Raw genomic sequence first — 569,635 nt, forward strand, 5'->3', positions numbered from 1 at the left:
ATTGGATTTGATCCACTTTGAAATATACTGCAATCTACTGCCTAAGAAATAGTAATAAAAGTTTGGTAATTCTAGACCGCCACTGTGTTTTGGTTTTTGTGAAGTTTTAAGCTTATTCTTGATGGTTTGTTTTTCCATAAAAATTTTGAGATGTTTGAATCTAGTGACTTAAACCAAGAAAGGGAAGGCTTATTAGGTATCATTGAAAATAGATAATTAATTTTTGGTAAACCATCATTTTAATGGCAGCAACTCTCCCCATGAGTGATATAGGTAAAACTATTCCAACGTGTGAGATCATCCTCTATTGTTTTGATAAGGGGATATGATTTAATCGTACCAAGTCTGAGAGCCTGGCGGAAAAATTATGCCTAACTATCTAATATTTCCTGACTTTAGTGGGGTCCTAAAGGTTCTATGGAAATTACAATTCCACAGGCAAAACTGTTGATTTACTCCAATTGATAGAGTAATCAGATATAGATGAGAACTTATCTATCAGTGTGATAGTCTTCAAAAGAGAGCCTTGTGAATTCCCAAGGAAAAGTAATACATCATCAGCATAAAGGCTAATTTTATGGTCCATATTTTCAGTTTAATTCCTTTAATATTTGCATTTTGACGGATTGCTGATGCTAGTGGCTCAATGAAATTCCAAAAGAGAGGGAGAGAGTGGGCAGCCCTGCTGGTGCCCCTCTGCAGACTGAAGCTTTGGGAAATGAGATCATTTGTCCTAACACGCACATTCGGAGAGCTGTGTAGTGTTCTGATCCAGTTTATAAAGGATGAACCAAATCCAAATTTTTGTAGAACTGCTAGTAAGAATCTCCAATTTACCCGATCAAATGATTTTCTGCATCTAAAGACACGACTGTCATCTCTAATTTGTTTAATAGAACAACAGTCTATTATATTTATCAGCGACGTGTATTATTGGCTGAGTGCCGACCCTTGATAAAGCCTGTTTGATCTGGATGTACAATACATGGAGTAATACTTTCTAATCTTTTGGCAAGGGCTTTGCAGATTATTCTAGATCTACATTAATGAGAGAGATTGGGCGGTAGCTGGATGGGAGTGTGGGGTCTTTGCCTGGTTTAAGAAGCAGGCTGATGTTAGCAGAGTTCATGGTTGGAGATAATATGTGATCATTCTGAATCTGAGTTACCATTCCTGAAAAAAATGGGTGCTAGCTCAGACCAAAATTCTTTATAAAACTCTGCTGGGAAACCATCTGGGCCTGGGCTTTATTATTTGGGAGATGCTGTGACTGCTTCAATAAGATCAGATAATGAAAGAGGTAAATCCAGAGCTGCAGCCTGTCCGTCATTTAGTTTTGGTAGATTTATATTGTGAGAAATTCTTCAATTTCAGTATCAGATGGATTAATCCTGTGGTGAGTATAAGACATTCCACAGTTAGGAGCAGCAATACTGAAGGCTCTATCTCCTCTGAGTTTAAGTTTGACCTAGGTACTCTCGAGGAGTAGTTGGTCAGCTGACCTGAGCAAACGAGTCGGAGTATATGGGTCAAGTAGCTCAGAGAGATAAAAGGAACAGAGCCATGTAGACATTTAAAGACAAGTAAAAAGATCTTATACTGAATTCTAAAATGTACTGGTAGCCAGTGCAGGGAAGCCAGTACAGGGCTAATATGTTCTCTCTTTTTAACTCTGGTTAATAGCCAAGCAGAGGCGTTCTGAACCAGCTGGAGGCCCTTTATGGACAACTGGCTAATTCCAGAATAAAGAGCGATACAATAATCTAAACGGGAAATAATAAAAGCATGAATTAAAGTTTCAAATTGTTGCTCAAGGAGAATGTGCCTTACCTTAGCCAGCTGTCTGAGATGATAAAAACAGGACTTAACCACTGACCTGACTTGGCGATATAACTTAAGGTCATATATTTTGGGTTTTAATGAAAATCCATGCCCAGGCCTTCACAGTCCATTCAGATCTTGATAGTAACAAGAATTTAATCATAGAATGTTACCTAATACATGTAGGAAAAAGAGAACATTTGCATTTTTTTTTTTTACAATGGCACTGACATCTCACTCTACAAATTTGGGACACTTTGCAATGTTTAACTCCTTGGCTCAGGAGTGGGTCCTGCTTTGATACATATTTGTTTATAATGAGTGGAATTCATAAAGAAGAATTAAAAGTCACTTCTAGTTGCTCAACTGAAAATTTAAACACAACCTCAATATCTGTGGCTTCAAATGAATGCTGTAAAAAAGCAGAGTGTGAAAGAGAGTGGAAAATAAAAGCTTTTCATCCTTCACCCATGTTCTCTCAGTGTGTTTCTATAAGAAATACTGTGCATGATGAATTATGAATTCTCCAAGATGGCGGCGCCCTGTGTGGCTGCGGCCAAGCCGGCTCCTGATAATGATGTGCGTTTTTTGTTTAATGTACCGTCTAAATCGTCTTCGAAAATCGCTTACGACAGAAGTACACTACTGGGACTTAGAAACAACAACTGCATTTACAACACCTCTCTGAACCAAGCCACCATACCAGCAAGTTTCAAAGCTACCACCATCGTACCACTACCAAAGAAGTCGCCAGCATCATCACTGAACGACTAGAGACCCATAGCACTCACCCCGTCATGATGAAAATGCTTTGAGAGACTGATAAAGGCCCACCTGACATCCCCCCCCCCCCCCCCCCCCCCCACTCTGGACCCTTACCAATTCGCCTACCGCCCCAAGCGCTCCACCGATGACGCCACAGCAACAGCAAATCCACCTCTGCTGGCTCATCTGGAGAACAAAAACAGCCATGTGCGGATGCTGTTTATTGACTTCAGCTCTGCGTTCAACACCGTCATCCCCCAACATCTGGTGAACAAGCTGAGTAAAATAGGCTCAGCACTTCACTGTGCAACTGGCTGCTGGACTTTCTAACAACAGACCGCAGACAGTCAGAGTTGGAAACAACTCCTCAGCGACCACCATCATAACACCGGGGTGCCTCAAGGATGTGTGCTGTCCCCCCTGTTGTTCACGCTGATGACTACGACGGCTGTGCCAGATTTGAAACGAATCACGTCATCAATTTGCAGATGACACAACAGTGGTGGGCCTCATCAAAGACAATGATGACTCAGCGTACAGGGAGGAGGTACAGCAACTCATCACCTGGTGTGAGAAGAACAACCTGCTTCTCAACGTAAACAAAACAAAGGAAATTACAGTGCAGTAAAGTTCCTGGGAGTGCACATCACAGATGACCTCTCATGGACTACCAACACCATTGCGCTGGTCAAGAAGGCGCAGACACGACTCCACTTCCTGAGAAGGATGAGAAGAGCTGACCTCCCTATCTCTGCTCTCACCACCTTCTACAGAGGTGCTATTGAGAGCATCTTGACCAGCAGCGTCTCTGTTTGGCACGGCAGCTGCCTAACTGCAGACAAAAAGGCGCTACAGAGGGTGGTGAGGACAGCAGAAAAGATCATCAGGTCACCCCTACCAGCCATCCAGGAACTGTACACTTCACACTGTTCCAAGAGGGCAATGAACATCATCAAAGACACTACTCATCCAGCACACAGACTGTTCTCCCTTCTACCATCAGGGAAGCGGTACCGCAACCTGCGGTCCCGCACAAGCAGAATGAGTAACAGCTTCTTTCCTCAAGCAATTAGACTCATGAACACACTGAGGAAAGACACTTGAACATTCCATGCCACTTGGCATTTTACTCTTGCACCTTGTATTCAGATGTACACTTTTTCACTTTACTTCTAGGACCACTGATTGTACTTCTGCCGCTGCTATGTGTGTGTGTGTGTGTGTGTGAGGGGGGGGGGGTTGTGTGGTTGCGTGTCATGTCAGTATACTTATTACACACTGTGTGTGTGTGTGTGTGTGTGTGTGTGTGAGTGAAGTGAGTGAGGGAGTGAGTGAGTGAATGAAGAGTGTGAATGAGTGAGAGTATTGTGTTGTATTGTATTGCACATGTCTTATCAGTATTTTAGTGTTCGAATGACTGCGCATATGTAAGTGTGTATTGTCTGTGTTTATGCTGTGAATGAATATGTCAGAGTAAGAATGGTAATTCATGTACGAGTAGGTTAGCTGTGTATGTGTGCATGTGTGTGTGTGTGTGTGTGTGTGTGTGTGTGGTGTGTGTGTGTGTGTGTGTGTGTGTGTATGTAAAGAGAGATTATTGTGAATGTCCTATTTAATTGTTTTTAAACTTGCACATTGGAGACTGGTCAAACGCAATTTCGAACTTCTGTGCTAACCCTGTTACATAGATTTTTGACAATAAAGTACACTTGAACTTGAACTTGAACTTGAATAATAATTCATCCAGACCTGATCCCTTCATCCCCTGGACGTTTTCATGAACTAGTCTTGCTCAAAGGACAGAAAAACTAAACAGCCAATAAATTACCTGCAAATGTTTTAATTCAGGTGACTAGAAAATCACACCCTAGAATACAAATAAGAGATTGCAGTTTCCTTTTACAGTAATACATATTATAACTTTAATCACTGACAAGTGTTAACACATTCACATTAGATGATGGAGCCATTCGCGGAGAGATAGAACAATTCTCATTAGTGGTCTTAAGCTGATAGGTATTTCTGATAAGGTGGCTATTTTTCACTCCTCCATCATTTGCTAATGGACAATGGAGGTTTTATAGTTATTTGATAATCTCTAATGGATACATTTTCATGAATCCACTTTGAGCATGTTTAGCTATCAAAGAATGAGTCAAGAAGAAAAATGTAACACTGAATTAAAAGCTGGCACTGACAAAAAGAGATTTTCTGTACTCAGAATTCAAGCTTTTACCAGTATTTCAGGATGAAATGTGAAAAAAAAATCATCCCCAGTATAGTTGTTATTAAGGGGGAAATCAAGCAAAACATGTTTTGTACCAAACTGTAAACATGCTTTCCATTGCTATTGGTTAGACATTTTTCCACTGGAGGCAATGGGGACTGACTCACTTTTGGCACCAACCTCAAGTTGCCATTAGAAGAACTGCATTTGTTTTTAGCACTAGTGTTGGCTTCGTGTTTTGTGTCTGAAACAGAATTAACAGCAAAATGGGACTAAGCATGAAAAATATATAAAAGAAAAAAAAAAGTATTTTCTGCATCATCAAATCCTCGGGTATTACCAATTAAAAACAGAACAAGTTGCATGACTAAAACATACATCTGCAGAGAATCTCATTCGCACTCTGAGCCTGTTGACAGTACAAGAATTAATGGAAATGCTACGGACCAGGTTATGTATTCAGTATAAGTTACTGTAGTAATCTATAATGGTGAGTGATACTGCAAAAATCAATCTGATACCAATTAAATACAGAGCCAGCATTGCTGATACCAATTACCAGTACTGATATTCTTATTAAGGCAGCGTATATAGAGGAGAGCAGTGTGTCACGGTTTATAAAGTGAATGCATCATCAATATGCTTAATCTTTGTCAAGTGTTTTGAAACTGGGTTGTTTCTGGAATTAAAATGTGCTTGCCTGAAAAGCACTTTAGATGAGCATCTGTTGCTTTAATGTGTTATATAAATAAAAATTACTTTAAAGTTAACACAAAAGGGTTATCCTTATACCCATAATGTTGTGCGAATTGCAATATTTTGAGCAAAACTGTGCTCTTACCCTGCTAATTGAACTTTCACATTCTGCTCTTACTGGTGCAATGTGCAATTAATGAAGATTGGCCACCAGGCTGGTCGAATTTAGCCATGAAACCTCCCACACTAAAATGACAGTTGTTTCAGTTTCATTGTCCAACCCCTGTATGTCCTTACCCTCACCTGCGGCCACAAGCTTTGGGTACTAACTGAAAGAACGAGATCACAGGGGCAGAAATAAGCTTTCTCTGAAAGGTGGCTGGCCTCTCCCTTAGAGAGAGGGTGAAAATTCATTCGAGAGGGCCTCAGAGCAGAGCAACCTCCACATGGTTGCTACAAGAAATACTGTGCTGTTTAATGTTAGCTAACTAGGGAATGAACCAAAACTCATTGGAAAACAAGGAAACTGAAATTCAGTTCAATTTTATTTATATAACGCCGAATCACAACAAACCGTCGCCTCAAGGCACTTTATATTGTAAAGGTAAAGACCCTACAATAATTACAGGGAAAACCCAACAGTCAAAACGACCCCCTATGTGCAGCACTTGGTTACAGTGGAAAGGAAAAATTCCCTTTTAACAGGAAGAAACCTCCAGCAGAACCAGGCTCAGGGAGGGGGGGTCATCTGCTGTGATCAGAAGGGGCTGAGGGGAGAGAGGACAGGACAAAAGACATGCTGTGGAAGAGAGCCAGAGATTAATAATAACTAATGATTAAATGTAGAGTGAGTTATAAAACTAAAAAGTAGTTTAAGGGGGTCATTTTTGTATGGCCTCTATCCATTGCAATGTTTTATGCTAATAAACCAAGGACACTTTCACGCTTTGTTTTTAAGCAGTAAGTTCTTCTTCATCAGTGTCAGACATGTTAGAAAAATACATTCTAGCCTGTGCAAGTCTTTAAAAACCTGCACATATGGCAACAGTAAAATCCGTGTATTATACAAATGCTCAAAACTTTACAGTAAAATTTAAAAATTAATAAAACAATGTGCAATAGTAAAACATTGATAAAGTTCAGTAGTGTACACTGTAAAAACACCAACTTGATTAATATTTAATTTGTACATTTTTTTAATGTTGACCTAACTTTTATAACCGAATTAGTTGAGACAACAAGTAATACCATGTTCTGAAAATCTTTGAAGATAGATAATGAATTAACATACAAATTCAAGTTGAGTCAAATATTCCCCTACTCACTTAGTTGAATCAACTAATTATATTGTGCTCTTACAATCCTAGGATATACATCGTGAAGGAACACATACATACATTAAACTGCAGTATACCTCGAGTTTTCTTACACAAAGGTTGGCCACTGTGTTCTAGATCAGCAATCAATTTAGCAGATACTTAAAGGGCTTGGTAAGAGACAAATATCACTAATGTGGATGATTTTTACTGTAAACTAATGCTCTAATTTTGGAGGGTGGAGATCTCTGAGCGAGACTGCTGCAGATTTTGGTGTGATGTTGATCTGGTCAACACTCTCAGCACTGAGCCTCCAGAGAACTGCAGGTACACATTTAAGGCAGTTGTCTCTGGAGCTTGAAAAAGGCGACTGGACTTCTTTTGTTCTTGAAGACGTTTCACCTCTCATCCGAAAGGCTTCTTCAGTTCTCAACCAAATGGTGGAGAGACCCAGGTATTTAAACCCCTGTGGGCGTAGTCCCCTGGAGGTGGTTATGACCCTCTATTGTTCATGTGCGTAAACACATGTGTCCAGGTGTGAAGGGAGGCGTGGGTCATTTCAATCAGTGGTTTCAGTTGAAACCAATTTAGGACTTCGCTCTATTGTTTCATGTGGCCTATTGAGGTCACTGGAACAAAGGTGGTGAATAGGGGTTGAGACGTCTGGGAAGGGAGCTCAGGACAGCACTGTAAGCGGGGGGAAAGTTGGTGACGTAATCCACCTCCTCTGTTCAATGATGGTTGTTCACAGTGGACATAGATGGCTTCTTTCACTCCTCTTCAAACCATCTGTCTTCCCTGTCCAAAATGAGAACATTGGCATCCTCAAAAGAGTGCCCTTTCTCCTTCAGATGCAGATGTACAGCTGAGTCTTGTACTGTCGAGGTAGCTCTTCTATGTTGTGCCATTCGTTGTGAAGAGGCTGTTTGGTTTCTCCAATGTAGAGGTCCGAGCACTCTTCACTGCACTGAACAGCATACACTACATTGCTGATCTTGTGTTTGGGGGGTTTGTCCTTGGAATGAACCAGTTTGTTGCCTTAGGGTGTGACTTGGTTTGAAGTATACTGAGATGTCATGCTTGGAGAAAATTCTTCTGAGTTTCTCTGACAAGCCTGACACATATGGGATGACAATGTTGTTCCTCTTGTCCTTCTTATTCTCTGTAGTTTGTGTTTGGGTCTCTCCACCATTTGGTTGAGAAACTGAAGAAGCTTTTCGGATGAGAGGTGAAACGTCTTCAAGAAACAAAAAGAAGTCCAGTCGCCTTTTTTCAAGCTCCAGAGACTACTATGACCTGGATGACTGAGAATCTACACAGACATTTTAGGCAGTCCAGAATGGGTTTTTTGTTTGTTTTTTGGACTTGCAGAAACGTGCTGACCTTGGATGTAGGTGCTGAGAACCAAAGTGTCTCTGCTGGACTGAAAATGATCAAACTGTTACTGAGTTCTAGATTCCCTGTGGTGGACTGCTGACCTGTCCATGCATACATGCAGTCTTACAGTGTGTTTATCTCTGTATTGGTGTTGCAATATTATAATTAATCATAAGTAATTAACATCATAATTAATGTTGTTCCAGGAGCATCATTGAAACTGACCAATCAGCGTGTGATCTCATATGTCTGCAAAGACAGCAGCAGTAGAGTTTCTGACAGAAACACTTTAAACAGAAACGCTCACAGAAGTCAGAGTGACTTTATTTTTATGTCGACGACAGACGACAGTCAGCAGAACTGACCTGATACCGAGCCGTCCAGCATCTGTTAACTTTTTGCTAAATTTGTCATTTATATTTGAGATCTTCTGAAACCTGGCACAAATACTCTTTGGGTAAAGCAAAAGACTGACTTTCGACTTTTTAAAATTTATTTTGCAGGAAAGACACGCGGGCAAGTCGGTGGCAGGCCGGGACTTGAACCTGCGCCACCCACGCCACAAGTACGTGGTTGCCTGCTCCACCACTGAGCCACCTGGGAGCCCCATGTTTTATTATTTTCGATTTTCAAAATTTGTAAAAAAAAATAAAACCGTAACTATGAACTTAGTGAAGGTTGACCTGCAGCCAAATTAGTTTCCATTCCAATGTATTGCATATTGTATACGCAAAACATTTAACAGCAGAGCTCTGAAGGCCAACACAGCTCATATTTTAATATTTTACACTTTCAGTTTGGGCTGGTTTAGACAGTAGAACTACTCAGTTGGAGCTAGGTTAGTTTAGTAAAATTTTGGGTTAAAACAGACTCCTTCACAGATGGAAACCATGTGTTAGTATGATTTTCTTTTTAAGCATAAACCCTGAAGACAAATTTTCTTTATATATCAAACCTACTGAAGGCCCAGCCTCTCCCATCTGTTGACCCTCAGTACTACCTGACTCATTAATACTGTACACACCCACTCTGTGTGAATTATCAGCAGTTTGACTGGTCTCAGGTCAGCTTTAGGTTCAGCATTTAGTTATTCTTCAGTCTGTTTCCCTCAGTCGCAGACCGCTGCATGATGTATCAAAAATGGCAGCGGTCAGTTTCAGTGATGGTCCTGGAACAACATTAATTAGTAATTAAAAGTTTGTGATCAGTATAAAATATGGAATATGTAAGGAAGGAGAGACTCACACATTTCAGTCTTTATGGACCTTTTGCTACAACTGCTGCCGTCATTCCTCATATTTGGTTTTGATTGTACTTCATGGTTTGTGCTGCTGTCTGTGATTGGTGTTCAGAGAATGTGCACTGACATCAGTTTATGAAATCCTGTCTGTTGTTAAAGTGTTTTTTCTTTGTTTTTGCAAATTTGTTTAAAATAAAAGTTTTTTAAAATAAATCTGTTTTATTTTTGCAGTAACCACACTGTAATATTATGTTAGGCCAACTTATTGAGAGAATAATGAGTGGGACCAACAACTGCACGAACTGAGTTAAGTTCATATTTTAAATAACGTAGCAGCCGGGCCAACTGGACCCCAACGAGAAACTTTAAGTTGACCCAACAACTCTAATTTTCTTTAAACCCTTATTTTACTAGATAAAATGTTTGAGAACCAGTTCTCATTTACAAACATGACCTGGCACAATAATAAGCTAATAATAAACTAGTTCAATATTTCACCTTGGAGAAAAGTTAGGCAACTCTGACCCAAGAGAAATAAGTAAGTTGAGCAAACTTAAAAGTCTGAATTTTAAAGTTCTGCCAACTTAAGGTTTTGAACTGTGTACATGTTGTGTCAACTAATGGCAACTTAAAGTTCTGTGTTTGCCCAACAATGTTTTTAACAAAGTTGAGTAAATTCAAAAAAGCTGTACAACTTGTTACTGAACTTTTTATGTTGAACCACCAGATTTTTTTACAGTGTAAAATCATTACTTTCTCCTGCCTTACTGGAGAGTTATTAACAAGCTCTATAACTACCATTCACTTGAAAAATAAACAGTACACAAAGTGAGAAGGTTGATGTGCTGATGTGTGAGGTTTTAAAACATTACATAGTTAAAATGCTTACTGAATTTGCCTCCTTCACCCACCAAAATATACAGCTTGTATTTTACACAGCTTCTTGACCTCAGTCTTATCTGCCAACTACTGCTAGCCAGTAAAACAGCTTGCTGGCTAACAAGCAGGCATACTAAATACTAGGTTTGAACCAATGACTGCAGAAAACATGGACAACCTGACTGAAGCCAGAACATATCGTAGCAGATGGGACTGGTGTCAAACGAAAACAAAACAGGTCACATCAGATAGATTTTTCCCAAAGATGCTTTCTGCCAGTATTAATATCATATCATTTAACTGATTTGGGTTCAAGGGGTCACCTTTCTCATAAGTTTGATTTTAATTACTAATTTGTTGCACTGAGAAACTTGCAGACAGAGAAGAGACACTGAGAAGAGGTTCAGTGTTTACTTTCCATCACCCCCACTGTGTGTTTCAAACTGGCAGCATGAACTGCTGTGCAGTAAACTGTACTAACTGTCATAAAGGACCTGAGGCATCATCACACTTGTTTAGTAACTTAAATGCGTAATTTCTGAGCTAATCAGTAATTAACATCCTTGAGCAGTCAGCTTTCAGAGGAAAGTCGGTGTTGATTAGCTAATCCATTTACATGAATGAATTTACCCTGAATAAAGAAATCACTCTGTTTTACTTGAATGTTAATTAAAAGTCTGTGCTGTAATTCAGACTCCAGCTCTGCTGCTCTATTGAACTGAAGGATGTGCAGACCTGCAGCAGGTGGCTGAAGATGAGATACTGAAAAGGTTTATATGCGAAACAGAAAAGTCACTGGGCCTGTCCAGTCACTAACATTATTGTTACTACTACTGAGTATTATACTGAAAGAGAAACAGGCTGGACCCTTCTCCAGGTCCTGTGCAGAGTTGATAATTAAATATCTGCAAAGAGCAGCATGTTGCTGTCTCTCTCCTCATGTGTAAGAACAGTAACAATGTTCTCACAGTATTGTTCACTCACAAACCATCTGTAGTACCAGTTCCAGTACCAGCTTATATCTCAGTTTGTTGATAACACAGCTGATGTCCACAAAATAAAAGAAACAGGTTTAATTACAAAAAAGCAAAGCCTAATTGTTATGAGCTGAAACCAAATGATGATATTTGGCACGTTAAGTCAGTTGTTTGATTAGGAATTCAATTATTTGTTTTTGTTTGTTTGTTTGTTTTTTGTTTGTTTTTGTTTTTTTGGTGTATATTTTATGTAAATTTGTGTTGAAACTTATGTGCTGCCCTTCTTGGCCAGGTCTCTCTTGCAAAAGAGATCTTGCATCTCAATGGGACAAACCTGGTTAAATAAAGGTTATAATAATAATAATAAGCCAAAATGGGAGAAATATGGACAGCCTGATAATAATGAATTACAATAATCCAGCCTAGAAGTAATAAATGCATGAATTAGCTTTTCAGCATCACTCTGAGACAGGATGCTTCTAATTTTAGAGGTATTGGAGCAAATGGAGGAAAGCACTCACAGTGTTACTGGAGGCCAAAGTAATGCCATCCAGAGTAAGTATCTGGTTAGACACCATGTTTCTAAGATTTGTGGGGCTGAGTAAAAGAAATTCAGTTTGATCTGAATTTAGAAGCAGGAAATTAGAGTTCATCCAGGCCTTTATGTCTTTAAGAAATTCCTGCAGTTTAAATAATTGGTGTGTGTTATCTGGCTTCGAAGATAGATACAGCCAAGTATCATCTGCATAGCAGTAAAAATGTATGCTATGCCTTCTAATAATACTGCCTTAAGGAAGCATGTATAATGTAGATATAATTGGCGCTAGCATGGAAACCTGTGGAACTCTATTATTAACCTATGTGAAGAAGACTCCCCATTTACATGAACAAATTGTCTGTTAATAGATATGATTCAAACCACTTGAGTGCAGTACATATTAAAGGTATGCTCTAATCTCTGTAATTAACTTTGTCAGCATTGCTACAGTGTTGAAAATAAAACTGGGGTTATTCTTATTTTATTCAGTCAGTGATGTCATAGCTTTACTGAGGTCTTTTAAAATATATATATAGAAAGAGAGAGCAACAAACTCTTTCTTCAGGAAAATGAAGATCTTCTAAATTGGTAAGACACTGTGTCCTCTCCAGCTTACAGGTTATCTGCTTTAAGGCATGAGTTTGTTACTTACACCAGGGACTCAAACACTTCCGAGGAGTCACAGTATCCAGTCATAAACAGTGAGGATGTAACACTATTAACGAGATAATTGACCTCTGTGGGAGCAGAGTTTAGGCAGCTACCCTGTATTGTTTTGACAGATGGCATTGAAGATAGCAGTGGAGGAATTATATCCTTGAAATTAGTTACAGCACTTCTACAGTAATGAAATTTATTCCCCACTCCAGTGAAATTCATTTCTGCAAATTTAAATGTTGTTAAGAATTGATTGGAAAAATTAGGGTTTCAAGTAGTACTGTTAAATGTTCAGTTTCTATGCCATAGATATGAAGATGTTGGTGGGCTCCTTTACATTTTGAGAGAAAGTAATTGAGTCTAATAATAAATTAAGTGCACTGCTGAGGCTGTCATTTTCAGCATCTACATGGATTTTAAAATCACACACTTTAATTATTTTATCTGAACTGAGCACTAAATCAGATAAAAAGTCTGAGAAATTAAAAATCTGTCTGGGTCTTTGGTTAATTAATAAGCTGGAATGGAAGATTGCTGCTACTCCTCCTCCTCGACCTGTGCTTTGAGCATTCTGACAGTTACTGTGACTCGGGGGTGTTGATTCATTTAAACTGACATATTCATCCTGCTGTAACCAGGTTTCTGTAAGGCAGAATAAATCAATATGTTGATCAATTATTAAATCATTTACTACCAAGGACTTGGAAGAGAGAGACCTAATGTTTAATAATCCACATTTAACTCTTTTACTCTTTGATGCAAATGCTATATTCTTCTTTCTTTGTGAACCTTTATGCTTAATTTGATATTTGGTTTATATTTTTATGGTCTGGGAACAGACACATTCTCTATGGGGATGGGGTTTTGGGTGGGGGGATGGATGCGGTCTCTCCTAACAAGATCAGGTTTTCCCCAGAATGTTTCCCAATTATTTATAAAGTCCACATTGTTTTGTGTACACAACTCCTATACCTAGAAATTTAAGTTCAAAGCTTGGGAAATCTTTTTATAGCCTAAGCCTGCTTTAAACTTCTCCACAACCTTATTCCTGACCTGTCTGGTGTGTTCTTTGGACTTCATGATGCTGTTTTCTCCCCAATATTCTCTTAAGCAACCTCTGAGGCCGTCATGGAGCAGCTGTATTTGTACTTAGATTACACACAGGTGGACTCTTTTTAGTCATTAGCATCAGGAAACTTCTGAATGCAATTGGTTGCACTCAGAGAAAAGGGGGCTCAATACTTTTGCACACAGCACTTTTCAGTTTTTTATTTTTAAAAAATGTTTTGAATCATGTATAATTTTCATTCCACTTCACAAGTGTATACCACTTTGTGTTGGTCTTTCACATTAAATTCCACTGAAATATATTTATGTTTGTGGTTGTAATGTGAAAAAATATGGAAAAGTTCAAGGGATATGAATGCTTTTGCAAGCCACTGTGTGTGTGTGTATATATATATATATATATATATATATATATATATATATATATATATATATATATATATATATATATATATATATATATATATATAAATCCTAGCCCGCCCCTACGGGCGGTCTATTTTGCCCTCCAAGCTCGGGTCCTGTACCAGAGGCCTGGGAGCTAAAGGGTCCTGCACAGTATCTTAGCTGTCCCCAGTATTGCACTCTTCTGGTCAGAGATGTCAGATGTTGTTCCAGGAATCTGCTGGAGCCAATCTCCCAGTTTGAGGGTCACTACCCCGAGTGTTCCGATTACCATGGGGACCACTGCTACCTTCATCTTCCACATCCTTTCCAACTCCTCTCTGAGCCCTTGGTATTTGTCCAGCTTCTCGTGTTCCTTCTTCTTGATGTTCTCATCACTGAGGTGGTGCTGTCACTTGGTGTTGGCTCTCACTGAGGTATTGTATCACTTCCTGTTCCTGTTTCGGAGCACAGTGTTTTGCTGTCTGTTAGCTGTTAAATCTGTATAACTCAATCTATCTGGATAACAGCATATTTTAGTGTAATTTTCACCTACTTTATCTAGCACACTCTTTGCTGAATCACCTGTATTCACATTATTCACTTTATTTGTTTTTAGAAATTCGCTAGCTTAGCTCAGCTACAGTAGTAGCTTAGCTCTTAGCCGACTCACTACCTGGCTTCTTCTCCTGTCCCTCCTGCACTTTCCTGCCTGGGTGTCACATGTTTAGTTACTCCTCGGCCTTCTTTGACAGTAACGGTACTTGTAATAAATGTAGTCTGTTTGTAGCTCTGGAGTTCTTTCTTTCTGAATTGGAGACTCGGCTCCGCACCCTGGAAAATCCTATATCTAGCCAGGCCCCTGTAGTGGGTGCAGACCATGGTAGCTTAGCTGCCGTTAGCTTCCCCCCAGCAGATCCTGAGCAGCAGGGAAAACAGGCCGGCTGGGTGATTGTGAGGATGAAGCATAGCCCTAAGCAGAAGCCCCGGGTACACCACCAACCTGTTCACGTCTCTAACCATTTTTCTCCACTCGGCTACACACCCGCCGAGGAACAAACTCTGGTTATTGGCGACTCTGTTTTGACAAACGTGAAGCTAGAGACACCGGCGACCATAGTCAAATGTCTTCCAGGGGCCAGAGCAGGCGACATTCATGGAAATTTGAAACTGCTGGCTAAGGCTAATCGTAGATTTGGTAAGATCGTTATTCACGTCGGCAGTAATGACACCCGGTTACGCCAATCGGAGGTCACTAAAATTAATATTGACTCGGTGTGTAACTTTGCAAAAACAATGTCGGACTCTGTAGTTTTCTCTGGGCCCCTCCCCAATCAGACCAGAGCTGGCTGTCTGAGTGGTGTCCAAAAAAGGACATGGGCTTCATAGATAATTGGCAAAGTTTCTGGGGAAAACCTGGTCTTGTTAGGAGAGACGACATCCATCCCACTTTGGATGCAGCAGCTCTCATTTCTAGAAATCTGGCCAAATTTATTAACCCTCCTAAAAACTGACTACCCAGGGTTGAGGCCAGGAAGCAGAGTTGTAGTCTTACACGCCTCTCTGCAGCTTCTCTCCTCCTGCCATCCCCCCAAAACCCCATCCCCATAGAGTCGGTGCCTGCTCCCAGACCACCAAAAACCAAAGCTAAAATCAGCAAAAAGCTATTTAAGCATAAAAATTCAAAAACAATAAATAATACAGCTTCATCAACGGCACCAAAGAATAAAACAATTAAATGTGGATTATTAAACATTAGGTCTCTCTCTTCCAAGTCCCTATTAGTAAATTACTTAATAATTGGTCAACATATTGATTTATTCTGCCTTACAGAAACCTGGTTACAGCAGGATGAATATGTTAGTTTAAATGAATCAACACCCCCGAGTCACAGTAACTGTCAGAATGCTCGAAGCACAGGTTGAGGACGAGGATTAGCTGCAATCTTCAATTCCAGCTTATTAATTAATCAAAGACACAGACAAAGTTTTCATTCTTTTGAAAGCTCGACTCTTAGTCTTGTCCATCCTAACTGGGAAAATCAAAAACCTGTTTTATTTGTTATTATCTATCGTCCACCTGGTCCTTACTCAGAGTTTCTGTCTGATTTCTCAGACTTTTTATCTGATTTAGTGCTCAGTTCAGATAAAATCTTTATAGTGGGTGATTTTAATATCCATGCAGATGCTGAAATTGACAGCCTCAACACTGCATTTAATCTATTGTTAGATCCAATTGGCTTCTCTCAAAATGTAAAGGAGCCCACCCACCAGTTTAATTATACTCTGGATCTTGTCCTAACATATGGCATAGAAACTGAAGACTTAACAGTATTCCCTGAAAGCCCCCTCCTGTCTGATCATTTCTTAGTAACATTTACATTTACTTTAATGGATTACACAGCAGTGGGGAATAAGTTTTATTACAGTAGAAGTCTTTCTGAAAGTGCTGTAACTAAGTTTAAGGATCTAATTCCTTCATTGTTATGCTCTTCAGTGCCATGTGCCAACACAGTGCAGAGCAGCTACCTAAACTGTGCTCCCAGCGAGGTTGATTATCTCGTCAATAGTTTTACATCCTCACTGCGTACGACTTTGGATACTGTGGCTCCTCTGAAAAGGAAAGCTTCAAATCAGAAGGGCCTGACTCCGTGGTATAATTCACAAACGCACAGCTTAAAGCAGATAACCTGTAAGCTGGAGAGGGAATGGCATCTCACTAAATTAGAAGATGCTCATTTAGCCTGGAAAAAGAGTTTGTTGCTCTATAAAAAAGCCCTCCGTAAAGCTAGGACATCTTACTACTCATCATTAATTGAAAAAAATAAGAACAACCCCAGGTTTCTTTTCAGCACTGTAGCCAGGCTGACAAAGAGTCAGAGCTCTGTAGAGCCGAGTATTCCTTTCACTTTAACTAGTAGTGACTTCATGGATTTCTTTACATAATACATAAATTTACATAATAAAATTTTAGACTTTAGAGAAAAATTATTCATAACCATCTCAAAGATTTATCTTCATGTTCGGCTGCTTTCATCTCTGTTCTTGTCCTGTTGGACCTCAGTGCAGCTTTGATACTGTTGACCGTAACATTTTATTACAGAGATTAGAGCATACTATAGGTATTAAAGGTACTACACTGCAGTGGTTTGAATCATATTTATCTAATAGACTCCAATTTGTTCATGTAAATGGGGAGTCTTCTTCACACACTAAGGTCAGTTATGGAGTTCCACAGGGTTCTGTGCTAGGACCAATTCTATTTACATTATACATGCTTCCCTTAGGCAGTATTATTAGAAAGCATTGCATCAATTTTCATTGTTATGCAGATGATACTCAGCTTTACCTATCAATGAAGCCAGATGACACACATCAATTAATTAAACTGCAGGAATGTCTTAAGGACATTAAGGACTGGATGACCTCTAATTTCCTGCTTCTAAATTCAGATAAAACTGAAATTCTTGTACTCGGCCCCACAAATCTTAGAAACATGGTGTCTAACCAGATACTTACTCTGGATGGCATTACTTTGGCCTCCAGTAACACTGTGAGAAATCTTGGAGTCATTTTTGACCAGGATATGTCCTTCAATGCACATATTAAACAAATATGTAGGACCGCTTTTTTGCATTGTGGTGGCCTAGGGGAGAAGAAGAGGGTTCATCACTGAGAGGACCCTGGTTCAAATCCTCGGGCTGGCATCAGTGTGGGTCCCTGAGCAAGCCCACCCCCCCAGGTTGCTCCCCGGGCGCCCTTTGGCTGCCCCCTGCTCCATGCTGTGCTGTGTGTACTACATACTCCATGTGTGTGATGGGTTAAATGCAGAGAATGAATCTCACTGCATGTATATGTATGTGACAAATAAAACTCTTTCTTCTATTTCTAAAATTAGAAACATCCTTTCTCAGAGTGATGCTGAAAAGCTAATTCATGCATTTATTACTTCTAGGGTGGACTATTGTAATTCATTATTATCAGGCTGTCCTAAAAGCTCCCTGAAAAGCCTTCAGCTGATCCAAAATGCTGCAGCTAGAGTACTGACAGGGACTAGAAAGAGAGAGCAGATTTCTCCCATATTGGCTTCTCTTCATTGGCTCCCTGTTAAATCTAGAATAGAATTTAAAATTCTTCTTTTCACATACAAGGTCTTTAATAATCTGGCCCCATCTTATCTCAAAGACCTCATAGTACCATATCACCCCAACAGAGCACTTCTCTCTCAGACTGCTGGCTTACTTGTGGTTCCTAGGATACTTAAGAGTAGAATGGGAGGCAGAGCCTTCAGCTTTCAGGCCCCTGTTCTGTGGAACCAGCTCCCAGCTTGGATTCAGGAGACAGACACCCTCTCTATTTTTAAGATTAGGCTTAAAACTTTCCTTTTTGATCAAGCCTATAGTTGGATGGATCAGGTGACCCTGAACCCTCCCTTAGTTATGCTGCTATAGGCCTAGTCTGCTGGGGGGTTCACATAATGCACTGTTTCTTTTCATTCACCTTATTTACTTTGTTTATATTCCACTCTGCATTTAATCATTAATTGATATTAATCTCAGGCTCTCTTCCACAGCATGTCTTTTCTCTCCCCTCAGCCCAACCAGTCGCGGCAGATGACTGCCCCTCCTTGAGCCTGGTTCTGCTGGACATTTCTTCCTGTTAAAAGGGAGTTTTTTCTTCCCACAGTGCTGCTCATAGGGGGTCGTTTTGACTGTTGTGTTTTCTCTCTCTATTATTGTAGGGTCTTTACCCACAATACAAAGCGCCTTGAGGCGACTGTTTGTTGTGATTTGGCACTATATAAATAAAATTGAATTGAATTGGTATTGCAACGTCTATCACTACGACTTTCTTCCTTTTTTGTCCACCACTACGATATCCGGTTGGTTAGCCACCACAAGTTTGTCTGTCTGTATCTGGAAGTCCCACAGTATCTTAGCTCTGTTGTTCTCAACCACCCTTGGGGGCGTGTCCCATTTTGACCTCGGGACTTTCAGGTCTTACTCAGTATAGATGTCCCTGTATACTATGCCGGCCACTTGGTTATGGCGTTCCATGTATGCCCTGCTTGCTAACATCTTGCACCCTGCTGTTATGTGCTGGATTGTCTCAGGGGCATCTCTGCACAGCCTGCACCTGGGGTCTTGCCCTGGTGTGGTACACCCCAGCCTTTATTGATCTTGTACTCAGAGCTTCCTCTTGTGCTGCCATGATTAGTGCCTCTGTGCTGTCTGTCAGTCCATCCTTGTCCAGCCATTGGTAGGATTTCTCTATGTCAGCCACTTCTTCTATCTGCCGGTGGTACGTGCCTTTGTTGTTTCATCTAGGATAGTGGTTCTGACACTCACTAGTCCTCAGCCTCCTTCCTTCCGCTTAGCGTATAGTCTCAGGGTGCTGGATTTGGGGGGATACCCTCCATGCATGGTAAGGAGCTTTCTTGTCTTAACATCAGTGGCTTCCATCTCCTCCTTTGGTCAGCTTATTATCCCAGCAGGGTATCTGACAACTGACAGGGCATAGGTGTTGATAGCCCGGATCTTGTTCTTCCCATTCAGCTGACTCTTCAGGACTTGCCTTACTCTCTGCAGGTACTTGGAGGTTGCAGCTTTCCTAGCGGCCTCTTCATGGTTCCCATTTGCCTGTGGGATTCCAAGGTACTTGTAGTTGTCCTCAATGTCTGGAATGTTGCCTTCTGGTAGTGTAATCCCCTCAGTTCTAACTACTTTTCCTCTCTTAGTTACCATCCGTCTACACTTCTCCAGTCCAAACGACATTCCAATATCATTGCTGTAGATCCTGGTGGTATGGATCAGTGAATCAATATCTCGTTCACTCTTAGCATACAGCTTGATGTCATCCATGTACAGGAGGTGGCTGATGTTTGCTCCATTCCGTAGTCGGTATCCATAGCCAGTCTTGTTGATGATCTGGCTGAGGGGATTCAGGCCTATGCAGAACAGCAGTGGGGACAGAGCATCTCCTTGGTAAATCCCACACTTGATGTTGACTTGTTCAGTGGGCTTGAAGTTGGCCTCTAGTGTTGTTCTCCACATACCCACTGAGTTCTTGATGAAGGCTCTTAGGGTCCTGTTGATCTTATACAGTTCTAGGCATTCCAGGATCCATGTGTGCGGCATCAAGTCATAGGCTTTCTTGTAGTCAACCCAGGCGGTGCACAGGTTGGTCAGTCCGGTCTTACAGTCTCAACTGCTCTATCTACTAGAAGCTGTTGTTTTGCTCCCCTGGTCTCTCTGCCTATTCCTTTCTGGGCCTCGCTCATGTATTGTGCCACATGCCTACTCGTCTTAGCTGCTATGATGCCTGACAGGAGGTTCCATATTGGCAGGTAGTTGGATGGGACTGGTCCCTTCTGGGGGTCTTTGGGGATCAGAACCGTCCGGCCCTCAGTCAGCCATTCTGGGTGTGTTTTAGCCTCTAGCAGCTGGTTCATTTGTGCTGCCAGGCGCTTGTAGAGTGCAGTTAGCTTCTTTAGCCAGTAGGTGTGAATCATATCAGGGCTTGGTGCTGTCCAGCTCTTCGCGTGTGAGAGACTCTTTCATGGATGTCTGCCACTGTGATGGTTACTGGGGCCTGTTTAGTGATTGCTGTGGTCTGCTCTTAGAGCATTGGTATTGTGTGATGCATCCTTCTCCCATATGCTCTTCCAGTATTGCTCCGTCTGCAGTGGGGGTGTTATTCTCATATTGTTCCCCTGCCACTGAGAGTATACCTTGGATGGTTCGGTGTAGAACATCCGGTTTATTTTCCTGGCTTCTATCTCCCTGGTATACCTCTTCAGGCGGTTAGCTAAGGCTGTGAGTCTTTGCTTGGCAGTCTCTAAGGCCTCAGGTATTGACAGCCCGTTGTACTTCTTAGGCACTGCTTTCTTCTTCATCCCACCTTTCTGCAACTCAGAGAGCTGGCTAACTTCCCTCTGTGCTGCCTTGATCTTAGCTTCCAATCATCATTTCCATGAAGGGTACTGCTCCTTAGTGCTGTTCATCTTATAGCCAAGCATCTCAAGGATCACTGCTGCCATGTTATACATCAACTGATTGGTTTCACTGATGGTACTGGTAGGGATTGTCTTCTAGTAGGTCTTCAGAGAGTACTTCACATAGTCTTGGTAGTCGGCGTCAAAGTGGTCCAGTTTGCCTTCTTAGCCATGATCTTATCTTTCAAGTCAGCTGCTCTGGTATTCAGTGTACTTGTCGTTACTTGCTTGCTTGGTACCCAATCTCGGAGTGTGGGGATGATGAAATCTCCTGCCTGACCTGTCATCCTGGCTCCCCCTTGCCGTAGCATTTGTGTTGTACCTCATCAATCTCTAGCTGCGATAGCAGCCGCTTCCTTCGTATGTTGGAATACTGGGCCACAAGTTGTTTAGCCGTCAGTGTGGATGTTGGGTTCGAAGAATCCATAGGATTCCCAGCAAGACGGATTACATGAGATTCCAACAGTTCCCACTTATGCCGTAACCTTCTAGTTCCAGTAGCCCACTTATCGTCATAATGACCTGGTTCCGTAGCACCTGACGTGGACCTTGTTAATCCAACCACTATGGCTTCAATCATGTATCTCTCACTCATATTCTGAGGTAGGCTTGGTTAGTGTGTGTGTGTGTGTGTGTGTGTGTGGGGGGGGGGGGTTATATATATATATATATATATATAAATTAATCTAATTAATTAGAAGGTTTGTAATTAATTAATCAAAATTAATCGCATTTTAATCACATTTCAATATTTAACATGATAAATATTAATTTAAGTTTGGTTGATGAATGAATCAATATACATAAGCTTACACTTCAAAATCTTGTTTATTTTCCCACCAGTCTACTACACAGACCAACAAAGGGTGGAAGTGCTCCTATGATAAGCAAACTCAGCATTTTTTTTTTGTACTTCCATCTGGAAGTTTCTTGTGTTTAAATTTCCCATCCACCAGTGTAGTCTCTTCCATCATCTCCATAGATGCGTCCAAATTCAGGGGCGACATCCTTCGAAGGACCCAACCCACCGGGTCCTTCGCAGCCCACGAAGAACCGCAAAGGCCGGAAGTGAGCGCCTGTGAAATTGGACAGTCTAGCCTTCATATCAACGTCACCTGCCCTCACCTTAGCGTAGCTCATGTCGCCTAGCAACCGTGACAGCTGTGGAAAAGCAGCTGGTTAAACGGAGAATGAACTTTTGCTCCTTTTTGTGGTTTAATTTTTTTTTTTTTTTTGCCGTTTTGGCCATAGCGGCTTTTGTCTACAGTGGAGAGTGACAGGAAATGGGGGAAAGATACGGGGGAAGACATGCGAGCAAATTGGCGACAGCCCGGGACACAAACCCGCGCCGCCCGCACCGCAACGCGGCGTGTGTATGTGGTCGCCGGCTTCACCACTAAGCCATCCAGGCGCCCCTTTGTGGTTTAATTTTAAGTATTTAATTCAAAATAAGCTGTTAAAACAAGCATAATACATTTCAGCATCAAGGAATACAGCTGAGCGAATGATCAATTTCCAACTATATTAAGTGAGGCATTAACGTTTAATTAAAACTGTTTAATAAACATTATGGTGCTTAATTTTAATTTCAGCCAAATCGATTTGCTCAGGAACAATTGAAAGACTGAAACAAACCAAACACCAGCCGTTAGAGATGATTTGAGTGAGTTATATCTGTGTTTAACTTCCACTCAGCGGCGAAAACCAGTGAGGAGGTTGAAAATGATGTTACGGCAGTCGGGCGTACTCTCCGGCTAAAGTGAGCCTCGATAGCCCTGTCAGCTGACAGCTGGAGAGGCGAGCTGCTGGTAGAGCAGCGGTAATGGACAGCTCCGAAAACAGCGGAGCACGTTTTGCAATTAAGCGACATGAATTTGGACACAGCTCATCACGGTCATCACATTGTGCTTCGACATAATCTGTATGCCTGGAACTCTTGCACTGAGAAACGTTCCACGGTGCAAAGTGCGATTAAAATGCGTTAAAAGTTTTTTAATTCGTTATTTTCCCCGTAATTAATTAATCATAATTAACGCGTTAAAGTCCCACCCCTAATATATATATATATATATATATATATATATATATATATATATATATATATATATATATATATATATATATATATATATAGAACTGCACTAGATTTCAAGGTATTCACTGTTCTTTAAGTGAAATAAATGTAGATTGTTTACAAAGTCAGTGAGTAATCATGTTAAATAATCGTGATTTCAATATTGACCAAATTAATTGTGATTAGGATTTTTTCCATAACCGAGCAGCCCTATAAGTCGTTATCTAAAGGTTTGTAGTTAAATGAGATACATAACACACTGTTTGTTGTGACAGGAACAGGAACAGGAAGTGATACAAGCCCACAGCGAGAGCCAACAGCAAGTGAGAACATGTTTACAGCACGTGGTATTCCCAGGCAATCTCCTATCCAAGAACTTACCAGGCCTCACCGTGCTTAGATGAGATCAGGTGTGCTCAGTGTGGCATGGCTGTATGGTATCTGTCATAATCCAGATTTAGTATATCAGCTTAAAAGACAAGTCAAACATACTGTGTAAATGAAAACATGAGTTCATCCCCATGTTTTTCTCCCCGTGCACCCATAGTCCCGTTTTCATTCTGTCTTTGATGGACACTTTTGATTCTCTCAGAGCCAGAGACGAGCTGTCTGTTTTTAGCTGCAACATGACTGTCACTACAAGAAAAAACAAAATAAAACCCTGTCTGAATAATAATGAGACCTGGCTATCTTTGAACAGATAGATTTTGAATTAATTATAATTAGCCCAAATGAAATCTTTCAAAATGCCCCCCCCCACACACACACACACACACACACACACATCCCTCATCCATGCTGTTAATCTCTCTCTCCGCCTTCAATTTTCCATCTGTTCCTGTGAAGGCAAAGTCATTGAAGAAAAATAAAATCATTTGGCTGTCCTTAATGTGTTTTGATTTTCTCATTAGCAACCAAGTCGTTCTTCCTCACATAGGCATGAGCATAATTAGTGTCTTTCATCTGCATAAATTTGGCCTCTGAACCACAAGAATATCGATCAGTCTTACAAGCACAGCCGTACCTGCAAATTATGAAGTCACGGTGGCAGCCTGAGTGCTTTGAAAGCAGGATTTTTTTTTCTTTGGTTCATCAGAAACACATTAACACTGTCAGCTTTCTCTGGGTGCTTGACTCACATTTTCTTTTTTTTCCTATATCCAATTCTTTAACTGATACATTTGAACATGGTATGTCATATTACAACCAACCACAACTGGCTTTATGAACTCAGTTTTCATATTTCATTTTGTATTCATGCCTTGACATCAGCTGGCATGGAATAACTGGCATTACCAAAAGTTCTCGATGCTATCTCATCACACACTGAAGATCGCATTTAAGATGCAAGGAGAGTGGATGGTTGAACTAATCCTTTTACAAAGCTTGTATCTTTGAATTTATGGGAAGATTTAAAAATCTGATTGATGTCTTAGAGAAGCCCAGAAGCTGTAGTGCTCATACGAAAAATCTTCACAGGTGTCAGGAAGCCCTTTTGCACCCAAGCCAACCAAAACATGTGTAACTTCACAATCAAAAGGCAAATCTTATTAAAACACATGCTCATCTTACAGATCTTCAAATCCTTTTTAGTGATTCAGCTGTTTTATTTGTGATACTACTTCCAAACCTCAGCTTGTGTAAGGAAGACTGATTTTTGCCACATTTCTTGTCAATTGATGTAACTAGGCCAAACTGTTATGATATTGATGATGATGGGAGCTCATTGTACGTAAGTGATGGTTCATCTTTAGTAGACATTCAGTTGTTTAGGTAATACTACAAAGTATTTACCACACTATCCTATGTCAATGAACTTTTTTCTCCACGACCACTGGTAATTTAAAGTAGTTAAGGTTAGGGTGACGTGCCCATGGTGAGTGTATGTAAACATCTGACCATAATTGCAATTCAGCATATTAAGATGTAAGAATAGGGGTGCCTGTGTAGCTCAATGGCAGAGCAGGCGACCACATATACTACATACCGCGTTGCGGTGCAGGCGGCGTGGGTTCAAGCCCCGGCCTTTCACCAGCTTGTCTGCGTGTCTTCACCTGTATCTTCCCCCGTTTCCTGTCTCCCTCCACCATCAATGAAAGCCGCTGTGGCCAAATACAAAAAAAGATGTAAGAATAATTTACATATTTTCAGGCAGTTTATCGTGTAAGTATTTATAAATTACTCCCCATTCTTCTGACAATTCTGGGGCTCTGATGGAGTATAGCAGCATATAGCATGAAAGGAGACCAAGAACTGAAAGGAATTGTTAGATCTGTTGAAGTGCATATCATGAATGGAGTTGCAATAAAAGTTAAAGTAAAAGTGCTGAAGAGATTTCAGGAAAGTATCGGATAACTCAAAATATCGGTTTACCAGTATCAGGTAGAATGTTAATTAGCACCAAAGCAAGACCAAAGTGCTGCAATTTTAACTTAACCCTGTGAAGTCAACATCTGTAATGACCCTAACACTGTGCTATCAGAATATGTAGTTTTGATTTACAGGTACATCCACAAAATATTTGTCAAAACAGTGTTGATCAGTGACTTGAAATGTGTTTTTCATTTGTTTTCAAGGATATTTGAAACCATTTGCTATGGAAAAGATTTTTGAAGTGGTTCCAGAAATTTGGGATAATAATACCTCCCACTATCAATATAATTTAAGTCATTTAGTTGTAATGGTGTTTAACTGTGCAGCCTGCAAGGCATGACGGCATGTTTCCAAGAGTTTAAAGACATCATAATATTAATTGCTTTATTTAGTGTGAGGATACACTCTTGATCATGTTGGATTTAATCCTAGCATCTGCCTGCCCTCAGTATTTGGAATGAAGTCTACAAAAGGAATTAGGGAACTTCTTAAACTTTTAATTGCAAGTCATAATAAGTACAGTGACAGTGTGCCAACAAATGAAATGCAGTGAAATGTCTTACTTGCAGCTTTCTTAAGCCTCAATATCTTCTTGTATGCACACCTTTTTTCCTTTTTTTTTTGTTAAAGGAAGGATACCTGTGCATTATCAAGAACTATTGCTAAACCTGAAGATCTCTATTTGACCCATAGTGATTTCATTCACCTTCAGTGATGTGAACATGTTCAGTGTGTCCTAGTTCATGTCATGGCCGGGGAGGAAACAGGCGAGGAATGGCTGACACGAAGGACTCCAGAAGTCAGCGTAACTTAAAAGGGATTTATTTAAGCAGGGGGAAAACAAATACAAAAATCTTGGAAGGGAGACGACGGTCAAACACAGGGAACACACGGGCACACAACATCAACGACGCGACAGAGAACAAATGAAAACTGAGGGCTTAAATACACACTGGGTAATCAGGGCAAGAGAAAACAGCAGGGAACAACAGGTGAGGCAAATGAAACTAATTACACAGGGGAAGCAAAGCTAAACACAAAGCACAAGGAAATCACATCGGCAAAATAAAACAGGAAGTGATAAACCAAGGAACACGCAGACAAGTCACAACACTGGGAACATGACAAACATACAGGGAGGACAAACTCAGGAAATAACTATTAACACAAAACGCTGGGCCAACGGCCCAGGACATGACAGTACCCCCCCCTCAAAGGCCGGCTCCCGACGGCCAAAACCAGAAACAAAACCAGACAAGGGCGGGAGGCGGGGGACCAGGAAGGAGGGCCCGAAACAAAAACAGACAGGGAGCAAACAAAGTCAGGAACAAACCCAAAAACACAAGGAAGCACTGGAGCAAGGGTAGAGCACAGGGGCAAAAAACAATAAGCAAAAGGAACAGAACAAAGAAAAGCAATGGCACAAGCTGAATAACAGTCCAAAAACCAGAGCAAAACATGGGGATGAGAAAACAAAAAACAACCGGATGAAACAAAAAGCGACGGCACAAGGCCGGAGAGCTCCAACGTCCAAAACAGGGGGTCGAAACAAGGAACAGTCCAGGAGCTATAACAAAACAAAAACAGCAGGGGAAAAAACAGTCCACAGTTCAGGGGAGTCAGTGGGAAATCCAAAACAAAAAACACACAGTTCAGGAGGCCGCAGAGGCCAAGGGGCCACAAAGCAAAGACCCAACGAGGGAGGCCGACCGCGCTCCCAGCGGCGGCGGCGACGAGGACGAGAAGGAATCACTGGAGGCCGACCGCGCTCCCAGCGGCGGCGGCGACGACGAGGGGGAGTCACTGGAGGCCGACCGCGCTCCCAGCGGCGGCGGCGAGGAGGAGTCACTGGAGGCCGACCGCGCTCCCAGCGGCGGCGGCGAGGAGGAGTCACTGGAGGCCGACCGCGCTCCCAGCGGCGGCGGCGAGGAGGAGTCACTGGAGGCCGACCGCGCTCCCAGCGGCGGCGGCGCGGAGGAGTCACAGGAGGCCGACCGCGCTCCCAGCGGCGGCGGCGAGGAGGAGTCACTGGAGGCCGACCGCGCTCCCAGCGGCGGCGGCGAGGAGGAGTCACTGGAGGCCGACCGCGCTCCCAGCGGCGGCGGCGAGGAGGAGTCACTGGAGGCCGACCGCGCTCCCAGCGGCGGCGGCGACGAGGAGACACTGGAGGCCGACCGCGCTCCCAGCGGCGGCGGCGACGACGAGGAGGAGACACTGGAGGCCGACCGCGCTCCCAGCGGCGGCGGCGACGACGAGGAGGAGACACTGGAGGCCGACCGCGCTCCCAGCGGCGATGGGGAGCAGGCACCGGAGGCTGACCGTGCTTCCAGCGGCGGCGGCGGAGACGAGGAGAAGACACTGGAGGCCGACCGCGCGGCATGCGGCGGCGACGAGGAGGGGTCACTGGAGGCCGACCGCGCTCCCAGCGGCGGCGGCGACGAGGAGGGGTCACTGGAGGCCGACCGCGGGGCATGCGGCGGCGGCGACGGGGAGCAGACACTGGAGGCCGACCGCGGGGCATGCGGCGGCGGAGAAGGGCGACCCCGGGCTCTGGTGGGGAACCCTCGGGTGACGTGGAGTGCTCGGACTGAGCAGAGACCCCCACCGGCTCGGACTGAGCGGGACCCCCTGGCTCGGAGCGCTCGGACTGAGCGGAGACCCCCATCGGCTCGGACTGAGCGGGACCCTCTGGCGCGGAGCGCTCGGACTGAGCGGAGACCCCCATCGGCTCGGACTGAGCGGAGACCCCATCGGCTCGGACTGAGCGGAGACCCCCATCGGCTCGGACTGAGCGGAGACCCCCATCGGCTCGGACTGAGCGGAGACCCCCATCGGCTCGGACTGAGCGGGACCCTCTGGCGCGGAGCGCTCGGACTGAGCGGGACCCTCTGGCGCGGAGCGCTCGGACTGAGCGGAGACCCCCATCGGCTCGGACTGAGCGGGACCCCCTGGCTCGGACTGAGCGGAGACCCCCATCGGCTCGGACTGAGCGGAGACCCCCATCGGCTCGGACTGAGCGGAGACCCCCATCGGCTCGGACTGAGCGGAGACCCCCATCGGCTCGGACTGAGCGGAGACCCCCATCGGCTCGGACTGAGCGGAGCCCTTGGGCTGAACGGGGCCTACATGGTGAGGCTCCGGATGCGCAGGCTGGGACTGCGGAACAGGGCACACTGCTGCTTTATTGAGCAGCAGGGGCCGCTCGGGGAATAGCCAAGGTGCAGGGGACTGCATGGGAGCTGACGCTATGGGCTGCGTGGAAGCAGGCCGGGAGACGACTGGCTGCGTGAAAGCAGGCCGGGAGACGACTGGCTGCGTGGAAGCAGGCCGGGAGACGACTGGCTGCGTGGAAGCAGGCCGGGAGACGACTGGCTGCGTGGAAGCAGGCCGGGAGACGACTGGCTGCGTGGAAGCAGGCCGGGAGACGACTGGCTGCGTGGAAGCAGGCCGGGAGACGACTGGCTGCGTGGAAGCAGGCCGGGAGACGACTGGCTGCGTGGAAGCAGGCCGGGAGACGACTGGCTGCGTGGAAGCAGACTGCGAGCTAGGGAGAGCAGACTGCGAGCTAGGGAGAGCAGACTGCGTGGAGGCAGACTGCGAGCTAGAGCATGCCGACTGCGTGGAACCCGACTGAGAGCTAGGGAGAGCAGACTGCGAGCTAGGGAGAGCAGACTGCAAGCTAGGGAGAGCAGACCGCGAGCTAGGGAGAGCAGACTGCGTGGAGGCAGACTGCGAGCTAGAGCATGCCGACTGCGTGGAAACTGACCGAGAGCTAGGGAGATCTGGCTGCGTGGAAACTGACCGAGAGCTAGGGAGATCTGGCTGCGTGGAAACTGACCGAGAGCTAGGGAGATCTGGCTGCGTGGAAACTGACCGAGAGCTAGGGAAATCTGGCTGCGTGGAAACTGACCGAGAGCTAGGGAGATCTGGCTGCGTGGAAACTGACCGAGAGCTAGGGAAATCTGTCTGCGTGGAAACTGACCGAGAGCTAGGGAGATCTGGCTGCGTGGAAGCTGACTGAACGCTACGGGGAGCAGTCTGCGTGGAGACTGACTGAGAGCTAGGAAGAGCTGACACTGGGCAAGCTGTCATTACTGGAGCTACCGAGGGAGCCGGAGCTGAGGGAACTGCGACTAAAGATGGAAAAACTGCAGATGAAGAGACCAAAACCGAACTGACTGAAGGGTCCAAGGGGATTACGGAGCTAACTGACGTTAAAGCGGAGGGAGCAGACTGAGAGGGCACAGAAACAGCTGACACCGGGGACCGAGGAAGAGCTACTGGGGCTGACTGAGACTGGAGTGGACAGGGAGCGACAGGAGCTGGGGCTGACTGAGACTGGAGTGGACAGGGAGCGACAGGAGCTGGGGCTGACTGAGACTGGAGTGGACAGGGAGCGACTGGAGCTGGGGCTGACTGAAGGCGAGGGGAAGCGACTGGAGCTGGGGCTGACTGAAGGCGAGGGGGAGCGACTGGAGCTAGAGCTGACTGAAGGCGAGGGGGAGCGACTGGAGCTAGAGCTGACTGAAGGCGAGAGGGAGCGACTGGAGCTAGAGCTGACTGAAGGCGAGGGGGAGCGACTGGAGCTAGAGCTGACTGAGACCCTGCTGCTGCAGCTAACGCAGAAAACCGATGCGAAGGCTTGGGTCTGGCTGCCCCCACCCGCGGAACAGGTGCGGGTGCAGAGGTCAGCCCGTCCGTGGCTGCCCCCACCCGCGGAACAGGTGCGGGTGCAGGGGAAGATGGAGCTAAGGGAGCTGGAGCAGAGGGAGCTGGAGCTAACTGACGAGAGAGAGAAGCTACAGCTGACTGGGAACACGGTGACCGAGGAGGAGCTGGAGCCACAGCTGACTGGGAACACTGCGACTGAGAGCTAGGGAGAGCTGCGGCTGACTGGGAAGGCTGAGACTGAGCTGGCACGACAGCTGTCTGGGGAAACTGAGAATGAGCTGGCGCTACGGCTAACTGGGGAAACGGAGAATGAGCTGGCGCTACAGCTGACTGAGGCGAGAGTGACCGTCTCCGCGGCGTTATACCGCTCTGCTCCCGCGGCGATTCTCTCTGATGCTGCCGGGAGCTTGGTCTTCCTCCGTCAGCAGCAGGCAGTGGTGACGCGGAAGTGGTGGGAGGCCAGGGACCCCTGTGACCCAGGAATCGGAAAAATGACTCCTCTGGAGTCATTCCGGGCGCTGGCTCCAGGAAAACGTCTCTCCGCTTCCTCCGGTATCTCGTCCTCCGTGGCTGCGGCGACTGCTGAGGACAGGAGGGGCCAGCGAGCGGAGTGACAGGTGAGGGAGCGGCCGGCGCCAAAAACAGTCCGCCCACGCGGCAGACCTGCGGTTTAGGCGGGGGCGGTGAGCGGCGTCGCCGGGGACCGTTCAAAAAAGCTGGTCCCCCCAGCGCCAGGCGAGTGCCATTGTAGCGGCCGGAGCTTGCAGGGTCTTTAGTATGGTTGCGTCGTTCTGTCATGGCCGGGGAGGAAACAGGCGAGGAATGGCTGACACGAAGGACTCCAGAAGTCAGCGTAACTTAAAAGGGATTTATTTAAGCAGGGGGAAAACAAATACAAAAATCTTGGAAGGGAGACGACGGTCAAACACAGGGAACACACGGGCACACAACATCAACGACGCGACAGAGAACAAATGAAAACTGAGGGCTTAAATACACACTGGGTAATCAGGGCAAGAGAAAACAGCAGGGAACAACAGGTGAGGCAAATGAAACTAATTACACAGGGGAAGCAAAGCTAAACACAAAGCACAAGGAAATCACATCGGCAAAATAAAACAGGAAGTGATAAACCAAGGAACACGCAGACAAGTCACAACACTGGGAACATGACAAACATACAGGGAGGACAAACTCAGGAAATAACTATTAACACAAAACGCTGGGCCAACGGCCCAGGACATGACAGTTCATATATGAACTGTCCTCAAGCCTCACAGGCTGCTTTCAGTTGAGATACATTGTCCTGCTGGGGATGGCTGCTTCTGCTGGTAAGAGCAACACACTAACATGGAAATGTATGAGATTATAATTTTTGTTTACTTCACTTGTCAGTTGTTTTAACCTCTTAACAAGCACCACACCACTGGGAGACCACTTAAGGGTAGGGTAAAGGTTAAGTTGCATTTTAGCCACATGCTAAACAAGCATAGTTTCAAAAACTATACTTTTTATATCAACTCTCTTACATATTTTTATAAATAACGTGAACCTAAGCCTAATGTTGTGCTAACACTAAACACTAAGCTAAGGTTTTCCTTGTGTGACTGGCATGAATACAGTTCTGCTGAAAACCTGCAAATATTTGCCCTTAATACCCAATGGGATGAAGAGGAGTAAAGCCACAAGCTGTAATCAAGTTACAGTAACCTATCTTTACAATTTACCATGAAGTCCTGCAATTTCACTCACTTTTCTTCAAGACTTCTCCTTTTTTTTCTTGTCTCTGTAATAAAAGTGAAAGTAATCCATAAAGCTACAGCTGATTCAAATGAAATCGCTGAGCTTGTCCTTGATTTCTGAATGAATCCAGTCATCTAACCAGCTGATGATTTTTTTTTTGTTGGTTGTTTTTTTTATTTGCAAATGTCAGTTTTCCACACTGACTTTGTATGCTTGAAAACACCCAACCCCTAAACAGGTCACTGATGAAAGGATAGATGTTTGAAACGTCTCATAAAGTGACACCTGAAAAAAAAATCCTAATTAGTAATCACTAATCAGGCAAGCTTGTTGACAGAACATTCCACTGAATAGCAGTTGAACATACATAGACATTAATGGTCTTTCCAGGGACCTTTCTCAGCTGAAACAATTCTGACACTGTATAAAATAAAACCTTTGAGGCTCCATCACCTTTTAAAAGCAGCGGCACTTCTTTACAGTTCTCCAGCTGTGGCCACAGCAGTCCCTGTTTTCCTGGAATGTGTTTAAGATCTTCTGATGATACAAGCTGGAAGTTTGTGTTTTTTGCACTCTAATTTGATACGTTTTGCTACGCATATTGCACAAGCAACTTAATCTGATATACACTATGAATGTCTTCATCATTCTAATGCTATGATTTAGCTTTTAAAAGGGATATTCTGTTACTGGTGTAAAGATACCATCAACCTCAGGTATGCATTTTTCAGAGATTATTATTTTTAGTTTTAGTTATTTACCTCCAATATCCAAGAAAGAGCTTCTCAAAATGAAACGCATAACCATCATCCTACTCTGAAACATGCTTCTATATATAGTGGCTTGCAAAAGTGTTCATACCCCTGAACTTTTCCATATTTTGTCACATTACAACCACAGACATAAATATATTTCACTGGAATTTAATGTGAAAGACCAACACAAAGTAGTATACAACTGTGAAGTGGAAAGAAAATTATACATGATTCAAAACATTTTTTACAAATAAAAAACTGAAAGTGCGGTGTGCAATTAGTATATATATATATATATATATATATATATATATATATATATATATATATATATATATATATATATATATATATATATATAAAATATTTTCATTGTAGATATTAATCACAAGGGTAAAAAGGCACTAAAGTACACAGTCAACCCCAGCTGATGTCATCAATTTATGCTGCTGTCTCACTGTGAGCTATGTCCTCTCATCCTCAGAAAGCCTCTGAGTGTACTTGCCAAGTAGGAACTAGCAAGTATGCAAATACAAACCTGCTCACTGAAAGAGTCAACTCCAGACCAAAGTAATGGTTTTGCCTTGCCCCCTGCTTTGATGGGTGAGGGTGAAAGATAAAATAAATTCATTATGTACTACAGCACAGGAACCATGAAATAAATAATTACATATTTTTTTAAAATAAAATGAACTGATTTAATGATGTATTTATTGGTTTAATTTTGGTACATTTAGCCCTCCATATGTTGGCCAGTTGCACAAGGAAAAATAAAGCACTTTGAAGTGATTGAGTGTGTGGTCTACATAATATTTTTTATTTGTCCACAAAGTATTTGTCATAGTAAGGTGGTAAGAGGAGTTAGTATGCATGCAAACTGCAGGTCTCTGACTCTGAACAAAGAAGACCACAAGAACACTTTTTGCTCCAGCGGCCCTCTCAGTGTAAGCAAGACAAGCAGTGCTTGTTCTGTGTAAAAATAGAAATCAATTAAACCTACCAATGTTAAAATGATCTCTTCCCTTTCATGTCAGTGTTTTTTCCCATGAAGGATCTATCATTGTCTGTTTGCACCCAGCCAATAAATTACTGCCATCGTGTGGCCACAGCTGGTTATTGTCTCAGGAAGAAGGCTTAACTCTGCTTCACTCTGAGCCACAGGAATCTATAGTTCCCATCATTTTCATGTCCATGTCCATGTTTCATGTATCTGTTTTGAGCACACTATAGTTTCTCATCTTAATAGGTTTTCTCTTACTAACCACCTTGGCCAGCATGTGAAATCAAGGAGTCAGAGAATAGTGTGAAGACGTTTTTAATAACTCATTTAGCATGTTAGCAAAAACAGCCTTAAGTCATTTTTGAGGTTATTTGTTCCTCTGGGGTCTGGGGTATAATTGGCTTTTTTTGACTGCTTGACTTCACTTTTGATTTCACCTTAAAACTGTTTACTTTGCCTTGTTTTCAGCACAACGTCATGTTTGACTGCATAGTCATTTGTTCATTTTGATATACTGTATTACGTTGGACCTAAAATCACACAAAGACAAAATCTGAGCAGAAAAAAGCCACAAACATGTTTAATGAACTATTATTACAACTTGAAATATGAATATAAGTTGTACATTTTAAAAACTTATGTACAAATTTAGCAAAGTTATATACAACCTTTTACATTAAAATGCACACAATGCTTCAGGTGATTTTTTTTTATAACTATTTACAGAACAATCAGGTGTCACAACAAGATGCCACATAAATTTTTTGTGCCACTGCAAAAAAGCCATTCCTCCTTCTCACAGCTGAGGTAAACAGTGGACTGACAGCCTTCTATAGATAGGAAAAACCTCTGGGGTAGATCCAGATCTGGTCCAAACAGTAGTAGAAACATGCTGGCCGGCCGAGGCTGTTCTGAGGTACAGCCTAAATTTAATATTTTTGACTGAAATGCGGACCAAGCTCTTGCTGCAGTTGTACAGGGACTAAATGGCTCATAACATATACAAGAGATTATTTTACATAATTGATCATTATATTGCACCTGTTTATTGCACTAATAAATACTTAATATAGTTGCAAAGAAGTATATTACATTTTACTACTACTAGTAGTAGTAGTAGTAGTAGTAGTGGTAATAGTAGTCTAATTCTATTTCTGAGAGCAATGCTGGTTAAAAAGTCTGACTGCTGCAGGGAGAAAAGACCTCCAATACTGCTCCCTCAAACATTTTGGGTGCAGCAGCCTATCACTGATGGAGCTCCCCAAAGCTGTCATAGTGTCACACATGGGGTGGGAGTCGTTTGACACATGGAGGACAGCCTCGCTACCATCCGCCACTCCGTCATCACCTTCACAGTGCCCAGGGAGCAGCCCAGGACAGAGCTGGCCTTCTTGAAGAGTCTGTTGAGTCTCTTCCTGTCAGCTGTAGTACTGCGCCCCCAGCAGACCACACTGTAAAATGCAGGCAAGCCTCAACCAGCATTTTCAGATGAACATATATGAGACATAAATTGGTTGACTACACTGACTGCATTTAATCAGTTGTCATTAATATTTCTAACTGGCTCAGTACATATTAACAGTTAACCTTTTGAGATGCTGTCATCATTCCATTTTGATTTAAAACTGCAGACACTGAAACAGAGCTCCAAACCAGGAGTTTGCAGGCACAGTACAAACAAAGACTGGTGCGTTAGTTTGGGATGAAATTTGAAACATAGTCTTGTATATCTCCAGAATGTAAGATTAATATGTCTTAAAATGGCGACATATAGGACCGTTAAGTACATTTTACCCTTTATACTATTTAATACTGTCTATGATAATCATGCCACTCAGTACCAAAGTGCAGCTCATTGAAGTGCTGATAAGTAATTTTTATTTACAGTTGTGTTAACAGCAATAAAAACTTAATAATTATCCTGTGAGGACCTGTCTGTGCTGTATTTAACATTTATCCAGTTGATTGTTGTGATACCTGATGGCATGGCCCCCTCCCCCTACACACACACACACACATGCACGCGCGCGCACACACACACACACACACTCGAGTCTTAATTTTATAGGTTCCTAAACAAAACATGAGTTACAAAGTGCTTTACATAAAATGTAAGACAAATAAATATCTCAGTTAAGTTCAGCAAAACATGATCATAAATAATAAAAATAAACAAATAAATAAAAAATGTAAATGTCATGACATTTAACTTTTTGGAGGGGGAATTCTATGAGGGGCCGTTAGGGACATTATTACTGAAACGCTCTCACACACACTACTGAAACGCTCTCACACACACTACTGAAACGCTCTCACAAACACTACTGAAACGCTCTCACAAACACTACTGAAACGCTCTCACACACACTACTGAAACGCTCTCACACACCCTACTGAAACGCTCTCACACACACTACTGAAACGCTCTCACACACACTACTGAAACGCTCTCACAAACACTACTGAAACACGCTCTCACACACACTACTGAAACGCTCTCACAAACACTACTGAAACGCTCTCACACACCCTACTGAAACGCTCTCACACACACTACTGAAACGCGCTCTCACAAACACTACTGAAACGCTCTCACAAACACTACTGAAACGCTCTCACACACCCTACTGAAACGCTCTCACACACACTACTGAAACGCGCTCTCACAAACACTACTGAAACGCTCTCACAAACACTACTGAAACGCTCTCACAAACACTACTGAAACGCTCTCACAAACATTACTGAAACGCTCTCACACACACTACTTAAACGCTCTCAAACACACTACTGAAACGCTCTCACAAACACTACTGAAACGCTCTCACAAACACTACTGAAACGCTCTCACAAACATTACTGAAACGCTCTCACACACACTACTGAAACGCTCTCACACACACTACTGAAACTCTCTCACAAACACTACTGAAACGCTCTCACAAACATTACTGAAACGCTCTCACACACACTACTGAAACGCTCTCACAAACACTACTTAAACGCTCTCACACACACTACTAAAAACCAGAGAATTTCGTGTGAACAGGAAGGTGTTTGGTGTGAACAAGAAGTCGTTTCGAATGAACAGGAAGGCGTTTCGAATGAACAGGAAGGCGTTTCAGTAGTGTTTGTGAGAGCGTTTCAGTAGTGTGTGTGAGAGCATTTCAGTAGTGTTTGTGAGAGCGTTTCAGTAATAATGTCCCTAACGGCCCCTCATAGAATTCTGTCCAGTCTGTCCCTAATGACTGGAGGCTGTTACAGCTACAATTGTGACTCCATATGAAACCTTCACAAAAGTAAAGGAGAAATTTCACAACTTTATTTTTGTGTGTATTTGTATAACTGCTGAGTATAGTAATGGACACTTAATATAGCCCCATGCTAGTGTCGGGTTGGATTCTCGTTTGCCTTCAGGACTGCCTTAATTCTACACGACATACAAGTGCTGGTCATAAAATTAGAATATCATGAAAAAGTTGATTTATTTCAGTAATTCCATTCAAAAAGTGAAACTTGTATATTATATTCATTCATTACACACAGACTGAGATATTTCAAATGTTTATTTTAATTTTGATGATTATAACTGACAACTAATGAAAACCCCAAATTCAGTATCTCAGAAAATTAGAATATTGTGAAAAGGTTCAATTGTCACCTGGTGCCACACTGTAATCAGCTAATTAACTCAAACACCTGCAAAGGCCTTTAAATGGTCTCTCAGTCTAGTTCTGTAGGCTACACAATCATGGGGAAGGCTGCTGACTTGACAGTTGTCCAAAAGACGACCTTTGACACCTTGCACAAGGAGGGCAAGACACAAAGGTCATTGCTAAAGAGGCTGCTGTTCACAGAGCTCTGTGTCCAAGCACATTAATAGAGAGGAGAAGGGAAGGAAAAGATGTGGTAGAAAAAAGTGTACAAGCAATAGTGATAACTGCACCCTGGAGAGGATTGTGGAACAAACCCATTCAAAAATGTGGGGGAGATTCACAAAGAGTGGACTGCAGCTGGAGTCAGAGCTTCAAGAACCACCACACACAGACGTATGCAGACATGGTTTCAGCTGTCGCAGTCCTCGTGTCAGAAGCGTCTCGCCTGGACTAAAGACAAAAAGGACTGGACTGCTGCTGAGCGCTCCAAAGTTATGTTCTCTGATCAAAGTCAATGTTGCATTTCCTTTGGAAATCAAGGTCCCAGAGTCTGGAGGAAGAGAGGAGAGGCACAGAGTCCACGCTGGCTGAGGTCCAGTGTAAAGTTTCCACAGTCAGTGATGGTTTGGGGTGCCATGTCATCTACTGGTGTTGGTCCATTGTGTTTTCTGAGGTCAAAGGTCAACGCGGCCATCTACCAGGAAGTTTTAGAGCATTTCATGCTTCCTGCTGCTGACCAACTTTATGGAGATGCAGATTTCATTTTCCAACAGGACTTGGCACCTGCACACAGTGCCAAAGCTACCAGTACCTGCTTTAAGGACCATGGTATCCCTGTTCTTAAATTGGCCAGCAAACACGCCTGACCTTTAACCCCATAGAAAATCTATGGGCTATTGTGAAGAGGAAGATGCGACACGCCAGCCCCAACAATTCAGAAGAACTGAAGGCCACTATCAGAGCAACCTGGGCTCTCATAACACCTGAGCAGTGCCACAGACTGATCGACTCCATGCCACGCTGCATTACTGCAGTAATCCAGGCAAAAGGAGCCCAACTAAGTACTGAGTGCAGTACATGCTCATACTTTTCATGTTCTAACTTTTCAGTTGGCCAACATTTATAAAAATCCTTTCTTTGTATTGGTCTTTAGTAATATTCTAATTTTCTGAGATACTGAATTTGGGGTTTTCATTAGTTGTCAGTTATAATCATCAAAATTAAAAAAAATAAACATTTGAAATATATCAGTCTGTGTGTAATGAATGAATATAATATAAGTTTCACTTTTTGAACAGAATTACTGAAATAAATACATTTTTTCACGATATTCTAATTTTATGACCAGCACCTGTAGATTCAACAAGGTGTGGGAAACATTCCTCAGAGATTTTGGTCCATATTGACATCATTGCACATTTGTTGTATATTTATCAGATGCTTATCTTGAACAAATAAAATAAAGTGTAAAAACAAGCTACATCAATGAGGTTGGTATCAGACATACACAAACTCATGATGGTGTAAATAAACAGTTTAAATCTGAAAGGGAAGACAAGAAGACAAAGGTATGTTTGCATGAGTAATTATTAGGGGTGGGACTTAACGCGTAAATTACAATGAATTAATTAGGAGAAAATAACGAATTAAAAATTTTAACGCATTTTAATCGCACTTTCCACCGTGGAACGTTTCTCACTGCACGAGTTCCAGGCATACAGATTATATCGACGCACAATGTGATGAGCGTGATGAGCTGTTTCCAAATTCATATCGCTTATTTGCAAAAAGTGCTCCACCGTTTTCAGAGCTGTCCGTTGCCACTGCTCTACCAGCAGCTCGCCTGTCTGCTGACCGGGCTATCGAGGCTCGCTTTAGCCCGACTGCCGTAACATCATTTTCAACCCCTGCTGGTTTTCGCCGCTGAGTGGAAGTTAAACACAGATATAACTGGTGTTTGTTTCAGTGTTTCATTTGTTCCTGAGCAAATCGGTTTAGCTGACATTAAAATTAAGCATCATAATGTTTATTAAACATCTTTAATTAAACGTTAATGTCTCACTTAATATAGTTGGAAATTGATCATTCGCTCAGCTGTATTCCGTGATGCTGAAATGTGTTATGCTTGTTTTAACAGCCTTTGAATTAAATATTTAAAATTAAACCACAAAAAGGAGCAAAAGTTCTTTCTCCGTTTAATCAGCTGCTTTTCCACAGCTATGCTTCGCACTGTCAGGGTTGCTAGGTGACATGAGCTAAGCTGAGGTGAGGGCAGGTGACGCTGTTATGAAGGTTAGACCGTCCAATTTCACAGCCGCTCACTTCCGGCCTTTGCGGTTCTTCGTGGGCTGCGAAGGACCTGGTGGGTTGCGTCCTTCGAAGGATGTCGCCCCTGAATTTGGACGCATCTATGGAGATGACGGAAGAGACTACACTGGTGGATGGGAAATTTAAACACAAGAAACTTCCAGATGGAAGTACAAACAAAAATACTGAGTTTGCTTATCACAGGAGCACTTCCACCCTTTATTGGTCTGTGTAGTAGACTGGTGGGAAAATAAACAAGATTTTGAAGTGTAAGCTTATGTATACTGATTCATTCATTAACCAAACTTAAATTAATATTTATCATGTTAAATATTGAAAAGTGATTAAAATGCGATCAATTTTGATTAATTAATTACAAACCTTCTAATTAATTAGATTAATCTTTTTTAATCGAGTCCCACCCCTAGTTTAAACATATCTGTGTCCAGAAGTTTTCATCTGGGGTGATGGAAAGATCTCGCTCCCATTTTGCAGTTGGGAGGGATACTGAATCATTAATTTTTAATAATAACTTATATATTTGATAACAATTTAGGGATATAAAGATTTAGAAAATTGTGAAATGTTTCTAGTTAATATACATTTTACTTGGATCTTATATGTCAGGGCTATTGACTATTTACAAGGTTCAGTGGGACGTGACATATTAGCTGGGCACATGTTGGCTTTCTTCATGGATGTTCATGTTATGTTATGTTATGTTATGTTATGTTATGTGCAATTATGTTCAGACATAATTGTGAGCTTACTTGCTGTTCCTGTGGCAGCTCTGGTCAGATCTCATGGCTAGCCTAGTAGACTTCACTCTTATGCATCATTGGTGGTCTTGGGGTGCTACCACGCCATCTTATGGTATAACAGTGTAATGACAGCATGTTTGATGCACTTCTTGTAGCACTGGGCCCAATTGCTGGCTACTTGTATTCAGCATTATTCCACTGATGCCCAGCAATTCTGTATGCTGCATAGTTATTATTTATATATAAACAGATTATGTAATAGTCTGTAATTAGGTAAATTTGCATAGTTATGCAAACATACATATACATCTTTTGGATGAAGACAGCATCTTTAATGGGTAGTTTGTTGGTATGAATAATGAGGTTGAATCTTTTTTTTTTTTTTTTTTTTTATAGAGAAACATTAGAGTCTAATGTCTGAAAATAAATAGAGTTCATTCAGGCATGCAGAAACAAATGGAGGATTTTCAGCACTCAAAGTCAGCTGTCCCAGCGTGAGTTCGTTGATCCACTTTTGCACCTAAAGAAATGTTTCTCCTGTTTGTAAATGGATCGCCTATAGCAGGGGTCTCAAACTCCCGGCCCGCGGGCCACTTCCGGCCCCCGCCCCCCCTGCTTCTGGCACGTGAATTGATTTTGCTTTCCCCTTCAATTAAGACAACCTTTTGTCGTGTAATTTAAATCAGATATCCCCAGGTAGCAGCGCATAGGCCATTTGGTACTGGGCCGCACTGAAAAAATAAATTATTTCTGTTTTAATTATTATGAGTCTGAACGACATTTTATTTTGAGAAATGGGCGGATTCGCTCCGTTAGATCTGTCTGTGACTCACTCTTGACACGTGTCACACCATTGTCTCGGTCACATGATACGTTGCTGCTAAAATTAAAGCCACAATCTTCGCTGGTTCCCCTACCTGTGGAAAGGCCTTTACACACCTGACGCCTAAATTTCGTGCAAATGTTTCGGGGGTTAAAAATATTTTTCGGACTCACCTGTTTTCAATGCAGCTGTTCACACCGACCGCGTCATTTCACAGGTCGAATTTGCGGCATTTATTTTTTTTTGATCAAGTTCGTTTTTTCTGACTTTCGCAAACAAACATCTGACCAATCAAAGCACTGCATTTAGCAACATGTGAGCTTATAGCGGAAAACGTGCACCCATACACTGAATAAATAGTGATGTCGGAACAGTAAAATAAATACAGTAAAAGTACAGTACAGTAATATAATACAATGTTACACAGTGTGTCTGCTAGCTAAAAGAAGAGCTGCTGTATTTCCAGGGAGAGAAAAGAGAGAGAAGTTCACGCAGAGATGGAGAAAGATTTAAGAAAGAGGACAGGAGAGGAAGAAGAGAGGTTAGATTTAAAGGTAAAGACTGGCAAAACAAACTGAGGTATGCTAACTTTGTGTAATTCAATTCAATTTCAGTGTCAAGCTTCCCATAACTAATTTTAAGCTTAACCCTTTGCCTGGCGTATCCTGCATTGGGGTCCTCCTTCTTGCCTGTCACACAGCCATTCTGTGACAGACACTGTGTGTATCTGTAACATTATATGCAACACAAAGTACCACATATTCCAGTTACATTTAACATGATCAGAGATGTATAGTAACGAAGTAGAACTACTTAAGTACTGTACTTAAGTACTAAAATGCAGTATCTGTACTTTATTGGAGTACATATTTTTCCCCCTACTTTCACTTTTACTCCACTATATATTTTTGATTATTTTAATACTTTTACTCTGATACATTTTTCACGTGCTGAATCGTTACTCGTTACTATTATGAAAATGTTATTAATCATCCCCAAGTCATAGTATCAATACCAGAGCGGTAGATGGCGCTGTCACGGTTTATGAAGTTGGCTCATTATTGGGCGATTTGAGCGATCAAGCCTATAAAAAAAACGCAGGCTTCGTCTCCGCCTTTTGTGCTGTTGCTTGCAAGTATTGAGGATAGAACGCGTCAGCTTACTGTCCGATATCGAGATGGATGACGTTCCAGGAACACCTTGTCCAGGTTTGTCTTTTAGCTGCTCTGTGGACTGCCCCTCTGGCCTTTTGAGATGTTTTATTTGTGTTTGTTTTTTTGTAAACACTTGTATGGCCTTTTATCATTGTACTCCAGCTTCAGCCAAATACATTGTGCCTTTCAAATGTTTGAAATAATATAAACAATGATAATCAAACTTTTGACTGCCTTTCTTTAATATACACAGTACTTGTACTTGTACTTTTACTTGTACTTGTACTTTCGGTACTTGAGAGGCATTTTTTGAAATACTTCTACTTGCAATACTTAAGTACCAAAAAAATTGAGTACTTCTGTACTTCCACTTGAGTATGGTGTTGAAAGAACACTTCAACTTTTACTCAAGTCAATTTTTTTATATAGTACTTGTACTTCTACTCCACTCCTCTACTCCAGTACTTTATACCTCTCTGAACATGATTAATGACTTCAGCAAGAGAAGCACACGTCATTGAACAGATGAATAAATGACCACGTTTCAGTACACAAGACTAACACTAGGCGTCATCATGAAAATGCTCAGTACTGGAGGAAACAGACTTCTACTTGTTTTCTTAAACATAAAATAATGACATAATCACACTAGTCAGAACCCTTAATATTTGTTTGGCCAATGGTTACTTTCATCCATTAAAAGTGTGCTCAGTTTTAAATGTTTTCTAAGGCTTTTCTTTCTGTTGGACCAGTCGGTGAGTCTCATTTTTTTTCTACCTAGTTTAAATAGCTAGCACATTACTCACCAGGATCACCCCTAATTATATTATGGAATTTGTGTTGGAGTCTGTGTTGTGCTGGGAGCCAGTTATTTATTGATATTAGTGATGATTCCACTGGATTTCTAAGTTAATTTTGGCTAGTGTTGCTCATTGTTGAAGCTTGAAATGGAAGAGAGGCATTTTGAGAAGGCACATAAAAAAATGTGAGCATAAATGTAACAGCTTTTGAATGTTTTTGCAGAATATCCAGATTGCCTCTTTCACAAAAAAAACGGCAGTTAGAGGCAACTGAGAGAGTCAGGAAAGGGCTTGTTGTTTCTATTTATTTTTCTTGTTTATATGTGTATGTATTTCATTTATCTATTTTACAATCTATTCAGACATTTGCATTAAAAAGAGCTTAAAACATGAAAAAAGCTGTCTAATGCACCCTTACGGTGAAGCTAAGTCTATCTTAAAGGGGATATTAATAGAAGTTACTATATTCTCCAGCAGGTTTTTGTGTACTTTGTATTCTCAATACTTCAGAAAACATTGCACATCACTGCAGATGTTACCTGTTCCTTCTCCAGTTTGGTGGCTTTTCTTGTTGGTAGCCTTCTTTATCTTTTCTTCCAGAAACTGACTTCAGCTCACCCAGTGATGCTGCTCCATTTAACAAAATATTTCAAGACGATACATTTTTCTGCAGTCTACAGTTTTGGTTGACCTGTGCTTCCGCCTGCTTATACGTGCAACCGATGGTTGCCTGTATAGGTTCTTGTGAGTTGTGATGATGTGTAGACCTGCAGAGCCGGGTGGCATTGCTATGTGCCAGGCTGAGCCAGTAGATCTACTGCGAGTTTTCCCAAGGATATAACTTGTGTCCCACTTTGCACCGTTTCTTACGTTTGGATATTGGTTTCATCATAATCACATTTGTTTCCCATCAGTATCTGTTTTTTTAATGAGCTGGGTTGCTGTCTTCTACATTTGGTTCTCCACACCAGTCTTGTTTCTGAACACATATTTTCTACTACATCTGAGTTTCCTAAGCCTTTATTTTAGGTAACAGAGTATTAGGCTCCAGTAGCTGTAAGTGTGTTTTCCCATTGTATCATTAACACACCTCCCACACTCAGCCTTGTATTTTCACTGCCCATAAAAAAATCTGGAAAAATCTGTGTCCATAGTGTGTAGGCTGCAGAACTGAACATATTCAGGCACAACATTACCAGAAACTGTGTGGTTATGAGTACAAATTAGAAAGAACAAATCACAGTATAAGTACAAGACCAAAACACAGACAAGAAAAATGTATAATCGTTATGGTAGACATTAAAGCTCTGCAGTGTAGGTCAGCTGTTATTAACTTATTGGCCTCAGCAGGCCTAAATCTGACTTCTTCAAGTTATCTTAAATCTAAATTCAGTCTGCTCTTTAATGTTGGCAAGCAAGCGCATAGTCACGTGTTTTTTTTTCTATCACAGCTTCAGTTTTCCAACACCTTTATTTACTCTGTATGTGCATACATTAGAAAGGTACAGTACTAGCGCCAATCAACAAATACTTTTATTTTGACAGTTATTGCCGGAAGTCTTGTGTTAATGGGTTAAACTTGCCGCTCGTCCCCTGCCGTGTTATGAATAAGTCTAGATCGGAGGCTCGCCACCTGGCGATGCGAGTTTACTGAGTTGTGAGGCGTCTCCAGGTGTTACACGGACCCCACCGCTGCCCACTACTCATTAATCCGAGCTTTTCTCTCTCTCTCTTTTCTTCACTGAATTTCCCGAAGCGGTCAATGTGAGACAGCACCGGATGGAAGGATGTGGCCGTTCCGGGGTGTACTGGAGTAATAATAGAGTGAACTGACGGAGGACCGCTGCTCGTTCACTTTGGCTTTTCTCGTTCTTTTCCCCAGCTTTGGAATTGTTACTGGTGGGAACGTGCAGTGTTTATTCCGAAGGCTTTGATCACCTGCTATGTGCGTGGTGGGGAAAATACCTGGTGGAAGGCGTACATCGGGATCCGACCTGAGAGGACAGGACATCTGATAAAGCTCTGTTTTCTCATTTGTTTGGGTTTTTATTTTTGTTTGTTTGTTTTTTTGTTTTGTTTTTTGCTTACTTGTACGTGATGTGCGTGGAATGAAGACGGAGAATGGATATTATTTGGGAGATACTGATCATTCTTCAGGCTAATTTTATTGTTTGTATATCAGGTGAGTTGTGGGTAAATTAAATAAATTCATACATGAATGATCGGCAACTTTTACCTGAAATTCTGTCTGATGAGGGTAAGATTTGAATTATGGAACTAATGTGCAGGAAATGCTCCCGTGGCAGGTGGAGTGGAGCTATCTGAATGCACTCCAGTTTGTGCGCCTGGCGTAAAATATTCTCGTTGTTTCTATCTTTGGTCACCTCTGCATACCTGTGTGTATCTGTGTGTGACAGTTTGTGCGCGACTCAAAAACAGACGTCGGGAAGCCTCCAGGAATTGATACCCAGGCTTTTGACGCACGCAGAACACGGGTGGGCTTTACGAAAAACAAACAGTGAACATGACTGTTTTTTTTTTCTGTCTTTTTTGTCGTGCTACGATAGCGTGACAACCCCTGACTCTCTCTCTCCAACTGTCCTTTCCAGTTATTGTGAAGTCTCTGGGCTCCAGAAACAGTTCAGTCAGAGTTATTATCAAATAAGGCAGTTGTGCGCACCGCTGAGCGCACTGCACTCTGCGGTGTGAGGAGCGGATGCGGGGCTGTAGGTAACACAGGCAGATGCGCTTACTGAGGGAGTGAAGCTTTTACTCTCTCCTCAGGTTTCAAGCGAATACAGGAGTTCAACGCCCACTTTAATACTCTGTAGCTGATCGTGCACGTTTCCTCTTGTACTGATGTATTTAAGCACTCTGAAAATTAAAAACAGAGAGTTGTCGTATTAGTTTTGCTTTAAAAGTTTAAATTTATCTAGAATGTTTTAAATCACGGCAGATATTTGCAGAGAGAAAAAAAAAAACGACGCACATCAAACGAGCGAAGATGTATTTTGGATCCGCGAGCAGATGATGTATAGTTGGCCTATCAAGCCATCTATCAATACCTTTATTGCTCCATATTTTTATCTGGTCTTTGAAATAATGCAAATCTGAGAATTCACAATGGAAACTTGTGCGTAATCCTCCGTATTCATGCATTACGCACGCCAAGCTCTCCGCTCCCTTTTGTACCTACAAGATGTCAATGAGAGAAAAGGATTTATGTGCCAATCAACCCAACATAGTGTCCTAGCTTCCCTCCCTCAATCCTTTTCCTCTTCCGGTTGTGATTATCTTTAAATGGGTTTAATTAAGGTGAGATTAGAAGTAATAGCACTGTGTTTTTTTTAAACACTATTAAATAAACTTGAATACATTTGTAAAAATATGCACAGGATTAATTTGCTGTCAGACCAAGTAGGAAAAATGTGCTTTCCAGAAACCCAATCAGCTTTCAGGTGATGAATTTAAAATACAGCTGAGATTTACTGCAATAGTCAGACAGCACCATTCATCAAATGCATTAGTGTTTCACCTCAGCCCTTCTAGCCATAGCTTCTGCTATAATGGACATCCCCTTCTCCCTCCTACGAGCACCAGTCACCCATGGGCAGTGTTTCTGTGCTAAATCAGTTATGGCCCTTTAAAAAATGTCACTTTATGTCAAAATTTGGTTGGAAATGGAAAGATTAAACAATTCAACATCATTTAAATGATTACATGATTTCTGAAAGACACCTAAAAAGATCATGTTTCTTTCTCATTGTGTGTTACATAGTGAGGATATGTGTACAAATCTCTGCACAGTCCAAACTTATTGTTCTCACATGCTTGTGCAACACAGTCAAAGAGCCTGTGTTTAAATTGAAGGTTGCAGAGGCGCTGAGGAAAAGCATCCTTTCTACGTGACTTCTGAACTGAAACAACAGCTTTAGATCCTTCAACTTTTAACTAAATCTCAACATTGTTTAGACGTCTGGCAAAAAGTGTCAGACTTTTGTTGAATGGGTCGTAGTCCATGAAGAACATCTTTTAGATTTTGATGATTAGCTTTGACGTAAAGGAATTTTTAAACACTAAATTAATAAACAAAAACAAACAGGATATCAAATCAGTGGCATAAATTGAGTAACAGTATGAACTGTAATTGAAAGTGCAGTGCAATAAAGTGTCTTAGTGTATCTTAACAGACTGAAGTATACTTTTAACATGAGCGAACTGATGATTTGCTGCTGGATAGATTGTATTACATTGCAGAGAATTATTGTGGTAACAGGACTGAATCACTCCATTAGAGAAAGTGTTCCCTTGCCTGTCCATTAAGTGGTCAGGATTATCCATGACAGATAAGAGTTTGTTCAGTGACCTCCTGTTCACCACCTTTAAATATTTCCAATTTGCAGCCAATCACAGAGCCAGCCTTCCTGATCAGTTTATTCAGTCTATTGTTGTCACCAGGTCCAATGCTGCTCCCCCAGCAGACCACAGTAACGTACACTGCACTCACTGCCACAGACAAATAGAAATGTAAGCTCTAAGTTGACAGAGATGACAATGACACAAGAGAATGAGGGTCTGTTGTTTCAGCGTGAGGTGTACTGTACAATTTTCAAAGCCTGGAGAAAATGATGATCATATGAAATTCAATAATATTTTATTTATACAGTACCAGTTAAAAACATTCATTTCAAGGTGTTTTAGAGTCTAAAATGAAGACTCTGCACTAGTTACAGAATCCCGGTAATGTGGCAAACTCCTATGAATAAGCGAAAGTGGGGAGGAAGAACAAGAAGTAACCTCTGGCAGAACCAGGCTTATGGATGGGCAGCGATCTGCCACAGCAGGAAGGAGCAGTTATTTCAGGTCTAATGAAAGATATTCTTGACAGCTACAATGTGGGAAATATGTTTTTGACTCACATGAGTTACTAAAAGGCCGGATGCTTTTTCCTCCACAAAAATGAAGCATTTCTGATGCATAATTGTTTGGACTACATGTGTGCTTACTGACTATTGGTTTTGAGCACATATTTTGTTTGAGGCAAATAAGTCCATCTCAATATAAAAGGAAAACAGTTAAAACAACATGAAAACAACACAAAGATGTAATATTATAACACAGATGGAGCAAATCCTGTGAACTAATTCAGGGACTAACATGTGCCCTTCTCCTCACGTCATATACCAAATACACCCTCACAATTAAGCAGTCTATTCAAGCTGCAGAATATCCCATCCCTCCCTCTGACATGTCTGTGCTACTGTTTCCCTCCCATCACTGCCTGGTGTTTCAACATCTCCATCACTGCAGCATCCATCTGTGGGCTCTGGGGGAAGTTTACTCATCACTTCCTACTTCTATGTGTACCATATTTATTGGGAGTGACAAGCACCAAGTATAGATGCCAAATTCTAACTGCTGCTGTAATAAATCAATAATTTCAAGTGAGCTATCAGACTGTAATAGGCATTTGTTCCATTGTTTCCAGAATCAAGTGAGATGTCTTAGAGTAGGTTCAGTTAACACCAATTTGACTACATTTTTCAAATCTGTTAATTGGCACTTATATTTGTACATGACAGCATGAAAGGTGGTAACCACAAACATTTGCACTTGGCCATCCAGACTACGTCTTTATATGTCACCTGATGCTTAATTTTTTTTTTTTTTTTGCTTTATTATAACTGGACCACAAATGTGTAAAGTGGAATTCAGTAAGCTCTAAAAAGATCATTTTTTACATCATATGTGCGCATATGAAATTTGTGGCCATTCAAGTTTGCATGCGCATGCAATTTACAACATCCTCACCATCATGGAGATCATTCCTGGTGATGTGACCCAAATATCTCACTTTATTCATTACAGATTAAGTACTTCTTTTGAGTACTAACAAAAATCCACTGTAGGCATGTGTAGATGTTCAAATCTTCTAGACTTCTTTTCCAGTTAAGTTCAATTTCTGACAGTCAAAAGCTGCACAGGAAATGAGTAAGTGGAACCTAGGCAGGGATTGTTTTTGGTTCTCTGACATGGTGAGTCCATTTTAACAAGGATGTGATGATATGCTCGTCACTCCCGAGGCTTGGTGTGGACATATACACAGTGAAACATTGGCATGCTTGCTAACCTTTAGGAGTGTGTGTCATCTGTACTTGTTGTGTGAGTCACATCTGACAGTGAAAATCTGAGCTTGATGATGCTTAGAATTTTGCCAAGTGTCAGCATTTTTCTTTCAGTGACATTTATTTTTTTTTAACAAAAATCTGATGGAATGGGATTCATTTATCAGCCAAATAGAAACATGTATGGGAATGGGAATGCAGCTAAATCAGACTTCAAAGGCAGCCTATCATCATGCACAGTTGAGCATGGATTGTGGACATGAAAGTCTCCTCATTGACAAGACTTTAATCTGTGTTGTAATCAAGATGCAAAGCTTGGTGTAGCTCCAGTCACAGTGAACAGGAGGCTGACTCTGTGGGCACTGTGACAGCACCCTTAGGTGAATTTCTGAAGAGGAGGATGAAGAGGCAGCTGCAATCATGATTCTAAATCAAGGATAACCACATTACAGCTGTTTCCATCCATCAGCTCATTATTCACCTTAAAAAAAAAAATAAAACCTTGAGAGAAAATGCTTTTAGTTCAGTATTTTCTATATTCTTTTTCACCATTTTAGGTTTGGCAGGAGGTCTTTAAATTGCATCGTCTTTTTTTATCCTCTGAAGAATTAGCACATCAACAGATCTGGTTTAAGTTGCACTGTGTTTAGAAGCTATTTTCAGCAGTTCCCTTATTCACCTGGGGTCACCACAGCAGGTAGCTCTACATATTTAATCTGGCAGATTTTTAGACCAGATGCCATTACTGACACAACCCCCAAGGATTAAACTGGGGAGCTTTCACTTGTTGGGTAAATCTGTAAACCACTGCACTACCACTGTCTGCCAACACGATTCTTAAAAGAACATTGTTACAACGGATTTGGTGAGCGACATTTTTTAATACATTTTCAGGCCTGTTTGTCTTTTGAGTTTGGATTTCAGCAGATGGGTGGCTTCAAATGAATGCCACATTAGCTGTTAGCAGCTCTTTTTGGCAGTATACCCATGAATGTGCAGATAGCTATAAATGCTTTGGCACTAAAGGAAATTTGAAAATGTGAAAATTCCAAAGCACATTTTGGGATCATTAGAAGGTTTTTTTGGGGGGGGGGAGTTGTGATTTTTATATAGGTTTATGGAAATTTATAGTGTCTTTGTGTTCAGATTTTACCAAAGAATTTTAAAATTCTGATCCTAATCAGTCTTTCAAAAGGTAGAAAAAGAAAACATCCATTTATGTCTAAATTCTGTTGAAAAGAGAGATGACACACCTCCTGAGCACCTCTGCAAACTCCTCAGATGAGCAGAAGATTCAACCCTAGCCCCTTCTTGTTGTAAGGTGAGCATAGTTGTCACGCCACCACTATGTTCACCAAAATTCAGTAACATGTTGTGTCTGTCCTGAAGCTTCTACAACTAAGGTCACAATGTAGCACACAACAGAAAATAACACCATGAGAAATATCATGTACATTGAACAATCTAAATTAAAAAGAAAAACAAAACAGTTTAGGGTTAATAAAACATACATATATGTATATGCATATGTATATATATTTATATATACAACAGATACAAAACAAACAACATTAATAACATAAAATGTCCAGCAAAGTATTTTGTAAACAAATCTCAAGGTGTTCGGAGCAGAAAGGAGCAGAAAGAAGCAATAGCTTATCTAATCCTGTCGCTATGTCATTACGCAAGTTCTTAATTAAACTAGTTATATTATAACCCAGACATGCATATGTATATGTATACACATACACATGCATGTATGGTTACACATACCTAACCATATCAAAGTACCAGTAGATACAACTTACTCAATTCTCTATAGGTCAGAGCTTAATGTACATGTATATACAGTTCAGTAAACAAAACATTCTATCACATTAGTATTTATACACATTATTTATATGCTCCTTATATTTTTTCTTGAATTGTGCAATATTTGTACTTTGCTTAATTTCATCATCTAAACAATTTCACAAATGCACTCCACAAACTGATACACACATACTTTTAAGAGTGCTGCAAACACATGGTTGTACTAAGTTACTTTTCCCTCTCACATCATACCTTCCCACTCTATTCTTAAAGAAATTCTGAATATTCTTTGGAAGCATTCTGTTTTTTGCTTTAAAGATCACCTGAGCTGTTTTAAATTTTACTAAATCCATAAATTTCATAAGCTGTGAGGTGCCTGGGTGGCTTAGTGGTGAAGCCAGCAGCATATGCTTTTCTGTGGTGCGGGCGGCGCGGGTTTGCATCCCAGCCCGTCGCCAACTTGCCCGTGTGTCCTCCCCTGTTTCCTTCCCCCATTTCCTGTCTCTCTCCACTGTCAGTAAAAGCTGCTGTGGCCAAAAAAAAAAATTCTTAAGTTATGATTTAAAGAAAAGTGGATTTGTATGTTCCTGATACCGAACATTATATATCATTCTTAGTGCTCTTTTTTGCATTATACATATTTTTTGTAGAGAACTTTTATATGTGTTACCCCAAACGTCAACACAATACTCTAAATATGGCAATAACATTGTACAGTAAAGAGTGTGCAAAGTTTTATTATTCAAGTTTTATTATTCAGGATATGCCTTGTTTTTCCTAATATCCCTATAATTTTTGCCATCTTATTACACATGTGTTTAATATGGTTTTCCAACATAACTTGTGATCCAAAATTACTCCTAGAAACATAAGTTGAAAGTCAATCCGTACATTATTACCTTCCAACTTTACAGTTGTGTTAATTTCTTTATTTCCAAACAACATAAATTTTGACTTAGTTAAATTTAAAGACAATTAATTTCTATCAAACCAATATTTAAGTTTATCAATTTCTTTTCCAACATCCTCCAAAAGCTGTTTCAGATCATCCCCAGAACAAAAAATAGTTTTATATCTGCAAATACAACAAAATTCAAAACATTAGTGACTCTACATATATCATTATTATAAATAAATAAATATATATGAAGGCATATATATATATATATATATATATATATATATATACTGTGCCTTGCGAAAGTATTCGGCCCCCTTGAACTTTTCAACCTTTTGCCACATTTCAGGCTTGAAACATAAAGATATAAAATTTTAATTTTTTGTGAAGAATCAACAACAAGTGGGACACAATCGTGAAGTGGAATGAAATTTATTGGATGTGTCAAACTTTTTTAACAAATAAAAAACTGAAAAGTGGGGCATGCAATATTATTCGGCCCCCTTATTCGGCCCGCCTCATGGTGTCGTCTTCGTTGGACCCGCTGCAGTTCGCCTACCGGCCTGGCATCGGGGTGGATGACGCCATCATCTACCTCCTGCACCGAGCTCTGACCCACCTGGAGAAGCCTGGAAGCACTGTGAGGATCATGTTCTTTGATTTCTCCAGTGCTTTTAACACCATCCAGCCAGGACTTCTGAGAGACAAGCTGGAACTGTCAGGAGTGGACCACCACATCTCCGAGTGGATACTGGACTACCTCACTGACCGCCCACAGTACGTGAGGACACAGGGCTGTGTCTCTGACAGGCTGGTCTGCAGTACGGGGGCCCCACAGGGAACTGTGCTGGCACCGTTCCTCTTCACCCTCTACACTGCAGACTTCTCCATCAACTCCCCACGCTGCCATCTGCAGAAGTTCTCTGACGACTCTGTCATAGTTGGCCTCATCACAGGTGAGGATGACTCAGAGTACAGACAGTGGACTCAGGACTTTGTGGACTGGTGCCAGCGGAACCACCTCCTGATCAACGCCGCTAAAACCAAGGAGCTGGTGGTGGATTTCCGCAGGCGCAGACCCACCACACGGACACCGGTGAACATCCAGGGAGTGGACATTGAGATAGTGGACTCTTATAAGTACCTGGGTGTTCACCTAAACAATAAACTGGACTGGACTCATAACACTGATGCGCTCTACAGGAAGGGTCAGAGCAGACTGTACCTGCTGAGAAGGCTGAGGTCTTTTGGAGTGCAGGGGACACTCCTGAAGACCTTCTATGACTCTGTGGTGGCATCAGCCATCTTCTATGCAGCAGTATGTTGGAGCAGCAGCTTATCTACAGCTGAGAGGAAGAGGATAGACAAGCTCATCAGGAAAGCCAGCTCTGTCCTAGGATGTCCTCTCGACTCAGTGCAGGTGGTGGGAGACAGAAGGACTCTGACCAAAATAACATCACTGATGGACAAGGTCTCCCATCCCATGCATGAAACTGTTGCTGAGCTGGAGAGCTCCTTCAGTGACAGACTGCTGCATCCTAAATGCACAAAGGAGCGTTACCGCAGATCCTTCCTCCCAGCAGCTGTAAGACTTTATAACCATCACTGCTCCCAACAAAAACCACAATAACCTACACAATGTAGGATAATATATAATATACTGTAAATAGTCCGGCCTGTTAAGGTTCAACACACAGGCACATCATGTACATTGTATATAGTGTTATTATTAGTAGTATTAAGGTTAATCTTGTTTGTTGATTTTATATATATATATATATATTCTTTTCTTAATAGTGTAAATTATTATATTCTTATTTATATTTATAATAACTGCGGCTGCTGTTACACCCAAATTTCCCCTCTGTGGGACAATAAAGGCTGTTTCTTCTTCTTCTTCTTCTTCTTCCTTGCATAAATACTTTGTAGCACCACCTTTTGCTGCAATTACAGCTGTAAGTCCCTTGGGGTCTGTCTCTATCAGTTTTGCACATCAAGAGACTGAAATTCTTGCCCATTCTTCCTTACAAAACAGCTCGAGCTCAGTGAGGTTGGATGGAGAGCGTTTGTGAACAGCAGTCTTCAGCTCTTTCCACAGATTCTCGATTGGATTCAGGTCTGGACTTTGACTTGGCCGTTCCAACACCTGATACATTTATTTGTGAACCATTCCATTGTAAATTTGGCTTTTGGTTTTGGATCATTGTCTTGTTGGAAGATAAATCTCCGTCCCAGTCTCAGGTCTCTTGCAGACTCCAACAGGTTTTCTTCCAGAATGGTCCTGTATTTGGCCCCATCCATCTTCCCATCAATTTTGACCATCTTCCCTGTCCCTGCTGACGAAAAGCAGGCCCAAACCATGATGCTGCCACCATCGTGTTTGACAGTGGGGATGGTGTGTTCAGGGTGATGAGCTGTGTTGCTTTTATGCCAAACATATCGTTTTGCATCGTGGCCAAACAGTTCGATTTTGGTTTCATCTGACCAGAGCACCTTCTTCCACATGTTTGGTGTGTCTCCCAGGTGGCTTGTGGCAAACTTTAAACGAGACTTTTTATGGATATCTTTGAGAAATGGCTTTCTTCTTGCCACTCTTCCATAAAGGCCAGATTTGTGCAGTGTACGACTGATTTTTGTCCTTTTGGCTTTCTGTGTTGGCCCTGTGACAGGCTGGCGACCTGTTCAGGGTGTACCCTGCCTCTCGCCCTATGACAGCTGGGATAGGCTCCAGCCCCCCCGCGACCCTGAACAGGATAAGCGGAAGCGAATGGATGGATGGATGGATATATATATATATAAAAAAAATGTCATAAAATGTTTTCCATAAAAAATGTCTTTCTAAAAGAATGTCTTGTAATGCTACTTCTTGTACCAGGTTCACAACCATTTCACAAACTAATGGCCTTGATGGCTATGTAACAGATAGCTTTTATATGATTCTGGTCTTAGTTTGAAAGGATGACTTTTCATCTTTGACCTTTCAGCTAGGTTTAGACATAATGGGAGGTGTTTTCAAAGGCCATAATTAACTAGAAAACAATGTCTGTGACTTTGTGGTTCATAGGGGATAATGTCTTTTATTATATTCCGTATTTTAAACTTCAGTCAGTGACTCTAAGAAGAATTTCTCTTATATTTTGAGCAGTTTCATAACACCCTGAGACATCTCATGACGAACATTCTATCTCTGAGACCTAAAACAACACCAGACTTCCTGTATTACTTTTTTATTTGTGGAGTCCTTTTACCTTTTCTGGATTATCAGAGGTGTGGTAGGGGAAAAAAGTAAGGTTGCACAGATACATCTGACAGAATTGTTGCTGTTTTTGTTGCAGTCTTTTGGTTTAATTTTAAAAGAATAAGGGATATGCCTAAATAAGCTTACAATAAGCTTAAAAAAAACTATATAACCACAGACTGATAGATTTCTAAATTTATGGATTTGCAGATTTATAACTTGATTGATGATTTTCTAATCATTCAAATATATTTAGAGTTTAATTGGAGTAAATGTAACTGATCATTTTGCCAAAGACAAAGCTGTGCAGTGGGGAGTTTCAATGGAAGCCAGTAGTGATTAATGCCTTTCATCTTTATTTTGATATGCATTTTTTTTCCTTTCCAGTGATTCATAAGCAAACTACAGACAAAAAACAAAACAAAAAACAAACATGATTCATGCACCTCATACAAGGTGATATGGCAAACATGTTAGTGAATACTTCACAGACTTGTAGCAAAAATGACCTTCTTAATCATCTTCTGATAAATTCTGACATTCATTCTGCTTTTCGCTTTGCTTTGGTCTCCACCAGAAAATAAGAAGCTTCCCTGTAACTGACAAATGGTACACAGTGCTTATCAGATAATTAGATTAAGTTAATTTAACTCTGTGTAGGGCTTTGCAAACAAGACTTTTCACATTAAACATTCAGTCATTAAATGGATTATTAATATAAAAATATCGAGTATAGTAGCTTTTCAATTAGACCACCAATACTGTGGTCATTTCTGAGAAAAAAAAAATCTGCTACTGTGGGAATTACATGTGTAACACACCCTTTCTCTTTTTTTATATGGAACTATTTCTTCTGTAATATGTGAGTCCGATGGGAACGCTTCAGAATAAGGTCTGGAGGTTATGGAGAGCAACCAAGTCAGGAATGTTGAATTTTTCATTGCTTGCAGTGAAACAAACAAACCTCCCTCTCCATTGCACTGGCTTGCAGGCAGAAATCTGCACTCTTGTGAGGTCAGTAGGTGGTTCAGGTTTGAGGGCTGAGGATTTTTTTCACCACCACCATTTTCTATAAGATTTTGATCACTTGCCCTGGTGGTAAATTAAAAACCTTTAGCAGGGTGGCCCCTGCCTGACTGATGTTAATGTAGAGTCAATCTCATCTGGAGTTTCAACTCTCCAGCCTCATGCTCAATTTAGATTTGTCAACATCTGTTATTTCCTCCTCTTTTTCATGTCCTCCTCTTTTTTCCCCTTGTTTTAATATTGTTGATGATAAACTGACTAAACAGCAGGTCTTTGAATGAATAAGATGCAGCCTTTAGGTTATATATATATATATATATATATATCAGTGACGTGCGGTGAGGGTCGTGACTGGTGAGGCACTGACGTCATCACATCAGATTTACAAACATATAGCTTATTCACCATTTGATTGGCAACAGTTGTTTTGTTTAACATTAACATAGTCTGAAGCAAACCTTTTAGCTCCGGTGTTGGTCTTCCTTTAATTATTATCTTCTGCTTCGATTGAAAGTCCAGTTTAGAAAATTCTTTCAGTTGAGTTATGTAATCTTCCATGTTGAACATAAGGCCAAGCAACAGGAAAAACTAACTGGCCTTGCTAACTGTTTATGGTAGCTTGCCGCCGAGGAGTCGTAGAGTCCCTGGGATCACCAGCGCCCCCTACCATGAGGCACGAGAACTGCGTGCCTCACCTAGTGTCTCTTCGCAGCAGTTTCATGATCGCTCAACACAAGAATGCATTACACACATACAGTTGTTAATGAAAAAAACAACAAAAAAAACTGTGCATTATATACACCAGCTAAAATATAGAAATTTAGTTCATATAGTAAAAGTGTTAGAACATTTTAATAGCCACATGCAAAGGGAAAGTAATCCGGTCTCACTGCATAGCATGCCAGCACAGTTAGTAGTCATTGGCAATGACTATACTGAGCCGCACCACGGATTGCGCAATCCGTGGTGCGGCTCGCCGGGCTGGTGCCTCACCGTTCGTCTCTTAGTATTTGACCGGCAAATGCAAAAATTCAGCGATTTTGAAAAAACTAATCTAAAAATGGTGTAGTTAAATGGAAAAGAACTTTAAAATACAAATCACTGAATGAATATAACCATTTAATTTATTTTTTAATTTTATATTTCCACGATGACAGGTGAGGCCGTGCCTCACCTGCCTCCCCTGACTGCACGTCACTGATATATATATATATATATATATATATATATATATATATATATATATATATATATATATATTTACTGAGTTCTTGTTTAAATATGACTTCAGGCGTGAGATAAAAGGAAATAATCGTCTTGACAACAGTGTCATTTAATTACAGATTGCTAATTATAAACCATAGTTTCATGGTTATTTGGCAACTTGCTTTGATGTTATGTAAGCTTCATATGGCACTGCTCAGCCTTTGTAATGTGTGTTTTATCTGTGTCATATTTATTTGATCTCTGGAATAAGATCAGCTGTAATGTGTGGTTTATGATGGGTGTCACAAACATAAGCAATGCAAACAGCCACAGGGCACTATTTTCACTCTCTGCTCTTTCTTTTAGTTGATCTTGAAATATAATCTAATGATAACGATGGCAGAAACAAATCCTAATATCTAATGCATGCTGATGGTTTTCCATTTATCAGCTTACATTCCATAACGACATTATGTACATAGATTATCAATAAACAGTGGTGATGTGGATGTAAATGAGAGCTGGATTAATCCACTATGGGCCTGAGGTGCAAAAATAAAGTACTTGGCCCAATTTTTCTGCTGGACACTTTCAGCTTACTGGGGAGAGCTACCTCTACCTATCAGGCAAAACAAAAACCCATCTTCCTCCTTCAGTTGTATTATCAGGGATTTTCACAGGAGGTTTCATACCCAGTAGCAGGCAGAATTGCAAAGTTTAGACTTACAACAATGTAATTAACATTTACTTTGTAGCAACATGTTAGAGCTTTGGTTTTGTTACTTTCTCAGGATGGGTGGGTAGCCTTAGAAAGTTCTGTTCTGTGTTCTGTGATCAGGGCATCTTTTTCCAATAATGGCAACTCAACCCTATTCATTCCTATCTTGGGAGTTTAGAGTCCCAAATGATGATGAGTTTTGGGTCTAATTCAACTTTTAATATTTTCTGTTTTGCATGTTCCAAAATTTTGAAAACAAATTTGCAGTTATTGAATATACTTCAAACCAACTGATATTGACCGGGCTCAGAAGGTTGTATTTGGGTCTAGTGTGTTTTTATTGACATAACCAAATACTACTCAGAAATGATCCGGTAAGAGCTCATTTTACTTCTGCGAGATGTTGTCCAGTGTCCATGTTTATCTGAATATTTCAAGCAAGTGTGATGTCATCTCACAGGAAACAGTGTCTTCTGAGGTGAGGAAACATTCACTTTGAAGAGCAGCAGCAGATGAATGTGTTCTTGTCCATTAAAATCTGTTAGCCTAAAATCAGCAGCCTCTGGTAAAATTTTAAAATACAAAAACTGTCCTTGTTCCCATCCCCATGGCAGAATGAAATTTAGGAAAACCTTAACATTGGTACCTTTGTCCAATCAAAACTGTAAATTAGAGAGTAAATAAGCCATTTAACACAGAGGTAGGAAACACTGATTTTACAGAATCTGTGTTAAAAAAAAAATTTTTAATGGCAACTCCACAAAATGATGTAACAGAAATTAAGACATAGTCATACTAGACATCCTATTTACTGAACACGGGATCCTGTGCATCTTTCTAAAGAGAGCTAAGGCTTGTTTTTCTTCAGATACAACCTGGTCATAACAGACTAATACCAAGGAGGTAAAACCTGCTGGCACATGTGCTGTTTGGGCTGTCTTTATGTAAATTTACAACAAAGATGAGATGAAGTAGTGATGGAACTCCTTTAGTATTTTGAATTAGGTCTAATTAACCAGTTCTTTTGAAATTAGGAACTGGCCTGTCCTGTAGGTTTCACATGGGTCCACTGGAATTGGAGCCAAAGTTTTAGACCTTTAGGTCTGAAGCCCCTAGGGCAGTGTTTTATACCTGGTGGCTCATTTAGCCTTTATGTAAAACGAGTACAATCTGCATTAGCAACTCAAATTATCCTTTTGGATGGAATATGATGACCCACATTAGTTATAGGAAACAATTTAGTTCTAGTTTCAGCTGCTTTATTATTAGACTCTTACTTTTCTTGTTTTGGGAAGATGTAACTCAGAAGATATAAATCTAATGGCCAGAAATATTGACTAAACCATCCACCATTATGAAAATAATCATGCTACCTTTAGGCTATGTTGTTTTTTTTATTTTTTGCTCTAATCACTAAATCAAAGATTTGAAATTCACACTAACCCAATACACAGAAGAGACGGGTTTTTCAGATATTTGAAAAGGAACAAAAAGAGAATTATTGATTTTTGTTGGGCTCCAGTAGTGTCAGAATCTATAAAGATTTGTTACGTGTGCTTTTACAAAGTTCACTTCTTTTATGGCAAAAGGCCAGAGCACTAATATCTTGTCATAGTGCTGTGCTACAGCAGACATGCAGAGGAGCTCTTATAATATGTTTTATTCTGCAGCATTGATTTTTTTTTTTTTTTTTTTTTTTTTGCTTTTCCTGGAAGTGCTCAAAAAGGAACATCTGAAGAGGATAAATACTTTTGTCTGCTGTCTGCTTCATCTATTCAGAGACAGAAATAATTATTTGTGTTTCTTTACACCTCTCAGGGGCTGTCTGTTTCTCTTGGAGAGATGTTGTGATAATCTAAAGATTTCACCATATTTCCCATCATCTTCTGTTTCCAGCTTCATAATCACAGTGTAAATGCCTCATACTTAAACCTTGAGAGGGAAGTCTTAAATTAAATTAATAAATTGACATAAACTAGCAACTGGCAGGCCTTACTCAGCCTTACATATATAGTTTCTACATTTTGAGAAGCCCGTGTCTCTCCTTGACAGAGAACGTCTCATCACTTTATAGGGAAAATTGATAATTTAGCATTTCAGTGCATTCAGAGGTGTGTAAGAATGGCACTTTGTAATTAATGGCTTGAGACTTAATTTAACCATACTAACTGTTTCCACACTGAATAACCTTGTACCATCAAAACTTAGGGTTAGAGGTTTGGATTAATTGTAATTAATTGTAATTATTGTATAGTTTTATTTTACAATATAAAGTGCCTTGAGACAACTGTTTGTTGTGATTTGGTGCCATATAAATAAAACTGAATTGAATTGAATTAAAGCTTAGTGTCTGAGCTGGGATATAGAGTTAAGAGGTTATCTGGTACTAGAGTAATTGTGACCAGTTTTTAACAACCACCCACTCATTGGTGTCTCTAGGGTTAAGGGTAGGGTTTTGCTTAGATTAACATCCCCATACTTTTTATAGACTCTTTGACTATTTGGAACGCTCAAATGAAAAATCTTCAAGGAAATCAAACGTAGAGGTTTACTAGCAGATATCCAAGCAGTAAAACTGAACTGAAAACAAGGTATTCACCACAAGACAGCGTGTGTGAGTTGTTCAACTCATCCTCCTTCTCCTTCTTTTAATCCAATCAGTGCATTTTCTTTTTGCCCTCTGGGGCTGACGCTAAAGTGGAATTTCAGCTTGCTGAACATACATTAATGGAATCGTGAAAGTTTACAAAATTCAATATTGAATTCTTTAGTAGAAGCAGCACCAAAATTGCAGAGGCAATAATGAAACCCCCAGGTCACCAATTACTTGAAAATTCCAAAACAACTTGTGCCAACCAAATATTGACTCCAAGGCAAAGTAATATCAACACCTGAATTCTGCCAGAGACAGAGACAAAACATCAGTGACTCTTCTTCCCCAGCTGAACTTCATTTTGTTATAAACTGTGACCAGTGTAGATAATCACACATTACCTTTAGAGAAAATTCAGCCTTTGGGAAACTTAGAAATTTAAATGGGGAGATGAAATTGCAGGGTAGAGGCCTTTGGTGTATCTGTGACAATAACACGTCTCTACTGGCTGGCCATATGCCACCAGGCAAAAAGCCATGTTACCAAGGACGCCTGCAATCACTCCCTCCTCCTCTGAGTTGATGTAGCTCATGTTGCAAACCCCAGTACCATGTGGCACCCGCAATGTGTTTCTGCTTGAATCTCTGCCCAACCCCTTCCGCATGGCTGTCTGGTAAGTGTCAGTGTGTGTCTGCTGGCCTGTAGCTAGTCTGGTGGACTGTGGCAGTTAATTCTACAAAGAAATGTGAAGAGTTAGCTTGTTGCATTTGAATCCTGTGCAGAATCTGAACCCTTTCAAATCCCTTATGAATCCACCTGGGTTTCACTTTTATTTTTATTTTTATTTTTTGGGGGAAAAGAAATAATAAAAATATATTTGGATAAATAATAATTAAAAGTCAAATATTTGAGATCTTAGATATTTTTGATTTTAAATGAATTTTTTAACCAAATTAATGTTCACAGCATTTTGCTGCAATTTTTGTAATTATGTGTTAATATAACACATTTTATGTATGTTTTTCCATCAATGAATTGTGTTTCATTGATCGCAAATCCATAAACACCTTATACCAATTATCCATCCATCCACCTTCCTCTGTGTATCTTATTTAGGGTCATTTATCAGTTATCCATTTTAAATTAATTGGGAGACAAGCAGTGAGGCTATGAGCACCCATAGTGATTGCAAGTTTTATTATTATTATTCATTATCAACTGTTTTCCTCTCTAATGGGAGTCTGTGGCAGCCACTAGAATTGTCTGGTCAAAAGTTATGAACCTTGGTACAATTCCTCAGGACAGTATCATTATCATTTTCACCAAGTTATGTGCCACTATCTTCAGCACTCTATTGCTACCATTGGGGTGAATTTGGACTTGCACTTGTGACTGTAACTTGTGACCCACGTGGTAGAATCTTTTAAATTGAGGAACCGTTGAAATCCTTGGATCTTCAATTCAATTCAATTTTATTTGTAAAGCGCCAAATCACAACAAACAGGCACCTCAAGGCACTTTGTATTATAGGTACCGACCCTAAAATAATACAGAGAAAACCCAACAGTCAAAACGACCCCCTATGAGCAGCACTTGGTGACAGTGGGAAGGAAAAACCCCCTTTTAACAGAAAGAAACCTCCATCAGAACCAGGCTCAGGGAGGGGCAGTCATCTCCTGTGAGGGGAGAGAGACAGGACAAAAGACATGCTGTAGAACAGAGCCAGAGATTAATAATAACTAATGATTAAATACAGAGTGAAGTTTTTTAAGATTAAGATAGTGTTTATTTGTCACATGCACAGTTATACACAGTACAATGCACAGTGAAATGTATTTTGTACCTGCAACCTTATATACACACACATATAAATAAGAAGAAGAATAAAAATAAAAAAAGTAATTCACACTATACTCTATATACTATACACTATACACACTTTTACGTGGAATTATAGATTATAAATTATAATATTTACATTGTGCAATAATGGTCCAGTTAGGGCTCAGAGTTGAGCAGACGGATGGCTTGTGGGTAAAAACTCTTCTTCAACCTTTCAGTCTTAGCCCTCAGGCAGCGGTAACGCCGGCCTGATGGGAGCAGGGAGAAGAGAGAGTGTCCGGGGTGGCTGGGCTGTTTTAGGATCTTCATGGCCCTCAGCCTGCACTGCTTGGTGTAAATGTCCTGCAGGTTGGGGAGGGTGGTTCTGATGGTCCGTTCAGCTGAACGAACCACCCTTTTTAGGGCCATGAAGTCCTGCTTGGTGCAGTTTCCCATCCAGGTGGTGATGCTCCCACGCATGATGCTCTCGATGGTGCAGGTGTAAAAGTTCCTGAGCACCTTGAGTGGGAGCTTGAAGTCTCTCAGCCGCCTGAGGAGGTAGAGACGCTGTCTGGCCTTCTTCACAGTGATGTTTATGTGATGAGTCCAGGACAGGTCCTGTGAGATGGTCACTCCCAGGTATTTGAAAGTGTCCACTCTTTCCACCTCAGCACCACTGATGACAAGTGGATGGTAGTCCCTCTGCTGCTTCCTGCTGAAGTCCACGATCAGTTCCTTCGTTTTGCTGACGTTGAGCAGGAGGTGGTTCTCCTGGCACCAGTTCTCCAGGCGGGAGACCTCTCTCCTGTAGGCTGTCTCCTCATTGTGGGAGATTAGTCCCACAACAGCAGTGTCGTCAGCAAACTTGATGATGACGTTGGACTCTGACGTGGCCTCGCAGTCATGGGTGTACAGTGAGTACAGCAGAGGGCTGAGCACACAGCCTTGGGGGGATCCAGTGTTGAGGGTGAGGGAGGATGAGGTGAGGTGACCCACTCGTACCACCTGTGGTCTGCTGGTCAGGAAGCTGTGAACCCACCTGCACAGGGATGGGCCCAGGCCCAGGTCCAGCAGCTTAGAGACCAGCCTGGAGGGAACTATGGTGTTGAATGCTGAGCTGTAATCTACAAACAGCACTCTCACATAGTTCCCCTTACCAGTGTCTATGTGTGAAAGGGTCTTGTGGAGGAGGAAGGATATGGCGTCATCAAGAGGTGAATAAAAAGAAACAGTGCATTATGGGAACCCCCCAGCAGCCTAGGCCTATAGCAGCATAACTAAGGGAGGGTTCAGGGTCACCTGATCCAGCCCTAACTATAAGCTTGATCATAAAGGAAAGTTTTAAGCCTAATCTTAAAAATAGAGAGGGTGTCTGTCTCCTGAATCTAATCTGAGAGCTGGTTCCACAGAAGAGAGACTTGAAAGCTGAAGGCTCTGCCTCCCATTCTACTCTTATCTAGCCGAGTTCAACATACCCTATGCCAGTGGTTCTCAAACTTTGTCTCAAAGTTTGTCCAGTGTTGACCAAAATTGACTCAGATCAGCTTCAGGCCAAGCCTCACAAAAGTTATCAGATGGAACTTTGATTTTCCGAAGAACTTGCCCATCAGAGCCAATCAAAATTGGTGGTGAAGTCACATAAAAGGGAATTGAGGTCATATCTTGATAAGGCTTTAAACTATGAAAACCAAACTTGGTAGGTAGACTTGGGACCCCTTCAGAAGGAAGCACAGTAATTTTGGTGACATTTGACTTTTAAGCAGTCCTATAATTAGTAAAAATGTGTTTTGACCAACACATTTGTTCAGATTTACAATGAAACTTGTGTGTCAGCTAACTCTGTCAGAGGTCCCAAGCCTGATAAATGCCAAGTCTTTACGTTGGCTGAACTGAGCTGTTATACTGGATTTTATACAAAGTAAAACTCATTTTTCTCAGGTTGCAAATTTTGTCCGGTTTTCACAAACATGAGCAAGCCTCACAAAATTTATCACATTTCATTTTGGTTTGGAGAAGCATTTGCCCACAACAACTAAACACATTTGATGGCAAAGCCACCAAAAAGTGAGCTTATATTGCTGCAGTGCTTTGGTCTATCAAGACCAAACCTCACAGTAGGCTTTTGGATCTGTTCCTGAGGACGCACAAGGAATCTGGTGTCTTTCCATCTTTGGGGACGCTATAACTAACAAAAGTGTGTTATAAGATACAACTCGGTGGCAGATCTTAACACCTTTGCCTTGCTATTCTCACAGTTTGTGTCCTAGCAACTATATTGTGTCTCGCTGCTTGGCTCCTTCATTGCTGCTTGCAGCTATATTTTGGTTTATATTGTTTCTAGTTGATTAAAATAATCTGTTTGGCTGATTAAAAAAAACCCAGCGCTATAATCTATGCACAGTTTTGGTTTGACATTTTCACAGAACACAGGTTTCAAACGGCAGTGCCTCTGATGGCTGCAAGGCCGCAGACACTTATCTCTGGTTGGGTGTTCTGGAATGCCATTTTGTTATATGTTTGACTTATAATGACAATAAATTGATTCTGATTCTGAAAATAATATTCAATGCTTTCTTTACAATATATGACATTTTTCAGTAATGTCCACCCAAAACTACTTAACAAGATGATTGTACTGTTTACGTGCCCTCTATGTTACAACCATGCCAACAAAATTCCAATGTCTGATTAATTTTCATTAATCTGCAGGGTATTTTTAGTTGCATAAATTTTGTATCTGACATCCCATTATACTGTATTTAGGATTTATACCCAGGGCACAATCTAATCTAAAGTTAGTTTGGAGGTTACTATTAAAGTTGTTAAAACACAACAACCATTACTCAAACTACACCTGTCACACTGCTGAAATCATCTCTTCTACCAGTGTTATGCATTAGCCTTTTATGCTTTTTAGCTCATCTGGTTGAAGGACAGATACGTTTATGCCATGACGAGACATGTGTCTATCCACAGTTCACAAGAATCAATACTTTTACTACAAACAAAATTGATAAAGTTGGAATGCAAAACAGTTAGATAAAAAGATGAAGGAAATACCATGCAGGTTGAAGATTTGGCTGGATGAATTTGAGCCTTGGAGCAAATTCTCACATTAGGTTTTATCGCAAGTAAATGGTAAATGGTAAATGGACTAGTTCTTATATAGCGCTTTTCTACTCAGATAAGTATTGTGAAACTTTTATAAGCTGCTGCTGGTGATGGGTAAAATAGAACACAAGGAGGTATTAAATCTGATAACAGATTCATTATCCTCAACCATTAGCAAATTCAGTTATTTAATCATCCTGGAACCATATCTAAATGAAACTGGTTATCAGAGAAGATTTCAGATTAGGACCACCATTTGAATTAAGCTGCTTAGGTGAAGAGATTGGTTCAAGGTTAGGGCAAGGATTTGTCCTTTTACAATAAATAAAAATATTTTGCTATCTGGATAACCATTTGAAAGATGTCCTTGAGTCACATTATCGTCACACTTCTCTAACCCTTGTGTCTTGCTGGCATAAACAAATAAGTGACTCTCGTAGTCACTAGGGATGAATCAGAGCGGAGACCGTGAGTCACGCCTTCTCTTCCAACAGAAGTGTTTGACCCCACAAATGGAAGAATGGTTAAAAATTCCCATAAACACTCCTAAAACCTGTGGAAAGACTTCCCTGAAGAGCTGAAGCTGTTACAGTTGCAAAGGGTGGGCCGACATCATATTAAACCCTCTGGATTAAGAATGGATGTTACTCAGGTTCATTTGTGTGTGAAGACAGAGAAGAGAGCACTTTTGGCATTATAGTGTGTTTTTAAGTGTACATATGACCAAATCACTTGTGGCAATTCCAAATTCATGGAGAATCCGTGGCTTTACTTAGTTTTTTAACTCCTTATTTTGGTCAATTTCTCTAGAAAACATTTGAACTTTACAAAAGTTGAATGCTTCTGATACTTATTTAGTTATAAAAAGTAAGAAAATAGGAAAGAAGTGAGGGGAAGGAGATAAATGAGAGGAAGAAGAGGAAAAGGAGGCTTTTGCTTCAGATTTATGTAAGTAGTTTTATATAAAAATAATTTTGAAAATGTTTTTGTAAAAAGAAGTCCTCACTAGTGCACAGTAACACAAATGTGTGTGTGGATGCGCATTACTATGTGAGAGTGGCCATCCTGCCTTTCCCCATGCACCCACAGCTCATCACATCTGCTGCTTAGGAATCTGAAGTCTATCAACCAGCTGGAGTAAGACAACCTCCATGCCAGCTGTAATTTACCACCAGGAGATGGGATGGGGGAGTGTACATATACATGTGTGTATCTGTGTGGGAATGCTGCAGTCAGAGAGCGTGCAATGAAAAAGTTGGCAGGGACTGATGGAGAAAGAGGGTCTGGATAGAAGGATGGATGAAAAGAAGTGGCTGTGGTGGCAGCGATGTGGCAGTGCCACACTGCAGGTGGAGAGTGAGATTTTTATTAGAACAGAAAGCAGTACTGTCTGCTCTGTACAGTTGCACCAGCCAAGCGCCCTCAATTCACTCTCGATCCCACACACAGCCCTTGTCAGGGAAGCTAAATCTCCAGCTGCTAATCTGATAATCCTATGCAGATGTGTGTCCTACTGCAGGAGTAGGAATACTGTGTATGATGCAGAGTAAGTGAGTGTGTTCTACAGTAAGTAGGTGAGTGATACAGAGACACAGAAAGCTGGTGTTTAACCAGGCAGACAGACTCTCTCTTCTCTTTCTGTGACAGTTGCTGTTTGCTTTGCCATGTCACTGCTTCTGGAATAATCTGCACTGGTGTTTACACAATCTGCCAGGGGTATAATGCAACAGGGACACTGTTTGATCAGTTTAAAATTCTGAAAAGTCACATTTTAATAAGGAGTCAGGTGCATGGTATATGGACAAGAATAGAATTTTTCCAGTTTTGCTTCTCTACAGCAACACAATGCTGTGACCTCTTTCATTTTTATTTCACAGCTGCTGTTTTGAGAGAATGTAAACCAGTCATTTTTTTGTAGCTGCAAATTCTGGACACCCTCTAAATGTGTCATATGCAGGAAATCATAAAATTACTGATTTCAAGGAGGACTATAGTGCCATCCATCCATTTTTGTTCAACAACTTTAGCACATGGGCAGGGCAGCTGTTGTGTCCTGTCACAAAAACCAACAAGGTTATTCCCAAAGAGCTATTATTATCATTATTATTATTATTATTATTATTATTATTATTTTAAATGTCCATCCTTATCCAGATAGGCAAAGAACAGACAAACAAGACAAAGAGTTCCCACATTCTTAGTAATATGACAACTTAATTATATAAAATGTCTTCAGTTGGTAGCTGTTAGTAGACACTCTCAGAAGATGACAATCCAGGTGAATGATGCAATAGTTACACTGAAAAACAAAGCACAGTATAATTTCATGCAAACTTTCAAATGCTTGGAGAGGTTAACTTTCAAACATTTTTAACCTTTGGACGTTCCAATTAGCCAGAAATTCTCTACAAGTGCTGGATATTAACTTAAGCCATATCCTTAACAATAGCCAGATGGCCAGTGAAGTTAAAAAAATGGTAAAGAATACTACATGAAGAAAACCCCATTCACAACATCTAGAACAGAGGTCCCCAGCCTATCCCAGCCATAGGGCAAGAGGCAGGGTACACTCTGTAATGAACAGGTATACCTATATATTAGAATTTATGGGGTGCAATGAACTGATTTGAATTTTAATGTGAATGTGTACTGCACTGCATGTATGCAAAATGTACATGCCGCCACACTGTACACAGTGGCAGTGGAGTGATTTGCCATCTGAATAGCTGGTCTGTGCCAAAAGGTGATTTCCGGTATTTGCCCAAAAAAATACATTTTGGTATTTATGTTGTTGTAAATGACTTGCGGACCTATAATCTGTCAAGAATATCTCAAACACAATCTCTTATGAATGATATCAATTCATTTTGAGTCATAAAGAACATTTCTGTCACATGGTAGAAGCTGCAGTCAGTTTTTGGCAAAGAGACTTTCATATTGTAGCGATTCTGTTAAAGTTAGATGCCATTCTGGGCAGATGTTTTGGTGGTACTTAAACTTGTGTGTGTGTACGGAGGGAGAGCGAGAGTCAGAGCTGGAGTCCCGTTTTATTGTTGTTTTTGGACAGCAACCATTTAATTGTTAATAAAAGGGCAACTTTTGCTGGCAATCTTTCGCCATCTTCAATATCTTAACAGATGCTACAATATATTCTTTATTAATGAGGGTAAGAACAAATCATTTCTTCATTTTATATATAAGTCCTTCATGAATCCTGTGCACCAGTATATTTACTGATATAAGCAAAGATAAAACATTTAATAAAAAAAAAAAAAAAAAAAGGAAATCCCTTTTTGACACAACACCGGAAACCTGAAAACTCCGCTGTCACTGTGTTTTGTGAACATACAGCGCTCGTACTGGGTCCCCTCGTACACCGTGGCATCGCCCGGACCTCTCTTCGACACCGAGGGGGACAGCACACAGACCCCCGGACCTTGATTCGTCCTTTAGCGACTTCTAGCGATTTTTGAAACAGCCAACAGCGAGTTTTGTTATACAAAAGTTGGCAACAGTGCCGGCCACCAATCAACAGATTACGCACAAATATACGGGCCAGCATAGATGAAAACAGTCCAGGAACATGTAGAATAAAATCCATCATCGTTTTCTGTGGTTTACTGCATATGGTTTCCATTTTTGGAACAATGCTTCCGCTTCTTGTTGAATTTATCTCTATTTATCTCTTGTCTTGATATCAGTGTGTATGTTTCTGATACGGTTATGTGTTATTATGCTTTCTATAGTGAAATTATTTGTGCATGTCTCTGGACAATTGAAAGTTACTGTTTCCACATGCTAGTGCAGGACAGTGAAGCTGTGGTTAGCACTACCACCTCAAAACAAGAAAGTTGTGGGTCTGAATCTCCTGTCGTCTGAGGAGTGAGGACTGTTCAGATATCTAGGAAAGTCATCCTTTAGTGTAATTTCAATATGTTTTTGCTGGGTAGGATATTTTTTTGCTTACAGTTAGTCAAAAGCTACCAAACTGACAGGGCAGCACAATACAGATGGACAATGACCCACATTACAACAAAAATAACGCAAGAATTTCTTAAGACAAAGAAATTGGATCTCAGAGAACGACGCGGCCTCTGTATGGAAAAGTTTTAGGCAGATTACCAACTACAAGCCTAAAACCCCCCACTCCACAGACGACCTACAAACTGCAAATAGACTGAACGAGTTCTATTGTCGTTTTGATGGTCAGTTCAGCAGCCTTCACACCTCCACCAGTCCCAACTACAATACAGCCAACACAAATATTCACCCCCCAACCTCCCCCACTCCCCACACCTCAGAGAAGCCCACATCATCAAGGACTCCCACCCCAGAGTCCCCCTCCTCCCCCACCCCCACAGTCTTTTGTATTCAGGAGGACCAGGTGCTAAAGCAGTTCAGGAGTGTCAAAGCGCGCAAAGCTCCAGGTCCAGATGGTGTCTCACCTGCCACACTGAGACACTGTGCTAACGAGCTTGCCCCATTGTTCACGAACATCTTCAACTCCTCACTGGAGGCTTGCCACGTGCCTGTCTGCTTTAAAACCGCTACCATTGTTCCTGTCCCCAAGAAGCCAAGGATCACTGGACTAAATGACTACAGACCTGTGGCACTGACTTCTGTGGTCATGAAGTCATTTGAGCGTCTGGTGCTGTCCCACCTCAAGTCCCTCACAGCCCCCCTTCTGGACCCCCTGCAGTTTGCCTACAGAGCCAACAGGTCTGTGGACGACGCCATCAACCTGACTCTGCACTTCATCCTACAGCATCTGGACTCCCAGGGAACCTACGCCAGGATCCTGTTTGTGGACTTCAGCTCTGCCTTCAACACCATCATCCCTGATCTCCTCCAAGACAAGCTGTCCCAGATGAACGTGCCAGATCCCATCTGCAGGTGGATCATTGACTTCCTGATGAACAGGAAGCAGCACGTGAGGCTGGGGAAGAATGTCTCGGACTCCCGGACCATCAGCACTGGCACTCCTCAGGGCTGTGTCCTCTCTCCTCTGCTCTTCTCCCTGTATACCAACTGCTGCACCTCTGACCACCAGTCTGTCAAGCTTATTAAGTTTGCAGACGACATGACTCTCATCGGACTCATCTCAGACGGGGACGAGTCGGCCTACAGGATGGAGGTCAAACGTCTGGTGTCCTGGTGCAGCCACAATAACTTGGTACTGAACGCCCAGAAGACAGTGGAGATTATAGTGGACTTTAGGAAGCACACAGCCCCTCTACCCTCCATCATCCTGACTGACACCCCCATCACCACAGTGGACTCTTTTCGCTTCCTGGGAACTACCATCACCCAGGACCTCAAGTGGGAGCCCACCATCACCTCTGTCGTCAAAAAGGCCCAGCAGAGGATGTACTTCCTGCGGCAGTTGAAGAAATTCAACTTGCCAGCAAGGACCATGGTGCAGTTCTATACTGCCATCATTGAGTCCATCCTCACCTCCTCCATCACTGTGTGGTACGCTGGAGCCACCACTAGGGACAAACAGAGACTACAGCGCGTTGTGCACTCTGCTGAGAAGGTGATTGGCTGTAACCTCCCATCTCTCCAGGACCTGTACACCTCCAGGACACTGGGGCGTGCAGGTCGGATCACAGCCGACCACTCTCACCCTGGGCACAGACTTTTTGACCCTCTCCCCTCAGGCAGGAGGCTACGGTCCATACGGACCAGAACCTCCCGCCATAAGAACAGTTTCTTCCCCTCTGCTGTTGGACTCATGAACAATTACCCTAAGACTGTTACCACCACCCTCCACAAACGCTGATGACCCTATGTCTATGCACCTGTCTGATTGCACTGATGTACATATTAGTGGAATATAGTTTACATTCTTTTATCTTTTAATTAGTCTCTGCACTGTATATTTTGTAATTTTGTAATATTGTGTTATAGTTATAGCTCTAATATCTCTGTATATTTGCAATTTGTATACTTGTATATTGTCTTATAGTTTTTATACTTATTTGTTTTTTCTGTAAGCACGAAGTACCGCAGCAATTTCCTAATGCTGTGAACCTGTTCACCCATATGGCAATAAAAACCTTCTGATTCTGATTCTGACTCTGATTCTGATGTTGAATGGTAGATTCAGTTACCAGATGTCGAACAAACTGAGCATGCTTTTTGCTCACTTAAGAAAAAATTGAGCAAAGATCAACTCACAAACAAGCAGTTGAAGGCACCTAAAGGCCTGCAAAGCATCTAAAGGACTGAAAGTTGAGCATTTTAATGTGGGAATGTGTAAAGATTGATTTGTTTTTGGAGCTAGCTTCAAGTGGCCATGAAAGGAACTACAGTTTTTTGGCATTGACTTCGTCTCTCAGTCCTTCATTTCCTGCTGCTTGTGGATAAATGCCAGCCGATGACTATTGTAATACAGCTGATGGTGATGCAAAAAGGCCAGGCCAGGCAAAAGGATACAGTTATGCTGCAAATTATTTAAAGCACTATATATTTTTGTAAGGTAGTTGTACTGTATGAAGCAGCTCCCCAACCAGATTAGCAGATGGACAATTACAGAAAGAAAAATATTACTAATTATAAAGCTAAGACTATATGATAAAAACAAGCTATATGTGAAATTGATAGTACTAAATAGGGAAAGCAAACTTTCTTTTAAAAAAAAAAAGTATGTTTAAAGTGTCACTATATCCCCGTATTGCAGGGGTGTCCAAACTTGCAGCCCACGGGCCGCTTCCGGCCCCGCCTACTTCCGGTCCGCGAATTGATGTAAAAAATAACATACAATTTGGCCCTTTAAGTTACTTTTTTGACATTTCGCTTAACCCTCCTAATTGGAGGGGAGAGCGAAATGTCAAAAAAGTAACTTGTATATTATTTTTGACATCAATTCGCAGACCGGAAGTGGGCGGGGCCGGAAGCGGCCCGTGGGCTGCAAGTTTGGACACCCCTGCCGTATTGTGATAAATAATACTTGAATGACTGGTAGTTACCTGTAAGGGCCCTGCAGTCAACCCAGAACTATTCTTACTTATGCATGTGTGCTTACCCAGAGCCAACTGTGACTGAGCTGTGATAAGTACAGTGTCTAGTCACTGGCACAGCTACACAGGATTTTATGGCTTTCAGCTCAATAGGATCAGAGGCCGCTGAGGACAAAGGTACTCACCTTCTTTAAACTCCCTCAATTATTGATGTCTTCTTTCCTTTCTTTAGCTCTGTGCTTTCTTTGAGTACACACAAAATAATGGATTTCTTCTTCTTTTTTGTTACTCAGTGGAGAGGAAATAGTGTCGAATTTTAGAGATGAGACACCGCACAGTGCAGTGAAAGTGGGCAAATGTAGAGCATGTTCTTGTTAGAGGCAGGTTTGATGCGATCAGCGAGCCCTAAACCACTTCTCTCTGGTTCCCCTCAATGCATTTCTGACAATGTCACTGTTAAGGTGAGTAAAAGAGCATCACTCTGTTGACCCAACTTTGCCTGTTAATGGTGAGAGAGCTTAAAGTACCTGCCGTAACACAAGTTGGGCAATCAGTGCAGTAATATTTAAATAATACTTGTCCTTTTTTCTTAAAGCTATTTCCAATGAGCTCTAGGTTAGTGTAGAAGATGGTGGTTTCTCCGGAACCAGCTGAAGCCAGAATTTAAACTTACCACTTGCTGTCCTCTTGTTACTATTTGTCTTGGGGCCAGATAATTTAAGCAAAGACAGAATAACACATACTACCCCAATTCCAAAAAAGCCTGGATCCTGTGTAAAATGTAAACAGAATGCAATGATTTGTCAATCTCATATTCAAACAGAACATATAAAACATATCAAATATTTCAATTGAGAAAATGCACTATTTTCAGAAAATTCTTAACTCGTCTTGAATTTGATGGCAGCAAGTTGGGACCAGGCCATTCTACCCCCTCGTCTTTTTAACAACAGTCTGTAAATGTCTGGGAACTGAGGATGCACTTGCTAGACTTTTGGGAGAGCAATATTTTCTCATTATTGTCTGATTATGGGCTTCTATAGGATTTTTCTTCTCATCATGCTCCAAATGTTTTCAACTGGCAAAAGGTCTGGACTGCAGGCAGGCCAGTTCAGCACCCAGAATGTTCTATTGCAAAGCCATTCTGTTGTAATCGATGCAGTGTGTTGTTTTAGTGTTGTCTTGCTGACACATGCAAGGCCTTCGCTAAAAAAGCTTATATTGCTCTAATACTTGTATATACCTTTCAGCAATAATGGTGCCTTTCCAGATGTGCAAGCTGCCACTTTAATAGGCACTTATACACCCCCATATTATCAGAGATGCAGAGATAACAAGCTAGATGGTCCTTCTTCTCTTTGAGGACAGTGTCCATGTTTTCCAAATAGAATTTCAAATTGTGATTTTTCTGGTCACATTTCAAATCATTTTTCACCACTCAGTGTGAAACCCATAGAGACCTATCCCCATAGAGATGGTGCCTGCTCCCAGACCACCAAAAACACCTAAAATCAGCAAAAAATGATTTAAGAATAACAATTCAAAAAGAAAAAATAATAATGCACCCTCAACTGCACCAAAGAGTAAAACGGTTAAAAGTGGATTATTATGATCTTCTTACAGCCTCCACTGTCAGAGGCTGTAAGAAGATCATTTGTAACCTTCACTAATGCTGTTTCTGTACTGTGATGAATTCTGAAACCTGACTGAAACTCTTCAAATAAACCGTTCCTCTGCAGATGATCAGTTAGCTGTTTTACAACTACTATTTCAAGAGTCTTTGAGAGACACGGAAGGTTGGAGATTGGCCTATAATTAGCTAAGACAGCTGGGTCAGTGATGGCTTTTTAAGTAGTGGTTTAGTTATAGCCACCTTGAAGGTCTGTGGTACATAGCCAATTAATAAAGACTGATTGATCATTTTTAGGATTGAAGCATCAATAATTGGAAAGACTTCTTTGAACAGTCTAGTAGGAATGGGATCTAATAAAATCTAATAATGGAGGAAGTAATTATTGAAGTTAACTCTGAAAGATCAACTGGAGCGAAAGAGTCTAAACAAATAGAACAAAACAATATATTATTAGATTCAATTGGCTTCTCTTGAAATGTAAAGGAGCCCACCCACCACTTTAACCTCTGACAGAGTTAGCTGACACACAAGTTTCATTGTAAATCTGAACAAATGTGTTGGTCAAAACACATTTTTACTAATTATAGGACTGCTTAAAAGTCAAATGTCACCAAAATTACTGTGCTTCCTTCTGAAGGGGTCCCAAGTCTACCTACCAAGTTTGGTTTTCATAGTTTAAAGCCTTATCAAGATATGACCTCAATTCCCTTTTATGTGACTTCACCACCAATTTTGATTGGCTCTGATGGGCAAGTTCTTCGGAAAATCAAAGTTCCATCTGATAACTTTTGTGAGGCTTGGCCTGAAGCTGATCTGAGTCAATTTTGGTCAACACTGGACAAACTTTGAGACAAAGTTTGAGAACCACTGGCATAGGGTATGTTGAACTCGGCTAGATAAGAGTAGAATGGGAGGCAGAGCCTTCAGCTTTCAAGTCTCTCTTCTGTGGAACCAGCTCTCAGATTAGATTCAGGAGACAGACACCCTCTCTATTTTTAAGATTAGGCTTAAAACTTTCCTTTATGATCAAGCTTATAGTTAGGGCTGGATCAGGTGACCCTGAACCCTCCTTTAGTTATGCTGCTATAGGCCTAGGCTGCTGGGGGGTTCCCATGATGCACTGAGACTGTTTGTTGTGATTTGGTGCTATATAAATAAAATAAAATTGAATTGAATTTGTCACGAAACAGTTTAATACTTTGCCTCAGTCCATTTCAAATGAGCTTTGGTCCACAGAATATGGCAGCGTTTCACATATATCTTCTTTGCATGGTAGAGTTTTAACCTGCATCTGTGGACAGCATGGCAAACCATATTCACATATAATAATTTCTGGAAATGTTCCTGAACCCTTGCAGTAATTTCCATGACAAAATCATGCTTTGGCATCCAACTCTGATTTTCCGTCTTGTCACTTGTGCACGAAGATTTCCGCAGATTCGCAGAACCTTTTGATTATATTATATGCTATAGATAATGAGATGTTCACAGTCTTTGCAATTTTATGCTGAGGAACATTATTCTGTTCCAAAATTTGTAGATACAGTCTTATTCAGAGTGGTTAATCTCCTTCTGAGAAGTAAAAAGTCCACGAAAAGTCTAAAGAATGCAAATCATTGCATTCTGTTTTTATTCACATTTTACACAGAATCCCAACTTTATTGGAATTGAGGTTATAGCTTCAAAAGAAATGGAAACAAATTATGTATTTTTGTGACAGGCTACTAGTAACAAAGTATTCAAAAATAAAATTTAAATTTATTCTTAAGTTGTCTGACAGAACACTGGTTCATTCCTTGAGTTAGCTGCCTTTTTATGCTTATATGATTCATAGGTCAGTGTTGAGTGGCTTAACAAACAACAAAATATTCCTCTGAAAATGGTCAGATCCAACGACCGGACTAAACCTAACCTGGGAATGAAAGCAAAGGTAAAGAACTGACTGAAAAAAAGTGAAATAAAATACAAAACACGAAGGTCCAAATAGAGCATAAACCACAGTCTCTTGGATGGCAAAGCTGAGACTACTAACGCCACCCTCTATCTCCTAACATCAATTCAAAGATCTTTATTGTCTTCTAACGGCAACATGGACGTGATCTCTAAAACAGCATCACTGTCTTATGATGAGCAGTATAGCCGCAGAAGATATGTAAAGGCACCAATGTTAAATGACACCTTGTATGTAATGTGGATACTCAGATGGCATCTGAAAAGATTCTTCAAACTTTAAGTTTGTTACAGTGACCTGAGACAGTGCATCAAGAAAGAACAGGACAGCAGTAGCATATTGCCCACTGCATTTTTGATAGAAAACCAACCCATGTGCGTTTGATGCAGTCTTCAGGGCTATATCTTCCACTGTGTCACACAGAGGCTACTTTACTAACACACACACATATGCATACAGAGACACACACACAAAGCTTCTACTATTAAAAAGAGGCACTGATAGGAGCTTGGTGAGAGATAATTGTCTCATAATTCAGTAAGCACAGCTGTTGGCAAGGTCAAGCTTCAGACATTGCACATTGGCACTTTTAGTTTAGCCTCTGCATCTCTTCCATTCTGCCCCCCCATCTCCTCACTATCTGAGCCTATCCTGTACCTGCCCTATTCTCCTGTCACTCTCCTCCATCCCGCTCTCTTTCTGCATGGTTGGGTTTATGAATTGCTCAGGCCCTTCAATGAATATTAATGGAAGAGTTTGGATATTATATGAAAATAAACTGTTTATTTACTGAGACTGTCTCCTTTGGCTTTATGGAAGGTTGGCAACCGCTGAACTGGGTGCTGCCTCATTCCCAAGCATGAATGAAATAGGCTGGTTCTATGCTAAATAGGATTCAGGTCTGTAAGAGTCTGTGGCCAACCAGATCCGTCATACAGCTTTAAAGTAGCATTCTCATTTCAGACACCACACAACAAAGTGTGGAATTTATTTAAGGAGGCTGCTCTCACATCCATAGTTGGCTGGGACTTTGAGAGGTCTTAATTTAATGTACAGGGCACTCCTACAGTATAACCTCTTCAATCAAGAAGTTCCTCAATATGTGAAATACATGCCATGAAACAGCAGAAAAATGTTCTTTGCTGCTGTTGCAGGTCAGAGTTTATCTTTTAACTGGTGATTGGAATATTTCCCTTGAAACCCTGAAATTTTAGTGCCTTAAGGCCCCAGACACAAAGGCTTGCTAATCACCGGTCAATAGGGAAACATTAATATTCTCAAACCAGTTGCAAATAGTTACTGGCGGTTGCTCGTAGTTGCTGTGAAATCGACTGCTTGAGTCCTAGCCACACAGTCATTAAATTTGTGTTACAAATCACTAGTCAGTTTCCATGGTAATAGCTGGTGATGTTTTGGAAACAATACATCTTTCTATCAATATACCTCAAAACACCATTAAAATGGGCTGTATGTTCAGATGTTCATATTATTTTTTTTTTTTTTTTTCTCAAAACATGCAAGGTATTAATGGAGTTTGAGTGACAATGTACCTGATTTATATGGCCAGTGACTGGTGTGAAGCTCACCTGAAGGTGGCCAGTAGTGGCCTTTTCTGCTTTCGGTAACAGGTTCATGGAACAGGTGACATATGGAACCCTCTGGCTCTGGTGACACATATGCAAGATCCACTAGCTTGGCAAAAACAGGATTGGGTGACTCAGGTTTAAGACGTGCAAACTTTAAGTTGGCAGCACCGGCTGTGGCACAGGAGATTCAGGATAAGGGTCAGGCAGCACCAGCAATGCAACATGCTAGATTGTCTTGCTGTGCAGGCTACGCAGGATGCTCAGGACACACAGGCTGGGGTTGCACAAGACCCACTGGATACTGTGGCTGCAGGTGCTGTGCAGGACACTTGGGATACTCTGGCTCCTGACCTGCCAGGACCAGCTCGGGCTTGTGATACTCAGAGGACTCAAGATACTGAAAGGACTCCAAAACCAAGAACAAAGTCTCTAAGTTAGCTGCTTCATGAACAAAACAAAACAAAAACAAAAAACAAAGTCTCTAGCTGGGATCAACAGGAGAAGAGAGCTTCAGGACTGGCCTGCTCAGAAAACTCTTACTCCAGGTTAGCCAGTACAGGTTGCTCAAAATGCTCAGGGATCTCTGGCTTTGGAAATTTGAGCTTGACTGGCTCATGACCCGCAGGATGCTAGTGCTGTGGCTGTTTAGGCTCAGGATGCTTGGGGTAAGCTCGTACAGACTCGGGATTCTCAGGATACTTGTGGGAGTCAGGATTATTTGGGGAGCCGGCACAGGAAACATGGGGCTCAGGCAAAATAGTCTCCTGAAGGGTTCCAGTGCAGGTGCAGGGACAGACTGGTGTCTAGGGGCCTTCTTTCTTGGAGCAGGGATAGACTTGGGCCTCCACCTGGCTGACCCAGGTGGAGGAACAGATGTGGACTTGGCAGCCTTTGTCTTCAGCACAGACACATGCCCGGGGTTACACCAATACTTCAATACTTTGCAGCCACTTCTACTAAGAGACAAGCTGGACAGGATGCAAGTTAACCCACACCTGGTGACCTGGATTATGGATTACCTCACTGGCAGACTGCAGTATGTGAGGCTGAGGAACTGTATGTCTGAGACTGTGATCAGCAGTACTGGTGCACCACAGGGGACTGTCCTCTCTCCTTTCTTGTTCACACTGTACATATCTGACTTTCAGTACTCTGAGATGTGTCATATGCAGAAATTCTCAGATGAGATGGTGAGGACCTACAAGTACCTCATCCTGCAGCTGGATGACAAACTGGACTGGTCAGTGTGCACAGACACACTGTATAGGAAGCAGCAGAGCCGGCCGGGTCAGTGGTCTGAGTGGACTACAGTGGCAGAGAGAAGGACATTGGACAAACTGGTCTCTATTATGGACACTGACAGTCACCCATTACACACCAGTATAATGAAACAGAGGAGTGTGTGTTCAATGGAAGGCTGCTCTCATAGAACTGCTCAACTGACAGATTTAAGAAATCATTTGTTCCAAGAGCCATCAGACTTTTTAATGCTTCGCTTGGGGGACTTTAACATACAATCATCATTACATATGTTGATATTTGTCAATCTGTAAATCAGACACTTTCACTTTACTACTGTATACTGTATATTTTTGCACGGCATTGTTGCACATCTGCCCCTGCACTGACAATTATCCATTTGTATGTGTCTATTGCACTACCAGATTCATTCATATCCCTGTATTCGTTGCACCCTTTGGAGGGATTAACTATTTTGCCTTTAGCCTGCCTGCTAATGTCATATTTTTTTGTGTTGTAACTTCAGAAACCAGAGTGTGATGAAATAACCTGGAGTAAATAGTGAGTAATACATAGCTGATTAGTTAGTTACAGGCAAGAGGCACCTTTTTGTTTGTTTTGTTTTTTACCAACAGGCAAGCATGCTCATTTGTCAAGCCCTTACAGGCAACCAATAAACAAACTCCTAATTAAGCAGCTAGAGATTGCGTTCACTATGCAGCAAATGTAAATACATTTTCTGACAGCTTCACTGCATAGAAATGCTTGTTCTCTTCATTACTGGTTATGTGGATTACATTTTTAAAACTATTAACTGATTAATTAATTCATCATCAGCACCACTAGTGTAGGATTTGATTCCCACTTCCCATCTGTTATAGCAGCCTTGTGATTAAAAATGTCCTGGAAAAGCTGACTGCATTTATCTTCTACCTCACACACTTTTAATTGACATTTTTAAACATCATTCTGCTCTGTCTTTATAATTCATCTCAGCGTCTTTGGGACCCTGTAAATAGAAAAATGCATTAAGCGTTCCTCCTGCATCTCACCTCCTGCAGTGTTTTGGCTGCATTTCCATTTGTAGGCTGGATGCATTTTATTTCTGCTGATCTCAAGAAGTGTGTTTTGGAGTTATAGCCAGACATTCTGAGACGTGGGACAGTGCTTGTTCTGCTGCTTTGCTCTTCTTTCTCTCTCTCTCTCTTGCTTGTTCTCTTTTGATTAGAAAAAGGAAGTCATTATTTAAATATTGACTTACAATTCCTATGTAGCAATGACAGCTGTTCTCTGTGGCATCGAGTCTATCGCTTCACTCTATGCATATCCATATAAATAGGGAATGTTGATACTTCTTTAAGACACTCCAGCTTGCCCAGCCAAGCCCCACAGCTTATGCATAAAACACCTGTGCTGGCATGAAGTCGCTGATCACCACCTAGCAGTCAGGTGCAGTGTGTGTTCAGCTTCTGTGTTGAGCAGAGGTGGCAAAAGTACTGACATTCTGTACTTAAGTAGAAGTACAAGTACTTATGTTAAAAAATACTTTAGTAAAAGTCGAAGTACTGGTTCAACTTCTCTACTTAAGTAAAAGTAAAAAAGTACAGGCTCTGAAATGTACTCAAAGTAAGAAAGTAAAAGTAGTTCTTTGGAGGACGTTTCTACCTGCTATTTTTGTGTAAAACAAACCGAACCTCATTATATATTATTGTAATAATATAAAATAGTACATGAGAATACAAATGTTATTCCAATCTAAATTTTAATTCTAATGAATGCACTCAGCTTGAATCTGTTATGTAGGACACAAACTGTGAAAGTGAATTTAAACACAGCTCTGTTCTCTGTGTCCTCCATAGTAGAGGGTGACTGTGCCTCCACCTAAACACAAACATGAGGATACTCAGGGGTTACAGTGGGATTCAGAAGGTGGAGGAACCCTAAGATCAGCTGTAGTGGCTCTGCATGGGGAGAAGAATCACAGCTTTCTATTGTGAGCTGCAGTAAATGATGTTGGTGTGCAGGCTGTGATCAGCTGACCTGCTGCTGCTGCTCTGAGGTTTACTGCTCTGTGTGGATGAACTGAACTCACAAAGATGTAACCCAGTATTTCACAGCTACCTGAGCTGATCTCCATCCCCTACACTGACAGCATACAGGCTGTAGAAATGTTGGATTCAGTGATTGAATCTCAGCATCAGCAGCTTTGATTCAAACTCATCTCTGCTGCACTGATGTAACCTGTAACTCTGACCATCAACACAAACACTGTGCTCCAGTCCAACACAGAGCTTTACTGTAAATACAGTACAACAAACTAACCTATTTATTAAACACTAAACTGCAGCATTTTCATAGAATCTTTGAATAACACAAAGTCAGCATACTTCAGTTTATTTTCCAGTCCTTACCTTTAAATCTAACCTCTCTTCTTCCTCTCCTGTCCTCTTTCTCCATCTCTGAGTGAACTTCTCTCTCTTTGCTCTCCCTGAAATACAGCAGCTCTTCTTTTAGCTAGCAGACACACTGTGTGACAAACTGCACACACTTTGTGTGTTTGCTGATATTTGTTGAGCATTTAGAAACGTTGCATTTACCTGCCACACGTTACTCCCTTCATGCTCGCTCCTCTTCAGTAGCGCTAGCTAAGCTGTTTATGTGCCGCAGCGCAACTTACGGACTCGGTCCGGCCCGATTATAGCGCTATAAATGATACATTAATTATATGGGTTTGCGTATTTAATCCCTTTGTACGAGATAAGCCCCGATGATGGAGGATACGCCAGTACGATTGTCTCTTATATATTACTATTCCTCCATTTAGGCTTAGATCGTTTTATGTTTGAAGGCGCACTGACCGGAAATGCAAACTTCTCTCTGACGTTAAAAAGTAACGAGTCTGTTTGAAAATGTAAGAAGTAGAAAGTACAGATACTTGTATAAAAATGTAGGGAGTAAAAGTAAAAAGTAGTCAGAAAAATAAATACTTAAGTAAAGTACAGATACCTGAAAAATCTACTTAAGTACAGTAACGAAGTATTTGTACTTCGTTACTTCCCACCTCTGGTGTTGAGTGATTATGAATGTGAGTTGTTTCTGTTACAGCATTTAGTCTGCTTTACCTTGTGTGGTTGGAAGCCTGTTGGCAGCCTTCCAGGATTGCTGTTCCCCTGTCTTTATCTGGGTCGTGAGCTAACGTGCTCACGACCCAGAGATGGGTGTTGGCTTGTCAAGTGAGAGTTCCAGTCCAGCCTGTGAAGAGAGCCCAGAGTGTTGTTTGCAGAGTTGCAAGTTACATAGTCAGTGCTTTCTTACAGTCCAGGTGTAGTTGGCTGTGACTCCTTAGGGGGCCCAACAGCCATCTTTGCTTCCTGAGATGCAAGATGTTAACAGCCTGTTGAACGGCATCTCTTCAGGTGCTGATTTTGGTTTTACGGGGACTCCACTGAGCTCTCCAGTGGAGGAGGGACTCAGCCAACTTATAGCAGGGGCATACAGTAGGGCCAGTGACTCACCGCTAGCTGGTCTTCACAGACACATCTCCAGTCAGCTAGGGTACTGTCCACGGGGGCTGCAGGGTCAACGGCTGTTGGACTGGCCAGGCGGGCAAATCTGCAGTTACCCTGTTAGTTATGGTGGCAGCAATCAAGATAGTTTGTGTTGGTCACTCAGCACTCAATGGGGATGAATCATCTCTGATCTCCTAGTTTCTTAAAGGTGTATAGAAGCTTTTATTATTATGGTTTGCAAATCTGGACCATCTGTCCCTCAATGAAACTTGGATTTAGCGTGCTCCTCAGCATCCCCCTTGGATGCTGATTTGAAATTAGTCTCTGGAGCTTGAAAAAGGCGACTGGACTTCTTTTTGTTTCTTGAAGACGTTTCACCTCTCATCCGAAAGGCTTCTTCAGTTCTCAACCAAATGGTGGAGAGACCCAGGTATTTAAACCCCTGTGGGCATAGTCCCCTGGAGGTGGTTATGACCCTCTATTGATCATGTGCGTGAACACATGTGCCCAGGTGTGAAGGGGGCGTGGGTCATATTTAATCAGTGGTTTCAGTTGAAACCAATTTAGGACTCCGCTCCATTGTTTCCTGTGGCCTATTGAGGTCACTGGAACAAAGGTGTGAATGGGGGTTGAGACGTCTGGGAAGGGAGCTCAGGACAGCACTGTAAGCGGGGGAAAGTTGGTGACGTAATCCACCTCCTCTGTTCAATGATGGTTGTTCACAGTGGACATAGATGGCTTCTTTCACTCCTCTTTCAAACCATCTGTTTTCCCTGTCCAAAATGTGAACATTGGCATCCTCAAAAGAGTGCCCTTTTTCCTTCAGATGCAGATGTACTGCTGAATCTTGTCCTGTCGAGGTGGCTCTTCTATGTTGTGCCATTCGTTTGTGAAGAGGGTGTTTGGTTTCACCAATGTAGAGGTCCGAGCACTCTTCACTGCACTGAACAGCATACACTACATCGCTGATCTTGTGTTTGGCTCACTATACATCAATAGAGTCTTCATAACCTTAATTAGAATAATATGTATGAAGTCGCTCCCCTCAGCCCCAACCAGTCACAGCAGATGACCCCCCCTCCCTGAGCCTGGTTCTGCTGGAGGTTTCTTCCTGTTAAAAGGGAGTTTTTCCTTCCCACTGTCACCAAGTGCTGCTCATAAGGGGTTGTTTTGACTGTTGGGTTTTCTCTGTAATTACTGTAGGGTCTTTACCTTACAATATAAAGCAACTTGAGGTGACTGTTGTGATTTAGTGTTGTACAAATACAATTGAATTGAATTGAAATCCATAGTAACTACAGACAGGAGCTAAAAAGTGCATTAACCCACAAAGAAATCAAAGTGTTTTTGTATCTACATATTATGCTAGATACAGAAGTGCCATGGGTGTACATGCTAATGAAAATGATAAAGCGCATGGAGTACATTTTGTTGTTTGCGCTTTTTACACAAATTCTGCAAACCTGTTAGAGGAAGGATACAGCGCTCTGGGACACATTGAATGCGTGATCTGTAAGTGTAAATCCTCTAGTTTTATATGCAAAATAATTATTGCTCTATTATATGTGGTTGTAATTCTACTGCATTTAAAAGCAGTTATGCAATTGGGAGCACTGGCACTCGGGCCTGTCACAAAGGGCTACACCAGCTTTCTATAACATCTGCCAGGAGGACTAGTGAGTTCCATGCTTTGTCAGTCCATAGGGTAGTATTGCTGTAGTATTTAACTGGAAGAATCAGGGTTTATCTTCTGGCCCAACCCTGCATTTTTACTGAAGACTGTCTGAGATCCACTTGTCCCAGTCTGTTGAGCTATGGTCACTTCACACTGGTGGCTTAGACCAGGAGGTAGCGTTGGAGCAAGCAGCTCTGTGCCCTCTCCAGGTCTTATCAGAGTATATCAGGTGCACTCAGACCATTAAGAAAACAGACCAGCTCTTTGTATCTTTAACCCTGGGGTCTTGGGCAGAGCCTTCTCAAAGCCCAGGCTGTCCCACTGGGTTGTAGATGCCATTCAGCAGGCTTATGCATTTTTGAGTACTCCCCTCCCATCAAGAGTATAGACCCACTCGACCCGGGCTGTGGCTGTTTCATGGGCCTTGTGGAGGGGTGCTTCCCTCTCGGCCATTTGTGCAGCTGCGCCTTACTAATCTGTGTCCATGTTTTCCAGATTCTACAGCCAGTCCCTCCTTCAGTGAGGAGGTGCTGGATGCATCTTGGCAGTAGCCAGCTGGGTGTTGTCTCCATGTTCAGTCTAGGGTCTTGTGGGCCAACCAACGTGGCTACTCCATCTTGTAGACTCTGTCTATAGGCTTGGCCTGTGCTCTGGCAGCGCCCTGACATGATTGGCATGCAAATATGTATATGCGTAGTTTGTTTACTTAAGCACTGTGGTAGCTGGGATATTGGGCTGTCCTTCAAGCTCTGGTCCTCTACCACAGGCCTGGGAGCTTGAGGGTCCTGCGCAGTATCTTAGCTGTTCCCATCACTGCGCTCTTCTGGACAGAGACCTCGGATGTTGTTTCTGGAATCTGATGGAGCCACTCTCCCAGTTTGTGGTCACTGCCCCGAGTGTTACGATTACCACAGGGACCACTGTTACCTTCTCCTTCCGCATCCTTTCTAGCGCTTCTCTGAGCCCTTGGTATTTATCCAGCTTCTCGTGTTCCTTCTTCCTGATGTTCCCGTCACTTGGTATTGCAACGTCTATCACTACGGCTTTCTTCCTTTGTTTGTCCACCACTACGATGTCCGGTTGGTTAGCCATCACAAGTTTGTCTGTCTGTATCTGGAAGTCCCACAGGATCTTAGCTCCGGCTAAGAGGGGTTCTCAACCACCCCTGGGGGCATGTCCCATTTTGACCTCGGGACTTCTAGGTCATACTCTGCAGAGATGTTCCTGTATACTATGCCAGCCACTTGGTTATGGCGTTCCATGTATGCCCTGCCTGCTAGCATCTTGCACCCTGCTGTTATGTGCTGGATTTTCTGTCTCAGGGGCATCTCTGCACAGCCTGCACCTGGGGTCTTGCCTGGTGTGGTAGACCCCAGCCTCTATTGATCTTGTGCTCAGAGCTTGTTCCTGTGCTGCCATGATTAGTCAAGTCAAGTCAAGTTTATTTATAAAGCACATTTAAAACAACAACGTTGACCAAAGTGCTGTACAAGAACTATAACCCCAAGGACTATACTAATAAATAAATAAATAAATAAATAAATAAAAAATATATAATAATACATAAATAAATAAAAATAAATAAAATAAAGACATTAAAAGACATTAAAAGACAATAAATAACAACTAAAAACATTTAAAACAAATACCATAAAATACCATGAAGCAATCGTCTAAAAGGAGGTAGTACTGCAGTCAAATGGCAAGGAAAAAAAAATGTGTTTTTAATAAAGATTTAAATGTGTGTATCGTCTGAGCTGTGCGGATATGGAGAGGTAGATCATTCCATAGCTTTGGTGCTGCTGCTGCAAAAGCTCGATCACCTCTGTTTTAGTCTAGTTTTAGGCCTCTGTAAGAGCAGCTGGTTAGATGACCTCAAAGCTCTTACAGGGGTGTGACAGTGAAGCAGCTCAGACAGATACAAAGGTGCCAGTCCGTTTAAGGCTTTAAAAGTAAGCAATAAAATCTTAAAATTGATTCTTAAATGGACAGGGAGCCAGGGAAGGGATGACAGGACCGGGGTAATGTGTTCTTGCTTTTTTATACCAGTTAAAAGACGAGCTGCCGCATTCTGGACTACCTGCAGGCGGCACACAGATGATTGATCTATGCCAAAATACAGGGAATTACAGTAGTCCAGGCGGGAAGTAATAAAAGCATGAATAACTTTTTCCAGGTCCTGTTGCGGGAGATAAGGTTTTACCTTGGCAATGACTCTAAGTTGGTAAAAACTGATTTTAGTAACAGCACTTATTTGCTTCTCCATTTTAAAATTGCTATCTAAAATGACACCAAGATTTTTTACAGCATCACGACAGTGAGGAGCCAAATGACTCGGAGTGCCAGAGGAATTGCTTGAGGGGTCAAATTTGCCAAAGCATATGACCTTGGTTTTGCTTTCATTAAGATTTAGGAAATTGTTTTTCATCCAGGACTTAATGTCACTTAGACAGTTCAGCAGGGGTTCCCATGGATCTCTGCTGTTCAGTTTGACGGGCATATACACCTGGATGTCATCAGCAAAACAGTGAAAAGAAATATTGTGTTTCCTAAAAATTGACCCTAGAGGCAACATATACAATGAGAAAAGAATTGGGCCCAGAATGGACCCTTGAGGCACTCCACAAGAAAGCTTTGCTGTGGTAGAAAAACAGTCTCCTAGATGGACAGAGAAACTCCTGTCAGTAAGATATGATCTGAACCAAGTCAGAACCATGCCTTTAATGCCAATTTCATGTTCTAGGCGGGATAGAAGGATCTCGTGGTCCACAGTGTCAAAGGCAGCTGACAGATCTAGAAGTACTAAAACTGCGGGGCTACCAGAGTCAACAGTTAAAAGCAGATCGTTAAAAACTCTTAAAAGACCCGTCTCTGTGCTGTGACGCAATCTAAATCCTGACTGAAACTTTTCCCACATTCCATGTCCACTTAAAAATGCTTGAAGTTGCTTAAAAACAACTTTTTCAAGGACCTTGGATAAAAATGGTAATTTAGATATAGGTCTGTAGTTCGAAAGAACATCAGGGTCAAGGTTCTTCTTCTTGATTAGAGGCTGCACAACTGCATGTTTAAAGGCAGCTGGAACACAACCAGATGCAAGAGAACTGTTAATTAGAGCCAGTATAGTTGGTCCCACTGAATCAAAAGCCTCTCTAAAAAGGCGAGACGGAACACAGTCTGTGGGAGAGTTTACAGGTCTCATATTTTGAATCACCTCCTTTAGTGTGGAGAGTGTGACAGGCTCAAACTGCTCAAAGACAGCTCTGCTGGGAGGAGGTGCAGATGAGTCTGTTTCAGCCTGAGGTGATGAAGGTCTGAGGGCAGAAATTTTTTCCACAAAAAACTTCTTAAAGTTTTCGCACAGTGCAGGACAGACCTTCGCTTGGTTTACATTACAACGAGGATCAGCTAGTGATTTAAAAACACTAAAAAGAAAATGAGGCCTGTGACTGTTACTTGAAACAATGTTAGAGAAGTAAGCAGACTTTGCATATTTTACTGCTTTCTGATATTTCAACAAACAGTTACGCAGGATCTCTAAGGAGACATGGAGCTTATCCTTCTTCCATCTTCTCTCAGCGCGTCTGCACTCGCGTCTGAGAGCGCGGGTTGTCTCATCCAGCCACGGCTGGGAGGAAGGTTTAGTACGTTTGGTTGTAAAAGGGGCAATACAGTCCAGTGCCTCTGTGCTTTCTGTCAGTCCAGCTTTGTCCAGCCATTGGTAGGATTTCTCTATGTCAGCCACTTCTTCTATCTGCCGGTGGTACATGCTGTGCAGAGGCCTGTCCTTCCATGATGGTTCCTGTTCTTCCTCGTCTTCTTTCTCGGATTTCATTTGTGGTCATCTTCCTGATGTATTCATAGATCTTTGTTGTTTCATCTAGGACAGTGTTTCTGACACTCACTAGTCCTCTGCCTCCTTCTTTCCACTTAGCATACAGTCTCAGGGTGCTCGATTTGGGGTGAAACTCTCCATGCATGGTAAGGAGCTTTCTGGTCTTGACATCAGTGGCTTCTATTTCCTCCTTTGGCCAGCTTATAGTACCAGTCAAAATACTTTCCCATTCATATGAATAGATTCATAATTCATATTCAGAACACCTCTGGGACATTATGTTTCAGTTCATCCCACACCACCGGATTGCACCTCAGACTGTCCAGGAATTCAGTGATGCCCTGGTCCAGATCTGTGAGAAGATTCCCCTGGACACCATCCGTTGTTCCATTAGAAGGATGCCCCAATGTTGTCAGGCATACATACAAGCACATACGGGCCATAAAAACCACTAAGTACCATTTTGAATTGCTGCAATTAAATTTTAGCAAAATGGATTAGCCTGCCACATCATTTTTTCTCTTTGATTTACAGGGTGCCTTTCAATTCAGTCCTCTGTATGTTAATAATTTTCATTTCCATCAAACAGCATGACATCCTTTCATTCCTAATACATCACCTAGTCCATATCACTGTAGATATCTAGCATGATTTTCTTCCCATTGAGATCCGCTGTGTTTTCAAAGTGGTCCTTTACGTTTGCTTACTGCAATAGCTCTGCTTTCCACATAGATCATCAAGGGTTTGATTTACCTCACAGAATCTATCATTGTAGTATCTTAGCAGCTATTTGTCTAAAATGATGGTGTTTGAACGGTTTTACATTTACTTTAATTAAACTGAAACAATGGGGTGGAAGTGGGTATATCAATTTTTAAATGCTATTTTATTCTCTTTCTTTTGTTGGCTGTGTTATTTTTGACTCTATTACAATGTTGGTGAGCACTCTGCTCACCAACATTGTAATAGGGTAGACAGTGAATGAGAAAGTGATGCATTTGTATTGTTGCCAGTGGGCTGTGAGAAGCTCAGCCACAGGGTGAACATATAAACTGTACACAGAATGGCCCCAGCCAGCCAGTGGTGCTGTGGTTAGCACCATCACCTCATTGGCACCATCAAGGTCTTTGCTATGACTTTGTGAGTCAAAATTTAAATGTTATAATGAATTTGTAGCTGTCTGCAGTTTCCTATGTATATTTCTGTTCAACAGGAGCTAACCAGTCCACAAGTTCTGTAGAACTCATGTGTTAAGTCTTTGTAATCAAGTTACTAGCAGCCCACTTATAGTTAGGGATGGGGTTAGATTAACATCCACCTGTTTTTTGGAAATCCCACCAATTTTTGTATACCCAAATGTAAAAGTGTATGAAAGAAAAACAGCAAGCCCAAATCCATGTATGAGGCTTCATTTTACAAAACAAAACACTTGTTGAACACTTACATTGAAAATATGGTTGTTTAACTGGAGCTAAAATACAATGGCTCCCTAACATTAGATGGGTCACCAGAGACCTGATTGGTGTTGTGGTGAATTATTATTTAAAACAAATAAACAGAAATGTGTATTCAGTCTTCATTGGGATCTCATGATAGTGGCACCAGCCTGAAGAGGGGGAAAAAAAAAAAAATCAAACATCGGATGGACTCTGATTAATGCCCTCAGCATGTTTCAACTATTGTGGCAGAGCAGAGCTGGTTGGTGCAACTCGCTTAATAGAACTAAGAAGTGCAACTTATAATTCCTCCAAGCCAATAGTCACAATGACATGTACTCTTCCATGTTGTCTACAGTGCTATATGCAGGATAAGAGGAGGAGGTATAATTGGTTGTTCTTACAGTTTTAATTTCCTGTTAGAAAAAGACTATAAAAACTATATAAACATTGTACTGAAGTTGCTTCTGCCAGTCTAGAAGTGCTGGGTGGGACAGTCTCCTTCTAATGGTCTGGAAGGACTGATGCAGACAGAATAAATTTCCATACTAATGCCTAGGGAGTCATTACATCACACAACAGTTTGCTAAACGTATGCACATGTATGTGTTTAGTCAGAATCAAATAAGAAGATGAATTCTACATGGACACCAATGTGCTCTGAGGCAGACTCTAGAGACTATTTGCCACCTCCTGAGCCACAGGTGAGCCACAGCCACCTATGGGGTGGTCATCTACTAATCGGAAGGTTGATGGTTTGCTTCCCGGCTCCTCCAGTCTACATGCCAAAGTATCCCTGGGCAAGATATTGAACCCCCAGTTCCTCGCAATGTATTCGTCAAAGTGTGAATGTCTGAGGGAATGTTAGATGTAGAAAAAAGTTGTTGTAAGAATGTATGTGTGAATAGGTGAATGCAAACTATGTATAAAGTGCTTTGAGTAATCAACTAAAGTAGAAAAGTGCTATATAAGAAATGGTTCATTTAAGGCCTGTTGATGAAAAGTTTAGCAGGGTGGGTGGAAGTGATTAGGGTGGGGAAAAAGTTGCCATTTTTGTCTAAATTTCAAAAATAAGTGACTGATGTTACTCTTGCTGTGTCTCTTCTCCTCACCTCACAGCACAGCCAAATCCACCAAAAATTCATGAAGGATGGTGGGCATACAAGGAGGTGGTGCAGGGGAGCTTTGTTCCAGGTAAGCCTCAAAACAGTATGCAGCACTTTGATGTATGGAAGTTTCCTGCACAATACAGATTTTCCTGCATGCACTTTAAACATAGTGTGTGCTTGATCCAGAAGTCGAAGCTTATTACATATTTAAGATAACATCGGGCCACCTTGCCCATAGCCTCTTTGCCCTTCCCTCGCAGCTGACACATTTTCACTGATTGATTGAAAGCAGCTCACTGTTCCTTCCACCTTTTACATCATGTTGTGTATCTGCGTGTCATGCCAATTATTTTCCAGAGATTGTGTTTTCTGCTGAGCTGAGGTGCTTTTGATAAATCCTGAAGGTAGCTGTGTGCGTGCGTGTGTGTGTGTGTGTGTGTGTGTGTGTGTGTGTGTGTGTGTGTGTGTGTGTACATGAGGAAATGTCTGTCCTTATGAGGACTAAATGTCTGCATATCGAACAATTAGAAATTAGAAAATTCAAATAGAGGACATTTAACTTGTACTCTTCTACTGGCATCAAAGCTAACTTTACTTGAAGGTTAAAGGTGAGCAATGAATCTTTCTATGATGAAAGTGGAAGTATTAAGTGGCAATTGGTAAAGACAGTGTATTTCTAATTCTCATGGAATGTCTAATTCTGAGGCTGTTTTGTCAGAGTATGTGTCCTTTGGTGTCAGTACTCCAACACATACCCACAAAGTTTGAAGAGGTTGAGGAGCTGGCAGTGGCCTTGCACAGGTTTATAACCCCGTAGGCTGTGGTGCGCTTCCTGGTCCTGGAACCTTTTGTGTTTTGTTTTTTCTTTCCCTTGTTTTGTTTGTTTGTTTGCTTTTCTGGCCAGAGCCATAACCGGGTGCATCACAGATGACAAAGAAAACCTTCTGTATAACTGGGTCACATTATGACTGGTTTTTCAAAATTCTTTCTTTTTGCGCACACAGTAACATGACAGTTACCTGCAGTGTAACCTAATGATACGCTTTGGTACCATGCGGGTTGTAGTTATAATACAGTTAAGCTTCTGCTTACAGTGGTTTCACAAGTTCTGAAGTTATTCCAAACCCTAGACTTAATTAATATTAATTAATCTTCTTCCATAATGAACGAAGATGGTTAATGTTTACTACTGGATTATTATTGGATTGGATAGGTTACTGCTCTTCACATCGTTGGCTAGTTTTGCGGAAAGACATGATGTAATTACGTTCCCATGCCAGCCGAGAGTGATAATCTCCTCAGCGTGTCCTGGGTCTGCCCCAGGACCTAGAAATTCTGTCCATAAAAATTATCACACACACACACACACACACACACACACACACACACACACACACACACACACACACACACACACACACACACACGGCCAAATGCCTTCTCCAAGTGATCTCCCATTAGAGCACATCCTCTGGTCCCCCTTCTTGAAGATGGGAACCACCACACCAGTATGCCAATCCAGTGGCACCACCCAAGATCTCAATGCAGCATTACAGAGGTCTGTCAACCAAGATAGCCCTACAACATCCAGAGCCTTCAGGAACTCAGGGTGAATCTCGTTCACCCCACGGGCCCTGCCACCAAGGAGTTGTTTAACTACCTCAGTGACCTCATCCCCTCGTCCTCAGACTTTGCTTCCTCTACAGAAGATGTGTCAGTGGGATTAAGGAGGTTCACGAAGTATTCCTTCTGCCACTCAACTATATCCTCAAATGACATCAGCAGCACCCCACCTGCACTATACACCATGTGAGTAGAGCACCTTTTCCTCCTGAGTTGCCTGATGGCTTGCCAGAGTTGCTTCAAGGCAACCGGACCCGAGTTTTTGCTTCAGGCACCACCAGAGCCATGTTCCTTTTGGCTTGGCGGTACACATTAGCTGACTCCAAAGTCCCATGGGCTATCCAAGCCCAATAAGACTTCTTCTTCAGCTTGATGGTGCCCTTTACCTCCAGTGACCACCATCTGGTCTGGGGATTACCATCACAACAGGCACCAACCACCTTGCAGCTGTAGCTCCATGCAGCAGTCTCAACAATGGAGGTGTGGAACATGGTCTATTCAGACTCAATGTCCTCAGCCTCCCTCGGAATGCTGTCAAGGTTCTGCCGGAGGTGGGAGTTGAAGATCACATGTTTAGGTGCATCAGGTCAGTCCAGCATCCTTCCCCCATCTCATCCAACTCACCATGAGGATGGTGATCAGTTGACAGCTCAGTGCCTCTCAGTGTCCAGAAACTATGACCTCATATCTGATGATTCAATTACAAAATTGGTCATCAACCTGTGACCTAGGTGTCCTGGTTCCACATGGACAAACTTTGGCTTTCACAGCTCAGGTTCCGATGAGGCAGGCCATTCCTCCCAGTCACACCCTTCCAGATCTTTGCTCATGTGAGCGTTGAATTCTCCCTGTAGGACAATAGAGTCACCAGATTGAGAGCCCCACCCAGTGACTCAAAGCATGCTGGATATTCTCTGCTGCACTCAGCAGGTCCCGGCCATCAGGCACTCTCGCTTGAGCACCCTATCCAGGCCTGGCTCCATGGTGGTGCCCCGGTAACCCTATTTTGGGATGGGTAAACTATTCCCTTGGTCTTTTTTCCATAACGGTTGTCTATTATCGCTTTTCTTCTGGCCCCTCACCCAGGACCACTTTGCCTTGGGAGACCCTACCAGGGGCAAAAACCCCCAGACAACATAGCCCCAGGGATCACTGGGACACACAAACCCCTGCACCACCATAAGGTGTCAGTTCAGTTGGTGATTAAATTTTCATCTTCATATAAAGATGGGAATGTAGTAATTTAACTGTGACAGATAAATAAGGCAAGACCAGAGAGTTCACCACTTGTTGTTGGGGTGTTTGTTGGATTTTGCTCTGATTTGTTGCTGGCTAAAGGCCAAAGCTGCTCCTCCTCAGTCAGCAGTACAGCTCTTTCTTCTTTAATAAAATATTAACACAGTTTTCACAAACCTTTTTTTCAGTTTGAACATGTTAATTATGTTTGTTTGTGTGGCATACTTTTACTACAAGGGTACTGTATTGATCATTCTATTATCTGAAAAACATTCAGAGTTATCAAACCAGCTTGAGTGATTATGGGAAACTTGAACAAATGTATCTGTTCTGCCAAAATATTAGAAAAATTGAAAATATAATTACAATACTGCATACTACATGTATGTATGTATGTATGTATGCATACTACTGTTTTTTGATGCTGTATTTTGATCGTGTGTTTGCCTGTTAACTTCAATACAGTTCTAACCCTTGGCACTGTCTTAATGTGCTTTACTAATATTTAGCCATGTAGCTATCACATGGTTATGTACAACTTTTTAAATCAGGGTGGTAAAGTAAGTGTTTTGCCATAAATATTTAAACCAATGCAGTAGCACAATGAGATAGTAGGATACTGCAGTATGCATCCAGTGAATAAAGGCATTTGTATTTCAAGACAAAACACACAGGCTTCCCCGGCTTAGCTAGACCTTCATAAATAGGTACCTGTTTGTCCTACATTTTAAACACTTGTTGGTTTTCCTGCTTTGTTTATATCAGCTGTCTCTTTCAGCAGCAGTTTTTGCCACGCTTACTTTACTAACTACTGCACAAGAGCTGTAGCAGTTAAACACTGTTCATGATTCCCTCATGGCTGCAGAGAAACCCTAGTTACCTTGTTCCACAGCCGGCAGGACAAATGAAAGAATAAGGGAAAGTAAAGGCTTTTCTCTGCAAGAAAAAGCAAAATTTAAGAGAAATAACACTGATAGAACATATCCTTAAGGAGCCTATACTCTGCTTAGACAGTGAGAAGTGACAAAAGAGTGAAATTGCTCACTGAAATACTGCTCCAAAAAAAAAAAAATAAAGCAGCATTTAGAAAACATCAGATCTCAGTGGGGAAAAAAATCATGCTGGATATCTACACTGATATGGACTGGGTAATGTGTTAGGAGTGAAAGAATAACACATCGTTTAATGGAAATGAAAATTATCAACCTACAGAGGACTGAATTCAAAAACACCCTGAAAATCAAAGTGAATGTATGTATATAGCATGTACGTATATTTTAAATGAGGTGATATTTGTTTTGTTAGGAGGACTACGGATGGAAATTAGCCTTAAGGCTATAATTTGGCTTATTTTACATTGTTACAGATGTTTGTCAATATGTGTTGTCCTTCTTAAAGAAAGAAAGAAAGAAGAAAAAATGATGAGGCAGGCTAGTCAATTTTGATGAAATTTCATTGCAGCAACTCAAAATGGTACTCAGTGGGTTGTATGGCCCCCACGTGCTTGTATGCATGCCTGTCAATGTTGGGGTTCCTAATGAGTCGACAGATGGTGTCCTGGGGAATCTCCTCCCAGATCTGGACCTGGGCGTCACCGAACTCCTGGGCGGTCTGAGGTGCAACCTGAAAGTGTTGGATGGACTGAAACATAATGTCCCAGATTTAGGTCAGGTGAACATGGGGGCCAGTCAGTGGTATCAGTTCCTTTATCCTCCAGGAAGTGCCTGCATACTCTCACCACATGTGCACTGTTGTGCACCAGGAGAAACCCAGGACCCACTGCACCAGTGTAGGTTCTGACAATGGGTACAAAGATTTCATCCTGACACTTAATGGCACTCAGGGTACCCTTGCCTAGCTTGTAGATGTCTGTGCATCCCTCCATGGATCAATATCCCAGAAGTTCAATTGATGTGATGCTATATTCTAATTATTCTTTTTTTTTTTTTTTTTTTTTAGCTCTGTATTATCCTCTGAGGAGTTCTTAACAAAAGTAGCAGCTTGTGAATTTGATTAGCAGTTGAATTTTTAGCATTGAAGCTACAGGGAAAAGCAGTAATATCAATGCAAAGCTCCTCTCAGGTGTGGAACAGTGGTGCTATCATAGCTCTGAGCCCTCTTCACTTCTTTTCACCTGTTAATGGCCCATTTCACTTTGCTGAAACACTTATCTGCGGAGGTCAAAAATTGCGACCCAGCTTCTCGAGACGTTTGCACCCCAAGGTTAGCAAAGCAGATGTAATCACATTTTCAGGCCTGGCTGACCTTTAGAATATTGCTCATCCTTTTAGAGCACTCTCAATTAGCTTTAAATTTGATAAAGGTCAAATACAGTTCTATGTACTGCATCAGGTTCCCCTTTGCTTTTCCCTTTTGTTCCCTAGCCATGTCTTACATTTAACTCCTTCACTTAAAAGCTATGGAATGTGTCATCAGCCTCACTCATTGTACACCCAGGAACAAGGGTACAGTAAAAGTCAGTTCCTATGCAGGCACAGTCTACATGAATTTACCCCATAGGGCTAATTATTGGTCCTCAAAGTGACTGTTTATCTTATTTAGAGCCAATAAAGTATGCCTATGTTCCCAAGTAATAGAAGGTTTCTTCTAGATGTCTAAGTGTTATACCAGGAGACAGACTGTGTTCAGCCAAATATAAAAAGAAATTAGGTAAAATATAAATTTTGGTGCAGAAGTAATCACTGTTTCCTCGCAGCAAAAAAGGTTCAGGCCTTGAAAGGTCCTATAAAAATGCCAGTTGGATGCATATGATACAATATAAGCTTCCTTTTTTTTTTTTTTTTGGAAAGTCTTTTTTGTGCACAAAATGTCAGTAGGGATTCAAAACTGGTCTCCATAAGATACAAAGCACAAGGTTTCTAATAAGTACCCCTGTTAAGGGTATAATAGACATATTTTAGATGGTACTGCCCTACAACAAGTCATTGTATGTGTAAAGGTACTTTCAGGTACTTTATTTTGTGTTCTACTTTCTGTAGCACAAACTTGTGAGTGGCTCAAGCAGTTATTCCACTATTATGTCTTAGAAATGTGCTTCGTAGTTTTCTCATTTCACTTTAATTAATGGATGCATGCTTAATTTAATTTGTGAACTCATTAGTTTGTGTCTGTGATTATAGAATTCTGCTTAGTTTTAATTAACATAGCAATGCAAATACACAAAAAATTATCTTATTAAAAATTTTCCCAAACTTACAACTCAAGTGTTTGTGTTGCAACAGTCTATTAAACTAATTAGAATGTCAAAAAATAACTTAGAAAAGCAGAGTCTCAGGTCTAGTCTGTGTTCTAAGATGAACACAGGCGTGAGCACAATTTTATATATGCTAAAAATAAATCAGTGAAGCATTTGGCTTATCATATGAATTAGACCCTGCTCGCCCAGCTGCAGCTCCTCTCCGAAACCATTTCTCAACCATGTCTTATCTTTTACATGCACTCACTCTTTATACTGTACAACTGATCTTAGTCCTTCTTAAACCACATCAGTTACAATATGCTCAAAAGTTACTACCAGGGTTGCCCTTTGTCAGTGATTCTGTTCATGAGTTTTATGGCCAGATTTTTTTAGGCACAGCCAAGGTGCAGAGGCTGTCAGATGATGACGGTACTGCTGGCTTCATCAAGCATTCATCTCTATGTGCACTAAGGTGGCTTGCAACAAAGTGTGAAGTGGCTAGGATGAGAATCAGCACTTCCAAATCCAAGGCCATGGTTGAAAAGGGTGGACTGTCCACTCCATGATAGGGACAAGTCTCAGCCTCAAATGGAGGAATTGATGTGTCTTGGGGTCTTTTTATTTTGGAATGGAGTGGGAAAGAGCTGAGCATGAAGGTGTCACTTATTTACTGGTTGATCTATATTCCTACTCTTTTCTGTGTTCAGTAGGCTGCCGTAGGCTTCCCATGATGCATGGAGTGTTTCCTCTTCATTTACCTCTTTTCACTCTTTAGCTGTGCCCAAATTCAGAGCTGCATCTTTCAGAGGACGTGCCCTACGTAGTCTGCATCCTTCAAAGCAAAGGCCGTAAAGACTGAGAAGGCCAGAAGTGAGTGGCTGTTAAATTGGACAGTCTAGCCTACAGCGGACTGCTCCTGTCACCTAGCAACCGTGACAGTAGAAGCTGCAGATCAGTTACATTGTTTGACAGAAATAGAGGAAAAAATCTTGATTTTATCTGATTTGTTTTACTTTTATGGGAGAAAAACAAGATATTTCATCAGTGTGACGTATCAGAGGCCACGGGCTGTGACCAACAGTAATTTAGTTTGCTAGCTCACGAAACTAGTGTCATTTTATTTTGACAGTACAAATAGGTCCTACATTATATATATACTATTTTATTATGATATATATTTTATATATGTATAAAAATGATCAGTGGTGGAATGTAACTCAATTTTTCCTTACTTTAGTTAAAATTCAAGGTTCACGTATTTATCTCCATTTTATCACTTTATACCTCTATGACTGTCTCAGAGACAAATATTAATATATTTCAACCACTTCAATTGTCTGTAAGCTTTAGTTAGTATATTTAAGGGCAATATCTCATAGTAATAACTAAAAATAAAATAAAAAGATGTGATCTTTTTGTGTGTTTCAGATAAAATGAAGGGTAAACTCATGTAGTAAATATTCTTTTATTGGGTGAGGAAATTGTTCAATATCATAATTGTCATGAGATGGAAAAGAGAGAGCATTGAAGAGGCTGATGCTTTTAAGCAAACCTAACAGGAGAGAGATGATACAGACACAAGACGTCCTCAAAATATGATTTAATGCTGTTGATTAACTTACCTCAAAATATATAAAATGTGGCAGTAATATTGATTAAAAACAAGCAAAACAAACAAACCAAAAAACCAGCAGGTGTTTCACAGAACTAGAGAAAACTGGCAGGAGATGGTTTTGCTTGACATTTATTTTCAAGTACATTTTGGTGCTAATACACACTAAGTTCTTGAATGTACAACTTTCCACTGCCCTTTATACTTTTTACTTAAAGGAGCTGAAACCACCACAATCCCAAGGACACACTGGTGCTTTCAAATGATGTGTGCTTTGATTCTGAATAGACCAATTCAATAGAAAATATTCCATGTAACAAAAGAATAATTCAGTTTCAACCTGGTGAATTTGTCATTAATATGGCTGATTCATGTAAAATGTGTTTTGAAAAAAATAGTTGTATATTTGTATTGTTCAGTACAACTCCTCAGCTTTACTTACACATTGCACCAGCGCGAACTAGGCTTTGTTGTATTGTTGTATTGCTGTTGGTATTTCCGAAGAGAGCGTAGTGGCAGGATTGCATGGAAGAGGTGGGATCTCAGAGATGTTTGCATTTGTATTTCTGGCATTTCCGTTCTGCTGAACGTAGGGAGGAGAATATTTAAACCAAGTGTGCAAAATGATTTACTGACTATGGCTACATGCAATTCACTGCTAATTATGCTGATATGTAACACCAAAAATGCATGCATTATTTTTTTGTGCTTGATATCGCAATGAAATGACTGCGCCTGTGTAAAGAAAACAGCACATCTTTTGTAAATCACCCGTAAAACTAAACTAAAACCTATGAGTGCTTTTTGGAGATTGTGCTCAAAAGTTATTTTGTTAAGTAGTGATGGGATGTTTGGCTATTTCCAAAGACTGATCTGTTTTGGCTTGGCTCCCGTAGAAGAGTGGCTACCAAATGGCTGTTCATTTACTATCACTTGGCACTTTCTATTTCAGCCTAATTTAGCAATTATAAATGACAGTATTAGAGATGAATATTTGTCTGTTTAAAGAATGGCTCCATAGGATAGTGGTTTACATATCTGCTCTGCATGCAAAAGGTCTCTGGCTGAAGATTGTGAGAAAAGTTTCTTTGGAATTGCAAATTTGTTCTTTTTCTTTCTTATGTGTGTGGAAGAGGAAGCAATACCCTGATTTACAGACTGAGGCCTATGCATATCTCTGGCTGCATCTGCTTACTTTTCTTTACAAAATTATGTTGTCACATTTATGAATATGTTCCAAGGAAGAAGTGGGTATTCAACTTGTTGGGGACCTCTTGACGTGTCTTTTCTTGTAGCATAGCTCTTTTTATTTTTGTCAGACTTTTTAATTGGATTTAAATCTAAGTCTGTGTCTCAACCTGGGTTGATGAAACTGGTGTCATGGACTTAGGTGTAGTCCTACCAGAGCACAGTGGAGCGACACTCCTCCACTTTTTTTTTTCCAAGTAAAGAAATAAAGTATTCAGATTCAGATAATCTGGCTAAAATTCAAACACTACTAAAGAATAGTTCATGAATGAGTCCCGATAAACCAAAATGAATATGCAAAACTATAAACCTGATATTTAAAAAGTATTGTGTATGTATTTGTATGAGTTTTCTATGTTTTTTTTTTTTACGTTTTTTAAGTTTTTTTAAGGTTTGCAGTTTGCTGCAAATTGTGCTGAATTTAACTGAAAAAATATCTTACATTGTGCTTGATTTGGCTGTCATAACTGCTGTCAGGAGTGTTGATTTATTTAGGATGAGCGAGAGATGTTATAAATGGCATGGGTGGAGAGCTCAAATCTGTGAGCATGGCACCAAAGCTTTGGCTCTGTCCTCTGACTCTTCACTGAGTCCTAATCCTGCATTTTTAGAGCTGAGACAAACACATGCCTGGTCCTAAAATACTGGTATTTTCATGAAACAGAGCAGAAGTGAAGAACTGAACTTAATGTGTTGCATCTCAGGGAGAAGAAGAATCCTGATAGCAGACAGAATGATTTTTACAGACAGACATCATTTTTACAGTGAGTTAATCATTGGCAATGTTTCAGAGGTTTTGTCACATTTCTGCTCAGAGACCAGCCCATAATGAGAATATTAACAAATCCTGCAGCATCACATGGCACACAGAAAAAGCAGTCTTCTTTCAGCTGCTCCCTTTAGAGGCTGTCACAGTGCATCATCTGCCTCTATCTCACCCTATCCCAGCATCCTCCTCTGCCACAGCAACCCTCTGCATGGCCTCTGTCACTACATCCATGAACCTTCTCTGTGATCTTCCTCTTTTCCTCCTGCCTGGCAGCTCATTATTCAACACCTTTTTATATATCCACTGTCCCTCCTCTAGACATGCTCAAACCAGCCCACCCTCTGCCTGTGCTCTTTTCTTCACTTCTCTTGTGCACTGTCCATTGCTTTGGATGGTTACCCCCCAGGGAACCCCAGTTCCAAATGTCCCTCCTATCTCCTTTTCCTAACCTCTGGGTGAAAGGGCAGGAAAACTGATAAGGACTTAGGAAAAGAGAACAGTGGTGCAGTGAGAATCCTAATAGCATTACACTAGTGTCCTTAACATTGTGATGCCAGATGCTAAAGACAGACTACAAAATATGCATCTTACTTCATCACAATGTGTTCTATCCCTGTTGTTTTATGCAGGTCATTCAGCAGTGCACAAACAGTCATTGACGTCTCTGCTGAATCTGTAATGGCTAAAAGTGAAACACAGCTGAATATATGAAAATGCAGCTATTAATGAATCTGTATTATACACAGAGCTAATGATGCAGCTCCCCTCTGGATAAATCCTGCACTCCACCTGGGTTTTAATCCTCAGAACTCTTTGTACAGTGCCCAGTGATTTCTATCAGAAGAGTTATCCTTTCAGTCAAAAGCACATTGATTCTCCATCAGCCTCCTCTCATTTATCTAAACTGTCTCACTGGTTTCAATACATCGTATTTTCTTCTGTTTACCTGGTGTGATCCAGTGTAACTTCTTTCTTCCTCCCTGTTAAGGATTTCTGTGACTGCAGTAAAAGTCCTTCCGTCTATCACAAATCCCAGTTGATCTGAAGTAAAAATTAATTCACGATAATCCAAAATGCTGCAATATAGCAAATGACTTTACTAATTCAAGCTGATTATACAGAAACTTAACCACACTCATCACTGATCAGTTAATACAGCCCCTGTCTTTAGAGCGCTTATCTAATCTATGTTCTTCATGCAAGGCAACAGCTTAACAAGAATTAGCTTTTTTATTGCAGCAGTGTGATGTTCACAGTTCAGCTGTGTTTAACAGGTTGTTCAAAACTCAAAATATATCAGCAGGTTATGACATGAAGTGGAAAATTCAGTTAAAATGAACATTTACATGATCTGTGTCAGAATAATGGGACGGCGTTTTTGCCTCTCCTTTCATAAAGGATGGCTACAGCGTATCTTATGCCAAAGGAGCAATAAAGGAAGCATTGAAGCTCCTTTCCTTAGTATTTGGAGACTTGTAAAAACTCTTATTATGGCCACCACACACATACTTCCAGAGATACCTCTGGTCCTTGCATCTTCACCTTTCCACCTGTCGCCCTCTCATTCACACACATGTATTGTCTTTCCTCTACTGACTTTCACTCATCTTCTCTCCAGGGCATACCTCCACCTCACCAGACTGTCTTCCTCCTGCTCTGTATTCTCACTACTGATCACTATGTTGCCTGCAAACATCACAGTCCACAGAGACTCCTGCCTGACCTTATTTGTCAACCTGCCCATCACCTTGCAAAGAAGGCGCTCAGAGCCATTCACTTACATAATCCCATCCCCACCTTGAACACATCTGCCACTCTGACCGCACACAGTCTTGTTGTCTTCATACACTTCCTGCACCACCCTCATATACTTTTCTGCCACTCCCGCAGAACCACAGTTCCCCTTTTTATTACTCTATCAATTGCTTTCTCTAGAGCCACAAGGACACAGTGCAACTCCTTCTGACCTTCTTTAACTTCTCCAACAACACTCTCAAAGAAAACATTGTATCGGTAGTGCTCTTTCTCAGCATGAAGCCATACTGCTACTCACTGAGCTCACTGCTGGTCACCTCTTTTCTTAACCAACCTTCTAAAACTCTTGCCCATATCTTCTTGTTATGGCTGACTTTTTCCCTCTGTAGTGACTACAGCTCTGCACATCTGCCTTGTTCTTGAAAACTGGTACCGGTACACTTCTCTATTCATCAGACAAACTCTCAGTCTCCACGATTGTGTTAAATCTATCCATCCATTTTCTTCCACTTATCCAGGGTACACCCTGGACAGGTTGCCAGTCTGTCACAGGACAAACACAGTCACTCTACCAGTTCATTCAGCTTTCTCCAAAGTTCCACTTTCTCCTCTAATAGACATACATTCTGTATTGCTGACAACATTCAACATCACCCCTTTCATTTTCAGTTTCAGACTTATGATCCTGTTTGACACTCTCTTCACCTCCATAGCAGTATTCACATACTCCTTCAAGATTACCACTACTCAATTTCTCTTTCTATCTACACCATCGTGGAATAGTTTGAATCTATTTCCTTTAGCTTTAGACCACAGGGTCCTTAATTGACATGAAACTATAGATTCCAATTGCTAATGAACATTATAAGATGCAGTTCAATGCTGACATTGCCATATCATAAGAGAAGTCAGTATTTACTTCTGTAACTGTAAATTATGCAAAGATGTCCTATATAAAAATATACATCTGTTAACATGCATGAAAATAAGATATAAATCACTGTTATCAGTAATGTAGTGATACTGCATCAGTATCTTCTTTCTACCATCTCCTCTCTCTTTCCATGTGAGCCATCTGACTGTCTATATTAGACAACATAACTTAGGGCTTAGTAACATTTATCCCTCAGTGTGACCATACCACTGTTGCCCATCTCCCAGTTGGAGGGATGTAATGGGCAGCACCAAAAATTTTGGAGCAGCAGGGTTTTCACATATTAGCTTCCACTCAAGGCTAATGATGTGAAAAGGAGGGAAGGAGAAGGGAAGAGCTTCTGAGAAGGCAACTGCAGAGCAGAAAGCCACGAGATTTGCTCAGAGAGACTGAAACAAGAATGATTTATAGGGAAATAATGTTGTAACCTTGAAATCACTGGTCATGGTGTTTTAATGGATACACATTTTCAGTGGATCCATTAATACTGAAGACATTCTTGTTCTTGATTTAGGATGAAATGTTTAACTGTCAATAGTGTGTTTTCAGAAATAATCAGGATGAGTACTGCTGCTGATTCTATTCATTGTTATGCATCCAATAATTAGTCTAATTTCAAGCAAATTGAAATATTTGAGTAATAACAGTATTTAAAACCATTTTCATGAAGGCTTATACTTTCTTGAATAATATTTTTTTTTTAAAAATGCAATCGGTTAAAGAGCCATATCACCCAAGTGCCCATATTTTTTCCATTCTTGAGCCTTGAGTGTTATCGAGACAGAAAACAATTTTTATTTGTCTGGGTATGTCTGAGACATCCATGTCCACCTCAATATAGAATGCACTTTATTTAAAAATTCAACAGATACACCATTTTTGCAATTATTCTGTCATAGGTTGGAGTGTGTTGATGTGAGGACTGAAATGCAGAGACATAGAGAGGCAGACTTCACAAACAAAAGGGAAACCATGTTACTGTGGCTAATGGAAATCCAAAAAGCAAATCCCCAGTCTATACAAAAGCCCAATGGTAAAAATAAACTCAAATACAATAAAGGCACAAGATAAACCTGGGAACACAAGGAGATAAACAGGAATTAAGGCAGACAAGCAGGCAGGAGTAATAGTATGAAACAATAAATGAAGACTGAGGCTATTTCTACATATAGACACACTAAGGGGTAATCAGAGGAAGTGGAAACATCAGGGGAACGAGACACAGCTCACCTAAATCTAGATCATGAGAAGCGAGGAAGTGAAACAATGTGAAATATGAAGACACTAACTAATAAAGTAGAACAAGGAATGAATCAAAACCAAAACCATGGATGAAATTAACAGAGGAAAACACTGAACAACAAATGGTGGGAACTAGTATAGCTACTTGAACTCCTCCACTTGGGGTTCCTACTCTCACCTGTGGTCACGAGCTTTGGGTAGTGACCAAAAGAAAAAGATCGCGAATACATGCGGCAGAAATGAGTTTCCTTCGAAGGGTGACTGGCCTCTCCCTTAGAGATAAGGTGAGGAGTGCAGCCATCCAGGAGGGTCTCAGAGTAGAGCCGCTGCTCCTCCACATCGAAAGGAGCCAGTTGAGGTGGTTCGGGCTCTGATTAGGATGCCTCCTGGCCGCCTCTTGGGTGAGGTATTCCGGACATGTCCCACCGGGAGGAGGCCCCGTGGTAGACCCAGGACATGCTGGAGAGATTATATCTCTCGGCTGGGAACGCCTTGGGGTCCCTCTGGATGAGCTGGCAGAGGTGGCTGGGGAGAGGGAAGCCTGGGCTTCTCTGTTTAGGCTCCCACGACCCAGCCCCTAAGTGGGTCGCGGGAGAGAATGGATGGATGGATGGATGGACTAGTATAACTAATAAATACAAATTAGTACATAATAAACACATAAAAGTCAAAACATATAAATATATATATATATATAGATATATATATATATATTTATTTATATACAAAGACCACCTGCCCTGCAGGGTTAGGGTCCCTATTACCACAGGGACCACTGTTACCTTCACCTTCCACATCCTTTCTAGTGATTCTCTGAGCCCTTGGTATTTATCCAGCTTCTCGTGTTCCTTCTTCTTGATGTTCCCGTCACTTGGTATTGAAACGTCTATCACCATGGCTTTCTTCCTTTGTTTGTCCACCATTACTATGTCTGGTTAGTTAGCCATCACAAGTTTGTCTGTCTGTATCTGGAAGTCCCACAGGATCTTAGCTCCGTCATTCTCAACCACCCTTGGGTGTGTATCCCATTTTGACCTCGGGACTTCCAGGACATACTCGGCACAGATGTTCCTGAATACTATGCTGGCCACTTGGTTATGGTATTCCGTGTATGCCCTGCCTGCTAGCATCTTGTACCCTGCTGTTATGTGCTGGATTTTCTGTCTCAGGAGCATCTCTGCACAGCCTGCACCTGGGGTCTTGCCTGGTGTGGTAGACCCCAGCCTCTATCGATCTTGTGCTCACAGCTTGTTCCTGTGCTGCCATGATTAGTGCCTCTGTGCTGTCTGTCAGTCCAGCCTTGTCCAGCCATTGGTAGGATTTTTTTATGTCAGCCACTTCTTCTATCTGCCGGTGGTGCATGCTGTACAGAGGCCTGTCCTTCCATGATGGTTCCTGTTCTTCTTCCTCTTCTTTCTCGGGTTTCTGCTAACTGAAGTACTCACTAAGCACATGATCATTTGTGGCCATCTTCATGATGATTTCATGGATCTTTGTTGTTTCATCTAGCATAGTGGTTCTGGCACTCACTAGTCCTCGGCCACCTTCCTTTTTCTTAGAGTACAGTCTCAGGGTGCTGGATTTGGGGTGAAACCCTCCATGCATGGTAAGGAGCTTTCTTGTCTTGACATCAGTGGCTTCTCATTTCCTCCTTTGGCCAGCTTATTATCCCAGCAGGGAATCTGACAACTGGCAGGGTATTGGTATTGATTGCCCAGATTTTGTTCTTCCCATTCAGCTGACTCTTCAGTTTAAAAACAGGAACTGGTATTCTTGAAGTCAAGGGAGTATTATGAATTAAATTTTTAGGAACAGGTCAATACTTTACAGTACTAAAAAAAAAAAAAAAGAAAAAGAAAAAAAATTCAAATCACCAACCAAATTCCAGTGAGATCATGCATTGTTTGGAAACTCTGAAGTAATTTTTGAATGAAGCAACTCTTTAAAGGTGCATTTACTTAAACAATTTAGATCTCAGACGTCATGCCAGCCAGTCTCCTGATTTAAACAGATTATTGCCACAGTTAACAAAGCATGGAGGACAGCTCTTGATTTTGTATGAACGAACATCCAATCTAATCATCAGACCTTATCACACTTCTTCACATCTGATGCTCTGTTTTCTGAAGCATCAGTATATTTTATCACAGCTTCTCATCTCAGCAGAATTTAATTTAATTCAGTGTTTTCCCCTCCTCACTCTCTTGTTTGATAGCCACTTTTGTTTCCAGCAATCAAACAAGCAGCTGCAGTTATGCCAGCAGCCTCGTGAGCTGATTAACATTTTTTAATATCCTACTGAGACAGAAACCGAGTACCAATTATGGAATTTTAACAACCAGTTGAAAAGTCCAGAAAACAGTGTTGTGAAAAATGCTCTTTTGTGGATATTTTTTCTTTACTCCAGCTAAACTCTTTGCTGAATTAATAGAGGATGATAATTTGCAGGTATTTTGTATATGTCTGGTGTGTAGCAAGCTCTTCTTCAAGTGGCAATCGCTCATTGAAACCAATTAAAAGAAGCAGAGAAGATGGAGATCCTATAGCACTTGCTTTGATTGTACCCAAGCCTTCTGCTGTACTGGAGTTGGGAATCCGACTGATGTTTGCAGAAGCTACTGTACTGTATTTTGGAGGCAGGTGTGATGAGGAGCCTCTCTGTGGTAGGACTGGTGCCTACAGAGAGCAGGAGATGGTTTCTGTCAGCCAGCACTGCACACCAGAGACTGTTTGATGGGCAGCCAGTGTCTAGCTAAACAGATTTGGCCCCAGTGGAAATTTATCCTATCATTCATGGTTGAAATATTACCTTCTGCACTGATATGCCAATGCACTATTTTCCCACGTTGGTAAACATTTTGGAGCAGTTGACATTGTCTATGCAAAACAATTCACACAGCTTTCCCAAACTCAAGCTTGAAACAAACTTCCTTTCTTACAGTGTGTAAACGATTTGTACATCAGTGAACTGAAAAACATTTTGTGGGGTTTTTTTTGTGTGTTTTTCACTATGGCAAGTGTTCTTGCCACAGAGTCTTGCCATACATGCTTTTGTCATTTGACATCATAAAATCTTCTGAAAATTGTAAACAACCAAACAGTAATGCTCAAGCAGAGATTGGAGAATGTTTTACATGGTTTGTATTAGATGAAGAATACCACATGATCTTAAAAGCTTCAACTGTTTTTTGAAAGTGCTTCATTTACTTTGCTAGCCTTTAAGGTTTTACAGTTACTGTGTTATGGGTACAACTGAAGAAATGAGAATACCTGAGAAATGTGTTGATGTGCTTTCAAAAGACATACTGATATCTTAATAATTAAATTAACCCATTAATTGTCCCAAATGTGGACTATATTTGAAGTTTGCTTTGGATTACTGATAGTGTAGACTCAGGGTGGCTGTCTTGATTCAGCAAGCAACTTGTTGAATCAAGCAACTTTAAATGGGTTAAATATTAGGTGTGATATTCAGTCTTAGCTAATTATAGGCCAATTTCTAACCTGCTTTTTATCTAAGAAATTTTTGAGTAGTTGTAAAACAGCTAACTAATAATGGGCAGATGAACGGTTTATTTGAAGAGTTTTAGTCAGGACTGAGAATTCATCATAGGACAGAAACATTAGTGAAGGGTACAAATGATCTTCTTATGGTCTCTGATAGTGGACTCATCTCTGTGCTTGTACTGCTAGACCTCAGTGCACTGTTGACCATAATATTTTAGCTGTAGGTATTAAAGGTCCTAGTACCTACTCAGTTCAACTTGACTTGAAACTGCAAAGGTCTGTAGGGTTTTCAATTAGGTCCTAGTGCCAGGTACCAGGTACTTTTTTTAGTACCCACTCAGCTGGAGTTCCAAGCAGTCCAAAAATGTGACGTCGAAGAACAGCATGCCAGTGATTGGCCAGGCTGTGTCATCACCAGCTGAGTCACGAGAGTGACTCCTTCACCAGCATCAAATGTGCCATTTTTAAAACCTGACAACAAGGGAAATGGAGACACACAAAGCAACATCGTGGTTCAACGACGTGGTGCAGATATTTCTGTGCTCTGTGGCAGATGAGAAAAGAGAGAGTGCATCTGGAGGTCTCCGTGATAATAGCTGCGTTTGAGTCACATACAAATTATGTCAAGTGACTTCTGCCTGCATTGCTATATTGACTCCAGTCACATTGAGGTGATACACAACTGTAATGGAAACAAAACCGAGTCGAGTCAAGTTGAGTCGTGCTGAGTAGGTTCTAATGGAAGTAGGGCATATTACACTCCAATCTGTTCATATAAATGGGGAGTCTTCTTCATACACTAAGGTTAATTATGGAGTTCCACAAGGTTCTGTGCTAGGACCAATTCTATTTATGCTATACATGCTTCCTGTAGGCAGTATTATTATAATGCATAGCATACATATTCATTGCTATGTAGATGATACCCAGCTTTATCCGTGAAGCCAGATGACACACATCAATTAGTTAAATTGCAGGAATGTCTTAACCCTTCATTTCCCATGGGCCCGTCAGCGGGCCTGTTAACTTCAAAGGTGCCGCCATTTGTGTACTTTTACCGTAATAACCCTATATTGGGTGTGAATAGCAATTTCTCAGCCTTAAGAAACCGTTTGGTTGTGTCCAAGACAAATTTCCCATTGCGTGACAATAAAGTTTATTTGATTTGATTTAATGTAGTTACGGTAATTCAAAGCACGTTTGATCAGACATCTCAGCGGTGAAATGCTCTGCGTTAACCAGCTGTTTATGGCAAGTAAGGGCAGGTAACAGGTGCATTGGTGCCAATCGCCACTGTTAAAGGGTTAAAGGCCTGGATGACCTCTAATTTCCTGCTTCTAAATTCCGATAAAACTGAGGTCATTATACTCTGCCCCACAAATCTTAGAAACATGGTGTCAAACCAGATACTTACTCTGGATGGCATTACTTTGGCCTCCAGTAACACTGTGAGAAATCTTGGAGTCATTTTTGACCAGGATATGTCCTTCAATGCACATATTAAACAAATATGTAGGACCGCTTTTTTGCATTTGCACAGTATCTCTAAAATTAGGAACATCCTTTCTCAGACTGATGTTGAAAAGCTAATTCATGCGTTTATTACTTCTAGGCTGGACTATTGTAATTCATTATTTTCAGGCTGTCCTAAAAGCTCCCTGAAAAGCCTTCAGCTGATCCAAAATGCTGCAGCTAGAGAATTGACAGGAACATCCTAGTACCATATCACCCCAACAGAGCACTTCACTCTCAGACTGCTGGCTTACTTGTGGTTCCTAGGATACTTAAGAGTAGAATGGGAGGCAGAGCCTTCAGCTTTCAGGCGCCTCTTCTGTGGAACCAGCTCCCAGCTTGGATTCAGGAGAAAGACACCCTCTCTATTTTTAAGATTAGGCTTAAAACTTTCCTTTATGATCAAGCTTATAGTTAGGGCTGGATCAGGTGACCCTGAACCATCTCTTAGTTATGCTGCTATAGGCCTAGGCTGCTTTCATTCACATCTTTTCACTCTGTGTTTATATTCCACTCTACATTTAATCACTAGATATTAATCTCTGTCTCTCTTCCACAGCATGCCTTTTGTCCTGTCTCTCTCCTCTCAGCCCCAACCGGTCACAGCAGATGACTGCCCCTCCCTGAGCCTGGTTCTGCTGGAGGTTTCTTCCTGTTAAAGGGGAGTTGCTCATAGGGGTTGCTTTGATAATATAAAGCACCTTGAAGCAGCTGTTTGTTGCAACTTAGAACTATATAAATTACAATGAATTGATGTGGCATTAGGTGCCACTTCTAACTCACATAACCCACATCAGGCCTAGCTCGCATACAATGTATGTCAGTACTGTAACTAAGGAAAAAGTGCCATAAGTAGCCCAAATGTTTCTGCTATTTGAAAAGAAAGGAAAAGAGAAGAAAAATAAGGCAAATGACAATATGAGGAAAGTAAATTAAGCAGATTAAAAGGAAAGGAGGTCAAGGGAATATGTGAGTGGAAAGGCAATACATAAAGAGGAAAGGTGAGGGAAGGAAATTAACTAGGTGAGGAGAGGGATGAAAGAAATGAAACAGGAGTACAGGAAAAGAAAAAAAAAAACAAGTGAAATAATTGTTGAAGAAACATAAGTGAAACATGGGAGGATGAAACCAAATAGATGACCATGAGAAGCATGGGAAATGGATTTAAAAAAGGGCACACAAAGAGGAAAGGAAACAAGAAGAAAAGAACAATAAAGGATGAATGAAGAACTGATGCAAAGTATGACAAGAAAAAGGGTGAAGAAAGGAAAAAAGGGAAGGAAAACAATGAGGTCAGGATGGAAGGACAAAGGAGAAACAAGAGGGGATGTGTCTCAATTAGTCACAATATGCCTCGTAAGGGCATGACAAAAAAGGTGGACACCGTTTCCCATCTTCAAATCATCTATTAAACAGACTTAAACACCTGAAGTAGAAACTAATGAGGTGAGAAAATCAGTAGGCTCAGTGAGTGCGCATGTGTGTGGGGATGTTTGTATGTGTTGTAAATGCAACAAATAACAAAAACTAAAGAAAAACAAATACAACAAGGCAATGTTGGCAAGTAGGCTGGTGCACAGCAGGAGACAGAAAAAAAGTGCCTGCCTCAAATTAATGTCTGAAAGCACAGAACCCCGGTGTTCCCAGTTGGCAACGATAAAGCCTGCCACACCCACCAAATACCTGAAACACATGAAGAAAAGCCTGAACACAAGGTGCAGGGGTCATCACAGATGAAAGGAAACAAAGGAAACAAGGAAATTAAATAGATGAGAAGGGGAGAAATGAAAAGAAGACATGTAGATTTAGAGGGAATGAGGAGAGGAAACATGAGTACTGCAGAGAAAATTAAACAAGTGGAGGAAAAGAATCAGAGCAGGGGAGAAGACAAGGTGTCATGGTCCTGGGCCGGTGGCCCAGTATTCTATGTTCCGGTGATTTAGTTCTGTTTTATTATGGTTTCACTGTTTCTGTTCCCTTGTGCTCTGTTGTGCTGGTGTCGGTTATCCTTTGGTGTCTGTATTCCCAGGTGTTCAGCCAGTGTGTACTTCCTGTTTTATTTTGGTAGGTCTTTTGTCTGTGCGCTTTGGGTTTAGTTGTGCTTCCTGTGTTTCCCTCCCAGCTGTTTCCCATTTGCCCATTACCTGCTGTGTTTATATTGTCGGTGTTTTCACTTTGTCCTGGTCGCGTCGTCGTCGTTCGCTCCCCTGCTGTGTTCCTCTGTGGTTCATTTTTGTCCTGGTTTTGAGTTCTGGTTTTGTTCCTGGTTCCGTCCTGCACTTTGCCAATTAAAGACTGTCTTTTCCATTTACCTCGTCTGCCTTGGGGTCCCCTTCTTTCCTGCCACACAGCTGATTCATGACACAAGGAAAGAAAGTGAATGAAAGGGAGGATGAAAGTAAACGGATGTAAACACACAAACAGGAAAAGTAAAGACAATGAAACAAGAAACAAATGGAAAAGGAAAATGGAATACAAAAAATAAATTAATGCATTCATTTTAACCTCACATCCTGTGTCAGTAGACTTCTATGCGCTAGGATCACACTGTTATTTTACTTTTCTACCTGCGTGGGACAGTCCTTTGTGCTTGATAGACTCTTCTGTTGTCTAACAAAACTCTTGTCCTGTGTGTTGCTGCTTCCTGTCTAACTGAATATGAGCCTGACAGAGTTCACAGTCATGAGCCTGTGTGGTGTTACTGCTCACTGTCAGAGAAGGCTGCTGTTCAGCAAGCCTGCAAACACTCTCTCATCTGTGTATACACACACACACACAGGTGGGGGGGAAAATAATTCAGTTTGAGCAGAGTGAATGGAAACATGCTGTGCTGATGTTAGGTCAGTGTTTGTTTTTGGTAACCCTCTGTCAAATACTAATTTGATATTTGGAAAAATGCTGTGTACACACACACACACACACACACACACACACACACACACACACACACACACACACACACACACACACACACACACACACACACACACGCATTCAAGCTGACTGAACATGCACACATGTTCAGAGACACATGCTGGTGAACACACAGTGACAGCTGTGGGTATTAAGTGGCCGTGTGATGGATGGGGTTCAGACAGCATGCCCATCATAACCTCCCCATTATTTACCCTCCACTGACTGAGAGGAGAGGAGAATTTGAGGAGGAAAGGCAAGAGACTAAGAGAGTAGAGAAGGAAGAGAGGAAAAGGATGGTGAGAGGGTGGGAAAAAAAGATTAGGAGAGGAGAGGAGAAGAAATTAAACACGAGAGGGTAACGGAATAAAGGAGGTGAGGAGAGAAGAAAAGAAAACTTGAAAGAGGGGAGAAAGAAATAAAAACAGAAAAACGAGAAAGAGAGAAACAGAAAAGAAGGAAAAACATGAAAGTGAGAAAGAGAGAAAGAAAGGAAACAAGTGAAAAAGTGTAGGAATAAAGGAAACACATGAACAAGAGTGTAGGAGAGAGATTATAAAGGAGGAAGAGAAAGAGGAAAGGAAGGAAAGGAATGGGAGAAAAAGGATAGGATGAAAGGAAGCAGTTTAAAGGAGGAATAGAAGAAAAGGGAAATGGAGAGAAAAAAGCACAATGGTAGTGAAGAGATGAAAGAGAAAATAAAAATAAAAATAAAATACCAAGTGAGAGGAGGTGAGGAGAGGAACCAGATGAGCAAGAATGGGAGGGAAGAAAGTAAAAGAGGAGAGGAAGAAAGGGAAAGGTGAAAAGGACAGGTTAAAACACTAAGGAAAGTTCACGAGGAAAGGGTAAGAAGAAAGGAAACTCAGTGTAGGAAGCATCAAAGGGAGGATGATGTTATGAGGGAAGGGAATGGGGCAAAGAAACTGATCAAAAAGAGGAGGAAAATTGCAGAAAAAAGGAAAAGAAATGGTATCAGGTAACAAGATGTGGTGAGAAGGAGAGAAGATACAAAAGTACTGGAGGAAAGGAAGCAGGAGCGGAGAAAAGGAAACTAATGATATGAGCAACAGGGAGTTAAGGAAGGGATAAAAGGTGGAAAGACAACAGAAAGAAAGGAAAGGAAATGGAAGGTCAAGATCTGGGTGAATGAAATCATGGAAAAGTAAGGAAAGGAATCTTAGCCAAAGTTTTAAAAACTAGTAGGTAAAATAAAACAGAATGAAGCTCGGACAAGGGAGAGAAGGAATGGAAAACTGGAAAAATTTGCTGACAAAACACAGATGAACTGAAGGATAATTTAAACAAATATGTTAGAACTTAAAAGTGGGCAAGGTAAGTGGATGGTAAAGTAACAGCAAGAGATGAAGAAATGAGAGAGCAGATGAAGAGAAGAGGGGTGGAGGGGAGAGAGGATGAAAGAAAACAGATGAGAGATCATAAGAGATGGTAGAGCAGGGGCATGCAGGGAGAAGAGTTGACTCTGAGTTAGACCAAGCAAAGAGATGAAAGCAAAGGCAGCCAAGTGGAGGTTAAGAGAAATAAATGAAGGATAAATGAAGTTGATGGTGGATGGAGGGATGGCAGCCAGGCAACAGAAAAAAAGTGAAATTGAAAAATATTCCACATGGTTGACAGCAACCCTGCGATGATGGGTGCAGACAGTTTCCTCGCCTCCTTTAAATCTGTCAATTCCACAGGTCAGTGCGAATGTGTCAATCAGTTACTGTGAGCCCCGCTGGCTTTCCACTCACGCTGACCACACCAAAACTTTCCTCTGTAATGATTACTGAAGGATTGGTCAGTCACAGCTGGCTGTCTGGGTTACTCTGAACTTTCACTCCGTCTTTATTCAAATCTTTCTTTCTTTTTTTTTTTTTTTTTTTACCTCTTCCTCTGTTGTTGGCCTAGTTCTTCAAATGTCATCAACTATAAGTGCTGTCAGACATCTCAGTTTCATTCGGCAGTGTTTACATTTGGTCACTTTTACCTTGTCACAGTAATTTTTCAAACAAATCAACTTGAGTGTGTTCAAATTGTCAGACTTTAGTCTGCTGAATAACTGTGTTTGTGGGTTCTGAAGGTTCTGCTTGGCTGTTTTAAATGACTTTTGTTTAATTGAAACTGTTGTTGGGTTAGGGTTAGGGGTTAGGGTTATCAGAGACAAGCCCCTGGTGGTACCATCTGATCTGAAACAGACATTAATAAGTGTATGTTAATTAAAGAAAACAAACCTCCAGATCTGAAAAGCAAAATGCTATTGACCTGAAGAGACCTGAACAGAAAGATAGCACTATAGTCCTGCAGATCCAATGGGGTACTGGATATTTGACCAACAAGACAGCTTAAATTTAATGTCTCCTTCATCTCAAAGGCTTTAAAACTTTATTATGTAAATTCTAATTTACATAGTAATCAAAGAGAATGAAAGCATAGCATTTCTGTGTTGCTTAGTAGTTTCCTTGCTGGCCATTAGAGTGTTGGCTGTAAGGCTTTAAGAGTGCATTCAGAAGGTTGTGATGATTTAAAAAAAAATATTTACAAAATGCAGATGTAAGTAAATGATGTAGACACTTGATCTGTGGCTGTCTCGCCATCTACGCTATTGGCTAGTCAGTTTGAGTAGGTTGTGTAGTCATAAAAATTGAATTTATTCAGGTAGCATTCAGCATATCTCTCCATTTGGGTTATCTGTTCATTTCCAAATATACGTGAGGTCGCATTTATAACTATGTCTATCCAGTACTTGTTATCTATCTTAAATGTGAATTCAATCAAGTCATCACAATGTCTTAATGTTATCATTTTGCAGGCTAACTTTAATTGAGTATTCAGTCCAGGCAGCCTTGCACAGCAAAGCAAACTGTACATTCCACAGATATTAAAATCCCCTAAAGACAATATCATATCAGAGAGAAGCCCCTGACAGCATGCTTTATATCTCACCACGGACATATCTGTCAAATAGCATTTCCTTTTATTGATACTGATACTGTATACTGAGGGGATTACAAATTGTGATTTAAGTCAAATAATCTGTTGTCTGTGCAGGACAAAGAAGATTATGGAGAAAAATACACGATTACCTCTGGTTCCCTTTCCCTGCCTGTCCTGTTTATTTTGGGTTATCGCTGCTCTGTTGGTGGTTGTATTGTGTGTTCAGCTTCCTGAAGTGGCATCTACAAGAACTAGAATGCAGAGCAGCTGTAACCCTACAGTACAGTAACATTCTGATGTTTACATCCTGGTTAGATTTAAATCATTTTAGTAAATAGTGCTGTGTTAACCTGCTGTGTCCACACAGTGGGAAACAAATGGCTGCTTAGTCAGATTGCTCATGGATCTCACAAGGTGTTTTATGTGTTATCACTTCTTTAGTAATGTAAAGATGAATAAAAAGCTTAAATTGCACATCATAAATTTTTCTATTGACTATAATTTTCAAGTCTTTCCTTTGAGCTTTTTCAGCAATAAGCAAAGCACCAGCCAGAAGCAGGTGAATAAAACAATCACTATGGAGAGACACAGTGTTGGTAAAACTTCAGTTTGCCTTTAAGGATCTGTAGAGGAATGTCAGTGGAATGCAAAACCTGAATATTATATCAGGAGCTTGTGCTGTAGTGCCGTGCTTGGAGAGATGTAAAGATTAAGCTGCATCCCTGGGCTCGATGTGCTCTCCATTTTGCTTATGGAGGCAGAACAGCCACATGCATAGAGAGTGTGAGGCAGATAGGGGAGGGGTGGGAGCGAAGCATCAAGACATTATGCAGAATGCACGGACAGACACTAATGGCTTCTAACACAGACGAATCAATGATGGTCAAATGCACAACAAACTCCTGCACTGCAAAACCTCTTGATCTATCCAAGACAGTCTCATATCTAGCTGTAGAGTTGTATTGATCTTGTTTAGACAATAATATTATTAGACAAGAGTAAATTGTGTTACAATCGTTTTAAGAATATTTCCCCCAAGCACCAGACATCCATGGATGCTATTTTCTGGTTGGCCAGTAATGTTCTTTTCATGTCTACATTTGGTTAACAATTTGTTTTTTTAAGGCTATTCCAAAGATTCAAATTTCAAACATGAATTTATGTTTATCCATTGAGGACTTTTTTACTGATTAGATGTCTAAAAGGTAACTAAATGACACATAGTTGTCAAGCATATAATCAGATTAGATGTGGTTCCAAAATGAAAGCTTAGTAGATGTTAAGATAGCACATTCTTTTTTTTTTTCACATTTTATTTGGTTGGGAAATGATGTGACAGCCAAAAACATCTACACCAGGTATACATATTAGTAATACAGAATTCTTAAAAAAAAAAAAAAAGGGTAAATCTGTATTGATAAAGACAGTTTTACCAGTGTGAGTGTGATGGTTTTCTGCTGTCACTATTGGAACTAATTTCTTAAATCTGCCGCATTATAAGAAATTATTTCTAATAGTAACTAGCAGAAAACATCACACTCACACTGGAAATGGGATTCACAAGAATTTATTCTCTTCAAAGTATATTAGTGGGCAGGGGTGAAATGCTTGCTGGTACTACATATATATATATATATATATATATATATATATATATATATATATATATATATATATATATATATACAGTGGCTGAGTCAATACTTTGTGGAACCACCTTTTGCTGCAGTTACAGCTGCAGGTCTTTTAGGGTATGTCTCCACCAGCTTTGCACATCTAGTGACTGAAATTTTTGCCCATTCTTCTTTTCAAAACAGCTCAAGCTCAGTCAGATTAGATGGAGAGCGTTTGTGAACAGCAGATTGGGTTTAGGTCTGGACTTTGACTGGGCCGTTCTAACACATGAATATGTTTGGTTTGAAACCATTCCATTGTAGTCCTGGCTTTATGTTTAGTGTCGCTGTCCTGCTGGAAGGTGAACCTCCGCCCCAGTCTCAAGTCTTTTGCAGACTCCAACAGGTTTTCCTCCAAGGTTGCCCTGTATTTGGCTCCATCCATCTTCCATCAACTCTGACCAACTTCCCTGTCCCTGCTGAAGAGAAGCAGCCCCAGAGGATGATGCTGCCACCACCATATTTGACAGTGGGGATGGTGTGTTCAGAGTGATGTGCAGTGTTAATTCTCCGCCACACACAGCGTTTTGCATTTTGGCCAAAAAGTTCAATTTTGGTCTCATCTGACCAAAGCACCTTGTTCCACATGTTTGCTGTGTCTCCAACATGGCTTCTGGCAAACTGCAAACAGGACTTTTTTCACTTTTAACAATGGCTTTCTTCTTGCCGCTCTTCCATGAAGACCACATTTGTGCAGTGCACGACTAATAGTTGTCCTGTGGACAGATTCCCCCACCTGAGCTGGGGATCTCTGCATTTGGTCCAGAGTCACCATGGGCCTCTTGGCTGCATCTCTGATCAGTGCTCTCCTTGTTCGGCCTGTAAGTTTAGGTGGACGGCCTTGTCTTGGTAGGTTTACAGTTGTGCCATACTCTTTCCATTTCTGGATAATGGATTGAATAGTGCTCCGTGAGATGTTCAAAGCTTGGGAAATCTTTTTATAGCCTAAGCCTGCTTTAAACTTCTCCACAACCTTCTTCCTGACCTGTCTGCTGTGTTCTTTGGACTTCATGATGCTGTTTACTCCCCAATATTCTCTTAACCAACCTCTGAGGCCGTCACGGAGCAGCTGTATTAGTATTGAGATTAGATTACACACAGGTGGACTCTTTTTGTCACAACGCAGGGAAGGAGAGGACACACAGGCAGTGGCTGATGAGAACAAGGTGCAAGTTTATTTACAGTGCCAATGTGAAATGTGCGAAGCTAAGGAGGCCCAGGGAAACAGGGGTGGAACGGCAGGTGGGAGCAGTTGAAGTGGATCGAGGTGCTGGGGAAAATCCAAGGAGAAGGGAGGCCAGGCAGGTGCGTGAGCGAGCACGTGAGTCCAAAACCAGCAGTGGGGATGGCGTGGAATGGCGTGGTGAACAGAGAGCAGGGTTTCCAAAAGGGGCGAGCAGGAGTCGACACGGGGATCTAAGGGAGACGAAAACGGAGAGCAGGTAAGTCATAAAATATACGAGAGAGAGCCACAGGAAGGAGCCGACACTAACTTAGAGGTAGTCAATGATCCAGCGAAGAGTGAAGGTCTGCTGGCAGCTTAAAAGGACCTTCCTGATGGCTTGATCAGCTGCAGGTGTGGTGACGCAACGCCCGGCGTCTCTGCCCCAGAGAGGCGGAGACACCGGAAACCCCCGCCGTGGTCTGCAGGACAAACACACATATACACAGATGAACACAGAAACCCCCCTAGGTTATGACACTTTTTAGTCATTAGCAGTCATCAGGCAACTTCTGAATGGAATTGGTTGCACTCAGAGAAAAGGGGGCTCAACACTTTTGCACACCGCACTTTTCAGTTTTTTATTTGTAAAAAATGTTTTGAATCATGTATAATTTTCTTTCCCCTTCACAATTGTATACCACTTTGTGTTGGTCTTTCACATTAAATTCCAGTGAAATATATTTATGTTTGTGGTTGTAATGTGACAAAATATGGAAAAGTTCAAGGGGTATGAATACTTTTGCAAGCCACTGTGTGTGTGTGTGTGTGTGTGTGTGTGTGTATATATATATATATATATATATATATATATATATATATATTACTGTTGCCTACCTGTATAAGGGAGAAATTAGAAGCACTTGACAATGTGGAATATATTTTTTCAATTGTTAGGGATCTGGGATGTTTGCACACACTGTACACTTAACACAACTGATGACCACCTCCACGCATTCAGCCTCTGTCCACCAATACCAAACTTCTGGAAAGAAATAATCACCAAACTTTCTCAAACCTCAATCCCCTTTGCAACCACTGTGTTCTGGAGGTAAATGTGCTCTTGTGTAGCATAAATGAAATCTCCGGTCATAAGCAGTGTTTTAGAGCTGTGCTGTGTTGTTGAAATTGAGCAGAATAACACTAAACACAATTAGTCAATTAGTCTTTGCTTTTAATTGGGATATTTTGTATCGCACACAGACATGAACCTGTTAACTGGCCGCACCAAAATCACTTGGAAAAAACAATGTGACGCCCTCTGGTTATTACTGGCTCTGGAAAACCCATGTCGTAGCCTGTTAACTGGCCACGTCCTGTCTGCGGGACATATGTAGTGTGTTTTATATGGCAGGCTAGACTCTCCCACTTTGATTGACACCTCATTCGGCCAATCATGTTAAGAAATGGGTTTTCCATAACTAATAATAACCAGTTACATGACTGGCCGAATGAGGTGTCAGTCAAAATGGGAGGGTCTAGCCTGTGATATAAAAAGCACTACATAACGTGGCCATTAAACAGGCTAAATGTATGGGTGAACGTTTTAAAGGCTGGCCGTTGACAAAAACCTAGCTCCGTGGGGAGAGAAGCTAGAGACCTAGGGCTCCAGCATAGCACAAGCAGTTCAGAAACAATTTGAAATGAGAAAAAAGAGCTATTTATTAACTGATCAAGTCATTGTTTTAGATTGCTTACAGCTAGTTGATCTATTCTGACCCTGCAGCCATGACTGGTTCTGAATGAAGCTTTACAGCAGATAGCCGGTCCAGGTACTGCGTACTAGCGCAGAATTTTTTAGTGGTACGCAGTACCGGACCGTAACGGCTTACTTCCACCCCTGCTAGTGGGCTGGGAGTACAATTCTGGCCTGCGGTCCAGGGCCCAAGAACACCACTGCCAGGTTTATCACTGCCACTAAGAATTTGTGTGCTAAGGGAGTCTCAGGAGGAAAAGTCCACTGTGCCATTAGAAGTGGCCAGCCTGATGAAGACACCTAGAACCTGGAGAAGAGATTTAGATGTATTCCGAGGATCTCATGTGGAACCCCACTCCCCCCTAACACAACCCTTTGTAACACAGCTGCATATAAATTGAGATTTTCATGGTTTTACGTCTCATTGTGTGTTGTGTGGTGAACTTTTTTGCTTATGGACGAAGACTATACAATCACAACCTGCCCTTTGGGTTGTGATTATTGCCCTTGGCATTGAAAATGTGTTGCTCTCACATGCCAGCGTGGCATGTTGGTTCAGTACTTAGCAGTGCTGTCTCAGAGCAAGAAGGTTCTGGGTCTAAATCTGTTTCATTTGAATTGGGCTTAAGACCTCTCACTGGTGACCTTACCATTGATTCTAAACCACTTTACTTTGACTCTATGTTGTATGCTATCAATTCCCAAAAATCTTTGCCATGATGTACTTTACACAGCCTTATCCCTAGGAAAAATTATTGAATCACCACACTGGAGTATGTTTACTCATCTCTTTTACTTTGAAGGGAATAAACACACCACAGATATGACATAAAACATAGACAGTTGAATATCTGAACAGTCTGGCTTCATGAACCATACCTGGAAAAAAAAAAAGTAATTATTTTAATTAATAGCATGTTTTTCAGATCTTTTTTTTCAGAGGAAATTCAATTGAGTCATTCAGTGTTGAGGAAATAATTATGGAATTACTGTATAATTTGCTTTACTAAAGCAAATACCTGCACATGAAAATAAACAGTCTGCAGTTAAAAGAGAGTTCTTGTAGGATTTAACAAGGTGTTGTACCTGAAAGGAAGCATGTTTGCAGCAAGAGACCTGTCAGTAGAAACAATGGAAAGAATTATAAAACTGTTTCAAGAAGTAAATCCAATATGGAGTGTATCAAAAGTTGTTGTTTTTTTTTTTTTTCTAACCAGCTGGGCGTAAAATTTGAAGCAAATATAAACAAAATGGGAATGCTGTAAAAGGAAAGCATACTGTCAGACAGAGGACTTCAAAGCATCATGACAAAAAACTCAAAGCAATATGCCATGAAAATAGAAACTGCACAACAAAACAAATGAAACAGAAACAGGCAGAAACAGCTGTCAGTGTTTGTCACAGAAAACCCTGATCAACGTATTGATTTATTCTGCCTTACAGAAACCTGGTTACAGCAGGATGAATATGTTAGTTTAAATGAATCAACACCCCCGAGTCACAGTAACTGTCAGAATGCTCGAAGCACAGGTCGAGGAGGAGGATTAGCTGCAATCTTCAATTCCAGCTTATTAATTAATCAAAGACCCAGACAAAGTTTTCATTCTTTTGAAAGCCTGACTCTTAGTCTTGTCCATCCTAATTGGGAAAATCAAAAACCTGTTTTATTTGGTATTATCTATCGTCCACCTGGTCCCTACTCAGAGTTTCTGTCTGATTTCTCAGACTTTTTATCTGATTTAGTGCTCAGTTCAGATAAAATAATTATAGTGGGTGATTTTAACATCCATGTAGATGCAGAGAATGACAGCCTCAACACTGCATTTAATCTATTGTTAGATTCAATTGGCTTCTCTCAAAATGTAAAGGAGCCCACCCACCACTTTAATCATACTCTGGATCTTGTCCTAACATATAGCATAGAAACTGAAGACTTAACAGTATTCCCTGAAAGCCCCCTCCTGTCTGATCATTTCTTAGTAACATTTACATTTACTTTAATGGATTACACAGCAGTGGGGAATACGTTTTATTACAGTAGAAGTCTTTCTGAAAGTGCTGTAACTAAGTTTAAGGATCTAATTCCTTCATTGTTATGCTCTTCAGTGCCATGTGCCAACACAGTGCAGAGCAGCTACCTAAACTCTGCTCCCAGTGAGGTCGATTATCTCGTCAATAGTTTTACATCCTCACTGCGTATAACTTTGGATACTGTGGCTCCTCTGAAAAGGAAAGCTTCAAATCAGAAGGGCCTGACTCCGTGGTATAATTCACAAACGCACAGCTTAAAGCAGATAACCCGAAAGCTGGAGAGGGAATGGCGTCTCACTAAATTAGAAGATGCTCATTTAGCCTGGAAAAAGAGTTTGTTGCTCTATAAAAAAGCCCTCCGTAAAGCTAGGACATCTTACTATTCATCATTAATTGAAGAAAATAAGAACAACCCCAGGTTTCTTTTCAGCACTGTAGCCAGGCTGACAAAGAGTCAGAGCTCTGTAGAGCCGAGTATTCCTTTCACATTAACTAGTAGTGACTTCATGGATTTCTTTACAAATAAAATTTTAGACATTCGAGAAAAAATATTTCATAACCATCTCAAAGATTATTCTTCATGTTCGGCTGTTTTCAGCACTGCTGGTATTTGTTTAGACTCTTTTGCTCCAGTTGATCTTTCAGAGTTAACTTCAATAGTTACTTCCTCCAAACCAGCAACATGTTTGTTAGATCCCATTCCTACTAGACTGTTCAAAGAAGTCTTTCCAATTATTGATGCTTCAATCTTAAAAATGATCAATCAGTCTTTATTAGTTGGCTATGTACCACAGACCTTCAAGGTGGCTGTAATTAAACCTCTGCTTAAAAAGCCATCACTTGACCCAGCTGTCTTAGCTAATTATAGGCCAATCTCCAACCTTCCTTTTCTCTCAAAGATTCTTGAAAGAGTAGTTGTAAAACAGCTAACTGATCATCTGCAGAGGAACGGTTTATTTGAAGAGTTTCAGTCAGGTTTCAGAATTCATCACAGTACAGAAACAGCATTAGTGAAGGTTACAAATGATCTTCTTAGAGCCTCTGACAGTGGACTCATCTCTGTTCTTGTCCTGTTGGACCTCAGTGCAGCTTTTGATACTGTTGACCATAACATTTTATTACAGAGATTAGAGCTTGCTATAGGTATTAAAGGTACTGCACTGCAGTGGTTTGAATCATATTTATCTCATAGACTCCAATTTGTTCATGTAAATGGGGAGTCTTCTTCAGACAGTAAGGTTAATTATGGAGTTCCACAGGGTTCTGTGCTAGGACCAATTTTATTTACATTATACATGCTTCCCTTAGGCAGTATTATTAGAAAGCACTGCATCAATTTTCATTGTTATGCAGATGATACTCAGCTTTACCTATCAATGAAGCCAGATGACACACATCAATTAGTTAAACTGCAGGAATGTCTTAAAGATATTAAGGCCTGGATGACCTCTAATTTCCTGCTTCTTAATTCAGATAAAACTGAAATTCTTGTTCTCGGCCCCACAAATCTTAAAAACATGGTGTCTAACCAGATACTTACTCTGGATGGCATTACTTTGGCCTCCAGTAACACTGTGAGAAATCTTGGAGTCATTTTTGACCAGGATATGTCCTTCAATGCACATATTAAACAAATATGTAGGACCGCTTTTTTGCATTTGCGCAATATTTCTAAAATTAGAAACATCCTTTCTCAGAGTGATGCTGAAAAGCTAATTCATGCATTTATTACTTCTAGGGTGGACTATTGTAATTCATTATTATCAGGCTGTCCTAAAAGCTTCCTGAAAAGCCTTCAGCTGATCCAAAATGCTGCAGCTAGAGTACTGACAGGGACTAGAAAGAGAGAGCATATTTCTCCCATATTGGCTTCTCTTCATTGGCTCCCTGTTAAATCTAGAATAGAATTTAAAATTCTTCTCCTCACATACAAGGTCTTGAATAATCAGGCACCATCTTGTCTCAAAGACCTCATAGTACCATATCACCCCAACAGAGCACTTCGCTCTCAGACTGCTGGCTTACTTGTGGTTCCTAGGATACTTAAGAGTAGAATGGGAGGCAGAGCCTTCAGCTTTCAGGCGCCTCTTCTGTGGAACCAGCTTCCAGCTTGGATTCGGGAGACAGACACCCTCTCTATTTTTAAGATTAGGCTTAAAACTTTCCTTTATGATCAAGCTTATAGTTAGGGCTGGATCAGGTGACCCTGAACCCTCCCTTAGTTATGCTGCTATAGGCCTAGTCTGCTGGGGGGTTCACATAATGCACTGTTTCTCATTCACCTTATTTACTTTGTTTATACTCCATTCTGCATTTAATCATTAATTGATATTAATCTCTGGCTCTCTTCCACAGCATGTCTTTCTCTCCCCTCAGCCCAACCGGTCGCGGCAGATGACTGCCCCTCCCTGAGCCTGGTTCTGCTGGAGGTTTCTTCCTGTTAAAAGGGAGTTTTTCCTTTCCACTGTCGCCAAGTGCTTGCTCATAGGGGGTCGTTTTGACTGTTGGGTTTTCTCTGTATTATTGTAGGGTCTTTACCCACAATACAAAGCGCCTTGAGGCGACAGTTTGTTGTGATTTGGCGCTATATAAATAAAATTGAATTGAATTGAATTGAATTGAACTCTATGAAGTGAGCTGAATGAAATGGGAATTACAGCCACAAAAGTCAAAAGAAAACCAGCGCTGACACCTAAATAGAAGAAAACAAAGTTACAGTGGGCTAAAGAGAAACAATTATGGATTATAGAAGACTGGATGAAAGTGATCTCTGGAGCTTGAAAAAGGCGACTGGACTTCTTTTTGTTTCTTGAAGACGTTTCACCTCTCATCCGAAAGGCTTCTTCAGTTCTCAACCAAATGGTGGAGAGACCCAGGTATGAAGAAGCCTTTCGGATGAGAGGTGAAACGTCTTCAAGAAACAAAAAGAAGTCCAGTCGCCTTTTTCAAGCTCCAGAGACTACTATGACCTGGATGACTGAGAATCTACACAGACGGATGAAAGTGATGTTCAGCGATGAATAACAAATCTGCATTGTGCAAGAATATGATGGTGGAACTTTTGCCTGGTGCTATTCCAATAACTAATTAAATTTTGTTGTGTCTTTGGATTGTTGTAATGAACCACTGCTAAGGTTAAGCACTGTCATCCCATTTAGAACATGTACTCCAAGAAATGGAAGGATAGGGTGGATAAGAGTGGAGGAATGTGCGCATAGGTTGATTATATCTTATACAGAAGGTGTCATGTGAAAGAGACAGGAGACTGCAAGGTTGTGTCAGGAGAATGTAGCTAGACATCATCGGATGTTAGTCTGTTAGATGACTTTGGAAATGAAAAAGAGGAAGGTAGAGCAAAGGATTAAATGTTGAGGATGAAGAAAGAAGAATGTTACACAGAGTTAAGTTTAGACAGGCTGTTGGTCTTAGGGAAGAGTTATCAGATGACTGGGAACTACAGCTGAAGTGCTGAGGGAAACTGCCAAGAAGGTGTTTGTTGTATCCTGTGGACAGAAGAAAGGACACACACTGGACACTTGGTGGTGAAATGAGGAAGTACAGGAAAGTATTCAAGGGATGGTTAGCAAAAGGAAGTTGAATAGTCAGGGAGATGAAGAAAGTAGGAGTACTTCAAGGATAGATGTACAGCAAAGAGAGAAGTGGCAAAGGAAAGTGCATATAGTGAGTTGTATGTGAAGCTGTATATTAAGGAAGGCAGAAAGGACTTGTATCAGTTGGCTAGGTGTAGGTTTGAGCTGGAAAGGTGCAGCAGCTGGATGTACAGCATGTTAGAGCGATTAAGGATAGAAGTGGAAATCTATTAACAACTAAAGAGAGTGTACTGACAAGGTGGAAGGAGTACCGTATTTTTTGGACTATACGTCGCTCCGGAGTATAGGTGGGGTTGATAGAATCCGAGACCCAGAGCACAAATTCCATCTTGAACGGCAATTTAAAATAATAATGGATTAAAGAACAGGACGAACACGGTTACACCTACGTTATGCTAACGTAGCACATTCAGCTACATGACGCACAACGAACACGTGTTCGGTATGTTAACGTAACATTAAGTTATTCAGATAACCATAGCATAAAGAACATACTAACAAGTTAACCAAACCATCAATCCATTGAATTCTTCATCCTCGGTGTCACTTCTAAACAATTCCGTACACTCCGTAGACGAAGCGCCGCTTCCTCTTCTGTGTCGCGTTAGTCAGACTCGTCGTCAGCTGCAGGTCCAATTATTCCAGCCTTTCTGAATCCCAACAGGATGGTTTGTCACTGAAGCCCATGTTTTCTTGATCCATCCAATGACTTCCAGGAAAGTTGGGTGGCGCATTCTCCCAGTTGCCGTTAAGCTGTGCTCTCCATCCATCATCCACTGCGCCCACAGGTTACGCAAGACTGCCTTAAAGCTGCAGTTCACGGAGATGTCAAGTGGCTGGAGTATTTTGGTTCATGTGTTATAAATGTCACATATACGTCGCTCCGGAGTATAGGTCGCACCCCCAGCCAAACTATGAAAAAAAGTGCGACTTATACTCCGGAAAATACGGTACTTTGAGGGGCGCATGAATGAAGAAAATGAGAGACAGGGGAGGACGGATGGAGGACACTTAGTGAATCAGGAATTGCAGAGGATTAGTAAGGAGGAGGTCAGGGCAGCTACTGTATGATAGGTGGAAAGGTAGTTGGTCCAGATGACATACCTGTGGAGATATGGAGTTGTCTAGGAAAGAGGGCAGTTGACCTTTTGACCAGATTGTGTAACACAATCTTGGAGAGTGGGTGCCTGAGGAATAGGGAAGTGTACTGGTACAGATTTTCAAGAACAAGGCTGATGTCCAGAGTTGTAATAATTCCATGGACTATGATGTTTGCAGATGACATTATGATGTGTAGTGAGAATCGGAAGCTAATGGAAGAAAGCCTGGAGAGTTGGATGCATGCTCAGGAGAGAAGAGGAATGAGAGTCAGTAGAAACAAGACAGAATACGTGTGTGAATGAGAGGGAGGTAACAAGTGTAATAGTGACACTACAAGGAGTAAAGGTAGTGAAGCTGGATAAGTTCAAATACCTGTGGTCAACTGTTCCAAGCAACAGATAAGAGAGGTGAGAAAGAAAGTGCAGGCAAAGTGGAGTGGGTGGAGACGAGTGCCAGGGATGCTTTGGGGTGGCTCAGGAGGTACAGCAGGTCATCTATTAATCGGAAGGTTGGTGGTTTGATCCCTGGGTGCTCCAGTCTGCATGCCAAAGTATTCTTGGGCAAGATACTGAACCCCAAATTGCTCTTCAACCTTTGCAGTATGTATGCACTTTGAAGTAGAAAACAGTGCTTGTATGAATGGGTAAATGCAAACATGTTGTATAAAGTGCTTTGAGTGCTCAGCTAGAGTAGAAAAGCGCTATAGAACCAGTCCAGTTACCAATTGGGGGCAGAATGATAGCAGCAGTATCCTAGCTGTTCCTAGGACTACACTATATATATGAATTTATGCCTCAGTTCTTCTAGGACATGATAGGCTCAGATTTTGGAAGATACAAATCTAGAACTTTTAAGCCCTTAAGAAGTCTTAGCTTTAAGTATAACAGCTGCTCGTCCTGGTGCAACAAAACTGGCTACCCTATGAGGGCTATATTATCCTTATATTTTCACTGGTCAGTTGCTGTGGCTAATTAAATCAAATATGCAGGTGATCATTATAATACTTCTTTCACTCATGGTTTGGCAGTTTGTTATTGCTCTGTTATGATTTTTCTTTAGTACACAATATTGTGTTAGAGTTATTGGTTTGAAATGACACTATTTTGGGTGATTCTAGAATTAACTGTACATGGTTTTTTGATTATTCTTTCTATTCCAATAACAAAAATTTGGAATTTTATTAATTTTGTCATTTGTATACAGGGAATATGTAGACCTTAAAAAAGTGAGAAATGTAATGAACCAAGCAGTAAAATGTTTCCTTGGATCCACATTCTCATTGTACACCACAGCTGAACTAATGAACAATCAAAAAGATTTGTGAGGGAAAGAACAAAAATGGTTTGCTCTTCCCTTACATTAAGAGGTCCAGTCTTCCCTGTTTTAATGCCAGTTTTCTTCTCTGGAGTCTAAAAAAGTCCACCACAACCTGGCATGGTGCTCAATATGATGATATTTTGGAGTCGATAACCCTATGTAAATACATGAGCTGCATATGGGGACCAGGCTAGAGTCTCTGTTATGGTGGGTAATACTGTACAAACCTGTTTAAATAGAGCTCCTCAGCAGGACTCTGTTGCATTTCAACCTCACTGCCTATGGGATATCTCCTGAGATTGGACTGTAATGAGGAAGGAGTGCCTCCAAGGCAGGTGACCCCCTGGCAGTAACCAAATCTACTCCATCTGAGCAAGGACATAAAGATGAATTATCAGCATGGAATTCGCAGCATTGGCCAAGAGATATAGGTAGATAATGACATACATATGTATTGGCCATAATTTTTGACTTTCTTTTCATCACTTGTGCCCAGCATTTGCTTTTTAAATATGTTTTACTGTATGTGAACTGCCATTGTATTCAGTCTCCTTGGGATTGTAGTAAGAAGATGATGAAAGAGAGGTGTAAAGTGTGTGTTACAGCATGAGGGAAAGGATGAGGTGTGTACACTTGACTGTTGATGTAGTATGGCAGCCTTTTACTCAGGCTGCTCTTAGAAATAACCTTTTCCCTGCTATGTCTGTTTGAAAAATTGTATCAACTCCACAAGATACTCAGCACGAAAATCAATTCAACCCAGGAAATCATGCTTCAGTTTAGATACATTTACTGGGGCTCATCCCCAGTTCTTAACTCACCAAAGCATGCTTGTAAATTGCTTGTAACAAATATTTCATTAATGAGTTTAGTTTATTACACATGACAGGTATTGTACTGTGCCACGTGTGTGCAAATAACCTTTTTTTTTTTTGACTCACTGTCAGATTTAGGAGGAGCAGGGAGCAGCAGGTCTAATGGAGCTAAAATACCTGAACTGGTATTCATAGTGTGTCTTTTTTTTTTTTTTTTTTTTTTTTTTTTTAAAGCCTGTCATGTCTGGTAGATCTTGCAAGCAGAACTGTGATCTGAACGCGTTGTTGTGCCAAACATATTTGCTATTTCAAGATGAGCTCTATAGGTTCTCAATAGGCTCTTCTTGTTGATGTTTTAACCCTTTATTTTATTTATCTGAGTTATTTTTTCACATACAATGTAACAGCCAGAGCTGACAGGCTGAAGAAAAGGAAAATAAAGAGAAGAAAAAAGGAGAGAGAAAGGGAGCAAAAAAAAAAAAAAAGGGGAAAGAGCACAAGTCTATTAATCAGATAGTTCATCACTTTAACATATAAAAAAATACTATCAATACTTGCAAAAATAAGTTTGTGTGTGAAAAACAAAACTAACAAAGCATGTTACGCACACCAACAATTTTGTTGAGTTGTGATTGAGTGGGCGTTTGTGTCTGTGTCATGTTTGTGTCTGTGTCATGGAACGTACTTACCAATGAGGGCAAAACGCTGCAGCTCCACCCATCAGAAGCCAGAGGCAGGTACGGAAAGCCCCCGGAACCCCAGGCCACCAGCAGCCCACCAAGAGCCAGGAAGACCCCCGGCCACTCAGTCCAAAGACAACCGCACACCTACCCCAGCAGACGGGAGAGGGTGGTCTCAGACGGAGCCCCCCCAGTCGAGGAGCAAGGGCTCCAGGGAACCCAAGGCGATGAGAAGCCAGCCCCCCCCCAGCGGCCAGCCCCCTGCACTGGCCGGCGGCAGGGCCCCCGGGCCCACGGCACCCAAGGACCGCCCGACCCTCCACAGAGCCCCCCCCCACGCCGAAGAAGCCAACGCAGCCCCGCACCGCATCCCCAAGACTGGCAGGCCAGCACCCACGCCAGAACATCCAGCCCCACCCAGGAACCCCGAGGCCCCCCCATCCCAGGGGGGTAGGGGGGAGGAGGCAACCAGCAAGGAGCGGCCAGGAGGCAAGGCACAAGGCCCAGACCCAGGTCCAGCCATACATACAAACACACCCACACACCCGTGTACACATTTATGCACAGATACTCATACATGCCCATACATACTTACCCACACACAGATATGCCATACATACACATTCACTCACCCACCCATACTCACGGAGACGGTGACAAATACACAAAGACACACATTCATTCATAGTGTGTCTGATACACAGCGGCATAGTTATTAAATCATCAGCTAACAATACATATACATTTACCTCATTTTTATTTTTTCGCTTTTTTACAAAGGGATGTTGTCGACCAACAATGAAAAATTGTTGGTTGTCCACTTTTTGTCCTCTTTTCATTTTTTTGAATTACACCCACTCCCCAGCAGCTGCTTCCACAGGCAAACCATGAATGCCCCGGCTTGGTAGAGAAACTGGGTTGGGTGATACCAAGTTTTTGTGGGGAGGGGGGGGGGGTTACATTACCAAATGATTAAACATGCTAGTATTTCACCCAAAATTGATAATGAACAAAGAAAATTAACATATTATTCATATAACATGTTTTTGGTAAATCGAAATGATGTGACTTTATTGGGGGGGTTATAGTGACTGGATCAGATTATTGGGGGGGTCATAACCCCCTTATCCCCCCCCCCCAAATTACGTGCGTGGCTAGAGGGGATGTGGAAGCTGAAGGTAACAGTGGTCCCCGTGGTAATCGGAAGACTCGGGGCAGTGACCTCCAAACTGGGAGAGTGGCTCCAGCAGATTCCTGGAACAACATCCGAGATCTCTGTCCAGAAGAGCGCAATACTGGGAACAGCTAAGATACTGCGCAGGACCCTCAAGCTCCCAGGCTTCTGGTTGAGGACCCAAGCTTGGAGGGCAAAACAGACCACCTGTAGGGGCGAGCTGGGATTTTTTTTTTTAAAACAAAAGTAAAAAACAAAAGTAAAAGTAATTTTTCATTGGTGTTTCTTTTATGTTAATGCAAAGCCTTTTTTTTTTATCTTGTACTAACTTTAAGTCTCCTTGTGTTAATTTCATGTCACTGTGTATGTAGATTCACAGTTGTAGTCTGCGTATTCCCATATGAGAATATACTGTGATCTGAAGTGTGAGACAAACACAAAAATGTTACATGCTTTTTAATGCTATAATTCTAGAAAAAACACCATGATATTGAATTTTGACAGATAATTTGAACTTATGATACCTCAGTTTTACAGACTGAAAATGCCAGCTGATTACAAGCTTTTGCAATTCAACACACTGTTAGATGCTTTAAAAAGCATCAGTGTTTTTTGTCTGGCCACAGCAGGTTGGACAGGTGCAGTAATTGAGTCATTTCCTTTGGAAACCACTCAGCGATTGATTTGGATCAGTACAACTGCCCGCTTTTAGATACTATCATAATCCCAGCTTTCTCAGGCTGCTATTGATTCACATCCTCATCATTATGCAGACAGTTTGCTGAGTTTAGAACTTTATAGCAACGAAAGTGTATGAAAGATGGTGTGAAAACTTGGGAGGCGAAAAAGACTAATCTGTCTTGTCATGCATTAAAAACACCATTAATCTGTTCAAGTCAGTTTCTTCTTATAAGTATATTACCTTACAAAGCTGGCGGGCCAACAAAGTTATAGTTACAAATCACAGTTGTGTATTATTTTTATGACCTCAGAGACTCAACTTAAACACGTTCTGTAGAGAAAAAGGTCCATCCTGGACCTTTCTGGGACTCTCATCGTCAGTCCTGTTATCAGTACTAATATTAGTTATTAATAACTAAATACATAAAATGTTATGTGTGTATTCACTTGAGTAAAACCATATACTTGTTTAATAGTAAAGATTGCATTAAACTCTCACATGCTCAGTGGAGAAGCGACTGCTGTAAAAATACAGTATTTTTAGTGTATTTATTATATTTGGCCAAATTAAAACAGTTTCTTTAAAAGTAGTATGAGGGGCTCCAAAATAAAAAAACAAAACAGGTTCATGAAGGATATTTGTTACTGTTTGAAGAAATGTGAAAAATGTAAGCCTTTTCTTAATTGTTGAAGGTGCAGAGTAAATACAAAGAAAGTTTAAAAAATACACAGTAAAAGCATTACTATGTATTTCTAATACAGTTAACCCAAAGTCTCCTGAATCCTTTTAGAAAAGTAAATATTTTATAAATAAATAAATAGGCAGAGAGCTTAACCCCCCCAATGCTGGACCCAAAGTTACGCCCTTGCCTTTAGCTCCTCTCTGAGCCCTTGGTATTTGTCGAGCTTCTCGTGTTCCTTCTTCTCGATGTTCCCGTCACTTGGTATTGCAACGTCTATCACTACGACCTTCTTCCTTTGTTTGTCCACCACTACGATGTCCGGTTGGTTAGCCACCACAAGTTTGTCTGTCTGCATCTGGAAGTCCCACAGGATCTTAGCTCTGTGCTTCTCAACCACCCTTGGGGGCGTGTCCCATTTTGACCTCGGGACTTCCAGGTCATACTCAGCACAGATGTTCCTGTAGACTATGCTGGCCACTTGGTTATGGCGTTCCATGAATGCCCTGCCTGCTAGCATCTTGCACCCTGCTGTTCTGTGCTGGATTGTCTCAGGGGCATCTCTGCACAGCCTGCACCTGGGGTCCTGCACAGCCTCTATTGATCTTGTACTTAGAGCTTGCTCTTGTGCTGCCATGATTAGTGCCTCTGTGCTGTCTGTCAGTCCAGCCTTGTCCAGCCATTGGTAGGATTTCTCTATGTCAGCCACTTCTTCTATCTGCTGGTGGTACATGCCGTGCAGAGGCCTGTCCTTCCATGATGGTTCCTGTTCTTCCTCTTCTTTCTCAGGTTTCTGCTGCCTCAGGTACTCACTAAGCACATGATCCTTTGTGGCCATCTTCCTGATGTATTCATGGATCTTCCTTGTTTCATCTAGGACAGTGGTTCTGACACTCGCTAGTCCGCGGCCACCTTCCTTCCGCTTAGCGTACAGTCTCAGGGTGCTGGATTTGGGGTGAAACCCTCCATGCATGGTAAGGAGATTTCTTCTCTTAATATCAGTGGCTTCCCTCTTAGCCTTTGGCCAGCTTATTATCCCAGCAGCGTATCTGACAACTGGCAGGGCATAGGTGTTGATAGCCCGGATCTTGTTCTTCCCATTCAGTTGACTCTTCAGGACTTGCCTTACTCTCTGCAGGTACTTGGAGGTTGCAGCTTTCCTAGCGGCCTCTTCATGGTTCCCATTTGCCTGTGGGATTCCAAGGTACTTGTAGCTGTCCTCAATGTCTGCAATGTTGCCTTCTGGTAGTGTAATCCCCTCAGTTCTAACTACTTTTCCTCTCTTAGTTACCATCTGACTAGACTTCTCCAGCCCTATATATATATATATATATATATATATTAGGGGTGGGACTTTAACGCGTTAATTTTGATTAATTAATTACAGGGAAATTAACGCATTAAAATTTTTAACGCATTTTAATCGCACTTTGCACCGTGGAACGTTTCTCAGTGCGCGAGTTCCCGGCATACAGATTATATCGACGCACAATGTCCAAATTAGGGGCTGCATCGTGCGAAGGACCCGGCCCACGTCTTTCGCAGCCCACAAAGGCCGGAAGTGAGCGGCTAGCCTTCATATCAGCTGCCGTCACCTCTGCGTAGCTCATGTCGCCTAGCAACCGTGAGTGCGAAGCACAGCTGTGTAAAAGCAGCTGGTTAAACGGAGAATGAACTTTTTCTCCTTTTTGTGGTTTAATTTTAAGTCTTTAATTCAAAATAAGCTGTTAAAACAAGCATAACACATTTCAACATCAAGGAATACAGCTGAGCTAATGATTAATTTCCAACTATAACAAGTGAGACATTAATGTTGAATAAAACTATCCAGTTATGATGCTTAACTTTAGTTTCAGGAGTTTGCTTATCACAGGAGCACTTCCACCCTTCATTGGTCTGTGTAGTAGACTGGTGGGAAAATAAACAAAATTTTGAAGTTTAAGCTTATGTATATTGATTGATTCATCAACTAAACTTAAATTAATGTTTATCATGTTAAATATTGAAATGCGATTAAAATGCGATTAATTTCGATTAATTAATTACAAAGCTTGTAATTAATTCAATTATTTTTTTTAATCGAGTCCCACCCCTAATATATATATATATATATATATATATATATATATATATATATATATATATAAAACAAGCTAAGACATGTCAATGAATACAAATGAATATACGTGGACAAAAACAGTCAAAATAGCTACCCAGCAAACATGGTTGAAATATTGCTGTTCATTCTCTGGTCTGCAATATGACAGCAAAAACTGCACCTTAGATGGATGTTGATGTTTTTTGCTTAGAAAATATTTTACAACATAATAAAAATTATTACAATAAAGAAAGCTATCTCATGAGTATGCCTTTAACATGATTTGGTTATTGGTTACTAAATAGTTGTGAATGGAGAGCCTTAGATTAGTGTTAATGGGCTTTTTAATGGCATATGTGCCTCTAATGTCAGCATGCTAATTGATAAAAGATCATACAAGACAATTCTAGCAAACTACAAAAACTACAAAACCTTATCAATCAATCATCTATAAGTCAAATCTGAACCAGTGGCTGATTCCACAAGATCACTTTGTACATATTTTGTAGGGGTGGCTGTAGCTCAGTAGGTAGAGCAGGTCACCTACTGATCAGAAGGTCAGCGGTTCGATTCCTGGCTACTCCAGGCTACATGCCAATGTACCCTTGGGCAAGATACTTAACCCCAAGTTGCTCTCCGACCGTCCCGTCGGAGTATGAATGTGTGTGAATGATAGTTAATTAAAAAAAAAAGCACTTAGCTTAGCAAACATGGAAGTGCTTGTATGAATGGGAGTGCATGGGTGAATGTAAACATGTTGTAATAGCGCTTTGAGTGCTCATACTGAGTAGAAAAGCGCTATATAAGAACTAGTCTATTTACCATTTACCATATTGTAAACACTGGCAAGGTTGGGTTCACAAAAGTTGTCAGGTACAAACAGTGAATAGAAATGATATAAATACAAATGAACAGAGAAATCTAAAGGTCCCAGGGTATCCCATAGCTTTTCACTGGAGGCCATTTTCTCGTATTGCCCTCCTTTAAGTGTTTTTCTTTTAAACTCATGAGCATTCTTACTGCATACTTTATTTTTTGACCTGCTCGGCATCATGAACTCACCCTGAAGATCCTGAGTATGTGTTATTAAGCTTTGCAGCACATTTATTGATGACAGTGTAGCCTGCTGGACTTTTTCATAAACATTCATCACACTATCACTGTGTGCTTTAATCTTATCTCATGTACCTTGTTGTTTCCTCTGTTCCCATTTTATGCAAATGAGAACCTCAGAAATCAAAGTGTAATCCGTCACAGTTTGGTTTTTGTTTCATTTGATGCAGTTACGTTTTTTGCATCCTGAATTCTGTTCTATTTTTAATGTACCAGTTGAAATGGATTCCTCTGGGCAACACTAAAATTTTGGCTGCCGTTACAGCCCACCTACTGCCTGCAGATATGCAAGCGGATGACTTCTCAAAGCTTGAACCATTTCATGTAGCCCACAGGAGGCAGCTGTGGGGTTCTGCTCTTCAGCTAAAGGATATATCAGTTTCATTATCAGCCTTCATTTGACTTCATGCATTTCCTCCTCTGAGCTTTAAGGGGCTGTATGTCTGCCCGTAGCCCACAGACTGGGGGAGAAATTTACACCCCAGTCAGTCTGACGTAAACTCAGCTGGCATTTTTATGAGGCTGGTAGAGGCTTACTGAGGTGTCCTGCAGCTGGAGGAGCAGACAAATGGGTCTGGCTGACCAACGTGTGCAAACAAACAGTCCCACATGGCCCAGTGTGACTGATTTGTTTGCACATGCTTGTGTGTGTGTGTGTGTGTGTGTGTGTGTGTGTGTGTGTGTGTGTGTGTGTGTGTGTGTGTGTGTGTTCATTGTACAAAAGAATCGATTAGTATTTATTTAATTAATTAGAACTAAAGCAGATTGAGAGGAGAGAACTCAGTGCACAATAGAAGAAGCTGAATTCTCTGACTCTGCTCTGTTGGCTTTCAAATCAAAACCAGCATAGATAATTGATTTATAGAGCTTTGCTCTTTGGGATCTGAAGCTGGTGTCACCTACTGCCATTGCCTGTGTTCATTAAATTTGTGTACACCTTATCCTAAGAGTTTGACCAGGTTGTCAGAAAACCACTTAGGGGTGGGCTTAGAAATGGGGTTGGGGCTTGGTTTGGGGGCATCAGTGACGATGACTTAGACAGGGTTAAGCCGCATCCTAAACATGCATAATTTCATGAGTTAGAGGATGTCATCTTTCAAGTTAAGTCTCTTATATGAATTTGGACTTTTGTTACAACATTTCTATATATATATTAATATATATCCATCCATCCATCCATTTTCTTCCGCTTATCCGGGGCCGGGTCGCGGGGGCAGAAGCCTAAGCAGAGAAGCCCAGGCTTCCCTCTCCCCAGCCACCTCCTCCAGCTCATCCGGAGGGACCCCAAGGCGTTCCCAGGCCAGCCGAGATACATAATCTCTCCAGCGTGTCCTGGGTCTACCACGGGGCCTCTTCCCGGTGGGACATGCCCGGAACACCTCACCCAGGAGGCGGCCAGGAGGCATCCTAATCAGATGCCCGAGCCACCTCAACTGGCTCCTTTCGATGTGGAGGAGCAGCGGCTCTACTCTGAGCCCCTCCCGGATGGCCGCACTCCTCACCTTATCTCTAAGGGAGAGGCCAGCCACCCTTCGAAGGAAACTCATTTCTGCCGCTTGTATTCGCGATCTTATTCTTTCGGTCACTACCCAAAGCTCGTGACCATAGGTGAGGGTAGGAACGTAGATCGACCGGTAAATCGAGAGCTTCGCTTTTACGCTAAGCTCCCTCTTCACTACGACGGACCGGTGCAGCATCCGCATCACTGCAGAAGCAGCCCCGATCCGCCTGTCGATCTCCCGTTCCCTTCTCCCATCACTCGTGAACAAGACCCCGAGATACTTAAACTCCTCCACTTGAGGCAAGAACTCGTTCCTGAGCCGGAGAGAGCACTCCACCCTTTTCCGGCTGAGGACCATGGCCTCAGACTTAGAGGTGCTGATTCTCATGCCAGCCGCTTCACACTCGGCTGCGAACCATTCCACTGCGAGCTGGAGGCCCCCCCCTGATGAAGCCAACAGAACCGCATCATCTGCAAAAAGCAGAGATGAGACTCTGAGGCCACCAAGGAAGAAGCCTTCCGCCACCTGGCTACGCCTAGAAATTCTGTCCATAAAATTATGAACAGAATCGGTGACAAAGGGCAGCCCTGACGGAGTCCAACACCCACAGGAAACGAATCCGACTTATTACCGGCTATACGGACCAAGCTCTCACTGTGGTTGTACAAGGACTGAATGGCCCGCAACAACGGGCCAGACACCCCATACTCCCACAGAACCTCCCAAAGGACACCCCGAGGGACACGGTCGAATGCCTTCTCCAAGTCCACAAAGCACATGTAGACTGGTTGGGCAAACTCCCACGCACACTCGAATATCCTTGAGAGGATAAAGAGCTGGTCCAGCATTCCACGACCAGGACGAAAACCGCATTGTTCCTCCTGAATCCGAGGTTCGACTAACGGACGCACCCTCCTTTCCAGCACCCTGGCATAGACCTTACCGGGGAGGCTGAGTAGTGTGATCCCCCGAAAGTTGGAGCACACCCTCCAGTCTCCCTTCTTAAAGATGGGGACCACCACCCCGGTCTGCCAATCCAATGGCACTGCCCCAGATCTCCACGCGATGTTGCAGAGGCGTGTCAACCAAGACAGCCCTACAACATCCAGAGCCTTCAGGAACTCAGGGCGAATCTCGTCCACCCCAGGGGCTCTGCCACCAAGGAGTTGTTTAACTACCTCAGTGACCTCACCCCCAGTGATGGTCAAGTCATCCCCCTCATCCCCAGACTCTGCTTCCACTACAGAAGGCGTGTCAGTGGGATTCAGAAGGTCCTCGAAGTATTCCTTCCACGTCCGACTATAGCCTCAGTTGAAGTCAGCAGCACCCCCCCCCCCCCCCCCCCGCACTATAAACAGTGTGAGTGAAGCACTGCTTTCCCCTCCTGAGTTGCCTGACGGTTTGCCAGAATCGCTTCGATGCCGTCCGAAAGTCTTTTTCCATAGCCTCACCGAACTCCTCCCACACCCGAGTTTTTGCTTTGGCCACTACCCGAGCTGCATTCCGCTTGGCCTGTCGATACCTGTCAGCTGCCTCCGGAGTCCCACAGGCTAACCAAGCCCGATAGGACTCTTTCTTCAGCTTGATGGCTCCCTTCACCTCCGGTGACCACCATCTGGTTCGGGGGTTACCACCACGACAGGCACCAACCACCTTGCAGCCACAGCTCTGAGCAGCAGCCTCAACAATGGAGGTGCGTAACATGGTCCATTCGGACTCAATGTCCTCAGCCTCCCTCGGAGGCTGAGGACATTGAGCCTCATATATATATATATATAATATAAATATATATAAAATATATATAAAAATCCTAGTCCTGCCAGGCGACCTGTAGGCCCTATGACAGGTTAACCCATTTTATGACACCTGTCATAGGCTAACAGGAGGGACAGGCCACTTGGCTATCATAGGGCAGCAGAGGCAATCCACAGCCAGTTTAGAATCTCCAATTAATCTAACATGCATGTATTTTGACTATGGAGAACATGCTAACACTGACACCAGTATGTCTGTGCACTGTGGGACACAATTAAAACAAGGTATAAAATTGCAAAATTTGTATGAATGGTTACAAACCATGGTTTGGTTACAGACAGTGTGGCGCTCAGATTGTAGATAAGATAAGATAAGGTTTATTCATCACATGCACAGTTATACACAGTACAATGCACATTTTGTACCTGCAGCTGATAAGTAGTAAAAAAATATATTAAAAAAATATATAAATAAGAAGAATAAAAATAATTCACACTATACATAGAATAATAGAATAAAATAATAATTTCCATTGTGCATTGTACAATAATAGTGCTGTTCAGGGCTCAGAGTTGAGCAGACGGATGGCTTGTGGGTAAAAACTCTTCTTCAACCTTTCAGTCTTAGTCCTCAGGCAGCGGGAACACCGTGAGTGTCCGGGGTGGCTGGGCTCTTTAAGGATCTTCATGGCCCTCAGCCTGCACTGCTTAGTGTAAATGTCCTGGAAGTGGGGGAGGGTGGTTCTGATGGTCCATTCAGCTGAACGAACCACCCTTTTAAGGGCCATGAAGTCCTGCTTAGTGCAGTTTCCCATCCAGATGGTGATGCTCCCACGCATGATGCTCTTGATGGCACAGGTGTAAAAGTTCCTGAGCACCTTGAGTGGGAGATTGAAGTCTCTCAGCCGCTTGAGTTTTCATTTGGCCAGAACATTTTTGATCTGGCCAAATTACCTTAAGCTGCCACTAAGCTAACTTTTTAAAAACAACATTACTCATATCACTGTTTTTGATTGATTGATTGATTGTCTTTATTGTGGACATATAAAACAACAAACCAATAGACTGTATATACATACATATGTATACACACGCACACACATACACACACGCATGTGTGCAGTCAATGCTGTCACATTTGAAAAACTGAACTTCCAGTTTTCCCAGAGTTGACCCTATCATCTAATATTCCCGTGCATTTGTGGCAGCAGGAGGGTAGTTTTCCGGCTTAGCAGTAGGAGTGAGAGGCATAACTGTTTAAGAAGGAGTGCCAGCTGAGGAGAGTGGCACACCTCGCATCTGCTAATTAACCTTTCTCCCTACATAGTAGGTGCAGGGTCACAGGAGACAAACTGAGACAGTATGCAGCTGTGGAGCAAGATCTATCTTTTGTATATCGTAACAGTGTAAATAAAGACTGTGTGGAATTGCAAGTTCCTTGAGTCCATTAAGGAGAACCAACAGTGGCACAAGTACAATGATGTTCAAACCTGCTTCTCAGATCTTATCTTTGTTTGGAAACAGTACAAGTGAGTTTGAAAGAAATGATAAGGCACTTAGTATAAAGGACATGAAAAGATATGAAAGACTTGGCAGTAAAATCAAAGGAAAAATAAAAAATGTAAGTCTAGCAACTTTTGGGGCAGCTGTGGCTCAGTTGGTGGAGCAGATCCCAATTGGTGGTTGTATCCCAGGTCCATCCAGTCTACATGCCAAATTGTCCTTGGCCAAGTCTACCCCAAAACTGTGCTCTACTGGCCAGAACCAAGCCAGCAAAAGGGTCCATTGCAAAATTTTAAAACTCCTGAGGAGGGCACAGTTTTGGACTTTCCGTTCCATTTTGCATCAGGAAGCATTGTGTTCTAAATTCTTTAGAATGGATCCAGGTGTTTAGGTCAAGCAGCTGAGCTGACACTTCTTTGATTTATACAGTAGAATTTCTTTGTTTACCAATTGAGCTTCCAATACAGGAACATTTTTCCTTGTCTTACAATATAACAACACACAGCCCCCTACCTGCAGAGTCACACAGTTAATAACATCAGGAACAATCACAGAAATAGAATTAAACCATAGCATAAATATTTTTATTTTATATGAAGCATTGAAAGATCAACTACACATATAGGATTAAAGTTCATCCTGCATTATCAAAATACATATGGTTCCTTTAATCTACTTTACCAAAGCTATTCACTAACATCTGTTGGTGGATGAGTTGACATAGGCTTCTGCAGGAAAGCAGGATGTCCACTAAATGCAGGGTTAACAGTTTGATTCCGAGCATCACCACAAGTTTAAGTGACTTCTGCTGAGTCGAACTAAACCCCAACATGCCCCCACCTTCAAGTCAGTATCTAGCACCATGACATTCAGTCCTGCCCTGCATTGATGAATTGGTAGGAACTGGTGAATGAGAAAGAGTGTATGTAAAGGACAGAGCAGTAAAGTTCCTTATGTCCAAAATGTTGAAAGTTCATTTCATTTCTCTCATATCTTTCCCAGTAGAGGCAACACAAACATGTACGTCTGTACAGTTAAACCTGCTGAGTATTTTGTATGCTCACATTAATCAATGCAAGAGCTCATCCCATGCTCATTCACATGCTTTCTATTAGGAACATATAGGAAAAGGAAAGCAAACCTTACAAGGACATCATCAGCCAGCCACCCCTGCTACACAATGCAGTTTGAATAAAACCATTATTCATTATTATTACTCCCATTGTATTCCCACTTTAACATGGAAATCTATGGGAATTAACTCAAATTATGGAGGTATCAACAAGAGAACGCCTGTGAGGCATCAAAAAAATGCACTTTTAAAAAACTTATGATTTCACATTTCAGACCTGGAAGCTGTGATCAGCTTTTAAATAGACTCTGTGGGTATGATGCAGTATTGAACCAGTGTGGCCAACCATAACTCAGTTGTTGCCATCCAACATGATACCAAAGGCAATCACAGTAATATGTTCTTTATTAGTTGGGATGAGATCAGTGCCACAGAGGACCAAGACAATCCAATCAGTCCAGATCAATGATAATATAAAAATGCACTCAAACACTGCATAATGTACATAGTGTCAAACATGATGTAGCAGAAAAGCCAATGAGACTTGTCTAATAAAACAATGCTGGCATATAAATCTGTGACCCTGGCTCTTTGGGCAGGAGCCCCTCACTGTGGGTCAAGAAAAATGAACCAGACGCCAGAAATATTGGCATTCCAGAGTGATTGTTTGTGAGGCGTGCTGAAAAGAGGAGTCTTATTTTATCAATTTAGTCTGGGCCAACAGCCTATGTGGGGAAAGAGAGAGAGAGGCTGAATAATCAGCAGAGATGAAGCTCCTCCACCCTCCTCAGCCCTATGATCTTTTCTTGAAGTGGTGCCCCAAAATACTGATCCAGTGTTTCTGCCTTTAGCAAAATACTAAAACTTAAGATAAGTAAGGACATTAACCAGCAAGCTATGCAAAGACCTTTGCTCTGGTGTTTTTTCTTTTTATTGAATGTCCAAAAGGATCTAATTTGCAGACCAGTGTTGCCTCTTCTGTTGTGATTGCTGCAGATTTGTATTAAATTCAGTCTGCTCAAGCATTAAGACAAAATTTGTTGTAGATCTTGTTTAATTTTACAGCCAAAAAATAGTGCTGGACAGCTAATTGATCGCCTGTAGCTGCAGCTCAGTGACTTTTAATTGGCTCTAATCCACTCAGTCAAATAGATAAAGTACCAGTAACTTGAATCAGAGAAGAGAAACCAAAGCAGGAAATTCAAGAAAAAGATTACACCATGTCCATCCGCTTTTCTGTGTCAGTGCACAAAACACTGTGTGTCTGTGTGTGTGTGTGTGTGTGTGTGTGTGTGTGTCTATGTTTGTAAACACATTTATCTGAAATTGAGTGAATGTGCATTTTTATATACAAAAGTAGGATTGTGTGTGTTTCTGTATGAAGTGATGAATGACCTCAGGTCCCAGTGTGCAGTATGCACTCAGTAAAGCAGAAACTTTGTTATGGGTATGTGTATGAGTGTCTTTGCCATGTCTCACTGTTTTGATAAAAAAAGTTGACTCAAGGAGCCACAGAGGTTGAGCTCCTCCTCAATATGGAAAGATAGACACACAAAAAAATGGCATCATCTGGCCTCTGTTGTCTGTGTGTTTTAGGAGGATGTTTTTTTCCCCCCACAAATTATTTTCACTGCCCTTTCTCCTTGTCAAGAGGCAATTTTTAATCAGTGATATAGAGAGAAGCACTTCACTTCTCTACCTATCAAATTTTATCACAGTGGGGAGAAATGATTTCTACACATGATGTCTACTCTCGATTGAGCAGTCTCTGCTGTAATGAACAGAAGAAGCAGACACATTATCAAAACTCCGTTAAGTACTGAGCAAAGTTTGGAATCAGCTCACCTTATTGGCCCAAAAGTGGCAGAGAACAGCAGTTGCACAAGCAATAAAGACATGGAAACTTTAAAAAAAATGGTGTGCACACCCAGGAAAAGCTATTTTAGTCATACAAAGTGTAGCAAAATATTGATTACAATGAACATGGTGGTGCATTAAACACCCTGTGATGAACCTATGGCAGCTGATCTTTTGTGTGCACAGCTTTTAAATGTACACGTTACTGAGACTCAAAGAATCATGAAATGAAATCTATGGAAGAATCCACAGCAGTAAAGAACACGTTATGGGCGGGACTTCTGGTTCCACGCTTTTTCATCAAGATTTGTAACATCTAGCCCACCCATTGAGCTTGGAGGTGATAAGCTGCTGCAGGTCAGACTTTGGAAGTACCCATCATGTCTCAACAACTAAAAAGAGGTCTTTCATTAACTTGTTGTCATGGTCCTGGGTCTAGGACTCAGTGTTTTTGAGCTTATGGACATTTGAGGTTTTGTTGCCTTTTTTTCTGTGATCCCTCAGTTTGGTTTCTTATCTTTTGTTTCCATTTGAGTATGTATGATCATGTTTCAGTTCTGTGCTTAGTTTAGCTATTTGAGTCTTGTGTATGGTTTATGTTTTGTTCCTTCATTATACCTCCCTCCTGTGTCAAGTCTGCATTCTTGTCTCTGTCTCGTCTCCACACAGTGTTTCATGACATTTGCATAGCAAACTTTAAAATATGCTAGCAGTCACAAATTAGAAAACAACTAATGGAAATGTATTATGAATGCAGAACTGTGTGCATCAGTGACTGTGTCTATGTACACTTTCATTGACACCTGGTTTCAGCAAAGTAAGGTGATCATTTCACATGATGAATCCACAGATCTCACATAGCATGTGATGCAGTTTGATGCAGCAGTTTTTTTTGTTCACACTTGATGCATTGTGATAAACAAGAGATGTGATTCTACAGTGATTTGATAGTACCAAATATTCTTGCACTGATGATATAACTCTGTTGGGAATGTAAAAGTTGCCACAACACATTTGCACCCACTTCTAAAAAGTGTAAAACCTGCCATCATTGCCATGGGGTAAAAGACACCAGGAGACCAACATCCTGTTAATGAAGCTCTGCTGCAAAACCACTTCATGGTTTATGTGCTTAACTGAAGTATGGAACAGAGTCATAGTATGTAATTATCATTTCTTGATGTGGGTCAGCGGGGTGAGGCAGTATTTACATCAACAGGAGCATTAACTGTATACACCCACTTCTGCCTGCACTTAGTACATTTATCAAGAAATGGAGATCAGTGACCACATGAGCTTAAATAGGTTATATGTAATCCTGTGGTATTTTTATTTTTTTGAGTGATTATCATATTGTGTACTTTGAGTACATTGTTCCTTTGGTAATGTTAAACTGGAGTGCATTGTTACCCTCTGAGGGTAACCAGATAAAATTTCCTTGGTTAACTGACATTTTTGGCAACTTAGCATTATTTCTTAAGAAATACAGAATTAGCTATTCACGATTCACATTTTAAGGTATGGAGACATCTGCCATTATATTACTTTATTCAAATTAAATTGCAGAGACTTATTCAGTATTTGAGTTTGTCCCAATCGTCCTGGTAGGTACAACTGAGGGCCCACCCTGTGCCTGGTTCAGGCTGTCGAGCGTACCTTACAAATAAATTGCCTTCAAATGTTGTTGTGGTTTGTCTCTATACAAATAAAGCTGAACCAAACTCTCACTGTCCCTGCTGCTGAGCACCTGTAAAGCATAATGCTACCCCAACCGTGCTGCACCAAAGGGGTAGTAATAGCAAATGATAAATGATAACAGTATCGCGGGTGTGTCTGTTTAACTATTATTCTCAGCATTTTCTCAGTCAGCTTTATGAGGTAGTCACCTGGAATGGCTTTCAGGTAACAGCTGTGCCTGTCAAGAGTTAATTTCTTGAATTTCTTGCCCTCTTAATGTGTTCAAGACCATCAATTGTGTTTGAAGAGGTAGAGTTGGTATACAGTGAATAGCCCTATTTGAGTAATGTTCTAATCTATATTATGGCAAGAACTACTCAACTAAGAAAAATGACAGTCCATCATTACTATAAAAAATGAAAGTCAGTCAATCTGAAAAATTTCAAGAACTTTGAAAGTATCTTCAAGAACAGTCGCAAAGACCATCAAACATCATGATGAAACTGGCTCTCATCAGGACCGCCCCAGGAAAGGAAGACCAAGAGTTACCTCAGCTGCACAGGACAAGTTCATCACAGTTACCAGCCAACCACAAACACCTGATCTAAACCCAGCTGAGACGGTTTGGGATGAGTTGGACTGCAGAGTGAAGGCAAAGCACCCAAGAAGTGTTCAGCACCTCTGGGAACTCCTTCAAGACTGTTGTAAAACCATTTCAGGTGATGACCTCATGAAGCTGATTGAGAGAATGCCTAGAGTGTGCAAAGCTGTGATCAAAGCAGAAGGTGCCGACTTTGAAGAATCTAAAACATATTTTCCTTGTTTAACACTTTAAAGTTCACCACATGATTCCTTATGTATCTTTCATAGTCTGGATGACTTCAGTGTTAAATTACAGTGCAGGAAAACAAACAAATACATTGAATGAGAAGCTGTGTCCAAAATTTTGATTGCTACTGTACATGAATCATGCAAGTTTTCCTGAGGTTATTCAATCTTATTTTGTGGATGGAATTACCTACAGCAGCAGAGAATATTTTTATAGCTGTGCCACATGCAGTAGGAACATTTCTGTAGAATCTCTTATGTGCCAGATGGCAGTAATTCAGGCTCATAATACAGTAATTGGTAAGAAAAGACAGGGAAAGCAAACAAGCCAATTTGGTAAGACATTATCAAGAATTTTAACAGGATACTTTTCATTTTCATTTTATATATTGGCTGACTTAAAGCTCAAAACAAAAGCCTACAGACTGGTAAGTGTTTAAATGTTTTGTTATCAGAGAAACATCTTAGTTCTTGTTCAGCTTGTCCTTTAGCTAAATCCAAACTGTTGAGTCTGTTTGTTTACTTAGTTTTCCTTAAATTTTACTTATCTGTGTTTAAGTGATAAATACTGCATTCCCCAGGAATCACTTTGCAGCAGTAACTCTCCAGACTGATAGCAACTCTCAGCAACATGCTGCTCTACACATAGTGTGGAAGCACTACTCATGCAGCAGTGATGATTTAAAGCTTAATCAGAGATACACAAATTTATACACATATTTGAACAATATGACTGCAATACATATTTTTAAAGCTGCAGTAACCATTACTTTGTTATAAATATTGTATCTAATGATTATGATGATATAATCCAGCCATCCATCCAGTTGCTGAACTGTAATTTCCTCATTGTGGGATCAATAAAATATCATCATCATCATCATCATCATCATTACCCCCCCATAAAGACCTGTCTCTGCAGCGCCCCCTTCCGTTAATTATTACTTTGGACATAAAGGAAAAATCAAAATGATCAATTATCTAAACTAAGAAATGTGAACAGGAGTCTAAGCCCAACCATTGAAATACACCCCACACCACAACCCCCCCCTCCACCAAACTTTACACTTGGCACAATGCAGTCAGACAGGTACCGTTCCCCTGGCAACCACCAAACCCAGACTCCTCCCTCAGATTGGCAGATGGAGAAGTGTGATTCATCCCTCAAGAGAACACGTCTCCACTGCTCTAGAGTCCAGTGGTGGTGTGCTTTACACCACTGCATCAACACTGTGCATTGAGCTTGATGATGTAAGGCTTGGATGCAGCTGCTCTGCCATGGAAACCCAGTTCAGTGGGGGGGTGTGGTGTGGGGGTGTTTCTCAGGAGTTGGGCTCAGCCCCTTAGTTCCAGTGAAAGGAACTCTTAATGCTTCAGCATACCAAGACATTTGGGACAATTTGATGCTCCCAACTCTGTGGAACAGTTTGGGGATGGCCCCTTCCTGTTCCAACATGACTGCACACCAGAGCACAAAGCAGCTCCATAAAGACATGGATGAGCCAGTTTGGTGTGGAAGAACTTGACTGGCCTGCACAGAGTCCTGACCTCAGCCTGATAGAACACCTTTGGGATGAATTAGAGCGGAGACTGTGAGCCAGGCCTTCTCTCCAACATCAGTGTCTGACCTCACAGATGTGCTTCTGGAAGAATGGTCAGAAATCCCATAAACACTCCTAAACCTTTGGAAAGCCTTCCCAGAAGAGCTGAAGCTGTTATAGCTGCAGAGGGTGGACCCACATCATATTAAAGCCTCTGGATTAAGAATGGATATTACTCAGGTTCATGTGTATATGAAGGCAGACAAGTGAATACTTTTTGCAAAAATAGGGTTGCTCACGTGTTATTTTTAGTGTGGGTGCCTAAAATAAGCAGTCTGAATCTCTGCTGCTCTTTGTTGTCCTTCCTTGTTTTAGATTCCTTTTCATCTTGTAAAGGCAGTTGCTGTGTTCACTGTAGCTTTCCCTTCTAACATACTTGTCTTCCTCTAACTGATTAATCACATTGTTTTTCTTTGGATTTGCTGTTCTTTGTCTATTCAAGCAAAGTAACTCTCACTGCTCATTCAGTCTCCCTCCACTCTTCAATTAAGTGCAAACAGACTTCTGTTGCTGCAACTACAGCAAATACAGAAATGTCTGTTTCTTTTTATTTGGGGAAAAACCAACAGTGAGAGCTTAGAAGAGCAAATAGAAAATTCTGACACTTCTTGGTAGTAATGTCTTCATTTTTCTAATCTTTCTTTAATTTAAATCTAGTGATCCACTTTCTTTGGTTTTCAAGCTGCAGGGAACACTAAACAGTATTGGTTGGCGAGAAGGTGGAAAAACACCAATACTTCCCTAAACTTGTCTAGGTGGGGCTGGCCTTCTCCTTGTTTTGACATAGTGTGAGTCATTTTGCAGCCATTTATGGTCAAGCTAGTGTACGACTGGGATTGAGGTGCCGTATACAGCACATAGTGGAGTATCATAAATCTTAAGAGCCATAGTGTTTCATTGTGTTGTGCTAGATAATTCCGGTAGATATAATGTCACATCTGGCGTTGGCTCATGGTCTTTAATAGCTGCTAATAGTTACACCGTTCTTAAACTGTTACTTGAGCTCTGCTGACCTTTGACCTCAGTTACTGCTTTCTGTCTCTCTCCTTTCTTTCATTTGATTCTTTGACTTTGCTTTCTTGGAGAAAGACATGACTCACAGCCAACATTAGCAGTCACCTACATATTATAAATTAGTGGTGCTGCGAGAGTGTAATGCTACAGTTACTCAGAACTCAGAGCTAGGAGTGATGTCACCCCCAAGTTGAATGGATTCCAGTAGCAAAGTCAGGAAATAAAGGGAAAAAAGGAATTGTTTAGCAAGGTGGAGCCACTCATGCTTTTGTGTTTTTGCACTTAAAAAACTGCTGAAGCACATTCATGTATAGAGCCTGGCCAGTGCTCTGTATTTGGATACTTTAGCCAGTCACAAATACACAGTGGCAGTACAGATTATAAGTTTGATAGTTTTACTAATATTTATGTGCACTGCCACCATCATGGATTGTTAAGTTGAGCTTGGCGGGGCTTGTCTGACTTTCCAAGTTGAAAGTCCAACTTTATGGATGCTCCAATTGAAAATTCTGCCTGGGAACTCACAAATTCTGACTTTGACTTTGTAAGGGGTTAATGTCAGAAACAACCAGAGAGACTGAAGCAGCAGCAGGTCCCTCTCCAAATGATGTGACACAAGACGAGCTCATGTAGTGGTAAGTTAAAGTTACTCCAAGCAATAATGTGAATCAGTTTCAAATAAGAACTTATAAACACTGACATCAAGTCGCATTAAGCTGTATTGTATGTTTGACTGGTGATTGTAAATGTAGTGTTACAGTTTCAAAAGCACAAATACATTTGGTCATTTACTTAAACTTTGACAATTATAAGTATAATTGCATTATTTAGTAGTATGATGTACCTTGATGCTCTGGTTTGACCTCTGTGCCTTAGCACTAGACAGGCTGAAACAAGCATGAGGCTGTAAGCAGGTCGAGAGGCTAATACCAATCCTGTGTGTTTCACTCTTGCAGAGTCGGTGTTTCACTGACTGTGTAGCAGACAGTGTGATAGAGAATGATGGAAGTGAAGAGAGCATGGATAATTAAGGTTGCCTTGAGGGTGATGTGAAGAATGAGGACAGATTTCTTACATTTTAATAATTTACTTTTTGTTGGCCTTCATACTTTTGAACCATTACACTGTAGGTCAGGAAAGCTGAATCTTCTTGTCTGTTTATGCAAATGAAACATGCCTCCAGTGATGTCTCGTTCACGCGATATAACTGGTGTCTTTATTTTCCAGTGTAGTAGCTTAAGCATTTTCTTAATGTAAGTGTTAGAAAAGTTTTTTGTTTTTTTACCATGGGAATCATAAATAAATAAAAATGAAGAAAATAATGCATTCTTAAGATTGATACTCTAAGCAAAACTAGTTTAATCATAAAATAATTGTACACCACACTATGCTGAGAAAGGTGAGTCTGAAATGTGAGATTTCAGACTATGTAGACTTATGGACATATCATAGATTTCTATTAAATATCATGTATGAAAAGTTAATTGCTGACTATCCTAATGACCACTACAGATTGTTGTACAGTTGTTGTCTCTGCTGTTTGCTAAAAAAGTCAAAAGAGGGATGAGAGCTCCAAGTTAAGACAGGAAGGGGCCACAGAGACTGCTGTGTATACGTCCATAGTTCCTGGAAGCAGAATCTCTGCCATTACATTAAAGTGCAATTCTTTTCACTTAGCTTGAGTTTTGAACCCAGGGTTAAGTGGCTTAAGATACGTGAAAGAGGATTTTGACAACAACCAGAAACTGGAATTAAAAGGGGCACCCAGGAAGCAACAAACGAGCTCTCAGTGAGCAAAAACATGTCTGCCTTGATCAAAAGCACTGTGTTGAGGTGTTGCATTAGCTTTTTAATTACAGACTTACAGTTTATTGTAGCAAACAAAATAGACTAGATTAGGAGATAAAATGTTGCATTCACAAATGAGAATGAGAATTTAAAAATATTACATTTCAAACCTGCATGAGCTTGATGAGTGCATTCACATGGGTATGAAAAATACACATTGGTGCAGTACATGAACCCTGCTAACAAAAGATTGCCTGCCTTCTCCTTAATACTATATAGATCCATTTTCACCTGGGATAGATATTTGAGGTTATATGGATAGCAGTGACCCTAATGAAGGCCACAAGCTGAAATGTACTGGTGAAGTAATCTGTCCTCTGCAGACTGGCTAGGCCAAAGCATGACCTTAATGTGCTTCTTTAGCCACTCACTAATTCATTTTAGTGGGTGATTTTAACATGTAGATGCTGAAAATGACACTCAACACTGCATTTAATCTATTATTTGATTCAGTTGGCTTCTTTCCAAATGGAAATGAGCCCACCCACCACTTTAATCACACTCTGGATCTTGTCCTGACATATGGCATAGAAACTGAATATTTAACTATTTGCTGAAAGCCCCCTCCTGTCTGATCATTTCTTAATAATATTTAAACTTACAATAATGGATTACACAGCAGTCTAATCCATTATTGAATTAGAGCAGACTGTGAGCCAGGCCTTCTTTCCAACATCAGTGTCTGACCTCACAGATGTGCTTCTGGAAGAATGGTCAGAAATTCCCATAAACACTCCTAAACCCGTGGAAAGACTTCCCGGAAGAGTTGAAGCTGTTATAGCTGCAGAGGGTGGACCCACATCATATTAAAGCCTCTGGATTAAGAATGGATGTTACTCAGGTTCATGTGTGTGTGTGAAGGCAGACGAGCGATTATAAAGAAAAAAATCCCTGCTCGCCCTGCAGGCAGTCTTTGTCCTCCTCCTCGGGTCCTCTACCAGAGACCGGGGAGCTTGAGGGTCCTGTTTTGTCTTTAAGGTTTGTTATCATGTTTCATCATGTTCAAATATTACTGTACATACCGAGATGCAGTTTTCAGGTTCCTCTGTGCTCCTGTGTCATGTCCTTCATTCTGCTCTCTCCTTATTCTTTTTTCTGTTTTTCTATCACTTCTAGGTACTTTTTCCAATCCTCTTTCAAGTCTATTGGCTTTTTATTTGCTCCAAGCTCATGCTGTGCTCAGCCTTGCTGGTGTGATTGTGAAGCCCTGCTAAAAGGCACGGCTCAGTCTGCTGTGGACAGATTCTGCCCTGTTTCTCTTTAACACGTTTGACACACCAAATAACATGCAGAGGATAAAAGAAAATGGATCTGTGGTTAGTTTTGCAGGATGCTGTTCATCAGAATGTTTTCCTTCAGGAAAGTCACAGGTGTTTGTCATTTAAATGAACTCAAGAACAGACCTTCAGTAAACCAATGTGTACTATAACATTAAATTAATGAATCTGAAAATAGAAGTAAAATTAATAAGGTTGGTGGCAGTTATTGCCTCTGACTGCATAATTTCTCCCTTCAGTATTTCTGTCAGCATTGCTGCTGATGACTCACAGTGGATCTGTATATGCATCTCTGCATATTGATTGGAGCACGTGAAGGTGCCATTCTTTTATGAGAATGCAGTCTCACAACCCAGTCTCTGGAGAATTATGTTCATGTGCAGATAATATATATTCTTTAATACATTTTGGAGCAAATCTAATGCCTGGTCAAGATTAGGTCAACATTTGTCTTGGTAAATTATTAAAACAAGCAAAGCTGTTGGAATTTTTGTTACATTTGTACTAAATCATGGTTGTATCCAAGTTTTCTTATGAAGTTTTCTGGGCCTCTAAATGACAGCAGAACAGAAAAACCTGTAAACTCAGTATGATACACAAAATATTTTTAGATTATAAAACCATCAACATTAGAAAACATCTGTTTACACATAGCAACATTATCTTTTGTTAAGCACTATATTTTTGTTCTCCTGAGTTGAGTAATGCCAGATTTGTATTCTGCGTCTGGTGTGAGAGGAGGAGTGTGTGTACACGCATGTGTGCACTGCAAAATGAAGCACAAGCACTTGCTAAAATGAATTGTTGAATAACTTTGTTTTTTTCTCTGCAAACATTTTATTTGACTTGAGTTCTTTCTGACAAATAACTGAGTAATATAATCAGTAGCTCACCTGTGAATCTTTCATCCCATGGATTAACTCCACCTTCTTAATCTGCAGCTTCTGATGGTGGTAATCTTTGTTCTGCTCTTCAGCTTCAATGAGCTTGCGTAGTAGCACATGAACCAGTTCTCCACCTGCTGCAGGTTCTGGTTAGAGTGACTGTCCAGCTCACAGTGGGTCTCCAGAACAGAAAGGGGATGACTCACCAGCCAACCCATTATCACTGCAATGCGAGTAATAAAACCGCCCATCCACCAGGTCCATTTCACAGTTTGCCTCCTGTAGGTGTGAAATGTACATGCATGCTGAATTTGCAGTAACTTGTAGTACCAGCAGTGCGCAATATTTAATTTCCAGCCAACAACTTTCTGCCACCTTTCTGGTGATTATCAGCCATTTTAAACGAGACTACATTGTGAATATTGTTTAACAAAAATCAAAGACGACACGGTAGGTGTATGGAGGCCACATTTTCATTCATATCAGCCCTGGCAGTACTGCAACTCACTGCAACTTCAGCATACGTGTACATTTCACGCCCTGGACAGGCAAAGCATGACATTCACACGATGTCCTCTAGTGGATGGGCAGTTCCTATTACATGCTTTGCCATGATACTGGGTTGCACCAGCTGCCACCTGAGATCGGGGAGATGATGTATGTTAAACCTCAGAATGTGATTTTCTCTGGGAAGCAGTTAAATGAGTAACCAGGCCAGCAAGAGAACACACAAGTCAGGAAAGGCTGGAGCTAGCTGGTAATTAAAAATGGTACAATGAATTGCCAATAATCCTTGAGCAGTCATTAATACACCAGGGGAACCTGCTCAAGTAAAGTCTATGTGCAGGAAGCAGTGCATATCATGGAGATGAATCGGGAGTTTCTTAGGGCAACAAAGACTTGCAGACTTTATAGTGCAAACATATTACTGTTTGCTCATAAGAGTCAAACTTAATACATGAGGTGTCAATTTTGACTCTGTTCATTTTAATACATACATAGTTGAAGTTGAACAGAAAAGTTCATACATGAGTGTAACGATTTTCAATAGTTTTTGATGCACCGGAGCAACAGGCACTTCAATGCTGCGTAAGGCCAATAAGAAAAATATTCTTAGTTGTTTACTGTCAAGTTTAAATCATATCAATTAAGAATATTCCTTTGAAACAAGTGCAACATGCTTATAATGAACTGAAATTGATGATTAAAGGCAGCAATTCAGTCCCACCTTTAAAATGTCCAAGTAACACAAGCAGGTGATAAGGTTTAAGCAATGAAATTGTTTGGTTAGTTTCAGTGTACCCAAACCTGTGATTAGGTTTAGGAACAGATTGTGGTTTGAGGTAAAAATAAAACTGAATAGGATGACTAATTTCAAACCTTGTGTGTTAACAAGCATTAGTTGCCTTGACAAACTGGCACTACTTGATGGACTGCTATATTCAGGCTAACGCAGGTCCATAATTGTGCATTGATATCAGGTTGAAAAAGTTAAAATCTAAAGTGTACAGAAATGACATCATCATGTTGCAGATTAAGGTCAGTCATCTTTCCCATTGCACTCATTTCAACATGACTATATTTTTATCTTATTTTTTTGCTGCTCCAAAGCAGCGACAAGTCAGAGTGATTGCATTGTCCTTTGGAAATGTCTGTTTAGTTTTTATGTCTGTTTCACGCTGAGCAGGCAGGGTAAACACCAGGTTTAACAGTGGTTTGTCACTGAAACCAGCTGCCTTCTGGGAAGTGGAGTCTCTGAGAGTCATGAGACTGAATGAATGGCAGAGATGAACAGATATGTAGATTTGGTAATAAATGGTAAATGGACTGATTCTTCTATAGTGCTTTTGTACTCTGCTTGAGCACTCTATGCCTCATTCAAATTAGCACTTTTTTCTACACCTAAGTGCTTTTCTAACTATGAACACATCAATGAACACATCGGAGGACAACGTGCAGTTCAGTAACTTGTCCAAGGATACTTTGGTATGCAAACCTGGAATCCAGGAATTAACCACCAACTTTGCAATTAGTAAATGACCTGCTCCACCTACTGGGCTGTAGCCACCATAATTATCTTTGCCACTAACAAGTATGACAAGATTAATACTTTTAGCCTAATTTAGGTTCTCTAAACACCACATGAAGCAGAATAGTCTTGTGATTGACACAACCCTAACCCTCAAATGGATACTTTTTGTACTGGAATCAATACTGTTGCTGAATTATACTGAACAGTTCTTCTCCCATTTTTAGAACCATGAACATGTTTGCGCTCCAATTCTTCTGAACTGAAAACAATAGTAAAATAATACTGAAAATGAATCATACCACAGGAAACACAAGCCCTGGTCTCCTTTATCAAAATCGTGCATTTAACTAATGCTCCTCTGTCTGCAATCTGCAAAGAGAAAAAAAAAAGACAGTCATATGATGCCCGAATGAACCAAAAGGAGAAAACATGCACTGTACAGATTTGTAGAGGTTTAATGGGAAACTGATATGTCTAACTCTGGGAACAGATGTAGCTGTTACACATTTTGCTGTCAGACTGGGTTAGCAGCATCAGTCCCAGCAGTACATTTACACTCTGAGGTCAGCTTTTCTACATGTTCATCCTACCACACTACATTGCTTCCACTGCATTTCCTTGGGAGATTTACCAAAAACACAAAGACTTGTTCACAAAACAGGACTGATGGGAAATAATACTGTGGATGGTGTGGATGTGAATGTGGATAGAAAAGAGTGGAACAGTGACTGAATTACACCTAGCAGAGGGTAACTGTGGAGCATCCTCCAGTCAGCAGTCCTACCTCCACCTCCACCTCTACCCTCACCCCCACCCACACCCCTTCATCTCGTCTTGTCTTCTTCTGTCTTGGATTCATAGTGCATCTTCCACTACTTTAAGTTAAATATGTTGTGACTGATGGAGGAAAACATGGTGCTAAGCATTGCACAGGCCCATTGTGCTCATAGGTTTCCTGGTCACGAAGGCTCAAGAGATTACAAAAGCAATTGTACAGCAATAGCTCTACATCAAGTGATACTGCCATGTGTGTGCCTTCAGGCCATTAGCCCCCAGTGTGACGGTGGCTTTGCACTCCCACTGTAATAATCACCAAACACACTCTACATCCGCATACACACACAAGGACACACACACATAAAACCTTAACCTCTGAGCTCAGCAGCTGGATGCAGGTTTCAATTTTGTTAGTCATCTTGTTGAGTGCTTGAGCAATGATTTTACTCTTGGTTAGCAGATATACTTTAAAGTTGAGCTGGGTAACAATACAAAACTGTAAAATGGTAAAAGTTCTACCTTTTTGTTTTTTCCTTGGTATGTTTCATGCACACATCTTTCATTTCCCAAAACAAAGAAAAAATGAGCATTTTCAAATTGTTTTTTTTTTTGGGGGGGGGGGGGTCATTAAAAATCATAAATCCAGTATCTCAAAATATCAGAATCTTTTCCAAGGTCGAACAAAAAGGGATTTACAATACCGAAATGTCCAACTCCAGAAAAGTATGTTCATTTGTACACTCAGTATTTTGTTGAGGCTCCTTTACCACAAATTGCTGCATAAATGTGGCACAGTATGGAGGCGATCGTGGCACTGCTGACATGTTAGAAAAGCCCAGAAAAAAATAGATGAGCTGTAGGCTGGTGTTTCTCAGCTTCCTCTTGACAATACCCAGTAGATTCTGTATGGTGTTCATGTCATGTGCTGTGGAACGTGTTCTCAAATGCAGATTCCAAGGAAAGAATTATTAAACAAAAGGCAAACCTTTATTTAGCAGGAATCCAAAAAGGCAGCAGAAACAAGGACAGTAAATATAACTGACACAGTATACGACGCCAGGAATTACAAAATAAAGCAGGAAATGATTTTAACAGAAATATATCCAACAACCATGACAGCCATAACAATGCCACACTGAGACACTGTGCTAACGAGCTTGCCCCATTGTTCACGAACATCTTCAACTCCTCACTGGAGGCTTGCCACGTGCCTGTCTGCTTTAAAACCGCTACCATTGTTCCTGTCCCCAAGAAGCCAAGGATCACTGGACTAAATGACTACAGACCTGTGGCACTGACTTCTGTGGTCATGAAGTCATTTGAGCGTCTGGTGCTGTCCCACCTCAAGTCCCTCACAGCCCCCCTTCTGGACCCCCTGCAGTTTGCCTACAGAGCCAACAGGTCTGTGGACGACGCCATCAACCTGACTCTGCACTTCATCCTACAGCATCTGGACTCCCAGGGAACCTACGCCAGGATCCTGTTTGTGGACTTCAGCTCTGCCTTCAACACCATCATCCCTGATCTCCTCCAAGACAAGCTGTCCCAGATGAACGTGCCAGATCCCATCTGCAGGTGGATCATTGACTTCCTGATGAACAGGAAGCAGCACGTGAGGCTGGGGAAGAATATCTCGGACTCCCGGACCATCAGCACTGGCACTCCTCAGGGCTGTGTCCTCTCTCCTCTGCTCTTCTCCCTGTATACCAACTGCTGCACCTCTGACCACCAGTCTGTCAAGCTTATTAAGTTTGCAGACGACATGACTCTCATCGGACTCATCTCAGACGGGGACGAGTCGGCCTACAGGATGGAGGTCAAACGTCTGGTGTCCTGGTGCAGCCACAATAACCTGGTACTGAACGCCCAGAAGACAGTGGAGATTATAGTGGACTTTAGGAAGCACACAGCCCCTCTACCCTCCATCATCCTGACTGACACCCCCATCACCACAGTGGACTCTTTTCGCTTCCTGGGAACTACCATCACCCAGGACCTCAAGTGGGAGCCCACCATCACCTCTGTCGTCAAAAAGGCCCAGCAGAGGATGTACTTCCTGCGGCAGTTGAAGAAATTCAACTTGCCAGCAAGGACCATGGTGCAGTTCTATACTGCCATCATTGAGTCCATCCTTACCTCCTCCATCACTGTGTGGTACGCTGGAGCCACCACTAGGGACAAACAGAGACTACAGCGCGTTGTGCACTCTGCTGAGAAGGTGATTGGCTGTAACCTCCCATCTCTCCAGGACCTGTACACCTCCAGGACACTGGGGCGTGCAGGTCGGATCACAGCCGACCACTCTCACCCTGGGCACAGACTTTTTGACCCTCTCCCCTCAGGCAGGAGGCTACGGTCCATACGGACCAGAACCTCCCGCCATAAGAACAGTTTCTTCCCCTCTGCTGTTGGACTCATGAACAATTACCCTAAGACTGTTACCACCACCCTCCACAAACGCTGATGACCCTATGTCTATGCACCTGTCTGATTGTCTGATGTACATATTAGTGGAATATAGTCTACATTCTTTTATCTTTTAATTAGTCTCTGCACTGTATATTTTGTAAGCTCTAATATCTCTGTATATTTGCAATTTGTATACTTGTATATTGTCTTATAGTTTTTATACTTATTTGTTTTTTTTGTTTTTTTTCTGTAAGCACGAAGTACCGCAGCAATTTCCTAATGCTGTGAACCTGTTCACCCATATGGCAATAAAACCTTCTGATTCTGATTCTGATTCTGATTCTGATTATTTTTCCTTGAACATGCTGCAGTTGCACTTTCAGAATTTGTAGACACAAGCAACTCAAAAATTGTCATTTGCATCCCAAATCCACATTGTAAACCTCAAAGTAATTAAATAGTTGTGTAAATGCAATATTGGAAAAAAAAATCTGCAAGCTTGAACATGGAGTGTTTTTGCATTTTCTCCCCTTTTGAGTTAATCTGGTTATAATTGGTTTAATTAAGTAAAGTCCATGATGATTTCCATTGTTTCTGAGTGAAACATTCAGTGTCCATGTGGTAAGTGATAATAGACAAACATAAATATGAGCACCATCATGCTGAGACAAGTATTATACAGGCAATCTGCACTGTGATCACCTTAGTGGGTGTGTCTAGAAAATTAGCGTTTGCATGTCTGCAGAAATATTCAGCATGTTGTAACACACTAAGTTTTTCTATTGTTACATTATACTTGTTGCTCAGGTTGCTTCATTTACCTTCATGTCAATCCAACAAAGCTGTGAAATCATAAATAAAGTACGCTGCAGGGTTGATGACTGTCACTATGTTAGCACAAAAAGGGAAGGGCAAAGGTGAAAATTGCAGAGAACACCTGAATGAACTCAAACTGTACAAGTTCAGCAGGTTAAATGTACAACTTGTACAGTGAGTAACTTTGCAGGGTTCGAGGGCAGTTTACATTTTCAACCAGAGGCCAAGGATAAGGTACATATTAGCAGGTAGGCAAACTATAATATATTTCTATATATATATTCTATATATTTCTTTATAATATTTCTTTATAATATATATATATATATACACACACACACACACACACACTTTGTTAGCTGGTAAGTATTTAACAAAACAGGTTAGTGAGCACTTGGTACTTATTCATACAAGCTGTTTTCCTGCTTGGCTTGGAGGCTGTCAGCTGAGGCTTTACAGAGGGTTTTAAACCAGATTTCAGATGTGAGGGACTAGCCAGAAACAAAATGTCTCTCCTCCTTTCAGCTGGGTATGTGGGGACTGAACAGGAGAATAAAGCTCTAGTGAATCTTCCAAAAGGTGTGGGCAAGAGTGGGTCAGGCAGCCAGACATGCTTTCCATTAGGTTCTCTGGGTGGGGGAGAGGCAAGCAAATTAATCCAAACTTGAGCTGTAGGCTGGGACAGCAGACTAGCAAACTGGCCTGTGCTACACTACCACATGAGTAATTTAACAACCTGGCAAGAAGGTCGAATTTAAGTAACTTGATTGTAGGTGGATGAAAGGTGTGTCTGTGAGGGATCTCCAGAGACAACAGAGTTAGATTGTAAAGCAGGTTTGGTTACAAATAAAGATACTTCACATCAGCTCTTTGATAACAAGTCAAAATATCATTTGGCTGAATTAGTTGTGAACTTAAAAAAAGCTGAAAGAGACATCTTTCCATTATCCATCCATTATCCACCTGTCAATCAAAATAGCTATTCTCTTAACATTACACCTCAGCAGAAAAAAATCACCCACCATACCATTTTAATGAAGGAGAAACTATTCATTGCATCAAAATCCTTTCTGTAGGATGAAGGCTGAAGCATTATTTCTGTTGCCAAAATTTCTGTTTTAACATTTTAACATCTATGGAGATGTTGTCTTATTGAATCAGCCTCAAGTGGCCATGAGAGGAATTGCAGCTTTTGGCACAACCCTGTTTGGTTCATTTGTTTTTCAGAGGTTGCTGCTTGGTTGGGGTTAGGGGTTGGTCTTAGATCATGCTGCCTATGCTTTTGCTCTTCACAGATAAGAGTCATTCTTACTGCCACAAGAGGTCTTTGTCAAGAAAACTTCAACAGTGACTGCTTAATGGGTTTGAACAAATGACTAATGCTATTGTTTTTCTTATGCACCTCTAATAGTCGCTGTATCAGTGGAAACCCTGGAAACAAAAGCCTTTAATGCCAAATAAAATTAAACAGCTAAGCTCCTGCTAGACGCTCATAGCTTGTAACTGGCAATGATTCAGGGGTGCCTCTACTGGGGCTGTTTCTTTACTTCTCTGTCATCTCATTTCTCTCTCTCCCACAATACCTCTCATCTCCCACTCACACCAGGAGTGGTGGCTGGTCTCAGCAGGGCATCCATTTTATAAGTGCTGCAGGAGTTTGTAGAGTGGCAGTTCTGCTTGCAGAGCTGCAGAGGAAGAGGCAAAGGAAGAAAGGTGCTTGAAGATGAAAAGAGTGGGGGATCCAGAGCCAGGAGTCAAAGGGGGAGAAGGGAGGAATCCAGTATGTGAGGGAACACAGAATGAACAGGAGGAAGAGAAAAGGAAAAAAAAATGAATGGATGGAGTAAAAGAGTTTTCGGTGACAACAGTAACTGATCAGAGACCTTTATGTTCCCTTCCAAAGATCAACATGTGCCCTGTATCAGATTTCAGGGATCTAGTTTAGCTGCTCAGATCAATAGTGTCATTCAAACATGAGTAACTGAACACTAAAGCTTACTGTCAGTTTTCTTTGATTTAAATTTGAGGAATACAAATTCCAAATGTCAGATCAAATCTTTATCTTAAAGTTTAAGGAACTGCAAAAGACAGAAACTTACATCCCCTATTTGCTATTCATGCATAAGCTCCAGTTCCTCTTACCTCATTCATATCATACTTCAAATGATTTGGCAATCAGGCCTCAGGGATGCAGTGTAGTGGAGGAGAGTGGCGACAGAAGAAATATTGCTCTGCATTTCAGCTGTTCAGTAATTATTTTTAAGGCAGTAGTGAAGATGCCCCCAGGCTGATGAAAGACCAGTAGATCTCTGAGGGTCCTCTGAGAGCCTCAGTGCTCCATAAGAAGAAGCTCCATTAACTGGAGCATCATGGGAAATCAGTGTGCTTAGAGCTGGATATATATATATATATATATATATATATATATATATATATATATATATATATATATATATATATATATATATATGTATATGTATATATATGTATATGTGTATATATGTATATGTATATGTATATATATGTATATGTGTATATATGTATATGTGTATATATGTGTATATGTATATATATATATATATATATATATATATATATATATATATATATATATATATATATATATATATATATATATGTATATGTGTGTATATATATATATATGTGTATATATATATATATATATGTATATATATATATATATATATATATATATATATATATGCCAAATTATATATCTCTGTAATCTCAGATGAACTGTTCCCATGTGCGGGATGGTGGTCCTGGTTGGCACTATCACCACACATCTCTCTGTTTCTCACTTCATGTAGATTGTTTTGTTTTATATGTTTTCAATATTGAACACAGATTAATTTCCGTGTGTTTTCCTAAGCTGTCATCACTCTCAGAGAAGCACAGATAGGGAAAAGCAGAGTGATGTTCTACTCAGTATGGAAATTGTCAAGAATACCTGAATAAACTATGTAGGACAAGGATTGGGTAAATATTACCAGGCAAGCAAACTACAAGTAATTCATACTGGTATATATCCTGCAGGTAGTGAAAGCTGGTAAATATTTAACAGAAACCCAGCCCTGGATAAGCAGAAGAAAATGGATGGATGGAAGGTTAGTGAGCAATTGGTACTTATTCATACAAGCTGTTTTCCAGCTTGGCTTGGAGGCTGTGAGCTAAAAGAGAAGGTTTCTCTGCCTTTGGCAATCAAAAGGCAAAGGTTTGGTTACAACTAAAATTCACTGGTAATGTTATGGAAAGATTGTGGACATTGTTAACAGTAAAGTTCTGTCATTTGATAGGCTAGATTAAATGTATTTTATGCGGAGGTTAAAATGCTTTTGGTGGAGACTTTTGATCATACTGCTGATGCTTCAGTTGATTCCAAAGCTGTGAAGTCTTTACACATATGGTTGAAAGGCTTTGACTGATCTATTCATGGACCGCATGCTTGGTTGATGCCTGCTGGATTAGTGCACAATTGATCAAATTCCACAATACATACACATGGAAACTGTATCCTGCATCCAATATAAAAAGAGGGCAAAGTATTCTGCCAAGATTAAAGAAGGAGATTTTTGAAATTAGAGTGAGCTCAATTAGGAAGGGGGGGGCAGTGTGAGTGTTTAGTTTGGATTAAAGCAGTGGTAAAGGGGTCTGGTCTCGTTCCTCATCTTCCACAAATAAATGGACAACACTGAGGCACAAGTGTTTTTATGCTTTGGTAACCTGGAGAAAGTCTTTCTATCTTGCAAAGCAACTACAAATATCTGCTTCAGTGAAAAGGCTCTTTCACACCGCCAGCACCTTTAAATAGACTGCGGAGATGTGTACTACATTGTTATAGTTTTGGTAAATTGGTGGTGTAGTTGAAAAATTTTGAAGCGCTGATTCTGTACGTCACCTGTGACAGGACAGAAGAGTTTAGATTGGGGAGTTAAAATTACAACTGCCGCTTTGCGTACTTTGCATTCAACTTGCGTACTTGCATGTCTTTGTGAGAAATGTATAATAATACAGATTTTATAGCCGCATTAATTTTCTTGTATCCACCATTAACATGTGTCAACAAGGATGGGGGGACTCACACATCCCAAATCTGTCCTGGCAAATATGTAATCTGCAGTGACCTCCACCCAATGAGGTAAATAAAATGTTATTACTGCCATAAAATCTAAGAGCAACATTTGATTTGAAGATCAGTGTCTTGTAAAGGCACAGTCACAAAAACTGTCAAAAACCTATTCCCACGGGATTAGTGTTAAGAGCACATGTGATTTAGAAATTGCCCCCTGAACTCCTTCACCCCCCTCTTTGTTTCATCTGATATGTCATCTATCTGATCACATCCTTCAGGATTAGCTCTTCTCCTGGATTTGAACTTGTTTTTGCAAAACGCACACGATGGCAGGGTGGGACAGAAACCCATAATCATGTCCTGACATGTCCTGGTATGTTGGGACAGCCTCGCATTAGAACTGAAGAAACCTTTAACATGAGAGGTGAAGTATCTTCAAAACTCTAAAGAAAGTTCAATTCATTTCAGTTTTACTTGTATGGCACCAAATCACACCAAACAGTTGCCTCAAGGTGCTTTATATTGTAAAGTAAAAAACATACAATAATTACCAAGTATACCAATACCAATATGTATGATTGCCTTTAAGTCAATGGGGTGAAGAATAAATTTTCCTGAAGTTTAGTAACAATATTATAGGACAAACCTAGATAAACCCACAAGCTCAGGAGCAATAATGAGCAGTGGAAATCTGTTGCTGTTTGTGTAGTAGGACTGTATTTATTATATATTGTCAGATCCTGTGTTTTTGCTTCTTTTTATTCTTCTTTCTTATCAGCTTAATTGCAAGTCTCTGGTTTCCATCCAATATAAATCCAATATATTCAATTTATTTTCTTTAAAAAGAAAGATTAAAAAGGGGGTAGCCCTTCCATTTTGAGATTCTCACCATACTATTGATCTAAATGTCAAACAAGGAGCAAAAACTCTTCTGGATCTGGTATCATTCAGTCTTTGTAGGGCAGATTAAAGAGTAAATCTCTGTTACATTTGCATAGTTGTTTTCAGATAGTGTTGCTCATTAGACCTTTGCTTAGCTCCATGTCCTATTAAACTCTATAAAGCTGTAAAATGATCTGCCCTTACAGGTGCACAGAGACATTAACAGTAAAGTAAGTCACACTAAATGTCATTTGGCCTTTCTCATGAATTTTGACATGTCACAGTAGGAAAAATTATAAAATGTGTTGCCTGAATGTCATTAGCTGCTTCAATTTGAATCTGAGAATCCTGCTATCATTCCTGCTTTCTCATTGTCACACTGCCATGGCTAAATGCGACACTTGATTAGAATGGAGCCTTCATTAATATTTGCAACAACTATGTCTTTCCCTACTCTGACAAGTCTAAAAATGCCTGCTCTGTCATTCAGACTGTCAGCACCCACACAGTCCTGAGCAGAGGCCTAATCAAGTAATACTGGAACAGGGTAGATGTGTAGGGACATTTATATTTGTGCCTGTATTTCTGAAATTGTGAGTGTTCATCCATGCAAACGTTAGCAAATTTATGATATATTATTTAAAAAAAAATCTATCTATCTATCTATCTATCTATCTATCTATCTATCTATCTATCTATCTATCTATCTATCGATCGAGATTTTAAAATCTTTGTAGAGTAAAGACTTTTTGACTCAACAATGGGACCATCTGGCAGAGGCCTGTGAGATTTTTAATAGCTGCTGACTCCAACTGAGGATATATTCCGGAGGTGGAAGGAATACTTTGAGGATCTCCTCAACCCCAGTGACATGCCTTCTGTAGAGGAAGCAGAGTCTGGGGACGAGGGGGACGACTCGCCCATCACTAGGGATGAGGTCACTGAGGTAGTTAAACAGCTCCTTGATGGCAGAGCCCATGGGATGGATGAGATTCACCCTGAGCTCCTTAAAGCCTTGGATGCTGTAGGGCTGTCTCGGTTGACACATCTCTACAAGGTCATGTGGAGATCTGGGGTTGTGCCTCTGGATTGGCAGGCTGGGGTGGTGGTTCCCATCATTTAGAAGGCTAATTGGAGGGTGTGCACCAAATATAGGGAGATGATGCTCCTCAGCCTCCCTGGGAAAGTCTGTGTCAGGGTACCAGAGAGGAGAGTTCGTCCATTAGTCAAACTTCAGATTCAGGAGGAACAGTGTGGTTTTTGTCCTGGTCATGGAATGCTGGACCAGCTCTTTATCCTCTTTAGGATATTGGAGTGTGTGGGGGAGTAACATCCCTCAGGAGATCCTGTGGGAGGTGCTTTGGGAGTGTGGGATTGTTCTGAGCCATTCAATCTCTGTACCGCAGCGAGAGCTTGGCTTACATTGTCAGCGATAAGTCGGACTCATTCCCAGAGGATGTTGTACTTTGCCTGGGCTGCCTACCAGTTCTGTTAATAATTTTTAAGGACAGAATTTCTAGGTGGAGTCAAATGGCAGAAGGCATTGGTGACTTGAAGATCTCACCTTGATGATATGGTTGAGTTGGTTTCATCAGGTGGTGGCCTCCAGCTTGCATTGCAGAAGTTCACAGCCGAGTCTGAAGCAGTGGGAATAAAAATTAGCACCTCCAAATCTGAGGCCATGGTTCTCAGCCAGAAAATGTGGAGTGCCCACTCCAGGTCAGTGCAAGTATCTTGGGGTCTTGCTTATGAATGAAGGGAGACAGGAGTGGGAGACTAGGGCGGTGTCTGCAGTGACATAGACACTGTAGCAGTCTGTTGTGGTGACGAGAGAGACGAGTGTAAAAGTAAAGCTGTCAATTTATGTCCCTAACTCCATCTATGGCACAAACTCTGGGTAGTGCCCAAAAGAATGAGATTGCGGATGCAAGCAGCAAAAAATGAACTTTCTCCACAAGGTAGCTGGCCTCACTCTTAGAGATAGGGTGAGGAGTTCAGTTATTTGGGAGGGACTAGAGCCACTAGTCCCTACCCGTAGAGCCACTTCCACATCAAAAGGAGCCAGTTGAAATGATTTGTGATCCTCCTGGGTGAGGTAATCTGGGCATGTCCTACTGGGAGGAGGCCTCGGGGTAGACCAGGACACAGAGAGATTACAGGTGCTGGTCATAAAATATCATGAAAAAGTTGATTTATTGCATGGCATGGTGGTGTCAGGGAATTTCGCCTGGGCATAGGCTGTGAGTGAAGATGGCGCCGGTGTGTATGGCTTGCCGTCTGTCACTACCTTGTCTGTTTGCGTTGGTGTTATTATCGACGCTTGTTTTTCAAAATGTTTATATCAGCGCTCTACTAGTCTATGATCGCCAAACTCTTCTGGATCTTCGACCCCTGGCAGAGACAAAATTTACGTATGGTAACCAAGAAACTTTGCCTCCGGTTCTGTCGGAGGTTCCCGAATACCTTCTCTGCGCTCTGGCCCCTTCCCGAAGAAAGCGCCACCGTTCCCGTGGGAGACGGAGCGGGAGGCTCGTAAAGCTGAAGGCCTGCTTATCGCAGTATGGTGAGGCGACTGTAAGAAGTTTGTTCTGGTGCTCTCGAGAACCTGTCTACACCTGGTTAGTGCCTGTAGCTGGCTCAGAGGATCTGTTGCAGCGGTCGCGGCCTCACCATTTTTCCTCGTGTCGCTCCAAGCAGTAGGGAGTGGATTTGAGGAATCTCCGGGCTCTCCGTCGGGATGTTTGCAGCACTAGCGACCCAGCCCCACCGGTTCCTGTTAGGATTGGCTTGGTAAATGCTAGATCCCTTTCAAATAAAACTTTTATCCTTAAGGATTTCTTCACTTCAAATGGATTGGATTTCCTTTGTGTGACGGAGACCTGGGTGAGTGTTGGTGACTTCAGTGTTTTCTCAGAACTATTAACGTCTGAGTGTGATTATTTAAACTGTACTCGGACATCAGGCCGTGGAGGAGGTATAGCGACTCTTTTCCGAAAGGTGTATAAATGTAAGTCGTTGTCTCCATCGCTTTCTTCCTCCAGCTTTGAACTGAGTCTCTTTGAGCTCGGTCGCTGTCACCCTGTGTTGTGTGCTGTTATTTACAGGCCACCCAGATACAATAAGGACTTTTTAAATGACTTTTCTGAACTGTTGGCAGATATTATGCCCAAATATGATCAAGTCCTTATTGTTGGAGATTTTAACATACATGTGTGCTGTCCGGACAAACCAGTGGTTGCGGACTTTTTAAATTTGATTGATTCTTTTAATTTTACGCAGTGGGTGTCTGGGCCCACACAGAAACGTGGTCATACACTTGACCTCGTTTTATCATATGGGTTGTCTATTTCCAACTTAGTGATTTGTGATGCTGTATTTTCAGATCATAAGCCTGTGCTATTTGCCATTGTTCTGCCCTGTAACTTTGTTAAACCTCGTGCTTCTGCACGGTGCTGTCGCATTGTAAACCAGCTCACTGCTACTCGCTTTTCTGCTGTTCTTGATCAGAACTGCAGCATTCCTGAGTCTGTATCTTCTGATACAGAGATGCTCACTTGGTTTTATTCTGTTTGCCAGTCCATTTTAGATGAAGTGGCCCCACTAAAAACCAGGAAACCTAAGATTATATTAGAACCCTGGTTAAATGATACGACTCGTGCTGCTCGACGTGAATTGCAAAAAGCCGAATGAAAGTGGAAAAAAGACAATTTACATGTGTCGTTCCAAATATTAAAGGACTGTTGGCATCACTACCAGCTAGTGGTGAAAGATGCCAAACGGGAGCACTTTTCTAGCATCATTCTGCGTAACTGTCACAAGCCTCCTGTATTATTTAATATTATTGATAATGTTTTAAACACCCGTCAGTATACTGGCATTGAGCCTTCACCCGAGACTTGTGAGAAATTCTGCAATTTTTTTGTGGATAAGGTGAACAGTGTTAGGGCTCATATATTATCCCCAGCCTTTGACCCCTCAGTCTCTGTTCATCGCTCTGCTGCTCTGTACCAGTCTGAGCCTGTCACTCTGTCTTCCTTATGTGAGACTGTTGGCCATCTGAAGCCCTCAGGCTCTCCGACTGACACTATCCCAAAATCCCAACATTTTAAGGAGGTTATTTCTGTCCTAGGCCCACTTGTACTGGCTCTCATTAATAGTAGCCTGTCTACTGGCGTGGTTCCTAAAGTTTTTAAATGTGCAACAATTCAACCACTTTGTTTTATCCAATTATAGGCCCATTTCTAAGCTTCTTTTCTGTCTAAAATCCTAGAGAACGTTGTTTTTAGCCAATTGAAAACCTTCCTAGATGACAATAATATCCTTGAGGTCTTTTGGTCTGGCTTTAAACCTCTTCATAGTACTGAATCTGCATTGCTGAGGGTTTTTAATGATATCCTTTTAGCAACAGATGCAGGAGACTACGTGGTTTTACTTCTCTTAGATTTGACAGCTGCCTTTGACACTGTGGATCATAGTATTTTAATTTCTCATTTAGAGCAGTATGTGGGTTTCCAAGGCACTGTCTTAGAGTGGCTTAGGTCATATTTGGCTGATAGGTCTTTTTATGTTAACCTAGGCGATTTTAGATCATCCCCTGCTCCTTTGTCGTGTGGGGTGCCACAGGGTTCGATACTTGGACCTCTGTTGTTTTCTTTATATCTACACCCCCTCGGCTCCATCCTTAGAAGGCATAAAATTGCTTTCCATTGCTATGCGGATGATACACAGATTTATATGCCCCTAAATCGCAAGGAAGCCAATTCTGTACAGATTTTAATTAAGTGTCTTGATGAAATTAAATCTTGGATGGCTCTAAACTTTCTGAATTTTAATGACAAAAAGACGGAGGTGATTGTTTTTCGCCCTAGTACCACTGGTGGATTTCCTCCTGTGGACCTGGGTCCATTATCACAATATGTAAAGCCGTTTGTCACAAATTTGGGTTTTATGATGGATGAGAGTTTTAAGTTGGAGGGTCAGATCAGTGCAGTGGTGAGATCTAGTTTCTTTCATTTGAGGCGGCTGGCGAAGATAAAAAATATTTGATCAAAAAAACACTTTGAAGTAGTGATCCATGCCTTTATCACAACTAGGCTGGATTATTGCAATGCATTGTATGTTGGTGTCTTCCCTATCTTGTCTACAGCTGGTTCAAAATGGTGCTGCGCGGCTCTTGACGGGATCACGGAGGAGGGAGCATATTACTCCTGTTTTATCCTCACTGCCCTGGCTGCCCGTCCATTTTAGAGTCCATTTTAAAATTCTTTTATTTGTTTTTAAGTCATTACATGGCCTTGCCCCACCTTATCTTTCTGAGTTGCTGCACTTGCATACTCCTTCACGGTCACTCAGATCAGCTGAACAACTGTACCTTGATGTGCCGAGGACACAGCGGAGGCTCAGAGGAGACAGAGCCTTTGCTGTGGCAGCTCCTAAACTCTGGAATTCACTGCCACTGAGCATTAAACAGGCCTCGTCATTGGCCAATTTTAAATCTGCTCTTAAGACATATCTTTTTCATTTGGCCTTTGACTAGTATGAGCTGCTGTTTTATTTTGTTTTTATTTTACTTACTTATTTTTTAGGATAAACTGTGTATTTTATTGTTTTTATTTATTAATTTTATTCTATTTATGTATGCATTTATTTATTTAGTTATTTTTTAATAACCTTTTTAAATTTTATCTTCTCTTGTCCTGATATGTTTTATGTACAGCACTTTGGTCAGTGCTTTATAAATAAACTTGGCTTGGCTTATTTCAGTAATTCCATTCAAAAAGTGAAAGTATTGACATTCATTCATTACACACAGACTGAGATATTTCAAATGTTTATTTCTTTTAATTTTGATGATTATAACTGACAACTAATGAAAACCCCAAATTCAGTATCTCAGAAAATTAGAATATTGTGAAAAGATTCAATATTGAAGACACCTGGTGCCACATTCTAATCAGCTAATTAACTCAAAACACATGCAAAGGCCTTTAAATGGTCTCTCAGTCTAGTTCTGTAGGCTACACAATCATGGGGAAGACTGCTGACTTGACAGTTGTCCACAAGACGACCATTGACACTGTGCACAAGGAGGGCAAGACACAAAAGGTCATTGCTAAAGAGGCTGGCTGTTGACAGAGCTCTGTGTCCAAGCACATTAATAGAGAGGCAAAGGGAAGGAAAAGATGTGGTAGAAAAAAGTGTACAGGAATAGTGATAACTGCACCCTGGAGAGGATTGTGGAACAAAACCCATTCAAAAATGTGGGGGAGATTCACAAAGAGTGGACTGCAGCTGGAGTCAGTGCTTCAAGAACCACCACGCACAGACGTATGCAGACATGGGTTTCAGCTGTCGCAGTCCTCGTGTCGAGCCACTCTTGAACAGAGACGGCGTCAGAAGCGTCTTGCCTGGGCTGAAGACAAAAAGGACTGGACTGCTGCTGAGTGCTCCAAAGTTATGTTCTCTGACCAAAGTAAATTTAGCATTTCCTTTGGAAATCAAGGTCCCAGAGTCTGGAGGAAGAGAGGAGAGGCACAGAACCCACGTTGGCTGAGGTCCAGTGTAAAGTTTCCACAGTCAGTGATGGTTTGGGGTGCCATGTCATCTGCTGGTGTTGGTCCACTGTGTTTTCTGAGGTCCAAGGTCAACGCAGCCGTCTACGAGGAAGTTTTAGAGGATTTCATGCTTGAATTTATCAGTCAGAGAATAACAATCAGGAATAATAAACAAAGCATCAATATAAGGATTCACAAATTCCTGCTGAACCTATTGGAATGGACGTGAGGAAATGAAGAAAGTGAAAAAACAGGGACGGCAAAGTCATGCCCTTCTGCCGCTTTTGTCACGCGTTCTTGGTTCCAGACCAGCTAGCTTGCGGGGCCTGAGTCTAATCCGTTTTTCGGCCGAGCACCGAGTGCGTTTGTGGTGGAAAAACTGCTAAACAGTTCAAATACTGGCACCGGCACTGGAACCCTGTCGGTGGAAAAGTGGCCATTGAGGACCGACTAATGTCACTAATATAATGTAACCTTGCTGACATGTAGTCAAATTTAATGTTTTATATTCTTCTTTATTGTAACATTTGTACCGCTGAATAAATCAGCTAGAACTCAGTACTTACTTTTAAAAGTTTATTCTTCGGCCGCTTTAGCCCTCCACCATTTTTTGGAAAATATTATCCACCACCACTGTCATGCTATGAATCTTTGGATAGGGTAGACCTCGAATGAGACACCCGACATGTCCTTTGAATCTGTGGAAAGAAGGCCTCATTTTCGGGCTGCATTTAAAGAAGCCTTTGAACTGGGACACACTTTATTGCCTTGTTGTGATGTAATTGGCCTTGACGTACAACCTTCAAAGGATGCAGCAACTGAATTGGGACACAGCGATTGACTTTTGTTTGGTGTCGATTTGGCAATTTAATAATTTATTTATATAACAAATAGGGGCCTCAGCAGCATGTAGAAAAAACATATACAACCACAATAGCCTGGCACCTCCTCCTCATGCTGGTCACCAGCTTGGTCACACGCTGCTGTGGGACGACATCCCATTTTTCAACCACCATTTGTCACAAGTCAGCCAGTGTGGTTGTGTTGGTCACTCTGGCATGAGCAGCACACCCAATCTGATCCCACAAATGTTCAATAGGGCTGAAGTCAGGACTGGAGGCAGGCCATTCCATCCTCTCCACTCCCAAATTCTTGAGATAGTCTCTGACAATTAACTCTTATCTCCATCCATCCATCCATCCATCCATCCATCCATCCATTCTCTTCCGATTATCCGGGCCTGGGTCACGGGGGCAGAAGCCTAAGCAGAGAAGCCCAGGATTCCCTCTCCACAGCCACCTCCACCAGCTCATCCAGGGGGACCCCAAGGCGTTTCCAGGCCAACCGAGAGATATAATCTCTCCAGCGTGTCCTGGGTCTACCACGGGGCCTCCTCCCGGTGGGACATGCCCAGAACACCTCACCGAAGAGGCGGCCAGGAGGCATCCTAGTCAGATGCCCAAGCCACCTCAACTGGCTCCTCTCAATGTGGAGGAGAAGCGGCTCTACTCTGAGCCCCTCCCGAATGGCCACATTCCTCACCCTATCTCTAAGGGAGAGGCCAGCCACCCTTTGAAGGAAACTCATTTCTGCTGCTTGTATTCGCAATCTTATTCTTTCGGTCACTACCCAAAGCTCGTGACCATAGGTGAGGGTAGGAACTAGAGCGACTGGTAAATCAACAGCTTCGCTTTTATGCTCAGCTCCCTCTTCACCACGACAGACCGGTGCAGCATCTGCATCACTGCAGATGCAGCCCAGATCCATCTGTCGATGTCCCTTTCCTTTCTCCCGTCACTCGGAGAGGGCACTCCATCCTTTTCCAGCTGAGGACCATGGCCTCAGACTTAGAGGTGCTGATTGTCATGCCAGCTGCTTCACACTCGACTGTGAACCTTTCCACTGCAAGCTGGAGGCCACCACCTGATGAAGCCAACAGGACCGCATCATCTGCAAAGAGCAGAGATGAGACTCTGAGGCCACCAAGGAAGAAGCCTTATGCCACCTGGCTACGCCTAGAAATTCTGTCCATAAAAATTATGAACAGAATCGGTGACAAAGGGCAGCCCTGATGAGTCCAGCACCCACAGGAAACGAGTCTGACTTATTACCGGCTATACGGACCAAGCTCTCACTGTGGTTGTACAGGGACTGAATGGCCTGCAACAACAGACCAGACACCCCATACTCCCACAGGACCTCCCACAGGATACCCCGTGGGACATGGTCGAATGCCTTCTCCAAGTCCACAAAGCACATGTAGACTGGTTGGGCAAACTCCCATGCACACTCAGATATCCTCGAGAGGATAAAGAGCTGGTCCAGCGTTCCATGACCAGGATGAAAACCGCATTGATCCAAGGTTCGACTAATGGGTGGACCCTCCTTTCCGGCACCCTGGCATAGCCCTTACCGGGGAGGCTGAGAAGTGTGATCCCCTGAAAGTTGGAGCACACCTTCCGGTCTCCCTTCTTAAAGATGGGGACCACCACCCTGGATGGATGGATGGATGGATGGATGGACTCTACCAGGGGGACAAGCCCCTGGACAACAACATAGCTCCTGCGATCACTGGGACACACAAACCCCTCCACCCCTGCTGATTCACGGAGGAGTGATTCAATAATTGATCAACATATTGATTTATTCTTCCTGATTATAACAGGATGCATATATAAGTTTAAATGAATCAACACCCCCGAGTCACACTAACTCAGAATCCCCAAAGCGCAGCCTGAGGAGAAATGGCAGTAATCTTCCACTCCAGCTTATTAATCAACCAAAGACACAGACAGAGGTTTAATTCATTTGAAAGCCTGAATTTTAGCCCTGTACACCGTAACTGGAAAACTCAAAAGCCAGTTTCATTTGTTGTTTTCTATCGTCCATCTGGCCCATAGTTTAACTCCTTTCATCATGATACAGGAATTTTGGTAGAAAAAAATAATCTTCTGCCTATATAATTTTTTTAGGTTGGAGTTGTCAGAAAATGAATATTACAGTACAACTATATAGCTATAAAAGCGATGTACACAAGATTCAAGATTCAAGAAGTTTATTGTCATGTACAGCGCATAACACTGTGGTTATGCTGAGCAATGAAATTCTTACTTGCGACTGCCTTACAAACAATTGAAATAAGCAACTATGTTAAAATAAAATTTAAGAACTAGTATATTAGGAAAGTAAAAGTAGAAAATAAAAATAAATAAATAATAAAGCAAGTGCAATATATACAGATATATATTATATATACAGATGAAAAGAAAGGCAGGTAATCACAGTTTGATAATCAGTCAGTGTTTCAGTAGCCTGATGGCCTGTGGATAGAAACTGTTTTTTAGTCTGGTTGTTCTTGCTTTTACACTCCTGTAACGTCTGCCAGATGGCAGGAGTGTGAACAGTGTGTGCTGTGGGTGGGTACGGTCCTTGATGATGTTGTGTGCCCTCTTTATTACCCGGGTATTATAAGTGTCCTGTAGTGATGGGAAGGCAGCTCCACAGATGAATTGTGCTGTTTTGATGACACGCTGGAGAGCCTTCCTGTCCTGAGTGGTGCAGTTTCCATACCACACCGTGATGGAGTTTGTCAGGATGCTCTCCACAGTGCATCTGTAAAAGTTTCTGAGGAGCTTGGGGGATAATCCGAATTTCCTCAGTTTCCTTAAGAAGAAGAGTCTCTGTTGAGCTTTCTTGACAGTCTGTGCTGTGTTGTAGGTCCAGGTGAGGTCTTCACTGATGTGGGTGCCAAGGAATTTGAAGGTCTTCACTCTCTCCACCTGAGTCCCGTTGATGAATAATGGAGTACGCTGGTCTCTTTTTTTCCTCGGATCAATAATCATCTCCTTAGTCTTCTCTGTATTTAAGGAGAGATTATTTTCCTGGCACCAGGACCCCAGCTGGGCCACCTCTTCCCTGTAAGCTGCTTCCTCTCCCCCAGTAATCAGCCCAATGACGGTGGTGTCGTCAGCAAACTTGACGATGGAGGTGTTGCTTTGGGAGGGGATGCAGTCGTAGGTGAAGAGGGTGTACAGGAGAGGACTGAGCACACAGCCTTGTGGGGTCCCAGTGCTCACTGTCTTTGTTTCTGATGTCCTGGTACCAACTCTGACTGCCTGAGGTCTGTCTGTAAGGAAGTCCAAGACCCAGCGGCAGAGGGAGGGTGGTATTCCGAGGGTGAACAGCTTTTCAACCAGCCTGCTTGGGATGACAGTGTTGAAAGCTGAACTGTAGTCTATAAACAGCATTCGAACATAAGTGTCCTTATTTTCAAGGTGTGAGAGGGCTGTATGGATGGCTGCATTAACAGCATCATCAGTTGAACGGTTCTGATGGTATGCAAATTGCAGGGGATCTATTGTGTCCGGAATGGATCCTTTAATATGGGACATGACCATCCTCTCAAAGCACTTCATTACAAGTGAAGTGAGTGCAATGGGACGATAGTCATTCAAAGAGGTTGTGTTGGTTTTGATGATTGATGATTGGGAGAGGGGCAAATTAAAAATATCTGTAAAAACCTCGGCCAGCTCTGAAGAGCAGACCCTCAGAGCACGGCCAGGGATGTTGTCGGGGCCAGGTGCTTTTCGGGGGTTGGTCCTCCTCAGGGCCTTGCACACCTCAGTCGATGTTACAGTGGGTGAAGAGCTCTGTGTTGCCTCCGGTAGTAGAATCTCTCTACGTTGGATGGAGTTGAGGGTGTCAAAGCGAGCATAGAACTGGTTCAACTCATCTGGTAGGGCGTTGTTGCAGGCTGTGATCCTGCTGTTCCTCTGCTGAAAGTCAGTGATGTGTTGCAAGCCCTGCCACATGCGTCGGGAATCAGAGTGTTTGTAATATCCCTCGAGCTTCAGTCTGTACTGCCTCTTGGCTTCCCTGATGGATCTACGTAGGTCATATCTGGTCTTTCTGTAGCCCTCCGTGTCACCAGAGGCAAATGCAGTTGAGCGTGCATGCAGCATGGAGCGTACCTCACAGTTCATCCATGGTTTCTGGTTGGGATATATCTTGCAGCATTTGGTGGGGGACAATATTATCAACGCATGTGCTGATATAACTGGTAACCACTGATGCATATTCCTCTAAATCCACAGAACTGTCCCAGTTTGTGGCATTAAAGCAGTTCTGAAGCACCAGATCAGTCTCTTCACTCCAAACTTTAATGCTTTTAATTGCTGGGGGGACTTGTTTGAGGAGCTGCCTGTACTTTGAATAGAGGAACACAGAAATATGGTCGGACTGTCCAAAATGTGGGCGGGGCACAGCCTTGTATACATCCCTCACATTGCTGTACACGTGATCCAGAATGTTGTTATTCCTTGTGGGAAAGCTCACATGTTGATGGAACTTAGGGAGAACAGTCCTGAGGCTGCAATTGTTAAAATCCCCGGCAACAACAAACACAGCATCTGGGTGGGCGGTCTCATGTTTGCTGATGATGTCATGCAGTACTCCTAGCGCTGTGGTGCGATCGGCTCACGGCGGGATATAAACAGCCAGCATTAACACAGCACAAGTGTGTTTACCAAAGTGGATAAGGATTTAATTCCTCCATTGTACAATGTTGGATACTGTGGCTTCTCTGAAAAGAAAAGCCTCAAATCAGAAGTGCTTGACTCCATGGTATAACTCACAAACACATGCCCTAAAGCAGATAACCCATAAGGTCGAGAGCAAGTGTCACACTAATTTAGATCTTCTTTTAACCTGGAAAAACAGTTTGTCACTCTATTAAAAAGTCCTCTATAAAGGTAGGGCATCTTATTATTCAGCACTGATTCAAGAAAACAAGAACAAGAATTCATCACAGTACAGAAACAGCATTAGTGAAGGTTACAAATGATCTTCTTACAGCCTCTGACAGTGGACTCATCTCTGTGCTTGACCTGTTGGACCTCAGTGCAGCTTTTGATACTGTTGACCATAACATTTTATTACAGAGATTAGAGCATACTATAGGTATTAAAGGTACTGCACTGCAGTGGTTTAAATCATATTTATCTAATAGACTCAAATTTGTTCATGTAAATGGGGAGTCTTCTTAAGGTTAATTATGGTGTTTTGCAGGGCACCATGCTAGGACAAATTCAGTTTACATTTTACATGCTTTCCTTAGGCAGAATTACTTGAAATCACAGCATACATTTTCATTGTTACACAGATGATACCCAGCTTTATCTATCCATTAAGCCAGATGACACACACCAAACTGTTAAACTGCATGAATGTCTTAAAGACAAAAACTTGGATGACCTCTGATTTCCTGCTTCTAAATAAAACTGAAGTTCTTGTACTCGGTCCTATAAATCTTAGAAACATGGTGTCAAACCAGATACTTACTCTGGATGGCATTACTTTTGGCCTCCAGTAACACTGTGAGAAATTCTGGAGTAATTTTTGACCAGGATATGTCCTTCAATGCACATATTAAACAAATATGAAGGACTGTTTTTGTGGATTTGCACAATATCTCTAAAATTACAAATGTCTCAGACTGATGGTGAAAACCTAGTTCATGCATTTACTTCTAAGCTTGACTATTGTAATTCACTAGCTGTTCTAAAAAGTCCATGAAAAGCCTGTAATTGTTCCAAAATGCTGACTGGGACTATAAAGACAGACTGTATTTCTCAGATGTTGGCGTCTTTTAATTGGCTCCCTTTTAAATCAAGAATTGAATTTAAAATTGTTCTTCTCGCATACAAGGTCTTGAATAATCAGGCCCTATCTTTTCTTAAAGACTTTATAGTACTGTATCACTCCAATAGTGCACTCTCAGACTGCAGGCTTACTTGCTAGGTGACAGGAGCTACACTAAGGCAAGGGCAGATATGAAGGCTTGACCATCCAATTTCACAGCCACTCTCTTCCAGCCTTTGCAGTCTTTGCGGACTCCGAAGTAGACCAGGTCTTCGAAGGATGCAGCCCCTGAATTTGGACACAGCTTAAGTATTATATGGTTTAGGCAGTAAATATTAACACTTAGTATTCTGTTCCTGAGTTTGTTAATTTTGAGTCTGTTCTTTCTGTTGGCAAATTATCTCATTCTAAGATGGCACACTCTAGGACTGTGTTTACTGAGGCCAAAAGCCCCCAACCCAAGAATGAACTTTATTTTTATGAGCCAGCTAAGAGTGAAATTGAGTGTTGCGGTGTTGAGCCTACTAGTATAAAGACTGAGCTTTGTATTCCACAGTCTGCTCCCCCAGAAACTGTTAAATGTGCATCTGTGCTGGCCTCCCCAGAGACTGTAGCCCCACCCGGAGCCTCCCCAGAGACGGGTGCACCTGTTGTTTGGTGAGGGCGGACAGGCTCCAGCTTCAGTTTTAGCCTCTGGCATTGGCAGTGATTTCCTGTGCAGTCATAGTCATCAGGTGTGACAGCTGTGTGCCCTGCATAGGCCCAGTTGTCAGGAGTGATGGCTGTGTGCCCTGAACAGCCCCAGCCACTGAGAGTGTTGGCAGTGTTTCTTGCACAGCACCAGCCTGTGCAACCTGAGTATCCTGAGCCCCAGTTGTCAGAGAAAACTGTGTGCCCTGCTGAGCAGCCCCAGGACTCCATCACTGGCCTCCTGGCTGGTCCCAAGAAAGGCTTCACTGCTGGCTTCTGCTTCTGTGCCCTGGGGAGTCCCAACTCCTCAGCCAATCCACCGGAGCTGCTCTGTATCTGCTGCTGGCCACCTGAAAGGCCCACAGATTTACTCTGCCTCCACCACAGGTCACTCTCTCACTCTATGGCCTGGGTGGTCCCCAGGGTGGTTACATTCAACCCCATGGCCTGGGCAGACTGCCAGAACTGCTTTCGTGGTTTGGACTTTCATGCATCCTGTTTTCTTTCTGTTCTCTTTTCTAGCTTCTAGTCCTGGTAGTTTACCTTTTTGGCTTTATATATTTGCCTTTTGGTCTGTCTTGCACCTGTTTAAATAAACATCTTGCCTTTTGTGTGACTCAGTCCTGCTTGCCTACATTGACTGTATTCTGGGTCCTCACTCACCACTTTCTGTATCATCTACTACAAACCATGACAACAGTATAAAACACCTTGAGGCAACTGTTGTTGTGATTTGGCACTATATAAATAAAATTAAATTGAATGAATGAATGAATTCTGTGGGTGTGTTTTTGAAGCCTTTTTGGCAACCATACCTGTTCATGGTCACATTGACAGACTTTAAATTGCAGGAAGTATAGAAATAATTCCAAGTCAAACATGTCCTCATTTAACATTTTTTCAGAGACAAAAGGTGACAAAAAAGATGAGTTTTGACTTCAGCTGAGGCCTTTGTAGTGTCTAACATTAATGTTTCAACATGTAATGCTTGCTGAGAAGAGAAGGAGTTTCTTCTGTCTCTGCTCAGTATTCCACACATAATCTCGCTCCAAGGATGGGCCTCAAGGCTCACCCCCAGCCGTTAGACACACAGCACACTGCTGATGCATTAAGTTCTGCTCGGGACACTGAAGGAGCAAGAAAAACACGTAGACTATTCCTATCACAGAATGAACCTTAAGCTATGACTCATAATAATTCACGTCATAGTACATGTGTCACACATAGTCACATGTCATAGAACGCTGTGTAATTCATATTCTGAAGATCCTGGATCTGTCAAATGTAGAACGTGAAAAAAAGAGAATAAAAGGAAGAGGCAAAGCCTTATGATGCAAATGCATGCTGGGTAAAGAAAATCAGATTAAGGTTTCACTGACATGCCTGTCTGCTGGCAGCCCCGAGAACATATGACACTGCAGATAATCTACTCAAATAGCTCACAATAATTAAAATATAACACACATTACCCCTAGTTCTTCATTTTCTTAAGGCGTCCAACATGAATATGTGCCAAACATGTGCGTACACACACACACACACACACACACACACACAAATCTGACAGGTATCCAACATGGAGCAATAGCATAAGGGGATTTGCAGTGTACTTTAAGCTAAGTCAGTGGGAATGTTTTTGCTCTGTATTTTGCTTTGGACTGACTCAAAAGGCTATAACAGAAAAACCTCTGCAAGACAAAACAATTCTAATCCTCTGTGAAGGACCAAATTCGTTCAAGAATTGTTGCAACTGACTGCATATCAAATGCAGTACCAGTGTCCAAACCTTTGACTGGCACTGTATGTTAATGCTGTTTTTACAGTGCAGGTGCTCTTGTCTTTTCAACCTAGTAGCATTACATAAAGCTTACATCTTATGTGTAGTCATAAATTAAAGTCTAGTTAAATTATTGGATGTGGTTTCAGATCCAGTCCATCAACAAATATTTGGCTGTTATTTGGCTTTCTACTGTGTAAAAAATAATGACACAATACTCTTTAGAGGTCAGGTTGTACAAATTTGAATGTAAAATGATCCTTAATTGATTAAATTAAATCATTATTTTTTGTCATTTTTTCTTTAGTAATTATGAAGGCCTCTGATGCACAATGTCCTCAAGTTCTGTGACTATGTCTTAAAGTCAAAGGAGGTCTTCCCAGTCTGAATAGCTACACTTGAAAGAGGTCATGATACCTGACTTCCCAGTTTCTTCAAAATCTCGGTGCTGTACTACCTTTCTCCAGGAAAGTTTCTGAAGGACTCAGTTTCTCTACCCTGAACCAGGGTGTTAATAAAGTTAGATTATTTTGAAATACCTGTTCTGAACTAATTCAATTTTACCCCTAACATAAACCCCAATATTATAACAATTAAAAATAATATAAACTGAATTAAAAACTGGAAAACCTGGAGTGAGACATTTCCAAACAAGGGAAAATAAACTGAAACAAGCAATCATACTCTTCAGCATAAAACTAAGAATTAATGAAATAATACAAAATTCTATTAACACTGAAATAAAAAAAAAAGAAAGAAAAAAGAAAAGAAAAAACACTTTAGCTGGACTAAAATTCTAGTCTCTTTAGCCAAACTTAAAGCCTATCATGACCTATTTTCAGCAGAACACCCTGAAGACAAACTTCGCCCTCTACCCTGTTGTGATGGCAGCCACACAGGATGTATTTTTGGCCTGCAGAGTTGTTGACTTTAATATTCTGAAAAATATTCCCTGCTTTGATGCAGGGATAATAGCATTTTAAAGTCAGACCATCTACAGCAGTTTTGGAGAAGCATTAGTTAGATTTGGAAAAGATCTCATTCTCTTTGAAAGTGTGATTAACATTATGAAATTATGTATTTTAACTCAAATCATCATTTTTTTTTCTTAAATTTAGCTTTGGTCACTAAACCTTACCAAACAGCGAGTGAAACTTAAAAATAACCCTAAAGAAATAAAAAATATCAACTAAAGCTAAAAATTTAAAATCTTAACTTGTACTCAAACCTCAGTGTCTTCAGTGAAGCTCTGTGCTTGATCCATTCATTAAGCACACTGTTGAAAAAAAACTGTAAAACAACAGAAATATTTCAGCAGCTGGGGTGCTGGAAAGATACCATAAAAAAGGCAAATTTTCTGTTCAGTTTTTCTTTTTTAAAGTTATTAATTTAGCAGACTGGAGCAGGAAGGCATTGAAATCCCAACCTTCCAATTAGTAGATGACCTCCTGAGATACCCCTGAATGGCACTTAGTATTCCCGGGTGTTCCCCCATCCAAGTACTAACTAGGCCCAACCCCGCTTAGCTTCCAACATCAGATGAGATCAGATGAGATCGGGCGTTCTCAGGGTGGTTGGCCTGTAAACTGTTTTGACAGTTTACTAATACCTCCAGATCTTATATACTCATACAAACATAAAAATAATAATTGCTGCTCCAAGTGGAGGAGTAAGTATCTCGGGGTCTTGTTCATGAGTAAGGGGAGAGGGGAGCCGGGGATTGACAGGTGGATTGGGGCTGTGACTGCAGTGATGTGGACACTGCACCAGTAAAGGCAGAGCTGTGCAAAGATAGAGATTTACTGCTTGATATATGTCCCTACACTCATCCATGGCCACAAACTTTGGGTAGTGACCGAAAAACAAGATCACAGACACAAACGGCAGAAATGAGCTGCCTCTGAAGGGTGGCTGGCCTCTCCCTTAGAGATAGGGTGAGGACTGGAATCATTCAGGAGGGACTCAGAGTAGAGCCGCTACTCCTCCACATTGAGAGGAGCCAGATGAGGTTTGGGTATCTGACTAGGATTTTTCCTGGGTGCCTCTTGGGTGAGGTCTTCCAGACATGTCCTACCGGGAGGAGGCCCAGAGCAGACATTTGTGAAATTATGTTGAACTTTTGACTATTTTTACATTCCTTTTCCATTAAAAAAAAAAAAATGTTATTCACAGGTGCCTATTTTTCACATTATTTTATGTTAGATTTGTTAATTCACTGTCTGTTTTTTGTAATTTTATTGATATTTCACATATTTAAAAATAACTGAAAAGTTCGGTAAACTTTATAAGAGAAATTCTGTTAAATTACTGATTTTTTTCTTTTTTTTTACAGTGTGCAAATCTTTACCTGTTCCAACTCTGTCGCTTTATACAATTTCAATTGATGTCTGCCAGAAGGGCTTTCTCCCTCTAGTTGGATGTGCTTCCAGCCACACAGGATGTATTACTGGCCTGTAGAGTAGTTGTTGACTGTATTTTTCTGCAAAATATTTCCTGCATTAATACAGGGATAATAGCATTTTAGAGTCAGTCTAACTACAACAGTTTTGTAGGAGCATTGATCCTGATGGTAGATATGTATGAAAGTAGCTCAGGATTGCACTCTCAAGTCAATTCTGCAAGCGATCTTTCCAGTCTTCGGCATTCATCCCAGCACTGACTCTTCTCTTTTGAGCTCCTCCTTCTCTCTATATGCACTATAGACATATCCCTCCTCTCTGCCTAGTGTCCATGTCATCCCTTCCCTGAGCTGCTAACACCAGAAAAGAAGGGTGTTATGCATCCATGCATCCATGCATACATGCGTACTTCCACATCCCATTCACACCTGCCGCTCAACGTGTCTTTGTGATGACCTTTAAGCTGCAAAACCAGGGAGAAAAAAATCATCAAGGATCTATGAAGGCATTTGACTTTATTGTCAGTTTATCTCGGTGTAACTGTGCAGTATCTGGATGTGATTCACAAGCATGCATAGTAGCTATTTGTATGATAATGTAAAACACACCCAGTGGACAGGGTGCTCTATGTGATGCCATGCAGGAGACGGCTGACATAAGCACTTATTGAATCTTGCCAAGAATTCAGTTTAAATGTGAGCAATGCAGAGGGAATAGAAAGAAAGAGAATGAGAAAAAGAGCTGGTGCTGGTGGTTCGCCCTGTAAATGTCATCTTCACAGGTTCCCTGTCTTCTTCCTTTTGGGTCTTTAGAGGAAGATGGCATAATTCAAATCTTTCGTGCTTGTTTCAGCACTGAGAGTCAAATACAGTGGCCAGATTAATGAGCAACCAAGTTTCCATTCCACCCACTCCGACTCCTACGTTGTCGTTAGAAGAGGCTTCCAACACATTGTGGATGATATGACATGATATAATACACTCTCCCACCTCAAATCATATCTCTTTGTTGAGGTGTCTTTGAATAATGGGAATGTACATTAGTATACTCAGGGCTCCAAAAGCTTGTCTGAAAACATTACCAGTAAAATGTTTCATCCTGAGATAAAACACAAATGCATACTGAGGACAGGGTGAGCGCGTTCCATCAATGCGACATCTGAGGCACTGATTAGTTATAAATCTATTGTAGCTGGCTAGAGCAAATTACAGTATAAGGCATTGTACCTTGAATTTGAAACTGAACATCAATGTGACATAGCCAGATTGAGGAATTTTAATCAAGATGTTCAGTGCTTTGTGTTTAAGTACCAGATCATCAAAGACTCTTGTGCAGGGTTTCTCAGGATATGTGACCACAGTGGCAAGTTTACATATTTTAGCAGTTGCATTTCGTCAGGACAAGCAAGGAAGGCAGTGCTTACCCAGTGAAATTGAAAAATTCATGTTGAAAGCGATCAGTGTCTTTTCATCTCAAACAACCTTCTGTCATGAATTTTCTTGCCTGTTTGCCACTAGAGGCAAATTAGTCCTGGGTGAGGGTCCAGACAAAGATGGATTCAAATGACCCCTATGGAAGAACAATCATGGGAACATGTCTGTGTAGGTTCTCAGTCATCCAGATCATAAAAGCCTCTGGAGCTTGAAAAAAGGGTGAATGGACTTCTTTTTGTTTCTTGAAGATGTTTCACTTCTCTTCAAAAGGCTTCTTCCGTTCTCTAACTGAAGAAGCCTTTTTAAGCTCCAGAGACAATCAATGGAACAGTTTACCCTGGCCGGGATAGGGTTACCGGGGCCCCACGTTGGAGCCAGGCCTGGGGAGGGAGCTCAAGGGAGAGCATCTGGTGGTTGAGCCTTATCCCATGGTGCCCAGCTCGGCACAACCTGAAGAGCAGACATGGTCCCGATCTTGATGATGTGTGTCCGGCAGGGGCCAAGGGGGGAGGCCCTGGCGGATGGACTCATTCCTGACTGTCAAGGCTTGCTATTGGGATATGGAATGTCACCTCTCTGGTGGGGAAGGAGCCTGAGCTACTGCATGAGGTTGAGTGATACCAGCTAGATATAGTTGGGTTTACCTCAACACATGGCCTAGGCAGACCCAGGACATGCTGGAGAGATTATATCTCTCAGCTGGCCTGGGAAGGCCATGGTGTCCCTCCGGATGAGCTGGAGGATGTGGCTAGGGAGAGGGAGGTCTGGGCTTTTATTGCTTAGTCTCTTGCCGGGTCGGCCCCAGCAAAGCATAAAAAAATGGATGGATGGAATAATTACTTTTGCATACTTTTACATCATTTACATACAATTTTTTCAATAATACAGTTTTATGTAGAGTGAGGTGTTTTAATAGTGTTTTATTGCATCTTTTGCAAAAGTAATGGTTCTTAAAAAAAAAAAGAAAAATCCTCCACAACTTATCATTTTCAGCTAATAGTAAATATTTTTAAGAAATTGTAAATATTTATTTAACTATAGAATAATAATAATTAGCAGGAAGAGCACAACAATCTGCAGGAGTCTGTCAGCATCTATGAAGGAATAAAAAACTGGCAGCACAAAATGGTATCTTTTTAATCTGGTTTAATTTGCAAGCCATTGAATCACCGGACTCTATGCAGTGCTGTGTTTGAATGGTTTGCAGAAACACCAATAGCAGAAAAAAACTTTTACTTTCAGTCTCTTTATTGCAAGAATTTTGGCCAACTCTTCTTACAATGTTGTTGTAGATTTGCTGGTGTGCTTGATGAAGTAGCTCTTTCACACTATATACCGTATTTTCCGGAGTATAAGTCGCACTTTTTTTCATAGTTTGGCTGGGGGTGCGACCTATACTCCGGAGCGACGTATATGTGACATTTATAACACATGAACCAAAATACTCCAGCCACTTGACATCTCCGTGAACTGCAGCTTTAAGGCAGTCTTGCGTAACCTGTGGGCGCAGTGGATGATGGATGGAGAGCACAGCTTAACGGCAACTGGGAGAATGAGCCACCCAACTTTCCTGGAAGTCATTGGATGGATCAAGAAAACATGGGCTTCAGTGACAACCAAACCATCCTGTTGGGATTCAGAAAGGCTGGAATAATTGGAACTGCAGCTGACGACGAGTCTGACTAACGCGACACAGAAGAGGAAGCGGCGCTTCGTCTACGGAGTGAACGGAATTGTTTAGAAGTGACACCGAGGATGAAGAATTCAATGGATTGATGGTTTGGTTAACTTGTTAGTATGTTCTTTATGCTATGGTTATCTGAATAACTTAATGTTACGTTAACATACCGAACACGTGTTCGTTGTGCGTCATGTAGCTGAATGTGCTACGTTAGCATAACGTAGGTGTAACCGTGTTCGTCCTGTTCTTTAATCCATTATTATTTTAAATTGCCGTTCAAGATGGAATTTCTGCTCTGGGTCTCGGATTCTATCAACCCCCCCCCCCCCCAAAAAGTGCGACTTATAGTCCAGTGCGACCTATATATGTTTTTTTCTTCTTTATTATGCATTTTTTGGCTGGTGCGACCTATACTCCGGAGCGACGTATAGTCCGAAAAATACGGTATATATATATATATATATATATATATATATATATATATATATATATATATATATATATATATATATATTAGGGGTGGGACTTTAACGCGTTAATTTCGATTAATTAATTATGGGGAAATTAACGCGTTAAAAATTTTAACGCATTTTAATCGCACTTTGCACCGTGGAACGTTTCTCAGTGCACGAGTTCCCGGCATACAGATTATATCGACGCACAATGTCCAAATTAGGGACCGCATCCTGCGAAGGACCCGGCCCACGTCTTTCGCAGCCCACGAACGCCACAAAGGCCGGAAGTGAGCGGCTAGCCTTCATATCAGCTGCCGTCACCTCTGCGTAGCTCATGTCGCCTAGCAACCGTGAGTGTGAAGCACAGCTGTGTAAAAGCAGCTGTTAAACAGAGAACAAACTTTTTCTCCTTTTTGTGGTTTAATTTTAAGTCTTTAATTCAAAATAAGCTGTTAAAACAAGCAGAACACATTTCAACATCAAGGAATACAGCTGAGCTAATCATTAATTTCCAACTATATTAAGTGAGACATTAATGTTGAATAAAACCCTCCAGTTATGATGCTTAACTTTAATTTCAGGAGTTTGCTTATCACAGGAGCACTTCCACCCTTCGTTGGTCTGTGTAGTAGACTGGTGGGAAAATAAACAAAATTTTGAAGTTTAAGCTTATGTATATTGATTTATTCATCAACTAAACTTAAATTAATATTTATCATGTCAAATATTGAAATGACCGATAGACCCAGTCTATCATTAAGATATGGGAAAATCTGATGCATTATCATGTTTAAAAGCCAGTTTTAGTTCTAATTCCTTCAGCTGCAGCTCAGTGATATTTAATGGTCTGAGAGCAAGTGAAGCATAAATATTAAAAACAGAATTCACATGTATGCTTAGACTATGTGCAAATTTGATATAAGCTCAGCAAGTATAAATAGGTGCTCTGTTTTAGGATCGTATATTTATGCTATTGAACATTAAAATTGTTGTGAAATTGTTTGCAGCCAACAGGCTAAAATAAATCAATTAGTAGCTGTGTCAGAGAATCTATATTCATTACAGGTGCTCATCAGAGAAAGAGAAAGACTTTAGATAGACCCTCTACTTGCACAGAGGTCTAAGGGATCTTCTGGGATTAATGATGGTGTTTTCCAGAGCAGTGACTGCAATTTCATACCCGTCGATCTCTGATCTGGAACATAACCAGTACGAAGTGAACCACCTTTGTAGTTCTGAAAACCCAGGCTAACCCTAAAGTTAACCAGGATTACTGGGTAGTAACCCGACTAAAACTTCGAAGAAACTTTTAGTAACATCACCAATAGCAGCAAAACCAGCAGTGACAGAAGTGACAAAAGAGTTTAGGATACCCTCAACAGCTCACCTCAGTGTCATTGTCATCAGTCAGAAGTGAACTTTGTTCACTCATTGATCCGTATTGGACACTTTTCACAATTTCACAAGTTTTACAACTTACTCAAGAGTAAATAGACATGGGCGCTTCATATCTGGCAGGCTATACTTACTACTGATGAAGTGCAGCCAGAGCATTTGAGGAGGATAAAAATGTAAAATGTTTAATTGACACATATCCATTTTTTAATTTGTGATTTAAAATAAATATAGTGTGTACAAAAATGTTGTTATACACAGGAAGCAGTAGAAATGTGCTTGCTGTCTCTGACCATTATGGGAAAATGCAGAGCAGCTGGCTGTGGCCTTTATAGGGGTACATCGCCTTGTCTCTCTTTATTTTGAGAGCAACTGAGCAGAACCCAAGAGCTAATAAAATAGTAGATCAGTTTCCAGGGTGTGAATAAATCAGTGGGGCGTGTGTCTTTGAAATGTTTTTATTAGTAAAATATGAATTTTTGAAGCCTGTTAGTGTATTTATTATTCATTGCTGCTGTCAATATAATGTTTATAGAATAGAATTATGAATTTCAACTAAACAAGTGCAGAACCACTTGTGTATTTAAAATACACACTGCTCAAAAAATTAAAGGAACACTTTGAAAACACATTGGATCTCAGTGGGGTGAAAAAAAATCTCCTAGATCTGGATTAGAACATCACTGAGCTCCTGGACAATGTGAAATGCAACCTGGTGGCATTGGATGAACCAAAACATAATGTACCAGAGGTTTTCTATTGGATTGAGGTCAGGTGAGTCAGGTGCATATTCTTGCTACATGAGGGCGGGCATTGTTGTGGATCTGCCAATTCAGGTATTCTATGGCAAAATTAATGCCAATTGGGCTCCACAGCACAGGGCTCAGTAGAGGATGTTGGGCCCTCAGGCCAGAGACATTCACACCAGTGGCTGCTTTTATATATTTATATATATATATTTTCAACCTTTTACCACATTTCAGGCTTCAGACATAAAGATATAAAATTTTAATTTTTTGTGAAGAATCAACAACAAGTGGGACACAATTGTGAAATGGAATGAAATTTATTGGATGTGTCAAACTTTTTTAACAAATAAAAAACTGAAAAGTGGGGCGTGCAATATTATTTGGCCCCCTTGCATTAATACTTTGTAGCGCCATCTTTTGCTGCAATTACAGCTGCAAGTCTCTTGGAGTCTGTCTCTATCAGTTTTGCACATCAAGAGACTGAAATTCTTGCCCATTCTTCCTTGCAAAACAGCTCGAGCTCAGTGAGGTTGGATGGAGAGCGTTTGTGAACAGCAGTCTTCAGCTCTTTCCACAGATTCTCGATTGGATTCGGGTCTGGACTTTGACTTGGCCGTTCCAACACCTGATACATTTATTTGTGAACCATGCCATTGTAGATTTGGCTTTATGTTTTGGATCATTGTCTTGTTGGAAGATAAATCTCCGTCCCAGTCTCAGGTCTCTTGCAGACTCCAACAGGTTTTCTTCCAGAATGGTCCTGTATTTGGCCCCATCCATCTTCCCATCAATTTTGACCATCTTCCCTGTCCCTGCTGACGAAAAGCAGGCCCAAACCATGATGCTGCCACCACCATGTTTGACAGTGGGGATGGTGTGTTCAGGGTGATGAGCTGTGTTGCTTTTACGCCAAACATATCGTTTTGCATTGTGGCCAAACAGTTCGATTTTGGTTCCATCTGACCAGAGCACCTTCTTCCACATGTTTGGTGTGTCTCCCAGGTGGCTTGTGGCAAACTTTAAACAAGACTTTTTATGGATATCTTTGAGAAATGACTTTCTTCTTGCCACTCTTCCATAAAGGCCAGATTTGGGAAGTGTACGACTGATTGGTGTCCTATGGACAGACTCTCCCACCTCAGCTGTAGATCTCTGCAGTTCATCCAGAGTGATCATGGGCCTCTTGGCTGCATCTCTGATCAGTCTTCTCCTTGTTTGAGATGAAAGTTTAGAGGGTCTTGGTAGATTTGCAGTGGTCTGATACTCCTTCCATTTCAATATGATTGGTTGCACAGTGCTCCTTGAGATGTTTAAAGCTTGGGAAATCTTTTTGTATCCAAATCCAGCTTTGAACTTCTCCACAACAGTATCTGGGACCTGCCTGGTGTGTTCCTTGGTCTTCATGATGCTCTCTGCGCTTTGAACAGAACCCTGAGACTATCACAGAGCAGGTGCATTTATACGGAGACTTGATTACACACAGGTGGATTCTATATATCATCATCAGTCATTTGGGACAACATTGGATCATTCAGAGATCCTCACTGAACTTCTGGAGTGAGTTTGCTGCACTGAAAGTAAAGGGGCTGAATAATATTGCACGCCCCACTTTTCAGTTTTTTATTTGTTAAAAAAGTTTGACACATCCAGTAAATTTCATTCCACTTCACGATTCTGTCCCACTTGTTGTTGATTCTTCACAAAAAATTACATTTTTATATCTTTATGTTTGAAGCCTGAAATGTGGCAAAAGATTGATAAGTTCAAGGGGGCCGAATACTTTCGCAAGGCACTGTGTATATATATATATATATATATATATATATATATATCGATTGTAGCTCTGCAGTGCTCATCATGTCGACCTTCTATGGTCCTCTCCAGCTCTCCTAGAGTAACTGCCCCTCTTCTGGACTCTCCGTCATGCTCTTGAGACTGTGCTGGGAGACAAAGCAAACCTTCTGGCAATGGCACGTATTGATGTGCAATCATGGAGGAGTTGGAAAACCTCTTCAACCTCTGTAGGGTCCAGGTATTGCCTAATGCTACCACTAGTGACACTGACTCTAGCCATATGCAAAAAAAAAAAAAAAGTAAAAACATTCATGTTTGGGGGTTATCTCATTTTTGCCCCTCTAGTGCACCTGTTTTTGTTATTTGTGCATTCATTTAAATTCATACATTCATCTTATTGACAGATAGCCATACATAAGCCATACAAACACTTAAATGCTATTTTAAAAAGACAGAATGAAATCCCCCTTGCCCAGTGCCATTAATATAACTTCACCATTTAGCTGAAAATAATCTTAATATAAAACACCACAGAATGATGTCAAACAATAAATGAATAAATAAATAAATAATAAACAGCTAAAGCATTTTATTTTTTACTTCTCAGTAAAAAAAAAGTTTTCTCAGATCTTTTTAACTACTCAGACAAGTTATTTTCTCAGGAGGGTTGGACGTGGAGGGTTCTCTAAAATATGATGATCTGCCTGTTGTGTCAGTTTACCATTTGGCTCCAATGTTTGACTCCCATGTCAGTAAGCTCACAGTTACCATGTGTGATGTGAAAACATCAGACATGGTAACTTTCTATACCTTCCAACATGGTTCAAATTCTAATTAAATTCTGGCAAATGAACAGAATGACATGCAACAGCTAAACATCCAGAAAGATGTGCACAAATATCCATCCATCAATTCATCCATCCATCTATCCAGGGCACGTCGCAGGACAGCAGCCTAAGCAGGGCATTCCCAGCCCAGCCAAGAGATATAATCTCTCCAGTGTGTCCTGGGTCTGCCCCAGGGCCTCCTCCTGGTAGGACATGCCTATCCGGGGGCTTTTGCCCCCCTGGTAGGGTCTCCCATGGCATTTATTTGCACTTTCTATTGCACATTCTCTTAAAATTTGGGTTGTAGAGGCCATTCGACAGGCGTATGCACTGTCCTCCCATCCAGAGTATGGTTCCAATCAAACTATCAGGGACTTCACACCAGCACAGGTTGTTTTATGGAAAAGCTGTGGGACTTGGCTGTGCAAGCCAGAATGGCTTAAAAAGTATCCACGTCTTGACTAATAGGGGGTGCAAAAGCCATCTAGAATAAGATATCACACATTCTGTTGCCCTATGAAGAGGTTTTTTTATTTTTATTCTGTATTGTTGTTAATGGCCATAATTGGTTAAATTGGTCAGTTCATCATTTTGTTTTGTATGCAGATCGTCCTGTTGTCCACTACAGTGGATATGCTGAAAAAATTGAATTAAAAATAAATTTGAAAATGTTTAAATTGTGAGATGTTTCTTTGACCCCGAGGATGTAGGAAATTAGAAAGAAAAAGAAAGTAGCTGACACTGGCCCCTGACCTTCCTTTTAGAGAGAGCGAGAGAGAGAAAAAAAAAAAAACTTTACAGAGATCTTCAACAAATCACATTATTATTAGCTGTAAGTTGTGCTCACCCACAATCCTCCTGTAAGTGGGTGAGTGACATTTTACCAGAGGGAGAGAAGAGCTTTTTAATACTGCCAACAACAGCAAGCAGTCCAGGCTTTCAGCTCTAATAATCTCAGTCGCTTCATTAGCACGGACAGTGCGTATGTGTCTATGAGTGGGTGTGGGAAAGAGAACAAGGGAAGAGCAGTGTTGATACTGTCACTCGGCTGCCGTGGTGCTTAAAACAACCCATAAACTGGCAGACAGAGTCCAAGAAGAGCAATTATTAATATTTTACCCCCTGAAATGAGCCCTTGAAGAAGATTCATACAGTATGGACTTTCATTGTTTGGTGGCACTGAAGTCCCCTTTATGGGGACATGAAAGACACAATGATTTCTATTACTGGACCTTATCAGGAGCTTAGCCAAGAGATTAGCACTGGAAAGTCTCTCTCTCTTGCTTTCAGTGTAAAGGTTGTTTTAGAAATTCACAGCTTATGAGTGAAAAAGGGTTTAAAAAGGTGAATTAGAATCCATTAGCATCAAACAGGTCCTTAAGTCAACTGCCACATTTTGAATCGTCATTATTCAGTGTGGATTCTCACTTCACTGGAGGAGAATCTGTGTTCTGCGAGACGATCTGGACACTGTTGAATTGGGTTTCAAAAGCCTGAATGACTGAACAATAAGGCATAAATCTCCCTTCTACTTATAAATTCTGCCTTTGCACCTTGCTTCTTTCATTTGCTTCAAGAGATGCTTCATTTTGACCCCTGGGGATGAGAGTCAGGGCCACTGCTAGTTTTAATCATGTTCTTCCTTCATCCGTATAGACTCAGTTTAAGTGTTGGCTAGACTGAAAGTTGGATTACACAAGAGAGTGGGGCAGAGATTACTTCTGCACATTGTCCCACGGATTTGGGACTACATATAAACCCACATACATGCTTGCTTGGACATGCTCTCCTTATAGTCTAGTGGACCGCAATAAAATGTAATAACATGGACTATTGAGGAGGCCCAGGCACCCTGTGATGATTGAAATGGAGACACAAAGCTGTGGGAAATTGGAAGAAAAGCTCAAGCTCAGTCTCATTCTGCCACATGCAGCAAGATTGCTTCACTCATTTCTGCTGTGTAAGCTACAATCTTTGTGGCAGGTTAAGCCAATATCACAGAAAACTTATCATTATACATTATGTTTGCTTTCCCTTTAAGATGTCCACCTGTTTTAATAGAGTCACCTTCACAGTATAGCTAGCTGCAAAAAGCAGATTATCCTCAGGACTGGACCGGCTGAGCCGTGGATATTTTTACCTTTAGGTTGTTATTAATGCAGCCGTTTTTCTGTTTGTTCCTGTCTTGTCACTCACCACAGGGGCTAGATTAGTGACTAACAACTTTTCTCTAAGGATAAAAGCATGATTGCCATGAGTTGCAAGGTGTCTAGCAGAGTGGCAGGTGTCAGGGTTTGCCCTTAAAGATCTGCCAGTAATTAACACTGCAAATGACTGAGCCTCTCTCTGTGGATGACTTTGTCCAGGAGGGAAAAGACTATTAGAACTCAGATAAGGACAACTTGGTAATGTAGTGCCAGAGTGCTGTGGTTCACTGCATTGATAATTTGTTACTGCTGTCTTTTTGTTTTGCTGAAGGTGTAATTAGTTGTGTTTCTGTCAAAAATGATATATTTTTAGAAAACATGTTTTTCCATCAACAGAGTGCAATCTGTATTTGATTTCTATAAACCTACTGGGCAGAAGCCTCAAACACAAGGCCCATGGACTAAAGACATTTTCCAAAGCAAGCCCCGATGCTCTTTTAAACTGAAAGTTCTCATATATGTCATCAAAGAAACATTGATATGATGATATGATAGAGGACATCCATCATATCATCCATCATAGTTGTGCAATGAAGGTATTCAGTGTTATAAGTATATACATGACAGCTAACTAAGGGAGCCAACCAAGTGTCAAATAATAGCTTGAGGTTGCACTGTCACCTTTACAGACTTAAGGATAATACCCAGTATGTATACCCGCTGAGTCTAAAGTCACTCCCATCCACATATAAGGCAATTTGCTAAGCACGAATGCATTTCCAGCTGACAGCTGGTTGCTACATGATATTCCAGGTTCCAGGTTACTTTCGGTTACTTAGGTGTCTTCACCTCAAAATCAAGAAAAATTAGATTTGAATGGTGTATTGGTTTGTTTTGCATGTCTCACACATAAATGTCAGCTCATAAAACAAATTTTAATATCAAACAAAGATAAACCAAATAAATACAAAATCCAATTTTCAAATGATACCATTTATTAGGAGAAAAAATATCCAAAACCCACCTGACCCTGTGTGAAAAAGCAAGATTAAGATTAAGGTTTATTTGTCACATGCACAGTTATACACAGTACAATGCACAGTGAAATGTATTTTGTACATGCAACCGATAGTAAGTAGTAAGAATATGTAAATTAGAAAAATAAAAATAAGTAATTCGCACATTGTAGAATATATAAATAAGAATAAATATGTAATTCACATGTCACAGCACACAAGATAAAAAATATAGCAATATCTAGGGTAAAAATGTAAAATTATAGTTATTGGTCTTTACACAAGGGTATGTTATTGCAGCTATGTCAGTAATTGCATGGTATGGTATAGCAATTGCCCTCCCCAGTGAATGAATTGTGATTAACCACATAGTTTTGGAAAACTGAGTTCCCTGTTCAAAAGTTTTTGTCTCTTGCACCGAATTCTTCTTTTAGCATTGTGAAGCTCTACTTAGAACCTTCTTAAGATTAAGATTAAGATAGTGTTTATTTGTCACATGCACAGTTATACACAGTACAATGCACAGTGAAATGTATTTTGTACCTGCAACCATATATACACACACATATAAATAAGAAGAATAAAAATAAAAAAAGTAATTCACACTATACACTATACTCTATATACTATACACTATACACACTTTTATAAATTATAATATTTACATTGTGCAGTAATGGTCCAGTTAGGGCTCAGAGTTGAGCAGACGGATGGCTTGTGGGTAAAAACTCTTCTTCAACCTTTCAGTCTTAGCCCTCAGGCAGCGGTAACGCCGGCCTGATGGGAGCAGGGAGAAGAGAGAGTGTCCGGGGTGGCTGGGCTGTTTTAGGATCTTCATGGCCCTCAGCCTGCACTGCTTGGTGTAAATGTCCTGCAGGTTGGGGAGGGTGGTTCTGATGGTCCATTCGGCTGAACGAACCACCCTTTTTAGGGCCATGAAGTCCTGCTTGGTGCAGTTTCCCATCCAGGTGGTGATGCTCCCACGCATGATGCTCTCAATGGTGCAGGTGTAAAAGTTCCTGAGCACCTTGAGTGGGAGCTTGAAGTCTCTCAGCCGCCTGAGGAGGTAGAGACGCTGTCTGGCCTTCTTCACAGTGATGTTTATGTGATGAGTCCAGGACAGGTCCTGTGAGATGGTCACTCCCAGGTATTTGAAAGTGTCCACTCTTTCCACCTCAGCACCACTGATGACAAGTGGATGGTAGTCCCTCTGCTGCTTCCTGCTGAAGTCCACAATCAGTTCCTTCGTTTTGCTGACGTTGAGCAGGAGGTGGTTCTCCTGGCACCAGTTCTCCAGGCGGGAGACCTCTCTCCTGTAGGCAATCTCTTCATTGTGGGAGATTAGTCCCACAACAGCAGTGTCGTCAGCAAACTTGATGATGACGTTGGACTCTGACGTGGCCTCGCAGTCATGGGTGTACAGTGAGTACAGCAGAGGGCTGAGCACACAGCCTTGGGGGGATCCAGTGTTGAGGGTGAGGGAGGATGAGGTGAGGTGACCCACTCGTACCACCTGTGGTCTGCTGGTCAGGAAGCTGTGAACCCACCTGCACAGTGATGGGCCCAGGCCTAGGTCCAGCAGCTTAGAGACCAGCCTGGAGGGAACTATGGTGTTGAATGCTGAGCTGTAATCTACAAACAGCACTCTCACATAGTTCCCCTTACCAGTGTCTATGTGTGAAAGGGTCTTGTGGAGGAGGAAGGATATGGCGTCATCTGTGGATCTGTCTGGCCGGTATGCAAACTGTAGTGGGTCGAGGGTGGTGGGCAGTGAGGAGGTGATGAATGTCTTGATGAGTCTCTCAAAACACTTCATCACCACAGAGGTGAGTGCTATGGGCCTGAAGTCATTGGGGCTGCTGGGGTGTGGTTTCTTTGGGACAGGGACTATGATGGACTTTTTAAAGCAGGTGGGAATCACACACAGTTTCAGTGAGAGGTTGAATATCAGTGTAAACACAGGTGCCAGCTGGTCAGCGCAGGTCTTAAGGACACGTCCACTAATACCGTCTGGTCCAGCCGCTTTCCTGGTGTTTACACGTCTAAACGCCCTCCTCACGTCGCGCTCCGTCACAGTGAGTGTCTCCGCCCCTCCGGCCGGGAGCGCAGCGGGCTGTCGGCTTCCCGACTCAAAGCGCGCAAAGAAGATGTTGAGTTCATCAGCCAGAGAAGCGTCGGCACTCACCGGGGGTGTGTGTGGTGCTTTGTAGTCCGTGATGGTGCGTAGTCCCTGCCACAGTCCCCTGGAGTCAGACTGTTGTAGTTGCTGTTCCAGTCTGCGGCCGTAGCGATGTTTAGCCTCTTTCACCGCTCTGCGGACGTTGTATGATGCAACCTTGTAGTCCTCCATGTTCCCAGAGGCGAGGCCGGAGTTGTAGGCAACGGTGCGGGACCTCAGGGTGTCGCGGACAGATTTATCCACCCACGGCTTCTGGTTGGGAAAAGTCCTGATGGTCCTCCTAAGTGAAGTGTCATCAACAACTTTCCCAATAAATCCCACAACAGTTTCCGTAAACTCCTCGATGTCTCCGCCCGCGCTGCTGCGAATCATGTCCCAGTCGGTTGAATCCAACGCACCCTGCAGAGCGGCCTCTGTTTGATCAGACCACCGTGTCACTTCTGTCACAGCAGGGGGTTCCTGCCTGAGCCGTTGTTTGTATTTCGGCATGAGAAGGACAGCGGTGTGGTCAGACTTCCCAAAAGGCGGAAGAGGCTTTGCTTTGTAGCCCTCTTTGAATGGAGAGTAGCAGTGGTCTAGGGTCCTCTCTCCTCTGGTGGGGCAGTCGATGTGCTGAATCAACTCCGGTATCAGCTTTTTCAAGTTTGCACTGTTAAAGTCCCCGGCTACGATGAGAGCCGCATCACGCTGGTTAGCCTGATAGGTGGAAATCGCCTCATGTAGCTCGGATAGTGCAGTGTTTGTGTCCGCCTGAGGTGGAATATAGACGGCGCTGAAGATGACCGAAGTGAACTCGCGGGGCAGGTAGTGGGGGCGGCATTTCAGGGTTAGGAGCTCCAGGTTAGGTGAGCATGATTGTTTCAGAGGGACAACATTCCTACTGTCACACCAGTTGTTATTAATCATTAGGCACACACCTCCTCGTCTTGATTTTCCAGACTCACTCGTTCTGTCCGTGCGATGAACACTGAAGAACTCCGACGGCTGTACGGCGTGGTCCGGTATGAGGGGGGTCAGCCATGTCTCCGTGAGACAGATGATGTTGCAGTCCCTTATGTCCCTCTGAAACTGTATCCTGGCCCTGAGTTCGTCCAGCTTGTTATCCAGTGACTGGACATTAGCCAACAGGATGCTCGGCAGTGGCGTTTGGTGCGCTCTACGCCTCAGCCTCTCTCTTACGCCGGCTCTTTTCCCTCGGGGCCTTGTCCGTGATCTGGGGGCTCCGCACCGTCCTTTGTTTGAGCTGGCCCACTGGAAACGCAGGATCTCCTGGGGCCAAGCCGGGTCGGGAGAAAAAGGTGTCAGAATACAGCCAGAGTGCTGTATTCTGATATTAAAAAGAGTCTGTCTGTCATACGTGATATGACACAGAGCAGGCGGAATTATAAAGTCGAGAATTAGAGCTAAACCTAATATATACAAGCAAAGCGTAGGAGCAGGTACGACGGCTGCTGACCTAACCAGCGCCATCTTGAAACTATTTCCCGCCATCTTGAAACTATTTCAGAAACTATTCCCAATAGTGCAAAATGCAAATTCTTGCTATTTTTTAACTGGTCTTAAGATTTTGATCAGGAGTGTATATGGTTTTCTTGTGTTTTTTCTATGCTGTGCTTTCAACATACTGGACTGAACTGGGTTGTTTTCATTTTATGTCTGAGGGTGTTAAGTCTTGGTTACTTTCATCCTTTGTGAGGTTTGTCAATCTTATATGTCAGGAGAGAGACCGTCACACATGGATGTTCATGTTCATACTCTGACATTTGGTGGTAGACTGAGAGAAGCAGTTAGTCCTTGTATCACAAGTGAGAGTGGAAAGGGTTAATACATAGAAAACACATTTACACCTACTGGCAAGTTCAACTTTTCACCCATGTTATTACATATTGTGAGAACATGAATTTATTTGAAAGGCTTCAACCAAAGGCTTGGTTTCACATTGACAGTTGTATGCTCATCACTGCAACAATTTGGGATATCTGTCTGTCCTTGGAAGCCTCATTCCCATTTACTTACTCAGAAATTTGTTAAGACAGCCTCTTTCCCTTACCCTCCAGGTGACACTTCCTAACCCAGGACTTTCAAATTATGCAGGCGGCAGGTGCATTTTCCGCCTACTCCACCACTCTGCGCCGTCTACTTTTTAATTTTCCTAAGAAAAAATTTTGCGCCGTCTCCATTTCCAGCGTCATGTGGACACACGTGGCAATATTTACATTCTTTCAATCTGAGCCATTTGATTGGTTCACGACTGCCATGTGACTATTCATATCGTCTGCTGCCGTCATGGCTTCTCATGCATGTAAGAGAAATAAGAGAAAACAGCAGTTGTCACAAGTGGCCGACAGGCGTGGGGACCAGATGATTGGGCTTAAGAAATGGTTCAAGCCCACGTCTGAGGTTGAAAGTAAGTAATCTAGGTATACATGATCAATGTAAACAATAGAATTCTAATGATCATATGAGAGAAAGGTCGCCGGCCTTGTGGAATGCGATCGTCTGCGTTGTTTGATGATTAATTTCATAGCCGACCGAGCTGTTCATTCAGGGGCAAGTTTGACGAAAAAATAATATGCATTAGCATAGCTTCTGTACTTTTGAAGATTAACTTTCAAAATTATATAAAATCAGAGGTGGGAAGTATCAAAGTACAAATACTTCGTTACTATACTTAAGTACATTTTTCAGGTATCTGTGCTTTACTTGAGTATTTATTTTTCTGACTACTTTTTACTTTTACTCCCTACATTTTTACACAAGTATCTGTACTTTATACTTCTTACATTTTCAAACAGACTCGTTACTTTAGGTTTAACATGTCTGAGAAAAGTTTGCATTTCCGTCAAACATCAAACGATCTGAGCCTAAATGGAGGAATAATAACAGATCAGAGACAATCGTACTGGCGTATCCTCCATCACCGGCTTATCGGGGACAAAGGGATTAAATACGCAAACCCATATAATTAATGTCTCATTTATAGCGCTATAATCAGGGGTTACAGCAGGCCAGACCGAGTCCGTAAGTTGTGCTCCCGGGACATAAACAGCTTAACTACAGTAGCACTACTGAAGAGGAGCGAGCATAAAGGGAGTAACGTATGGCAGGTAAATGCAACGTTTCTAAATGCTCAACAAATATCAGCAAACACACAATGTGTGTGCAGTTTGTCACACAGTATGTCTGCTAGTTAAAAGAAGAGCTGCTGTATTTCAGGGAGAGCAAAGAGAGAGAAGTTCACTCAGAGATGGAGAAAGAGGACAGGAGAGGAAGGAGAGAGGTTAGAGTTAAAGGTAAGGACTGTAAAACAAACTGAAGTATGCTGACTTTGTGTTATTCAGAGATTGTATGAAAATACTGCAGTATAGCATGTAATAAACAGGTTATCTTGTTGTACTGTATTTCCAGTAAAGCTCTGTGTTGGTGCACAGAGGTTGTGTTGGTGGTCAGAGTTACAGGTTACATCAGTGCAGCAGAGATGAGTTTGAATCAAAGCTGCTGATGCTGAGATTCATTCCCTGAATCCTACATTTCTACAGCCTGTATGCTGTCAGTGTAGGGGATGGAGATCAGCTCAGACAGCTGTGAAATACTGGGTTACATCTTTGTGAGTTCAGTTCATCCACACAGAGCAGTAAACCTCAGAGCAGCAGCAGCAGGTCAGCTGATCACAACCTGCACACCATCATTTACTGCAGCTACAATAGAAAGTTGTGATTCTTCTGTACTGAAGTACAGAATGTCAGTACTTTTGCCACCTCTGTTTAAAATTAAACCATAACATTGTTGAGACGCATTGCATATAAGTAATGGTTTGTGAACACAGCGGCCATGGCATTTCTTCCTTTCATAGTAGAAGTTGTTCATTTATAGTGACTTTGATATATTTATGCAAGTACTGAATGGAAGTCTTTAAAAAAGTAGTAAAATTTAGGGGATAGTACTCATAAAAGCAAAACAGATGGGAAAAGACGCCCATGGAGGACAGCAAAGGTCTCCGTCATAAGGTGCCTGCTACTTTGGCTTGCCCCCCTGCTACTCCAAAACAATTTGAAACCCCTGCCAACCAGTGCCCATACTCTCTGAAATGTCTGCTCACAAAACAGCAGTGGGGAATAAGTTTTATTACAGTAGAAGTCTTTCTGAAAGTGCTGTAACTAAGTTTAAGGATCTAATTCCTTCATTGTTATGCTCTTCAGTGCCATGTGCCAACACAGTGCAGAGCAGCTACCTAAACTCTGCTCCCAGTGAGGTTGATTATCTCGTCAATAGTTTTACATCCTCACTGCGTATAACTTTGGATACTGTGGCTCCTCTGAAAAGGAAAGCTTCAAATCAGAAGTGCCTGACTCCGTGGTATAATTCACAAACGCACAGCTTAAAGCAGATAACCCGAAAGCTGGAGAGGGAATGGCGTCTCACTAAATTAGAAGATGCTCATTTAGCCTGGAAAAAGAGTTTGTTGCTCTATAAAAAAGCCCTCCGTAAAGCTAGGACATCTTACTACTCATCATTAATTGAAGAAAATAAGAACAACCCCAGGTTTCTTTTCAGCACTGTAGCCAGGCTGACAAAGAGTCAGAGCTCTGTAGAGCTGAGTATTCCTTTCACTTTAACTAGTAGTGACTTCATGGATTTCTTTACAAATAAAATTTTAGACATTCGAGAAAAAATTATAAAATTATTCATCCATCCATTTGCTTCCGCTTATCCTGTTCAGGGTCGCGGGGGGGCTGGAGCCTATCCCAGCTGTCATAGGGCGAGAGGCAGGGTACACCCTGAACAGGTCGCCAGCCTGTCACAGGGCCAACACAGAGAGACGAACAACCTTTCACACACACATTCACACCTATGGGCAATTTAGAATAGCCAATTAACCTAACCCCAGTAAGTGCATGTCTTTGGAATGTGGGAGGAAACCGGAGTACCCGGAGGAAACCCACGCAAGCACGGGGAGAACATGCAAACTCCACACAGAGAGAGGGAGAGGCCTGGGCCAAGGTGGAATCGAACCCAGGCCTTCCAGATGGTATTCTATCTGTGAGGCAGCAGTGCTAACCACTGCGCCACCGTGCTGCCGTGCTGGATTTCTTTACAAATAAAATTTTAGACATTCGAGAAAAAATTATTCATAACCATCTCAAAGATTATTCTTCATGTTCGGCTGCTTTCAGCACTGCTGGTATTTGTTTTGACTCTTTTGCTCCAGTTGATCTTTCAGAGTTAACTTCAATAGTTACTTCCTCCAAACCAGCAACATGTTTGTTAGATCCCATTCCTACTAGACTGTTCAAAGAAGTCTTTCCAATTATTGATGCTTCAATCTTAAAAATGATCAATCAGTCTTTATTCGTTGGCTATGTACCACAGACCTTCAAGGTGGCTGTAATTAAACCTGTGCTTAAAAAGCCATCACTTGACCCAGCTGTCTTAGCTAATTATAGGCCAATCTCCAACCTTCCTTTTCTCTCAAAGATTCTTGAAAGAGTAGTTGTAAAACAGCTAACTGATCATCTGCAGAGGAACGGTTTATTTGAAGAGTTTCAGTCAGGTTTCAGAATTCATCACAGTACAGAAACAGCATTAGTGAAGGTTACAAATGATCTTCTTAGAGCCTCTGACAGTGGACTCATCTCTGTTCTTGTCCTGTTGGACCTCAGTGCAGCTTTTGATACTGTTGACCATAACATTTTATTACAGAGATTAGAGCATACTATAGGTATTAAAGGTACTGCACTGCAGTGGTTTGAATCATATTTATCTCATAGACTCCAATTTGTTCATGTAAATGGGGAGTCTTCTTCACACACTAAGGTTAATTATGGAGTTCCACAGGGTTCTGTGCTAGGACCAATTTTATTTACATTATACATGCTTCCCTTAGGCAGTATTATTAGAAAGCACTGCATCAATTTTCATTGTTATGCAGATGATACTCAGCTTTACCTATCAATGAAGCCAGATGACACACATCAATTAGTTAAACTGCAGGAATGTCTTAAGGACATTAAGGCCTGGATGACCTCTAATTTCCTGCTTCTAAATTCAGATAAAACTGAAATTCTTGTTCTCCGCCCCACAAATCTTAGAAACATCAGAATCAGAATCAGAATCAGAAGGTTTTTATTGCCATATGGGTGAACAGGTTCACAGCATTAGGAAATTGCTGCGGTACTTCGTGCTTACAGAAAAAAACAAATAAGTATAAAAACTATAAGACAATATACAAGTATACAAATTGCAAATATACAGAGATATTAGAGCTATAACTATAGCACACTATTACAAAATTACAAAATATACAGTGCAGAGACTAATTAAAAGATAAAAGAATGTAGACTATATTCCACTAATATGTACATCAGTGCAATCAGACAGGTGCATAGACATAGGGTCATCAGCGTTTGTGGAGGGTGGTGGTAACAGTCTTAGGGTAATTGTTCATGAGTCCAACAGCAGAGGGGAAGAAACTGTTCTTATGGCGGGAGGTTCTGGTCCGTATGGACCGTAGCCTCCTGCCTGAGGGGAGAGGGTCAAAAAGTCTGTGCCCAGGGTGAGAGTGGTCGGCTGTGATCCGACCTGCACGCCCCAGTGTCCTGGAGGTGTACAGGTCCTGGAGAGATGGGAGGTTACAGCCAATCACCTTCTCAGCAGAGTGCACAACGCGCTGTAGTCTCTGTTTGTCCCTAGTGGTGGCTCCAGCGTACCACACAGTGATGGAGGAGGTAAGGATGGACTCAATGATGGCAGTATAGAACTGCACCATGGTCCTTGCTGGCAAGTTGAATTTCTTCAACTGCCGCAGGAAGTACATCCTCTGCTGGGCCTTTTTGATGACAGAGGTGATGGTGGGCTCCCACTTGAGGTCCTGGGTGATGGTAGTTCCCAGGAAGCGAAAAGAGTCCACTGTGGTGATGGGGGTGTCAGTCAGGATGATGGAGGGTAGAGGGGCTGTGTGCTTCCTAAAGTCCACTATAATCTCCACTGTCTTCTGGGCGTTCAGTACCAGGTTATTGTGGCTGCACCAGGACACCAGACGTTTGACCTCCATCCTGTAGGCCGACTCGTCCCCGTCTGAGATGAGTCCGATGAGAGTCATGTCATCTGCAAACTTAATAAGCTTGACAGACTGGTGGTCAGAGGTGCAGCAGTTGGTATACAGGGAGAAGAGCAGAGGAGAGAGGACACAGCCCTGAGGAGTGCCAGTGCTGATGGTCCGGGAGTCCGAGACATTCTTCCCCAGCCTCACGTTATCTGGTTAGACAAACATGGTGTCTAACCAGATACTTACTCTGGATGGCATTACTTTGGCCTCCAGTAACACTGTGAGAAATCTTGGAGTCATTTTTGACCAGGATATGTCCTTCAATGCACATATTAAACAAATATGTAGGACCGCTTTTTTGCATTTGCGCAATATTTCTAAAATTAGAAACATCCTTTCTCAGAGTGATGCTGAAAAGCTCATTCATGCATTTATTACTTCTAGGCTGGATTATTGTAATTCATTATTATCAGGCTGTCCTAAAAGCTCCCTGAAAAGCCTTCAGCTGATCCAAAATGCTGCAGCTAGAGTACTGACAGGGACTAGAAAGAGAGAGCATATTTCTCCCATATTGGCTTCTCTTCATTGGCTCCCTGTTAAATCTAGAATAGAATTTAAAATCCTTCTCCTCACATACAAGGTCTTGAATAATCAGGCACCATCTTATCTCAAAGACCTCATAGTACCATATCACCCCAACAGAGCACTTCGCTCTCAGACTGCTGGCTTACTTGTGGTTCCTAGGATACTTAAGAGTAGAATGGGAGGCAGAGCCTTCAGCTTTCAGGCGCCTCTTCTGTGGAACCAGCTTCCAGCTTGGATTCGGGAGACAGACACCCTCTCTATTTTTAAGATTAGGCTTAAAACTTTCCTTTATGATAAAGCTTATAGTTAGGGCTGGATCAGGTGACCCTGAACCATCTCTTAGTTATGCTGCTATAGGCCTAGTCTGCTGGGGGGTTCACATAATGCACTGTTTCTCATTCACCTTATTTACTTTGTTTATACTCCACTCTGCATTTAATCATTAATTGATATTAATCTCTGGCTCTCTTCCACAGCATGTCTTTCTCTCCCCTCAGCCCAACCGGTCGCGGCAGATGACCCCCCCTCCCTGAGCCTGGTTCTGCTGGAGGTTTCTTCCTGTTAAAAGGGAGTTTTTCCTTTCCACTGTCGCCAAGTGCTGCTCATAGGGGGTCGTTTTGACTGTTGGGTTTTTTCTGTATTATTGTAGGGTCTTTACCCACAATACAAAGCGCCTTGAGGCGACAGTTTGTTGTGATTTGGCGCTATATAAATAAAATTGAATTGAATTGAATTGAAAACACCTCAGTCAAAGGAAAACTCCACTCTGTGCTTGACTTTCTAGAGTAGTGCTCCACTTCCTTTTCCACCGCTTCATCCATTCCCCAGCTTCAGCTTACCCCTTTAAGGGACTTTGTATTTGTTATTCCACTGCTGAGAGCGAAAGCCTATGCTGGCCGCCAGCTTGTATATCCCAAACCATTAACAATATGACAGGAGGAGTTAGCTTGACTGGCATGTTTATTGTTCTGTTGACTGGGCAGTGCTAATGAGGCCCTCACACACTGCTGGGCCAGCAGGATTATCCCAGCATCACAGGACAAGCACAAACAAGACCCACTGTCACTGACCATTTTCCTGGACATCCCGACACACATGAATACCCACTGGACTCATGGTGCCTTTAGGTGCTCGCACAACAAGCTATATTTCTTGTGTTTAAGAGCTGTAAATTCAATTTCTAAATGCATTTGAACTGGGTATTTTTTAATAAGTACTTTTAAGCAGTGGTTGGAAATCAAGAATGAAGAAAGCAAACATTAGTATTATACATATAATTGATGTTTTAATAATGTAGTAATGTGAATGCTGCATGGCAAGAAAACACCAGAGGAAAGGCACTGAGTTCTGTACTGCAGGTCAATGAGTAGAAAATACAAAGGAAACTCAATGCATAGTCTCAGTGCATTAAATGGCAGTTGCACTTTTTTATAACGCTGTTCTGTGTAAGAATTCAATTATGAAACTCAAAAACAGGCTTGACTTAGCATGGAATCTGTAGAGGACCCACAGCAGTTCAAAGCTACAGACTGTATAGTCCCATCATTATAGAGGTTTAAGAGGGCTGAAATTTGGGTTAAAATTTAATGATACTATGATTTTTATCAAGGACATACTGCAGTTATTTCCAAAGAAGTTGTTGCACAATCCTTTCATGGTGCTTCATCAAAACTGGAACAATAGCATGTTCTTGAACCTCAGCAATATATTGTGTGATAGAGACAAAAAATTGAAACAGCAATGTATTGTATTGTCTTCAGCTTCCATATATTATCTATGCATTTGCACAAAATATGTATATTTTTAGTAAAACATGCAGGCACTCTAAACATATTTGCCCCTTTCATGAAAGGAGAACCTCTTTTTCCTTTCTCCCTCTTCAGTTACACAGATGCCATGTGTTTCACATGACTGTCTTGAAATGTGTATTGACAGTCACACAATCAGAGTATTGTGATACCATTGCCCTCATGTATAAGGGGTGGAGTTGCCAGAATAACAGATGTACACAACAACTACAAGTACCTCCATATCCCACAAGCCAGCAGGAATTATGATAGAGACGCTCGAACGGGATCCGCAGCCAAATACCTCGAGAATGTGAGACAGGTGCTGAGAAACTAGCTGAATGGTAGGAATAAAGCTGAGTTATTAATGCGTATGCCCTACTGGTCATCAGCTACCCAGATGGAATAATAAGCTGGCCACAGGAGGAGATTCAGGGGTTGGACAATGAAACTGAAACACCTGTCATTTTAGTGTGGGAGGTTTCATAGCTAAATTGGACCAGCCTGGTGGCCAATCTTCATTAATTGCACGTTGCACCTGTAAGAGCAGAGTGTGAAGCTCCAATTAGCAGGGTAAGAGCACAGTTTTGTGCAAATCTTGGGCTGTGGACAATGTGAAACGTGTATTGTTCTCTGATGAGTCCACCTTTACTGTCTTCCCCACATCCGGGAGAGTTACGTGTGGAGAACCCCCAAAGAAGCGTACCACCCAGACTGTTGCATGCCCAGAGTGAAGCATGGGGGTGGATCAGTGATGGTTTGGGCTGCCGTATCATGGCATTCCTCTGGCCCAATACTTGTGCTAGATGGGCGCGTCACTGCCAAGGACTACCGAACCATTCTGGAGGACCATGTGCATCCAATGGTTCAAACATTGTATCCTGAAGGCGGTGCCGTGTATCAGGATGACAATGCACCAATACACACAGCAAGACTGGTGAAAGATTGGTTTGATGAACATGAAAGTGAAGTTGAACATCTCCCATGGCCTGCACAGTCACCAGATCTAAATATTATTGAGCCACTTTGGGGTGTTTTGGAGGAGCGAGTCAGGAAACGTTTTCCTCCACCAGCATCACATCGTGACCTGGCCACTATCCTGCAAGAAGAATGGCTTAAAATCCCTATGACCACTGTGCAGGACTTGTATACGTCATTCCCAAGATGAATCGACGCTGTATTGGCCGCAAAAGGAGGCCCTACACCATACTAATAAATTATTGTGGTCTAAAACCAGGTGTTTCAGTTTCATTGTCCAACCCCTGTAGATGCCACTGATGTAAAAACACAAAAACTCCTCACAATGGACTGAAGTCTTCACCTGAAGTCCAGCACCCTGACGTTTTACAAGCAACAGAAAGAGGGAAGGTGAGGATTAGTGAGTGTCAGAGCCACAATTCAGAATGAAACATAAAGAATACATGAATACATTAGGAAGACTGACTCCTCCGAGGTGAGCGGTTCCAAGAGTCCCTCAGGCAGGTGAAAACAGGCGGTGATGAGGTACAAGAGGAGGAACTGTGGTGGCAGACCAAGCTCCTGTATGGGTTGTACCATCAACAGATATTGGAAATGGCTGACATTAAGAAATCAGTAGCTAGAAAAGGCCATCTAAAGACCAGCACAGGGGCTTTGGTCATGACAGCACAAAAAAACGGGACCTAAGCACCAAATTCTTTGAGAGAGGACTCTGCCACAGCCAACAATGTCAATGTCAATTTTATTTCTATAGCACATTTAAAAACAACATAGCTGACAAAGTGCTTTACAAGTTAACTAGAAAATAAGCAAGATAGATCCACAGATCAATAAAATAAATAGAGTAAAACATAACAACAAACAAATACAATAAATATGACTAACAACAAACTAAAACAAGAGACACCCCAACATAAAACCTGTTGGGACTCAAACTGAACTTAAATTAAAAGCCAAGGTAAAAAGATGAGTTTTAAGACGGGATTTAAATGACTGTATAGACTCTGCAGTATGAATATAAAATGGCAGATTTTTCCAGAGTCTAGGAGCTGTGACTGCAAAAGCCCGATCCCCTCTATGCTTAAATCAAGACCTCGACTGCACTAAGAGCAATTGGCTAGATGATCTCAGTGCTTTTTTGGGGTTGAGCAGCTTGGCTAAAAAAGTAAGTAAAAGAATCTTAAAATCAATACAAAATTGAATGGGGAACCAATGTAAACCTACTAAAACTGGATCATGATCATGCTTTCTAGTACCTGTCAAAAGATGTGCAGCAGCATTTTGGACTAACTGCAAACAATGGAGAGATAACAGTTCAAAACCTGAATACAGAGAATTGCAGTAGTCCAGTCTAGAGGTGAAGAAGGCATTAATATATTTTTCGAGGTCCTTTGGAAGAAGATAGGATTTAGCTTTGGCAATTAGTCATAACTGATAGAAACTGGTCCTCAAAACTGGTCCATCCCAAAGGCAGCATATATAATGAAAACAAGACTGGACCAAAATGGACCCCTGGAGTGCACCATAACAAATAGGGCTGTCTCAGTGCTGTGGTGGGATCTAAAAGCAGACTGAAACTCTTCACAAACACCATGAGCATTTAAAAAGGTTTGAAGCTGATTGATTAAAACATTTTCCAATATTCTGGACATAAAAGGTAGTTTAGAAATCAGCCTGTAATTAGAGAGAACATTTGGATCAAGGTTTTTCTTTTTAATAATAGGCTGCACAACAGCATGTTTGAAAGCAGCTGGTACACAGCCTGATAACAAGCATTTAATACAAACAAAATACTAGGCCCAGTAATGTGAAGAGTTTCCTTGAGAAGACAAGAGGGGAGGATATCTTGAGGGAAATTGGAAGGTCTTTAATGATACTTCCTTTAAAACAGAAAAAGTTGGCGGCTCAAACTGGTGAAAAACAGCCAAGCGTTTAGGAGGTGGACCTCAATCTAAAACAGCCTGTGAGTGTGGAGACCTTAAAGAAGAGATTTTATCAACAGAGTATTTCAAAAAATACTCACAAAGTGCGGAAGAAGCCTCCATAGGAACATTGTCACAGGGGTTAATAATAGAGTTAAAAATATTAAAGAGCGCTCAGGGCTTGTGACTCTTCCTGGAAATCAGGTTAAGCAGAAAAATAGATTTTGCAGCTTTAACAGTCCTCTGATATTCTGATAAATGGTCAAACAGGATCCCTAAAGACACCTGGAGTTTGTCCTTCTTCCACTTTCTCTCGGTACACCAACATTTGCGTCTGAGTGTGTGAGTGGTTTCATTTAACCAGGGCTGATGTGATGAGTTGGTGCATTTTGTCCTGAGTGGAGCAACAGAATCCAGGATACCAGAACACACTGAGTTAAAAAGTAACTCTTCAATGTGTAGATCAGCACAGAGGTTGACATTACAAAGGACAGCGTTAGTAAGAGTGGAGGAAAATTGAACAGCAATTGAGTGATTTATCTTGCGCAAATGCCACACAGGTGTCTCACTGTTCAACCCCTGGTTACATACCACAATATTAAACATAACAGGAAAATGGTCTGATATCCCACAGTACTTGATTTCAGTGATAAAGATGTCCAGACCGTTTGACAGCACCAGATCGAGTGTGTGTCCTTTTTCATGGGTTGAATCATTCACCCACTAAGTGAGATTAAAAGTGTTAAAAGTGCAAGGAAATCCTTTACAAGTGGTCCAGACTCACAACAAACATGGATGTTAAAATCACTGACAATTAAAACATGGTCATATTTTAACATGAGACTCACCAGTAAGTCAGAAAAGTCCTGGTTAAAGTCCTTAACACCAACAGGACTCAAGTTGCAGACTATGCAGACTGTGCAAAGTTTGTAAGATGCAAGCAGGAACAGCATACACTGAAAGACACAGCTGAGTGGCTAGGATGGTGTACAGGAACATCTGTGCTGCATATGGATCAGAAGCCCCCAAGTCCCGATGGGAGACACCACTGAAGATGGTTGAAAAAATAGGACTAAGGTCCTGTGGGACTTCAAGTTCCAGACAGATAGGCAGCTGCTGGCCAACCAACCAGACATAGTGGTGGTTGACAAGGAGCAGAAGACTGCAGGTGTGATAGATGTGGCAATCCCAGTAGACAGCAACATCAGGAACAAACAGCATGAGAAAATAGAGCTGTAAGAATAATAATAAAGATAATAATAACTCTATTTGTATAGCACTTTTTAAAACACACAGTTACAATGTGCTTCACAGTTCAGATAAAAACACATTAAAGCTAACCTACAGAAATTAGTTTTCAGCAGTGGTTAAAAACAAACTACAGATTCAGCTTATATAAGATAGACTGAGGAGGGCTGTTAGAAAGTTTGGGAGCTACAACCTCAAAAGCATGATCACCTCTGGTTTTAAAATAAGAGTGTGGAACATTTAGGAAACCCTGATCAGTAGATCAGAGAGGCAGTTGAATAGTCTCAGTAGCGCTGCTATTTATGCAGGAGCCTCTCCATGTAGGACTTTATAAGTTATTAATAAAATTTTAACATGAATTCTAAATTTCACTCAAAGCCAGTGAAGGGAAGCAAGAATGGAGGTGGTGTGCGCTTGCCAGCTAGTTCTTGTTAGCAACCTTGCTGCTGCACTCTGCACCAGTTGAAGACTGGCTAAGGAGGACTGAGAGATGTCTGTGAATAGTGAGTTACAATAATCGAGACGGGAGAAAATCAGAGCGTATAGTAGAAGTTTAAAATTACTGGGAGTCAATAAAGGTTTGATTTTTGCAATGTTTCTCAAATAAAAGAAACAAGACTGGATGAGCTTTAAGACATGAGATTCAAAATTTCATTTTTGGTCAAAAATAACATCAAGGTTCTTAGAAGATGATCTGATATTGTTGGGGGGGAGCCAATGTAATGATTGACCTCATTAGTGAAACAACCAGGACCGAACACAAGAACCTCAGTTTTGCCAGGATTGAGAAGGAGCAAATTTGAAGTCATTCCCTTTTTAATAGCAGTGAAGCATTCATTAAGGTAGGAGAGACTGTTAGTTATTTGGCTTAACTGAAATACAGCTGATTATCATCCATACAGCAATGATAGGAAATGTCTTTGAAACTGTTTAGTAAATGACCCAAGGGTAATATATACAAAGAAAAGAGTATTGGTCCAAGGATTGTGCCTTAAGGGACTCGACATATGAGGAGCACTGATTCAATTCAATTCAGTTCAGGTTTGTTTATATAGCACCAACTCACAACAGTCACCTCAAAGCAATGTTGAGGACATCTAGTTATTGATATGAATTCTGAAATGTCTGTCTGATAAGCAGTGCTAGAGATACCAACCCAATTCCTTAATGTGTCAATGAGAATGGTGTGATGGTGGCAGATAAGTCAAATAGAACGAAAATCAAATGTTCACCTTCATCTAGGGGCGTAATTGGTCATTTTCAGTAATGCTGGTTCAGTGCTATGATTTTCTTGAAAACCATATTGGAATTCATCAAATATATTATTACCCTAAACCAGTCCAAATAACTGGGCCACAGCTTTCTCAAGTTTGGAATCGTCTAAAACAGTAGGATCTAGGAAGGGTTTTATTAAATAGATGGATGCAGATTACTTTAAAACAGGGTTGTTTTTTTTTATATAAGTAATCTGGCATGCACCCATGTGAAAGAGATTGACTGATTATGGAGAGGAGCCAGGGGGAGAGATGACAGGAAGAACCTCATTAAGAAATTTGGGGATATTTCCATTGGGCAGGAAGAAGTGCACATATGAGAAACTATATCCAGGAGATCTGTCATCAAAATTGGATAAATCTCAGATAACAGGTTAGACTGACACTTTGGACAGGTTGACAGGTTCCTGGCTTGAACTGTGCTCTGATACCATTGATCTTAACAGCAAAAACACGGAGGATTTTTTTTACAATCATTAGACAACATGGCAGGAAGACCAGGCTGGAAGAAGTCTGTTGATGGTGTTAAACAGAAATCTAATATTGTGTTTATTATTGCTAATCGAGACATAGAAGTAGGATGTTCTTGCATCGTTTGTGAGTCATAGTTAAAAACTCCTTCATGTGCTGTAATGCAAATGGAAGTTTTTGTATTTTTCCACCTCCGTTGAGCTTTTCTGCACTGTCTTCTATAATTTTGAATATAATCATTGATCCAAGGGGAAGGATTGATGGCTGGAGCCAATCTGGATTTTAAAGGGGCTAAGTTAAAAGACCTAATGTACACATATTATTAAACCAATTACATTAATTATTGAGATTTGAAAACTTAAGTGTTGAGATGGACAAATAAGAGAACTGAAAATATAGCTGCCAAGTTCCCATTAAAGATGCAAGAGTGTGTATTTCTCCAGGATTACAAAACTGATTGATACACTTGTGGTCAGATGGTAAATTAGACATACAGATAGAGTTTAAGGACAGGCAGAGAGTGAAAACAAACTCTAGTGTGGGACCTTTAACATGTTGCACTAAATTAAATGGTTTTGCGATATTAAGAAATTCAGTGACAATGCAGTTAGAGGAATTATCAATATGTCTGTGTAGGTTCTCAGTCAGGTCATAGTAGTCTCTGGAGCTTGAAAAAGGGCAACTGGACTTTCTTTTTTTTTTCCCAGTTCCCTGAGAACAGAAGAAGCCTTTCAGATGAGGGTGAAACATCTTCAAAAAACAAAGAGAAGTCCAGTCGCCTTTTTTCAAGCTCCATAGTGGAATTATCTATATGTAAGTTAAAGTCACTGACCAAAATGAGCTTGTCAAATTAATGAACAGCAGATGAAAGATTTGAGAACTCATTTACGTATTCAGTGGGGGGATTTAGGAGGTCAGTAGATAAGAATACAACAAACTGGATTTTTATACACAATTATGAATGGTAGTAATTTGAATGAATAAAACAAACTGGAAGTAAACGGAAGACAATTTAAGTTGTCCTTGTGAAACACAGTTTTTCCCCCAGAGTGACCTTAGCATTTGGTTGGACAAAGTTCCACAAGGGAGCAGCAGTCCACTGGTTTGAGCCAAGTCTTGGTGATAAAAAAACATCTAATTTCTGAGAGGTAATAAATTCATTTACTGTAGAATAAATTATTTAGTAGACAAATACCTATGGTTAAGAAGGGCCATAACTGCTGAACTGACATGGTTTGGGGGCTGTGATTTACAGGGCACAGGAATTAGATTATTAAGTCCAAGAGCAGAAATTTGATGAAAATGAGACATTTTCCTTCTGTGCTATATAATTACAGGGATTAGTAAAAATGCAGTATGAGTGGAATTTGAGGTTGGCGGATTATTATGACTAGGTTGTTTTGTCTTAATTTGTGATCATGGCTTAGAAATTGGGATAATGTGCAATGAGTTCGGCTGAGCATAAGGTATGGGAAGAGCTGGTGGCATAAAAGTGCAATACAGTGTACTCAGTAAGTGAGCCCTGTAAAAGGAGCGGCTAGATAATACAGAACTATTCATTACCACACTGGCACACACGAGAAGAGGAAGAAGGCTCCAAAGAGGGGATGTGCGATGTTCAAGTAGAGTAAAAACTTGCTATATAATAACCATTCCATTTACCATTTAGTTATTTCCCATTGTCGCCAAGTGCTTGCTCATAGGGGGTCGTCTGACTGTTGGGGTTTTCTCTTTATTATTGTAGTGTCTTTACCGTACAATAGCTACACTCTCCTCCAAAAGTGCTGGAACAGTGAGGCCAATCCCTTTATTTTTGTAGTAGACTGAAAACATTTGGGTCTTACATTAAAAGATGAATATGCGGCAAAAGATCAACATCTCATATATAGTTCAGAAGATAGCACTTTTTGTCTGAACCCACCCATTTTTCTTGTGAGCAAAAGTATTGGAACAATGATGATTGCTACATTTATGATTCAAACAATAAATAGCGCTGAATGTCGGTGCTCAGTTTCAGATTTGGGTTTTGCATGTGCAGATTTATAGTTAGTGCTGTCTATGGGTTAAAAACAAGCATATGTGAAGCTGAGAGAAGATTGAAAATCTGGCTGTGGCCAATGTTTGACCATAGCCAGTACAACTGGTTGGAATGTCCTGAAGCAGAACGGTGTCACTGGTGTACTAAGTGACAGGTGTGGAACAGGTAAACCCAGGAAAACAACAGGGGTTGATGACAGAAACATTCTAAGTGCTGTAAAGAAAGACCCAAAAACAACTGCAAGTGACATCAGCAAGAACCTCCAGAGGGCAGGAGTGAAAGTATCACAGTCTACTGAAGGCTTCGTCAACAAAAGTACTTCATCAGAAGATGCAAACCACTAATTAGCAAGAAGAACAGGAAGGCTAGGATTTGCAAGTAAATATTAAATCTTATTCACTTGAATCTGTTTTAAGTTTATCTATTTTAATACTTTTCCTCACAAAAATCCTACTTTCACTCTGATAAACAGATTGATTACATTCTCACCTTGTATGGGAGTTTATTCACTAAGTATTTGGGTCTGACATTAGAGCCACTTCAAAGAAAGTTTCAGTAATGCTGGCTAACAGACATAGCATAAGAACCAATCCATTTACCATTATTTTAAGTTCCTGCCAAAGCATATCAATCAGATTTATGTCCTGGCTTTGATTAGGCCACTCCAAAACCATAATTTCGATTTTTGGGTCATTCAGAGGTGAATTTGCTGGTGTTTGGGGATCATCATTCTGCTGCATAATCCAAGTCTGTTTGAGCTTCAGGGCATGAACTGATGCCCTGACAGTGTCATTTGGGATTTTCTGGCAGAGAGCAGAACTCATGATTCTTTTAATTATGGCATGTTTTCTACGTCCTGAATCAACAAAGCAGTTACAGACAATTACACTTCCACCACTGTGTTTTGTTAGTATGATGTTCTTTTTACAAAATAGTGTTAGTTTTACACCAAATGTAAGATTCAAACCTTCCAACTTTTGTCTCATCAGTCCACAGAATATTCTCCCAAAAGTTTTGGGGATCATGAATGTGTTTTTTGGCAATTGTGAGCCGATCCTTTGTGTTCTTTTTGGTCAGCAGTGGCTTTCCCCTCAGAACGCTTCCTTGGGTGCATGCCCAGTCTCTTTCTCATTGTTAAATCATGAACACTGACCTTAACTGAGGCAAGTGAGGCCTGCAGTTCTTTAGATGAGTCATCAGAGTACTCTTGGAGTAATTTTGGTAGGCTGGCTACTTCTGGGAATGTTTACCGCTGTTCCAAGTTTTCTCCATTTGTGGATAATGGCTCGCACTGTGGTTTGCTGTAGTCCCAAAACCTTAGAAATGGCTTTGTAATCTTTTCCAGACTGATAAATGGACAGGTTCTTAAATAGCACTTTTCTACTCTGAGTGCTCAAAACCTTTTATAACAACATGTCTCATTCACTCAAACACTTTTTTCTATGTCTAAGTGCTTTCTATCTAACATTCACACACTGATGAGTGTGTTGGGAACAAATCAGGGTTCAGTATCTTGCCCAAGGATACTTTGGCATGCAGACTGGAGCAGCCGGGGATCAACAGGCTCTATTGAATGATGTCTTCATTCAACAGGTCTAGAAGTAATCAAGCCTGGGTGTGGCTAGTGAAATTGAACTCAGCTTTGCAAAAAATATTCTTAATTCATGATTTAATGGGGGGGGGGGGGGGGGGGTCAGGTAGGTTTGGATAGTTTTTTTTTTTTCCTTAAGGAATGAAAGAATAATTTAAAAATTTGTATTTGCTCAGGTCACCTTTATCTAATATTAGCATTTGTTTGATGATCTAAATTATTTATTTTTGTGTGTGACAAATTTGCCAAAAAAAGGAAAGAAATCAAGAAGGGGACAAATATTTTTCACAACACAGTATATTAGCTGACTATTTTAACACCAGTGGTGGTTTTGAATTTGCTTGTATTGCTATTAGAAACTCTGTAAGCCCTTAAAAGTTATTGGGTTTGGTAATTAACTGAAAAGTAATTTGGTTACCTATTAAATTATTTAAAAAAGGGGAATAAGCTGCCTAAACTGTTATGTAAATCACCATTGTGTTAACAATGCAACAGAAAGAACATCTCTGTACAACACAGACTGCACATGGCTTCAGATTGCTGTTTTTAGCTTCAGCAGTGGCACCAGGATTGCATTTGTGTCCATACAAATACACACTACTCTTGTGCCACCCCTCATTTCTTTATTATTTTGCTTGTTAAAGAGCAAGTTTTAGGTGTAATTTTTCAAGTGGGCTTGAAAGTTTTTCAGGTTTTCTGAAACAAAGCTGCTTTTTGATTTATTTTCAGCCCTTGTACCTGACTGTCATGTCCTGGGCCGTTTGCCCAGCGTTTTGTGTTTATAGTTTATTTCCTGTGCTTGTCCTCCCAGTGTGTTGTCTTGTTCCCAGTGTTGTGACTCGTCTGCGTGTTCCTTGGTTTATCACTTCCTGTATTATTTTGCCAGTGTGTTTTCCCTGTGCTTTGTGTCTAGCTTTGCTTTCCCTGTGTAATTAGATTCATTTGCCTCACCTGTTGTTCCCTGCTGTTTCCTCTTGCCCTGATTACCCTTTGTGTATTTTAGCCCTCAGTTTTCATTTGTTCTCTGTCGCGTCGTTGATGTTTTGTGGCCGCATGTTCCAGTGTTCCTTGTGTTTTCCCTTCGTCACCCCTCCGTTGGATTTTGGTGTTCATTCTCCTCCGAGCCTTAATAAACCTCCTTTAAGTTATGTTTACCTCTGGAGTCCTTCGTTTTTGCCCTTCCTCACCCGTTTCCTCCCCGGCCATGACACTGACCATTTTCAGAGGAATGTTTTTTGTTTGTTTCTTTGTTAACCCACTTAACACTGACCTGTGACTCAGAAAAAGGCACATAAATCAAGGGACGAACCAGATTTGTGTCTACACATAACTGTCAATTAAGCAAAAAATAAATAAATAAAAATGCAATTGTGTGCTTACTTAACATGCAACTTTACACTAACCTTGCCCCCAAGAGGTTTGCTATTTACCTGATGGAAATTAAAAGGGTAAAAGAAATGAAAATTAATGCATTAGACTGGTACTGGAAAATAGTCAATGCTGCACTATCAGTTTCAAACAGTAAAAGAGGTATTGAGCCATCGATAGTATATGTTATTAAGTTGAAGATTAAGGTTACTAACCATTGATTTACTGTAGCAAGCTAATCTGAAAATTACCAGCATGAATAGTGTACACATTTTTTTTTTTGCCTCTAGGTTTGCTGTTGCATTGTGCACTGCACATGTGCATTAGTGATTTCTTGCTGGCCCCACCCACATGTTCTCTCAGGTTGAACCGTTCAGTTTCTGCTGTGATCATTTATGCTTGTTTTGTGCAAAGACTTGAGTGTGTAGCACACTTTTCAGTTATGCTGCAATATTAATCAGTGGCGGTGGTCATTAAATCCCAGATATTTCTCATGAGTAACACTTTGAGGCTTTGCTTCCTCCTCAATCCACACACCACCCTTTAGATTCATGACCAACCATGGGGTAAGCTACCTGGCACATGAAAAGCAGAAAATGCTTTCTGTAATCTCATTATGTCATATACCACAATATTTTAGCTTTATGTAACATTTACTGCAGACCTAGTAGTTTTACGTCTGCTACATTTTGTTAATAATACTTCTTTACTTTAATTACCTCGCCCCAGGAGAAGGAACGACAGATTGTTTTTCGTAGTTTGCACCAAAGCTACGTGTCTGATTCATATCGAATTTGCATGAAAGATGGCCAGTGACCCCCCTAGATAAACTGATAAATTTTTGCCATAATTGGGTGAAGGGAAAATTTTAAAAAATCCCTATCTTTGGCCCTCTGGAGTCGACAAATGTGGATGGTGTGTCCACATGACATCATCAATTTCAGATGACATAGCAGCAAGATGCAGCCTCGGTGAGTCTCCATTTGAACTTGGCTGATTTCAAGCTATGTACCAGTTTTTCAATTATGTTGATAGACCAAGTAAAACCAGAGCTATGATCAAAAATTCACAGCAGGCTTTTCCCTGCATAATGTCGTCGTGTGTGATGTGCATTTGGTGCTGGAAGAAAGAAGATATGCAGTTTCTGATGGGGTGAAAGAGATACAGTGTTATTGATGGTGATTTTTGAAATTTGAGGGATTTTAGCATGCTTGGAGTTGTTGGGATCTGTTTTCCAATCATACTTTAAAAAATCTTTACTTTGTTTAAAACTTCCAATTTAGTGATCCCACCCAGGTTCGTTGATGGTGAAAAGAAACACAAAGATCATGCAAATACTCACATCATAATATAAACATTTATTCAAGCATTAATTAACAGAGTATATGACATAAAACATGTTAAATCAGATATATCTGAGAGAACAGATCAGACCTTACCTCCCTGTCCCTCTGCCCCATCTAGTCTAACCTTCTCACCATCCTTCCTCTGCTTATATGCCCCATCCTCCACTTCTTCTAAAGAATTTACCCTTTGACCTTTTTTGGAATTTCTACACTGGTTTCTATGACAACGACACCTAAGGAATAACCAGCCTGCACACTGAGAAGGAAAAGGTCTGTTCCAGTTCACTAATAAGTACAGTGCCTTGCGAACGTATTCGGCCCCCTTGAACTTTTCAACCTTTTGCCACATTTCAGGCTTCAAACATGAAGATATAAAATTTAAATTTTTTGTGAAGAATCAACAACAAGTGGGACACAATCGTGAAGTGGAATGAAATTTATTGGATGTGTCAAACTTTTTTAACAAATAAAAAACTGAAAAGTGGGGCGTGCAATATTATTCGGCCCCCTTGCATTAATACTTTGTAGCACCACCTTTTGCTGCAATTACAGCTGTAAGTCCCTTGGGGTATGTCTCTATCAGTTTTGCACATCAAGAGACTGAAATTCTTGCCCATTCTTCCTTGCAAAACAGCTCGAGCTCAGTGAGGTTGGATGGAGAGCGTTTGTGAACAGCAGTCTTCAGCTCTTTCCACAGATTCTTGATTGGATTCAGGTCTGGACTTTGACTTGGCCGTTCCAACACCTGATACATTTATTTGTGAACCATGCCATTGTAGATTTGGCTTTATGTTTTGGATCATTGTCTTGTTGGAAGATAAATCTCCGTCCCAGTCTCAGGTCTCTTGCAGACTCCAACAGGTTTTCTTCCAGAATGGTCCTGTATTTGGCCCCATCCATCTTCCCATCAATTTTGACCATCTTCCCTGTCCCTGCTGACAAATAGCAGGCCCAAACCATGATGCTGCCACCACCATGTTTGACAGTGGGGATGGTGTGTTCAGGGTGATGAGCTGTGTTGCTTTTACGCCAAACATATCGTTTTGCATTGTGGCCAAACAGTTGGATTTTGGTTTCATCTGACCAGAGCACCTTCTTCCACATGTTTGGTGTGTCTCCCAGGTGGCTTGTGGCAAACTCTAAACGAGACTTTTTATGGATATCTTTGAGAAATGACTTTCTTCTTGCCACTCTTCCATAAAGGCCAGATTTGTGCAGTGTACGACTGATTGGTGTCCTATGGACAGACTCTCCCACCTCAGCTGTAGATCTCTGCAGTTCATCCAGAGTGATCATGGGCCTCTTGGCTGCATCTCTGATCAGTCTTCTCCTTGTTTGAGATGAAAGTTTAGAGGGACGGCCGGGTCTTGGTAGATTTGCAGTGGTCTGATACTCCTCCCATTTCAATATGATTGGTTGCACAGTGCTCCTTGAGATGTTTAAAGCTTGGGAAATTTTTTTGTATCCAAATCCAGCTTTGAACTTCTCCACAACAGTATCTCGGACCTGCCTGGTGTGTTCCTTGGTCTTCATGATGCTCTCTGTGCTTTGAACAGAACCCCGAGACTATCACAGAGCAGGTGCATTTATACGGAGACTTGATTACACACAGGTGGATTCTATTTATCATCATCAGTCATTTGGGACAACATTGGATCATTCAGAGATCCTCACTGAACTTCTGGAGTGAGTTTGCTGCACTGAAAGTAAAGGGGCTGAATAATATTGCACGCCCCACTTTTCAGTTTTTTATTTGTTAAAAAAGTTTGACACATCCAGTAAATTTCATTCCACTTCACGATTGTGTCCCACTTGTTGTTGATTCTTCACAAAAAATTTCAATTTTATATCTTCATGTTTGAAGCCTGAAATGTGGCAAAAGGTTGAAAAGTTCAAGGGGGCCGAATACTTTCGCAAGGCACTATATATACTGCTAAATGCAAATAAAACTAACAAATATAAATCATACAAATAATTGCTAGCAAATGTAACTAATACACATAATGCTAAATAGTTTATCTCCCCACAGAGTGTATAGTTAGTGTGTAGTATAGTGTGGCAAAGGTAGACTCGAATGTAAACACTGTCTCCAGGTGTACAACAGGAGGAGTGACACACCTGTGATGTGCCCCTTTGTCTTGTGCTGGACAGGAAATGGCATCTTATTGTGACACCGGATTGTTCTGTAAATAGATGTACAAAAGATGCCTGAGGCATCGCCTGCATTTTAATGTGAATAGACATATATAACTTTGTTTTCTAAATTTTTGAAAATTGCAACTTATACTGTATTTGTTTTTGAAGTGATAAAAATAGTTTGTTAAACATGTTTGTGATTTTCACAGTAAAAAACACATCAAACTTTTTTCTACTCAGATTTTATGTTTTTTGTGTAATTTTAGGTTGAGTGTGTTGATACAGTTTGTCAAATTGAAAAAATAACCATACAGTCACACATGTAAGGTTGTGCTGAAAAAAATGATTCCAAACAAGGTGAGTAAATAGATTTTAAGGTGAAATAAAATGATAAAATAAAAAAATAGTCCAAAAAAGGCCAAATATACCCTAGACTTCACATAGGGCAATGTGTGAATATATATATATATATATATATATATATATATATATATATATATATATATATATATATATATATATATATATATATATATATATCTATCCCTCAAAATCATATGTGAATATATGTGATAATATGTGAATATATGTGAATAATATGTGATACAACTTAACTTTTGACTCTATCAATCCAGTCACTCACTTCCCCTATTGTCGCCCACCCAACAAATAACATATTTTCTCATCATGAGAATTAAGCCTTTACAAAAAAAAAAAATCACAAAATGAAAGTTATTTTACTTCAGCTTTTTAAACCTTGGAAATTTATGTGTTATCTCTGTGAAGTTTGGAGAGTGACATGTTTGTGAGACAAGATTTAAATCAGCTAAAACATCTGCCAGGCACATGGTCTGTTGTGCCCAGCACCACTTCTTGTTAGGATTTTGAATCTAGGACTTTTACTTGTCATTTAGTAACCTGCTGTTTGACTTCAGCATAATTCATGGATCTGGGTCCCACTTCTATCAGTATACATATAGTAATGCACCATGTGGCATACAGAAAGTTAGACAGCTGGAGCTGTCCAAGGTACTGATTCCTCTGACCTGTGCACCAGGCTCTGAAAGAATGTAACAGCTGTGTAATGGGAAGTGCTTGGTTCTCCCCTACTCTAACAGCTCAAGTTGCCCCTGATCTATCATCAGAGTGCAAATGTGTGTGCGAATGTTAGAATGTGTTTAGGCATAGATTAAAATGTTGTATGAATCTGAATGTGATTGGGTGAATGAGACTTGCAGTAGAAAGTACTTTGAGTGCTCAACTGAGTAGATAGGTGCTATATAAGTACCAGTCCATTTACAACTGAAAGTGGGCTATGAGGATTCTTAAAATAATGTGTGTACAGATGCTTCAGCCCTGACAGCATCAGTAGCAAAAGCTGTTGTCATGCTTTTCTGGTGTATTTGGCTACTTATTGCAGTGGAGAAAAATAACTGATATAATATTCATTTAAATCACAATTCATAAAAAGTGGAGGTTGAACCTTGAACGTCATAGATGGCAGTACAGCAATTTAACAGATTACCGTGTCTTAAATAATACTGCTCGAGACTACATACAAACCAAATGCCATCTGGAAAAATCACGGCATTGGATAATGTTTAATTAAATTTTGATCAATCTAACAGGATGTAATTGTTTCTGTGAATTCCTGTACAAACTACAAGCTTTTGGAAACTGACTCACTGCAGCTCTTTGTCTCTGCCCCCTGCTGCTGCTGTCTGCTCTTGTCCTCTTTCCAGTTAAGGCACAGTTAATCTCAAATGAGCCCAACATACTGCTGAAGGTAACCATAATTACAGAGGCCCTGCAGGTTTCCCTACGAACATAATGATTTTTTTTTTATAGACTCTAGTCTGTAAAGTCTGGCACATAAAATACAACACTTTTAAAGCCAAGGTATTCATTGAACTTTCGAGAAAATCATAGGATATATTTCGAAAATTTAAATTGCTCATGCTATAGACTTAGTGAAAAAATGTAGTATAAAATCCACAAAGATCAGATATAGAAGTTGCATGCAGCATGATTAAGGAGAAATAGCACACCACTTTGTCTACATTTTCAGTTTCCTGTAAACAAATTTTAAAACCAACCATTATTATTAATAATACCCACCTTGTTAAGTCAGCAGCTGTCAGGATACTGTTGGGTTTTTTTTTCATCTTGTTTGGAAGCTAGTATTAGCCAAAACACTAACTTTACCAGCATTCACATACAATCACTAAGCAAGACAGTCAGCTAGCTTTACTATGTTGTACAAATCTGTATTTGTACAGTCTAGTTATTTGTAACATTGGCTCTTAAAGTAAGTTGAAAGTGGCCAACTAAGTTAGAAGTCAGTGCTGGGAGTTTAGATGAACTGCTTCATTGGATAAGATTGTCAAAGACCAATAGGATAACTGGCTTTCTTCTGGCGCTCCAACACTGTTGACCAGCAGGGTGCTGGTGGAAACTGTGCTACTGTTGGCCAAAGTTAGATGATGAGGCGAGGAGGAAGGCTGTCTTTGGAGGGAGTGAGAGAGAAAGACAGGCAGGAGGAGGTGAGAGTATGGAATTTAAATGTAGGGACTGTGACCGGTAAAGGGAGAGAGCTGGCTGATATGATAGAGAGACCAGGATGCCAGGAGCACTGACGGTGGATTTAAACTGTTCTACCAGATGGGAAACAAAATTATGTAAAAGCTTGAAGGTAGTGTATGTGAATAGTGTTGTAGAGGTAAAGCGTGTGTCGGACAGGATCATGAGTTTGAAGCTGGAAGTTGAAGGTGTGATGTTGAATGTTGCCAGTGCATATATCCCACAAGTTAGATATCAGTAAGAGGGGAAAGAGGAATTCTGTTGAAAAAACTATGCAGTCTGAAGGAGACAGGAGACTGCAAGGTTGTGGCAGGGGAGAATGTAACTAGGTAGCGGGGTTATAATAGTTTTGGATTTTACATTATAGTTTAGTTTTAGTTAGTTTTTACTTTTTTTTCTCTAATTCAGTTAGTTTTAATTAGTTTTCAGAGTGGTTTTGCTCGTTTTTATTAGTTTTTATTTTTGGTTTTATGCTTAGTTTTAGTTAGTTTCAGTATTAGTTTTAGTATTTTCATACTTAATCAGGTACGCTTTAAAGATCCCCTTTAAAGAAATAAATTCAGCAACCAACTGTTCACAGACAGCAGAACTACATGCTAAATGTGTGTAATATTAAGGACACACATGAACATCAACAGGGAGAAACTGCTAACAATATGAACTCCAAAACTCGATAAATTCTACAATAAACTCCCAATAAAGTTCAGCCTCAGTGCAGCAGATTAATAACAGCTACATGTGGTGTTTGACAAAAACAAACTCCTTGAAGGAGTCAAAGCTCAAATCCAGCTGCATCCTGATTTTTGGAGCTAGCTTGGTTAGATGCTCGCTGATTAGAATTGCAGGGTCTTTGCGGCCTCTGTAGCCTACGGAAGTGTCCGACCTCATGTCCGCATTTATGCATGTATAGCTGGATTGCGTGTGTTAATTACCTTGTGGTTGTGTGCTGGGGGTTTTTTGGTCCTCGCTCTTTGTGCTCAGTTTTTAGGGTGCAAACATATTTGTCCCTGTTTTTTCACTTTCTTCATTCCTTCACGTCCATTCCCATAATTTCAGCAGCTCCCTCCAGGAATTTGCTGACATTTGTGAGTCCTTATATTGATGCTTTGATTATTAGTCCTGATTGTTATTATCTGACTGATAAAGTAGCCGGAAACGCACAAGGACTAAACACAACGTTGTGGCTGCGTTGACCCGACGAGTAGTCACGTTTCTCTGGAGGTGCAGGCCGGGTTGCCTTGTAGGATGAGAGCGGTTTCCGTAGCTGCCTTGTGTGCGCTTCTCAGGTCTACTTTGATGTTGGTGTTTTTTTTCCTGACTAAGAAGTGTTCCGTACATCATCCACAACATCATCCACAACATCATCCACAACAAGACACTCGCTGCTATCTGTGCTATCATAGTAAAAAAAAAAAAAAAAACACCACATGGGACTCTCTGAGGAGCAGCGCGGTGTGCGCACACACGCACATGCGCACCCATTTGCCCGACGGCGTTCCGAGCTTAAACTCGGAGAGAGGAAAAAAATGATTTCATATCAATCCACAAGACTTTTGAAAAAATAATATCTATAATTTCAGTTAGTTTTAGTTAGTTTTGTAAACTCACAATTCAGTTTTAGTTAGTTGTCGTTTCTTCCTTTTAATTTTAGTTTTTATTTATTTCAGTTAACGACAATGTTTTTTTCAATTTCAGTTTTCGTTATTTCGTTCGTTTTCGTTAACTATAATAACCCTGCTAGGTAGCATCAAATTGTAGCCTGTAGGATGACTTTGGAAATCAAGAAGGGGAAGTGAATAAAGGCAGAGCAAAGAATTCAATTGTGGAGGAACAATTCAGGGAGTTGAGACAGGCTCTGGGTGGTAGTGAAGAGTTGGCACATGACCAGGATGGTACTGTATTGCTGAAATGGTGAGGGGAACTACCAAGAAGGTATTTAGCATGTACTCTGGACAGAGGAAACAAGTTAAGGAGACTTCATGATGCAATGAATAAATTCAGTATAGTGTTCAAAGAAAGAGGTTGGAAAAGAAAAAGTGGGATAATCTGGGAGATGAAGAAAGCAGACAGCAGTACTTGAAGTCTGGGTGCATGGCAAAGATAGAGGTGGCAAATCAATGGAAAAGGCTTATAATGAGTTGTATGGATTGGACTGGAAAAGCTGTACAGCAGGTCAGGGTGATTAAAGATAAAGACAGAAATGTACTAAGACATTAAGAGAATGTGTTGGAAAGATGGAGTACTTTGAGGAACTGGATAGATGAAGTAAATACAGTGAATCGGGAAGTGCAGAGGATTAGTAAGGAGGAAATGAGGGCTATGAAGAGTCTGTGTAGGTTCTCAGTCATCCAGGTCAGAGCCGTCTCTGGAGCTTGAAAAAAGGACAACTGGACTTTGTTTTGTTTCTTGAAGACATTTCACTTCTTATCCGAAAGGCTTCTTCAGTTAATGAGAACTGAATTTGCCAGTAATTTTGTTTTACATATAGTGAAGTGTTTTCATAATATTTCGTCACAGAAAAATGTTCCCCATCAGTGTTATATGGCTCAGTATTACTGCTGCAGATGATTAAGGCTGAGTTCATTTTAAACACTGTATATTCTGTTAAATCTACAATAATGCATTATAGTTTATAAAATCATATGTGTAGATTTGTAGTGTGTGCCCTGTGTGCCCACAACATCTTTTAATAAGCTCAGAAACACAGGCCTACATCTCAATTTTAAAAATGTATATTAAATACAAAAACGAAAAACCAACTGAATTAAAAGGCTTGAGCATGTGACATGAGTAACTATGTATATTTCAAAAATCTGTCTATTGCTTCTTCGTGTTATAAACCAGGTACAAGAAAAGGGAACTCACTTATATGTGTACCAAACACCAAGCAGGAACAACAGTAACGAAGATAATAACAAAAAAACAACAAAAAAAAACATACAGATGAACAACATAAACCTTCAAGCTGGTAAAAATATATGTAAACTGTATTGAGATAGTGTATTTACAGTGTACTTTCAGTTTGTTGTATCAGGGCTGTATATACATCAGTAGTTCCATTTCATACATTCCTCATACGATTGAAAACACATGGATTCTTTAATTTGACATGAAGGTAACAGAGTTACGGCCATTATAAAAATGAAAAAACAAAATTAGCCCAGTTACAATCATTCAATGGACTAGCTCTTATATAGCGCTTTTCTACTCAGTATGAGCACTCAAAGCGCTATTACAACATTCAATCATTCATCGTTACAAATACTTCCACGTATCAAAAATAACAGCAAATTTTTCCACATCTTTTAAACACAGAGTATTTACCATTAATTAAAAAGGTGAGTTCTTCCAGGGCAAGAGAGCTAGATAGCATGGACAACCAAGATTTCGGCTGAGGTCTGACAATGGATTTCCAGGGCCTGGCTACACTGTACTTTGCCTGTATCAAACAGTAAATTATGTTTTTTTGGTCAACCTTGTTCAGTTGATATTCAGCAGAGGTGGCAAAAGTACTGACATTCTGTACTTAAGTAGAAGTACAAGTACTTGTGTTAAAAAATACTTTGGTAAAAGTCGAAGTACTGGTTCAACTTCTCTACTTAAGTAAAAGTAAAAAAGTACAGGCTCTGAAATGTACTCAAAGCAAGAAAGTAAAAGTAGTTCTTTGGAGGACGTTTCTACCTGCTATTTCTGTGTAAAACTAACCGAACCTCATTATATATTACTGTAATATAAAATAATATTACATGAGAATACAAATGTTATTCCAATCTAAATTTTAATCCTAATGAATGCACTCAGCTTGAATCTGTTATGTAGGACACAAACTGTGAACGTGAACAGCTCTGTTCTCTGTGTCCTCCATAGTAGAGGGTGACTGTGCCTCCACCTGAACACAAACATGAGGTGTGTTTGCTGATATTTGTTGAGCATTTAGAAACGTTGCATTTACCTGCCACACGTTACTCCCTTTATGCTCACTGCTTTTCAGTACCGCTAGCTAAGCTGTTTATGTGCCGCAGCACAACTTACTGACTCGGTCCGGCCCGCTGTAACCGCTGATTATAGCGCTATAAATGAGACATTAATTATATGGGTTTGCGTATTTAATCCCTTTGTACCAGATAATCCCCGGTGATGGAGGATGCGCCAGTACGATTGTCTCTTATGTGGGTTATTATTCCTCCGTTTAGGCTCAGATTGTTTGATGTTTGACGGCGCACTGACCGGAAATAAAAACTTCTCTCTGACGTGTTAAAAAGTAACGAGTCTGTTTTGAAAATGTAAGAAGTAGAAAGTACAGATACTTGTGTAAAAATGTAGGGAGTAAAAGTAAAAAGTAGTCAGAAAAATAAATACTTAAGTAAAGTACAGATACCTGAAAAATCTACTTAAGTACAGTAACGAAGTAGTTGTACTTCGTTACTTCCCACCTCTGATATTCAGTGGAGAAAATCCCTAAGATACATAGTTAAGGACAAGGATTCAGTTTAATACCTATATCCAAAACTTCCTTCCAAAATTATTGGATCTCTGGGCATTCCCATAAGCAGTGGATCAGAGTGCTTTGCCCCCACCTTTAACACATATATCTGGAATATTAGAATCAAATTTATTTAATAATGTTGGCATAACCTAAGTTCTCATTAGTCATTTGTATTAGATTAATTTTAATTGAGTATTAATAGATTGTGTCTGGGCTTTCAGACCGGCCCTCTGCCACTCATCTGCTGATATAATACATTTTAAATCATCACACCATGGCAGTCTTTGTTATCAATTCAATTCAATTTTATTTATATAGCGCCAAATCACAACAAACTGTCGCCTCAAGGCGCTTTGTATTGTGGGTAAAGACCCTACAATAATACAGAGAAAACCCAACAGTCAAAACGACCCCCTATGAGCAGCACTTGGCGACAGTGGAAAGGAAAAACTCCCTTTTAACAGGAAGAAACCTCCAGCAGAACCAGGCTCAGGGAGGGGCAGTCATCTGCCGCGACCGGTTGGGCTGAGGGAAGAGAACTGTGGAAGAGAGCCAGAGATTAATATCAATTAATGATTAAATGCAGAGTGGAGTATAAACAAAGTAAATAAGGTGAATGAGAAACAGTGCATTATGTGAACCCCCCCAGCAGACTAGGCCTATAGCAGCATAACTAAGGGATGGTTCAGGGTCACCTGATCCAGCCCTAACTATAAGCTTTATCATAAAGGAAAGTTTTAAGCCTAATCTTAAAAATAGAGAGGGTGTCTGTCTCCCGAATCCAAGCTGGAAGCTGGTTCCACAGAAGAGGGGCCTGAAAGCTGAAAGCTCTGCCTCCCATTCTACTCTTAAGTATCCTAGGAACCACAAGTAAGCCAGCAGTCTGAGAGCGAAGTGCTCTGTTGGGGTGATATGGTACTATGAGGTCTTTGAGATAAGATGGTGCCTGATTATTCAAGACCTTGTATGTGAGGAGAAGAATTTTAAATTCTATTCTAGATTTAACAGGGAGCCAATGAAGAGAAGCCAATATGGGAGAAATATGCTCTCTCTTTCTAGTCCCTGTCAGTACTCTAGCTGCAGCATTTTGGATCAGCTGAAGGCTTTTCAGAAAGCTTTTAGGACAGCCTGATAATAATGAATTACAATAATCCAGCCTAGAAGTAATAAATGCATGAATGAGCTTTTCAGCATCACTCTGAGAAAGGATGTTTCTAATTTTAGAAATATTGCGCAAATGCAAAAAAGCGGTCCTACATATTTGTTTAATATGTGCATTGAAGGACATATCCTGGTCAAAAATGACTCCAAGATTTCTCACAGTGTTACTGGAGGCCAAAGTAATGCCATCCAGAGTAAGTATCTGGTTAGACACCGTGTTTCTAAGATTTGTGGGGCCGAGAACAAGAATTTCAGTTTTATCTGAATTTAGAAGCAGGAAATTAGAGGTCATCCAGGCCTTAATATCTTTAAGACATTCCTGCAGTTTAACTAATTGATGTGTGTCATCTGGCTTCATTGATAGGTAAAGCTGAGTATCATCTGCATAACAATGAAAATTGATGCAGTGCTTTCTAATAATACTGCCTAAGGGAAGCATGTATAATGTAAATAAAATTGGTCCTAGCACAGAACCCTGTGGAACTCCATAATTAACCTTACTGTCTGAAGAAGACTCCCCATTTACATGAACAAATTGGAGTCTATGAGATAAATATGATTCAAACCACTGCAGTGCAGTACCTTTAATACCTATAGCAAGCTCTAATCTCTGTAATAAAATGTTATGGTCAACAGTATCAAAAGCTGCACTGAGGTCCAACAGGACAAGAACAGAGATGAGTCCACTGTCAGAAGCTCTAAGAAGATCATTTGTAACCTTCACTAATGCTGTTTCTGTACTGTGATGAATTCTGAAACCTGACTGAAACTCTTCAAATAAACCGTTCCTCTGCAGATGATCAGTTAGCTGTTTTACAACTACTCTTTCAAGAATCTTTGAGAGAAAAGGAAGGTTGGAGATTGGCCTATAATTAGCTAAGACAGCTGGGTCAAGTGATGGCTTTTTAAGCAGAGGTTTAATTACAGCCACCTTGAAGGTCTGTGGTACATAGCCAACTAATAAAGACTGATTGATCATTTTTAAGATTGAAGCATCAATAATTGGAAAGACTTCTTTGAACAGTCTAGTAGGAATGGGATCTAACAAACATGTTGCTGGTTTGGAGGAAGTAACTATTGAAGTTAACTCTGAAAGATCAACTGGAGCAAAAGAGTCAAAACAAATACCAGCAGTGCTGAAAGCAGCCGAACATGAAGAATAATCTTTGAGATGGTTATGAATAATTTTTTCTCGAATGTCTAAAATTTTATTTGTAAAGAAATCCATGAAGTCACTACTAGTTAACGTGAAAGGAATACTCGGCTCTACAGAGCTCTGACTCTTTGTCAGCCTGGCTACAGTGCTGAAAACAAACCTGGGGTTGTTCTTATTTTCTTCAATTAATGATGAATAGTAAGATGTCCTAGCTTTACGGAGGGCTTTTTTATAGAGCAACAAACTCTTTTTCCAGGCTAAATGAGCATCTTCTAATTTAGTGAGACGCCATTCCCTCTCCAGCTTTCGGGTTATCTGCTTTAAGCTGTGCGTTTGTGAATTATACCACGGAGTCAGGCACTTCTGATTTGAAGCTTTCCTTTTCAGAGGAGCCACAGTATCCAAAGTTATACGCAGTGAGGATGTAAAACTATTGACGAGATAATCAACCTCACTGGGAGCAGAGTTTAGGTAGCTGCTCTGCACTGTGTTGGCACATGGCACTGAAGAGCATAACAATGAAGGAATTAGATCCTTAAACTTAGTTACAGCACTTTCAGAAAGACTTCTACTGTAATTAAACTTATTCCCCACTACTGTGTAATCCATTAAAGTAAATGTAAATGTTACTAAGAAATGATCAGACAGGAGGGGGCTTTCAGGGAATACTGTTAAGTCTTCAGTTTCTATGCCATATGTTAGGACAAGATCCAGAGTATGATTAAAGTGGTGGGTGGGCTCCTTTACATTTTGAGAGAAGCCAATTGAATCTAACAATAGATTAAATGCAGTGTTGAGGCTGTCATTCTCAGCATCTACATGGATGTTGAAATCACCCACTATAATTATTTTATCTGAACTGAGCACTAAATCAGATAAAAAGTCTGAGAAATCAGACAGAAACTCTGAGTAAGGACCAGGTGGACGATAGATAATAACAAATAAAACATGTTTTTGATTTTCCCAATTAGGATGGACAAGACTAAGAGTCAGGCTTTCAAAAGAATGAAAACTTTGTCTGGGTCTCTGATTAATTAATAAGCTGGAATTGAAGATTGCAGCTAATCCTCCTCCTCGACCTGTACTTCGAGCATTCTGACAGTTACTGTGACTCGGGGGTGTTGATTCATTTAAACTAACATATTCATCCTGCTGTAACCAGGTTTCTGTAAGGCAGAATAAATCAATACGTTGATCAATTATTAAATCATTTACTAATAGGGACTTGGAAGAGAGAGACCTAATGTTTAACAATCCACATTTAATTGTTTTATTTTTTGGTGCAGTTGATGAAGCTGTATTATTTATTGTTTTTGAATTTTTATGCTTAAATAGTTTTTTGCTGATTTTAGCTTTGGTTTTTGGTGGTCTGGGAGCAGGCACCGACTCTATGGGGATGGGGTTTTGGGGGGATGGCAGGAGGAGAGAAGCTGCAGAGAGGCGTGTAAGACTGCAACTCTGCTTCCTGGTCTCAACCCTGGGTAGTCAGTTTTTAGGAGGGTTAATAAATTTGGCCAGATTTCTAGAAATGAGAGCTGCTCCATCCAAAGTGGGATGGATGCCGTCTCTCCTAACAAGACCAGGTTTTCCCCAGAAACTTTGCCAATTATCTATGAAGCCCACGTCGTTTTTTGGACACCACTCAGACAGCCAGCGATTCAAGGAGAACATGCGGCTAAACATGTCGCTCCTGGTCTGATTGGGGAGGGGCCCAGAGAAAACTACAGAGTCCGACATCGTTCTTGCAAAGTTACACACCGAGTCAATATTAATTTTAGTGACCTCCGATTGGCGTAACCGGGTGTCATTACTGCCGACGTGAATAACGATCTTACCAAATCTACGATTAGCCTTAGCCAGCAGTTTCAAATTTCCATGAATGTCGCCTGCTCTGGCCCCTGGAAGACATTTGACTATGGTCGCCGGTGTCTCTAGCTTCACGTTTCTCAAAACAGAGTCACCAATAACCAGAGTTTGTTCCTCGGCGGGTGTGTCGCCGAGTGGAGAAAAACGGTTAGAGACGTGAATAGGTTGGTGGTGTACCCGGGGCTTCTGCTTAGGACTACGCTTCCTCCTCACCGTCACCCAGCTGGCCTGTTTTCCCTGCTGCTCGGGATCTGCTGGGGGGGAGCTAACGGCGGCTAAGCTACCATGGTCCGCACCCGCTACAGGGGCCTGGCTAGATGTAGGATTTTCCAGGGTGCGGAGCCGAGTCTCCAGTTCAGAAAGCCTGGCCTCCAGAGCTACAAACAGACTACATTTATTACAAGTACCGTTACTGCTAAAGGAGGCCGAGGAGTAACTAAACATGTGACACCCAGAGCAGGAAAGTGCAGGAGAGACAGGAGAAGAAGCCATGCTGGTAGTGAGTCGGCTAAGGGCTAAGCTACTAGCTAAGCTAAGCTAGCGAATTTCTAAAAACAAATAAAGTGAGTAATGTGAATACAGGTGATTCAGCAAAGAGTATGCTATTTAAAGTAGGTGAAGATTACACTAAAATATGTTATTATCCAGATAAATCTAGTTATACAGATATAACAGCTAACAGACAGCAAAACACTGTGCTCCGAAACAGGAACAGGAAGTGATACAATACCGCAGTGAGAGCCAACACCAAGTGACAGCGCCACCAGTATCTGAGGATGTTTGGGAGCTTTCTATAATGTGTAGTAACTATGTATCTAAAGGAGGAATAAAAATGAATAAATAATGAAAGTGCCGTTATTATTAAAACAGCAGGTTAAACTTTGTACATTTGGTCAACCAAGTGATTTCTTAGAGATTGTACTCTGCAGCTGTTCAACAAGCACCTTAAGGCAACTGTTTGTTGTGATTTGGTGCTATATAAGTAAAATAAAATTGAATTACCTGTTTCATTAAACGTGCTATACACTAGTAAAAGTTTCTTACATCACACATGTTGGCCGAAGTGGTTACTGAGGAAACTGTTGCGTGCAGATGATACCTGATCTCAGAGCAGTAAATGCAGAGCCAGTGGCAGCTTATTTAGCCCATCTCTGATCCATCTCCCCTCAGTGACCAGAGGTTTGTCCACAATGTGCATGTGCAAACAAGCAGCTGCAAGCTGCTGGCCTCTCAGCTTGACAAGCTTCACCTATTGTAAGCCATACCGACAGACAATGACTGTTGTCGTGCTTGCCCTGATAGAACGCCACTGGTTTATAGACCCTTTTCACAATTATGTCAGACAACTTCCTTTCTGACTCAATGCTGGGGATCTTTACTTCTGGTGTTGTTTTGTCTCAGAGACCTGCCCGGAAAATTCACAGATGCTCATCATTTTTATGGTATAGTGAAAGGTAAGGTTAATAATAACAGTATTGACGTGTTAGTTAGCTGTTGTAATGTTATCCATCATTGTCAATTTACCATTCTGTAACCGTGTATAAAAGAAACAGTAAGCTAGCTAGCAGCAACTTTAGCAAAGGGTAGCTAAAATATACACTGCTGCCTTTTAGTGCTGTAATGTTAAAAGGTTTACTTTCTATATTAATGTAAAATCACTGACATTTTCCAGCACTGTTTTTTAGAATAGAATTTTAAATAGTGACTTAAACAAAAAACTCCATATTTGAGTATTTGAGTTTCCACCATTTTTCAGTGGATGCTGAAATATGTGCCCGTTGGGTGAGAGCGATCAGGAGAGATGAGGGCCCAAGTTTTAAAATCCTTCGTGGATGCACCCATATATGTATTCAGCACTTTGCGCCAGAGGATCTAAATATGTCAGCCAAACTGCCATTTTGTGCTATTGTGGTTGTACTGTGTGACTCTATGTCGGAATCTTTTTATTATAGTCTGATATTTGGGCCTTTTGCCTTCTGATCAGAGGAGGGACTGAAGATTTTACTGGCTTTGCCTCAAAACAAAGTATTATTTATTAAAAAGTAAGTAAATTGCTATATTTACATTTTTGAAAAAAAAAACCTCACCATTGCCTCTTTTAAAAGAAAAGTGTCCAGGCAGATTTAGAAGGTTTTACATCTGAACTCTTCATGTTTTTATATTCATTAAAAAAATGACTAAAACACCTCTGAAAAGTAGATTGTGCAGAGATAAACTTCTTGCTCTCATGTAACATCTTATTGTTTCCCGTGCTCATATCTGTGATGACAACTGTGTACAATTGCTGTGTTTCCATAACAACCATCAACATAACAGAACATGTAAATACAAGACTTGCACATCGCATCATTAAAAATGGTATAAATTTGAAAGGAAAATTAATATATCAAATGGTAATATATTACTTAGGATACAATATTAATTTGATTTTAGTTTAAGAGAGCATCTGGCCCTCACACTGGTGATTAAAATTCCAGCCCTTGGACAAATGTAATCAATGACTCCTGTCCTACAGCAACTAATGTGAATGTCTGACCAAATAATTGAAAACAGTTTTCATGTGGCTGGCCCAAGTGCCCAATGCTCTCTAGTGGGACCTTTACTCACTGCCCTGCACCGTGGAGAACGAGCAGCATTTGCCATAGAATACCAGAATAGGCAGTTCTACGGCTGGTACCCTGTACTTTTCACAAATATGAGCAGGTTCACCCTGAGCACATGTGATAGACCTGAAAGGGTCTGGAGAAGCCATGGAGAACATTATGCTGCCTGTAACATCGTTCAGCATGACCGTTTTGGTAGTGGGTCAGTGACGGTCTGGGGAGGCATATCCATGGAGGGACACACAGACCTCTACAGGCTAGACAACAACACCCTGACTGCCATCAGATATCAGGATGAAATTCTTGGACCCACTGTCAGACCCTACACTGGTGCAGTGGGTTCTGGGTTCCTCCTGGTGCACAACTATGCCCAAACTCATGTGGTGAGAGTTTGCAGGCATTTTCTGGAGGATGAAGTAATTGATACCACTGACTAGCCCCCACACTGGCCTGACCTAAATCCAATAGAACATGTGGGACATTGTTGGGAGGAGATCCATCCAAGGCACCATTTGCTGTCTCATTAGGACCATGCCCTGAAGTTGTCAGGCATGCATACAAACATGTGGGGGCCATAAAAATTATTTAGTTTTGAGTTTCTAATGATACTCTATTGATCCCACAATGGGGAAATTACAATTAACAGAACACCAATCCACGAAGACAAACAAACAATCATGGGGAGATAGGTGAACTGTGGCCATGCAGCCCCCCTTCTGGAGGCGCTGCCATTAAAAAGACAGAAACAATAGTGAAAATATATTGGGATGAGTGAGGAAAAAAATCATCTCATACTTTGTATATATATGCACATACACAGTATAAGGTTACAAAAACCTCTGCGATAGTGCAGAAACATATAGCATGGGAGCACAAGGTGGGGAGGGGCTGGGATGGAAAGGAGCCAGCGAAGGTGATGGGGGGTGTTTACCGTGGGGCTGACTCAAACTCCCTCCTCAGCTAACAGTTCTGATAAGATGTAGAGTTCATCAGCAGCTAGGTCAGGGAGATCAGTCCAACACAGGTCAGAAGAAGACAGGACGGCGGGGGCGTAGAGCATCTGTTTACAAACATCCCGGAGACAATTTGATAAGCGGCAGTCCAAGAACGCCAGGGAGCCAAATTCCTGATTCTACGACTTGTTTTGGTACAGACTGTACTGATTAATTTCTTGACAGCCTTCAGTCTTTCTGGCACCTCTCTGTGGCGAAAAAATCCAATTAATCCAAATCATCTTCTTGGTTCGTTCCTTCACCACACAGAAACAGATACATACATCTCCAAGATCTAATCTCTCCGAATCAGCTCCAGATATACTGAGTCTGAGTTTGAGTCTGTACCTTCCTGCATTCCCGTCATAAGCAGCCTTACCAAGTCCCAGACAGCTGCCCAGACTTCCCAAATTGTAATGACAAGCCAAGTATCTCCAGGTCCAATTTGGAGAAATCCCAGTGTCAATAAGCCAATTGTGTGTGTCCTCCATCGACAATACGGCCAGGCACGTCATCTTCCACACCACACAGGAATCCATAACATAGCCAACTGGAATGTCAATTAATAAGAGGGAATAGAGTTCTCCTTCCCCCAATCTCCTCATGGTGAAAATTTGATCAAAAACAATGGCGTTGAGAGATCAGCTGACCAGATCCATAATTATAAATTCCAGTTTGGAAGCTGTGTGAAGAGAGGCTCTAAAGCACCAAAGCAGGGTAAAAAGTAAGGGCTGGGGAAAGAAGAAAAGTGCAACCGTCTCCGCTGAGAGCTGAAGAAGAAAAAGAAAAAAAAATTGAAATGAAATTCTGCAGTGAAATTTTGGCAAAACGGACGAGCCTGCCACATTATTTTTTCAATTTGATTTTCTTGGTGTTTTTGAATTCAGCCCTCTGTGGGTTGATCATTTTCATTTCCATCAAACAATGTGTCATCCTTTTGTTTCTAACATGTTACCCAGACCATATATATACAGTGCCTTGCGAAAGTATTCGGCCCCCTTGAACTTTTCAACCTTTTGCCACATTTCAGGCTTCAAACATAAAGATATAACATTTTAGTTTTTTGTGAAGAATCAACAACAAGTGGGACACAATCGTGAAGTGGAATGAAATTTACTGGATGTGTCAAACTTGTTTAACAAATAAAAAACTGAAAAGTGGGGCGTGCAATATTATTCAGCCCCTTTACTTTCAGTGCAGCAAACTCACTCCAGAAGTTCAGTGAGGATCTCTGAATGATCCAATGTTGTCCCAAATGACTGATGATGATATATAGAATCCACCTGTGTGTAATCAAGTCTCCGTATAAATGCACCTGCTCTGTGATAGTCTCAGGGTTCTGTTCAAAGCGCAGAGAGCATCATGAAGACCAAGGAACACACCAGGCAGGTCCGAGATACTGTTGTGGAGAAGTTCAAAGCTGGATTTGGATACAAAAAAATTTCCCAAGCTTTAAACATCTCAAGGAGCACTGTGCAACCAATCATATTGAAATGGGAGGAGTATCAGACCACTGCAAATCTACCAAGACCCGGCCGTCCCTCTAAACTTTCATCTCAGACAAGGAGAAGACCGATCAGAGATGCAGCCAAGAGGCCCATGATCACTCTGGATGAACTGCAGAGATCTACAGCTGAGGTGGGAGAGTCTGTCCATAGGACAAAAATCAGTCGTACACTTCCCAAATCTGGCCTTTATGGAAGAGTGGCAAGAAGAAAGTCATTTCTCAAAGATATCCATAAAAAGTCTCGTTTAAAGTTTGCCACACCAAACATGTGGAAGAAGGTGCTCTGGTCAGATGAAACCAAAATCCAACTGTTTGGCCACAATGCAAAACGATATGTTTGACGTAAAAGCAACACAGCTCATCACCCTGAACACACCATCCCCACTGTCAAACATGGTGGTGGCAGCATCATGGTTTGGGCCTGCTTTTCGTCAGCAGGGACAGGGAAGATGGTCAAAAAAAATATCATCCTCATATATATATATATATATATATATATATATATATATATATATATATATATATATATATATATATATATATATATATATATATATATATGAGGATGATATTTTTTTCCCATTGAGATCTGTTTGCAGAACTTACTCATGCAGGAGTACAAAGAAGTGTTACACATTATCCCCAGGGTTTTTTTTTCTCTTTTGTTTTGTTTTTACAAATTTACAGTCTACAAGTTCCCTCTGTTTTCATAAATGTACTGCACCTGGTCCCTGTCCAGAGTTTTTATATAAGGCATAGCTCCCTCTGTTCACAGATGGACCAAAATGTCTGTTAAAATGCCCCCCCGGTGAGTAAACAGAAAGGAACCTGCAGTACCCGAACAGTGTTTCAAATTGAGAGTTAGCAGAATATGACAGCTCCTTTAATGCTGCTCTTAGACATTCATTATCATTAAGATGTTGGGTTCCATACTTGCTTAAGTAAGCATTTATTCCCAAGCTGTTAGTTTTATACAGCTATCGCTCTCTCAGCTCCGCTCTCACATTGCAGGTGAATTTGGAACTCAGCTTTGCATCAGCAGTTACAAAAGGAAGGCACTTTTTACACTTTTCTTGATGCTTGTCCAAGAACGTACAGCTGGCAGTGGGTCTTTGGGAGAGGGAGAGAATATATATTTGTGTGTGTACTTTGCATTTCTCTAGTTGACTCCTCTTTCTTAAAGGCTATTACTCAAACTTTTCACACATAACCAGTTTACAGAATAAAGACATTTTGTTAAAACTACCTCTAACCTTAGTTTGTTAAATGCTATGCATATTTTACAGTCTCCAATACTGGTTTTATGTGTTAATGCATGTAGGTGTGTATGTACATCTCATTTAGTGCCATTTGGAAATCTAAAACTGCCTTTCATTTTTGTAGTTGCACTTTAATCTAAAGATACTCAACCTCCATGGATGCAGCTTTAGACTTATTTGGGTGTGTCTGTATGTGTCCATAATATTGCACTGAGGTGCCAACATTTCTCTTTAATGAGAATCAGTGTCTCTTCAGGCTTTGGTTTTACAACAACACGAGCTACTCGGCTGTGGAAGTAATTAATGTATGGTTTAATTGTCCAGTAAGCATTTCCTCAGACCTCTGATCCAACGTTCACCACAACCCTGAACTCCAGTAAGCCCACAGGGATGATCCCACGTGCACCTCAGATCTGGCTGAGGCAGCCGCATAATTAGTCTGCAAACATGGCCTCACACACCCACACCAAGAGAGATTTCTATATAAAAACTGCCCATTTGTTTAGAATGACTGTGAAAGACCAAAGTCATTCTTCACATATTGTCACTAGTTCTCCAAATTATGAACATTTTGAGAAAGGTGGGACCTATTATGAAAGTGAATTTTCTGCTAATGATTTGTTATTTAAATGACCAAGAGCCTAAATCAGGGTCTCAAACTCCAGGCCTCGAGGGCTAGTGTCCTACAGGTTTTAGATTTGTTTCTGCTTCAACACACCTGAGTCTTTACATTCTTTTAATATCATTTAAACTTTGTACTGACTCCCCATGTCAGCAATATCTTCTTGTGCTTGGTAAGTGGGTGCCAATGGTGTTTTGATATTAATTAACCATTGCAGAGCCATCTGATCATTGGCGTGCACATCCCATGCCACCAGTTTATGTTTCCATCTAGAATGCTTTCTATTTCTAGTTAACAAAAACCTAACATGGAAATTTGCCTTTTTTAAATTTCCTGAAATATGGAAAACCGATGGTGGTATGCTTGTGAAAAGTAAAAAAAACATGCATATGCTTCCAAAAATACAAAAGGCATCATTGGTAAACTTTACAGAAATTTCTCATTTATGAATAAGAACTCAACAGATTATATCAGACATCAGTGGGAGAAAGAAGCAAACATAATAATTTTACAGGAAGTTTGGCAACAAATCTAGAAGAATACTCTGTCCATAACAAACTCTTTAACATGGCGCCATTTCTGCTGGAAGAACCTAATCAGATTTTTTATTGCACCAAAACAGAAATCGAGACTAGGTGGCCCACAATTCTCTTGCTGGAGGGAATGCGGGGTGGTCTCTGCAGACTGCTTTCATGTCCTTTTGGGCCTGTCCAAAGTTGAAGACTTTCTGGAATGATGTTAAGCAAGTAATATACAAAATCCTGGGCATAACTCTCCTTTCCTTTACGGCTATGTACCTTAGAGATCTCCCTGAAGGACTTAGTACGACTGATATGTATTTGTTGAAGATACTCCTGATTGCAAGCAAGAAGGCGATTACTACATGTGGGCTCCAGCCAAGCCCTCCCACCCTGAAAATCTTCATAAATATTATAAACCTGATCCACAACATGGAGATGTTGACTTTTTCAATACATCCCCAGAATGAGGATGTCATAATTGTTTCTAATCTGGCTGTATTACCACCAGTTATGGTGGTAATACAGCCATGGGCATACAGTGTAACAGGAGGTGGCTGACACACAACCCTGGCTCTGATGTTGAGGGTCTGTGAATGCCAATCTGACCTGTCTGGAGTCTGTTTGAGAGGAAGTCCAGTATTTAGTTAGAGAGCACAGTCCTGAAGCTCAGAGTGAAGTTCATGAGGGATTTTGTATTGAGTGCTGAGCTAAAATCAACAAACAGTATTCTGGTGTAGGTCTTGTTATTTTCAGTGTGAAGGGAGACTGGATTGAGAAAAAGCTGTATTGATAACAGCAACCACGACCAAATGTGAACTAAATGAGCTTCAGTATTCGTACTACTGCCAACATTTGCATAAAGTAAAATGTACTAATAAAACTTGTCTCAGTTTTTGGATTCCACCACAGTGAGAATCATGGTTCAGTCACAGTTGCCTGTTTGTCACTTAAAGCTCTATTGCATTCAGACCTAATTATCTGCTGCAGCTTTATGTCAGTGTTGTAGCACATATACTACACATGTCATGTTACACAGATTTACACACTTTAAAAGCCTACAGAAAAAAAGCCCCAGGGTCCTGAAGATGTCAGGGGGCTGATAAGCAAAAATTGTCCTTAAAATTTGTCTATAGATGTTTCTCTTTAGAGTCAAACATTCAGTTTATCATCACTTTCTTTATACTGATGTTTTAATATTTAATATCTGCTGATCTGATACTCCACTAATCTAACAGAGCTTCACAGTGCATAAAGCCTTGTAAGCCTGCACTGCAAAATTAGAAGATAAAAAAACAAAGCAAAACAAGTAACATGAATCAGATTTAGAATAACACTTACCAGCATATAGCTATAATCTCAGCCAGTCAAGTTGCAGTTTCATGTAGTGGACACTGAAGGAGTTCATTTGGCAGACATTATCGTACCTTCTGAAATCTAAATCATTATTAATGATAACCACAACCCTAATCCTAACCCAAATTCTAACCCTAGGCTATTGTCAAAGCTAAATCAGGTAAAGTTCAAGAGATGAAAATGAAAGTTTAGTAGCAGTCTGAACTGCCTAGATGCTCTTTCAAAAGCTGTACTTGACATCGTTAGACATCTGATATCTTCAATAAGTTTTCAACAAGCTTTTGTTTCATGGGATTGTGTTTAGGATCATGAGATGTACGTAAGGATGAATAATCCAAGGAAATATAAAGTCTGCACTCTGCATTTAATCATTAGTTGTTATTAATCTCTGGCTCTCTTCCACAGTGTGTCTTTTGTCCTGTCTGTCTCCCTTCAGCCCCAACCGGTCACAGCAGATGACTGCCCCACCCTGAGCCTGTTTCTTACAATTGAATTGAATTGAAAGTTTGATGTTTTATATTCTTAGATTCTTGTTGAAGCAACGAGATTGGATGTAGTAAAGTCAGCTTATCATACAGCACAAACAGAGACACAGATGACGATAACAATTGTGGTATAAGAAGCTGGAAAGAAGCTACAACTATTTTACAGGTTTGGTTGTTCAACTGCCATGGATGTAATTCCTTTTTCATTATACACAAATTACATTCCACCATGTGAAGTTCTAATTGCTACAGACCTTTGATTAGAAAAAAAAAAGTGGATACAAATCGACCATGAAAATGAAACCTCCTAGTCTCAGCTGCCCTTTTCATTTAAACACTGCATGTCTGGAAAAAGGCCACACCATATATCCCTGTCCACTTTTATAGCTTGCCAATAAGTAGTAAAATGGCACTAATGCTGGAGCAGCCTGAGTGAAATATAGAGGTATCAGTCCTAAAGGAAGGTATGTGTACATTATTGAAAGAGCTGCTTGTGCCTCTGTCAGCAGTGAGTGATGCTGTACTTGAATTCAGGAATCTATCACTGGCTAATAATTATGTGTACATATACGACAAGCGACTGGGGCTTAATGGATCGATTTGCTCACACTCGAATTCCCATTCTGCACATGGATTTCCTGTCACGTTCATGAAGGATTCTGCATCAGAAGTCTCACTTCCCCCCAAACCACCCTCCTTGATGAACAATGTCAATCCTTAGTTTATTGTTGACTTTATCAAAGGAAGGTTCTGTCTTCATATTTTTTGCCTCTAATAGATAAACGCTTGGCGGATGGCTTTAGTGTGATCTGCAGTTACAGTGGCTCATTAGTGGCTCATGTGTGTTGTTTTTTGTTAGTTTATATGACTTATTTAAAGGTGTAATAACTAAATAATTATGGTCTATTTATTATTAATAAAATAATTTTCAGATTCCCAAAGATAGACATGCTCCCAAACTATATTGGAAAAATGTTCTAAAACAAACTAAAAATAGATAAATATCTATTTGAATAAGACACAAATAGGAAATCAGATGTGTGGCATAATTAGTATTCACTTTTTTAATGTACGAGTTTTTGATTTTTAAAAATCAAAAACTAAAATCCCAGATTCTCTCAGATCTGCTCTGGCTCCAAACGGTTTTTGGGTGAATCAAGTTTAGCTGTTTAGATGTCGGGAGCTTAAATTAAATAAATTGTACATACGGATGTCCTCTCGACCCAATGCAGGTGGTGGGAGACAGAAAGACTCTGACTAAAATAACATTACTGATGGACAAGGTCTCCCACCCCATGAATGAAACTCTTACTGAACTGGAGAGCACCTTCAGTGACAGACTGTTGCACCCTAAATGCACAAAGGAGCGTTACCGCAGATCCTTCCTCCCAGCAGCTGTAAGACTTTATAACCATCACTGCTCCCAACAAAAATAGAACCAAAAATATTGTATAGTATATTGTAGAGTATATATTGTATAGTAATACATAGTATATTGTTATTTCCTGTAGTTATAATCTTGTACAGTATATATTATTTTAGTAGTTTAGTAGTAGTAGTATTGTTAATCTTGTCCTGTTTTGGCATTTTTGCTGCTGTTACATCTAAATTTCCCCTTTGCGGGTATTAATCCTTTTCCAAAGTATTACCATGGGCACAGTATAAACATTTGAAACTCTTAAACTCCGCATTCCTAATACTGATTCATAAAGAGTTATGGCTTTTTTTTAAAAATTTACAGTCATCTCCAGGACATTAAATAGCAACTACAGATCTAAATATCACTGTAGGTTTAATTATAGGAAATATTTAAAGTTGTTTCTAGGCTTGAGATGTGGTTAGATAGCTCTTTCTGAAGAGGAGCTAAAGTTGCTGTAGTCACCAGGCTCCAATGAAAAAGAAAACATTTTATCCTGCAGAGCGCACAACTAGTCAGTTTGTTTGTGTGACTTTGGTATATGAATACCTTAATTCTGAATCAAACTAAAAGTTGTTAAACATTTAATCACACAATGAGAGAACTGTAACAGCTCTGGTAAAATATCAAGAAAGGGATGTGTGGCAGCAACTAAAGCAATAAAAATACCCTAAATATAGCCTCACAGGCATCCTTACCAAGGCCCGAATGGCTGCCCAGACTTCCTGAATTTCATGATAAGCCAGGTATCCCCAAGTCCAATCAGGAGAAATCCTGGTATCAATAAACCAAATCGGCATCGACAGTACAATCGACAGTACAGCCAGGCACATTATCTTCCCCCAGGAATCCATAACGTAGCCAGCCGGGTATGTCAGTCGGACAAGAGGAAAGAGGGTTCTCCTTTCCCCTATCTCCTCGTGGTGAAAATTTGATCAAATAGCATTGAGAGACAAGCTGACCAGATCCATAATTTTAGTTTCCAGTTCAGAAGATGTGTGAAGAGAGGCTCTAAAGCATAGCGAAGCAGCAAGCAGGGTAGATAAGGAAGGCGTTTGTCTGTGCTGAGAGCAAGAAGAGAACAAAGCAAAGCAGCTCCATAAAGACATAAAGATACTAAAGATACTATACACAATATAGAGTACTTGCTGATGCAGTTGAATTATATACACTGCACTAAATAATTAAAGGAACACTTTGAAAACACATCAGCTCTATACTGATATGGACTGGGTAATGTGTTTGGAATGAAAGGGCACCACATCACTTGATGGAAATGAAAATTATCAACCTACAGAGGGCTGAATTTAAAGGCACCCTGAAAAAATGATGTGACTGACTAGTCCATTTTGCCAAAATTTAATTGCAGCAACTCAAAATGCAACATAGTTTTCATGGCTCCACATACTTGTATGTCTGCCTGACAACAGTGGGGCATGTTGCTAAAGAGATGCTAGAAGGTGTCCTGGAGGACCTCCTCCCAGATCTTGAGCAGGGCATCGCTGAGCACCTGGAAAGTCTGAGGTGCAACCTGGCAGCATTGGATGGACTGAAACATGATGTCCCAGAGGTGTGCTATTGGATTTAGGTCAGGCGAGCATGGGAGTCAGTCAATGGTATAATTTCCTTCATCCTCCAGAAACTGTCTGCATATTCTCACAACATGTGAGGTCATGCATTGTTGTGCACCAGGAAGAACGCAGGACCCACTGCACCAGCGTAGGGTCTGACATTGAGTCCAAGGACTTCATCCTGATACCTAATAGCAGTCAGGATGCCATTGCCAAGCCTGTAGAGGTCTGTGTGTCCCTCCATGGATATGTCTCCTCAGGCCATCACTGACCCACCAGCAAGCCGGTCATGCTGAACGATGTTACAGGCAGCATCACGTTCTCCACAGCTTCTCCAGACCCTTCCATGTCTGTCACTGCTCAGACTGAACCTGCTTCTGATTGTTTGGTCAGAGACATCCTTGCACAAAGGAGCAGATACCACTCCTGCTGATGGGTTAAGGACTTTCTACGGCCCTGTCCAGCTCTCCTACAGTTTCCTGGTCACCTCGAATCTCCTCCATGCTCCGAGACTGTGCTGGGAGACCCAACAAACCTTCTGGTAATGATATGTATTGACGTGCCATCCTGGAGGAGTTGGACTACCTGTTCAACCTCTGTAGGGTCCAGGTACAGATGAAACCGCTCAAAATGGCCGGCCAATCCGTACTGGGACCTTGGCCGGTCCGTGGCCGATTTGGGGCCGGTCCGTGGCCGAAATAAAATCTCCCACTCATGACGTAGGAGTGCAGCCACGGGTGGGAACGCCCCTAAGCAGCATTTGGGAAAACTGGTGGTAATGTCTTGTGTATCCACCAGGAGGAGCAGCGATAGAGGAAGCACTTTCAATTACAGCCTGCTATGCTGTATTTAATTCATATATATTATATTTGCTCAGAGGTTCTATGATTCTGTTAGGGATTATTTTTTACTCAATGAATAAAGGACAAATGTTTAAAGGTAAACTCCAATAAATTAATTAATAAACAATGGATCAACCAAATAATAAACAATTAAATAACACTTTAGACAGAGAGCAACAGATCAGAAAGTTCTTGACTAACTCCGCTGTTTCAGTGCATCTTGAAGACCAGCCACCGAACGTACAATTAAAACATCACCAAGGTCACCATGTTCTGTCATAAATCTGGACAAGATTTCACTGTATTGATTAAATTAAAACATCAGGAAGAAGATGTGCTTATGACTGAGAGGAATCTGGGTCATGAAAAACCAGCTTGAACAAGACTGAATGACGAAGGTCAACTCATAGCGCCCAGAGATTGTTTATGCTTAGATAACAGGCTGTATAAAGATGTTATGGTTAGACAGGAACACGGGCTCAGAGAGAGAGAGAGAGAGTGCACACTCTTACTCCCCACATGGTCATGTGTGTATTTTTTCCTGTCAGATGGTGACCCCGATGTGTTACCTATCAGTTCTAACAGAATCATAATGTTGAACCTTTCTGTAAAACACTGATATAAATATTTGCTTACTGCCAGTAAAGTAGAGGATGTACACACAGAACAAGCTATTGAACATGATAGCATGAAACAATTATTAAACCGGACTGCTATTGTTTGTAAACAAAAAGAAAATCCAAAATGTAAACATGAATTGATTATTGCTGAGTTCTGTCAGTGAATGGCGCATTTATACGACAGAGAGGAGCGGGATTGTGCAACAATGATGTACACTGCTCAAAAAAATTAAGGGAACACTCAAATAACATCCTAGATCTGAATGAATGAAATATTCTCATTGAATACTTTGTTCTGTACAAAGTTGAATGTGCTGACAACAAAATCACACAAAAATCATCAATGTAAATCAAATTTAATAACCAATGGAGGCCTGGATTTGGAGTCACACACAAAATTTAAGTGGAAAAACACACTACAGGCTGATCCAACTTTGATGTAATGTAAAACAAGTCAAAATGAGGTTCAGTATTGTGTGTGGCCTCCACGTGCCTGTATGACCTCCCTACAACACCTGGGCATGCTCCTGATGAGGTGGTGGATGGTCTCCTGAGGGATCTCCTCCCAGACCTGAACTAAAGCATCCACCAACTCCTGGACAGTCTGTGGTGCAACATGACGTTGGTGGATGGAGCGAGACATGATGTCCCAGATGTGCTCAATCGGATTCAGGTCTGGGGAACGGGCGGGTCAGTCCATAGCTTCAATGCCTTCATCTTGCAGGAACTGCTGACACACTCCAGCCGCATGAGGTCTAGCATTGTCCTGCATTAGGAGGAACCCAGGGCCAACTGCACCAGCATATGGTCTCACAAGGAGTCTGAGGATCTCATCTCGGTACCTAATGGCAGTCGTGCTACCTCTGGCGAGCACATGGAGGGCTGTGCGCCCCTCCAAAGAAATGCCACCCCACACCATTACTGACCCACTGCCAAACCGGTCATGCTGAAGGATGTTGCAGGCAGCAGATCACTCTCCACGGCGTCTCTAGACTCTGTCACGTCTGTCACATGTGCTCAGTGTGAACCTGCTTTCATCTGTGAAGCGCACAGGGCGCCAGTGGCGAATTTGCCAATCCTGGTGTTCTCTGGCAAATGCCAAGCGTCCTGCACGCTGTTGGGCTGTGAGCACAACCCCCATCTGTGGATGTCGGGCCCTCAAAACATCCTTATGGAGTCAGTTTCTAACCGTTTGTGCAGACACATGCGCATTTGTGGCCTGCTGGAGGTCATTTTGCAGGGCTCTGGCAGTGCTCCTCCTGTTCCTCCTTGCACAAAGGCAGAGGCAGCGGTCCTGCTGCTGGGTTGTTGCCCTCTTACGGCCTCTTCCACGTCTCCTGGTGTACTGGCCTGTCTCCTGGTAGCACCTCCAGCCTCTGGACACTACGCTGACAGACACAGCAAACCTTCTTGCCACAGCTCGCATTGATGTGCCATCCTGGATGAGCTGCACTACCTGAGCCACTTGTGTGGGTTGTAGAGTCCGTCTCATGCTACCATGAGTGTGAAAGCACCACCAACATTGACCAAAACATCAGCCAGAAAGCATAGGTACTGAGAAGTGGTCTGTGGTCCCCACCTGCAGAACCACTCCTTTATTGAGTGTGTCTTGCTAATTGCCAATAATTTACACCTGTTGTCTATTCCATTTGCACAACAGCATGTGAAATTGATTGTCCATCAGTGTTGCTTTCTAAGTGGACAGTTTGATTTCACAGAAGTTTGACTTACTTGGAGTTATGTTGTGTTGTTTAAGTGTTCCCTTTATTTTTTTGAGCAGTGTATTTGAGTGTGTAGTCTGCAAATGCAACAACAGCCACATGTTCCGCAACAGTGTCCAGCTGAATACTGCAGTATTTATTTATTTATAGGTACGAAAACTGCGTATGCTGAAAGGTAGGAGAGAGTGAACAGGGCGTTAATGTTCGGTCTCTATAACCCTAACCTGATAAATAAATAAATACGCGTACTAATTACATGATGTTCTATCACCAGTTTTACAAATAATTTATAGACTGCATAATTTTAAAATGTAGTAGACTGCCTGCCACAAACCACTTTCTCTTTTTCTGTAAATTAAAATTGCGCGCTCTGCAAGCGGCGCTCAAAAGAGAGTGTCCGTACCTTTGGATAAAATTAATTAATACTGCGTATCTCTGGTAAATCGCTACAGTGATTTTAAGGGCAGAAACTACCTTAGTAAGAGAGCCCAGACTATCATTAGCATTACAGAGGATTCTTCTGTGGATGGAATTCTCCCTCTCTCCCACTCCCACCATGGACCACTGCAGCCGGCTCACCAGCTGAGTGCGACAATTTTAAGAGACAGCATCTCTACGTTGTAATATGGTTTAAGGATGCCCATTAAGACAGTGATTCGGTGAGCCCTCTTCGGAGGAAACAACACAGAGTATTTAAAACAATAGTAAAAACAGTCCAGTTTGTATTTAACTGACCATGTTTTTCCTGTTTTAATGCTTGATGATTTGCACTGTGATGCAAATCACAGTGAAACTTTCACCTCTCAGTGCGAAATAAAACACTTCCTGCAGCCAAGAAGCTCTGCCCACCCCCATCTCTGTGTCTGTAGAAGTTTCTGAGCGAACAGGACTGTTAAAACTTTTGGATGCATTCATGAAAACTCCGACACTTTGACACTCAGACCATTCTTGTTAACTTGGGGCAATAATGAGAGCATCGACTCTACTCAGGAGAAACTCGCGGTTTCAACACCAAAAAAATAAACCACCAAAAACTAAATGTCAACTTGGAAAACCTTAAATTTATGGAATTCAAAAAGTGTTTTCCAGAAGTGTTTTCCGTTTCCCTATCCCCACCTCCATAAAGTTAGCATTGGTCTAATTCACTTTAATTTGGTGGCTCAGTACTCCAGAATCTCTAATTTCTTTATATTTTACAGGAAACAGGTGCAGCCATTTATTGCATGAATGCAGGTTATAAGGTTCAAAATAGAGCCTGAAAGCCAGTATTTGGTATGACCTCCTTTATTCTTCAGCACAGTCTGATCTCTGTGAGGCAGCTTTCTGTCATTTCTGAAGTCTTCAGGAACAGGTCTCCAGGCTTCTTGAAGGTCATCCAAAGCTCTTCTTTGGATGTTTCTGCCTTTTGTTGCATTCAGGATGCTCCCACACTGCTTCAGTAATGTTGAAGTCTGGGCTCTGGGGAGACCAGTCCATGACTGATAGTGTTCCATTGTGTGTTTTTCTATCCAGGCATGCTTTTACTGCATTGCCAGCATGTTTGAGACTTTTCTGTGCGAATAAATGATTTTTGACAAGATCTCAGCACCAGTGGATGAAATACAGCCCCAAACATGACAGAACCTGTACTGTGTTTTACAGACAGCTGTAGATGCTCACTGTTGTGCCTCCCTCCTGGTCTCCTCCATACATAGCGATGATAATTTGAACAAAAACTTCCAATTTGTGCTCATCACTCTATAAAACCCATTGTTAATTGCCATTTTTGACTAATTCATAATTTTTTTTTAAAAGCCTTTAAAAAAAAAATTCCAAAAAGCAGGATTCATGAGAATCAATCAGTTTATCTTCAGTACACTTTTCTGAGAAGGCACATCTGTCTGATGGTGGAAGGACAGCTGGGACAATACTGTCATGCAAATCAGGTTTGACACCAGTAAACAGAAGTGGGAGGAGGCGGTGGGTGTTCATACTAATGCCGATGACACGTTATAAACTACCTTTAGTAGGTAGCTTTTAAAATAATTTTATAATTGATAAAAGTGGAACTTCATGCAGAACTTCTAACAGGAGACTGAAAAGGGAGAAAGCGTAGATTCCTCAGTGCAGTGCTACTTAAACAAAACTATTTATTCATTTACTTACTTAGATTCACAAAAATAAATTGATCAAAAGAATGTTTGGTGATTTGCAGTAGAAAATGTGTGAAAGGTCATACTGACTAAAAATTTATCAATCTATTTTAGATTTTCCAAACTTGTTCTACCACTGGTTGCAGCTTTGTTTTAGACAGTGAAAATACTTCAGCATGAAATGTTAACAGAACATTTGTGAATCACAGAAGTCAAAGTTTTTGTGAAGAAAGCGCCATCTCTTGGTGACACTCTGCAATTGAGGGAAAGGGGTGTGGTCATGCTGGGAATTAGATACGCCCAGAAGAAGGTGGGGGGGACTTCCAGCCAACTGGGAGTGGCAACTTTGAGTGGGTTCTACTGTATGGCCTCATGCTACCAGCAGTGACATGACGTCACATGACGTAACTAAAATTTGTGTTGGAAACCATGAAATCTACGCATACTCCAGGCTAACCACATGTTCATGGTAGAAACTGTAGCCACCTGTTTCACTTGACTGCTTTTATCTCAACAGTGATATAGTGCTTCCTCTGTAAACTTGTTAACTTCTGTTGCCTTTAGCTCTGAATTCACGCTGTTATATCTGCTTCCCTGTGATTCACAATTTGCATTTTTTCAAATTATCTTTGCTTTTGTTGGAAATCTCAGTGGAATTTGCACTGCACAATCCAAATGAGTCATCTCTACATAACACCATATCCCTAAATGGAAAGTGCTGCTCTAGGCTGCAGCAGATACTGATGCTGAAAGCTGCCTCTTGCTAGAGTTGATAGTGAGAAGACTTTGCTTTCCACCCTAAGTAGGAATTGATATCTAGGTTCTGATGGCCAAGTATTACATAAGAAAATAACTGGCTGAGATGCCTATCACTCCCACAGTGGCGACATTTTCTCAATGTGGACTCCTCTCTGTTTTAGATACATGTGTTAGGTGATTAGTAGGCTGCTTCTACTTCCCTCACTGACTATAATGTCACTTGTATTCAGAGAATGGTTTTAATGAAATTTCTAAAAGTCAGTGTGGATTAGTTTTGCCTTCTAAGCTTTGTGATAATGGCAAGTTCTGCCAATCTGTGTAGCTGTATTTTCATATGAAAGCATAAGACATTATAACTTTTATTGTTAATGTGGCATTAAATTTTTTTGGTTCAGATTGATTACATGAAGAAACTACTAGGATTTCAGCAGATTAGATTATATTCAATTTATCACTGCATATGCATAAGTACAAAGCAACAAAATGCATATTCTAGGTAATGCTACTAGTTAGAAAATAGGTCATTTTGATTACGGTCCGTCATGTCCACACAGTCGCCTTTGATAATTTAGGCTGATGAGAAGTGTGCTAGCTTGCCGCAGGTTTTTATTGATATGAATATGGTATGGTCCATTTTCTTTCACTCATCTTTAATAAAATGGGAAAACTTCATTGACTAAATTTTGGCCAGTTCTACTCACTCACTCGCCTTCTGGTTTTGACCAAGTTACTAAGTCACTGGATTAGTTTGACCCCACTAAGCATCATAATTCTTGTCCTGGCGTTCAGGTTGGACAGGTTTTCAAGATGGAGGATATACATTCATAGGAGGTCATAATATTTATAGTTTACAGGAAATTAGTACTTGACAGATTATAGCTAGTTTACTGTACAAAGGTAGTGTGATGACATATTCAGTGGATTGAGAAGTATCACATTATGAACCTAAGGCTTAAGTTACACAGGCCAGGGAGATTGCCAGTCTAGACACTGGTTGGTGACCCCTGGCAACCTCCGATCACTGGAGAAAACTGTGTATTCCCGACTGGTTGCTGAGGGGGGTTTTGGCTGTCACTGGGTCAAACTGTTCACAAAGAGGGTGCTGCACCAAAAATCTCCTTACAGATGCTGCAGTTGCTTGCAGATTGATGCGGTCAGCTGTAGTTTTCATGGAAGACATCGACTTATCTGCAAACACTCACTAACCACCAAGCAGTGGAGAAACTCAAAAACGTTTGACACAAACGAAAACGAAGCCCATTCGCATTCAGAGTTAAAGCTGTACCTCAGAGTCACAAAAGGAGCAACTTTTACTTTGAAGGTGAATGTTGGTTATGCATACATCTTTTCTAAGCCTAATACAAATGTAATATGATCCATTATTGTGCTCATTCATCCAGCTATTAGAAAATGAATGTATTTTTTCAGACTTTTAAGGTAATTATGGGAACCATTAAAGGAGATTGCAACCAATTTTACTCATGTCAATTTATATGATTGGGAATGAATATCTAAAAACTTGGACAGTTCTGTCTTTCTTTCTTTCGGAGTGTGTGTATGTATGTGTGTTCCATATTCAGTATGTCCATGTTCATACATCAAAGTATGATGGAAAAGTATGTTGATTAAAAAAAAATAGAAATCTTTGCAAAGTTGTACATTGTAGAATTAGAATTTAAAGATTCCAGTTTAGGAGCAGTCAGCACGTTTTTGCTATAAGACATCAATAGCTCACATCAGTTAAAACTTATTAATTACATTTTTGCTGCTGTGAGTCTGGCAGAGTTGAATGTTATTCAAATAATCACTGTGTGACCTCTTTGTGCAAAGCTCTCCCTGCTGTATCTCATCACTGCAGATGATCAGCCTCTTGAACACCTACTCTTGTGTTTTGTGTTGCAGTGCCATCATTCTGGGGGCTGGTAAATTCAGCATGGAACCTGTGCTCAGTGGGGAAGAGGCAGTCGCCAGTGAACATCGAGACCAGTCACATGATCTTTGACCCTTTCCTCACACCCATAAAGCTGAACACTGGCGGACGCAAGGTAAAGACGCAAATGCTCTTCTTCACTGTCTGCCTGATAGACGCTGGGGCTTTGTCGTCTCTTCCTTTTGTGTGCTCATTGCACCTTTAAGATGTTACACTACATTCATCCAATGCTACTCTGTTGGTTGCTGTTTCAAAGCTATTGTTGTTTGATAAGGTGTGCATCCTCGATCGATGTTCCTGACTGCCGTTTATGTTGGCAGACAATGTGAGCTATTTGTCTAGTGAAGAGTCTCCTTGAGATAAAATACAGCACAATTCACCTATTCAAGGATACACCGTGCTTATGTTCTGGTTCAAGAAAAGCTCCAACTTTATCTTAATGGCTTTACAGATGAAATCCTGTAGCTAACAGTGGTTTACTAAGTGGTTTGTTTCGTAGTCTCCCTGTATAGTGGTGTATCAAGGACAGGAATCTGTTCCATCATGTGCCATATGACAGCAGCTAATTAGGAAGCCTTCACAGATGGACTGCTTTCAAAAGTGCACACTTGCATTGTGAAATTAATGCTATGATTAGTTTATGTTTATATTCCAGCAGAGAGCACAGTGTTAGCCTTGGGCAATGATAGAGCAAATGGGATGCATTGCAGATTCTCTGGTATACTGCTACAGTAGGTGTCTTCATCTAACACATCTCAAAATAGACACAAACACTTTCCTTGATTTTCAGTTTGATGATGTTTTGGTGCTTGAGTTTATTCTTAGGATAGTCTAATCATTTAGAATCTATTGTAGATCTATCTGCACTCAGAGAAATACAACAGAATTGGTTGTGAACTGTGTGATTAAAATAGTCAGTCACACTTTACCTCTCTGGCATAACTTCTACTTGAAATGAAAATTAAATTTAACTATTCCGCCTTCTGCAAGGGCTCCCCTGCTGCTCCCTCAAGAACTCCACTTTGAGAGCAGCCATCCTGCTGAGTGTCCAAACTGAGGAAATCACTCACGATGGCACTATTTCATTACAATAAGAATAGATCCCAGGGAGTGTGACTGGAGCTAAGAGGGAGTTAAAATCAGAGCTGTGATTTTTATGGTTATATCTCAATGTCAGCATTTTTAGGAAAACGTGTGAGGGTTTTCAGTAAGACGGGCAACCTTGTGCCTTTACAAACCAAATGGATTGATGGCATTTGGTCATGTGTTTGTATAATGTTTTTCTGATAATTAATATCCTGGTGTCTCAACAAAATGTGCCATCCACCTAATATGAAGACTAACAACAAGTAATTTGTTTATAAAGTTCAGTGCGACTATTACCCAAATGCAGCAAAACAAAAAAACTGCACCATTACTCAACACTGAGTAATGGTGCTGAGCTACAATGTAACATGCAAAGAAACGTGACATGCTTTCACTGACTGCCTTTTTTATTTCTTTAAGTAATTTTTGGTTTTGTGGTTACTTTTTTATTTTCATTGTTTTTTTCTTGGTGATCTGATTTCGGTCATGAATCTCCCTGCTGCCCTTCTTATTGTACTCCAAAACAAGTTAGTCACACAGCTCTGGAAAAAGACCAGAGACCTTGAATGCTATTAACTCTCAGTAACTCTCACATCAAAAATCTGCAATAGTGCAAAACATATTAGTTTTAAAATAAAGGCACTGAATTGTAAGAGGCCTCCAATTTTTAGCATATATTTTCCTATTCTTCCTCAACATGACATCACTGTTAAGTCTCCATCTTTATGCAGACTATTAAGTCAGTACATCAGAGGGAAGGTAGTCACAGGATTTGAGTCCATGGGGATGGGATTTGTCTCCTAATGTTTGGGCTAAAAGTTCAGTCAGTTCCTCATCAACATTTAGAGGGTCTGTTTGTTTTTTCCCTTCTGTAAGAAAACTTTTTTTTTTAAATAAGTAAACAAAAATTAGCTACATTTAAGGTCAGTCACTAAAAGCAGAGTATTTAGTAGTTGTTTTATATGTAATTTTCCCTTTAACATGTTTTTATTTACAAGTCAAAATATATATAAACACAAAATCTATTTTTTTTTTGTCAAAAGGGATTTTTTAGTCATTTTAGGAAGTTGTAGTGTTAAAAAATGAAAATTCAAGAAAATATGCTGTAGTGGAAATTTCCAGTGTTTTCCAATTAAAGAAAGGGGACTATTTTCAAAACAATGAAAAAATGCATAAAATGAAGTAAATGCTCAGAAAGCCATTAAACTGTTATTTTAGTAAACTGTGACCAAACGTATATGTGCATTTGAAAGTGACATTATTTCATACATTTCTTTACTACAAAAATATATATCAGTGAAGTCTGTAGCAATTTTGGGTGTAAAGGTTTGCATACGAAATCAACTTGATAAGGCTTAAGGCAACATGACTGTTTGGGTTAAAATAAGTATTTTGTTATAGTTTAAGGTCCCTTAAAGATAATATGTCAATACATACCTCTTAATTTTAACCCTCATTCTGCCGACTGGAGTCCTTACAGACCCAAGACGTATATTTTTGGTCATATCTCTTTTTTTTTTATTACCGTTTTTACGAGATTGTCAGTGTGTTCCAAATGATGCCACATCATTGTTTCCTATTTCTGCTTTTTTAATGCTTTAAAAATAAATAAATGCAAGTGTTTTAAGGTCCTACCTATGCAGTTTTAATAAATGGGACCATTTCTTCACTTAATATTTGCCAAAAAAAAAAAAAGTTGTTGCTGCATTCATCATCTGGATGGAGACTGAAAGTTATCAGGACACGTTGGCAGATCTAGCTGAGATAGCTGGGCCATGCACTGGTACTGCTACACGGCAAGCCCCAATCTGGGCAGCAATGATCCTCCCGGGAGTGAGGAAAACTCCACCTGCTGATGTGACTGTCCAACAGGCGGCTGGAAAAATCTTCTTGAAAGAGGTGTTACCTTTGCTGCTGAAACACAGACAGCAAGGTAGCAGCAGTTTGTTCCTCCTGTCACCTGCCAGCATGCCCTGAGCAAAGCATGAGGCAAACTGCATGCTTTAACTGCCTGCGGTGTGTTTTTAGCTTTAGTTGTTTTTACTTGTTTCTGATATTGTTCCTGGGGGGTGTTGGACTTTGCCAGTGCTGCCCTTTGTCACTGATTCCTTTCATAATATTTATGGACACAATTTCTAGATGCAGCCAAGGAGCAGAGGGTGTCGGGTTTGGTGGTCTCAGGATGTTGTCAGGTTTTTTTTGCCAATGATGTGGTTTAGTTGGTTTCATTGAGTGGTGACCTCATTGCACTAGGGTGCAGATGAGATGAGAATTGGCTCCAAGTCTGAGACCAGGATGTAATGCACCCCAAGTGGTGGAGTTTGACTATCTTGGGATTTGTTCACAAGTGATGGGAGAGTGAAGCGGGAGAGTGACAGATAGATAGGTGCAGTCTTGGCATGGTGTGGATGCTGTACCAGTCTGTTGTGGTGAAGAGAGAGGTGAGCATTAATGCAAATCTGTGGATTTACTGGCTGAGCTACAATACATTCCTACCCTCACCTGTGGTCACGAGCTCTGGGTAATGACTGAAAGGATAAGATCACATTTCCTCTGAAGGGTGTCTGTGCTTAGGCTTGGAAATAGGGTCTCAGAGTAGAGATCCTACCAATGGAAGTAGTTCAGACATCTGCCTACTGGGCACCTCCTACTAGGTAAGGTGTTTCAGGTATGTAAGGGAGGCCCCAGGGCAGACCCAAGCCACGCTGCAGACGTGCATCTCTGGGCTGACTGTTTTATTAGGGTCAAAATGACAGTGATTGGTTTCATCATTAAATGCATAACAAATAATGTTCACTCGAAATGACTGAAAACTGAGTGATACCAGAGTGAAAGGATGGTGACGAAGCTTGTAAGCAATGATATGGAATGTGTTTGTCATAAAATTGGTAGGTTGAATTAATGAAGTAGTAAGTATAGGTTTTAGGTTTACAAAATGCAGTTGTAAATTTGATGACATCACATAATTAATAATGCTCTGAGAATAAGTGATTTTTCCATTATTATTATTTTGCTATTAAGACTGTTTCTTGCAGTAAATTATTCTGGGAGTAGGTGCAGCCTGTGTGAGTTAAATATGTCGGCAGGATGAGAGTTCATTATGATTTTAGTAATTTTTCATTTCCCTCTGAATAGAACCAATAAAGCACAAAATAGAGATTTTTTTTTCACCTTACCCCACATTCTGTGTGTGTGTGTGTGTGTGTGTGTGTGTGTGTGTGTGTGTGTGTGTGTGTGTGTGTGTGTGTTTTCAGTACAAAACAGCTTTGTTGGGTTTAAAGAGAGAGCAGCTTTTCTGGTTAGAACAGAAAAACAACCAACCTCTGTGGTTATGATGGCGACCAATTAAATCCACAGTTAAACTATTTCTATAAGTTTGAAATTGTAACAAAAACTGGTCTCTTGTATTAAAGTTCAGTGCTTTGTAAACCTGACATCCTCTTTCTGCTGCCTCTCTTACTAAACTCACTGATGAGATCCCATAATAATAATAATGATAATGTACGGGCACCTGGGTGGCTTAGTGGTGAAGCCGGCGACCACATACACATGCCGCGTTGCGGTGTGGGCGGCGCGGGTTCGCGTCCCAGCCCGTCGCCAATTTGCCCGCGTGTCTTCCCCTGTATCTTTCCTTCATTTCCTGTCTCTCTCCACTGTCCATAAAAGCCGCTGTGGTCAAAAACGCAAAAAAAAAAAATAATAATAATGTACATAAGAAGGTGTCCTCAAAGATAAGTTATAGGGTCAAACATATATTGCCAATGAACATATTACTGATACAATTAGAATGTCTTTAAATGTCTTTGCTGTTGCTATTTTTATGGGATTGTAATTTTCTAATAGATGTGGTTGTGATACAGTATTAAAATCAAATGAATACGTTTTACAGATGAGTGCAGCCAAAGTTATGTTTCAGGAGTGACTCAGTCTGTTGGAGGTCGCTTGATAATAAAACTTAACTATGGGTCATAATAAGCTGCCTGCTCAAATATCTGCATGACAGGCAACAAATCTTTAAAAACTCTTTAACTGATTCACGATTGATCCACTCGTCATAACTTTGTTATTCACTGCTTCTCCTCGGTGTCACATTTTTGGAAGGTTTTAAGAACCACCTCTCAGACATCTCACAGCAACTCCCACACAAGCCGAGTTTGTCCAACTTTCTCATTTATCTCTGAGAAAAGTTTCCAGAGTCCAAAAGCCATTTTGGACTGTGCCTGTTTTCCTTTTCCCTTTTTTTCCTTTATCTCCTCTTCTCTGTTTCTGCAGTGGCCTAAATGTAATCTGTTGTGTCTCCATCTCTCTGAGCACCTGAGCTGTCAGCCAGTGAACATGAAGCTAGCTTTACCTTGTCAGTGCTGATTCATCCCTGCTCTGTCTCTGGCTGTTTGGCAGCCAGTCAGCCTTGGCCAAACACGCTACAGAGACCAGTAAAGAGCTTCCGTTCTGGCTCGCCGCCGCTCAGCTCGCCACCTCAACACGGAGAGAGCTTATCCCACTTTCTGCCTAAGAGGAAGGCAAAGACAAAGATTAACCCACCCCAACCCCCTCTCCTTATCTTACAATACACAACACATGCATGAACACTGCAGAGGGAAGATGAACTCGCCTTTTAATAGATTTTTGTGTTGCCCTGTATTATAACTAATGACCAGTTAAAGAGAATTTAATTGACCTCCAAAGAGAAATTTTAATTAACGACAGGGCGAGGCTATGTGCAATGGATTGAAGGAATCACGGTTATTAAAAAGGCACTATTAATTGAATATTTACTCTGCCATAGATGAGCTGCAATTATGTAAAGAGATTTCAATGAATTTAATCACTTTGTTGCCCGGGAGGTGGGGAAAAAAAAAGTGATTTTGGAGTCCTCCCTCTTTCCATGAAGTGTTTCTTGCACATTTATGAATAGAGTTTATGCAACAGGATTAGATGCCTTTTGTCCCTTTTTTCCTTGCCTATTTTTCCATCTAAATTCCTGATGGAATACGTTGACACTGTGGAATCTGTGGCTTTCCTCACATCTGGGAATGCAGGGCTTTCTCCTACTTTTGTTCTGGCACTTTGAAGTCAGGTATGTTTATGTGCAGAAAAGCATTAAAGCTATGATCAGTGCCAGATTCCATAAAAAGACTGATATTTTGTAAAGACATCTTGTTAAGTGGAATTCAGAGTCGTCCTTTTAAAGCTTTTAATCCGATCTGTGTCGCGAAACATGCTCCAAATGTTTTTGACCCTTCTGAATGCCACGAAGAGGTTTTCTCTTTCAGCGTTTTGCCTTTTTTTTTCTTTTCTTGTTCTCCCAGTCAAGTAGATGAGGAAGTGGGACAGACAGGCAGGTTGATGTTTGTGTGTGCTGCTGACAGTATGGGATCTGCCTAATTACAGGGAGCGTTAGTAGAACAACAGCAGGTTCTTAGACTGCAGCTGTACTTTCACTCTCCAGGGAATAACCACATTCTCCAGTTCATCCAGCCAGCCCATCAGATATAAGTCAGAGAACTGCCAACAAAAGCTCTTTCTCCACATGGCTTCAATAACTTGTGTTATTAAAGCCATGCTGTATTATTGTATGGTTTTTATCTTACAATATAAAGGGCCCTGAGGCGGCTGTTGTTGTGATTCGGTGCTATATAAATAAAATAGAGTTGAATTAAATTGAATTAAATTGAAAAGCTTTGATATCACCATAGTCTACCTGAGTGACCTGTGTGTGAACACGTGTGGAGGCCAGTGCTGGTTCTACTACTGTTGTGTTTTTAACACCTTATCACTTCAGATGTTTGCAGGTAGCTGAAGGGTCAGTGTGTCCAGATACCTTTTTTAAGGCGGTACTGTGTCCACTGAGGTCCACTTTCAGACCGCATATAAAAGATGGATGTAGTTGCCAAAAAGTCACTTGTTGGTTTAACCCTCAGATGTTTTTGTTAGATTTATTTTATTTAGAAGTGACCACATATTGATGAGAATGTGCAGAGTTATCAGCTAACATTAGCTAGCTTTGTAACTGGAGTTAGTGGAGATGAGGCCTGTAGAGTGACCAGCTCCCTGTGTCAGCACCCCCATCAATCAAAACTTTAACTCTTCCCCCATGAAGGGGGTTCATAGGGGAAACAGTTAAATATTACCACTACCCATGTGGATGAGTTACCTCAGATGTGTGACCTGTGAGCTGTCACAGGTCTCAGGTAAATATTTAGGGATGCAGACTGTGATTTACATTAGTTTTGGTCAGCTGAACCTTTAAGGTTGTCACAAGATTACAAAACGGAGCAGGTCCCATGCCTGAAAGTTGCTTGTAGCATTAGGAGGTAGAGCAGGTCATCTACTAATCAGAAGGTTGGCGGTTCGATCCCTGGCTCCTCCAGTCTGCATCTCAAAGTATCCTTGGGAAAGATACTGAACCCCAACTTGCGCTCCAGTGTAACCGTTGGAGTCTGAACATGTGAATGAGGCATGTTGTATAAAGACCTTTGAGTGCTCAGAGTAGAGTAGGAAAGCACTGTATAAGAACGACTCCATTTATCATGTGACTGAGGCACACTCTCACTTGCTGTAATTATGTTGGCAGTGTAGGGGCCTGGAAGCTGAGGTATTCATCTCGTGTCTCCAGCTCCACAGATAGGCAGACGTTGCGCTCTGATGTTGGAGCCAGCATCCATGGCATATCCATCTGTGGGCTTGAATCTCTATTACAAATGGCCTGACAGACGAACGGGAAGAAGAGGAAAAGAGAAGGGCGATGGGGACAGAAATGGGAAAAATGGGGTATTCAGACCCAGATGGTGAGGTTTTTGCTAATGGTTCAGTTAAACAAAAATGACTGAGCATTGAATTCAGTCAAAACTGAGCCACATGCAACAATAAGCATCTGGTTGAAGACAGATGGATGTTTTCATGTAGCTGAGGTTGGTTATACTCAGCTTTAAAGGTGCTCAGTCATTGCTATTTATATTATATTATATTATATTATATTATATTATATTATACCTATTTAGCAGATTTCTTCACTTTCTACTTGGAATCACTCTCATGACAAACATGAGATAAATCAGGAAACACTTAAACAACCTAGTGTTCTTTAAAAAATATAATCACATTTATTGTAAATAATAATTATATTATTATTTACATAATTATAAAGTAAGAGAAAGTATTTCAAATGTTTATACATTTAGCAAACATTGTCAGTAAAATTACACTTGAAAAGAAGAATATTGAAAGATACTCCCAAATCTATTTTTATGATGAGCTTTTTATAAGATTTGTGTTGATGAGCTGTGAAAATAGTAAATCTGGGAGGCAGTCTTGCAGTCAGGGGCTAGAAGAAGGCTTCTTCAAGGGTCAGTACAAAGGGGGAGTCATATCATCCTGCTAACGTGGATGTGAAATGTAATGCTGTGAATGTCTGCAGCAAAATGAATTATAGCCAACTTAAAACTCACTTTAAAATGACCTGTAGATTATATTTAAAGTGTTTTTGCAACTTGAGCTGCAGTCAGACAGACAGATCTTCAGCCAGCAGCTGAACCCTCGAGCAGTTGGTCAGTATTTTGTTTGCATGACTCCACCTCATTCTGAATAAATGAAAACACCCAGTAGCAATTATCACAACCATCAGGTGGAAAATAAGCTTCATTCCAGCATTAAATTCAGCACAATTTGTTGTAAATTGAATGAGGTACAGCTTAGTAAGTCATGTTTGTATGATTCATTTAGATATTCTTCTCTCACACTCTTGGACCTTAAAGGGAAATGCCTACAAATAATTATGCAATAAAGCCAGATACAAAAATCAGCGTGTCCATGCCTTTCAGTCACAAAGCTGACATTACGCCTCTTTGGTAAATCCTAGCAGCAGCTTTTCAATGCCAAACGAGGGGTTTTGCACTGGTGCAGATTATAAAGCTGGCTGTAAGTTGTTAGACAGCTCTCACAGGTCCATACGCTCAATACTTTCACTTTATGCTGGGAAAAAATATCTGGTGCCTCTCTCTACTTTTTTTTCCTGCCACCCAAAATATTAGCAGTTAACATTACAGCACGTAGATTGTGCTGTGTGAATTGAGTGCAGCATTAAATTGTACCAAATCAAGAGGATCAATCCCTGTGCATAGTTCTGTCATTTAGCTCTTTGATCTCTGTCAGTAGGCCAGCATTGCAGTTCAGGGAACACTGGACTTGGATTACAATTCAAAGTTCATTTAACAGCAAAATTAAACTTGTGATTGTGTGTTATCCACATCTGGTTAGTAAATCCTTCCCAATAAATTTCAGTCAGCTCCAACCATATGCTCTGTTTTTCTTCCCCAGGTTTGCTTTCAGCCGCAGCACGCTGCTGCCATGCCTCTGTGTTTCCTTGACCTGATTAAAGCTATCAAATTAAAGAAGTGTGTGCCTGCTAGTTGTCTTTTTGGGGTGTTTGGGTGGTGAAGCGAGATGGTGAGTGCAAAGGGCGTGCACAGCAGCATATGGCGATATGATTCACAGAGAAGTGGGTCAGAGTTGGCACTTCCACAGCAGTCCTACAGTCCCACAGCACAGACACTCAGGGAGAGGGAGGACTGTGGTGGTGCACAGCGTGATGCACAGCACTGCCTCCATATTTGCTTTACAAATAGCTCTGACAGCATTGTTGAAAGGAAAAAAAAGAGGCACAACAAAAGCCGTCATAAGGTTCTCCTTTCTGCTACTGAAATTTATAAACAAATTAGAAAGTTGCACGGTTTGCATAGATTCTGCCCTGTGTGCACCCCCCCCCCCCACCCCCACCCCCTCATCTACATGACTCCCATCATTGAATCTCCTGTCAGAGCTCGTAATTACATCTCAAGGCAGGCCGTTCTGTAGAGTCGTGTCCTGTGTGGGATTTAGAGCTCAGCTAGAGGACAGGGATTTTCAGGGCTGAGCTGATGGCCATTATAATCAAAGAATTTTGGTACTAATTTTATTTAGTAAAATGACTTTTATTATTATTGTAATTTCTGGTAAAAGCAAAACAGACTAGCGCACCCATCACAGAAATGGGAAAATGCTTGAAATGTTGTTGAAAATAGGAGAAAAAGAGTGCCCTCTGATTATGTGCATCCTCTATCGTCTGTCCTTCAGATGATGAAGGTTTTTATGATCCATAACTTTATTTCAAAGCTAATTAAATTTTGTAGAAAGTACAATCTTCCCCTTTGATTTGACCAAGGTCTGTTATGTCAGCCACAACAAAAATGTGTCTGAGAAAAAAGGAAAAGTCAGTTGAAGCAGCGAACATATTGTTTGATTTTATTGCTGTGTCCTGTGAACTCGGCCGTCTTCTGCAGATTTTATGTCTATCATCTTGTTGGTTGTCTGTTGGATTCCTGCTGCCGCCACGTGCAGTGCTTAATCCTGAATCACTTTTTTTTGTATACATGAACCACACGCAGTTTTTTGTCTTTAGATATTTTTGTAATGTATATTAATAATTTATAACATGTGCTGCTCCACATCTCTGCATAGTAACATGAGCTTTCAACATTCATGTGTGTGTGTGTGTGTGTGTGTGTGTGTGTGTGTGTGTGTGTGTGTGTGTGTGTGAGAGAGAGATGTGACTCTAATCAAAGTATAATTTCCACATGTAACTGTTGAAAGTTCTGATAAGCAGCTGTTGGCAGTGTTACTTTTTAAAGTGATAATATGAGTTCTGCTCGTCCCCAGTTCCCCACCTTTATCCCACAGCTCCAGGCTCAGCCACCAGTTGCTTTGCTGGTGGGCTCTCCTCTCAGTTCTGGCTCTAGGAGGGTTTCTCTTCTGGTGAGGTGCTACAGCTTCTGTCTGTTTGATTCATCAGGATTTTTAAATAACTTAGTCTGGTACCTCCCCTGATACGTGTATCTAATCAAAATGCCTCCTGTGTACTTGAAGGTTTTCAGGGCATATCCTGATGGGAAGTAACCCTGGGGTAAGCCAAGTAACTGCTGGAAGGACTTTTTTATTTCTCAACTTGTTCTAAAGTATGTCACAATCCCCCTCGGAGTAACTGAAAACACTTCTGGGGAAATGAATGTCTGGAGCACTCTGCCTATTACAACTAATTCAAAAATGCACACAGGGGTTCAATAAAAAAGAAATCACACATACTTGTGTTCATGAAATCATATATATCGATATAATTGATATATATGTAATATCGTTAACGCTGCACTAGGAAAGCCTGACAGGGAACTCCCTTATACACAATAACTGGGTCACTGTGTGAGATATATGGCTCTATTCTAACCAAATCAGGCTGTTGTAATTGATGAGTTCAAGCTAGTGCCTGTTGGGACTCAGTGAATTGTTGTTGCTGGTGAAGACGAATTATTTAACCTAACAAGGTTACTAGATTCCTCAGAACTCATACATGCAGGTCCATAATTAGAGTACTATCACACAACATCCCTTAGAAATCCATGCATGGATACATACGCAGGGGCTACAAATGTTATTTAGCAACTGGAATAGAACATACAGCATTTTAACAGACTGAAGAAACGCATGTAGTTCTGTTGGGTTGCTAGAAAACTGTTACAATTTAGAAATGCTTCCCTTTTCTTTTTATATTGTAAGGTCATCGTTATCAGGCTCTTTGACTGAAGCTGGGTAACCTTGTGCTTTAGGAGTCTAGCCTTTTTAAATAGAAGGACAAAATGAGATCCTTGAAGAACAAACAGAGTTTACAGGATATTATTATGCAGTTTAGCCATCACACTTGAGTAACACTTGAGTAAGATTCAAGATTCAAGAAGCTCACAATGTGAAGACTGTTGTTGAATTGGATGTTAATAAGCAGCTTCTCACCAAAAAGTATTCTGGATTTTCTACACAGGGTTACTTTGAGCTATCCCAGCATGCAATGGGCAAGAGATAGGATGCAGTTCTGGGTGGAACGCCTGTCATGGGGCAAAGAGTCCGAAATAGCACTGGAACATCACAGATTATGCTAATTCAGCATCTGACTTTGATTTTTTTCTAAGAATAGGAGGAAACAAAATGCAGAGGGCCCAAGGCTGAAGGGTGAGGTCTAACCCCAGAACTGATCCAACCTTTCATCCTTTTTAGGAACTTTATTATTAAAATGTAAACAGTTTGCCAGAGGAAAGTAATCAATGTTGGTACTTTAGTCAATGCTATTATTTGATGATAGTCATAACTTAAATGCTCTGATTTTTTGGTTTGTTTTTGTTTTTTACAAATATTTATGTCCAAACTAAGTGGCTACACAGAAGCTGCAACCAGATTATTTTCATGAAATGCACGTTGACCAATGACCTCCATGTGAAATTCAAACCTGTCAATATGTTTGATATTGTATTAGATTATTTCTGATCTAGCTGGTAGTGATGAGAGTTCCCCTTGTATTATTATAGCTGTGCTGTTAAAGTGCCACTCGGGGGCCACATTTAAAGGCCAAATATATCGTTGGTTCACTGAGCCTGTGAACGTGGTGAGCCTTCATGGCTCTAAAGGGGGATCTTTGAATACTTCATCAGTTTAGCACCACACTCCAATAACATTTATTCACATTTATTATGGAGACTTAAAAATGATTAAAAGAAAATAACTGACACAACCAACAATAAATGAAGTTCAATGCTTGACAATTTGTTTGGAGAATGTGGACGTTTGCCTTTTTATTTCCAAACACCACACATTTTTTTACTTTCTTTCTTCCTTCCTTCCTTCCTTCCTTCCTTCCTTCCTTCCTTCTCCCCCAGTTTGGCACAAACATTAACTTGAACTCAAAGATGAACTGATGAGATTTCTGTGGTCAGCGGAAAAAAGCTAACTGTGACCTCAAGTCTGTCCCATTCACTTGAATGCTGTGATTGAATTCTATCATATTTGGCACAAATATTCACTTAAACTCAAGGATAAACCACTTAGCACTAAGGTCAAGGTAACTGTGATCTAACAAAGCAAGTTTTTGGCCATAAAAAACATATTATATACTCACAGAATTTTACCTTGTCTAATGGCATTAAATGGAGTGATTTAAGAGTAGATTTCAGCTTTATATGAGCAGAAATCCTCCTTTGAGACGTGTAAAAATAGACTTTGATATTAGATGCTTCATGTTAAATCTGGGAAATCCTCAGGGTCATCTCAGGATTTCAACTTGCGTACTTGATTATAGAAAAATCTCATCTTAGCCTCATTTGCTTCAGTTTTTAATGTTTTTTTTTTAATTGTGACTCCTGTGATATGGAAGAGAAATAACTAAAATATCTCTTTAAATTAAATATCTGTGGTGATTACAAGAACTTTTCCCGGTTCCCATAAATGACAAGACCAGGGTTTTAGTAACCAGTGAGTTAATTATTTAACATGCTGGTTACTTTTAAGGGTACAGGATAAAACCTAAATGTGGCAGCATTAACACTTTTCTAAACTGTGCCCATTTATATGTGACACCTTTGTGTGCAGCTTACATAACTGTCATTTGAATCTACATGTTTTTCACTACTTACCTCTTATCAATCACAGTTGTTGACGGCCAGCCCGAGGCCCCCACTCATACATCCGTCAGGACAGACAAGATGGATGAGAGTCCACCTGCTCCATCACTCCTCTTCACCATTCACACACTCCCTTTTTTCTGTACTTGTTCTCTTCTCACCATAATCCCGTATTCTCATCAGTCATTTTACTGGAGTCTCGGGAGCCTTCTCTGATGGAAGAGTGATGATAATCCTGTTTATGGGCCTGGTCTTTCTGTAGGGAGAGAGAGATAATAGGGAGTCATTTTTCCCAGTGGCACCTGTTTTTGTTTGATTCCTACTCTCAGTATTTGTAAAATGGTGAGTCTTACAAAACAGATATAAGCCAGCACTTAGTCTCCGTCCCCAGATGCATTACTCTGTTATGTAGGGAAATTGAAATGTAAGAAAGAAGAGTAAATATTTGCCCTGTGCACAAGCAATAAGTTCATATTCTACTCAAATCTACATATTCAAAACAGTGAATACATTTATTTGCTGTTTGCCAAAAACATTCTGACATTAGACTCATGCCAGCCATTGTGTGTGGAAAATATGCATGAGGAATAAGTCAAAAACAACAGCTCTGCCATCAAAGTAACACAGTAAGAATCACTTCATGTATACTGCTTCAGTGAGCAGTAAGGAGATGTCAATAAGGCTAAGGAAAAAGAAATCCTAATATTGCTCTCCAAACATCCTGCTGTCAAACTGTATTAGATAAGGACATGGCAGTGGCTTTAAGACAAGCTGCATTACTGTTGGAACCAAAGTTTAAATTGATCAGATTCATAAAATGGGATTTCTCCTTGACTGGCTGACTGGGAAAACTATAATCCTCCCAAAACATATTATAGTGAGGAGTAGGGTAGATCAAACAAATTAACTACCATCATTGAGCTAAAAAAAAAAAAAAAAAGCTATTCACACCTTTTAAGTGCTATTGTAAGTTAAAAGCTACATTTGAGCTTCAGTAAATCTGTCCAACACTTCCCTAAAAAAGCTTCATTTTTTTGCTTGCTTTTGGCAGTTTTCTGCAGCTGTTTTCTTTGCAAAAATTAAAATTTTGTGGTACAGTTAATTTTCACAACATGGGAAACTATACATCGATCCATTTTCTTCTGCTTATCACGGGACCACAGCATTTGCAAAAAACAGAGATGAGATTCTGTAACCACTAAAATGGTTGGTTACACCTAGAAGACAATAGAACACAATTGGTAACAAAGGGCAGCCCTGGTGGAGTCCAACACCATCAGAAATGAGTCCAACTTATTGTCAGCAAGGTGGACCAAGCTCTCGTTGCAGTTGTACAGAGACTGAATGGCTGAATGAACAATGGGCCAGACACCCCCCACAGGATTCCCCAAGGGGATCAGTTGCCTCCTTCAAGTCCACTGGATGGGCAAACTCCCATGCAGACTTGAATATTGAAGAGTGGTCCAGCGTCCTGTGACCATTGTTCCTCCTGAATTCGAGGGTTGACCAACAGACTAACACTCCTGTCCAGCACCCTGGCACAGACATTCTCGGGGAGTAGTGTAATCCATCTGTAGTTGGAGCACAACCTCCGGTCCTCCTTTTTAAACAGAGGAACTACCACCCCAGTCTGCCAATCTAGTGGCACCTCCTCAGATCTCCATGTGATGTTGCAGAGGCCTGTCAACTAAGACAGCCCTACAACATCCAGAACCTTCAGGACCTCAGGGCTCATCTCATCCACCCCAGGGACCCTTCCACCAAGGAGTTGTTTAACCACCTCAGTTACCTTGCCCCCAGTGATGGGCAAGTCATCCCCCTCGTCCCTAGATTCTGCTTAAGGAGGTCCTCAAAGTATTCCTTCCCTTGCTCAAATATAGCCTCAGTTGAAGTCAACAGTGTCCCACTGCACTATACACCATTTGAGTAGCGCACCGCTTTCCACCTGATGGTTTTCCAGAATAACAAGCAGACCAAAAGTCTTTTTCCATGGCCCACTGAACTCCTGCCACACCTGAGTTTTTGCTTCAGCCAGTGCCTGAGCTGTGTTCTGCTTGGCTTGGCGGTATCCATCAACTGCCTCCGCAGTCCCACAGGTGAACCAAGCCCAGTAGGACTCCTTCTTCAGCTTGATGGCCCCCTTCACCTCCTGTGTCCACCATCTGGTTTGGGGATTACCACAATGACAGGCACCAACTACCGTCTAGCCACAGCTCCATGCAGTAGTTTTAATAATGGAAGTGCAGAACATTTCCTCAGCCTCCCTTGGAATGTTGTCAAAGTTCTGGTGGGAGTTCAAGATCTCGCGAACTGGGGCCTCTGCCAGGCATTCCCAGCTCACCTCGCTATATGTTTAGGTGTGTCAGGTCTGCCCAGCATCCCCCACCTGCCACCTGTGATTTACCACAGGTGGTGATCAGTTGACAGCTCACCTCCTCTCTTGACCTGAGTCTTTAGAACATACTGTCACAGATCTGATGATATGATTACAAAAGCAATCATCAACCTGTGACCTAAGGTGTCCTGGTGCCACATGCACTTATGGACATCCTTATGATTGAACATGGTGTTCATTGGCCAAGGTGATTTTCACAGATGTCCATTAACAGAACACCAATCAGTTTCAGATCTGGCAGGCTGTGTCTCCCAATATGCCCCTTTAGGTCTCACTGTCATTGCCCAGGTGAGTGTTTAAGTCTCCAAGAATGGGAAACTATTGGGTTTTAAAAGCCTATTGACAAAGATGATTTACAGTGCAAATTGACACACTGTTAGCATACAGTAACAGTATGCTAGCATACAAATTAGCATACTAGATACTAGCATAGCAGTCTCGCATACTAGACTGTCAGGACAAAAACCTACTATACTTGCGTATCCGTTGCCCCTAAGAGCTAGAAGCTAACTGAATGATGAGTTAGCAGGTTTATTAATAAGGAGGCTTTGTACAAGGTGTGTTTTTTTTTTTGTTTTTTTTGTTTTTTTTTCCAATCCACCTTCTGTTGAGATGGTGGATTGGAATTGTGCAAATTCAGAGGTAATGTTAAACTCAAACAAACTTATGTCCATTCAGATAACATTATTACACTAACGCACAGCTTAAAGCATAACCTGTAAGCTGGAGAGGGAATGGCGTCTCACTAAATTAGAAGATGCTCATTTAGCCTGGAAAAACAGTTTGTTGCTCTATAAAAAAGCCCTCCGTAAAGCTAGGACATCTTACTACTCATCATTAATTGAAGAAAATAAGAACAACCCCAGGTTTCTTTTCAGCACTGTAGCCAGGCTGACAAAGAGTCAGAGCTCTGTAGAGCTGAGTATTCCTTTCACTTTAACTAGTAGTGACTTCATGGATTTCTTTACAAATAAAATTTTAGACTTTAGAGAAAAAATTCTTCATAACCATCTCTGTCATGTATCGTCTGTGAGGCAGGCAGGAAGGAGGACCCCAATGCAGGACACGCCAGGCACAGGTAAAAGGTAACTCAACTTTATTTTCAGGTGCACAACAAAAGGCCGGACTAGGCAGAGCTAGTGGCAAAACACAGAGCAAAAATACCAGGCTAAATACGAGGCGAAACAAGACACACAGCAGGAGACGAAAACGGGACCACGACGCGACAACAGGCACTGGAAACACAAGACTTAAATACACAGGAGGGCTAATGAGGGAGGTGGAAACAGGTGGTAACACAGGTGACGCTGATAACACTGACTAGACCAGGGGAAGCAAAACTAAACACAAGAGACTGGGACTGGACAACTATCAAAATAAAACAGGAAGTAAGACGATGGAACTGAGACGCAGACCTGACACAGAATACAGAGAGAACACCAGGGACTAGAAATAACAATTAAACCTCACAACCAAAAGAAATCCCAAAACAGAACAGACAAACTGAAGCAAAACAAAAACACACGGGGTCCAAAGGACCCTGGACCATGACAATCTCAAAGATTTATCTTCATGTTCGGCTGCTTTCAGCACTGCTGGTATTTGTTTAGACTCTCTCTGATTGATCTTTCTTAGTTAACTTCAATAGTTACTTCCTCCAAACCAGCAACATGTTTATTAGTCTTTCCATTTATTGATGCTTCAATCTTAAAAATGATCAATCAGTCTTTATTAGTTGGCTACGTACCACAGGCCTTCAAGGTGGCTGTAATTAAACCTCTACTTAAAAAGCCATCAGTGACCCAGCTGTCTTAGCTAATTATAGGCCAATCTCCAACCTTCCTTTTCTCTCAAAGACTCTTGAAAGAGTAGTTGTAAAACAGCTAACTGATCATCTGCAGAGGAACGGTTTACTTGAAGAGTTTCAGTCAGGTTTCAGAATTCGTCACAGAAACAGCAATAGGGATGGTTACAAATGGGGAAAGTGTAGGTTTGTGTGCATACTATGTATGAGTATCTATGTTTGTGTGTATGTAAGGTGGTGTGATGATGTTTTAAGTCCAGTCAGATGTCCTCTGAATTTGTCAGGTTTTGTATGTCTGGGATGTGGGTGAGTTATACAGTCTTGTTGCACTGGGCACGAATGATTTCCTGTATCGTTCCTTTAAGCAGTGGGATTGTAAGTATCTATTGCTGAATTTACTTTTAAGATTGTTTACTGTGTTGTGAAGGGGGTGGGAGGCATCGCTGATGGCTTTCTGTTTTGTCAGCATTCTGTCCTCAGCCACCACCTCCAGAGTGGCAAGCTTTGAGCCGACAGCAGACTCAGCCTTCCTGATGAGTTTGTTTAGACTGTTTGCATCCTTATTAGAAAGCATTGTATAAATTTTCATTGTTATGCAGATGATACCCAGCTTTATCTATCCATGAAGCCAGATGACACACATCAATTAGTTAAGCTGCAGGAATGTCTTAAAGACATTAAGGCCTGGATGAGCTCTAATTTCCTGCTTCTAAATTCAGATAAAACTGAAGTTCTTGTACTCGGCCCCACAAATCTTAGAAACATGGTGTCAAACCAGATACTTACTCTGGATGGCATTACTTTGGCCTCCAGTAACACTGTGAGAAATCATTTTTGACCAGGATATGTCCTTCAATGCACATATTGAACAAATATGTAGGACCACTTTTTTTGCATTTTGATTGTTGGGTTTTCTCTGCAATTATTTTATGTTTTTATTTTACAATATAAAGCACCTCAAGGTGACTGTTTGTTGTTATTTGGTGCTATTAAATTGAACTGAATTGAATTGAATAATGACTTTGTAACAGAAAGATTGCTGTCTAGCATAGTCAAAAAAGCTATTGTAACCCAATACTGGGATTTATGGCTTGTATAGGATTGTTTTTCTGAGAATTTTTCCCTTCATTTGGTGTTCAGTGAGGTTCTGGTGCTAAACTACTTGATTAGGTTTAGAAAAAAATCATTCATATTTTGGTTTCAACATGCACCCTTTCACAATGTTAACCATGTGTTTGAATCATGTGTTTGATACATTACATTTGAAACATTTCTGGTTACATTTACTTTTAGGTTTGGCTTGCTCAGAAAATCAATTAAATAACTTGTATGTGAATGTAACTACTGTATTTATCAGGTAGGGGAAAACTTACTTTTCAGATATTCCTTAAAATCTATACATTCTCTGCCTCTTTATACCCAAACGTTTGCCATATTTAAAAAAAAAAAAAAAAAAAAAAACTTGCCTCCATGGCAGATGTACCATGGTATGAGGAATATCTCTGAATGTTTACCAAAGGAAAACAAGGTCACCCCCTTCTTACCCAGCATCCTTACAAACCCTTCCTGTCCTAGTGAGTTGAATTTAGCAATACTGATTACATAATGATGCATTTGGCAATGCTATTAAAGCTGAAGAGATGCACTTAAGGGACTGACACAGTGCCAGAAGTCTATTAAAAATGAACACTACTGTATTGCTTTGCTTCCTATTTACAATATAACATATCAACACAAGCTAAGAATCCAAAAAGTATAGTACATATTTTATTTCCTATTCTGGAGTCACTTGATTTTTAGAAATATTTAATAAAACATTTTGTTTTGGACTTTATAATGTGAAAAAAAATGGTATTCTATTTCTTTTTGTCAGTACATGACTCATGTCTTCTGCCTCTTTCCTTTCTATTTCATCAGTCTTCATTTTCCACATTTTAGAATAATTACACTTTCCCTCTGTATCACTCATGGCTCCTGTGCTGTCTTAGTAGGTGGGTGTCTTTTTGCCCCATCCTCTCTGTCAGTTCAATGGTTTACCATTTTATAAGGTTAACAGTGACATAGATTGAATACACTGCAGCAGCTCTCCAAATTCAATTGCATGTGTCCATCTCTTTCAGCTGCCACACAGAAAGAGATTCATAATGACTGGTTGTTGTATCTCCACCGGTGCTTTACCATAACCGAAATGCTGAGTGTTACACCTCCCTAACACCACATCCACTCAGGTGTTATCCACCCTTCTGGCTTTGCCTGCCTTTGGGCTCCGTCATGAACAAAATATATAAAATAAATATGAAATAATAGAGGACCTGCTTTTACAGCTGTGATTTTTTAACATTTTGTTCTAACTCTAACAAGCTCTTTTTTTCTATCAAAATTTCTTTACTGTACATGTCAGCATTAGCATTCATTCAGAAAGACTTGGCAGACAAACAAAAGCCATAAAGACTGTTCTTAAGGACATACTGTTAACAAATGGAGCTGTTTTTGTCACTCTGTGGCCTTTTCAGGGTATGAGAGCAGTCGTCAGCTTGATTAAGATAACTGCTGCACTAATCAACACCCCACCTCACCCCCTCCCATTCTCTCACTCCATCTTTGTTTGTTCTAATGATGCCCAACCTGAACTTTTCCTCTCCCTTCCACTTTCATTTGAGCTCAGGCCATTATGGCAGACAGTGAGTTAATGAACAGTAAATGGGAGAGGAGAATGGTATTAATCATCTCTGCACACACCATGTGCTCTATTATCATTTGGCTCTTTTCGTCCTCCTTTCAGGACTAACCTTCCACCACCTTTTCTCCTCGCTCACTGCCTGATGCTTTAAAGTTCCTAGTGGTCAATGAATGCTTCTTTGACATTAACCTTCATCCTCACTGGGGTCCCTACAAGCTTAGTGGCAGACTTTTATTCAGTCAGTTTGTTCCAAAGACTTCACACCATTGTTTCAGGTATCTTTTTAATTAGGTATGGTCATGATATTATAATGTTAATTTACTCATTAAATAATAGCTTATGTGACCATATATGATCTTAGAATATGTATTTTTTCTTGTTTTTACACCAACTAAAGCAGCTACAATATAAACTGTTTTTCACCAATAAACAACAGAAGCAGAGGAATATGCTACTAACTACCAGCCATCAGACCAATAAAGCTTATGAGGCATTGTGGAAGTGAGTGAGAAATGTTACTGTACAAACATAAGAAACCTGCAAACCCAAAGACGACTAAGCTTCAGAAATGAGTGTAGTTTGGGGAAGAGGGTTCTCTCTGAGCAGTGGTCGAAATATTCCCAGTGAAAATTAAATAACATTTTTAATTGGAATATTCATCCCTAATTTTAATTAGTGCTTTTTATAAGTGTATTGGAGTCCCAGGGGACTACAGACAAGAGCAACCAAGTCTGCCATGCTGTTTAAACATTTTGCTTTGATATCTGTTTATTATACTACCGTATTTTCCGGAGTATAAGTCGCACTTTTTTTCATAGTTTGGCTGGGGGTGCGACCTATACTCCGGAGCGACGTATATGTGACATTTATAACACATGAACCAAAATACTCCAGCCACTTGACATCTCCGTGAACTGCAGCTTTAAGGCAGTCTTGCGTAACCTGTGGGCGCAGTGGATGATGGATGGAGAGCACAGCTTAACGGCAACTGGGAGAATGCGCCACCCAACTTTCCTGGAAGTCATTGGATGGATCAAGAAAACATGGGCTTCAGTGACAAACCATCCTGTTGGGATTCAGAAAGGCTGGAATAATTGGAACTGCAGCTGACGACGAGTCTGACTAACGCGACACAGAAGAGGAAGCGGCGCTTCGTCTACGGAGTGTACGGAGTTGTTTAGAAGTGACACCGAGGATGAAGAATTCAATGGATTGATGGTTTGGTTAACTTGTTAGTATGTTCTTTATGCTATGGTTATCTGAATAACTTAATGTTACGTTAACATACCGAACACGTGTTCGTTGTGCGTCATGTAGCTGAATGTGCTACGTTAGCATAACGTAGGCGTAACCGTGTTCGTCCTGTTCTTTAATCCATTATTATTTTAAATTGCCGTTCAAGATGGAATTTCTGCTCTGGGTCTCGGATTCTATCAACCCCCCCCCCCAAAAAAAGTGCGACTTATAGTCCAGTGCGACCTATATATGTTTTTTCTTCTTTATTATGCATTTTTTGGCTGGTGCGACCTATACTCCGGAGCGAGGTATAGTCCGAAAAATACGGTATATAAATTTAAAGGGAAAGCCAGGGAATCTAAAATGTCATCTTCAGAAGTCTGTCAAGGAATTTTATAGTTAGTTTCGGTGCAGAATGAAGAGTATTTTTATCCCTCTTCTTAATAGAGGCAGGCAGCTCATCCCTGTTGAATCTCCCTGAAGGTTTTACATTAAAGCTGCACACAGTGCACAATTCTTATGTAAAAATACCCTCTTCATTTCCAAAAACAATGAGTCGACCAGAGCAAAAAAGAGTGAATTAAAGTCTGCTGTTGGTTTTTCCACTTGCGCCTCCTCTTCATGCACGATGTGACAGATTAAAATGGACTCAAATATAAACACGTTTCCTGTTTTTTCACATCCTGCATGAGCTCATTTAAATAAGTCTCACTGTTTGCGCTCATTTACATTTTTTGGATGACAATGGATTTATTGTAGGCAACACACACGGAATTATGACTTCTCATGACTGACACTATTTTGGGACATACAGTACCAGTGTGTCCAAACCTTTGACTGGTACTGTAAGTCCACAGGAAGGAGATGACCATTGAGCTTCAGAGCTACAATAGCCTGGATTATTCATCCAAGCCACAGCAGAAGGAACTGATTCAGTAAAGCTGATATAAACTTGTGTTTAACTCTGAATTTTTCAAAGTTAAGTCTTTTATTTCAAAATTGTCCAGTGGGTCCTTGAATATTAGAAAGTAGTTATTTGTGTTATAGTTGTTAAGCTGTTACTAACTCAATCTGATATTTTTTTTTTTTCGTGTAGAAGTTTGAAAAGAAACAGAAACAGCCGAAGGCTTTGTGGTCAAACTCAGTGTTTGGTGTAATGATGCCCGTCTGAGTAATCAGACTACATTTTCCTGTTCCTGTCATTGTGATAATGAAACAAATCCCTGAAACATTTGATGTGTTTCTGTTTCCCTCCAACTCCTCGAGACGGTAGAGAGTACAACGTTGTGGAGTATTCACATTATTTAGTGTGGGGCTAAAAACTGTCTGCCAACTGCTAAAAAGCTCTACTTCACATTTTGGAGGCACCTGCAGGTTAAATGGTGAATGGATCTTCTAATGCACTTTTCTACTCTACTATCTAACATTCACACAGCCCTGATCAGGAGCAACTCAGTGTTCAGGATCTTGCCCAAAGGCTCACACATGGTCCCCATCAAAGAGTGAGGTCCTATTGTGGGACTCTGATCTGGGAGCATTTTTGCCATCACCATTTGGGTGTTCTGAAACTGGTAGTGAAAAATGAATACACCCTATGAGGTCTTAAATCACTGCAGGTATGTGTGAAGATGGGACTGACTTCAGGAGTTTCTGTGAAATAAAACTTTTTTCCTCCCCATAAAGTTTATTTCTCTATGATGAGATGAAGCTGAGGTGTTAGAAATGTAACCTGTTTTTATTCCACACTTGGAGCTAAGAATACAACAGGCTTACAATAGACAGCCAAGGATCTTATCTGTCTAGGTGGGCAGCTCCACCTCCTATCACAGTCCTTCAGAACTGAATTTAATGCTTCCTACTCAGTGTGTGTCTGTATGTATGTGTGCGTATGTGAAAATCTGCATACCTTATGTGTTTAAAAAGTTACTGCCAGTCCTCCATCTCCAGGCCAGGGAGGTGAAGGACAGGGTCAGGAAATGAGTGAGGGGCCTCAGGGTGGATGTGTTCCCACTGCTAATGATATGAAGGGAGACACACACCAGTCTGAGATCTACAGATTTCTCCTGCTTCAACTCCTGTCCCTCATATGCATCCCACTCAGGCATCCCACAACTCTATTCCTCCGTCTGCATAAAGCTGTCTGCTCTGTTTGTGTCCTTATTATTCTGTCTTTCTACATGTGCATCTGCTTTACACTGGTTTCTTTATGCACATGCTGGTCAGAGTATTTCAGAACTACTAAGGAATTCCCAGCACATCCATCTCTATGGTTTATAGGGAACGTCTGAAAGAGAGAAAGTATCTGGTGAGTGGCAGTTCTCAGTGAAAATACCTTAGCAGAAGTCAGAGAAGAATAGCCAGACTGCTTCTAGTTGAAAAGAAGGCAACAGTGAATCAAATAACTGTGCTTTGCAACCAAGATATGCAGATATACTTTAGCAGCCGAAGATCACGTCGAGTGTGTCATGATCCTGGGTCAGTGGCCCTGCGTTTTGAGTTCTTTTAGTGATGTTCTGTTTTGTTGTGTCTTCTGGTTGTGTTTCTTAGTTTTTCTTACAGTCTAGTTTCTCAGTTGTTGTAGTTTTGTATTGTTTTTGTTTTTTTTGTTAATTATAGGTTATTCTGATTTTCCTGTATCTGTGCTCCTCTGTGTTTCTGTCTCCCCGTGTTTTTGTGTGCTGGTGTCAGGTCTTCATTGTTTGTGTTTCAGGTGTCTTCCCTGTTCAGTTGTTCCCTGTCTGCTGTCAGCTTAGCTGTTATTGGATTCTGTTTAGTCATGTTTAGATTCCCTCTGTGTGCCAGTCTCCTTATGTGTCAAGTCTGCGTGTACCATGTTGGGTTACTTCCTGTTTTATTTTGACAGTTCTTTGTCTGTGCTTGTGTTTTGCTTTACCTCCCTGAGTCTCGTTAGTGTTATTCTGTTCACCTGTTTGCCCCGACTGTTTCCACTCCACCCTCATCTCCTTTGTGTATTTATTGTCTGAGTTTTGTCCTGATCAGATGTCAGAGTCTTGTTGTCTTGTGGCTGTGTTTCTCTGTGCACTTCGGACCTCCAGACCTCCTTAGTTATTTTCCAGTATAGGTTTCTTTGGTTTTTTTGCTGCTTTCATTTATTTTGCCGTTCCCTTTGTTCTGTTGCCTTAATAAAGGCTCATTTTGGTTCATCTTTTAACCTCCATCGAGGCGAGCCAACCTCTCCTGCGTTCTGCTTTTGGGTCCTCACCACTTTTCTATGCCACACGGCCTGCACCCCCGCACCGTGACAGAGTGTCTCACTTGTCAGCTAAGAACAGGAAAATGAAGCAACCATTTTCACTCACCAAACTTGGACAATAAAAGATTTTTAAAAATGTTACTTAGTCTTATGAGTCTCAATTTCTGCTGTGACATTCAGATGATAGGGTCAGAATGTGGCATCAATGACAGAAAGGCATGGATCGTATCAATGGCTCAGGCTGCTGGAGGTGTAATGCTGTGGAGGATATTTTCTTGGCACACCTTGGGCCCTTTACTAACAACTGTCTAACCCTGTAAACCATGAAATAGTTTCCATGACATACTTGGTGTTAAAGGGTTAAATACAGCAGCTTACCTGATTATTGTTACTAACCATGTCCATCCCTTTATGACCACAGTGGAACATCTTCCAGCAGGATAATGTGCCTTGTCACAAAGCTCAGGTCATCTCAAACTGTTTCTTGAACCTGAAAATGAGCTCCGTGCACTGAAACGGCCCCCACACTCACCAGATCACAGTTCAATAGAGCACCTTTGGGATGTGATGGAATGGGAGATTCACATCATGGATGTGCAGCAGACAAATCTGCAGAAACTGCAGATGATCTCATGTCAATATGGACCAAAATCTCTCAGTAATGTTTCCAGCACCTTGTTAAATCTGTGCCACAGAGAATTAAGGCAGTTCTGAGGACAACCGTTGGTCCAACCCTGTACTAGAAATGTGTGTTGAATGAATCAACACACACACACACACACACACACACACACACACACACACACACACACACACACTCTCACACAAACACAGGGATAGTCAGGTTCTAAGTAGCAGCTGTTTTATAAATTCTTTGTCAGGAGCATTTATGGATGTATATTAAAAAATTCAGAAGCATCCAAACAGTCTTAATCTTGCCATTTATTAAAACCAGGGTGCTGTCTTCACCATTGTGTTTAGAGTAATTGCTGTCCTGCCCGCACAGAAGCACACAAAGAGTGGGTGATTGGGCCACTGAGACCCAGACCTATTTTCTATTGTTAGTGCACAGTATGCAGAGAAGTGGAACATACATCCAGTAAACACGTTAAAATAATGAAACACAGTGATGTTTCATTGCTCCAAGTATCACCAAAGGGCCACAACATTAAAACCCCTGATACTGAGGTGAAGTGAGTAGAATTGGTAACAGTGCAGTGTTCTGTTGGGAAACCGTGGGTACACCAAACACACACCTGACAGCAGTGGGACACCACAAAAAGTGATTAGGATCATCTTTTAAAAAGCTTAAAACCTTGTGCAACCATTGTTGATTGTCTTCCAGGAGCCAGAGCAGGCGACAGAAGATCTGAAACTGCTGGCTAAGGCTAAATGTAGATGTAAATTCATGTTGGCAGTAATGACATCTGGTTACATTGAATCAGTGTGTAACTTTGCCTAAACAATGCTGTAGTTTTCTCTGGGCCCCTCCCCACTCAGACCAGGAGCGACATGTTTAGTCGAGTGTTCTCTTTGAGTGGTGTCCGAAAAATGACGTGGGAAATTAACTGGGAAAGTTTCTGGAGAAAACCTGGTCTTGTTAGGAGAGACGGCATCCATCCCACTTTGGATGGAGCAGCTCTCATTTCTAGAAATCTGGCCAAATTTATTAACCCTCCTAAAACCTGACCACCCAGGGTTGAGAGCAGAAAGCAGAGCTGCAGTCTTACACGCCTCTCTGCAGCTTCTCTCCTCCTGCCATCCCCACAGAGTCGGTGCCTGCTCCCAGACCACCAAAAAACAAAGCTAAAATCAGCAAAAAACTATTTAAGCATAAAAATTCACAAAGACAGAACAATATAACATCCTCAACTACATATAAGAATAAAACAGTTATAAAACATTAGGTCTCTCTTGTCTAACTCCCTGTTGCTAAATGATTTAATAATGAATCAATGTATTGATGTATTCTGCCCTACAGAAACCTTGAGGTGGGTTTGTACTCCCTGTACTCCCTACATTTTTACACAAATATCTGTACTTTCTACTCCTTACATTTTCAAAACATACTCTTTACTTTAGGTTTACTGCTGGTTCATGTTTAAGACATTTGATGGTGATTTTTAACATCTATGGAGATGCTGAAAATGACAGTCTTAATCTATTATTAGATTCAGGTGGCTTCTCTCAAAATGTAAATGAGCCCTTGTTCTATAAAAAGCCCTACGTAAAGCTAGGACATCTTACTATTCATCACTGATTGAAGAAAATAAGAACAACCCCTGACCCCTGACCCCTGTCTTTTCAGCACTGTAGCCAGGCTGACAAAGAGTCAGAGCTCTGTAGAGCCGAGTATTTCTTTCACTTTAACGAGTAGTGACTTCATGGATTTCTTTACAAATAAAATTTTAACCATTAGAGAAAAAATATTCATAACCATCTTTCAGATGTATCATTATGTACAGCTACTTGCTGTGATTTGGCGCTATATAACAATAATAATGAATTGAATTAATAGCAGCATTTTAATATGTTCATTCATCTGTGAAGATTATGATTTTCTGTTGATTTCTAGGGCGGTGTATCTGCACCATAGTACAGTGGTTAGCAGTGTGGGCTCACACCAAGAGCATGGTTCCCATAAGCAGTTACAAAACTGAGTGGATATGTTTTAAGGCTAATCTTTTAAGAATTCAACCTTTTAATTCCCTAAAACAGGCTGTTATTAAGCTGTAAATGTCCAGGATATTTCCAAACATGCTCTACCCAATTTGATTACAAAGAGAAAATAGAGAAAGTGTTATTGTACAGTTATCATGTGGATTTCTTACACAGATATCTGACACAGGTATTGACAAAAGCTAGTTTTCCCTGTAGAATCTGATGACAAGCTGCCAGCACCAAACGTTTTCTTCATTACAGTGATGTAACACACAGCACAGGACTTTCTGTAGAAAATTATGTGGAAGGTTTACAGGAAAAATTACACTGAGAAAGTAAATTTTAAAAATCTGGCTGTAGTCTTTAATTTGTTTATTTTTCAGAAAATCTACAGAGGTGAAACCCATCATGATAAAAATCAATTCTAAGCTCCATATTTCATATCCATCCATCCATTTTCTTCTGCTTATCTGGGGCAGCAGCTCCCCAGACACCTCCTCCAGCTCCTCCAGGGGAATGCCGAGGCATTCCCAGACCAACCCAGAGATATAATCTCCAGCGTGTCCAGGGTCTGCCTTCGGAATAAGCTCAATTCTACCGCTTGTATCCATGATCTTGTTTTCTCACTCTCTACTCAGTTCAGTCATTCATCCATCCATTTTTAATATCTTATCTAACTTAAGGTTGTGGCTGGATATGTCACCAGGCCTTCACAGCACATGTACTGTATGTAATCAGTGGTTCATTGATGCACATTTAGTAAAATCTCATGTTTTCTCATCTCAGGTAAGCTTTACAGATTTCTTGTGATATAGCATGACTTTTTTCATTTTTACTTAAGCTTCAGGTGGTGGTTATGCACCAAATACCACTGAAACAAATGCAGATATTATTATCAGGATTCAACAAATTCAGAAGAAAAGAGGAGTCTTACTACACAGACCCCAGAAAAATCATCCATACTTTTCAACCTTGAGGTTCCAGGACACTTATTATATTTCTAAATTCTGCCAAGTGTCTCTTATCCAAAGAGCCCGAGGTTGTGTATTTTGACCTCACTGTTGTGGAGCTTTTGCTTGTAAGACACAGCCTGGGGCTTCAAAGACACATTATGTTACAGTTCTCAAAATCTGAGCTGTGATGGATACATATCAATTTTGTGGAATTTTTTTGTTATTACTCTGCCATTCTCTGCTACTATTCTGTTGTTATATTAAAATGTTCCTAAGATTCCTAGGGACAGAAAATTTCTCCTTTATGGACAAAACATTTTAAGAAGCACAGCTATCTACCTGTGCATTTTATTTACAAAGGCGACATGATTTGTATATTTACCTTTTTTTTGAAAGGTGTCACAAATTTGCAGCACAGAATGTCAGGTTCCCTCGGGGAGCGAGTTCTTGGAAAAGGTTACTTCCTGCTTATCAGGCTTTAATGTACCAGTAAGTCTAGGTATCAAAATGAGGCTAAAACTACAAAAAGACTGCAATAAAATGGGAATTTTCTTTTACATGCAGCACTGGCACTGATTGTTGACATTTTACTGGACTGAAAGATGGGCTCAAAGGTGGCTGTAATATTACAAGAATGAAAGTGTGCTTAGGTGTGCCATCGAGGAGAGCCAAACAGAGTCAGGTGTGAGCACACTGTGACAAATTCTTGCCTACTTTAGCATTTAGAATTGAAAGAGATAAAGAGTCTGCATACTCGACTCCACTAAATGTGGACATTGCAGCTACAAATAAAAGTCTAATAGGACTGAAGAGAGAATGACATGCAAACATTTAGCAGTTCAGCCAGACTGTGAGCAGCAAGCGAGGCTGATAAGAAGCGCTGCCTGTCTCATATTGTAGTTTACACCGATGTCGATGTCAACTGTGAGGCATTCTGCACCATCCCCAATTAAGTCAAACTGCAGGCAGGAAGTGCATAAATATGAATATGTGACAGCACATTCAAAGACTTTTCTCTATTGCAGATACTTGAATAAGTATATGTTGCCTTACTTTGTACTTTGACCAACACCTGGTGCAACAACGGAGATCCACAGGCAACCCTCACAATTTACATTTTCATAAGTCTTTTTGGTTCTTGTTCTTATTTGTAAATCATGTTTATTTATTTATTTACTCCTTTATTTCATATTTATTAAAATCATATACAGTTGTTTCATCTATGCAAAGTACATAGTTTTATTTGTTAATCAAACACATGAAAGCAGTAAATCCACTTTTTTTAACAGACAAAACTAACCCAGCAGTTTTTGATACATAACTATAACTTACTATTTATTTATTGACTTTTTTGCTATTTATATTTGAGTGAAAAAGTGCATTAAAATTACATTTACTTTATTTTTGATGTTTATGTTCAATTATGAAAGCATAATAAACAGAAATACCAACTATAACAGGAAAACCAGTGTTTAAAAACCTTCACTTATACATTCCAATTTACCAAAAATAAGAAGGAGATGAAGAAAAATAATAGTATCATCACCAAATGTCTAAGAACTGACATGTCAGTCTCACTCTAGCTTCAGTCAGGTAGCCTCTGCTGCTCCTGTAGTATCGACATAGCAGTCTTCAGAATTCATAGGATTTTGCTAATTTAGCATGTAAACAGCATATGCTGCTCAGTCAGGCTGAAGCAAGGAGTAAAGAGCCTCTGCTGGCTTGTTTGCTTAGAGGCTTAGTGCATTCTTTACCTTCCCCTTCCTCTGCTCTGCGCCTCGCAGTACTAATGAGAGAAACTAGGGGGTGAAGACACAGCGGGGAGGCAGACAAATGCGACCTTTAATGGCGTCCCACCTTCTCACTATCGCGCTCTCTATGTTTGGCTCTCTGTCACTTCTTATCTTTATAACTTTCCCCTTGCAGGCTGTGCTCTTAGGGGGGCTGGGCTACAGGTTGGGGGTTAAAGACGTGGGTGGGGAGAGGTGTGGAGAGATGGTACACAAAAGGTCACAGACACCTCCACAGCCAGCTGCATAAACAGGAACCTTATGCAACATGGCACAATATCCACATTATTATCAACCAAAGGAGGAAAATGTAGTTTAAATGCAGTTCCAGCAAGAAAATGCTTAAGAAGAAGCAGAAAGCCTCATGGCATCTATCCCAATTTGTATTTATGTAAGTATCCCATTAGTGCTTCTGAGTTCCTGGACTCAGCTTTTGACCTTCCACCCCTCTGCTGACCCCTCGTCATTCCCCTGTTAACCCTTAGCTGCTGACCCTGCACAGCAGGGGCAGATGCAGTCTTAGAAATGGGCAAATTTTAAGTCAACTCTCTGGACTTCACTTTTTATTTACTTAAGCAGCATTAAGTACAGAAGTGTTCTACTGTTAAGCACTGTTTGACACAGTTAAAATCTTTGTTTTATTCAGCATCCACAGATTTCATGGAGTGTTTTTATGCTACAATAATCAGCTGGACTTCAATGGTTCCACGTTTCCCTCAAATCTTACTTCTTGTCAGGGAGGAAAAGCTTCTTAAGATTCACTTAGAGCATCCATCACCAAAATCCTCCCCTGAATTCTCAAAGTTTTATTGGCTGAGTAGCTTCTCAGGCAAGCTGAGACAGGTTTTGCTGTAGGTTTTACAGATTGACCCCCCTGGAGCTGTGGAGTAAACACACCACACTGATATTTTTTTTTTTCCTTTAATAGGCTGATTTCTGGCTTATATTGCAGCTATGTGTGGATTTGTTGGTATTATGCTGGGGATCGTAAGCCGGGTCAAATACGGCCACCTATCCACAGACAGAACTTTGAGTTTTGCTCATTCTGTGAAACCCCTGATGAAGAATGACAGGAATCAGCCATTCAAAAGGTGGCCTAAAGAGACATTTATACTGAATGGTATATAATAATGGCTGAACGTGGTGGTCATAAGTGGTAACTATTTTTTTCTTTCTTAATTATTGTTTCAGTCACTCTGTGGCCTTTACTACCTCATTATTACTTCAGCCACGGTGATAAAGTCAATTAACTTTCACTTTATTTCAGTTTAGTTAGTGGGGGATGAGTTCAAACGTCTGTGTGACAGACATAATGGCGCCGGTGGGTGTGGCTTGCCGTCAGTCACTGTCAGCTTTGTTTGTGTTTGGACTTTTTCTGTTGTTTGTTATCAGAAATGTTGGCTCTCTGATGGTGTTTGATTGCCAAGAATTGTTGGATATTTGAGTACTCACTGAAAAATTGATAGAATATGGTCAGGGAAGCCAAGAAAGCTGCCTTCCCCTATTTTTAACAGGTGTACCTTTTCACCTCTTTCATTTGCCTTCATTGGCTTCATTGCCCCAGAGGAGACCTCTCAGGCACCATGGAAAATGCAGCAGCCGGCTGGTTAAGCTGAAAGCCTATCTGACATTGTCCCATCTGACCAGCCAGCCTTCTCCTGCTTTCCTGGACAAATATGAATCAGCTCAGTCCTGCTCTGTCTCCTGGCATCTCTTGGGCTCTGCCTAAGTCCTAGCTGGTTCCTGCTGTCGGCTTGCACTGCCTGGACAGCTCGTCCTCTGCCCCCTACCAGTTTTGGTCTGGTTAACACTAAGTCCCTTGCAAATAAGACATTATTTTATCTGTAAAAGGTGCTACTGGAACTTTAATTTCCCTGATGGAATCTTCCTAAAGGGATTAATAAAGTTTTATCTAATCTAAATGAATTTTTCACTTCCTGTGATCTGGAGTTCCTGTTTGTAACCGAGACTCGGCTGAGTATCGGTGAGTTAAGCTCTTTCTCGGACCTTGCGCCACCTAGTTGCCTGTATTTTAACTCACCAAGAAAATGTGTTAGAGGAGGAGGACTCACAGTGGTTTTTAAAGAAACTTATAACTTCAGACAGTTGTTGAATGCCTTGTTTTCCACCTTTGAGCTGTGTATCTTTGAGCTGGGTTGATCTAACCCAGGACTGTGTGAAGTTTTTTTTATCGACCTCCTAAATACAGCAAGGACTTCATAACTGACTTTTCTGACTTCTTGGCTGTGATTATGCTGAACTATGACCGAGTTTTGATTGTTGGAGATCTGAACATTCATGTCTGCTGTCTGACTAAACTACTGTCTATGGACTTCTTAAATCTTATAGATGCATTCAACCTTGTACAGTCTGTGGCTGGTCCCACACATGAGCATGGTCACACACTAGTCCTTGTTTTGTCATACAGTCTGTTATCAATGTTGCGGTTTCTGAAGCTGTTTTCTCTCATCATAAGCCAGTTTTATTTGAGCTCTCACTTCTCTGTCACACTGCTAAGAAGTTTGCACTTGTCTCATCTTTAGACCCACAACAGCTGTCCAACTTGCCTTTTAATGCTGCCATGGAAACTGAGAGGTCCTCCCTGTGTTTAAATACTGAGGAGTTAACGTATTTGTTTTTCACAGCTTGTAAAAATATGCTTGACACCATTGCTCCATTTGAAATCATACCTCTTAGACCAAAACCTGAGCTACAGTTGAATGATAGTCGTGCTGCCAGAGCAGAATGCAAATGGAAGAAGGATAAGCTACAGGTCTGTTATGGTGTTTCAAGGAAAGTTGGCATAATTATCAAAGAACTGTAACGACTGAAAAGACTAAAATTATTTTGAATAATTCTCACAAACCACATGTTCTGTTTAGTACAATTAACTCTTATCTCCATCCATCCAACCATCCAATTTCTTCCGCTTATCCGGGGCCGGGTCGCAGGGGCAGCAGTCTAAGCAGAAAAGCCCAGACCTCCCTCTCCCCAGCCACCTCCACCAGCTCGTCCGGGGGACACCAAGGCGTTCCCAGGTCAGCCCAGATATATAATCTCTCCAGCATGTCCTGGGTCTGCCCCAGGGTCTCCTTCCGGTAGGACATGCCTGGAGCACCTCCCTCAAGAGGGGCCCAGGAGGCATCCTAGTCAGATGCTAGAACCACCTCAGCTGGCTCCTTTCAATGTGGAGGAGCAGCGGCTCTACTCTGAGGCCCTCCCGATTGGCTGCACTCCTCACCCTATCCCTAAGGGAGAGGCCAGCCACCCTTCGGAGGAAACTCATTTCTGCCACTTGTAACTCTTATCTTAAAACCTCCAATACACGTCTTCTAAAATTTCTCCACTATTTTGGAGATCACCACAATCCAAGCAAACATCTTGCCTCCTACTTTTGACCCTTTGGTTTCACCTCCAGGTTCTGCTGTCTTTATCAGATTTAAAACTGTGTCCCTTCCTTCTCTTGAAAATTGTTGCTAACCTGAAGACCCCAGCCTGTCCTCTTCTTGTCCTGACTTGCTTATTCAGGGAAGTTTGGGACACTATCAAACTTGACTTGATATTCACTTTATTATAAACAGTAGCCTAGTCTCTGGTGTTCCTTCATATTTTAACTTCATATTTTATTTATTTTATTATCCTTTGTTTCATGTCCACTACTTTGTTGTTTTAAATGTACTTTATAAGTGATTATCATTATTTATTTGCTACAACCATGACACATTTTCCAAACATTCACCTTTAAAAAAAAAGTATCAGAACTGACAAACTACCCAAATTAATCAAGAAAATATGAAGCATCTCCTAATGCTGCAGTTGTTTGTTTGTTTGTGTTAATATGGAATGTTTAGGTTTTGCACTAAAATAACTTTTTAAAATTTTTCATTTGACAGCATACGAGTTAACTTTCATGCTGTACAATTAATATCAGAGTAACAATTAAGATCCGGGTTTTGACAATACACTGTATATAAAAAATGGACAAAGCCACAGTGACATCACCTATTGGTGTGTACTGTTAGCCAAAAGTCTGGTATTTTGTTTGTTTGTTTTTGTTGTGTTTTGTACAAGACTGTAGAACTGGAGCTCTATCAGCTATGGCTAACAAACTATCTAAATTATTAATATGCTTTTTATTTTTTTAAACTTTATTTTGACCATATTTGCATGAGAGGCTGCAGCTGTAAAGTTATTAGCTAATGCTGGCTAGCTTGGCAGCCTAATTCAATATAAACAATCTGAAAGGAAAATGTATAGTACTGTTCAAGTCTTGAGCCCCCCACCCCCCATTTCATTATATTTTGCTAGGAAATGTGAAATAGGTGCAGTGAGCTATGCTGTATATAAGGCAAAAATAGAGTTTGATCAATTCCAGCAAGCTTTATAGGTAACATTCCTAGGAAAGTTTCTATAAGTGGTCTTCAGGAATATTTCTCCAGGCTTCTTGAAGAACATTACGAAGCTCTTCTTGAGATGTTGGCTGTTTTTTGTTCTTTCTCAGGATCATCCTGCATGGCTTCAGTAATGTTGAGGTCTGAGGTCTAAATTTGCACTTGAGTTAGATGCATTTTTTTATGCTTGAATATTTCATAGGCCAATGTTAAGTGGCTCAACAAACAAAAACGTTCCTCTGAAAATGGTTAGGAATGAGGACTGAACTGGGAGCGAGTGAAAAAGCAGTCAGTGTCCAAAGAAAAACTTTGAAAGACCTTCTGACAGCTTGAAGAACTATTACTGAAAACCACTTTAAAAATTATTAAATTTGTAAAATGAATTAAGAAAATCTTGGAAACAAAATAAAGAAACAGGGGGTGACTCGGGCATTTTTAACAGTCCTGTTTTTACTAGAAAACTCTTTTAGTACAACTGAATGCTAAACAGGAGGAAATAACACCCAACTGTCACTCAAAGTGGCCACACCTCTAAATATGAATAACTTTAGCCTTGATACAGCTTAAAGGGTTAAAAATAAAGGCATTTTTCAACCAGGTTGTGAATATGTTTATTTCTGCTGCATGGCTGGTATACTAACACCTCAGTCTATGGTGATTGGTTTGATTTTGGAGCAAAAATCCAGCCTCAAGTGGTCATTTAGGGAATTACAGTTTTGGCACTTTATTCTGGCTTGTTTTTTTTTTTTTGTCACTTTCCTACTTTCTTTTACTTCACATATTGTTTTGCTTCCTGAATATATTTTTTTCCACTCCTTAGAACAGTGCTCTGTCCCAAATCTCATTGCGTATGCTTGTATATGCAATGAAAATAAAGGAATCTTGAATCTCTTGAATTGATGACTGGAGTCAGGAGTAAATGAGCAGAACATAAGATTCTCTATCTTATGGCAATGACTTTGGTACAATGCCTGGACAATTTGAGCTTGGGATCCAGAAGACCTCTCGCCTCCATAGGAGACTCTGGGAGGTTGGTTGCATAAAAGGATGCAAAGAGTGAAACCCAAAAGCCTTTCTGTGCTATGATAAAACCATCCTGAGGTCTGGGCTGTAATCTGGTGAGCAATTAATTTAGAGTTGAGGGCTCAAGTCTCAGACAGTTGACCAGAAGCTACAAGAGTAGTCTTGGCTTTTTTGGGGGTGTTTATAAACAAGGTCACTTTTCCTAAAACAGGACAAAATTGCACTAATCCTCTTTTCTACGGCTTTGAACACTTTCCTTAATTTCAATCTCATCAAATACTCTGTGTGCATCCAACCTTAAATCATTGCCCAGAGAATTACCCCACCCCCACAATACCAAAAAAGTCTGATCTAAACCTCTTTTCATGTTGATGAAATGGTGAACAACTCTTTGTCGCCGTTGCTTCTGTCCTGCTTTATCTCTTTCTTCCTTCTCCTTCCACTGTCACTGTTAATTGCTTCCCCTCCACCTGCCTTCACTTGATTTCCACCTGTCTTATTGTGTGATGTGATTAAAATGTAAAATGCTGTGGTGGATGGGGCTGCTCGCCTCCTCCATCATTTCTTATTGCACTGGGAGTGTGCAGGAGAAGATTGACTGGGTCTGTAGCTTAACGTGCTATTTCCTCTAATGCACGGCAGGCATGAAGGCTGTTGGGGAGATTAATACCGGTTTGGGCTGTTTGTAACACTGGCATTTATTCTCTCCAAAGTCCCCGCCACCTGAGGCCACTTCTTCATTCTGCCCATGCCAGGCCTGTTTACCTGTAAGCTATCTGCTTCTTGCCTCAGTGCCTGATTCTGTTCTCTCTTTGTTTTGCATGCCTTCCTTATTTATTCCTTCACATATGCATGTATCTGTCCTCTAATCTGACCCCCCCCCATCTTTTGCTCTCTATTGTCTTTGCCAACAGGGTACCATACCTCTTGATCTTTGAGATAATACATGAAATAACAAGAATAAGTTCAGGAAATCCAATGAAGATGAGGCTAAGCAGGCTGGTTCCCCTTTGCAGATCCAACATGTGCCATTACAGTGAAAACGTCTACTTTTATGATGTAGAATTATGGGGTATCCGAGGACTCTAGCATTCTGTCAGGAGTGGTGGAAATGCATCCCATCAAAAACAGGCTCCTTGCCTGCCTCCTTCAACTGTGCATTAAGCAACGTTAAGAATGGCAGTGCCCTCTGAATAAGTAGGCAGCACAGAGAGGCCCAGCTGAGTTATAATTTAGACTCCTCTTTCTGTTCTTCTTCATTTCTCACCCCCTACTAAGATCCATTTCTTTCTGAAGCACAAGCATCCTGCAAATTGTACTTCCAGCCCAAAAATGAATTTGGTAAAAGTTCAAGAGTACCATGTATGTGTTTCTCCCCTTTTTCAATTTACACTCATATTTTCTATAGTGCTGACATGCAGGGTAGTTTTGGTGTTAGGGCGGAGTAGACGAGGCATTAAATCCTGTTGCTTTCTCATCAATAAAGTGTTTTCAGGCCTTCCAAAAAGGTACATGTTACCTTTCAATGTAACCTCACCCAGAGGGGTGCACTCACACTCACACTGGATATATATATATATTAGGGGTGGGACTCGATTAAAAAAATTAATCGAATTAATTACAAGCTTTGTAATTAATTAATCGAAATTAATCACATTTTAATCGCATCTCAGTATTTGACATGATAAATATTAATTTAAGTTTAGTTGATGAATAAATCAATATACATAAGCTTAAACTTCAAAATTTAGTTTATTTTCCCACCAGTCTACTACGCAGACCAATGAAGGGTGGAAGTGCTCCTGTGATAAGCAAACTCCTGAAATTAAAGTTAAGCATCATAACTGGATAGTTTTATTCAACATTAATGTCTCACTTGTTATAGTTGGAAATTAATCATTAGCTCAGCTGTATTCCTTGATGTTGAAATGTGTTATGCTTGTTTTAACAGCTTATTTTGAATTAAAGACTTAAAATTAAACCACAAAAAGGAGAAAAAGTTCGTTCTCCCTTTAACCAGCTGTTTTTACACAGCTGTGCTTCGCACTCACGTTGCTAGGCGACATGAGCTACGCAGAGGTGACGGCAGCTGATATGAAGGCTAGCCGCTCACTTCCGGCCTTTGTGGTGTTCGTGGGCTGCGAAAGACGTGGGCCGGGTCCTTCGCAGGATGCGGCCCCTAATTTGGACATTGTGCGTCGATATAATCTGTATGCCGGGAACTCGCGCACTGAGAAACGTTCCACGGTGCAAAGTGCGATTAAAATGCGTTAAAAATTTTAACGCGTTAATTTCCCCGTAATTAATTAATCGAAATTAACGCGTTAAAGTCCCACCCCTAATATATAAATATATATATATATATATATATATATATATATATATATATATATCCATGCATGGGGCCACTGTTTCCAGTCGTACTGGTTGTGCTGTTATACAGGGTGGGTTAATAAATTGTACAAGTTCAGACACTGAAGGGTTTTGGTGTCTGGCTGCGGTCGACATTTCCATGTAAACTAAATTAAATGTCACCTTTATCATCTTACCACCACCTGCACTAAGCAGCTGTAGGATTAAAACCACTTATATGTTGTTAAAAAAAAATACAGGGCGGGAGAAAAAAAATGATCATGTCATTACAATGAAATGTTCTGCTGAAAATCCTTCAGCAGAAAATTACTTGCTTATCACTTTGTGACGCCACCTAAACATCATTCCGAGCACAACACCCCTGCCAGCTGATCAAGCCAACAGCAGCATCTTCCACGCCCCACGACTCTGCAACAACTGCTCAGGAAACACTCCAGAAACACCAAGAGCCTGTGTAGTTTATTACTGCTAGCAGCAGAGCTAAGATAATGTATAGCTCTGCTAGCAGCAGAGCTAACATAATGTATAGCTAGTCAAGGCAGCTAACTGCTTGGTGCACCAGGTCAGTGGGGGGGGTGGACCTTAAACTGCAGCAGTGGTAAAGCAGCAGTAGCAGGCTGAAAGAAAGTAGAAGGGAGCAGTTACAGTGTTGACCTTTCATGCACTGGAGTCAACAGTCGCCATTCCTACAGCAGAGTTTTACCTGTCATTTTATAGGATGGCTGTTGGTGTCAGATTATTTATGACATAATACTGATGAACGCTGTTTGGAGGCCCACTGTATATTTTTGCCCCAACTGACTCTACACAGTTTGTGTTTTGCACCTGCTACACAAACAGGTTTTCTGTGTGTATTTGTACATTTTTAACTTAACAGCAAACTGCAGTCAAATGAATCAAGGTGCTCTCCCTGTCTGCTCCTCTCTTGCTCTCAACCGCTCTCACTTTTGTGTGCTTGATGTAATGATTTAACTGCAGTTACAGTAAAACAACATGTTATTAACTTGATTGTTTCATTGTCTCGAGTCTGGTTCGCTCCACAGGCGACACATGTGTGAGGAGGTGCATTCACAGAGTGTAGAGAAGGGAGAAAATAGCAGTTAGTATGTAGCAGCCTAATTATTCTCCTGCTGAGCTGAAATGACACGAGTGTAAATAAATCCTGTTGCCAATAATTGTTTTAATAATAATAATTAGTATTTCAGTAAATTTATATTATATGGATTTTTTTGTTACGCTTTATGTTACAACATTAAGAAATCAGTGTTTAAGAATGATTCAGTTTCTTTCTCCCACTGTGGAATATAACCCGTTAATTAAACCCTAGTAGTGTTTAAGACCTGTGATGTCTGCCCTGTGCCAGACATCACAGGTCTTCCCTGGAGGACCTGTGCCCATTCCCAAATATTCCAAACTGTTTGGGCAGAACAGGGAGAACTGCACAATATTAGGACAGTTGGTTGATTTTGTGAAATTCGAGCTGGATTGTTATGTGGCTTTGGACAGCTGTCAGGATTAGAGGTAAGTTAATCATTCGTTCTTTTTTTCCTTTCACTCAGACAACTCACATTTGAAATTACTGATTTATTATTGCAGGAGAATAAAGTTAGATTTAGAGCTCATCATTCCCCATAAATGTCCCACACAGAGAACTGGGCAGTGATGAATAAATGATGCTGGGGGTGTGGCGCTGGGCACTGACATGCACTATTCTGCACATTTTATTTTATTTTATTCTAACTTATTTTGTATTTTACTATTGTTTTTGTTTATGTATAGTGTATATATGTCTTTTTAAATGGTAGCTGCAATGGAAATTTTGCTGAACGTTCAGTGACAATAAAGCAATCTTGTCACGGCCAGCGATGAGACGGGCGAGGATGGACCAAAACGCAGGACTCCAGAGATAGGCATTACGTAAAAAGTGTTTATTAAAGTTGGGGGGAACTTTTACAAAATCCTTCTGAAGGGAAAACACAGGAACACACTGGCACGATAACATCAACGACGCGACAAAGAACAAATGGAAACTGAGGGCTTAAATACACAATGGGTAATCAGGGCAAGAGGAAACAGCAGGGCACAGCAGGTGAGGCAAATGAAACTAATAACACAGGGGAAGCAAAACTAAACACAAAGCACAGGAAAACCAGACTGTCAAAATAAAACAGGAAGTGACTAACCAAGGAACATGCAGACTCAACACGGGGAACTGGCACACAGACTCAGGACAGAGACGCAGACTAGTCACAACACTAGGAATAAAACGCCATAAGAAACACCGGGGGTCAGAGGACAGACAAGCTGACAAAACAGACACAAGACCATAGATACAGGGGGAGACAGGGACAAAGGCAACAAGAATCAAAACATACTGGGGACAACAACTCAGGAAACATGAAACTAAACACAAAACGCTGGGCAAACGGCCCAGGACATGACAAATCTAATCTAATGTAATCTAATGTTACTGGGGAAAAGGACGATACTTTCTACAGCAGGAAGTTTACGTCCTGTATCCCACTGTGCCCTGTGTGGCTTTCACTCTTCCTCTTACGTATTCCTCCCACTTCAGCAATTGATTCTGGTTAATTGTGTGGAGGTTTACATGAAGAGAATCTAATGCTACAAGGTTTTTTCTTATTCTTTCATATAGACAGTCTGAGTCATGTCTCTGTGGTTTAGCGCTATGGTTGTAGTGTCTGAGTCCCTTTTTGTTTTCTCTGTGGAGACAAGGCTACACTGCTTCTGTCTGAGCCTTACTTATCCTCGCTGTGCTGCTTTGTAATCATCTTGTTTTTAACATCTCCTTCCTGTATCACAGAGGCCAAGGCTTGAATATAAAAAATTAATAACCATGGTCAAATGATACTCCATTTTGTTGCACACAAATTCAATAATCGTGTCTGATTTGCCTGTTTTTTCATTTTCTGCAGGCAGCAGAGGCAATATTTTATTTCAGATCTTCAACCTTTATCAAGTCACTTTTAAGAGTCAATTATTTTTACCCTCCTCACACATTTGCATTATATTTTGTGACATATATTTCAGCTTTCTTCAAAGTGCTTTTAATATCACTGTGCCCTCAGCGATCCCTTTAGTTATTTCCACTATGAACAAAAATAACAAGCAGTGAAGAGGAGAAAGGGTGATGATGTCAAAGATATGAATGTATGCTGGAAGGGTAGAGCAACAAATAGGGCCCCAATTTAATAACCCAAAGGTGCACTAAATAAACGGTTATATGAACAAACATGTTTATGGAATCATGTTTAAATGAAAATGTCACACTGGCAGTTGTCCCTGACTCCAACCCTCTCCTGGATGATTTTCATGTTGTAGCTCATTGTTTTGGTCCTCTGGCTCAAACTTTTGTTTTTAACTTTTTGTAATTTTGAGGTATGAAACTGTTATTGCAGTATTACCATTAATTATTATGCTAGCTAGCTACAGTGTCCGTGAACATATCTATCTATAAGCTAATTATGAGGCACAGACAGGCCAATGAACATACATGGTCACACATAGTTCACCAGTAATTTTCCCATTTTATACGAGCCACAGAGCACCACAGCTAATGTCATTAACATGTGTAAAGACTGAGCTAGGCTACTGTATCAGTAATTAATGGACCCTGTACAAGTGGATGAATATCAGCTGAATGGGTATCAGTGATAACTGTCTGTCTTTTATTCCTTTGTTAAACTTTTTTATACTATTATTTGCTATTTTTATATGAGTAAAAGATCCAAAAGCAATACTTGACCATGTAAGCACGCTTACAGAGCCAAACCCCTCCCCCACCTCGGCCAGTCCGACCATCTCTCCCTGCCGCTTACCCCAGCATACACCCCCCTCAGACAGAGAGCCAGGCCTACTGTAAAAACCATTAAACTGGCCTGAAAACACTCTGTCCGACCTACAGGACTGATTCACACACACAGACTGGGACTTATTTGAACACGAGGACCTGGAAACATTCACAGGGATGGTACTGGACTACATTAAATTTTGTATCGGAAATGTGACTGTTAGCGTCCCCTAGCCAGAAACCCTGGATGAACAGCCAGGTCCGTACAGTCCTCAAAACCCGCAATGCTGCCTTCAGGTCAGGTGACAGAGCTCTGTACAGTGCTGCTCGAGCTGACCTGAAAACAGGAATTAAAAAAGCCAAGGTGGACTACAGGAGGAGAATAGAGTCCCATCTGTCCAGCAGTAACACACGGGAGGTGTGGCAGGGCATTCAGAACATCACAAACTTCAGAGGCTGTGATGTGACTGCAGGAGACCTGAGTGTGTCACTAGCAAAGGAACTTAACTGTTTCTTTGCTCGCTTTGAGACACCTCAGGACCACCCATCCTGAAGCTGACAGCCTGGTGTTTAGAGAACAACCTGCACTGAACACCATGAAAACCAAAGAAATCATCATCGACTTCAGGAAGCACAGGACTGACCCAGCCCCCCCTCTACATCAACGGCGAGCGTGTGGAGAGGGTCCACACCTTCAGGTTTCTTGGTGTCCTCATCTCTGCTGATCTCTCTTGGTCAGATAACATCACAGCTGTTATCAAGAAGGCTCAGCAGCGACTTCACTTCCTGAGGGTCCTCAGGAAGAACAACTTGGACTCAAACCTGCTGCTGACCTTCTACCGCTCATCCATTGAGAGCCTGCTGACGTACTGTATCACAGTATGGTACGGCAGCTGCACTGAGGCAGACAGGGTCAGGCTTCAGAGGGTAGTCAAGACAGCACAGAGAATCGTTGGCTGCCCTCTCCCCTCCCTGATGGACATCTACACCTCCCACTGCATCAGCAGAGCCAGGAACATCATCAAGGACAGCTCACACCCTGGCTTTGACCTCTGACCTGCTGCCCTCTGGCAGGAGCTACAGGAGCATCAAAGCCAGAACAAACAGACTCAGGAACAGTTTCTTCACCAGAGCAATCACCACCCTGAACTCACACACTCACCCACTGTAACTGTGCAGCACCCACATCTCTGTGCAATATTATATTATTCATACTATCATTCCTATATTGTGTAATATCCAATATTCATTCACCAAGTGCAGTACTCACATCTTCATTATTATATGTATTTTTTTTTACAATGTATATATTTTTCTACATTCTGTTTTATTTACTGTATATTTTTTATACATTTTATAGGCATTCTATTCTATTCTAGAATAACGGCTAACGTAGTAGTTGTGACTTTTGTGCTTAAAAACTAATCCCAGGTGCTCAGACTGGTGAGGTGAGTCGACTTAAACCAGACGGGCCCAAGACCATCAGTTTCCAAAGTAGCATTAACTGCTAGTTGCCTCAGAGGAAGACTTATGGATGGAAAATGTGTCTGTGGTGACAAGTTTAATTATAAAAAATAAATTATTTTATTATTTATTGTCTGAGGCACCTAGAAAGGAATGCATTTTAAATTTCGTTGTGCAACTTCTGTGTACAATGACAATAAAGATTCTGATTCTGAAATTAGAACATGAAGTGTGTTTGAAAACACAAGGTGAACAAAGTACAGACTGGGCTGAAAGTAACCAAATGTGGAGAAGGTAGAAAGATGAGAAGGACAGAGTTCTGAGAGACTTTGTCCTTCACTTCATTGATAGGGTGAGACGCCACCGCCAGAGGCCATCGTTTCACTCGCCTTTGATCTTCCCTCTCGCTTCAAACTTGCTACTCAGTGACAGTGATAATGATGTGCAGTGAAAATATATTTGTTTTTTTCTTTTCCAAATACCTTCTCTTTCATCTGTTTAGGCTGCAGCCCCAAAGTGCAACACACACTCGTATGATGAGAGTAATGCAGAATAAACTGGATCATCTCTGTTGGTGTAATAACAGAGCTGACATGTGCGTGTTTGAGACCACGTGTCCTCTCAGAGTCATTATTACTTCTTCTGAAATCTAGGGATTATTGACAGACCCGAGCACACACATCTCTGTGGTCTGTCTCTTCCTGCCTCACCAATTGAATCATCAGGTATGGCTGATGACTGTGTGTGTGTGTGTGTGTGTGTGTGTGTGTGTGTCAAGGTGGGACAGGCCCACAGCACCTTCACTGTGGCATTTAATGCTGGGCTCCCTTATGAACCGCATTCAGCTTCTTATTTAGTGAGTGGTAGCTACACACACACACACACACACACACACACACACACACACTCTGCAGACGAGCTAAACCTTTTCTTCTTAATAGCTTTGCAGTGCATTCATGTGTGAGTTGGGGAGTAGCTCTAATCAAGAAATCAGAGACATTAGCATTAAACTAACTGTATATGGATCTTAAAAGAGAACAAATTATAGCTTTTTATTAAAATATCAGTTTTTATAAGTCATCTTTTTGATCATCAATTAATTTCATTGAGAAAGAAGCAAATGAGCTTCAATCTGTTTTTAATCTGAACCGCCTCCAAACACAGTCAAGTTGTTTCCTGCTGCAAATAAACTCTCAGCACCTCAGCTAATGACTGCACATCAAAATTCCTGAATTCCAGATTTATCAGTTATTTTCAGAACATTGCCAAATGTAGCACATTGAATGATGAGGACTAGTTTGAATGATATTAATGTAGTTTTGCTGTACTTCATTTCATTGCAGGGAAGCATTTTTAGGAAATGTACATCTGCTCAATCTGAATGGACAAGCTAGAAGAAGAGTAAAGAAAAGCTGGGAGCCATCGAGCCGGATGGCGAGGGAAGATGCTGTATAAATGCATGCAGACATTTTCAGGCACTCTCTCCAGTGACACACTGATAGCACTGTGTGATAGCACTGTGTGCGGTTGTTCCCATAAAAGGTAAAGGCGGGCTCACTCCCAGTGATGCATGCTAGAACTCCTGGCATCATTTTTGAAAACACAGACAGCTCAAAAACCTTTGATAGAAGTCCCTCGGTATCTGAAATGGATCTGTACCCAGATGTTCTCTGCTCGTGCCATTATTGTTGGAATCTAGCCAAATAATAAGTGAACACAATCTATGTTATCTTAGCTGCTTATCTAACTTAGGGCCTGGTCAAGGAAGGGGAGTTCTGCTGGAGACTATCCCAGCTGTTATAGGGAAAAAGGCAGGGCACAACATGGGCTGGGAATCGGAGTAGCCAGAGGGAACCCAGACAGACAAAGGTAGAACATACAAAAAGAAGTTTGAACCCAGAACCTTGCCATGAGAGAACGGCCCACCCAACTGAAAGGGAAAAGTCAAAAGTGAAAGTGAAACGTGGGATGGAAACTGCTTTCCTCCCAAGTCTCTCATTTACAACAAGCCGGCTTGTTTTAATGATTTTTTCTACCTCATCTGTGAAGATACTTCCAAAAAGTTACAGGGGTGCTTTAAAATGTCAAAGGATGAGTCTAGAGTGAGTTTGGAGAGCAGCACTAGGTATTAAATGAAGAGACCCAGGAAGGGAAACCTAATCTATTTCTGAGATAAAGTAAATGGTCAGGACAGATGCACCTTGGTAGGTATGGTGATTTTTGACACTATCTGAAGCACCCTTTAGGATGCACCATAAATCTACAAGCTAACAGGAAAACAGATCTGATTGTGTATCCTTGGGTGTAGGTTACATGTTCAATTTTCACACACAATATCAGCACTAGCAAGTCAGTTTGCTGGAAGCTTCTGTGCTCGGGAAGATCTTCGAATATTAACTATATTATAGTTATTAAGCTGAAAAATCAAATAAATTTTGACTATTTGTAACCTATTTATCTCCCCCTGTTTTAATTAGCACCTGATAGTAAGCAACATATTACTACTGCCAGAGTGTGACAATCCACCCACAAGCTGAATGCAGCAACCATTAAACACAAAGAGAACTCGCTGGTGCCCAACAGGCATCGGAGCGACAGACCGTGAGGCCTGGTGAGGTTAGATGATACTGTGCAAATGGAAGACGTGTAATAAAACACAACTAAAGCTGTCAGGTCTGTGCACAACTTCAAAACACAAAAATGAGGAGGCTGATTCTGCTGCACGCTGCCAAGTAAAACTGGTGTTCCACGAGTCTGTGCCAACGAAATGTAGTTATTTGAGAAAGTTTGGGGATAAAGATGATCTCAGAGGAGAAGTTTAATACTTTCCAGTGTAAATAGTATTTTTGCTTGAAAATACAAATTGTCTGTATATCATTCTATTTTTCAGTAGGAAAGATGTACTTGTGCATTTTTTGCCAACAATGGGAAATGACCTTGGTAAGGAGAACTGAATGTGGGTGAAGATAGTTCAGTCACTGTGAGCAGGATGTGTGTTGTTCACATCAAACACTTCTGTGACCTTGCTGCAGTAAAAGACACGAGACAAAAATACACACTCGTTCCACCATGCATCAAATCACACACCATAAAACAGCATATGCCGCCACCCTGATATGAGTAACAGATCAACTGTAACAGATATTTTATGGACCCACTAGAATCTACCTCCTCTCCTAGACCTTCACACGAGCCGCTGAAATGTGAGAGCAGCCTGCTGTCGGTCTTCAGCACTGCTCTCTCCCTCTTGGTTTATCTATTGTGTTTGCTATTTATTGTTCCTTGTAAAGTGGTTTGCTCCAGCATGGCGGTAACACGAGCTAAAGCGTTTTTCCTGTACAGCACGCCACCATTAGAGAATGATAGACTGTAGTAATACGAGCTGGCAAATATCTCCTTGTTGCTACTTTTAAAGCTTTTATCTCAGATGTGGCATGAGTGTGCGCTCGAGTGGACAATGACAGCATGTTTTTCACTTAACGTGTGACTGATACCTGGTTCTTATTGAGCAACAGGCGAATACATTTTGGGGCCTCCTGAGAGTGTGTTTAAAAGATAATCGAGTGGAGATGTTAGTGTCTGGATTTGGTTGATTTCATACTGGATTCAGCAAATTTGCAGATGCCGCTTCATCCTTTAAAAATATTGTTCAAGCCTTTGATGCAGTTTTTCTCAGGTTGTACGTTTTGCAGCGGTGCAGGAAGAGAGGCTGTGGGTTGTGTGAAAATGATCAAATGGTTCTTTCCTACTCTCAGCATTCAAATCACTTTTTGAGATAAACCTAATTCAGCCAGTCACACACACACATTTACACACATGTTCACACTGACACAATTTGAGGTTCGGTATCTCGCCCAAGGTCACTGTGACCGGAGGAGTCAGGGATCAAACCACCAATCTTCTGATTAGGAGATGACCTGCTCTACCTCCTGAGTCACAGCTGCCCCATCCACCCGTGTGTGTGTGTGTGTGTGCGTGTGTGTGTGTGTGTGTGTGTGTGTGTGTGTGTGTGTGTGTGTGTGTGCGTGCGCAGCCTTAGCCTTCCATGCCCAGGCTATGGATGACATTTTGAGCTCTAATTGCCTGGCAGGTCACACTTGGATGGGCTGCAGTCCCAGAGGGAATATGACAAAGATGGAGTGGAGCTCACTGTCATACACACACCTCACTTACTACCATCTATATGGGAGAAAGTGTATGTGTGTACCAGGTGACCTAGGTGCTGCACCCATGACCAATCTTAGGTGTGACTGAGGGGAGATGCATCTAGCAAGTATGTGTAGGCTCTTTTATCCCTGCAGCCTTACCACCTGCCTAACCTTGTGAACCTACAATCCTGCCATAGCCCAGAGGGAATTGCCACTCTTTGCCACACAGATCTAAGTAATACAATATACTTTAGCACAGGCATCAAAACTGCATTGAATTCATCATCAGAAGAAACTCAGTATCCAGAAAAAAGATCTAATGATTGACAGGACTGGGCTACGTTTTCAGCAAGAGGACATTACATTTGTGCTAATGCTTTCACTTTAAAAAGAAACTTTTAAAATGACATACATAAACAAAAGACGCTTGAGTAAACAATTTCTGCAAGGCCGTCGTGGCAGTTTCTGAGCTGCAAATCCAACACCAGGCAAGGCTAAAGGCTGATTTGGATTTGATGACTTTCATTGACTTTCCATCACTTTGTTTCCCTCCATCATTGCTGGTAAATTGGTCTGTGTCTGATGAAACGCTAATGGAGAGCCTGCAAAATTTGCACTTGGCTATTAAACAGTATGTCAGTCAAAACACAATGAAAGCTGCGAAATGGAATTCGTTAGAGGACCTCAGTGAACGGCATACCAAACACTGAGCCTGTGTTTTCTGAGCCAGCTGATCTTAAGTTCTCATACAAAATACTTTAAAAAATACTTTTAAAACACGTCTTTATTCATGACTTCAGTAAATTCCTAAGTTATGATGAAGATATTTCTTGATTTAAAAAAAAATACCATTAATATTGATAGAGTCCATTCAAAACATTTACAGCCTTTATTATGGTACTTAAAATGTGGTCAATTTTCTGCGTTCACTTTACACAATCACTGTGTATTATAACTGTAGTTAAGCTGTTTTAAAAGTAAGATGCTAGTAAAAGGCTTCAGCACACACAAAGCACTTTGCTCACTGTGCATCACGTTGTAGGTGACGGCTGGTTACTAGTGGACATTTGAGGATCCGGTTAAGCAGGTAAGCCTGTAATCTGTTTCCCACAGCTTCATATGTCGATCAGCACTAACATTTGTTCTCGTTCAGTTATTTGAGATAAGTTTTACTCAGTGCCCACCTCACTTAATTTTCATTGACATTGCATAGTCACTGGTTGCCACAATGCAGCCAGTCTCTTCTTATGTGGATGCACCAAGGACCGCCTATTAAAGACTTCAAATTCTGTCTCAACATTTCATTGAAGTAAATACAATAAATAAGTCACATCAGAGTTTTTCCCTGTTTGGATATCAGTTACTTCCTTCTTATAGCTGCTTATGGGGTCTCACCTCAAGACCTCATAAGTGTTTCTGTCACTGAGGTCATTTTGGAGTGATAATCCATTGAGTTGAGAACAACCTCCAGTTTTCATGGTGATGTTGTGGTCGTTACTCAGTGATTCTTTTCCTGAATGCTGAGGTGAGAAGGAGGTATTTTTGCATTGGAGAGGGCTGCTAATACTTAATCTTGGTTTGTTCTGCTTCAGGGTGTGCCAGTTTATTAATCCTTATCACTACTTCTGTGGCTGTGATGAGGTCCACTTTGGACAGCTGTTGTGGAGATAATGCAAAATTGAGCCCCGTGGCTAGAATATCCCTTTCTGGTTTAGTGAGGTCCCTATCTGATAAGTTTGTCACCCACTTTTCCTGCCTGTCTGAAGTTGATGTGTCTTCCTGTTTTGGCCCAGATGGTCGAGGTATTAACTCAGAATAACAAGTCCTTGCTTGCAGTGTTTGGAATTTCTGTTGTCTTTCTTTGCCTTTCATGTGTTGTGCCAACTGTGCCTTGTTCACGAATTTTGAAACTTACTCCAAGATGGAAGAAGTAAAAGTGTTGCCAGTTCCTGCAGGGTCTGGCTGCTCTCGTCCTGGAGTGCATCAATAATGAAATGGACCTGTCTTATCCTTTCACTCAGAAACTGTAGCTCTGTGTACCTTTACTGAGGCCCAAAGGCTTAAGCTCTTGGGAACCAGTCTGGACTGTCTGCATCTTAGTCCAAAGTGGAGGTGGTTCCTACACAGAGCACCTTAAGAGTCCAGATGTGTAGAACACAAGGTTCTACTTGTTTTAGCACCATCAAACATACATCAATGTTTAAGTAGCATTAAGAACATCTGAACACGTCCTTCAGTGCTGCTGCTCTTTCGTAGATGTGTGTAGCACTGTGTTCACTAACTAAAAGTCAGTTTCTGCTTCCAATAAATAAGCTCCTCCCTAATTACTACAGACTAGTGTTTATCTTTGTATTCATTTCATCATCATAATAACTGTGAAACAGGCTGTGCAAATACAAAGGTAGAGTGGATATGATGAGCATTAATATATATTCACCTTTGCCTTCATCTTTTTAGGACTGTGCACAAGTTTGAGCCACTTTACATTCTTCTCCTATTCAATCAACATGATCAAGGGCTTGTCTGATTGGTGTTACTTTAAAGACAACAATATTTGCCATATAAATAATATTTTCCATGTTTTTGTTTGTTTGCTTTAGGTTTATTTGGCAAAGCATCTTCACTCTGGTTTCCATGCCTAAAACCTATGCACAGTGTACACAACATTCAAGGTTGACAGACTATGTATTTTCAATGGCAGTGCAATTTAGTCCAATTCTACAGTTCTGAAAGGAGGCTCGTGGCATTAGCTATAAATGGGAAAATAAGTAGCAGAGCATACGGCAAGAGGATGACAAGGTCTTTGAGCTACTGCCTGCACACCAGTGTATGTTTTTGTATATGTGTGTGCTCGCAGTACAAGGCCACCCACAAAAGGAGAGCTTGATTGACAGCCAAAGAAACCTGTGAGAAGCAAACACACAGCAAAGAAATGCACACCTGTACAGTCACTACTACATTTATCGACTATGCACTGGCAGCAGCTATTCTCTGAGAAGTGATTCCCTCTCGGCTCCTATCAACTATCATCCAACAATCAAACTAACGAACTGACAGAAATATTAATGTTTCTCTGCTATTTTACTTCAGTCTGTGTTCCTCATTTCCCTCTCGGAGGATCTAAAAACCCTCCATCTTTGGAGAGTTCACTTTATTGCCTAAAAATCGAGAGAAACGAAACCCATTTCTGTTTCATCAGACACTGCCTCAATTGCTGCTTCCACCCTTGCCAAGTTCCTCATGCATTCAAGGCAGTGCACATTGCAGCGTGATGCAATGCTGCATCCTGTACCAGCAAAGCAAAAGGTTACAGAGCACTCAGACAAGGTCAAATACTGATAGCGAATCATTGATTATTGGAGGGTTTATCTTTTTCTTGGTTTTGATTCTTTTTATTTGACTCGATGGAAGTTCTGAGTAAATGCCTTTAACAGTGATGTATGGATCTTAGTGATACTACAAATAATTTTGGGCAGGTTTTTGTTTTATTGGTGAAGACGATGACTATGACTACGAGACAGTGTGTCGAGGGTGCCTTGAATTAACAGGATTTGTAGAATCCATGATTAGATTTTTAGCAATACGAAAACTGACAGTTTTGGCATCTCGGGAGAAGGAGGAGAAGCAATTTTTTAATTCAAATTTCATGAATGTGGTTCTGATGGTTAACCTGCACAGAAAAAGAAAGAGAACACTGGGAGCTACTGTGGATGTTTAAACTGGTGTGAAAGCACTGTTTGATGTAAAACACAGGAAAGTCATAATGTTCCTGTTTCTGTGTGGCAGATCAGTTTTGGTCTCTCGTTTCGTCAGTCCCTCAGTCAGAGTGAAACCCTCACACTGTCTGCGGTCTAACGAGGCCACAACTGTCATGGAGACCACTGGGCCCTCTGAGTACTGACTGATGGCTAAATACTACTCAAACATCTCAACTTTCAGCTTAAACAGAATGTAGAAGGTGGCCGACTGCCAGCGTCACTTTACAGATAATGCAGAGTGCTGAAGAGAAGGCCAGGATTTCGAGGCCTGGACTGATTAATGAATGGTTGGCGAGCTGGGTTTACAAACAGATCAAGTGCTATTTTTGACTTACACTTTCTTTACCTCTGACTGTGCTGCTCCTTTTCTCTCTCAGTCCTTCCATTACTGTCTCCCTGTCTTTATTTTTTTCTCCCTTATGGATTTTTACACTTTCACTTAATTCCACCCTGCCTTTCCACCTACTCCGTGTCTGATTAGGAGGCCATTTATCACCACTACGTAGAGAAGGGCTCGTTTTAATGCACGTGTTTTCACCTTCCTGGAAAAGACATGTTTTCCAGCAAAATTGCTTTTTTGACTCCCGATAGCGTTAATCCCCCAGAACAGTCATTTTAAAGCACCACGCTTCTCCATCGCCTTTCGTGAAGTGCAAAAGCCATTAAAAGTTGTGAGTTTCCTCGTAATGGCATTATGAGTGAATTGTGTGGCTTGTGTATGCCTGAACCTCCCTCAGGCCCTCGCCCACTCTCTCATGTTTTCTGTGGCATATGCACTTTCTCCCTCTTACCACTCCCACACATACACCTTAGTCCACTCTGCTCATGTTCAGCACTGGACTCACTGTTTAAAAACAATTAGTCATTAAAAAAAATGCATCTAATTTCATTAGCTTAGAAGACCATTTGCTTAACGAGTCATTACATTTTAGTAATTGTCCTCTGACTCCAAAATGAAAACGTCTTCCTTTTGAAATCATCAGTGTTCATGACCATTGCTCTTTTAATTCTCTCACTCAATTAAACTTTTGCTTCTCTGGGGTGCTGAATAGAAAGCTGAAGAAATAGACAGAATTTCTGAATACGAATCCAAGTAAGAAAACCTCATTCATGATTATGAATTTATTCTGACGTTCGGTTGAAATGATGTTGGAAACAATTTTACCAAAATCTGATTCTCATTGAAAAGAGGTCTAGAAAAAGATGTGCCTTTGTATCTAAATTAAATGGAAAGTACAGCCTCTGTGCTGAGCAGGCACAAACCTGGAACCTTCTGTGAGTCTGCAGTGCAACACCTGCACCACCGTAACACTGACACAACATGCCAGCACAATTCATGTGCATAACGTGCATAAGTACCATTTAGACATCTTTTAGACTTCTGATCAACAGGAAATTGATCAGTGGGATCAACACAAATTTGGTTAATTCAACTCTTTTGATTAGCCTGAAAAACGTAATTTTGTTGTAAAAGGCTGTTAGTTATTCAGGCATGCTGCTGACACACTGATCCTGATCCTCACCAAAGCTAATCTCATTTGTTCATTTGCTTATATGATATATGATGAAACAAGGAGCTCAGTTTACTTTTTAATTCAAATGTTACAAACAGTTGAACTGCAGAGACAGATCTGAGGTACAATTCACAAGGTTACAAATAAGAAGCCTCTGTCCAAATATGAGTGCACTCACACAGTGATAGGGTTCATACTTTGTGATTATGTTGTAACTCTAATTATAGGATTTGTACCACACTAATGTTTCTATAATAGGGTAGTTTTGTTGTCAGGTGACTTGCACATGGGCTGGGAGCAAGTGACATCATCTAAATGCTTTTCATCATGAAGCCACATGGAGAGACTCGTCGATCTGTCCCTCAGTGTCAGGTGCTTATTTCAGTAAATTCCAGCAGTGCAGTTTTTCTTCAGGAAGTATACTGCTGGCTTACTTTGTTATTTTGCAAATGAGCCTCTGTTCTGAGAAAATGACATTCCAGCCTCGTGAGAGGGGTGAAGGAAATTCATGAGGAGCCAAAGTGATTTGATTAATATGTGATGAAAAATTATCATTATCCAAATCACAATCTGTCACTCTTCCCACTACACTGAAACAAATGGCACTGCAAGACTCAGAGGAAAACAATTGTGTCGAACTTTCTGGTTGTGTATTATAAGACTTTCTCACTGGTAATCATATCATTGCACTGACTTTACATAAGTCCCTAAAATCAGGTTCAGACTACATGATATCAGCACCAAAAACAGGGACCTGAAAGACATTATTATTGTTATTATTATTATTATTATTGGAATTTCCACATGTATGTGGTTTTGTTCAATAGGAGCACATGATTTCATCTATGGATGGGTACACAGTACATTTTTCTCTCTTTTTCAGGCTCTTCCAAACTTTGATATCATGTCTCAGTAACTATTTTATCAGGCAAATATATGAGTATTAGAAAACAGGCTTGGATAGTCCAACAATAATTAGCTAGAACAACATTTCCAAAGCTCCTGAGGACAAATCCTTTCCCCACATAGGAGACTCAGCTGGGCCTAATCTCAGTGAAGTTATCTTAGCACTCGGCTGCATCTCAAATAGGTGTCCCTTTGTTTCCTTAGTTTCCAGACTGTGCATCCATAAACTGAAGCTTGAAGTTGCTGTCTTTGCACCTCACTGATCAGTTCTGCAGCAGATCCAGGAAGTCTGTGTAGAGTCAGCCTTTGACAGCTGACGTCTCTCAAGATCACTGTGCAGAAACATCACTACACATCTCAATCTGACAAAGACCGAAAAAGATTTCTTTTAAAAGGATTGTTGCAAACTTCATCATTTTAGGGCAGCAGTTACTTTTCACAGAAAATGAAACACATTTGCTTCATCATCATCATCATCTTCATCGTCATCATCATCATACTGAGCATTCCTGAAAAAAAAAGCAAAAATGTGATTTAAACGTAACGGTTTAAATACTTAACACTACAGAGCAAAGTGGAGACTGATTCCTGGATTTCACAGGAGGAATATCAGTCATGTACGAAGGAGTCTTAGGGCCACATTGAGGAAAAAAATAAATTGTACATTTTGAGAATAAAGTCAAAGTCATCATTTTAAGTCAAATAATGGCCATGGCTGCTATACCCTCTACAAAATGCCTCGGGTAGATGAAATGACTTAATCAGCTGTCTTATTGTGTCTTGTGAGTGCTGGACGAAGGTGCGACCATCGATATCCCCGCATCTGTCTGTTGCCAGTTTGTGTGGTTTTCCCTTCTGAGCAGATGCAGCTTTCTGCACCATCTCTTTAACATCCTCATACTTATCGCTACATCCTACATTGTGTTTATGTACCATAAAACCGATTCTAAAATATAGTTTCACTAACTCATAATATAAGACATTCTGGAGTGTATAGCAGATGTAGCAGTTGTTTTACTTGAAATGACGTTAATCTGCACATTTTGACTTTTTTCTCAAAATTTTGACTTTATTTTTTTCTCAGTATGGCCCTAAGACTCCTTCATAAATATCAGCATTATGTCTTAGTTTTATTTTGTTAAAATTTTATCTTCACCTCAGAGACGCAGCGTTCATTAAACATCCAACCTGTTGGTGAAGCATTAAAGAAACAGGGTTATTCTTTACATACGTGTATGTGACAAAACTAATACATATAATATTTCAGACTCTTGAAATATAGAAAATTATAAATGTAAATAGTAATTTTTTACTAAACACTAAAGGAATCATGTTATTTCAGGTGTACATGATGTAATTTATCATGAGTTCAAAGAGAAATACGTAGACTTTTGAGTTATACTCAGCAGAGTAGAGAAACATCCCAGACGTACAAGGCAGTGTTAAATTTTGACAGCAAATTTTGATTTAGTTTTAGTCATAATTTAGTCATCTGAATAGTTTTAGTTTAGTTTTAGTCGAAGAAATTATGGTTAGAATATAGACTAAATCTACGTCAATTTAGTCAACTAAAATATAAAGGGTGTAAATTGTAAATACTTTTTCTTCAGTTCCCTTGAATTAGTCATTATACACACACAAAATTAAACATTTATTAAAAGTTATGGAATATTATTAATAATATTAACATTGCTGTTTCACCTGCTTCCCACACACCTGATCATTAACAGCACCTTAATAATAGGATAATAGGAGCGTTTTACAGCAGGACGCTCTGAAAGGTACAGGGCAGTTAAACACATAAAATAATGCAGTTAAAAGCTGAATGATACTCACCACTGTACAGAACAGCACAAACTCTGCAGCACCAACAGGATTATATATATATATATATATATATATATATATATATATATAAATAAATGAAAGCAGTGCCTAAGAAGTACAACAGGCTGAGGCCTTACAGACTGCCAAACAAAGACTCACAGCCTTGGCTAACCACCTGAAGAGGTATACCTGAGAGATAGAAGCCAGGAAAATAAACCAGATGTTCTCCACTGAACCATCCAAGGTATACTCTCAGTGGCAGGGGAACAACATGATAATAGCACCCCCACTAAGGCTGGAGACGGAGCAATACTGGAAGAGCATATGGGAGAAGGCTGCGTCACACAACACCAATGCTCAGTGGCTAGTGGATCTAAGAGCAGACCACAGCAACTTCCCTGAACAGGCCCCAGTAACCATCACAGTGGCAGACATCCAAGAAAGAGTCTCACACATGAAGAGCTGGACAGCACCAAGCCCTGATATGATTCACAACTACTGGCTAAAGAAGCTAACTGCACTCCACGAGCACCTGGCAGCACAAATGAACCAGCTGCTAGAGGCTAGCGGACAGTCCTGATCCCCAAAGACCCCCAGAAGGGGTCCCATCCAACTACCGGCCCATAACCTGCCTCAGTACAACATGGAAACTCCTGTCAGGCATCATAGCAGCTAAGATGAGTAGGCATGTGGCACAATACATGAGCGAGGCCCAGAAAGGGATAGGCAGAGAGACCAGGGGAGCAAAACACCAGCTACTAGTAGATAAAGCAGTCACTCGAGACTGTAAGACCTGACTGACCAACCTGTGCACCCCCTGGATTGACTACAAGAAAGCCTATGACTCGATGCCGCACACATGGATCCTGGAATGCCTAGAACTGTATGTTGGGGTGGCAGTGGCGCAGTGGGCAGGTGCTCACCTTGCAACTGGAGGGTTGCTGGTTCGAGTCCCTGTCTGAGCGCATGCTGTCATTGTGTCCCTGGGCAAGACACTTAACCCACATTGCCTAAGTATGAATGTGGTTGTGTGTTTGGTGCTGGTCGGAGGGGCCGTAGGCGCAAATTGGCAGCCACGCCTCCGTCAGACTGCCCCAGGGCAGCTGTGGCTACATCAGTAGCTTACCACCACCAGGTATGATTGAGGTGTGAATGAATAGTGCATGAAATTGTAAAGCGTCTTTGAGTGTCTAGAAAAGCGGTATATAAGACTAATGCATTATTATTATTATTATTAAGATCAACAGGACCCTAAGAGCCTTCATCAAGAACTCAATGGGTATGTGGAGAACAACACTAGAGGCCAACTTCAAGCCCATTGCACAAGTCAACATCAAGTGTGGGATTTACCAAGGAGATGCTCTGTCCCCACAGCTGTTCTGCATAGGCCTGAATCCCCTCACCCAGATCATCAACAAGACTGGCTATGGATACCAACTACAGAATAGAGTGAACATCAGCCTGTACATGGATGACATCAAGCTGTATGCTAAGAGTGAACGAGATATTGATTCACTGATCCATACCACCAGGATCTAAAGCAATGATATTGGAATGTCGTTTGGACTGGAGAAGTCTAGTCAGATGGTAACTAAGAGAGGAAAAGTAGTTAGAACTGAGGGGATTACACTACCAGAAGGCAACATTCCAGACATTGAGGACAACTACAAGTACCTTGGAATCCCACAGGCAAATGGGAACCATGAAGAGGCCACTAGGAAAGCTGCAACCTCCAAGTACCTGCAGAGAGTAAGGCAAGTCCTGAAGAGTCAGCTGAATGGGAAGAACAAGATCTGGGCTATCAACACCTATGCCCTATCAGTTGTCAGATACCCTGCTGAGATAATAAGCTGACCAAAGGAGGACATGGAAGCTGCTGATGTCAAGACAAGAAAGCTCCTTACCATGCATGGAGGGTTTCACCCCAAATCCAGCATCCTGAGACTATACGCTAAGCAGAAGGAAGGTGACCGAGGACTAGTGAGTGTCAGAACCACTGTCCTAGATGAAACAATGAAGATCAATGAGTACATCAGGAAGATGGCCACAAAGGATCATGTGCTTAGTGAGTACCTCAGGCAGCAGAAACCCAAGGAAGAAGAGGATGAGGAACAGGTACCATCATGGAAGGACAGGCCTCTGCACAGCATGTACCACCGGCAGATAGAAGAAGTGGCTGACATAGAGAAATCCTACCAATGGCTGGACAAGGCTGGACTGACAGACAGCACAGAGGCATTAATGGCAGCACAAGAGCAAGCTCTAAGTACAAGATCAATAGAGGCTGGGGTCTACCACACCAGGCAGGACCCCAGGTGTAGGCTGTGCAGAGATGCCCCTGAGACAATCCAGCACATAACAGCAGGGTGCAAGATGCTAGCAGGCAGGGCATACATGGAACACCATAACCAAGTGGCCAGCATAGTCTACAGGAACATCTGTGCCGAGTATGGCCTGGAAGTCCCGAGGTCAAAATGGGACTTGCCCCCAAGGGTGGTTGAGAACAACAGAGCTAAGATCCTGTGGGACTTCCAGATACAGACAGACAAACTTGTGGTGGCTAACCAACCGGACATCGTAGTGGTGGACAAACGTAGTGATAGACGTTGCAATACCAAGTGACGGGAACATCAAGAAGAAGGAACACGAGAAGCTCGACAAATACCAAGGGCTCAGAGAGGAGCTGGAAAGGATGTGGAAGGTGAAGGTAACAGTGGTCCTCGTGGTAATCGAAACACTCGGGGCGGTGACCCTCAAACTGGGAGAGTGGATCCAGCAGATTCCTGGAACGACATCTGAGCTCTCTGTCCAGAAGTGTGCAATACTGGGAACAGCTAAGATTCTGCACAGGACCCTCAAGCTCCCAGGCCTCTGGTAGAGGACCCAAGCTTGGAGGGCAAAATAGACTGCCCATAGGGGCGAGCTGGGATTTTTATAAATTTATATGTACAACAAAATGAAATGCTACATATTTGTGTGTGTGAAAGAAAAACAAGTCACACTAAACTTAAGCAATACAAAAGCTGACTATAAGCATAGTTATATCGAGGTGATGACCTGTTTGTGTGTTGTTATTATTATATTATTATTAATAATTATAATAATAATAATAATAATAACTGCATCCTAGCGCAGAGCCAGTGGACGATGTTGGTCCAACCTTGTAAGAACTGAGTGACTTTCTCTTGTGAGTGTGTGAGAAGCAGCGTTTCCAGCACATGACTACAGGGGATCGAGCCAGAAACGTTCTGCAGCCCCAGTAATTAAAGGAAGGCCGATCACTGCATCATTAACTACGGTGCCTTTCTTTAAGTTCATGGCAGATTACAGTGGCAGCACCATCCTGTTAGTATATACTTACAGGGGCTGTGGCTATGTGCTGGTAATGTTACTGCCCACATACAGAGCAGTCACATCAACAAGAGCTGCAGCAAAGTCTGCAGCAGAAAAATCAAAATCTAATTTTTTTTTAATATCCCTAAAATATGACCTTAGATGAGTGTACAGAAGCAGAGATGTTTCAACAACAAGCCAGTCTACACCCCCCCCCCCCCCCCCCCACCCCCCCCCCCCCCCCCCCCCCCCCCCCCCCCCCCCCCCCCCCCCCCCCCCCCCCCCCCCCCCCCCCCCCCCCCCCCCATTAGCTGCTTGTACAGCCACTGATGCAAGTTTGTTAGTCATTTAACATAAACAGAAAAAATTACAACAATCTTACCTCAGATTATATTTAATTATTACTGATTTGGTTAATGTTAGCTAACTGAAGCCTTACGTTTGCCCTTCATGTTGCTCAATAAACACCCAACAAAAACCTCTGCCTCAGTATAATTCACATGTATAAAGGCTCTACACTCTGTCTCACTCATATTTCAGTTTGAACCTTTTATTTAACTTCAAGGTGTAAAACTCCAGACTGCAGGAAAGTTTCCACAGCAAGAGACAACAACAGCAGGTTTTTCCATGGAGCAGCGCTTCATGGAAAACATGACTGTTTCAACATGATTAATACTAATAAACTGAATATATGTGAAAAGTGAAAGAACAAATTATGTTTGCCAGAGAAACATAAATTAGCCATGTAGGATGCACATATACGTAAACGTGCAAATTCAACCACCACCAACAACACTGAGTCAAGGCCAGATGTGGTTCATAGAAAACAGCAGCTGTAGTCTAATCTGATCGGGTTCACGACCATTCTGCAGAAAATCAAAGTGATACCATGGAATTAAACGTTGGAATGAAATATAAGCCATCGAATAGTTTCTGTAAAAGTCCCATTAGATTTTTAATGTACCTTTATATACACACACACACACACACACACACACACACACACACACCTATCTAATGTCCTTTGCAACTCTATACTCACACAAGTGCTCTCCGAAAGAATGGAGATCAACAAAGACGGCCGAGACACAGAGTTTCACAACTCACTTACCACTGAGCTGAGTGATGGCCAGCAGGGAGAAAATCAATAGCAGGAGGGTAGACACCATCAAAGCTGTCCACGGACCAACATCCCGTTACTGTCGACAGGTTTTAATCCATAAAGCTGGAGTCTCCCCCAGAACAAAGCGAGAGACAAGAGTCTTCTCTTATCTCTATCGGGGCTTTGATTTACAAAGGCCTATCACTGTGGAGTTAGAGGGGAAGTACGTGGAATTATATTTAGGATTAGTCTCTGTAGGAAAGGAGAGGTTTCATTGTTGTTGCCTAATTCATGGGTTTGTTTGCTGTAAATTAATAAGAGATGATGTCATATAGAAGTACCCTTTAGTTGATGACAGTGTTCACGTTTATGTTCTCTGTACTGAAATATGTTTCACATTTTCTGTGAAAAATAGCAGTGTATTAAAATAACAGCAACACCAGAACCAGAAAAATATACTAGATGCTCCAACCTCATTACAAGCCTCGGCGTACAGTGAAGCACTTCACTATCCTGCCCACACTGTTTGATTGGCAGCTACTCTCTGACAGCAGAGTAAATCAGTGAGCCTGTGATTGACATTCACAGTCTGATTGACAGCTGTGCATTTTCTAAATTATGTGATACATTGTGAAAAACTAAGCTTTTAAATCAGATCACAGGAATGAGACAACAGCTCGCAGGAAATATTGTCTTCTCTCCTGAGGAAGCTGCATATGGAGACTAGAGAACAATAGTTCTTTATGTAACACATACATCACATCTTCAGACTGATGTAAAGCTGTTATCTCACCAATTTCCAGTTTTGATTCATTAGTGTTAAAAATGTGTGTTCAGAGATGTGCACAGTTGTGGTCATGTTTGGATGAAAGATTGGCGGTCAGGTAATACGAGCTAGTTTGGATAGCAGCCACAAATCAGATAAACTAATAAACTTACAGAATTTCACTCACCAAAGCTGAAGCACAAACGTCTTTAATGATCTGTACCTCGAAGCAGGCCATATGGCACGTCAGGTAAAGGCACCAGCAGTACAAACAGAGTGTACAGGTGCAGTTCAGTGAGGCTCACAGCTATTGGCTGTATGCTTTTCATACATTACAGCAGATGCAACCCTGAGTTTAAGCCTCGTCAGTATTCAAGTGGATGAATTAGAAAAATAATCCAGCTAATGTAGAGTGTTTATAAAGAGACCAAAAGTATTTTTACACCAGGCTTTACATTTTTAATGTTTGAACAGCAGTTTGAGGGGACTGCCTGAAGTGGCCTTTAGAGGAACTGCAGGTTTTGGAGGTTTTGGCGATGGCCTCATTTTTCAGTCGCAGCAGCTGCCAACTGGATGAAACACATCTAATAGCTGCGTGCATTTGGTACTCAGCAACATTATTTATCTGTGATTGGGAAAACTAAGTTTTAAGCATGGCAGTAAGTGCCAACGAAGATCAGATTATTTATCATGTTGAACACTTGTTGCTGTGCAGTAAAAATTCTTGCAAACCCTCTCCCACCCTCAGCCTGTTTGGATGCTTCATCCATGGCTTTGCATATTCTTCTTTATCCACTGGTGTGTGTGTGTGTGTGTGTGTGTGTGTGTGTGTGTGTGTGTGTGTGTGTGTGTGTGTGTGTGTGTGTGTGTGTGTGTGTGTGTGTGTGTGTGTGTGTGGAGGGGCAGGCTCATGTAATATTCAGCAGACCCGGCGCTCCTGGGTGCCACTAGCGTGCTCTGTTCTGGAATAGACGTGTCTGCCCTCGTCTCACCTGGTGACTGCCAAAGGAAAGAATAAGCATAATTTGGACCTTGCCACTGCTAAGCTGTCACCCCGCCGTCCCCTGTCCTCCTGATATTCTCTTCTTTCTTTTTTCTGCTGTTGCTCATACATGTATTACTTCTGTCTCGTCCTCCCTCAGCTCAGCATGCAATCATTCCTGTATCTCTTCTTTTCCCCTCCTCACTGCAACCTTTTGTCAGCCTCACATCTGCCTGTTTTGCTCTCAGCTTGGCAGAATTAGCCTGCCTCCATCAATCCCTTCACTTGATCCTGCAGGAAATGACAATGTTGCAGTCTGTTGCTATTCTTTCACAGATCAAAGCATAGCAATTGAACCTGGCTTGGCCAAAGAGACAGAAGGAAAAAAAGAGGGCTCCTCTCACGCTGTTCACTTTCCCATCAGTCTCTCTACTGTCAAACTGGCGTGTCACTCTGCTGTGCACGTCTGTATGAAGGGTGTGGATACATGCACCAAGTAATCCTTCTGAGTTTTTCAGTCTCAACACGCCCCCTGGTGGAAGGGACTAAATGGGCCAAATACAAGAATCTGTAGCAGCTACAGAAAGTAACAAGTGCTTGTAAACGCATTAATTTAGTGTTCTCAACATCTGTTCAGGGACAAATTAGAGCTACTTCTGGGAAATCTATTCATTTTAAAAGGAATATTAATTTTATAGAGGATGGTGAAATGAATGTGATGGCTGTGGAACAACCTGTGCTTGAATGGCATGCATTAACATTATTGTGTGTGTATGAACACTTCATAAGTTAAGAAGCCCAGAAACAAACTGTCTACAGTGCACAAATATGAAAACATAGAGGAGAAGCATAAAGAAGAACACGAATCCTCGTCCCGCCGTCACCTGCTTCACTGCCGCTGTGTGGTAGGAGCAGCCTGAACCATATCAAAAATTTCAGAGAGAAACAGAAAGGCCAGAAGCTGTGACACAGTGGAAGCTCCGATCCAGCCCAAATTGGGTGTGATGGTCGACATGGGTTTGCTCATGTCTGATAAGGGAAATAAGCTTACAAAAACAGAAGTACAATAGGTGGAAATTTCAAATATGAAAATCTGTAAGGAATGTATTCATATACATTTCAATAGTTTTTGCTGGGATTGCCCTGGAAGCACCAACCAGGTTTTGATAGAAAGGTATGATTGTGTTGAATCCAGTAATATATGATTAGTGACTGGATCAGGTAAAGTTCTTCAGGATCTGATACAGTAATGTTGAACCTCATATGGAGATGATATTGTCGGATTTGATACCAGTTTGAATATTTTTCCTTTTTCATCCTTAAGGATTTCTTTTTTGTGGCATATCATGAAGCTACAACTAGAGCATCTGAAAAACAGACATTTTTATTTAAACAGTGTTTTGTAATCGTTGAGGCAACAAGATTGACATCATTTGCAAATGATATAGTTAAAACATTTTTACATGTCCCATGGAAGTCACTTATATATATCTGGAAAGATACAGACCCACCAAACCCAAGGCAAAGATTGGGGAACCCCAGAAAGCATTTCTTTAGTTATGGAGCCATTTTGCTCTCAAACATTCCAGAAATTCAGATCCTTTGTATTTTCAGAGAATGCACCAAATCCTGGTACAAGGCACCTATCCAGTGGAAGTGTTTAAACTGATAAATCCAGGGGGGATCCAGGAGTTTTTAAATCAGCCACATGTGAAACAATTGTGCATTGTTTGCAATTGTGCATGCTGTACTGCACCATTGTGATACAAAACGCTTTACTGGGAGATCTGTAGCTTTGTTGTTGTTTGTTTTTTCTTGTGATGTGACACGTGCAGATTCTGGAAAGTACAGGAGCGCACGATGCCCTTATTATAATGATGCCACCATTATAGTCCAATAGTCCAAGAGCTATCTAGATGCCCGTTAAACAGCAAAGTATGCGCAGAGCAGTGTGATTGTCTCTGCTGTGCAACTCTGGTTTACAAAGACAAACAATTGTCAAGGAGTGTCAAGATAAGTACAGCACGTTTGTTTTACTTTTTTTGGTTGTTGACACAGCAATAGAAGAAGAGCAAGAAATGAGCAAATTATGTGTGATATCCGAACAGCTGCAGCTGCCAGTATAATATGGGAGCAGACAGGGATGGGTGGGACGTGTCAAGTGCAATGGGAGTTTCAAGCCAAGTGGGTAATCTTTTCACCAGCCATCAATGTATTTCTGTGTGTAGAGGTGTTGGGGCTGGGTTGGTTGTGTGTATGCCAGTTCTGAACATCTGGGCATCTTTTTGAAGTACCCAGGTGGATAGTACAGCAACAGCTGCAATGCTTCCCTCCATGCCTCTCGGAAAGATGAAGGGAGCTTGACAAGTAGAAAATCCCCCTTGATCTACAATGCCTCCCCCTCTGCACCTCACTCCTAAAAGTCTTTCTTTTTTCCTTCTTCCTTTTTGCACTATAAGACCACCAACACTACCAGCCTCTAGGCCTGATAGTTGTGGGAAGATGAGCTTTCCCCATAGGTAGATAAATGTCGACACATTTCCCCAAGGAGCTCTTCCCATCACCAACAGCCAAATGGAAGCAGCAAAAACAAGCTGTTGCTTCACCAGCTGGTGCAGCATGTCAATGAGAGGGAGTGTGCATTGTCCAAAGGTTGGGGGCTGAGTAGCAGAAAAAGGCAAACACTGCAGTGGCTGGTCCTCTGCACGTCATAGTTGCTACCAAAATCACTTGGAATAAATATTAAAAATCACTTGAGATATTGGTTGCTTAGTACAACAAATAAGTGGATTTGCATCACCAATCTGCTCTCAAACGCTTCTGTGAAATAAACATTTTTGATACACAAATATGTTTCTCCTTGATCTCTGCTCTCAATTATAATGATAAAGCTCTTTTCTCCAATATGATGAAACTTGCAGCAGTGTTTGGTCCAGATAAAAAAAAAAAAAAAAAAAAACTGCTGGAAAGTTCTCTCAAAACTCTGAAGTAATTGCTTATTCATTTATCTTACTTTTTATGTAAGTTTTTTCTTTGAACTTTCTCTGCAGATTAAAGCAACATCATTTTCTCTTCTGTGGATTCTGCAGCTGCATTTTTCCACTCCAAGGTTTCTTTTTTCTTTCATTTTGATTCCTGTCTCTGTGATCTTTCTAAGGTATTGCAGTGTTATGCAGTAACTGCTTTGAGAGGTACTAAAAGAGCAGTAGTAGATTTCTTTCACATTATGTGTCTCAAACTGACTGCAACTGAAATTAAAATCATATCTGATTTGATATCAATTTTTAAAATGCAAACTGTCACTTTTAAAGGTTGTCAAGCATGCCGCAAAGAAGTACTTCTAGGAGTAAAATGTGTGTAGTCGTCCATGTCACATGTCCATGTCAACCATCAGATGTCCATGGACATGTTTTTTTGGGTGAAAGAAAGAAAGAATGAACAGTTGTGTGTGTGTTTATTTTTAAACAGCATGAGATTGATGTGATTTGTGAAATGTCTGTAAATATGTAAATATGTTTGCTAAGGTGGCAGATGAGTGCGGTGGTTAGCACGATGTTTGAATCCTCCTGTGTCCTGAGGAGTTTGCAGAGTTGATGAGATGGAAAAAGTGTCCTTTCAGTTTTCAGCCTAATTTAGATAAAAAGATTTATTCTAGACTTCTCTTAAACTTGTTTCTATCATGTATCGTCTGTGTGGCAGGCAGGAAGGAGGACCCCAATGCAGGACACGCCAGGCACAGGTAAAAGGTAATTTGACTTTATTTTCAGGTGCACAACAAAAGGCCGGACTAGGCAGAGCTAGTGGCAAAACACAGAGCAAAAATACCAGGCTAAATACCAGGCGAAACAAGACACACAGCAGGAGACGAATACAGGACCACAACGCGACAACAGGCACTGGAAACACAAGACTTAAATACACAGGAGGGCTAATGAGGGAGGTGGAAACAGGTGGTAACACAGGTGACGCTGATAATACTGACGAGACCAGGGGAAGCAAAACTAAACACAAGAGACCGGGACTGGACGACTATCAAAATAAAACAGGAAGTAAGACGATGGAACTGAGACGCAGACCTGACACAGAATACAGAGAGAACACCAGGGACTAGAAATAACAATTAACCTCACCACCAAAAGAAACCCAAAACAGAACAGACAAGATGAAGCCAAACAACACCACTCGGGGTCCAAAGGACCCCGGACCATGACAGTTTCACCATCTGGCAAAATCATGAACATCTTTTCAGTGTTTTTTTTTTTTTTTGCTGTGCAGATTAAATTCACATCTGTGTCACATCATAAACAATGAAACAAATGAACTGTTTGAATGTATGGTTAATTTTGTCTTTGAGTGGTTAGCAAGACTAAAAAAAGCGCCATACAGATGTAAGTTTTTCAAATGTTCTTACTGAACAAACTGTGTCAGGTTTCTTCAGGTGACTGTTCAGAAACCAGCCTGAAAGGGCGGGGCTAAAAGGGTCCATGAATGTGTGTGTGTGGCTGCATGTGTCTCCAAGAAATTTGTGGGAAGCACCAACTAAACTCTGAGTGTCCCAGAGCTTTTCCTTCCATCTCAAGCAAAGTGTTCACGTTCTATACTCGAATCTAATTTACCAACAGGCACCATAATTACCCCCTAAGATCTGCTCCACTGGGCAAAATGGCTTCTGTCTTCTGCTTGGGTGGCACAAATAAAACCACTGTCCTATCACAGCTGATGAAGAGAAAGAAGAAGGACCTGACAGAGAGCAGCCGTGTAACAAATGATTAATCAGGAAAACCTCAGATGTGTTCCTCTGGTAATTAAGGGAGAGATTAATGACAATGTTAATGTGGTCTTGTTGTAACTTATGAAATGCTATAAATGGCAACCTGATTCAGGTTTCCTGAATACACAGAGTGGATTCATAAAATCTGCATCCTAGATGAAGTGATGTTTAGCTCCTCCTGTCACGATGAGGGGCTGTGTGCGGAGGGAAAGGACCCAAGTGCAGGACTGACGCAGATGTAAACTAAAAACGACTTTATTTCAAAAATACAAAAAAAATACAAAACTCTAAATCTCCACCAGGGCAGGAACAAACTAGAAGCCTGGGAGAAACCAAAAACCAAAACACACAGCTAGGAGGGGAACACTAGGGTGAAACAATGACGACGACGCAACAATGAACAAAGGAAGACTCAGGGCTTAAATACACACAAGGGAATTAGGGCAAGTGGAAACAACAGGGGATGACAGGTGAACCAAATGAGACTAATGACAAAGGGGAAGCAAAACTAAACACAAAGCACAAGGAACACAAGACTGTCAAAATAAAACAGGAACTGACCTAACCAAAAACATGCTGACTTAACAGACTGACAAAGGGAGTGAACATGACCAACTAAACCAGACCTGGGACAAAGGAGAGACACTAAGAAACACAGAACTAAACCAAAGGGAACCTAAATACAAGAGGGTCATGACTTACACACACACACACGGGAGTATAGGGAAAACCAGAACATGAAAAACAGAAAACAAAGAAACTAAGATTCAAATACTAAACTATAACCAAAACTAGAAATAGAACAGAACTTCACAAATAGAAACCAAAACACTGGGCCACCGGCCCAGGACCATGACACCTCCCTGCTTCAAACTAACTTTAACTCATTTAAAACTTCTTTGTTCCTCTTCTGTCTTAATCTTCAATTAATCAATTAATCTTCAATTGATTGTGTCTGCAGCAGTCTGAGGAGCCCCCTGTTTCACACCATTTGATCAAAAATCAAAGTGAGAAAGGACATAAAAATGTTGGAGTAAACTTTCCTCAAGCTTTGAGATTCAGTGCTCTGCTTTTGTTTTGGGAATAATGTGTGAGGAGCTACTTCAACTTGTGACTTTCTACTGTATGGTTAGTCCCAACAAATCCCAAAGGCTTCGTTAAAGCCCTTAAAATGGATAATCCTGTCTGTCAGACAGTTCGGAGTCACAGGTCAGCAGTTATCAGATTCTGAGGTGAGCAGACTCTTCCTGGAATTCGCCCTGTATAAACTGAACACACAAGCGATTAATACCAAACATGTAAGTCTTTGTTAAAGGTCATGCTGGTCCAAAGATGAGATCATACAACAGTATTAAAATCTCACCGTGAGTTTATATGAGGATGTTTCTCTCCCACTCTTTACACACTGAAGCTTGGGAAGGATGTTTAATACACGGCTCAAAAGAATGAAAGGAAGACTGAAAACACATCAGATCTCAATGAAAAAACAAACTGAATATCTATAATGATATGGAAGGGAAAATGTGTGAGGAACAAAAGGATGGACATGAACATTATCAACCTACAGAGGCTGAATTCAAAGTGAAAAAAAATGATGCAGCAGACTGGAACATTTCAGTTCATTGCAGCAACTCTGAGTGTTCCTCAGTAGCTTGTATGGCTCCTAATGACAGATGGTTTGTTTTACATTAAAGTCAATTAAAATTTTTGGCTAAAACCTTTATACATTTTATGCATTTACGTCATCACAGACTGATCAGAAATACCACAAAGACACTCAAAATATTGGCTAATACAGGAAACAAATGAACTAAAACAACCCTAGGACACAAAAATCAAAAAGCTGAAACCAATGAAAAAGAACCGAAAGGGGAAGGAAACAGCAAAGGGTCACAAAATGGCCACTACTACACACAAAATCACTGCAAAGTGTTGCAATACAATAAAAAGAGATGGAACCATTAAAAATGATTTTTTTAAGCCCCAGTGTCTCTTAATTCACTCAAGATGAACCAACAATGAAATCTATTTGAAAATAAGACAGCAGCCATAAATGTGTGAGCCCAGCCTTAAACACGACTTCTCATAGCTGTGCCAAAGTTTGGGGCCTGTCAGGTTGTGAAATGTCATCTGCTTCATCACGTCAGCCTCGCTCCAACATCGCCACCTTATTGTGGTGGAGGGGTTCGCGTGTCCCAGTGATGCCAGAGGCTATGGTGTCCAGGAGCTTTGCCCCCTGGTAGGGTCTCCCAAGGCAAATTGGTCCTGAGTGAGGGGCCTGAAGAAGCGCGATTCAGACGACCCTTATTACAGAAAGATCAAGGGAACAGTTTACCCTGCCTGGGATAGGGTTACTGGGGCCCCACCCTGGAGCCAGGCCTGGGGAGGGACCCTGGCCAGGCCTTAGCCCGTGGGGCCGCCCACAGTAGGCGTTGTAGGGGTTGGGGCTGGCTATATACCAACACAACACCACAACATCCTAGCCCAAAATGTTGTCAGCATTAGTAGTTTTATTTTGAGTGAGTGAAGATGGCTTAAATGAAGTCTCTGTCACAAGTTCATGACTTTTGCCACATCACTACACTAAACCATGTAGAGCCCTCTAATGATGTGGCCCACATCTGGCCCATACATATTTTTTAAGTTTTCATCTTTCTTCTGCACTTTTTCTTTTGCTTCACTTTCAGTTCTAGCGCAGTTGTCATGAATGACCCGCTGTTTTCACACAAACAGCAGAAAACAAACCAAAAATATCTGCAGCTTTTAGAAACGGCACTTCTGTTGAGAGGTTGCTTTTAACACTAATAATGTTAATTCGAAGGTTTCCTGATGGCCTTGCCAATGTTGGGTCCTTGGTGGATTGTTCCACTAATCTTTTTTTCCACTGCTGCTGAAAATGTAAAATGTGCCTCAGATAATGTTCATTACCCAGATAAATAAAACAGTCACGTTAGCATCCACCAGATCACTGGTGACCAACTAGGGTTTGGGTTAGGTTTACATTCAGAATTCCTGCCACAGACTACACATGTGGAAAAGACTTTAACAAAAAAAAAAATCATATGGCTACAACAAAACACTATCCTACCTCTAACCCTAGAAGATGGTGGGTGTTAAAAGAGTAAGAAATGAGAAAGGTATTTCTCTTGACACCTACCAGATTATCTGTGGTTCTCATCTACCCCATCATATAGAATTTTCACCTATGTGGCCTACCCCAATGAAACTCTGCTAAAGCCAAACTGCAGGTAAGAAACTCTAAGTGATCTAGTTTCTAAAATGCAGTTTAGCCCTAACCCTACCCTCAGTGATTCATCATTGACCTGGTTAAAGAGAGATGTCACGTTTACCCCATGGGCCATCACTTATTCTTTATTTGTCCCCACTTGACACAGTTATTTGGCACACTTTAATCTTATTATGGCCATAACAAAATGTCTTATGACTAGATTGTTGTTATGAAACCACATCTCCCATGACAGATTTCATGGTTTCCCATCAAATCTGTCAGGAGGCAAGAGGTTCACACCCATCAGAGGCAGTGGACAGAGTAACACAAGACAAGTTATCTTGATGTAGTCTTGGTTTGACAGTAAAAACCAGTATCTTCTATATTTGCCAACACAGTGTCTCATTTGGAGCTGAAATTCACATTATGGAATCACATAGTGACACTGAGGCCACACAATGAGTGAGAGAGGTTTACATCACTGTGGTAAAGCTGTCGGATTACCATAATGACATGGATGGCAGGGTTTGGTAATGTCTCTCTATACATACCGACCTGTAAGGTTACTTATGACTTGAGTGAGACATAGCAGTGACACAGATGAACAAATCAAACTCCATGTCCCAAAACACAGATGGCTGACGTGTGTCTTCTCTTTTTTTGTCACTGCTCCTGGCAGCTGGTGGCAGCAGTACTCACTTTTGTCACATAAGTAGAAGTACAGATACTTGTGTTGAACGTTGAAGAAGTGATTCAACTTTACTCAAGTAAAAGTGAACAAGTACAGGCTTTGAAATAAAGAGAATCTCTTTGGAGGATGTTTCTACTAGATATTTCTGTGCAAAATTATCTGACCTTCATGTCATCTTAATATAGTAAAATAATACATATGAGTATGATTTAATTTCACCTTCTAATTCTCTAAAGTCAAAGCTGCAGCAGCTAAGCCATCACCACTTGGCTGATTAAATGTGGGTCTTCTCAGGTCACGCTCAGTCTGGACTGTAATACAAGGCCAGATCTTTGGAAACCATGTTTCACAGAACAATCTGCACTCGGGGTGGTGCTGAGCTTATTTTGGAGCTTTTGGGTGTCAAACCTAAGTTTCAAAAACTCAGAATAATTACATGACAACTTCTGTGACATGAACAAATGAAAAACTTCATCTGCTGACGAAGCCCATTCACTAGAGATTACTGGAGGGCATTTTCTTACACTGGACCATGTTCTTCCAGAACAGCAGAAAATATTCCATAACTGTTTTGATGGGCTGGTTATACTGAATGTTAAATCTTTAATATGCACAGCAAAAGTTGTTTCTCAGCTCTGTCCAAATAAAGAAAAGTTATAATTGGGAGTACATTCAAAATACTTCAGTAAAGGATTTTTGTCACTTTTCAAACAGACATCCACTCTAATAAAAGACAATATATTTTCATATTTTTTCATATTTAGAAAGTATCTCCAGTCAAAACGGAAATTATTTTGAATTAACAAAAAATCGAGCTTGAGACATGTTTGCAATTCAGACCTGAAACCATTTCTATTTTTTTTCAGGCATATCTAGCACACATTATTCATTAATGTCCAACCCTGCCTCCTTAATGAAGTTATATATTATACATAAATACCATAAGTTTAAGTTGCAAAGTAATACAACTTGAGATTAATAATACATATTATATAGGATGTGCCAGTGACCATTAAAGGTTAAATTCTTCCTTTTCATTTAATAACTCATTACCAACATGGCTGCCAATTTGTGAGACTTTCTTCTAGAAGGCTTTAAATATTAGGCAGGTGGTCATTATGTTTAAATCTCTTAAAATCCACCAGATCACCAGCAGCAACTCTAGGGTTAGGGTTAGGTTTTATTTTAACCACAAGCTAACTAAACAAATTTCCAAACCCAATGCAACCTTTTAAATTAAGTCCCATTAATTTTGGCATTAGAGTTTTATTGGTAAGCACATCACTGCATGATGTAAGGGTGTTTTAAAAAATGTCATTAGACTAATTTTTATCAATATAAATGTGACACAGTTTTAGACTGTGATTTAAGTTTATATCTTACGATCCTGTAACATACTGTAGGCGCTAACCTGGGTCTAAGACCACGTCTTACTGGCACTCCCATAAAGATTTTCAAAATCAATATTAATAATGAAATGCAACATTCTCTAGAGGATTAGGGTGGAGGAAAAAGTAATTAAATGTAGCTATGTAAGGAAAACGGTATCATTATTGTTTCATCTAATGGCTGTAATCTGTTTGTCGAAGTTTTCCTCCCTGCAAGGAGCACAGTTGACTGATAATTTTCAAAACCTCTATTTTTCTTGTGCTGCCAGTCGATTGACCCTTTGTTATACTGCAAATCTGCTGGTCTCTCTGCAGTTAACATGCACCAGCATTCATCATCTGCTTATGCTTAGGCAAGCGAACAGGGCTCAGGGATTACAAATGTGCAAGTGAGCGATGGTTTGTGGTTGTGTGTGTGTAACAGAATGCGGCTGTGTTTGTGTACGCTTCTGCGTGTACATAAATTCACGGTTTGTGTCTCCCTCCTTCAGTCTATCAGTGTCTGTATTTTTCTGCCTCTGTCTCCTTGAGGGATAAGATAAGCAGCTGAAACTTTTTGGAGCCAAAGCAGGGAAGAGTGAAGAGGCTGAGAGATTGGCCTCCAAATCCTCCCGTAATCCCCTGCCTGCTCATTCTTTAGCTCTAATTATGTATCAGATACAGAAACAACAGGCAGGCCACATCCGGGACCACAAAATATTACAAATCGTTGCTTTTCACAGAACATTTTCAAACACTTTATCCTCTCCTGATGAGTGTAGCCTCTCTGTAGGTTTACTCAGCACCTGCTTGTCCGGCTCATTCAGCCAAGATTATTGAAAGCTATTTGCTACTGCTGAGTGGTTTTGAACCTCTGCATGTGTGAAGGTGGTTGGGTTTATAGGTGATTATGATGCTGTTTGTGCAGTGAGGAACATCAGGGAAAAGTGGACTCTTTTCACTGCCATATGTTTTCATGCTTACATTCAGTGGTGCAGGAACACATTGTAGCTTGTCTGGGTTGCTCACACAAAATAGCTTCATGTACCAGGTATAAAATTTGGAGAAAACCTAATTCACACCTAGATTATGATTATTGCTAATGTTTCTTGTCCCAGTAGTGTATTGGTAATAAGAACATGATAGATTGGACATAGAAAGCATACAGAGGTCAGTGAAATTGGACCAAGGTTTGAGTCTTGTTTTAAAATACGGGCTTAAGGTTGAAGAGATTTGATTGTTGAAAAATCTGAACATCATGTTTCAAGTTGAGTTCAATATTTTGAAAGTCTAAAATCTTTGTGTAACCTTGGACAGCTATGAAGTTATGAAGAAGTTGAGTTTGACAGCTCATTCTTGACCTTAAAAACTACAGCTGATAAAATGAGTTCAACCTGAAGTCAGTTTATTTCCACTTATTGTTGTGGGCTTTTTTTTTTCTAGCCTGTCATGTCTGGCAGGTTTCACAATCAGAATGATGATCCGAATGCACTGTTGTACCAAACATATTTGCTTTTACAAGAAGAGCTCTATAAGTTTTCTATAGGCTACTCTTGTTCATGTTTTATTTTATTTATTCATGACAGGTCTGACAGGCAGGAAGGAAGGGGTAAGAAGAAGAGAGACAGAGAGAAAAAAGAAAAAAAAGGGAGAAAACGGAAAAAATAATAGGAGAGAGGTAGATGAATACATACATATATTCACACACACACACACACACACACACATATATATGTGGACTTTTTTTGACTGTATCACACCTTTCTCAGGAGCAGACTCAAGACCAAGGTAAAATTGCTTTAAGACATGTTCCAATGAAATCATGAGCTAGGTGTCACTGAGCTAGGCTAGAAGACAGAGTGGCTGCTGTGCTCTTGATATTGCGATCCTGGGATTTGAACCCAGGGTTTTCTGTTTCAGACTTCGAGTTCTCATTATTTAATGTCCTGTTTGCTCTCAGTTTAATCAGTATTGTCTGTTTCAGTTTGTGGCTATTTCTATGTGTACTCTGCTTTTGGGTTATTTTAGTTTATTGTTCTTCTTAGTCCAACCTCTCTGCGCCCTACTTTGTCAAGTTGGATGTGTAAGTGTCTTATCAGTTTAGTTACTTCCTGTTTTTACTTTGGTAGTCTTTTGTCACATTTATTTCTACTTTCCCTGTTCCATCTTGTTATTAGTTCCAGTTGTGTGTTTCCCACCTACACTTTACTGCCAACAGTATTCACTCCACACACACAAGCCTGAGTAACATCCATCCTTAATCCAGAGGGTTTAATATGATGTGGGCCCGCCCTTTGCAGCTATAACAGCTTTAACTCTTCTGGGAAGGCTTTCCACAGGTTTAGGAGTGTTTATGGGAATTTCTGACCATTCTTCCAGAAGCACATCTGTGAGGTCAGACACTGATGTTGGAGAGAAGGTCTGGCTCACAGTCTCTGCTCTAATTCATCCCAAAGGTGTTCTATCAGGCTGAGGTCAGGACTCTGTGCAGGCCAGTCAAGTTCTTCCACACCAAACTGGCTCATCCATGTCTTTGTGGAGCTGCTTTGTGCTCTGGTGTGCAGTCATGTTGGAACAGGAAGGGGCCATCCCCAAACTGTTCCACAGAGTTGGAGCATCAAACTGTCCCAAATGTCTTGGTATGCTGAAGCATTAAGAGTTCCTTTCACTGGAACTAAGGGGCCGAGCCCAACTCCTGAAAAACACCCCCACACCATAACCCCCCCCTCCACCAAACTTTACACAATGCAGTCAGACAGGTACTGTTCCCCTAGCAACCACCAAACCCAGACTCCTCCCTCAGATTGGCAGATGGAGAAGTGTGATTCATCCCTCCAGAGAACACGTCTCCACTGCTCTAGAGTCCAGTGGCGGCGTGCTTTACACCACTGCATCAACACTTTACACCACTGCATCAACACTTTACACCACTGCATCAACACTTTACATTGAGCTTGGTGATGTAAGGCTTGGATGCAGCTGCCATGGAAACCCTTCCATGAAGCTCTCACTGTTCTTGAGCTGATCTGAAGGTCACATGAAGGTTGGAGGTCTGTAGTGACTGACTCTGCAGAAAGTTGGTGACCTCTGTGCACTATGACCCTCAGAATCCTCTGACCCCACTCTGTGATTTTATGTGGCCTACCACTTTGTTATAATCCCACTAAAAGCTGACTGTGGAATATTTAGTAGTGACTGGACTTGTTGCACAGGTATCATCCTATCACAGTACCTCGCTGGGATTCACTGAGCTCCTGAGAGCGACCCATTCTTTCACTGATGGTTGTAGAAGCAGTCTGCATGCCTAGGTGTTTAGTTTATACACCTGTGGAAGTGACTGGAACACCTGAATCCAATGATTTGGATGGTGAGTGAATACTTTTGGCAGTATAGTGTATTTCCACTTGCCTTATTACCTCTTGCATTTATTCTCTCAATCTGTCCTTTGTCAGGTTGTCCCACATTGTTGTATGTGTTCCCCAATATTTCTCAGTCTAGCAGTGGCTCGCAGTGACTCCTGGATTTTGTTTTGTTATGAGTATACCTTTCTTTGCACCTTCATGAAAGACACTCAACTTATGCTTACCTCCACCTCCTGTGTACTGCATCTGAGTCTGCAAAACAACAACCACTTTCCACACAGCAAACTGTGACACTTGAAAGCAAAACTATTTATCATATTCCTCTTCACCACCTGAGCACATATCAATAAAGAGAAGTGGCCAGTGAGAACAATTTCCCTTGAGCCAATAAACATAATACATTAGCTAGGTAGCCCCCCTGTGTTTACCATGTCATATTTGACTGTTAAGAGAAATAGTAGGTAGATTGCAGCAACCTGTTTTAAATGTATCAGAAGTAGACAGTAGTACTTCCATGTTATCTGTTAGTTGAGGAGCTGCTTTTCACACATTTATCAGGCCAGCAAAACTTAGACACAGTGTGCTGTCTCAAAGCCCCTCGTTAGAATATTTTATAATCTATTGTTTCATGGCAGCATAACATATACAGTAACATATATAGTTACTGTACATAATACTTTACATATGTATATATTTATACAGTTTGAGCATGAACTTGAATGATGTTGCCTAAATCTAACCAAATCCTTACTAATGACACCTACAGTTCTGAAAGACACACATGATAATTTCATGCTAATAGAAGCACCATATAAGGACAAAAGTCAATGAGAAACAATGTTTTTATCATTTAGACTGGGGGCCTTGTTATGGCCATATATGCCAAAAGTTCTTTCAAAAAAAGTTGCACTCTCAAAGCATTTCAAACAGATAAACACCAGTTCTGATTTGCAGTGATATGAGTCACAGAGGCATATACTCTCCAAAACCTCTAAAGGTGTCCTGTGATATCTGGCTCCAAGACATTAACAACAGAACCAGAATGTGCACATTTTCTGATACATGATGAGCATGATCTTCACACATGCACCCGATAGCAGTATGAACTGCCGGAAGAAGTCATAAAGCACTGTGGAGCAGGAAGGTTTCAGACCCCAAAATGCAGGATTCGGGAATCAGAGGATGAGCAGAAAATGCAGCTTTAATGCTGGTGATTCAAACAGAATGAATGAGCTGCCTAGAACGAGGAGTCCGAACAGGAACAGATCACTGTGTATGAACGACAACACAACAAAGAACTATGGGAAACAGATAATTTATACACAAGAGGGGACAGGAAACAGGTAAACACAGTGGGAACAAATCAGGAATACCAAGACAGGGGAAGTCAGTCTAGATACAAGGTACAAGAAGCACAGACCACCAAAGTAAAACAGGAAGTGACATAGCAGACTCACACGTGAACTTGACAAACAGAGATGACACTGAAGGAACAGAATTGAAATACCAAGGGAACTAATCAACCTACAGTCAAAAAATCCAGACAACGGACTAAAGCACCAAATTACAAAATTCAAAAACATGAGGAAGTAAAGTAAATACAAAACACGAGCGACATGGGAACAGGAACACGGAGTTGACACAGAACACAGGAAGGCAGGCACACTGAGGGAATATAACCAGCACAGACACATGAATGAACTCAGCCCAGGAGACCTGACACAGAGGAAGAACTAAACTCTAAACCCAAACACAATAAATGCATAAGGAGTATGACATTAAACCATCCAGGAACCAGAAGGGATACTTAAATAAAACACTCAGAGATGCAGAGTAACCAACCCAGGACCATGACAGAAGATGCTCTTTAAAATCTTACCCTTTAATTAAGAAACTCTTCAGCAGCTACAACTGTGACTCCACATGGAATCACACTTGTTATGGATGTAAGGGTTTATTCTCTCCAGTGGGTTTTGGGTGTTCATCGGGGTCTCCTTTCAGTGTGACGTACCCAAAACACCTCACATAGGACACATTCCAGTATCAGGCATCCTAGTACGTACCCTGACTCTTATCTGAGCCCCTCCTGGCTGGGCATATGGGCCCAGTCTCCTGTGGGACCATAACATGCAGGAGGAGGTATAGGTCTTTTTGGTGCATTGTGGATCGGGCGGCAGTCAAAGCACAGACTGTTTGATCCCTGCCAAAGTTCAATGCTGTAATTAGTATATTTGGACAGCTCAAAGCACTGGGCTAAGCTTAGGCTTAGGCATCATGGTCTTAGCTGAGACCAACTAAAACTGACTGCTGGATAGAAGCTTGATAAGATAAGATAAGATAAGATAAGATAAGATAGTGTTTATTTGTCACATGCACAGTTATACACAGTACAATGCACAGTGAAATGTATTTTGTACCTGCAACCTTATATACACACACATATAAATAAGAAGAATAAAAATTAAAAAAAAGTAATTCACACTATACACTATACTCTATATACTATACACTATACACACTTTTTAAATTATAATATTTACATTGTGCAATAATGGTCCAGTTAGGGCTCAGAGTTGAGCAGACGGATGGCTTGTGGGTAAAAACTCTTCTTCAACCTTTCAGTCTTAGCCCTCAGGCAGTGGTAACGCCGGCCTGATGGGAGCAGGGAGAAGAGAGAGTGTCCGGGGTGGCTGGGCTGTTTTAGGATCTTCATGGCCCTCAGCCTGCACTGCTTGGTGTAAATGTCCTGCAGGTTGGGGAGGGTGGTTCTGATGGTCCGTTCAGCTGAACGAACCACCCTTTTTAGGGCCATGAAGTCCTGCTTGGTGCAGTTTCCCATCCAGGTGGTGATGCTCCCACGCATGATGCTCTCAATGGTGCAGGTGTAAAAGTTCCTGAGCACCTTGAGTGGGAGCTTGAAGTCTCTCAGCCGCCTGAGGAGGTAGAGACGCTGTCTGGCCTTCTTCACAGTGATGTTTATGTGATGAGTCCAGGACAGGTCCTGTGAGATGGTCACTCCCAGGTATTTGAAGGTGTCCACTCTTTCCACCTCAGCACCACTTATGACAAGTGGATGGTAGTCCCTCTGCTGCTTCCTGCTGAAGTCCACGATCAGTTCCTTTGTTTTGCTGACGTTGAGCAGGAGGTGGTTCTCCTGGCACCAGTTCTCCAGGCGGGAGACCTCTCTCCTGTAGGCTGTCTCCTCATTGTGAGAGATTAGTCCCACAACAGCAGTGTCGTCAGCAAACTTGATGATGACGTTGGACTCTGACGTGGCCTCGCAGTCATGGGTGTACAGTGAGTACAGCAGAGGGCTGAGCACACAGCCTTGGGGGGATCCAGTGTTGAGGGTGAGGGAGGATAACGTGAGGTGACCCACTCGTACCACCTGTGGTCTGCTGGTCAGGAAGCTGTGAACCCACCTGCACAGGGATGGGCCCAGGCCCAGGTCCAGCAGCTTAGAGACCAGCCTGGAGGGAACTATGGTGTTGAATGCTGAGCTGTAATCTACAAACAGCACTCTCACATAGTTCCCCTTACCAGTGTCTATGTGTGAAAGGGTCTTGTGGAGGAGGAAGGATATGGCGTCATCTGTGGATCTGTCTGGCCGGTATGCAAACTGTAGTGGGTCGAGGGTGGTGGGCAGTGAGGAGGTGATGAATGTCTTGATGAGTCTCTCAAAACACTTCATCACCACAGAGGTGAGCGCTATGGACCTGAAGACATTGGGGCTGCTGGGGTGTGGTTTCTTTGGGACAGGGACTATGATGGACTTTTTAAAGCAGGTGGGAATCACACACAGTTTCAGTGAGAGGTTGAATATCAGTGTAAACACAGGTGCCAGCTGGTCAGCGCAGGTCTTAAGGACACGTCCACTAATACCGTCTGGTCCAGCCGCTTTCCTGGTGTTTACATGTCTAAACGCCCTCCTCACGTCGCGCTCCGTCACAGTGAGTGTCTCCGCCCCTCCGGCCGGGAGCGCAGCGCGCTGTCGGCTTCCCGACTCAAAGCGCGCAAAGAAGATGTTGAGTTCATCAGCCAGAGAAGCGTCGGCACTCACCGGGTGTGTGTGTGGTGCTTTGTAGTCCGTGATGGTGCGTAGTCCCTGCCACAGTCCCCTGGGGTCAGACTGTTGTAGTTGCTGTTCCAGTCTGCGGCCGTAGCGATGTTTAGCCTCTTTCACCGCTCTGCGGACGTTGTATGATGCAACCTTGTAGTCCTCCATGTTCCCAGAGGCGAGGCCGGAGTTGTAGGCAACGGTGCGGGACCTCAGGGCGTCGCGGACAGATTTATCCACCCACGGCTTCTGGTTGGGAAAAGTCCTGATGGTCCTCCTAAGTGAAGTGTCATCAACAACTTTCCCAATAAATCCCACAACAGTTTCCGTAAACTCCTCGATGTCTCCGCCCGCGCTGCTGCGAAACATGTCCCAGTCGGTTGAATCCAACGCACCCTGCAGAGCGGCCTCTGTTTGATCAGACCACCGTGTCACTTCTCTCACAGCAGGGGGTTCCTGCCTGAGCCGTTGTTTGTATTTCGGCATGAGAAAGACAGAGGTGTGGTCAGACTTCCCAAAAGGCGGAAGAGGCTTTGCTTTGTAGCCATCTTTGAATGGAGAATAGCAGTGGTCTAGGGTCCTCTCTCCTCTGGTGGGGCAGTCGATGTGTTGAATCAATTCCGGTATCACCTTTTTCAAGTTTGCACTGTTAAAGTCCCCGGCTACGATGAGAGCCGCATCACGCTGGTTAGCCTGATAGGTGGAAATAGCCTCATGTAGCTCGGATAGTGCCGTGTTTGTGTCCGCCTGAGGTGGAATATAGACGGCGCTGAAGATGACCGAAGTAAACTTGGGGTCCATTGTCAGAGTGAGGCACTCTGGACCAACCGTAATGATCACAGTTTTTGTGACGCCATGTCTGCTTCTTTATTACTGGCCAGTTGAAGGTTGCTTGTCAGTAGAACTTAAACTTGCTCTAGGTGCATTTTATTCATTAAGAAAGTCCTCTGCATGCAACAAATAACTATTATTTTCTCATGTTGATTACTAAACACCTGGCTAGCACTGAGTTTCTTGCAAATTTTTGAAAATTACATATATATGAATACATTTTTGGAACAGGCTTAGGGAGTGTGTGTGGTCATTACCACGGTGGAATCGTAGCAAATCCTCTTCTTCAATCATCTTCGTCCACTGCTGCAAGGTCTCTAAATGTCATGGGCACTCACTGTGAAATTGTAATTAAGACGGTAATAAATAAATGATTGAGAAACTCTCTCATAGGCCTGGACATATCAAGGGACATCCAGCTAATTAAGATTTTATGATCAATTAGAAGCATTCATGGCGAGGGAGAAGAATCATTCGACACACAGCAACACAGGGATGTAATGAAGTTAAAGACTCATTCCTTTGGTTCTTCCTTTGCTTTGTATACTGTAAATTGTGGGAGTTTGAGTACGTGTGCACTTTTCCTAAAGAGATACCACTCCAGCTCCTCCATACACACTCCCTTATAGTGTGCACCTCTAGCCAGGTTGGCGTGGGAAAGGGTTGCGAAGTTGACCAGGAAGATTTAAAGTGGCTAAAAAGGTCTATGCAGTGCCTTTTCTATGCTTTTCACAAGCATTGGGCAAAGCCAAGTTGGAATTATTGTCTCTGTTCACAGGGAGTGGTTTTTTATGGGGAGGAAAAGGAAAACATGATGGAAACAAAGGGAGCAGTCCTGCAGACTATAATGCATTTCAGGCTGAAGCCAGATCATGGACAATTAGAGGAGAAATGGTTGCCTTGGTAAACAGTGGTTCTCCAAGGGCCCATTTCTGATGGAGACTAATTCTGCTCTGTGTCCGAGAGAAAGTGTTGTCTCTGTCATTAGCGGCAGCAGATTGGATTGCTCCAAATTCTTCCCTGATCATTTGAATCATAAAAAAGAACAAATTAGATTTCTCTACCTTTCAGTTTCCCTTCCCTGACTTATTTCTGAGGCCAATACCCACTAAGTGTCTTTCAGTATACAGCCTGCTTTTTTATCGCATAGTCCTACAATATATGAAAATTCACTATTTTGTTCTCTATCTTTTGAATCTTGAAATGACATATACACCACAGAAGACAAAGCAGATAAAGAAAGATGGAGACAAATAAAAGATAAAGATGAAAAGAAAAATAGGGATGGGAGATCACTATAATGAGCATGACAGATTGGCTTCTAAATAGACTAATTGTAATAGGGCATATTCCCTTTTAAAAATAGATGAGGAGTAATGAGGCAGGGACACAGAGGACAATACAGAGTGTAATGGAGTGTGTGAGGCTTCAATGAGCTTCTCTGGAAGACACATGGCATGTGAACATGTTGTCTTTTGGCACAAAATAATTTGTGGCCTTGAGCTGGGCACTGGAGCAACTCGGGTGGATTAACATCACACATTGTGGGTTTGCATACATCATTGTGTTCTGTTGTGTTTGTGTCCAGCTTTTTGGTTGATGGGAAAACAACTATTTTTGCTGTTTTAATTAGCATTTACACAATAGTATTTTTGTAGTTATTCCAGTAGACTGTAAACAGAAGAGGAACGAGGCCACTGTGACGCCACCGATTAGTGACCGATGTCCTGACATGAAGCCTTTCTTTGTGTTTTCAATTATGACTGAAACATTGAAAGTTACTGCAAGCTCAGAGGTTAGTGACCAGTCACACAGTAAAGAGAAACCTGCTTTTAGTGGTCTTTTTGATATTTATGGGCACCATGGTTCAAAATCATATCTCACAGATTTCATCAACCTGAATTTCTGTCTGCAAACAGAGGCCTTTAGACATGATGCACTTTCTTGTCTGTGGAGCTTGGTCTTCTGCTTCTGTTCCTCATGTTCAAGGACTGAACTATAGTGTCAGTATTTCCAGATGTAAAAAGCAAAGCCTGCTTATAAATGTGCTTACTCACATTTTAGTAACTAGTAACAAATTTGTGACTCATCTTCACTATTAACGGTGCAATTAGTTAGTGTAACTTTAACCTTGCAAATGGGAGTAAATGAAAAGGAAGCTTTGTACGTAAACACGACCAATTATAGCTCAATGAGACAGAGGTAATTAGAAACAGAGACCTCCCTAAACCACTAAAGCCAGGCGTTTGCACTTAATGCCCTTACCTTACCAAAGATTCATCTGGGTTTCGATTACAGGTGCCACCCCTCATGTGACATTTGGTTCACTGATTTCTGTTGTACATTAGTTTCAAAGTTCTGCTAACTGTAATGAAAATATGCAACAAGTTGAGTTCATGTACATTAATAACTACAATGCATTTCATATTTTGCCATTAGGTCAAAACTACCTGGGGTAATTAAAAAAATCAAACTCAAATAAGTAAAAGGATAGAAAGTCAATATGGTACGATAAAGATAGATGGTATAATAGTAGATGTATAAGGTGACAGCTTGATAAATAATACAGTAGTTTAACAGATAATTAATGAGCTTCATATGTAGCCAATAGTAGGCCAGACTAAAATACAGATAGGTAAACTGATATTTATTCAGAGAATTCTTATTTTAAGATCGTCACATGAAAAAACTAGAATTGAAGAACTGTGCAAAGTGCACCCTGATAGACGTGATTTATATCAAACTTTTTAAGGACCACAGGCGAGATTGTGTAAAGGTGAGCAGCAGCTGTAGAAACAACAGACAAACAAGACTGTGGGACCTTTCAGTTTTTAGACATCCATCAAAAAGAGCCTAACCCTGAAAATGAAGCAAAGCCTGTGATTACCATCACAGCAAAATAAAACACAAGACTGTGCTTCTGCTCGTGCCATTGGAATAGCATGCCGTCACTGTGAACTTGCAGCCAATGAATGTAAATCCAAGCTGAAACCTTTTGCCAAGGCCAATTACCCAGCTCTGCATCCAACTGCCTAATTATCCCAAATTAAATGAATTAGTTGTTATCAGAATCATGCAGCGGTGCTGAATATTAACTGCATAATTTAAAGCAAGTGATTTCCAACCTAATTTCAGTGTACAGGGAAGGACATATCAGACACACTTGTGCCCTGGTGCAAAACTGCAAGCTATACCACTATTACATACCAATTTATCAGCAACAGTCAGTTGTGAGTTAGTACCCTGAGTTTACAGGCAGAAGAGTTACACTGCCAGTGACTCCCAAACGACATATAACAGTGTTTGCAAAAACAACAACACTTACAATCTGTAGGTAGATGGAAAAGAACAGAAGAAGCTCAAGCAGAGGACTTTCGACCAGGAGATTGGAGTTTGATTTAACGGTTTTTATTCAGTTTATTATTGCTTTTCTTTTAGTGGCTCTCAGCAAGAAGGTCCCCTCACATCGAAAAGGTTCCTGGTTCAAATCTCCTGGTTGGGTGGCACCTTTCTGTATGGCCTTGGCATGTTCTATCTGTGTGTACGGGGGGTTTTCTCTGGATACTTCAGCTTCCTTCCAGACTCATCATGCATGCCATCCATCCATTCTCTTCCCCTTATCCATTTCAGGGTCACAGAAAACTGGAGCCTATCTCAGCTGCCATAGGGTAAGAGGCAGGGTACACTTGGAAAGGTCGTCAGTCTGTCACAGAGCTAACACAGAGAGACAGACAACCATTCACACTCACATTCACACCTATGGGCAATTTAGAAACACCAATTAACCTAACCCCACTTACTGCATGTCTTTGGACTGTGGGAGGAAACTGGAGAACCTGGAGAACATGCAAACTCCACACGTCATGCATGCGTGTTAAGTTAACTGGTGACTTTACACTGGTATGAAAGTGCTGTTTGAAGGTATGTTTAAAATGAGAGTTGTAGTATAGAGCCCTACATAAATACAATGGCATGACATTATTCATTGGCTAAGGGGTAAGATGCCAAAACTACTCCGGTTAGGTTGATAATGGTTTGGGTCAAGAGACATTTTTACAGAGTTAACCACATTAGAAGGCAAACTTCTCAAATCTGGAACAAGTTTCTCTTCAGTTTTTCTTGTTACAAGAGTGAAAAGGTCCACCCCAGTTGTTACGGATGACACATAAGTCCATTAACACTGAAGAATATTAACATTAAAGATTAAAGCACTTCTAAACTAAAAAACCCATTAACCTACTAGTTCACAACATACTTTCTTTCTAGCATAATTGTTTACCGATGGATTAATGAGCTACAAGAAAAGATTTCTGTTTTGTTTTTGCACCAATGTGTTGCATCTCCTCTTTTTTTAACAACAGTCTGGGAAATGAGGAGACCGACTGCTTGACTTTTGGGAGAGAAATGATGTTCCATTTTTGTCTGATATAGGATTCTAACTGCTCAACAGTCCCAGGTTTTCATTGTATTTTTACATTTCATGATGCACCAAATATTTTCATTTGGAAAGGTGTTGCCTGCAGGTGGACCAGTTCAAAACCTAGCCTCTTTCATTATCAAGCCGTGCTGTGGTATTAAATACAATGTATGGTTTGTCTTGCTGAAATATGCAAGGCTTCCCTGGAAAGATGTCTGAATGGGAGGATAATTTGCTCTAAAACCTTTATATCTTTCAGCATTGGTGGTGCCTTTCCAGATGGGCAAGCTGCCAGTTCCATAGGTAGTAATGCACCCCCATCAGACATGCAGGCTTTTGAACTTGCAGCACTAAAAAAACGAGCCACATGGTCCTTCTCCTCTTTAGTCCAAAGGATGCAGCATCCACGTTTTCCAAAAAGAATTTCAAGTTGAATGTAATCTGACCACAGAATAGTTTTCCACATTTCCTCAGTTCATTTCAAATGAGCTTTGGACCAGAGAAGACAGCAGCATATGGTTTCCTCTTTGAATGATAAAGCCTTATCATTTGTGGATGACACAGTGAACTGTGTTCTTCCTGCTTCCAACAGGAGCAGATACTAGTCCTGTTGATGGGTTTAGGACCTTCTGCAGCCCTGTTCAGCTCTCCTAGAGTAACTGCCTGTCACCTGGAACCACTTCCATGCTTTGAGACTACCTGTTGTAGCCTAGCCAAAATGAAACTAGTGAAAAAACAGAAAAGATGAGGAGGGGACGAAATGTGAGTGGCCTCCACCTGTAAAACCATTCCTGTTTAGGGGCTTGTATGCACTGCAGATGATGAGCTTATCAAAGTCTTCACAATTATTCGTTGAGGACCTTTATTATGATTTTTTTTTTTTTTTTGGAGATTGCTCTTTTTAGACCCAAACATGTTACTGACTTTTTGCCAGTTAACCTAATTAGTTTAATTAGGGAAAATTAAACTAATTAGTACCACTTATTTTTCTAGACTTTTGTTGCCCTTGTCCCAACTTTTTTGAGGTGTGTTGCTGGCATCAAATTCCAAATGAACTAATGTTTTTTAATGAAATAGTAAAATAGTCATCACATTCTGTTTTTATTTGCATTACACAGTGGAGCAACATTTTTGGAATTGGAGTTATACTTCAACCACTACATCCTGTGTTCTGTGCACTGTGTATCCCCCAATCAGTCACATTTAGTTTTTAGCCCAGAATGCAGCCAGCCACCATCACAAAGAAACCAAATGTTGTTTCTGTGCGAGAATACTATCCAGCCTCAATTTGGTTTTTATAGCTCTATTTAGGAATATATGTGTATAATATCACTCTGAGGCCAACACTTTCTCTGTTGCTTTGAGTTTTCCTCTTCTTGATTCACTGAGGTTGGTCTCCATCGTGACACGTCATGTATCAGACTCTTAGCAGGGATTATAGAGTGGGCAGTAAAGATGATTAAAGGCTCCTCCAATATTCTGCCTTTGGCGACAAATGGTAAGAAAAGCAGAGTGAGCCAGAAACACTGTAAGAGAGAGAAAGCACACGCAGACAGGAAATATGCGAATGCCGCCTCATTTATTTGTATTGTTGACTGCCACTAGCTCTGTGAGTGTAAATCAGGGCAAATAACCCATGCAGATTCTCATGAAAGCTCCTTTTTTTCTTCTTTTGAACAGACAGACTTAGTTGGATTTTTTTTATTTTACTTCTTTATTGTTAACTGTTCTTGACTTTAACTTTGTAATCTTAAACCTGTCCATGGGCTCCATACAAAGGACAGCACGGTTTCTTTAGCTTCTTTCATTTCACCATGTTGTTTAGATCATAGATGTTGCCACAGTGACGTCAACCAGCTGTTTCTGGATTCCACATTTTGATGCCTCATCCTGAAAATAACAAGTGTAAGAAGATAGATGATGGATTTTTTTTGTTTGTTTGTTTTTGTTGCAAAAAGTAATCATGTAGCTAACTTGGTTACAAAACTGCATCCATAAAATAAACTGTACACGTGCAACAAACACACACACACATTTCTGCTAATTAGTGCTAAATAACAGCTCAGTCATAAAAACGCCTCCTGTTAGAAAAACTCCATTTCATACTCAACATCTGTTAATCTATGTAATATTCCATTTTAGTCATTGTGGCCTCTTTTTGAAATAAGGCTGAATAATGGAGATCTTTGTCAAGGAGGCAAATAACAACTCAAGAAGTAATTTCAGCAAGACAGCAGCAAGAGACTTTATCAAGTTCTCCAAAGCATTTGGGGAGATACTGCTTGTTGTAAAATCACCCTGGTAGCATGTGTTTGTCCTCTTTTTTATTATTATAGGACTTATTTATTTATTATGTACAAATCTTATCAAAATTGTCCACTTTGATATTCGTTGATCGTTGTGTAATTGTTTTTTCCATCACGAAAAAGTGCCTTTCATCTGTTTCTTTTAATATAGTGATATGCTAAGGCATATTTAAGAACTAATGGAAATGGGAAGTCCAAGAGAGGCTTTTTGTTTTCCACAATTAAATGTCAGTGTCTATTATTTCCCACCTCCCCCATGTTAATCCCATCTGAAGGACACTTAAATCAGTCCCATGTAAAAGGATGTTATTGGCATGTAAGTGACAGCTCAGTGCCAGGTCAGATCACACTGCTGCCAACATGCCACAGAAATGTCATTCTATGTGGTGGTGTGAGCCGACAGAGAGGCAAGTAAACGTAATTAAAAAATATTGATAACAAAGAGTCACGTTTTTGCTTTGCAGCCTAAACTAATCTTTTGTCTTTCCTGCACCCAAGTGCCTCCTGTATTCCCTTGTATGGGTTTTGCCAGCAGCCAGATGTCTGTTTGTTTGCATGTCTAAGGTTGAATCTGAACTAAAAAGTCTGTAAAGTCTAAAACTAGGACTTATTCATTCTGATAGCCACCACTGACAAGACCATCAACAACATCCCTGTAGGAAATTCATGTTGACCTCTGGTGTGTTATTTCACTGCACTGGCGGTTGTTGTTTCCTGATTGACTAAATAGTAGATTTAAAATGTAACATTTATCCGTTTTTTGTTTTGGATGAGGTGATACAGTTGCTGTTGCAGATAGCATGTTAAAGTGGAAGGATTCAACTAAGCCTGGCCAGAAAATTATCTGACTATATGGTGTCTCTTAAATGTGAGCTTGCCATCCATTTTCTTCTGATTATGCAATTCAAGGTCAGAAGGAGGCTGGAGCCAACCCCAGATGTCATACAGTGAAAGGTGGGGTACACCCTGGACTAGTCTATTGCATGGGCAACAGAGAGACAGATGACCGTTCATGCTCACCTTCACATCTACGCCTATGGCCAGTGTAGTCACTAATTAATTTAACCAGCATTCAAGTCACGGGGGCCACAGGCCAGTGTACTCCTAGTGCCAGTCACAAGCTGGGATAAATGTAGATCATCAATAACATTTCCAACAACAACCACCTCTGTTGCTGTTGGCCAAAAGGGTGCCGGTGGAAAGTATGCTAGTGTTAGCTGCTAAACAAAGGAAAAAAGGAAAGGGGGAAGGTACATTCAGAGGCAACGAGAAAGAAGGAAAGGTAGGACAGTGGAAGTGAGAGTAGGGACTTTAAAAGTAGGGACGATAACTGGTAAAGGAAAAGAGCTGGCTGATATGATGGTGAGAAGGAAGGTAGATCTATTGTGTGCAAGAGACCAGGTGGAAGCAAATCAAGGCCAGGAGCATTGAAAGTGGATTCAAACTGTTCTACCACAGTGTAGATAATAAGCAAAGGAAGGAGGGATAGTGTAATGGAGATGAAGAGAGTGCCAGGCAGGATCATGGGTTTAAAGCTGGAAAGTGAAGAAGTGGTGTTGCATGTTGTCAGTGCATATGCCCTGCAAATTGGATGTCAGAGAAAGAAGTATTCTGGCGTAAGCTGGATGAAGTAGCAGAGAGTATATGTAGGGAGGAGAGAATTGTGATTGGAGTCGACATCAATGGACATGCAGATCCAACTACAATAAACTAAACTAGGTGAAGGGAAAAGAGGTGATGAGGAGGTGTAGGGTATGGCTGGTGCTAAGGAGAGGAATGAGGAAGGACAAATGGTAATGGATTTTGCAAAAAGGATGGAAATTACTTTAAGGAGAGGGAGGAACATAGGATATAAAAGTGGAGCAAGGTACACACAGGTGGACTAAATCTTATGCAGAAAGTGCAGTCTGAAGGAGATGAAGGCTGCAAGGTGGTGTCAGGGGAAAATGTAGCTAGGCACCATCAGATGGTAGTCTAAAGGACAACTTTAATATTCAAGAGAAGAAAGTGAATGAAGCCAAAGATTAAATGGTGGAAGTGAAGAAGCAATAAAATTTTGCATAATTCCAGGAATTGAGGGATTGAGACAGGCTCTGGCTGGTAGGGAACAGTCACTAGATGACTGGGACAGCTGAAGTGGTAAGGAAAACTGCCAAGAAGGCTTCATGCTGAGAAACAGCACTGCAGATGTGATGTTTGTTTGAGAGTGTTGATGGAGAAGTATAGAGAAGGTCAGAAGGAGTTGCACTGTGTTTTTGTGGATCCAGAGAAAGCAGATGAGAGGGTGTCAAAGGAAGAACTGTGGTATTGTATGAGGAAGTCAAGAATGGCAGAGAAGTATGTGAGGGTGGTGCAGGAGTCACACAGGAGTCTCCATAAACTATGTTTGCAAACAACACTGTGATCTGGAGAAGGTGGAAAAGAGCCTGGAGATGTGGATGTTCTTGAGAGAAGAGGAACCAAACTCAGTAGAAGCAGGACAGAATATATGTATGAATGAGAGGGAAATAGGAATAACAGTTGAAGATGCTAAGGTTTTTGTGGGTAGTAACCAGGACAGACAGCTGTCCCTCTGATATACGCATTTGTAATCCTGAGGTTGAGGAGTTTGGAGACAAAGTTAGAGAAGCAAGTTTAAAATGGTTTAGGCATGAACAGAGGAGAAATGATGGATATATGGAGCTGCCAGGCAGGAGGAAAAGAGGAAGACCACAGAGAAGATTCATTGATGTAATGAAGGATGACATGGAGAGGGTTGGTGTGACAGAAGAGGATGATGGGGATAGGATGAGATGGAGGCAGATGATCTGCTATGTGACCCATAAAGCTAAAAATGAAAAATTAATCTAACACGTCTTTGGACTGTGGGAGGAAGCCAACATACCTGGGGAGAACCCATGCTCAGTGATGTGAGTGGGTTCTCCTCAATATCTCTATTGACTTTGAACATGCAAAGTCCCCAGAGAAATGCCTCAGCTGGCCAGTGGATCTGAACCCAGATGCTATAATAAAGTAGAGGTACATAACTGGATAAAAGTAAAGTTGAGTAGATCAAAGATCCTAATCACAACTGTAACCCTAACAATAGATTTCTGAAGGAAAACAAAAAGCAGTATTTGGGGGGAAATAGAGGAAGAAAAAAGAAAAAAATTGTGTATCACTTTTTCAAATTGCCTGATTGGGAGAAGAAAACAAAACAGGGCAATGTTAAACTGTTAAACTGACTCAAATCTGAGCTACTTATTTGCTTGCTAACACACGACACACTAAAGCTAACGTAGCCAAACTGGCAATTAAGTGTCAGAAATGTTGCCCATGCAAAGACCTTTGTCCAGTGACGTTATCACCAAGTGTTGGCTTTCACACATATTTGCATCATATTAAAAGATGCAGAACTTCAAGCACATTAAAATGGACTGAATACATTTGAAACATGATAAAGGTAGATATTAACTATGACAGATGCAGGTAATGGAGAAAAACATGTTGTGCACTAGAAGAATAAAGACATTTTTTTTGTTGTTTTAAATAATATTTTTATTGAACATTTTAGATATAACAGTCCAGCTTGTACACTTATAAAGAAAACACAGATCCATTACAGTAATACAATCACCAGATAACATATAGTATCACTTATAGGTCCTTTTGCATTGTCATTCTACACATGATTTAATCTTTTTCTGCACTCGTTTCAGCACCATACTAAACTTTGCTTGGAACAGATGATATTGTCCACTGACACAGAACCTCAGCTTTTCCAAAGTGATTGTATCTGAGATGATATTTTTCCACATAATAATGCATCAGGCTTTAGTTGCTGTCCAATCACGCTGCTGACCTCTTTGCACACAGCCTCCCAAAACTTCTGAATCTTTTCACATTCCCAGAGACAGTGGATTGTAGTTCCCTTTTGTACTTTACATTTGAAGCAGTTTGGAGGGGTCCCAGTTGTAAATTTACTGTACATGTAAGGAGATACTTAAGCTATATGTAATATATTATATTGCATCTCTTTATATCTGTTACATATTGATATCTTAGAAGGCAGTAAAATAATATCCTCCCATTCATTGGGGTCTGTTGTTTTCAGAAGTGTTGCCCAAGACAATCGTAAATTTGATAACCTGTCATCAGTACGATGTTGCAGAACTGAATAAAACTTAGACACAAAGTGGTTTTGTTTGCAGAAATTTTTTAAAACATTTAAAAAATAATATGAGTAAATGTACGTACCTACCCCCCACTGCTGTACCCATCTATTATATCTATTGCATCTATACTATGTATTTATAATACTTATAGGCCTACAATACATACAGAGACATTCTGTGCCCTAACATTCACTGTAGTCCTCATTTGGATGCTTAGCCTGATTTCAAAGGTTTCTATAAATCCAATACTAATTTCAGTTTTGGTATGCAGAAGGCCAAAAGAGCAACAAAGGAAAGATACATGTGAATGAAGGCTCATCAGTATGCTGCACTCACAGTCCTCCTTAAAATTGATTTTAGCAGGGGAGAGATGGCCTCTTGCTCTGTCTTTCTCTCCCATCGTGCAGACTGTCTCATACAGAATAATAATTATTGCTGTGTTTCTTTTTTCTTCTACACGTGATGCATTGTAGGTCTCAGCCTTCAGACAAGTCTCACATCTAAATTACTGAGAAATACCAGATTATATGAGATTAAAAAGGTGACCCACACACAAATGAATGATCAGACTGGCTAAAATTGGCATCTCTGTATCTGGTTCCCTTCCTCCATCTGCAAGTACAGTTTGTGTGTGTGTGTGTGTGTGTGTATGTGTGTGTGTGTGTGTGTGTGTGTGTGTGTGTGTGTGTGTGTGTGTGTGTGTGTGTGTGTGTGTGTGTGTGTGTGTGAGAAGCTCCATCAGCATCCACAGATGAGCGTCTTTTTTTCACTTACTGTCAACCGTTTCATTCCTCTTAGAGTAGAACATGGCCTGTTCAGATCAACAATAAACTGCTGTGTTGAAGATGCTTTAATTTGACTGGTCCATTAAAACACTGATTAGCAGCTGAGACGCCTCCATCTCTGTGACTAATGCAAAGCTATTTGCTACAACAAGGCTGTCACTGTTTCCTGACCAGGTCCATAAGTTTCACTGTAAAATACGGCTTCTCTTCTCATTAGTGTGATATGGAGATGTTTTCATTACCCATTTGTTCATGCTAGTGTAGTTCGTTCTGATATCATAGTGAGTGATCATGGGTCTGCAGGCATATGTTTGGCTGATTGCTGGCAATAGAGCTCAAAGTTCTCCAACACGGGACCAGAATTCCAGAGTGGATCAATTTTTATATTTTACAGATAAATGTATCTATAAGAACTATTCTGGTTTATTTTTTTTACCATCTAGAATATGTCAGCTTATATGTTTACCATTAGATCTGTATATGTACACAACCAGGAACCCTGTATATTTTGTGTGACTGGTATATAGAAGTATAACCACAATTCCAAAAAAAGTTGGGTAACTGTGTGAAATGTAAATAAAACCAGAATGCAATAATTTGCAAATCTCACAAAACCATATATTTCTTTCACAATAGAACATTAAAAAAAAAAAAACATCAAATGTTTAATCTGAGAAGATGTTTCATTTTAAGAAAAAAATACAGTCATTTTGAATTTGATGGCAGCAACATGTCTCCCAAAAAGTTGGGATGGGGCAACAAAAGGTTGGATAAATACATGGTACTAAAAAGAAACAGCTGAGGAACATTTTGCAACTAATTAGGTTGATTGGCAACAGGTCAGTAACATGACTGAGGGTAAAAAGTAGTACATACAAAGAGTAATGCATACAAAGAGTATCGCATACAAAGAGTATCAAGAGTATTCCAGGAACCTTAAAAAATCTCTGTGCACAAGGGACAGGCAAAAAAGTCGATCTTGGATGCCCGTGATCTTCAGGGCCTCGGGCAGCACTGAAACAGGCATGAGTCTGTCGTGGTAATCAATGCACGGGCTTAGCAACACTTCCAGAAACTGCTGTCTGTGAACACAGGTCATCCACAAATGCAGGCTAAAGCTTATTCTCTGTCATGCAGAAAATAAGCCAAATGCCCCCATCTTCTCTGGGGCAAAGCTTATTTAAAATAGAGTGTGGCAAAGCAGGAACTGTTCTATGATCAGACAAATTGACAATTGAAATTCTTTTTGTAAAACATGGACACTGCATCCTTTGGACTAAAGAGGAGAAGGGCCATCTGGCTTATTAATAGTGCTCAGTTCAAAAGCCTGCATCGTTGATGGTATGGAGATATTAGTACCTAATTGGCAGCTTGCACATACGGAAAAGCACCAATAGTGCTGAAAGGTATATACAGGGATTAGAGCATTATAAGCTTTTTTAGGGAGACAATCCTAAACCACAGACAGCATCTATTACAACAGAACGGCTTTGTAGTAGAAGAGTCCAGATGCTGAATAAGTTAATTGTGAGTTAGGAAGCTGTGTCTTGTGTGCAATCCATTTTCCTTCAGCAGATATACAGGGGCCTGTTGTTGCTGTCATTGTTTTATAATGGGATGATGAGAGGCAGCAGGAAGGTCTGAAAACTGAGCAGTACTCAGGCCAGTTCTCATTTCCACTTCTTTTTGTTGTGGATCTTTTTTCCTGGACATCTTCTCATCTTTTTTAAAAACTAATCACAGGAATATTCTGAGAGTAGGTTACTGCAAAAGGAAACGTGTTGTGTAATTGTCACACACCTCATTAATCAAACAGCACAGACTGGAAAATAATTACCAAATTGATGATATTAAGAAAGAGCAAAGAAAAGATCTTGGTCACAATTTATATCCTCAGTGTTTAGGAAAACATGGCAGACTAAAGTCTTCTAGATTCTGTAATTCAACCAAAAAACAAAAATCTAAATTCCATCCATCCATCAATCATCCATCATTCATCCATCCATTGGATGTCTTCTTCTCTTCTTCCCATCTCTAAAGTGTTTTGTGTTTTAGAAAACTGAGGAACAGATTGTTCTTGCTCTGTGCTTCATTATTCGGCTTGCTATTAATAACCGGGCTACACATAATGGAGTTGATACCTTTAAGAAATATATTTTCATGTAGTACATAAAGAGCTATGCAGAGCAGCCCCAGAATACCACAGATCAGCCCAGGCACATTGTGTGGGCTGCTCTGGAGAGCAATGCAGCACGTCATCTGGTGAGTGAGAGCGTCAACGTATGGTGTGTGTGTGTGTGTGTGTGTGTGTGTGTGTGTGTGTGTGTGTGTGTGTGTGTGAGAGAGAGAGAGAGAGAGAGAGAGAGGTGGAGGTATAAGGGCGATAAAAACTCACACACACACACACACGTACATAAAAGTGGAGCCTCCATAATGCTAGCTGCTGTGTGGTGCTATAAAGCCACAGACATACCCATAAACATGACCTGTTTAGCATTTGGAGCACACAGAAAAGTAACCATGCAACTGCTGTGGTGAAGAAAGAACAAAACCACGTTTGTTCTGTACACGGCTGAGCATCAACACAAGCTGTTAGACTGGAATGCTGTCTGATGACAGCCACACATACAGCCACACATCCAACCAAGGTGATAGAAAGGGTGGCTCGAGCCACAGACTGTATGTAAAATATGGGCATAGTGACTTACATGCCACCCATTAATACTGGACTCTGCAGTTTCAACCTTCATTGTTAGTGTTTTTTCCGGAGCCAGAATATACCGTTTGGACAAGAGGGTGGAATATTGTTAGCTAATGCTAGCCAGCTTGGTTAGCAAACTGCACCCATAAACTGCAGAGGTCCAACACACTGACCCACATATCTGCTAGTTAGTGTAAGTGAAAGACTTCTAAAATATAATTAACCCACTGAAATGAAACAGCACACGCAGAGTGGAGAGGTCACATTTACTGACTGAGATTAGAGTTCCAGCTGCCTGTGTCAGAATACCTGCCATTCAAAGCAGTTACACACCTCTAATTTTAAGCCTCATCGGTATCCAAATTCATGAATTATTTAATGAAAAAAAAAGTAATTGCAGTTTGGGGAATTTTTATATTGGCTACATTTTTAGCACAAGAGGTGGCTGGAATGTATCCCAGCTGACATTTGGTGAGAGGTGGAATAAACCCACTCCACAGACAACGGTTCACACCAGTGAATGTTGTGAATGGCTGTCTGACGCAACCTAATATGCTGATTATAAGATTATGGCAGAAAGAATGATCCCAGGCAGGTTCAAAACCACAGCCTTATTGCTGTGTGACATTGATTATCACCGCACTGCCTTAATGTTACCACCTGAACCCTCTGACAGCAGATGCCTGCATGCATTAAGGTTTCAGTCATGAAGAAGAAACAAAAGGCTCTGCAGCTATATCACTGTCAGAGGTGTGTGTGTGTGTGTGTGTGTGTGTGTGTGTGTGTGTGTGTGTGTGTGTGTGTGTGTGTGTGTGTGTGTGTGTGTGTGTGTGTGTGTGTGTGTGTGTGTGTGTGTGTTCGACCATGCGTGTGTAATTATCTGAGCTACTTTGGAACTCCCTTGCTCATACTAGTCCACCAGAGTCTATATTGGATTGAACATTCGTGCTTAAGTGTGTGTATAAGCAAGAGTAGGAAAACCAGAGGACGGTGATGATCAACATCTAGAGTAACTGACAAAGATTTCCCTCAGGCCTCTGTATGCTTTGACCTGCTCTCAGTATCCTCCCACTTTTATCTTCCTTCCTTCTTTCTTTTAATTTCTTCTATTGTCTGTATTTCTTTTGTGTTTTTACAGCTTCATTAAATCCAGTTCAAAGATGCATTTTTTTTTTTGTAAGCTGAGAAAAGAAAAAGTGTCCGTGTCCAAATGCTCACTTTACTTTTTTTTTTTTTTTTAAAGGCAAATGTACTGAACATTAAACCAAAAAATATTCAAATATGTCAAAAAGTGAAACATGAAAAGCAGATCCAGTACTCTGGTACTCTGGGCTGGAAAAAGTACTGGTAGGATTGTGTGTAAACTACAGGAGTTTGCAGGCTCTTGTGTAATATGTATTCAATCTGAAATAGAATAAAAAGACAATGAAATTTTAGAGGGACTTACATGCTCAAACTATTTTTTTTTAGAAAACAACAATCTTGTTTATCTGCCAAGCATGTATTTGCAGTTTCTTCATTTAGCGTATAGCCCAGGTATTAATAAAGGTTTCTGTACACGGTGGTACCTGGGATCCTTACTTGCCTGCTTTGAAGCATTATCTAAATCACTTTGTTCACTGGGATGTAAAATACGTGTAGACTTCGTCACAAAATAAGGATTTAAGAACTTTACTGCAGAGAAAAGATAGTGAATATTTTGGGTGTTCAGTACGGAGGTGCCAAGCAGGAGGAAAAGAGGAAGACCTCAGAGAAGCTTCAGGAGGGTGAGAGGGAGGCAGATGATCCGCTGTGGTGAGCGGAAGAAGAAGACTGTTGCAGAATTCTTGAATAGATTTCAGTTCAGGATTTTTGAGTGCTACAGTATGTCTGTTTCTTATAATATTTCTGACCTGAATATAGACAGCAAAAGAAGTTACACTGTTACACTCAGGGGGCCATTTGGTACCTTCAGTTAATGAGAAATTAAATCTGATAGAGTTCATCTTTCATATGTCTGATATCAGCTGGAACTGTTTCCAGCTGATGCCAAGGAAATGATTAAGTCACCGCTTAGTCCCGTCTGCACACTCTGTACACAGCAGCATGTCAGAGCATATATAGGGTTATGTTTTTATGCACAGGACTTATGTGTAAAAATGGCTGAACTTTTAAAAACCAATGTGGTGAAGTACAGAGGCAAAGTTAGAAAAACTGTGTCACTGTCCAGTGTCCATGTGGACCCAACTGATGAGAAACCTAAATTTGCACTTTGCAAATTGAGGCTAAGGGCAAAATCTGATTTTTAAATGTACTTGACCAAATAATTAACTTGTAAACCAGGGCTTTATAGATCCATATCAAACGCTGACAATGTAGAACAAATTAGACTTAGCTGTTAGGTTAAAGGTTTTGCCTGCTTCTCATTTTTTGCTTCAGTAGGTTAACCACTCCCTGATACTATGGGAAATAAATTCTCTCTTTTCAATCTCAAAAGTAAGGCCATCCATTTTCCTCCACTTATCAAATTCAGGGTTGCGGGGAGGCTGGAGCCTATCCCAGCTGTCACTGCGTGAGAGGCAGAGTACACCTGTACAGGTCACCTGTCGCAGGGCTAACACAGAGGGACAGATGACCATTCACACCTATGGGCAATTTAGAATCACCGATTAACCTAACCCAGTGGTTCTCAAATCCAGGCCTCATGGCCCAGTGTCCTGCAGGTTTTAGATGTGTCCCTGATCCAACACACCTGAATCAAATGGCTGAATTACCTTCTCAGTATGCAGTCAAGTTCTCCAGAGTCCTGCTAATGACTTCTATATTTGACTCAGGTGTGTTGAAGCAGAGACACATCTAAAACTTGCAGGACACTGGGCCACGAGGCCTGGATTTGAGAACCACTGACCTAACCCCACTAACTGCATGTCTTTGGACTGTGGGAGGAAACCAGAGTACTCGGAGTAAACCCACGCAGACATGGGGAGAACATGCAAACTCCACACAGAAAGGCCAGATGGTGGATTCAAATCCAGGACCTTCTTGCTGTGAGACAACGGTGCTAACCACCTCCTGACCGTGCTGCCTGGCCAGTGACCATATGACCCAAAATGCAGAATTATTTGAAGGATAAAAATCTGTTTGTTGCTGAGACAGTGTGGTAAGGTTTTAAGTATCTCTCAGTTTAACAATCTGGGAAGCAAAGGTGTGTGTGTGTGTGTGTGTGTGTGTGTGTGTGTGTGTGTGTGTGTGTGTGCGCGCACACACTGGTGGGAGTGGGACTGATTGATTTTTGGAGTTACTCACAGGAAGGTTCAAAGTTTGCTCTGTGCTTTCCCCAAAGAGAAGACATTGATGTTTTAGTTTCCAATGAGTTATTTCAGAATAAAGTTAAAGAAAAAAACAGGTTGATGTGAGTTAAGAGGGATGCTGTCCATCAGAATACAGAGTAGGGGGGGGGGGGGGGGGGGGGGGGGGGGGGGTTCTGCCTTAATGGATCTAACAGGATGAATAGAGATATAACTCGGTTCTCTAAAGCATGCTTTATTTCCCTGTGAATGAATACTGAAGTATAAATTTAAAGCAAATGTGTTTTCACAGCCTTGGAGTTGACAAGATGATCCTGCATGGTGATGTCACCGCTATCTAAATAAGTTAGTCACACAGCAGTGGATACAGCAGGATGAAGAATGTGCTGTCAGACAGCTCTAAATTATCTTATCTGTTTGGACAACCTCTTTTATATCTTTAACTGCAGCAGGATGGAGCTGCTTTACATCATAGCTGCACATCTGTGGTAGCTGATGCTGGCAGCCAGTGATCACATATGCCTAATGACGGCCATCATCTTCAAATTATAGTCGTCTTGAAGTGAATACCTTGATTCAGCATGATTATTGCCATTCACTGACATTAGCGCTGCTATTGGACTTGGCTCAATTATCACAATTAGCACTGCCTCTCACAGGAGTTTGGGATGCTACTGGGTATTGATCCAGCATTAGCGTGATCAATAAGAGATACTGACATTGACTGCTTCAGTGGGCCACATGGATTAGTGGCCACTGGCCTCAAGCGGCTGGACACTTTATATGACTGCCAGGTTGATATCTTAGTCACCTAGCAACAGTATCACAATATCAGTAATCAATAAGATTACTGACACATATCATTGAGTACGACACAATGTCATTAAGAGTAGTTAACACCCTCTTTATTGTGTTTTTGAACTGTGAACTTAGGTTCAAATACAATTATATTCCATGCCTGAAGATACCCACGTATACAGTTGTGCAATAATCAGTTATTTAACTCACAAACCAACATGATTTTATGGCAGCATTAATTGACTTCTTTGGTCACTTGAGGGCAGCGATTCTCTGTATGCTGTGACTAAAACATTTGGGCTTTCTAGTTCAGGCCAAATAAAACCTTCTCTTTGATCTCTTTCATCACCAGCAGAAGTATTAATCCAACATACAGGATGGTTTCACAGACGGGGCTTAAGACCAATCCCAGACAACAACGATGACATCACAGTGACTTTCAAAGATGCCAGTCAAAGTAGTTGTAACTTTGTTTTGGATCAAAGAGTGTAAAATAACTTCAGAAAATAGCTACAAAAAGCTTTGCTGTATCTAAGCTGAAGCTTAAAAAATAATTCAGGGAAGCAAATTTAACTTTAAGCTTGGCAAGATCTCTAATGACCAATACCAGTTTGGTACAGAGCTAAAATAGTGTGCAGCTCAGTGACTAAACCAAGGCTGCTTTAAACTGTAGCGCTGCTTAAAGGTTTTGCACACATACTATACATCAGTGTTATCAACAATGCGATGACAGGCACGAGTTTAAAAACACATTTGTGTAGTATGATTTGCATGCCATTATAACCCTAATAAAACTTCCTTATAGAAAGCTTTAGGGTTAGGGTCTGGCCTTGTTCAGCCGGAAACATCTTACCCTGTCAGGTCTAAGTCCAAATGGTTGATAACCACAACCCTAGACCTTAAATCTAGGGTTACAGTGAGTCTTTTGTTTTTTGTTGGTTTTTGTTTGTTTGTTTGTTTGTTTGTTTTGGGGGGTGGGGGGAATTATTGTTCTCACTGTTTTGCAGCAGTGTTTTCTGTAGCAGTGTTTACTGCAGGACTCTGTAGGCTCAGACCAGGTTGAGATTACTCAGTTTTCCTCAGTGGGCTAACAGAACACAGCTTGAATTTGAGCTTTATGTCTGCTTTACTGCATAAATAATCTGCAGAGATACACGTTTCACCACGCCGTGTTCTAATATGAAAGCTTTTGTGACAAAATTCAGTTTTTCCATTTATTACTGCAGCAGTTAGAGGTTTTGCTTTTAGACTATATTGGTGCTGCAGACGTAAGCTTCTGACCTATTTCAGGTAAGGCTGCACCACATCACTGCACCATCATTCTGTGCGGTTTTTAACGTACACCTACACATCTCTATAAATCCATGTTGCTATTATCCTTGTGCAGCTGCGGGGGTTTTCATGTGATAACTAGAAATTTTAGCCTCCTATGTGGAAATCCAGGAATTCATTTGGGTGATTATTTTTCTTTTCATAAAATCTTTTTTTTTTTTTTTGCAGCCCTGATTCTGGCGCTGTATTACTCATATTATTTTTGGCTTCAGCACAAAATTTCAGGTAACTGGAGATGCCAGTCCACAAGAGGCTCTGCTGAAAAGGAATCACTAATGAGGGACTGGCAACTAGGTAGAATAAGGTAGTGCTATGCAGGGGCAGAGGAGTCAGTGCTGTTTCATCATCAACAAATCCAAATATTTCTGTGTGCAGTTCTTCGGGCAACTTTATCTGCTAATAAACTTTAACGTGTGTGGGCAGCAGTTTGGTCTCACAGTGGATTGTGATGTAGTCACAACCTTTAATCTATTGATTTGTGTTTTTGGACACTTTTTTATGTTCCTCAACACAAAATTAGATCACATTGTGTCCCTGAACATGACTTTTCACGAGTCTGCTCTCATGTGTTCAGGCAGAAAAATGAATTTGGAGCTCGGAGTCACGTTTGTCTTCACACATCGTTTGTATGATTTTCAAATGTTATTAATTACAAATATGTCACTTGGTTAAGTTTAACCAATTAAATTACTGGGATAGGTTTATAACAATATCATGGTTTGATTGGTTTTTTTTTTGGTTTCCATGGTGACACTTCCCCACCTTCTCTGCAAAAAAAAAATGCTTCTGGCACCAAAAATTTTTCCTCTTGTAATGCATGACTTAAAAATTTGTGTTGACTGACATGAAAAAACATAACAATCCATTTTTTCCTGACCTACCTTGAGCCTTTTGACATGAGGTTATACTGGGGTTGTAAGAAATTATTAAAATATTTTAAAACTCAGATATTGAAAATTATCATTTTGACAGCAGAAAAAGAACCTGTTAAAGATTATGTCTGTCATACACAAAGTTTAGGCCTTGTTTGAAACTCGATGCAGGTTTGTCGGACCTGCTGGTCTGATTGTAGGCGTAACTTATGACTTACAGGGCGGTGAGTTTGTGTTTTCGGTCAGTTAAAAAGGAACGCCAAAGGTGATTTACAGTCAGTCTTTCTAAACATAATATCAGAGATTTTACTCTAGAGCCCCTCTCAGGGCCTTTGACTGGATCTGTGACCACTGTGGGCCACAGAGGTGAACAGCTTCAGCATGCTGTAGAAGTACGACGTGCACTGAGCCAACCTTTTCCAGTTGCAATACAATACCTTGGTTTTTGATGAATACATATACAGCGTAGCAATCCAGTAGAAGCATTAGGCAAATAAGCTGTATTCCTCACCCTGAGGAAGAGTCTGGGAGTCATTCTTTAAGTGTAAGAAAACATCAGGCTCCACTTAAGCCTCTGAGGTCTAAGTCATCAAAGACGTTTTCTGTGATGGCCCCAACGTAGCTGTAACCAACTATTTATTTTACATTTTTTCCAAATAAGTCAGTTTTTCCTTTCTTCAAAATATCTGGTTACACTAGGATACACTGTTTTCCTGAAATAAAGTGTAACAATAAATAGATCCAAACATATGTTTACTCATTTGGTATTTATCAGTAAACTAATATTCATGAATGTATACTTTGTTCTGGAAGTTATTACTTTCATTGAGGTGCTGAAATAAAAGCTCTTGATGAAAATTTTCCATAACTGTCCGTTAACATCTTTTGAAGTTTTGACTTCATTTTACTTTTAAACCTGTCGGACATGACAAAAGGAAACTGTGTAATGCTGCAGGTCAGCTGGATGTAAATCAATGCCTCTGAGAGGAAAACAACTCATCAGAATGGTGTTTGTTGTTCAGACAGCATGGTTGTTCACCCTCATGATCTATGGTGCCTCCTAACCAATCACCTTTAACAGGAAACTTAAGCTGTGAAAGACTACAAGCCATGACTATTTTTGTGTTTTCAGTGTGTACTCCAACATACTGTATCTCTTGGAAGAGTATCCGGCATACGTGAATATTTTATAGTGTGAATCTGGCAAAACAGAGATGCTAATGTAATATTTACACAGTATCTCAGTATTAAAGCAGGACTGCACATGCCTTCTGCAGAATTAATGGCTGACTGAAAAAACACCTGGCCCTTTGCCACTGTTACTTGTTTCTAGTGTTAATGAGTCAAGGACTTCACATCAAGCCCTTCAACTTCAGTGTCTCGACTTCAGTAGACACCAGTTAAGGCGAAAAAGCTTGAAAACCATGAAAGGTGTCTGCTTTCTGGCCTTTCTTGCTTTTTTTCCCTCCCTTTGTTTCACTGGTTCACTTCTAAGTCTTTGATTCTGCTGTGTTTTGAGTTGCACGATGAGCTGCATCCCTGAACCTCATCTTTCATCCCTCTCTCACTCAGCACACAGTCATTACAGAGGCTATTTAGCTTCTTTTCTTTCTTTTTTTTGTGGTTCTTCTTACGATAGTCCTAACCTTGCCAGTATGCTTGTCTTTTTATGTTGTAGCTGCAAGATATGAACACTAACCGTGAATCAGACACAAATCATGCTGTATGCTACTTACTGTCCACTGTCTGTATTGCAGTGCATTCCCACAAGCCTCTGCTGTCCAGAGGCTTTACCACTCAGTTCATGAGGTTTCCCTGTGATTCTAAGCTTTGGAACATTCTCCAGCCGCTCGGGAACCAATTCTGTATCTGTTCTCAGTTCACACTCCCAGAAAAGCAGCAGAGTGATAATGATGTGAAGAAATCAGGGTTTTCAGGTTTTTTGAGTTACTGCTGCCTTAGCCGCATAAAGAAAGCCGGAGGGCCAGGCATAGGGTTTCCCCTTATATAATCCCCAGTGGATCATTCCGTACCACAAACAAAATAAATAAATCAGAGCCAAGTACCCAGGAGCAAAGTGTCTGTGTGGGCGACCTCCCCTATTTTAAGACGCATTATGAGGACATGATTTTTTCTCCTTCTCTTTGATTCACTTTCCATTTCCACCCTCGCCATTTTCCTCCCTCTTTTTCCACTTTAGCACCCTTTCTTCTCAAAGAATTCATTTTGATATCATTTGTGATAACTTGTAAAGCTCTCCTCTTGTGTATCATGTTAAATCCCAAAAAGCATAACAATTCAGTAGGTCCATACTCTGTTTCGGTTCAGGATCCCTCATCTTCAAATGCAATTGTTGCTAAAATAATGCATACATTAAACCCTCCCAAGCTGAATCAAGACATTAGTTAATCTTACCGTAGACTTTGTTCTGCTCTTTAAACCACGCTGTACCACTGAAGACAGCCAAGAACAACACAGACTTTTAACTTGAAAAATGACCGTGGCATTTCCCTGCATTAGTCTGTCAGTGTGCACAGAAAGTGTGGCATGAACCCAGATCTTTGCACAGAGATAAGATACAGCACTTCATACAGCCTGACAAATACATATGGGTCCGCTTTTTAACAACCCCACAATAAGAAGGCTGATAGTAGCTTTGCAATCTCGCACTCTGTCTGAATACTAATGAGGATGCCATTACACAATCAGAGCAGCTCCAGCACAGAGCTGTGAATCTACCAGCATTGTGGTGCTATTTTAATTAAATCCTGACTTCCTTTTTTCTCCACATGATAAAAGATGGGGTATATTTGAGGGTTCAAGAACCATGCATGAAGGTCACACAGGTGCATGCAGGATTTCCAAATACCCAGGTGTGTGTGGTGCATATGTATGTATGTATGAATTAAATCCGAATCTTGTTCCATCAGTGAAATACAGAGGTACAACTTGTACTTGGTACAGTATAATAAAAGGACCTTTAGTTGAAAGCATCATCCAAACTCCTGTGAACCGCTAACTGAGCAGGCTTCCATAAAGGGACTTTTTTTTTTAAATTGGAGGCACTGTACAGGTAACCAGAACAAGACCCAAGGTTGGCTGTCCACTATGGGCCCCTCAGAACAGGGCCCAGATGTGCCCTACATTTCACACTGGTATGGAGGCTCATAGTGGGCTGCCCACTCGACGGTTCACACCAGTACCAAGACCCTACCTGAGCCAGCCCCAAGGGATTCATGTCTCCTCCCACTCTAAAACTAAAATCTTATGCTTGATAGATGTGAACCACTTCACTATGGAGCCACTTGGCCTAAAGGGAAAAGGGGTACTGTACTGGCAAAAAAAAAAAAACAAAAACAAAAAAAACCTCAAATCCTATTAAACAAATTGGAAAATTAAATATCATCTTAGAGTTCTTTCACAGTATATGCATTAGAGCCAGTATAACTTCCACTTTATGGTTTTACATTAGGTTTTGAAGCATTCACCTTTGTTCTGCTTCATGTTTCTGAGAGAAAAAATTACCGTGGTCAATATTGTTACACCCCTGAAAAACTGACCTTTTTATTTTGTTTACCTCTGCTGTCCAATGGTGTGCTTTGTCTTTGAAAAATCAAGTTAAAACTGCGAGTAATTTACACAGTATAAAAACTTCAGCTGCCAAAAACTAAAGAAATCAGTTTAGTCTTGAGAAAAAAAATTGTTGATGAAGTAGGAACTGGATAAACAAAATTATCACAGTGTTTCAAAATGTCAAGAACTGGAGTGGAAAAGTATCATCGAGAAATTCAAAGAGAACAACAAACCTGGCAGAGGCAGGAAGTGAAAGATTTCATAGACTCTGGAAAGAAAACTGACGAGAGATGTGCCTAAAGACCCCAGCACAACTGCCAGGACGCTAGTGAATGGGAATTGTAGTCTCAAAGAAGACGAACCATGTGGGCCAAAAAGGACAAAATTGCTATGGGTCCTACGTGAGCTAGTCTACATGGGCCCCACATGGGTTTTCTGTGGGTAAGCCAACTGTGGGCTTGCCTATAGGAAACCCACATAGAGGCCCAAAAGGCAAAACTGCTGTGGACTCTGTGTGGGCACACCCACTTGGGACCCATGTGGAATAAATGTGGGTTTGCCCTGGTCACACAGCCCCACAGTCATCCACAGTTGCCCACATGTCATTTTTCTCTTAAATGTGATCAAATGGAATCAGGCTTGGTTTTAATTCTATCAGGTGGAGGCAGTAATCAGTGTGTTAACCTAAGAGTTAGCATTAGGGTTGACATACATTAATCAGCCTTTTAATTAGGTACACATGCTCAACTAGTAATTAATGCAAATCTGATCAGCCAATGACACACCACCAACTCAATAAACTTAGGAATATAGGCATGATGAAGAAGACCTGCAGAAGTTCAAAACAAGCATCAGAGCAGCGAAGAAAGGTTTGAATCACCTGGCAGCAACTCAATGCATTTAGGGCATGTAGGCATGGTCTTGACCTCCTGCTGAGTTCAACCTGAGCATCAGAATGGGAAAAAAATAATGTTGCATGGTTGTTGGTGACAGACACCTTGTCTTTCAGAAGCTGCTGATCTGCTGGGATTTTCCTGTACAATCATCACTAGGATTTACAGAGAATGGTCTGAGAAAATGTGAGCACCATTTCTCTGGGCAGAGTGCTTTGTTGATGCCAGAGCTCTGCTTCAAGCTGATAGGAAGGCAACAGTAACTCAAATAAGCACTTGTTCCAACCAAGGTATGCAGAAGAACATCTTTGAACACACAACATCTCAAACCTTGAAACAGGTGAGCTCTAGCAGTAGGAAACTACACGAGGAGCCACTCCTGAAAGCTAAGAACAGGAAAATGAGGGAACAATTTGCACAGACTCAGCAAAATTGCACAATAGAAGATTGGAAAGGGGCTGCCTGTCTGATGAGCCTCAATTCTTTTTTTTCTTTTATATATATATATATATATATATATATATATATATATATATATATATATATATATATATATATATATATATATAGAGAGAGAGAGAGAGAGAGAGAGAGAGAGAGAGAGAGAGAGAGAGAGAGAGAGTATCAATATGAGTCTCAATTCTTGCTGCAACATTAAGATTTTAGAGTTGGAATTTGGTGTAAACAGCATGAACGTGTGGATCTGCCCTGCCCTTGTTCACTTAGTGGTGATAGTGTAATGGTGTCAGGGATATTTTCTCGGTACAGTTTGAGAGTCGTTTAAACACCACAAACTATGTGAGTATTCTTGCTGATTATCTCTATCCTTTTATGACTGCAGTGTACCTGGGCTGCTTCCACCAGGATAACATACCATATCACAAGGCTCAGATCATCACAGATTAGTTTCTTGATTGAACTTGACAATGAATTCACTGTAAGGGCTGGATGACAGGCAGGATTTAGGCAGGCAATTTTAATGCTGAACTCCAACAAAATACAAAACAGGCAGGGCAGGAAAGAGAAATCTAAAAACTAGGGAAACATGGAGCAGGAAAACACTCAACCATGAGAGAGCACACAACAATGAACTAAGACAAACCGAGGGAATAAATCCACAAGGTGATGAGGGCAAACAGGAGACACTTGGAAGGACAGCTGAATCTGAGAAAACAAGACAAGGGAAGTAAAACTAAACAGAACACAACTTAATAAGAAGGCACGAACACAGAGGAAGCATAATAACTGATACAAACTATGGCCGAGAACAGACCCTAGATACTAAAAAACCAGAGAATGTAAATATAATCAAACCAACCCAGAAATATCTCTAACAAAGTACCAAAGCTGAAAATTTCAAAAGATACAATAACTTAAGAATCAAGCAGAAACATTAAGTAGAAAAAATTGAAAGTTCAAATCTCATGAGCTTGTACTCAGACAGCCTCCAGAGTCACCAGATCTCAGTCCAGGAGAGCACCTTAGTATAGGTGCTCTATTGGTGCATCTGACCTTAGTGTTTGTGAGATACATTATGGACGTGCATTTGAGAAATCTGCATCAATTGTGTGATGCTATCATATCAGTATGGACCAAAACAGCTTTGTGAGTCTATGCCACAAATAATTAAGGCAGAAGGGGCTCCAACCCAGTACGAGCAAGGTGTGGATAGTAAGTGTGTTCTTTAGATATGTTGAATATGTTAGCAGACAGTCACCAATTTACACATTTAGCAGACATTTCCAACATTAGTATTCATTTGGAGTTGGGATTTTAGCCCATGGATGAACATAACATTCCATGTAAGTACATTTGGTAGGAAAAACATTGCCTATTTGCACACTGTGCAGTCAAAGAGCAACATTAGTATTCATTCAGAGTTGTTTATGACCACTCGTCAAAAATATATTCAGCATTCACCCTCGGTATTTGGCTTCTCAGTAGGCAGTTCTTAAAACAGCTGCAATTTTCCCATTTTCAGGAAAGTAAAGTTTCCTTCAGCTTTTATTTGCATTTTTTAAAGGGATCAAAACATCAAGATCATATAAATATGACCTTAACACTAGCCTGGACATTTTAAGCTAGACTTTGTCATTGCAGGTTATGATTCCAAATTCCACCTGCATTTCATGCTTTTTTTTCTGCATCTGCAAATTACAGTTAACAACAAACAACCAACTTGGGTTTATTTTCCTGGTTCCAGTGGACTGTTGGGGCAGTGCTTTGATCTATCCTCAGTGTTTAGTGCCATAAAATTTTGGACCTCTTTCGCATCAACATTATGTTTGTGCTAGTGTGCATGCAAATCTAATTCTGCCTCATAACCTGGAGGTGGTAGGTCTAGAATGGGCACAGGCCCTTCATCACTGGAAAAATAAATGGTAAACCTTCCAGTCCAGGAGGGAAAACAGTCATCCTGGAACTTCATTTAGATCCAAGTTTTTACAAGTTCAAATGCATGAAGAGGAGCTGAACTCCCGCGTAGGTGAGGAAACACAACCACCCAGTTCTACACTGGTGGCTGTTTGACGCTCACCCCTGTCAGGACACAAGACTGAGACTCACTTATTCATTTGTTTTGCATTATTGTAGGCCCTTTATCTTACAATATAGCATCCATCCATCCATCCATCCATTTTCTTCCGCTTATCCGGGGCCGGGTCGCGGGGGCAGGAGCCTAAGCAGAGAAGCCCAGGCTTCCCTCTCCCCAGTCACCTCCTCCAGCTCATCCGGAGGGACCCCAAGGCATTCCCAGGCCAGCCGAGAGATATAATCTCTCCAGCTTGTCCTGGGTCTACCACGGGGCCTCCTCCCGGTGGGACATGCCCGGAACACCTCACCCAATATAATATAGCATAATATAGCACCTTGAGGCTGTTGTTTGGCACTATTTACAGTCCAAAGTATAGACACACTTAGTGGTAAGTGTGTCCAAACTTGTGGTGTATAAACACATGGAGAGTGAAAAGAGGTGAGTGAAGAAGAAACAGTCACTGCATCATGGGAAGCACCCCAGCAGTATAAGCCTATTGCAGCATAAGAAATGGGTTAGAGTTAGGGTAGATCCAGCCCTATCTATAAGCTTTATCAAAAAGGAAAGTTTTGAGTCTAATCTTAAAAATAATGAGGGTGACTGTTTCCTGCTCCAGACTGGGAGCTGGTTCCATGGTAGAAGAGCTTGTTAGTTGAAGGCTCTGCCTCCTTCCCAAATAGCTGGCCATGTTCTCAGTAAAAACTGGCCAACAATCTTCCATGATCTTGCACAAGGATAATTATGTGTGAGGGATACAAACTTGCATGCCTTAGAAAGCTACTGAAAAGTTTGCTTGGCTAATGGTTATGATAGAATTCCTACGCCTTAAGAAAGTCCTCATGTTTGTGTTTGTATGCTCATAAGTATGTGTCTAGTGTTGTGTTCTATGTTATGTGCCCCTAGCTGCCTCTCCCTCATCTACATTCACTCTACTCTGTGATTTGTCTCCTGAGAAACCAGGTGGCATTGTGGGATGGTTTCCAGAGCACCTCTTCCTACCAGTTCTCTGCTGTGCTGTCATCTTGCTGGCATGGCATCAGTCTTAATCAGGGGCTAGACAGAGGCTACTTTACACCTGCACTCTGTCACTAAGCCAGAAAACACTGATGCTGATGAATCTGATGATGCCTGACCCTTTTCCTCTCCTCTCCTTCTTTCTTTCTTTCTTTCTTTCTTTCGTTCTTTCTTTCTTTCTTTCTTGGGAATAGTTGCTTGGTGGAAAGAAATAGCATCCAAAAGTCTGTGGGAATAGAGTGAAAGTAGAATAATGCCAGCTGGATGGCCTTGGACTGTTTAAGGGCTGATATTCCTATATTTCTTTAAACATTTAGTTTTTGCTTTTTTGGGGGGGGGGGCTTGTTTTTTTGTTTTTGGGGGGTGCAGCTTTATTTGATAGTGTCGATAGTGTGCAGTGGAGAGAGACAGGAAAGCATGAAGAGGGAGATTCACCACCTACATGGTCGCCTGCTCATCCGCTGAGCCACCCAGGCACCCCGTTCCACATTTGTTGTACATGAAGGTTAAACGACCACGTTTGTATTTTGTTTTATACGTTTTCCCTTTATTCTTAAAACATGTCACATTTTATGTGAATTACATTGATGCAGCTGAGAGTATTTGCACTAAATTTTCATCTTTCTTAAAAAGGCTGAGCACCATCTATTGAAAGTCTTTTACTGATATGTAGAGTTATTAAATCTAAAGGACTCCTTTCATTAGTAAGCTCAACAGGTTTCCAAAGTATTGCTGTAAAACACATTGAATCAGTATCAGCTTTTAGACCTGATATCATCTCTTCCAATCATTACTAAAAACACAAATACAGAGTCTGCTGGCAAGAATCTACCTTTTTATTATGTTAGGCTGTACTAGTTCTATAACTCTCATTCTGAGCACAACAGTCTATCAATAGCATCAAATATTTATTGCCATAGCTGTCTCCCATCAAAGCTATTGGCTGCCTTTGCCTGTTTTTGCCCTGAGGTAAGTGCTACAATGTCAGAAAATTGGGAGAGAAGGAAAAGTCTATTATTTTTATTCGCCCTCTCGATACTTGTACACTTCATATGTGTATATGACCTTGGCTGAGAACTTTCAGATTCAGGAACAAGCTGAACTTTCTTGTACCCTTATTGAATTCCAAAACAGAGTCCTTGTCCAGTATTTTCACTGCAATCAACTGCTACGGCAGTGAAGCTATGACATTATGCCCAGCTTTTTTCATCTTCCCCCTTTTCTGCCTTATCAGCTGTTATCTGATTTCCAGCACTGGTTGCAGGCAAGCTAATCTGGCCAGCCAGCTCCATGCTGAAAGCTAGAGATGTGTCTTGAATAAGCAAGAGAGTAATAAGCTTGGGAGAAAAGTTAGACCCGGCAGAGGACTTAAGAGACAGAGGATCAAATCAGTGGTTGCTCATCATCTGGCAATTAGAGTCATAAGAGTGTGCATCTGATTAGGAAACCAGAAGAGCTAAATAGTCATCTATGAAGAATATTTGCTTTGGTTAGACCTTGGTGTACATAAGCTTCACAGCCCAACCATAGTCTAATGTCTATTCTAACCAATAGAGTTTGTGAGGCTGTACATTGACCTAAATTCTTGTAACTTCATGATTTTTATTTGGTAATTGGGGCTGATGTGACATCATTAGCTTTTTCTGTGGTTTACATGGTCACAAAACAATTCTGCCTTCCAGTATATTGGTACATAGGGGGTCATCTGATTGTCCGATGCAGCTAGAGTACTGACAGGGACTAGAAAGAGAGAGCAGATTTCTCCCATATTGGCTTCTCTTCATTGGCTCCCTGTTAAATCTAGAATAGAATTTAAAATCCTTCTCCTCACCTACAAGGTCTTGAATAATCAGGCCCCAGCTTATCTCAAAGACCTCATAGTCCCATATCACCCCAACAGAGCACTTCGCTCTCAGACTGCTGGCTTACTTGTGGTTCCTAGGATACTTAAGAGTAGAATGGGAGGCAGAGCCTTCAGCTTTCAGGCTGAAGGCTCTTATCATAAACTTTCCTTTATGATCAAGCTTATAGTTAGGGCTGGATCAGGTGACCCTGAACCATCCCTTAGTTATGCTGCTATTGGCCTAGGCTGCTGGGGGGGTTCCCATGATGCACTGAGTGTTTCTTTTCATTCAACTCTTTTCATTCTCTCTGTTTATACCCCACTCTGCATTTAATCATTAGTAATTATTAAACTATGGCTCTCTCTCCAATAGTGTACCTTTTTTCCAGTCTCTCTCCCCTCAGCCCAACCGGTCACAGCAGATGACCCCCCCTCCCTGAGCCTGGTTCTGCTGGCGGTTTCTTCCTGTTTAAAAGGAGTTTTTCCTTCACACTGTCACCAAGTGCTGCTCATAGTGGGTAGTCTGATTGTTGGGGTTTTCTCTTGTAGGTCGTTACCTTACAGTTTAAAGCAGTTTGAGGTGACTGTTATTGTGATGTGGCATAATGTAAAAAAAAAAATCGAATTGAATTGAATTAAATTAAATTTTCCAATAAAACAGTTATGACAAAATATATCAACGTGCTAATCACACTGAATGAAAATTCAGCTCTTTAAAACCAAGAATAGCTGTATCAGATTTCAGTGCAGTGTTGTATTCAAGAGATTTGACAAGGAAAAATTGTTGTTTTCCATTATGATCTGTTGTGTCCTTTAATGTGTTTTGAGTGCTTATCACATTAAAAGCTTACCCAGCAGTACACATTTACAGAGCTGTAGTTGAGTTTAGAGTTATAGGATACAATGACCTTATCTGTTAGCTGATCATGAACATATGTTGTTTGTTTTGTTTTTTTCTTCTCAGCGTAGAATTTTTTAACTGTGAAATTTCCATCTCCACCTAGCAAGAGTGGAGGTGAGTGAAATTCAGGCTGTGATTGTCACAGCATTGAAAAGATATCTCAAAGATCTCTTTGTGGATAGTCTGCAGAACGCTCTTTTAGCAGTACTCATGAGAACCATTTCTTTAGTAGTTCTGGTGCATTTACCTTCTGAAAAGGAGATTAGTGTTAAGTGGTGTTCTTTTGGAGGTTGACTTTTTTTTAAACTTTGGACCGAACAGGACAAAAACTCAATTACTAAATGTTACTAGCCTATATACATACTATATACAAAATTATATGCAGTGTCTAATCCTTGCATGTTATGTAAAACGTGTTGGTGTTACTTAGGGACAAAGCCAAAGATGTCACTGTTGAAAGTAAACAGTCCATCCTGTGATCCTCACAGCATCAGGCATATAGTGACAGTTTTATAAGCATATTTTTCATGTAATCCTTCCACCATTGGAGCATAAAGCTCTTCATTTGTATTTCAATACATCATTCAAAATTTGCAACACTTTGCTAGACCAATGTGCAATGTGCAGTCACGTTTACAGACCCAAATAAAGCTCCAGACTTGGTTTGGAAATGTACCAAGAAACCTCCTTGTCAACAAGAGCTTGATCCATTTGATGTGGTCTGTTCCCTGCTGTGACTGCAGTTTTTACCATTCAAGACAAACCCAACAAAAGCAGAGAAAATGCCCCAGGTTTGGAAATAAACAGCATCTCAGTGTAGAATAGAAGGAAAGTCAAAACAGTTTGGCCACACATGAGAGAGAGGAATAGAGGATGCAGATAAAAGACACTACCCTTTTTCTAAAGTCATTATCAATGTTGTTAAAAAGGTGCATGCTCTAATTAATGGGATGAATAAGTGGTCTGTTCAACCTCTTTTACACTAGCACCTACTCAGCTCAACTCGAAGAAAGCCTTAAAAAACTTGAGGAATCTGGATAAATGGAGGGCAAAAGAATAAATCAGCAGATGAACTGTATCTGAAAGTCATGTCCTTAAGAAATAGGAGAAATCCAGCAAAGGCCTGACAGAGGACCAGAGAGATGCAGCAACGGTCATTTCCCATTACAGCTGTGTGCAGCCTCAGTGTGGGTGGGGCTGATATAGCAAAGCAGCCCAGAAAGTCCTGTGATGTCATTTGTATGCAACACAAACAGAAATGGTCACTCTGTCTCGCTCCCTGTGGATTCTGTTGTCAGACACTGAGCACAAAAATGTCTGTTAGTGTGTAGCCATTTCCCTCATTGCCATTTGACTCTGTGAAAGAGTCACACTCATAATTTATCTAATGACATCATTCCCTGGCCAGTCAGTGGCATGCAGTCTGTTGATGTCGCATTGGACTTCTTTTTGTTTCTTGAAAACGTTTCACCTCTCATCCGAAGGGCTTCTTCAGCTCTCAACCAAACGGTGGAGATTGTAATGACCCACGCCTCCTTTCACACCTTGGCAGGTGTGATCATGCACATGAACAATAGAGGGTCATGAATGAATGAATGAAGTTTTATTGCCATGTGGGTGAACAAGTTCACACATTGGAAATTGCAGTTACAGAACACCATCCAAATACACAAACACAACACACATAGGGGGATATGTGTCCTTGGGTCATGCAGCCGTTTCTTACGGCGCTACCTTTGGCAGGAGGAGAAAACAACACATCATGGGGAAGTTAGGTTAAAAAAAAAAGTCATCTGGTACAGTGCTCAAAAAGAGCACTATACCAGGGTCCAAAAAAAAAACCACCTTAGCAAAGCATTTGCACATGTAAAGCAAGGACAGCAGCGGTAGGTGAGGTCAGGTCAGGAGGGAATGCAGACGGAGACGAGAGGTGGGGGCATTGTGGAGCCAGATGCCAGGTTCCAGCCAAAACAGTTTGCTGATAGTGGTGGAATTTCATCAGCGGCCGTGATACACCAGACCCAGCTTCACAAATCACAACGCGGAGTGGGGGGGAGAGCAGCCGCACACAGTGCCCTGGAGAGAGATATGGTTGCCAACCCAAGGCCGGCAGGGGAGCCGAATTCCTGATAACAAATGTTGTTTTGGAACAGGCTGCTTGTTTTTCCAACAGCCTTCAGTCTTACTGGGAAACCATTCAAAAATCCAATATTCCAAATTAGTTGATTGCCGTCCTCACTGTGCAGAACCGAACTATATCTCCTGATCTAACCCCTCTCGCCTGCGAGCTCGCTAATCTTGCGGCTCAGGTCCACCAGGCTTTGAGTCTGAGTTTGTGCGGCTCTGCTCAGCCCTTCCACCTGGATCGGCAGCCTCTGCAGATGTCGAACCGCCGTCCAGATTTTCTTAATTTGCCAGTAAAGCAGGTATCCACCGAGCCCAAACAGAGAAGATACTGCTACCAAAAAGCCGAATATGTAGGCGTCTTCATAACCACCTCCAGGGGACTACGCCCACAGGGGTTTAAATACCTGGGTCTCTCCACCATTTGGCCAGGTCATGTTTGTAAATGAGAACTAGTTCTCAAACATTTTACCTGGTAAAATAAAGGCTTAAAAAAAAATTGGTTGAGAACTGAAGAAGTCCTTCGGATGAGAGGTGAAACGTTTTCAAGAAACAAAAAGAAGTTCAGTCGCCTTTTTTCAAGCTCCGGAGAATGCTTTACTATTCTGGCACGTACGGTGCCTCCAGATAATAGTTCACACAAAGATAAACAGGCTTCCAGCATGAGAATAGGAATTCACGTGCATCCTTAAAGGCTCAGAAAGGTACTCAGATTTAAAAATGGAATATGTTCTCCACACATTTCCCCCGACCATCTTCTTCTAACACAATTAAAGACAAAAGGATAGTCTCCTGTTTGCAACAGGGCTGTTAGTTTCTCAGATTACAGGAGCACCAAACATACAAGATGTGGCAGGATTCACAAAAAGTTTTGCATAGCAGAAAATTTAGAGTATTACTGACAGACTAATTTGTATTATCTGGGTTTTGGCTGAAGCTTTTTACCCTTTGTCTAAGGCATATTTTAGTCTTTTGTTGTGTTTATTGTGACTTTATAAGATTCCTTACAAGTCTTTTCTGATTTTCATCACAGTTTTGATAAAGTTTATAGTTAAGGTTGTCCTCCCTTACTTATGCTGCAGTAGGCTTGAGCTACTGGGGGGCTTCCCATGATGAGCTTCTTCCTTTATCTCTTTTCACTCTCTGTTTAAACACCACAACTGTGTTTCATTAGCAGTTATTAAATTCTTGTTCTTCCTCCTTGTCCTGTCTCTGCTCTCCTCTCTTGCCCCTCACCTCCAACTGGTTGTGGCAAATGCCTGCCTCTCCATGAGCCTGGTTCTAGGCTCAAGGCTTCTTCGTGTTAAAAGGGAGTTTTTCCCTCCCACTGTCACCAACTGCTTGCTCATAGGGGCTCATCTGATTGTTGGGGTTTCTTTCTAATATTGTAGGGGCCTTTATCTTATAATATAAAGTGCCTCGAGGTTGCTGTTGTTGTGAATTGGCACTATATAAATAATGAATTGAACATAAATGACGGGGTGATTGTTGACAGAACAGCACCGAGAGCGAAAGGGAACGTTTATAAGATGGTACTGAGACTTGCTGTAATATATGGTTTGTAGATGGTGTCGCTAACAAAAAGAGGGGAGGCTGAGCTGCGAGTGGCGGACTTAAAGATGCTCAGACTTTCTTTGGGAGTGATCAGAATGGACAATATGAGGTATGAGTATGTCAGAGGCACAGCTCAGGTCAAGTGTTTAGGAAACAAAGTTAGACAGGCAAGGTTAAGATGGTTTCGACATGTGCAGAGAATAGATAGTGGATACACTGGACAAAGGATATGAAGCTGAATATGAATATGAAGCTGCTAGGCAGGAGGCAAAGAAGAAGGTTAATGGATGCAGTAAAATAGGACATGTGGTGGGATGGTGTGACATGCAGAGTTGGTATGACAGAGGAAGATTGTAGGGATATGGTGAGAAGGAGGAAGATGTTCCACTATGGGGAGTCTTAAAGGGAGCACCTGAAAGAAGAAGACTGTGTAGACACAACACTGGTTACACTGGCAACTCATTCCTTGAATTATGTGGCTTTTGAATAATTCATAAGTTAGTTTTAAGTGGCTTAAAAAAAAAACATGGTTAGGTACAAATGCTGCACTGAAAATGGGTGATGTCGAAAGAAAAACTAGAGAACTATTGTTCAAGATCACTAAAAAATTACAACAAGGTCTGTCTCCTTGGAAGAAAAATATAAAGAAATTACAGGTTGCGTGAGTCTTTTGCACAGTGTTGCAATACTTTTTTTGTTTCACTGGCCGCAGTCAAGCTGTGTCTACAGTTTAGCTAACAGACAACTTAGCAAAGAATGGCACAGCGTTGAAAAACTGGATAAATGGAGGGCAAAAGAAGAAATCAGCAGATAAACAGTACCTGAAAGTCATGTCCTTATGAAATAGGAAAAATCCAACAAGCATCTACATCTATAATTGATCCACCTGTTTGCTAAACTGGCATCAGAAACGGTGTCAGTGGACAGCTGGCTGTCAAGAACCTATTCTTAATGGAAAGGAAACAGAGAGAAAAAATTATTCAGTGCCATTATGACATGATGAATCCAAACTTAACATTTTTGGTTAAAATTATTGTCAGTATTTATGGAGGAGGTCAGGAGAAAGGTGGCACTGTTTACAGCAGTAAGACGTGGTGGAGGGGCTGTAACAGTTTGGGGCTGCATTTCAGCTGGTGGCATAAGAAAAAAGGTTGTCATACCAAATATTGATTTTCAAGCTCATTATAATCGTACAATCTCATTTTTTGTCTTGTATACTTTATTTCCATGTATGCCTGCTCACATTTCAGTGAAATTCTCTATTGTCACAACCCGGCTCAAGGGAAGGACAAAAACTGGAGGAGGCCACACATGATAGTCAAGAAAAATGTTTATTTAAAGTAACAGAACTAACACAACCAAAGCTGTGTCAGTCAGTCATGTGTGCTGTGTCTGGATGTGTGGTACAAAACAATCAAAAAGAAACAAAACCCCAAGGAGAGAGAGAGAGCTTAAATACCAGAGGCCAGTCAGCCGGCACAGCTGCAACCCACTCCCCTCATGACCTCTCTCCAATAAGGAAGCAGCCCAGAACTCACAGGGTGTCACAACATAAAGAAATGTGGCTCAAGACTTTTGCACAGTACTGTATATAATAGCAGTCCAATTCTTGTGGGTTTCTCAGCATCTTCTACCTGGCAGCATACTGGCAGTATGTAAGCGGTATGAGAGAGATGGTGCTGATGTTCTGAATAATTAGGATTTTATAATTGTCCATGTATTTCTGCACATACATGAGTGATCATAACGAAACTTCACAGGTGCGCCGCTGAAACAAATGTGCAGCATTCAACAAGTGTTTGAAATTAAAAGGTTTTCAACTCACTATTGCCCGTGCAAAATGCCTATATGGACATTTTTTGGGTGAGAGGCCAAAAAAAATCATCATAATTAAATTAATTTATTATTTACTATTAGCTGACAATGACAAGAGGCGGAGGAATTTTTCAAGAAAGGAAGCAAAACACATCCTGAAAACACCTCACTACACATAAAACTGTATTATTGGAAAAATTACTACTGAATATGTTCAAAGTAGAGCACATACTAAATACTTTATATTCTGTTTCATGACCACCATCATATTCTATAAATCATAAGTTTGTCCTGTGAGGACCATGTACAGTGGTGTGAAAAAGTGTTTGCCCCCTGCCTCATTTCCTGTTTTTTTGCATGTTTGTCACACTTAAGTGTTTCGGAACATCAAACCCATTTAAACAATAGTCAAGGACAACACAAGTAAACACAAAATGCAAGTTGTAAATGAAGGTGTTTATTAGTAAAGGTGAAAAAAAATCCAAACCATCATGGCCCTGTGTGAAAAAGTGATTGCCCCCTAAACCTAATAACTGGTTGGGCCACCCTTGGCAGCAACAACTGCAACCAAGCGTCTGCGATAACTTGCAATGAGGCTTTTACAGCGTTCTGGAGGAATTTTGGCCCACTCATCTTTGCAGAATTGTCCTAATTCAGTTACATTAGAGAGTTTTCGAGCATGAACAGCCTTTTTAAGGTCATACCACAACATCTCAATAGGATTCAGGTCAGGAATTTGGCTAGGCCACTCCAAAGTCTTCATTTTGTTTTTCTTCAGCCATTCAGTGGTGGACTTGCTGGTGTGTTTAGGATCATTGTCCTGCTGCAGAACCCAAGTACGTTTAAACTTGAGTACACGAACAGATGGTCTGACATTCTCCCTCAGGATCTCTTGGTAGACAGCAGAATTCATAGTTCCATTTATCACAGCCAGTCTTCCAGGTCCTGACGCAGCAAAACAGCCCCAGACCATCACTACCACCACCATATTTTACTGTTGGTATAATGTTCTTTTTCTGAAATGCAGTGTTCCTTTTACGCCAGATGTAATGGGACACACACCTTCCAAAGAGTTCCACTTTTGTCTCATCGGTCCACAGAATGTTGTCCCAAAAGTCTTGGGGATCATCAAGATGCGTTTTGGAAAAATTGAGATGAGCTTTAATGTTCTTTTTGCTCAGCAGTGGTTTTCTTCTTGGAACTCTACCATGCAGGCCATTTTTGCTCAGTCTTTTTCTGATGGTGGAGGCATGAACGCTGACCTTAACTGAGGCAAGTGAGGCCTGCAGTTCTTTGGACGTTGTTGTGGGGTCTTTTGTGACCTCTTGGATGAGTCGTTGCTGCGCCCTTGGGGTAATTTTGGGCGGCTGGCCACTCCTGGGAAGGTTCACCACTGTTCCATGTCTTCGCCATTTGTGGATAATGGCTCTCACTGTGGTTCGCTGGATTCCCAAAGCTTTGGAAATGGCTTTATAACCCTTTCCAGACTGATAGATCTCAATTACTTTCTTTCTCAATTGCTCCTGAATTTCTTTGGATCTCGGCATGATGTGTAGCTTTCAAGGATCTTCTGGTGGACCTTACTGTGTCAGGCAGCTCCTATTTAAGTGATGTCTTGATTGGGAACATGTGTGGCAATAATCAGGCCTAGGTGTGGCTAGGGAAATTGAACTCAGGTGTGAAAAACCACAGTTATAGTATGTTTTAACAAGGGGGGCAATCACTTTTTCACACAGGGCCATGATGGTTTGGATTTTTTTTCACCTTTACTAATAAACACCTTCATTTACAACTTGCATTTTGTGTTTACTTGTGTTGTCCTTGACTATTGTTTAAATTGGTTTGATGTTCCGAAACACTTAAGTGTGACAAACATGCAAAAAAACAGGAAATGAGGCAGGGGGCAAACACTTTTTCACACCACTGTATCTCTGAAAACAGCAGCTGTTCATGAGCTCAGAAATACAGCCCTGTGTCTTGATTTTATATATATATATATATATATATATATATATATATATATATATATAGAAAGCACTTATGTGCAGCTTCTGTTTAGTACCATGTTTCCACACAAAGTGCAGACTGTAACTGAGCTCAGAGTGAAAGCAAAGTTGGTGGCAGCTTGCCTCACACTTTGCTGTCCCATCAGTTTACTGTTAAAGGTCAGAGGTCTCTCTGCCATGGGCATCTGCAAACCTCCAGAAAAAGGTGCTGGCCTCTCAGCTTTCACAGATCACGTCACTGTTAACAGGAGGTGGAAAATGGAGACAGTTACAGATTCCTATGAGAACAACACAAACAGAGGCTTCAACAATAGCTGACTGCAGCAACAAATGGTAAATGTTGGTCTTAAATGGCACATTCTACACATAAGTGCTTTCTAACATTCACACTGATGAATGCATCAGAGAGCAATCTTGCCCACGACCGGAGTAGCCAGGGATTGAACTACCAACCTTCTGATTAGTAGGTGACCTGCTCTACGTCCTGAGCTACATTAGATGCTTTACTTTACTTTGGTACATTGTATTTATGTCTAATTTTATATTTGACAGGTCCTTTTGCCTTGCTTGTCTTGACGGAACACCACTATGTAAATATTTCTGTCCATTCACATTAAGACGTTGCTTGCTGTTATAATAATTAACAAACTGCCGGCCAAACAATCATACAAAACCTCTTTCAGGTGCTGGAATAACAGAAGTTTATGTAAGTGAAGTTTTCTGAAATAAACTGCTTCATTCAGCAACTACAAAATTTGAATCTAAAAATTGGAGTGAAACCTGAAGTATAGTAAGTCTAAAAGTATATGCTGTTACCCCATCTATAGTTCCTCATCTCTGAGTGGGGTCTGTCAAAATACCTTTTGATATGACTAGACAGAATTTTGTCTAAAGCTATTCAAAGAATGGTAAAAACTTAAACAGTGACTATATGCTGTGGTTGCCTTGCACACATGCAGAGAAAATAAATTACAACTGCTGGCGTTGAACATTAAAAACACTGTCCGTGAACATAATGGGTTTTGCAGAATCACCCAATATCCGCCTTTCAGTCTGGTAACAGGATTGATTTGAGTAAAACCACCGATGCTGTTTTTCTCCAGTGAGCACAGCACATTCTCTGGAAATCTTTTTCCTAATGCCTCAGATCTGTGTTGAGTCTTGCTCATCATGTAGCATTACTGGAACTGCTGCGCTGAAATGTGAGTCCATAACTTCACTGAGCTGCAGCCCACACACCCCCACTAGTATTTACTTCATCGTGGCTGCTCTAATTTTCCTCCCTTTTTTCCTCTTTTTTAAAAATGTGTCTTTTCTTTTTCCTGCCCACACCTTACTCTGCATATACACCGATCTTCACAACATCGAATGAAATCAGTTTTATTTACCATAGTTAATAGATGTTTATATTAATACTTACTAAATAACTCATCTACAGATTGGATGGCTTTGGTAAAGCTAGTTAGTATCAGCTTCAACTTGAAATAGCAAAGTGCAACTGATGATTTTAAAGTGCATAAAAGTGGTCAGGTGGGGTTTCTGTGAGAGACAGTTTTCTTTCTTTCTTTTTCTCTTTTTTATTTTATATATTTTTTATATCTTTTTTTATTTTAAATCTTTATATCTAGCTGTTTGACCACTGAAACATCTTGGTCAACAATTTGGTTAACATTTTGACCCCAGGAGCCTGCCCAAGCATACACATGAGAGGAGTCAGGAGTGGGACCTGTCTGTTACCAGTGCAGGTGTATCACAGTGATTTCAGTGATCTTGGTGATTTTCATTTTCAGGAAGTGAAATTCACCGGCAGCCAAAACTGACAAGTAGTGGAGGTGGTGAGTGAAGGTTGTGTTTGTGTGGCGCAAACATTGTGTTTTAAATACGTTCTGATCCAGCACCACAGTTCACATGATTTCCTCTGAAATCTCCGGGTGTTACAGTAGAACCGCACTGACAGCGTCACACACAACACCATGAATGTTGAGAAAATGACCAGCATTCTCCTGGTCTTGCTCCTCACCTGATGCTCTACTTTGGGGCTTCCAAAATGTGGACGCTTGAAGTGAAAACTGCTTTGTCACGGATAGAGACCCGGGCCTCTCCACCAGTAATGATCATTCACACTGGAATCTGCCGGGAATGGTCTTAAATAGCAAAATTTAAATGAAAAGCCTTTAATTCTCTAAATACTATTGGACTAATGGAGCTATGTGAATGAAATTTGGTTACATCCCAAGATGTTAAAAAAAAAGTAAATAAATATAAAATTGTTGGCCCCATGACCGAAACCCAACAGGAAGTCCATCATTTTGAAGGTGACGTTGTGGCACTGAGAGCAGCAGTGGTGTGGTGGTTAGCACTGCTGCTTCACAGTAAGAAGATCCTAGGTTCAAATCCACCTTGGCTGAGGTGTGGAGTTTGCATGCTCTCCCCGTGTCTGTAAGGCGTGCACTTAGTGGGGTTAGGTTAATTGGTGATTCTAAAATTGTCCTGTCCTGTACAGAGTGTGCCCTGTGACAGCTGGGATAGGCTCTGCCCCCCCCCCAAAAAAAGGATGAGTGAAAAAGAATGGCTGAATGTCCGTTTCCAGGTGTTATACTTTTTCAAACTCCTCTTGGGTTTTTATTCAGAGACTTCATATTTGGTCATTCTAAACTAAAGACCTTGGTGATGTTAAATTGCAGAGTTTTTGTTAAAGGGAGTGTTTGTGCTGGAACATCGAAGTATTCATTGTCCAGTCTGTCCCAGACTTCACATACGTGATGGGAGCGCAAGTCTGCACACATTTATGTGCCAATATTAAGCCATACTCATCATAGCACCACCTAGTGGCAACAGGAAAACAGCAGTATTTGATAAACATCATCTGATGTACTTGAACTTTTGATTGTGGGTTTCACACATTATTTACTGCATTGTGACCTATAAATCGTGGATGTTCTCCAACAGCACCTACTGGTGGAAGGAAAGGATTAAAAAAAAACTCTTCTCAGGAACAGCCAGGTAGAATCCAGAGCTTTAGCCACAAATGTCTCGACTGTAGCACGTCCATGTGGCATTGCACCTTGGCTGCAGCAAGCCTCAACATGTGCTGGGATGCAGGAACCCTATCATCACTGCTTGCAGCTTTTTTATTTATTTACCTGTAAAATAACTTACAAATTTATTATAGTCAACTTTCACATTACAGGTTATAAACATGCTTATTATAACTGCTACCAAATGACACCGATCACATTGTGTGGCTAATCAGGTCCTTTTCCTGATCATTCCATTCACTCTCCATATCTGCACACCTTAATGAAGAAGCAGCAGTCATCTAAAAAAACACTTTTGTCCTTATTCAGTGTTTGCAGCTGCAGGCCTTTAGAGCAGATATAAAATCCATAGACCCCAAATGCATGGGCACATCACAGTTATTGTCCAGAGCTGAGATATTTCATGGACCTGTGTCATGAAAATCTATTTTTCTGCTAGGTGTAATGTTTTCTTTCAGCTAAAACTTTTTTTATTTGATAATGATAGCTTTTATATTTAAAATGTTCCAATTAAATGCAGCAGTTCCCACAGCTAAACATATACAGTAGTTAGTAAAGTTGGTTTCTAGTAACAAGAGGTAATTTACTCTATTGATCTGTGTGCTCAGATAATGATGATGTTCCTTGTGTTTTCTCATTACCACCATGCTACTGATGTCTTCTATTAAAGTGGCTGTGTGCTACTGCTGCTGCCTGCCCCAGACAGTCAACTTTCTCCTTTATGACTTGTTTATGTTCACTAAGCTATTACCTCTAATGTGATGGCACATTGTGATCATCACTATCTGTTAAGGGAGGACCAGTGCACAGTGCAATTGTCCTTTTCAGCTCCATCACTTCTGGAAGCTTCTCAGAACAAATTAAAAACACACACGGGCTGCTTGAACAAAATGAGATGTGCTACAAGGGTGAGAGAAGACACAAGGCATATAACATGAAATACAGTAGCTAACAGTGAGACTTTATAAGTTACAGTAATGAACCCAGAAAGCCTACTTACACATTAGACTGCAAAAAGTCTGCTTTTAAAACTAGAAAAGACCAATACAATCAAGGAAATGTTTTCATTTCTTCCAGTCAAACAATAAACATTCAGTTACTTAACAACATTTTAAAACAAGTACAAATATATACTCACAAAGAAGAATAAAGAAGAAGATCAATTAGAGGTAGGCTGACCAAACTAAAAACAATTACATGCAATAATGTAACATATTGAGACTAATGTGTTACGTTACGTTACGTTACGTTACGTTACGTTACGTTACGTTACGTTACGTTACGTTACGTGTTTGAAGCTAATATTCTCAATATGTTGTGAAAGTGTTTACATTTTGCATACATTTAATATTTCAGTCATCTTAAAAACAGGGGGGTGGGGTGGGGGGGTGCACACTTAAGAACTTACAGCATTAAAAAAAAGAGAGATTTTACAGCAAATGAAGAAAATGCTTGATAATAGTTTGCCTTCACAACACTTTTGGAAGAGTTGACTCTAGGAAAGCTGGACAGGGCCGGAGGAGGTCCTTAACCCATCAGCAGGACCTGGATCTGCTCCTTTGTGCAGGAGGAACAGGATGAGCACTGCAGAGCTACAACATGACCTCCAGCAGCCACTGGTGTGAATGTCTCTGAGCAAACAATCATTAACAGACTTCATGAGGGTGGCCTGAGGGCCTTGTGCGCATTGCATGACACCGCAGAGCCCAATTGGAATTTGCCATAGAATACCAGAATAGGCAGGTCCACCACTGGTACCCTGTGCTTTTCACAGATGAGAGCAGGTTCACCCTGAGCACATGTGATAGATGTGAAAGAGTCTGGAGAAGCCGTGGAGAACGTTACACTGCCTGGGTCAGTGATGGTCTGGGGAGTTATATTCATGGTGGGACGCACAGACCACTGCAGACTACACAAAAGCACCCTGACTGCCATCAGGTATCAGGATGAAATCCTTGGACCCACTGAACCCCAGTGGGTCCTGGGTTCCTCCTGGTACATGACATGCCTGGCCTCATGTGGCTAGAATATGCAGACAGTTCCTGGAGGATGAAGGATTTGGTGCCAGTGACTGGCCCCCACACTCACCTGACCTAAATCCCGTGGAATACTTCTGGGACATTATATTTCGGTCCATCTGACACCAGCAGGTTGCATGTCAGACTGTCCAGGAGCTCAGTGATGCTGTGGTCCAGTTCTAGGAGGAGATCCCACATCATGTGGGGGCCACACAAACTACTGAGGACCATTTTGAGGTGCAGCAATGAAATTTTGGTAGAATGGACTAGCCTGCTACTGTACATCATTTTTTCACTTTTAGTGCCTTTGAATTCAGCCCCTCAAATGATGTAGTATCCTTCTGTTCCTAACACATTACTGTATGTAGTCCATATCAGCATACATATCGAGCATGATTTTTATTTCCCCATTGAGATCTGAAGTATTTTCACAGTGTTCTTTAAATTTTTTTGCAGTGTACCAACAGTCCATTTGTGTTCCGGTTTTGCTGAGTAAGTTCTAGTATATTATTTGTATTTTGCTTAGTACTAATTATCAGGTATTGATCTGAGTGATACACCCATATAGTCTATGGATGCACCTCACTAAGTCTGATTTATTTGTGAACTTTTAGCCAATCACTTAGCAAACTACTCTCTTGTCCAATATGGTCACTTCTGGCTTCTAAAGCTAAGGTCATTTTTAAAACTAGGCTTCTACTAAGCAGCGGATGAGGTCACAGTGGGTACATGTAATCTTTACTACATGCTAAACTGGGGCTGCTCATCAACCTCAGCAACAACTGCACTCATGTTTTCATGGTTTCTTTAATCTAACTGAAGGCAGGTAAAACCACAGCAATCACTACTATATGTTGGTTAAATTAAATAATTCTGAATAAATGGATTTTAGTATTGGTGGAAATGAAAAACTTGCTTAAATGTCTGTCAAACAAAAATGCATCAAGAAGTCAGTTTAGATGTACAAAATCATCATAATAGGATGTCTGCTTGTGTTGATAACCACATAGTGATGGCTTGATGAATATAATGGCAACATTTATCTAAGAGATGAGATCTCAGCACAGTGCTCCCTCCACTTTAACTTGATGAACAGCCTCGGTGAAAACAGGCTAATCAGATAAAACTGAAGCAATATTTTTACTTTATGGACTGCCTTTGTTTTACACTTTGACTACATTATTATTATTATTATTACTATTATTATTATTATTAGGGTCTTTACCTTACAATATAAAGCACCTTGAGGCGACTGTTTGTTGTGATTTGGCGCTATATAAAAAAAATGAATTGATGTGGTCTAAAACTGACAATAAAAAAAACAGAATTCCATTTAATTATTATCTGTTTCTAATATGTGAACTGATGTGGACAGTATGGTGCTTGAAAGAAATCATAACTTCTGTATTGAACGGCTTTTTAATTCTGGTAATCAAACATTAAGTCACTGAAAAAACCATAATAGGTATAATATCTTCATGGGATAATTAAGGACATAAAAACATGAAAGAAGTGAAATTCTCGCATAAAAACTTCCTGATGAGAAGATCAATTGTTTTCATGTTTAGATTTCACTTTTTATAGTGAATAACATTCACACCCTAGCATTGTGTTGATATGTATGACTGATGGCTGTGATCACGTCTTACAACTGTGCGTCTATTCATTTGGAGTTGTGTTGTATCAATGTGTGAAGTGTTGTGTCAGCTGTCAGGCTCAGCCTCCATGCTGGGCCTGATGGATTCATTTCTGTTTCTGTCTAAATCGTCATGTTGGCTGTTTTCCGCTGTTATAAATGCTCTAAAATGAGCATGTATGTTCTGAATATGTGTGTGTTTGTCTTCCTGACAGTTCTCATCTAACATAATAATTCTGGTTTACGTCTGATTCTGGGGCTTTTGGTTTAGAGGTGTAGGGTTAGAGGTAGGTTTAAACCTACTAAATTTAAAAATGCTTTTTTGAGATGAAAACTGTTTGTGTCCACAGTCATGTTTTTGACTGACAAACCTAAACAGCAACAACATAAATAAATTGCCTCTCATTTGCCTTTTCTCCATTATTAAAAAGTTTAGATTCACTATGACGTGTTACTTTTATGTTAGTGTTCCTTTAGGATTTATTTAGACATGCCATGGTCAGTACTGGCAATAGAGTAGACTGTACAGAAAGTTATGGTCTCCAGCTCTATTAAGCCACCTGGATATTGCAGCCTCAGCACAAAGAGAGAAGTTGCTGACTTGTGATTTTAAGCCATTGTTGCAAGATATTGTCGTTATTTTTCTGTTCCACAATAATCCCTCATTGCAGTCATGAGTATTTTTTGATCCAGAGTGGGGCTGATACCTCGACACATTCAGGTAAAAAACTGAGCTGTGTGATGGCTGTGAGATGGGGAAACGCTACAAATGAGGCTACAATGATAACAAGTAAAGAGCCTAAAGAGCCGGCTCTCTGAAGAGAGCCAAACTTCCATCACTAAAAAACACGAAGGAAATTCATCATCTTGTGACAATAAGGTTTGTTGTTAAAGATTTGATTAGGTGTTAGATGATGTTCAAATTTCAAGTATAATTTTGTTATCTAGTCCTTCAGAGTAACAAACTGGGGTACCCCTTAAACCCTTTTTTAGTCTGTACACATGGCAGAAATTGGTTTATTGGCCTACCAATTTCACTAAATTAATTTTGTGAATGAAAGGATTTTAATTTGTTTTGAAGTGGCAGCTTTAGCACATAGAAGACATGGATAACCTACAAAATTCAGAATAACAGAAGGCTCATGATCTTGGAATATCTAACCACCTGATTAAAAGTCACGTTAAGGGAAACTAATAAAGAATGTGCACACTAAACCATTTCACAGATGTATTACCTTTTCAAATCTAAGGCTTACTACTTTTATCAGTGAAATGAAAACAAATAATACTGCCATGTGTAACATACACATGTATACACACTTAATCTTAGCTGCATTTATCCACATTCAGATTTATCTACTTCAGAGATTTAAAAACATAAGTAGGCACTGGTGCTACAAATTAGCTTCTCCTCAACACCAGATATAAGTTATATTTGGTTGCATGTACAGCAGTGCTTCTCTGAAAGAGCCTTGCTCCATAATCAAATAAAACAGATTGTTAATGTAAACAAATAATTCAAAGGAAGCTGAATAATGTTTTTATAACAGCTGGCCTTATTTTAACATAAACATTAGTGACTTTCAGTAATATAAAAATACGCATTTGGTGTGTTGCTCTGGTGTTCATTCAGGCATGGCATTGTACAGCAGGGGAAATAATTATTTGATCCCCTGCTGAATTTGTAATTTGCTCACTTCCAAAGAAATGAACAGTCTCTAATTTTTATGGTAGTTTAATTTTTATGGAGACAGAATATCAACCAAAAATCCAGAAAAACACATAAAAGTTATAAATTGATTTTCATGTGTAGTATTTGAACCCCTACAACCCAGCCATTCTGGCTCCTACAGACTGGCTGTGTGTCCATGTGGCATACAGATTACAATCAATCAATCAATCAATTACAGATACTCCTGATCTCAACTCATTGTGTGTATAATGCACACAACCTCTATACCACCATGGGCAAGACCACAGAGCTGTCAAAGGACATCAGGAACAAGATTGTAGACCTGCCCGAGGCTGGAATGGACTATAAGACAATCAGCACTAAGCTTGGTGAGAAGGTAACAACTGCTGGTGCAATTATTCAGAAATGGAAGAGCTACGTAAGATCAAGGTGCGAAAGGCTGCTGGTCCAGACGGCATCAGCTCCAGGCTCCTGAGGTGCTGCGCAGATCAGCTGTGTGGCATCATGGGATACATGTTCAACCTGAGCTTGAAGCTGGGGAAAGTACCACAACTGTGGAAGACCTCCTGTGTGGTACCGGTACCAAAGACCAAACATCCAAAGGATCTTAGCAGCTACAGGCCGGTAGCCCTGACATCGCATCTAATGAAGACCCTCGAGAGGCTGGTCCTCAACCATCTACGCCTCATGGTGTCGTCTTCGTTGCACCCGCTGCAGTTCGCCTACCGGCCTGGCATCGGGGTGGATGACGCCGTCATCTACCTCCTGCACCGAGCTCTGACCCACCTGGAGAAGCCTGGAAGCACTGTGAGGATCATGTTCTTTGATTTCTCCAGTGCTTTTAACACCATCCAGCCAGGACTTCTGAGAGACAAGCTGGAACTGTCAGGAGTGGACCACCACATCTCCGAGTGGATACTGGACTACCTCACTGACCGCCCACAGTACGTGAGGACACAGGGCTGTGTCTCTGACAGGCTGGTCTGCAGTACGGGGGCCCCACAGGGAACTGTGCTGGCACCGTTCCTCTTCACCCTCTACACTGCAGACTTCTCCATCAACTCCCCACGCTGCCATCTGCAGAAGTTCTCTGACGACTCTGCCATAGTTGGCCTCATCACAGGTGAGGATGACTCAGAGTACAGACAGTGGACTCAGGACTTTGTGGACTGGTGCCAGCGGAACCACCTCCTGATCAACGCCGCTAAAACCAAGGAGCTGGTGGTGGATTTCCGCAGGCGCAGACCCACCACACGGACACCGGTGAACATCCAGGGAGTGGACATTGAGATAGTGGACTCTTATAAGTACCTGGGTGTTCACCTAAACAATAAACTGGACTGGACTCATAACACTGATGCGCTCTACAGGAATGGTCAGAGCAGACTCTACCTGCTGAGAAGGCTGAGGTCTTTTGGAGTGCAGGGGACACTCCTGAAGACCTTCTATGACTCTGTGGTGGCATCAGCCATCTTCTATGCAGCAGTATGTTGGAGCAGCAGCTTGTCTACAGCTGAGAGGAAGAGGATAGACAAGCTCATCAGGAAAGCCAGCTCTGTCCTAGGATGTCCTCTCGACTCAGTGCAGGTGGTGGGAGACAGAAGGACTCTGACCAAAATAACATCACTGATGGACAAGGTCTCCCACCCCATGCATGAAACTGTTGCTGAGCTGGAGAGCTCCTTCAGTGACAGACTGCTGCATCCTAAATGCACAAAGGAGCGTTACCGCAGATCCTTCCTCCCAGCAGCTGTAAGACTTTATAACCATCACTGCTCCCAACAAAAACCACAATAGCCTACACAATGTAGGATAATATATAATATACTGTAAATAGTCCGGCCTGTTAAGGTTCAACACACAGGCACATCATGTACATTGTATATAGTGTTATTATTAGTAGTATTAAGGTTAATATTGTTTGTTGATTTTATATATATTCTTTTCTTAATAGTGTGAATTATTATATCTTTATTTATATTTATAATAACTGCGGCTGCTGTTACACCCAAATTTCCCCTCTGTGGGACAATAAAGGCTGTTTCTTTTCTTTTCTTTTTCTTTAAAATGGCCAGACCAAGAGTGACCATCAGACACCCTCAGTCTGGAGCTCCATGCCAGATCTTGCATTGTGGGGTGAAGATGATCATGAGAAAGGTGGTGTGTCAGCCTGAAACTTCACTTGGAGGATAGTGTCAGTGATTTGAAGGCAGATGGGACCATAGTCAGCAAGAGCACCATTGGTAACTCACTACTCCGTAATGGATTGAAATCTTGCAGCAAGGTCCCGCTGTTCAAGAAAGCACATGTGCAGGCCCGTCCTAAGTTTACCAGTGAACATCTAACTGATTCAGAGAAGGATTGGGAGGAAATCCTGTGGTCAAATGAAACTAAAATTGAGTTTGGGCATTAACTTGACCCACCGTGTTTGAAAGAAGAGAAATGCTGAACATGGCCCAAAGAATACCATCCTCACAGTCAAGCACAGATGTGGAAACATTATGAATCAGAATCAGAATCAGAATCAGAATCTTTATTGTCATTGTACACAGAAGTTGCACAACGAAATTTAAAATGCATTCCTTTTAGGTGCCTCAGACAATAAATAATAAAATAATAAAAATATGAGTGATAAAAATGATTACTAAAATACAGTGCACAATAGTAAATTAAGATGAATCTAGCCCCAATACACACACCAACGCACGCACACAGTCAGCACTACCACCCCACATCACTGTCCAAACCACACAGAGTTCAGTTCAATGATAGCCCTGGCATAAAAGCTGTTCCTCAGTCTGTTTGTTCTGGCCTTCATTGTCCTGAAACGTCTGCCTGATGGCAGTAGCTGAAACAAGGAGTGTCCAGGGTGTGAGGGGTCCTGGAGGATGTTCTGTGCCCTCCTCTGGCAGCGGGCATTGAACAGTTCCTGGAGGGAGGGCAGGGGACAGCCTATGATCTTTTGAGCCGTGTTGATGATTCGCTGGAGTGTTTTCCTGTCTGCTGCTGTGCAGCTGTTGAACCACACGCACAGACAGTAGGTCAGGATGCTCTCTACACAGCAACGGTAGAAGGACACCAGCACATTCTGGGTCAGATAGTTGCTCCTAAGAACCCTCAGGAAATGCAGTCTCTGTTGGGCCTTCCTGTAAATGCTGGTCGTATTGATACTCCAGGTCAAATCATCCAGGTCAAGGTCCAGGTTATGCTTTGGACGAGAACTTCCGTCTCTCAGCCAGGAAACTGAAGCTTCCAGCAAAACAATAACCCAAAACATACTGCCAAGATAACAATGGAGTGGCTAAAGAAGAAGCACATTAAGGCCATGGAGTGGGGCGGCAGGGTGGCTCAGAAGTTGAGCAGGCGACCACATACATATGCCGCATAGCGGTGCAGGCGGCGCAGGTTCAAGTCCCGGCCTGTTGCCATTCCCCGCATGTCTTCCTCCGTATTGCTTCCCTCAATTTTCTGTCACTCTCGACTGTTAATAAAAAAAGCCACTGTGGAAAAAAAATGGTTACTGCCAGACCTATTGAATCAAGAAATCATTACATCCTGTGTGACAAAATGAAGTAGGCTAAAAGAGCTCAAAAAGCTTGACTGTGGGGATGGTGTTCTTTGTTCCATATTCATCATCTAAAGAAACTCAGGAACACGTGACACATCCACTGACATCTATCAGTCTGCAAAGGGTTACAAACCAATTTCTAAGGTTTTGGGACTCCAATGAACCAGTATGAGAGCCATTGTCCACAAATGGAAAAAACATCAGTGAACCTCCCCAGGCATGGCCGGCCTAGCAAAATTACTCCAAGAGCACATGAACGATTTATCCACAAAAGAACCTTCGAATAACATCCAAACTTGCTTCCTGTAAGTTCAGAGCTCATGATTCAAAAATCGCATCCCTTGTAACAGGAAAACCACTGTTGACCTAAAGAACACAAAGGCTCAGTCATCTCACTTTTTCATAGCACCGTATGTGTGTGTGTGTGTGTGTGTGTACACAGACAGACATAGATAGAGATAAAGACCAGAATGAGGATAGGATTGTAATATTTCAGTTTTAACTTTATGTTGCTCATATTAACAACAAATGGAAGCGTCTGTGCAGCACAGTGTTTCCTCATGTTGTTTGGAAACCATTAGCATAAAAGCAAAGACAGTATAATCAGTATAATACACTGCTCAAAAAATATAAAGAGCACTTTGAAAACACAACAAATCTCAATGGGGGAAAAAACACACTGCATATCTATACTGATATTGAGTAGTTAATGTGTAATGAATGAAAATATGCAACATCATTTGATGGAAATGAAAAATACCAACTTACAGAGGGCTGAGTTCAAAGACCCTGAAAATCAAAGTGAACAAATGACGCACAAGGCTAGTCCATTTTACCAAAAATCTATTGCAGGAACTCAAAATGGTACTCAGTAGGTTCTGTGGCCCCCACATGCTTGTAAAAGTAATATACAACCAGCAAAATGGTTCCATTTTGCTGGTTCTTTGTCCTCTGTCTTACCAGTGACCAAGGGAGTGCCCCAGGGCTCTATTCTAGGACCACTGCTCTCTCTCTCTCTCTCTCTCTCTCTCGCTCTCTCTCTCTCTCTCTCTCTCTCTCATATATATATATATATATATATATATATATATATATATATATCAAATGCTGCATTTAATTTTTATGCAGATGACACAATTATTTATTGTTCATATCCTTCATTAGTAAAACTCTTTATACTTCCAGTCTGCCTTTGATGTTGTTAATCGGTGTTAAATTCAGACAAGTCCAAGTTCATGTTATTCTCAAATGGCAACAAGTTATTGTCTAAGCTTCCCAAGATTAAAACAATTCAAGGGGATGAAATTGAATTGGTCCCATCTTATAAGTATCTAGGTATTATTATAGATAAGAATTTATCATTTAAACCTCACATCAGAAAGCTAGTGTCCAAAGTGAAACTTAAACTAAGCTTCTTTTGTAGGAATAGATCTTGTTTCTCTCTTAAACTGAGGACATACTTAATTTTCACAACTTTTTTACCTGTATTGGTCAGTACCTAAAGAAACTGGATATTGTTTATCAATGTGCATTATGTTTTGTTAATGGCTGTGGAAAATGTGTTTATCACTGTTCTTTGTATGCTGCTGCTGAAAGGCCATTTATATATATCTGCAGACTTTCTCATTGGTTAGTTTTAATCTATAAATGTCTACTTGGGCTGGTTCCTTCTTGTCTGTGTGTCTATATGTGTAAGAGTCTTAACTAGCATAGACTTCGCTCAAAAAATGTTATACGAATGCATGTCCCCAGAGTCAGAATGGAATTTAAATATGCTGCTCCTGTTTCCTGGAATAATCTACAAAAGGAGCTGAAATTGTCAGAACTGGTTACGATGGGGAGTTTAGTCTATTTTGAGGTAATGTAAAAATAGGTCTCATGGTCAACGTGACTGCTTTTAATATCGCCCTTGAAATGTTCTGTTATTCCATTTAATTTGCATATATGTTTTAGATTGTTGATTGATAGTCAAGATTTTTAGATCTTTAGATTTTTGCGTGTTTTATTTGTTTAAACTTTTCCTGCCCTCTTGGCCTGGTCCCTGGTTAAATAATGGATAAATAAATAAAAGTATGCATGCCTGACAATGTTGAGGCATGCTCTTAATGAGACAACGAATGGTGTCCTGGGGGATCTAATCCCAGATCTGTACCAGGGTATCACTGAACTCCTGGACAGTCTGAGGTGCAACCTGGTGGTGTCAGATGGACCAAAACACAATGTCCCAGAGGTGTTCTATTATTTAAATAACAAATAAATTAATTTAAATAAATTAATTTTTTTTTAAAAAAAGAACCTTTCTATTAGATTTAGGTCATGTATTGATGTGATATCCTGGAGGAGTCGGACTACCTGTGCAACGCCTCATGTAGTAGTGACACTGACCCTAATGAAAAACAGTCAAAAAAAGATGAGGAGGGGAGAATGTGAGTGGCCTTCACCTGTAGAAACATTCTTGTTTTCGGGGTTGTTTCATTGTTGCCCCTCTGGTGCACCTGTTGTTAATTTCACTAACACCAAAGCAGCTGAAACAACTCCTTCTGCTACTTAACTGACCAGATCAATATCCCAAAAGTTTAATTGACTGGATGCCAAACTCTGATTAAAATGTGTTCCTTTAATTTGCTGAGCAGTATAGTATAATGCTGAGGCATGTGATGAGCTGGAAAGTTCATCATGTTTTTCTTGACTTTATATATTTGTGTTCATCTGGATTCAGTACACAAGTAATACACAGTTGTCTGTCTCTCTAGCTGAGCTTGTATTTTTATGAATGCAGTAAAAAAGTCAATAATTTTCACAAATACATTCAGGGCACAGAACATATGAACTGCACAAGCCGTATGTAATAATTACTTTGCCATTTGCAGACGTGTTGAGACTAGAAAGAATAATGAGAAAGCAGATTGGAATATAGTGCCTTTGTTTTGTTTGCAAACTTTCCACCACATTGACTTTGTCTAGTAATTGTTGCAGCAGAAACATGACAAAATGAAGTGAGCAAGTTTTACTCAAGTGTATGTTCATTTATTCTCCAAGTGTGGTTCCCACCAGCTGGCTAAATGTAGCTCAACACGATCTCTGTCTGCTCTGTCTCAGACTTCCAGTTTCCCTTAATTTATATATGATTTTTTTAATATCTGTATTCTATTTCCAGAATTTGTTTTGGTGCTTCAGTAGTTTCATTTTTCTATTTAAATCACCACTTGTAAAGTTGATCCCCTGCAGCACAGTTTCAACCTCAATATTCTGTTGTCAGTACTCTCACAACGGGAATAGCAGTCCCAGGAGATGAAAGAATGACCAATTAGAAAACGGTGCCTCTTTGCAACATATAGGCAGTGTAAGTGCAGTGGAAATGCCCCCAAATATCGAGACAGAATGAAGCACAGCAATGTTTTTCATATTCTCTAGGGTCTCTAATTTACAAAATGGATTCTTGAATAAAAATATTTTACTGCAAAAGTGGTTAAACTCAGACATCATGACATACCCCATAAATAATAATAATAATAACAACAACAACAACAACAACAACAACAACAACAACAACAACAACAATAATAATAATAATAATAATAATAATTAATGCCAAGCTGAATGGGAGATGCTACAGGTGAACCAATGTAATTTCAAATTGAAAGACCTGATTGATCCAAAATTGGGTAGGACAGTAGACTGGGGGTTCCTCTACATGTCAGAACAAATAAAATGTGAACATCCTGATTCAGGACATGCAGCCCCACAAACACATAAGTATAAGAGGCCGAAATTTCAAATATGTGATGAGTAGATTCATGTACTTTTTGACTCCCAGAAACACCAAATACAGATTGTTGCAAAGGTCTACCTGTGTTGAATCTGACGATATACTGTATGATGTGTGACTCATTAGGCATAGTCACTGTTTTACATTACAAAATGTGTGACATGGGCCAAGTACACAGGTATGAATGGGGTGCATCTATCAAAAGATAGATGATAGATGGTATTTATCTTATACATTAGCTGAATAAGAGATCTTTTACTGTACTAATATATAAGTCGCCAGTACCCGTGAAATAAATATCGACAAAATATCTTTTACAAAGCTAGATATAATCACTATATAGGCTGTAATAGATAGAAGCTGTCACGTCCTGGGCCGTTTGCCCAGCGTTTTGTGTTTAGTTTATTTCCTGAGCTTCTCCTCCCAGTATGTTTGTCTTGTGTTTCCTAGTGTTGTGATATGTCTGCGTCTCTGTCCTGAGTCTGTGCCTGTTCCCCGTGTTTAGTCAGTATGTTCCTTGGTTTGTCACTTCCTGTTTATTTTGACAGTCTGGTTTTCCTGTGCTTTGTGTTCAGCTTTGCTTCCCCTGTGTAATTAGTTTCATTTGCCTCACCTGTTGTTCCCTGCTGTTTCCTCTTGCCCTGATTACCCAGTGTGTATTTAAGCCCTCAGTTTCCATGTGTTCCTTGTCGCGTCGTTGTTGTTGTGTGCCCGTGTGTTCCTGTGCTCCCTGTGGTTCCCCTTCGTCTCCCTTCTGAACGGTTTTTGTATTGTTTTTCCCTACTTTAATAAATGCCTTTAAGTTATGCCCATCTCCGGAGTCCTGCATGTTTGTCCTTGTTAGTGGGTTGTTTTGTTCTGTTGGGCCGAGATGCATGAGTTTCTGCCTCCAAAATGTCCACCATCAGGGGAGAATCGATTATCTCTACATCGGCGGGTAGCCAAGAGAGATCTGGCTGGCAGCTGGTGGTGTGAGAAAGCCCCTTATCCCAAACGGTTGTGATACTGGAGTCAGTCTTACTCACAGAGACGGTAGTTTGCGCATGACGCTGTGACAATATCCGCGGCGTTATACCGCTCGGGTCTGGGGGGGGAACGACGCGACCATACTAAAGACCAGGCTAGCTCCGGCTACTTCAACGGCACTCGTCTGGCGCTGGGGGGCCCAGCATTTCAGAACAGTGCCCGTCAGCGTCCTTCATCTGCGGCTCCGCTCACTGGCTTCCCCCTTCCACTGCAGTCGCGGCGGCCACGGAGGAGGGGGAGTTCCCGGCAGCATCGGTGGGGGGCCCCCCCCCAAAAAGCAGTTTACCACCTTACACTGACATAAACAAGAGAAAGCTGTTCCAAAATAAAAGACACATCATCTCTGCTTATTACACAGACCAAACTTTGGTGGTGACCATGTTGGCTTCTTCACTATAAGCTGTAGTTTTGTTGAACAGCCACAGTATCAGAGTCGGACACAGTGAGGATGCAAAACTATTAACAAGATGAGTGACCTCTGTGGGAGCAGAGTTTAGGTGGCTGCTCTGCATTCTGTTGGCATTCAAAATAACAGTAGAGGAATTATATCCTCCATTATATGATTGTATTATGTTACAGCCAAACATATGCACATTCCAAGTAACGTGTTGAGTCTTTCACACTAGACAGCTTTTGTCATAAGAGGAAGGAACCACCAGTTACACAAAATGACACAAATATGACAACTGTCATAATGCAGATTATGAATTGAATTACGCTAAATCCCTGTTGTTTTTAAATGATTACATACATTTGTAAATTGGCAAGGATTTATTACATTAATAATAATCATATATATAATTATAATTATTGATTAAAAATATATGATAATTGGGCCTGTAAGGGATTAGCCAATTTTAATATCACGCTATTTGTAACCAACCTATGAATTAAGTTAATTTACTAAATAAGAGCATGAACACATTTCATGAATATGAGGTTAAATATATACCTCCTTAAATACACTCTCTGCCAGCACAGCCCACATCATTTGAGATCCCACTGTCGTCACTGCAGGTCTGGCGGTACCATGCCATATATTCTATGCTGGCACCAGTTTTGTCTCCATGGCTCTACAATTCACATAAAGTTGATAGCAATTAATATTCATAATGAAAGACATTATGATGAGTATTGACTCACATGCCATGTGTAAATGTGATACATGCATGTATGATGTATGTATGGGGCATGCAGGTGGTAAAAATACAAAAAGAAATACAAAAGAAGAAAATCTTTGTAATATAACAGGGTGGCACATCATCGCATGATCTTATGGTATGCTGAGTTCACTCGTTAATTTTAGCTCATTTAGCTTTAGCCTTTGATCCTTATGGAACCAAATTGATCTAATGCTTGGGACAGTCCAACAACACCCCCCCCCCCCCCCCCACACACACACACACACACACACACACTAGCCTGTACAAGTCTGTGTGTCCCTCCATGAATATGCCTCCCAGACCATCACTGACCCACCAAACCAGTCATGCTGAACGATGTTACAGGCAGCTTAATGTTCACGGCTTCTCCAGACCCTTTCAGGTCTGTCACATGTTCTCAGGGTGAACCTGCTCTCACCTGTGTAAAGCACAGGGCACCAGTGGTGGACCTGCCAGTTCTGGTATTCTATGGTAAATGCCAATCAGGCTCCACGGTGCCGGGCAGTGAGAACAGCGCCCACTAGAGGACCTCCCACAGGCCTACAGGCCTCCACCATGAAGTCTGTTTCTGACTGTTTGTGCAGAGACATTCACCCCAGCGGCTGCTGGAGGTCATTTTGTAGCTCTGCAGTGCTCATCCTGTTCCTCCTCGCACAAAGGAGCAGATACTGGTCCTGCTGATGGGTTAAGGACCTTCTCTGGCCCTGTCCAGCTCTCCTACAGTAACTGCCTGTCTCCTGGAATCTCCTCCATTCTCTAAGACTGTGCTGGGAGACACAGCAAACCTTCTGGCAATGGCACGTATTGATGTGCCATCCTGGAGGAGTTGGACTACCTCTGTAATTTATATATATACATATATATGAAGCAGTGATCCTTGAGATGCTTGACTATAAGATGAACAGCCACAAGGAGCAATACCCTCCATGGAAATGACAGCTAGAGGCTAAGATCAAGGCAGCAGAGAGAGAAGTTAGCCAGCTCTCAGAGTTTCAGAAAGGTGTGATGACGAAAGGAGTGCCTAAGAAAGGTATGGGATTAGGTTGTCCATACCTGAGGCCTAATCCCCAAAGATCCCCAGAAGGGACCGGTCCCATCCAACTATTGGCCAATAACCTGCCTCAGCACAACATGGAACATGGAAACTCTTGTCAGGCGTCATACCAGCTAAGATGAGCAGGCCTGTGGAACAATACATGAGCGGGGTTCAGAAAGGAATTGGCAGAGATACCAGGGGAGCACTACCAGAAGGGACGATCATAGACATTGAAGACAGGAATAAGTACCTTGGAATCCCACAGGCAAATGGGAATCATGAGGAGGCCACCAGGAAAACTGCAACCACCAAGTACCTGCAGAGAGGCAGGTCCTGAAAAGTCAGCTGAATGGAAAGAACAAGATCCAAGATCAACACCTATGCCCTGCCAGTTGTCAGATACCCTGCTGGGATAATAAGCTGGCCAAAGGAAGAGACAGAAGCCAGTGACATCAAGACAAGAAAGCTTCTTACCATGCATGGAGGGTTTGTACCACCGGCAGATAGAAGAAGTGGCTGATATAAAAAAAAAAAAATCCTACCAATGGCTGGACAAGGCTGGACTAACAGACAGCACAGAGGCACTAAACATGGCAGCACAAGAGCAAACTCTAAGCACAAGCTCAATAGAGGCTGGGGTCTACCACACCAGGCAAGACCCCAGGTGCGGGCTGTGCAGAGATGCCCTTGAGACAATACAGCACATAACAGCAGGGTGCAAGATGCTAACAGGCAGGGCATACATGGAACACCACAACCAAGTGGCTGGCATAATATACAGGAACATCTGTGCCGAGTATGACCTGAAAGTCCCGAGGTCAAAATGGGACATGCTCCCAAGGGTGGCTGAGAACAACAGAGCTAAGATCCTGTGAGACCTCCAGATACAGACAAACTTGTGATGGCTAACGGTGGACAAACAAAGGAAGAAGGCCATAGTGACAGATGCTGGAATACCAAGTGAGGACAACATCAAGAAGAAAGAACACAAGAAGCTGGATAAATACCAGGGGCTCAGAGAAGAGCTAGAGGGGATGCAGAAGGTAAAGGTAACAGTGGTCCCTGTGGTAACCGGAACACTTGGGACAGTGACCCCAAACTGGGAGAATGGACAGATCCAGGAACGACATCCAAGAACTCTGTCCAGAAAAGCGCAGTCCTGGGAACAGCTAAGTTACTGCACAGGACCCTCAAGCTCCCAGGCCCCGAGCTTATATATATATATATATATATATATAAAATCAGCTAATCCCAGACTATCAGGAATTGATTGGTGATGACACTTTGCTTGCCTGTCATAACTATTTGGAGATTGGCTGCAAATATGTAAATGCTTAGTGCCATTTATGTTCTACCAAATTACTTCACTTCAGTCCAGACCTTTTCCTGACACAGCTGGCCACTGTAGTTTTTATCAACAGTGACTGAAAGGGAAGACTTCCTTCATCTGATTTTCGACCTTGAGGGAGATGAGATTTTTCTGGCCTTTTCAAGGGTCTCACCTCACCTCCATCACCTTGCCAGGGAGCCTACAAAGACTCACTCTACCTCTTTATGCTTCCTCTTTTGGCATTAAATCCAGCACTCCTCTCTCCTCACAGTACTTATCTCCTCTTTGCATCACTCCCTCTTCCTCTCTCTTTCTTCTTTCAAATCATTGATTTTTCAGAGCATCTATAAAATATTTACAATGTGTGGGCAGACTTTTTTCTCTGGGATTTTATAGTAGTGGTGGGGGTGATCATTTTGGAAGCCAGCGGTAAAAGGAATGAAGGAGCAGAAGAGAAGGTAAAGCAAAAGGAGAAAAAGAGAAGATGGCAGTCCACCCAGAGTCATGGCATGAATACCAATGCTTTACTTTGAAACACTGGTGATTGGGAATAAATAAACATGGCTACTAATACAAACCATGTTTCCCTTGTGATGTTATTAATTGTGATTCTACCCTGATCATTTCAACCTTTTTTCATCTCTACCTGTACCCCCCCCCCCCACTGGCTCAGAGTTCTGCCCAATTAAAATAAAGCCCTCAGGACTGTTTCTGCTTAAGCTCTGTCGATGGTATGTCATCAATAAAATACTTCAAGTTCAAAAATGCAAGAAACACACATCTCTCTGCTGAAAGCAAAGCTCACACAGCTGAAAAAGGAAAGCCATTAGCTCTCTTACTAAACAAATGATTCTGTGGAGGCTCAGATTAAAGCAGAATTTCTTCACAATACACCAACAGTATTCAGACACAATTGTTTCAGAACTACAGTTAGAAAAAGACTGCAAAGATAATGATTTTTATTTTTTTTAAATGATCTGATTTGGGATTTGGTGATTAAACTTTCTTGCATTGCTTTTGCGCTTCCTGCCAGTTCCTGTTAATTTTCCCTTTTTATGGGAATAAACCTGATGAAAGTCTTTGGGTATCCAAACATATTTTAACTCAAACATTTTGAGTTATCTTTCTGTACAACAAGCAAGGAGCACTTTCCTGAAAGCAGTGACAAATGGGTTTTAATATGAGATATGTTTTAGTTCTGGTACTGGGAGCTACAGGGTCGCGTTTTTTTCCACACACTGCATCCTGTTAACAGCTTGAAATCGAACACACTGGGTTTGCAGGGGCGTCGTGGTAGATAGGATCCATTTTTTACAGGTGGCACTGATAACTAATTTTGCCATAACTTTTGTCCTGCACACAAATGCACCTCCACACAAACATTTCTTTCTGCGAATGTGACAGCAGTTTAATTTGCTGCTCTCATGCCTGCTCACATTTAAGTAGAAGTCTGAGTGGGAGCTGACTAGTTCATTTTATTTCACCTCCAGCAAAAAGAAAATCTGAAGGTGGTCACATGACAGCCTTATTGGGATTTGTATGTAGGATGGGCCGTTCAATCACCACAGCTGAGGTTTAAAAAGTTGTGGATTAATCCCAGATATCATTCAGAAATAGGTATCACTTTGATTATTGCTAAATATACATTAATATTACTAAAATTAGTCAGATTCCATTCATAGTGAGAACAGAAAATGGGTCTGTAAGGGCTCGTGTGTTATACGTACAGTAACTGGATGTTAACAGTGACTGAATAAAATTATAACTTTAAATGCTAAATATGAAACGGCAGTATTATGGACTCTTGGTTTGACATGCCCTTCAATAAAATCGGGGTTCTTAAATTATTTTAAAAAATCTGTATTTTTTTTAAGAGTTAAAAAGTAAATTAAAAATAAAACAAAAATTAAAACATTTAAATATGTTTATTATATTCAGGCTATTATAAATGAGCCAAAATGCTACTTGAGTATTGAGTATTGGACATTATATCTAAATTATGATGTATTTATTATATCTAATAAAAACATGTGTGAAAGGAACAGCCTCAATGAGCAAATAAACTACAACAATTTTCAAAAAAAGAAATATTAATTATGTCACCTGCAAAATTAATTCCACAGTTTTCTGGGAAATAAAAAGCGTTTACTTTAATTTCAGACTTTTTAACACTCCTACATAACCAAAGGGACCTAACCAGCCCGAGGTGCTTCGCAGATTTGATTGGGTTCTTCTCTGTCACTTTTGTGAGGATCATCCAGTGTTTTGTAAAAGATGTCAGTCGGTTTCTGTTAGCTTGCAGTTGGTGTGGTTCATTTATGTATTAAAGCACATCAGTCACATGATAACAAGATCCAAAAACTCTGTTGATCTATATAAACAATGTAAATACACATGAATGAATGCAGAATTTGTTTCCTGGAACATCATGAGGTGAGAAAAGGGTTAATGGCCGTGCTGCATACTGAGGAAATTCCTCATTTTGAAGAAAGTGAGTGAAATGTAGTGACTCCACTTTATATCACAGCACCCACCAGAAAACATGACTTCCACTGTGTACCTGTTCCCTTCTGTGGATCATGTGAACTGTACTACAGATGAGACTGCATCACTTGCAGTTTTATCACTTGTTGGAAGTCTTCATACACTCTTAACCCAAATTAGTTGAGTTTACTAGAAAATCGCGTGGAAACTCGTTGCCTTAAACCATTCTAGTTTTTACACAAAGATGAAACTAAACATGTTTAGTAGTCTTTACTAAAATTGATTAGCTCATATAAATTTCTTCCTATTTATGAGAGCTAATCCATTTTAGTAAATACTACTAAACATGTTTGATACATTGTACTAAGGTTCTAAGTTAACACAACTAAACATGTTTAGTTTCATCTTTGTGTAAAAACTAGAATGGTTTAAGGCAACGAGTTTCCACGCGATTTTCTAGTAAACTCAACTAATTTGGATTAAGAGTGAAAATTACTTTTAAGCTAAACTGTAAAGCAAATAAGCAATTTAACATTTAAAGCTATTTATATTTTGTTAATATGATTAATAACATTTCCTCTTACCCTCTTCCTATTACCCTTTTTATGTTCAAGTTGTATTGAATGTAACACTAAATTGTAAAGAGAATAAATCAAATACATTTCAATATTCCAATATTTTATTTTTTGCAGAATACTTACGCAAAAAGACAATTTTAACTATAGTTTGTCATCATGCTTTTCACAAGTATAAAAAAGTATCAAAACAGTAGCCATTCAAAAAAAAGTTTGCCATCCAAAAGGCAAGTAAAAATAGGCATATGTGCTTGAACTCAATTCTAACATGTTTAGAGGAGGAATACAAATGCAGCAGCATTCAACAAAAATATTTGCATCCTTTTGGAAAAACTGGACACCTTAAAATAGGACACAATCTCCAACTTGGAAAATGCACAGATCAACTATGTTTAAGGGAAAATTTTGCATGTTTTATGTAAATGTACAGTCTGTGTTGTTAGTAAATGTAATCAACTGAAGCAATAAATTCCTGTGCTGCTATTGACTGAAAAAACCTGTAAAATAAGCGGTAATGTTGCTGTTGAGGAGGAATTACATTATTTTGAATTTACTGCTTCAAATGACTACATTTACCATCAACACAAACTGGACATTTATATGAAAAGTGCTGAATTTTCCTTTAACTGTATCAACTAAATATTACTATGGAGCCCTGAGCATACACGTCTAAATCCTGTTTTGTAGAGTACAAGTGGCCTGACATTGATGTGTCTTATAACACTGTAAACTGAACATTACAAACTTTCTTAAGAAATAAAAGTTGAGGCAGTACTGCTGCACTGAACTGCATTAGATAATGCAGATGGAGTTGATAAAGTTGCTCAAGTATATTTTCAACCCCCTGACTGTTCACTGACAACAACACACAAGACATTTCTTTACATCGCAAGCTGGTTTTTCAATGTTTGTAACTTTGGTTTTAGTTCAACGTGGCCCAGCTCAAGAAATATCTGTTGGATGAACTGGAACGTGAACTTCATAGAAATGGGGTAACTGAGATGCATTGCATATGCAAGTCCAAAGAGAAGACACATAGCTTTTGGCAGGTCTTGAATGTTGTCCATCACCACTTCTCCCTCAATGACAATTTTTAGTGAGGCTGGACTGAGATGCAGGGAGGATGAGGGCACAGCACCTTCAGGTTGAACGAGGAGGATCCCAATGTCAATGTTGCAGAAAGAGTCATCGTCATCTGAGTCCTTTATAAATGACAAGAGCACAACAATGATATTTCAGTGACATCAATAATTGATAAAAAGAAATAACTTCCACAATCAAATTGAAATTTCTGTCATATCATCTGTTTTATCATACTATGCAGCCCTAGTTTCCTAGTGTAAATGTTGAATGAGTTGGAGCTCCACAAAAGAACATCTATCTAGCATCTTCATGTGCTAGTGCTAAGTGGAACAATACCTTATCCTTTGAATTATTTAAAACTATGCTCACAAGTTTTCTTTAATCACTGGAACTGCCATCTGTTTTCCCACGTCTGTCTGTCTATGCCCAAATCCTGACATGAACCCAACACAGCATAGCATAAGATATAAATTAAGATAAAAAAAAAACTATCCCTTTAAAGTGGGTTGCATGAGGTGCTTACAGATGCATCAGCATATTTACCTACAGTAGATGGTGGTCAGCCTTTCCCCACTTTGGAGAAGCAGCAGGTGGATCAATGTAGGTAGATAAGCAATTACTGCTGCAGCTTGTATTTTTAGATAAGTCAAAAAATTTATATCAGTTTTAGTGGACGCATACTATTTTCAGCATCTCAAACTGCTGTCCAACGGACCTATCTGACTAGAAAATTAAGTTACAGCACTCTCTTCATGCCAACCAAATGCCATAGGAAAAATTAGTAATTTTACCTCACAGAACACAAGAGTTGTTAGTCTAGCATGTCCTTGATCCTTAAATGTGTACTACTGTGTGAGTTTAGTGAACTCAAACCAACCAAATAATAACACAATCGAACAGACTGAGGCAGCAGTAGAAGAGCCGTTCCTCTGTTCAGCAAAGTAAACAGATTTTGTCTATGAAGTTTGGCAGGAGAAATCTTTATACAACTTATATAAAAGTAATTTTATGTCAGAGGTCTGACTGACAGTAATGCAGTGAAAATATTCTATGTATAGTGTACATTTCACTGATCTAGATTTTTTAGGTGGCTAAAATAATGTTGTTAGAAACACTGATCACAGCAGTATATTGCTTAGTTTCCTACACCAGTACCTCTGCTGCTTTTCCAAACAGGGGCCATGTCAAATGGCACTTAATGCAAGTAATACACTGACTTTGGATAAATAGGTCATACAACACAGCTGCAAAACATTATTGCAAAGTAAATATTAAAGAATTTAAAGTATTTCAAAGACCCATGAGAACCATGTATAAGAGTGAAAATTCAAGATTGAGTTGTTATTGTTCCTTTAGGTAGTCTTTAAGTAAAATTACTTACAAAGGCTGGTTTGTAGAAGTCTGTGGGGTTGTCACCAAGGATAACAGGAAGTCCTCTGAGCACCAGTGTTCGAATATCAGTTGGCTCTGCAGTCTTTTGGGCAGTAAAATGACAAAAATAAGCAAGTAACTAAGCACAATTGATTGTATTAAACAATATAAAGTCCCCACACCTTCTTAAGCATCGTTATTACGAATGTACAATATATCGGCATTAACATCGGTATCAGCCAATATTAGTCATTTGTTAACATGTGAGTATTGGTCCGATAAATAAAACTGGGTCAATATTAACAACCCATATCTATTTCCATCTTCTTGACGGGCAGGGGAGGAGGTTGGTCATGTGGTATTTGTTTGGTCATGTGACAGCGATGCAGCGCAAGATTGTGAGGAGTTCATCTGAAGCAGAGAATCAATGTCAGCGGTGGGATTGTTTTGTTTTTTCCAAGGTGTCGAAAGGGTAGTGAAATATATATATTGTATACATTATCAGTTATCTGCCATAACAGCAATATTAATATCGGGTATCGATATCATCCCACATTTTAATATCAGTGCATCCCTAATGGTAATCAAGGACTTTTGAAGGCACATTCCCTAAAATTTAAGAAATACATGGCTCATGGTTAATTAACCCACTGTTACAACACTGAGAAGAACTAGCAGGTTTTACTGAAGTTCTCTGAAGGTTTTAGTGAAGTTCAGAAACTCAGCCTTGTTTTTCCATCCCTAAATTCAAAATCTTTTAATCATTTCAACAATCTATGGGAAGCATGAAAATGAACACAGTTGGACTTAAAGCCAAGTCATTACATGAGCTGTTGCACACAATGCAAGTGCATAATAGGACCAACCTTTGTTTGTTGGGAAAGCTGTGTCAACATTTGGCCAATGTTCCCTCTCTTGGATCGAAAAATCTCGATAAGACGAGGACTGTGCCGATCAATGCTCTCATAGAATTCCTGTTTGAGATTCTTGCCAACAATCCTGTTGAACTCCATGCATACCTGCAAAATACAGAAAATGCTCCAATATTACATCTTTACAGCTAATAACTGAAGGTGGAAGCACCAGAGTGAGGCCAGCAATAAAAATTGCACAGGTGTGGACATGGTCAGCTGTAAAACACAAAGCCCCCTTCAACTCACTCACTTTACACTTTAAATTTGGGGATATTTCAGTTATTCTAGTCAAACGTCTTTGACAAAAACTTTGTACCGCGCACAACACAGGAGTTGCTTTTCTACTGCCCTGATTGTTTGTGGTATTGTGTTACTTTTGTGTAGCAGACCATTGCTACATATAAACAGACTATTAATATTTTGCGTCAAATTATATATTTTTGTTGGCAAGTAACCTTTTAATAAGCAGGATAGCGTACTGTGAACAGGGAATTAATAGATGATAAACCTCTTCAGAATAATCTGAAATCAGAGTTCTGCATCAGGGTGTTGGGATTGATTTCACAATAATGACTAACTCAATATACAATATTCCTTACCAAAAAAGATAAAGGCAGCTGTAGATAGCAACTACCATGTCCTGCATGGTAAAATTACTTTTTTTGCTGACAGTGGGAATGGCTAACAGATAAATATTTTTAGGTTTTATAAAGGCAGTTTCCTAAGAGAAACACAGACACATATTTAAAAAAAAGTTCTCATTATCTTAATCATGAATGAACTAACCTGATCTTCTGTGAAAAGAGCAGGCCAACGTTCCACCATCTCACATACAGCAGGTTCTGACTCCACCACCTCTTTTCTTCTCAATGCAAATGTCAGATCCATCTTCTCTTTCACAAGCTGTCCATTTGGTGTTCTCTTCTGCATTTCATTAACCAAGTCTTTGTGGGCACCCTCAAGGGCTACCTGATTAAATCCCTCTGGAAAGTTGGGTAAGAAGTTGATCTCGCCTTTCTTGATGTTCTTGTTGGCTGGTTCTCCTTCAGTTGAATGCCCTCCTCATTTCCCTGCATTTACTGCTACATCAAGGCACCCTGATCTTCTGCGCTTTGTTCTGTAATTAGCCATTTTAAATTTTAGACTATTTTTCCAGCCACTACAGCGACTGGTTGAGCCTCGCTCCTGGAGAGAGGGGTGCTTGCTTATGAGGGCTTGTGCAACACTTTCAAACTGAGCATTATTTGGGTATGCTGTGCAACTATACATGCTCTCTGCCAATCTTTCAAGAATCTCATGTTTCAGCTCTTTTGTTACTTTCAGGTGCGTACCATCACGAAGAAACTGATGATCTGCTTGCCTAAGTCTATATGCTACATCAACAGAAAAATCTGGGATATCAAAACAATCTGGCCACTGTTTCTGTCGCTCCTGCGAGGATGTAGAGAGGATCTCTGTATCTGCTACACTGGGTGTGCCACTCAAGATTTCTTCAGATGTTGAGACAGATACCAACTCAAGTAGAGGGATGACCTTGACTGTTGGTTTTTCAGGAAGATCTTCGATATCTGTCAGATTGCACACTTCATAATTGAATTCAGGATCTTGGTACTGGAGACTGAAGTTAAAATTAAGTCCCAGTGATCTTTAAGCTTGCCTATCAAATCCTCCACTGTAGTGGGTCTCGTATTCAGAACAACCTTTCTTATATCCGTCTCTGTGAAAATTACTCTCAAGGTCATCTTCTGGTGTGCTGCCATCTTGGAAATAAAAAAAATAGCTTATTAGAAATATATACACAAAGACATAGATATTCAGTTTAACATAAGGCTTATCAAAAAAGATACAAAATTACCAATTAGGCTTACATTTAGACTCTATCTAGAGCAATGCTAGGACTGACAACACTTGTGGTTTCTCAACACAGAATATAACGAGTGAGTGTCACTACTGAATTTTCTCCAAATCTGTATGCTGACAGAGGGAAAACATCATTCAGCTCTTTTAGTTCCACCACACATAAAGAGGGATTTGTGCTGCCACAGAGTTCAAATGATCTGACATGTTCATGGTACCATGCCATCATTGTATTGCAGACAAACAAGATCTCTGTGTTTATTGCCACAATCTGCTTGATCTGTTTGAAATTTGGGGAGGCCTGAACATGAACCAACAGAGTATCATATCAGCATAATATCTAATTCCATCTACAGAGACTGATGATGCAACCATAACCTTTGTAAGTTGGGGTACTCTATTGCAGAAAACTTGTTGGACATTCTCGGGGAAAGATGTGATCAGTGCTGTGGTAACCTTGTCCAGCTCAACTGAGGGCTTGAAAAACGAACTTGTGTCCAAACAGTAAGCCATCATTTTCTGATGCTTTACAGCCAGTGTAAGTGCCACATGTCTGAAGTTGTGTGCATTACGAATGACCCGCTTGAAGAATTTATGTTTTCCCTCGAAACGCATTGTCCAGACATCTGACAGTGGGCCAAATGCCTTAATCATCTCAGGATAATGCATAATGAAGTGGTGTTTTGGACGCAATTTGAAATTTGGGAATGTAGTTTGCAACAGTTCTCTGTGTTCTGACACTTTGCATTCAAAGAAATGTATAGACTCTTCAGTGTGCCTTGTTGCTACAGCCAATTCAACAATATCTTTAAGGAGCATCAGAACGTTCCAGGCATCGTCCCCCTTCAGGCACTTTATGGCCAATGAGAAGTGGGAGCAACCTGATTAGAGCCCAGTTCTCATGGCCATTTCCACCTATGGTCCCTTTGGTAGAGAAGCCTTGGGCAATAGGCTGAGGCTGGTCAGTTTTGTCATGAAAAGCATATGCAAAAGATGTGATAGCATGGTTCAGTGTTTCTAATGTGAAATATTTCTTAGAAATCAGTTCTGAAATGCAGAGTGATAACTCAACAGGAACAACCCCTTCAAAAAAGTCGTGTAGGATGTCAGGGGGATAGCCATGAACAACATGAAAGTGCTCCAGACTGTCAGTTAGTACACATCGTCCCTTTACACCATACTGTTTTGCCAAAGTGGGATCCTGCTGTACCTCCTGTACCTGTTTGTTGTGAATGTCTGCAGTTCGGGGTTCAAAAGAGCCTGAGCTTACCTCCTTGTCTTGGATCTCACTCATCGTTGCCATGCAGAACCTGCAGAACTTGTCCACTCCAAAGCTCTCAAAGAATCCTGCAAAAGAATGAGCAGCCAAGTTATCAGCAGCCACATACAACACTGTGCCTTTGACACATGCTCCCAACTTCTCAACATTTAGGCCATCTTGCTCCAAAGAAACCAGATCCTGATCAGAGGATGAAGAGTTTTAGCATAGCCATATTCTTTTACATCAGAGGCTTTACATAAAAGAGCCAAGTTGAATGGACTGGAGTGTGGACCTATATTTTGATGGCACATTGGCAAGCACCCAATACACTGCACTCATTTTATGTTTTTTCTTAGATGTCCCGAATGGATTAGACACTTCAAAATCATCTGTGTAAAGTCCAACAGCGATTCTGAATTCCTCGCTGTTAAGGGGCCATTTTCTTTACAGTACAAACCATCTCTGTATGTACTGTACTCATGTGGCACATGTTTTTGTACTGGAAGAGCTTTATCTAAAATGTCTGCCCTGTTCAACATTTTCTGTAACATGGCATTTATAGGAACATATACAGCACTGGATTTATTTTCCCTGGCAATAAAGTACTCAACTGGCATAACCACATCAAAGTTTTTGTTTACATATGCTGCTCTCCTTTTAGAGGTTGATAAGGAGCCACCCTTGCCACAATACTTTAGTATGATATTGCTCTCTGAGGCAGCCCTGACTACTTGTTTCACAGTTGAATCATCTACATCTGTGTGTAGCTTCAAAATGTCCTTGACTGAATTGTGCAGCAGTGGTTGGGACAGTTCACGTAAATGTAGGAGCTGTTGTATAACTTCATCGATAGAACTTTGTGGAATGTGGAGGATGGTTTGCATCTTTAAAAAAAGAGCAGCTAGGTTGTGCTCCAACTGTTTCCCAAGATCATGATGCTCTTCATCGCTGGACTCTTCGCTGCCTTCTAAATCAACAGTGTTGTTTGGGGGCCCAGGTTCCTCTTCTGCCACTTCATTGGTTTCACTACCAGACACTATTTCTGGTTTGAACATCTTCCAATTGCCTGTTCTGTGCTGTTTACTTCTGTGTGCATTGAATGTGGAGTACACAGTAGTATTAAAGTTACACCCATTATATGGACAGTGGACTCTGTGATTAACTTTTAAATGTGTACTCCGCAAGTGAGTGATAAAAACTGCCTCTGTGCAAGCAGCAGAAAAATCACAGGACTGACAGTGAAAGGTCAGTGTTTCACACAGTTGTGCATCTTGGTCTTTCTGGTGAATTTTGGATAAGTGGACCCTAAGTGCACTGATGGACTTAAATGTGCATAAACACTCTTGGTGTAAGCAAGGAAATGAATGGTACAGTTCTGGTGTAGCTTCCATGTTTTAGCCTGTAATGTTTTAAGAGGTAACCCCTTTTCTCTGATGTAAACTCACAGTATTTGCACTTCCACTGCATCTTCACACGGACCTGTAAGAACAAAAAATAATAAAGATTTTAGCACACTTGTCCACAACCATGTCATCAGCGATCAAGGAAATATGGTACTTTTAAATACTGTCTCCCTTTGAAATTTCTGTTCTCAGCCTGAAAATTTTGTTTTCCCGTTTCACATTAGAGTTAAAATATTGCCGAATGAGTTAGGCTTACCCTTCTGTCTGCAGACAACTGACAGGTTTAATAACGTTTCTAACTTGTTGTCAGTTCTGTATTTTAAGAGTCTGCAGAGGTGAAGAAGAACAACTGGCGATAACCTCAGCTTCAGCTCTTTAGTCATACAAGATTTCAACCTTTGTGTCCGACCATTACATTTCAGTACATACGAAACCGTATAGAAAAAAACGTGTACTATGTTAACACAAGCACATGCTGTTACGAACGATGTGAAACACTAAGCTAACGATAGCATTTAGCTGTCTTGACACTACTGGAGCGGCTTTTTCAATTAAAAAAAATTACTCTCAGAGACAGGATACACTCGGCTTAAACTTGGTGTAGTAAAGGTTTATTTCAGCAAACTACATCTCTCCTAAAGTAACTGTCCGTTATAAACTGAGACTCGTCAGTACGCTAACACTAAGCCAATGCTAACATTCGCGCTCGCCACTCCACTCGCGATATTTAACTTCGATTCCAAAACCCCTCACTTTACCTTTACAAAGTGTTGATAATGGTGGCAGTAGGCTGTAACTATAATTTTCAGTTATAGCTGCACATGGAACTCAGCTATCTTTTAAGCAAAGAAATAGCTAGTATTATTTAAAATAGTTATTCTTCACACTTACCAGTCAGGAGCCGTTGAACTTGCCACGGTGCATGTTGCAGCAGTTTGAATATGCCCCGCCCCTTCACTTCAAAAACATAATATCTTTAGTAATCTCTGCTTAACAAGTTCATTACACTCTATATTTGTGTAGAAACGTACAGTTAACTAATTTGATTTAGTAATGGGACAACATTTTTACCAAAGACGAAAGAATAAGTAATGATTACTAAAACGTTTAATTACAATTAATATCTGGGTTAAGAGTGTAGGAGATATTAGTATGTAAATAGCTGCGCTCCATCTGTTTTTTCCAGGTGGGAGGGACAATGTACAACACGGGCCGTCACGTCTCTCTCCGACTGGACAAGGAGCATCTGGTTAACATCTCTGGAGGGCCAATCACGTACAGCCACCGTCTGGAGGAGATCCGGCTACACTTCGGCAGTGAGGACGGCCAGGGCTCTGAACACCTACTCAACGGACAGGCCTTCTCTGGAGAGGTGTGTGTGAGCTATTCTGAACAATAGAAATGTTTTTGTAATGCAAATCGTAACTGAATTCTCAGAAAATTATCAAATGAAAATGCAAAGTTATTTCATTGACTAGCATTATATGAAAAGTAGGCGTCGGTTCCCTTATATAAACAGCTGGTCTTGCAAATTCTCTGGTCAGTGCTGTCAAACTAGTGCTGAAGAGGAGGACGCAATGACAACGATAATGATGGAAAGCATTTTCATCTTGCATGTTTCTCCACAGCCAGTCAGAACAAGCCGAGCTGAGTTTGTACAGGTTTGTAGTACTGAACTGACTCATACAGCTACAGTAAGCGGAACAGGCAGAAAGTGATGATTCAGATTCTCACCAGCACTAATGCGTACCGGTCATTAGACATGCTGTACTCTTTCAGCAGCAGGCAGAGCCGTGACATACACGAGGTGAAAATGGAAGTGCTTGTGCTGTTGGTTGGAATTACACACACATCTCTATGGTTAGAGACAAATCATGAAGTTTTTGATCACAGTGCTGTGAGGTGACAGTAATTAAAGTTGCATCATAGCTGATTGAGTTAACCTCCTGAGACCTGAGCTCCTGTTTGCAATGCATTTTTAATTTCTCCTAGATATTTGTGATTAGATGGACCTGATATGTATATAAACTAAGCTTCCTCTTTGAACAGGAAGTTGTATTTTGTTACATGGTTGTTACATACTTTTGTGGGGAAAAAAAATGTCCTCAGATGTGGACAGTGGGATTATTTGGAGCATAACCCAGCAAAGTCAACATGGCTTAACAAAATCTGAAACACTACTGAGCAGAATGAAGTATGAGGTGCAGCAAAGCCAAAATGTAATACCCCCGTATGTGGTTGCAGGGTCTCAGGAGGCTATATTAAAAAATTTACAATAAAGCCCAGTGATAGGCTTTACTGTGAAGGGGGGCAAGTTGTGTCATAGAATATTGTTCTTTGCTTAAATTTAACCAAGATCATGAAATACAAAGAACTTGCATGTGCTAGTTTGAAGATATTCTAAGAAAACAAGAACCAACTCCATCAGTGCTCCCAACAAAATACGACCCATCCATCCATCCATCCATTGTCTTCCACTTATCCTGTTCAGGGTCACGAAGGGGCCGGAGCCTATCCCAGCTGACATAGGGCGAGAGGCAGGGTACACCTGTACAGGTTGCCAGCCTGTCACAGGGCTAACACAGAGAGAAAGACCCTATCAGTTAAAATAGTCGGTCCACAGGACATTCATGCATGTGCGCCTGCAGAGCTGTAAAAAAAACACGATTTTTTTCTTTTTTTTTTTTTTTTTTTGCATATTTGTCACACTCACGTTTCAGATCATCAAACAAATCTTAATATTAGACAAATATAACAGGAGTAAATACAAAATGCAGTTTTTAAATGATGATTATTAATGAAAAAAGCCATCCAAACCCACCTGGTCCTGTGTGAAAAAGTAATTGCTCGCCCTTGTTAACCTCATCACCGCTGATACACCTGTGACCTGCCCTTACCTGCCATGAACAGCTGGTTAATGCCGAGCATATCACTGCAGAGACGTCTGATCAAGCGCACTTTGAATTACCATTATTACGCGACTGTTTGTCCTATTATAAAAATTCAAACAGTTTCTGAAGGCTGAGAAATTGTGCTTCACAACCAACATAGGGTTATTACGGTAATTTTTAAATAAAGAGTTCAATCTTGAGTTGACTGCAATTAAGCATATTTTTATAAAGCTGAGCTCAGGTTCACAGCCACAGCCAGGCCTGATTATAGCCAGTGTCACGTAACCGCTGTGGCCGGAGGGCCCCCAAAGCTGGAGCTAAACTTAGATTTCAGCTTTATTAGCTGGAGCACAAAACATCAACAGAGCTGGCAGAAGCCAACAGCACAAAGCGCTAAACTCACTGGCACATGAACATAAGGGTGCACAGCAGGGGGGAGGCCAACGACAAGGACACAACAGAGAACAAAAAGAAATGCAGAGAATACACACGAGATAATCAGGGGGATAGGATGCACCAGGGAAAACAGCTGAACACAATTACATCAACAAGACAAAGAAAGCAAAACTGAACACAGAGCACAAGATACAGACTGTCAAAGTAAAACAGGAAATGACTAAATACAGAGACAGGACTGAGAACTAAGACACTTGACCAGACAGACACATCAGGGAGTCGGGCAAACAGAGGAAACACGGGGACAGCATAATCACAGAAGCAAGGAATTTGATCCAAGTTGGAGTTATTGTTCAGTTGGATCATCCAACTGAACAATAACTCCAAACAGAACACAGATATCCAGCTTATAACCAAACAAACAGAAACTGCAGATGTTGGACTGGAGGAAACGTACATGTGCAAACAGCTGCTGAGTGGGAAGGAATACTGATGGTATGACTCGATTAGATTTCAGTGTTCGTGCTTTGGCTAAGTTTGACTTTTTTATTTAAGAAAACATGTTCTTGTGTTTATTTTCACTCTGTGATTCACTTTGACTGCACTTTCATGTAACATGACTGGGTTGTCTCAACCTAACATACTTTGCATTTTGAAGCAAAGTATGTTGGTTTTAAATACTTTAATTTCCTCATTTTTGATGAATACTGAATATTTGAAATGGTAAAGGTCACCACTGCTGAGTCCTCCCATTGATTTCTGGCTAGTTTTTGAAATCATCAGTGAGAGAATAACAATCAGGAATAATAATCAAAGCATCAACATAAGGACTCACAAATTCCTGGAGGGAGAAAATTCCTGCTGAAGATATCAGCATGGATGTGAAGGAATGAACAAAGTGGAAAAATGCAAACAAGGGACAATGATGTTTGCAGCCAAAAAACAAACTGACCACAAAGAGGGAGGAGCCAGGAGGGAGGAAAAGTCCCAGCATTCTTTGTTTCTGTCGGCACTGCACATAAAACTCTGGGACACGACCACGAGGTAATTAGCACACACAATAGACGTATGCAGCCCCAGAAAGACCCAGCACAGACTAATTCAGGTCTAATTAGTGAGTATCTAACCAAGCTAGCATCTCTGAGCAGCTCCTCCGGCTCCAACAGAGAAGCGGCATCACGGCCATACAGCAAAATGAAAACCATAATGGACCATTTTCAGCCAAAAAAATTACCTGCATCTGCTGCTGGGAAGTCCAATTTATTTCCCATTTATTCTTGAGATAAATATTTTTATTCATATTTTTAAATTTTTAAGATAAATATTTTTGAGATAAGATTTTATTGGGAGTTTAAGTTTATTGGATTTTTCTTTATGTTGCTCCCCATTGATGTCTCATGATGTTCATGTGCTTCCTTAATATTACACACATGTAGCGCATAATGCTGCTATGTTGTCAGCAGTAGGTTGTTGAATATAATTGTTTTTTAATGGTATCATTTCAACCAAATCAACGTTCCCCTCACTCCAAGTGTGGTTAGCACTGTTACCATCTCACCAGGGACCTTCCTGTGTGGAGTTTAAATGTTCTCTCCGGGTACTCCGGCTTCCTCCCACAGTCCAAAGACATGCCGTTGGTGGAACCAGGTTAACTGGTGTTTCTAAATTGGCTGTAGGTGTGAATGTGAGTGTGAATGGTTGTCTGTCTCTCTGTGTTACCCTGTGACTGACTGGCCTGTCCAGTGACTACCACACGTCTCACCCCATGGCATCTGGGACAGGCTCCAATCTGTGATGGAATTATCTAAATAAATTATAAAAATTAATAGAAACCCTAAAAGTTAATCTTAAATACTTGTTTTGTCAAATATTACTTTAAAAAAAAAGATGAAAATTAACAACTGAAGCTTTATAATAAATGATATCTTTGCCATAACTGCTGATGTTGCAGGACGGGGTTCAGCCTCTTATTCAGTGGATTTAGAAAAACTTCCAAATCTGCAAATGAGAAATGACCTCTTGCATGACTGCAGTGATTTGCATCAGTGCTTCCAACAGGCACAACTGTGTCTTAGCGTGGAAATTAAGCATTTAACTTTGCTTGATCCATGCATGCACTTGAAAGTGTGCTTTTGCGTTCTGGCATTTAAATTTTTTATGAGTGAAACAATTAGTTTTCCCCGCTTTGATTGTTCAACAAAATCATGAGTCACTCGCGTCACTGCATTCCGTCACTGCCGTTATACAAATAACCAATTTGTGAGGCAGCAAAATAATTGCAGTCTTGACAGGCAGATTTATTATAATTAATGATAATCATTTATCCTCCTTCAGAGTCTGCGAGCTGATATTCAAATTTTGTCTGTTTACATCTCCTCACAAGCTGACAAATCAGCTCTGGACAAACTGTACGTCATTAGTGGAACTCTAACCAAGATGCAGTATTTATTATACTGGGTGACTTTAACAGTCAGTATGAAGTTCTCCCAAAATACTATCAACACTTTGCTTTTCCTACAAGAGGCGATCAGATACTGGGTCATTGTTATACCCCATTTAAGGACTGTTACAACCCAGCCAGTTGGGAGGTGGGAGGGGTGCACCAGCCAGTGTACTCCAGTGCCGCGTTTTCATTAGTACCTACTCAGCGCAGCTCGACTCAACTCGGCACGGTTTGTGGACATTTCCATTAGGTCCTGGTACCAGGTACTTTATAGTACCGACTAGCTCGGGATTCCAAGCTATCCGAGGCGATCTGAAAATGTGACGTTGAAGAACACCATGCCACTGATTGGCCAGGGAGTGTGGTCACTAGCTGAGTCGTGAGAGTGACTCCTTCACCAGAATCAACCACGCCATTTTTAAAGCAAGAAAATGAAGGCACAAAAAGTACCTGGAGGGTTGGTTGAATACATTAGCTACTGTTAGCTTGCCTCTACCTCATCCTCATCTGTTGTGTTTTGAGTCGCATACAAATGTCGTCAAGAGGCTACTGCCTGTGTTGCTACATTGACTCCACCCACATTGATGTGGTACTCAATTGTAATGGAAACAAAACAAGACCTTGCCAAGTCGTGCAGAGTCGAGTCGAGCCGCACTGAGTAGGTAGTAGTGGAAAAGAGGAACTAGTGCCTGTCCCAAGCCCAGATAAATGGGGAGGGTAGAGTCAGGAAGAGCATCCAGCGTAGAATCTTGGCCAAATCAAATGTGGATGATGAAGAACGATCCACATTTGATTCCACACCAGATCAGTCAGATCAGTTAACAATGACCAAGTCCAGTGTTACTGGCCAATAAGCTGCCGGTGGAAACTGTGCTACCCTTGACCAAAGACATTGGAAGAAGATAGGAGAGAAATATGCTGGGAGGCAGTGAAAGAGGAGCAAAGGGAGGCATGTGGTGGTGAGAGTAGGGACTGTGGACTATGACCGCTGAAGGGAGAGAGCTGACTGACATGAAGCAGAGAAGGAAGGCAGATATGTGATGTACGTGCCGGAGATCAGGTGGAAGGGAAACAGCAGTGAGTAGAGTTGTGGAGATGAAGAGAGTGTTAGACAGGATCATGAGTTTGAAGCTGGGAATCAAAAAGTGATGTTGAATGTTGTCAGTGCATGTCCCAGAGGTTGGATGTCAGATGAGAAAGGAGGTCCTCAAGGTGGAGAGAGGGGCAATAGGAGCAGACCTCAATGGACATGTAAGTGAAGGGAACAAAGGTGATGAGGAGGTGTTGGGTAGGTACTGGGTTAAGGAAAGAAATGCAAAAGGACAGATAATTGTGAATTTTGCTAAAAGGATGGCTGTGATGAACACATACTTCGAGAAGATGGAGGAACATAGGGTGATGTATAGGAGTTGAGGAAGGTGCACACAGGTGGAGTACATGCAGAAGGTACAATCTGAAAGACACAGGAGACTGTGAGGTGGTGGCAGGGGAGGATGTAGCTATACAACACTGGATGTAGTCTGTAGGATGTCTTTGGGTGTCAAAAAGAGGAAGCGAGTGAAGGCAGAGCCAAGGATTAAATGGTGGAAGATCCTCCAGGAACCCATCTGTCATCTCATTAGCCTCGACGTTGTCAGCCATAATCTGGTTACATTTGCTGATACTCAGTGATTTGATTTTTCTCTCGTAAAACTGATTTACTGATTTCACACAAATATTTTTTGCTTTGTGTGAACACTGTATTGGAGGAGTTGTGCCGAACCAGAGCAGAGAACCTCTGGAGAGATTTGCAGTATCTCAAATGTGATGTCACACCGTTCCTCTTCGGGCAAGAAAGAAAGGGGAGTGGTTACATTGGCAGCAGTATTTCCACCCAGGATGAGGGACCTTCATAATGCAGTTTTCACTGTATGGATTTTGGGTTTTTTTGTTTGTTTGTTTTTTGTAGTTGTAGAAAAAAATCCATAAATGAACCTGTGACCATTTTGCCCTTTGGTTTTTGTTTAGCTATTTCACCTAGAAGTATTTGAATACATTTAATTATTGTGGCTATTGTGTAGACTGTACTAACTCTAATGTAGACAAAAAATTGGTCGATGCCAGGTGATTGCAATACATTTATTTATTTATTGGTCTGATTTGTTTGGCAGCTGATTGCAAATAGTTTCAGTGACTTTTTTGAGCACTCTCAGACAGATTGGCAAAAGCTTCCAGTTAATTAGTACCTAATTTCAAAGCAAGGCTTCTGAGCACTTTTGTCATTTTGCACTTAAATTGCTGTCCTGCAGCAACCACAGTACTGTGCAAAAGTCTTAACCCACCCCTCGTTTCTTTATGTTTTGCTAGGAAAGCGGAAAATACATGCAGCCATTTATTGAAACGTGCAAACATACATGGTAATGTTGTATATAAGGCAAACAAAGGAGTTTGTACAATTCTAACAAGTTTGAAAGTCAATATTTGGTATGACCACCTTCATACTTCACCATACCCTGTTCTTCAGATGTTGGCTGCCTTCAGCACTGTGGGTTCATCTTTAGGGAGAATAGAGCAGAACGTTCCCTGTCAGGATGACCCCACAGTGCTTCAATAATGCTGAGGCTCGGAGGACGCCAGTCCATGACTTACAGTGTTTCATAGTGTGTTTTTCTATCCAGGTACGCTTTTACTGCACTGCTAATATGCTTGTTATTATTGTCATGCTGAAAAATGATGCTGTTGCCAATCAAACACTCTCTGAATAGGATTACATGGTGGCTCAAAGTCTGATGGTATTTTTCTGCACTCATAATTCAATATTGACAAGATTGCCAATACCAGTGTCTGAAATGTAGCCTCATAAGGTGACTGGGCCTCCACCGTGTTGTAAAGATGACTGTAGACACTTACTGCTGTATCTCTATCCTGACCCCCTCCATACTCATCGCTCCATAAAACTGTTGCCACTGATTTTCGGCCAGTTTTTGTCATACGGCCTTTTTTCTGTTTCCCGAATCACTTCCCAGCAGCCATCTTTTCATTGAGAGCATTAAAACTTTTAAATAGGTTTTTTGCTAAATTGTTCATGTGTAGACACAACATTGATGTCTCCATTTGTACATGAATGACCACCCAACCTTTAGCACACTCTACCGAGTATTAAGCAGTTTTCCTGGAGATGAACAACCAACAATAAAAATAAATAATAAAATTAAAATTAAACTTTCATTTTCTATATTTAACAGTTTTTCCTTCCCACTGTCACCAAGTGCTGCTCATAGGGGGTTGTTTTGACTGTTGGGTTTTCTCTATTATTATTGCAGAGTTTTTACCTACAATGCAAAGTGCCTTGAGGCGACTGTTGTTGTGATCGGCACTATATAAATATAATTGAATTGAATTGAATTGAATTGAATTGAATTGAACATGTTTCCACACTATGTTGAGATCCTGTGAAATCTGTGAAGGTCTACTACTACAAATAAATAAAATAACTTTTTATTTTTATTTTATTTTACAGCTGAAACCAGTCATAACTCGGATTTCAGTGGTGAAGTCTCATTTTTTTTATTTTCAGTTTTCACTGCACTTCTTAAACAAATAATCATTTTACATTAATTTTACATCATTATGGGAGGGTTATTTAGTTTGTCTTTTTTCCTTCATTTCCAGCTGACGGTGTATAAATAGACCGAGTGTAGAGAGTGTGTGGTAACTGAAATGTTGGTGGGCCACACCTCAACCACTCATTTTCTTTACAATGTTTTTATGGCTTAAGGAAAATCTGAATTTGTATTCATGCAGTCACATAAAACATTTTGAGTTTAATACAGTTTTTAAAATGTTACTCAGAGAGTTCCATAACTCTGGAATAGAGTTTTGCTGACCAATGCAATGTTTATGTGAGAGCAATGCAGTCTTTCAGTTTCTGCATGAATTTTATTTTAACTTTCTTAAATGTTTTTTCAGCTTAATACCTGGCGGCACTTCTCAGATAGACTTATAACTGTACTGTATGCAAGCAGGAACATAAGAGAGAAAACAAGGCCAGGAGATGTTTCTGTTTTTCATCTCATTCCCTTTTGTCATGTTCTCACAACTATTTCTGAGTAAATGGCAACTAGACAGCATCATCCTCATCCTTCACCACCCCCACCACAGCCTTCCTCAGAGCTACAGTTGTGATTTCAAGGTCCGATAAGATGTTTCATAATCGAAAATGCAGAAAGATTCCCGCTCGCCGGCTCCCTCGCCTGATCTGCAGATTGAGCAGTGGCTGTGCACATCCTTGAAATGTGAACAAAGAGGAATATTCAAACTTTTTAAAGCAGAACCTTCCTCTGAAATTGCTTCCTGTGAGAGGAGTGGGGGTTGGGTTTGTGTGTGTGTGTGTGTGTGGGGGGGGGGGGGGGGGGGGTGCATTAGTACTTTAATTCACCCTTTTATGTGTCCAACCTCAGCGAGGTTTTTTCTCTTCCACGTTTCCTGACAGTTTCATGTGTCTGTCTCTTTGCTGTAGTTCAGGTTAACCTTACTGCATCCCACGAGCCATAGCAGAAAAATTCAATAAATAACATTATCAAATAAATAGAGAAACATGACAGAACACAATGAGCTTAAAGAACAGGGAGGAGGAACTGATAACAAAAATCTGAAACAGGGAAAAACGATTGTACGGAAAAAGGAAGTGATGGAAAAACAGGAAACAAAAGCTTCAAGAAAGAACATGAAGAACAAAGATCGTCCTTATTGTTACATAAAAACTTCATGGTCACTGTTAGGAGGTGACTCATTACTCAGTCACTACACTAACTTGATTACTTGTTATTGGAGCACCCATACAATATAACAACAAATACAAATAGATATGTGAGAGATCTCACACTAGGCCAGGAATAGTTTCTCAAAATTCCTGACTGAAACGTTACCAAATTTTGACACAATGAAAATTTAGCGTATTAATACGAGTAATCTGGAGCTGCTGTGGCTCAGTTGGTAGAGCAGGTCGTCTGCCAATCAAAGCTCAGTGGATTGATCCCTGGCTCCTACAGTCCATGTGTTAAAGAATATTTGGGTAACATACCACCCCCCCACCCCCCGATGCATCTATCAAAGTGTGAATGTTACATAAAAGTGCTTCGGTATAGATAAGAAAGCGCTATTTAAATGTGTGTGTGACTGGGTGAATGAGACTTGAGTAGAAAGGTGCGACATCAGTACCAGTCCATTTAATCCTGCATCCTCACTAAGCTGAAATGTGAAAAGGCAGCAGGATGGTTAAGGTTAAAGTCCTGATTCAGTTTCATCTTTCTCATTAATTTTATATTTATCCGTTTGTCATGATGATGAGTGTGGATGTGGACCCAAATACAGACTTAGGCTCAAAGCATACATTTAATGATAGTCTGTGGAAATCATCCAAAAGAAACAGAGTCCAAAAGTCAGGAACAAAACAAGACTGAGGAAAGTTTATTATTATAAAGTTTATCAGGACATAATAAAAACAGATGAGACCGGGGACTAACAAAATAAAACAGGAAGCAACAGAACAGGAACTCCTAATATGGGGATGAAAGCTTAACACGCCACAAGTGGAAACTAACCAAATGGCCGAGTGAGAGTTAAACCAAGGACTCTACTACAAGAACAATAATGCAAAGCTGCAAACACCAAATACAGGATCAGGCAACCCACACCAGCACACAGACATAAAAAGGATACACAACAGAACAGCAGCACAACATATCACACTGTTAATATTTATTTACCAAAAACTGAGCCAAAATGCAAAAGTGTGTGAAAACCTACATACATTGTTTCCATTTAGAGGGAAATTAGTAACCAGGTGCTCTAATCAAATGCACCTGATTAATTGATCATCAGCAGGTGTGACCGCCTCTACAAAAGTTGGCTGGCCTGGAGCATTCAGATATTTGTTAACACCTGAATGTACATAAAGTGGGCCGAAATTCCTCCACAACAACAAGAGAAGGTGATACGATCCCACAGAGAAGGACTGTTGCTGCTAAAGGTGGTTCTGAAGCTACTCAATCAGTAGTTGGACATTTTTTTTACACTCTATTTGTGCATTTTGGCTTATTTTGTTGAATAAATAATGTGTAATACGTAAAGTGGTGTTGTTCATCTCAGGTTGTATTTAAATAATTTCAGAATTTTGTAAAGACCAGATGATTTTTTTTTTTATTGTATCCTGTATAACCTTCGGACTAAAGAGGGTTTACTTTCTTTTTTTTCATAAGAGAGAAATGGATAGAGATACATAGAAACATAACATAGCAGGTAATAATATTCCTGAGCATTCTCTGTGAGTGTGTAAAAACAGAGGCAGGCCTGGTGGACACATAATATTTGGAATATTTTAGCACTTGTTAAAAGAGCAAGGTGTTTCATTTTCAGATTAAACTGAAAAGCAGCTTCAGGGGAGCAAAGCTGCATGCATAAATTAACCCCCAGGTACTGGAATACCAGCCAGCCAATGACAGCCAGCATACATCAGCACCACCCACATACTCTTACACACACACCTGCAAACACATGCACACCCAAGCATACACACAGTTAATAATTGCATGTATGCTGATTCTTTTTCCTCTTGTATAGATCTCATTCAAATACAGGAGCTCCTCAGTACACTGAACTGTTAAAGTGTTGTGAATCCTGAATGTGTACCAGACAAAGTCAAAACACTTGAGTGAGTACTGAGGAACAACAATAACAATACTAACAATAATAACAATACTGGGAAATTCATTTTAATCAGGAGATTAAGGCTTGTGACTTTTTGATGACCTGTGAGAGTCTCTTGAGTTTTAGTGAAGTTATTGAAGAATCCAAGAATTCCAGTTGGAAGGAGGAAATAGAAGATGGGCCTCATAAATATACTCATGGAATTAGACTATTTTTAATGGGATCATGTGGACTCATGCCATTATGTCTTGTTTAATTCATTTTGCTACATGGTTATTGCATTAAAGCCTGAGTGTTATTATAGGATGCACTCGTGTTTCACAGCATTAAATTCAAGCCTTTCTGAGAAATTATACAAACCGCTGTGACCTCCTTTAACAAGTGGCATCAATCCATTCTGAATCATACTGCACATCATTTAAAAGACAAACTTTCACCTTTCACAACAGCAAATACCAACAGCAACAGTAGTTATTTGATAATAAGTGCGTGGATGCAGCTAAACTTCAGTGTCTCACTTCTCTTTTGTCTATACATGAATCATCATGTGCTGCACATTATTTATGTCAGAGCAGACAAAAAGCTTTTCCTGTTGGGATGTAACTGGCTTTGATATGTACAGTACAAAGATAACATGCAGAACTGGCAGACAGAGTGCTTATTGCCACATTGGACAGCCGAGGGAAACATCAGTACTCTGAGACTTCTGGGACATTTGGGAAGGTAAATAAAGGTCTACAGTTTCACACGTCAGGACATTAAAAAGGTCTCTGCGCTCTAAAATTATTTAAATACAAACTCAGAATACACCATGTCATTATTCATTCAACAAAAATGCAGAAGAAGTGGGAAAAACTTAGGACACCCCATGTGTCACTGTTAGCAGTAATGCCTGCAACAATCATTTTCTATTTGATGTCATATCTCTCAATAGTTGTGCGGAAATTTGTCCCACTCTTCTTCTCAGCATTGTTTCAGTTCATTGAAGTGTGTGAGCTTTCATTTCTGCACAGCTTTCATAAAGTCCCATCACAGCATTTCAATCAGGTTGAGGTCTGGACTCTGACTGGGCCGTTACAACACGTTACAACACGTTACAACACGTTACAACATGTTACAACACGTTACAATACATTACAACACGTTACAACACGTTACAACATGTTACAACATGTTACAACACGTTACAACAGGTTACACCATGTTACAACACGTTACAACACGTTACAACACGTTGCAACAGGTTACAACATGTTACAACACGTTACAACACGTTACAACACGTTACAACACGTTACAACACGTTACAACACGTTACAATACATTACAACACATTGCAACACGTTACAACAGGTTACAACACATTACAACACGTTACAACACGTTACAACACGTTGCAACACGTTACAACATGTTACAACACGTTACAACACGTTACAACACGTTACAATACATTACAACACGTTACAACACGTTACAACACGTTGCAACATGTTACAACACGTTACAACACGTTACAACACGTTACAATACATTACAACACGTTACAACACGTTACAACAGGTTACAACACGTTACAACATGTTACAACACCTTAATTCTTTTCTTTTTCAGCCATGCTGTTGTAGATTTGTTGGTGTGCTTGAGATCATTTATCACTGATCATTTGTATGGAAACATTCTTACTCTGAGCAAAAAATAAGTTTGCACATAAAATTACCATTGGATTTATGACATGTGCATACTGGCCCATTTTTATTCTCACCACTGTGCATGTTAGTAAATCAGAGTCATTCGGCACCAACAGCCTTGTGCAATTTACATATAATTTGCATACTATCTGCATGCTGCCACACCCCCATTTCTCTATATAAGGAAACATGTTTGTGTCAGTGTTGTAGGAGAGACGTCTGCACCTGTAAGGCAAGAAATAAAGAGAAAGTCTGACTGTAGATAATTGAATAATAGGAGGAAGCCAGTAGAGGCACAGCTTTCTGAAGTGCTTTTGAACAGTGACGACTGTAAATAAATGTTATTTATTTATTTACGACTGTAAATAGATCAATTAAGAGCAACGCTGAAATAATGGGAGTGCTGAATATCATTTTCCCTGAGACACTCACTGTGGCGCAAGTAAAAAAAATGTCTGGAATCAAAGCTGAAATGAAAAAGATGAACAGGTGGAGGAGAACGACCGCGTGATCTGTCAGCTCAAGATGAGAAATTCACTGCAAAGAAAATAAATCCAGCTTTTCCCGCATCCGTGGGATAGTGCCAGGAAATTATACTGTAACGTGACGCCAGCCAGAAATGATAGAGCACATTTTTAATGATAAGAACAACAAGATGAGGTCAGGGAAATGGAGTACATTTAAATTAAAAAAGGTTAAAGCACATTTCCGTTTATTATTTTCTTTTCTTTACATGCATTTCTTTTTTTTTATTGTGATTCTGAACATTTTGTGGCTTTTAGTAAATTATAAATAATTATAATTGCTATTAGTAGCAGTAGCAGCATAAATTTTAAAGAGTTTGACTTGGTAAGGCAGCCAGGCTGTCAGTGTTCCACGGTCAGACTTCTACATTCCTTTCATTCAGGTATGGAAATATTGATATATCGTGGATTTGTGCATGAAATGTTCATACGCACTGTTAGTAAATTAGGTCCACTGTCCTTTTGCATGACCCACTTTCAGCCAAGCGATCACACAGATGGTGTTCAGTCTGACTCTACACCCGACTCGATGACTGTGAGGTGTCTGTGGCTGGAAAGGGAGCCCAAATCCACCACCACCACCGTGCTTGACAGTTGTTCATACATGTTTGGTTTTTGCCTGTGCGTTATGGTCAGATTCCACTTTGGTCTTACACAGAACATTGTCCCAAAAGTCTTGTTTGTTTATAACAAATATAAATTCCATATACAGCTGTGCATTAAGGTTAGTGGTTGATTGCTGCTGGCAGGAAGGAATTCCTGGTGGTGTCAGTCTGTGGCTGAAGCTGCGTTCCTGAAGCTCCTCCGGCTCGTGCAGTGGGTGTGAGCTGTTGTTCAGTATGTTCTTCGGTTTCCTCAGCATCCTCACCCCACCCACCTGCTGAACAGAGTCCAGTTCAGGCCCGATGGTGGAGCTCGCCCTCTTTATGAGTGTATCCACTCCATTCCCGTCTCTAGAGCGAGCCCCCTCCCCCATCGCACCAAAGAGCAGTGCGCTCGCCACCACCGTCTGCTAGAAGGTGAGCAGGAGAGGTCTGCAGATGTTGATGGAATTGAACCTTCTCAGGAAATGTAGTCTGCTTTGCCACTTCTTGTACACTGTGGCTGGACCAGTCCAGCTTATCATCCAGCTGCACTCCCAGGAACCTGGAGCTAGACACAACCTCCACCTCTGTGTCGATATAAATCAATCTTCAATATCAGTGTCGATATAAATCAATCTTCCTGCAGGCAGCCGCTGCTCTGAGTGCTTTCAGTCCACTGTGGAGGGTTGGAATCCACTTGATCCATCACACAGGAAAACTCCTCTTTTATTTTTTGGTCAGTGTAAGATTGAAGCAAGGTCACATGGACACTCCTAAAAATATTTACTGAACTTACACTCACACACTGTCCAAATTACAGTAATTTTATTCATTTCCATGTTAGTGACTTGTATATTCTTCTTTATTAAATTTATTAAAGTCTTAAATTTAAAAAGTTACATTTATTTGTTTTGATACACACATGTGGAATGAATATGAACCACAGTATGTATACCATTTTTATGTATGTATACCATTTTAAATGTTCATCCCTGGGCCTGTTAGAGTCTAAAGAGGGATTTTTATTATTATTGTTAGTAGTAGCAGCAGCAGTGGTAGTAGTATTAGTAGTAGTAATAGTAGTATTTGTTTTATTATCTTGTTCAGTTGAATTCAGTTTTATTTATATAGTGCCAATCACAACAGCTGCCTTTATTGTAAGGTGAAGAGCTTACATGATCATGTGATCATGTGGTCCATATAAATAACTTGTCTGTATTAAAATCACTTGTCAGTGCAAATATTAGTGAATACACCAGTGTAAGAGTTTATTAGGCAAACATAAGTACAATTATCTGTCTGATCTAATTAATAATTACTTTTTATGTGTCATGAAATGATAACAGCTTTTCAAGGTGTTTTTTTTTGTCTCAGCTGAACTAGAAAATGTTAACACTCAATATTTAATCAGAATCTTCAGTAGAAATCTGTGGTTGGTTCTGAAGTGATTAAAATGACTTATGGCCCCACCACTGCCAGCAAACAGCCAATCCAAAGCCAAGCTGGGCATGTGAGCTAACAAGTTGCTGCACTGTTGCATTTGCACAGCTGGGCTTCACAGCAGTTTCAGCTGTGGGACGGCAGGAGTGCTTATTGTCATCCCAGCCCGTGGTTACAAAGTGACTAAAGCTACACTTCTGACACCCACCCAATCCTTGATTCCCATGTTGATCACATGAGCCTAGGATGATTTTTTTTCCATATATTTCTGCATTTTTCTTAATACATTTTGAGCTTCAGATGATTTGCTTGTTGAAGTTGATTCTCTATTAGCAGCTTCACTTCCAGCATCTGATAACATCTGCTCAAGTTTTTCATGTTATGAAATCTGAGATGAATTCAGGAACAACGGGGACCATTTAAATCCTATAGCTTTGTTTAATTAGCTCTGTTTCCTTTTTAAATGTAACTATTTAATGGAAATGTTAAACTAAAATACAGCTAAATGAACAACCATGAGAATTAAATGTTGGTCAGACTGTGTTTCTACCCTCACTTATGGCCACAAGCTGTGGATCGTTACACAAAGACTGAGATTGCAGTTACAGGCACCAGTGTCTGAGCTCTCCCTTAGAGACATGCTGAGGAGCTCAGCGTAGAGCTGCTGGTTCTTTACATTGAAAGTCAGCTGAAGTCACTCAGGCATCTGACAAAGATGCCTCCTAGGTGAGATGGTTTGGGCATATCCAACTGGGAGGAGACCCTGGGGCAGATCCAGGACATGTTGGAGAGATTATGTCTCTCAGTTGGTTTGAGATTTTATCTCATAGTGTCCCACCAGAAGCATCTCTGCTTACACTGCTGCCCCAGCCAGACTTGGATAAGTGACGATGGATGGATGGATGGAAATGTATTTATTGTAAATGTGTCTTCACAGTCCTCACCTGGGAATTATCCAGGTATGCACACTGCTAATGACTTGTTGACTTCTTGATCACTAGTCGCAGTGGTTGTCTCCATCTGGGACATAAAAAATAATTCCCTACATCCCCTCCTAGAGGCATTGCTAAGATGGCTGCCAAGTAAAGAGACTAGAATTACTTTGGTTAAGATGGTAATATTTCCCATTGCAACCATCTTCATCGCATCAGAAATGTTACAATGTTACTATGAATATCTGAAATGGTTGCAAGTACTGTTACTAGTTACTATTTATCCAGGTGCAGTAGACAGCAGGTACAGCTCAGATTCGCTGTGTTACACAAGGACAAAAGTGTAGAAAGGCATCAACTGAGCTGCAGGACCAAAGCCTGCTTCTTTGTGTGAGGAGGAACAGAACAAACACTGCTGGTCCTTTAGTGGGAGTTATGCTCACAGCTCCACGAAATACAGGCCAGTATTGGTGGTAACAAGTTCATATCCCAATACTTTTTATTTATAAAGGCAACTTATGTGACACAGCAGGAGTCGACCCAAAGTGCTTTAAAAAACAGCCGCATTTACATTTCAGGTCTCCAAAAACTCAGTTTCAGATTATATGAAAAGCTGAAAGTTGTGTTTTACTGTGTTAAGAAATTTTGGTAAAAGTAATTTACAGTAATTTAGTGGTAATTAAAATATATTTAGAATTAACAACTCATAAATAAGGACTAATGCTAGTGGGTTTCTGAATCACTCGGGTTAATGAATCGAATCTTCCTAGTGAATTATGACTCATGAATCCGGGGTCTCCATTAACCGGGCTCATACGTGTCCTCTGACTAGCTGCTGCTGCTAAGTACAAAAGGTGAGTGAATGAGAGGGGATAGCAGAGTATCGGACCCACCGGAAACAACGCCGACTCAGGTGACTCAGCAGCTGAGCCGGCTCACTGTCTTCACTCCAGTCATTGATTTAAGTCAATAATAAGTCAATAAGTTGCTGTACACCTTTATGTAAAGTTGATGCAGAGTGTAACAGTCACATGACCAGAGTCTTGCTGAGGATGACCACAGCATTGGTCTAGCATGGAACTAGCATGGATGCAGAGGAAAGACATCAGCCACAAAATGAGTTTTGTGTGTATTGAATCTTTGTGTTTGAGGACATTTTCAGTGACTAATTTCAGCATATTTCTGTTGTGGTAACTTGAGACTGTTTTTGGATGCTAAGATGAGAAACTTTGAAAGGTCTGAAATTTTTACGTCATAAACTTTTATGTCTTTGTAGAGAATCAGCATCTCTAAGGCAGTAGTAGTGGTATATACTGATAATGTAGCATATCTCCTTGTAATCAAAACAACAGCAAACTATAAATGTGTAACCTAATTAATCATATGTTTTGTTTTGTTTTTTTGTTTTTTGTTTTTTTGGGGGGGGCTCAAGTCCTGAGTCCATTAAGAACCAAGTTTACCACTAATCCTGACACATTGCTCTCTACATAAATTAGTGGTTTTGCTGTTGTCAGTGCTGCCTCTGTATTTTCTTGGTATTGGATTGATCACAAAACGTGCAGAATCACACAACACTGCTATAAATACACACATGGGAACTACAGGAAGTGGACACGGACGTCACGAAGCACAGCTAAAACTATTCAAAGCAGTGATACAAAGGAAGCAAAACTAAACACAAGACAAGTGACTACCAAAATAAAACAGGAAGTGAGAAACAGTAATTGAAAGAGGGAGATGCAGCGATAAGAACTTTACAGAATAACTAACAGTGGAGGATCACATGGAGGGAACACTGAGGAAAGAACGTAAACTCTGTAATGAGGACTGCATTAACTTTACATTAACATTAGCCTTATAAACGGTCCCTGCAAAGTCTCACATTGTGAAACAGAAGATGATGCGACAGTAAAAGCAGTGTGACCTGCTATACAGCATGCTCACTGGTAATGTGTCTCATTTTTGTGTAGCCCTTTGTGATATATATAGCTAACCATTTAGGGGTTTCACAGAAATACCACGGCTATGACAGGTATAATTTCTGAACATCCTTAAAATACTAATGGTGCAAACTCACCTTTTCACAATATCTCTAACACTAACAAGTCATAATCTGCAGAGAGAAAGAAAAGCAAATCTGTGTGAGTGCAGGGGACCCTTGAATACATAAATCTGTCTGAATCCAAAGAAATGGATGCTAACTATTGTGTGCAGGTAACTAAAACGTTCAAACCGCTAACATCACCTCAGTCATTAACTTTAATATCGAGCCCACTCACCTCTCCGAATCATGAGAGGGAAGAGCTGGTTTAATAGTGTAATAGTTAGCTGACACGTGTGTTAACTACATGCTGTATGGCTGGTCATAGAGACTGAGTGCCCAGCTGTGGCACAGACAGTGTGTCATATTAGAAATCTAATGTTACTGAGCTTGAGTGTGGTATACTTACCTTGCAGATGCCATGTGTACCCATAACTTATAATTAATCCATTAAAAATTCACAGGTGTGTGCGCCGGTTTGTGGAAACCACCCTATTTGAATTCAGCCTATTTGAAATCTCTCTCATGCCTAATTAAGTTTTACATATGTGACTAGAAACCAGCCACAAAGGCAGAGGAGAAGCTGGTGGTGTCAGCCTGCTGTGGAGGGACATTTAAATTCATGCCTGCCCCTTTAGACTTAAGATATGACTTGTTTTGTCATCCTCTTCCTCCTCACCTCAGGCCTCATCTCCTGAACTGAAGTCAGGGCTCTGACGCATGAAAACATGCTTATTTATTCCCGATATTGTCACAGTTACTTATGTCAGCAGATTAGGCATGCAGCCCTCCAGAGAGCCGACAACAAGCCGACTAAACAACAACAACACTTATTGCTAAGTGTTGATATTATTCAAATATGTTGAAATATAGTGTGTAGAACAATGTTTTTGTACACAAGCAGCTGCAGCTGTTATGGAGTTCGGTCTGAATTTAATGTTTTTGATCTTTCTTGTTCGACTAGGACGTGTTTGCCCCGTCACGGTCACCGTAGTTACGATTATGGATTTAAGAAGGTTAGAAAGCAGAAATCAGCTGACTGAAATCTGCTGATGTTTGACATACTGTAACTTCCTGACAGCCACCCTTCAGCAAACAGCTGATGGATCATCACAATGAAAACAAAATATCTCACTTTATGTATACAGTGAACCCTCGTTGTAACGCGCTTCACCTCTCGCGGCCTCGCTGTTTCACGGATTTTTTTAGTGCAGTTTTTTATGCTTTTTTTTCTTTTTTCTTTTTTTTTTTTAACGGTGTATGAACGCGCATCGTGTTCTGCGTCCTGATTGGCTGTCAATCCATCTCCTCCGTCCCTCGTCTCTGTCCAGCACAGAATGTGTTCGGGTTGGTTTCCTTCTATAGTGCTGTATAATAATTGTAAAAAATAAAGCTGACTACTTCGCAGATTTCGCCTTTATTTTTGGAACGTAACCCCCGCGATAAACGAGGGTTCACTGTAATGAAAATAGAATATGTTGTCACATATTCATTTACAAAAATATTTTTTTCATAAAGTTCTAATTTTTAGAATAAGCAGGGACAGGTACGGTGTGTGGCTGTTTAGGTCGGAGCTTTTCTCTGAAGTTTCAGCTCACTGAGTGTGAAAAGCATCTTTCTGTGTAAAGACTGTGAAACCTTTTCATGTCCAAATCTGAGAGCTTTTAAAAAGCTATCATCTTTCAACAGGAGGAGACAGAAATGACTCTTTTATGTGCATTATAATATTGACAGACCATGGAAGAGAACACTTTCATTTACACCCACTCAGTGTCCACTCAGAGTCAGCTATGAGAAATTAGAAATGCAGAAACACTGAGGAGCTGTTGGCTTCATGGGCTTTTTTACTCAGATTATCTAATAACAATGTGGCACCATTCACATGATATTAGCGTTGATAGATTAAATTGGTGTTACACCTAATACATCCGACAGTGACAGAAGGAGACGGTGCTTATTGCTGAAGAGGGATTCAGACACGTGTAATTCAAATCTTGTCAGGTTTTTGAAAAGGATTTGCTGCAGGCGGGCGGGCGCGTCAAGCATTTAAATCCCCATCAGCCACAAACACACCTCGTATGTCCTCTTTCAAACAGTCACAGAAAATCACATTGAGCTAATATCGCTGTGGCAGATTATTGGTCACAGAGCTGCAGATAAGGAGGCTCTTACTGTTTTATTTTGTCTTCCTCTAATTATCATTAATCACTATTAAATGGAACATTACGCCCACATCTGCACCACAGCAGCTTCGTTGTGAAGGATCTTGGATTAAAATTGCATCAGTACATCACTGCTCAGCGTGTTCTGAAGAAAAATATCAGTGGAGAAAACACAAATTTGGGATTATGCTCAATTACCACTGCTGTTTGATATGCATTAGCACAGCTGATTTATAGAAAGCTGATTCTAGTCGTGCCAGGAAAACAGCAGAATTAAAAACAAAGGAAGCTCTCCAGTGCAGAGCGTGATGCGTGTTTTTGTGTGTGGCAGCAGGGCTTGTCCGTTTGGAGGTTTCTGGATCCATTTTCCAGTTAATCTGAAGGAGGAAGGAAGGATGGATTAAAGCTGAGATGGGAGCATCATTTCCAGCCCAGCGCTTTGAAAGCTGTTAGTGCTGAGCACCTCTCTTCCCCCTATCGACTTACTGTCTTCATATTTCCCTATCCCTAAGGGCGGCCCAGCCGTCACGCCGTAAAGAGGCTGTCATGACCCCTTGACACACACTCTCTCTCACACACACACTAAGTAATAGTGACCATTCACACCCAGTTCATTCAGTGCACCTTCCCATCCAGGTTTAACTGACCTGAAAACTGCCAAAGAAACTTCTAACAAACTGAGTACCCGAAGTATTCAGAGGCAGTTTTAGTGCAAATGTAACTGTTTAAATATTGTTTTGAAGGCCGTTCTCATGTAATCAAGGTGATTTATTCTGGTGTCAAAATGATCTTTATGTTTTATCTCACCGTGGTTTCACTGTTAGTGATTAAAACCACTGTTTTCATTCCTTTACTGTCACTGTCGATGATGTACTTCACCTGAGTTCCAGGTTTAAGGTGAAGCAGTATTTTCTCATATATTTTTGGAAAGTTTTGATGGGAGCACCTCTGTAAATGGAATAATAATGACATGTCTTTCTTTGCTAAAGCCGAACGAACTTAAACAAAGCTCAAAGTGTTTGGGGTGATGTGTTGTGTATGTGTAGTGGGAAGTGTGTGTATGACTGGTGTGAAAGCTACAGTGCTATTAAAATTGGAGGGACAGATGTAACATGAGCACCGAGGAGCAGCACCCCCCACCCCACCCACAGGCCCTCAATGTCTGAGATGTAAATAAAATTGAGGAGCAGGCAGCAGTGAACAGATAAATGGGGCCACCTCAGTGGCTCCACCCACTAACCGCTGTGTGACACACCTGCCCGCCAAGGCCCTATGTGCACTATGATGTGATGTGGTATGATGTAATTAAAAAGGAGGGGTGGGACATCATGCAGCACAGTGAGCGGAGCCAAGGGAGTGGCTCTACTCACTGTGGCACGAGCCCCCCAGACCCTACATGTATGTGATGTGTTGTTTGATTGGGTGGGAGGAGGGGAAGGGTCAGGATACATATGACCAGGAGGTAGAGGACTACCCCTGGAGGGAGAGAGCCAGCTAGTAACTCTAGGGTTACCAACCTGTGTAATACTCAGCAGACTGAAGCACATTGTTGCTGCTGAATCCAAAGAAAATGTTCCTGTTAGATCGGCAGCTGAACTTCATATCTGGTGTGAGTCTGTTTGAATGTGGGGAAGCAGCAGTAACTAATGCAGTGTTTCATTCTCACCAACTGGCCAACACACAAAAGCACCTTTCTCCTCTTTCTGTAACTATTTTTGTATCTAATTAAGACCTTTTTTTATCCCTCTTTTTCCATTTGGCAGACATTCTCACTTTATTATGGCCCACACTGGCCTTTTATTGTCCACCAGCAGCCGACTTTGTGCAATTTGTCATTGAGGGAGTGTGGATGAGTTCTTTTGGCTGCCTCTGCCGCTCTCACCTAAAAATCTAATCAGATCAACATAGGGCCCTAATCACTTCCTCTCTTGCCTTGATTGCATTTATAAATGTTCTGCTGCTGTGTGCTGCCCCAATCGAGCATTTCATAATTACTCTCTTCTTAAAATTGTTTATTTATATACCCCAGTACAGTATGTGCCGAGCTCTTAGTGAGGGAGGATGAGACGTTTATGGCGGTGAGGAGAGAAAGCCTTCGGGAAATATGTGAAAATTATTACTACCCCTTTGTGCTTGAAATAAGTCCTTCACCACTTTTGTATTCATCGGTGCTTATTGTGTATATTAGCAGATATTGAGCGACTATAGCCTAAGGGTAATAAATGTAAAGCTGTAGGTTGGGCTTTTGGCTGATCTGTGTAATGGGAAGTGACAGATTTCTTTCTTAATACCTATTTAAAAGATTCCACAGATTAGTGGCCACTTCTTCTCCTGTGCTACTGCTCAAAAAAGGGCAATTTTTTAATCAGAGGTTAGCATCAAGTCAAGCTTCTGGGATATTGATGCGGTCAGGTAAGTAGCAGAGGGGGTTGTTAATCAGTTTCAGCTGCTTTTGTGTTAATGAAATCAACATCAGGTGCACTAGAGGGGCAACAATGACTCAGGAATGGTTTTATAGGTGGAGCCCACTGAGACTTTTCCCCTCCTCATTTTTTTGGCTGCGTTTTTACTCTTTTGGCATTTGGCTTGGGTCAGTGTGACTATGAGGCGACTGTTTGTTGTGATTTGGCACTATATAAATAAAATTGATTGAAATTCTTAATTCACAATAGAATAGAATAGAATGCCTTTATTTGTCATTGGCCACTCCTGTCCAGTGCCATGCTGTAGAAAGTCACACTTTCTAAAAAATATAAAATAAAACTTCTAAGAATATTCAGAAAATAAATATTTAATTGAACCGCTGGTAGTGTGAGGTCATACCTGGACCCTACAGAGGCTGCACAGGTAGTCCAGCTCCTCCAGGATGGCACATCAATACGTGCCATTGGCAGAAGGTTTGCTGCACAGTCTCAGAGCATGGAGGAGATTCCAGGAGACAGGCAGTTACTCTGGGAGAGTAGGCATATCCATGGAGGGACGCGCAGGTTGCTACAGGCTCGGCAAAGGCACCCTGACTGCCATCAGGTGTCAGGATGGACCCACTGTCAGACCCTACGCTGGTGCACTGGGTCCTGGGTTCTTCCTGGTGCACAACAATGCCCGGCCTCATGTGGAGAGAGTATGCAGGCAGTTCCTGAAAGATGAAGGAATTTATACCATTGACTGGCCCCCACCCTGACACCTCTGAGACATGATGTTTCGGTCCATCCGACACCACCAGGTTGCACCTCAGACTGTCCAGGAGCTCAGTGACACCCTGCTCCAGATCTAGGAGGAGATTCCCCAGGACACCATCCGCCGTCTCATTAGGAGCATGCCCTGATGTTGTGGCATGCATACAAGCATAAACTGGACTAGCCTGCTCCATCAGTTTTCACTTTGATTTTCAGGGCGTCTTTCAGCCTGTGTAGGTTGATAATTTTCATTTCCATCGAACGTTATGGCGTCCTTTCATTCCCCACACAGTATCCAGTCCATATCAGTGTACATATCCAACATGACTTTTTTTTTTTAACCACTGAGATCTCATGTGTTTCCAAAGTGCTCCTTTCATTTTTTTGAGCAGTGAATTTGTAAGCTCAGGAAAAATACTGTGACTGTAGTTCTGCATGTTTCTAAGTTACTATTAGTTATGACTCCAGCCCTCATCTACCCAACCATAACCTCTAACCCTAATCCTAAGATCTGCAGAAAAGCAAAAAAGATATTTTGGGGGAAAAAATGTAAGTATTTTTTGATGAGTGTAGGATGACCACGTTTTTGTAATCAGTGAACTCGGGCTCCACTTCTAAGACTCAGGATCTATCTGCCTTAAACCTGCATTCTTTCTAATGGCCAGCATTAGGGTTGCTGATTTAAAGACTGGAGGTTGTATGGAAGTCTGTGGGCCCTCAGCTGAGTTACTCTGTGAGCTCAGCAAACACTTCACTGATGAGATCATGGGCTTAGTCTCTAGTTCCAAGTGATACTGAATAAAACATGATGCTCATTTTATAAATTATAGTCCAGAAGGAGGATAAAGTAGGGTATGCTTTTCTGTGTCAGTAATAAGTTCTATTAAGGTCTATTAGTGTAAAATCTATTCAGTATTGAAATATTCTCTGAAATGTGCCTCTCATGTAAGATGATGTTCATCTTCACTAAACATCGGGTGATGTCACGGTGGTTGTGTGCATCTTTTATATACAGTCTACAGAGACAGAAAAGAGGTGAAGTGAATAACATCATCTCGATACCACGGTCTGCGGGGAATCCAGTGATGTCCCGAAGCAGGAGAGGGCCACTCTGGAAAGTCAAAAACTAAGGGACAAATTATGGAACTTGACAAAGACCCAACATCCCAGATCTGATGTGTTTAAACACATAACCAACCCACCCCTAGACCTAAAGGACTTTTAAGTTTGAGGCACTCACAGGACTCACACAGGATGCCTGCAGAGGTGTCAGGTCCATACAGTATGTGCAGTTTTGGTGGATTGGTGGAGTCAGAACAGCTGATAACGCAGGAATATTTCTATCCAAGGGTCCCCTTGTAGTTTCCCTTACCCCAGCTGGCTGAGGCTATATTGCATTTCAGCCCTGATGTGGGGCTGATCGCACTCAAGACAATTCTTGAGACAGCACCACAGCACGTTACAGAAGGACCTCACCGCTCTGTGTTGGGTCGCTTCGTGGAACCACGTAGAATCTGGTCAATTTTCAAAATAAAGGCTCCATGCAGACCAAACGCTCTGCTTCCCAGTGTGTTTTGAAGCCAGAACAAAACTGCGTTAGTGTTACTCTCCTGTCACCTACAGAAGTTTACCTCATTTCCCTGTCTTCTCTTTGCTCCTCTGAGAAGTGCACAGTCATGATATAATGTACATCTTCCAGATGGATGTAGTTTTACTTGCTCTGAACTGCCTATTTATCTTAGTCAAAAAAACTTTCAGTCATTTCCACATTTAAAAGTTGGAAGCTGAGCGGTTGGGTCTGCCTATGCCCGCACATCATTAAAAGGCCTAAAATACTGAACAGCTGGAGTGGATGAAATATCCGTGAGTGAAACATTAACCTCATGCTGGAAGATTGTTTAGCTGCTCTCAGTAGGCTGGCCTTGGAACAAGTAATGACAGAATCCTTGTCTCTTTATGTCCTTCCTATTACTTCTGTCCTCATAAACATCAAGCATAAAAATTCTCTGAATGTCAGCCATTTCATTTACTACAGCTATAATACAGTCACATCCTGTATTGATTTTCCCTTTTAAATCATCTGCCATGATTAAGCGGAAGGATTTACGTGAATGAGAGAGTATCGATACAAAGTAACTATATTCTTGAGAAATGTGCTCAGATCCAAGGTTCCTGTTTTATACTAACTGATGATTTCAAGTACCTTCATAAAGTTTACACTGAAAACATCAGGCTGATGGTTTTCTCTCTGTAACCACCTACTCCTCTTCTCTTTGTGTTCCAGGTTCAGCTGATCCACTACAACCATGAGCTGTACACAAATTATACAGAAGCTGCAAAGAGCCCCAATGGACTGGTCATAGTGTCCATATTCATGAAGGTGAGCCTCATATATATGTTTAATAACTACAAAGGTGTAGGTTGTGTGAATTTTATCATGACTTGCAGCCACTGACATTCTGTAATAGGTTATAACTAAGAAATCCAGTGAATACATATCAATACATTATGAGTTTTCCATATAAGTGAACCCGGCCCTGGTTTAATCAGTGTTTAATCACAAGACAGCTCCAGTATACAGTACACTGATGGACTGTGTAGCACAAATTCAACAGGGCTTAATGATCATGTGGACCTGAGAGCTCTCTCAGATGTGTCAGTGCTGATGTCACAAACATGAACCAGTGTTTTATTACTTTATAAAGAATCTCAGACAGCAGTTAGACTAAAAAAATGTAAGTATTTGCCTTTTGCCGGTTCATTCTATTTATTTGCCAGGACATGAACATTAAACTTAACTTAAAAAAGGGGAGTAAGAAAGTTATTCTCACCCCAACCTGTTGGAGCAAATGGCTCCGCCTCCCCGAACCTGGCTGTTAGAGCAGATAAAGTCAGAAGCATTCATCTGCCATGAACACATGTAAGCTTTTACAAAGCGTTTGTCAGAGGTGAAAAAAAAAAACCATGTAATTTGTTTTGTCGTTCAGATTTGTCAGTGCTTAGTAACTGTTGAAGGGAAGTTAGTTTCTTTGTTATAAAGTAGCTAACTAGGGTGTGACCACAGCTCTCCTGGGTAAGCAGACGACCCCGTAGTCTGTAAGGCTATTTCAGGGGCCTGGGTTTGAGTGTGCCCCAGACTGCTCCCTGCATGTTAGATGTTCCCACATGTAGCCAAATTTATTTTTATTTATTCTATTTATTTATTTTTAATTTTGTTTAAACTGGGAACAGATAATGTATGGCACCATTTATATATATTTTTTTTTGTTTGGTGTTGCTTTTGGTTAAACAACCTCACTTCTGAAACTAGCAGTGAATGTGCCGGGTAATACATGTGATGTCTGCCCCGACCTTTTAAACAGAAGTTAGCCCTGCAGCTACATTTGGTTTAAATGAATGTGCCTGCAGCTAAATTATCCCTGAACACAGTTACTGCAGTGTTCCCGAGCCGCCGCTCTCTGTTCCATCTGTGTGTTTTCAGGAGTTTTGAGCTCTTCAGTTGGACATTTAGAAGAGTTCAGACAAACAATTAGTAATGCTGTTATCCTACAGAGAGAAACAATGTGCTTTGGATTTGTGTGCATGCTGAGCAGGGATGTTAAGGTGGTCTCAGTAATCCTCTCTGCCTTTGTTGTGTCTGAGAGGTTTCTGTCTTGAATAAGAGGCTCAGACTGAACTAAACTGAACCAAGACCGAAAATTCCAGCTGCTAACTACAAATTAGTTCCTCAATGCTGGCAGGACAAGTCCATCAGTCTTCAAGCTACAGAGGAAATGATGGCTTAGGTCAGCCCATCTTGGGAGGAAGTTTTTGGTTCTAAGACCGAGGAAACCCTGATCCACTGTTGAGGGGCTGAAAAAACACTTTTTATGTGGCAAAGAACTAAAACAAAAACAGAAGCATATAAATTCTTGTTGAACCATAGAATGTAGGTTTTAAAAAATTATCATAAATGGCCACCATCACATTACACACTGGTCTCTTCATTGGCTCCCTGAATTTAAAATCCTTCTCCTCACATACAAGGTCTTGAATAATCAGGCCCCATCTTATCTCAAAGACCTCATAGTACCATATCACCCCAACAGAGCACTTCTCTCTCAGCCTGCTGGCTTACTTGTGGTTCCTAGGATACTTAAGAGTAGAATGGGAGGCAGAGCCTTCAGCTTTCAGGCGCCTCTTCTGTGGAACCAGCTTCCAGCTTGGATTCAGGAGACAGACACCCTCTCTATTTTTAAGATTAGGCTTAAAACTCTCCTTTATGATCAAGCTTATAGTTAGGGCTGGATCAGGTGACCCTGAACCCTCCCTTAGTTATGCTGCTATAGGCCTAGGCTGCTGGGGGGTTCCCACAATAGACGTTTCTTTTCATTCACCTTATTTACTTTGTTTATACTCCACTCTGCATTTAATCATTAATTGATATTAATCTCTGGCTCTCTTCCACAGCATGTCTTTTCTCTCCCCTCAGCCCAACCAGTCTCAGCAGATGACCCCCCCTCCCTGAGCCTGGTTCTGCTGGAGGTTTCTTCCTGTTAAAGGGAGTTTTTCCTTCCCACTGTCACCAAGTGCTGCTCATAGGGGGTCGTTTTGACTGTTGGGTTTTCTCTGTATTATTGTAGGGTCTTTACCCACAATACAAAGCGCCTTGAGGCGACTGTTTGTTGTGATTTGGCGCTATATAAATAAAAGTGAATTGAATTCAATTGAATTGAATTGAATTGGTTTCTGTATTCTGTATTTTGAACCCTCAGTTTTGTCTTTTTAGGCCATGTTGGGTTTTTTTGGAGCTGCAAGTGAGCGTTTGGACAACAGGGTAGTGAAGTTATCAGCTAGCTGTTAAACTTTATGGTGCAATGCACAGACACACATACTTAACTTCTATCAGACTAATAAAATGTTGAAATTTCACTCACTAAAGCTGAAGCACAAACTTTGGATGCACCACATGGCCGCTAGGCTGAATACCAAATGTTTCAAAAAGCAGCAACACAACAGGCCCAGTTTGACTCCAGTTAGCAGAAGTGAGGCCTAGCAGATCTTATCAACATCTAAATAAATGATTACTCTGGTGCTATATCCCAATCTTCTGGATCCGAAGGATACTCTGGATCCCTGTTAAAACAGAGTTTTAACAGTCACCAAGTGCTGCTCATAGGGGGTCGTTTCATGGTTGGTGTTCTCTCCAGAATACTCTTTACCTCTTTACAGTATAACGTGCTTTGAGGTGACTGTTGTCATGATTTGGTGCTATATACATTAAGCCAACATACCGTCATCAAAGAGGCAGACTATCTCTAGAGGTCAAAACTTTTTTCTGCCAGTTAGTAAACTTGCTTTTTAATGCTGTAAAGTTGGGAGCTGATGGAGCTGAGAGCTCAGAGCAACTTAGAGAAACTTCACTTCCACATTGGCTTAAAACTAGTTGACCATTATGATCAGCTAGCTCCTGCAGAGGAACTGGAGCTTTGACTCTTCTGTGTTGCTTTATGTTTTAATTCTGGGTGCAGTTCAAATGTAAATAGCTACTGTACACACCATTGCTCCATTCCCCTAATGTGGCTTCATACAGTGAGGAGGAGCAATCGTTTCATCTTCAATTGGTTATTGATCATCGTGTTCTGTGACTTGTGGTTACCCACCTGCGAAGTTTTCAATTACAGCTTTAGTAATAAGCCTTTCTCAGAGGATGCTTCAGCACAACAAAAAAGGATTCTAAACTTTTATTCCTTCTTTATTTTGTTTTTATTTTTAATCACTTTTTTTTATAAATTACCTGGCAAAATGTTCTTAAAAAGTAATTGCTGGAGTTTAATCGACAAATCCATCAAAAAAATATTAATGCCTGGATGTTAAAAATATCTAAAGAGATATGCCATTAAAAAAAAATCATGCTTCAACACCTACCACCCACTCACACACCCACCAACTGTTTTTGTGCTAAATGTATCTCCACTCTCACTGTCTTAAGCACGTTTCACCAGGTCAGTCTCCTCAGTAGCACAAAGCCGTGAAGTCACTTCTTTCTCAAAGCAGAAGCTTGTTTTTCTCACCGTTAACATTTCCACTCAGATTTCCGATCATCTCATCACAGCGACACCACCGAGGATACCAGTGGTGGAAACCAGACTCACAATAATAGCAATACTTCAGTGATGCATTGTCAATAAATGTAACAGCATGAAATATCTAACCCTTTGTGATGTATCTTGTGGTTATGTTATGTCAAACAAACAGCAGCTATATGGTGCCATGTCTGCACTTTCCTCACACCTAATGTGAGGATGTTGCCTGAGAAGAAGAGACTCAGTGACTGACTCTTCCTGGTGTTTTACCGGTGAAAATGATGAAAATGAGAGAAACAGAAAGCAGAAAATCTGTGAATAGCACGAGTGTCTATTAAAGACATAATACCTGCCCAAAGAGCACAGGGAAAAGGTCAAAGACTAAGTAATTTCAGCTGAAGCAAAGGGAGGCAGAGGACAGGAACATTCCTTTTTAATCACTCCATCAAAAGACTTCTCAGCAATTAGAGTTGTGAAGTCCACTGAGCATGCTAGAGGGATAGATGGAGTGCAGAGGAAGGTGGAGAGAAGCCTGAGGAGGATACAGAGGTAGACATGAAGTGCAAAGGTCTTCCTTATTAGCTGGGAGGTGCACTATACTTCTCAGGGCAGTTTGTGTCACTGAATGTCATACAAAGTACAAAGTTGTGATCACTGTGTTCTACTTAGCCTAAACTCTTACTGGGTGATCTAACCATGGACTTTATGTAAAATAGAGACCGAGACTCTGGGTTTGAAAAGTGAAGGAAATGCTCACGTGCCTTAAACCTGCATTCTTTCAAATGACCAGCAGGGGAAAATCCACTCGTGCAGAAGTCAGTGAGGAAACAGTCCTTAGTTTCTTTCCACTGTGACCCAAGCAGACAGTTTCCTGATGAGTTTATCTGTACTGAATGCAACATGATGTTAATTTTGTGAATTATAATCTCCAGTAGTGATAAAGCAGAGTGTGCTTTAACGTAACAAGCCACTATGTCCATTGTTTCACAGTCTGAATCACCCTTACCAATAATATTTGCTTTCAAATAGCTAAGATGGCAATTAGAGCTTTAGTGCTATTTGTTTTCAGTCACGTGTGCACCCGCATACACACACATTTCTAAGGTTGCTTCACCTCAATTTTACATATATAATTCAACTATAACAGAAAAAGTGACCAAAAAAGGTCAGACTGAAGTTAAGGACATATAAAGTCATCCATACTGCCCACAGCTCTCCTGCCTGGATGTGTTTTCTCTTCTTCATGCTTTCCTGTGGGATAGTTGCCTTCTGTCTCTCTAACTCTGATGACATTTCTTTCCTTCACATATTTGCTGGTCAGTTTTGAATTCTTCTGCTTGCAGTGTAGCACATTCACAGTCCGCTGGCAGTCTGGGGATGGCCCATCTACCTGCAGAGAGCTCTGCTGTCGATGGAGGCAGAGTACAAATTATGTGGTGTAACTGGTCTGTGGGCCACTCTTGCTTGTGCTGATGTTGGTCTGTCAGCCGCAGAGAAAAGCAAAGTTATTACACACAAATAGCTGAAGTGAAACTAGACAGTAACTCTGTCAGTTCAATTCAATTTTATTTATATAGCACCAAATCACAGCAAACTGTTGCCTTTTGATAGCGGTTTTAAAATGGAGAAGCAAATAAGTGCTGTTACCAAAATCAGTTTTTATCAACTCAGAGTTGTTGCTGAGGTAAAACCTTATCTCCCACAACAAGACGTGGAAAAGGTTTTTCATGCTTTTACAACTTCCCGCCTGGACTGCTGTAATTCCCTGTACTTTGGCATAGATCAATCATCTGTGCGCCGCCTGCAGGTGGTCCAGAACGTGGCAGCACGTCTTTCAACTGGCATAAAAAAGCATGAACACATTACTCTGGTCCTGTCATCCCTTCACTGGCTCCCTGTCTGTTTAAGAATCGATTTTAAGATTTTATTGCTTACTTTTAAAGCCTTATTAAACAGACTGGCACCTTTGTATCTGTCTGAGCTGCTTCACTGTCACACCCCTGTAAGAGCTCTGAGGTCATCGAACCAGCTGCTCTTACAGAGGCCTAAAACTAGACTAAAACAGAGAGGTGATCGAGCTTTTGCAGCAGCAGCACCAAAGCTATGGAATGATCTACCTCTCCATATCCGCACAGCTCAGACGATACACACATTTAAATCTTTATTAAAAACACATTTCTTTTCCTTGGCATTTGACTGCAGTGCTACCTCCTTTTAGATGATTACTTTTATGGTATCTTTTTAAAATGTATTTATTTTTTGTTATTTATTGTCTTTTAATGTTGTTTTAATTTGAGTGTAGTTCTTGGGGCTATATATTTTAATGTGCAGCACTTTGGTCAACGTCTTTGTTTTAAATGTGCTATATAAATAAACTTGACTTGACTCGGGGTGCTTTATATTGTAGGTAAAGACCCTACAATAATACAGAGAAAGCCCAACAGTCAAAACGACCCCCTATGAGCAGCACTTGGTGACAGTTGGGAGGAAAAACTCCATTTTAACAGGAAGAAACCTCCATCCGATTGGGATATAGCACCAGTATTATCATTCATTTAGATATTGATAAGATCTGCTAGGCCTCACTTCTGCTAACTGGAGTCAAACTGGGCCTGTTGTGTTGCTGCTTTTTGGAATATTTCTGCCGTGTGGTGCAGACCATCCAAAATTTGTGCTTCAGCTTTGATGAGTGAAATTCCAATATTTTATTAGTCTGATAGAAGTTAACTTCTATGTGTGTCTGTGCATTGCACCATAACGTTTAACAGCTAGCTAATAACTTCACTATCCTCTTGTCCAAATATGCTCACTTGCAGCTCCTAAAAACTCCAATATGGCCTAAAAAGACAAAGTTGTTCAAAATACAGAACACAGCTCATTATGGACCGGTTTCTATAATTGGACTAAAAATCTGAAACACTGCAAATCATCTGCAATTGTAGAAACAACAGGCAGCTAAAATGTAATTGAGGGATTTGTGATAGCTGGACTGCTGATTTTTTAGAATGAAGGAAAAATGTTTTCAGACTGATAAAATGTATAATTGTGACGGGAGAATGACTCAAAGCAGCGAGTGCAAAGCTGGAACTTTGTCTCAGTCCTCACTCTGAGTGTTTAGTGCCTTTCTGCTCTTCAGTTATAATACTAGCAAGTTAATAAAACTGAGCAGAACTGACTGAAAGAAACAATTTCAGATTTGCAGTCGCGTTTCAGCACAGCGATCGGCACATCTCTGCATGCACGCCATTACTTTGTGTGGTTCGCCATCATGAATCCTGCACGCTGCATGAGTCTAACTCCTTTGGACCACAGGGAAACAGTTCCCAATCATTTCTAACAGACATGTTCACCCTTCTAGAAAATATATTGATTCTTCTTCAGCCTCCTCTCATTTACCTTAACTCTTCTAACGTGCTGTTTTCAAAGAGAAACACATCTAAAACCTCAGCTTACACTGTATTCTTTTTATTAAAACATAACTCTCTCCTTCACACTCCCTCATCGGATGTACTCAGTTTTGAGCCTCTAATTTGTGCTGCTCTTTAAAGGTAACGCATCATGAAATTAAGTTTTATTGGATTATTCTGCACTTCATGTTTTATGTATGGTGCCACCTTTCTGTTTCCTTTTGTCCACAGTAAACCTTTCATAGTAATGCAGAATGCATGGCTGCAGAGGCCTGTAGTTATGACTTTTCACATCTTAACCACCAACCAGTTACCTGGTTTGGGTGGGATTTCATCTGCCCCTTTATATATATTCATATTCCCAAATGGAAATCCTATAACAGATAAACTCTGAGGCAGAGAGGCATGCAGGCTCCTGCCGCTGTGCTAGAACACTAAGTGTTGTAATGAAATATTGTGCCATAATAAATGACATAAAACTACTTCACACCTGAAGGACTTTTATTTTTAAGATTCAAAGTACAGTTTAGTGCAATTGCAAAGTAGAACATGTAAGGATATTATTGTAGTGCAATATTAAATATCAAGTAAAACTTTATACTTTATAAGTGTAATGAGATTTAAAAATATAAAGTCAAATACATGACTGAAAAAAGACAAAAACTATCATAGTACAGTATTAAATATGAAATAAACTATTAAGCCATCAGCATGTTTCCTCCTTATTACCGGCTGGCATTTATCTTTGTTTTGGTTTTGCATGAAAAACAACATGACAGTGATTACCCAGAATGATGATTCCCAAGCCTTATGGGACAATTCCAAACTTCTTGACTGATTTCCATTCCAGTGTTGGGTTCCAGTGCAGAGAGCAGTGTGCCCTTTATGCAGATATGGAGGTCAAGGCAGTGGATGGGCTTGAAGCCATGAGCTGAACAAAAATCTGATTTTCATGACCTCGTGACCAAAATTACAAATTATCAGAGGCAACATTAGACAAAAAGATGATTTTTTATCGTGCCTAGTATTCTGGGACTTCACCCAATATCAGACAACTGGACGCAGTTGGGCAAGTAGAGGACAGGCTGTTGAACAGGCATTTAGCCAGAAGATTTGCCTTTTTATTACTATTTATAACCACATTTGCCCTCACATTTCCCATGTATCTTAGCTGCCTAACTATCCCACTAACAGCCTTTTCTTTTCCTCCAGCCACAATGAGAGTGACCGTTTGTGTTAGTCTTGGGCAGCATGTGTTTCCAGGGGAATCAGTCCAGACAATAGAAACGACTCCCAAGCAGTTATAAAGCAGTTTGTATGCTGTTGTCCTGGTTACCGCCACTGTCACTACATTTACTGTAGCCGTGTGCTCCATAACAGCATAAGTGTTCTAACAACTGCAGAGTTGCTGCAAGAAATGTCATCTTACTGCTTAGCTGTTCTTTCAAGCATGCACCAACGAGGACACTTTAAAATGTTTCACAACTGTTTACCTGCAGGAAACAGTTTGTACAACAACCGGATGGCCAGATGGCTTTTCCTTGACTTTAGTTACTACGCTCATCAGCATGCACAATCAGCAGAGTGTGGCAATGGGGCACAAGGTTAAAATCAGTATCACAACATGGGTAAGAATATGAGCATGTATGTATTCAAGAATCATATATCAAAGGAAGCAAAATCATATTAAAAAATTATGTTAACCACTGCATGGAAAATAATGCAACTAGAAACATACAAAGGTCAGGTGTCTCAGTAAGACTGTACAGCCAATGCATTATTAAAACACAGCACTATGTCAGTAGCAGAAGTGGTTAGCAGCGTCTCTTGGTTTTCATATTCTTCTCAAGAAATAAAAAATGAGATCAGAAGATCACGAGGTCGTGACTTTATTTTAAGTAAAGTGCTATAGATGTGCTAATTACCTAACGATACCCCATACACAAATACATAGTATTATAGTATAATACAGAGTTTATGCATCTTCTGCTCTAACTCAGAAAGACTGCCAATAAGCATATTGGTCAAGTTATTATTTTCTGTAACAGTGGGTTCCAAAAGTCTGAGTCTGTCATTTTGTCATGCAAAGCAAAGTGTCAAATATAGCTAAACTGAAGACTTCTAAGTAGACACTGACACTGCCTAACACTGTAAAGCACTTAGCATAATATGTTGCATCCGCAGCTGGATCAGGCAGGTCAACAATGATCATACAGTCAGAAGATCGATACACCAGGATTCACTCACTGACTGGCAGAAAAAGCAGCTTCATCACAGATACAGAATTAAAGATGGTAAATTAGCAGAAGCCGTGTTAGCCTTCTCGTAGCATTCTCAGAAGACGAATAACATTTTTCAAGTGCTAAAATAAGACCTGAGAGTTCTAAAACAAACAAGCATTTCAGAGTAAATGACAGAAAAGGCGTCCTATTCAATAATGAATCCAAGTTATAGATTTGTGGAAGCAAGAGAAGCAGATATATAAGTGACCACCAACACCATCACAGCAGTCAAACAGGCCCAGCAGTCACTCTACCCACTGCAGATCCACAGAAATAACAACTTGGCTGAGAAACTGCTCGTCTCCTTCTTCCACTCTTCTAATGAGACTGTGCTGATCTAAAGCATGTCTGCTTGGTTCGCCATCTGCTCATCAGCAGACTGAAGTGCACTCATAAGGGCCATTTCCTCTGCCCAGAAACATTTTCCACTACCCACTTCCCTCCCGTAAAGACATTTCCAACTCCCGTCGCCTCAGCACAGACAGCAATGTTCTCAAAGACTTCTCCAAATCAGGATGTTGGTATTTTGAATTGTTCCTTTGGAAGGTGCTACGGGTTCCACAAAAAAAGAATAATCAGACTAAAAAAAACATTTCTTCAGCATTCTTCATTGGCTACTTTTATCATATCAATGTGGAATATTCCTAAAGGGAATTATTATATGCAGTAATTTAACAAGTACTGTGATGACAGTGTTTCAGTCAGATTCATTATGGGGTGAAGTTTGTAATTCTATTGTACACCAGTTAGACACAATAATAAAAGGCACAGGACCTCTGGGCCATCCTTCTTGCACTGGGACAGCAGACACTTTGGATCTAGTGGGCTGAGGGATTGCTTCATCAGATTGGGATCCAGTCAGCAGCTTGTTCAGGAATAGCACCCTTCCAGCCTACCAGCAGTAGCACCCACATAAATGCCAAGTCCAAGGTTTTCCCAGCAGAACATTGCTTTGTAACCAGATTGGTGTATACACCTATCAGGAATAATACCATTATATACTAATGCCAGAAATACTTTTATTATCTGTACTCTGCTCTGTGTCTTCTTGCCTTCTTTGTCCTGTGATAGTACACTGGATGTTTCAGAGGAGGAGCACCTCTTTGGAATATTGTTTTAAAACCAGATAATCCATCTGACAAACCTGTGGAATTAACACAGTTCATGTTCTGTGTCATTAAAGCACAAAAGCAATAAAGCAGATGTTCTGAATTTCATTGGTATTTTTTGCAGGAAATACACAAAATGTAGGTAAGGTAAGAAAGTAACATACAGCATGGACACGTGATGCTGTGCCAATGATCTCTGATGGAATACAACACGTTTTGATCCATTATAAAGTCACACCAGGACAAACCAAAAAGAATTCGCTGTTTAAAAAGATGGCTTGTGTTTCAGCACCAAAGCAGTGTGTGTGTCTTTGAGGAGTTTTGCTGGTTTCTTTAGAGAGTGGGAGCCTTTGTTTTTTCCAGAAGGCAAAGCAGCAGGAGAGAGTGAGGAGCTCCTGACTGTGCAAAATGCATCAGTGGGTTTAGACATTTCATGGACATTAAAGGTGATAGATTAAAAAATGCACTCTCATTATCATAACGAGTACTGTCCCAAATAGATTCAATCTAGTTTTAGAAGAGAACTCATCATGTGACCATTTAACCTTTTGACCCTGGTTTTTTTCCTCTGTTTTTAATCCAGATTGCTGAGACATCAAACTCCTTCCTGAACCGAATGCTGAACAGAGACACCATCACAAGAATAACATATAAAAGTAAGTTGTTGTGTGCAATCATATATATATTCAAACAGCAGTTAGACTTTCACCAAGCCAATCAGCACTCTGCACAGTGCTCTGAGTGGATCCCACTGTGGGCTTCTGCTGTTCACCCTCTTTTTAAGGACTGACCATAGATTCTTGACTGATTCATGAAATGCTAATTAGCTGTACGGCTAAAGCCAAAGATAAAAGCTTACTTGAACTTTTTTTTTATATATTTTTGTGTTCACTGGTTATATTTTAACGCTAGAAAAGAAAAGACTTTTTGGAGGAATCACTGAGACTTCGGACTGTTCAGTAATACTGTCAGGTTGTTCTAAGCACACAGCTTAAAACAACCTGACAGTATTATCCTGCTCGTGGCTCTGAGTTTCAGTCCAGCACTCATTGTACCAGTTATTTTATTATAGCTGTTGTTTCATGTCACAATGAAAAAAATAAGTCAGCTGAGCAGAACGAGGCTGCAGGTATCATTCCTCGCAGCTGTACATGCTGTACATGCATTACGCTGGTGTTCAGCTGACAGCAGCTCAGCTGACCTGGCTGATCCAGCTTTGGATACAACAATAATGTATTTAGTGAAGAATATGGTGTTATAATAAATTACACACCTGCTAAAGCAACATCACTTATTAGTCCATTCATTGAGTTTGCTCCTTGCACAGCCCCAGAATATTACCCCCTCCTTGTAATACACCCAGTCAGATTGATCCTTCAGTCTGTACCATGTTCTTCAGGAACATCATGGCCTTTGTCTTTTTTGTTATTTTAAAAGTTATTTAACTCGATAACTGTCTATTTTTAACGTGTCTGGTGAGACATGAACATTTCCTTTAAAACTGCCCCAGAAAAATTCACTTTAACATTGCACCCTCTGTCATACAGAGACTTCTTTAACTGCAGTGACACAGAATACGTTTTCTCCACACAATCATTAGAAAAAGAGCCTCTATAAATAAGTTTGTTTTCTGATTATCACAAATCTGCAAAATATCCCTTCATATGATCAGAATTTGACTCACTTGCCCTCAGAAAGGCAAGAAGAGACGGTACTCAAAGTGAGTGGGTCGGTCTGTGGGAGCCTCCGATGCACCGCTGGAGCAGTTTAAACCTGCTCTCTGTGTGCGAGGAAGACCGAAACAAAGTAGATGTTTGTGTGTTTTTTTCCCCATGTTTGGCCACAGCGGCTTTTTGTGACAGTGGAGAGAGACCGGAAATGGGGGAAAGATACAGGGAAGACACGCGAACCCGGCCCGGCGCAACGCGGCGTGTGTATGTGGTCGCCGGCTTCACCACTAAGCCACCCAGGCCCCCACAAAGTAGATGTTTTTAGGCAAATTGCATCCATGATCGAGATTGACAGGTGTGTTTTTTCAAAAATGTCATATAAAGATCTCAGAGGGGGCCGTTAACAAATTCATTTTGGTGATGACGGTGGTCTGGAGAAAGCCCACCTCTGCCTACGGTGGAATTTGTGCTTTCAAAGGCTGCATTCCATTTGTGGATTATCTGGAGCAGGCTGCGACGGTGAGATGCCTGCATGGGAACTTGATAGCTGGGGAAGGCAGACGCCAACAGCTGCTCTTCCGTTTTTCGTCTGCCAGAGAGGAGATCGCCTGGGGCCAGCTTAGAATAAGAGACAAATAATTGGAATGATGGCAGTGTGGTGGCTGAATAAACACACTGACCCCTTGTGGTTGGGAGGAGTCTCAGAGGTACTGGGCAGAGCTTGAGGCTATAAGTGGAAGGGGGGGCTCTAGGTGCAGGAGCTGGAAAGGAGCATGGGTTTTGACAGCTGTCAGATATGCTGTCTCACACACACTGACTCACAGAAGCACACATTCAGACACTGTCACACACCACCCACTCACACTCATGAGTCCTCGGGCGTATCCTCTCACAGCCAGTAATGCTGCCAGCCTGATGCTTTTCTTTTTTCTTCTCAAAAGCACATATTTGCACTTTTTTATGCATTTCAAATGAACATGAAGATCCATATACACTATTCACAGAGAACCACACAATCAATCAGTGTAGGTGGAGTGTCCCAACATGCCCTTTGTTTTTTACAACTCATTCCTCTGATGCTGCTGCCTCTAGAAAGTCAGTGTTTAATAGTGATGGAGCTGAATTAGCGTTAGCTCCGCCCCCCCTGTGACCTCACCACCGTCAGCACGTTGGTCAGCAGAGGCCCAGCAGACGAGTTACAGAGAGTGTGTGAGAGTCTGTCTAATTAGCGTCCTGACAGTGGAGACAGTCTGCATAAAGGAGGCTGTCACTGACAGAACAGCAAATCAAAGAAGTGAGAACATTTTCTTATGAGTTGTGAAAACCAAGTTCTGAGTGACCAGACTCGGTCTGAGTGAACCAAATTACTCATTTGCTGCCCCAGTGCATTTCACTGTCTGCTGCTTGATTGGAGTATACAGCCCATCTCTGTTTTACAGCTAGAGATGGGTTGGCCCCAAATGACTCAATCCCCTACTAATATTTTTTTTCATTATGAATGAAAATATCAGGTCAGCAATTTGTGGGAAAAGTTGAATTTTTTTTTGCAGCATGATGTATTGAATAAAACCGATGAGCTATTTTATCCCAGAATGATCTGACACGTTCAAACAACTTCATTCTTTCTGTGTTGAAGTGTGAGGCAGGTGAAATCAGGTTACTGTGGAGGAAAGTCCAGGATACCCCTTGTTACATCACAGGATCATCTAGGGATGAGGGAAGTAAGCAGGTCGAAAACTGACGAGATTTTCTGGTTAGTCCATCTGTTTTCTTCACTGTTCGCCCAACTAAGGGTGAAGATCGTGTAACCCACATACTACTGATCGGTATGAATGGGCCCTGAGTTCGTATTCAACGACATTAATTACTTAACCACTATAACATCACACACTCTACAATTGGAATTAACAATACCACACTTTAATTAGAAAACCACCAAAAACACACTTAAATCAATATTTCAGTTCTTTCAGGTCAATTAACGGTTCAAATATACACGTATCCCCACACACCACAGTCCCAAATAATGTTATTAAACAAAACAAACCCGTTGCAGGCCTGATTCGGAGCTCGGGTACGGTGAGACCAGAAACTTTGCGGTCCTTTCACTCAATTAGAGCCAAAATAAAATAATAAGCCAACAGTACCTTTTTCCAATATGGCGGTGCAAACGTTCAGTCCACGTTGTCCCACACAGGCAAGAAGCACAGGGAATACCCGTCTGGTCACCGTTTCCCGCGTAGCCAGAGGAACTCTGAACTATAGGTAGCTCAGCGCGCTATCTGGGATCCTCTTTTGTCTGTGTGCGGTAAGAGTCAGCTGAGTCCTGTAGCGATTAGCCGGGCTAGCCAACCGCAGCTTTCAGACGATCAGCGCGGCTAATTTCCGCTCGATTATCCAGCGAGCAAACCACGACTTTCAAGTCCAAACACTTACAGCCGTAGGCTGCGCTAAATTAAACTGTCCTCCTTCCGTCCACCTGGCCGATGTCCGAACACGGAGTACCAGTTTAACTCTCCATAAAACTTTCACTTTTTCAGTCAAAGTCTAGCGCACCTCTCTTCTCGGGTCTCTCTTTTTCCTTCTCCCCCGCGCACACCCACACCACCTCCAATCAGCAGCCAGTACAGAAACAGGTGACTAAAATGAAACACTAGATTGGCTTTCCTTCACAACAAATGAAATAAACAAATAAAATAGAATATTTATGGCAAATTAATTATCTTAACACCTTAACATTTGAAATTTTAACATTCACATAAATGCATTTAACCACATTCAATCAACTTATTTATGTCCATTTCCTACAGGACTACACCCTCCCCCATCAACGCGTCTGATGTCCTCAGCAGACTAACATCTTAAGTAACTTAATGAACTGCATGGTAACAGGAAATGGGTAAAGTGTTTAACATTAGCTGTCTTTTTAGCCCTTTCCAATCTGTATCACAATACCTCTGTGTACAATAGTCAATGGTTGATCTCGAGATTTTCCTGGTTTATCATAGGTCAACCTTACTACTGGTTTCACTGACCTTTTGGGCCTAGTCCTCTTTGTAGGTAGTCTTGAGCCAGGGCTACTAGACTGTCTTACACCTTCATCATTGTTCGAACCATCGTCAGGCTCAGTGCTGGCTTCATGGTCAGTGTCACGGTCAGAGTCTACAGGAGAATGATCTGGTCGGTCAGAGTGGTTGTCACTCAGTGGAATGCAGTCTCCCACCTGTTCCCCTCTACTCACAGTGTCATCCCTCCTCTGAACCATTTTCTCAAAATAAGTCCTATAGGGTCTAGATGGCAAACCACCCTCAAAATCAGATGACTCACTTGAACTCACCCCTTCACTTTGTATGGAATGATGGGTGCTAACCCTCTCAGGCCGCTTCTGGCTGTCTAATCTCTTTGCTCGCTTATTGGATGCATCCTGCGAGTACTCCATCATTGGGATTCGCACTAAGTCTCCTATAGGAAGAAGATTATCCCTATGTAATGTCCTGACTCTGTCCTTGCCATTCTGGGATTTTACTTTGTAGACCGGCAAGTTTGGCATTCTGGCCACAACAACATAGGGAACGTCACACCAGCGATTCTCAAGCTTGTGTTTCCCTTTTATTCCAAGATTTCTCACCAACACTCTGTCACCTGGCTCTAGAGTCTGGGCCACAAGTCTCTTGTCATAAGTCCTCTTGTTTCTCAAGTGCGACTTGCCAGAGGCTTCTGCAGCCAGCTCATAAGCCTTCTGCAAATCCTCCTTCAGTTTGGTGACATAGGAAGAGTGCTGATGTTCTGCCCTTTCATTTAGATGTGTCCCAAAACACACATCCACTGGAAGTCTAGCTTCTCTTCCAAACATCAAGAAGTACGGCGAATATCCGGTAGCATCACATTTAGTGCTGTTATAAGCGTGCACAAGATGTGTAACATACTGACTCCATTGCCGCTTCTTTTCCTGCTTCAGAGTCCCTAGCATTGACAACAAGGTCCTGTTAAATCGTTCGGGCTGAGGATCACCCTGAGGATGGTACGGAGTAGTCCGCGACTTCCGTATGCCAAGGATTTTCAGCATTTCCTTAATGAGTCTCGACTCAAAGTCTCGTCCCTGATCTGAATGAATCCGGGCTGGCAAACCGTAGTGCACAAAATACTTCTCCACCAAAACCTTGGCGACTGTGAGAGCCTTCTGGTTTTTGGTTGGAAATGCTTGGGCATATCTTGTGAAATGGTCTGTGATCACTAGCACATTACTTATTCCTTTGGAGTCAGGCTCCATGGACAGGATATCAATACAGACCAACTCCATCGGCCCTGTGCTGACTATTTGGTGCAGTGGTGCAACTCTTTGGCATAGAGTTTTCCTCAAGAGGCACTCTCCACAGTTTTTTATGTAGTGTTCTGCCTCGACAGACATCTTGGGCCAGAAGAATCTGCTTCGGAGCATATCAACTGTCCTTTCCACGCCCATATGACCTAAGTCATCATGCATGGATTTCAGTACCACAGCTCTGAATTCAGCAGGTAGCACCAGTTGGTAAGTCTTTTCTCCTGCACGACTTATACTCAGTCGGTGAAGGAGTCTGTCTTTCATAATCAACTTTCCCATTTCTCGTTTCATGGCAAGTAAGTCTGGGTTTGTCTTGATCTCATCTGGCCATCTGCCACTTTTTATGGCCTCAATGGTTGGTCTTATTACAGGATCTTGTTCCTGTGCTGCCATTAGCTCAGGCTTGGACAATTGCCTCAGATTGTTCAACTCCAAGTTTGTAGAAAAGGTGTAAGCATCAGGCACACAATCTGGATGGGCTCCAAGCTGCTGCGCGTATCTTGGTGAGTCCTCAGGAGAATTAAGGCCACCAACTCTCTGGCAAATAGACTTAACACTCTCCTGAGAGATGTTTCGCATTTCTGTCTTCCTTTCTCCTGGCTCCATCCGGGACAACAGATCAGCATCAATGTTGTTTCTGCCAGGTCGGTAAACAATGTCAAAGTCATACACTGACAAATCTGACAACCATCTATGTCCTGTCGCATTGAGTTTTGCTGACGTAAGGACATAGGTTAGCGGGTTGTTATCAGTGTACACTGTAAAGCGGACTCCATAGAGATAATCGTGGAATTTCTCAACCACGGCCCACTTAAGAGAGAGAAATTCAAGCTGATGGATGGGATAATTCTTTTCTGATGAACTGAGTTTACGGCTGGCAAATGCAACCGGCCGAAGCCCTTCAGGATGCTCTTGATACAAGACTGCACCAAGACCTGACAGGCTAGCATCCACATGCAGCACATATGGCTTACTAGGGTCGGCAAAGGCTAGAACTGGTGCATTCGTGAGGCAGGTTTTAATAGCTTCAAATGCCTCGGTGCACACTTGATCCCATCTGTCTCCAAAGGGATCCCTCTCATCCAAATAGGCATGATTCTGCCCTGTCTTGGGTCTCCTTCCCCTCTGAGTTGGGGCGTACCCTTTAGTGAGGTCTGTCAAAGGGCGGACAATAGCTGAGTAATTGTGGATAAACCTCCGATAGTATCCACAAAACCCTAGAAATGATCGCAAGGTCTTAAGGTTGTGCGGCCTGGGCCAGTTCACGACAGCCTCCACTTTGCCGGGGTCGGCTGCGACACCTTCTGCTGACACTATGTGACCCACATACTTGACTTGCGTCTGACAGAACTGACATTTGTCAAGTGAAACCTTGAGTCCTGCCTCTTTGAGTCTGTCCAACACTTTCAGGAGTCTCTCTTCGTGCTCCTCTAGTGTTTTTCCAAACACTATTAAGTCGTCCAGGTAAACTAGTACCTGGAGCAAGTTCATGTCACCGACGACCCTCTCCATCAACCTCTGGAAGGTCGCAGGAGCTCCAGTGATGCCTTGAGGCATCCGCTCAAACTGATAGAAACCTAGCGGACATATGAAAGCGGTTTTCTCTTTGTCCTCCTCCTTCATGGCTATCTGGTAGTAGCCACTCCTTAAGTCCAGGACGGAAAACCATTTGCTTCCAGATAGACAATCCAGAACTTCATCAATCCGGGGGGTTGTGTATTGATCAGGCACAGTGCGGCTGTTGAGTGTGCGGTAATCAATGCACATTCTGACTTCTCCATTTTTCTTTCGAACAATGACAATTGGAGAGGCATAAGGACTCCTAGACTCCTTAATTATGCCTGCTGCCAATAACCTCTGCATGTGACGACGCACATCATCAATATCAGCTGGAGCAATGCGTCTGGACCGCTCACGAAATGGTCGCGGGTCTGACAGACGAATTGTATGCTCTACATCTCTGGCTAACCCCACATCGAGTTCATGAGAAGAGAATACATCGGCCCTTTCAGACAATTTCTGACGGAGCCTGGCTTTCCACTCCTCTGGAACAGGAGATGAGCCAAAGTTGATAAGACTGATGTCAAATCCCTCAGACACCAGCTGTTGTTCTGACACGGTTGTAACAACATCAGTCGTGCACAGACAGCCTAAGGTGCTGCCAACTGGAATCGTTACGTCTTTAAGTGATTCGTTTTGCAGAAGAACTGTGAACTGGTTAGCATCCACAGCATTGCTTGGGATTGTCATGGACTGTAACAATACACCAGCGGGAAGAGGGTTGGTAGAAGAAGCTTCTACCATCAAGATCTCTTGAGGCAAGGGCTGTTTTAGCTCAACTTTACAGGTTGCTTTACAGCTGCTCCCTGCAGGTAGCACAAGAGAACCAGGACCCTGCCACTTGACACACCCTACTTCATCATCATCTTCTTCCTCAGGGCAAGCACTGTGCACCATCATGGGTGAAACAGACACACCTGAGGTACCCTCACAGAGCTGGGCTAGCCTCTTGGGAAGGTTGGCACTGGCATTGGTTCCTAAAATCACTGGAGTCTGGTCAGGGCCTGGGGGGTCAGGACATATCAGTGCTAGGACTGACATAGTGGTTGGTGCTCCCACTACTTTCTTTGGAAACTCTATGTCCACCACCACATAGCCACGATATGGGTAGCTTGAATCACTCAATCCCCAAATGTTTAGCCGACTCACAGGGTGAATAGGGATATCTGATAGGTATCTCTGGTACCAAGACTCAAAGATTATGCTGACTCTTGAGCCGCTGTCTAATAATGCCTTACACAGGTGCCCATTGACTTTCAGTGGCTCTAAAGATGGTGGCCCAATCAGGCCTTCTGGAAGCCCATGGGACTCCAACACGTCCACTGCACTTTTCCTAACTGTACCAGCCACTTCTTCGGGGATGGTTTTACCTGTAGCTGGTTGGGGTTTACCCCTGGTTTTCTTGAGAACTCCAAGGAGTCTCTGAATAACCTTGCTCTGGTTCTCAGGCTTGTTACACTTTGGCGCTATGTGGCCATTTTCCCCACAGCGGTAACAAAAGCGTTCTTCTGAGTCAGGTGACTGCCTGGCTGATGGAGTCCCCACCGCCATCACAGTTGGAGAAGCTCCCGCCTGACAGGACAGCCGTGTACCTACTTTCTTTTGCAACTGCTTCACTTGTTTCTTTAGGGCAACCACTTCAGGGTCCACATTATTCTCTGAAGCTAGCTCTCTGCTATCCAACTGCTTTTCACCCTTCTCTGTTTCTGCAGGAGAATGGGTAGCAAGTGCTGCAAACATGGCTTTTACTTCTTTGAGTTCTGCTTTCAGGCTCTGTATCTCTGATTGCCTGTTGTCAGCTTGTGGCTTAACTTGAACCGAGCTCACTGAGCGGTTCAGCTTAACTCTGGAAGCTTCATATTCTTCCTCTATGCGAATTTCTCGCAGTAGTTCAAGGAAGGTTGGGGGTTTGGTCCTCCTCTCTCTAAGACGGAGGTTAATTAGCATTAAGTCAGCATCTACTGCACCTTTAAGTAGCTGCTCAACACGTGCGATGTCCATACTGTTAACTGGGATACCACCTCTTTGTACAACTTTTGTCAAAGCACGCTCTAACCTGCGGAGAAAATCAGACAACTTTTCCCCAGGTTGTTGCTGCAACAGTCTAAAGGCAAAATACAAGTCATCTCCGGACTCTGCCAGTCCAAAGGCACTCTCTAACGCCTCTAAACATCCTTCAGGGGTCACATCCGGATCAGATAAACGCACTGCTTTTATCACATCTAACGCTGGCCCCTTTAAACTCTCTATGACTCTCCTCCTTTTTTCTTTTGGAGAGCCAGGACTCTCTTCGACCAGCAGGTATGCTTGCTCTAACCAGTGGTCAAATTGTTCCTCACCGGCTGGGGTGGGGATGTTACCTGAAAAAATTCTCAGGCGTCGGTGTCCTGCATTCTCTGGGGACGGTTTAACTGTTTTGTCCAGCAGGTCACCAACAGCACGCAAGATGGACTCAGTAGGAGACACTGGCTGTGATCCAGCCAATAAAGCTTGCACATCCTCGGCAGACTTTCCTTCAGCCTCCAACAGAGCTTTCAGTTTACCAGCAAAATCTTCCTCAACCCCAGGAGTTTCAGCTACTACACAAATTGGCCATGCTGTCAATCCATCGGGAGAGCGAACTTCTTTTGGGACTGCTGAGTCAGTCACTTTTTGTCGACACTCACAAAGCACTAACACTTGATTGTCTGTGTCACTTAGCATTCGTCCTCTGACTCTTACGCGCCCAAAACACTTGATAGTCTGTAGTGCATCTTCTATCTGCGCAATCTCTGTGTGCTCTGGAACTACAGTCAGTAAAGCATGATTTTCATCTAATGTCTCTCCACTACACCAGTTCTTCAATCTGGTCACTAGGTTGGTATCCATGTCAAAGATCCTCTATTAACATTCCCTCATGTAATACAGTTAGAAACTCAATACAATTTTTTTTTTTTTTTGTTTGTTTGTTTTTATACACATCAAATATAACACAATCCCAGCGGTGCCTCCATTTATGTAACCCACATACTACTGATCGGTATGAATGGGCCCTGAGTTCGTATTCAACGACATTAATTACTTAACCACTATAACATCACACACTCTACAATTGGAATTAACAATACCACACTTTAATTAGAAAACCACCAAAAACACACTTAAATCAATATTTCAGTTCTTTCAGGTCAATTAACGGTTCAACAATATATGTATCCCCACACACAACAGTCCCAAATAATGTTATTAAACAAAACAAACCCGTTGCAGGCCTGATTCGGAGCTCGGGTACGGTGAGACCAGAAACTTTGCGGTCCTTTCACTCAATTAGAGCCAAAATAAAATAATAAGCCAACAGTACCTTTTTCCAATATGGCGGTGCAAACGTTCAGTCCACGTTGTCCCACACAGGCAAGAAACACAGGGAATACCCGTCTGGTCGCCGTTTCCCGCGTAGCCAGAGGAACTCTGAACTATAGGTAGCTCAGCGCGCTATCTGGGATCCTCTTTTGTCTGTGTGCGGTAAGAGTCAGCTGAGTCCTGTAGCGATTAGCCGGGCTAGCCAACCGCAGCTTTCCAGACGATCAGCGCGGCTAATTTCCGCTCGATTATCCAGCGAGCAAACCACGACTTTCAAGTCCAAACACTTACAGGCGTAGGCTGCGCCAAATTAAACTGTCCTCCTTCCGTCCACCTGGCCGATGTCCGAACACGGAGTACCAGTTTAACTCTCCATAAAACTTTCACTTTTTCAGTCAAAGTCTAGCGCACCTCTCTTCTCGGGTCTCTCTTTTTCCTTCTCCCCCGCGCACACTCACACCACCTCCAATCAGCAGCCAGTACAGAAACAGGTGACTAAAATGAAACACTAGATTGGCTTTCCTTCACAACAAATGAAATAAACAAATAAAATAGAATATTTATGGCAAATTAATTATCTTAACACCTTAACATTTGAAATTTTAACATTCACATAAATGCATTTAACCACATTCAATCAACTTATTTATGTCCATTTCCTACAGGACTACAATCGGTTTAAATAATTTACTGCCACTGAAAGCACAAACTGACTTCTCAGCGAGTCAAGCCCAAAACCAAAAACATCAAAGCTTAAATGAAAAGCAAAATCACCATTAACGAGCCAAACTAGGCAAAAAATTTACAATCGTAAAAACTTTAGGAGAATTGGGAGAAATGGTGTGGAGAAGGAAGTGGAATCCAGAGGACAGGATCGAGGGAGCAGCAAAACACAGACTGTATATAAAAGATGTAACTTTCGGGTCTGAAACGTGAAGCCAGTGCAGGCATGCAGCAGCAGGCGGTGAATCAAAAAAAGATTTAGGGTTGTATAGAAGTCCACGGGAAAACAGCGCTGCTCTGTGACCTCGGTAGAAACTTCTCTGATAGTTTATGGTCTAAGTTGTATTAAATGCAGTATTTTGTAAATTAAAGTCCCTGTTAGGTTCAGGGAATGCTCATTGGCTAAGGACTTGCCAATCACATGTCGTTAGCCAGCTTGGAGAGGTGGATGTGGTTGTAATTCAGTCTGATTTCTAAAATCTAAGGTGGCGATGGTGAATCTGCTCAGCTGGAGGATTTTATTAACCAGTGGGTGATGTCACAGTGGCTATGTCCATCTTTTATATACAGCCATCTCTACGTTTGCAGGGGAATCACTGTAGTAATGAATTCATCTCCATAAAGATACAAACCAGAGGGTGGAGCTTGTCTCCAAATTATGGAGTGCTACTTCTCTGTGGTCAGGGTGGTGTCAGTTCAGAGCAAGTGTCCAAGTGTCCAACCCCACAGCAGCGATTTTTCCTCTGTACACCACCACAGATTTGAAATCAAACAGATGTGAAGTGCAGACTCAGCTTTGATTCAAGGCGTTTTACAAAGATTTGCATTAATTGTTTAGGAATTACAGCCATTTTTATCATTTTCAGAGGCTCATAAGTAATTGGACAAACTAGCATACCTGTAAATATGCTTTTAATACTTAATGAAAATTGTCTTCAGCCAATGGCTGCTTCAGGTTTAGAACCTGTGAACATGGCTCAATGCTGTGCTTCCTGCTCAGCCTTTATTGCAGCCGCCTTAACTTGTTGCTTGTTTGTGAGTCTTTAAGCATTAATGTTGACTTCAGTCGCTGAAACAGGTGTAACTGTGCCGCTAACTGTCCTCAAACACTGTGGGAAGGAAAAATGAATCAAGTATATGATATGTATGATAATCTGCTTACAAATCCACTGATTTTACATGCAACATAGAATCGTTGTACACCTACTGTGGTATTTGATGAAACACATGACACCTGGCTTTTTTTCTGGCTTTTCATCCTGCAGATGATGCATATCTGCTGACCGGCCTGAACATAGAGGAGATTTATCCAGAGACGAGTAGTTTTATTACATATGATGGGTCGATGACCATCCCTCCATGCTTTGAGACGGCCACATGGATCTTGATGAACAAGCCAGTGTACCTCACACGCATGCAGGTGAGCCTCAGCCGCACACCCAGACCTGAAACAAAGCTCCTAGAATACACTGTGGATTACTCGTCTGAAACATGTCTGCTCACACTGAGCCTTTTCTCCAAAGCTGCTCTTCCTCTGTGTAATCTTCTGCTCAGTCCTGCCTGGAAAATGATGCAGTGGATCAAAAAGCCTGGCTTACATTTCAATGATGCTTTGGCCAACTTTGCCTCTCTCCCCCTCTCCCTCTCCCTCTCCCTCTCTCCCTCTTTCCACCCCCCACCCCCACCCCCCTTAATGTTAGATGCACTCCTTGCGGTTGCTGAGCCAGAACCAGCCGTCTCAGATCTTTCTAAGCATGAGTGACAACGTTCGCCCGGTCCAGCCACTAAACAACCGCTGCATCCGCACCAACATTAACTTCAGCATGCAGGGCAAGGACTGCCCAAACAACAGGGCTCAGAAGCTCCAGTACCGAGGTAAAAACGATTTCTGCAGTGACTGCGTCAGCTGACTTTCTCCAGTTCTGATATTTAAACATTGCTTCAGATTTGTCACTTGGTTCATTTAGTAAATGGGTGTAAATTAGTAACATTAGTAACCTTTTTATATCTGTTTATATTTGTGAGATGAAGTCTGCTTTAATCTGAATAAAAGGAGTCCGACATGTGAAAGAAGAAATCTTTAATCAATTCAATTAACAAAATTGAATCCACATTTAAAAATTTCTCTTTTGAAAACTAAATTTAATCTTTCCCCTTCTTTAAAGCTACGTGTGATCAAACAGTTCCAGGATCAGATTTGACCGACCTCCTCTCGTGTCCAGTGTCATATTCATTCCCTTTGATCAGCTGCCTCAGTAATAATTCTTATTCTTCATGTTAACCCTCAGGTGTAAAACAACCATCCACAGTTTAGTGTCACAGTTTTGTATCAAGTTGTTTTCAAAATGGCAACAAAGTATTAAAGCTTTTCTCGATTTGCTGTTTCTGGATCACCAACCTGGAACCAGGTTTGAGCATTTAACTTGGTGAACAATACATTCTGATCCATGAAACGATCCCACAACTAAAAAGTAAGACCTTCATCTTCATCATCTTTAGTGGTCACCACAGTGGGTCCTCTGCCTCCATCTCACCCTATTGTCTTCTGTCACACTGACCTTCTGCACATCCTCCATCACTACATCCATGAATCTTCTCTGTGGTCTTCTTCTGTTCCTCCTGCCTGGCAGCTCCATCTTCAACATCCAGCATATCCACCATCTCTCCTCTGCAGTCTTAACCTTGCCTCTGACTTTGTCTCCAAAATGCTCAACCTGAGCTGGTTCTCTGATACACTCATTTCAAATCCTACCCATCTTGGTAACTCCCACCTCCACCTCTGCCTTCTGTCACCAGGCATCATAGCAGGTCTTGTTGCTTTCCTTCTGTCACAGCTCATCTCCACCCACTCCACCCTGCCTGCACTTCCTTCTTCACCTTTTTTCTGCAGTGTTCATTGCTTTGGATGGTTGGTATCTCACTCCTGCTTGGCCTCATCTGTCAGCCTATCTGACACCACTGCAGACAAGAAGTTCAGAGCTGATCCCTGATGTAATCCCAACCCCACCTTGAGCCCATCCGTCACTCCTACCACACACCTCACCGTTGTCTCACTGTCCTCATACATGTCGTGCACCACCCTCATGGTTTTCTCTGCCACTCCTGACTTCCTCACGCAGTTCCTCTCTTGGCACCTCTCATCTGCTTTCCCCCGATCCACAAAGACACAGTGGAACTCCTTCTGACCTTCTCTAACTTCTCCTTAATGGTAACACAGTTTCTAGCAGCACCCTGTCCTTGCGAACCTGGGCCTGACCGGTCCAGTATGGAAATCATATTGATGATTTACATGTTTGATTTGGAGAGTTAACCCCAAGCGCCCTTCATGATGCAGCCCTCCCCATTTTTCCAGGCTTGGGACCAGCACCGGGAGTTGACTCACCCCCTCTGGTGGGGGGTTAATTTAAAAAACATGACCCAATAATCTGCATCTCAGACGTGTTTCTGTCTAAGCTGCAGCAGCTCCTGCAGCTCCTCTCATCTTCACATCATCCTGTGAACTGCTGACAACTGACTGACAACACGTCATTTTTGGTCAGTAAACCCAATAAATTATTACCCACCAAACTCTGCTTCAGAGGATTAATATCACTATAATAGCACAATATGATATGAACATATCTTCCACAGGATTATAGCTTGGTCTCTTCTCACTTCACTATAATTACTAAACTTAATATTACATTTTAACACTGAGCAGGGACCCACATGATTAAATTACACTGTAAAATATTGTGCTAAAATAAGGAGGAGGAGAAAGAAACCGAGCTGCTTTGACGGTCGTGACGCCTGTTTCGCCCTGACTGACAGATCTGGCAGCTGGGAGGCTGAAATCTGGCTTCTGATAACTTTCTGCAGTGGAGGGAGGGTTTGCTGCAGTCTGTTTTTTATCTTTTCTCCACTGTTTCCACCAATATATTTGGACAGCTGCTGTATGGAACGTTGACTTTAAGCCCTGAAGCGTTAAATACAATAAAGGTGAAAGGTAGCCCCAGTGCCTGCGATTCATTGTAGAGTTTATTGTAGTGTGGCCGACACAAACTGTGATTTTCTGTCTGTATCTCTTCTCTCATTCGTTCTCTGTTCTGCTACTCGACTTTCACCCGCCCACCTCTTAGAGATGAAATTTTTATTCTCGAGACCAGCTGAGGGGAGAGAACTCAACCATGCCCCCCCACCTCAGATTCTCCTGAGCATCAAACAAATCTCAGGAGAATCTGCAAAAGCACAAAAGCAGACCTGCTTCTTCAAATTCTGGACCTTCAGGATGGAGTGGGTGGGGGGGTGCAGTGGGAGTGGGGAGGGGGGAGGGGGGTTATGTTTCATTAAAAGGGGAAATATATCTGCTTTCTTCCAGAAACATGACAACATATTCTTGTCCCAGGGTGTCAGATCTTTCTATTAAATGGTGCCAACAACACGCACAAGGTGTCCTTTGCTGTCAGTTCCTTACGTGCCGGCCTCGGCACTGCGGCTTAACGATTCTCTTTGAAGGAGCCGGCGGAGCCTGTCAGTCAGGAGAGGCTCCTGTCCACGTTTGGATTTGCTTCACTTTGCTTCTACTTTAACATTTATCTTTTGTGTACTTGCGTATTACTTTCACATTCAATCACTTGTTAGATTATGCCACCAAAATTCTTTGGTTAGTTCCAAATAGGGATGCAACTATCGGTTATTTTAGTAGTCGAGTACTCTATCGATTATTCCATTGATTAATACTTTTGTCTTATTAACACTTCATCTGCATATTTTAACTTCTGTAGCTTAACTGCAGATTTTTCTCTGTGTGGAACAAACAGCGGTGGATGGATAAATACGTTTCTACTGCAGGTCTATTTTTAGGCGCTAATCAGGGATTAAAGCATAAAAAATATGCCCTCAGTCGCTAGTGCTAATGGCAGCACCCGCTAGCAATCCATGGTGATAGTGATCTGTTCCGGTAGCACACACACACACACACACACACACACACACGGAGAAACGTGTCAGCGATGATCCACTCAGTGTTAAAGGGTCAGAGAACTTTAATGCTGGTGAAACGCTCCACTTACACAGAAACACCTGAGCTGCAGAGTTTAAATGAAGCATCGAAGCAACAAATTTGTGTCAAGGATTTTTTACACTTGAATTATTGGAGTTACTCAGGAATCGCTGCAGCCCTGGATACAAGCACTAAAGCTTCTTGGTTAAGTTTAGGTTTGGGTTTCAATTTTGCCTCCTTGCAACATTAACCCTGCACACTGAAAAATCTTGTTTAACTGTTTAAATGTAACACCAGATGGTCCTTTAAAAGTGTGTATTTATGAAATCCCCATCTCATTATTGGCCCTAAGCAGTGCATCAGGCACATATACAAAAAGACACCTTTTGCATATCTGTGGACACAACAGCAGTATGTGACACCCAGGAAATGACAAAAAGCTGGAGGCGATCATCACGGTAGCTGAACATGAAATTAGGGATGTTTTGCTTACTTACATCCACTTTTTCTTTCTGGGATAGACTGCAGACGTCCAGCTGTCACGGGGGGAGAGGCAGGGCACACCCTGGACAGGCTGCAGTCAGTTGCAGGGCTGGGCTGAACCGTCCTATTACTATTACCATCCCAAAAGTTAAACATCTTTTGGAAAAGGGAGGACAAATAATTGTCTTTTAAGTCCTATTCTAATTATAAATTGTGGTCATCTTTATTCCATGAAGCCCAAATCAATTAAAGATGCATTTTATTTTAATAAAAATTGAATTTAATTGTAGCTGTTTGGCCACTGCAGAACGTGTTCATGTTTATATACCTGTGTACTTCACTGTATGCACAACAAACCAAAGTTCCTCAAATGGAACTTCGTTCAGGTGGAAGTTGATCTCTGGGGAGAGTTCGTGTTGTGAAAACAGCCATTTATATAACTGTAAATATAAAATTGCATTTGTTGTCAGGTAGAGCAGGTCATCTACTAATGAGAAGGTTGGTGGTTCAATTCCTGGCTGCTCCAGTTTGCATGCCAAAGCATTAACCTACTGAACCCTGAGTAGCTCCTGATGTGTTCATCAGAGTGAACGGGTGAACGAGCCGTGCTGTGTAAAGTCCTCATGCAGAGCAGAAAAATGCCGTTTATATTTACAAAACCAAAAACATGTTAAGTTCCAACCAGAGAGTGAGAGTCTATGATTTTAGCTCAACAGATGAACATAAACAGATAAACATGAAATAAGCTGATCAAAGGAAATCTGATTATGATAAAAGACTCCATCAAATTCCTTCTTACACGTGATGAACTGGACTCCTTTTTGTAAAATGTTTACTTGTCTTTTTATTTGGGGGTGTTTTCCTGCCACTGGAATCTTAATAGAACCTTTTTACCCCCCAGCCCCACCCCCACCCCCAGCCCTGCCTGCTGATTCACATGAGCCGTTTCAAACTGTACACTTTGACTAAAGATGAAATAGGGCACAGGGTGGAAGGATGTTGCTGTTGGGAGTGAGCTGAATAATGTCAGAGAACAGTTGAACTGTGGAGAGCACTGCATATATTTGTGTATATATATATATATATATATATATATAACTGTATTCCCACTCCTGTCCCTCTTCTCTCTTCCAGTGAACGAATGGTTGCTGAAGTAGCCTTATTGGATGAGCGAGGAGACGAATTCAGGATGAGGGGAGAGAGAGAGAGAAAGGAGGGGGAGGGGAGGATGAAGGAGGAGGCAAAGATGTGAAAACTGGTCTTGAAGCTGTATCTCATCTAAGATATTTTCATGGCATTGTATAAAGACAGATAGCACCGGACATTATTTGAATGAAGGAACTTTGCATTGCAAGCAGAGACTCTTCTTTTCATACAATGAGAACCGTTTGAACCTTCGATCAAACACATGCTAACGAGTCCTTCCCCCACAGCTATATCTATACGAACATTTTGATACCAATACTTTTTTGGGAGAAAACAAAAAATAGAAACGACCTAAACAAAATATGAAGCATTTATTTGGTAGCCTGTCAACCACTATGACGACCTTAGGGACTTCACAGCCTTTGTACATAAAAGATGTTGCTATCAGTAAGAAAATCCAAGGACTAAGTCACTGCCCCCCACCCCATCCCCACCCCCCACCCTATTCAACAAAATGGAGCAGTCAGCAAGACTTATATGGATATTTCAGTTCAGTCACCAACAGGGCATGCAATCAGCCACACCAACAGCGAGGGAACTCAGCCTTACCCCGTCATCCTCCAAAACTAGAGTGGGACGACTCCCACGGCTTTCATACGGCCTCAGAGCAACCAGTATCTTAGCCTCGTATGTACATATTATAATTATCAATACAACAGAAAAATGAATATGTAAAGAAAAAATAATGAAATAACATTGAAAAAATATATTAAGAGGATTAAAAAAAGACAAAAAGTTAAGAATTTTAAAAAGCTTGGCGCACTTTGAATTCTGGAGCAGTTCTCAGTCTGAGCTGATGCCTTTTTCTGTTTTATTGTTTACAATGGTCATACACTGTGTTTGAGTAATGTTATCAGCCCAATAAATGTGTCTGGAAAGTTACCTTTGGACAATGTTTCACTATCTGAGGCGCTCACTTATTGTATCTGCATCTGTTTTGTACTGTTTCACATTAAATGTGCTGATATGTCAGTATTCCCCTCAGAGACACGCTCAGTAACGCTGGCAGCACACACACACATTTTCAGGCTCTCTGAATGAGCAGCTTGTGATTGCCGATGACGATACAGATGCAGCTTTATAGCCTTCCTTTCTTTTCATTGTTTGCTTGATATGTTCGGAGCTTATCAGCTACACACAGAGGTAGTCCTGTCACGGTTACCGTGACCTGTCGCAGACTTTTAGATCACATCAGTGGGCATCAAAGGACATGAAAAAGAGGAGCCTCACATGCCTGAAAATACAGATGGTCTTTCCTGAAGAGTTCCTCAGGATCCATTTATCAAGATTGGAAAATGTTCAGCGTCCAGGAGAAAAAGACCGTCAGCAAGGACGTAAAAGCCCGGAAGCAGCAAGTGTGTTTCAGAACTGGTAGAAAGAAGAGTGACCAGTGCTGCACTGAGAAAGAGAAAGAATGAAAGAAAGAAACCACATTTCCATAAGCAAAAGGTAAGACTGGCGAGTGGCCAGAGGAGCCGTTATCAGTGTCAAAGCCAGCGACTGATTCATTTTGTGATAGTGGAAATAAAGCAGCTTGCAGGATGTCTTACATCCCTTCAGTTATGAAAGAACAGGGGAAACTAGTGACTGCATTTGTGGGCTGCTTTAAGCAGCAATTATATTCTGTTGGATGCAAAAACAGCTGCAGACACAGCAGATGAGAAATTCACCTGAAGGTTAGTCGGTGCATTGAAATGTAATGTCACAAAAAACCTGCAGTTACACCACATGGAGTCCTTCAAACCCGAGTGAACCGCAGCAGGCTCAGGGCTGCAGAACAGCATCTGAGGCCGACTCGATCTTATTCCCGTGTTCTCAGTTAAGGTGTTTTTGTACCTGGTAAAGCAACAATGTTACTAACAGTCTGTGTATTTCTTCTCATCATTAGCCTCAGCATGCTGGTGGCCACACTGCAAATATTAGTTACTAATGTTAGGAGTGCAAGTGATGTCAAACACAGACACAGTAACTAGGCTGAGATTCTATTGACTATTATCTGTTATTATTAGTTGCTGAGCTCCTGGTCTCTATTTACGGCTGCCAGCCTATCCGCCTACAGCCACTGTTGGGTCAGAGACAGTACACACTCTTACCTCCTGCTCAACTCTCAGCTCCCATTTGGGGTTTCCTGTAAGAATTTAGCAGACTGTGTCTCCCCCCCCCTTGTTTAGTTAGACTACCTTTGATCTACAGTCAAATAAACTTAAAACTCTGATGAATCATTTATGGCTGTATTCTCTGACCCGATGCTCATGCTGATAATAATCTTTGAACATCCTCAAATGAACTACAACACACAACATTTTACAGCATGTCGTTCTTTTTTTTAACAAAAACGAAGCCAGAATTGAGCAGCAGTGTGCCGTGGTCCCAGCAGGCTTCTGCTGCCTCTGTCTCTCCTTTTCCTGCTCTCAGGTGGAGCAGGAGCAGGCCTTGATGCCCTGTCCCGCCCTGGAGTGGGATGATCCTGTCCTTAGTCCAGCCAGCACACCTGCCTATCATTAGCTCATTATCTCCTGTGGACAAAAAGCCAGCTGATACCTTCACTCTTCACCAGCTCGTCCTCACCTTGGTGGTGGTAACTTGGCTCACAACCCATGAGCAGTTTTTGCTTGTACCTTCTGTTACCTAATGTTGTTCTCTCATCTCTGCTACTACAGGTGCTGGTCATAAAATTAGAATATCATGAAAAAGTTGATTTATTTCAGTAATTCCATTCAAAAAGTGAAACTTGTACATTATATTCATTCATTACACACAGACTGATATATTTCAAATGTTTATTTCTTTTAATTTTGATGATTATAACTGACAACTAATGAAAACCCCAAATTCAGTATCTCAGAAAATTTGAATATTGTGAAAAGGCTCAATATTGAAGACACCCTAATCAGCTAATTAACTCAAAACAGGAAGGATTTTCCGAAACCCAATCTGGTCTTCTCTCATTCAAACTCACCTGGAAAACTCTCCTGCCTTCTGGAACTTCTACCTGCCTCGCCCACCTGGAAATCACAAAGGAAACAGAGGGAAACCTTACCTTTGGTAGTTAAACTTATCTGGTTTTGCCTTAGAATCAAATTCGATTCTTAAAAGTGTGCATTGGTCTCTGGGGTTCTGCTTCTGAGTTCCCTCATTCCCGTAATGATGACAGAGTGCAGTAAGTACACCCCATGATTCACTTGGTTGTAGAATCATTTTCAGCAGCAATAATTTGAAGTAACATGAAGTAATTGTTTTCTAATTCCTCAGGCTCATTGTGTTGGAGGAATTTTGACCCAGTTGTTACAGGTTTGAAGCCATACATTTATGCACAGCTCTCCTTCAGTCGGGTTGAAGTCTGGACTCTGGGTCCTTCCAGCAGCTTGATTCTTTTCTTTTTCAGCCGTTCTTCTGTAGATTTGCAGGTGTGCTTGGAATCACTGTCCTGTTGCATGACAATTTTAGCCCAGTTCAAGATGTTGCACTGATGTCCTCACATTTGACTCTAGAATTCTTTGATACAAATTGGAGTTCATGGTTTACTCTGAGGTGCTCGTGTCCTGTGGCTGCAAAACTAACCCAAGCAAGCCTTCTGCATCACCCTAACCCTAACCACTCTAACCCTAACCCAGCACAACCACTGTGCTGGGTTAGGGTTAGGGTGGTTAGGGTCACCTTCAGGTGACTGTGATTTGGGATTATATAAATAAAACTGAACTGAATTCTCTGTCCAAAGGACACGTTACAGAAGTCTTGTAGTTTGTTCAGATACAATTTTGCAAAGTTAAACTGTGCTGCTACGATTCTAGCAACCCTTCCAAATGGGCTGTTCTTGTTCATTCTTTTTCATCATAAACTACAGCATTTAACATGCTAACTGAGGTCCATCAAGTCTGAGATGCAGTTCTTGATTTTTTTGCATTTTGCCAGAGCATCGCGTGGGGGTACCATCAGGCAATTTGCTGGGACGTCCATTCCTGGGAAGACTAGCAGCGGTCTATAATCTTTCTCACTGTAGAATGATGGATCTCAAATTATTTGGAACTAGCCTTATAAACTGTCCAAGACTGATGGTCAGCAAAGATTGTTATTTTAAGATCCCTGTTGATATCTTCCCTCCATGGCATTGCATTTACACACACCTGAATTTTAAGCAGATGTCAGAGAAATGCAGCAGGAGTGACTGCTCATCCATGGGGTCTCCAGCTGCCCGTGTCAACGTCCACAACAGAGAATAATCTAGGCTTAAGTTTTCACACACTGCTTCTGCATTTTCATTCATTTTTGTTAAATAAATGACACAGTGTAATGTGTCATGTTTTGTAGTTTATCTGAGATTGTATTTACCTGATTTTATGATTTGCTAAGGGCCTGTTTATTATATTTGTTATGTGTGAATGATATATGCATATGATGTGTAAAACTTTAAATTTTTTTCTTTTTACTCTGACTGTAGGAGCCAATAAATTCTTCACCTTTTATACCACAAATGGATGGATAGTACATCATGTAATAATGCATTATACATTAGTTATTATATCAGTTATCAGTATTAATAAGAGAAACATTTGTGTTGACAGGTCATGGAAGCTCCTCTCATACTGTATGTGTCCTGTTAGCAAAGCATTTCAGATGAACCAGATGTTGGTGAGAAAAAAGAAGTGATACAACAATCTTTGACTTTATTTATGTAAAAATATAACTCGTGCTAACAGTTGTTATAAAGCTTTAGTAACTAAATAACAGGTGTTACAGTGGATCAGCATTCTTCCTAACCCTTTAACAGTAACTCTGTCTCACAGCAGTCCCTGTGAGGTCCAAGGTCCCTAAACCCTAACCCTGTGTTATCAACATTATTGTGTTTTTAAATAAATGGTTCTTTCAGTCCTTTGAAGAAATGTGACACAAAAGGTTTATTTATTTAATTTTTAAAAAAATAAGTTATTTTTGCTTTTTTCCCACCTTATTAGGGTTTAATCCCGGGATCCGGGATTCCCGGGAAATGCGATCAGAACCATTTCCCGTTTCCCGGGAAACGTTAGACGGGAAACCGGGAAAAAAGTCGCGCGCGTTGATTTGACTTTCAGAAAGAAAAGAAAGCTTCAGAATGTTAAATTTAAGGAAATATTGAGAGAAGGGTTCGTTTAATGCAAAAAGCATTACTCTTCATTTCAGGCACGTTCAGCCTCCGTTTAAGGCTTCAGCCTTCATCTCAAGCGTTTTAATAGAGGTATTACACAGTTGTGCTTTTTTCCTCTTTAATTTGTTGAAATCGTAGGCAATGTGTTTACCCTAAGGTATTTTGTATTATATAATTTTATATTATTATATATTGTTATATTGCATTATATAGCCTATAAAATATGCCTGCCCTGAACAATAAAGAAATATCTGTTTAACTTCGAGTGTTTCTTTTCCTCGTTTGCAGCCACTTACTAACAATCATGAATTAGGATACGGGCCTAATGTGTGAAGAAATTATCATGAAATAGATTGCTTTAACATATTTCGCTTTTAAAATGGAGTTGAGTAAAATGTATATTTTTTAGGCTATAAGGATTGGCCAGTTTTTCAAAAGACGATTCACAGCGAACCTACTTTAACCCTCAGACACGGTGTTATAAATTTGCTGTTGCCAGAATGGCAATGACCAAGTCGTAGTGCATTACTCAAGGCCCTGTGTTATGCCATATTATAGTGTAGTACGGTAGTTAACTTTTCAATGACTATTACAGCGTTCCACTGGTGGAGATATAGCGCAACAGATGTCGCCACGACAGCGTGGCTGAGCCATTATCAATGCTGTGGAGATGAACCGTATTGTTTTGCACCAGCAGTTGTAAAATATCTTGGTATAATTCCATGTACAATGGAGGAATATTCGAATTATATTTGTTAAGGGAGTGTTGAGGAACGATACAACACCGCATAGCTCGAGCACTCGAATGTCGAGATGTAGGTTTTATTGCGTTAATCAAGCCGACGTTGCCCCCTACTGGGCATAACAGGACATAGCTGGAAAGCTACCTCTACAATATCACAATAGGTTAAGGCCGACACAGGCTACAGAAGGCCTAATTATAATAAAAAAATAAATAAACTTTTTTCCCGGGATTCCCGGGAAATGGCTCGTCATTTCCCGGGATTTGATTCATGTCACTTTCGGGAAAAATATTAAACCCTACACCTTATCAGTGATATACCAGAACCCTTATATTTTGGAGGAAAACTAAAAGAATTGTTTTTGAAAAAAAAAATAGTTTTGATGTATCACAGTGATATTTTTTGTTTCCTAATTGGCCAAACTTGGAAAAATACTTTTAAAAAAGAAAATTCACATATTCTGATAGCATAGGGTTAGAATTAAGGTCATCAGCAATGCTGACCCGAAGCTAACAGAGTTGATCAGAATCAGAATCAGAATCAGAATCAGAAGGTTTTTATTGCCATATGGGTGAACAGGTTCACAGCATTAGGAAATTGCTGCGGTACTTCGTGCTTACAGAAAGAAACAAATAAGTATAAAAACTATAAGACAATATACAAGTATACAAATTGCAAATATACAGAGATATTAGAGCTATAACTATAGCACAATATTACAAAATTACAAAATATACAGTGCAGAGACTAATTAAAAGATAAAAGAATGTAGACTATATTCCACTAATATGTACATCAGTGCAGTCAGACAGGTGCATAGACATAGGGTCATCAGCGTTTGTGGAGGGTGGTGGTAACAGTCTTAGGGTAATTGTTCATGAGTCCAACAGCAGAGGGGAAGAAACTGTTCTTATGGCGGGAGGTTCTGGTCCGTATGGACCGTAGCCTCCTGCCTGAGGGGAGAGGGTCAAAAAGTCTGTGCCCAGGGTGAGAGTGGTCGGCTGTGATCCGACCTGCACGCCCCAGTGTCCTGGAGGTGTACAGGTCCTGGAGAGATGGGAGGTTACAGCCAATCACCTTCTCAGCAGAGTGCACAACGCGCTGTAGTCTCTGTTTGTCCCTAGTGGTGGCTCCAGCGTACCACACAGTGATGGAGGAGGTGAGGATGGACTCAATGATGGCAGTATAGAACTGCACCATGGTCCTTGCTGGCAAGTTGAATTTCTTCAACTGCCGCAGGAAGTACATCCTCTGCTGGGCCTTTTTGATGACAGAGGTGATGGTGGGCTCCCACTTGAGGTCCTGGGTGATGGTAGTTCCCAGGAAGCTAGAAGAGTCCACTGTGGTGATGGGGGTGTCAGTCAGGATGATGGAGGGTAGAGGGGCTGTGTGCTTCCTAAAGTCCACTATAATCTCCACTGTCTTCTGGGCGTTCAGTACCAGGTTATTGTGGCTGCACCAGGACGCCAGACGTTTGACCTCCATCCTGTAGGCCGACTCGTCCCCATCTGAGATGAGTCCGATGAGAGTCATGTCGTCAATATTAAATTGTAAATAGTCCGCGATTAGAAAGCACTTTTCAAAGTTAGCTGCACTCAAAATGTTTTACAGCATTTCTCCTTTACTCATTTACACCCACACAAATGCAGCAGCTGCTTGAAAAGGTGCAAGCCTGCCATCGGAAGCAAGTCAGGGTTAGCGTCTTGCCCAAGGATACACTGGCACGTGAAGGTGCTGGAGAGAAGTGCCAAAGCTGCATTTACTCCCCAGTAACCCCTGACTACATGAACCTAACTTACAAAAACATCTACAACAAACATGGAAAGATTGTTATAAACTAAAATGAGCCCCAATCCAAGCAGCTAGGATCCTGCACGACTTTTAAAACTGCCTTCAGACTCTGTTGTTGGTGCTTGATGCAGTGAAATGCCAACACTTCCAATCAGCAACACATAAATTCATCAGCCAATTTTTTAGGTCAGCTGTTCAACATAATGCTGTCTAATACAACTGACCTACGGTGCTGTGAGAAAGTATTCCACCTCTTCCTGATTTCTCCGTTTTTACATATTTGTCACATTTAAATGTTTCAAACAAATTTTGATATTAAACAAACATAACATGAGCAAATACAAAATGCAGTTTTTAGATGATGAGGGGAAAATGAAGGGAAAAATGCTATCCAAGCCTGCCTGGCCCTGCGTGACAAAGTAATTCCCACAATTGTTAAATCATGAATTAATTGTGATTACCCACATTTTTGGAGACTAAGCTCAATTTCACTAGTCACACCAGTTACTGTCAGATCTGCTGAATTAAGAAATCACCTAAATACAGCCTGTCTGACAGTGAATCAGGACACATATCAGGAGAAACAAAGTAATTGATAACTATCAGTCTGGAAAGGGTTACAAAGCCATTTCTAAGGCCCTTGGACTCCAGTGAACCACAGTGCCAGCCATTATCCACAAAACCTGGAACCTTCTCAGGAGTGGCCAGCCTACCAAAATTACTCCATGAGAACATCAACGACTCATCTAGGAGGTCACAAAAGAAATCAGAGCAACATCTAAAGAACTGCAGGCCTCATTTGCATCAGTTAAGGTCAGAGTTCATGATTCAGCAACAAGAAAGACTATGGGCAAAAAATGACATCCATGAGAGCTCCAAGGCACAGAACACTGCTGACCAAAAAGAACACAAAGGCTCATATATTTTGTGGACTGACAAGAAAAAAGTTAAACTTTTTGGAAGGCCTGTGTTACATCTGGTGTACAACTCCCACAGATTTTCACAAAAAGAACATCATAACAAGAGTCAAATACAGTGACAGTAGTAGTGTGATGGTCTGGGGCTGCTTTGCTGCTTCAGGATGTGAACAAATTGCCATAAATTCTGCTCTCTACCAGAAAATCCTGAAGGAGAAAGTCCAGCCATCAGTTTATGCCCTGAAGATCAAATTTACTTGGGTTATGCCAATTCAATTCAATTTATACAGCACCAAATCACAACAGTCATCTCAAGGCACTTTATATTGTAGGTAAAGACCCTACAATAATACAGAGAAAACAACAACAGCAGGTCCATGTCTGAATGACTGGAGTGATCTAATCAAAGTCTGGACTTAAATCTGATTGAGATGTTTTGGTGTGACCTTAAACAGGTCTTTCATGCTCGAAACTCCTTCAATGTGACTGAATTAAAATAATTCTGCAAAGAGGAGTGGGCCAAAGTTCCTCCACAGCGATGTGAAAGACTCATTGCCAGTTACTGCAAATTCTTGACTGCAGGTCTTTCTGCCCAATCAGTTATTACTGGATTGAACTTCCTTGTGTCCATGGAAAGTAAGTAGATGTGGACCAATGACCAGTGAGCTGGGAAGTCCAAAGCAGTCAGTGTACTAAAGGCATTTGAGGGACACCTGACCAGTGAGTCAATGAGTTAGTGAGTCAGACTTCTGGCCTGAATACTAATCAGTGTAATAACAGAGTTTTAAGTTAAAATGCTCAAACTTTATATACCTTCTGAGACATTCTGCTGCTGCTGCTCCTGCTGCTAATCCCTGCTTTTCTGAACATTTTTAAGCATTAAACACTTCGCGTTTTGCAGAACAGCACGCAGGTGCAGTAGAGGGGAACAGGAGATTTAGGCAACAGGTGAAGAAGAGCAACGTGAGGATGTAGCAGAAGGGTTCAGTCAGGGAAGTCAAGCAGCTACTTTTTTCCTTTAACTATGTAGAAAAGATTGTTTGCACAAAGATTTCATTTTTTGTGCGTTCAGTCTGTCTCAGAGAATATACTGTGCAGGTTTGGAGAGAAGCACATAACCAACTAGCTTATATACCACTGGTGCTTTGCTTGTAACTCCGACCTACCAAGGCCTCTAATCTGCCACACCTCAGAAGATGTCCTCAGGTATCTGAGAAATGCAGCAGATCCTTCAAATCCTCTAAATCATGAGTTGAAGCCAATAGGGACATAATTTTTTTCCATTTAAGGTTTGTCTCTTCTCTGATGACAGCATATAACTACACACCAATTCTTAAGATACATGCATACAGTACATAAAATTAGAGCCTTGAGTCAACACTACTGCTTTGTGTGTATAAGCCATCCTGGTGGGCCAAAGAAGAACATGATTATTTAATAATATTGGCAGAGACATTCCCATACAGCAGGGGTGGGCAATTCCAGGCCTCGAGGGCCGGTGTCCTGCAGCTTTTAGATGTGTCCCTGATCCAACACACCTGAATCAAATGGCTGAATTACCTCCTCAGTATGCAGTCAGGTTCTCCAGAGTCCTGCTAATGACTTCTATATGTGATTCAGGTGTGTTGGCTCAGGAACACATCTAAAACCTGCAGGACACCGGCCCTCGAGGCCTGGAATTGCCCACCCCTGCCATACAGCATGACATAATAGGATTAGACTGGTTATAAGTTAGCCTATCATACATGTCAATGTAGTGTTTGGTTGTCCATACACTGACAGATAACTGCATACTTTTATTTATACAGGTGGGAGCTGCATACTCTCATCCCAAAATGACTTATCTTTTATCGGCAAAGCAAAACTTTGCCTGCAATAAAAAGTTAATGCTGCAACTCTGGAGAGCAGCTAGACTAAGTGTTGTGTTGTCAAGGATATTTTATTACCTTTTGTATGCAAAGCTCCCCGCTTTATTTATTTCCTAAAAGGAATAATTGTTCTCCTTTTAAATATCTGTAAGCCTGTAAACCTGCAAAAGGCCATCCTGAGCAGCTTTTAGGGGCTATAAATCACCATGAAAACCTTCAATGGATTGTTTTTCATTGTGGAACGTAAGTATTCCAAGGTGGTGAGCAGTAAATACCTTTTCAGAGACCCCGTTAGAGGAAAACCTCCTCGGATGGTCTGGATTCTGTAGATGTTTAAGTTGGCATTGTGGTATTAAAATGTTCAGTTTGATTGAGATTTATAAACCATAATGAATTCAGAAACTGGGCCAGATCGAGACAGATTTTGTACTCAGCCTGGCCTTGTATTTAAGGAAGTCAGTCAGCCACATGCTCTCTGTTTCCTACAACCGAATCCACACTGCAGCGGTCCCTCTCTCTCTCGCTGCTCCTTCATTATCTCCCAATCAATTGAGGATGCCTCTTCTTGTAGCCTTGATGTGGAGAGAAATACTGCCTCAAACCAACTGGGACTATGTGTGCAATGGTGCACTCACATGTTCATTTTCTGTTTTCTATCTGATCTGTGTCCTTTTACAGATCTGTAATGAAAAGATATCAGCGAGGGGGAGGGGAAGAAAGAGTTCTCAGAGGCCATGAATGCCCAAGGTTATGGGGGCCATTATTCTACCTGATCTAGTAGATGCAGGATTGAGCCAGAGCTGGAGGATGGATAATAAATACGCCCTGTGATTCAGTGCCCTAACCACCACAACTCTACCACATCCCAACAAATAATCAGTTCCACCCTTGTGACTCTGCAGTAGATCTCACTGGACTTGGCTGCTATCTGGCCCTGCCAAAAGGAATAGATGTTACAAGGTGTGTATAAATTGCTAGACTCAGATGTTTAGGGGGACATTTAATGATATTACATTAATAAGAGTGTAATAAGGCAATGGCTTGCAGGGAGCTAGAGTGCAGCCGAACAGCTGCTGAGCCAAATCGAAAATGTGCAAATCTCTGTATGTTTGTTGACTCTGGAGACACACCTGTCCAGATGTGTTTGCAGCTCTGGGGCTTTCAATCAGCCCTGCTGTAGTGGAGTCAAACTTTTCTCCTTGATTTAATTAGGAGAATACTCAAGTCAGTGCCTCTGAAAGTGAGGACGTTTTGATGTCAGTTACTCCATGAGAAACAAACAAGCCGGCAGGCTTGGCCGACCCTTTGTCCTCACTGCTTTATATATTTTATCTTCTCTCTTTCAGTTTTTGGTACCACTGACAGGAGTTGCATTATAATTTCATTGTATTTGTGCAATGACAGTAAAGGCATTTTGTTCTGTAATGTACATATGGAACCTGCCCATTCAGTCCATGCACTATAACAGCAGGCCACTGCAGGGCAGGAGTCCAACCACACAGAATTCATTCCTCAGATTTTCTTCCATGTTAAATTCCTATACCAGAATTTTAACAGGGAAGTTCATGTTTTCTAAGTTTTGGGAGCCAGCCTCCAAAGTAGGTTCCCAAAGTAACCTTTGGGGGCCTCTAAAGTAGCCATTCGAGGAAGTACAGTTCAGCATTGGCTTCCACTCCTTTCTAACACTTTCAGCAATGTCATTCATGTAAGTTATGTCAACAACAACTACATCCTAATCCAGATTTTTGTGAATATTTCTACTCCCTCATCTGGCATTATGATATCTTAGAGTATTATGTTGTCCCAGTGCAATGAAATATAACAGGAGGGGGACCCAACCAAGCATCAGCAAGCTGGGAGTGACAAAATGTTGCTATACCAGTTGGAAAATTGCTTTTACAAGAGTCTCAGAGTGAGACAGGTGCTTCCTTTAAAAATAGTCCTGTGAGATCATATCACAGGGTCTCAGTAAGTCTGGGATAACATGAGACTGTGTTTGGCACTTTACTGCCATAAAAAACTCCTGATGGCTTCAGCCAATAAAGATGCACGTATGGATGGGAAATGAATACGTTTTATCTTAATCGAATTCAGAATGGTTCGGTGCCAATGCATAATTCATGAGTGTAATTTAAAAGAAACACTAAGCAAGATAAATTTTCTGTAATGAGATGTTTTCCTTACAGCACACACTTGCCATGTTTACTTGTATAATTACATATGCATATGAATTGGTGAGATGAGTTAGCAATGAACTGCACTGCTGTTTAGAAACAGTTAACAAGAAAATGATATCTGAGTTTTGAGATTTTCATGGGCATGTATTCTATACAGAACAATGACTGAGGATGGGCTGTATAATCTACTTATGCCATAATCACCAGCTTTTTCTGAGGTTCAGAGACCTCAGAGAGCTTCATAACCCACCGAGGACCAACACCACAGTGTCTCTGAGGATGCTAATTCATTTTACCATTTATTCATTCTTCCTTCCTTAACAGCTGTGTGCTATTCAGGCCTCTTTTTAGCTTCCAAGAGAGCATTATCACATATATGCTTTGCTTCATTTGTTTGCCAAGTTTCCACAGTCCAGCTTGCCCATTTGTGAGATATCATCGATGCAATCATATATATATATATATATATATATATATAAAGACTCTATGTCATGTTTGCCGTGTCTATGTTTTGAGGCAATGCAGTACATAATATTATTAAAGGGGACTACATACATATTCTGGCCCCTTAAGCTGTGTCCACACTGAAACTGCAGCAACACAGTGAACAGAGACCATAAGAAGTCAATAACATTCAGCTGCTACAGGTAACATAACCACTGACTAAACAAAGTGGGAGGCACCCACGATAAACTTTATCAGCTTCCAGGTTAGTAACTGAAGACACTACCAATAAGAGAGCAAGATACTGTTGATTGATATATTACCTGATAGTACATGCATCTTTAGAACATCTGTATTAAACAAATCAGTTGAGAATATGTACAAACAATAAATTATTAACCATTAACCATTTCCAGGTCCAAATACTCCTTAGTTCCCAAAAACTGGCTGAGACATTACTGACTTAACAAATGCACCAAATTCTTTCAAATAAACTGATCAGTATAATATAATATAACCTGCCAACAAAACATTGCTCAGCCTGCAGCAAACACAGCTGCAGAGATTAAAATGTGCCTCAGAGGTTTTCAGCTTCCAAGCCGGTGATAAATCAGCACATCCACCAGCGCACAGTAGAAATAACAGTTAAACTGGCAAATTTCACTTTCAAAAATCAACAAATCGTCAAGACAGCAAATACTTATGTGTAGCACAGATCAGCTCTTTCATGGTGATTTTTGATTTATTCATGCAAACATAAACAATACAAAGGCAAATATTTTAGTTTGACCTCTGTTTAAAGTTTTAATCCTTTTCAGCAGAATTAGATTGATTCAATTCAGTTTTATTTATATAGCACCAAATCACAACAGTCGCCTCAAGGTGCTTTGTACTGTGGGTAAAGACCCTACAATAATACAGAGAAAACCCCACAGTCAAAATGACCCCCTATGGTTCTTATGTAGAACTTTTCTGCTCTACACTTTATACAGACGATCATCACTTTCACATTCACACACGTGTTATAAGAACTTTCTGTCTTACATTAACAGACAATCAGACTCCGATGAACAACTTGGGGTTCAGTATCTTGCCCGAGGACACTTTGGCACGCAGACTGGTCCTAACGTAGGCATCTGTATCTGTGGCTGTTTTATACAGCTGGGAGGATTATTCAGGTGATTTAAGTGGATGATTTTATGTTTCACTGAACATTTCCAGAAAAGTATAAATTTAAGAGAAATCTGTATAATTATGAATAATATTCTAAGACCTAATATATAATTAACATCTTGCATTGACATGTTTGTGTGATGTTTCTCCAGTGAAAGCTTTGACTGCTTTGGCTGATCTGTGCAGGATCTCAGGACTTGGTGAGAATAACTAAACAGATGTTCTGAGATTTATTGAAAGAAACCTTTGTAAAGAGATCAATAGAGCACCAACAGGCTTCGCACCATCATGGAGGAACCAGCCTAATAATGACAACACTACATGTGTCATGACCTTGGACACATCTCCACACACCGAGTCTTTGTACCAGAAAGCTACAAAAACATACAATAGTACACAGAGATTAGATAAGTTGAAACACAAAATTTGCATTACATCTCACACAAACATTTGTAATCACTTTATTTCTTTCATGCTCCACCAACAGTTTATCTTCAGAGTCAAGAAGGAAACGTGTCTGTGATGAAAGTGAAACGGCTTTAAAACTAATGCATCATTTTGATATTTTACAGATCTCTGTAAAATACAGTAATCTGTATCCACTCGTCTCTGAGCATCACTCCTGCGTTATTAGGGAGGATTCAAACTCTTTACTTTAGCTGTTTAAATCACAGAAAGGCTCGATATGATCATGGCTTCATCTTCTGTAAATGTGGAAGAAAATAGAGTGAAATAATTGTAACACTGAAAGCATATGACGTATATGTAACAGTCTGTTAAGGCTAATCTTTCTCATTCTTTCAGATTGAGATGTGCAGTGATGTCTGCAGAATGAGACATCAGCTGTCAAACACGAAGTTCCAGCTCCACTTTATGGATGTACACTTTGAAAACTACTGAACCCTCTTCAGTGGGGGGAGGACAGGACAGAGGGACACCTCCTCGACCCCACAGTGTGCTGAGATCGCTCCCACACTGCTGTCGCTGGTTTGATAACTCCAGCAGGAACGTCAGTGCTGGCATACTGACACCACTGGATACTGAGACTTTCAGCTCATCCAGCTGAAGGACATTGATGCAGAATTGAAGCATCTGAGACATCAGCTGTTATACTGTACTTCTCTCACATCCAAAGATCTGGAACTTTGTTACTAAAGCTTCAACTGCCACGAGGCTGAGGGGTAGCACTGGTGGCAGAGAGCATTTTTTTTTCTTGGTTATGTGAAACTCTTTTTTTTGTTTGTTTGTTACATTACTGCTACATTTATGTATGTTGCATATTAATGCTGTAGATTTTTATACGTTTTATATATTTTACATTTATTTTACAGCAGCATTACATCATATTTTATACGGATGTGATGTCTCTTTATCATCTCTCTCCTGTTAGACCCTGTTAAACATGGTGCAGCAAAAACAGTACTGTTTTTTTGACCCACTGAAAATAACTTCTGACACCAAAACATTTCAAAGTGGAAAAAGAAATATATACTGACAAAATATAGTTTTGTTTTTTTTTATTTTTTTTATTTGTATCTTATTAACATACAGTACCGTGTGTCCAAACCTTTGACTGGTACTGTATTCTGAGAAATTCAATTGGTTGCTATGCAAATAAAATTGAGTTAAGCTGTGTAATATTGAATGAATGAATGAATGAATGAATGAATGAATGAATGAAGTTTATTGCCATGTGGGTGAACAAGTTCACACATTGGAAATTGCAGTTACAGAACACCATCCAAGAATACACAAAACACAACACACATGGGGGGATATGTGTCCTAGGGTCATGCAGCCGACTTGCAGCGCTACCTTTGGCAGGAGGAGAAAATAACAACAGGGTAAAGATCATACAATATTATACAGAAACCCCCAACAATTAAACAACCTCCTATGAGCAAGCATGTGGCGACAGTGGGGAGGAAAAACTCCCTTTTCAGGAAGAAACCTCCGGCAGAACCGGGCTCAGGAAGAGGCAGCCATCTGCCGTGACTGGTTGGGTAGTTGCTTAACTAATTTTAATGAATTGCTAATTTAAGGTCATTTTTGAGATGATCCAAATATAAAACCAGAGACCTATAGGGTTTTGTTGAGCCTTTAGACAGAAAATATGCTTCTTCACTCAAGATCACGGAGTACCCTTTTTAGGGTTTTTTGTTGTCTTCTAAGATCATCTATCTCAGCTCTTATTGCTGCACATTTCTCCTCTAGAGCTTTTTCTTTTTTCATTTTCTTTATCAGTTTATCCCATTCTTTTTCCATGATTTTGTTGCGCTGACTAATGCTCTTTTTTTCAGCCTTCAATGACCTACACATTAGCTTAAGAACTCCTTCCCCTTGGAGGTTTTTGCGCAGCTCCGTGATTTCAGCCTGCAGAGCGGGCGCTGTCAGGCTGAGAGCTTCAATCTCAGCTCTGAGATTGTTATTTTTTTCCACCCAAGATTCTTCTTTTCGGAGCTTTGACCGTAGCTGCTCTAGCTCCCTCTCCAGAGTCCTATTTTGACTTGTAATGTATTTTCTCTCTGCTTCCAGAGTCTTATAAGACTCTGGAAGCGGTTTAGCAGCAGCTAAATCCTCTAAAACCTCATTGATGATCTGAATTTGATCAAGTGTTTCTTCATGGCTGTGCTTTAAGGCAGCTATCTCTTGCCTCAGCACAAGATATTTTTGTCTCCAATCTTCTTCAATTTCAAGCTTTTTGGAGACGCCAGCTAGTGTTATTGAAAGTTTTCTGCTGTGTTTCTGCAGGACTTTCTCCTCAGCTTTAAGCTCTTCTAAAGCTCTTCTCATCTGGACATTGTTCCTAATGTCATTGACTTGAGCTTCCAAGTCCTCATTTTCTTTTTTTAGGATCCTCACCCTCTCCAGTGGTTCTAGATATGTATGGCAACAATATACTTCAAAGAGACGTTGCCGTTTCTGGTGAAAATTCGAGTTTTGCATCTTCAGAGACTCCATCGAGTCACTGCTGCACATTTCTCTGAGGAAAAAGTCTGCCTCTGCAATTTTGTTCTGAAGCTGCCTAATCTCTTTTTGCAAGTTGCCGGTCTCTTGTTGAATGTTGGCGAAGGCTTCTTTTTCAGCCTCATACCATTCAGCTAAAGTTGTGACGTATTTATGCTCCTCCTTGAGTCTCTGGATTTCTTGTTTCATCAATGCATGGTCTTCCATAATTTCTTCTTTTAACTGCTTTAGAGCCTCGCAGTTTTTCTCTAACACCGTTTTATTTCTGATTGCTTCCTGCAGGCCTTCAAGCTCCTTCTGGAGTGCTTCATGTTCTTGAGTTAAAGCTTCATTTTCTGCTTTAATTTTCTCAGAGCTGTCTGTGTTCATGGAGCACTCTGAGGTTTCAGAAGACATAACGTTCTGTTTGTTGTGGCTCTTTTTCTCTTTTTTTTTTTAAATCAGTGAAACTTTAGTTTGTATTCACCAAGAAAATACAGTTCCAAGCTGTGCTGACGTTTTCACTGGCGCAGATCAGTAACTTAGTTCTGTAGTAGCAGCTGAGTTCTACTTAAGGGGTCTGAGGGCCTTTGATCTTTGATCCTACATCAAAGAGCGACAGAACGTGGCGGAATGTTGCTGTTGTGTTTAAGTGTAAACATTTAGCACGTGAAAGCTTAAAAAATAAATCTTTAAAAAAAAACAGCAACAGAATGACTGATGAAATCACAAAAGACAAACCCACCAATCAGTTTAAAGTTCATTCTGCCAATCAGAATGCTTGTATACATTTAAATCCACCAACTGAAAACAGCCGTCAGGTGCACTGCCTTACTGCTGAATTACAGGCACTTTGTGGCAAATTCCTGTTAAATTTGCCTCGATGTACCTGTCGAACAACTGCTTCTAAATCAAAAACCGTAGCTCCTATCAAAATACTGTTTGAACTGTGAGCATCACAAGGACCTGCTCTCAGCAGCAGTGTATTTTTTATTTACCTGCTGTTAAACATGTTGTCATAGGAGCAGTTTAAAAAAGGGACTTGTTGCTGGTTATGAGAAAATCTCCTCTCTAAAATTACATTGTTCTTAATGGAGGAGTTGGAAGGTACTCCCTCTACCACCGCTGTTTGTTTCACATAGAGCAGGAATGTCAAACTCAGTCACAGGACGGGCCAACACTGAAGACACATTCTGAGTCGTGGCCCGAACAGGATTAAAAATAATTATTTAAATCAGTAAAATGAATTTGAATGTCCAGAATTCAGCAGCTTTTTCCTCAACACATTAAATAAAACATTATATTATTCTTCAAAAATTACATCAGGAAAAATAAATATATTTCAAACTGATGAAAAGTTGCACATTTTTCAGGTAAAAACTGTGATGTGAATTTCTGCGCTTCACAGTCGGAAAAACGCTGCATGAACTGCGCAGCTGCAAACACAGCGGCGGAGACTCGTAATCACGCGGTCCAGTCCCCAAAGCTGCAGGGACGTGTTGGGATGCTTCAGGAGAAAAGCCACAGCCATCCCGGAGCCCTGCTGAGGCTTTTCCTTCACTTTCTATGAGCTGACAGATTTCCTCAGACAGCTCAACGCACCTGTGTAATAAGGCACGTCACCAAATTCAGAAGCTATTTACTCCAGAAAAGACTGAAACTGCCGTGATTTAAACATGTGCTTCCTATAAAGTTCCCTGTCTGTGTTACGATTCCGTCTTCAGGACTTTGCTGCGCAGCATTTCCTGCTGTGTGATGCAGTGATGCACTGTCAGCTCACCTGTGCAGGTCTCCCTCTTGTAACAGCCAGAGCAACAGGGATGGATCTGCTGCAAGGTTGAATGATGCCACTGGGTGGTGTTTCTTCCTTGTTGCGTGTGTTGGACTGAGAACCACTGCAGAACGCCGCTGATGCCCAGCCGACATCTTGTTGTGACAAGCTGATCGCGGGACTCTCTGTGCCTATTGTCATGTATGATCTGGCTATGTAGAGCCGTGGAGACCTGGCGTTTGATGGTCGTTAGTTCTGCCAAATAAAGGCACTGTATTCGGAATCTTGTCGGCTGTGTTTATGAGTTACCCAGGCATGGCTAGTGCTCAGTGACGTGCAGTCAGGGGAGGCAGGTGAGGCACGGCCTCACCTGTCATCGTGGAAATATAAAATTAAAAAATAAATTAAATGGTTATATTCATTCAGTGATTTGTATTTTAAAGTTCTTTTCCATTTAACTACACCATTTTTAGATTAGTTTTTTCAAAATCGCTGAATTTTTGCATTTGCCGGTCAAATACTAAGAGACGAACGGTGAGGCACCAGCCCGGCGAGCCGCACCACGGATTGCGCAATCCGTGGTGCGGCTCAGTATAGTCATTGCCAATGACTACTAACTGTGCTGGCATGCTATGCAGTGAGACCGGATTACTTTCCCTTTGCATGTGGCTATTAAAATGTTCTAACACTTTTACTATATGAACTAAATTTCTATATTTTAGCTGGTGTATATAATGCACAGTTTATTTTTGTTGTTTTTTTCATTAACAACTGTATGTGTGTGTAATGCATTCTTGTGTTGAGCGATCATGAAACTGCTGCGAAGAGACACTAGGTGAGGCACGCAGTTCTCGTGCCTCATGGTAGGGGGCGCTGGTGATCCCAGGGACTCTACGACTCCTCGGCGGCAAGCTACCATAAACAGTTAGCAAGGCCAGTTAGTTTTTCCTGTTGCTTGGCCTTATGTTCAACATGGAAGATTACATAACTCAAGTGAAAGAATTTTCTAAACTGGACTTTCAATCGAAGCAGAAGATAATAATTAAAGGAAGACCAACACCGGAGCTAAAAGGTTTGCTTCAGACTATGTTAATGTTAAACAAAACAACTGTTGCCAATCAAATGGTGAATAAGCTATATGTTTGTAAATCTGATGTGATGACGTCAGTGCCTCACCAGTCACGACCCTCACCGCACGTCACTGCTAGTGCTAGCCCTAGCTAATCTCGCTAGACTCTCCACCCGCAGTTAGCCCCCGTTACACTCTGCATCTTCTCCCGATTCTGTCCCACCAATCCGCTCTTTTCCCCACATCGCAAGTAAGGAAAGGTTTACCTCCGATGTCAGCGTTCAGAGCCTCTGCCTCCCACCTGTTTGGAAAATCCCTGTTTTCCACTTTCCCTTTGGTCAGTTTTGGGGAGTCAGGCAGCTTAAATGTCACTGTAAAAACAGAATAAAATGCCTTTATTGTCATTATACAGGATGTACAATGAGATTGGAGGGCCACTCCTGTTCAGTACCATGCAACAGAAAATCAAACTCTCTAAAATAAAAATATTATAATCTAATATTCAAAAAATATACAGAAAATAAAACTGTATAAAATACACAAAAAATAGAATGTATAAAAATATATACAGAAAATAAAATGTATTAAAAATACAGAAAATAAGAGAATGTATAAAAATATATACATACATTGGTGCATCTGTACATTGTAAGAAAAGTAAAATAAGTGTATACATATAATAATGAAGATGGTGCATATTGCACTAGTGAATGAATACTGGATATTACACAATATAGGAATGTTAGATATTGTTCAGTATGAATAATATAATATTGCACAGAGATGTGGGTATTGCACAGTTACAGTGGGTGAGTGGGTGAGTTCTGTGATTGCTGTGGCGAAGAAACTGTTCTTGAGTGTGTTTGTTCTGGCTCTGATGCTCCTGTAGCTCCTGCCAGAGGGCAGCAGGTCAAAGCCAGGGTGTGAGCTGTCCTTGATGATGTTCCTGCTCTGCTGATGCAGCGGGAGGTGGAGCTGGACAGATGGGACTCTATTCTCCTCCTGTAGTCCGCCTTGGCTTTTTTAATTCCTCTTTTCAGGTCAGCTCGAGCAGCACTGTACAGAGCTCTGTCGCCTGACCTGAAGGCAGCATCGCGGGCTTTGAGGAGTGAACGGAGCTGGCTGTTCATCCAGGGTTTCTGGTTAGGATCCACTGAGGAGACCACAGTGAGAATGTAACACATTACAAATGAGAGGACATCAGGACTGTCCTTTGGTCTCACAAGAGTCGTAAAACTCCAGAACAGCTGCTGCTGTTATTTGGACTACTGCGCACTTGCCGAGTTTAAGGATACTTTTGAGTGACAGCTGCAGTCTAACTGGTTTTGGAGCTAGAAGGCAGCTGACTGAGCTGAGTCCCACTTTCATTCCTGTGAGACATTTTATTAATTTCACTTTCTGTTACCATGGCACCTTATCTTGATAAATGTTTTGGTTTTTTTTGACAAATCTGCTTTAAGGACTTGTGGTCTTACATCAGTATGTTTTCAGTGTTAGGTTATATTACATGTCAAACATGTGTCACAGCTCAGCAAGAAACGAGACCCAGATGCTGGCTCTCTCATACAAAACAGGAAACAAAAACAAAAAAACGACTTTTTAATTTTGAAAAAAGTCTGTGAGGTGCAAAATAATCCACAAAGAAAGCAACTGGAATCGAATAAATAGAAATACAAGTGAGGCTAAACAGAAAGCAAAAACACACATTGACAGACACGAGGACAGAGCGTATCAGAGGCGGTGATGGGACTGCTGCGCCGAGGCTTTGGAGCGCCTGTTGAGAAATCTAGGAAGTATTTTATGAAGCACGTTTCGAGGCTTCGTTGAGGCCCGAGTGGTGTCAGTGATGACGTCTGAAGCCTCGCTGGTTCAGGAAGTGGATCCCTGCAAAATTTCCATGTTAATGTTTGTGTTGGAGTTTGCGTGTGATATGGAGCTGCTAATAGGAGAAAGCTTTCACAATAAGGTGTTACAAATAATATTCCTATAGATAATGAAATGTGATCCTGCTATAATATTCACAAGTCTTTTTTTTATTAATTTCATGGTGAAGTGTTTGTTTTGTGCCAAGCAGCTGAGCTCCAACAATAATACCTCCTCTATGCTGAGGTATTATTGTGCCTGTCATTAAATGATGAGCAGAACAGAGACTCGACCAGCGTGGGTATGTTTTTCAATTCTTCATGTTGGTACTCAACCATGATTAACAAATCAAATCAAAATCAAGTCAAACCCATATTTCACATGCATGGTCATACAGGTGCAACTAGCAGTGAAATGCTTTGACGACTACTCTTACACTATAGCACAAGATGAAGATATAAATGGAATGATCAAAAAGTAATCAAATAGTAAATACGATCAATGTTATGATAATAATGACATTGAGAATACTGATACTATATACTAGTGCAGCTTTGATACTGTTGACCATAACATTTAATTACAGAGATTAGAGCTTGCTATAGGTATTAAAGGTACTGCACTGCAGTGGTTTGAATCATATTTATCTCATAGACTCCAATTTGTTCATGTAAATGGGGAGTCTTCTTCACACACTAAGGTTAATTATGGAGTTCCACAGGGTTCTGTGCTAGGACCAATTCTATTTACTCAGCTTTACCTATCAATGAAGCCAGATGACACACATCAATTAGTTAAACTGCAGGAATGTCTTAAAGACATTAAGGCCTGGATGACCTCTAATTTCCTGCTTCTAAATTCAGCTCAAACTGAAGTTCTTGTTCTCGGCCCCACAAATCTTAGAAACATGGTGTCTAACCAGATACTTACCCTGGATGGCATTACTTTGGCCTCCAGTAACACTGTGAGAAATCTTGGAGTCATTTTTGACCAGGATATGTCCTTCAATGCACATATTAAACAAATATGTAGGACCGCTTTTTTGCATTTGCACAATATTTCTAAAATTAGAAACATCCTTTCTCAGAGTGATGCTGAAAAACTAATTCATGCATTTATTACTAGTACCATATCACCCCAACAGAGCACTTCGCTCTCAGGATACTTAAGAGTAGAATGGGAGGCAGAGCCTCAGGCTGAAGGCTCTTATCATAAACTTTCCTTTATGATCAAGCTTATAGTTAGGGCTGATCAGGTGACCCTGAACCCTCCCTTAGTTATGCTGCTATAGGCCTAGGCTGCTGGGGGGTTCCCATGATGCACTGAGTGTTTCTTTTCATTCACCTCTTTTTACTTTGTTTATACCCCACTCTGCATTTAATCATTAGTTATTAATCTCTGTCTCTCTTCCACAGTGTGTCTTTTGTCCTGTCTCTCTTTCCCCCCTCAGCAGATGACCCCCCCTCCCTGAGCCTGGTTCTGATGGAGGTTTCTTCCTGTTAAAGGGAGTTTTTCCTTCCCACTGTCACCAAGTGCTGCTCATAGGGGGTCGTTTTGACAGCTTCAAAGCTGTATCTGCCCATCACTAATCAGAGCCTAGTGAGGGAGGGAAGGAGACACAGCTGGGGAGCAAAGCATGGCTGAAAATAATCAAGGCAACAGGACAAGGAGGTAAAGCTAAGACCACAAGGTGGAAAAAGAGAAAAATGACTATCAAAATAAAAGAGGATGTGACAGGGAAATGCGTAATATAAAAACATGGAATTGACAACAATGATATGAGTGAACATAATAACAATTCTAATTCAACAAGTGAGTTCTGTTTGTGTCACATGTTTATTCATGCTTATTGTGTTGAGTGCAACTTTGGAATATTGAGAAAATACAGATAGTGAAAGAACATGGTTGTAGCTTAATGTTAATGATACTTAAGCATACACTGCAAACAAAGTGGTTTAGCAGATATAATGATTGAATGTTTTTAAAATGAAATAATCATGTTGGTTTAACATCATGTAGTGCAACAACATAAAAAAACAATTTAAACACAAGCATAAACATTTCATGTTAAATTAACAACAATAAAAACTTGGTATGAATAAATACATGAACAAATACATTAAAAAAATCACGTTAATCTAACAAATTACAATTGTGCAATTACAGCATAGAAAATTAATGTTGACTAAACATAATTTTATTGCATGCAACCGAAGTACATTATTTTTTCAGTGCATACACATGAACTGAAACTAAGCCGTATCGATGACAGTGGAATCAGGCGAAGTACTCAGTGAGTGTGACAGGAGCCTCTTTTTTGATTTTCTCTTTCAGCATTAAATAAAAGTTTTAAATCATTTACAAATCAACAAGGAAAGAAGGAAAAGTTTTTCTATGCAGAATAGTTTCTTAATATAAAAATGATTGCAGCTTACTGCCTTAGTGAAGAAGTCCCCAGCCCCCGGGCCGCGGACCGGTCCGTGGGTCATTTGGTACCGGGCCACACTGAAAGAATAAATAACTTACATTATTTCCGTTTTATTTATGAGCTGAGGCTGAACGAGGTTTTATTTTGAAAAATGGCCGGATTCTCTCCATTACATCCGTCTGTGACGCTTGTCTCTGTCACGTGATACGTTAGCGCTCAAATTAAACCCACAAGCTAGCAAAAATGAGTAAAAACCAAACTGTCTTTGGGAAGTGGAAAAGACTCAGTGAGGAGACAGAAGAAGAGCCTACAACTCATTTAACAGACAGCACCAGGAGTCCTATTTAAAATATGGATTTATCGCAACAGGTGATTCGCATGCGCCCAGTCATACACCGGCTCTCTTATGAGGCAATGAAAACATAAAAACTGCTTCGCCAGGTGGAGACCAAACATTCTGCATTAAAAGACAAGCCTCTGGATTATTTTGAAGGAAAAAAGCGTGAAGAAGGACAGAAACAATACTGAGGGCCAAAGACTGTTCCAGACTGCAGCTCTGACAGTGCTCTGCATAAAAGATCCCCACAACAGCCCAAAAGCCCTGTTGCCATTTCCGACATCATATTTATATGAATTGGGATTTTCTGCAGTGACAGCGGCGTAGACTGGACATCAGCAACACACTGGCTCAGCGTTATGGTGAGTTATATTTTTTTATGCACTTTATATTTGTTTCTGTGGTGGATCTTATTTTGAAGGCGCGTTTAAATGTTACCATGGCAACCACAGAGCGAGCGCGCGCGCGTGCGTGTGTGTGTGTGGGGAGGGGGGATGTTACGACCCTGCTGATAAAGTTGCATATGAGTGCATATTATATTTAGAAAATATCCCAGTTTTATGGTGGTCGTGTTATTTATGTTGTTGCGTTTCTCCGCCGGTCCGTGGCGCAGAAACGTTAAAAGAACACTCTCAGTGGGAAACAAGCATGGATATGTACACTCATATGGACTGAGGAATTTGTGAGGAGTGAAAGGATGCCACATAATTTGATGGAAATGAAAATTATAAACCTACAGAGGGTTGAATTCAAAGACGCCCTGAAAATCAAAGTGAAAAAATGATGTGACAGACTGTGGCTGTGCCAAGATTTCACTGCAGAAACTCTAAATGCTACGTAGTGTTTTGGCCCCCACGTACTTGGATGAATGCCTGACAGCACTGCTGCATGATCTTAATGAGACAGTCTGAGCTGCAACCTGGCAGCGTTGGATGGACCGAAACATAATGTCCCAGAGGTGTTCTGCTGGATTTAGGTCAGGGGAGCGTGGGGCCCAGTCAGTGGTATCAATTCCTTCATACTCTAGAATCTGCCTGCATGAGGCTGAGCATGAAGCTGCACCAGGAAGAACCCAGGACCCACTGCACCAGCGTAGGGTCTGACAGTGGGTCCAAGGATTTCATCCTGATACTTGATGGCAGTCAGGGTGCCATTGCCTAGCCTGTAGAGGTCTGTGTGTCCCTCCATGGATATGCCTCCCCAGATCAAGGGTTAAGGACCTTCTCCGGCCCTGTCCAGCTCTCCTGTCTCCTGGAGTCTCCTCCATGCTCTGAGACTGTGCTGGGAGACACAGCAAACTCTGTAGGGTCCAGGTATGACCTCATGCTACCAGCAGTGACTCTGACCCTAGCCAAATGCAGAACTAGTGAAAACCAGTCAGAAACGATGAGCAGGGGAAATGTGAGTGTCCTCCACCTGTAAAAGTATTAGTGTTTTGGGGGGTTGTCTCATTGTTGCCCCTCTAGTGCACCTGCTGTTATCAACCCCTTCTGCTACTTAACAGACCACATCAATATCCCAGAGGTTTAACTGAATCGATGCTATATTCTGATGTAAAAGTGTTTCTTTCTTTAATGAACAGTGAATATTATGGATGTGTTGTATTCATTCATTCATGCAGAGGTCTGCAGCTGCTCCTGGATGTTTTCAGTGTCACATTGTTCATGAGTGGGCACCAGTTCCATCCCAACAACAACCTGTAATGAAAACCTCACACAGGGCTTAGAGTAACGGTACAAACTAATAACACATATGAGCTTTGTCCTCTAAATCTTTGTGTAAAACACATGTAACAGCTTACTGAATCATACCACTGACCACACACTGATAACCATCTGCCTTTCATCCACACATACACACAGCGATAACATCCTTTAGAAACAAGCCTATACTATTGCTGCATACCATAAATCTCCTCCAGTGTGTGTGTAACCATTTTAACAGCTCAGCAAGTGTCACTGGCCTGCTAGTAACCAAGGGTATAAAGGCTTCAGTGGGGCAGTGAAACATGAAGGACTGCTATCTACATTATGGCCATCCTTGCTCACTCCACCTCTGCTGCTCGCTTTAACCTGCTTTTATTACACAACAGATGGGATGCCCTCTTTTTGCTGTTTAAATAGTTAGGCCTGCAGCTACACAGAAATGCACATCTCGTGTGTGTTGTCATGTTTTAACACCTCTGCTGAGAGCAGGCTGGCTCAGGGAGGCTGCAGCGCTCAGTCTCACACTCAGCCCTGGTGTGTTTTCCTTTATGCAGACATTTCTTGGAAATCTGTCTTCTCTGAAAAATATTTTTTTTTGCATTTTAGAAGTGCCATGATGAGAAGGACATCTTTGTTATCTTTTTCAATATAATGAATGAAAATGTCTAATATACTTGAATATACTTTAAAATCTGAATATGTGCAGTGAAGGGCAGAATATGCAGAAGGTATGGGTACACATACATTTACACATATTTGTTCCATACATTCTTACTTTTGTTCCTTATATGTAATTTTCATTCAATATATTATAACTGTGATTTAACATATTTTGATGTTTCTTTCATGCAAAATAATTATTCATTGCATATTTTCAACATTTTCAGATTTGTTTTCATATAAACTGTGTGTAAAGTGCAAGATCGGCAGAATCCTCAGGTATCCCTATTTCAGGACAGTAAAGTTTGCAGTGTACACTATTCTGCAGTGGGTACGGACAGTATGCAGACCCCTTTAAATTTTTCACTCTTTGTCTCATTGCAGCCATTTGCTAAAACCAAAAATCATTAATGTTCACTCAGCACCCCATCCTGACAGAAAAAAACAGAAATGTAGACATTTTTGCAAATTTATTAGAAAAGAAAAAACTGAAATATCACATGGTCATAAGTATTCAGACCCTTTGCTGTGACACTCATTTCTTCTGATCCTCTAGTTTGACGTCCTCTGTCTTGTTGTTCCTGATTTGTTTCCACTGTGTTTCCCACCTGTTTGCTCTCCCCTGTGCTTCCTCTTGCCCTTTGTCACGTCAGCCCTCAGACTTAGTGTGGTGTTCGGTTCCTGCTCCAAGTCTGACCCAGTTCCAGTCTACTCTGTATTCTGTGTGGAGATTCATCTGCATTAAAGTTGTATTTTCAGTCCACGTTTTGACTCCCAAATCCTTCATTTGGGGTCCAAGCCCGCCTGCTTTCACTGCACTTCATGACAAAGATATGGGAACCTAACAGTATTATTTTAGGCTTACTAATTAATCAGCAGTCCAGCATAACTCTGCAGCTTGAAGTGAGCCGCTGGACAGCATGTCTTTAATAGAATCAGTAATCAACACCATATTGACCATACTGTAACAGCACAGGCAGCAGCATAATAATAGTCTCAGGAGTTTTTATTTTATTACCTGACTCTGTTTTCTTTCTTTTTTTTCTTGAAATCCAATTAACAGAAGGAAGCAGCTCTGTGGCACTGCACTGCATCAATTATTCATCATGGCTTTTTACAGCAGATTCTTGGGAGTTACTGTGAATATTAAAGCAGACAGCAGAGCAGATGTGTTACATTGCTCTTGTCTAACAGATCTCTGTGGGATTCAGTCTGTTCCTCTTCCCACTTCTTTTCATTCTCACCTCTGCCAGGAAGCTGCATAGCCAGACATTTCACCTGGGTCAGCAGGTGAATGAAGAGTGATATAAACTGCTAAGGCTGAGGGGCAAATATATGTTTGAGCTTCTTGAGTTCAACCGTTTCCTGTATTCTTGTGTTCTAAGTGTCAGTTACCTTGCATGTGAGCACCCTTTTCCATGAAGTAGCATCTTCAAAGTGCTCTGGTCTGCAGTGAAAAAATGGACACATGATGTCATTAATTTATTTATTATGTTGACAGAGCAGAGCAGTGTATGCATCTCCTGCATGGTGGTGTGACCAATGTTCTCTTTATAAATCAACCAGTTATGCACACCTAGGTAAGTGCTTTCCAAGAGCAGCAATTCCTGGGTGCATGGCTGAGGTAGGGGTGTGCGTTATAGATCGTCTACGATAATATCTTAATTGCTGTGTTAAAGATGCGCGAGCTGACGTTATCCATTATGCTACTGACTGGGGAAAAAAACAAAAACACCTCGACTCCACGCGTTCACTACTTCATGCTTTAGTACAGGCTGCTGCACGTGCGCATTGAGAGTGCCCATGCTGTGTGTTAGCATAGCTGCCTAAACAACACACCTAAAGCTGGAAATGAGTGAACGCACTGCGCCAGGGGAAGAAATTCAGACATCGCCAGCCTTGCAGTCTACCGCCTTAGATTTAATTCCTAGGCGAGGATCATCTTCACTCACAGCAAGAAGATCCGGGTTCGATTCCCAGTCTGGACCGTTCTGTGTGAAGTTTACATGTTCTCCCCGTGCTTGTTTCTTCCGGGAACACTGGTTTCCTCCCACAGTCCAAAGACGTGCATATTAGGTTGATCAGTCACTCTAAATTGCCCGTAGGTGTTTATGTGTGTTGACTATGCAATGGACTGGGGACCCGTCCATGGTGTACCCCGCCTTCACCCGTGACCCCAACTAGTGGAATAAAGCTGAAGATGATGGATGTTACTATCCTTTAAGTCTTTACAAACACATTTTTAAATAGTAGAAAATATTGTTTATTATCATTCTTGACAAAATTATAGAAAATATTGAGATATCTTTATTTTTTATTTTTTGTCAGTATCGCACAACCCTAGCCTGAGGTTTTCAGCTGCAACCCTGTCCTGATCTAACCAGGTATGCTCTTAACCTGACTTAAGAGCCCAGTCAGGCTGTCAGTGCTCAGTTCAGATAAAATAATTATAGTGGGTGATTTTAACATCCATCTAGATGCAGAAAATGACAGCCTCAACACTGCATTTAATCTATTATTAGATTCAGCTAGCTTCTCTCAAAATGTGAAGGAGCCCAGCCACCACTTTAATCACACTCTGGATCTTGTCCTGACATATTATCAGGATCAAGATTCTTTATTTGTCTCACTGTAAAAAGAAGAGGGTACCCCTGCACAATAAAACAGAGCAAAGACACCACTAAAATACAATAAATACAAACAACACAGAAAAATTTACATGGACAATAGAACTGTAAATATAAAACCAGTATACAATTTATAAGAAACTACAATTTGCCATATGTACACTTCATGTTTGCTCGTTGATTAGCCTAATTGATAAGGGTACAAATAAATGTTTTTACCTGTTGTATTTACATAGAGGAACCCTGTACCTCCTTCCTGAATTCAACAGCACATACTCTGTGTGCAGAATATGGAGCTGTCAGTTGACATGTTATTTGTCTTCAATAATTTCTCGGTCAAAGAGTTCCTGAAGGTTGGAGGGAGTGTGACCCATAATCTTGCCTGCTGTTTTTATTACATTGTGGATTTGCATTTTGGATTTAACTGTTAGATTTCCAAACCAGCTAGTGAGACTGTACTGGAGGACTGACTCTATTGTTGCTCTATAAAAAATTTACATTATATTTTTGCAAAGGCCGAATAACCGGAGTCTATGCAGAAAATGAAGACGTTGGTGGATGCTGGCGGACACTGTGGCAACATGTGTCCACCAGCTCAGGTCACTGTCAGTGTGAACACTGAGGTATTTGTATGAGGTCACCTGTTTAATGGCTTTGTGTATGGTCACGGGCTTCCGGTCACTAGCTGATCTGGGATCCAACAGCAGATGTTTATGTGAAGTTTATGTTTATCACACCAGGCCAAAAACCTATCCACGGCAGCTCTGTGGGTGGAGTCATGGCATAGAAACAGTATTCCCTGAAAACCCCCTCCACTCTGATCATTTCTTAATAACATTTACATTTACTTTAATGGATTACACAGCAGTGGGGAATAAGTTTTGTGAGAGCAGTCTGGAACTAAGTTTAAGGATATACAGTACCAGTCAAAAGTTTGGACACACACCCATTTATATGGATGGGTGTGTGTATCTGCTCCCAGTGAGGTCGATTATCTCATCAATAGTTTTACATCCTCACTGCGTATAACTTTGGATACTGTGGCTCCTCTGAAAAGGAAAGCTTCAAATCAGAAGTGCCTGACTCCGTGGTATAATTCACAAACACACAGCTTAAAGCAGATAACCCGAAAGCTGGAGAGGGAATGGCGTCTCACTAACTTGGAAGATGCTCATTTAGCCTGGAAAAAGTTTTTTGCTCTATAAAAAAGCCCTCCATAAAGCTAGGACATCTTACTACTCATCATTAATTGAAGAAAACATTGGCCATCTTATCTCAAAGACCTCATAGTACCATATCACCCCAACAGAGCACTTCTCTCTCAGCCTGCTGGCTTACTTGTGGTTCCTAGGATACTTAAGAGTAGAATGGGAGGCAGAGCCTTCAGCTTTCAGGCCCCTCTTCTGTGGAACCAGCTCCCAGCTTGGATTCAGGAGACAGACACCCTCTCTATTTTTAAGATTAGGCTTAAAACTTTCCTTTTTGATCAAGCTTATAGTTAGGGCTGGATCAGGTGACCCTGAACCATCCCTTAGTTATGCTGCTATAGGCCTAGTCTGCTGGGGGGTTCACATAATGCACTGTTTCTCATTCACCTTATTTACTTTGTTTGTACTCCACTCTGCATTTAATCATTAGTTATTATTAATCTCTGGCTCTCTTCCACAGTGTGTCTTTTGTCCTGTCTCCCTCCCCTCAGCCCCCCCTCAGCAGATGACCCCCCCTCCCTGAGCCTGGTTCTGATGGAGGTTTCTTCCTGTTAAAGGGAGTTTTTCCTTCCCACTGTCACCAAGTGCTGCTCATAGGGGGTCGTTTTGACTGTTGGGTTTTCTCTGTATTATTGTAGGGTCTTTACCTACAATATAAAGCAGATTGAGGCGACTGTTTGTTGTGATTTGGTGCTATATAAATAAAATTGAATTGAATTTATTTTAACACTAGAAACTTAACTTAGTGGTGTGTGAGGATGATGTTTAAGGCGAAGAATATCAGATCTATGTTTTTGTTAAAATGGACTTAATCTGGAGCTGTCTGTAGATCTTCAGCATGTCTTTTCTCAAAGCCTCATTCTTCTGGCTTTATTAACTCAGCTTTGTAGCTTTTATTCACTGCTTTCACATGTTGATGCCTCCAATTTAGACCCTGTATTCTTCTGCACTTTTCATTTTCTTTTGCATTGCTTTGTTCTGCTGCACTTATTTCCTTTGTCATTTTTTTTTATTCAGGGAGATGTAGCAAACTGTTTTCTTCTAGTGCCTAAAATGAGTCATTGAAATGAACCCATTGGCTGTGCGTGTGCTCTTGGCCCATTTTGAAACATTTTTTATGAAATAACATTACAAATAATCTGGCCTGCTGTGTGCTATAGATTCCAGATGTTTGTTCTTCCGAGAAATTTAGTATTTTATTAGTTACTTAGCACTAATTATCAGATGTGTGTCTGTGCATTGCATCCATAGTGTTAATGAATGGTGCTTGCTAATGAGGCACTAACATTAGCAACAGTCAACATTTTTGACGGTTGGGTTTTTCTATGTCATTGTAGGGTCTTTACCTACAGTACAAAGCACCTTGAGGTGACTGTTGTGATTTTGAGCTATATAAATAAAATTGAATTGAATTAGCTGATAACTTAGTCATCTCTCCACTCATACAGTCACTTCTAATATTCAGGGTTCAAAATGCTGAAACCAATAATAGATGTCAAGGTGGCTGCATTCATTTTTAAATACTGACTATGAAATTAGTATAGTACTACAGAATTAGTGACACAGGGATATCTTGATGAGCAGTTTATGAATATCTGAAAGTGGACAATGGCTATGGATTCATTACAATATTTACTTCATGTAGTGCCTTTCTAGCCTCTCAGACCAATCATAACACTTTAGCCTGCACACCACATTTACTCATGCAGTGTAATTCTACAGAGAACCTGAATAACCAGTTAACCTAAGATGCATATTTGGGAGAAAGCTGGAATGCCTTCAAGAAACTCATGCAGGCATATGGCCTGACCACAAGATTCAAACCAGGTTCAGATCTTCTTGCTGTGAAGTGACAGTGCTAACCGCTACACTACCATAGATACATGAGCTTTTAAACTGAGCAAAATGAGCAGACAGGCATGCCATGGTGCTGCTTTCAGGGATATTAAGGTAATCTGTGTAGTCTAGTTACCCAAATACTTTGTAGCTGATACTCAGTGTGGATGAAGCTTAAAGAGGCAGGTCCTTTTTAAACCCACACAGCATGAAGGCCTGGGTGAACTCTGAAAGCAAAGCTCCTAGTTAACAAAAAAATAATTAGAAACTATAACTGATGACATCATAAAATTTTGTAGAATCAATACAGGTATGATAAACATAAACAGAACCATTCAAAAAATGTATTCCTGTATGAAACATTATGGGGGTGATAAATTAAGTGCCCCCCCCCCCCCCCCCCCCCCCCCCCAACACATACACACACACACACACACACACGGTTTCAATTTAATTCAATTCAATTCAATTTTATTTATATAGCACCAAATCACAACAAACAGTCGCCTCAAGGCGCTTTGTATTGTGGGTAAAGACCCTACAATAATACAGAGAAAACCCAACAGTCAAAACGACCCCCTATGAGCAGCACTTGGTGACAGTGGGAAGGAAAAACTCCCTTTAACAGGAAGAAACCTCCATCAGAACCAGGCTCAGGGAGGGGGGGGTCATCTGCTGTGGGGGGGCTGAGGGGAGAGAAAAGACATGCTGTGGAAGAGAGCCAGAGATTAATATCAATTAATGATTAAATGCAGAGTGGAGTATAAACAAAGTAAATAAGGTGAATGAAAAGTAACAGTGCATTATGTGAACCCCCCAGCAGACTAGGCCTATAGCAGCATAACTAAGGGATGGTTCAGGGTCACTTGATCCAGCTCTAACTATAAGCTTGATCGAAAAGGAAAGTTTTAAGCCTCATCTTAAAATTAGAGAGGGTTTCAGAACCCCGCTAACCTGGAATCTGCTCACATGAAATATAATCCAGAAAGTTTGTAAATGGTAAATGGACTGGTGCTTTTCTGCTCTACTTTGAGCATGCAAAGCAATTTATACAGCATGCCTCATTTACCCATTCACACACATTCTTACAAGCACTTCTCTCTACACCTAAGTGCTTTCTAGGTAACGTTCACACACATTCACACTCCAGTGGATGCATTGGAGAGCAACTTGGGATTCAGTATCTTGCCCAAGTATACTTTGGCATGCAGGCTGGAGCAGACAGGGATTAAACCTTCCAATTAGTAGATGACCTGCTCTACCTCCTGAGCTACAGCCACTCCATCAATTCTATTGATGTCTGCATTTCTTTTTTCTGTTGTATTGCACCTGAGAGAGACACATAGTTTTTGTAGTTTGTTGGGATGATACACTATCTAAGGATGGGGTTTACAGCCCAGCTGTGGCAACGCAAATAACAGGTTATCAGGCGATTGACAAAAACAAAAATTCAGGCAGCCTGTAACACATCAACAGATGTACTAACAGCACAAGTTAATTCAACTCTTCTGCATACATTGTGTCAAGCTGTTACACCAAAGCAGCATTTCCCATGTATGGTTCTGTATTCATGAGTCAGCATTCAATACAAGAACAGCTCAAAGACATACAGACTTTTTTTTTAGTGCACAACTGCTGCACAGCTAGAAATAAGGTGTTTTGTCCCAGAATTATTCATTGCAGACCAGTTTAAACTATTTGCTCTCAGCGCTCTACATACTGTAGGCCAGGGAACGTCAACTGGCGGACCACGGGCCATATCCGGCCCGCCAGATCTTTACATCCGGCCCCCCATATAGTACTGCCACAGGTGCTATACAACAATCATCATAAATACAGTCTCTGACTAGTCTGAATTATCAACAGCCTCCAAATGCCACTTCCCAGTGCCCGTAAATGCCTCCATGTTTTTAGAACCAATCAGAATGCAAGATTGGACCATGTGACTTCAAGCATTTTCTTAGTTGGTGGTGATCAGACTGTAAACGCAGCTGAAGGTGAGTCTAACCTTGTTTTGTGTAGAAGAATGTTCGGCGATCAAACTTGTCTAAATAACGGAAGTAAAAGTTGTAACGAGATTTCTGTCGGTGAACCTGCGGGAGGATCGTTACCGGCTGCCGAGCGTACTCCCCGGCCTGCGCGGGGCTCCGTCTCCTTTCCTCTGAGGGTCACACGGGCTGCTCGCGGGGGTCCGGACAGGTAGGCGGCTCCGTGTACCCGCATGCGGTCACAGCCCCTGTATGTGTCCATCCCTCGGTTGCCCCCCGCGGCCTAGTATCTACTATTTTTATTGTTAAATGTTAATGTGCTGCCATTTTGTGCCATTGCAGTTGTACTGTGTGTCTATGTCAAAATCTTTTTATCATAGTCTGATATTTGGGCCTTTTGCCTTCACACTGATCAGAGGACGGACTGAAGAGTTCGCTGGCTTTGGCTTTGGATTCACAAGTATGATTGTAACGTGACATAGACTACATCGATATAAATGATGTTGTCTCGTCTTATATCACATATGAAAATATATTAATATTTCTTAAAAACTTGATATATCGCCCAGCCCTAGTTTGGAGTATAACATGCAGTGTTCATAACCACGATGTTCGGTGCTGCACAGTTAAGCAGCATTTAAAGTGCGATTCATCCTAGAAGAATGCGATTAATGTTTCAAAGGCCTTTGTTTAGACAGCTTTTGACGTTGTCCATTAAACAGACATAAACTTTAATTTGATATCTGAGTGTGTCTTAGTTTTAGACTAATCGGTTAGTCTAATTTTTTTCCCTCATTTAGTCGACTATGAAGTTACAGGAACATCCTTAGTCCTCACCACTGAAAACAACAAGGGGCTCAGAGCCAATCCCTGATACATGTACACCTCACCACTGTCTCTGTCCTCATACATGTCCTGCTCCAGCTTCACATCCTTCTCTGCCACTCTTGACTTCCTCATGCAGTTCCTCTCTTGGCACCCTCTCATCTGCTTTCTGTAGATCCACAAAAACACAGTGCACCTCCCCCTGACCTTCTCGAACTTCTCCATCAACACTCTAAAATCAAACATCACATCTGCAGTGCTCTGTCTGAGCGTGAAGCCTTACTGCTGCTCACTGATCATCGGCTGTCTTTGTAACCCAGCTTCAACAACTCTTTCCCATTTCTTCATGGTTTGCTGTACACCAGTACTACAAAACTTTCAGCATCTCGTGACTGTCCCACTTTTTCTTCCTAACTGCTTCCTTTGAATACTTTCTTGTACTTCCTCATTCCACCACCAAGTCTCCTTGTCCTCTTTCCTCTGTCCAGAGGGTAAACCAAACACCTTCTTGGCAGCTCTCCTAGCACTTGAGCTGTACTTTCCCAGTCACCCCTACCACCCAGAGTTTCAACTCCTTTCTGAACCCTGTGCAACATTTTTCCCCTTTTCAACTCCCACCATTTAATCCCTGCCTCTGCCTTCAGTTGCTTCTTCTTCTTGATTTCCAAAGTCGTGCTACAGATGATGCTGCCTGGCTACACTGTCCCCTGACATCACCATGCAGTCTCTTCTCTCTTTCAGATTAAAAGATTTTCAGATTGGCTGGGTTGACAGATGCCATTGTAATGAGATATATTATTCACTTCATCTGTCTGTGTATTTTCCAGTGTTCTTCTCTATCTCCTATATCCAAATTCAAGTACGTTGAAAAAGGAGAACTACAAAACTAAAAGCACTGCTTTTCACCAAACTCATTGCAGAACATTTACATAACAGCCCTTTATACTTGTAGCCAGCTGAATGATGTATTCTGATTGAAAAGGGCTTTGTTTCCTTATTGCAGACAGAACGTTAGTCACCTACTCTCGCCGAGTGGGCTGACCATTTAGTTCAGTGTCAGAAAATAGAAAAAAAAGAATCAGACCTAAAGCTCATCTGCATCATTATAAGAAACCAACTGTCACTGAATTATGTTGACCCAAAGGAGAAATAGTGCCATTATTTCCATCTGCTTTCAAAGAAAATGGAGCTTTGAGCATTACTCACACTGTGAAGACATTGTATAAAAAAAACTGTACAAGTTTTGACTATGAACAAACAATGTTTTTTATTCCAAACTAAGCTTTTATGCATGAGCTGTTATGTTTGTATACCTGCTATCTTGGCAACAGTAGGGCCAGCTGTGGCTTTAGGGGTGGCTGTGGCTCAGGTGGTGGAGCAGGTCATCTACTAATTGGAAGGTTGGTGGTTCAATGCCAGTCTGCTCCAACATGTGTGCCAAAGTATCCTTGGGCAAGATGCTGAACCCTGAGTTCCCCCTGATGTGTACACTGGAGTGTGATGTTATGGCGCATGGGGAAAAAGTGCTTTTATAAATGTTTGTGTTAATGAGGCATGTTGTATGAAGTGCTGAGTGCTCGTGTGGAGTAGAAAAGTGGTGTATATAAGAACTAGGCCATTATCGTTTACAGACATTTTGTATCAACACTACTTTCCATTCATAATTATACATCTGCAAAGCTGCACTGTGTGATGTGGTTGCCAAGTATCGTGCAATAAAACAAAAGTGCTTGATAGGGAATAAAGTTGCTTTGAGTGGATCTTTAGACACAAAGGTAAATTCATGCTTGGAGAAATATATGAAGTGCTTCATCTCCAAGGCTTCACTGTGAGCTTGTCTTTGAGTTCCTCTGCTGCTGTCCTTTTATGTTGTTTTCTTTTCTTTTCTTTTTCCAGCCTGAAAACACAGCTTGCTTTTATATGAAAAAATAATTAGATTTTATTTTGATGGGCACATTTGTTTCCAGAGCATCCTGTGTGTGTGTGCAGCATAAATTTAGTCCCCTGCTCTGCACCATGCTTCCTATCTTTGCAGTTAACAAAGGCACAAACAAACAAAAATGTACTCATACTTAAGTAAACATTTCAACTTTGGCTATGATTGATTCAAACGAGTACCACATTTGATGGACATAATCTTCTCCATGAGCTGTGGAGAAAGAAGAAATGCTAAAAAAGAAGGAAAATTGAAAAGCCAAAAGTCAGAGAAACAAATCACTGGAAGATTGGGGGGGGGGGTTTCAGAAGTCTTTGCACCATGGAACAACAAGCTAACTGCAGTGTCTTTCATACAGTGAACTAATAAAACTATTGCTGCCAGCTGGTCAGATAAATCACTCTTATATAATCATAATATCCATAGTTGCACACAGAGTACCAGTGTGCTCTCCCTGTTTTTATTCTTTTCTCTTCATTCCACCGGCTCCATGAGGCTGCTGCCAGGAGCTTCTCCAGCAGTTTAGAAGGCATTCCTGTATATGCTGAGCACACACTGGCTGCTTTTTCTTCACTCGGTGTTCCAGCCGAGCCCAAACGATCTCAGGTGTTTAGGTTGGTGACTGAAGAGGCCGAGGTCATCAGATGGATCACTCTGCTCCTTGATCACACAGTCCCTGCAGAACCCTGCAGAAAGGGGTGATTTTATGGTTCTAATATACACCCTGAGCTCAGTGGGATGGGTATTCTGGAGAACCTGTTTCATTACAGCGTTTGACTTTCATCAAGTGCAGTTGCAACTTTTCTTCTTAAGTAGTCAAATAAGGACCCCCAGGTAACAAGCAAAAAGATGACTCTGTTTTCGTGAGGGTACAGTGCAGTAGATCACCATATGTAACTACATTACTGAGCTTCAAAATATATGGTATATTCAGTGTACTGTATACTGTATGTATTATGCTGTCCTGGACCCAGTCAGAGGAGAGTACCTTGACATAAAGGACACAAGTACCTGATATACTACATATGATGGGAGGCTCTAAGTAATATGTGGCAGATACACTGTCACACTGTACTGCTGATTTTCACAGGGTTGTTGCCCAAAAATAGTTTTTGTCTTCATCAGATCATCACTGAGTAGAACCAATGGTTCCCAGCACCAGGTGATCGATGTCATTTACTTCACTGTGGTTTTAGTTGTATTGATCACTGTGTAGCATTCTGACTTTAGCTGTGAGAGAACACTAATGGGCTGCCAAATGCAGACACATCCAGTTCATTTCATAATAACACAATCTACCAAGAGCATCACAAATTAGCAAGTTGAGGGTGAGAGTAAGATAATAATGTATGTGCCTGTTACCTCTAACCTTACAACAATGAGGGATTTCAGTGCTTCATCAGGAAAGCTGTCAGCCTGACACCACAGGCCAAGGAGAGGCACTGAAGTGTCACCTGAACAAAAACATCTGAAAGATTCAGACATTAGCATGCCCACCATATCTTATTTAATTATGCTTATTTAAAAGGGACAGTGCATATTAATTAACATGAGCACATAAATTAATCATGTAAATATGCCAGATTTAGCCACACAGGCTAATTTTCATCTGCAGTCCCTGGTTGATGACATATTAATCAACAAAACCAAACATACAAAAGCATGTGACCATTATTCAAAGACGTGACATCCTGTGGGTTTGGGGGTGTGCCCTGGCATCCTGGTGTCCTTCCTGGGCGTTGGGTCTGTTCACTGTCCCTCGACTCCTTGGTACTGGGGGCTCCTCTTTGTGGGTGCCCGTGGCCTCTGTTGGGTCTCGATGAGGATCCTGGGTGCTAATGGAGCCCTTTCTGTTTTTGGCTCGGCACGCAGGTGTCAGCTGTTCCTCGGCCTTTGCCGCAGGCTGTGACCTTTGGGTTTTTGTGCTCATGTGGGCTCTGATGTTTGATGAGAGTGGGGGTGTCACCACAACATTAATCACCACTCTGCCTGGTTTTGTTTCTTTACCCTTGTTTAAGTGGTTGTTTGCTGCTTTCATTAAGTTGCATATTTGAAGGGTTTTGGATACGAGGGAAGATCACATGCATGTCAACTCCAGAGCAACTCCAACACCACTCTCACACAGGTGACAGGTGTTTCCGTCAATGCATTCCTGAGGCCCTTAAAAAAGAAAAAAAGACAAAACATGTGCCCACATAACAAAAATCAAACACTAAAATCAGTTATATGGACTCACAAAGACAACAAAACAACAACAAAGGATGTGTTGGCTTATCTGATAATCACCGTTTTCGAGCGGATGTACCACTCCATAAGAAAAAACTGTCCAAAAATACTTTTCCTGAGATGTGCAATTAAAAACAATGTAACACTTTAACAGCTGTTGACAGCGTTGTGACTGACATTTGTAAATTATGTAATACAAGCGTGAAGAAGCAACGGGCAAAATGACCAACATGAAATTTGATTTGGAGAACTGTCTGATACCAAAGTCTGAGGCCACTCCATAACCAGAAATATAAACAAAACTGTGAAACTGTGTGCCTTTACTGCCTGCAGCCCCCCCCCAGCATGCCATGTAAAATTCCACTGTGTTGAATTAAATTTTTCACAGTGCTTTGGGTTTTTTAAATTTTCAGAGATATAAGCCACCAGAGGGTTTGTGCTGCTGCGTACTGTAAACCTGTCCCCATGTGCTGGATTACCAAACCAGAGTTCACCAATATGTTTTTTCTGGTCTGTCTGTGTAGAAATTATATATTTCTAAAGCATAATAAAAAAAAGTGAGAATTTCAGAGAGATAATATGTGCATATTGCCTTTTGTCTTTGTAAGGCAGAGGTTATGTGGAAAGCTATCAACAGCAGCTGAGCTCAGACTGGGTCCAACAGTAAATTTATTTAAATCACTGAACAAATGAGGGATTCGTGGGGATTCAGAGTTCTGGCAGCAGGCTGGTAGTGTCATTCAATATATTTAACAGAACGTGTGCACAGGTCATTTATTTGCTCAGTACTTTCCCCTTCACTGGTGAAATACTGCAGTAATCAGTTTTTTCATGTTATGTGAAAGTGTAAAAGTTGTGCCTGCTCTTTTGTTGCCCTGCGACAGGCTGGTGACCTGTCCAGGGAGTCTCGCAGAGATAGGCTCCAGGGACGTAGGGAACCTACTGAGCCTTCATCTATCACCCTAACCCTAACCCTAACCATCTATCACCTTTTTTTTTAATAAATGACTGCTAATTACCACCAAGTCCAGAAATACACCATTATGATTAAACTCAGCCCTTTCCCTGTGCTGTTCAGTGATTGTTTGAGCCACTGAGTCCTCACTTGTCTTCAGACCTGTGGACATGCTCGGCTGCATGGAATGAACTGCAGTTTCTGAAGAGTGAACCTCAGCCCTGTTTCTGAGAACATAAAGTACTCCAAAAACATAAAATTGTGAACCTGTTCATTCCCTTGACAACTAGGCAAACACCATCTGCTGCTGTAGATCATATGAGAGCAACTCCAACACCTTAAGCCAGCTACTTATGGATAAACACATAAAAGAAAACATTATTTGCAACAATTATTATGTGTAAAGGTAATTTTTGTAATTCACCTAAAAATATGTCTTTGAAGTTATTTCAAGATCACAAGTTAATTATATTTAAATAACAAATTGTTTTGTTGTAATAGCAAATTAATTTAACACAAACAGCAGCTTTTTTTTTTCTCAGGGTCACGGTGTAATTATGGAGAGCTCGGTAAACGAGCTGAAGCAGCCTCGGCTGAAGGGCTCTGTCCTGAGACTTTTTCTAACCGGAGGCTACCACAGGATACGTGTGCAGCTCAAGGTCGTTGAATGTATTTGTATATCCTACATGACAAATTTATATTTCAAATTTAAAGATAATTTTGTGTTGCGCTTTTCACGTATTCATTAATGATATTCAGTCTGTTAGAATGAATGATGCTGAAAGTGTTCTCCTGAAACTGCTGCCCTGGAGAAGCATTCTGGGGGAAGGACTGCACGTCCTCTTTTTCTCCACTGCAGGTCCCGAGCTCCACACTTTGAAGGTAAATTAAAAAATTCAAATTGAAATACAAGTGAGAAAGAGCAGACACTTCATCCATGTGAATTTTTAGTGTTTTTGTGGGTATTGTTGTGTAGACACATGCAAGGCTCCAGTTAGAAAACCAGCTGTTATCAAATGATGTAGCAATTAAATCAGCAATAATAAAATATGTGAGTTATCCATCCATCCATCCATCCATTCTCTTCCACTTATCTGGGACCAGATCGCGGGGGCAGCAGCCTAAGCAGAGAAGCCCAGGCTTCCCTCTCCCCAGCCACCTCCACCAGCTCATCCGGAGGGACCCCAAGGCGTTCCCAGGCCAGCCGAGAGATATAATCTCTCCAGCGTGTCCTGGGTCTACGCTGGGGCCTCCTTCCGGTGGGACATGCCCAGAACACCTCACTCAAGAGGCGGCCAGGAGGCATCCTAAGCAGATGCTCAAGCCACCTCAACTGGCTCCTTTTGATGTGGAGGAGCAGCGGCTCTACTCTGAGCCCCTCCCGGATGGCCGTACTCCTCACCTTATCTCTAAGGGAGAGGCCAGCCACCCTTCGAAGGAAACTCATTTCTGCCGCTTGTATTCGTGATCTTATTCTTTCGGTCACTACCCAAAGCTCGTGACCATAGGAACGTAGATTGACCGGTAAATCGAGAGCTTCGCTTTTACACTCAGCTCCCTCTTCACCACGACAGACCGGTGCAGCGTCCGCATCACTGGAGACATGGCCCTGATCCGTCTGTCAATCTCCCGCTCCCTTCTCCCATCACTCGTGAACAAGAACCTGAGATACTTGAACTCCTCCACGTGGGGCAGGAATTTGTCCCTGAGCCGGAGAGGGCACTCCACCCTTTTCCGGCTGAGGACCATGGCCTCAGACTTAGAGGTGCTGATTCTCATGCCGGCCGCTTCACACTCGGCTGCGAACCGTTCCACCTGATGAAGCCAACAGGACCGCATCATCTGCAAAGAGCAGAGATGAGACTCTGAGACCACCAAGGGAGAAGCCTTCCCCCACCTGGCTACGCATAAAAATTCTGAACAGAATCGGTGACAAAGGGCAATCCTGACGGAGTCCAACACCCACAGGAAACCAGTGTGAGTTATTGAAATGTCCTCCATAGTTACCTTTACTTAAATATTAGCTCTTTGAGCTTTTTTAATTGCATTATTTTATGTGTTTCAGTGAAAAATATGTATAATTCTGTGTGTGTGTGTGTGTGTGTGTGTGTCAGTCATGGTAAATCAAAATCACTCCTCAGATTGATCTGAAAGATCCACATTCCCATAAAAACACCTCGATATTAAACACTCAGAGCTGAAATAAATGTAAACATCTTTATTTAATATTCCTGGGTGACTTCCATCATTTATCACAGGATGTAAAACAATTATTCAGAGTTCATCACAATAGTCTTAACTTTTCTCTGGTTTTCATAAACATACATAAAGTCATGTTGTTTTTAAACCAACAACAATCTTTGTAAAAATGGGAGCTATTTTAAAACCACATAGCTAAATGTGTAAAACTGAAAAAATAGCAAACACTCATTGACAGTAAGAACTAAAGCCATAAGTTTCTCTCTTATACAGATTAAAGCTGCAGTAACTTTTATAAAAAACCTGTTTTTTACATATTTGTTAAAACTGTCACCATGTCGCGACAGCATGAGACATAATCTGTGGAAAAACTGAGCTCCTCCACCTCCTCCCTGAACCGCTCTCGGTCAGGGACAGCCAGGAGGAGGGTCTTAGCACTGTCAATCACTCCTCGTGTACGGGCTGCTACCGTCCAGGAAAACCGATTATCTGCCGTCATCAGTGGCTGTGCTAACTAGCCTGAGCATTCATGACAGGCTCTGCTGTTGGGCAGAAGCTGTAGCGTAGCAGAGAGCAGCACACAGTGCTAAGACCCTCCTTCTGGCTCTGACTGGTTGTTTCTGACCGAGCTGTGTATTTCTGCAGTTGGTACTGGGAGCACTGGGAGAGGGCAGAGGGGCTCAGACTTTTCACAGCTTGTCTGTCTTATGCTGTCACGACATGGTAACAGTTTTAACAAATATGTAAAAAACATATTTAGTGACATTTCCACAGCTGTGGTCTCGAAATAAAATCCCAAGTCCTCAATGACTGAGACCGAGACAAGATCGAGACCATCAAAAAGTGGTCTCAAGTAGTACAACACTAGTGTGACACACTGTGTGTGTGTGTGTGTGTGTGTGTGTGTGTGTGTGTGTGTGTGTGTGTGTGTGTGTGTGTGTGTGTGGTGATTCTCCAGTCGAAGCGTCTGATGGCTGCTTTGACAGGTCTGTGTAGGATCTCAGTATTTGTTGAATAGAACTCAAAAGTCTTCTTTATTCTTTCCTTTAAACTTATTTTAATGTACATCTTGGCATTTTAATGAGCTGCCTTATAAACACACACACACCTTAAATAAAAGTATTCCTTTACTGTTTGGTAAAAACTAAATTATATGTAAACATTTCCTCTTTAAATTTGTAGCTGTCTGTGCTGAAAGGCTGAAATGTATCAGCATCGGTACATAAACATATTATTAGCTGAGTAAGGAATGAGCTGAACGCTGCTGCTCTTTGTGGTGAAAATGCATCATTTCAATATTTTACACGTCTCTCTGATGTCTCCTGGGAAATGCAGTAATCAGTATTCTGACTGTTGTTGTTCAGTAGTATTTGTGAGTATTCAGACACTTAGATCACCTTTTTGTTGTTTCCAAAGCTACCCTGTGTGATGGTTATTAGCAAATATATTTACTTTTCTCTTCTTGTCATCAGGCAGGATGGAAATGCAGTGAAAAATAATTACTGTCCTAAAACTATGAAGTATATAAGATAACCTTATTTAAAAAGTCCTTTTAAATATTTTGACAGATCGACATGTGCTGTGACGTCGGCACGGTGATCATGGGAGACACAACTGCCTCAACACACACTCGATACACACTTCCTGTATCTGTAGCATGAACCTCTGCTCAGTGGATGGAGGACTCGAGCCCACAGTGTGCTGAGATCACTTCCACTTCCACACTGCTGCATTCCTTCACTTAATTCCAGTGGAAATGTCAGTACTGGCATCCTGACTTTAATAGATTCTGAGACATTGAGCTCATCCAGCTAATAAAGAACATTTTGGTCCAGCTTCTTACATGTTCCTCAGTTTTGAACTGAAGCAGAACTGAAGTGAGACACAGTCTGAGTGAAGTGCTCTGTTGGGGTGATATGGTACTATGAGGTCTTTGAGATAAGATGGTGCCTGATTATTCAAGACCTTGTAGGTGAGGAGAAGGATTTTAAATTCTATTCTAGATTTAACAGGGAGCCAATGAAGAGAAGCCAATATGGGAGAAATCTGCTCTCTCTTGTCCCAATAGCCGGTCTCGATAGCTGGGGATCGGTCCGCCAGGACCTCTGCCCTCGGCCACCACCCGACACACACTGCACCCAACCCCTGCGACGCCTCCTGCAGGTGGTGGGCCTACAGGAGGGCGGGCCCATGTAACCTCTTCAGGCTGTGCCGGGGCCGGGCACCACGGGCTAATGCCCAGCCACGAGACACTCTCACTCGAGCTCCCTCCCCAGGCCTGGCTCCAGGGTGGGGCCCCGGGCAGGGTAAACTGTTTCCTCGTTGTTGCAGACATAGGGGTCTTCTGAACCGCTCTTTGTCTGGACCCTCACCCAGGACCAGTTTGCCATGGGAGACCCTACCAGGGGGACAAGCCCCCAGGCAACATAGCTCCTGGGATCACTGGGACGCACAAACCCCTCCACCACAATAAGGTGGCGATTCACGGAGGTGTTCCGGGCATGTTCCACCGGTAGGAGGCCCTGTGGTAGACCCAGGACACGCTGCGGAGATTATATCTCTCGGCTGGCCTGGGAACGCCTTGGGGTCCCTCCGGACGAGCTGGAGGAGGTGGCTGGGGAGAGGGAAACCTGAGCTTCTCTGCTTAGGCTGCTGCCCCCGCGACCCAGCCCCGGATAAGTGGAAGAGAATGGATGGATGGATGCTCTCTCTTTCTAGTCCCTGTCAGTACTCTGGCTGCAGCACTTTGGATCAGCTGAAGGCTTTTCAGGGAGCTTTTAGGACAGCCTGATAATAATGAATTACAGTAGTCCAGCCTAGAAGTAATAAATGCATGAATTAGCTTTTCAGCATCACTCTGAGAAAGGATGTTTCTAATTTTAGAAATATTGTGCAAATGAAAGAGAGCGGTCCTACATATTTGTTGACATTTCTGCAGTTTAACTAATTGATGTGTGTCATCTGGATTCATGGATAGATAAATTAATTTTATGAAGTTCAATGTGGGCATAGGATTTGCATGCACATTCGGGGGACACATTAAGCAAGGATGCCTTTTCTACATTAGTGTTATTTAAGCTGGTAACTGGTTCTTATCTATCAAAGCTTTATACAACACATTTGCATTCATGCAATCACTTTTTTCTACATCAAAGTGCTTTCCATCTAAGATTTACACATTCACACAGCAATGAATACATCGGTAGCAACTCAGGGTTCAATATCTTGCCCGAGGATGCAGACTAGAGCAGCCAGGAATCAAACTGCCAACCTTCTGATTAGTAGATGACCTGCTCTGCCTCCTGAGCCATGTGTCAAGTGGAGAAAAAAAAATGAGACAAAAAAACTATTCTAAACTCAAAAAACATTACCTGGAACTCAACATTCTCAGGTTTTTGAGAAGCTTCCTGTGTGGCAGCACCTGGATGGTTAGAAGACCTGCCAGTAGAGGTTTCTGGGAAAATAGTCATTTTTAGTCATTTGTGTGTGAACTGCCTTTAAGTTCTGGCTGGTGTTGTGTCTGCATAGTTGCTTCAGATTAATTGAAGTGACTGAGCTGTTTTGCCACATGTTTAAAAAGAAGTACCTCTGTGAAGAATTATCCCTTCCTCTCAGTGCTACTCAGTAAGTTCTGTGAGAGTTCTTTGCACATCGGTTCCTGCGGGTTAGGTTCCAGATGATGCTGGAGAGCAGATGTGCCGGTCCAATTAGCCCTGAGTAAACCTTTGTTTGTTTGTGGTTCACACATTTATTAATTCTTTGAGATGAGAAGGTAAACGGAGTTTGGGAAGAATAACAGCATGACAGTTTTTTAATAGAATGAATTAGGGATGAATCATCTTCAGTCATGATCATACATCAATAGTGAATTTTATTGCTTCATTTCCAAAGTTGTTCAGTTTGTTAGAGAGACAGATGAATACTAATCCACTCTGTGTGAGCGAGGCTATTCTACATTCTGCAGCTGCAGCATAGAAACTATATGTCATAATTAACTTATCATATAATAGAGAATGGATGTGTGAACGGGCCCCGCTGCTTACCAGAGTGCGAAAATGTACTTTGTCGTCTTTCCAGTGTCAGCCAGACAGCAATGCAATCCATGTTTCTTTAAGTGTGACTGTTCTGTTTGTTCAGCATCACTGACATGCAGCACATAGGAATCAATGTAAGAGCTGACGTGCTCAGGCTTTCTAACTAGTTGCTGTATCTGCAAAGTCTGCAGTGTCAGATAACAAACTTCGGCACTTTTTAAGCAATTTTTAATACCTGCCCTCAATCTTTTTTATGCATTACTCTAAAAGACACATGGCACCCTAACCATAAAATAGCTGCCTGGTAGCCCAGAAGATCAATCAATGTAATAGAATGAGTAAATGTAAATGTGCAGCTCCATTTCCCATAACTGTAGCTATGCAGCTATCAGAGGCCACCGCAATCTGTCCCTGTCACACCGCGGCTGAGGGAGAGGCCTCAATAATATATTCAGGCAGGGAAATTGAATAAGGGTGGTGCTTGTCATCACTATGGGATGGTGTGTGTGTGTGTGCGCATTTCAAACAGGACTCATAAATTCAAGCAGAATTAAAGTAAGCAACATCAAACATGGTCTAAATACCACGCTTATGAAGTTTCCTTTGTGGTGTGTGCCTGTCATCCTGCACAGACACATGCCCCAAGATTGTACTTCATTTGCAAGCCTTTAAACGTGTGTCTGAAAGGACAGCAGGAACACAGCACACCACCGTTACTTAGAATTGATTCAGCACTTAGCTCAAATCCAGAAAACATTCATTAGGTGAAAAATGCTGAGAATACAGGATTGAAATTAATGAAAGCCAGGTCAGTTTGGGGTAAATTCTTCACTCTGCATACAGCGTATCAGCGTCATGAATCCATGACGCTTTACATGCTGTATGGCTTCCAAGAATGAATTAAATATGGAGGTATATTTCTGCATTCATGCAGGAGCCTGGTTACATTCTGCAATTCTGCTCCTCATATAGTTTCTGCAGATTTGATCAACTCTAGCTCAAAACTCTTGCACTCAGATACAAACTGGTGCTAGCAGTACTGTACTCCAGTTTAACCAGAGAGCAGAATGGTGGGGGTGCAGTCCAACCACCTTTTACTCAATGTCTTATTTCATTTTTTCCATGCAAACTAAAGATTTTATAATATTCTCAATAGTATTAAGATAAGATAAGATAGTGTTTATTTGTCACATGCACAGTTATACACAGTACAATGCACAGTGAAATGTATTTTGTACCTGCAACCATATATACACACACATATAAATAAGAAGAATAAAAATTAAAAAAAAGTAATTCACACTATACACTATACTCTATATACTATACACTATACACACTTTTATAAATTATAATATTTACACTGTGCAATAATGGTCCAGTTAGGGCTCAGAGTTGAGCAGACGGATGGCTTGTGGGTAAAAACTCTTCTTCAACCTTTCAGTCTTAGTCCTCAGGCAGCGGTAACGCCGGCCTGATGGGAGCAGGGAGAAGAGAGAGTGTCCGGGGTGGCTGGGCTGTTTTAGGATCTTCATGGCCCTCAGCCTGCACTGCTTGGTGTAAATGTCCTGCAGGTTGGGGAGGGTGGTTCTGATGGTCCGTTCAGCTGAACGAACCACCCTTTTTAGGGCCATGAAGTCCTGCTTGGTGCAGTTTCCCATCCAGGTGGTGATGCTCCCACGCATGATGCTCTCGATGGTGCAGGTGTAAAAGTTCCTGAGCACCTTGAGTGGGAGCTTGAAGTCTCTCAGCCGCCTGAGGAGGTAGAGACGCTGTCTGGCCTTCTTCACAGTGATGTTTATGTGATGAGTCCAGGACAGGTCCTGTGAGATGGTCACTCCCAGGTATTTGAAAGTGTCCACTCTTTCCACCTCAGCACCACTGATGACAAGTGGATGGTAGTCCCTCTGCTGCTTCCTGCTGAAGTCCACGATCAGTTCCTTTGTTTTGCTGACGTTGAGCAGGAGGTGGTTCTCCTGGCACCAGTTCTCCAGGCGGGAGACCTCTCTCCTGTAGGCTGTCTCCTCATTGTGAGAGATTAGTCCCACAACAGCAGTGTCGTCAGCAAACTTGATGATGACGTTGGACTCTGACGTGGCCTCGCAGTCATGGGTGTACAGTGAGTACAGCAGAGGGCTGAGCACACAGCCTTGGGGGGATCCAGTGTTGAGGGTGAGGGAGGATGAGGTGAGGTGACCCACTCGTACCACCTGTGGTCTGCTGGTCAGGAAGCTGTGAACCCACCTGCACAGGGATGGGCCCAGGCCCAGGTCCAGCAGCTTAGAGACCAGCCTGGAGGGAACTATGGTGTTGAATGCTGAGCTGTAATCTACAAACAGCACTCTCACATAGTTCCCCTTACCAGTGTCTATGTGTGAAAGGGTCTTGTGGAGGAGGAAGGATATGGCGTCATCTGTGGATCTGTCTGGCCGGTATGCAAACTGTAGTGGGTCGAGGGTGGTGGGCAGTGAGGAGGTGATGAATGTCTTGATGAGTCTCTCAAAACACTTCATCACCACAGAGGTGAGCGCTATGGGCCTGAAGTCATTGGGGCTGCTGGGGTGTGGTTTCTTTGGGACAGGGACTATGATGGACTTTTTAAAGCAGGTGGGAATCACACACAGTTTCAGTGAGAGGTTGAATATCAGTGTAAACACAGGTGCCAGCTGGTCAGCGCAGGTCTTAAGGACACGTCCACTAATACCGTCTGGTCCAGCCGCTTTCCTAGTGTTTACACGTCTAAACGCCCTCCTCACGTCGCGCTCCGTCACAGTGAGTGTCTCCGCCCCTCCGGCCGGGAGCGCAGCGGGCTGTCGGCTTCCCGACTCAAAGCTCGCAAAGAAGATGTTGAGTTCATCAGCCAGAGAAGCGTCGGCACTCACCGGGTGTGTGTGTGGTGCTTTGTAGTCCGTGATGGTGCGTAGTCCCTGCCACAGTCCCCTGGAGTCAGACTGTTGTAGTTGCTGTTCCAGTCTGCGGCCGTAGCGATGTTTAGCCTCTTTCACCGCTCTGCGGACGTTGTATGATGCAACCTTGTAGTCCCCCATGTTCCCAGAGGCGAGGCCGGAGTTGTAGGCAACGGTGCGGGACCTCAGGGCGTCGCGGACAGATTTATCCACCCACGGCTTCTGGTTGGGAAAAGTCCTGATGGTCCTCCTAAGTGAAGTGTCTTCAACAACTTTCCCAATAAATCCCACAACAGTTTCCGTAAACTCCTCGATGTCTCCGCCCGCGCTGCTGCGAAACATGTCCCAGTCGGTTGAATCCAACGCACCCTGCAGAGCGGCCTCTGTTTGATCAGACCACCGTGTCACTTCTCTCACAGCAGGGGGTTCCTGCCTGAGCCGTTGTTTGTATTTCGGCTTGAGAAGTACAGAGGTGTGGTCAGACTTCCCAAAAGGCGGAAGAGGCTTTGCTTTGTAGCCATCTTTGAATGGAGAGTAGCAGTGGTCTAGGGTCCTCTCTCCTCTGGTGGGGCAGTCGATGTGTTGAATCAATTCCGGTATCACCTTTTTCAAGTTTGCACTGTTAAAGTCCCCGGCTACGATGAGAGCCGCATCACGCTGGTTAGCCTGATAGGTGGAAATCGCCTCATGTAGCTCGGATAGTGCAGTGTTTGTGTCCGCCTGAGGTGGAATATAGACGGCGCTGAAGATGACCGAAGTGAACTCGCGGGGCAGGTAGTGGGGACGGCATTTCAGGGTTAGGAGCTCCAGGTTAGGTGAACATGATTGTTTCAGAGGGACAACATTCCTACTGTCACACCAGTTGTTATTAATCATTAGGCACACACCTCCTCCTCTTGATTTTCCAGACTCACTCGTTCTGTCCGTGCGATGAACACTGAAGAACTCCGACGGCTGTACGGCGTGGTCCGGTATGAGGGGAGTCAGCCATATTACTCCTCTGCCTGCCTTTGTATTCATTTATCTGTTGGCTGGCTTGTATTTTTTTATTTTTACCTATTGTGACCCTAATTGGGCAGTCTGAGACCGAAGGTTCATTTCAATTCAATTCAATTCAATTCAATTCAGTTCAATTCAATTTTATTTATATAGCGCCAAATCACAACAAACTGTCGCCTCAAGGCGCTTTGTATTGTGGGTAAAGACCCTACAATAATATTTCACAAAGAAATTACAGTGATTATGGATTACATACATGGGTAACTGTATCTGTTGCACGTCTAGTTGTTGCTGGACTGTGGAGCAGTCACTCCTGTTTAAATTAAGATGTTTTAGAGAGACAGTATCTGACAGCTCAGCTCATTTATAAGGACATTTGTTTCCATAACAGTGTTAACAAACCACAAATTATGAGCCACGTTTTTCTTTCAAAGCGGGTGTCTGATTGTTACCATGTTAGAATCAGGCCAGATTTACTGCTGCAGATCCATTAACAATGCATTCATTTATAAAAACAGACATTATAATGACTTTGTTCACTATAGAGTGTCATTGTTATGGAGTTGATGGGTCTTCAGAGTATGTATTAACCAAAATAGCAGAGTTATGTTATGTGGACAGCTGAGTGTGCTCTGACAGGAGTATGAAGCTAATCTGTGTGAACACAAAACATTATGAAGCATCAGATCATGAACCTTAATGAAGGTGGTGTTACTGTAATATGCTTGTTAATGTGCTCACTCTTTTGGCATGCCACACCATGCTGCAGGTATTTGAGCAAAGTTATCATTACATATTGTTTGTCTGGCCCGTTTAACACTGCATTGTTTCCATGGGGTATGAAACAGATGCTAGTGAGAAGAACAACAATTAAAATAAATAAAATGAAACCTAAAAAAGGACTCTGTGGTCTAACCTATTTCACAATAACACTTTGGGCCAAATTAAGACTGATCTAATCCTACAGAGCAGTCTCAAGTATCTCTGTGGCAGCGGCTCCACAGTAGGTGTTTTCACAAGCTTCAGTCACACGGTCAAGGATTATGGGCAGATCACAGCAAATCTGAGCAACCAACAGTACATCAAATGTACAGCAAGAGCACAGCGAAGAGAACGTTCCAATATCTGAATGTGAAATAAGAAGCACCTCAAATTAAAGGACTATCAGAGTCGGCCCGAGGCGTAAGCAGGCCAAGCAGCTGCTTAGGGCCAGGCTGAGAAATGTAGAGTTATTGTAAAATAAAGAAAAACAGAGGAAGAAAAAAAGTAACAATTTAATTTTATATAGCTTCAAATCCCAACAGGAGCTTTATATTGTAAGGTAATGACCAAACAACAGCATAAAGGTATGTTTTCATCACTAATTGCAGTGTTTTATCATAAACATTAACTGACAATGACAGAAAACTGCTGTTAGCTCTCTAGTCAGTTAACAGCCTCGAACACTGTAAAGATAACTTATTGTTGATTTGGCAACTTTTTCTGTATGAAACCAAGTTTTGAGAGCTAAGGGATTATCCCAGTCACAGGATCTCCTTTGATCCTCAGCTCGTGCCAGGTTTAGTCACATCCCATTAATATTTCACTAGCATTGTTCCATTTTGAAGAAACAACTTATGTATCATAAACCTGCCTCCAATAACAGTCTTACATTAATGCATTAACATTGTGGGGTCTCTGCAGTTAGACGTTGGTACATCTCAGTTAGCTCTTTTATTTAGTAAGACCTGTGTTGGGAGTTAACTCTCTGACCCGTTAACTGTAACAGTAACAACTGTTTGTATATTGTTCCACTGACATCAGTCCAACACCATATATGATAATATATCAGAATGGTACAAGATGTGGATACATGATTAAACAGGTGCTGGTTTTCATATCATAATGCTCACCTTACAGTTGACAGTAATTATGATAGTTTGGTAGTAAAATTCAAATTTCTTGATCTAGTTCACACCAACAGTCTAAAGGTGCTTTATAATATAAAGCAGATGGACAATATTAGAGTCTGTAGCACAGAGACCATGAAAAACAAACAGGAAAAAGCTACCAGCACAGAAGTTACTGACATGCAGTTTTAGCATGGAAACACATGAGGAATGAAAAGCAGTCCCCTCAGGAAGCCGAGCCTGCAGCAGCACAGCTGAGGGACGGTTCACAGAGGCTCTCGTTTTCTCGGATGCTGTGCTGTAAAAACTGTTTCTGAGTCTCTGGCTCTCCTGTCCTGTCACAGTTTGACTTTCATAAGCCGGGACAGGATGTGAGAGCTGCAGATGAGTCACTTGGTTCAACGTTTCTTCTCCTCGGGGCTGTTGTCCATCAAAGTCGTCTAACTTTATCTGTCGGGGGCACGCTGCTGCATCTGAAAAAATGAGACCTTTTCGAATTACATTGATAGGTTCAGATCATTTTAAAAACTCAGAGAACAAACACACAACTCTTTTGAACTTGCGCAAGGAGGAGAGATCCGTTCCTTGAACTCAGCTCTCAGCTGAGCGGAAGTTATCTGTCCTGGCGAACTGCTTCCTGCGCAGCGCTTTTATTCGGATTTTCACAATAAGATCACGTGGGTTACATCAAACACAGTTTACAGCATGTAATAAACAACATTCTTGGGTTTTTCCTTACCATATATGGTCGTAAGCATACTGTGACATGTGCGCATGTAACATGGCGTATACGAGACACGTATCCTATATGTGTTCTCTGCAGGCTGAGAGCAGCCTGCAGATAACTACAACTTCCTTTGTAAGAAATACCACCACGTGTTCCCATTTCAAACATAAAAACAACAGTATCATATGCACATAAAACAACTTATAGAAAATATACAAACAGAAGATATGATAATTTATAATAAACAGAATGGAATTTATACCATAACTCCAACATTTCCCCCCTGTTTATCATAACTTCACTGGCATATTTTTCCACGCCACACCACTTGCTTGCACATTTTCAGTGTGGGTTTCATTCATTGCCAAATATATACATATTTACAAAATATCCTGAGGCATTTCAGCGTCTTGGTCGACCATCTGAAGCTGCAAATATGACACAACATAACCAGTAAAAATCTTTGTTATCATGGATCTGATGCAGGGCAGAATACACATTGTAAACACACAAATCAACACTAACACACACAAAACAGAAGTCAGGCATTTCAACAATACCTGCCACCAAGTTCCCGCATTTAGCCAGGAAAACCAATCACTCTGGCTTTCCTGAGTGTGCTGTTGTACATATTTCTGTAATTCAGTCAGTCTGTCGAGTGCCTCCCTTATGGCTCCACCAGCATCATCTTCATCTGGGATGTAAGTACAACATGTCTTACCAATAATCTTACACACGCCACCCTGGGACGCTGTCAAAAGATCTAATACTATCCTGTTTTGCATCACCATTGCTCTGAGTGAACTTAACTCTTTTAAAGTTCCTTGTCCTAGAGCTATAGTTGTATTTACCAGACGTAATAGTGCATAGCGATTTATTTCCACTTGGTCACGCACAAATCCCAGTCCAATTCCTGGAAAGATAGACTGGGCAATCTTCGCTCCGACTCCCCAAATCCGGAGCTCCTCTGGGACTTCTGAATGGCTCGTGAGCCACTCTCCAACCTGTCGCTTCGTCTTGTGATGTGGATGACTGGCCTGGTACTGCATGAAAAAGACATGATCTGACACATATGCAACACTACACAGGCCTCCCCAACCTGGGGGAAGGGACACGTATGCTTTGTGACCACAGATGAAATACCAATCCGCTAACACTCTTGTTCCCTTGGGTCCTGGTGCTACTCGTGAGCACTGACTCAGCTCTCCAATGTCCATCTGTATTCTGTAGGCCAGGTCAGACTGACATTCCTTCCTCCGTACAGTTAGATTATTATAACAAGCAATATTTTTGAGGCAGGTCAGGCATTGTCTCTCATCTGTTGGTGGACAGTACGAATAGGTAGCATTACAGAGAGTGGCTGGTAATCTACCCACCTTGATGGTTCCATTTGCTATAACACATGCTGGAAAAGCTTTCTCTGGCAAATGAGTCAACATCAGTACCTCAGGAAGGGGGTTAGCTAACTGGGGCCAAGTGAGCAAATCTGTTAACATAGAACAGTTTCTATTAATGGGAGAACTTATCCCCTTTACGTTAAGAATTGAGGTAAAATTTGCTTCACTCCATTTAGCTCTTCTCCCTGGATGTGTAGCCAACCCATAGAGGCACCATGAGTGCTCCCAGCTAACATTGTAAGGCCTCAGTCCAGTATTGTGTCCTGCCACTGGCATATGTGCACACACATAACAATTTGTCCAATTATTAACATGAGCTGTGACGTTCATTAACTGCCACCATTCATTGGTTGCATATTCATGTGGGTACTGGGTGTAATTTAATGAAGATGTTGCTCCTAAAATTAGCAGTGTGCTCACGCTGAAAATAATTATGAGGCTGCAGAAGGGCGCCATTCTAAAGGAGTAGGGATCAGTTGTTGTCTTCACTGGGTTGAGACGAAAAAAACCACTATAAGGAATTTCCCCCTTTGTAACCAGACTTCCACCTTTACTCCGAAGTAAGTGGCTCCACCTTCTTGCAGTGACTCAGATGAATCCACGTAGATCTTTCAGCGATTTTCACTGCTGTTGGTGTGGTCAGTAGAACTTGATATGGACCGTCCCACCTCGGGTTTGACCAGCACTTCCGTTTGATGACCTTGACCAGCACCCAGTCTCCTGGCTGTATCAGTGGCACCTGTGAAGAGAAAGAAGATGCTTCTGGCAGTTTACTAGCATCAATTACTTGTTTACTTTGTAAAAATTTCCTCATCCAGTCACTCAAATCACAGCTCTCTTCTGCCTTTTCTTCCTCCGTATATACAGGCAGCCTGAATGGTCTGCCATATAATATTTCATACGGAGTAAGTCCTAATTCTGATGGTGTTATGCGCATGTACATTTTCACTAGGTCTATACAGTCCACCCAAGGTCTCCCCGTTTCTGCCATGCTTTTCCTCAACCTATTTTTTATCGTCCCATTTGTTCTTTCCACTAACCCTGCACTCTGCGGGTGGTATGCACAATGGTTCTTCAGTTCAATGCCTAAATTTTGAGACACCTTAGATACTATCTCATTTACAAAGTGTGGTCCATTATCACTCCACAGCTTCTCTGGAATGCCATAATTAGGAATTATGGTCTTACATAAGGCTTTTGCAACCGTCAGTGCATCCGCTTTTGCCGATGGAATAATTTCAACCCATTTTGTAAAAGGATCTACAAGTACTAAACAGTACTTGTAAGTCCTACATTGATTCAGTTCTATGAAATCCATGTGAAGGAACTGAAAAGGATAACAAGGTGTTGGAAATCTACCCCTTCTTGGTCTCAGATTACCCTGTGGATTATTTTTACAGCAAGTTAAACATGCTCTACAAAAATTTTTTGAATAGTTATTAAAGCCTTTTGCATAAAAGTATTTACTTATTGTCTGTACCATCCCTCCTGTTGAGACATGGCAAGGCCCATGACTCAATAATGCTGCAGTTTTGAACAGGGCTTTAGGGAGTACCGGTTTATCATTAATATGATAAATGTTATCCTTCAATGTCGCACCATCCCTAAGCCACTGCTCTATTTCTGCTTTCGGGGCTTGTGTTTGCATGTCCTGTAAAACCTCCTGGCTTATTGGCTCTTGTATATGTAAGTATATGTCGCTGTGGCCATAAAGGCCCTGTGCCGCTTCCTTAGCTATCTTATCTGCAAAGGCATTTCCTAAGGTGACAGAATCTTTGCCCGCAGTGTGGGCTGCACATTTACAGATAGCTATGTTTTTGGGTTTCATAATAGCTAAGAGCAACTGTTTTAATAATGTAGCATGTTTCACTGGCTGACCTGTAGACGTCTGCATTCCCCTTCTTGCCCACTGGGCTGCAAAAAGATGCACTGTTGAAAATGCATATTGGCTATCTGTATAAATTGTCACAGTCTTATCCTTATAAAATAAGCAGGCTTCTATGAGAGCTATAAGTTCCGCTGCTTGGGCTGAAAGATGAGATGGTAGTTGTTCTGCCTTAATGATTTGTTTATCAGTTACTACTGCATACCCCGTTTCTGTAATACCTCTGTCATTTTTCCTGCTTGACCCATCTATATACACCACGTCGCCTTCTGTTAATGGCGTATCTAACAAATCCTCCCTTGGTTTACTATTTTGCTCTGTTATAGCTTTACAATCATGTGGTTCTCCATCTTCTGGAGTAGGAAGCAATGTAGCAGGATTCAAGGAAGTACAGCGCTCAATTGTAATATGCGGCTGAGATAGTAGCAGAGCAATACAGCTTAAATGTCTCGCTGGTGAAAGGAAAGTCATCTTACTTTGTAATAACAGAACTGAGACCGCGTGTGGTACTTTCAATGTCAGTGGATGAAACAAAACTAACTCACTCGAAGATTCCACTGACATTGCTGCTGCACATACCGCTTGCACACAAGGTGGGAGTGCTCTTGACACTGCATCTAAACGTTTAGAATAATAAGCAATGGGTCGCAGTTTGTCACCAAAGGGTTGCAACAAGGCTGAAGTCATAAAACCATTTTTACAATCTACAGTTTGAACAAACTGTTTAGAATAATCTGGTAAGGGCAGAATTATTTCTGTAGTTAAAGCTTGCTTAACTTCAGTAAATGCCTGTTCAGCTTCTAGAGTCCATTTTACATTTCCAGACATTGCCATGGGCACATCATGTATAACTGATAACAATGGTTGTGTAATTTGGGCGTAGTTTGGAACCCAGGCTCTACAGTAATTGCATAAGCCTAAAAATGCCAACATCTGTTTCTTTGTCTGTGGTTTGGGTGCCTGCATGATGGCTGTTTTCCGAGACTCCAGAAGCTTTCGCCCTTGCTGTGAAAGAATGTGTCCCAAATACCTTACTTCCCTTTGCACCCACTGCAGTTTCTCCAAACTGACTTTGTTTCCTGTTTTTGCCAGGTGTTGTAACACTTCTAATGACTGCGTTCTACAATGCTCCTCTGTGTCTGATGCTATGAGAATGTCATCCACATAAGTCAATACTTGGGAATTTTTTGCTATTGACAGCTGCGACATGCAATTTGCAATAGCTTGTGAAAAAATTGTGGGGCTATCCGTGAACCCTTGAGCCATACGCGTGTAACAGAATTTTTTTTCCTTGTAGGTAAAGGCAAACCAGTCCTGTGAATCCTCATGTAAAGGAATCGAGAAAAAAGCATTACTGAGATCCACAACCGTGAACCATTTTTTGTCAGGGGTCAACTGATTTAGCAGTGTATGTGGGTCTGGAACACAGGGTGCTCTAGTTTGTACAGCTTGATTCACAGCTCTTAAATCCTGCACTAGACGCCATTTATCTGTACCTTGTTTCCTTACTGGGAATATAGGGGTATTACAACGAGCATCAGGTTTTTCAATCAGTATGCCTGCCTTCAGCATCTCCATGATTACTGGCTCTATCCCTGCCTGTGCGTCTGGTTTAAGTGGATATTGACGTACATAAGGTCTGTAATCAGATTTTGGTTTAATAATTACTGGGTCAGCGGTACTTAATAATCCTACGTCTGCTGCTCCCTTTGACCACAAACTATCAGGAAGTATTTGTAATTCTGGGAAATTTTCTATGTTTACCATAGATCAGGCTGATGTAGAGCTATTTGTGTGTTCATGGACTTTAGTCATGACTGTCCACTGCAGTTCGATTTTCTGTACCTGGCCATCAGAGGATTCCCACCAACCTTGACCCATGTCCCTCCAGTCTGTAAGTTTTTCAGCATCGCACAGAAGCTGGCCCACATCTTCCCATTTAGCTGTAGGAGGTTTTGACAGCGACACATGAGGTACTGATAAAAATGGATTAAAGGAATACAGACCTTGGGCTTCAGGAGTCAAAGTTACAATGACACCACTATACTCTCGTTTTAACACATAGAGAGTATGCAAGTTCAGTTTTTGAGTCTGCAGCTTCCTAACCTTTTCTGCATAGGTTTGGTCTGGGCCTGGAGTCTGCTTGTACCTGAGAGTGCAGTGCATAGTTTCGGGAGGCTGCAAATCACTCCCTGATTTTAGGTAAGAAGCTATTAGATTTAATAGCTGTCTACCCGTTTGAGCAAGATCTGATTTTGGAAAATCCAGGCTCCAGTAGTAATAAGTCTGAGGTAGTTCTTCTACTTCATGAACCTGATTTACCACTGTAGCCTGCATTCCCATTGGAGTGGGAACTATAGCAATTCCCAGAGCTTGAAGCATGTCTCGCCCTAGCAAATTCACTGGACACTCTGAACTCAACACCACAGGGCCCTGACTGTAAATTCCTGTCTCTGGATCACTAATTATCACTGGAGCTGAAAGGGGTAAGGCACTTAATTGCCCATTAGCTGATTTTACAAAAACTCTCTTCTTAGATTCTTTTAATTTTGGGATGTGTTCCTTCACCACTGTTCTATCTGCACCTGAGTCACACAGGAATTCAGTTGTTTTGCCATTTACCAAGAGAGTTATTAAAGGTTTCTGACCTGGTGTGGAGATTACAGCTAATATTAGCTTCAGATCAACACTGGTAACCTCAATGTCATCTGAAACTTCACCTAGTCATGTAGAGCTGTTGTAAACTGGATTGTATGGAGGATCCCTAAACCTCCTGTCCCTGCAGTCTCTGGATATGTGTCCCTGTTTTCCACACAGCCAACAGCCGTCTCCCCTGGGGACAGGTCTGTTATACTGACCACGGCCTCTTCCCCGGCCTCTGCCTCTACCTCCTGATTTAAATTCTACTCTTTGAGGCCTTTGATCTCCCACCAAAAACACTTGAGTTGCAGAGCCATCCGTTTGGCTGTCATGATTATAAAAAACTTGCACTGGTTTCTTATCCTTTTTTGATTTTATCACCTCTTCTGCATGATGAGCCCAATTCATAGTGTCCATGAGGTTTCCTGTGGCATGATTTACATTATGTTTGCGTATGAAATCAGAATATTTTGGGTGGAAACCAGACATCAATGCTTGTTTTAGTTGTCTTTGATAGGGACCATTTGGGTCTTGGTCCTCTGGTATGCCACTGTGTGCTTTAAACACTTCCTCTAATCTTTCCCTGAATTCAAAAACACCCTCTCCGTCTTTCTGTTTGCAGTGATAGATTTTATCATAATTTGGGGGTGGAATCAGTGTGTTTCTAGTCAGCAACACTACTCCCTGAATTCCCTGCCGTAGAGCAACTGAATCATGAGGCAGTGTTACTCCTCCCGCATCTTTCCCAGTGAAATCTCCTCTCACTCTTCCCCAATCGTGCTTAAAATGGTTTCTGAATACAGAAACCATTTCATCACCATTCAAATTAAACGAGGCTTGTAATCCTACAACCTCTGTTGCCCACAAGTTTACATTAGTTTTATGAGATGTCAGACCTTTAACTGCCTCTAACATTTCTACATTTGTCCACGGCCTAAAAACTAAGATTGTTTGTGCATTATCATTACCAACACCCCTATGTGGATTAGCTACTTCCACCATAGGAAATGTGTTTACTGCCGGCCGTAAAGAGTCTGAATGTCTCACAGAACAATCACAACTCTCAACCCCCGAGCAATGTTTCACACCATATTTACACAGGAGGGGCTCTAAATCTGGATAACCTCCTTGTACCAGGGCAACCACATTCCCTGTTTGTTTGTTCTTATCATGACTTCTAAGGACCATCCTTCCTGCCGTTAAATTTAATTGCTGCACTAAATCCCCCTCCTCCTCAACCTGTAAATTACCATCTGCCCCCTGTAACTGCGGGGGAGATGCTTGGGCTGAAAGAGGTGGCTGAGCTGGGGGAGGTGGTTGAGGTGGGGGTTGCACCCTACAAGGCCTAACTGTCTCATCCTCTGGCCTTAACAATGCAGCATGCACATTACAGGAGGTTTGTTTTCCCTTCTTTTGTTCTCTGCCCGCGGCCCTTTTCTGTGCTTGCTCCAACCACGTTTTTGCTACCATTAACTGTCTTTCTTTTTCAACTTTACACTTCCCTTCTTGTGTTGCCACACTGATTTTTAAATTTCTTACCAAATCTTCACATCCCCTTAACTCTAACTTTCCACTAAAACCATACTTTTTCTTCCATTTATTGCAGAACGTTGTGCTGCCCGGAGAGTATCTCTCCATATATTTTAAATCCCCCTCTAGGGCAGGCTTACTCAGTTTACTGTTCATAATCCCCATTTTACTTCCCGTGCTTTGTCCCGATCGGACCACGTGTCCTTCTGGGACCTAATAACAAATCCGCCCGTCACTGTGTACTTCAACAGGCCGTAAAGTTCGTTGGCACCCGTAGGGTATCCCTTCACGCTGCTGCTTCCACGTCAAAAGGCGGCGTTCAAGCTCTCATTCACTCACATTCACACACACATACGCGTATTTTCGGCGCCTATTTTAAATCTCTAAAATCCGAATTTGGGAAACCTCTCTTCCTGGCGAGAGTTGCCTATTTACTTTCTTTTTATTACCAAAAGTAAACCCCACAGTACCGTCTTCTCAGCGTGTGCAGCCTGCCATTCCCAATGCAGCGTAACCACTGAGGATAACCAATTTTCTCCAGCCCGAAGCAGACCTATACCTCACTGGTCCAGAAATCTGGACCAAGGTTCAGAAGTATAGCGGTAACCACTGGAGTTCTTTTTTTACGTTCTTCCAACCTGAGCAGACCTGTGCGTTTCTGAACCGAAAACCACAGCGGTAACTATCGGATAAAACGGACTCCTTTCGGCGAGCCTACCTAATTTATAACGCGCGGCTTTCACATACCTGTTACAGTTGGTGTTACGTCCCCTCGGACTCCGGGAGAGCGATGAACGGCGCTGGAGGAGCGAAGCTAATCACCGGCCTGAAGACGAATTCACGGTTCAGGACTTCTCTTCAGGTCAACTGATGATCCTGGCTGTCAGACAGTCTTCGGTGTTCGTCTCCTCCAGCGTCAGTCAGCAACTGTCCCGCTCCGGCTCTCGAAGGACCAAAAAATGATAGGTTCAGATCATTTTAAAAACTCAGAGGACAAACACACAACTCTTTTGAACTTGCGCAAGGAGGAGAGATCCGTTCCTTGAACTCAGCTCTCAGCTGAGCGGAAGTTATCTGTCCTGGCGAACTGCTTCCTGCGCAGCGCTTTTATTCGGATTTTCACAATAAGATCACGTGGGTTACATCAAACACAGTTTACAGCATGTAATAAACAACATTCTTGGGTTTTTCCTTACCATATATGGTCGTAAGCATACTGTGACATGTGCGCATGTAACATGGCGTATACGAGACACGTATCCTATATGTGTTCTCTGCAGGCTGAGAGCAGCCTGCAGATAACTACAACTTCCTTTGTAAGAAATACCACCACGTGTTCCCATTTCAAACATAAAAACAACAGTATCATATGCACATAAAACAACTTATAGAAAATATACAAACAGAAGATATGATAATTTATAATAAACAGAATGGAATTTATACCATAACTCCAACAACATTATGAAAAATAAAAATGTTTTCATGATATTCTCATTTTTTAGATGCACACCAAACCAGCCCATCTGAATGACTCTGCAGTTTTTGTAGCTACAGTACAGGAACATACATTTAGCACCACCTTCATATGAACACAGTCTACTCATCTATTATCTGAACTGATTTTTTTTCCAGTAAAGTATCTCCTGTCTTATCCTACATACAGCAGCAGTGCCAATAAATATGGGTTTCAACATATTTCTGAAACTTTATTTACAAAGTTCGTTTTCCAGTCTGACATAAAGTAGCATTAGCCTAATTAAGACAAGACAGTCACTTAACATTAGACTATTTAAAAAAGACTTTTGACATCAAATTCAGTGTATCCATAAAAGTAAAATATCATAAAAATGCTTAGTTATGGCATTTCTTTAATTAGAACATAAAAAATAAACAGAGGTTTGATGTTCTTTAAAAGATCCAGAACCCAGAGTCTCAATCCCTCAGCAAGGTGGCGATGGCCCCATAGATGCCTCTCACATGTCTGAACACAGCCGTACATAAAATATATCTGTTACTTTGATACATTATGACCAAACATTCCTGCAGACCAAGCACAGCACTCCCAGACAGCCGTGGTCTCCCACAACATTACAGTGTCATATGAAACGATGAACAACCCGCCTCAAAGCCCAGACGATCCACAGGAAGTGCTGCCATTGTCCCAGTGCCCGCCATCACAGGCTGCACACACAATACAGAGAACAATATTTGACAAGGTGGTTTTAATGTTGTGACTCATTAATAAGCTATCTTTTTGAGCAGGCATTTTATGAATCAACCACTCTCATAGCATCTAGTTTAGCCACTCCCTTTAGTTTAGCTCAAGCATCACAAATAAATTCTGTGTGCCGAAGCACTGTTCAAACAATTAAGGAGATTTCCTTTTTTAAAATACAAACATAAGAATAAAAACAAGAGAAACAGGAGAACAAAGCATTTCTGAAATCGACATTTGAAGCAGAACTTTTCTTCTTTTTGTCTCTAATCAGCCTGTGGTGGTGTCTCCACTCTCCTCTTGATTTGCTAAAAGCAAATTCATGTCGCTGTGTACCCACGCAGCAGATGAGTAAACAGAAGTTTAAAATGTGTTGTGAAGTATTAAAAATGAGGCAGAGACGTGGAGCAGAGCTACAGGGAACAGCATGAAGATGAAGAACTGCAGCAGGAGTTATCACAAACACTGTGTCAAAGAGCAAACACACAAATTTGTCCAAATACATCCATCAGGGCACATGTTGTATCCACTGTGAAATACTATATTTATTCAAGAATCCAACTTTCAAACACCCCATTTTTATTGCACTCCTGCACCTTTGAAGAGCTGGAAGTGACTAGCTGCTCCCAGTGAATGTCAGCCTGATTTACATGTAGCATGGAGCAAGAGGTGTCATCACATTATTGCTGTGTGGTGTGAGTGAGAGTAACCCTCAACCCTTCCCATTATTTCATTACCTCCTCAGAGGGACGTGCAGCACGAAAACAAGAAACTCTCTCAGCATAAAAACAGGAAATCATACATTTTATAATTATGCTGCAGAGGATGTGCTCTTCTTCACCCTTTTACCCTACTCCCTCCCCATTTCCCTTTCTCTGAAGTTTCCTCACTGTATATGTGAGCTGATGTTTACATGTCTCCGGGAAGCCAATTAAAAGCTAGCCTGTGGCTAGGCTGCACATGATAAAAGTGCATAACGTGACACATCCTGAATATATTCATATTCATCCTCCTAATTCACCTGTGGAAGTCATGATGTGCTAATCATCAGTGTTGGGTTTTGCGTTGATTTGCATGTAACTGATGTGGTTCAATGGCATAAATAATGCTCACGAGCTGGATGGCTAACCCTGTGGCCAGAAAGGTGTTTACAAATGTTCCATCAGCCTCCAAGTTATTTAATAATCAACATACTCAGCTCTCTGTAATCTACAGAAACGTGTTTTTTTTACACTAATACATCGATTTACTCAGAAACAAAAACCAAATAATGGAATGAAGAAGAGAGAGCTTAGCGTAAAAGCTCTCGATTTACCGGTCGATCTACATTCCTACCCTCACCTATGGTCACGAGCTTTGGGTAGTGACCGAAAGAATAAGATCGCGAATACAAGCGGCAGAAATGAGTTTCCTTCGAAGGGTGGCTGGCCTCTCCCTTAGAGATAAGGTGAGGAGTGCCGCCATCCGGGAGGGGCTCAGAGTAAAGCCGCTGCTCCTCCACATCGAAAGGAGCCAGTTGAGGTGGCTCGTGCATCTGACTAGGATGCCTCCTGGCCGCCTCTTAGGTGAGGTGTTCCGGGCATGTCCCACCGGGAAGAGGCCCCGTGGTAGACCCAGGACACGCTGGAGGGATTATATCTCTCGGCTGGCCTGGCAACGCCTTGGGGTCCCTCCGGATGAGCTGGAGGAGGTGGCTGGGGAGAGGGAAGCCTGGGCTTCTCTGCTTAGGCTCCTGCCCCCGCGACCCGGCCCCGGATAAGCGGAAGAGAATGGATGGATGGATGGATGGATGGATGGATGGAATGATGGCATTTATATCACCCTGTCCTCATCCTACTGACCACTGAAAACCACCTTTAACAATACAATGTTTTATTCTATACACTTTTAGCAATTTATCTACTTCACATCCATGTCCAGGTTCAAATCCCCAGTTAATCTGACATGCATGTGGAAGGAACTCCAAGAAAACCCATGCAGGTGTAGAACTCCACAGAGAAAGGCCCAGGCTGGAGACTGAGCCTTCTTACTATGAGCCAGTGGTGCTAATCCCTGTGCCCCCGTGCAGGAAAGACGTCCTCACGTAGACGCTTCGTTTACAAAGAGAGTCTTTTTATTCTGCAAATTCAGTCATAATTCACGTTCAGGTGGCAGCGCAGCAACTTGGCCTTGCTTGAAATTCACATTTGCATTAAAATTTTGCGACAGGATTTTATTAAGAATTAAAATTGCATGTCCTTGAGTACTATCTAGTAAAGTTAGTTGTTAGTTTGCTGTGGTCTCTGCTGACTGCAGTGGAGCTCAGGACTGAAGCTGAGGTACAGTTCGGTCCTGATCACACCTGTTTCTGCAATAAGAAATAAGGAATAATTGATAGAGGTGAATAATTAAGGCGATTATTGCTACTGTAAATGTGCCCATTTTTCTTGGTTTGGAGTGCTGGTGTGGATCTCGTGAAGTTGTGGACATTTAACTCAAACACTTGGAAGCAGCTTCAGCTTCTGCGAACGCTTCATCAAACCAGGATTCAGGTTCTCAGAGGTTGTCAAAGGTTGGAGGACTTTCTCAGAGCCACTGGCAGGAGGCAGCAGTCATAAGTTTATTGTAAAGTAAACCGCACATTTCTGCTGTTTGCCGTAATCGAGGGCTTTGTGTGTAATTTGTGTATTTCATTCATAACTGCTTATGCTAAGTGGCAAGAAAACCAACCTTTTCTCCTAATGTGGGGGCAAGTAAATGAGATATGTGAATTCTTCCTTCCTGAGTGAAAGGTTACCTCAGTGCAGTAATAATCAGGGTCCTCTTATATGCAGCAGCACAATACTCTCTCCACTTGAATGCTCTTCTTATTATCAGTGTGCCAATTGCAACCCGTTGTTCCCACAAGAATGTCACATCCATGGTTGGGTGGCGCCATTTAATTTGTCATTCAATCTTGTTTATACTGAATAAAGCTGCTCCCCTGTGGGTCTGACTGCATGGATGTGGTGCTATCACAACCAGTCCAACTGCTTCAAAGAACCAAAACATCCAGGATGAGAACACATCCATCCACAGCAGAGGCTCCTCCTGATTGGCTCCTCCTCTTCCTGGTGAAGTCTTTTTATTTTTAAAAATGTTCACTAAAGTTCAGGTAATGTTGCCGGTAATTTTGTTCAGCATCACTGAGATGAGCATGATTCTTAAAAGATATCCCGAAACAGATATCTGTGATGTGTTCTGAATGTGGACACAGTTTAGAACATCAGCATAAACTTTACAAAAAAAGTAAAACATGCGTTTAATCAGGTTACAACAAAACATGAACTCCTTACAGTTCAACTCTCAAACCTGGAACCAAACAGAAGAAAAAAATCATAACAGGATGAAAAAAGCTGAGAATAAATCATTGAAGGTGATACAAAATTCTCTCCTACAGGCTGCAGCACTTTATTCAGAAATTTGTTGTAGGTTGAAATAAAAATGAAATCAAATCAGTGTTAATGTAAACATTCTTCACTAAAGAAACCTTAAAATGTGTTTGTGTAAAAGTATCGATTCAGGCGTAATCAGCAGGCATCATAAATTACTTCCTCAGTTTGACACATTGTTCCTTCATTTCAATAATGCACACAATCCATAGAAGCTTTTTTTTTACTGTATTTGATCTTTTTCATTTACCTGCTTGTGCATCGAAGCAGTCCTCTGACACACACACACACACGTGCACAAACATGTAAATACTTTCAGCTTCTGTGATCGATGATGTAGAATCTCACTTTAATAACGGAGCTGCGTTTGGCCATCATTTATTCCCGCTCGCTCTGCACTGGGATCCTTTCTGATCCTTATGCCACGGACACGAGAAAATTTCCAGCTCCGCTGTAAAGTTTTCATTTGAATCTGTCGCGTCTGACACAGCAGCAGTGTACAAGTGATAATATCAGACCCAAATACATATATTAACACATCACCTTTTTTCTGAGTCTGTCAGCTGAGACTAATTAATCTAATCTGACTTTTCCATCAAGTGAGGTGAGGTGAAAACATTTTTAAACGTCCCTTCTGATCGAGTGGATTTAAAATTAGGCAAAGGGAGCGGTGTCGAGCTTTATTGTGAGGGTGGTTTTCCTCAGTGTTTCCTGTGATCGTATCTCTGCCCTGCCGTGCTTTTACTCAGTGACTCTACAAGTGAGCAGCCCTGTCATTACCACGACAACTGTGATAATGATTTATGCTAAGTAGGGATAATGTCTTCTGAGCTAAGTATAATATAAAAGTGCAATAACAATTACACTGAGCACATTTGCAAAATGGGAGCTCAGCGACTCAGTACTCAGTACTAAGCTCAGGGAATGAAGTAGGCTGGGCCTCCTCAGCGAAGCGTTACAAATGTAGGGACAGTGTGGAAAGTGCAGGATAGCAGAGGAGCTCACTGGGCTTTTATAATTATTTTATTATGTATTTATAAAGGAAAGCCGAAGTAAGAAAATACATACTTTACAAATTCGTGGGTCATAAAGGTGTAGTTTGGTCTTTGCACACAATCCTGAGTGAGTCAGACAGTTTGTAAAAACCCAATAACACACATAGATCTATACTCCTGTATAGATCTGCATCAGGGATGCCCACACCAGTCTTTCCTATAGACCTCATCTGGGGATAAACCAGGGCATTCCCACTCAGTCACAGGTCTGCCCCCAGATCTCCTCCCATTTAGTCATGCCTGAAACAGCTCACTGAGGAGGTGTTCAGAAGGTGTTCTAGTCATGCTTTTGATTTGTAGCCCCTACTCTGACCCCTCCTGAATGACCATGCTCTCATCCCATCTCTCAGCCCAGCCACCCTTTCACTATCCACAGTTTGATTCCCATAGAAGTTCAGAGGTTATGACCTAGATCGTGTATGGGCAAGCTATGGCCCGTGGGCCACAGTTGGGCCCCGGCCTGCCAAAGATTCACCCCAGACACAATGGACATTGTTAGTCGTCCATTCCTTCTTTGTCACCTGTGATTCATCCTTCACCCCCGAAAAGATGAAGCAGAACAGCCAAGGCTTTGATACATCAGTCACCACTTTTCCACAAAGCATACTAACTATGCTAACAAGCAGTCAATGCAGAGGCTGTTAGCCAGTTTGCAGACTCAGCAAAATCTTTTTCACCAAGAAACTGCTCTTCAAGAGTCAAACACCAAGGCAAGTTATTTACTTGCATTCAAATTAGCAAACCTCCCTCAAAGAGGAGTTTATGAAAGAATGCATGGCAGATACAGCAGGTCTCCTGTGTCCAGAGAGCAAAAACAAATTTATCATGCAGGACAGTGACTCGCCGTGTGGAGCTAATAGATGAAGACCGAGATAGCGAGCCTAACAAAAAAGCAGAGCTGGCTAAATTAAAGTCGTTGGCACCAGACGTAAAAGACATCACTCAGATCTTAATTTTTATCAGAGGAATTATTGACACTTTTGAGATAACTGAGGAATTCTTGACCGTGGAATTCCTAAAGGGGAAAACACATTTGACAGCATGTCCCGAGAGACTGAGGCTACCTTGGTGTAAACTTGCAAATGTCACCATGATGAAACATCGGACTGCTGGATATTAATTAACGCCAAAAAAAAAAGGGTGACCAACAACACTGTTCCCACTGAGACCTTTTAAGTAATCTAAGTTTGTAATGTGATTTTAATGTGGCGCCTGTCTCAAAAACTTGGCCCACCCCGGACCTCGATTATTAGGGGTGGTTGTGGCTCAGGACCTACTACTAGACCTGCTAATCAGAAGGTTTGGGGTTCAATCCCAGTCTGCTTCAGCCTGCGTGCCAAAGTATCCTTGTTGATCCTAATGCGTTTATTGGAGTGTGAATGTGTGGAAACGTTAACAAAAACTTAGATGTATAGAAAAAAAGTAGAGTAGAAACATGCTATATAAGAACCAGCCCATTTACCATGATAGAGTCCTCTTCTATTCTTTTTCTCATTCATTATTTTATTGTATATTACCAGGGTCCACATTACCCGCTCACACACACCTGCTGGCTGCTGTATCCATGAGCAGAGTCATGACTGCTCTCAGAGCACCGACACAAAACCGTGCAGAAGTGCCTCAAACCTTCAGTCTTTCACTCCCTGTGTAAGAGCATTTAGAGGCCTTCTGGGAGAAACCAGGTTCAGTTTATTAAAACGAAAGGCTGTAGTAACAGCATTGATGAGCTCTTTTAATCGGCTAAATTAATCAAATGCATCAGCAGTGTCGAGAATGCAGCCACAGGCCTTTTGAGAATAGTTTTCATCCACAAACATGATCCTTCTTTTTGTTCTCTGCTTATTGACAGAAACGCTGTGACGCTGTTACAAATGACTCTGCAATGCCACCAATCAACCCAGAGTGTACTGTGCACACAAAGGTCACGGCGGGCTCATTATACCTATTAAACATTTAGGACTTTTAAACCAATAAAAATATTTGTTTTCAACATTGTGTTCTAGTAAGAGAGAACATTAACAGCATGTTAGAGCTGGAGAACTGCTGAAGGGAACCTCACAATGGGTTTGGTTCTCTTTGCCATGTGTAGACCTTTTACCCTTTGTTAACACCTGAATCTCGATTAGAGATTAAGCTTTGCCTGACTTTGTTGTTAGAATTCAGTTTAATACAGCTGGGTCATTTTGAGAGCTGCAGTCTTTTTTAATGCAGGGGAAAGATTTGATGGACTCTATAAATCTGAGAAGGACTCTCCCCAACTATCCTCAAGTAATTCCAAACACAACATAACATAACCTTCCTTCACACATAACGGTCTACAAGCTGCACTCTCATGAAGGAGGTGCAGTGATGCAATGTAACATTTTCACTGAGTGTAGCAGAGCTCCAGGGAGCATGTTTCAGAGTGAGGTTTCTTTAACCTTTCTGAGAGTGAAACGCCCCGCGCTGCACAAAGAGAATAATTCAAGACAAGTCTAAAAGTATTATCCCCAAGTCAGAGTGTGTGTGTGTGTGTGTGTGTGTGTGTGTGTGTGTGTGTGTGTGTGTGTGTGTGTGTGTGTGTATGTGTAATAATACACATGGCACATGACATGCATATGTGTCAGCATACATTCATAAATCCCAGCTTGCACATGTGGGTACGGTGCTCTTCAGGTAACAGTGTGCAGAAGTAGTAGGACAGAGCAGGCCAAGGCCAGACAACTAGAATAAATCCAATAAAATATGCAGGCAGGAAGAGTAAGTGGCAGAGAGCACCTTTACCTGCTTTCCTTTTCTTTCTGTGTCTGTGGGGACCAAAGGCTGAGATGAAAACAGGAAATAGAGGGGATAAAAGAAGGAGGAGGGTAAAAGTCCTTTCCCTGAATGGAGAGCAGGAGAGATGGCTGAGAATAGACAGGCTGGGGTCACCCAAGGCCTCTAAAGCAGAACATTGCCTTTGTAGCTCTCTTTCTGTATTTTCACTGTTAACAGAAAAACTTTGGAAGAAATATAAAAACTAAAATATGAACTTAATTTGCTTCTTTTTTCTCTTGTGTTTGCAAATATCAGGATCTCTAGGTGGTCTTCTCAGTTCGTCTATTTAAAAAGGAAAATAAAAACTTTCATTTCCCTTATTACATATGTAATCTATATGTAATATTACATATGTAATCTATATGTAATATTACATATGTAATCTATATGTAATATTACATATGTAATCTATATGTAATATTACATATGCAACAAATGTGGATCATACAGCCAACTGCATTACATGTGGGATTAAAAAAAAAAAAAGCCACCCTTTTTAGTTTGCATCATAATATCTGTTTGAGCATCGTTTCTGTGTGAAGGAACAGTATATAACTTATATAACTTATATAACTTAGCTGTTACTGTTTGCTACGTTAGCCTTTAGCACGTGTTTGGCTACACACCCCTGCTGCCCTCAGTCAGTTTATTTTATCTCCATTTAGTTTTTGTTATTCTCATTTTAGTCATTTATGTTTTACTTAATGTTGTCAGGGAGAATACACACAAATACACAGGTCTTATTCAGGCAGTGTTAAAAACAGAAGCTAGTCTGAGATCAGCAGCTTTATATTTCATCCTTAAACATCAAACCAAGTCACAGTTTGTCGTCCTTAAAGTTAAGAGCAGAAGTTCGATGAGCAGCGTTACTGTTTAATCCCTGCTGACAGCACAGCCCTGTATCGCTAACATATATGTGTTGTATGGGTAGAGGAAACGGCTTCATAGTGTCATTGTGTGTTTGCTCAGTGGAAAATGTAGCTGCAAGTCACTTAGCAATGCTCCCCCTAAATTGTACCGCTCTCTGTGTATTCGGTAGCATTGCTCATTGGTCAGCCCTCAGGGCCACGCCCCTCACCCCTGCTGCAGTCACACACTTCCTCTCCCTGTGCCATCCCCCCGGGGAGCCAATGAAACTTACTCACACCGGAGAGATGTAGCATGATCGCTGCTTGGCAATCTCTGTGATCTTCATCAGCCACATGCTGATCTTTCTACTCCCTTTCCAAATTATGGTCCGACACCATGTGGTGGTTGCTTACAAACACAGCACGCATTCCTCTATTCTACCTTTTATATCCATGCTAATAATCCGTAAACATTAAGTGAGCAAATCATAAAATACACACACATCTGTCCCATGCTAAAATGCCTTTTTTTTTAAAAAAAAAAGGTACCAATTACAAACTACACAGATTTTAGATGTACTGTTATTCAAAATGTAAAATATTGTAGCATACTAAAATTTCTAAAATCACTCAAGCAAAAACTCACATGGGTGGAATCAGATCTCAGCAGCCCCATCCACACCTGCACTCCACAGGCAGATGCTGTTTTATTTAGCATTTAAACAAGCCCACTAACACTGGAAGTTATTAACCCCACACACTACTTCACTCTTGGTGCAACATCTCTTTACAATAACAACTGTGAGCCGCATTAGCAGTAAAAAAACTATAACAGGTTTGGACACACTCACCCTTTTATATGAATGGGTGAGTGTGTCCAAACTTTTAACTGGTACTTTATGACAATAGCAGATACAGTAAACACAACTAACTCAGTAACAAACATACTGTCCATACAATCCATGTGTCCGTGACCAAGTCTGAGGCGTTGGGGAAAACCTGTCAGGTTGCTGTGCTTTGACAGGTTTATTTTTTATTTAATGATGTATATGATGTAATGATGTATAATTTAATTTTGGCACTTTTGGACTTCAGTAGAGTTCAGCCTACTGTAGGATTTTAAATAGTAAATGTATCAGTCTTTTACTCCAGTAAAGGTTTTATAAATAAAAACAAAAATGATTTCTGGGAATATATTTTGTCTGTTACAGTAGAGAAAAGTTATAAACATTGGTGATTGGCATCTACTAATCGGAAGGTTGGTGGTTTGATCCCTGGATGCTCCAGTCTGCATGCCAAAGTTTCCTTGGGTAAGATACTGAACCCCAAGTTGCTCTGATGCAACCGTCAGAGTATGAACGTGTGAATGTTAGATTGAAAGCACTCAGCTGTAGAAAGAAGTGCTTGTATGAATGTGTATGAATGAGGCGTGTTGTATAAAAGCGCTTACAGTCTGTTATTAAACTATTATTAGCTAATAAATGAGCTAATAGCAGTTAGAGAGGCCACTCTGTGTACAGGTGTACCTACAGTAAGGTACTTGGCCCAAACTGTTTTAAGTCAGAGTCAGAACACTCTCACATAGTATTGCAGAGCAGTTAGCTTACAGACAGGTACAACGTCTCAGCATACTGAAAATTAACCTTCGCTAAGGACGAGCTGAAGCTAGTGTTAGCTAAGTCATCATAAAAGCAAAGTGAAGTATCTTGAAGACAGTACAAATACTGAGTACTTTCTCTTTGACATGTTGTAGCTGAGGTTCTTCTGCGTGTCAGGTTTTCAGACTGTTGGCTTTAGTCAGCACATAGTCACGCTGTTATCAAAGAATACGATTAACAAGAAAACACACGTGCTCCATGCCTGTCTCCTTACACCCCTCATACTCCCTCCTTCTCCCGCTCTTCCCTACATCCATCCTATGATTTAGCAACGTAAGTAACCTGCCACCATGCAGAACACAGCCTGTGACCTACATTTGAAAATAAAGAAATGTACTAAGACCTTCTGAATGCTGATGGTAGTTTCTCAGAAAAACAGTTCCAGTTCCACAGAGTATTCATACACTACACAGACAAAAGTATTCACTCATCAGCCTTCACACACACAAACCTGAGTAACATCCATTCTTAATAATTTAATATGTTTAAATTATGGATTAAGATGATGGTTTAATATGATGTGGGCCCACCCTTTGCAGCTATAACAGCATCAGCTCTTCTGGGAAGTCTTTCCACAGGTTTAGGAGTATTTATGGGAATTTCTGACCATTCTTCCAGAAGCACATCTGTGAGGTCAGACACTGATGTTGGACAGAAGGCCTGGCTCACAGTCTCCACTCTAATCCATCCCAAAAGTGTTCTATCAGGCTGAGGTCAGGACTCTGTGCAGGCCAGTCAAGTTCTTCCACACCAAACTGGCTCATCCATGTCTTTATGGAGCTGCTTTGTGCACTGGTGTGCAGTCATGTTGGAACAGGAAGGGGCCATCCCAAAACTGTTCCACAGAGTTGGAGCATCAAATTGACCACTGGATTGGCAAACAGAGAGTGCTCTAGAATCCAGCACCAGCGTGCTTTACATCACTGCGTCCGATTTTATGTGGCCTACCACTTCATGGCTGACTTGCTGTCCTTCCCGATCACTTCCACTTTGTTGTAATCCCACTAACAGCTGACTGTGGAATATTTAGTAATGACTGGACTTGTTGCACAGGTATCATCCTATCACAGTACCACGCTGGAATTCACTGAGCTCCTTCTTTCACTGATGTTTGTAGAAGCTCATTTTCAGTCTGCAGTTATGCTGATAATTGACATGTAAACTGTTGGTTTAAAAACTAAAGATAGCTTTATATACTAACAAATTATCAAAAATTACTCCCATTTTGAAGCCTTGAGAACATTTCTGCTGTCACTATCTATGTTTCAAGAAACTGGATATGATGAAAAGGGGCAGATTCAACTGTAAAACTGCTCGCTCATTGGCTAATGACTATGATTAAGTTGTTAGGCAGTGAGAGACTGAAAATGACCAGAGCTAATCCACCTTTTTGAAACATTTTATGACCAAGACTTGCAGAAGACGATGAACTCAGCAGCAAAGTGTTCAGAGGGGTCAAGAAAGAAAGCCTTTTCCCCACAGACCTCTGGATCAAATCCTCCTAAGTATGACTAAGATTTACCAAATAGACTTCATCATTAATTAATTATTAATAAATGGTAAACGGACTGGTTCTTGTATAGCACTTTCTACTCTACATGAGCACTCAAAGCACATTTATACAGCATGTCTCATTCACACATTCATATAAACACTTTGTACATCTAAGTGTTTTCTAGCTAACAGCCTCACACACTCCAGTGAACGCATCAGGAGCAAATTGGAGTTCAGTATGTCGCGTTTAACAAGCTTTGTTGCTGGACCCAAGAAGCAGACAAAACAACTGACTTAGTGAAAGGGAGTTTATTTACAGTGACAGCTAAACTAGGTTAACTGAGGCTGGAGAACCACAGAGCTGGGAATCACGGAGAGTCTGGAAGAGAAGGAGAGAGAAAGTCAGTGCGACTGAGCTTAGGCTGGTGGAGCATATGCGGTGTCTGGAAATAGGAAGCCTTGCTCGAAGGCCGGAGAGTGCACTGCCTACGGGGTATAACGTTTGCCAACCAGTCAGGGAATATGCATTTTTCCCAACCAGTCTGAAGGCCTGTGGTGACTGAGGCCTAACTGGCTAACTAAAACTAAAACTTAGTTTAGTAAATAAGTCAAATTTAATTAAAAAAATTCAAATAAAATGACTTAAATTTGTGAACCCCGCACCACCTGCTGACCTCAGATTTCTGCCTGCAGCCCAGTACAGCAGAGAGGGACGTTTGTTCCTGTTGGAACCGTTACAGGAGAGACAGGTCCATAGGAAAAACGAAGAAGGTTCTATATAAAATATAAGCATTTACTATTTTATGGAATGGAGTTTGCCATGCAAGTTAGTTAGGGCTGCAACAATTCCTCGAGTAACTTGAATAATTTGATTATAAAAAATCTTTGAAGCAAATTTGTTGTTTCGATGCTTCGTTTAAACTCTGCAGCTCAGGTGTCTCCGTGTCAGTGGAGCGTTTCACCCACATTAGCAGCATTGAAGTTCTCTGCCATCGTCTTCTTGTGGGTTTAATGGTGGTGGGCAAACCAGCTTAAAGCTCCATTACCGCCACCTACTGGACTGGAGTGTGGATCCAGCGTTAGAAAAAAAATCCCAGATTCTGTAAAGTTCTCCGTAGCTGCGACAGATTCCCTTTAACACTGAGCGGATCATCGCTGACACGGTTTTCCGCCTCCACCGCTCTCTGCCGTGTTTGTGTGTTATGCTCGCTGTGCTGAGCATTTCAGCTGTTATTTTTTCAGCACCCAGAACAGATTGCTATAACCACAGTTTGCTAGCGAGCATTAGCACTAACGATTGTTCTGTAGTGGAAGGACCCCCCCCGGTACAAAATATGTTTTATACTTTAATGCCTGATTAGCAGGGTTATTATAGTTAACGAAAACGAACGAAATAACGAAAACTGAAATTGAAAAAACATTGTCGTTAACTGAAATAAATAAAAACTAAAATTAAAAGGAAGAAACGACAACTAACTAAAACTGAATTGTGAGTTTACAAAACTAACTAAAACTAACTGAAATTATAGATATTATTTTTTCAAAAGTCTTGTGGATTGATATGAAATCATTTTTTTCCTCTCTCCGAGTTTAAGCTCGGAACGCCGTCGGGCAAATGGGTGCGCATGTGCGTGCGTGCGCACACCGCGCTGCTCCTCAGAGAGTCCCATGTGGTGTTTTTTTTTTTTTTTACTATGATAGCACAGATAGCAGCGAGTGTCTTGTTGTGGATGATGTTGTGGATGATGTTGTGGATGATGTTGTGGATGATGTACGGAACACTTCTTAGTCAGGAAAAAAAACACCAACATCAAAGTAGACCTGAGAAGCGCACACAAGGCAGCTACGGAAACCGCTCTCATCCTACAAGGCAACCCGGCCTGCACCTCCAGAGAAACGTGACGACTCGTCGGGTCAACGCAGCCCACAACGTTGTGTTTAGTCCTTGTGCGTTTCCGGCTACTTTATCAGTCAGATAATAACAATCAGGACTAATAATCAAAGCATCAATATAAGGACTCACAAATGTCAGCAAATTCCTGGAGGGAGCTGCTGAAATTATGGGAATGGACTTGAAGGAAGGAAGAAAGTGAAAAAACAGGGACAAATATGTTTGCACCCTAAAAACTGAGCACAAAGAGCGAGGACCAAAAAACCCCCAGCACACAACCACAAGGTAATTAACACACGCAATCCAGCTATACATGCATAAATGCGGACATGAGGTCGGACACTTCCGTAGGCTACATAGGCCGCAAAGACCCTGCAAGTCTAATCAGCGAGCATCTAACCAAGCTAGCTCCAAAAATCAGGATGCAGCTGGATTTGAGCTTTGACTCCTTCAAGGAGTTTGTTTTTGTCAAACACCACATGTAGCTGTTGTTAATTTGCTGCACTGAGGCTGAACTTTATTGGGAGTTTATTGTAGAATTTATCGAGTTTTGGAGTTCATATTGTTAGCAGTTTCTCCCTGTTGATGTTCATGTGTGTCCTTAATATTACACACATTTAGCATGTAGTTCTGCTGTCTGTGAACAGTTGGTTGCTGAATTTATTTCTTTAAAGGGGATCTTTAAAGCGTACCTGATTAAGTATGAAAATACTAAAACTAATACTGAAACTAACTAAAACTAAGCATAAAACCAAAAATAAAAACTAATAAAAACGAGCAAAACCACTCTGAAAACTAATTAAAACTAACTGAATTAGAGAAAAAAAAGTAAAAACTAACTAAAACTAAACTATAATGTAAAATCCAAAACTATTATAACCCTGCTGATTAGTGATTAAAAATAGACCTGCAGTAGAAACGTTTTTAGGAGAATGCTTGCATAAAGCATTACAACATTACACTCATGCAGCCCCAGCTGGAGGTCCTTCATCAACCACCTGATCATCAAGTAAAGAAAAGAGAACTTTGTAGCTGCTCCATCTGCAGTACGGAAGTTAAAAAATGCTGATGAACTGTTAATACAACAGAAGTATTTCTTATCCGATTACTCAATTAATTGATCGAATAATCGATAGAAGACTTGAGTACTAAACAGTGGTGGATCTGAGATTTTTCTAAGTAAGGGGCCATCAAGGGGCCACAGTATTCATAGAGGGCCCAAGTATTTGTCCAACATCCTTGCAGACAATCCCCTGTTTTGGTATACATTTCACCAGTCACATCATGTTCCAACACTTAATTAAAAAAAGCTTACGCAGTAAAATCTCCTTACCAATTTTACATGCATTTTTACTGTACATAGACAAAATACTCTCAAACACACAGCATGTGAGAAAATCCAGCATTTTATTCATTTTTTTAAAACCTTTTTACTTTTTCACAAATACTGTCAGTTCAAAACATCTCTCTCTCAAAAACATGACTCAAACGCTCATCTGTCGTTGTTCGTAGATGATTTTTTAATCAAACGTCAAACTGCACTCACATGAAGCACTGCTCACTGGTAGCACAATGGCTATTTTTCCGAGCCTAAACACATACCTGTCAAGTCTCCTGTTTTGGCCGGGAAACTCCTGTATTTTACCCCTCTGTCCGACCGTCCTCCCGTATTAGTATTTTCCCGTAAACTTCCTGGATTACAATATAATAATTTTTAAAAAAGCATTCCTGTGCCGCTCCAAACTGAATTCTGGCACTAGCCTCTCGAGAACTGCCACCTGCAGTAGCCTGGGTGGCAGTTCTTGCGAGGTTAGTGCCGACAGCAGGAACAAACCCGGAACAACAACTGGACCTCGGTTGGGCTCAGTGTTGCCAACTCCAAAAAGCGACTAGTGACAAATTTAGTGACGGTGGCGTCGGTAACTTTTGGAGAGTTTTGGAGACAGACCAGAAACCTAAAATCCTGCACTGTCACTGTGTTTTGTATACATAAAGCCTTCATGCGCTTTGGCATCGCCCAGACCTCGCTTTGACTCCACCCTCCAACCCCTAGACCTCAATTAAACCCCAAGCCCGCCTACCCGCTCCCTCTGCCCCCATCCCCGCACCTTGCTTTGGCCTTTATCAACCTTTGAGACAGCCGACAGCAAGTTTTCTTACATAAGTTGGCAACAGTGGCCCAGATAAAGGAGGAGCGTTGAACGTAACTGGCAGTCGCACTCCACGTAAGTGTTTTCATTAATTTGATATTCTAACATTAAACAATACGGACAAAATTGATCTATATAATGTGGGTCTAGGCAAAGCGTTAAAGTTATTGTTATTTCATAAAGTTAATTTGTAGTTCTAAATATATTTTATATTTAGGGTATTTTTTTCTTCACTTTTTGTCTCTCCAAAGATGTTTTTCCTCTCTCCTACAGCCTCAATTGCAACTACATGCAAATGACCAGTTATGCAAATTAGGTGATGATGTCATATATCGGTGGAAAATTTCCATTATTTTTAAATACAAAACTTGACAGGTATGTAAACAGCTCATGAAACACCTCCTTGAATGGTTCTAGGAATACTACAAATTCTAGAAGTGTAGTAAGCCTCTGTATTCCACTTTTTTCTTTCCTCTCCAAAACTCTCTTGATCTGATGCAGCTCGTTGGCCAAGTCATCAACATTTGAATCAAAAATGATCATGATAATCAAAAAATCTCAGCAAAGGAAAAAAGAGCCTCTTCCTGTAGAAAGGTGAAGTGCTTGGATTCCCTTCATGATTGTGCAGTTGGGCTTCACCAGTCATTGAATCAAGCACTGGATGAAAAGCATGTCCTCAAAATGTAGACTTTCCTTAAAAAACTTTCTCGGCGAGATCGTTCAGATCTTCTTCTTCTTCTGTAAGCTTTATTCACGCTGGACATTCCTATTTGGCTCATTAGTGCTGCTGGTGTTTTGGCACGGAATTGTATCCGCCTATAATCTGATCATCGCTCTTGGACAAAGGACAGATGAGTGACAGGATGGGGCACTTCAAGGGGCCAGTCAGATTTCAGATGGGGCTAATGCCCCTGTGGCCCCACCCCTAGAACCACCAATGTTACTAAAATAATCAATAGTTGCAGCCCTAAAGTAAATATATCTTTAAACCTATAAGAGATAAAATTCCCCCCCCTTTAGCATGGGTAGCACTGATTGTAGGTGCTGCCTTTTAGAGTGGGCCTTTCTGTGTGGAGTTCACATGCTCTCCATCTGCCTGCGTGGGTCTCCTCCAGATACTCCCGATTCCTCCTACAGTCCAAAAAACCTGCACGTTATGTTTATGGATGATTCTGAGTTGGCTATGGATGAGAGCTAGGTAAAAAGGCTAAAGTGCACCAGTGTTAATTTTGACAGCAAACTTTGATTTAGTTTTAGTCATAGTCTTTTGACGAAAATGTAATTTACTTTCAGTCATAATTTAGTATCTGAATAGTTTTAGTTTTAGTCGAAATCATCGTAAGAATAGAGTCGACTAAATCTACAGTCGATTTAGTCGACTAAAACATAAAGGGTGTAAAATGTAAATGCTTTTTCTTCAGTTCCCTTGAATTAGTCATTATACACACTTACACAAAATTAAACATTCATTAAAAGTTATGGAATATTATTAATAATATTAACATTGGCGTTTCACCTGCTTCCCACACACCTGATCATTAACACCACCTTACTTTTACAGCAGGACGCTCTGAAAGGTACAGGGCAGAGTTCAGGACTAAGATTATAAAGGCTAATCCACCGCGGTGTGGAGATTTTCTCTAAACACAAACTGGGAAAAACACTTTACCCTGCATGACATTAAAATGCTGACCTTTGCATGGAGATCTGGGTGACTGGTTTGCAGATGTCGTTGAAGATTTGTCGTGTTTTTACCCGAGATAGTCGCCCCACATGGTTTACACATCGTTTTGTTTGTCACAACGTCAAAGGCCAAATGTGTCCATACATCGGCTCTTCTCTTTCTCCCTGCTGACACTGGTTACATAACTTAGTTCTATTGGAAGGAACAACCAATCACAGGCTAGTTTGTCCTTCCCGGGTTTAGAGCAAATTTGTGCAACTGTGCGTTTGATTGGATGTTTTCCTAACTTGTCCCGCCCTGTCACAAAATTAAATCAGTTCTGATTGGATGTTGTCCCCGCCAAGTGTTTTCATCTTGTTTTCATTCATTGAAGAAAGTGTCAATTAATTTTGTTATGGTTTTTATCATTTTAGGTCGTTTTTATTTAGTTATCATGTTGTTATCGTCGTGAAAAAAAGGGTCATCGACGAAAACTATGACGAAAATATTTCGTCAACGAAATTAACACTCAAGTGCACATGGTAAAGCAAAGTCTGGTTAAATGTGACTGGTGGTCAGTAAAACCAGAAAAGTCCTAGATAAATGCTAGCCCAGTCCATTAAACCCAGAAATAAGGTAGTCTGATATCTGAAAGTCCTTATAGTACTAAAGTTGTCCCAAAAAAGCACTTCAGTGTCAGACAGAGTGGGAGGCTATTTACTATCAGGCAGCTCTCCTGTGAAACCAGCCCCCAGTTTGAGTCAGAGACACTCTCTACTTTTAAGATTAGGCTTCAAACTTTCCCTTTTGACAAGGTTTATAATTACAAATACAGAGGGACAGTCTGCCAAGTTAACTAGGCCTCTATTCTGTTTGCCTTCCAATAACTTGTACAATTAAACTATTGCAGAATAAGAGACAAGCGCAGAGATTGTCTGTCAGGTTTCCACTGTCAACTGCATAAAAACGACTGTCTTTCAGGGATTTTTATGCACACAAAAACAGATGAATGACACCACAGCTAAAAACAGCTACAGTGAAAATATTGCTTTCAGAGAGAAACCTCATTTGTAGAGCAAAGCCATTCCATCCCCTGAGCTGCAGCTTAATGCTCCGCTGCTTCCAGCCACAGATTGTTGTGAATCACTTTGCTGTTCTGACACACAACACCAAACTTTAGACACAAAATTAATTTTGAAATAGAATTGTGAGGTGATTGGCTCAGCGTATCCCCAGACACAGAGTGTGCGTCAGCACTGCTATATTGGATTTGTAGGACTGATGAGTAGGATAGAGACTTGAATTTGAGTCCTCGGCCCAATTCCAGGAAGCAGGTTTAGCTAACAGTTCTGGGTTTGTTAACCCTCAGATGAGGGCAACCTGTTCCAGAAAGAGAGCTAGCTTTTCTCTGGACTCTAGCTGTACTCCTTATTGTCGCATCCTTCCAAAGCTACTCTGAAATCTCTAAAATCTTGTTGACCAGCTCATAGATGGCTCTATAAAGGCTCAGACATTTGAAATATGTTTAATTTTCTGACTTTACATTCATAACAGACTTGATGAGGACCAGGAATAATTTGTGACAGATGAGACCTGCTATGATGTTTGGTTTGGAGATGGTGGCATTGACAAAAAGACAGGGGGAGGTGGAGCTGGAGGTGGCAGAGCTGTTTCGTTGGGACTGATGTGGAGGAGCAGGTTCAGAGTATATCAGAGAGACAGCTCAGGGTGAGAGGTTTGGAGATAAAGTTAGAGAGGCAATGCTGTGATAGTTTGGACACAGGCAGGAGGAAAAGAGGAAGACCACCGAGAAGATTCATGCACAGGGTTGGTGTGACAGAAGAGGATGATGGGGATAGGCTGAGATGGTGTCAGATCTTCTGCTGAGGAGACCTCCAGAGGGAGCAGCCAAAGAAAAAGAAGTTTCCTCATAAAAATGTCCACTTTTGTATTTTTGTCATGCAACAAGGTGGTTACTTTATTCATACTTAAAGCATTTCAAGTTGCATCAGAAAAATATAATCATATATAATGTGACATTTTTTTTTACTTATGGGAAGATTTCTGGTCCTTTGTTGTCCTTTTCTTCTTTTCCCGTATGTCAGGAAAGCATGAGGCTCTACACGGATACAGCTTAACATCATGACCACTGACAGGAATAAGTGAATAACACTCATTATCTCTTCATCGTGGCACCTCTTAGTGGGTGGACTATATCAGGGAGCAAGTGAACATTTTGTCCTCAGGGTTGATGTGTTAAAAGCAGGAAAAATGGACAAGCGTGAGGATTTGAGTGAGTTTGATGAGGGCCAAATCGTGATGGCTAAATACTCTTGTGGGGTGTTCCCAGCCTGCAGTGGTCAGTATCATTTAAAACCAGCGATCGAGCATCTGTGGGATGTGCTGGAAAACAAATGTGACCCATGGAGGCCCCACCTCACAACTTCAGGATCTGAAGGATCTGTTAACACCTTGGTGCAGTTACCACAGCACGCCTGCAGGGGTCTAGTGGGGTCTATGTCTCGATGGGTCAGAGGGACGAGCGCAATATTAAGCAGGTGGTCATAATGTTTTACTATTAGAGTCCAGTTAATTTTGAAAATTAACAAACATTGAAATACTGTTAAATTGTACTTTAATTTCTTATGTGACAGCCAGTTGTTCACCCTATACAGATATTGATATTACTCAGGCTATGTTACATTGAATTATAATGCATGTGGAACTTTAAGACAGACTGGACCTCCTTAAATTATAATTGAATCTCTGCTCTGTAAACAGAAAGAAAAAAAAAAATACATTTTTGAAGTGAATTTGAAGCTGTGCCCTGGATTTTGTGGTGCAGTAACAGCCGCCCTTGTTTTAAACTCATGCTGAAATCTCTATCAGCTTGTACAGATTGATGTTCTTCTGTGTCAGTGGGAGAGTTGAGGATTCATGTACATACAGATGTAGCAACCACGACTCAGTGCTGAAATTCTGTGCAAGTTCACACAGTCTTTGTTCCCTCATCTCACTGGGACTGGGGGTAGGTTTTGTTTATGGGGAGGTTCTGAAGCAGTGAATAAAGATCCGGCTGAGGTGGCACACAGAGAGAGAAAGGTTATCCCGAGTGCTCTGTTTGTCAGTGCGTCTTTCATTCTTATTAGCGTGTTCCCTCTGTGTAACCCTCTGTGAAATTACTCATGTCACTGCTTTCAAGCCAATCAGGATGGCAGTTCAGGGTTGAAAGTAGACATGCACACCAAGTGGAATGAAGAGGGGGAAAATATCCGAAGCTACCATTTCTAAGCTGTAAAACAAATGATGTTATTCTCGCTCACACACACAGCTGATGTGCCACGTTAGTGCCAAGTTTGGGATTGGTGTCACACTCCTGCGCTATGATTTCATCCAACCACGGCCTCCTGATAACAAGCACGCACAATCCTCCATCTGTAAACAAGCGTGGGTAATTGATTTCATGGGTGGAGGTATGCTACAGGATATCTGACATCTGGGCATTTAGAAGCATATGGATAATAATTTCCTTGGAGCGGTCGGTGGGTGGTGATGGATGGGGGGTATTTGAGCGACCAGTGCTGCTGATTGGCAGCCTTCCTGTAACCCATCCTTCAAACTCCATGCGAGCGAGATGTTCTTATAGTGTGAAAATATTACAGCTTTGAATATTTCGCACTTTGAAGGCTACAACTTCGCCTCTTGACAGGCATCAAAATATGGAGTGAAAATATACTGTATATTTTTACTAAAAAGTTAAGACTACACACTTCTGTCTTTGTCAGCAAGTTCTTTTATGAAAGGCAGACAGGCTGTCCTCCCAGCATTCAAATGTAGCCACCAATCCAAAGTCCTCAACTTCTACATCTCTCCCTGTCTCTCTCTTATTCACCGCTCCTCAGTGGCTTCTTAATATTTGAAGTGTCCCTCACACCGTCTGCTTTTCAGAGGATCTGTAGGATGCATTATTTTTTCAAAGGGTGAAGGTCATCATTATGCAAAAAGAAGGGTGGTCATCATGCATTATTCCAGCTTTTCAGTAGTTACTCCTTTTTTCTTAAAGTTATTTTATTCTTTTTCTGAACTTTGAACGCAGACTGTGGGGCTGCTTACATAAATCTAAATATATGATTTTTTTTTCACTCTTTCCATGGTCAAAAACTGAATCACAATTATATATTTGAAGAAAAAAATAATGCTGTCACCTGAGACTGCAGGTAAAAACATTTCGTGACCCTCTGTAGTTTCCATACACACCAAATCTGGTCTGTATGTACAATCATCTATATGCTGCAGAGAGCTTACTCCCATCATGCAGCACCACAGCCTATCATCTGCCTTCTCTAGAGCCACAAAGACACGCTGAAGCTCCTCCTGACCTTCTCCTACTGCTCCATCAACACTCTCAAAGCAAACATCACATCTGCAGTGCTCTCTCTGGGCATGCAGCCATGCTGCTGCTCAGTGTTCGTCACCTCTCTCCTTAACCCAGCTTCAGCAACTCTTTCTCATCTCTTCACGGTGTGGCTCATCAGCTTCATCCCTCTGTAGTTACTGCAGCTCTGCACATCACCCTTGTTCTTGAATATCGGTACCAGTACCCTCCTCCATTCCTCGGACATCCTCTCACTCTCCATTATTGTGTTAAACAGTCAGGTTTCCTTCTCTCCATCATATCAGCCAACTCTCTCCCTTTACCAGTCATAGTTCCTACTCTCACCTCCACCCTCCTGCCTTTCCTTCTCTCTCGCTGCCTCCTAACACACCTTTCCTGGTTTCTCTTCCTTTACCTTTGGCAACAGTAGCACAGTTTCCACCAGCAGCACCAGAGGCGGTCATTTTTTAACCCGGGCCCTGAACGACTGGGTATGGAAATTTCATTCTTTATGATTCTCATGTTTGATCCCACCAAGATTTTACTCCGGATGCCCTTCCTAACGCAGCGCTCCCATTTCTCCGGGCTTGGCGCTGGCAGCACACTGGCTTCTAACCCAGTGTGACCGATGTAGTGAGAGACAGAACCAGAGGGAACATGCGCATCAGGGTCCCACAGGCAATGAGCCTACACTCGGCAGTTTTTTATATTACTATTGACACAATGAAAAGCTGAATTGAATTTATGAGGCTTCTCCTCTGAGAGGGATGCTGGTACACACATCTGGTTGAGTCAGCAGAATAACATCAAAACTAATCACAATTTAATGGACTTCCGAGTGCCAAGGTCACAGCAATGTGAAAAAAGCATCGCCTGAAGCACACTTAGACAACCCTGTCCTCTCTACATCCAGACTGCTTCTGATGAGCTAAACATCACGGCCGGGTTTGCTAGAAATTGACACTTCTTGCCAAAGGCTTTATTTAAATATGTAGTTTCTCAGCAGGCATCCCTTCAGTAATATCCATACGATAAGACGAGCCATTCACAAAGCTTTTCTGTTTAACTCTTCACTAGAACTCAAAATGACCGGACTGAAAGAGACCCAGAAAAGGAGAGAGAGAGTTCCAGCATCCTTGAAACATGTTTCTGGCATCCTTCTTGAAATTCACCGTTGATGTTTGAAGCATTTTGTGGGAAAGCATGGAGCTTAAAGCTGTGCTGTTGATTCTGAATGCATCTAAAGCCTCCTTCCTCAGTGCCTTTAACATGAGGTGGACATTTTTGTCCCTTACTGACTCCTGTGTAATCAAACTTTAAATGTCTTTAATCTTTAACAGCCTGTCCTGTCTGCCAGCATCACAATCATGATCTGAATGTTGTGCCAAACGCGTTTGCTTTTCCAGGATGAGCTCTATGAACTCTCCATAGGCTCCTTTTGTTAGTGTTTTCTTTTCTTTTATTTATTTATTCATTTTTATTATTACTCACATGAATACATGTGCAGCACAGCAACACCGGAGCTGACAGGCAGGAGAAAAAAAGAGCAAGAGAGCAAAAAAAAAAGGGGGGGGGGGGGGGGGGGGGTACATCATTAACCGCTGCACCTGCAAGAAAACACACAAACAAGCAGCACCTGAAAAACCTATAACTAATGTCTTTGATCTATCGCTATCACTTTTCATTTTGGTAACTCAGTGTAACACCTCAGAAAGAAACTGTTGTCTGCAATTAAACAATTTTTCTTACACCCCTCTGTAATGGAAGGTCATTTGCATCTGAGTGCAGCCATTTGAAACTCCCCTCAGACATTACTGATGACACATTGTGCATTTTAGTTATTCTGCCTTCCTACTAAGTCCAGCAGTGTTTAAAGCACAAATAACCTCAGGGCCTCACAGTCAGAGACAGTGAAAGATTGCAGCATTAACTTTAGTTTTTTATAGTTGAGAGAGAAAACATTATTGATGGTCAGAACTATGTTTCTCTCATTAAACAAAGCTTCACCTCGAGAAAAAAATAACTTACCAAGATTATGATGGTTACCTTGGTCAGGTCAGAGCTCTGCGTGGATGCTGCTTTTTATTTTATTTTTTTTATCTTTTCTTCTGGCTGCCTCCCGTTGTGTTGTTCCACTTTTAAGTGATTTTACAGAGCTTGCACAGTGGGAGACTTTAGAGAAGCCCTCCCCTCCTGCTATTTTTGAATAATTTAAGTGCCTTGACTCTGTATCACGAAGAAGACAGCCTGCTTTGATATTGCATGTGCAGTTGGACCATTCCTCATACACCTTCCCTGTCAAAGATAAAGCATGCCCCATGGGGCCGGTGACAACAGCATCAAATGATTAATTAAGAAACACATTCCTCAGTGACAGACGTTTCAATTACTGTGTTTGCACACTTAAATTGTTCACTTGAGTAGGCTTCAGTGAGTCCACATCTGAGGACTCACTGAATGTGCTGGGGTGGATTTAGGTCATTTTCATACAAGCCGTGCTGATGAAAGACATTGTTTTTCTGTCATTGTGGTACTTAATGTCTTTCTTTTATAAAGCTTTTAGACACTCAGCATCAGTTCGGCCTTGGCTGCAATAATATGCATGGAGCTCCTGAACTGATCCAATACCTTTAATTCTTTGAAATAAACTGTGCATTTGAAGACGGAGCATGTTGCTTCTGCTGAATGCTGTTCACAGCAGTGGAACCACAAAAAAGTCATAAAGTTAGTGAACTCATTGCATTAGTCTGCTAATGTCTGCCTACACTTGTCACTATGGGCAAATGATAACAGACCACTGCTGAACATGGAAATAACACTCCTCATTACCACTTCCTGGCATTTTTGGCCATGGACACAGTGCAGCTGTCTCAGTGAAGTTTACAGGGTTAGACCTATTCCAGGTGGTGCTTAAAGCTGATCTCTCTGGCTGAGATTCAGTGCATTTACATGGATCTTGCAGGCTCACTGTTTGCACAAGTACAACTACATTCATTTTGAGAGGATTTCACATCATGCTCCTGCTGGAAATTTACAAGAGAAGCTACAGATTAAAGTCTACAGTAAAAGAAAAAGAGAGAGCAGCAAAGAATTTGGACATGGTGCTATTTGAGAGAACAGAGAGAGATGTTGTGCACATGGTTAAATTCATGTTAAATTCCATGATAGTCAACATTTTATTTTATTGCGACATCAAGACAAGAGAAAGACTGACTTCAGATAGTTCTGTCTGAGTTTTATGATCAACTTACACCAAAGGATCGAGATGACATAAGTGAGCCCCAACTTTAGCAAATGTGTCATGATTTTATTGTTACGCTGGACATTTACTTGAAAAGTCTCTCCACCTTCCTATAACTCTTGAAAAAGATGCTAAGATACTTCTTCATTTGGGACCCATGCTTTCAGAATATGCAGTTTTTGTTCAACAAAGTGAGGGGAGAGAGACAGGACAAGACACACACTGTGGAAGACAGCCACAGTTTAATAATAACTAATGATAAAAATGCAGAGGGTAAAAACACAGAGAGAGTGACCAGAGGTGAGTAAAGAAGAAGCACACAGTGCATCATGGGAAGCACCCCACCAGCCTAGGCCTATTGCAAGGGAGGGTTCAGGGTCACCTGATCCAGCCCTAACTATAAGCTTGATCATAAAGGAAGGTTTTAAGCCTAATCTTAAAAATAGAGAGGGTGTCTGTCTCCTGAATCCAAACATGGGGTGGCTGTAGCTCAGGACGTAGAGCAGGTCACCTGCTTACCTTCTGTATCCTGTAGGTGGCCATTTTTGTTTTTCCCTGGTACCTTGATAGCACATTGTGGATTCAGGCAGACAAAAGATGTAAAGCCATCCTTGTTGGAAATCACTATAGAAGTGATAGAAGTCTGTAAGTATGGTTGTAGTCAGATCCCCGTGTTAGCTTTGATGTGTATAGTTTGTACAGTTGACTAGGTTAGGCCATGTTTTTGTTTCATGTGTCATTCATTGTTTCCCATGTAATCTGTCATGTTAGTGGCTTCCAATTAGCTGTGTTATTAGCCATATATATGTATAATAAGCTTTATGAGGCTAAAAATACACGAGGAAAATGTATGTTAATGGGGCTTTTTACACACATCGTTGCTTTTATTTGCTTTCTTCATTTCAATTTTACTCCATTCTAATGCTGTCAATATAAGCGGTGGTGCTCAATCATACATTGACTACAGTGTGTGGATGGAGTTCTCTGTCTGCCTAGTGAAGGAAGGGGATTCTGTGATGAAGACAGAACAGTTACTGGAGGCTAAAGTAATGCCATCCAGAGTAAGTATCTGGTTAGACACCATGTTTCTAAGATTTGTGGGGCCGAGTACAAGAACTTCAGTTTGATCTGAATTTAGAAGCAGGAAATTAGAGGTCATCCAGGCCTTAATGTCTTCAAGACATTCCTGCAATTTAATTAATTGATGTGTGTCATCTGGCTTCATGGATAGGTAAAGCTGAGTAAATAGAATTGGTCCTAGCACAGAACCCTGTGGAACTCCATAATTAACCTTAGTGTGTGAAGAAGACTCCCCATTTACATGAACAAATTGGAGTCTATGAGATAAATGAAGAATAAAGAGGAGAGGGGACAGGGCTTTCTCTATTGCTGCTCTATTACCCTTTCAATGTCCAATTTTAAAGTTTGTCTTAAAATCTCTTTTTTTTTTGTTCTCCCCCTTGGCTTTCGACCCCAGCAAGACTAATATTAAATTGTATGTTTTTAAGCTTGAAAGAGTTCCTTTTTTGTACGTGTAAATGTACAGCACTTTGTGTCAGATGTGGTTGTTTTAAAGTGCTTTTATAAATAAAGCTGGTATGGTATGATTCAAACCACTGCAGTGCAGTACCTTTAATACCTATAGTATGCTCTAATCTCTGTAATAAAATGTTATGGTCAACAGTATCAAAGCTGCACTGAGGTCCAACAGGACAAGCACAGAGATGAGTCCACTGTCAGAGGCTCTAAGAAGATCATTGGTAACCTTCACTAATGCTGTTTCTGTACTGTGATGAATTCTGAAACCTGACTGAAACTCTTCAAATAAACCGTTCCTCTGCAGATGATCAGTTAGCTGTTTTACAACTACTCTTTCAAGAGTCTTTGAGAGAAAAGGAAGGTTGGAGATTGGCCTATAATTAGCTAAGACAGCTGGGTCAGTGATGGCTTTTAATGGTTTAATTACAGCCACCTTAAAGGCCCATTATTAGAGACAGAAGGCCAATTTAGAATCACTAGATAACCTAACATGAATGTCTTTAGACTGTTTAAAGAAGATCACTTACTGAGACAGAACCCATGCAGGCACAGTGAAACATGCAAACTCCACACAGAAGGTCCTGAGCTAGCTGGTTGATTCCAGGACCTTCTTGCTGATAAAACACTGCACCACTGTGCCACCTATGGGTCAAAGTGTTACAGTGTCTTAGACTCTCAGAAATGACAAGGCTTTCAGGCACTCCCAGCTATCAGTACTTTCCAAAGGACTATCCCAAGTGGCAACCTCCAAGACTAAAAAAATTAAGCCAATGTGGGAGTACAGTTCCTTAAATTAAGTCTGGTTCCAAAAACCTATAGAACTATAGTCAGATAATATAGACTCTAGTATTTTAACCTCTCAGCAAAACATGATGTTTATGACACAGTACTAATTTCCCCCACCATATAGGCAGTGATATTTTTTTTAGAACCTGATTCAAAGTTAGTGGTGTTTGCTTTGACTGACAGGTGGATGTCAACGCCAGCAGCTGTAACCAGCTGTTAGACTGCGCCTGGGCTTCACATCTGCTAATTTAAGTTGCTGAACTGGACCTCTCGACCATGTTTATGATGTAATTTTTATCCTTTTTAAAATTGTTCTCTCAAGTCTTGGAAATGAAGAAACATCAGTTTGATTTTCTCCTAAATGTAGGGTTAGGGTTTGGGTCATCTCACGAGTTAATGCAGTTATCTGACTAGTATGCCTTACATTGTGGTTAGTTGTCCACACAATCTGATTGAATAAAGGTGAGTGAAATTCTAATATTTAATTTTAATGTTACTAAGCACTATTTAACAAGTATCTGAACCTTCTACAAACCTTACTTAACTATCTAACCAACATGAGTAATGCAGCATTCCACCATCGTGTCCAATTATGATCATTTAAGCTCCAAAAAAACCAACAACATGATAACAGTGAAAAGGCTCAGATGGGGGTTTTACAGTGGGTGACGTCCATCCAGGACATGCATCCTTGGAAATATCCTTAAAGCAGCAACAAGGGTTTAGGAGACAAAATGGAACAATTCACATTGCTGGGCCTTATACTGTCAAGCCACAGAATTTAATCTTCAGGGGTTGTAGAACCTCAGAAGGGAAACGCTGTTTTGGCATCATGTAAGAAACTAAAACTTGGTGGAAGCAGAGAAAAAACAATCATGAAACTAAAATGGAGGACTGCAAGCAATTTAGTATAAATGATCCCAGCGAGAAAATGCCTCCTAATTACTATTTAAATCAGTGGTTGCACTCACAGCACTTCTTACCCACATGCAGAGGAGACGGTTACAAAAGACAGCAGGAAATTAACAACTGCAGAAATCTTATGTGGGAAAAATGCATGCTTGAAGCACACATACCTCCCATTGTCCCACCTGACACCCCCCCATCCATCTAGCAGAGCCTGAAATAATTCATCAGCTCGTTCGTCACAGAATCCCGATCCACAAACAGCACCAATCATCTGGGAAATTGATCCTGGCAAAGAGGAACGCTCCCGTGACGTGTTTTGGTTGGTTTGTTTGGAGGTGGCGTATCCAGTAAATCCAAACACTGAGCTTCCTCAGGCTCGGGACCATTTTCTATTTCAGTTTTTCTTTAATTGAAATGGTCGCGTACCGAAGCCCTCAAATGTATCAGAGTTCATTCTTACTGGTTTTATCAATTATAGAAAAAAAACATTCCTTCATAATGTGAATCTTAAATCATTAGTTTTAACCCTGTGAAAAGCAGGGCAATTTACAGAGCAGTCATATTATGTTTTCACTCTAATTTGATGTCTCTCTGCAGTAAAACTAGTGTCTCAGCTGGCTAAGTGCCCCCAGGGTTTTAAGGAGATTGGAAAGTTATTATTAGTAGAAGTAAAAGTCTATGATTTTTATTATACTGATGATTTTTTGCAGGCATTCTTTCCAGTGTTTTGTTCCAACAATGTCAACCACGGGAATACCTGAAAAGCATGAAGTGGAAAATACAATAGTCGTGTCATACTCACCACTCAGTGGATTTGTTTTCTGTTTTCTTTCATTTCTTTCACTGTATTTTTTTATTGTTTAGCTGTTGTTGAAGAAACCTGAAATTTTCTGCTTAGATGTCATATTAAAGAGCACAAAGGAACATAATCTGATCCTCATCGAGCTTCTGCTGTGCTCCTGACGTGCAAAACGCCACAAAGGACAAAACCAAAAAGACAACAATATTTCAGAAAACACAATTTCCAGCTTATAAACAATACAATATTCACTGATGGCTTCAACAATAATTTTCTGCAGTTTATAGCAGGAAATCTTTTATTGATTGGAAATCTGCAGTGATCAAAAACAAAAATTAAAGAATAGAAGAAATAAATGCAGCCCCATTTCAGAACTAAATTAGTTAAGGTGCATCTAAAATTAATACAGGCGTACAGAACTGATCAACATCCCCTAAAAGTGACGATTGGCTGATTTCTGTAACCGCTCTGCTGTCACTCCTGAATCACCTCATAGTCTCGCTTGGTCGAGTCCTCCAGGTGTCACATTCTGCCAGGTAACCTTCAGCAGGCTGTCCAGTTTAGTTCCCACAGAAGCTTTTTAACATCTGTTTGATGTTATGAATGAACCACCATTATTTTCCTGAACCTCATCTCACTCACACTAATGCAGACTGTGGCGTGTTTGTTTCCTCCCATAGGAAAATAACACAAAGAGGATTTTCCTTCATTTAAAATATATCAACAAGAGGTTAATGACTCAGCATCAGTATGTGAGCAGATGGGAGAAAAATGTGCTGTTGTTCATGTTCATGGTTGTACATATAACTGGGCATGGTGCCATAAAAATGATTTCACTAATATATATGTGCATATTAAGATGTTTGAAGGGCAGACTTTGCCTGGTGGTCTTTGATTCCTGTACCTTTGCATCTCTGCTCATTTTCTCAGGCTCCTATTTCATATCTGTGCTTTCTGAAACCTCATTTCTCTGCCTGCTCCATCACTCTGTTCTCTCCCTCTGCATTCACCTGCTGCCTCTTTCTTCCCGACTCCTGCTTGTATCTTCTGCCAGCGTGTATTAAATATAATTTAGGAAGCTTATTTACACAGTGTTTATGTCTGTATTATTTTCGATTTGAATTATAGAAATGTTTTGCACAGACAGCAAATGTCTCTCTGCCTTGCAGCAGGTGGAGCCGTGGGCGGAGCTGCATTCTCCTTCATCAAGAGCAGGTATTTAAGGAGTGGCTGTAGCAGCAGGTCACCAGATCGTTGTCTTCGGCCTTCGTGTGATTTAATCCTTGTTTGTTCCTGCAGCAGTAACCTTAGTTTCCCTGTCGGTCTTCCTACTGTTTCCTGGAGTTCCCGTTAATTCCTTTTTTCAGCCTGCCTCTGGAGAAATCAAGCTTCATCTGGTCTCCTGCTTACCTCGGTATACTCTGGATCATACCCGCCTGCCCTCTCTCCGCCCCACGCTCGTAAGCCTCAGCCTGCTCACTTTCAGTTTACCCCCTCCTGTGTCCTTGGCAGTCACACCAGTAAGCCTCTGTTACTGTCAGTATTGGTTGGCACATTGCATCCCTTTATGCTGGCAATCGCTAACAGCAATTCAGCCCCTCCCCACAGATCACTCCAGTCATCCTGCTGTAGCTGCTCTGCCTCACATACACTGAATCAGTCAACTTCTTTTCCCGTTGTGTTTTCTAAATAAATATTTGAATGCATCAGTCGCCTGATTCTACTTTCTGGGTCCAAGCTTAGCTGTGGCTACAGCATCAAGGTTTGACTGTGATTACCAAAAACCACATTTCCAGTGTTGTTTGAATGTCATGAAGTCAGATTTGTTGGTTTTGAACAGAACAGAGTGGCTATCATCGTCTCCTCTGCCTGTCCTGCATCTCTTCAAGGCTGAGCTTTGATAGAAGTACTCTTTCACCTTTCATCTGTGTCTTTAAAGAAAGTGCACACAGGGTCAGCTGATAATTAAATGCAAATTTTACATGGCTTCTGGGGAGGGCAACACATCCTACTTTTATTCTAACCACCGATCACAACACAGCATCTATCCCACTGTGCCGCTCCAGCTGATCTAAAACTCTTCGTTTTTGGATGATTTTTAAAAAAAATAAAAGATCATCCACAATGATTAAGCGTCAGGTGCTGGAACTTAAAAATTAAACTAACTCACAAGTTCATTGCTACTAATGGCCATTTGAGGCTGGCAGGACTCAGGACTGACACAGGACTGATGCTCCAGGGGATTCATCAGAGGACTTTACCCCAGTCCTGTACTGTGTGCAGGATCTCAGTCTGTCACTGATGTTGTACCTGGGGAGAGGTGGATTCTTTGCTGCCCTTCTTGATGCCAGGCCATCCTCCAAAAGTCTTCACCGCACTGCACTTGCAGATACGTGCATACCTGCCTGCTGCTGTTCCTGAGCAAGCCCCAGTCCCACAGCTGAATCACCTTTGAGAGATGGTCCTGGTGCTTGCTGGACTTTCTTGGGCACCCTGAAGCCTTCTTCACTATTTAACTTTCTTTCATTGACGTTCTTGATGATCTGATACCTGATTTATTTACGTGTAATCTTAGTAGCAGCAGTACCCGTGAAGCCCTTATTTATGCAAAACAATGATGACTGCACATTTTCTTACAAGTAACCATGGTAAAAAGAGGAAGAACAATGACATTAAGAACCACGCTCCTTTTAAAGCACCCAGGCCGCTGTTCTAACTCAGTCATGTGACAGAGTGATCTCTAGCCTTGTCAACGCTCTCACCTGTGTTGACGAGAGTATCACTGAAGTGATGTCAGGAGGTGCTTTTGTGGCAAGGCTGAAATGAAGTGGAAATGGTTTTTTGGGATTTAGTTTAACTCAGTATCACAGCAAAGTGTGTAATAGAGCCGCCCATCCACCGTGTCCAGAGGCTTTGCCTCTCGTGGGCGTGAAATCGACACACATGCTGAATTTGCAGTAACTTGCAGTACCAGCAGGATGAAGTATTTAATTTACAGCCAAAACTTTGGACCACCTTTCTGTTGATTATCAGCCATTTAAATGATATTACATTAAATATTGTTTAACAAAAACTAAAGTTGATATGACACCAAATTTACATACATATCAGCCTTTAAATAAACTATCACACCCTGGAGGTTCTGCACCTCACTGTAACTTCATGTGTTTCCATTGCACACGTAGGACAGACAAATGTCCACATGATGTCCTGCACTGGATGGGTGACTCTATTGCATGCTTTACTGTGATACTGCACTGTTTAGTTCATTTTGATGGCAATGCAATTACTTCGCTTTGTAATTTTGCTATTACAATTACAAAACTGGAGTATATGCAGTTTGCCATCATAAAGAGTGAAGCAGTCAACTTTGTGAAAAACAAACCTTTCTCTGAACTTTTGACCATGACTGAGGCCCTTAGTGATCACCAAATCCACTGAAGTGGGGACATGCAGTTCTTTCAGCATGCTGTCGGTACGATTTCCAATGTGAATATTAAAATCACCAGTTATAAAACAGTCTGTGGAAACGACAGATAGCAACTCAGAAAATTCACTCATAAAATTTGAACAGTATACTGAGGGTCTATAAACAGCTAATAACATTTTCAGAGACCTTTTCTTTATGATACATTCAGAAGAGTTACACACTGAGGGCTAATCAGGGGAGGTGGGAACAGGTGAGGAGTGAGGAACACCTGAAGACAATTAAGACAATGAGACTGGGGAGGAAGTGAAACTAGACACAAGAGACACATGATTACCAAAGCAAACAGGAGATAACTGAAGGATAACTGAAACCAGCGTCCTCTGCTACAAAGCAAGTTCACGTGAGCGGTCACATGAAGCTGGTTATCGACAGGCTCAGTTAACCCAGGGTCTCCCGTGCACGTTCACATGAAAGGAGTGGCAGCGTGTGATTATCACACACTTGGAGAGCTCGACTGGCAGCACAGCGGCACATTTAACAAATGAAACTATAAGAGCACGTTAGCTTCACAGCAGAAGTTACCAGAATACCCAGGAAATGTGTTGGGTGTAACACGGTGCTGTAATCACATTACTTTTTCAGTAATGCAGTAATGGAACCCATTACTGCAGTAAATTCAATAATTACGTTACAGTTTGTTATGTTACGCGTGTTGTCATTTTGGTTGTAGGTTTTGTGTTCATACCTAAAAATTAAAAGAAAGATTGTGTGTGTCCTCATTAGAGTAGGAATTTGTGTTGGTGTGCCTCGGGTTTATATTAATAACTGGTAATTATGTGACAGTGTCTTTCAGGTCAGTTTACAGAGTAAATGAAATGAGTAGTGTAATGAATTACTTTGTCCACTGAGTAATTCCTTTTTAAAAAGTAACGAGTAATGTGTAATTCATTACTTTTGGTGTGTGATTAAATAAGATCCTGCTACCAAAAACACTTTTTTATGTCTTTTTAAAATCTGTGAACCTGTAAATTCAGTCTTTACGGTAATTATTGGTTATGGTTATCACACAGTTAAGACAGGACCTGCACGTTAGGAAATGTGTGTAATATATCCTCGGGTCAATATCTCTGTGAAACTGTATTCTAGTTTCCTCTGACAGGAATGTAAACAAACACTGCAGAGACTGCCAGGAATAATTGGCATCATGGAGACAGGAAATCAGTTGGATTAGCCGGAGAATCTGACGCTGTGAGGCCCAGAACAGCACGAGGTCGCTGCTCTGGTCATTTTCTCACTGTGGCAGATGGTAGAATAGAGGAATGATGGATTCCTCCAAAAATGAATCTCCTCTCTGAGGGATGAGATGTGAAAGTTGTGATAATTCAAACATTTATATTGTCAGTGATTAAAAACTCCACATGTAATGTAAAACTCGTACACACAAACCTACAGAGAACTGCAACTTAGTGTATTTGTCCTGGACCCGTGCTTTGAGTGTTGTGTTTAGGTTTTCTCTAGTTTTGTATTTTTGATGAGATTCAAACTTCTAAATCTTGATTTCTGTTATTTCTGAGTGCTTTGTTTATTTTCCTGATACAAGTTTCTTTGATACTTTTTCGTGCCTTCAGTTCCTTCAGTGCCTGCTTTAGTTGACGATGGGTTTGTTGATCCTCTTTTGTGTCCTCATTCATCTTCTTTCTATCTTGTCGCTGTGTTTTGTTTGTCTTCTGTCTCTGTGAAGTTCGTATGTTCGAGTCTTAGTCTGTTATTTCCTGTTTTATTTTGATAGCTCCTTCCCACTCGGTCTTCCCGTCTCATCGTCTGTGATTAGTTTCAGCTGTCCTCCTTTGAATCTTCTGAGTCCTGCATTGTGGATCTGCCTCCTGCCTGCCACACAGCTGATCTAGGACCAGTTTTGTTCTAGAAACATTCCTCTCTGGAACACAGCCGTCTTAGTGACCAGTGGATAAACATAGCAGAGCATATAGAACAGGGGTCGGGAACCTTTTTGGCTGAGAGAGCCATAAACGCTACATATTTTAAAAATGTAATTCCATGAGAGCCATACAATATGTTTAACACTAAATACAAGTAAATGTGTGCATTTTATGTAAGACCAACACTTTTAAAGTACAATAAGTCTGAATTGCATTTAGTAACGTTATGCTGTTGCTAACCAATGATAAATAAAGTACTTCTTACCATTAATGGGACTTCTGGTGCTGCATGGTTTTGCTGATGGCTTTGTAGTCTGGTTGATACGTGGTGAGGTTAAGCTTCATGCAGGAGTTGAGACTTCCATCCGTTAAACGTGATCGTAGGTTGGTCTTAATGTTCTTTAGATGTGAGAAAGACTGCTCACATGCATACGTAGAGCCAAACATTGTTAGTACAGCAATACTCACACGCTGCAGTGTGTGGTATGTGACGGGAAGTGCTTTCCAAGTTTTGACAATCAGCTGGTCTGCGGGTTGAAGTTTTTTCATTTCTCCCCACTTGTGTTTGCTCGCCAACTCTGCTTGCTGTCGTGCAAGTCTTTCCAAATCTTCATTTAGTGACTTGAATTTATTCACCCACATGTCTGAGGCCTTCAGGTCAGCAACTTGTAGCTCAAAATCTCGCCGACAGAGGCATGTCTTTTATTCATTTCATTATCTTGTCTTTATCCGAAAAGTCGTCAAAAAGTTCACTGGCGACATCAAGCATGAATGTTTTGGCATACTCACCATCTGTGAATGGCTTTCCGTTTCTCACAATTGCTAAAGCACCAGCAAAGCTAGCCGAATTCCAGTCACCTTGTTGGGTCCAAACACGAAGTTGCTGCTGACTAGCTTGCACTTTGCACAGTAGCTCTCGACATGCTTTCTTCCTGCTGTCCCCCGCTGGGTATTTCGATGCAAATGTAGTATGGCGTGTGTCGAAGTGCCGCTTTATATTTGACCGTTTCATCGATGCAATTTTATCACTGCATATTAGACACACTGCAGAACCTGCTCTCTCCACAAAGGCGAATTCATCTGTCCATTCCTGCTGAAAAGTACGATACTCCTCATCTTTTTTTCTTTTAGCCATCTTCTTCGTAAAAGGTTTCCTCAATTAGTTAGCTGACTACTTGATTAAAAGGAGGGAAGTTTACTCCCTGACCTCACAACGACCCGCGTACGTTAGGCATTATCCAATAAAAATTTGGTGTGGTCCCGGAGGACAGTTGTGACTGGCTCCAGCCACCCGCAACCATGAACATGAGCGGTAGGAAATGAATGGATTGAAATACTTGAAAATGTTATATATTTTTTAACGTTATTATTTTTTTTTTTATTAAAGATTTGTCTGCGAGCCAGATGCAGCCATCAAAAGAGCCACATCTGGCTCGCGAGCCATAGGTTCCCGACCCCTGATATAGAAGCTAAAGAGCAAGATACTTTTCTCAGGACATGGAAGAGTATCTGGTAGAAACTACTACTACTACTACTACTACTACTACTACTACAATTAGATTCAAAGTTGGTCCCAGAAAGTTCGCTCATCTGGAATTTCAGTGGAAGAAACATTTCATCACTTATCAAAATGACTTCCCAGATGAAAGATGGATGCTGATGAAGTTCACAGACCTGACAATGGATGACAAGGCTATCCTAGCCTAAGTGTCAGCAGAAGAGCCTGAAGAAATCAACGGTACTGTTTATAATGTTTCCTCAATCTTATAAATAGTACAGTTATATAACATCATATAAAATAGCACCACTGTCTAACAATAAAAACACCACTACTTAACAGTGAGCCACAAGCTCAGTTTCACCATCCATCCATTTTTTTTTCCTCCCCACTTTCCCGGGGCCGGTCGCAGGGCAGCAGCCTGAGCAGAGGCCCAGGCCTTCTCTCCAACATCATTGTCTGACCTCACAGATGTCCTTCTGGAAGAACGGTCAGAAATTCCCATAAACACTCCTAAACCTGTGGAAAGACTTCCCACAAGAGTTGAAGCTGCAAAGGGTGGGCCGGCATGACGTTCACAGGCGTGTGAAGGCAGATGAGTGAATACTTTCTTTTTTCCTTTTATGAATGATTTTCATTTCACTTTTAATTAACTCTAAGTAGAATATCAGTTAAAGCCAAAATTTAGATAAAAATGGTTCATTCTTCTTTGATGTTTACAGTAATTTTAAATATATTTTTTAATATCTTTATGTTCTTTGGCTCTGTGTTGTTGTGTGTGTATAAATGTAGTTTCAGTTTGCAGCTGTAATAGTTTGTGTTATATTTGCTTCTCAAGCTAATTTGAACAAAGTTGCGTGCTCATTGCTGCTTCCCAATAAATTTCTGACTAATATTTATTCATGGAGCACAGCCTCACTGCAGGACTCCACACTTGAGCGATATTTGAAGTTATTTTATCTTATCAGGAACATTGAGGGGAAACGTTACAACCACAAAAGATACAGGTGACCACACCTGGAGGTGCTTCAGAAACAGTCAGGTAGCTGGTCGTTCGTATTGATTACAGTCAGAAATGACTTGTGCATTAAAGTCTTCATCTGTAACTTTGATGAATGGGGCACACAGAATCCTCAGGATGGCTGTCCTGTCAAACAGCATCAAATCAGTGGGCAGTAATTACAAACAAATCAATAAGCATCTAGGTCAAAAATGTTTAGTCACATTTTGCCTGTGCTCTTCACTCATTCCCCTGGAGTTAACAGACCCCTGACAAGATAAATGGTGCCATTCAGAATAATGAGCGCCACAAGAACATAGGTCAAAAGCTCTTTTTAGTATTAAATTAGTGTGAGGGTACTGAGTCATGGCTATTAAGTCAGTTGAAGGGTGAAATTTGCACACGATGTGAAGCTTTGAAATGTAGGACAGCACGGCAGTAATTGGCTGAGATGCTTTAGCTTATAACCTCTTTTTGTGCACAGGGGGAGCAAGAGCAATTTGCCATGTAAATGCTCTGCCTGATACTGCCTGCAGAGAGAGTGGTCATACGGTGGACTGAGAAAGGTTAGTTTATTTAACACTTTACCTGTAATTAAAGTTCTGATTGACTCCTTCTTTATATTCAAAAAGGAAAAACACTTCTTAGCCTGAGATCACAAACTGGCTGCAGCAGGATCACGGGAAGACAAAAAGGTTAAGTAAAAGCAAACTGTGATTTTTTTATTCATAGGAATGAATGTACAAAATTCACTACGAAACACTCTTCATTCCAGTTGACTGAGTTCTACTTTGTGGGAGTACAAAAGATGGAGATGATGACAAAAAGAAACACATGAAATAGTGTGTGTGTGGGGGGGGTTAGCTGTAAGCTGCAGGCCAGCATACTCGGTGTGTGCGCATATGCTACACAAAGGCTGCTACCACTTTGTGTTAAAAGGTTTATGGGGTTCCCTGAGACTTCAAGCCTACGCCTGCTTTCCACACTTACTGTAAATCTCACTGTTAGTCTGAGTTCAGCTGTTAAGCAGTGGAAGCTGTGCTTTTCAGATAAGTCTTATGTGCTTGGTGTTATATATAGTCAAGCTTCATATCATAAACTATCCATGTCAAGGGTTTGTGATTTGATCACAATGCTGTACCAGAGAGATTATCCCAATTGGGATGTGTGTTGACTTAGGCTATGATAGCCCTGTCATCACCTGTCAGGTCTGTAAACTTCATCAGCATTCATCTTTCATCCTGCTGCTGGGGAGGCTTGCAGTTAATAGAGATACAGACCTTCAGAGATCCTCTATCAGCTCAGATGCATTTCAGAGCAAACTATTCCCCTGTTGTTCACTTGATTTGCTTTTCATCTGAAAGCCCTCATGATATATCATAACTATAGTATCTGGTAGTAATTGATAGAAGGATATCATACACCTATTACAGCAGAAATGATCAGCTACTTGCACTCCTACAGGAGTGTTAAACTGATTTCATGGGAGTGCTACACTGAATGATAAAAGCTGTCCTGGAAGGTGTGGAGGAGCCTGCTACACAGCAGAGACACATTATGTTCTTGTAGGAATATTAGGGATATTTGAGAATAAAACTGGAGTTACTGTTGGAGGAAAATTTAATATTTTCACAATATTCTCAAGAGGAGACAGCAAATGAATCTGGATTCTTATCCCGAGCTCAAATCCTGCAAAAATAATAAACATGAGCGATAATCACACATCATTTACTGGCTCCATTCTGACTGACTGGATGGTGGTTTTGGGAAAGTAGTCATAGCAACAGGATGTCTGTCACAAAAGCATAACCTGTTCTCACCAGTGTGTTTGTGCTCTCTCTGAATGGTGACAAAAAGTTCTTACATATTGTTGCAGATGTTGGTTTGCATTACTTGCACTTCATAATTCAGTCTGTGTGAAAATGAACATTTTTCATCAGCTTAGAGATTCATTCTGTTCGGCTGTGGCCCACAACAGTGAATGAAGATTAGCAAAAACTGATTCAAATCATAATTATGATGTGTATCCATATCAGTGGTGCAGTCGTGGTCAGAAGTACGCTCAGCATGAATGTCATTTTAGGGCTTTTAATCATTTCTTTTCCCACTGTGGGAGGATCCTAACACACGCTCAAATATAACAATCACTTAAATCTTTTAATAAGTGGTGCTGAAGGTTCTACCGTGTTTTTTGATTAGGATGTTCAGGAACCACTGAGGCTCAAGCCTCCCACAAACTGGAAACTGCTGGAACACCAGCACCACTGTCCACTGTGAGGCCATGACTGAGAAGGTGACAACCAAGAAAGAAGCCCCAACTCCAAAATCAGCACCTTAAAGCTCAGCAGAAATTTACCCACATGGACGAGTTAAAATGCCTCCTGGGGAAAGGTTCTCTGATCAGATGGGACAAAGACTGAGCTATCACTGACAAAAGGTATGTTTGGAGGAGTAAAGGTGAAGCTATCAAACCCAAGAACCCTGCACCAACTGCCAAGCATGGTGGTGGTGGTTAAGGCACTGCTGTTGTGGTGACTGGCAGCAGGCGTGTGTAGGTGTGTGTAACTAGCTCGATGTTTCTATGTGTTTTTTGCTTTGGTTAGTCACTGAGAAAAAAGATTGATGAGCTCCGGGCCAATGTGCATCATCTATGTGAGTACAGGAAGGGAGTTTCTCCAGCTGTTTGTGACTGTTGTGTATGTATACACCTCAAAGCAAACGCACAAAGAGGGCATAATTCACAAAGTGTCTCAGAGGCTTCAGTCACTCTCTCCTGCTGACCCCTGCCTATTAATAGGAGATTTTAATAACTGCAATCTAAAAAAGTCATTAGATTTGTATCAATTTATGTCTGACTGAAAAAACGAAGATCTTGGACCTGTGTTTTGGCTCTATTAAAGATACCTACATGGGGGTCAGGGTGGCTCAGAGTTTAGCAGGCGTGGCGGTGCAGGCGGCGCAGGTTCAAGTCCCGACCTGTCGCCATTTACCACATGTCTTCCCCTTCTCTCCTCCCACTTTCCTGTCTCTTTCCACTGCAAACTGTCAAATAAAGAAAGCTGTGAAAGGCCAAAAAAATAATTAAAAGGTTTCTCTGACCACAATACCATCACCCGCGTGGAAGCCCGTACTAAAGAGTTAGAAATTAATGAGAAGAGAAGTCAAAGTCGGGATAAACAAGGCATTTCCATGTTACAGGGATACACAGAATGAGGCTTGAATGAATTAACTGATGCAGTATGCGGTTATGTTACTTTTTGTGAAGATATAGTGATTAAAAATCAAATAATGGGCCATGGGTCACAAAAACCTTAAAGAATGTGATGAGGAAAAAGCACACAGCCTTTCATAAAGGAGATGAAAGAGACATACGAGAGGCACACACATTTTTAAAAAAGGCTAAGCTTGAATATAAAAACAGGCTTGAGGAAAAATTAGGCCGTAATAATAACCTTAATGGGATGGCGTGTGTAAGATGACAGGTATGGCTAAAGCAGAAACTAAGCCTATTGCTATTAGAGTTTATGATGCAAATAAAGAGCTAGCTGATGCTCTAAATAGTTTTTATTTATGATTTGACACTCATGGTTTGAAAGGTGTAAGTGTGGAAATGGCAAATTGTACCCCTACAGCACAGTTAAAATTTGATGTACATGATGTTCAGTCAGTCTTTAAAAAATTAAAGGCAAATAAGAGCCCTGGGCTGGATGGGATTACAGGAGGACTGCTGAGGAACGTAATCATGTCTTTTATGATATATTTGCCATGTCTTTGGGGCAGAGGAGCGTCCCCAAGCTGTGGAAGGAGTCTGTTGTAGTACATGTGGGTAAATGTAGCACACCCAAACAGCTTAATGACCTCAGACCAGTAGCTCGGGCTTCACTGGTGATGAAGGTTACAGATTTTTCAAACAGAGACGCCTCGGATGGAGAGAGTAAATGGAACACTGTCTGTCATTTCTTCTCCACTGGCTGTCCTCAGGGGCGTGTCCTGTCGCCTCTGCTGTATATTCGTCACACCAGCAATTGTAGGAGCCAGCATGCAAACAGGCACAGCCTTAAATTTGCAAATGTCATCATTTGTATGCTTAATGGTGATGGAGATGGTGGTGGAGGACCCACTCCTCTCATGCTCCACTACAGGCCAACATCAAGAGTACAGATATTGAACTGATGGAACAACATAAATACCTCAGAGTGGTCATTGATATTAATTCAAAATTTGATGCCAATGTGGAAGCAGTGCTTGAGAAGAGCGATTTCTTTCTTTGTGATTTTTGTATTTTGTGTATTCATTGGTATTTGGATGTGAATTGAAATTTTTTATCGTTGTGGTGTATCATTTTTTGTGGATGATTTTTGAGAACCTGTTGGTAAACCAGGTTTCTCAGTAGGGACAGTAAACTGACTGAACAGGTAGCATCATGTTCTGGGGCTGTTTTGCTGCCAGTGGTACTGATACATTACACAAAGATGGAGGACTGCTTCCAACTTCATCTCAAATCAGCAGCTAGATGGTCCAAAGTTGGACACAGCTGGGTGTTCCAGCAGGATGATGATGCCAAACACACATCAAAACTGGTTTTGGAATGGATAAAGCAGGCTAACGTTAAGCTTCTGGAATGGCCTTCCCAAAGCCCCGACCTCAACCCCACTGAAAATTTGAGGATTATCCTTAAAAGTCACCCCAAGGTGCCTGATAAAAGATTTAGCAAATTTGGCAACGGGACCTAGGGTTTCCATTACCTTAGACACAAATCTGTTGGGGGCACAAACAAGGATTTCTGTTTTCTCTTGGAGAAAATTCTCATCCATCCAAATTTTAGTAGTCTAAGGACCTCTGCAGAATCTGTAGCTTAGGAAAATCTAAGAGATATACAGCTGAATGTCAGTTGTATACCAGTGATAGGAAATGTCCTTAAAAATGCTCAAAATGTGCTGAAGTGGAAGTAGATTTAACTGAATCAATAAAGGCCCAAAACAGAACCTTGTGGCACACCGTAGCCAAGTGAAGTGAAAGAAGGTCTGCACTTAGAAGCAGCCACAGAAAACGATCGTTCAGACAAAGCAGACCCTGATACACTGACCCAGTATCTCAGCCTATTAGGTATAATGAAATGCTCAACAGTCAAACACAGAGGTCCAACATCAGCGAGACAAAGTGTTCTTCTGCATCACGTCGCATCACGATGTCACTCGCAGCTCTAAGAAGAGCTGCTTCAGTAGAATGAGCTCTGTGATCAGGAATGCCCTATCAGTGTGAAACAGCTGTAAGCTGCTCAGCTACAACCTTTTCTAAAATCTTAGCAACAAACTGTCATGTTGAGATAGCCAAGAAGCCAAGGGTTTTCACAAAGTGGGTGGATGGCAGCATTCTTAAAATAAGCAGGGACCTGATCAGATACCAATGAAGTACTGATTATACTGAGCACACAGGGACCAACAGACTGAAATACATTTCTGAACAAAGATGGACGTAAAATATCAAGAACAGGAGTCAATTAATGCTACCAATTCTTCCAAGACGAGTGGTCAGATATTCAAAATAAGGGACATTTAAGTCATTAAGGATTTATGCTGTACTAGAGTCTAGATTCTAGGGTTAAACACAGTGGCACCATTTATGTATATTAGGTAGGAAAACCTACCGAAACCCAATTTTCAAACCCCAGGGTGACTTGCACACAAGCTGCACTGGAGTACACATGAGGAAAATTAGGCCTGATCCAAACTGGAGTCAACTCAAAGAGATCCACATTAAATGTTGATAGTGTCTACGCTCTGGGCTATTTCAATCGACCAGCATATTGGACACATTAACATAAAAAACTGAGACCTGCATGGCTGTAAAAATAAGACATTATTCAACTGAGTAGAATTTGGATTGAGACCAACACCATTAGTCAGTACTGGAAATTCCCACCTGTTAGGTTTTTTTTTTTTGCTTTTGTTCATGTTCTCTTTCTTCCAAAAATGAACATTTATTATATTTGTTTATTATTATCTCCTGTGGCTGTCCAACAATGAAAGAGGAGTAAAGGAAACAGGAATCACTGGAGTAAAAGACTCCATTTAGTCACCCCAGAGCTGAGGTAACCTCTCCATGCTACACTGCCATCTCTTTCCTGTCAGGGTCAGGTCATTTCAGAAGTGCCACTGAAGCCTGACTTTATCTGGCAGCCCACATCACTCTCTCTCTGCTCACACACAGCACTCAGCCAGTCCTGGCAGAAGAAAATGGCTTCACACTTTCTTCTATTTATACACCCACTCGTGCTTTTTATATCTAGAAATTGGTAAATTTTATCCGACTGAGACATTACCTAACTTAATGACAGCAGCAAGTCTGCATTTGATAATCGCCCCATTATCCTGCTTCATGGCACTTGAGAAAAGTATCTGAACTATATGAATCCTCTGACTGATTCTAACACAATAGTTTCTTTGGCATTATTTACCAGAGTTTGTCAGCTGACAAGCAGCCAACTGGAGCGACGATCTTTCTCTCCATCATGGGTAATGGTGTAGAGACGAGGGAATAAATGGGCTGAAGGAGAGGTACCACTGATAGAGTAACACCAGGGGCCAAGGCAGCATACCATTTATTCAAGTTTATATGAGGTGGAAACATTGTGCAAAGGTGCTGGGCAGGAGTGCTGACTCGTTTGGCTCTTAGTTTTCAATCACAGGGGCAAACCGGAGACATTAAACAGGAGGGGTGCGAGCAGCACACTCAGGCTACAGTCAGAAGCTGTGATATTTAAAGCTCCTACATCATCTTTTTTATTTTACCAGTGGAACAACTGACTGTGTATTTTGTGAAAGCCATAGCCATCACTCCAAACTACATGTCCCCTCAGATCTACACAGCCTTTTCACCTCTTTATTCTTTTTTGGCTTACAAACTGTATTTTCAACAGTAGCTGCTAAAAGCACCCTGGGAAGGTTAGCCACTAGCTGCAGGATACAGTGGAGCATTTAGTCTCTGAGGAGCCGTGAAGTACTTCAAAGCAGAGACAGTGAGAGTGCTGTTATAGTAAAGTCAGTGAACAGGTGTGTGAACTTTGATGGGTCGAGCCTGAACAGTATGCTTCTATGGTGTGAACTTGAATATCATAGGTCACATGGTTCTCAAGTTATTGTGTCCAAGATTTTCAGAAAACGTGACCTCTGACTCTTACCTTCAGGTGAAGGTCACCGAGATTCAAACTTGTGCAAGATTTTTAGTGGATGCATCTTGAACATCGTAGGTTCCAACATTAAAGATGCTGCAGGTCAGAAAGGATGAGGAGGAAAAATGTGAGCGTCCTCCACCTGTGAGACATTCCTGTTTGGGGGGTGTCTCATTGACTCCCCTCTAATTCACCTGTTTTTAATATCATGAACACCAAAGCAGCTGAAACTGATTAAAACCCGCTCTGATACGTACCTGACCACATCAGTATCACAGAGGTTTACCTGACTTGGTTAAAAAGGGTGCCTTTAATTTTTTGATCACATTTTATGATCACGAGATCGAGAAAAAGCTGAAAGACTTTTTGCAAGGCTGCAAAAACTCTTTTCTTTTCAAAGTAAATGTTACTAGTAAACGCACCAAAGGTGTGTGAACTGGTTTTGATAAGAGTGAAGTTATTACATATGTTTTCATTCATGCTTCCTGATTAACCTCCTGGGTTCTGTTATCTTTCCAAATGAAACAATGTTTTTGGCATTACAGCTTTTCAGCATTTCCATTTGGTCGTTCTGAATAGGTAAAAATTCTCTAACAGCGGTGGATGTTAACTCATGTGAAACCCTAAGCCTACAGGGGTCGTGGTTTACTTGGTGAGAGCTTAAATTCATGTCTTATTTCATAGTTTTGATGTCTTCGGTTTTATTTTACAAAGTAGAAAATCAACCTTTCTGCAAATATCAGTGCTGCTACAGCCTGTTAACAGTGACCCACCGCCCACATGTGCCACGCAGCAGTTAAACTATCAGAAGCTGTAAACACTGCAGAGGAACCAATCAGAGGACCACTGAATCCTGCATTTATCCCACTGTATGTTTGCTTTTGTCCATTTTCTGTGGCTCACCAGGGAGGGAGGTATTCCAGTGGAAAAGAGGTGATGATGAATGACATAACACACAAATGCTCTGTCTTCCTCTCCTTCTTTCTCTCTGTTCACCTGTCTTCCTTTCCTGCTGCCTCTTTATCTCACAGTGAGGAAGAAGACGCCTGTCTCCTTCCTGTCATGTGTCATTGTGCAGCAACATAAAGGGACATCGTCCAGCAGCAGTGCAGCTGCTAGCTGTATAGAGAGAAGCTTTTACACAGCACTTCAAGGGCCTGTCACTCTGGGCATGTCGAGGACAGCAGGGAGTGGGACGCTTCATGTCCGAGGAGCTGTGGTGCCTGATTTGAATAGAATTCTGTGAATGGCAGTTAGTTTGGTGAAGGCAAGCCAGAGGGTAACACACAACAGCCTGTGTGCCAGTACGGCAATAAGGGAGTGCATGTGCCCTCACCTGGGGCATGTGCATGTAAAATGCATTCATATCTGTGCTTATTTCCATTTACTTGAGTGTGCCTGCCAGTGTGCGATTAGGAAACCATGCTCCTCGTGTCTCTGTGAACTCCCTTGATTGAATAGTTTTCAGCTACTGAATCAAAGGCTATTCCCAATTTGTTTCTGAGGATCACGCAACCGAGACCCAGCTGAGCAGAATGTTAAAAAAGTACCCTGGGGGAGCGCCCTAGCCTCCAATGTTACCAGTGTGGAGTGAATGCAGAGTGCTGGTGCAGCCTTCTACTTCTACTTTCCTCTTTGGGGAGATTCCCGAACCCCTGAGAGCTGCTCTGTGAATTTTTGATGAAGTTCTCTTCCTCCTCTGGGGCTCATATTGTGAATTCTAAACAAACAGAAGCAGACAGCATGGTGATGGAGAATGGGGAAACCAGTGTAAATTGATGAGTTTTGGGTGTGGCTGCTGTTCTCAGAGGCAGAATGTAAGGTTGCCTGCAGACCAGCTGTCCAAAGGGCAGATTTAAGATTCCCCCCGTTGCTGTTAAGATTATGACTTAAGGGTATAAGCTGATTTCTGATAAGGCGCCAGAGGGCAAATTCTCATGTCTTTCTAGCAGTTCTGTTCCTTGTGAAAGCTAATGATGTAAGCACCACTGCTGGCTCTCTGCATCCTTCAACAGAAAAGAACTGCAGAGAGCAAGAGGATGACAAACATGAGCTCGGGGGGGTCAAAATGATGGCCACAATCTACCTTTGAAAACCTGTCAAATACATTTGCATGAAAAATCCAGTTTGTGCCTGGGAGGGGAAATAAAAATGAGACTGTGAGTAAAATCTGAGCAAACAATGTCTGTAGTGATGCCACAGATGTCAAGTGATTTTTGAACATCTGCTCATCCAGAGAAGAAACTTCCACCACCGTGTGTGACAGTGAATCCCCAAAAGTCCTGAAGATGAGTCCTGTTACAGCAGCTTCTTTTTCTTTAATAACTGTATCACGTGAGAAAGTAGATTTATGCTCAGGTGAAATGCTACGTTTTTGCTTCTCGTTTCTTTGCATTATAATCTTGGCCATGGAGAATATTCACTGGCTGCTCAGAGGAAGGCTACAGGGAGATTTTAGGGTTCAGAGCTGGAGCTGTTACAGCTATCATCGTGGGGAATGTCGGGTCACTGGACTACAAGCTTGGTGAGTTTATTAAGACCCAGAGGGTACACAGCGAGTCTAGTATGATGTGCTTCATGTGATGTACCTGGTTTCAGGGCTTTTTGAGCAGACAGGAAGTTATTGTGAGCAGTAAGAAGAAATCTGGATGGACTGTTCGTAAATGAATGTCGAGGTGATCCCGGAGATGTTACTGCAAAGGAGATGCTGAACTGTTAGCTGTTAGAAAGCATCCATCTTATTTCCTCCATCACTGCTGTTACTGTTTGAATGGACAGTGACAACAGAGCAGGTCCTGCCACTTCAGCTAAACACTCGTGATGAGGGTGATTTCAGTGAGCGATGCCTCCTCAAGGCAAAGTGTGCCTCTTCTGACCCTTCAGAGCCACTTCCTACCAGGCGTTGGACGTGCTCCCTGATTTTGTCATTTGGCTGGCTGCAGACATCATGGAGTTACATTTTCCTTCAGAGGAGGAACTCCAATATCTGGGATAGGATGGCTGCTTAAACTCAGGAAGCCTGAGTGATTCAGACAGACTGGTGCTTTCTCATGTACATATTTCATATTTCACTGGCTAGCTTCCCACTGCTCTATGAACTATTCCTCTTACCCTTCTGTCCAGCTTGTTTTTATGAAAAAAAAAACTGCAGTACTGTACACTGAGTAATGTTCTAATGTATTTTGCAACAGGATTTTCCAGAATGACCTCTTTGCATCCATCTAAGCTCTGACAAATATGCTCAATTATTTCACATCAACCTTTTTGTAGCAGTTGTTTTCTGCGACTCTTTTCAATATAGTAACATTTGATCAATCTATGATGTGTCTGTTCATATATTTGTTTTTCTTCCTTCTGATTGTCTCCTCTCTCCTTTTTCTCACTCTGTCTCTTGCTCTTGTTTTCTTCTCTCATGTCACTCATCTGGATGGGATTCTGGAGGGGGCGAAGCTGCCATATTGCATACAAATGAGTCGAATATGACTGGAAGACTAATGGAAGGCCCCGCCCTTGTAGGTCAAGGTGGAGCCTACAAATTTTGATTGGAGAGCTAATTATAGTTTATGGTAAAATCTATGTGCAGAAAATTTATACCTACCTATTTGATAAATACTGTAATTACTGACTTTGAACTGAAGCAAAAAAAAACAGAAAAGTAATGAACCTGACAAGGAAAATATGAATGGGCCTCTTTAGTGTGCAGAAATGTTCTTAGCCGCTGAAATTCTCAGCCCAGTGTGACATACCTCAGCGACAGACTGCTGTCAGATCCCTGCTATTATTAGAAGGCATAGATAAAACTGAGGTTATTGTTTCAGCCCTAAAAGCTTAGAAACACCAGATACTTACTCTGGATGGCATTACTTTGGCCTCCAGTAACACTGTGAGAAGTCTTGGAGTCATTTTTGACCAGGATATGTCCTTCAATGCACATATTAAACAAATATGCAGGACCGCTTTTTTGCATTTGTGCAATATTTCTAAAATTAGAAACATCCTTTCTCAGAGTGATGCTGAAAAGCTAATTCATGCATTTATTACTTCTAGGCTGGACTATTGTAATTCATTATTATCAGGCTGTCCTAAAAGCTCCCTGAAAAGCCTTCAGCTGATCCAAAATGCTGCAGCTAGATTATGTAAAATTTCTTCTCCTCTCAGGTGATCAGGTCCCATGTTGTCCCAGTGATCGTTGATCAGTGATGTTATCAGGGGGCTTTGCGTTTGTCCCAAGGCAAATCGGTTCTGGGTGAGGTGCCAGACGAAGAGCCATTCAGTGAAAGGGTACAAGGGACCAGTGTAACCCATCCAGGATGGGGTTACTGGGGCCCCACCCTGGAGCCAAGCCTGGGGAGGGAGCTCGACAGAGCGCGCCTTGTGGCCCAGCCAGGTGCAGCCACCACCCTCAGGAAGCACCGTGAGGGTCGGTGCAGTGTGAATCAAGGGCTGAGGTCCTGGCGGTCCGATCCCCGGCTATCGAGGCTGGCTATTGGGACATATTTAATTATGAACACATTTAAGCATTATAATTAATTATTAAAAGATTTCTTAATGAAATTGGTTTGACAGTATATCTGGACATCTGTTGTAGCTGTTTGCAGCAGCTGGACTAATATTAACCACAGTAAACTGCTGTCATGTAGCTCAGATATGTGTATTAGTTTACATGAAGAATGCTAATCTGTTTATTGAAGCTTATTTACTGATGAAGACTACAGCTGTCTTGAAGGACATCGGGTCAGACTTTAATAGTTAGATATGACCTACACGTTTGCTGTGACTTCATCCGCTCAGCTGGAACTTGTTTCATTTAGCATTTGGCATTTTGTAGGGGGCCTTTTGTTGCCTAGCAACAGAGGGTTTTATATCAAGTCATCATTTTTGTTAATATACAGTCTCTTCAGAAAGGATTCAGACCCAGTCACTTCATCATGCTTTATAAAACTGAATTTTTTCACATCAACCTACATTCTGTTATAACACAGTGGAAACATTATTTTAAACTTTGCTTATTTATTAATAATCAGAAACTGAAATCTCTCATTTACAAAAGTCTTCAGACCCTTAATAGGAGAGCTTGTAGATTCAAGGTGTTTATTGTCATATACTGCAGAGCACCGTGGTGGGAACCTGGACTTGGACAGTTGAGCTAATTCTTCAGGCAGATTCTGTCAGGATCAATTCTGTGAAGTCCGTCTTCAGGTCTGTCCACAGATGTTCTGTAGCTTTCAAGTCTGGGCTACTCAAGGACAGTCACCCACTCGTCCTGAACTCATCCCACTGCTTTGGGCTTTGTCACGCTGAGAGCTGAACCATCAGCACAGTCACAGGAGCTGGTCTTCATCACACCAGTGTCCCTGTCACTGCTGTGTAGAAGCACCCCAGGAACACAACGCTGTAGCACATTGTGAAAAAGTTCATTCAACTCAAATGGGTAAACTTCAACATATTTTATATTCATTATATGTAAAGTGCAAATACTGTGTGTCTCTCATCTTACTTCCTCAGTCTAGTCTATGAAACCACAATCATCGACACCCTACACAAGGAGGCTAAACTGCAGGAGGGCCGACTGAGGCTGGCTGTTTGCACTCAAAGCATATTAATGAAACGTTGGTAGGGAGTGACAAGTGTGGCAGTAAAAGGTACACAAGCAGCAGAAATGACCACAGCCTTGAGAGGATTGTCAAGGAAAGTCAGTTCACGAGCTGCACAAGGAGTGGGCCGAGGCTGTGAGCACATCAGGACCCAACGTGCACACACGTCTTTGGGAAAACGGCTACAGCCGGCGCATTCCTAATATCAGGCCGGAGATATTGCCCCGGGCTACGGAGGAAAAGAAGGTGTTTCAAGATGGCTGCTGAGTTTTTAGAAGGATTATGAACTGCAGGAAGTTGTTTAAGCAGTTATCTGTCCTTCTAAAAGGACGACACCACTAGAACCTCCACAGTCCTTCGAGAAGCAGCTGTTGAAAAGCCTACGAGCAGTTATTTTGAAGTCTTATCTAAATGAACTTGAATTGCAGTGCTCACCAGGATATGAAAACAGTCACTAATTAAATCTGATATAAATAATATTTTGACTAAAGGATTTTTGCAGAATTTCAAAGATTTCAGTTCAGAAATCTGTGAGTCTCCCATAAAGTCTCTGTTATTGCTGGTGCTGTTTTATTGTAATGACTGAGATGTTTAATAGTTTGATATTTTTACAATGTTACCTTATTCTGCAGGCCTGGGAAAGGAAGAGCAAATCCAGTGCAGTAGCTTAACAGCTTTTACCTCTTACTCTTATCACGCTGGGCCAACTCTAACATCTCATATCTGACTCTAACATCCTGGCTTAGTATGTGCTGTTCTGCTGTACACAGCTGTGGTGAAACAGTTTTGCTTTATAGGGTTTCTTTTCAAACGCTTTCAGAACACAGACACACAAACAGTGAGTTTCTGCACACATGTAGACAGTACTGACATTCTATCACACTTCATGATCATACATGTTTAATGGGACACACAGCAGGGCTGAATAACCTGTTTGACCTTAATCCACGATGACACCTCCTCCTTACTCCACGTTATAAACATGCATGGGTCTCTCCTCGAGGCTCTCCACAGATAAAATGGGGGCAAGCCACCAGATATTAGATGTCCTATGTAGAAATAAAACACTAGCTGACACGCCCTTCACTCTGAAATCTTATCTTTGCATATAGAAATCCTCCCAAACTTATCTGTGCCATTTATCAAAATCTTCAGTAGTTTTCTCTGTGCATATTTATCTTCCTCCCCCCATCCTTTAGTTTACAGGATACATTTTCTGCCTGCCTGATAATTTATCCAGCCTCAAAATCCTGACAC

At 41.2% G+C, this 569,635-nt stretch overlaps 3 protein-coding genes across 6 annotated transcripts; 1 reads left to right on the top strand and 2 right to left on the bottom strand.

Moving 5' to 3' along the window:
* Positions 1–44,688: 44,688 nt before the first annotated feature.
* ca10a (carbonic anhydrase Xa) lies at positions 44,689–456,865 on the top strand. Its single transcript, XM_030754899.1, has 9 exons — positions 44,689–45,237; positions 90,549–90,623; positions 249,823–249,965; positions 401,168–401,353; positions 427,233–427,328; positions 438,395–438,467; positions 450,690–450,844; positions 451,125–451,299; positions 456,023–456,865. Exons 1-9 carry the CDS (start codon positions 45,177–45,179, stop codon positions 456,043–456,045), a joined length of 987 nt encoding a protein of 328 aa, XP_030610759.1. The 5' UTR covers positions 44,689–45,176; the 3' UTR covers positions 456,046–456,865.
* On the bottom strand, positions 392,201–401,066 carry LOC115798158 (uncharacterized). Of its 2 annotated transcripts, none has more exons than XM_030754900.1 (7): positions 400,873–401,066; positions 400,024–400,057; positions 398,588–398,664; positions 396,247–397,220; positions 395,413–395,565; positions 394,557–394,649; positions 392,201–393,294 (listed from the first exon to the last, which is right to left on the bottom strand). In XM_030754900.1, the coding sequence occupies exons 4-7, from the start codon at positions 396,388–396,390 to the stop codon at positions 392,974–392,976; spliced, it is 711 nt and encodes a 236-aa protein (XP_030610760.1). In that variant the 5' UTR covers positions 396,391–397,220; positions 398,588–398,664; positions 400,024–400,057; positions 400,873–401,066; the 3' UTR covers positions 392,201–392,973. The 2 variants fall into 2 exon arrangements, with proteins under 2 accessions (XP_030610760.1, XP_030610761.1); XM_030754901.1 differs by lacking the exon at positions 400,873–401,066 and adding an exon at positions 400,740–400,847.
* Positions 456,866–509,612: 52,747 nt separating the features above from the next.
* Positions 509,613–517,981, bottom strand: LOC115797854 (endogenous retrovirus group PABLB member 1 Env polyprotein-like). Of its 3 annotated transcripts, none has more exons than XR_004021458.1 (2): positions 510,316–514,665; positions 509,613–510,158 (listed from the first exon to the last, which is right to left on the bottom strand). XR_004021458.1 is itself a non-coding variant. In XM_030754376.1 (2 exons), exon 2 carries the CDS (start codon positions 511,315–511,317, stop codon positions 509,845–509,847), a length of 1,473 nt encoding a protein of 490 aa, XP_030610236.1. In that variant the 5' UTR covers positions 511,318–511,600; positions 517,664–517,981; the 3' UTR covers positions 509,613–509,844. The 3 variants fall into 3 exon arrangements, 2 of the variants coding, with proteins under 2 accessions (XP_030610236.1, XP_030610238.1); XM_030754376.1 differs by adding an exon at positions 517,664–517,981 and having other exon boundaries at positions 509,613–511,600; XM_030754378.1 differs by having other exon boundaries at positions 510,024–510,158; positions 510,316–511,345.
* Positions 517,982–569,635: the final 51,654 nt, after the last annotated feature.

Source organism: Archocentrus centrarchus, chromosome 19 (assembly GCF_007364275.1).
Source record: "Archocentrus centrarchus isolate MPI-CPG fArcCen1 chromosome 19, fArcCen1, whole genome shotgun sequence".
Lineage (NCBI taxonomy): Eukaryota > Metazoa > Chordata > Actinopteri > Cichliformes > Cichlidae > Archocentrus > Archocentrus centrarchus.

Coding starts and splice junctions, on each gene's coding strand:
- ca10a (XM_030754899.1), top strand. CDS start 45,177: ATGGATATTATTTGGGAGATACTGATCATTCTTCAGGCTAATTTTATT. Junction 249,966..401,167: donor TGAACACTGGCGGACGCAAG/GTAAAGACGCAA, acceptor TGTTTTTTCCAG/GTGGGAGGGACAATGTACAA. Junction 427,329..438,394: donor TAGTGTCCATATTCATGAAG/GTGAGCCTCATA, acceptor TTTTTAATCCAG/ATTGCTGAGACATCAAACTC.
- LOC115798158 (XM_030754900.1), bottom strand. CDS start 396,390: ATGCAGAAGAGAACACCAAATGGACAGCTTGTGAAAGAGAAGATGGAT. Junction 395,566..396,246: donor CTCTTTTCACAGAAGATCAG/GTTAGTTCATTC, acceptor TGTATTTTGCAG/GTATGCATGGAGTTCAACAG. Junction 393,295..394,556: donor ACTTCTACAAACCAGCCTTT/GTAAGTAATTTT, acceptor TCATTTATAAAG/GACTCAGATGACGATGACTC.
- LOC115797854 (XM_030754376.1), bottom strand. CDS start 511,317: ATGGCGCCCTTCTGCAGCCTCATAATTATTTTCAGCGTGAGCACACTG.